We start from the raw sequence: 576,716 nt of genomic DNA, 5'->3' as shown, positions 1-576,716 counted from the left end.
TCTGGCAGGAAGTGCAACTACTTTACTACTGAAGGAAGATTTGTTTCCCCTCCTGACAACAGCCCAACCAATGAGAAGAGCCGCAGCTCAGCCAATGAGAAACCGTTGACACCTTCAACTGTTACTTTCTTCCAATGGATGTTGGTTTGAACAGCAGCTCTCTATGCCCCTTTTGCTCTATAAAAGCAAGCCCCTTCCTTTATCTCTCTGGATTTGCCTACAGTTTACCATAGCATAAACACCCAAATTGCAATTCTTTGCTGATCCTGAATAAGTCCATTTTTGCTGGAGAAGCAACTGACTATTTCTTTAAGGTCAACACTACCAAAGTTTAAAGTTTATGATTCGGCTCTCCCTCTTAAATTCCAAATCCACATTTCCCTATATCTAGTTAATTCTCTAATTGTATGTCTCACAGGCACCACACTCTCGATGCACGGCTCTATTTCTTATCTTTATTTCTGTATTGACTCTTTATCTTCTTTTTCTCAGTCTGGTTAATGGAATCATGACCAGTGCTAAATAATGAAACAGAACAATTTAGCTGACCTAAACAATTTTATTTCACACTTTGTGAAGCAGACAGTTTCTACTCTCAAAAGTTCAGAGAAGTGCAAAATAAGGGAAAGGGCTGTAAGTTTTTATAGAAAGAGGCAGGAAATACTTGGCTGAAGTTGATTGGCTGAAGTTGCATATGCGACCTTGTTTAGAAAGATCAAGGAACAGGAAGGTAAGTATAGAGCCCAGAGATGCCTTAGTGTTTGGAGATTGGCTGACTGGATATACTGAATTTCTGGTCAAGGGGAGCATTTAGAGGAACACAAAACTTATCTAAGTTTTGGTTTGGTGACATGGCACCCTGGACAGGAGCAGCTCCATCTTGGGCCTGGAAATTTATTTCAATGCCAAGATGCTCAAGTTAGAAAAGCAGGCTTCATTTCAGAAGGTAGTGAAGTACGGCGTGATCTGGGAGAAAGTGTAGTGCACTTGAGTGTGGGATAGGAATGGGCAGAATCCTTACAGAGTAACTCCTAAGTGTGTTCTTTAACCTTTTAGGTTTTACAAACCTGAATAATCAGGATGATAAAACTTAGTTTTTAAATTTGCTGTGAGACGTATATAAGCTAAGGTGTGTATTTTGTAGATAGGAGTAATTTTCAAAATTATTTTTCATCTGTTCCTTAGCAGCATAATCTTGGTTACAATATTTGTACTTTCTCATTCTCTCTCAAATTTGTTTCCTTATCTCTTCTTCTTTCTGCCGTTTCCTTGGTTTATTTCTCATCCAGATATTTTCCACTAACCTCTTTGTCTTCACAACACCAACTGCATCACACCCCAGCGCTTTCCATCTATCCTCCACACTGCAGGAAGGGTGATAGGCATAAAGGGCAATCCTGATTTTATTACCATGGCTCTTTCAAATCCCTCCACCGTTTGTAAAAGTTAAAGATAACAACCAGTGTTGGTAAGCATGCCAGAAAATAGCATCTCATATGCTACTAATGGGAACAAAAATTGATATTTTGCCAGAAAGCAATTTTCGCTATGTACCAAACGTCTTTAAATAGGACTTGTTGGCCCAGCAGTGCCACTTACATGTACTTCTTCTGAACTAAAACAAGAAAATCTGCTCTGGATTTTTGGTAAAGCTTCTTTTATCAGCAAACTTCTAAAACCCTGCTCAATCACTGATCAATATGTTAAATGAAAAACAAGAATAAGAAATACTAATAATGAAAAAGAAAATTACATTTATTAGTGACAAGAGTAGAAATAGTAACCACATATCACAAAATCAAAAGAAATGTCTGCAAAGTTTAGGGAAAATGGAATCAACCCAAAGGAACCAAGACTGGCAGAAGAATTCATTGTTGTGGAGAAAATTCTGGCAAGAAATGGAGGATATATGGTAGATTTCGGAACTGGCAACAGTATTTACTGCCCATCCCTTCAGATCAGTAGCACTGCAAGACAATTAGAAGCAGAACTGTGTTGGGCCGGCCTGGTGGCACAGCGGTTAAGTTCATCCATTCTGCTTTGGTGACTCGGGGTTCGCCGGTTTGGATCTCGGGTGCGGACATGGCACTGCTTGGCAAGCCACGCTGTGGTAGGCGTCCCACATATAAAGTGGAGGAAGATGGACATGGATGTTAGCTCAGGGCTAATCTTCCTCAAAAAAAAAAAAAAAGAAAGCAGAACTGTGGTATCAAACTACCACATGATATAGTCTCATGTGTCAAGCTGCATGATTATTTGCTGATAAGATTTAAAGTAGGTTTAATTTTCTTCTTGATATTTTTCCCATTTAAAAATTTACACTGATGAACATGAATTAATTTAAGTGACAACAAAAAATAAAATAAAATCTTTCAGTGGTTCCTCCATATCCTTAATATAAAAGATAAATTATCTTCTTGTTTTATATTCTAGCTCTGCTGAAATATTTAGTTTTCCAAAATATGCTATGTTCTTTCATCCTTCCACATCTTTGCAACTGCTTTCTCCTGCCACAGTATAGACAGTTCCTTTGTAACCATTTGTTACCCGGCTATAATTTACTTCCTTTATGAAATATTCTGCGAGATCTCCAGGCATAACATGTGTTTCCACTGTTGTGATTCCATGGTACTCTGTCAACACCTCGGTTGCGGTGCTTACACACTGGTGTATTGTTTGTGTACATTTCTCTTTCCTGTACCAGCTTTAGGACTCCAGGGGTTGTGTCATTTGAAACTTTGTATGGAACTTAACAAATATTTGTTGAATGCATATATAAGAAATGGAGCATTAATATTTCACTTTCTTCAGTCTTTTCATTGGGTTGAGTGGGCAAATTTCTCACAATATGGCCCGGAGGACATCTTTGAGTAAAGAAGTACTTTTTTAACATATATTTTTCTTTTTACATTTATCATTACAGACATCTACCCCCTAATGGTGTTTTGATCAATGACAGACTGCATATACCATGATGGTCCCATAGGACCAGTACTATATAGCCTGGGTGTGTAATAGGCTGTGCCACCTAGGCATGTGTAAGTACTGCAGAGGAGGAAGAAATTTTTCTCTACTCTTCTAGGTTCTTATGACTTGTCTAAGAATTAAATTGACGTGAAACAAATTAACAGCAGAAAAACAAACAAAAGTTTAACAATATGAATACATGGGAGAAACCCAGGAAAAGTGAGTAATTTTCCAAAATGGCCAAAGCCCGCACCTTAAATACCATCCTCAATTAAAGACAAAAGAAGATGTTGGGGATGGGGAGAGACAGGGACTTCAAAGGCAAGGAAGGCAATTCACAGGTAGATGAGAAAGAGCAAACATTTGGGGAGCAAGTGTTGGTTTGGTCACAGAGAAACAGAAAAACACAGAAGGGAGCCCAACAAACAGGCTTTTCGAGGATCCTCCCTGTCTACCACCTAGTTCATGTTATGGTAAGGTGAGAGTTTGCTTTCTGAGACAGGTTTTTTGTCTGAATTCTTTTAGGCAATTAAGGGAGAAGTTACATGAAAAACTTTCTGAGTCCTTTGTTTCTTAAAAATAACGTTCATGTTAAACAGACATATTTTAGGGTGGCAAATTTTGTTCTCCTTCAGTACACTCTATGATGTTTTCACAAGGAAGAAATCGCCTAATGATGCATTTCTCAGAATTCATCCCCCTCATTAAGTGATGAATGACTGTATATATTCATTTCAAATGAGTAAATATTTATTTTTTATTCCTTCTACATTTATTTATATTCTATTTTTCCAGAACAAGCAGATCATGTTTCTTGTGTTTGCCTTGCTTCAAATATATGATAAGTTGTATGCACATGAATTCACTTAAATATTTCACAATATGATAAAATTTTTATTCCCTCAACAATAAAAGTCATTACAATGATTAATTGCATTTATTTCTAGATGTGGATGTGAAGGGCTTTACCCTGCACTGTGCAGAGGTGGTATGCTTAGAGAGGCTCAAGAAAACAAACTGATTGCTTTCGTTTTTCTCTGTTCTCATCTGCCAAGAAAAATTCCAAGTTGGCTTTTAGACTTTAGTAGATTACATTTAGGGAAATTATAAATATGTTCCTATGTAGAATGTTTTGTTAAAAAATTTTATGCTGATATTTAGTAAATTTTAAGCTTGTTTAGTCTAAAGCAAATGACTGAGCTCTTTCCAGAACCTCAACTAAACCCAATCTTTGGAGAAAAAAAGAAGCAAAACAATGTTTAATTTTAAGAGAGAAGTTTATTTTAAAAAATGATTAAAGATTTTAACTTTATTGTAACATAATTATTTTTATTTCTTTTTAAACAAAACCATTAAATTGGTCCTTTCCAAAATTTAGACAAATGCTTTTAATAGTAATCTTTTTTGGCAAATTAGAAAGTCCTAAATTTTCATAAAGTGGTGAGCCCTGTCAAAACACTTCTAGGTTTGCCCTTTTTCCAGGTAAAAGTAACAATACCCAAAAATCATACCTAATTTTGGATTCTTAACTAAAATTGCCTTGAAATAACTGGAAATATGGCAAAAGATTTTCTCAAAGTATGCAACATTTTACTCTCAAACTTTGGCTGAAATCTGAAATCAATGTGAGCTTTTACAGAAAAAAAGAAAGAAGGAAGATGGAGAAGAAAAGAAGGAGGAGGGGAGAAAGGAAACACATTAAGTAGAGGTCAATACCACTTTGCTAAAATGTCATTTTGACATTCGACCAAATCTTACTTTAGCAAAACCTGCCTTTTTAGTTTTCATTGTGATTCATGGAGTTATCTGTGATTCACTGGAATGACCACATGCACACAATATAAATAACACAAACCGCGTTTCAAGTTTTCAGAATGTCTAGTTTGGCAGTTTGCCAGCTTTTTCAGGGCAAGAGTAAGGGGGAAATAAAATTTCTACGAAAGTGTTGTTTCTTTTGAAAAACACGATCCAGACTTGCATAGAAACATTGAGTTTCCTATTCAGACTCCTTAAGAAATGCAACATTTTTTGTTATGTGAAATTCGGCACTAGTGCTAAAATGATTGGTTTGTAGAGAGTGTATTTTTCCTCATGTGTTTCCTGAAGTAATGGGTTAAATTATATGACATGCTATGGACATGTCACAATCTGACTCAGTGACTCATATATTGGCAGTGACCATGGAAATAGAGCTACTTTGTTTGAAAGTAATGGGTAGCTAGGTACCTTCTTGACAGTTCAATATGAAAGTGAAATTTAAAGAATTTCACAACAAAGAATATCTGCAAGGATTTGATTTTTGGATCTGTGAATTTTGTTGTGAGATTTTTCATTAAAATAGACTAAAAACCTAAACTTAAAATCCAGGTATGTAGTATTTGGGGGTTTTATTCCCACTCCAGTCCATCCTTTTACTTTTTCATAATTAATTACTTTCATCTATTTCTGGATTTCCTACAGTGTAGATTCCTCTAGAATATTAAAAGTATGTTTAAAAATTATTTTCAACAAAGGGGTGACCTATTACCAGGATAAGTTCCAAGATGACAAGATAATGGAACTGAATGATAAGTAAACTATCTTCACTATTCGAAGAGCTCAGTCTAGGAAAGTTTATTTAATGATTGATAATTTTGAGTAATTTCTCTTGAGGGATATGGCAAATTAAAAGTCATTCAATTTATCACTCATACTAGAAACCCCAGGTTCTACATGGGGTACAAGAAAACATACTGATCTTCCAGTCTGGTTGACCAATGTTTGAATCTTATCTCTGAGAGCTACAAACTGTGTGAAGTCAGGCAATTTCTTTATCATCTGTGAGCATCAGTTTCTCACTTATAAATGGATAAAGAACAAATCAAATCTGTTGGACTTTTCAAGAGTGAAAAATGAGATGTACGTAATTTTTCTAGCACCATGCTTGGCATAAGTAGATGCTCAATTGATGGTAGTTATTGCTATATTTTTAGACTAACAAACTAAAGAACATGATGCAGGTGCATCTATTAGTACTAGATAGATCAATAAAAACAGGTATTTGGGCAAATATAAAAGTTTAATAATGAAAATCATGCAATAACTCAAAAGTTAGTTTCTAATTTTGGTGCATTTTTACTGTTGCAAACATTGTGGCAATATTGGAACAACTTTATCTAAAATCCATACTACTTTTTAAGAAATACATATGTGTTAATTTTTTGGCTTAATTAATTTGACTTAAAGCAAAAGATTGAGGGGAGGAGTTTTAAGATGGTGGCATAGGTAGATGCTGAACTCACCTCCTCCCATAGACACAACAAATTTACAGCTACATATGGAATAATTTTCCTCTGAAAATGAACTGACAACCAGATGAACAGTGCCTCCACAACAAAATATAAAAGAGACACATGAAGATGGGTAGGAGAGGCAGAGACACAGGACCCCACCCAGGTGTGATGACCTACAATTAGGAAAGGTTCCCAAAAACGTGGAACTTTCCCTGGAGGAGTAAAGGGACTGTGTCCACATCGGATGCCTCAATCCTTGGGTTTGGCACCAGAAAGATTATCCCCAAAACATTTGGTTTTGAAAATCAACAGAGATCAAGTCCAGGGAAACTATCAAACTTCAGGGAACTGGGAACCTGGTCTGAAAGGACTTCAGTGCAGATCCACTTGCCCTAAGAAACAGTGAAAAAGCAACATTTTTCAAATTGACTAGACCATAGGTAAGAAGACCAATTTACTAATCCTAAAGCAGCTGCCAGAGAAGCAGGAACCTGCAGTGACTTTCTCTGGGGACAGAAGTGCTGGATGCTGCCATTTTTGCAAATTCATTCTAACTTATTTGTGATGGAGCTGGTGGCACCATTTTTGGTGCCCTTCCTCTAGCTTGCTGGCACAGGTGGGCATGTCCTGTGCCCTACTCAACCCACATAGCAGCTGCACAGCAGCCAGGCCAGGTTATCACCCTGCACCCTGCCCACCTCACACCAAATCTGCAGCTGTGCCATGGCTGATGAGTGTGCACAGCTCAAACGAGGATGTTCCTTGAGTATCTGGCTCTGAAGGCAAGGGAGATTGCACTTCTAGGCCTCACAAGTCATCTCCTTAAAAAAATCCACTCCTTCAAGACTGAGAGAAGTAGCTGTTTTGCTTAATAGATGTAGACAAACACAGAGAGTCAAGTAAAATGGAGAGACAAAGGAATATGCTCCAAACTAAAGAATAATACAAAGGCCCAGAAGAAGACTTAATGAAGTGAAGATAAGCAACCCACCTGATGAAGAGTTCACAGTAATGGTCATAAAGATGCTCCCTGAACTCAAGAGAAGAATGGATGAGCACAGTGAGAACTTCAACAAAGAGATAGAAAAAATAAGAAAAATTCCAAAACGGAACTTATAACTGAACTGAAAAATACACTAGAGGGATTCAACAACAGAATAGATGAAGTAGAAACATAAATAAGTGAACTGGAAGACAAAGCAATGGATCTCACTCAGAGAAACCAGAAAAATTTTTTAAAATTTAAAAAGTGAGAATATCTTAGGAAACCTCTGGAACAACATTAAGCAGAATAGCATTTGCATTATAGGGGTCCCAGAAGAAGAAGAGAGAGAGAAAGGGCCGGAAAATTTATTTGAAAAAATAATGGCTGAAAGCTTCCCTAATCTTGGGGAAGGAAACAGACATCCAGGTCCTGGAAGCCCAAAGAGTTATAAAGAAGATGAACCTAAAGAGAACCACACCAAGACACATTACAATTAAAATTAGAAAGGTTAAGGGCAAAGAAAGAAATTTAAAAGCAGCTAGAGAAAAATAACTTAGTATGTATAAAGAAAATGCCAGATAGCAATCAATGTCTTTTTCAGCAGAAACTTTCCAGGCCAGAAGGGAGTGGCGTGACACATTTAAAGTGCTGAAAGGAAAATATTTCCAATGAAGAATTCTCTACCAGGCAAGGTAATCATTCATAATTGAAAGAGAGATTAAGACTTTCCCAGATAAGCAAAAGCTATGCAGTTCCTCTCACCACTAAATCAGTGGAATAAGAAATGTTAAGGGACTCCTCTAAACTAAAAAGAAAAGAAACTAATTAATAATAAGAAAACTTACTAATGTAACAATATCACCGGAAAAGGTAAATATATGGTAAGGGTAGTGGATCAATCACTTATAAAGCAGGTATGAAAGTCAAAAGACAAAAGTAGTAAAATTAATTAAAATTACAATAGTTAAGAGAAGCATATAACAAAAAGACGTAAAATGTGTCACCAAAAATACAAAATGCAGGAGGAGAGCAAAATGTAAAGCTTTGGAATGTCTTCAAATTTAAGTTGCTATCAACTTAAAAGTTATTGTTATATACATAGGATGTTATATGTGAGCCACCCCGTAACTACAAAGAAAGAACTTAAAGTAAATACACAAAAGAAAATGAGAAAGGAATCTAAACAGAATACAAAAGAAAGCCATTAAACTCCAAAGGAAGAAAGTAAAAGAAGAAAGGAACAGAGAGGAACTACAAAAGACAATAACTGCATACCTATCTATAATTACTTCAAATGTAAATGGACTAAATTTTCCAATCAAAGACATAGAGTGGTTGAATGGATTGAAAAAACAAGAACTAGCTATATGCTGTCTATAAGAGACTCACTTCAGAAATGAGGATACACACACACTGAATGTGAAAAGATGGAAAAGATATTTCAGGCAAGAACACAAAAAGAAAGCTGGTGCAGCTCTACTCATATAAGACAAAATAGACTTTACAACAAAGACTGTAATAAAAGACAAAGAAGGGCACTACATAATGATAAAGGGGTCAATCCAGAGAGAACATAAAACATTTATAAATATGCATGCACCTAACCTAGGAGCACCAAAATATACAAAGCAAATATTAACAGATCTAAATGGAGAAACTGAAAACACTACAATAATAATAGGAAACTTTAGCACCCCACTTACAGCAAAAGATAAATCATCCAGATAGAAAATCAATGGGAAAATATTGTACTTAAATGACACATTAGACCAGACGAAATTAAAGATATATACAGAACATTCCATTCAAAAGCAGCAGAATACACATTCTTCTCAAATGCACCTGGAATATCCTTCAAGATAGACCACATGTTCCACAAAACAAGTCTCAATAAATTCAAGAGGGTTAAAATCATATCAAGCATCTACTGCAACCACAATAGTATGAAACTGGAAATCAATTACAGTAAGAAAACTGGAAAACCCACAAAAACGTGGACATTAAACAATATGCTACTAAACAACTAATGAGTCATCACAGAAATCAAAGGAGGAATTAAAAAGTACCCAGGGGCAAACGAAAACAGAAATATGACATACCAAAATCTATGGAATGCAGTAAATGTGGTCCTAAGAGGAATGTTCATAGCAACAGGCCTATATCAGGGAAAAAGTAAAATCTCAAATAAACAATCTAACTTTACTCCTAAAGGAACTTGAAGAAGAACAAAGCCCAAAGTTAGTAGAAGGTAGGAAATAATAAAAATCACAGCAGAAATAAATGAAATAGAGACTAAAAAGACAATAGGAAAGATCAATGAAACTAAGAGCTGGTTCTTTGAAAAGATGAATAAAATTAAAAAATATAAACAAAATGTAAACAAAAGTTTACCTAGACTCACCAAGAAAAAAAGGAGGAGCACTCAAATAAATAAAATCTGAAATGAAAGAGAAGTTATACCTGATACCACAGAATACAGTCATAAACTATTTTGAACAATTATACACCAACAAATTAGACAACCTTGAAGAAATGGATAAATTCGTAGAAACATACAATATTCCAAGACTGACTCATGAAGAAATAGAAAGCCTGAAGACTAATTACTAGTAAGTAGATTGAATTAGTTATTGAAAACCTCTCAACAAATAAAAGGCCAGGACCAGATGGCTTCATTGGTGAATTCTTCCAAACATTCAAGAGAAAAATTAATACTTATCCTTCTCAAACTCTTTCAAAAAATTGAAGAGGAGGGAACATGTCCAAACACATTTTTTGAGGCCACCCTGATGCCAAAACCAGATAAAGACACCACAAGAAAAAAAAATTATAGGCCAATATACTAGATGAACACAGGTACAAAAATCCTCAACAAAATATTAGCAAACTGAATTCAACAGCACATTAAAAGGATCATACGTCATGATCAAGTGAGATTTATTCCAGGGATTCAATATCTGCAGATCAATCAAAGGGGTACACCACATTAGCAAAATGAAAAAGAAAATCATATGATCATCTCAATAGGTGCAGAAAAAGCATTTGATAAAATTTACATCAATTTATGATAAAAATCCTTAACAAATTGGTATAGAAGGGTTGTACTTCAACATAATAATGGTCATATATAACAAACCCACAGCTAACATTACGATCAGTGAGGAAAAGCTAGAAGCTGTTCCTTAAGATTAGACAAGACAAGTATGCCTACTCTTGCTGCTTTTATACAACATAGTTTTGGAAGTCCTAGCCCCAGCAATTAGGCAAGGAAAAGAAACAAAAAACATTCAACTGAAAGGAAGTAAAACTGTTTCTATTTGCAGGTGATGATACTATATATAGAAAATCCTAAAGACTTCAGCAAAAAATTGTGAGAACTTATAAGCGAATTCAGTAAAGTTGAAGGATACAAAATCATATTGAGAAATCGATGGCATTTCTATACACCAATAACAAACTATCAGAAATAGAAATTAAGGAAACAATTCCATTCACAATTGCTTCAAAAAGAATAAAATGGATAGGAATAAATTTAACCAAGGAGGTGAAAGACCTGGACATTGAAAACTATAAGGAACTGATGAAAGAAACTGAAGAAGACACAAATAAATGGAAAGATATTTTGTGTCATGAATTGGAAGAATTAATGTCATTTAAGATGTCCATGCTACCCAAAGCAATCTACAATTTCAAGGCAATCCCTATCAAAATTCCGATGGCATATTTCACAGAACTAGAGCAAATAATTCTAAAATTTGTATGGAATCACAAAAGATCCCAAAGTGTCAAAGCAATTTTGAGAAAGAATAACAATGTTAGAGGTATCACTCTCCCTGATTTCAAACTATACTACAAAGCTATAATAATCAAAACAATATGCCATTGGAACAAAAAGAGACACACAGATCAATGGAATAGAATTGAGAGCCTAGAGATAAACCCACACATCTATGGATAGGTAATTTATGACAAAAGAGCCAAGAACATACAATGGAGAAGGGAAAGTCTCTTCAATAAACAGTGTTGGGAAAACTGGACAGCCACATGCAAAAGAATGAAACTGGATCACTATCTTACACCACACACAAAAATTAACTCAAAATGGATTAAAGGCTTGAATGTAAAACCTGAAACCATAAAATTCTTAGAAGAAAATGTAGGTGGTTAGCTGCTTGCCATTGGTCTTAGTGATGTTTTTGTGGATCTGACTCCAAAGGCAAGGGAAACAGAAATGAAAATAAACAAATGGGATTACAACCAACTGAAAAGCTCCTGCACAGTGAAGAAAACCATCATCTAAATGAAAAGGCAACCTACGGAATGGGAGAAAATATTGGCAAATTATACATCTAATAAGGGGCTAATATCCAAAATATATAAAAAACTCATACTACTCAATAACAAAAAAAGAAACAACCCGATTAAAAGATGGGTGGAGAATCTGAAGAGACATTTTTCCAAAGAAGACATACAGATTGCCAACAGGCACATGAAAAGATGTTCAACATCATTAATTAGGGAAATGCAAGTCAAAACCATCAGATATCACCTCACACTTATTAGAATGGCTATTATCAAAAGGACAAGGAATAACAAGTGTTGGAGAGGATGCAGAGGAAAGGAAACCCTCGTACGCTGTTGGTGTGATTATAAATTGGGGTAGCCACTATGGAAAACAATATGGAGGTTCCTCAGAAAATTAAGAATAGAAGTGCTATATCATCTAGCTATTCCACTACTGGATATTTATCCAAAGAACACAAAAACATTAATTTGGAAAGATATATAATATACACTCTTATGTTAATTGCAGCATTATTTACAATACCCAAGAGAGGGAAACCATCTACACGTCTACTGATGGATGAATGGATAAAGAAGATGTGGTGTACATATATCCAATGGAATACTACTCAGTCATGAAAAAGAATGAAGTCGCCATTTGCAACAACATGGATGGATCTTGAAAGTATTATGCTAAGTGAAATAAGTCAGAAAGAGAAAGACAAATACCTCACATGATTTCACTCATATGTGGAAGCTAAAAACAGAACAAAGCTAAACTAAAACAAGTGAATAAACAAAACAAAAACAAACTCATACACACAGAGGCAGTGCAGTTCTTAGCAGAGGGGAAGGGTTTTGGGGGTGGGCTAAAGGAGTGAAAGGGGTCGATTCTAGGGTGACAGATGGTAACCAGACTTTTGGGAATGATTACTTTGTAGTTTATACAGATGTTGAATTATAATATTGTACAGCTGAAACTTATATATACCAAAAAAAAATAGTTACCCAGAAATAGTCTGATTCTTTCAAGAATGTAGAGAACTTTTAAAAATTTCTCTTTCAAGTTGTCTAACTTTGAGGATTAGTATTGTTTTTTAAAAGCAAAATGTCAGGGGCTGGCCCTATGGCCAAGTGGTTAAGTTCACATGCTCCACTGCAGGCGGCCCAGTGTTTCATTGGTTCGAATCCTGGGCGCCGACATGGCATTGCTCATCAAACCACGCTGAGGCAGCGTCCCACATGCCACAACTAGAAGGACCCACAACAAAGAATATACAGCTATGTACTGGGAGGCTTTGGGGAGAAAAAGGAAAAAAGAAATCTTTAAAAGCAAAATGTCATAATTTTCTGTTCTTAATGTAATAGTGTAGAAATTTTTAAACATTTATTTTGATATAATTTAAAGTTTACAGAGACATTGCCAGAATAAAGCAAAGAATTCTCATATATTTCTTACCGAGATTCACCAATTGTTAATGCTTTTGCTCCAGTTACTCCATCATTCACTTTCTTTATAAACATGTTTTCTATCTTTTGAAAGTGGTTGCAGATATCACACCTCCCTACTCCTAAATACTTGAGTGTGTTTTTCTTAAGAACAAAGACATTCTCTTGCATAGCCAGTGAAATGACCCAAATCAGAAAATACAACATTGATACATTAGTACTACTTTGTTCTGGGCCAGCCCTGGTGGCCTAGTGGTTAAGTTCAGTGCACTCTGCTTCAGTGGCCCCGGTTCAGTTCCTGGGTGCCTACCTACACAACCCATCTGTCAGTGGCCAAGCTGTAGTGGTAGCTCACATACAAAAAGAGGAGGAAAAGTGGCAGCAAATGTTAGCTCAGGGCGAATCTTCCTCAGCAAAAGAAAAAATAGTATTACTTTGTCCAGAGCCCATATTTGACTTTTATCCATTATTCCAGTAACGTTCTATATAATTATTTTTCCTGGGCTAAGATTCCCAGGATTATGAATTACACTGAGTTGTCCTGTTCCTTGAGCGTCCTTTAATTTGGAATAATGCCTCTGTCTTCTTTTTTCTCTCATAACGTTGGCAGTTTTAAAAGTGCCTATTATTTGGTAGGATGTCCCTCAGTTTGGGTTTATCTGATGTTTCCTCTGATTAGATTCAGGTTATGCATGTTGGGCAGGGAAACAGATGTGATATTGTGGTCTTCTCAGGACATCACACCAGGAAGCACGTGATGTTGGTTTGTCCCTTTATTGGGGGATATTGGCTATAATCATGTGGCTATGATGGTTCTGCTAGGTTTCTCCGCTGTAAAGTCACCATTTCCCCCTTAGCAATTAGTAGGTAATTTGTGGAGAGATACTTTGAGGCTATGTAACTATTCTTTATTCCCCAAACTTTCACCTACTCTAAGCATTCACTGATAATTTTTGCTTAAGTCAATTTTTATTATAATGGTTGCAAAATGGCGACTTTCTAACTCTACCATTCTGCCCACATTTATTAGCTGACATTCTACCTAAAGTGATAACATTTCCTCCTCCCACCCCACCCTCATTTAGTTTAAATTTATTTATTTATATTTGTATGGATTCATGGATTCTTATTGTATCCATAGAGTCTTCTTAAAATTAACCTATTCATTGAATCTGTTACCACCATCATTTTAAGCATTCTTTTTTCATTATTTTCACACTTAGGGTAAACTTTCCTTTTCTGGGAGTAGTTTTATCTCAATCCTCTCTTATCATTCTTGTGCATTTTTTCAGGACCCCTTTGCTCTCTGCAAATGAGTGCAGGGGACTTCAAAAATTGGCTCTGCTGGAATTTGGTGCTTATTTTTCTACTCCTAGGTAATTTGTGGCTTGTAATAAATCTGTTTTCTAGTTATGCCAAAGGTGTGAGTTTTGTGTGGTTTTACTTGTTCTTCTTGTTCAGAGAAATTTGGATTAGGTAACTGCCATTACCTCAAGACCCAGGACGCTTACATGTGAAGACTTTTAAAAGCTGGCATTGAATTTCCTTTAATGAAGAGGAATTGTCCTTGTTTGTAAAACAATAAAACTTGAGAAGATATTCTTCAGTATAACATGAAAAGTTAATGGCATGGGTACTGAGAAAATGGAAAAGAGAGAGAGAGCCAGTATTCTCTGTGAAAGCGATGAACAGATATTAGGTAAAGAATGGTGAAAAGAGTGAGAGCGAAGAGAGCAGGAAGGAGAAGACAAATGGCCAAGTAACATGACAGACATCCTTGGACGAAAATGGACAGTAAGAAACTACTGAAGGTGGGTCAAAGAAGTGTAAAGATTGAGAACATCTAATTTTAAATTTTAAGTTTTTTGAAGCCACGTAAATACATTCTTCTGTCACTTCAAATCATAATTAAACATATCACATATGCAAATACTATGGTTGAGGAGTTTGTGGGGATATTCAAAGGAAAGATGTTTCTTTTTGTTCTTGGTTTGTTACAGAACAGGGGACAGGAAAATAGTTATAGGGGATCAGATGCTAATGACGTCAACAGTCCAGGGGGGCAGGCAGGCAGAGCTAGAGTAACTATTAAGATATTAACGCCAGAGAACTCTCAGGAATCTTGACGAGGGCGCTAGATTTTCCACAGAACATGGGATAGAGTGCTTGAATCAATTTTTTCTGACTTTCAAAGGTCAATAAATACACTTATCACACTAATACTGTTAAGTTTTTCTAGCATGTGAAAAGATAAACAAAATTCATCCTATTTGGGGTTCAGTTTATAAGCAAGTTTTGGTTTTATCATTCATCAAAGAGGTTTGTACTCATTCATGTGAATAATTTGATTTATTAAACTTATCTCCCTAAGTAAGATAGTTCAATTGTGCAGTAAATACTTAAATCTTACTACTCTGACAAGATCTCAGGAAAAAATAAGAGTTAGATGTAAGCTGTGAAATGGACTAAGTCAGGAAAAGTCATGTTTAATGGCTAGAAGTTGTATGAAGAAGGAGACCCAAGGACATGTTTAAGTGTAGGTCACAGACTGGGCCTGCTGTGCTCCGTGTTGTATGCACTCTGTTATGATGACCCCACTGATGATTATCCTCCTCAGGACAGGAAAAGACAGGGACTGGCAGGTTGAGAGCTGATCCACAAGGCATTTACCAGTAGCCACATCTGCCACAGAGACTGTGTTTTATTACAGTCAAGGACAGGAGAATGAAAGTTTGGGTGATTGGTTCCAGTTCTATCTTTTCCATTATTTTATATCTAGAGTACCCAATAATTGGTTGTCTTTTCCTTTGCTGGATACAAAAGATGTGTAAGTTCAGTTGAACTATGCAGGTATGCTAGAGAGATTTGAAATAGAAAATAGGCAAATTACCCCAGAAGCTATTCTGCAGTAGGATCAAACAATACTCGTAAAGAAACATATTCCTAGTAGTGTGATAACTATTAAAACCATCATTTGTTCATTGGAATCAGCCAAATACATAAATGGTTTATATGGTATTTGTAAAGGGTTATAACATCCCTTTCTGAGAGGTATTATAAACGACTTCTGTTAACTCTCAAAGGCTCCACTCTTACCTCTCACCACGTGAGTAGCTAGTTTTGTGGAAATAATACCAATTAAGTTCCAGGCTTCCATTAATTTTTGGTAACCTTGATCAAGTTTTGCAACTTCCTCAGCTGTAAAATTACATGGATAAAGTACATGACCTCAAAGATCACTTCCTGCCATAGGTATCAGGGATGCTGAGTTCCTTCATTCAGTTAGATCATAGGAGCAAGACATTAGCTCTAAGGAGAACCACACTGGTATTCTTTAGGAGAGTCAAGTAGAAAAATTATTTCCCAGCTTTTCCACTCACTAGCTTTACAAACTGCGATAGATCACTTAACCTCTCTAAACCTTAGTTTCTTTGTCTATAAAATGGTAAGAAAGTAAGGTAATAAAGCATCCTTTAGTGGTTGGTCAGAGGATTAAATGAGGTAAAGCCTGTAAAAGATCTACTATAATATTGGACACATAATAAGTTGTCATTAAATGATTATTTTCTTCTTTATTTCAAATATATTATCATGATTTAAATTGGAGCTTTGATCATCAGGCCTGCAAATCAAGTAGGATATCACTGGATTGCCCACCTATTTTATTTTCAGAATCTCCCTAGTCATTTAGTCAAAAATTTCTGCAGCCATCCCTTCTGACTGCTGTGTTAGTCCTGATTCCTCACATGGTAATTATGCACATTTTGCTTCTGCCGGTTAAATTGCCACTAACTGGCCTCTACCACTCTGGGATTCTTCCCTCTCTATTGAAATAATGGCTCTAGTTTCAGTTGTAGGATCTCTCATCAGCATCCCTGGCATTTGTAAACTAGACACAGACAGCTCCTTGCTTCAAAGATGCATGTGTTCCACTCACCAACGTTTGCCTCAAGCCCTTTGGTGAGGGGATCTCTTCTAGGCTTTCTTGGAAACAGTAGTTGTGGGGTGGATGGGTGGGTGGGTAACACACACCATAAATCTTCTCCAGATTTTATTTTGCAAAGTCTTTCACTATGTTCCTTTAATTTATATCAAAGGATTTTTAGTGTCACAACTTGGCTTACATGGGTTTAATTTTCCTGCCAAACCAATCATTAGAACCACTCCCAATTGCTAGAAGTAGCACACTAAGTCCAGAATCTCTAAGTGGTTGACAGAGATATTACTCATATTGATACATTTAAACCCACATTTAAATTCTTCCTTTGTTGATCAGAATTCTCAGAATCAACTTCTTCACTGATTTCCAATATTTATGCATGTATGAATTAACAAAGTACTGTGATTTTTTTCATGTGTAACCCTTTCCTTCCCAAGTTTGGTTCTGTAATTGGCGTTCTGGAGCATACCCTTATATATTCAACACATATCTGTGAAGTGTCAGCCTCATGCCAGGTCCTGTTCTCAGAACTGGAAATGTAAGAAACAAGGTGAGTACAAATCCCTGTCCTCATGGAACTTTCATTGTAGTAGGGGAGACAAGATAAATAAGATAAAACAAATAAAATACATGTCACGTTATATTTGATGGCTTTAAGGGCGGAGGAGAAAAATAATGCGTGGAAGGAACGTATGAGAGATATATGTGTGACATTTTAAATAGGGTGGCCACCAGGAAAGCTCACGTTAAGAAAGTGTGAGTTTTGAGTGAAAAAGAAAAAGACATGATATAGTTAGCCATGCATATGTCTGAGATAAATATGGTAGAGGGAATGTCAAATGCAAAGGCCCTGGGGTGGGAGTATGCCTGGTATGTTAGGGGAACATTAAATAGGCTAATATGCCATAAGCAGAAAGAATGAGAGGGAAGTACTAGGACATGAAGTCAGAAAGGTAATGGGGACCAGTTGTGTTGGGCCGTGTATGTCCTAGTAAGGGCTTTGGCTTATATTCTCCTTGCGATGGGAAGCATAGAGGAAGTTTTGAGCCGAGGAGGGATGTGATACGATTTACATCTATTAGGATCATCCTGATTGCTCTTATGAGACTAGAGTGTGTTTTGGGAGTGGGAGACGGGGGAGGTAAAGTTGACCAAGTGCAGTACTATGGAGACCATTAGGAAGTATTGCAGTAATTTAGTAAACAGACTATGGTGGCCTGGACCAGCATGGTGGCAGTATGGGAAATTAGAAGTGTCAGATTGTACCTATATATTGAAGATTGAGCTAACAGGATTCACATGTGCGTTGTAATAGACAGAGAGGAGTCACTGAAAAAATGATGAATTCTTTACTGAAATGGGAATGACTATATGAGGAACTGCTTTGGGTGGGATTATCAGGAACTTAAACTTGGACATGTTAGGTCTGAGATGCCTGACATTTTAAAGGAAAAGTCAGGTAATAAATTAGGTTTGGGTCCAGGTATATGGGTTTGCAGTTCAGCATGTAGATAGCATTCAAAGGCAAGGGGCTGGATAGGATCTTTAGGGAGCGAATGTAGATGAGAAAGAGAAGGGGACTAAAGAGAGCTGTGAAACACTCTAGTATTGAAGGTTGAGGAGATGAGAAGGAACCAGAACGGCATCACAGTGTCCTGGAAGTCAAGAGAGGTTTGCTTCAGCGGAATCAAATCACAAAATTGAGTGGGGGTAGGGTGGGATTCCTCATTACAACTGGCTTTTTCTTGCAGGTGACTCCTTCAGATCAGGATGCAGCAACATTCTCAAGGAAGAGGAAACCATCTTTATACCACAAAGGTCTAAAGTCTGATTCCACCGACAAGGGAGGTTCCCTGGGTGGTTGGAGTTTCAGGATACGCGCAGAACTTCAAATCCTCCCGTATATCTCCATTTCAGTTCCCCAGTGCTCATTTGATACTGACCAATGTGCTGTACGATGCAATGTATGGGTAAGAATATGGGCTGCGGAATCGATTGTTTTCATCCCAGCTCCGCTCCTGCCAGCTATTTGACCTATGAAAATTCACTTAACCTCTCTGTACTTTGGTTTCTTAATCCGTGAAATAGAGAAGACAATAATACTTAAAAGGATGCTTCTGAATATTAAATATGATAATACAAATATAGCACTTAGAACAGTGCCTTGAACATAGCATTTTCTAAGTGCTAGCCATGCCTATCATTATGAGGCTTGACGAGGCTGAGAATTCAACTGATATTACAGTTGGACAACTCACAGCATAAATCTTTGGCCACTTTAGCCCTGCAGCTGCTTGAGCTAAGGAATCATTTTGAATGGTTTTAGAAAGTCCCTGGGTTTCTAAATGTCCTTGATTTGAGCCAAGAATTTAGGTTTTTAAACTTTTTAATGAGTTAATTTTTCTTCTTTAAATTCTATTTCATGATAGAATAAGGTTGATTTTTTTCACTATAGGAGTAATACAATGTATTATAAAAAAAATCACCACTGCAGATACATGTAAAGAAAAAAGTTAAAATAAAATGAAAGCTCTTTACCCTGAGGTGACATTAACGTTTTGGTGAATATTCTTCTATGCATCTCTGTATACATCCCTGAAGTTCTGTGGGCCTGCGTTTTCACAGGAGCCCCAAGAACTCCATGCTCCAGGACTCTCAACTCCAGTTCTCAAAGTTCTCTGGTACAAGAAGAACTAAATCTTGCACTCATTTCGTCCATCAAGATCTTGGAGGAGCAGAGGCTGTGTTTGTACCCTGCCAGCTCTTGAATCTCCCCTGGTTAGAAAAGGAAAATGGCAGTTGACTTGGATTTGAGAAGCAGGCTGTCGACACAGATTGATGCCTATTCTTTTTAATAAAGTGTCTAGTGACAATAAATTAGCGCTTCTCACATCCATTCATTATGTACTTCATGCACTGTATGTGCTAGGCAATATGATCCCCTAAATCTTTACCCCAGAAGGTATTTTATCCTAGGAGACCATAGGCAATACAGATTTTCCTCCTTATAATGACTGCTTATTCATCTATCTTTTTGTCATACCATCTCTTGAAAAGTTTACTTCTTTGCAAATGACTCTTTTCTTTACAAGTGTAATGACATTTTTTTTGTGCTTCAAAATGTGCTAAAGATAAATATTACAAGAAGTAATAGTTCAGCATTATATTTTCAGGCAAAGACATACTCATCAGTAGACTTGACAAAACAGTTTATAGTCTAAGAATATTCTATAGAGTTGTGTTTAGATGAAAGCAAAATTGTGCTCTGCATACACAAACCAAGCGAAAAGAGATGATTCTTGAGTCTGTTTAGTGCATGCACCGTTCCTGCATTTTAAAATACTCTTGTGTTTTGCTCTTAAAGTGGTTTCAAGAACATTAGTTTTAAGTATAGTTTTAGGTTGAAAATTGGTGAATAAAATGATGTAAAAAGAAGTGTGCCTCCAAGAATGACTGCCTTGCACTCTTCCTCCACTAGCTGCCATCTATGTTCCAGTTTCCTCTTCCTCTTTTAGTGAGGACGTTAAACCTTCACTGCACTAAATTTTATATGTAAACTCTTTATTTTCAACTGTTGTTATTAATTACGTAGACTTGTTTTCATTGTTCAATTTATATATTTTTCTAACAACTGAAAATTGTTTGGATATTTTGGTTTGGGATGAAACGAATCATAATTTGTTCCATCAAAATTAATATAATTTTCAAAAAATTTCATGGCTTTTCTTTGAGCAGCAAAGTTTTCAAGAATGAATTAAAGTTATTGGGAAAGATATAGGTGTATGTATTTAGTTGCTTCACCACCAAAGCATGTTTCCCATGGGCTGCCAGATTCCCATTCAGGAATATTAAGGAGACTACCTACCTATGGCCTCTCCTAAACTAGATAATAAGTCCTACATCCCCCATATTTTCATTTCTCACAAGCCTCTTCCCATTATTAATATCTGTATTAGTCAGGACTTTTGCTCATAAGAAGGGAAACCAAATCTCACTGTCATAGAAAATTGGGATTTTCTGGAATAATATAAAGGGTTTGGAGAATTGAAGAGAATCTGGAAGCAGGAATCAAAGCTTCAGGGTCATTCTGTCCTGGAATTACAGCCCAAAGTTGCTGGGCATTACTGCCACCACTCAGTCATTGCTCGTGCCATTGGGTCTGACTTTTGCACAATTAATCCTAATCATCCCTTAGGCATTGTCTCATTTGGTCCAAATTAAAAATAGTGGGCAAGACAGTCCACTGAACTTGAGTCTTGCGCATGGGTCTCAACCACACCCAGTGTATGAAGAGAAGTGTCTCCTCCCTTTGGATTCTGTAGGGGGAGGTGGGGTACTGCATACCCTTAGTATCACACCCGAGGGGGAGTCTTCTGAAAGAGAAAGGGATAATTCATGCTGGAAATTCAAAAGAAAACACATATCCTCTATAGTTGTCTTTATCTTGGAAGTAATGATAAACCTAGCTATGAAGAAGTAAATCTCAGGGGAGATCATTTTCAACAAGAAAAGAGAAACGTAAAGTAGCACCATATACTGGACTGAGGAGGGTGCCACCTGGAGCAGCAATATCTGGCTGAGCCTCTTTAGTAGGGATCCTAATGCAGTTATTTTAATTGTCAAAGATTAATAAGAAAATAAAAGAAGGGGTTTAATATTTAAATAGTGCAGTCATCATGCCATGTGAAACCAAACAACAGAATGACTCCCTGTGTGAACAAGGTTTGGAATGTCAGTATGATATTCCTATTGACTGTGGTGATTTTATTTCAGGAAAATGGCATCATCTGCCATATTAGGTTAATGTTAGAATATTTTTGGTTTTTTGTTTGTAAGTTTCTTTTGGTCTCATAGTTATACGAGAGCTATAAGAATACAGGTTGTATGTCTTTTTTTATGCTTCTGCATATCTGTGTCAAAAGGGGCAGTACATTACCCTTTTTAGAGAAACACTACTGTTTCCTAGCTTTAATTAATAGACATACAAACTTGTCTTTATTCCAAATGCCACTAACTGACACACTAGAGATACTTTTTTGATACTTCTTATCCTTATTCTTATGAAAACAGTTGTTTTGTGTCGCTACTTGTGAGAAACTCTCAAGTGGGAGGCTGAACTAATGGCTAAGAATTCAAGTTTCGGATTCAGACAGCTCTGTGATGTTGGGAAAGGAACTTGGCCTTCGGTTTCCCTATTTAGAAAATGGACTAATAATACTCAAATCACTCGGTTGCATAGCAACCCAACAAATACAGCCTAGTACATAATAGGTATTTGATAAATAGTGGATATACTGTTAACTTTGGAATTATATTATCATGAAAGCTTCAGTATTGTCTGAGGAGATATTTTCTGGGATGCTTGTAGTTGTTTAACATTTATCAGGTGAAAACAGTGTTTCGATTCCCGGAAATTAGAATCGCCGCTCAAAGAAAGCAGCTGATCTGATCGTTGAGGGGGGCTTAGTCAAGGACGGAATATGAAAGTGACAGGTCTCCGTGACAAGTCTTTCTCTCTTATCTTATTTTCTCCTCCTCTTTCTCTCCCTCTCTCTCTTTTAAGCACCACAAGAACCCCTCTATACATGCTTTTTTTTTTCTGTTTACTTCTCAAATATTCATACAGCTCATTATAATGATGAATTTAGACTTGTAAAATAACAATTTGAGTCATTTCTACTCTCTGTTCACCAAGTTTTAGTAACAAAATTCCAAAATTATTTTGCCAGACGAAAGTCCTCTTTAACATTTGATCCTATTGCCTACACACACCTGACACAGTTTCCTGTGGCTGCTGCGTGTGCGAGAAGAGACTCTAAGGCCTTCAAGCACATGAATTCGGAACTCAGTCCTTTATTAGGGCACATAGTTAGAGTCCATATGCCTTGAACTCTATAATGGAGCACACTGGGTCAGACATCAAAGTCCTATTGAACATACGCTCATGACTTAGGCTGCACATTAGAATAAGTGGAGAGTTAAAAAATCTACTAATACCTGGATTTTAATCCACTGAGATTCTGATCTAATTTGTTTCAAGTGTGACTGGGTATCTATCGTTTTAAAGTTCCCCCAGGTGTTTTTAAAGTTCAGCAACGAAAACCTTGGCTTTAGATCATTTCAGGCCCTAATTAATATCTATTGCCCTCTACATCATGTAATTAAGCCATTTGTGGAACAGTTTTCCCGCCAGATAACTGATGGCTATTTCGCTGGAGATACTAGGTCTCTGATGGATGATTATCACTCATTTCACCTTGGACGTACAGCTCACAGAATGCACGTTGGCAGTAAAGAGCAAGCAACTACCAGGAAGCTAGCAAAGTAGTTGCGATACATCTAAAGCAGTACCTCAAGTGATTGCTGAGAAAAAGAAAAATACAGTGACGTGATACGGAGGCTTCCTGTATTAGGGTGGTGAGGTATGAAGGAGGCCTTGGATGGTTAGAGTTTCTTCAGTTCTATGATTCTGTGATCCTGGGTGTCTGCCTGAAAAGGGCAGCAATGGGGTTAGGGAGAAGACTTGAGCAAGAAAGAGAAAAAAGTTTTGAAATCAGAAGCCTGTGTTCTTATTTCTCTTTTGTGTTTCACTAGGGGCCTTTAGCAATTATCACAATCGATTTATCTCCTGCAATTCTCTCTTCTCTTTCCTGGCAGACAAATCTTAGATGAAAATATCTAAATGGATTTCCCTCTTTCTCTTTAATGTATTAATATTCCTACTAAGACTTCTCTCTACTAATGGATCCCAATGGGTTCAACTTTTCCAAAACACTTTCTGCCATAATGAAGGTGCAGCATCAGCATCTACTTACTTGTCTCTGGTCTTCATGGAGAAAAGTGTGAAAGGCAAGTTAGTAGGCTTCACTTCTTCTGGCACATAGATGAAAAATTCAGCCCTCTTCATTTTACCTAAATATCTCCTTCTCTGACTTAAGCATTTGGATATTTGATTAAATTCCAGCTCATACTTACATATACAACTTCCTACTGCCCATCTCCATCTAGAAGTCTCATAGTAGAAATCTTGCCCATTATGCCTCATTTCACTTTTTCCACCTTCCCCAAGTTGCCGCACTATCCACCATCCACCCAGGACCTAAAGCCAGAAAGCTATGTGGTGTCTACACTCTTTTTTGTTTTTTTACCATTGATGTCCAATCCATCACCACTATATCCCCTAAGTATCCTGGGATCTATTTGCTTCTCGCTTCTCCCCTTTATATACGTCACCACTCTATTCATCTGAATTACTGTGATGGCCCGCTTACTGATACCCTTGCCCTCAGCTTGGCTGTCTGGATTTTCCATGGAGACGTTTTTCAGGCTGCAGTCAGAATATTTTAAAACGCAAACCTGATGAACCACTACTCTAATGCTAACCCCTTTTTTTCTGGATAAAATTAAACTTCTTTACAAGGACCTTAAGGCCCTTCTTAATTTGTCCCCTGATTAATTACCTCTCCAGCTTCATTCCTAGTCAGTGTCCCTTTTCACATTCTGCATTTCAGACAGACTGAACTGATTTTACTTCTCCAAACACGCACTCTCAATTCTGTATTTTCTAGGTTAATATCTTCTGGTCCAAAAGATCCACAATACAGAGTAATAATATCTATTACTGAATTTACCAGCATGAATTCAAGTTTATCATTTTCATCTTTTCTTTCTTTTTGTTTTTGCTGAGGAAGATTTACCCTGAGCTAACATCCATGCCAATCTTTCTCTCTTTTGTATGTGGGTCCCCGCCATGACACGGCTGGTGAGTGGTATAGGTCTTGCCTGGGATCTGAACTGGCAAACCTGGGCTACCAAAGCAGAGCATGCCAAACTTAACCACTTAGCCATGGGGCCAGCCCCTCAAGTTTATCACTTAAACAATTGTATGTATTCAGCAAAATTTCTCAATTAACTTTATCAGAAATTGAATTTAAGAGATTAAAATATATTTTTACAAGCTGATACATTTAATTGTTATTTTAGATAAACCTATTTTGTAGCCTGTGATATTCTTGTATTTGTTTTACCAGTATGACCAAGACTCAATGTGTTTACTGGCAACACAGCCAAGGGATTATACTAAAACATTGAAATAATAATACTATTGCAAATTCTGTGTTTTTCATTATTCATTTGCATCAGCATATATTTGGTACCAAGTATGCACCAGCCACTAGAAATAGAAAAATCTGTGTGGGACATTAGAAATGCTAAGTAGCATTGTTTTGGGGCAAATGTACAGAGTGTGGTCTGCCCTTTAATGGGATAAATCTTGAGTGGGGTAACGTGATGCTGGGCCACTTTGTTAGACATCAGCAAAAGTCATGCAAATAACACCCCTTCAGGTGGCTACTCCAGGTAGGAATCTGACCGTACCATTGGTGGGGAGATGGTGTGAGTAGGAAGCAGAACCACCAGCAGCAGCAATGAAAAGGCAGCTGGCAGGCTTCTGAGGCCTCTCCGTAGGAGCTGGAGCCAAAGGAGGAGGAGAGAGGTAGATGTCATACAGCAGCGAAGATGGCTTTCCTCTGAGGACACAGGGGACACAGCTTGAGACTTTAAGTAATAACCAGTGTAGTGTCCCACTCATTTTTCAGTGAACATGAGAATCAGGACAAACTGATAGGTACCAAAACTGTTACTTCACAGTTATTCCTAGGTTGTAATGCTCTGGAAAACTTAGATTATTATTCTGTTTTTTGAGGAAAATTTTCCCTGAAGCTATTGGCTTTTGACCCTATGCTATTGATGTTATCTCACTTATTGTTGGAATAGTCCTAAGTGGTTGGAATTGGCCAGAAATAATTGTTTCTACTTCACAAATAGAGAGATTGGTGCAGACACTCTTAGGTACAGTCATGCAGCAATAGCCTCAGTCAGTAAATCAATCAGGAATAAAGCCAAGTCTTTCCAACTTCTGATCTCACTATCTCTTGACTATGGCTATGCCATCTTATGGGGGGTGGCAGACAGTCAAACTCTTGATTGTTTTGTGGTTATTTGAATTCCCAATAGGTAGTACAAACATACAGGATCATGAGTTAGTGAGAAACTTCAATTTCCACTGGGACTCTGCTACTCATTTGCTGTGTGACTTTTGATCAAGCCACTTAGCCTCTCTGAGTTTCATTTCTTTATTTGCAGATAAGGTGCTTGGGCCAAATCAGAGATGGTTGACTTGGGGTCCATGGATCCCGCCCTCCCCATGACAACAGCCGCATCATCCATGAATGGGTTTTGGGGATCAGAAAAATCCAAACTTCTGTGCGACCTGTGGAACACACGTAGTTTTCTAAAGAGAGTTCAGAGATAATATCAGATTTTCCAAAAAGTCTATGGTAAAAAAATCACTGACAACAAATAATCAACATAATCAGAATATGTAATTTCAAAGGCCCTAATTGACTCAAATACCTATGATTCCAAGTATTTTAGGATTAAATGTAATATGTAATAAGAAAAGCTCTTTCTCAGTCTAATTTCCAAGTGCTAATGGTTATAGGATTTCCAAAAAGATTTCCCCAAAGCCTATCTTCCGAGGGGTGTGAATAACTCTGAGAGGGCAGTCCACGATGTCAGGATATCTGAATGTGTCTGGAATTCCAGTACTTTTAAATCTCTTTGTTCTTATTTTAGATTACGTGTCCGCATTTTCTTTGTGAGAATGCCTGAAGAATTCTGAATCATTTCTTTTGCAGACATGTGGGTACAGAACTCACAATATGTTAACACTGTAAATAAAAATGAGAAGAAAAATTCGGTTGAGATCCCAATATGTAAAGTTCATGGTTTTGGTTGCAAACTCGATTACGTGCTTCATGTTGAAATCATGAAATCATTCCAGGAGCTATAGATGGCTTTTGGAAAAAAAACAAAAAGATTTTGGCAGCAAATAAGGGAGTTTCCTCAAAGTTTCTGAATGCTTATGTTATTCTCAGTGGGAGTTTGCCAACTGGACACTTGGAACTTGCCTGTTTTTGGAAACCTAGGGAATTCTTATCATTATGCACATGGGAAAATATAACAATTTGTTCTGTGGAGGATGCAATGAAATGAATGGTAGTCTCTCTTGTGGTCAGGGACAGGTTGAATGATTCCCAAGTTAAGTTTTTTTTCAGCCCCAGAATGTCTCGCATGCACATTCCAACGCAAGTGCCCTCAGAACTCTCTTTCTAGGCAACAGCAACAATGCCAGTGATTGTATCAGTGAAAAGACTGAAGCCATTGCTCTAAGGTCATGACAATCTAGACTGTCAGTGGCAGCTCTGGCTTCTTTATTGCTGTTCTTACCTTCCACCCCATCACCACGTCCAACTCATTCTTCATGCAGATATTTTCTAGATTTCTCCCTTTTTTTCATTTCCACAATCACAATCTAGTCTTAATTCTGTTTCATCTCAACTGCTCTTACTTCTATAAATGCTCTACCATTTCTTCCCACAATCTTTTATCCTGTGAATTAACTTACACTGAGCAATAAGAATTATCTTTCTTGGGTCCAGCCTGTGGTCATGGCCGAGTGGTTAAGCTCATGTGCTCCATTTTGGTGGCCCAGGGTTTGCCAGTTCAGATCCTGGGCATGGACCTATGCACGGCTCATCAAGCCATGCTGTGGCAGCATCCTACATAGAAGAACTAGAATGACCTACAACTAGGATATACAACTATTTACTGGGGCTTTGGGGAGGAAAAAAAAAGAGGAAAATTTGCAACAGATGTTAACTCAGGGCCAATCTTTTCTACCAAAAAAAAAGCATAAAAAAAGAATTATATTTTTCATGCATTCTTGATCTTAATATATATGCTAGTATTATATATTATAATATTATATTTTACTTATTTATTTCAGGATCCTTTAGTACTTATCAGTAAATACAAACAAACAACCTATAAGCACGTCTTTTATTTTTTTCTCTCTCTATACATGTTCTCTCTCTATCTCAGTAAATTTGTCCACCACATATGTTCCGGGAGGAGCTTGACACTAAAAATAGAAAGATGATAGAAAAAAGCCTTTAATATTGAAGGGAATCACAGTTTTGTACATTAAACAGACATGTAGACAATTACACTTTTCTTCTTAGCACTTGTCAAAATGATAATTAACTAATTGTTTAATTTTATCTCCCTCACTAAGGAATGGACCATGGCTATCAGTTCAATGTTATTTTCAGCACCTAGTTCAGTGCCTGACATGTAGTAGGGGCAGAAGTCATGTTTGCTGAAGTTATTACTGAATTATAGCAAGGACAATAGTATTCTAACAGTGGCACATCCAAGCTTTGGTGGAGACAGTTAGGATCTGTTTACGTCTGCGTAGTGAGATCAGAGAAGGTTTCACAAACAAGACAATGCCTTGAGCTGAGACTTATAAGGATCAGTAAGAGTTGAGGAAAATAGGTCAGTTGGATACTGCTGTGGCAAAGGGTGAACAGAGGAGCTGTTAGGAGACAGAGCTGGGAAGAACTTTTCCTGCAGGCCGGCACTTCTGAAAGTATGTTCTGAGGATGCTGGTTCTGTCTGTTCTTCAGAGAAAATTGCTTTTTATGCACTCCTGCTGGTAAATGTGTGCCGGTACATGTTTAACAGCTACATTTCTTGAAAAAATTAAAAGTCCTGACTTGTAGCATTTGTTGGGAAGCGATGCAGAGCAGCACACCATTTGATAGTATTTCTACCAAGAAGACACAGTGGACATAACTTCAAGAACATAGATAGTAGGAACTGTATGAGAGGAAAAGTGATTTTCCTTCTACCTTCTGAGTAATGAAACACAGATTAATAACATGTTTATCAACATGAATACCTCGTGCATACATGGGAGGAGATACCAGAGAAAAGTGAGCAACTCCCTGAAGTGTCTTAGAATTCAGGATTAAATGCCATCTTAATAGGGAAAGGAGAGGTGGATATGAAGGCCCCTTAGGAGAGAGAAAATGACTTTTAGGAAAGAAAATGAGCCCTTAGAAGAATAGATGGGAGGTGTAATAATTTGCGCTCAAGTTCGTCTGTGTGTGGTGTTGACCTGTGGTCTCCTCTCTTCTGATGAGAGTCAACCCTCCCTGGTTGACGAATCCTCCCTAGTTGATGACAACGGAATTCCTTCTGGAGGATCTGTCTTTAGGCAGATAGGGGAGTTCAGAGAAAGCCTCTCCCTGTGTCTGCTTTTTTTCAAGTGCCTACAGCTCAAAATAATCAATATGCCTTAGTGGCATATTTTGAAGTGCATATTCTGCTACCTTTGATAACATAATTAGAGAGTGATGAATGTTGAGTATTTATTATCTTAGTTTTTAATATATTTAACTGTAAGTTTATATAATTTGATTTTTTTTTAAAGATAGGCACCTGGGCTAACATCTGGTGCCAATCTTCTTTTCCTTTCTTTTTTTTTTCCTTCTGCTTATTCTCCATCTGTAAATATATCTCCCTCTCCGTACCAGGAAGAAGGGAGGATGACCTTATCTCTAGAAACTCTTAATCAATGTGGAAGGCAAGGACTTAAATCTACATAATGACCTTACTCTTGTTTACAATGCTTTTCTGGTAATCTCCCACAACTGACTCCCCCCATTCTCAACATCCTGCTTTGTCTTTAGCTGAGGATGGTGTTTAAGGTGAGAGCTTCTGCCATTTTGGTGAATTACTCAGTTTTTCTGGGTCTCTCCCATGTATACATGTTATAAAGCTTTGTTTAATTTTCTCCTGTTATTCTGTCTCATGTGCATTTAATTCATTGTCCAGCCAGAAGGACCCAGAGTGGATAAAGGAAATGTCTTCCTTCCCTACGGTAACATGGCATGATGTATTTGGGGGCATACTGACTCACTGACTCACCATACTCACCATACTCACATACTGACTCACCAATTTGCTTATCTCTATTATATTACTAGAAATAATAAAATTTACTATTTCCTATTACTTTCCTTTTTCCTTTTTTCCTAATTCCTTATAAAAGTAATGTATCCCCATTAGAATGCCTATTCCAAACTATATTCTACCTTTTCAAATTTCTGCTTGAGTCACACTACTTTCAAGAAATTTTTCTTGCTTATTTTCAGATGATTCTCTACTGGTTGTAGTTAATTCCCATGACCCAGATTTTCTATTTCAGTTTTTTCCTAAGGATATTTCCTATCCTTATAATTTCTACTTGCCAAACATTTTTTTCCCTATCATACCATTTCTGTTGGATAAATGTATTCGTAAACATAATGTATTTATAACATGGATTTGCATTCATGCTTTTCTCACCTCTGCTAGTAGGTCACAATCTCACGGAGTGGACTCTGTGCCTTCTGTATTTTTATAATTCTAATAATGCCTGGTGAAGAATTCCATAAAGAGTGTGTGCCCGTAAAACCACTGTATTTCTAATCTAAGAAACTGGTGATTATAAAGAAGAGGTAACACACACTTTCAGAATGCTCAAGGTTTATTTCAGCTTACACAAGCTTGTTAACCTGAGCTAGAAGCCAATATAATGAAAGATTTTGGCAGCACCTGGAAAATAATTCTCAACCTATGTAATGGTTAGCTAGAGCAGCAGGCTGGCTGTTACCCTTTTATTTGTCATCTGAACCTAAGACTGTCTGGAAGTGTGCCAAAAGAATAAATAAAAGAACCTTTCTCTTTTTTACTCTCTAATCTCCTCCTCCTCTCCCCCTCCACTTCCGTCTTTCTTCTCTTCTTCCTTTCCTCCTCTCCTTCCTACTTCTACTCCCATTCCCCCTCTCCTCTTTCTCTTCATTAATTTCAGTGTTACGCTGGATAATTTTGCAATTCCAATCATGCCCTAGGAATTTAGAAATAGAGCTGTCAACTTTAGAAATGTAAAGTGTAAAGGATTAAAAAGTAAAACCCAATTATTGTGACTTTGTTTACTGTGGCCATTGTATTCCTTACCACCAGCCTTCTTCATTTATTTCCCTAGAAATTTGAGAAACATCACAGGTAACTCTATAGCTCCCATACTTAGCTAAACTCTTAAAAGTGCAAACAATCTTCCATAATGCTATTGTGCTTATAATGGTATAGAAAAATAATCCAGCTTGTTTATGTCAGTATGCTTTCATGTTGAATTATGTCTGTGTAGAATACATTTAAGAACTTTTCCTCCGAATATGGTATGATAAAATTAGAATATTTATTTTATCATTGAGTAGATCTATATATTACATTACCTCTAGAAGAAATCAGAGAAACTGTGTTATTTAACTGCATTGACAATATTACAAACAAGAAAAACTTAAATGCACATAACTGGCTTGCTGAAGGTAAGAGATAGAAAGCAGTTACATTCTCTCCTTAGAGCCAGGATACTTTTCTGTAACATAATTTCACGTTTTTAAGGAATATTAATTCCTTATTCATGTTGATGGAAATAATCCATAACCAATCTATAAATCAAAACTGGGGTGAGTATATCTGAACCAAATGTGAGGACCGTATAGCCCAGGGCCTTCCTTCCCCAAGAAAGGAAGGGCATCAAAGAAGAGGGGTGTACAGAGTGCTTATATACGGTCAAAGAGCATATTTCACGTATGATTGAAATGTCCCTTTTACAATAGTCATGAGATTGTTCTGTAGGCACAGCTATTGATGGACACAGCAAGTAGTAGGTCTGCTGTCTTGAGCTTGGTGGTCACAGGTGAGCGCAGCAATCATTTCCTAGCCTAGGGAGAGATGCTTATCCTTAAGGAAATGCCAGCGTGGGGGAAGTTGTATCTTAACCCTAAGGCCATTTGTTCTTGTCTTTGGGACATAGTAAATGCTTAAAGCAGATATACAATGCATGCTTAATGGCCACATCAGCCCCTTTTGGAAAAACAAGGTCAGGCCGAATTAGGTTTACACCAAATGGCTTCCGTATATACTCCAATATATCCTATTGCTTGCCATTTCTTTGTCATTCCTTAAGAGATTCCTATGATTTCTTTGCTTGACTTTGGAGCCCTATTCCTTCACTTACTAAGAGATGAGAGGTTGAGCTGACCTCAGGGCTGGCTGGAAAAGGGCAGAAAGCTGGCTTGTGCCAAAAAGAGAGAAAGCTCCTAAGGAACTAGCTTTAGAGTGAGATGGCTTCTCCCTTGTCTGTGGTCTTTCCCTCCATGCCTAATGGTCTTATGCTGCCCCCTCTGTGGGAGAAAAGTCATTTGGCAACCTCTCATAATGAAGGATTAAGGAATATATTACAATTCCTGGAGAATTTGCCATTTAAAAGGTTGTACTTTAACATTCCATTCTTCCACTGTTAAGCAAAAGTGGAAGACAAGTCAAAAGTAAGTGCTTAAATTGCCATTGCTCTTTCAAAATCCAGGATATTTCACTGAATGCCTGACTACTTGGAAAGAACGCTAACTGAGTCTCATTCAAGTTTCTTTTTACTTTAAGGTAATCTGTCAGTACAGGAGGCCCAGAGAACAATTGTAGCTAGATTCTGACAACAGAGGAAACAAACATGGCAGCAAGCCTGGGTAAGGGGACCAGAGGTGATAGAATGAGCACATCTGAAAGATACCCCAAGTTAAAGGAATTTTATTTCTCCTCTGATTGAGTAATTGGCCTTGATCTGACCTCCTGCTGGCAAAATATATTAAACAACTGTTTTTACACCTTGGAAACATGTAACACAGGTCAACGCTCCTTGAGAGAAGGCTTGCAAATAAGGTGAGCCCTACGATTCGTTTTAGCTTTCTGCCTGGAGGCCCTTTCTGGCTTGCTTCGTAGGAAGAATCCAAGCAAAGAGGGTTGTTTCACAGATTTCACCGAGGAGATAGACTCAGAATTCACGTAGGGTGAGGGGCTTCCGCGTATGTGGCAAAGCACTAGTGAGGAAGCAGAAAAAGAGCTACAGAAACTTGTATACCAGTCCCTTTGAGCCTGTTGCTGAATCCAAAGCTGTGTGTTGATAAAGTGAAACTTTATTAGGCCAGACAAAGAACTATCAGGGAGCTGATAAATTTCCAGAACTCACACAGAACTAGGAGACTTTCAAGTTTCAGACAGTTAGAGCAGAAAGACCTCATTGAGAAGATCAATAAAAAAGATTGCTGATATCAGGAATAAAAGAGAGGTTATCACTGTAGATCCTATCAACATTTAAAGAACAGTAAGGGAATCTGAACAACGCAAAGCCAATACATTTGGCAAATTCATTGTGACTAGAGATTTTCAAATATTGAAGTATGAGGTAGCTATGCTGCTTCAGAACTGTTTTGGCTTGAACTTGTGGCCTATCAAACTGCATTGTACATCTGCTTTAATCATAAAGGAAAGAATGCATTAAACATTATCTCAAAGCAAAAGAGTGTGCTCTTTTAGGATAAGAATGTGTACTTCCCCTCCTATACCCACCAGTACCACCAGCATCAGTAATGCCCGTATTAGTACTCCTGATGGTAAGTCCCCTTTCTGGGACATCAGGGTCATGTTGACCTGCTAATTTGCAGCTGAATACCTTTTTGAAACTTTGGTGAATATGTATCCTGGGCGTGTTTAATGTATGTTCTTTGTTCTAAAAACGTATAAAACTGTACTGAAAGCCATGCTTCTCTGGAACACTTTCTTCCATTGTGGAAACTGCCTTCCTGAGTTATAATCCTTAGCTTGGCTCCAGTAAAACTCACCTTATCTCTCTTACCTGTAGAATGGTTAGGAGTTATTTTGCGTGGATACTTGAGTGCCAAAAATTACCAAAACTGGCACAGATGAAGTAGAAAATCTAAATAGTAGACTGTGAAGTTACCTTATCTTAAGATGGTAATTTAGGTTCTCGATTCTTCCTGGTTACGGATGTTTTGGCTAAGATAGCAGAGTTGCTTTCCTTAACAAAGCTCAATGTAAAGGCCATAGAAATTTATCCAGAAGAAGCACGTAAAGCAGAAAGAGTGTCTAGACATAATGACACCAAAGTAGAGAATGTGTAGAGAGAGTAGTGCAAAATCCTCTGAGAAATCCCTCATTGAAGGGTCAAAATGATAAAGTGAAGCTTGTGAGGGAGACTGAGGAGTGCCAGACAGAAAGAATAAAACTGGGACAGTGCAGCAGCTTGGAATCAAGCCGTTAGGGAGGAATTCCCTTGAAATTCAAGAGATATTTCATAAAATATGGATGGAGAAGAGGCAGGTGAGAATGGGATTCTTAAGACAGGTAAAGGGGTTAGTTCTGAAAATGGGAGCAGGATATTTCTCCCTTTACAACAAAATTGAAGAAGTGGACAGGGGGAAATAAGGTAAACTTTCAGATTAGAAAGGAAAGAAGTCAATAGCGCTTACCATTAATGGCTTAAATCTTTTCAATGAAATAACCTCTGGGTTTGGCTGTTGAGGATGTATTAGGGATTAGAGGTATATGGAAATGATTTAAACTAGCCTTTATGGGAAATAGTGAATAAAAAGATTGCTAACTAGTTCAAGCCTAGTTGAATTTACTTAACAGGCAGTTCGAATGGCTGCAATCAGCAGTACTATATGAGAATGATGAAAACCATAGGATTAACCCAAGATAGGAGATTATCATTGCTGGCATGACAAAATGTTAGGGGAACAAAGGATTCTAAGTTGATTTTTGGACATCACTGAAATGACTTATCATGAAATCTAAACTGGGACAGTAAAAATGGGGCCCAAAAACAAAAGGACATAAGAAGAGCTTAGAGGAAGTTCTTCGAGTTGTGGTATCTTCTCTCTGTGGGGTCAAATGTTCTGGTTTATCTTCTTGCTGTCACTTAAGGTATGCTCCCACAATATAATCCTATTTTTGTAACTAAAAATTAATATTCTTTACTTTAAAATATTTTATTATGACACAAAAATATTTGATCATGCTTAAAATCTTCAAGAAAGGTACCCAATTACAGTAAATAGCATCCCTTTTTTTCAGAGAGAGATTTCTTATCACAAATGTAAACTGTAAAGATACTTTGTCTTCAAGGTTAAGGCCAATTTTTCCTTTACTGTCCTCAATGGAGAGGTCTACCAGTTGTTCCATCCCTATTCAACTTTGTTTTCACCAAGATTCATTATGTGGCTATAGCCAAATCATGTTTTTAATACTCTCCTAGCAATCTATTAGGTTGAGCCATATGAAACTGCCATCTTTCTAGGTTGTAAGTGGTTATATATTCACAGTTTTATATGGTTCAGCCTAGCATTTCAAATTTCTTCTCTCTAACTTTGAAAATATTAGAATTAGACCTAGAGTCTTGTTCTTAGTGAGTGAAGAACTACAGCTTGCATATGCCACAAATTTGAAAGTAGCACCACTAATTTCCAAAGACTATTGAAACATGGTTCAGCCTCAGATCCTTTCAGTCATGCTCACTTATAGCTTATTCCCTGTCTTTTATTTCTATTGTGCTTTTTTCCTTAGCTCTCTTATGCAACTCTTACTCCACTTTATTTCTTCCCTTCGAACTTCAGTTTAATACTTGAAGTGCCAAATCAGCTTGCAAACTGAATGAAAATGTCAGTATTTCATCAGCCAAATAGATAAAAGTTTTATAACCTCAGAGGCAGGCCCCAATCTCTCATTGCTTCCTCTGATATGGACATGACAAGGACTCTCTGTTGTCCAGGTTTGTGAACTGACAAGATGCTTAAATGAACAGTTGACTCCCATGGGTGATAGTGGATAGAAGGACCACACAGCCAGCACAGCTCTGTAAGTCAACAGTCTAGCATGACATGGCTGGGTTCTCTCGTATGACAGAGAAATCAAGGTGTAGGTTGGGCTCAATTGTCATCTGGAGGTTTTAGGGAAAAATCCACTTCTCAAGTTCATTCTTGTTGTTGACAGAATTCAGTTGCTTATGATTTGTAGGACTGAGGTCTCTGATTCCTTGCTGGCTGCCAGTAAAAAACTTCTCTGTGCATCTAGAAGCTGCCAGTATTCCTTGACACATGGCCCCTTCATCTTCAAGCCAGAAATGGAGCATTAGACTCTTGTGTTCCTAGTTTCTGAATTCTTCTGCCAACAAACTTCTATTTGTATATATAAAGTTTAATGGGGATTGTGAACCTGCTGAAAGCCCTGTAATACATTCCAAAGTCCAGAGTAAGTCATTTGAGTTTATGTGTGGCTCTGATTGCCCTCTATTACTGTGTAAATTTGTAGTTTAGGGGAGTTATTCCAATGTAATGATGCTGAAGGATATAAGAAAGAATCATCTAAACTGGTATCTTCTAAAAAAATAGATCATATGTATTCTGTAGTTTGTGCATCAACCTTTGGTTGACTAAGATCAAATCTGTTGAAAAGTAATGACCATTTTTTCCTTTTTATTATATAATGTGTTTCTCTAGTGTCTATTACAGTAAGTCCTAGATGTCTTACAGAAGAAATATTGGTCTCTTTTGTACAAACTGTCCCTTCTATTTTGACTTTGTGCTTATGACTAATGCCTGCAGGCATCATTTATGCCAACTATGTCAAAGAGCATTTGGATTTCTTTTTGCTTATTTCCTATCTAATATTGGCTTATGAATATGCAATTAATTTCCCCATTTCTGTTGTTTTTTACCTATTTTTTCAGAACAAAATGTTTCCATGTTGAGTGAAAATGCCAGGTTGAGTTAAGTCGAAATTTACTGATAATCCTGTGGGTGTTTAGCTAACATGTACTCTCCCTTTCCACAGAGATGTTAGTTGAAAGCATCAATTATAAAATAAATATGGTTTACCAATTTAGTTTTATATTACTTGCTTTTGCATAGATTGACAAAACTAGAAATGATGTTAACTTTACACTTTCATTTTAGAAAACAGATAAATTTCTAATTTTTAATTTAGAACGTCTCATCATTAGATATCTTTAAGAATTTAAGGGGCTGGCTCTGTGGCCGAGTGGTTAAGTTCGCGCGCTCCGCTGCAGGTGGCCCAGTGCTTCGTTGGTTCAAATCCTGGGCGTGAACATGGCACTGCTCATCAAACCACACTGAGGCAGCATCCCACATGCCACAACTAGAAGGACCCACAACGAAGAATACACAACTATGTACCAGGGGGCTTTGGGGAGAAAAAGGAAAAATAAGATCTTTAAAAAAAAAAAAAAAGAATTTAATTTATACGACTGATATTTGTTACCTTGATTCGCCCTGTATATAATTCAATGGTCTAGATATTGTGTAAACATCTCAAAAACTTGGCAATAAAGCACTACTTTCCACATCCAATATGTTAGCCAAGTTCCTGAATTAGCGTTGTTTAGAGATCTCTGTCCCTCTGAGACAACTCTAACTCCAATGAAACGTTTTCTGGTGAACAATTTTCCAAGCTTTAAGGAATCTGTGCTCTCTGATTCATCACAAACAGTAATTCAAAGGACTAGGTATTAGGGAAATGATTATAAAACATCAAAATCATGTGCTAAAACTTTTTTTAAGCAGCCACAGAAATGGCAGTATATCTGCAAGTGAGCATTCAGTTTACCCCACCTACCAAATATAAAATTTCTTTTGAAAATGGAAGAATGTGTAGGTTAAATACATTTAAAAATATTCTCTGTCTTGTAATATCACTGATCTAGCATGGGGGGGGGGGGGTTTCTCTTCCAGGTGAAAGATGTTCTCAGGTTGCCTCTCACTATTTCATTGCTAGGTGACAAATCTCTGTCTGGTGTTTCCTGGAATATCATTCTTCTGTGCCACTACCTGGATGTCTGTCTCAGGTCTCAGGCTCAGGGATGTGGGATGTGTATGTGGGTGTGTGTAGGGAGAGGGAGTTAAAATTCCAGAGGCAATCTTGCTTTGCAAAATGTTTGCAAATATAAGTGCATTAGGCTAAATATCTCTGAAATGTGTGATGTTATAATTTCCAAAGAAGCTAATTGATGTGATCTACTGATTTTCTTAGGAAACAAGTAAATCTCCATTGCTCAGCCTTTACATCATCATTCCCTGGAAAATCATGCTTTCATTTTCTGGTTGAGAGATAAGAAATACTCTACCCCACCTAATTAAGTCAGCTAATAATCGGGACAAGCGGAGATGTCCGTCCCCGGCAGGGAATGGGGTGGCCAGAAGTTGAGCAGATGGAGAGCTAAAACAAATGACTTTCCAGCATTTTTGAGTCAGGTCTCTATGGTCTACTTTTATTACTTTGTCTGAAATGCAAATTCTCAGCATGCCAGACACACCCATATTCCAAGGCAAGTACAAAAACAAAACTGAAGGCCAACCACATTTGACTTTGTTATTGCCTGTCACTTTGATTTGTCTTGTCCCTCTGCACTCTTTCCCACACCAACTAATTGTAATAATCAAAAGTTGTTTCTGTTTAATGGGGAAAGCACATACATTAAGGGGGCAATTCACACAAAGGGCTTTCCTATGTAGACAGATTCTCAATGGACCAGAAGTCCCCCTTCTTGTTGATGGCTCTGAACACCACTAGGTATTATGGATGTGTTGTTTCTTGGGGGTATAGCTGACCTTTCCTGGGGAAAGCAACACAGAGATAGGCTTTCATATCCAACCCTTGTTGCTGTTGGGCTAGTTTTCTCTTCTCACACAAGATTAAGGATAGACTTACTTGAGATTCTATGTTCTTGCAAGGCTTACTGCTGAACTTGGCAGAAGCATTAAAATATCTTTATTAGAAGCCATGAATCAAGTTCCATTTCAGAATTCGTAACTTCCAAATCTGGCTGCCTTTTTTGTCAAACATCACAGAAAGGTGTGGCTTAAAATAAAGTTTATTTTTGGGTGCAAAGATACAATGATAATGGTAAATCTTGTTCTATAGCATATGTGGAAATTCTTCACTTAAACTAAAACACATCAATCTATGATTTGAAAATCTGTCTACAGAAGTATCTTGTACAATCCAGAGAATTTTGCCAATGAAAAGAGTTGAGCTATAAAGACAACCGTGTTGGATTTTGTAAAGCACCAATACTTTCTTTCAGCCTGATGAAAATCCTTTGGCATTGATTCTTTAAAGATGCACATTGGAATAGATACAATTGGAAATTCTATTAGTACTTTCTTAGAGCAAAGATTTGAAATTGCTCTTTCAAAATTGTTTTTAAATTCTAGACTCTAGCCTGAGGGAGTCTAAAATCTCAGAGATCTATAAGATTTAACCTGCCATTCAGGCATGGGCCCTGCTATTAAGGAAAACTATAGACAATGAAGAGATTTTTATAATATTGATGGAAGAAAGCTTAGCATGTGTGTAGGCTCTCCTAAACTTGAGTTTGTTTTTATAGCATGAGCTGCAGCCTGGAATCCCCTCACAAGTAAAAGGTGAGACAACAGAAAAATCTGCAGAGTGGGTCACAGAGAATCCAAAATACATCTTCGATCCTAGAAATGGTGATGGGTGAAGACAGTAGAAGAAGCCATTCACTTCATCCAGGTGAAAGGTGGGAAAAGATAGAGCATCACTTCCCCGAGATTAATAAAATTGAGAAGGCATCTTCAAGGACTGTATTGGTGTGAAATATCATTCTGTACAAGTGACGAGGGATAGATTAGAATAAAAATTCTGGGTCAACTCTGAGAATTATAAAATTGTCTAGATAAGGAGGATTTAATTGCAATTTTAGAAGCTTTGTTATGTAGCCCAATCATTGGCCATGTATGCTACAATCATGGATATGAATGCTTTCTAACCTATTGCTTTGTACAAAGTAAAACTATTCTGTTTTACGGTTTTTGAAAATATTGGCGCGTTACAGGCATTAGCTTTATGTCAAAAAATGCTGTGTTTTCAATATTGCATGTGCTTATTTCATAGAGAATGATTCTATGTTAGAAGAGAGAAGGAAGTGCACTTGCTATTTCAGCTCCAATTACTTTGATAATTGAGCTGTGAATTTAGTGGGCTAAATGATTAATGTATATAATGTCCCTTTAAGCCTCAGATTACCCAAGAATGCATTTTTTTCTGTTGTGTAATAGTAGCTGACTGGAAACATTGAAATAGGTCGAATCCTATTACCTTCACAATGTTTACCTATTGCTCTTAATCATTCAGAGGCATTAGGTCAGGGTGTAACCCTGTTATTTTGAGAGGGTAAATTAGGAAATGGAACACCTTAGCTATATACGAGTGCGCCTAAACTGCCACCTGGCACATCTCACAGCCACTGTGTGCCGTAAAAACACTCTTTGTTTATTAAGTCATACAATTCAAACTTGACTGAATGGCTTAGGAAACAGTACGCCATTGTTTTCCTCCTCAGTTGCTATCCATTAAAAACATTGTGGCTTGGAAGCTTATCCTTTCTTTCCTATATATTTAAAGTCTCTGTCAAACACTAAATGGAGTTTAAGCAAACTTTTGAAGATTGGGGGGGTGTTTGATGTTTTTGTGAGGTAACTGCTATGCGTTTTCTCTCTGGTACACGCTGCCCTTCACAGAAATCCATGTAAATTGAACTAGCTTCCATGAGGTAGAGAGACACGGAAAGAACACCTCTGTTTTAGTTTCCTCCATAGAATAATGCATATTTGCATTACATCATAAGAAGCTGACAGGTTTGGCCTCTACTTCCAGATGTCCAGATGGTTTAATAAAAAAAAGAAGAAGAATACATGACATATTTTCTTTTTCTGATCCAGAAAGAAACGCTTCATGTCAACTCATAAGTTATAAGTTGAAGGAAACTGTTATGTAAATAAAGAAGACTGATAAAACACAAGAAAACAGGGCAGGTAAAGGCACTCTGCCCAGAAAAAAAAAAGACATAAAAAAATGACCTTTTAAACAAAGACTGAAATGTTTATATGATTTACCACAGTCTGAATTAGATGTAACTCTAGCCCCTGAGGTAAGCTCAAACCCAATTTATTTGCAAATAGCTAGTGTCCCAGAGTCTTTGTTATACAGTACAATAAAACCATGTTTAAAGTTAAAACTACAAGAGAAAAGAACTATGAATAAGCAAGTTAAGAACATGAAAGCTTACCTAAGGCAGACATTCATCAACATCCAGACACATGCTATTTGGAGTAAACTTGATTTATGCTTATATAATACTGCATAATCCCTAAAAATTAAAACTTTCCTTTCCAATATGAAATTTAGTACTTTTAAAGCCTCTTGACTTTATCTTTTAACAAAAGTATGTATATGTAGTTCACAGACTTGCTCTTGTGTTTTACAATATCCACTTTAAACAGGGAAGACTGAAGGTGTCTTTAGTTAAAGTTTTGCAATTCTATCTTGGCTATATCAACAATTTAAAAATAACAAACCAGTGTTTTGAGAGAAAAAAATGGAATGGAAAAATATTGAGATATGGAGTTTAGATGGAGAACTAAAATTTTAGTATCATACACTAAACACGGTATATGAGGCCAGATTTAAAACTGAAACATTGAAAGGAAATCCACTTAACCTTTGGATAAATGCTTCTTTCCTTTTATGATCATCTTCTGCATGCAGTAATTTAAACACATTCATTATTGTATTAGTGATTATTCTTAATACTTGACCATTTAACACCTGAAGATTTCTTTCATATTTTTCATTGAATATATATTATGCACATATACCATACATACCTACACCATATATACATACATATAATATATATGAATGTATATACATATATATTCACACAGTCTTTAAACATTAAGTAATATTCTGAAAATCTAATTGAAAAGTTCATGAATGAGTTTTACAACCGTCTATATACATTTAGATTGAGGAATAAGAATTTCAGCCCTGAGTAAATGTGCTAGGGTGATCAAAGTAATTCTGCTGAACTTTATGAAGTCATTTTTTGGGAGGGGTGGGATAGAGGTGAGAGTAAAGGCCTGAGCACATTGGACTGAGGACCTGAGAGGTAAACATGGCCAGTTAATGTGTCTGAGCTCAACATTGGATCTGTTGAAACAATTGCTAGTTGTTTTACACATAAAAATAAAAATAATACAAATTGAAAAATAAAAATAACATAAAATTGCTTAATTACTAAACTCAAACATTGTTCTAAGTGCAATGTATATATAATTACATGCAATATATTACATATATCATATATGATATATTACATATATACAATTTCTCTTTAAAATTCACAGCAATCCTGTGAGATAGTTGCTATTAGTTTTATTATCCAAATTTTCTATATTAAAAAAAGTTGAGGTAGAAAGAAGTTAATTACTTATACTAAATGGAAAGCCATCTGTTCACTGTGACTCAGATCTGGCTTCCTGACTGAAATTTTGGTAAGGTCTTTCTTCTTACCTGCGTAGGAAGAAACATATTGAGACTTGGCGGGCTCAAAGGCCATGTAGGGAACTAACTGGACTTAAAAGTTAGACCCAAAGGCAACAGCTCAGACTGCTCTTCCCTTAGGTAATAATGATACAGGGAAGAAAAGGAGCTGATTTTAAAAATCAAAATTAGCTCTATCACAAAGGAACAGAGCTCACACCCAGAGGGAAAGCAGCCCTAATTGGTGTGACCTTCTGCTGTTATTCAGAGGCCTTTGCACTCTGTCATGGAAGTGGGTCTCTTATGAACTGGCCTATATATAACCTAGTGGAATGAACTCTAGACACATATGTGGGAGGCTTAGGTTCCAGTCTTAGCTCTATGAGTGAGTTAAGTGGCTTTAAGTATGTCATTGTTAGGTAATCTATTAACAATAAAAACAAAAAAGATATGCTCAAATGTTTTGAAAGAAAGACATATTAAACTCAAGATATCATTCTTTTTACTAAAATAGGAAAAAAAAAAAACCTATTGCTATAGTCCTAAAATATTTCCTCTGGAGCTCAATTTTCCCAATGTTCAATGACTGTTTTGGATCATTTCCTTGAAAATGTGTGGGAGAGGCAGAGAAGTAGGAGGAGGTAGGCCCATGGCTCATTAAAGAGCTACTTAAGGGAGCCGCAAAGTGGGAAAATGAAAGATCATGTGTCTACTTCATTTTTCTTATACTTTGTATTCAAAATCTAAAGCTTGCAGTTGAGTTATGTATATTATCTACACAACTTTTTTAGATTTAGAAGTAGTCTACCAATGTTTGGGTAGCTAGTAAGGTAGGAATGATAAATTTTGGTGGACCCTTTAATGTTGAAAACGTTTGTTTTAAAAATTGTAAATATATTCTGTATTTTTTCCATACGGAATCTTGTGGCTTTTGTAGTTTTGTTTCGTTTTCCTCTTGGAAATATGCCAGTACACTGAAAGTTGCAAGTCATGTTTAAGAATTTACTTCTTTAAGATTTTAGCAAATGCCATATTCTAAGGCTGTCATTTAAGGCATTAATTTAGACAATTAAAGCCTCTGTCTTTGAGGTAGAGATTTCCAGAGGGAAATGAAAAATAAGTTCCTGAGTTTGCTTTATGCCATTCTTTCAAATTCTTTCTGATAAGTACTTCATGTATTTTCTGAAAATTGGATTCAGATTCTTTGGCTATAAGAGAGGAGTAAAATTATCAATTGGTCATGGGGGCCATAGAGAGAATGGTGTGCAAGCAGAATTTCTAAATTTTAATTTTTTGATATCATACTTACAAATGTTTCGTTAGAGATTTATAAACAATTTAAATTGATCTTTCTTCTGAGTCTAGGATTTTCTGCTACACTCTATGTGATTTAGTAACTCCAAGGTTGCTTTCTGGATTGCATTACTAATTTCTAGGGTGGGAGTGGGTATGTGGGATGGGGGATAGTGAAGAAAATTAAGACTTTGTAGATCCTGTGGCTTGATAAACTTTGATATTCTACCAGGCTTACTCTATTTCTGCCAGAACCCATGTGGAGGAGGACAGGCTGCTGGCAAATGAGCTAATGTGAAACCTAGAAGTTTAAACAGTATAATTTTAAATATTTCCTGATTAAACGAAATAAAAGTAAAAGGTCAGAATCTCAAAAATAGGAGGATGTGACATTAATCTACTAGTAAACTGATATCATGGTTCAAACGAGGCTTGAATGGTGCTCTTTTTTCCTTTAAGCAAATCATAAACGAGATATATAGAGCAGGATTTTTCACTTCAAAAATTTTGTACACAGCGTGAGTTTTTCTTAATATTGTAATTTTACACACCAAAGAGATTTTTAATATTATAATTTTTTCTAAAATATTAACTCAATACCAAGTGGTCAAGTGACAGTTTCATACCTTAATATAATATGTTTCTATCTCTCCTTCTTTCTTTGGTTAGAAAGAAATTAAAACATATATTTAAGGGTTTTTTTTCTGTAGAAAGAAAAACATATTTTTCCCAAAGTGATTTTATAGAGATTTTTTTTCAAGCTACTCCATAAATATTTGGACACCTCCCTCAAATTAAATAATCTTTTAATTGATATGTTAGAAAAAAGGCAGTTAAAGATGTTATATGTAGATACCAGGATGGAAGGAAAAAGAAGGACCCAATTTCTTTTGGAAAAGCAGAGTTTATTAAATAAGAGCTGAACCAGCTTCAGTTATGTCTGGATGCAATTCTAGTAGTTAATCATTGCTTTTTTCCAGTGAGACAAGTAGAAGGTTCTCACAAAGCTGGTTCCCTTCCAGTTTGGATGGAAAGTACAGCAGAGGAATCATGCAAATATCTTGAAAGGACAAATTGCCAAGAAAATCATTGACTGGCAGGATCTGGTGGAGTGAGAGAAGTGGGGAAAAGGAGCAGGAAGGCAAAACTAAGGTTTAAAATGTGGCATCTATTCAGTTTGTTTGTAACAGTTTCTGGCTTGAACCCTCTTCTAGTTCTAGGACATGTTCTTATTACTTTGCCAATTGTTGGTGTCAGGATTCATATTCACGTAAGCAGCCCCAACCTTAGGATATAATTTATCAACATTCTCTATATAGACTGGCTCTGGAGGCAATTAAAGCATGTGAGGTTAGTTTTTCAAATAATCTTTGTCACTTTTCTTCTCTTTCCTCACCCCACCTGTCCTTGTGATCTGGTCTCCACTCAGACCTACCCTCTTCTGTAGGTTATTATCATGGTCTAGAACTCTTGCTTCCATGCCCTTCCTCCACCTAACAAAATCTGTATTCCATTTCCTGAGGGTTATTATCTCTACTGGAGCTGATCTGGTAAATTAATTCCTGCCAGGTTGTTTAATGATAAATAACTGCTCCTACTTTGCTCATCTAAGATTATGATTTTGAATACTAAGATCTTTTAAAGTCTTATCTTGAAAGAATGACTAACGTTGGATATTTTATATAATAGATCAGCTGGTTAGTAGAGAGAAAATTTTAGACTAAGCAACCCCTAAATGAATCACTCTGCTTTCTGGGTGTAATTTTCTAATAAAACTTTCAAAGTTAGCATCCAACATTTATAGGAAACACTTGAATCAATGACTACATATATACAATAGCAAAAGAGTGCTTGCTCCTGATTAACTGTCAGTTTTTTCCATCTGATATTCTTGAATCCGTGAAATGTTACAGTGAGTGAAATGCATAGTAGTGATTAACTTAACCTTCACTATATTCTAGTATTCATTCCCTGGGTAAGTCCACCTTCCCAGATGCTTTCTATATGGTAAGGATGTTTTCGGTTATAAGTAACAGACCTTTAACCCAAATTAGCATAAATAATAAACCAGATGTATTGGCTCACATATCTGAGAAGTTCAGTCATGTTTTGACTAAGGTGGTCTCTTAGTTTTCTGAAATTCTTTTCACTGTGTCCTCCTCTGTATTCTGGCTTCATGCTCAGCTTGGCTTCTATCATATTCACAAAATGGCTGCCAATAACAACCAGGGCAACATGGTACTTGATTCATACACAAGGGGAGAGAGATTGTCACTTTCTATAATCATTTAACAAAAGTACTGAGATTTACTGTGATTGAGGCAGTCACTGTGGCCAGGAAGAAACCAAATACTGATTAATCTGGGCTTGTGTGAAAGCCCCTACTGAACCAATCTTTGTTTTAAGTGGGGAAAAATAATATAGCTTGGAGTGGGGATGGAATCAATACATCCACAGTTCATGACTATAGTACAAAGCGGGAGGGGTGTTTCCAAAGGAAAATCTGAGTTCAGTTAGTAAAAGTGGAATAAATCCTAAGTATGCAACCAAATATTATTCACCAAGTTCCTTTATGTGGAGTCTATTCTTTCAATCTTTGAAAAATGTACAGGAAAACAGAAGTACAGAATTCATTGTCTGCCAAACAGGAAAATTGAATGTGACTCATATCTAGTTTGACAAGGAAAGTTCCTTTCTACTCTATGGCAAGCAAATCTTTACTCATTTCTTAGAACTGGGTATATGTACTTAACCATGTGCGAGATCCTAAGTACTATATAATGAAATGGTACTTCTAGCCTCCAGCCATGTGGAGAAGTTCTGAGATGCCACATACAATTAATTTAAGAGGAAAAGGACCAAGATGACAGCCAGCGAAAGTTAGGAATTCTATATGGGTTGGTGTAAGATTTACAGTGCCCATCATGAGACTGAAGACAGGGAATGTATGAATATCCAATTTATAAAAATAGAATTCTGAGGAAAGAATCAATTCAGTGCATAAAGAGTTATCTAGGAATCAATTTCCTCTATTCTCATCTTTCTTCTTGATTCTATTGACACTATGTCTTCTAACAATCAATAATTAGACATTTTAATTTGATGTTCTTATTATAGTTCCTTCTTCATTACAGTGGTTTTCTTTTAAATAAATGAAGGGAAATGATAAAAGAAAATGTCTTCAATTTTTTCACTCTCACATCATCTTGTTCTAATACTTAAGGACAACCCAGGTGGCAGAAAGCAGCAAATAGCTATTTTTCTGCTATTTTCTGGTATTGACAAATGGGCCTATAGCAGACATGTTCCAACCCCCAACCTTGTTGCCACTAGAGTCTCTGTATTCAAAAACATCTCTTTAATTTCCTCTAGTGCCTAGAATTCTTGTCTGTAGGAACATTCTTTATTGGCTTTTAGACCTTGTCCCAACAAGTTACTTTTAGAGTGCTTAATACAGCTTACATGCAAAAATATTCTATTAATATGCAAATTAAATCGTGTCAAGCCTGGAATGTGAAATGGTTGGTCCTTACCTTTCTGGCCTTGCTGTGTATTTTTTCGCCTACATGTTGCAAAGTTCTAGTCTTGAAAACAAAGAATAGATGTGGAGCTCTACTTGCTACCCCAAAAGGGCAGGCATGGATGAGACATTGTGTGGAGAAGATGTGGATACGAGCCTAAGAGCGGCCCTTGAGGAAAAGGGCCAATAGGGTACGGAGTTGGGAAGAGTACTACTATGAGATTTTCCATTGTCAGAACTAAAAATTCAAATCTTTTCTGTTCATCAACTTAAGTTAAAACAACGTAAATCTAATTCCATGACTTTTAATGGCTATGTATTAGAAATCTATGGGATTGTCCACCCAGCACCCCTCATTCTCATGGGTGCTCTGGGACCTTCTCTATAATTCCTCTCTCCTGTCACTATCCTGTCCAGAGACAGACACCGTATATGGACTGGATCAACTGGAATCCTTATAAGAGTTTTAGAAGTGAAAACTATGAAATGGAAGTCAGTATCCTTTAGTATGGCAGGAATGTAGGAATACAGGTAGAAGTCTGAGAGCAATTAGTGGCTGTGTTTTCTACTCTGTGGATAGGAGAAGCCAGGATGCAGTCACTAGGGTGATATTTGAGTCAAAGTCACGAAAAATATGCAAGCTCCAATAGATGTTACTTAAATCTAAAAAGAAACATAAAAAAGAAATTCAATTAAGTGGTGAAAAAAGTTAGCTGAAGGCTCAGGTGGCAGAATTCCATTTATTCGAGTCAGATGGAAATATTAGATAAAGGAATGTCTTGAACCTTGATATCAGTGGCAGGAGTGGTATCAATTTGTGTGTCTGCTATTTCAGGTCTTTCTTCCTGTCCCCAAATCATAGGTCAATAGCAACTGGAGCATACTGAGATAGCAATATCAGTTCTTCTTTGAATAACAAAAGTGTCTCTTTGAAGAGGTTTAAAATTAAATATAGAGATAGTTAAGTACCTCAAATTAATACTTTGGTATTAAGAATGATGTCTTTATATTTGGTGATAAAATATTTATAATTTTAATATATAAACGTTAGTCATCTATTGATGTTATGATGGTTGATTTCATGTGCAACTTGGCTAGGCTATGGTGTCCATTTGTTTGGTCAAACACCAGTCCAGATGTCTCTATAAAGGTATTTTTTAGATGTGATTAACATTTAAATCAGTAGATTTTCAGTAAAGCAGATTACATGCTCCATAAAGTAGATGGGCCTCATTCAAGCAGTTGAAGGCCGTAAGAGAAAAGACTGAGGTTGCCCTAAGAGGAAGAAATTCTGCCATCCCCAGCACCCCACTGTCCACCAGACTGCCTTTGGACTCAAGGCTGCAACATCAACTCTCGATGGAATTTTCAGCCTGTCAGTCTGCCCTGCAGATTTTGGACTAGCTAGCCCCACTTTCTCTCTTTCTCTCCGTATACCTGGACACGTGCACACACACACACATGCACACACATAAACATACACACAGCCTATTGGTTCTGTTTTTCTGGAGAACCCTAATAACATATTTATAACAAATGACTCCAAAACTTAGTGGCTCAAAGCAACAAACATTTATTACCTCACAGTTTCTATAGATCAGGAATCAAGGCACAGCTTTGCTGAATGCCTCTGCCTTAAAGTCTCTTCAAGGCTGCAATCAAGGTGTCATCTGAGGCTGCACTTTGATCTGAAGGCTCAACTTGGAGGAGGATGTGCTTCTAACTTCCTTTACCTGGTGTTGGCAAGATTCAGTTCCTCATGGTTTGTTGAACTGAGTACCCCAACTCCTCAGTGGCTGTTACCTGAAGCCCTCCCTCAGTTCCTTGCCACGTGGCTTCTCCATGGGGAAGCTCACAACATGGCATCTGGCTACATCAGAGCAAGCAATTAAGAGAAGAAGAGAGGTTGCCAAAGACAGAAGTCAGTCTTTTCGTAACTTAATCTTGGAAGTAACACAGCATCCCTTCTCACACATTCCATTCACTGGAAGTCACTAAATACCAGCCCTCCAATGGGAGGGTATTACATAAGAGAGTGTAATAAGAACACCAGGAGGTGAGGATCACGGGGGCCCATCTTGGAGGCTGCCTACAACATTGCGCTTATTGGACAATCTCGCAGTTGAGGTTTTTGGTTCCTACTTAAAATTGTAATTGAATAATTGACTTGAACTTGTGATCTACATTGAAAAACCACAGAGACTTTTTCTAAGATTGTACAGACTATTGAGATGCTTGAGAAAACTTCAGATTTGCCATATTTATAAATTTAATTTATTAGCTTTACTACAGTAGTTTAAACACCTGAGGAAGTACCTGGGAAAATTTCACTTGTATGATCAGGTCATATCAGGTAACAAATGTTAACCTTACAAATGCTAAGTGTTAAATGCAATTATATTACCTAATCTGTAAGAAGCCTGGTTGTTTAGTGAGTTCTGCAATCTGTTACTCAAACAGCAAAAAGAAAAAGTTGCTAAGAGAGTAAATCTTAAAGGTTCTCATGCCAGAAAGTTTATGACCAATTGGTCAAAGACCAACTTGAAAGTGATTGTTAAATTTTACTGAACTGATAGATAGAATTTTATGATATATTTAAAAAATAAAGTTAAGGGATTAAGGAAAACTAAATTTTAGAATTTTTTATTTTAATAAACAGAATATTAATTTAGGAAAACTCCATGATATTTTTTGTCTATGATTTGTTATTTATATGCAAAAAAAATTTAATGCCCTGAGAGAAAATAAAGTCTTACATTGACAAAAGCCAGTGTGCAGAGAGAGAAAGAGAGAAGATTCAAGTAGATGAGAAGAAACAGGCTGTGCTGATACGTTTGGAATTCCTGGGTGCAGTTGTTCCTGCCATTTACTGCATTCCTGTCCTTGAGTTCTGTAAGACACCTTGGTGTCCTATAATTTCTTTCACTTGAAACCAAGAGCTTGAACTTGTATATATTTTTGCCTAGAATCTCTTCTGCAGAAATGCGATTTGTGAAATACAAACTGGAGACAATATCTTCCCTAAAGTAGTCATTCTAAGAGAGCCAGAAAAGCTCTCCAGCACAGGAATGATGAGACCTAGAGTTTCATTCCTGAGCTACCAGCATTTTTTTCCAGATTGGTCAGTTTCCTTGTTTATTAAAATAACGTGGATTCAATATCTGACCCCTGCCTCATGTGGATATGGAGAAAATAAATAACAAACTTCAAAATTTATTGAAAAGAATGACTCTAGTTCTAAGGTTACCAGGATTACAGTCATATTTCAATAATCTCCCCAAGGTAGTTAAAACTTCATTTATTTTCTAGTATTGGGATAATAATAATAGTGTCTGTCTTATAAGATCGTTATACAATATGAAAGGAAGTGCTTGGCATAGTGTCTGGAACAGAGTAAGCCCCTGGTAAATATTATCAATGATGCTGCTAATGCTTTTTAAAATGATGTACACGTCATCTAGAAAACCTGTGAGTTGCCCTAGAGCTCTCTCTCCTTTCCACTGCTCATCTCACATGTGATACTGCTGCTTCTGATTCCTAATTGTGCCCCTGTCTGTGTCTACCTCTTCATCTCCATTGTTACTGCATTTGTTATGGCCTCTATCATCTCTCCCATGGAATTTTGCAATATTTTCCACTTTGTTACCCAGACTTTCAGGCCGGCCCTAAACTATTCCATTCTGAAGCCACCCCAAAATTATCTTCTCAAACACAAACCTGTTCATAGTACTTCTGATTAACATCCATGAAAGCTTCCCTATTGCCAACATAAAGTGCAAACCTTTCGGAGGGACACACAGGATGCTTCATACCAGCTTTCAATTCTAAATTCTACGCTGAACTCATTGGGAACTGATTATAGGATGTTGAACTTACGCAGTTTCCTTTTCCCTGGAACATCTTCCTCTCAAACTCCTAAAACTCTTTCAAGACTGGGCTCATGTCCTCTTTTTTATGAAGGCTTCTCCTTCCCTCCGCCACTCAAGCAGAGTTTCCATTATAACTTTCCCATCACCTCATACATAAATCTATTACACTCTTCACAGCATGGAATGAAGATTTCTTCCTATACATGTTTGTTTCCCAAACACAGTTGTGAGCTCCTTAAGGGCAGGCATGTGACTTATTCACCTTTGGCTCCTTTGTGTCTAGTGCTGTGCTTGAAGCAAGGTAGCTATTCAGTAAATGTGTGTGAAATTGAAGGGAAATCTACAGACATTCATGGAATTAACAATATTAAATGCAATTTCAATTTAAAATTAAATTAAATGTAAAAATTCACTCAGTAAATATCCTACTGAAGAGCTCTGAAAAAATTAAATTTCCTCCCAAATTTCTCTTCTGTTAGAGGGAAGGATTGTTTTAGATACCAACAGAGCACTAAGTTAAGACAAAGCAAGTTTGTCTCTCTCTTTAGATAGGGGACAGGGAAGAATAGAAAAGTATTTCATTACTTTGGTTCTTTACATACAGGTTAAAACATCGTTAAGGTAAGATTTGCCACAGATAAACTGAAATACAACAGAGTTGATTGACTATATTTAAGTGAAAAGGGGGAGTTAAAAGAAGGGCTAGTTTTCCCCTTTATTTACTTTTTGTTTCCACATTAACCGGCAGAATGCCAATCGGGGTGGATTCAGGGAAGTTTGGGATTGAGAATTATTCTGAGGATGACTCAGCCTCTTCTCTCTACTATCAAATGCTTAAGTAGCCAAGAGGAGGTAGAGGAAAAAAGACACTAGCATTTGCCTTAGAAATCTCTAAAAATGAGTAGTCTTTTAAAAGAGAACGTCTCATTGGAGGTTGCCATTTCTATCCTTTCTGGCTCATCAAGTTGTGTTCGTGTGAGAGTCTGTGTGTATCTGTGCGAAGGGCTCTCCCAATACTGTTATTCTGCTTAGGCCTTTTTTTTAAGTTTTGAATATTTACAGCAATGACAAAATACAAGATTGTTTGTAGTTTCACATTCCTGATTAGTCACTCACCACAACTTGTAATAAGATGAAAAAAGATAATGGGAAGCAGAGACCTATCGCTGCTCTGTTGCACTGTGTGTGAAATGAGACTGAGAGACGGAGCAACCCGGCCTCCCCGGGGCCTGCCTCGCGATGTTTTTGAAACAAGACAAAAGAATTGCCTGGGATGAAGTGCTGGGACGGATGGAACAGTTTTGGATTATGATTGATATCCCCTACCAAAAAACAGTTCAAATCGATAAGTAATAAGCACATCCCATGTCCCAGTGAGGAGCTGGGAACCATGCAGAGCCCTGCTTTTCTGTCTTATGTGCTATGATTATATGAAAACTTTTGCATTGTTCAGTTAAACCTGAATCAACAACGATTACGAACATCTGTATGTGGGCAATTAAATTCAGAAATCTATTCCTTATGCTTTTATACTAGGCTAAATATGAAAAACATATTTCTCTGAAATTTATCCAAATCTCCTCCTAGTATCTTTACCCTAAAACTCCCATCACTCCCAAGCCACCCTAATTTTAATTTTCTTCCATTTGCAGGAAATCTATCCTAACCGTCACCCTTGTGTATTCTCCTGTTCCTTTCAATATGGAGAAGATTTACAGATGCAGATAAAAGGGAACTAGAGTAAGCAAAAGCCAGGGCTGGGATTTGAGGAAGCCTGTAATTTGACAAGGATTAGCCCAGATAAGGCATGAATAGTGAATTGTGATCTGACTGTGAAAGGCCTGGAACGTCTGGCTGGAGGTCTGGACTTCATGCCTCTGGAAATAGGAGGCAGAAAGTTTTGAGCTGGGGAGTGACCCATCTAGAGGCATATGTTAGATTATACCAACACAGTATTTAAGGTTAACTGACTAGGAGAAACTCTGGAGACTTGAGAATAGTTAGAGAAAAACCAAAATACATCAGCACATATAAGATGTCATGAAAACTTGACTTTGGACTGTAAAAGTGGATCACAGAAAAAGGGATGGGAAAACAAAAGGTCCTAGACTAGAAAGACCCAACTTTCTGATTCGGTTTCACAAAAGGCAGCACGTTCACCCTCATGACACCCTAGGTGTCTGCTTGTATTATTCCCGTACTTTTACGCCATCTCCTCGCTGATTGGCTATAGGACAAGGAAACAACAAAAAAGATAAATTTGGGGGCCAGACGGTGGCATAGTGATTAAGTTTGCGTGCTCCACTTCGGCAGCCTGGGGTTCACGGTTCGGAACCCTGGGTGTGGACCTACACACTATTCATCAAGCCATGCTCTGGCTGCATCCCAAATACAAAATAGAGGAAGATTGGCACAGATATTAGCTCAGCAACAATCTTCCTGAAGCAATAAGAGGAAGATTGGCAACAGATGTTAGCTCAGGGCCAATCTTCTTTATAAAAAAAAAAAGGATAAATTTTATGATAGCACTTTAGCAGTCTTCAGATAAGGATGATAACATTTACTTAAGAAAACTGATGCTCAAAATATCCTCAGTGCCAAGGAAACCTCCTTATCCCACCCCCATGGACAGGAAGAATGGAGCAGGCCACTAATCAACTATCATTTTTTAATCCTTTTGGTATGAAATAAAATAAGCATTTGATTTATCCAAAATTAGATGACCACTCTGACTCATTTAAAAACGTCCTTGCTAGAGACTGGAAACAGGCATGTGGGCAGCTGTACAATGGAGGAGCAGCCACAGAAGCAGAAAAATAGGGCCACACAGTCTGGAAAGCCTCCTATCAAAATACTTCAGATATTTGGGGGCTGGCCCTGTGGTCTAGTGGCTAGGTCCAGTGCACTCTGTTTCGATGGCCTGAGTTATGTTCCTGGGTGTGGCCCTACACCACTTGTCAGTGGCCATGCTGTGGCAGTGACTCACACACAAAATAGAGGAAGATTGGCACAGGTGTTATCTCAGGGCAAATTTTCCTCAGCAAAAAAAGAAATAAAAACCCTTCAGCTATTAAATAGATAGGAGAAACTAGACACTTAAAAAAGTTAGAAAGAAAGCAAAATAGTGGACAAATACCATGACCCTTTATGATTAAGGAAAGTATTATTATGAGTGGTATTTACTTTGTATAACCTTAACTGCAAAGACCATCATATATTACTGTAACATAGAAAAAAATGTTAAAAGAGATTTAAAGCTCTTTTGGTCCAACTTCCTACTTATGCAGAAATGCTGTGTACAAGATCCCTAATAGTGACTAGCTGGCATAAGCCTCAACCATCTCAAGGATCAGTGACCTTTCTGCTTCCAGGAAAAAAGCAGAGTTTCCCCTGCACCTTCACTTACTCAAAGCTGTGTTCTCTGGAGAAAACTGTCTATTCTATCTTCTTGAAGATAATTCTAAGTATTTGAAGTTTGTATATTTCTCCCGTTGCACTTAAGATAAAACCCAAATTCAAGATTTCCAAAGCCCTCTTAAGATGTGGTACTTAGACTCAAACACAAATCTTAGAAGTCTTCTGATCAATACAAAGAAACGTAGAGAGAGGAACTTTTTTTTTTTAAAGATTTTATTTTTTCCTTTTTCTCCCCAAAGCCCCCCGGTACATAGTTGCATATTCTTTGTTGTGGATCCTTCTAGTTGTGGCATGCGGCACACTGCCTCAGCGTGGTTTGATGAGTAGTGCCATGTCCGTGCCCAGGATTCGAACCAAGGAAACACTGGGCCGCCTGGAGCGGAACGCGCGAACGTAACCACTCGGCCACGGGGCCAGCCCCGAGAGAGGAACTTCTGGTGTTTGGGGAACTTAAATAATTTTAAGACAGTCTAGGATGCGTTAGCCATTTAATAGACGTTTCATTCATTCATCCAACAATATTAGCTTAACGCACACCATGTTCCCTGAACTGTTTTTTATGCTGGGAATAGATGGAGAACAGAAACAAAGTCCTTGTTTCTATAGAGCTTATGTTATGGTAGAGTAGAAAAAAACATAATGAAGTAAATACATGAACAACCAAGATAAATTCACGTAGAATCAATGCAGAAACGATAAAAACAAAAACAAGGGTGGTGTGATAGCCTAGGGTAGATAGCTAAATGGTTAACCTAGAGTAGTGGTCATGGGAGGCCATCTAGGGTAGGTAATATTCGAGCCCAGCCAATCTTGGAACTATATGGGAAGAGTGTCATCTAAGCAGAAGAAAGAGGGAGTGCAAGGGCCCCGAGAGGAGAGAAAGTTGGATATATTCAAGGATCAGAGAAGCCATGGAGCCTAAAGCATCAGAAAGTAGGGAAGTGAAAATAGGTGAGATCAGAGAGGGAGGGTTGTATCCTCACTGCATGGGGAAATCACTGGGGATCATAAAGAGAAGTGCAGATGCTTTAATTTACAATTTGATAACTCAGGCACCTGTTTGTCTTGTGGATCCACCATTATGCATACTGTTTTTTCTTCTTTTCCTCCCTTGGACACATCAACTAATTATTATTATTCAAATTTCTTCTCCATTGACTTATTAGCTATGCATTTTTTATCTTGTGTATTACACTAAGCATTCATGACTTATTAATATCTAATATTGATTAGTGGTTTTTACCAAATCCTAGAAAATATAAATGCCTTAGAACACTTTAACTCCATTTATTCCCACTTGCCTTTTGCAGTTTCATCTATTTTAAATCCTAGAAGTCATTATTTTCATTGTTTAATAAAATAAATATTTGTTTTTATTTTCTCACACCTTCTCCTTTTCCATTACCCTTCAGGCCTCCCCACATTTTTCTTTCTGTATCTGGGGATCCTTCTAGGTGCCTGAAAAACTCCTTGCCTGTATTTCTTTGATTGTGGACCTGTTGTGACAAATCTTCTCAGTTTTTTTTTCTGGAAATATCTTTACTGCACCTTCAATTTGAAAGATTTTTTAGCACATATCGAACTCTAGGCTTTTTCTTTCTTTGTTTTGGAACTGTGAAATATTATTTTATTGCCTTCTGACTTACATAATTTCTGTTAAGAAGACAGTTGCCAATTTTACTTTTGCTTCTTTGAAGATAATATGCCTTTGTTTTCCCTCTGGTTGGTTTTAAGATTTCTTCTGGTCATGGTGTTCAGTGATTTTTACTAGCATCTGGCAAGGTGTGGTTTTCTTCTTCTCATTTGTATTGTTTCCTGAATCAGCAGCTTGAATTACTTTTGGAAAGTTCATGAACATTAGCTTCAAATTTTTCTTCTGCCTCAATTTCTGCTATCTTCTTTTCTAGAACTGTAATTACACCTATGTTACACTGTTTTACAGTCCATATTTCTCTTCACTGTTTTCTGTATTTTTCCACCCCATTTCTCTTTTTGTTTCAGTCTAGATATTTTTAGTTGAATGCTAGAAATTGTGTATTAAAAATTTTAGCAGCTTTAGCTGACAATTATTCTCCAGAGCTTTTCGTTAACTTATGGCAGACAAATAGAATAGTAGTATATCAGCAAAATATAAGGAGTTAATCTGATTTGAGTCTGGGTTTTAGTCTTTGTAAGGCCTGGTCTCTATTTCTGGTTTGACCTTACTTGTAGAATAAAGCCTCTTGGGGGCTTCAAATGAGAGCCTGGGTTATTTTCTATTACTTCACCACCATAATGGGAACTGTTTGTTTCTCCCTGACACTTGATACTGATGAGAGCTATGCTTAGCTTTTCAATATCTTAACATCCCCTTTGCACTGTTTGTCTGCCTCTCAAACCAAGCTGCTCATGGATCATTGAGCGGTTTGTGGTGAAACTGGCTCAGATCTTTGGGCTAGCTTTTCTGTACCTCCTTTCTCTTTATAATCTTTTCCTCTCAAGTCCTGGCTGCTTAATAGTCCTAAACTCCGCTTTTTTCTGCCCCCTTAGCCATGTCTCTGTAACTTAGTAACCATGCTCTGCTCTGTTACTCAGCCTTCCTTTGCATTTAAAAACTGGCCAGTGCCTCAAAGAAAAAGCAGCAAAAACACTCCACTCAATTCAGTCATTTCCTTTTCTCTTCAGCATCCTGGTTCCTCAAATTCTGATTGCCTGGGTAACTTTCCTATGCCATCAGCCAGACTTTTTTTGTTTTATTTGATCAATTTTTTTTAGTTTTCCTTTTGTCTTTCCCTTCCTTCCTTTTTCCCTCTCTCCTTCCTGTCCTCTGTCCCTGGCTTCTTGCTTTCTTGAAGCCTGTAAAGCCAGAGGGTACTTGGTAATTTTTACGGCATTGAGCATACTGTATTTTAAATTTTTGTGTGTACGTTTTAGGATTTTTACATATTTTTCTATATTAACCTTGTTTTCAGAGCTTTCCTGCATCAGCTAGCATTTGCTGCATAACAAAGAACCCATATATTAGTGGATTAAAACAGCAATTTATTTATCTCACAATTCTGTAGGTTGGCAATTTGGGCTGGGCTCAGCTGAGTGGTTCTGCTGCTCTGAGTCACCCTTGGCCAGTCTTGGGTAGGGCTCGCTTACATATCTGCTGCTGGCTGTTAATCAGCTGGGAACTGACTGATCAGAGTGTTTTGATTCTCCTCTATGTGCTCTCTCATCCTCCAGCAGGTTAGCCCCTGGGTTGTTCATGAGGTGGCAGGATTCCAGGCACAAAAGCTGAAGCATGCAAAAACGCCTTCAGAAATCACACAATATTGATTCTTCTGTATTGTTTTGACAATGGAGATCACAAGGCCAGCCCATATTTAAGAAGCGGAGAAATAGACTCCACCTCTTGTTGAGAGAAGCAGCAAAGAAATCCAGCCAATTTTTGTAGTCTACAACACTTGCTAAAGTCATCATTAGTTCTAATAATTTAAGTTTTTTGGACTTTCGTATATTGATAGTCATATCCACTGCACATAATGATAGTTTTATTTTTTATTTTCCAATTTTTACATTGTCATTTCCTTTCATTGCCTGATTTCACTGGATAGACCATCCAGTACAATTTCAAATAAAAGCAGAGATAGTGAACATCCTTCATTTATTCCCAAATGGATATCTTTTATGAGACTAAGAAATCACTCTTCTATTATTAGTTTTTTAGACTTTTTTGTTGTCATTTTTAAGAATGGATGTTGAATTTTATCACATGCCTTTTCTGCATATATTAAGATAATCATATAATTTTTCTTTTTGTTAATATAATTTTCACTGATTAAATTGAATTACTATATTAACTATATTAACCCAACATATTGATTTCTGTTATTTTTTGATATGGAAGAATATTTTGCTAATTTATTTAGGATTTCTATATTTATGTTCATTATGGCAAAAGTGTGACTGGTCTGTACATTTTTTTAACTAACGTCCTGGCAGGTTTTGTAATCAAGATTATAAGTTGGGAATTGGCCTCTTTTTTTGTTCTCTGGGTGAGTTCATGTAAAACTGGAATTGCTTCTTCCTTAAATATTTCGTAGAATTAACCTGTGAAGCCATTTGGGCAAAGAATTACCTTTACGGGAAGGTATTTAATTCTAGATTAAATAAATTGGCTAGTTTGCAGCCTCTTTAGTAGTTATCTGAATGATCCAGTTTTCTGTTTCTTCTTGTGTCCACTTTAGTAAGTTGTATATTTCTAGGTATTTGTCCATTTTATGTAAACATACAAATTTACTGGTGTATACTGGTTAACAATATCTTTGTAATATCTTTTCATTTTCATTTTTTTCTTTGAGGAAGCTTAGCCCTGATCTAACTACTGCCAATCCTCCTCTTTTTGCTGAGGAAGACTGACCCTGAGCTAACATTCATGCCCGTCCTCCTCTACTTTATACGTGAGCCGCCTACCACATCATGGCGTTTGCCAAGTGGTGCCATGTCTGCACCCGTGAACCCCGGGCCACCGAGAAGCAGAACATGTGAACTTAACCGCTGCACCACCGGGCCGGCCCCATCTTTTCATTTTCTGTAGGGCCTGTTTTTATTCCTGAAATTAGTTATTCATGAATTTTCCTTTTATTTCCAATAGTTTGAGGTGTTTTACCCCAGTTTTGTCTAATTTTAACTCCATGAATAGAGTGCTGCTGCGTGAAAGAGTAGCAGCTATACTTAATAATCATTTGACAAGTTTTAGTTTATTAGTGCTGGTCCCATCAGGGAACAAACGGCACTCTCAAACTGGACAATTTGAAGAAAGTTTAGTAAAACACTTATTTACAAAGTTACCTGCGGTGTTGAGGAAACAACAAGGGATAGTGTAGGACCCTGGGGCTGGTAACTCCAGGAGGTGTTACCACCCCTCGACCTGGAAGAGCAAAGGAGAGACTGGATCTCAGAATTTAGGGTGAATAGCTATCTGGAAAGGACTTCCTGAGAGATGCTGATACAGACACCCCAGGAATGAAGCCAAGGAAAAATACCCAGCATCGCTTTCCTCTGGTTTTCCAGTATCTTTTGAGAAATCCTATTGACTGAACCAAATCAGGTGCTGAAAGGCAAAGGAGTAGTTAGTCTTTTTACATCAGTGACCTAAGAAGGCAAACATGAGATATTCAGCATGTTTTGGAAAGCCATTTTGTTCTACTTCCCAGCAGCTGAGAGACTCATAGACTCTAAGTGAAGAAAGCTGACTTTTCTTTGCTTTCAAAAAAATTGGAGTAAATAACAGAGGTGTCACCTAATAGATTAAAAAAACTTTTTTCGAGGACGGATTGCTATGTGCTTTTGGAATTTAATTTAGAGGGAGTTCATAGAACAGACTAACTATTGCAACAAAACTCCTTTCATTCCCAGCAACTTATTTATATGAACAAAGTTTCTTAAAACTTACTGCTACAATGGGAATAGATTTTATGCTGATACTTAATTTATCCATAAAATAATTTATATTTGATCTTCAATACATGAATTGTTTGGGGAAAAACCCTCATTTATATTAGTAAAAATGTATTTCTGATGAATTTTACTATTTAAAAATATTTTATAAAAATTTTAATATAGTTGTTATTTTGATAAACTGTGAATTAATAATTTTAATAATACCAAATCCAAAGGAAATTTTTTTAGCATTTAGAGCCTTATATTAAGTGTGTGTGTGTGAGTGTGTGTTTATACTTGCTGCAGAGAGCAAGGATCATACAGTAATTCCCAGGAAAACATTCTTTAAGGTAAAATTCTGTACAGGAAGTGAATATGAGTTAAAAAGTAAAACAGAACAATATAATATTTCTGACTGTTCAAAAAGAACTTGTTCTTGAATTTGAAAGTGGATAACATGTATAAAATGATTATGGTATTTATTTTCCCATTGGATATTTAAAAGTAATATTTAAAATATGAAAAGAACCTACTTTGTAACAATTTAAACTCATACATATTACATTTGAACTTGAAAATATGAGAGGGGTATGGCAGAGATGGCTAGCTTTCACCAACGATTCATACTCACCTTTCCAAAGAGTAGAATTCTTGCTGGAAAGTGGCTTCCCAGGCAAGGGTCACATTTCCCAGCACTGCACCCCCACCCCTTGCATCTAGTTGGGGCCATCTGAGCAGCTCTCTGAATGGTTTGTAAGTGGGCTGGAGTGGATAAGAAGCAGGTGCCCCTTGTCCACTCTCTGAGTAGACTCGGAGGCTCTGGATGATGGTGGAGCTGTAAGATGGAAGAAACCTGAATCATTGAATCACCTTCTTGGCATGCTGACCACTCCACACCTGTACTGAATTCTTGTGTCTGAGAGGACTAAATTTCTATTTTGTTAGGTCCCTGCAGTTTTGGGATTTATCTCCTAGAGCAGTGAGCATTCCCTTAGCTAAATCCAGACTGGTACCAGAAGTAGAATGTTGCCAACAGGAACAACAACAAACAAACTTAAAACATGGCATTGGCTTAGTCGTGAGTGGTGAGACTAGAAAAATGGAGGACCATGTTAAGCAAAGATAAAACATTTGGTAAGTATATTGTCTTCCATGCCTACTCAGGCTGATTTCTAGGTGAAGAGTTTGGAAGACAGAATGCTAGTGGTGTGTTTTGGTGTTTTCTGGCTGTATTTAGAAAGGTAAAGAACCAAGAGATAAGGTCAGACTGGTATTGGCTAGTTCTCAATAAAAATGGAAATAAAAGAAAAGAGAATTCAGAAATTTGAAGGCTTTTAGGTTGGCCAAGTCAACTGGTTTTAGACTCCAATATAAAAGGTAAGACTTAGAAATGTTTTCTACATTAAAGATTTATTAAAGCACAATTCTACCACAAAGTCCAAGTGTGGAGTTCCATCTGAGCCTGCTTATCTCAATGTAACTGCCATGATGTTGAAAAAAGCGAAGAATGGGGGAAGGAGGCACAAGGAAATATATCGGGCTTGAGAATTACGAATATTAATTATAGCTTTTAAAGATATTTGGGTGTTTCTCAGGCAAATGAAATCAATGGCAAGCAAGTAGATCAGAAGTCTACTAATTTTTTAAAGACTTCTTGAGCTAAAGAAATCAAAAGCCAGATTGAAAAAGGCTTTAACTGTTTAAGACTTAAACCTTGGGTTTTAAAACTTGCATTGATAGGATAGAGTGAGTGAAAACTACACAACTTCCCAGAAGATTTGGTACCAAAAGAAAAAAAGGATAACAGAGCAAAAGAACTTCCCTTAGGGCAGAGCCAGAGCCCTCTCACCTCTCAGCACAATGGTAAAAACATTAACTCCTAAACTGAAGATTGCAGTAATGTCAAGAAAATTCCTTACTTGCTGGATAGAGACCTCACAATGCCTACTTGTAGGATTGTATCGTTGCTATTGACCACTGATCCCATCCTTCCCTTTGCCAAATGAGAGATTTTGTTTTAAATGTTGTCTCTCCTTATCATTATAGAGTGTGTATGTGCATAGGATAATTGTCGTTTGAGTTCATAGGTCACCAGATCACAAGAAGCCACAGCGTCCTAATGGAGAGAATGGCACATCTACTGGAGATCTGGATTTGAGTTGGCTATAGTCACTGCATGGGATTTTAGGATGTTTCTCTTGAGTGGAAGTGAGCGTATTCAATGCAAGGAACAAGGAATTTATAGAGATATTAGATGTGGCAAAGACACAAAAGATTTGCTTGTCCATCAAAAATTCATGCTTTCTATTGTGTAGGGTTGTTTCTGGGAGGCTTGTGTCTACAGGCTCTACATTTCCCAGCATCCCTTGCATTTAGATAGGGCCATGGAACTAGTTTTCATGAATGGGCTATGAGTAAAAATAACATATGTTATTTCCAGACTGAAATGTTTAAGAAGTAAGTATGTCTTCTCTATTCTTTCTTCTCCAGTCCACTGGCTGGAAGCGAATGACTCTAAGGCCCTAGATAGTGGAGCTACAAGGCAGAAGGATACTGAGCCACCTTATGGAAAGCTGCTCACCGAATACCAGCATTAGATTCTCGTGTGAGCAGAGAAAAAACTTTTATTGTGTTAAGCCATGAATTTCAAGGTTTATCTGAATCCTCTGCTACTCTTACTCAACGATTACACAGTATACGTAGTTCTAAAAACTACTTTGTGAGAGCAAAATATTTGAAAGCCACTGATGTAGTTTTTCCTTTCTTTCATTAAATATATATATAATACATAAATATACATATATACCTAATGCTTATATATTTATATAAATATATACTTATATATTATATATGTTACACACATACATATGTTTAAGAGCAAATAAAAATTTACTTAAATTTATACATTTAGATTTTAGACAATGGTGTCTGATTAGCATGCAATTGCCTTAGGACAACCTAAGTCCAGGAATTTATTTATCAGTTTATCCTCTTACAATTTAAACTTGGCAGGTTGGGCCCAAGGATCTGATGGAATTTGATAAGACCGTCAACATGCTTTAGTATCATTGTATCCTTTATAGCACGTGTACAGTGATGGTGAGATAGTACTTCTTGAGTACACAGCTAAAGTCACAGCATAAGACAAAGAAGACAAATGATCTTAAGGATTAGTGATAGGAATTAGTAATAAATCTATACATCTGTATGCCTAAACACATAGGCTGTTACTCATACGCAAGATGACTGCAGGGTCATTAGCTATTGTAGAACTAGACCTCAGAACATTGCACCAGTTCCCCATATTAGAGCCCTTCAGACTTGAATGGAATTTTCCAGACCAGACCTTAATCAACATATGTCTGCACTAATATTTACACAGAACACAACAGTTTGAAACACACGTATATAAGTTTACTGACAAAATAATTATTCAGTAATTATTTGTGGAATGAGTGAATATATGTGTGGAAGCGTTACTTGAAAACTGGGTAAAAAAGATATTTTAATGGTTCCAAGTCAAACTTAGAAATTCCTATTAAAATTTAGTGTCACTATATGCTTAAGATAAAATTTTAGTAAGAGGAATTAGAATTGGTGCTAATGAGTTTGAATGGAACCACAGCACTAAACTGGTAGTATATTGGAAATTCAAAAATGAAGTCTAGAGGCAAGGTTGCGGTCAATATTAAAGCAAATAGTTTTTGAATCTTTTTCGCTGTGATTCACAATAAGAAATATATTTTATATTGAGAATGAGTACAATCATAAGTACATGAGATGCCTGCTGTATTTTCTATTAATTTTCTTCTCTTCTTTTCTACCATATCCTATCCAATGGGAGGCATACAGTTTGAAAAACATAGATCCAGCCATGTTATAGGAACCATGGTAGTCTTTGCAAACTTATCTAAAAGATTAAGGCATAACTAATCTTTTGTTAACTCTTTCTTTGGCCTTCTCTATAGTGGCTATCTATCGTTTTTGTTAGCTCAGCATGGATTCACCCACTTTCTGGTAATGGCAGCATAATTTTCTTCTTGGAAACTACTCCTCTTCTTTTCTTAGTCCATAGGGTTCAGGTCAATTTCCTGCCTTCCTCTTCGGTCCCCCACCACTCTCTAATTCTACCAGCTCTGGGGGAGGCATGCCATCTTGTTCTGGTCAAGCAGATTAGCCATCTCTGAGCACAAGGATTGCCTCAGTAGTCAGCTCCTAAGCGAAGCAAGGCCAAGGAGCTCTGTTGCCAAAAACAAGCTCTTGTTTTGCCAGACTGGAGCCTGGTAAGAATCAGGCTGTAGATCTTGGAAGCCATCATCTGGGATCCAGGAGGGAAGCAAACAAAGAGGAAAGAGATGGAGGACTGATGACAACATTTGTGACCCTGGATCCAGTCACCTCTTCCTGTGCAACAGCAAATCTGCCCTCTGAAATTCTAATGTAAGAAAAACCCACACTTCAAATGATATTTAGTATGTGAATTGACTTAAATTTATTAAAAATTTACATTTTCAGATCTCTTCGGCATCCTAAATTTATTAACAGACAGAGCAAAACCAGACAGAAATCATCACATAATCATTTGAATCTTAAATGGTACTACAAGTATCTAAAATTATTGTTATATGGGAAAATTAAGTTTGTTGGACATTTCAACATCATTATCAAGTCTCAATGTTTTTTTCAGTGTCCACATAATTTTAGTTCTGCTGCTCTGGGAGCCCTATTTTCATTTATTAAGAAAAATACATTTGAAAAAATACATATTATTTATATTAGGATTTTCACTGAAAAATACAATGAAGAAAACTAAGGCTTCCCCCACTCCCAGATTTAATATTTATTTTTTTCTCAATCAGTATATAGAGTTATCATATAACATAGACTTATTTAAAGCTATTTATAGAAGATAAATTTTAATGTAAAATAGCTTTTTAAAGTACAGCTCACATCTTTTTCAGTTTTACTCAGTATATGATTTTAAATGTCTGCATAGTTTATTAAAATTAATTCAAAATTAAAAAATTAATTCAAAGCACAAAGTATACTGAAGGCTGACAGTACAAAGAATTATCCATAAATGAAAAGTTTAAGCTACAGCTTTGAATGTTACAGTAGAAAAATAAGTAAGATAAGTGAAACTCCACACACCTCTATCATTCACTGATTGGTCCCTGCCACGCTGTACAAACATGTTTGTGTCTAATTATACAATTTACCTCTATTAGATGTTGACTGGTGTCCATTTCTGGGTGTTTTTCATATACATTATGTGAATATCTTGACAACAGTTATTCCTATTCAAATTGCTCTTTAAAAGTGAAGGCAACAGGTCTTAATGGCAGAAAAAAAAAACCAAGCAAGCTATGACAACACTCCAGTACCTCTAGGAAATCCTTATCAATTTCACATGGATGGATTTTGCTCCAAGCTGGGAGCTCCAGAGTCAGTAGGCAAAGTGAATCACTTATGCAATACTTCTATGAGGAAATGATTGATTTGGAAATCTTGTGCTTTTACTATTATTAGCATCAATTACTGCTTGCAAATAGTGTTACCCAAAGCAGGTGCATTTAATGATCCTATCTTAAAATACCTGACAGGGAAAACAGCAAAACAGCATAGCTATTTTTACCTCTTGTTGTTATGGCATTGAGCCTACAAAAACACTTACAATTGAGACTGTGACAAAATTGGTTTCTTCTCCTCAATAGCTACACATAGAACACTAAGTAACTTCTGGAGATTAGAAAGAGAGTTTTCCAGACAGGTAGGTGCTTTTGAAATTGGTACAAATAGACAAAGAAGTAACCTGAAAAAAAATCACATTTGTATTTTTTTTCTTAAAGAGTGTATCCTAAATATGACTTTTTTAGGAGCACTAACTATCCTTTTTGCTATAACTGTTACGAGTTTCATTCCTGAGATTTTTGGAGTCAATTACAGTTCTTAAAGTACACAAAGAGGAAAGAAATGTTTTTCCCACATGGGAGGCTGAACTGTGGATCAGCATCTCAGCCAGTTACTTTCTGTTGTTTTTCCATACATCAGATTTTTCATTTGGGATATATTTACATTGCAATTTACTCCTTAACTACCAATCCTCAAATATATCACATCTTTAAAGAGCTGAAATGTTCAGCTGAAAGATGGTATATAAGGAAAAGTTATTGTTACTAACCACTTGCCATTGTAGGTAGTTTCCCACTTTAAAGTGGGGAATGTAGAAACAAATGAGTTTTTATATCTGGTTTGATTTAAATAACAATTCAAGTATCTCCTTTAAAAAAATGACGTTCTGAAAAACATTAATATTTATGAACCACAAATTTAAACACATTTTCTGCAAGGCAGAATATTCCTTGAATATCCTTTGTTTTAATCATTACTTAGACTATAAAGAGCAAAACCTGGCTTTGGTCCACATCATATCTTGATAGTTCCTAATTTTTTTATCTATACACTTAACTAATCATTTAGAAAAAAATGAACATCAAATGCATGAAGGAAAGCTTCAAACAATAACATTTCATTTAAGAAGCTATATTCAAATGAAGATATGGTCTGAATATAAGTCATTCATGCTTAGTCTCAGTGATGGATGATATATAAGATGTTCACTGAGTTTTTGTGTGGAACGGAATTGTATCATAGTTTTGAAAATGAATTCCCTTAGAAGTTGTGATCTTCATAATAGCGCCATTTAAAGCATCATCTTCAATGAGTGTTATTAATCCATTGGCAATCATCGATGGGCTGAAAATAAAGGAAACATTGGTGTTTTAAAACTAAAGATGAGGCACAATTACTACTTCATTTTGAATTACTTTTGAAGAATCTATTACCTTTCACATGCAATAGGGAAACATATATCATGAAGCTATTGCTCCCTCCATTTTTTATTCAACTAGATGTTAACTAAATTATATGATAAATTTAGTGGTAGATTTCCATGCCTAACCTTCTGTCACTTTGACAGGAAGGATTTTGTGAATTTATATTTATTATTTACATTAAGAAAATAATTATTTTCTCATCTTTACCCTACCAGTAGACCTTAGATTCATCAGACAGAAGTGTAATTAGAGTGAAAGTACAAAGAATTATAGCTAACATTTACTGAACGTCTATTATGTGTTGTTGTTTTAAGTACCTTACATGTATCAACTTATCTGTGGACTTTTAAAAGTCCCCTAAGTTTGTTTTAGCATCATCTCCATGTACATTTGAGAAAATTGAGTACCTAGAAGTTGACAGATAAGTTCATGGTGAGTGGTGGAGCCAGGATTTGAGTTTAGATGGTCTGGTTCCTTCAACAAGATAGCTATAACTCTGTTCTGTGGAACCTCAACTGCCCTAACTCAGACGTTCACTAAACATGTGTATAGATCAACTGTTTCGTATGAAAATGGTTGAAGTTAGGGGGCCATGTGAAATTTCACATAGGGTATATGTGACTATTGCTTGGAATTTAGGCAGATAAGGTATCATTGCTTCTAAAGGTAACTCAACATCACCTTATAAATACCTGATTATGGCTGAAGGTATTAATGATGTGTTATCTATATCTCAAAGCAAAATTTACAACATACAAGCATATTCCATTTAGAAACCTGGAAAAATATTTTCTTTCAAAGAGTTCACCAAACCAAAACTTTGAAGCTTGCATTACATTTCTCACATTTAAAAGTTTATTTTTTCCCTTTTTATTGCTTATGTCTACATACTACTTTGCTTTATCATATAAAGGAAGAAAGGTATAGTTTTACTTACTCCAAAATTCCATAGAATTTCATCATATCCTTGATATGATCCTTATATTCTATATATTGTCCCATGTTTTCTTCTTTTTCAATGGATTCAAGGATGGGCGTATTAACAAAGCCTGGGCAAATGGCATTCAGTCTCACACCACTGTTCATAAGGTTAGCTGCCATCTGCCAATTAGAAGTAGAAGGTTGCAGATTTAAGTAGTTTTGTGAATGTATAGCACAGGACAAACTGATAATTAAAGCTATTTAAAACTCTCTGATGAGAAAAATACTAGTCAAATAGCTTTCCAGTTATATAACAATGATAACATTAAAGTTGACTGATAGCAGAAATTAAAAGAACACATATTTAAAGAGCTGAATTAATTCCTGAAAATCTTACTTAATTCTTTTTAAATCAATACTACTGGGCAATTCCTGAAAATATTTAATTACCTACGTTGCTCTTATCTACTGAACTCTGCAGGAACCTGAAAGTGAGAAGCTGAGGCGTAGAATTAATATCCCAAGTGTTTTTTCAAAGATGAGGGTTGTATAACAGAGAATATTTGCTTAAAAATTACTGTTAGTGGAAAGTTTTAGAACTTTCATTGATTCTCAAGATACTCTTAACAATCTGCACTATCCAGAAGACAATTTCAGTATTTTCAGATTAACATTCTTTGGCTTAATTTTCAACCTGTTGATTTTATGCGAACTATTTGTAAACCAAGTTGTAGTCAAGCCTCATGCTTTGTGGATTCCATTTGCTTACTTGCTAAAATTTATTTGTAACCCCAAAACTCAATACTTGGGGAGTTTTTGGGGTCATTTGTGGACAAGCACAGAGGAGTGAGAAATTTAAGTTACCCGACTCAGACGTTCCAGCCGAGGTCAAACCAAATAACGCTCTGCTTTCTTGTTGCAGCTCTTTTACTACAAAAGTGTCCTTTTCGCAGTATATTTAGTCCATGTTTTTCTCATGTTTGTGCTTTTTGTTGATGATTCTGCTATTTAAAATGCCCCCAAGCATAGTGCTGAAGTGTGGTCTACTGATCCTGAGTGCAGGAACGCTGTGATGTGCTTTATGGAGAAAATATGTGCATTAGAGAGGCCTCCTATACCATGAGGAGTAAGTGCTGTTGGCCTTGAGCTCCGTGTTAATACAATACATGTTAAATAAGGCATCTTTAAACAGAAATTCACATAAAACAAGGCTGTGTATTGATCAGTTGATCAAAATGTTGTGACCAGAGGCTCGCAGGAACTTCATCCTGTATTTCCCCTAGGAGCAGTGGTTCTGTATTTGCTAATTCAGTGTTTGCAAGTGATTTTATAGAACATAACTACTGTGAATAATGAGAATTGACTGTACAAGTTTCCAGTCTTGTCACTGTAATTACAAAATTTCTGGTCTTTAAGATTTACCTGGCTTGTAATAGCTTTATGTGTTCACTAAAAGTCAAATTAAAGATTAAGTCTTTGCAAATTAAATAAAAATTTCCAATCAACTTAAATTAAGATTGTGAGAACCGCTTGTCTTCCTTTTGGTTGAACATTTACCTTTCACACACCTGTTTTTTCCATCCCTATATTTTTTCTCTCGTTGATGTTTTCCTCTTTATCTGTGTGGCCTCTCTCTTTGTCTCCCAACTGCCCTTTCCTCTTCTCCCATTGTCCTCTCTAATACATTCTCCAAATAGCACCAGAATAATCTTCTTAAAATGGAAATCTGATCTTGTCACTCCTGTGTATAAAAGACCCATGGATGGCTGCACTTAAAATCTAAGCTAATTCCTGCGGCCCCTAATCCCCTTTTGCTCTGGCTCCTGCTTATATCTCCAGTCATTCCTCATCCTACTTCCCCCTTGCTCGTCAAGCTCCCTTGAAGCTGCCTTTTTTCCAGTTATCATGAAAAGGCAAGCATTCTCACTTCACGCTATCAATGCACGTGGTCAGTTAGGTCTAAGATATTTTTCCAAGCTCTGTTTACCTTTCACCCTAGGCCTTCATGGACACATCATCCTTGACTACTCTACCAAGTGATGCCTGCCCCACCCCTCCTGCCCACCCCCACACTCTCACTCATTTTAATCACATTCCAGTGGCAGGCAATGTTTGGAGTATACTGTGTATTCTACTTAAGGAAGCCTGAAGTTAACAATTTTGAAATTTGGAGTCAATTTTAAAGACAAAGTATATCTTCTCATTATTTACCCTTAGGATATTTTTCAACAACACATCAGTGTCTAGAATCTACTTCCTTTTAAAAATGATCTGTTCTTGATTTGGTTCTTTATGTGACCTGAAAACTATTTTTTATAATAAAGATTGAAGTATAACATTATTTTTCTATTTTTTTCCATAGGTATTGAACTCTCAATTTATTCCCTTGTACTTTACAGAACTCATGTTTCATATCTGTACGTAAAGAGGAAAAGAGACACTGTGGCTGTCAGATCCTCACCGCTGCTGAGCGTGTGAATCCAATTATGCCGTGCTTTGAGGCACAATAAACAGGCTGCTGTGCAACAGGAATGAGCCCTGAAACACACAAAAAATTCAAACAATTTTATTAAAAAATAAGCAGACAAATCCCCATAATTGCTATGCAAATGAATACTTTGTGCCTGTTCCGTTTTAAGATCAATCTAGAAAATACACTAAAACAATCAGCAGAAAACTTTGTAAAACTCACTAGCCTTAGCATGGTTTATTCCTTCCATGACCTCTGCTATTCTGTCCAGACTTTATGGTGGGTAAGTTATAGCCTAGGGAGGCAGCCAAGAGGAATATATAAGTTTTTCTGTCTCCCTGACTTTCTGTCAAGAGAAGTTGATGTTATTTAAAACACCAAAACAGTCATCTTTAAATCCTGTAAGTTACCATCTAATTTTCAGTTTTTAAGTCCGGATTTTAAAAGGCATATATTTCACATTTTTTAAAGCTTACAAAAGGCTGAGCTTAAATTGCTTAAATGGGATTTGGAGATTATTTGTCTTTGCTATAAATTAGTATGCATTTCCCTGTCACCAACAGCACTGAATGATGCCTCTAAGTGTTTAAGTGAATTTGTTTTGATTTTGATCTGTAGTAGATGCCTACGTCCTATGACCTCGGAAAAGAAAACCAGAAACAAAAATGTGTAGTCTTATTGTATTTCCATTCATACTTATGTACTCAACAACAGAAGTCAAGCAATTTTAGAACTGGTTTAACTTTCCACATATACACAATAGCAACTGTTCAAAAATATCATTACATTCATAGTCTGGAGAAAAAGTAGTAGTATAGCAGGTATGGCAACTTCCCCTACTTACCTGCTCAACCGCCCAAAAAGAAACAAGAGAAGAAAAACCTATTTTACTGTGGTAACTATTACTATCAAGATTATTTCTCCTAATTGTCAATTGTCTATCTAATCAACAGAGAAGCTTTTAACTAGAGCCATTTGCATATTCCAGTTATTAACCAATGTCTTGAATTAACTCGTTTTAATATATTTTAAATTTTTGATTTCTCTGAGTCAAGACAGGGATCCTTGATTACTATAATTTTATTAATATCAAATGTCATCCTAATAATACCAAATTAGCCTGCTGAGATGCACTCATCCCCACCCAGCTAACTAGTCCCAGAACGCCAACAGTCAGTTGAGCGTGTTGTGCCAAAGTTCAGCAATAAATGCACACCGTAACCACTCCCTGGGTGCCTGCCAGGCCTCAATTTATAAAGTATGTTTGCTCAAGAGCAGTTTAAGTCCTTGAGGATGGTAGGTCACACATAGTGGGTCCACCCAATGATCTCAAAGTACAGTAACTTGTAGTTCTCTCTTTTTTTTTTTTTTTTTTTTTTTGGTTTAAGCAAAATGTCTAAGTTAATTAAACTTGTTGGTGTCAGTCAACAAGAATTTATGACGACTCTACAGGGTACACAGGTGTATTAGGACTTCGAGATAAAGGGAATAAATAGGTGCAGCCAGGCGTTGCTGCTTTTTGCTGTTAGAAGTTAGTCGCTGTCTTACTCACCCCTTAAATGTTTATGAGGACAAGGCAGTGGTTGTAGGATGGTATTCATGGATTGCAGGAAATGCAGAGGGAACCTTAATCAGAGATAAGCTAGCTGACACAGTCACATAAAGCACAAGGATGCTGCTCATAAATGTTGTCAAAGATGAATTTGGAATGAGTTTTTGTTGCATACGTGGAGGTACTGAACTTCTGAACCCAAGCTAGTTCAAAGTGTCACAGAAGTGAGATAAATCAAATACTGTCATGTTGGTTCTGTTTAAGCAGCAAGCACAAAGCATGCACCTTCCTTTCAAGGTAGAATGGTAAATGCAAACAGAATGTGAAAGAATTTGTTTGCAGTTTTAAAGTGGCACTTGGTTTTATGAATCTCGTAACATTCTAATGACATTTTCCCTGCTATCCTGCAAAATGTTTACTCTTGCATTACTTTCACTCTCTGATATTAGATTCCAGGCTGCATAAATCAATTTCAGACATTCAGAAACCAAGTGTCCTTTTTTCTTTAACTTTTTGTTACAGCTGTATTGAGGTATAACTGACATGCAGTAAACTGTACATATTTAAAGAGTACGGTTTGGTAAGTCTGGACATATGTATACACCCATGAAACCATGACCACCATCAAGATAATGAAAATATCCATCACCCTGAAAGTTTCCTCGTGCCCCTTTGTCATCCCTTCTTTCTGCCTTTCTCCTCCCGAGGCAACCACTGATCTGCTTCATGTCACTACAGATTAGTTTGCCTTTTCTAGAAGTTTATATAAATGTAATCATACAGTGTAAACTCTTTTTGGGTCTGACTTCTTTCACTTAGGATAATTACTATGAGGTTCATCCACGTTGTAGTGTGTATCAATACCTCATTTTTTTTTCTCTTTTTGTTTTCTTAAAACTATTCCACAGTGAGGATATACCCATCAATTGCACATACATTCACCTGTTGATAGATATTTGTGTTGTTTCCAACACTGGGGTACTACAAATAAAGAGAATTCTATTTAGGCAAGTTGTAGTTAGTTTATTTGTCAGAGACTTTTGCTTTATCTCCCCAGCACATATAGATTTTAACCGTTGCTGCTTATGTTTTGAACAGGTGGGGTGGTTAGTGATTCACAGTGCTTTCCCTTCAACTTGCCAACTGACTTTCAATGTAGAAAGTGATTATCTTTACCTCAGTTTGAGGCTTTGAAAGGAGGTTAAATGGAGAGAGAAAAGCTTTTTTTTTAAGGTTTCTGTCTTTCTTCTCACAATGATTTTAGTTGGGGCGGAAATATTTCAGAAATCCAACACTTTCCATTGGATCTTAAGACTCATTTTTCCTTTACAAGTATAATATTCTTGCTATTGTGGTTTAGCTCCACTATTGGTGAACCATACTTCTGCTCCTTAGCTTAGAGCCGCAACAACATCTGCTGTTTCTATGTGCTTCAAATAAAAATGGGTTCTGAGACTGATAATCAGAGTCAGCACAGGGGGTTGTGCAGGGTGAGTATTATGATATGACTCTGGGGACATCATTCCCATGGCCGTTTGTGTAAATTGTGCCCCCAAAAGTTCCTGCAATTTACAACCTGCACAACTCTACATGGCAGCCCTGTCTGGTAGAGGAGGATGACTGAGGCAAAAGACACTGAGAAGGATGAACCAGTGGAGGTAGGAAGAAAACAAGGTAAGCATTGTGTCATAGAAATTAAAGATGGAAATATTTTAAGAAGTCTAGAGTGGTTTCTGTTATCAAGGGCAGACATATGAGAATTGCTCTCTTTGAGATACGGACATGTCTCAATATCACTTGTCTAAAAATAGTACGTCTCTTGGTCTCCTATCTTTCTCCAGCTACCACTCCATTTCTCTTGACAAACAAAAGTACTCAAAAGAGTTATTATATTCATCATCTCTATTCTCTTCACCTCCCATTTGCTCCTCAACTCTAGTTAGGCTTTCATCCAACCACTTCAGTGAAACATATCTTATAGAAGTTGCCAATGACCAACAACTTGCTAAGGCTAAATCTCTTGTCTTCACCTTGCTTGATTCCTTCCTCAGCAGCAACCAAGACAGTTAATTATGCTTTCCTTGAAGCACTTCCCTATTTATGCTGATGTCCTTCTACTTCACACTTACTAGCAGTTACTTCCCCACATCCTTTGCTGGCTCTGCTTCAGTGACCAGACCCATCAATATGCTGGAGAACTCCAGAGTTGCCCCTGGCCCTCTTTGCTTTTTCTATGCACACAGTCTTTCCCTAGCTGACCTTATCCACTCCTGTGGATGAAATTCATTCTCTCAGTGTCTCTTTCTTCCTCATACACACACACACACACACACACACACACATGCAATTCTCAAATTTAAATTCCAGATCTCCAGCCAGGATCCCTTACTCGGTCTCAATCTCCAGAGAGGGAGCTTTGGGTTATTTATTGACATATTTCCCATTAGTTTTCTTTCCTTACAATATGGTGTGTGCTCATTCAAAAGGTTTTATAGGAGTGAATTCATTTTAGAAATACCTGTTTGGTACCAATTAAGTGCCAAATACAAGGAAAGCATGTTTTAAATACAGTCAATTAAAATATCTAAAACCAGTGGGAGGACCACTATTTTATCATAATGTTATTTCTTATAATATTTAACCATTTAAAAATGTGCTTTTAATGGAATTTGTCTGGAGAGATTATAGCACAGTGGTTTGGACTTTGGGTGCAAGACTGGCTGAGCTCAACCTGAATCCCCCACAGTGAGCTATATTAGCCCTTTAGAGGGGTGACTGCTGTGTACTACAGTGTTATTTTTCTGTGAACTACACTAGTAATAGTAGCTACTGTGAGTCTTGAATGAGGTAATTACATAAAATACTTAAAACAGTGCCTGGCACATAATAGGAACTACTATTTGCTATTATTTTTATATAAACATAAATTAAAGTTAAATATTTTTCCTTGCAATGAAACACCTCAAAGTCTTATTTTATTGACTTATTTACCTGTTTATTCACATCTTGCCTTTTTATATATCTTTTACGCTACAATGCCACAAATCTGGTATAGTGTCCTAACTTGGCTTGGTTTCTGAAACTTGGCAAACTGTGGAATGTTGCTAATCCTAATTCAAAAGTATTTATAGAGGTGCATTCATTTAAGAACTATGAATTTAGTACCTTTTAAGTACCAAGGATAATGAAGTAGTATTTTAAATACACTCTATTGAAATGTGTAAAACCAATAGGAGGACCCCTGGTGGAGGGGAGGGGGTAGAACTCCATTGACTGAACAGCCAAATCAACCCATGGGACTTCACAGAGAGGTTGCCAACATAATAACTACAGTATCAGTTGCTGGAATGAATTTGGGTTTTTTAAATCTTGCAAATTAATTCCCACATCACAGGGAAATTATTTTGTCTTAATGTTACAGGATTTAAGAACAACAAAACAAAGGAACTGTGACAATGAGAGAGCAGTCTCTAACGAAATGTCATTTTGGTTAATGTGAGAAATCTTGTGCTTAAAAATGGATAGTTTATATTAAAAAGTTAAGAACACATTTTTCAATACTTATTCTAGGCCCAGCATTGTACAAGTTTATTTATAGAATTGCAAAACAGCTCTCTCGAAATTCTAACACATCTAATTAGTAGCAGGTTATGTCTGTCATAAATGGACACAGATTTAGAAAAAAATTATCCATAGAAATTCTACCCACAGAGAAATATTTTCTACAACCACTCAGGATAATAACACCAAATGGCATTGACAAGATAATTATAAAAAAAAAATTTAAATATCTGAAAATTACATATGCAATTATAGAACAAATAAGGCAGTCACTTAGAAAAAATATAATTTCCATACCCACATTAGTTCTTCTATCTTTAATATTCTTTCTAGTTATATTTATAACAGATAACTTTAATCTCTACATCTCATAGAAAGTAAAAAGCTCAAAAAGGTTTTATGCAAAAAACTGAGGGCCGGCCCCGTGGCCGAGTGGTTAAGTTCACACGCTCAGCTTCGGCGGCCCAGGGTTTCACTGGTTCAGATCCTGGGTGTGGACATGGCACCGCTCATGGGGCCATGTTGAGGCGGGATCCCACATGCCACAACTAGAAGGACTCACAACTAAAAATATACAACTATGTACTTGGGGGATTGGGGGAGAAAAAGCAGGGGAAAAAAAATAAGAAGATTGGCAACAGTTGTTAGCTCAGGTGCCAATTTCTAAAAACAAAAAAAAACCCTGAAATTTTCTCAGACAGGCAACTGTATTGACTCCTTAAACACATTTTTTTCTTTTTTTAACGGATAGGAACCCATGTAAAATAGGCTATACAGAAGTGCTAAAGAAATTCAACTTGGGAAAATAAATTGAGAATTTAAGGATACTGTTCTTTGCATGACAAAACGAGCTCAGCAGCTGTGCCAAAAAGCAGAAATCTGAATCTTTCCAATTTTCTTCATAATCAAAAAAGAAACTGTCTACCCATCTTTCTGTTTTTAACCATAACTTCTCTAATATGAGGAAAAAGGGAGAATTAGTGAGAATCTATTTATCTACGTTCGTGCAGAAAGCTGACCAAAGTAACTAGTGGACTTCCTCATTATGTGATTTTTCCACATAAGAGAACACCTTATCTGACAGTGCTTTTTTCCTTTAGTCTCATGTTTGCCACTACCAAATCATGTTTTAAAGTGTGACATGACATAAAAGAGTGGCATAAGCTTTCATAACAATACTACATCTTCTATAATAAAAATCTTTACAGAAAGGAAATTTTGTCTGTTAAGAATTAACTTAGTTAATTTTGAGAAAGTTAATCCTAATGTCCCACCAAAATCCTCCTTCCTAAAAGTTCAGCCATTGCCTATGCTGTGATCAGAGGAAACTGAGATGACCTTCCTTAGACACTCAAAGAATATCCCTATGCAAACTAGAGGCTGGCTCCTCAGTGTGGTGCAAGGACTGGCATCACATCAGAATTTCAGGAGCAGAATTTCAGGACACAGCCCAGACCCACTGAGTCAGAATCTGCATCTGAACGAAGTCCCTAGGTAATGTCTACGCATGTTGCATGTTAAATTCTAGAAGACTATTTATTTCCTAATAGTCTTTTTTTCCCCATGGCTAGGAAACTCCAAATCTTTTATCCATTCCTCAAAAGGCCAATTTATTAATATCTCATCTTTCCTACTGATTCCTTCCACTCTGTGTCTTTTTAATAATTTAAAGCCATAAGACAGCAAAATGGACACCATGAGGAACTTTGCCAGTACTAAACAAGAAACGTGGCTCACATATTCATAACAGCTGGCATCTGACCAATTAAAATCCGGATAAGGTAAGTTGATCCATTCCATGACACACACTAAAATATAGCAAAATAAAATTGCTTTTATTACTACTGCTAATTCTTACCATATTTTCCAAGTAATGTAATCTTCTGTTTGAAATTAGTTGTTCAACTACATAATTAAATTGGAGATAATTAAATTGACTTCTACAGTAGGGATTTGTAAGAATTAGATGTCATATAGCCAATAGTTTATTACAACGCCTGGAACTTGTCAGTTGCTAAATATGTCGGGCCCTCTTCCTTATATCAGGAATATTTGCAGAGGACGGTACCACGTGATTTTCTTAGTTTTGGCCTGGTGATTAAGGAAGGTGATCAATGCTTTAACTCACCTGAAATTTCTGGTCTGTTGTGACATTCCAGTCCAACTTCTGCTCTTCAGGTAATGGGAGTTCCAATGCCTTTCAACTCAATATCATGTTTCTGTTTAACTAGTCTATGCTATGCTAACGAATTAGTTCTGCCACATTGATAACAGATCCTGATATATAGTTTTGGGGGTAGAAACTTTGCCTAGTTACTTTTATATCCCCATTTCCTTTCTGTAAATGCTCAACATGTTTGATTAACTTTGTTACTTAAAGTGGTAAATTTAACACTTCCTCCTTAATACAAACTGCAAGCTAATTATATTATTTTAGACAAAATTTATAGCTCAAGTGAGTACATCACTGGCCTGGTATTTAAGACACACTAGAAAAAAATCCATGTTGTTCAAGTGTTTTCTTCAGACTCTAACGTTTTCAACTCACAGTAAATAAGACTCTCAGAGGATCTCTCATAGAATCTCATGCCACGGAATAACTTGCTTAGAGGCACAGAGAATGCCCCAGTGAACACCAGGACCTCAGTACCTGAGGATGTAGGTGGATGGAAATGGACTGGTAGGCAGATTCCTTTTCTTGTGATAACTACATTGTCCTTCCCACTGTTTGAAGCAACTCAGTAAATAAGAAGCACCCTTGATTCCTAAGGGATGTCTTGTGGGAGTACAGCTATTTAATAATCTGCATTAAACCAGACTTCACTCTTTTCTGTTGTTCCTTCTAATTTTTTCTTTTATAATAGTTAAGGATAGAAGTGTCAAAAGTCAGTGCAGGCTTATATACTATGTTTACAAACAAAAACTCACATAGAAGAGTCCATGTGGTTAATCATGATCAGAACAACTCCTGAGACTCCAGACTGGAGCACACCCTTCCCTCACTATGCTGAGGAATCACGCTCAGCTTTAACTACTCCTCTGTTTGTTAAACTTATTAATTGCATCTGATACTCACCTGCGTCAGTGGTCATTACTCATTGACTTCTCTGCCCAAACCAGTGTGTCAACTTAAGGTTTTACTATGACAGTGAAGGTCTCCACTGAATTTATGCAAGAGATCATGAGGATAGACTGTGGTTGAGTTGAGTATTACCCACAGCTATTTCTTTAATAGAGTGAGGAAGAGGGGCAAAACGGGAAAAATCTGTGAGGAAGAAAAGTTTGGAAAGCACAAAGAAGCAAACAGAAATACTTTTCCTACAATTTTATTCATCAATTATACCTTAATAAATCTATGAAAAACAAATAAATGCTTTGATTCTGGTAATTCCTCAAAGACTTTTTTGGCCATCTGACCTCTACCAACACATTCTGACTTCAAGGGTATAAAATGGTTGGTAACATTTCTGAGGAAAGTGTGAAGACTGAGAAGTCCACATTTTCTTCTTCTGCTATTAAAAAACCCTGAATTTTTATCAAACTAATCTCTTTATGGGAAGAATAGAAGCTGTTAGTGAGTGGATAAAATACAAGACATTTTAATACTCTTTCTGAGATGAGGGCACCTTAGTGACAAAGCCCTGGGAGGAAAGAGAGGTGGCAGGGGCTGTCCGGATTGGCCAGTGGTAACTAGGAAACAATGCAAATGCACCAGGTGTGGGATCAGGCATTTATGAAGGGAGGTGCCTTCCCCTCATAATGACGAAGGTACCAAATCAAGCAGAATGGACAAAGATAAACTATTTAACCATTATAAACATACTTACCCTGCCTGTCAGGAGGAATATCCAAGGGAGAAGCAGTCTGGCGTGCTATGACATTCATTAAATGTTAAGAGTGCCAGAAAAGTAATTTAAAACCAAACCTACATTATCATTGAATTTAAATCCATTCATTGTTCTATCTGCCTGATTAGAGAAAGATCCAATACAGTTTCCAAATATTGGCTTTGAGATAAGTAGGAAGAGAATTAACACCCAGGGGTGGGTAATGTGATAAAGCAAGCTCTTAGCCAAGAAAGCAAAATGGATGTCTAATTGTAATCCTTAAATTGCTCTTCTCAAATGGCGTGCTTTGACTTGTGACTTTGGTAAGCTCCCCAAACGTTCTCAGGGCTTTACTATGGATGTCTGTCGAATGGGGCAAAAACTTCAAGATTAGTTTAGCACTGTAGTCTTGAGATTAAATCAGTGCCCAGGAGGCTGAAGATACTAGCAAATTACACTGCTTCAATAAAGTTATAGGGATTCAATTTCTTTTACTTCACAGTTAGGCTAAGATAGACATGGAGAGACAGATTAACAGACAAACTCATAGATAGAAGAGATGAATAATCTAATGGTTAAGACATAAGCGGTCTTGTATCCGGCTGCTTGCCTGTGAATTCCAGCTCTATTGCTTCCTTGCTGTGCAAGCTTGTGCAAGATACTTAAACTCTCCTGTCTTGGTTTCCTCATCTGCAAAATAGAGACTACAGAATCTGCTTCACGGGGTTGTCGTGAGTATTAAATGAGATAATGCACACACAGTGTCTAAAATAGTATCACACAAACAGTGAGCGCTCAGTGAATGCTAATTGTTACTATATATTTAAATATGTTTATTGGATAAAAGGCAGTACTACATTGCATTTCTCTATGCTCTTTGGGGCAAGTAAGCCGCCTTTTATGGTGCAGAATCTTTCCCAGAGAGTCCTAAGTTGATCCAACCCTGAAGCCTCATCCGGGCCGGAGCTCCCTGTTGATGGTCATGGGTCTATAAGCTTTGCTAGCCCTCTTAGCTTCAAGAGAGAACCCCACAGAATTATCTCTTGATCACCACATTAGTTGTTTTTTACACTTATATTTTAAATAAAATATTAAATATTTCTTTTTAATTCTCTAATCATTTATGTATTTTTCCTCATGATTTTATTTCAAATTAGTGTAGCTTTAGCCTTGACAATTTGCCTTTAGGGTTTCAGCCTCCCAGAATCTAAACTTTGGCTATCTCTGGGGCCAAATATCTCTTTTAAGTATTGCCCATGCTCTCACCTTTTAATGTATCCTTAAAATTGAAATATTACAATTTATAGGTAGACGTCATACTAGAAAAAATAACCAGATTACCCTGAAGAATTTATGGAACTAGGTCTATAATAACCTTAGGGATGTCATTCTGTCTTTAAGTAACCCAGAAAATGAGAAGCTAGTCTATTTTTGAGAACTGCTGAAGAAGGGGATATCTGTTTCCACCAGTGCTAGGTTTACACGGGTTTAAGGACCATCTGACAACGCTTCTCAGAGGAATGAGAAAAATGCTGAGAATCAGACACTGGTGTGGTCACAGGTACCTCCAAACCTGATTCCCCAAATACTACAGGAGCTGACAGGTGAAGGACAGGGTGAGGGGTGGTGAGGACCTATTCTGAAACCAACCAGATAATTTAAGAAAGTTTCTCTATTTTTGGACATGAATAGGTTAAACTTTCTGTCAATACTGATCAGACTTCTAAAACTTCATAATTTCACTTGAACTATTCAAAAACAATTAATGATTTTTTTCCCAAGAATTTTAAAAGTAAAGTCATCTGGCTAAGTTGCTCCAAAAGTTCCTGCCAAATATTTACAGCTAATATTGAGTAATGTAGTAAATTACACTGCCCTGAATAAAACATAGTTTGGATTGCCTGTTGTGGCAAAGATGATGACTCTCCACCGAAGCCCATTCTTTCCTCAGGCACACAGCTAGACTACATTTCCTAGACTCTCTTGTAGTTGGGTGAGCCATGAGACCACATCTGTACTGGAACATGAGCAGAAGTGACATTTGCCGTTACTGGGCTGGGGATTTTAGAAGTGCAGCTATGCCTGCTCAATGTTCTCTCTCTTTCTGTTGGAGAGAAAGGAGTCCACTAGTGCCAGCATAACCTTGGCAGTTCCATGTTGGAGAGCTTCTGCCAGCCTGGTTTTCCAAATGACTGCATAGAGAAGAGGTTCTCTGAGACATGAATCTTGCCCTGGGCTGACATACGAGTGAGGAATAAGGTCACGCTCTATTTTAGCCATTACATGTTTGGGTCTATTTATTATAGCAGTTTAGCATCAAAGGGTGGCAGAATATGCCACCCTAAAATATGCCACTTTGGCATAAGGATTATTTTGAGGTAAAAGAACTTGAAAAACTGCAGGTGCAAGTAAAGCACTGTGACCTCCCTTTTCTTCCTGAAAGCTGGAGACCAACCTCCAGTGTAGAAGATGCCTTCCTTATCCTGAGAGGAAAGAAACATTCCCACCACCAGAGACCAGGAGTCCAGGCCAAGAGAAGTCTGTACAAACAGACCTAGTTAAAATAAAATGACTCTTATCTTCTTTTAGTCTCCCCATACATTTTAGTTACTTTTCCACAATTGCCTCTCTTTGTTCAACTTAGTATATAAACACCTAGGCCTAGCCACTTCTTTGATCTTCACTTTCCTATTGAGGCGCCCAGGTATCTGTAAAAATCTCTATGCTTTTCTCCTGTTAATTTATCTCATGGCACTTTAATTCTCAGGCCCAGCCAGAGACCATAAGAGAGTGGAGGCAAAGTCTGGCCTTCCCTACAGCATACCTCAACTATTATACACGCCATATTTTACAATTACACACTCTTACTAAAATTACATGGGAGTAGGGTGGCCTAACTTGGTTTAAGTACTTTTTACTTTGTCAAAGGTGCTTTCACATACATTACTGCTTAGGGGGTCTCACAACAAACTTTGAAAAACAATAACAAAATATAAATTTTTTAAAAATAACACTGCAGTAAGATAAAAACTATAAACATATAGTTCAAACTTTGGATATTATGCAATAGAAAATTCCACAAAGCCATTAAAAAAACAAAAAAATTAAACAAAGTTTCAATTTCAAACCCAAGTTGATAATAAATATATTATGAAGATTTATTTCTGTGGTCTTAATTACCAATAAGAGATTGTTATTAACATAATAACTGTCCTTACCTGCTAAAGATGACATATTGATAATGATGCCGCCTTCACCTCCATTTTGCTTACTCATGTAATCCAAACCAAGATAGGTTCCACTGATAACAGACACCTAATCCAGAGGTATAAATGGGAAAAGCAACAGAGCCATTATACTTTACCATATAGTCAGACACCAAAGTTTTTATTGCTATCCCAGACACCTAGGGAGACTTTTGCAAATATTATCAATGAAAGATTTTGAAATGGCTTTTTCTTTTTTTAAAGCTAGTCATTGACCTTCATTTTCTTTTGTTTGTCTGAAGTTGTCTCTGCAACTTTATCGCATCTCTGCAAAACTCTACTTCACTTAGTTGCCCAATCTGAGATTTTATGATTAAGGCTGTATTCCAATAGTGTTTTGTCAGTTTAACTCAATTCTTTGCATCTTTAAGAATTCTATACATCCTTCTTCTTTTCTAAATATTGCGTACAAAATTTATTTACCCTTCTTAGCATATGGTTCTTAGGTCCAGGTATTCCACATTCATCTGGTCTGTTTAATTATCCTGGCTTTTGGAATATATAATAGTGGATACTCTGAATTTCCTACACAGTTTTCATTGCCTTCTTTTTTCTCTCTAATAAAAATTTTACTTTGCATTTGTATCTACCTCTTCCCTACGTAATACATAGAAAGGTGGTCTCCCCAACTTTAGTATAGACATTGAATTAATCTAATTCAGTCATGGAAATCTCATTCTCCTCACCAGTGACTGGTTTAGGAGCTAGCATGTGACCCATTTCAGGCCAGTGAGACCTAAGGAGCAGTCAGCTGGTGGGGTCCGGGTTGGGTGGGGTGGTAGAGGAGGATGCTGCTGAGAAAATTTTGTTTACTCTTAAGAAAACCAGGAAGAAATGATTACATTAGTCCCTTTTCATTGCTTTGTATGGGTATGATGGCTGGAACGAACTGTTATATTGCTAGCATCCTAAGATGAAACCATCAAGAAGGATGGCACGTGGGAGAGATGAAAAGAAACTGGGTCCTGACAATGGTATCACTGAATTTTCGTGTCAAGCAATCCTGAACTCTGTGTTGTGTGAGATCACATAACCAGTTTACCCAGTTTGAGTGGGGCAGTTTCTGATACTTAGACATTTGGTCTTCAATAATGTCTGTCACCTAATTTTGTTCATCATCCCTGCAGCTGTCCTTTTGATGGTTTACTCTCCTTCACTATGCACCTCTACATGTAGGCACCTTTTCTGTTTCATTCTAACATTTAAGAATTCATCACTACCAAAAAGAACTTGTGATATGAAACATATTTGAAAACTTTTTTCCATTTTAGATTTAAGAACTCTTCTCCCTTCCAACTCAGACTTTTAAAAGGTGAAAATTTCCTTCTGACTTTTTACCTTAATTCCCACTTCTCTCATTCTTTACAATACTGCAAAGAAACTGATACAATAGATAATGAGTCTGAAACTGAGGGCACACATTGGTGTTTACCTTCTTTTTATTTGAAAAAGTCCTTTTGGAGTTTTCTTGACAAACATTCAGAGTTGCCTCCCTACCTAATAGTAGTTCTAGAACAAAAAAGTAAATTGAAGATTCTATTCACTTGAAGCCATGTGTCAGTTTGATATTAACGAGGCTTAGGGAGAATGAGTAAAATCTCCACATGATTCCCTTTAAAAAGGAGAAACAAAACATTAATGGTTTATATAAGAAGGTAAAAATGGAGATGGCTGAAATTACCGAAGTCAGTCAGATTCTGTTAGTTTCTGCCCAAGTCTCCAGCATGTCTGAACAGAATTTCTGTTTATGCATATTGGCGCTATGCTTTTATTCTCAGGTATTTACAGCTTTGCTGACACCCGCTTTTATGTTTTCAACATCTACAAGATGAAGCCAAATAGAAAATTTGGGAATGTTTATTTTTTTTTAAAAGCACAATTTATTTCCAGGTCTTTGGTGAGGAGGACAAGGGATTATTTTCCCATCTATTATCAGATTAAGAACTGAATAACTTTTCAAATGAAAAAGTTCTTTGGCTAAATCTACAAGACAAGGGCTAATGCTTTGGCTCTACATACATGATTTCCTTTACTATAACAATATCTTCTTTATCCCAGATTGTACATTAAAGGAAGTGTTAGAAAACCACAGATAAAGTGTTTCCTGTTAATATTCTAAACATATGTTTTGTCTTTTGGAAATGTTTACATATTTTATCGATTGGGTCATTATAATATCAAGCATCCAGGGAAAAAAAGAAATGAAAATCATAGACATGTTCTAGCTACAAAGACAAAATAGCTGGAATATATAGTATTATTTTAGCCCATTTTGTGAAAGTAGTTAAAATTTTGTACTTGATTCTCAAAGAAAAGAAAATCTTATGTCTAATTTCACATAGAATAAAAACTCAATTATTGACAAAATGATCTAATTAACACGTGTACTCAATATTTTGGTTATGAAGAGACAACTTTTATGTTATACTGAAATTGTAATTATGTTGTATTCTAAATATTAAATTATTTTTCATTAATTATTCTACAATTAATTATTATAATTATAATTATAATTAGTTAACTTAAAAAACACTCTCTTAAATTCCCTTACGCTGGGAATAATTCTCCAGTAATAAAGATAAATGGACAAATGGTAATAGCTTACTTAACTCTTTTTATCATGCATCGTCTTCCTATAACATATGTATACATACAAATATGTATGTATGCTCCTATAACATATACAGACAACGTGTGTGTGTGTGTACATTTGCTACTGAAAATTCCTAATATGTCATTTTCCTTATCTCCCTCCACTCTGGGATTCCTTTTAAGGTTATTCATGGTTCTTGTGCTACACTGTAATTTTTTAAATTCTGTTATCCAAATCGTGAAACTTTGCTTTTCAGGTTTCTTGTCTTTCCTCCAGACCAGTTGTCAAGGAATAATAATATAGATGACCATTTTTTCTGACATCCTTTTTTATCTTTTACTTTTTCATGTGAAAATTTTTTCCATTTGTGCTTATTTTGAGGGTTCATATTATTGTCTTCCCTCTTTCAGAAGCTACTTATAATTTAGCAAGTTCTGCCTGACTATATTAGTTCAACGGGATCTTTAGATATCATAGAGTCCCAATAACAGAAAGTAGTTACTAATTTAACATGTAATCAACATCCTTGGGAGCCAAGAAAAGGGAGTCCATTTGACAACAACTTTTCTATCCATGTTCTCAACTCTTCAATTAGAGGAAGAGTAGGACACAGAAATCCACCTCACACAGAAATGAGATGGTGACAGTGAAGAATGTGTAGGTTTTTATACTCTGGGGGGGATATGCAATACATTGAGTGAATATTATGTAGTAGTGCTGTGCTGGATGCTGCATACAAATTATGGTTTATTTAAGCTTAATCATTCTTAGCGGTAAGATTACATTCCTTCTTTCACAAACTGGGAAATTCATGATCAGAGAAATGAAATAAAAGTTCATGAATTCTAAATTCAGGACTGAAATCTAGTTTTGACTAGTTCTAAACGCATATCCTTTACAATACGAATCTTTAGTCAATCGTTGTATTTCTGAGCTGTTTAATTTTTATTTGAATATACTAAGGGATTCAATATACATTAGTTATATGCCCAAGTTAGATTATAAATCCCACTCGGCTGGGGATGAGTCATTTGTGTTAATTAAATCTTCAAAATGTAAAAGAAGTACATTACAGAATGGCCTTATCAATATTCAAAGTTAAGTCTACCCTTGCCCAATTGCCACAGTAACCTTTGATAGTTATACAAAGACTCATTCTTTCCTGAACATTCTTTGTGAGCTCTGAGCAGCTATAAATAAGGCTGCTGCGGGTGGCTCCGGACTACGGAGGAAGCAAAGAACAGCCTAATGGAAACAAAAGCCTGGGAAGAGGTTTAATGTCTCTCTTGCGTGGGAAGAGTGGTGAGTTCTGCTGAGTGAAGAATAAGGAACGGGTAGGTCTGGTAAGGAGCAAAAGTGGAAGGACAGATGATACTGTTTAGCAACACTGATGTATTAGGAAATCAGCCAAACATTGTATTAAAACACAAAAATGAATATCCATGTATGAAAAATATCACAGAATGAGAGTTTATTTATACAATAAATATTAATTAAACATCTACTGTGTACACAAAACAATAATTTTCTGCCTTGGAAGAGCCTATAGTATACTAGCATAAATTACACATGCATAAAAATAATTCTAATAAAATTTAAAAATTGGTAAGCCCTCTGAGAATGGTATAAATATGTTCAATAAGAGGTCAGAAGAGGCAGAGATACGGGGTGAGGTTCTTTAACTAAGTGGTTACTCTCTGACAGGACCAGGAACATGGAAAAACATGCACAAGAACACATGTGCAATGTATAATGAAGCAAAGTACATACAGAGCAGAGTCTAAAATTTTTTTATATGAACCACACACAAATATTTGCATTATCCTAACAGAGATAATCAAGTTGGAAGGACGATGATTGGTCAGACTCTAATCTACTCTTGCAATAGGTGTCATAGGTAGAAGGGGAAGTAACATGCTTTTAAGTTATATATGAGTAACAAAGGTTATATCTTATTGTCTCTACATAAAATTAAATAAATGCCATCAGTCCCTGGAGTTAAGCTAAGGAGTGACCTATGTCAGCAGAGTCCAAAGAAAAATAAAGGTCAGTTAAATTTCAATGAGGAAGGATCTAGGAGAGTGAGTTGTAATCAAAGCAGCCAAATAAAATTCCCCTGGTCTTCCAGAAATTTCTATTTGCAGATAATGTAGGAACTTTCCAACTTGGAGCAGGTGTTTATTCATCCAGGCTATATGAAAGCAAACATGCCCTCTCAGCTGGATGAAGACTGATAATTAAAATCCTATTGGCTTTGTAATAATCTCTTCATTATTTTTCACATTTCTTTATACTAAATCTAATCATTGCACATTGTTTTCTTACATCTGATTCCTCAGGAAAGACACAGTCAATGTCAATTATAAATACATTGAATATTAGAACTTTATACCCTAGTGACTTTTATCTGTAAAATATCTGTAGATATCACTGATGAAACTATTAAAAGTATCAGTAGTGATACTGTAGGCAGAAAGCGTCTGTGTAATTTGTTCTTTTTCAATAGCATAGTTTGATTAAAAAAATTCTTGCCACTTTATGTGGTTTTGGAGAGTGGCATAAGTTTATAAAAACATATTCTTAAAAATTCCTGAAGCTCCCAATTGGTTGTATATTCAATTTTTTTTGTTTTATCTGGCAGCCAGAGGATGCAATGAAATATGGTTCATAATAAGTTAGGGGTAACCACCAAAGATTAAATATAAAATGTACAGTTTTCTTACCAGCAGAAGAAAATTAAAGCTATCCAATAGAATTTAAGAAAGGAATGTCAAAAGGACAAAAACAAAAAGAGAACTTAGTAAATATAAAATATGAACTAAAGTGGAAGAAATAAATCCTAATAGAAGAGTAAAAATAAATATAAGTGGCTTAAATTCACAAATATAAAAAACAGATGTTTACAGATGTGATTTAAGAAATAAGATCTCACACTACACCACCAGCAAGAGATAAATTTAACCTAAAAAGTTACTTACATTTTCAAAATAAAGTAATAAAAAAACATACGCCTAGGTAAATGTGAACCAAAAGAAAACATGGCTACCAATTTCATATATACGTGGAAATACAGAATGGATCAAAAACATTACAGGTTGCAAATTAGGTACAACTTAAAAAAAAATCAAAGACCAATAAATTATAATCACCAGCAATTTATGCTCCAAATATTGTAGGTTTATAATATAGAGTACACACTGACAGAATTACTGAACAAGGTAGGCAAATTAACATTTGCCATTTGAGATGTGATTGCCTTCTGTTCAAAAACTGACAGATCAAGGAGATAAAAGTAAGCAAAGAAATAATTGACATTCAAACCAAATAGGAATATTGTAAGAAAATTGTAAGCTATGTTCATTTATAAGCAGAGAGACACAAATATAAAATTAAATTAGGTTTTAACTAAGCAAATTCAATGGTGTATTAAACATTAATATACCATGATAAAGTGATTTAGCCAAGCCATGTAAGTATGTTTCACAGTCAGAAAATATTTCATTTGATTTCACTATATTACTAGCCCAATGTAGAAGAAAATCATAGAATTGTCTCAACTGAGGAAAAGCAGTTATCAGGTTTCTCTAAACTAACACACACACACGTCTGTGCTCACACACTTCTCTCAGAAAGATTTTGAGGGAAACTTGACGAATAGGTTTTAAAGTTTTTGAAATATGATATTCAGGAATACTTGAGACAAATCTCAAAAAGAACTGGAAGGAGAGTGTGTGTATTGGTAAGAGAATTTTAGGTACCTGTCAAGTTTAGGGAGCAACTTTGTACCCTTATCAAAGTGGTGCTTAAAGATTCAGCTCTTTTGTGAGGTAATGTAATTCTTATTACTTCCATCAAGTTACTACAGTTAAGTAATTACTCTTGAGAATGTCAATTCAGGTCAAACATTTATTGAGTAAGCACTGTCTTCAAGAGAACTGTGTCGATTACTGAGAGGGGAACAAAGGAGAACAGAACACAGTTCCTGTTTCTGAGGAGTTTATAATATCCTAGGAGAATATCATGAAGGGGGAGGGGCACTCCCTGTATGTTTATACACACACAGTGGTCCCTCTGTACTTTATACATGCCTGTAAGGTAAGAATGAACTTACCATGGGAAGGGTGACCCCATGCACAGCCCAGCTCTGACATTTTGCTTTAGCTAAGGATTGAGTTTTACTAAATCCCGTTATCTTGAGTCAAGTGTGTTTACAAAATGAGATAACCAACAAACTTGGGATACAATGGATAAAACAGAAATTTTATTTCCTAATTGTACATTTTTACAATTTAAGTAAGAGCTAAAGAGTCATCAAACATTGTGGAAATTACACACACACACACACACACACATCAACTGTCAGGATAAAAATCCTAATAATTACAAAGTCCAACAGTTACTTTAGCCTTGGTTGTCTGCTGTATTCCTGGAATTAAAGTACAATTTATTTTTTTAAATAAACAAGCCAGGGGTTGGCAAACATTTTCTGTAAAGGGCCGGATGGTAAGTCTTTTAGGCATTGCATATCATAGCGTTTCTGTCACAATTATTCAACTCTGCTGTTGCAGCATGAAATTAGCCAGAGACAATATGTAAATGAATGACTGTAGCTGTGTTCCAATAAAGCTTTATTGACACTGAAATTTAACTTTTGTATACAGTCATGTGCTGTATAACAATGTTTCAGTCAATGGTGGATCATGTCTACGACAGTGGTCTGGTAAGATTAGTACCATATAGCCTAAGTGTGTGGTAGGCTGTATCATCTAGATTTGTATAAGTACACTCTATGATGTTCACACAACAATGAAATTGCCTAACAATGCATTTCTCAGAGGTATCCCTGTCACTGAGCAACACAACTGTATTCATATATCTCATCTTATTAACTTTGTTCAAGCACTTAAAAATGTAAAACCCATTTTTAGCTTGCAGGTCATACAAAAGCAGATGGTGGGCTAGTTTGGCCTGTAGGCCATAGTTGGCCAACTCTAAAGTTATGCAATAAACTATTTTTTTCATATTGTCTTTCAGTATTTTAAGATAGATTTATCTTCATAATTAAAAGTCTTGAATGTCTTCCTATTTGAAAACAGAAATGCTTTTTTTCTAGCTTCCTGTAACTTCCCTTTTTCTATATTGTTGGTCACTGTAGTGTTTTCATGAATCTAAGAAACTTTTTCCTTTAAAGATATCATATTATTAAACAATTTTAAGCAATAAACAGAGCTAAGATAGCTTACCAAATTAATTTGCAGGGTTTTTTCCCAGTTTTTCTCATTATTCACTCCAGCATTATTGACCAAAATGTCCAGTCTTCCAAAGTGGTCTACAACTTTTCTAAAAGTATCTAATTAAAAAAAAAGGACATTATAGACACATTCATATTTTCTACGTATACATTTAAATCATATCCTAGGCCCCAAAATGAGTTTTTATTTATCCAGTCTCATAGTGAAAATCACACTCTTAGACTGTGACTTCATGCCCTGCTTCTCCAAGTGTGTTTTGTGAGGAGCAGCATCAACCAGCAGTACCTGGAAGCTTGTTAGAGACGGAGAATCTGTGGCCACCCCAGACCTACTGAATCAGAATCTTAACTTTAACAAGATCTGTAGATGATTTGTATGCACATTAAAGTTTCATAAGCAGTAGCTTAACAGAGTAAGCTTTGGAGAACTGAGCATCCTAAGCTAAGAGCTCTTGCAAGTCTGCTTGGGCAGCCAACATCTCTCTGTCTAAGAAGTTACTGAAACTCTGTGGCTTAGACTATGACAAACATCCTTTTTTTAATGAGCCCTTGATAAAGTGTTATATTAAACACAGTCTTCTTGTGTATTCCATTATGACCATTTCAGGGAGTTTTGATATCCTAGTAAATAAAAGTGTACTTTTCATTCAGTTGATTTTATTTGATTACTGCAATTTTAATGTTTACTATTTCATTATCTTTCTATTATTACTACTCTATATACCTAGTTTGTATAAAAACTATGTTCACAGGGTAAAGGTTGCATAGATTCTGAGGCCTGAAGGTCACTCATTACATTGTCCAACCACATATCCAGTCCTTGCAAATCCTTCTTAGCCAGTTCATAGTGGGCTTTACCATTTTTGTATTGAGAAACATTATTTCTCAGAGCAGACTTTCACACAGTTCTTTTGATTTAAACGTGCTTCCCTGGGTCTTTGAACCATTGGTTCTAGTTCTATTCCTTGAGACTTTAGATAACAATTGTGGTTGTTTTTCCAAATGAGACAAACGTGTTCTCAGGTTTGGGGCCAACATATGAATTCCTTGAAAAAAGCAGATCCACGCTAACTTTATCTTGATTGATGTAAAATCATAGAATTATTAACGATTGCTAGACATAGTGAGAAGGGCATGGATTAATCAGTTCCCAAATGCATAAATTACTATGCAAGTTAATTGCCAAAATAATGCCAAGGCTTTCTAAAATATACCCTTCACACATCCTTTCCCATACTGGAATGGAAAACAACAAAATAAAAACTGTTTACTTTTTCATGGAATTTTTAAACTGCTTTTTAAGATCTCAAATTGATTCCAGAAAAGGTCCTCCAGTAGAAAACATCTAAGGAATACTATTTGGGTTTTTTTTGCATTCCATCCTAAGTATGTTCTACTCGTCAGAACTCATACCTTATAGGAAATTAGATTGTTAAGTATGCATGTCTAATTGCTTCTTTAATTTTCTTTCCTCTTTCTGGTCTCCACTGCATTCCTTCTACTCTGCCCTTACCAATATATAACACACCATCTTCTTTCTGACATAAACTGAATTCTGGGCTCAAGCGACTAACAATCCAGCTCTTGCTGACATTTATATGCTGTGGTACTCTTTATAATTTACCTAAACTCTCTGTGTTGCATTTTTTTCATTTGTAAAATGAGTTATGTCTAGATTAGCTCCAAGAACCTTTTCACCTCTGTATTTTTATTGATTTCAATGAAGTCTCCCTTGGCCACATGTCTAAATAGCTGAAAAAGCTGCAGGCAGCATTAAATCCTGAAATTGGAAGAGTCAAGGCTGTGATTTCCTTGAATGCAAATAAAGGCTGATGTCCAGACAACATGTGGATTTCTCATGACCAACATGAGAAATGAGTGACCTTCTTGTGGTCACTCATTATGTGTCTGAGTTTCTTCCTCCATAATCATTTATCCTTAAGGAATGTGTTTACAGCCAAGGTACTAATTTTAAACACTGGAAAGCAAAACAAGGTTAAATGCCACATATGAAACTATATAAATTCAGACAGAAACAGCTTTCAGATGATCTATACTGTTCCCTACTCTATCAGCATGGATGTGGAGATTTGAAATGACTCTACCCTTGATCCAAAATATCATGTGCAATCAACAAAACTTTATCCTCTGGCAAAAATCTGTGTTTACAGATCTCTTCTACTCGTGCTTGTAATCCATATTATAGGTCTTTATTAGCATTTTCAGATTTTAATTACATAACTTCCTTTAAAATAATTTCCCTTAACAGGAGGGTAACACTGCCTTCTAACATACAACTCATTTTTCACTCTTTTACAGAATATCCCAACATTTTCAAAGAAATTCACACTTTAGTGTTCCTTTAAGAAAAGGAGTACTAGAGTGACTCTTATGGAAGTTTTTTGGTCCCTTGATTAAAGATGTGCCTAACAATTTATTCAGTCTTTCAATAAAATTTTGTTAAATACAATTATTTTATTTTTCAATTTTTTTCCCAGAAAAAAAGGCATTTTTTTGGGTCTCAGACCAAATCTGTTTATTGTCTACACCAATATTGTCCCTGATATTTCAAAAGTAGATTGGTCTATTTTAGTGGAGTAGACGGAAACAGGAAAGCATTGGGGAAAGTCTGATAGAAACTTTTCTTCTATAATTCTAACGCTGCAGTACAGCTATTATTTTTAAAGTACTATCTCACAGGGGAAAAACCAGAGAGAACATCTGGTTAAAAGCATCTAGCCTATCTGTGATGATGATCCTTGATCTTGCATTCTAGTATGTTTAAAAGAGAAACAAGGTCACATTTGATTGTCATCCAACTCTGTGTCTTCCAGCTTTCCGGGGGAAGCTGTTTGCCACAGTCTTTCAGCCTACTTTTAACTTTGCAAGTTCCATCTGCAATTTCAATCATTTAGTAATTACTGTAGCAGCACTGTCTTTGAATACACAAAGGAATTTTGATTACATTAAGTGCTGCCCAATGACTAAAATAAAAGAATTTCTCAAGCAGTCTTGGCTTTTCCCCCCTTAGTTTTTGTGGCTATTGGGATGTCAGTAGGAAACATAACAGTCCGAACTATCTTTTGGAGCTGAGAGGCAGCTGCTCTCCAGGAGGTAGCCCAGCTGCCTGCACCGGGGCTGGCTGGCCGGCCCGGGCTGCCTTCAGGTTGTTGCTTGCTCAGGACGTGTTCCACGTTGATGGATTGATTCCCCTCTCTTACCTCTCAGTTGTTCCTGGTTAGCCACATCACACTGGATGAATAAAGTCTTCTGAGGTTCAAACTGTTCATCCAGCGCAGCTTTACACTTTACACCTGCTTCAAGATTGCAATCGACCAGCGCTACCTATAGACAAGAGGAGAGGAATCGAGGTCCCGCGCAGCTCGTGAAACAGACAGACGAACAGTAAATAAACAACAAGACGCTCCTCTCTTGAACCTGAAATTCGGCAATTAAAGTTCGGGTTCTCTCCCAGCCGTTTTCGAGGTCTGTTCGAAAGCGTAAGCCTTAGCAGGTTTTGGAAGAGGCAAGGTGGGCATTTCGAGCACATCCTCCCCGTCTCCCCGGGAGCCCCTCCGCTAGCGGGGCGAGTCTGAGGTGGGCAGGCAAGTTTCTGCGGTCCGCTCCGCGCTTACCTTGGCGCCCTTGTGCAGCAGCTCCTCTGCAAAGGCCCTGCCGATGCCCTGCGCCGCGCCGGTCACCAGCGCCACTTTGCCGTTCACGTGCATGGTGTGGCCGCTGCTCGGGCGGTGGGCGAGCTCGGCGTCTCCGCGCGGCCGCAGCTTTTATGGCCCCCTGCGCGCGCGCGGGCAGCCCAGCTGGGCGCCCTCCTGCCAGTGGGCGGGGATGAAACTGTCAAGCCCGCGCCGGGGAACCCACGACTGTGTCACCTGGCTCGAGCGCTCCCCGGCGCCAAGCTTCGCGATCTTTGCCTTCCTGACTCGCAGCCGACTTCTGGCTGCGTGACTTGTGGGGAGCTGGCAGGAAAAGCAAAAAGGTTATTTCTAAAACAGATTTCCCTTCAGTGCGCTAAAGACCACCCTGATCAGAGGAGGGCGGAGGAGGTACTCGGAGCTTGAATTCCTCCTCCCGCCCCGCAAGTCCTCCCCTCCCACCCGTCAAAAAAACCAAACAAACAAAAAAAGAGAATTTTAGGGATGTTGCTCTTTTGCAATCTAAGTTTTTGTCTCAATTCCCATCTCGTGGCCACTGGGGTGGGGGATGAAGGGAGTGGACGTAAGTAACACCATTGTTTTTTGCTTAGTTGTGTTGTTGACAAACTTGTACAGATATTAGAGATAAATGAACTGTGCTTTGGCTGGAAACCCCTGAATCATATCATTTCAAGGCTGGGACTTGAGGAATCTCGTTGGCACTTATGTTTCAGATCAGTGTCAATTGTGTGTCATCTTGAGAGCGCCCCGCAGGAACTCTCATCATTTACTTGCATAGGACTTCCAGAGTCGCTGTTTCCCTGGTGAATTATTGGTTCAATGGAATGCCTACTCACTGAATCATATTAGCTTTAGAAGCTCCAAGTTAAGCGTGGCAAGAAGTTCCCTGTTTTTCAGGAACTTGAGTACAAGCTGTGTGCTGAGATGCGTTCAGTCAGGGCTATTCCGCTGACCTAGTCTTTTTTTTCTTTCTTTCTTTCATGTTATCACCCGCAGGCTTCAATTTTAATTCTGTAAGCGTAATACTTGGTTGGCATTTATTTTCATGAACAAAGAAATCTAAGCACTCGGGGAGATGGAAGTCGGGCAAAAGGCTTAAACTAAGAGCAGAATGAATCCTTTGTGCCCTTTGCTGCTTACAGAAGGAGACGGGGGAAGGTGACCGGGTCAGCAAGGCAAGCCTGTTCAGGGAGCCGGGGTAAAATATATGCTGTCAGTAAGCTACTGAAGCAGAAGTCTTCAAAGTTGATTTAAAATTGTGTCTTGAAAAAGTGTTGAGAAATTAAGATAGGGAGAGAGGTTTATATTATATCAAGATAATTAAAATCATAATGTGGTAAATTGAGGGATCATATTAAAAGAGAACAGCAGAAGACAAAAAAGAAAAAGAGGAAACAAACAAAAACCCAACACCTCTAACGGCAGCACTGAACACAGAAGAAGAAAAGGAACTTTTTTTTAATCAGGAAAGAACTAACAAAAGCGGAGAAGGAACCACTGGAGTGACAGGGGACCATGTTGGGAGAGCAAAGCATTGCAGTGCATATGTGGAAAAGCCATTTCAAGAACAAAGGGGTGGTTAATAATGGAAAGTGCTCTGACAAGCACAAGGAAATGCAGGATTTCTGGTTACTTTTAATTTTTCAGGACAATAATTAGTGTGAGTAAATTTAGGAGGCACAGAAAACAAATGGCTGAAATATAAGGAGAAAAATGGCTGGTGAGACGATATGTATGGCAGGAGTTTGAGACCAACATTACATGTAAAGAAGTAGATTGGACAGTAGTTGGAAAGATTAGAAGGCAAAGAAGTTTTTCTTTTAAGAAAGAACGGATTCAGCTTGAAAGGCCAAGAGCCAATAAGAGTGAGACTAGAACAGGAAGTGTCCTGGGGGTGAGCAGGGGAGAGATAAGGGCCCCAGCTTCGAATTCAGACAAACTGTTTGGATCTTGTGTCCTCTTCTGACCAGTGGTGTGACCTTGGACAAGTTGCTTCAGTTCTCTGTGCCTCAGATTCCTTATTAGTAAAGTAGCAGTTCCTACAAGAATTTGATGAAAATTAAATTAGGTAATGCTTATAAAGCACTATTACAGTGCCTGGCGCAAAGTAATAATGCATATTCATTTTAACTAATAACTTCTGGATTATTAATAAATAATATATGTGAGATAGAGGAAAATGTGAGAAGCAGTTTTTTTAGTACGTGGGAAGGGCTGGGATCTAGGGCACAGTTCGTACCTCTTCACCCCTTCCTTTCTTCGTTTCCACTGCCACTGTCTTGTTGGAACCCTGATACTTTCTCCTGTGAAAGTAACAGCAGTTTGCCTTCTGAATTATCTCTTAGCCCTTAAATTTCTTATACCGATTCAGTTTTCACACGTCTCCCAGTAAAGTTCTAAAACATAGCTCTGATCATGTTCAGAAGTTCTCATTTTTAAAATCCTTAAATATCTACGCTGCAGGGCATCACATAGGAGGCGATCCCTGCCCCGTCTCTTTCTGTGGCCCCTCTTTACACTCCAGGCAGCCGCGCTGGTTCAAACCTAGCCCACTCTCCAAACCTCAGGCCTTTGCGAAACAATATCTGCTCACTACATGTACTTCCCCTCCCACTTTCTTCATCCATCTTCCAACTCAGCCACGAAAACTCTACCGTGGAAACACCAATCACATTATTCTAATTGCTTTACTATTTTTGAGTGTCTTCAAGGAAAACCGTCTTTTTCTCTGAACGTCTCCAACATCAGCAAAGGGCCACTCAAAATGGGTGCTTGACATGCTCAATGAAGAAAAGTACAGATAAACATGAGATATGTGCTCCGGAGAAGATGGAAAATTTGAACGTGATGGTGACATTTCCCATAAACTGTGATTAACTTTTGTTTATTTATTTATTTATTTTTGTGAGAAAGATTGTCACTGAGCTAACATCTGTGCCCATCTTCTTCTGTTTCATATGAGATGCCACCACAGCGTGGCTTGAAGAGCAGTGCTGGGTCCGCACCCAGGATCTGAACCTGCGAACCTGGGGCCGTCAAAGGGGAGTGCATGAACTTAGCCACTATGCCGTGGGCCAGCCCCTGTGATTACCTTTTTACACAACTTAAAAGTAAGCCTGGAAAGATACATTGGTAGGATATTTTTGAATAAGAATGTTTTCATATTTTATCATGTTTTATCTTAAATGTACATTTCAACTTAAAAATATCTACAGGATATTATATATAGTATATTCTAAAACCAAAAAAGCACTCTTTACCCAGTAAACACATCCCCACTCCTCTGTGGTTTACATTTGTGGATTTACATTTCTCAGCTTCTATAGCATTATTTAGCTTTATTTACATTAGCTATATAATTCTATTGTCAGTATAATTTGAATAATTAATAACATAATTCTTAGCTAAAACTAAGTTAAATCTGAAACAATCATTGATATAATTTTGTGAAAGCATTCCTATTTATAGGTTATATTTTATTTAGTTTTTTTAACAAAATTCTCTTGAAAACAAAACACGATGCAAAATTAAGTAACAATCAATTAAACGGGATGATGTTGCCTTTAATGCAATTGCAGGTATTGGATATTGAACATTTACTCAGGGGTAGGCGTCCTGTAAAGGCTAAAAGCACAGCCTCTGGAATCAGACTGCCTGGGTCTGAATTCAGCTCCACCACCTACTAGCTGTGTGAGCTTGAGCAAGTTACTTAACTTCTCTGAGTCTCAGCTTCCTCCTCAGTTAAATGAGGATGGTAATAGTACCTACTTCATAAAGTTGTTGTGAAGACTCTACTGAGTTAAATAAATTCAAGTCAAGTGCTTAAACCTGTGCCTGGTACACAGCAAGTGTTAGATAAATGCTATTATCACTAAGCACTATACAGGTATAATTGCATTTATTATTTACAACCAAACTGTGAGGTAGTTATTATTGTAGTCATTTTACAAATGAGGAAAACAGGTTTGGGGAGGGTACGGAATTTGGCCAAGGTCACTTATCTAGAAATTGAAGGAGGTGGCTTTGACTCAAGGTGTGGCTGACTCCTCAATGATACTTTTTTTTTTAATCAAACTTTTTATTTTGAGATAATTGTAACTGAGCAGTACTTTTGGCCGTGATTGAATAGTGATTTCTGTAAGAAAAATAAGTTAAAAATAGACCGAAATTCAAATCAGAATCCCTTGACCAAATATATATTTTCATACACACACCAGTCTTTGTTGGCTCAGTTCTGACCTGTTAGGACAGGCCAGTCCTAACTTGATTTTCCTTCATCCCGTGCCCAGGGTGAGCACAGACATCCCAAGATGCACCTCATCACAGGCTCCAGCTTAGACAGAGGCAGATAGTCACCTGACAGATATGTGTTTAACTTTTAAATGATCATATATAAATCAATAAAGAAATGGGCTTTCCTTTATTGAAACCAAAAGGTCCTGCTGAAATAAGGCTGTTTCTGCTAATATTGGGGTCAAGGATTCTTGTCTTGGCTTTGCCTCTGCAGGCTACAATCGAGTAGCTGACTGTTTTTGTGTATCTGCTGTGTTCTTGTTCTTTTGTATATTATCTCACTGAATCTGTTTACCAATCTTGCAATGTAAATATTTTTAATTTTGCTTTACAGATGAAGAAACTGAGGCTCATGGAAGAGAAGTGACCTGTCCCTAGGTCACACTCTGAAATTTAGCAACAAACCAGCATTCAAACCCAAGTTGCATAGCTCCAAAGCCTTTGCTCTTTCCACCACATCCAGCTTTCTTCCACAAATCTGTGTTCAAGCACAGACTCTTCCTGTTTGCTGATTGTGTAATCTTGGGCTGGTTAATAAACCTCTGTGGTCTGAGTTTCCTGAGCTGTTAAGTGGGGAATCAGCTGACATTCTATGAAGCACTCAGTACAGTGCCTGGCACATATTTGGTGATCAGTGAATTATTATTATTAGGTTCTTTCTTAATGTTCACATTTATTTCTAGATTTAGAGATAAAGACTTGGTTAAAAATAGAAAAACATGATGATAAGGATAGATTTTCAGCTCCAGAATACAGATGAGCTCTTTCTAACTTTCATAGTGTATTAGTTGGCCAGGGCTAACAACAGGAATTTATTTTTTCTCAGTTCTGGAGACCAGAAGTCCAAGATCAAGATGTTGGCAGGATTAGTTTCTCCTGAGGCCTCTCTCCTTGGCTTGCAGATAGCCACCTTCTCCCTGTGTCCTCACCTGGTCTTTCCTCTTTGCATGATCCCGTGGTGTCCCCCCTTCAAATTCCCTTGTCTTATGAGGACACCAGTCAAATTGGATTAGGGCCCACCCTAATGGCCTCGTTTTAACTTCATCACATCTTTAAAGGCCCTTTCTCCAGACACAGTCACATTCTGACGTGCTGGGGTTTAGGGCTTCAACAGATATATTGTGGGGAGGGAGCACAATTCAGCCCATAGCAGATTGGTTTTCCAATTTGGAAATGGAAGTCTGTTTATTGACTAAACTATATTGGGGAATCTTGTAGATGCGTTAAGGATGGAGCCAGTCTTGTGACATGCAATTGACAAGGCATCACATATACTCATGAATGGTAAGACCTGGAAGGCAGGGGAAATGGGAGAAGAATGATCAAGGTTGCACCTTCACAGTGCTCACATGTCAGTGGTCTGTGACAGAGAGGAAGAAAAAACGAAATTCTTCTCTTGCAGGTGACCTGAGGATTGAGAGGGAGGAAGCTCTGAATAATTGCTACACCATGTACTCCAATATTGGCAGGGATCAGTTATAAACAACTGTGCTAAAGTAACTTCTACTTAATGTTTTATGCTTATGTGGTTTGTATGATTTATTTTAACAAATGTTTCTGGGCACCAAAGATATGCCCTGCACTAGGACATGGGGACCTGCAGTAAATAAGACAAATGTTCCCACCCCAATGGAGATTATAACCTAACCTGGCTGGGGAACAGAAAATAATTTGGACACAGGCAGGTGGATGGGAGCACAGGTCAGAGGGACTTAACACAGTGAGGAGGGGGTGAGGAGAGACAAGTCTCCTGCAGGAAGTGTTGTTTCTCCTGAAATCTGGCAGAAGTTTAGGAGTAGTCCAGAGAGGAGGGGAAGGTGTAGTGCAAAGAGGGATCTGAAATTTCTAGGGTCTAGAAGAAAGGGAAAGCGCTGTGTATTTGAACAATTAAAAGAAAAACTAGAGCTTGGGATGGTGGTGGAAAATGAGAGAATGGCAGGCGATGAGGCTGGAGAAAAAGGCAAGAGCCAGACCACTAAGAACCTTTTCAGCCATGAAATGGGCTTCAGATCTCCCTCTCAGACAATAGCAAGTCGCTGAATGGCTTTACAAACCAGAATGACCCCTCAGATTTGGGTGTTTGAAAGATTATCTTAGTCGCACTCGGAGAATGAATTGTAGTCAGGGGCAAGGGAAGCAGATCAACTGTATTCCTCGTATTTTATTGTTACAGAATCTATGGGTTTGGGAAGAACAAAGGAATTCGAGTGGCTCTGGTGAGGACAGCAAGGGAGTGGAAGGCTCCATCATGACGCCAACCACAAGAATCCGCGTGACAGGACAGAATCAAGGCGAAGAATGTCAGTGAAACCTCTGGTGACAGTCACCAGTTCACATTTGCATCAGATTCTTTTCTGCTTTTGAGTTTGTAGTAGTCTGCATAATAATGAAAAAAGAAAACGTGTAGAATGCTGGATGTTAAGGCTTGTACATTTGGTTTTTAAATTTGGGAGGGGAAACTTTTTTTGTACTTGGCTGAACTGTTTTATCTCTGGGAGGTTATTATTCTTCCTGGACTTTTGGGTAGTGTCCTAGAAAAGCTTTTAGGACTGGCTCATTTTTCTATTTAACAATTTAACTGTCTTGGTCAGAGAAGAGTAATCGGCTTAGTCTTTTTGCATTTCACAGTATGATGGGGAGAATGAAATACAAATTTCCTGCATTTAAGGGGTTCCCTGTAGTTTTTAGACCCTCCCGTTGCACAGTGGAGAGAACAACTTCATTCATTCTTGTGGTTATCCAATAGGAGGTCTTATCAGACGGGAGGACTTCTGGAGGGTCCCAGCAAAATTGATCTAAGCCTCAGTACACTCAAATGTACAACTGAATCCCTCCGTGGAGGAAAGATTTAAAGAGTCTAGAAAGTGCATGTATTGCTAATGTGCCATTAGTGATTGGAGATTTTTTTCAGCTGAGGTTAAAACAGGCCCTGCTCTTAAGGATCTAACAAAAGAGGACAACTTTCAGAAGCCCACTGCCTAGATTCTGAAAAGCCTCTTTTAATATAAGATTTTCCAAGTTTCATAAATTCTTAGAGTTTTTAAGGTAGTCAATTTAATAACCTTTATAAATTAAGGTCAAAAAACATTAATCAGTGAATCTACTTTTGTTCTGAGAGTTAGAATACACAGCAGAAAACAGATTCAGAAACTTCTAGGAACTGTGACTTGGAAGTCAGGAGAATTTGCCCCGGTATTGGCTGATGTGCATGAGCTGTATGGGCATAGGCAAATCACATCCTGAGTTTTCTCCTCTGCAACATTGGGGCTTGAATAAATTGGAGAGCTCCTCCAAGGGCCCTGGTTGCCCCCAATTCCCGATCCCCTGCTTCCTTCCTCCTTTCTCTCTCTCTTTTCTCCTCTTCCCCTCATGTGCTTTCTAAACAGGACTTAGAATTCCTTACAAATAGGAAACCAAGAATGGGAGTAGGACAGGAAAGAACTGCTTGTTCTAGGGGAGCCTCTCTGTGTGAGGGTGCAGGACTCAACTCCCAGAGCCACTTGAGCCCTGGCTAAGGTGGGAAATGAGAGAAGCCAACGTGGATGGCGAGACAGAGGAGGGTAGAGCCAAGAACATAGCTTGCAACGGTTCACACCTGTCCATCCCCCTTATCACGTGCTCTAAGCTCTTGAACTATTGCTGAAGACCATTGCAGCTTTACAACAACATAGTTATAACAAAGAAAAACATACAAAGGCTGGATATAACATTTGCTAATACTCTGCAATTTGCAATGTATGTCTCTGTCATATTGGATCAAATAACACTAACAGTAGCAAATAATATATGTTAGAATATGTCATGTGAACAGGCCATCTTTATGTCAGAGGGCTACGAATAGACACATTTATTTCAAGTGGGGACAATTAAGTTAACTTTTAGGATGAAAAAAATACTCAAGTTACTGTCATTGATCTTGAGCTGTCTTGTATTTATGAATCTTATTCCTCTAGATGATCTAAAAATAATAAGTAACATTAGCTTAGTGCTTTAGAATTTATTGAGTACATTTCGTGAACATTCTCTCATTTATTTGGGAACACACTAGAACTTCTGGGGCTATATCTGATCAAAGCAGCCTTTTACCCTTTCATTTGCCCTTTGACTCACATAAGGCCACAAGTATTTGGGGAAGTTAGGGCAAGGGTATTTTTACAGATGCTCCTTTTTAAAAAAAAGTTATTGTTTGTTCAATTTTGTTTTTAAATATATTTGGATATATAGCAATAACTCAAAGTATCAAGCTTTTTAATTGAATCCTGACACTGAAGTTGTCTTTTCAAGACTTTTGCTTTTGTGTAAATATCCTAGCTTGCTTTCACTCACCGTTGGAATTTACGTTTCCTAATTGCTATCAACGTTTTAAACTTACAAAGGTTGGACCTTACATTGTGCTGTGTAAATAAGGTACAAGCTAAAGGTAGAAAAATCCCTAATGATGGGCCCTATGGTTTTTAACTGTAACTATGCAGGTAACCTAGGTATCATGTGGAATGGCGGGCAATAGTTTGTCTTAGAAAGAGTATGAGAGAGAAGAGGGAGACAGAGACTGACTGAAAGGGTGGAAGAAAGGACAGAAGGGAAACACTAGCACAAGATTCCTGAACATGTGTCTCAGTCCCTTGCTTGGGAATCAAGTCTCCTTCTGCTCTGAAGCACAGTGACTGTCCAGGAAGGGCAGCCCTAAGTAATGGCAGCCATGGCAAGTGACTGGCTTGATAGTCAGATAAAATCAGTTTGTCTTCCCACTAACCCACTATGAAGGAAGATTCAGTCTTTGCTGTTTCTGTGTGTGGAGAGATTAGCACTATTGACAAACTTCTTTAAGACCAGACTCTGGGAATTTGCCTGATCTAGTTTTTGGAGGCAGTGCAGACTTGAATAAAGAAAGGAAAAAGATATCCCTTTCCCCTATATTTCTCATCTATTTATCTCACTATTTCTCATTTTCCTTAGCTAAACTAGAATGGAAGCTCACTAATCCAGTTTCTTCTTTTTTATCTCTCCTCAACGTTATGGGTAACTTTAGGCAAAATATGCAAATTTTGCATAATAGTTTTTTCTCCCTCTAAAAAATGTTTCTGGCTACACACCCTTTAAATAATTTATAGGGATTTTGTCAGGATTAATGAGGTAATAGATTATGGCAGGTGACTATACTTATTCCAAAGAATACACTACTACATCTGTTTAGCATTCATTGATTTTTTTAGGGAGTCATTAGTTTATTAATCTCTGCCAGAGAGCAGAACAGCAGTGCCTTTGGGTCCTATTATTTGGAGAGTTAAAATGACAGTAGTATTCCTGCCATCATGGAGCTCACCTCTTGTTGAAGGAGACAGAAAAAATAATTATTGCATGTAGTGATAAGTGATACAAAAACAATAAAACAGAATTGGCGTAGAGTGACATGTGTAGGGGAGGAGGATGCATTCCATGAGACCCAGGGGTGAAGAGGGGCCTCTGAGGAAGTGATATTGGAGTTGAGAATGGAATAAGCAAGAGCCAGCTATATGAAGATGGGAAGAAAAATGAAAAGAAAGGAATAAGATTTGAAGAAGAGTTTTATGAAGGTCAAAGTCTCTAAAGCACTGAGATTTCTAAATCATGGAGAGGGTAATATGTGAAAATAAGTGAAACAAAACAAAACAACAACTATGTACATGGAGAGGAGATATAGTAGCTGATGGAACAGGCGATAGTGAAAACTTGAGTATCCATAGCTTCTATGATGCTATTTTGTTTGTAGTCTTCTTTACCCAGAAGAATGTTATCTGAACTAGAAAGAACAAAACAGACCTAGTCTTAAGATCACAAGAGATTTAGAAGATTGAAAGGCATCACCTGGGTACTTTTAAAATGAGTTTATTAATCCAAACAAATGACATTCTTCAATGTCTAAGCATTTTCTTTTGTGATTGAAGAGCTGCTGTGAACAAACTTGGAGGAGAATGTGACAGGCGCCAGAAGGCCAGAAATTCACAAATGGCTTTGTTTTCAAAAGACAAGTCAAGATGAGGGTAGGGGAGGTGGGGTTGAGGAAAAAGTTAGCATAGATAAATTCCAGAAATTGCAGAGGGAGGACTTTGATGTCTACCTCCAGCATAATTCTATGCTTGAATATTGAACCAATTATTTTCAAGCTCTTAGTGAGGCAAGATGGTTACCACTAGGATCCAGCCTGGGTTTAATAAGAATTTCTCATGTTAAACTAACCTAATACAATTTCCAGATTGAAAAGTCAAGTAGGCAGAATAATTCTAGATTTGAGAAAGGCATGTGAGCAAAAAGTATGGTTTAATAACTTGCTTTTTAAAGTTAACATTTTGCACATTTCATCCAGTTTCAAAACATACAAAACAACATTAGAAATGGCAAATGTCTTGCTGATAGTAATGTGTCATAGAATTTCGTTAATAGTTCTCTCTCACTCTTTCTTTTTAGAAATTTACATTTCAAGTGAAATGCATAATGTAAATGCCAAACAAAAAATGTTCTTAGTAAACGGAATATCCGTTTTTTAAAAATAAGATAGCAAATTCCAAATTTGCCTTTGAAGAGTACGGGATAGGATAAATCTATTAATAATGAATATATAGTTATATTTACATCAGGTAGAATGGTATGTGACCCTGTGAAACATTGAGTTTATTCATTCTTTAAAAGTGAAAACATACTGACAAGATGTGGAGTTAAATCTTCACTCTGTTATAAATAAAATTAGGTACAGAGGTGCAATCTGTCAATTGTGCTAGTCATCTGTAATGTTATACGTGTGATTTATGAGTGAGTTCACTTGATTAGATTTTAAATTACTTTTTACTTTGAAATAATATCAACCTTAAAGAAACGTCCAAAGAATAGTACAAGGGGCTTTTTTCCTCAGACCCATTTGCGAGTAAGTTGTTGACATGATGCCCATCATCCCCAAATATTTTAGGCCAACAAGCAGGGACATTCTCCTACGTAAGTACAGTATAACCATCATAATTAGAGTCTAATAGGGCTAAGGTATAATGGATCAGTTGCAGAATAATGCCAGAAAATGCTTTTCCTGTTACTCCAATTTACAATTACTATTTTGTTATTATTACTATTATTATCAATTATAGCTTTATCAATGTTTTGGTGCATATAAATTTGTAATTTCTTTTTTGATTATATTTTGAAGATACATATTTTAAATGTCTTTCTGACCTATTAAATTCATGTGATCTACAAAGAAAATATAATTAACTGAATATTGATGGTTTGAATTTACTGCCACTGACAAAATATTGCCAATATATGCATGACTTTGCTAACAATATGCAACAAAATGTTCACATTTAAACACATAAATAAATCAATCTTACTTGTATTTATATAACAATGTAACCCATAAAAAAGTATACGTATTTTACTAATTTTATAATTTTGTCCATGGCAGGTGAAGTTATTCATAAGATATGTAAAAATTTGGCACATGAATTGAAATGCGTTTGTTAACCTATTTTAACATCATTGTAAATGACAAAATATTATTCCGTTGAAGGACTACACCAACATAACTTTATTTATAATATCCTATTGTTGAGCATTTAGGGTATTTGCATTTTTACGTTTTTCTTTTTTAATTTTCTAATTATTTCCTTAGGTTAAATTCTTAAAAGTAAAATTTCTGGGTTAAAAAGATTTGCCAGATTAAACTTCAGAAAATGTGACACAAATGTGTATTCCTACCAACTGGTATAAGAGTGACCATTTTTCTACTAACTACCTAATGCTGTTGTACTTTTAATTCTTTGCTAAATGTGGACAAACAAAATTAAATAGTTCTTTTTATTTGAATTTCTATATCTTTATTGCTAATGAGGTTGGATATTTTTCATGTGCTTGTTAGTCAGTTCTAGTTTTCCTATTCTGTGAATTGTCAACTCATTCCCCTTATCCATTTTTTGTCATATTTTAAAATATTTTCATTTTGTGTGATAGTTACTAAAGTTATGAAATTACATTTTAGAAATGCATTCTGAGGAGGTTATGCGTTAAATGACGTGATGTCTGAGATTATAAGTAAAATAGCCCAGTAATGTGGTGGAGACTAATGGCACAAGAATGACCATGAGATGATAGATAATGGAAGATTGGGGAAGACTTCATGGACCTTCATAGCGCATTCCTCTCCATTTCTATATTCATATGGAAACATCTATTCCCAAGGTAGGATATGTTCTTGTATCAATAATTTTATGTGTCACCATGGATGGATTAAAAAGACCAAGAAGAAAAATTTTGTTTCAAGGGTTTAAGCATGTATCAAAACATCAAATTGTACACTGCAAATATGCAGCTTTATTTGTAATAGCCAAAAATCAGATAGCCCAAATGTCTATTAACAGATGAATGGATAAACCAATAGCGTTATATCCACATGGCAGAGTACTCCTCAGCAATAAAAAGAATGAACTATTTGCATAAGTAACATTTATGAATCTTAAAATAATTATGCAGCATGAAGGAAACTAGAATTAAAAAAGCAAACACTTTATGATTCCAATCATATAAAATTCTAGAAAATACAAACTAACTTATTGTCAAAGAAAGTAAATAAACGATCACCTAGAGGGCTTGTGAGGGCAGGGAGAGATTATAAAAGGGCACAAGGTAAATATAGGAGTGATGCCTGTGTTCATTAACATGATTATGATGGTTTCGTGGGCTTATATGTATGTCAAAACTAATCCATTGCACACTTTAAATATGCGCAGTTTATAGCATGTCAGTTATACCGCAATACAACTTTCTAAAAATTGGTTCAAATAAAGTCCAGTTCTACTATTTTTCAGAAACTGGAAGGTTTGGCAACCCTCTATTGATTTGACCATCTCTGTCTTCATGCCTTGGGAAGGGCAGCCCTCCATCAGTGGCAGGAAATGTTGTCAAGCAAGAAAGCCCGTTTCTGTCTGAGTCAACAAAAACTCTAGCTGAATAATAAAAGTCACAGTCCTGGACTATGGGATTTCCCTTTTCTCTATTTTCATTTTCTTGATTGTGTAGCAATGGCCTTGAGATGAACAATCCAGGGCTATAGGAGTAAACAAACTCTATTTTCTCTGATGATGAGCTCAACTCCAGGAAAACCATGGGTATGAAATATGTACTCTCATCTCATGTAGCCATAGCTACTGAAACAGCTGTGGATGCACTTTCAGAAGAGGCACATTCTATCTAGTTTGGTGCAGTCTCCTCCAGACCCTATTAATCACACACAGTGTTTCTGTACCAATTATGGTTTCAGCCTGGCCCCTGTAGTCTTACCACAGGTGACACTAGCAAACTGAATTCTGGACATCAGAGCTCATGGGTTCCTTTGCAGCTTCCCCTCAATAGTGCTGCACATTATGTGACATCCTCTGGGAAAAAGGGAATCAATTCATCCTTCTTCCCAAACCACTGGAGGTTGTCATAACACCACCCCTGTCTTTGACCTCTGGACCCAAAAAAATACTACTATCTGGGCCACCAAATAGGACCATGAAGAGCTGTAGTCTTTCCTAGGTGGCCTTCGTCAGCATTGCAAATTTGACCCAAACTGGAAGAAGATAAAATTCTTTGCAAATTGCCAGCAATAACTAGACTGGGTCTTCTTGGCCAAATTTGGGTCAGGACCATGCCCTAACTAGTCAGAGAGGAGGGAGTGAGGCCCCCCGATAAGGGCTTAGACTCATCATAATTTTCTCCAGGGAATGGGAGGAAGAGAAGAAACATCTACCTTCCCTTATTACACTGGGGTGACTAATAGACACGGCGGGGACCAGCCAGGTGGTAGAGATGAAATGGCTTATGGCACAGAAACCGACAGTGACATAAATCTGGCAAGGTTCCTGGCCTGGGCAGGTTAGACGTACAATGCAGCTCGTTAAAGCTTCCCAAAGTCCCAGAAGTAGTGGAGGATCTCTGCACTACGTATGTTCAGATATATGGGGTTCAATTCAGGTAAATGGCCCCCTCACAAAGGATCTCTGCCAGTGTTGTTTTACTGAACAAGGAGCCCTTTCTCCAGTGTGAACTCTCTGGTGTTGAACAAGGTCAGATATGAGGGTAAAGAATTTTCCACATTCATTGCACTTATGAGGACTTTCTCACATGTGAACTCTCCAGTATTGAATAGGGCCAGGGCTTTTTCTAAAGGATTTTGCACACTTGTCACACTCATGAGGCCTTGCTTCAGAGTGTGAACCCTTTGGTGATTACTCAGGATGGAGCTTGGGCTAAAAGATTTCCCACATTCGCTGTACTGGTAAGCCGTGTCTCCAGTGTGACAAGTAATGTTGGAGCTTTGGCTAAAGAATTTCCCTCACTCATGAGGCCTTTCCTCCATTCTGAATTCACTGATGCTGAATAAGTTTGTATTTGCAACTGAAAGTTTTCCTGAATTCAATGCATTGATAATGACTTTTTCTGCTATAAAGGGACTCTCCGCACTTGGTGCTGCAGTGTGACTTCAAGTAGGGGTGCTGGTGCTAGAGAAGGCCAGTGTTGCCAGGGGAAGTCCTCCCCAACCTCCCCAAGGGTGAAGGGCAGTCCGTCACAAAGGAGGCCCTGTCCATATCCTTTCTCTACTGGGCTCCTTCTGGTGCCCGTGCAAGTTTTCACTGAGCCAGAATCATCTCCCACATACCTCACAAGTGTAGGATTTCTGTGCTCAGCCGGGTACAAAGTGTCTTTCACCACCAGGACGCATATCTCACAGGGACAAGCCTTCGAGATGGATGGACCTGGCTGTGCTGTCCTGTCTTGTGACATTTTTCTACCTAAACACTCTGTACAGAAGATGCCTCCTCATCCCCTGCTCTATACCAACGAGCCGGCGAGGTTACAGGTGCAAAGTTCTCCAGCATCATGTGGTACTGTTGTCTCAGAGCCTCATCAAATAAACCCCATTCCCCACAGGAGAGGTCATTAAATGTTGGCCATGTCCTTAAAGGTTACACTGAGGCAGCTTTTGCTATGAGAGTCTATGGATGCAACAGGCTGTTAGCTGTGTCAACCAGAGAGGGAACATTAGAACTGGAACTTTTGTCATCAGCTGGCCTGGAAGTGGACACCCCACAGGGGGACCCAACCCTCAGACCCATCTCTGTGCAGTAGGGACAATGCCTCCCTTTGGGCTTCCCACCCTCATCACTAGAAGGCAGACTCAGTGTCTGGTGATTATGATGAACCCTTATACATTTTCTAAAAAGTGTTTTTATTAATGATTTATAAGAACATAATGGATAAATCTGTGGGCTTTGAAGTTAGTTATATAGCTTGTGTTCAGATTCTGGCATTGCTACTTATTCTATGAATTTAAGCAAGTTATTTCATCTTTCTGAATCTCAGGTTCTTCATGTAAAAAGGAATATAAAAATAACGTATACAAGGGCCGGCCTGGTAGTGTAGCAGTTAAGTTCACGCACTCTGCTTTGGCATCCCAGGGTTCGCCAGTTCAGATCCTGGGTGGGGACCTATGTACTGCTTATCAAGCCATGCTGTGGCAGCATCCCACATATAAAATAGAGGAAGATGGGCACAGATGTTAACTCAGGGCCAATCTTCCTCAGCAAAAAAGAGGAGGATTGGCAGCAGATGTTAGCTCAGGGCTAACCTTCCTCAAAAAAAAAAAAAAAAAAATAATGTATACAAAGGTGTAGTAGTGAATAAACGAGGGAATGGGGGTAAAGCACTTAGTCTGATGTCTGACATATTAAACATACAATAAAAATTAGTAAATAAAAATTAGTATTTTTATTAAAAGTCATATATGTTACAATAAGATTGCTTCTGAAAGCCATTGCAATTTTTAAATTTCGTAAGAGCACATTTGAGGTCCTCTGAAGAATGCATAAAAAAGTATACATGTTGCAATCTTTTCTTTTCAATTTTCAAATTAAAAGTTTAGAGAAATCTAGCAGGGACTCTGAGTTTGTGGATTTGTCAGAGAGATTAAAATGAAAGAACAACATATTTCAATTAAACTACTTTACATATCTAGTGTGCTTGTCTTTAAACAACATTAAAAATTGGAAAGATCATTAAGGAACTGAAAATGTAGGGGCAAACTCTAGAGTTTCCTTGATTTATAGAATAATTATTTTAAATCCTGAATCACTTAAGAAAGAGGGGATCTAACATGTAGGGCTAAATCCTTACAGCAATTGTTTGTGGTATTAAGTGCATATAACATGTGAATGTGGAAACTGAGGCTCACAAAGCTTAATTTAATTGCTTGAGTTCCTAACATTAGTAAACGTTGTGTCTTGGATTTGAACCTGAGTCTTGTGACTGCAAAAAGTCATGTTTTCAGTACACCGTCCTTGTCCAGCCAAACTTTGACAGTCAAGACTGCATGGTGTTCCTTGAACAAACAAATAAGAAATCTGAAGAAATGCAAAGACCTCCCTAACATTTGAGAGATTCTTTCACTTTGAAAGAAATCCACCCTAGTTGTACCATTTTTTTTTTTTTAGCACAACGTTAAAATGGAAATCTTTGCAGAGAAAAAGCTTATATAAGCTGATTGTCAATTAAAATTCTTGAACTGGCCCATAGTATTCCAGCTTATCAGGAGTATTCATTAGCCCTTTCTTTCTGACAACATTTGGACTTGATCATAGTCTTAAATTCTCTTTATTCCCATTTAAAAAAATTGGTTTTGAAAGCATTTTAGTAGAAAACGATCATTGACTACAATTTTATTTCTTTTGAAAATCAAGTTTATTTTCAAGTTTGAAAATCCATACTCATAATTTTAAAAGAAAGAGATTATTATTAGGAGCAAGAAGATCTGGTTCCTAAAAGTGGGTTATCACTCAACTAGCATGGGAATTTTATGCTGGGAAGTCAATGAACGAGCAAAAGAGTGGCATGATGTAATTTAGGTTTTAAAGTAATCCCTCTGGTTGCTGTGGAAGAATAGATGTAAATGGCAAGAGCAGACAAATTAAAATCAGTTAGAAAGTAATTGTAGTTGCCTAGCAGAAAGATACACTACGTGGGAGCAATGATGATGGAAAGAAGTAGATAGATGTGAGGAATATTTACAGTGAGATTGAGGATTTAAAGATGGTTTAAAAATGTGTATGGGTGTGGTGGAATTGTGATTATTATCTTACAATAAGAAGAGAGAAATATTCAATAAATGTCAAGTTATTAAAATGGGGAAATAAAGACTTCCTCAAACAAACAAAAATTGTGGGAATTTGTTGCCAGTAGACCTGCCTTGCAAGAAATGTTAAAATAAGTTCTTTACAGAAGAGGAAAATGATATAGGTCAGAAACTCAGATCTATATAAAGAAAGGAAAGCATCAGAGAAATGCTAAGTAATGGTAAAATAAAAATTTTTATTTTTCTTATTCTTCATATAATAGATAATTTTTTATCTATTTTTTTAGATTTATTTATTATTATTTATAGATATTATTTTTGTTCAAAAATAATAATAGCAATAATGTATTTGATTATGTATGCTTCTGTATATGTTTATGCTTACGTATGCTTATGTATAAGTGAAGTGAATGATAGCAATAATATAATGGATGTAAGAGAGAAATTAGCATTTTATTGTTATCATAAGGAACTCGATCTAGCTGGGAAGCAGTATAGTGTTATTTGGAAGCGGACTTGGATTAATTGTGAATATATATTGCAAAATCTGTGGCAGCTACTAAAATAAGTAAAGAAAAGAAGTATAATTGATATGCTAAGAAAGGAGAAAAAGGAATCATATAAAGTTTTCAATTAAAACCACAAAAGGCAGGAAAACAGTGGAAGACAAAAATAGGAACAAAAAATAAGGATAAGAAAGAGAAAATATTAACAAATATGCTAGGTATTAATCCCACCATATCAATAATCACTTAAAACACACCAGTTATAAGGCAGAGATTGTCAGAGTGGATCAAAAAACAAGAACCAAATATATGTTGTCTACAAGAAACTTATTTTAAATATGAAGGCATATGAAAGTAAATTAAAAGTAAACAGAGAAAAATCTACTAGCTAACATTAATCAAAAGAAAGTGGGAGTAGGTATATTAATTTAAGACAGAGTAGAACACAAAGCAAAGAAATCTACCAGGAATAAACAAGGGTATTACATAACAATAAAGAGGTCAATTCTCCAAAAAGATATGATATCATCAACAAGTATCCACATAACAACAGAGAAAAACTGATAGAACTGAAAGGAAAGATAGATGAACCCACTATCATAGTTGGAGACTTTGGCACCCTTCTATCAGAAATGGACAGATCCAAATGGCATAAAATCAGTAATGACATAGTTGAACTTAACAACACCATTAATCAACCAGATAAAATGGACATCTGCAGACTACTTGACCCAGCAACCACAGAATACATATTCTTCTCAAGCTCATATGAAACATTCACCAAGATAGATCACATTCTAGGCCATAAACACACTTTACAAATTTAAAAGAATGGAAATCATACAATGCTTGCTCCCAGACACAATGGTATTAAACTAGAAATCTATAGCAGAAAGATAACAGGAAAATCCCCAAATATATGGAAATTAAACAATACATTTCTTCATAACACATCCGTCAAAGAAGATGTCTCATGAGAAATTAAAAAAAATCTGAACTAAATAAAAATGAAAATATAACTTACCAAAATTTGTGGAATGTAGCAAAAGCAGTGCTTAGAGGGACATTTATAGCATCGAATGCATGTATTAGAAAAGAAGAAAAATCTAAAATCAATAATGAAGCTTTCGCCTTAGTAAACTAGAAAAAAACAGTAAGTTGAATCTAAAGTAAGCAGAAGAAAAGCAATAACAAAAATTAGAGCAGAAATCAATGAAAATGAAAACAGGAAATCAACAGAGAAAATCAATAAAACCACAAGCTGATTCTTTTAAAAGATCAATATAATATAATCTAGCCAGGATAACTAAGAAAAAAGAGGAAGGACATAAATTGCTAATATCAGAAATGAAAGAGGAGACATCACCACAGCTCCCATGGATATTAGAAGGATAATAAAGGAATACTATGAACAACTCTATGCACACAAATTTGATAACCTAGATGAAAGGGATCAGTTCCTTAAATGACACAATCTGCAAAACTTAAGGAGAAAAAAATCTGAATTGGCCTATATCTATTTTAAAATTTGAATAAATTATTAATAACCTTCCAAAACAGAAAGCATGAAGCTCACTGGTTCATTGGTGAATTCTACCAAACGTTTTTTTTTAAGATTAGCACCTGAGCTAACAACTGTTGCCAATCTTTCTTTTTTCTCTTTATCTCCCCAAATCCCCCCGGTACATAGCTATATATCTTATTTGCAGGTCCTTCTAGTTGTGGCATGTAGGACGCCACCTCAACATGGCCTGACGAGTGTGCCATGTCTGCACCCAGGATCCAAACCGGTGAAACCCTGGGCTGCTGCAGCGGAGCGCGCAAACTTAACCACTTGGCCATGGGGCCGGCCCCTCCACTAAACATTTAAGGAAGAAATTACAGCAATTTCCTTTAACCTCTTTCAGAAGGTAGAAGCAGAGAAACTACTTCCTAACTCATTCTATGAGGTCAATATTAATCTAATACCATAACTGGACAAAGAGTTTATAAGAAAAGAAAACTACAGACCAATATCTCTCATGAACATAGATGCAAAAATCTTAAATAAAATATTATCAAACTGAATGCAACAATGTATAAAAGGCCTAATACACCACAACCAAGTGGGATTTATCCCAGGTATGCAAAGTTGGTTCAACATTTGGAATCAATTAACATAATCCTTCATATCAATAAACCAAAGAAAAAAATCATATGATTATATCAGTAGATGCAGAAACAGCGTTTGACAAAATCCAACATCTATTTATGATTTTAAAAAAAACCTCTCAGTAAACTAGGAATAGAGAGAAATTTCTTCATTTTGATAAAGACTATCCACAAAACACATATAGCTAACATCAAACTTCATAGTGAAAAACTATCTTTTCCATTATGATCAGGAACAGGCAAGAATGCCCCCTCTCACCACTCCTTTCAACAGTGTATTGGAATTCCTAGCTAATGCAATAAGACAAGAAAGGCCAATAAAAGGTATACTGATAGGGAAGGAAGAAATAAAACCATCTTTATTCATAGACAGCATGATTGTCTATGTAGAAAATTCTAAAGAATCAATGAAAAAGACCTCTGGCACTAGTAAGCAATTATAGTAAGGTTACATTATACAAGGTTAATATGCAAAAGTCAATCACTTTCCTATACACCAGCAAGGTGTGTGGAATTTGAAATTAAAAACAGCATACCATTCATGTTAGCACCCCTAAAAATGAAATAAAGTATAAATCTAATAAAATATGTACAAAAACTACCAAACTGTAATTGAAGAAGAACAAAGTTGGAAAACTGATGTTACCCAACTTCAAAACTTACTATAAAGCTACAGTAATCAAGACAGTGTGATATTGGTGAAAGGGCAGACAAACAGATCAACCAGACAGAATAGAGAGCCCTGAAATAGACCTCCATAAATATAGTCAACTGAGCTTTGACAAAAGAGCAAAGGCAATACAATGGAGCAAAGATAGTCTTTTCCACAAATAATGCTAGAATAACTGGACATCCACATGCAAAATAAATGAATCTAGATACAGATCTTCACAGTATCTTCAAAAAAATTATCTCAAGGTGGATCACAGACCTAAATGAAAAATGCAAGACTATAAAATTCTTAGAAGATAGCATAAGAGCAAATCTAGATGACCTTGAATTTGGCAATGACTTCGTGGACCCAAAACCAAAGGTGTGATCCATGAAAGAAAGAATTTATAAGCTGGACTTCATTAAAATTAAAAATTTCTTCTATGTGAAAGGCACTTTCAAGAGAATGAGAATAAAAGCCACAGACTAGGAGAAAATATTTACAAAATGCACATCTGAAAAAGGATTGTTACCAAAAATTTACAAAGGATTCAACAATAAGAAAATGAACAACTTGATTTAAAAATAGGCCAAAGATCTTATTAGTCACCTCACAAGAGAAGATCTACATATGAGAAATAAACATATGAAAAGTTATTCCACATCATATATCATTAAAGAAATAAAAATTAGAAAAGCAATGAGATAGCACTACATACCTATTAGAAAGGCCAAAATCCAGAACACTGACAACAACGAATACTGGTGAGGATGTGAAACAACAGGAATTCTCATTCATTGCTGATGGGAATGTAAAATGGTACAGCCACTTTGGAAGATGGTTTCATTTATCACAAAACTAAACATACTTTTTCCATAAGATCTAGCAATTGTGCTTCTTGTTCCTTTACCCAAAGGAGCTGAGAACATGTTCACACAAACATCTGTACATGGATGTTTATAGACACTTTATTCATAATTTCCAAAACTTGGAAGCAACCAAAATTTCCTTCAGTAGGTGACTGGAAAAATAAACTGTGGTACATCCAGGCAGTGAAACATTATTCAGTGTTGAAAATAAGTGAGCTATCAAGCCATGAAAAGGCATGGAGTAACGTTAAATGTATGTTACTAACTTAAAGTAGCCAATCTAAAAAGGCTACATCCTGCATAAGTCCAACTACATGATGTTCTGGAAAAGGCAAAACTGTGGAGACAGTAAAAAGATCAGTGGTTGCCAGGGCTTAGTGGGGAGAGGGGGATGAATAAGGCAGCACAAAGCATTTTGAGGGGCAGTAACACTGTTATGTAATGGTGCTGTAATGGTAGGTACATTTCATGATACATTTGTCCAAAGCCATAGAATGTACAATACATCAAGAGTGAACTCTGATGTAAACTATGGCTTTGGGAGATAATGATGTGTCAAGGTAGGGCCATCAATTGTAACAAATATACCACTCTGGTGGATACCATCTGGTTGGCAGTGAGAGAGGCTATGCATATGTGAGGGTATAGGATATATGGGAAATCTCTGTACCTTTTGCTCATGGTTTTTTTTTTTTTTTTTTGCTACGAACCTAAAATTGCTTGTCTTCCTTTATCTCCCCTAAGAATTACTGGTGAATATGAACAATTTCTCCTTCGCACATACTTGCACTCCTTTTGGCTTTGCTCCTGAAGTTCTGCTTTCTCTTCTCTGCCCTGACAAATGAGCAAAACAGAGTCTGTACAACCACAATATCCATTCATTTTCTGGCTTTTTCTGTAAAACTTCACCTAAACCAGCAAATCAGAAATCTTCTTCTAAATCTTTTCTATGTCCAACATGCCCAAATAAGTCTACTATTTTCTCTCTATATACTTGACATTGTTGATGAATTAATTTTAAAAACCTAATAAAATGTTGGAAATTATTTAAGATATGATGGAAGATAGTTAAATCAATATTTGTCCAAAATATTCTGCTATAAAACTATTTTTTTCAAATAAATATTCAAAAAAAATTGAATACGAATGAAAAAATATTGTAGTTTTGAACTTTTCCTATTACTTAAGCATTCATTATTCAAATGCATTATTATAATCTTTTTGAGGCCTTTAAACTTTAGACTTCCAGATCTTTGGACATTCTACTTCTTGCCTATCAGGCGTTTCTTGCCTTTTATCTACTTATCATCTTTTCTAGACTCCACAATCCATTACAGGCATACCTCCTTTTATTGTGCTTCACGAACATTGTGCTTTTTTACAAATTGAAGGTTTATGGTAACCCTGTGTGAGGCAAGTCTATTGGCATCATTTTTCCAACAGCATTTGCTCATTTTGTGTCTCTGTGTCACATTTTGGTAATTCTCATAATATTTCAAACTTTTTCATTATTATTATATCTGTTATGGTGATCTGTGATTGGTGATCTTTGATGTTACTGTTGTAATTGTCTTGGAGTGACACAAACCGTGTCCATGTAAGGAGGCAAACTTAATTGATAAATGTTGTATGTGTTCTGACTCTTTTACTGTCCTGCCATTCCCCCATCTCTCTCCCTCTCCTTGGGCCTCCCTATTCCCTGAGACACAATATTGAAATTAGGCCAATTAGTAACCCTGCAATGGCCTCTCAGTGTTCAAGTGAAATGAAGAGTCACGTGTCTCTCATTTTAAATAAAAAGCTGGAAATTATTAGGCTTAGTGAGGAAGGCATGTCAAAAGCCAAGGTAGGCTGAAAGCTAGGCCTCTTGACGAAACAGTTAGCCAAGTTGTGAATGCAAAGCGAAAGTTCTTAAAGGAAATTAAAAGTGCTACTCCAGTGAACACATGAATGATAAGGAAGTGAAACAGCCTCATTGCTGATATGGAGAAAGTTTTAGTGGTCTGGAAAGATGATCTAACCAGCCACAGCATTTCCTTAAGCCAAAGCCTAATCCAGAGCAAGACCTTAACTCTCTTCAATTCTGTGAAGGCTGAGAGAGGTGAGGAAGCTGCAGAAGAAAAGTCTGAAGCTGGCAGAGGTTGGTTCATGAGGTTTAAGGGGAGAAGCCGTCTGCATAGCATAAAAGCACGAGATGAAGCAGCGAGTGCTAAAGTACAAGCTTCAGGAAGCTATCCAGAAGATTTAGCTAAGATAATTAGCGAAGGTGGCTACACTGAACAATAGATTTTCAATGTAGATGAAGCAGCCTTGCATTGGAAGAAGACGCCATCTAGGACTTCCATAGCTGAAGAGGAAAAGTCAATGCCTGGCTTCAAAGTTTCAAAGGCCAGACTGACTCTCTTGTTAGGGGCTAATGCAGCTGGTGACTTTAAGTTGAAGCCAATGCTCATTTATCATTCCAAAAACCTTAGGGTCCTTAAGACCTATAATTTTACTATTTAGCATAAATCTATTCTGCTTGTGCTCTATAAATTGAACAAAAAAAGCCTGGATGACAACACATCTGTTTACAATGTGATTTACTGAATATTTTAGCCCACGTTGAGACCTACTGCTCAGAGAAAATATTTCTTTCAGAATATTACTGCTCATTGAGAAAGCACCTGGTCACCTAAGAGCTCTGATGGAGATGTACAACAAGATTAATGTTGCTTTCGTGCCCACTAACACAACATCCATTCTGCAGCCCATGGATCAAGGAGTAATTTCAACTTTCAAGTCTTATTATTTAAGAAATACATTTTGTAAGGCTATAGCTGCCACAAACAGTTATTCCTCTGATGAGCCTGGGCAAAGTAAATTGAAAACCTCCTCGGAATGATTCACCACTCTATATGCCATTAAGAACATTAATTATTCATGGGAAGGGGTCAAAATGTCAACATTAACAAGAGTTTGGAAGAAGTTGATTTCAGCCCTCATGGATGACTTTGAGAGGTTCAAGACTTTAGTGGCGGAAATAACTGTAGATGTGGTGGAAATAGCAAGAGAACTGGAATTAGAAGTGAAACCTTAAGATGTGGCTGAATTGCTGCAATCTCATAATGAAACTTTAACAAATGAGGATTTGCTTCCTATGAATGTGCAAAGAAAGTCGTTTCTTGAGATGGAATCCACTCTAGGTGAAGATGCTGTGAATATTGTTGAAATGATGACAAAGGGTTTAGAATATTACATAAATGTAGTTGATAAAGCAGCAGCAGAGTTTGAGACGATTGACTCCAATTTTGAAGAAAGTTCTACTGTGGGTAAAATGCTATCAAACAGCATCAGATGCTATGGATAAATTGCTTGGGAAAGAAAGAGTCTATTGATGCACCAACTTCATTGTTGTCTATTTTAAGAAATTTCCACAGCCACCCCAACCTTTAGCAACGACCATCCTGATCAGTCAGCAGCCATCAACATCAAAGCAAGACCTCCACCAGCAAAAAGATCATGATTCAGATGATGGTTAGTATTTTTCAGCAATACAATATTTTTTAATTGAGGTATGTACATTATAGTTTTAGACATAATGCTATTGCACACTTAATAAACTACAGTATAGTGTAAACATAATTTGTATATGCACTGGGAAACCAAAAAGTTGTGTGACTTGCTGTATTGCGATATTCACTTTATTGCAGTGGTGTGAAATCAAACCCTCAATGTCTTCAGGCATGGTTTATAGGGGAGGAAAACATTTCCTCTACCCACTCTGGGTCCTTCTGGCTGGACAACAAATTAAATTCACGTGAGACAGAATAACAGGAGAAAACTAAACAAAGCTTTATAACATGTATACATGGGAGAGACCCAGAAAAAGAGCAACTCTCCAAAATGGCAGAAGCTCTTACCTTAAATACCACGCTCAGGTAAAGACAAAGGAAGATGTTGAGAATAGGGGGGAGTCATAACTGAGATATACTGGGAGATTACCAGAAAAGCACAGTAAACAAGAGTAGGTTAATATGCAGATTTAAGTCCTTACCTTCTGCATTGATTAGAGTCTCTAGAGATAAGGTCACCCCAGATTCTTCCTGGTACAGTGAAGGAGACACCTTTACAGATGGAGATTCCCTTTACACATGTAAATAGCTCTTAACAAAGGGTAAGTAAATTCTACTTTTCAGAGCTTCTCTCACATCCTCAGTTTTTAAAAGTAACCAGCCCCAAATAATCCTCATGCCAAAGAGACATATCTTGGGGTGGCCAACTCCAGTCCCCCACAGCCTATATTTGCATTACTTTTTTGCAATTACCTTAGTGCCATTGTCTATTTTTTGACCTATACTGACAAACCTATCTGACTTCTCTATTTTCAAGTTCAGGCTGCCTGGGGGATACAAGGATAAACTATAATGGTAAGAGTGATCCTTTCTGCTGTTGTCTCTTTCATGATCTACCATAGCTAATTCAAGCAATAGAACTCTCTTCTAACCCCTTTATCTCTATTCTACCTCCTTCACTCTCAGAAGGAGAGTTTTTACTTTCTCTGAAAGCAAAAGTAGAATTTTCTCTACTTACTTTCAACACACCTGTGACTCTACCTCCTTTCTCCTTGCTTCCCATCTGATAGCAATGTCACTTCTTGGCATTATTCTGATGTCTCCATTTCTACTCTGAAATCTAGTCCTTTCCCTCTTCATGGCAATTCTATGTCACCGCTTATCTGCTTTCTTTTCCCCTTATTTTCAGTTTTTCTTTCTCTACTAGCACCAATCCTGTGGTATATAAACATTTTCAATTTTCTTTTTTGTTGAATTAAAAAAAAGAAATCTCTTGCTGTGATGTTTGGCTGATTTATTTTGATATTGATGTATGTTTGTTATCGCAAATTCATCACTTCCCATTCCTTCATTGATCCATTGAAATTTGACTTTCCCTTCACTTATTTATTTTATTCTTTTGCAAGGGGAAATTCGCCCTAAGCTAACATCTGTTGCCAGTCTTCCTCATTTTTTTTCTTCCTTTCTCCCCAACGAAGCCCCAGTACATAGCTGTATACTCTAATTGTAAGTTCTTCTGGTTCTTCTACGTGAGCTGTTGCCACAGCACGGCACCGACAGACGAGTGGTATGGTTCCACACCGGGGAACTGAATCTGGGCTTCCAAAGGGAACTGTGCCAGACCTTAACCTCTAGGCCATCAGGACTGGCTCTTCACTTATTTTTTATTGTCTCTTTTCTCTGCTTCCGGAATGGATGAACCACAAAAGCAGAGGTTTTGGTCTGATCTTTTGTTTTTATGTATCCTAAACACCTGAAAGAGTTCACTTTCTCTTTCTAAAGAACTCCATTTCCTGGGACATAATAGGCCCTCAATAAATATTTTTTTGGATGAGTGAATGGATGATGGACACTCAAGCCAGGTACTGAGAGTAGTAAGAGGAAACAGAACTATCTTTATTTTTCTGTTAAGATGATTACAATATCCCTGCTACAATGTCCAGGTCCACACAGACACATTTTGTTCTATATCATCTTTTACATCTTTTACCCACCTGACCCTCTTTATCTCTTACTTCTTAAAACATTTGCTTGACTTAAGTTTCACGATCTTGCACTCTATGTTTTTTGCCCTCTAATTTTTTAGTCTTTTCAGGGTTCTTTGCAAGGTCCGCTTCTTCCGTTAACCTGTTGGTGTCAACTTTTAATGTTAATGACTTCTCTTATCTTTACACATTATGCAGACTCCCTGAATATGCACATTCATTCCCATGGCATTGATTTTATCTTAATGCAGATCCTTCTAAAGTCCTAAGCCTGGTTCTTTCACCTGAAATTCCATCTATATTTATTACTCTCTTGCTGCCAACTGCCCACGGAATCAAGTCCTCCTTCCATGTTCCATATGTGGGTGAATTGTGGCATCATCTCACTTTCCCAAGTCAACCACCACTGTGAAATCCTTACTCTCCCTTCATTTTTTTTCTTTTTCTAGTCATTTATCTTATGCAGTCCATTTTAATTTTATAGTATCTTCAGACTGACAATAAAAGCAATTTCTACTCTCCAATAACCTTAAACTTACCTGTTATTGTATAGATAATTGTACTGTATTATAATTGGTTCTTCATTTGTCCCTTCCACTCAAGAAAGTGTAAATTCTTTAACAGTAGGAACTATACGATATTTTTGGTTATAATTCCAGTTCCTCACACATGGCCTGGCAGTTAGTGTGAAATTAAAAAACGTTTGTTGGAAGGATGAGATTCTAGATAAATTATAATTTTAAATGATTTAATTATTCCAGTATCTTTGAGTTTAAGAGTATTGAGGACACAATAGCTGAAAATATATATGTTGGGGCAATAGTTTAAAGCTTTATCTTGACAGAAGAATTGGAGTAGGCATTATAGATTTGAGTCAAAAATATACTATTTGAGTAAACTCTATTCATGTAAGAAATTCACGTTATAAAATTTCCACATAGAATCATCAAATTATTACTACTACTACTCAACATGAAACCCTTCCTTTGCATGCACATACACTTTAAACATTAGCAGATAGAAGGTATGGCTGCTGACAACTAGAGAAGTATGTTTAGATGTAGGGAAGACTCTCTAACGACATACCTTCCTTGCCAAGTAATGATTATTGGTAGTGTGTCAGAAATGTAAAGAATCTAAGAAATTCAAACTACAGCTTGGCCAAATTAATCTTGATATGCTGACGTTAGAGTTTTTAAATATTCTAACGGCAGTTCTAAATTTCAGAAAAAATTTAACCTTGCTCAGTAACTTGAAAGAAAATCATGACTCTTACACATTTAATTTTTAAAATATATTTTTAAGTTGATAGACTAATTTTTAGAGCAGTTTTAAGTTTATAGAAAAATTCAGCAGAAAGTACAGAGTTCCTACGGACCCTCCCCGCTTCCCCGACTTGTCACCCCGTTCCCCTCTTCACATTTCTCTTATTATTATCTTGCATTAGTGTGGTACGTTTGTTACAATTGATGATCCAACATTGATACATTATTATTAACTAAAGGCCATAGTTTACACTCAGTTTATTCTTTGTGTTGAACAATTCTATGTGTTTTGACAAATGCATGTTATCTATCTGCCATTACAGTATTGTACAGAATAGTGTCACTGCCCTAAATATCTCCTGTGCTCCATCTATTCATCCCTCCCTAGCTCTGTCCAAACTCCTGGCAACCACTGATATTTTTATTGTCTCTATATTTTGCCTTTTCTAGAATGTCATGTATCTGGGATCACACAGTATGCGCCTTTGCAGACTTGCTTCTTTCACTTAGCAATATGCGTCAACACACTTTCAATGAGTGATTTCAGTGTACAAAGCATTGCTCTAGAAACTGACAAAATAAGAATTTATCCCTATAATGATCTTATGATCTAATAGGGCAAGCACATGTGTAAATAAATATATTACAATAGATGGGAGTAAGTATAGAAGTCTTAGTAAAAGTACACAGAGGTAGCACAATAGAAAAAAAGAATTATCTATAGACGGGGGTAAATGGAGGATAGTTTAGTTCAGCTTCCCAAAGGAAATGAATTCTACACTGGGTTCTGAGAGTAACCCAAAACCTGGTTAAGATTTTGCCAGAACAAAGTAATCATCCTTCTCTCGTTTCTTTATTTTGACAACTCCAGGAGCCATATATACTAAATACATTTCATATACACAGCCACTTAAAAACCACCTTGCTTCCTTATATCCTTGGTATAATCTAGGATTATATTTGCATTATAATCTGGACACATGACAAATAGAAGTGAGCTCAATTTAAAAGTCTTGCCATGCATATGCAGATAATGATGTTATTGGCCCAACCTTCTTGTACTTTGACTTGTTTTTCTGTCAGTGAAGATAAATTTGTGACCAATCTGGTTGGAATTAAGGGTGTTGCCAGAGACTGTAAAAGAAAGTCATCTGTGCCACACTAAACAAATGACCTTCTATGCCAGAACAAACTGTCAAAATAGTTGAATGGTTGGTTGTTCACACATAAATATATGCACAGATATGTAAAATATATGTCAAAAATTATTGCTGATTTATCCTTTAGGCAAATTTCTATTCTGATAAAATTATTACATTGAAATGATTGTAGGTTATTTGAGGTTGTTTGTTTTCTCAATTTCCATGCCCCCTTAGTATGTTCTGCGTATCTAATTGGGAATATGAATTGGATGAAAACACTCAATAAATATTTGTTGGATGAAAGCACAAGTACGAGGTTTATAATCCTGAGAATGAAAGACGTGAAACTATATATCACATTGAGATTTTTAAGAAAAAAAAAAACGCTTTGATATTTCCTCTAGTTCCTTATTCATACTCTCTAATTTAGACCATATATTGTAGATCAGTGCAAATAGCTTTCAAAACATAAGAGAATCTTATCATCTACCTTTTACTTTAGGTAATTGAAGTCATAACTCTTTGGGTTGTTGTGCACAGTAATCTCACAGGGAAATTTGCAGATGATGGGTATAGCTTTAATTGGCTATTTGCCTCAGATCTTCTGAAAGACTCAAGCTTTAGTCATGCTTTAAATAAGAAATGCAGAGTGGCTCAAGTCATTTCCTGTACTTAAAACATTTGGCAGAAATGAGTTCCAGGGTTGTTAAAACTGATGTGTTCAATTTTGGCAGATTCTTTTGTCCTCAGGGTACATTGTAACATCTGCTATTCCATAGTGTATATGCTAATCACCAGGAGACTCGCTTTATTATTGTCTTTTCTTTTAGATCCTTAAATATATCTGAAAACTAAAACTCACACAAATCTTTTAGGGTGAATGATATTGTAAAATTATTTTTGTGGCCAAGTTTGGGAAAAACACATTTTTCTCTTCATTTAAATCCAAAACATATGAATTGAACACCTACAGAATAAAACTTTTTCTCTTTTCTATGCAAAGACCTTAATAAGATGAAGAATAAAATTTCTTGAATTGTGTCATTGAAGAAGGCTTGTGATGACCTTGAAGAGTACTGGAATATGCTACCACAAAATATGCCCCTTTGGCACTCTAAGGGTTATTTTGAGCTGAAGGCAATTGAGAAGAAGCAGATGTAAGAAAATTCTCTCTGCTCTCTCCCTACTTGCCTAAAAGCAGGAAATGAACATGTAAATGTGTTCCCTCTCCCCTCTCTACAAGGAAGAACAGAAGTTAATCACCAGAGGTAACTCTAGGGCCTGCATAACTCTAGATAACCCCAGAGGTGGCACCAGAAGAATCTAACAAATTTCCTATAATGGTAGCCCTTATCTACCATTAGTTTCTCCATATATTTGCCTTTCCACAATTTGCTGTTCCTAGAAGCTCAAAGTCGTTTTCTTTTGTCTTGACACTTCTTTATAAAATTATTGTTCTTTTGTTAAGATGCTGTATAAACCCCAATTCCAACCACCCCCTTGAGTTACTCATCATTGGATACTCCTGTGTGAGTGCATCACGTACTTAGCAATAAACTTCTGTTTATTTTTCTCTTATTAATCCGTCTTTTGTCAGTCTAATTTACAGGGCCCAGCCAATGGATCTAAAATGGATAGAGGGAAAAGTAATTTTTTCCTCCCCTGCAGTCTTAACTCCCATTGATATGCCTAGAGTAACAGTTCTTATCAAGCTTCTTCCCAGACCTGCGCATTTCTTGGGATCTCGAGCTGGGAAAGATTAGCCCTATATGGCACAGACAAACAGAATAGGCCCTGTGGCAGCTGTTTCTGTGATTACAAAACAAACAGCTCTTCTAGTCTCCATGAGCTGCATGTTGAAGAGAAATTACAAGCCTCTCACTTGCTAATGAAAAAGTCTTAGTGTTTAAAAAGCAACTTCTCTCATAACTTAGGAAACAGGTAGATGTTTTTTAATCTAAGCATCCCACAGCCCCAGTGTGTGTGTGTGTGCATTTGTTATATGAATTAAATTGCATATAAGTAAGATTTCAGTTGCATAGTTTACTATTATCATATATATGTAAATATATATTAAATGTGTTCAACAATTTTTAAAACAAATTTCATTTTTAAAAAGTTTTAGATTTACAGAAAGATTGTGACAGTACAAAGAGTTTCTCTATATCCTTAACTATTATATATATTAACTATATATTAAATATATATTATATATATTAACTGTATATAGTTAATATTACCTGTTATTATTAATAAAGTCCATATGTCATGCAGATTGTCTTAATCTTTACCTAATGTCCTTTTTCTGTCCCAAGATCCTATCCAAGATCCACATTAGTTACAGTTAGTCCTCAGGACTTCTTAGGCTCCTCTCAGCTGTGGCAGTTTCCTGGACTTTCCTTGTTTTTGATGACTTTGAGAGTTTTGAGGAGTACTGGGAAGGTGATTTGAATATTTTTTCATTAATCGCTGTCTTAAAAAGTGGTTACTTAAGCCATAGCCAGTAAGTAAATTTCCCTTTGTCTAAGGTTTAGGGACGCACAAGAGTGACACTAATTTCCTTGAGGTGAACTTGGTGTCCCCATTGTCAGATCTCATTGGTAAGAAGCTTCCTTGGTACAAAAGACTGGACATTTTTCCTGGGTTCCTGCTGTATGAAACAACACCCTTGCCTTTGTTGCCTTTGTTTGTACTTTTTAAAGTACCTTTTGGTGCAGATATCCTTGTCAACTGTGAAGGTCCTTCTGTGATGATCTGTGGCAATAGAGACAATTATGGGCCTTTCAATTGGTAACATTCAGGGATCATCAGGTGCGATTCTAAATCTAAAGCATGACTGTTCTGGAGTTTTTGAGTCTGATTGAAAAATTGTATTATAACCAGTAGTAGGAAATGTAGTATGCATGTGTGTGTGCATGCATGTAGTATGTGCGTATTTGTGTGTTTCCAGTAGAATATTTTTACACACTCAAAAAATGTTTGTTGAGCCCATGTTCTGTGTCAGTCACTAGGTTAGTTGCACCGATGACTTAGTTCATGGGCCGTTGTCATGTCTGTTCTCGTGATTACCTAGCCTCCCCGTTCTCTATTGCCTGACTGAGTCTCTAGTAAACACTTGAAGACCAAATCTTAAAGAAATACAGTTATATTGACTTTACATTACTAAAAAAATTAGATCATAAGTAGATATTTTTAAACTGTAAGTGAAAGAAGTAAATTCTTTTTTTTCGAGGATGATTAGCCATGAGTTAACATCTCTCTGCCACTTCTCTTTCTGCTGAGGAATACTGGCCCTGAGCTAACGTTCATGCCCATCTTCCTCTGTTTTATGTGGGATGCCTGCCACAGCATGTTTTGACAAGTAGTGTGTAAGTCCGCACCCGGGACCCGAACTGGCAAAGACCCGGCCAACAAAGCAGAACATGTGAACTTAACCACCATGCCAAGGGGCTGAGCCCCAAAAGAAGGAAATTCTACAGAAAGCTAGCTTTGTACCTAGATTATGATTATTATGAAATGTATGATTGTAATATCTTGTGATCACAGATGTAAATCATTGAACTGGGCAAAAAGGATGCATGTTTTGTGGGATTACTTCTTTTTCTTTCTTATTCCCAAGTCATTTGTTTTTCAAATGTTTTGTAAATCAAAGTTTTTAAAATTTTGCATTGTAAATCAAGATTTTAAAAATTTTGTAAATCAGAATTTTTAAAATTTTAAAATTTTGTGATTTTAAATATTATAAAATGATATTTTTAGTTCCATAGTTTTGGCAAGTTGATTGCACCCATACTGACATCCCATGCAATCAATAAACACAGTTCACTAATAAACCCTTCAAGGATCTTTGCATAAAAGTTAAAAAATATTATTCTTAGCATGCCATTTAAACTATTTTGTGACGTGTAAGAATTAATTTATTCACTTTTTATCATGCCTTTTGATAGATACAAGTGCAATCTAGCATTGGAAATAGATCTTACAAAATATCATACTCAGAAAGAGATAAGTATCTTGAGAGCACGAAAAGCAAAGAGAAAAATTTGCTGTTTTCTTGTAGCTTCAAAAAATATCACGTGCTCCAAGGCCAATTATTTGCAAGTGCCTTGGAAATAATATAATTTAAATGTACAGCATCAACAGGAAATAAAGAAAACATTAGCTATTGATTTTGGAGATATTTAAAAATTAAAAATAAATAATTTCTTCAGAGGTACAACAGTTTTGTTTTTTGTTTTTCTAAACTCAAAAAATTGTGGCATCCTGTGTAGCATGAATCTCAAATCCTGCTTAGTTTGGAGTGTGTCTGTAAAGACACAAAATCATCATTAATAGATCAGAAACTTAAACAGAAGGTCACAAATTAAGTGTTCTATTCAACTGGGTGAATGGAAAGAAACAGCTCAAGTTCTCTGTTTACCATTCATGTAATATTCTTATGGGAAGAGGGAATATTGATCCATTTATGCATTCAGCTTTTAAGTATGCTATGCCAAAGCTTTCATCATCTTTAATTATATCTGTACATATGCATTAAGCAAGGATACATATATTTTTAGTTTTTAGATTCCTATAATTAAACTTCTTTTGTTCAGGGACCATGCTAGCTCATTCTAACTGTCCCTAATATATTTAGAGAGAGATTTGTCTCTCTTTTTCAAGATTCTTGTAGAATTTTGCCCCATACAAGAGTTAATTGGATTAAGCCCTAGGAGGCTATAAGTAATTTTCCTTTCATCAATTGTACGTTTGCCCTTCTGTCTCCTAGGAGTGCAGTAAAGGTTCAGAACACTCATTTTTCTAGAGTAGAGAGCCCGGAAATTCTCTAAAATGGTTTCACTGTAGGATGTCCCACCAAACCTCCTCAAATTATCCCCTCTCCAACCTGAACAAGAAATGCCAGTTTAGAGTGTAGGACTCTTCAGGTGCTTCAATTTTCCACCTTCAGATAGAAGCATTGTGGATAAAATATAAATATTCATATAGCATTGAATTTATAAATGTGTAATAAGAAATGAATGAACATGTAAAACCCATTGACCAGTTTCTTTCGATCTCATGAAAGTACTCTCCCATTGGGATTAAAAGAATGAAAGCTTTATCCAGCTCAGAGATGGGCGCTTCCCCTAAAATTGTGAAGCTCCCAATTACTAACAACTACACTTCTTGAGCTCAACCAACCACAGAAAGGAAAAAACAAAACAAACAAACACATCTTATTGACTTCTTCCCTTATTCCGATGCCAGTAAGCCAATAAAAGATGCAAATCCTGACCTTGGCCCTAAGCTATAAGGAAGAATGTTTAATAATAGTAGTACATTGTATTAGTTTGTTAGGGTTCCTGTAGCAAGGTGCCACAAACTAGGTGGCATAAAACACTCAAAACTTATTGTGTCACAGTGCTGGAGGTTAGAAGTCTGAAATCCAGTGCTTTGCAGGGCCATGCTCCCTCTGAAATCTGTAGGTGAATCTCTCCTTGCCTCTCCCTTGCTTCTGGTGGTTTGCTGGCAATCTTTGGTGTTCCTTGATTCACATCTGTGAAGCTCCAATCTCTGCCTTTGTAGCCATATGGCATTCTCCCTGTGTGTCTCTGCCTTCACATGACCTTTTAGAATGATACAGTCATATTGGATTAGGAGCCAACACTACTCCAGTATGACCTCATCTCAACTTTAATTACATCTGCAGTGACCTTATTTCCAAATCAGGTCACACTGAGAGGTACTGAGAGTTAGAACCTCAACTTATCTTTCTTTAGTGGGGCAAGGGTAGAGACACAATTCAATCCATAACACTTAATCATTTATTTTTTGTCACTTATACATTACATGGCCATGACTTGTTCTGAAAAAGTGGAGTTACGTTTACATTGGTAATACTCATTCAGCAAACGTGAACAGGAAATGTGTGAAGATACCAAGAAGAGAGGCTTCTTGTCCTTAAGAAGGGTAGAATTTACTTGAGGAAACAAACCAATTACAATTGTTCTATGTAAGGTGATAATCCCTATAATAGCAATGGGGACAAAGTGTTGTGAGAGCAGTTGGAGTGACCAATTTTTTTGGCATGAAGTGATTTTTATTTTCTTTACACTTTAATGTTTTCTACAATGAACATTTATTAGTTCAAGAAGATATTCCAGCAAAGGGGATAGATGAAGGAATATGGTTCAAGGTATGTAAGATACATGCCATAACCAAGCTATCCACTACTATGGAGGGAGAGATTATCTGGAGATTCTTTTCTGTACAAGAGCCTTCATTTATTCATCCATCCATCCATTCATTCAACGAATATCTAGTGAGTACCTTTCAGGCACTGGTTCAGATGCTGAAGAAGAATGTTGAACAAGACAGATTATATTCTTGCTTTCAAGAAGGGTATGGTTTGGTGGGGAAGTAGATGAAAAAACAGAGATACAAATAAATTAAGTCATTACAATTTATAATGAAGAAGGCAAATTGGTGGTAACAAAGCAGGACAAGTCTTCATTAGGAGGCAATATTTAATCTCTGATTCCTGAAGGATGAGAAGGAGGGTTTTGAGTGGAACTCTTGTTGGAGAGGTTCAGTAGAAAATTGAAGAGTAAAGTTTGCTCCTTGAACAAGTTTCAAATAAGAGATCTACGTTTATAAGCTATCTTCAGAAAAGTGTTATGGAATGGATTTGCACAATATTGATAGCAAAGGTCAAGTACAACAACTTCCAAAATCTTTTACCTAAGTGTCTAGTGTAGGCAGAAGAGATAAAAAGGGAAAAATAGAGACACAAACAGATGAAAAAAATTGAGAGAAAATGAAGGGAAAGAAGGAAAGTGAGTTGTCAATAATGTTGAATTTTAGTCTTGAAAGGGTGCTGGCAAAAGTGCTAGGAAAATATGACATAATTTGTCTATACTTACATGTAAATGTATATGAACTTACAAATAGGTACACCTTTTGTTTCAGCAATTCTACTTCCATACATTTGAGAAATTATCAGAAATGTATGGAAAAGTGTCTATAAATGAAAATTTGGGAGAGTTTATTCTGAGCTAAAATGTGAGGATGGCACCAAAGAAGTGAGGTGTACAGAGTGGTTATATACCCCCAAACAGGATGTTTTACAAAGGATTGAAATGTCCCTCCCACAATAGTCACAAGATTGCCCTGTAGGCACAGCGCTTGATGGACACAGCAGGTAGTGGGTCTGCTATCTCTATCTCCGAGGGTGCAGCAGGAAGCAAATCTGTTGTCTTGAGCTGGGTGGTCACAGGTGAGTGCAGCAATCAGTTCCTAGCCTAAGGAAAGATGCTTAATCCTTAAGGAAATGCCAACTTTGGGAGGGGGAGGGAAGTTGCACCTCTATCTCAAGGGCCTTTCTTCTTGCTATAGGGAATGTCTAAAGAGGATATACAATGCATGCTCAATGGCCAAGGTCAGGCCCTTTTTGGAAAAACAAGGTCAGGCCGAATTAGGTTTACACCAAATGGCTTCCTCATGTACTTCAATATATCCTATTGCTTGCCATTTCTATTTGTCATATGCAACTGTTAAAAAGTATATTATACAGTAGCAAGTCTCAAATTTTTGGTCTCAAGACTCTTTTTCCCTCTTAAAAATTATGGAGTACTCCAAAGAGGTTTTGTTTTGTGGGTTATATCCATAATATTTGCCTCAGATCCAATCTTACTGTTCTAATGGTACAGTCCAACTCTGGTTGCTCTTTATTGTACACTGGACCAAGCTCACCAGGCACAGAGTAACGGCTTTTCAGACACACAGACAAGCACAGAAACATATCAACATATGCTTTGTATAACAAGGAGGAGGAAAATTAATATAAAGGTTAAAAAAGCTTCTTATATGACTTACTACCAAAAGTTGACTCTTGAGAATTCCAAGCAGACTGTGTGAGTCAAGCTGCCTCAAAACTTCAAAATCAAAATCTAAAATAATATACTATCTTTTCTTCTAGAATCTATCAAAATGGTCTTGACTAATTTATAAGTAAGTTTCTATGGGAGAACCTTTTGCTGAGTGTGGACAAATTGTAATGAACCTCCTGTGTCTGCTACTAATTTATAGTATCCTTGCGGCTTGTTTAGCAATAGCCTAAACAGGCCCTGCAACATGCTCAGAACATGGTTTCACAGGTGTAGCTACAGGCCAAACAGGAATGCAGAGGAAAGAACTAACAGGCCCTCCTGGTTTCTCAGAAGTGGCCCTGCGTATTTTAAGAGGCCTTCACTTACATTAGGAGACAGGCACCTCCAAGTCTGTAGTGTCACGCTGGCTTCCAGCCCACTGCTCTACTGACTAGGATTTGGTCAAATAGCCTTAGTGCTGTAAGGAGTCTTAGTGCAGTAAGCTATCACCACCCTAATGCAACCATCTTGTAAGATTCCTCATCCAATATTTGAATCCCTTGGGCAGCATCCCTCATTATTGTTGAGTAGGCTTCCTTTAACATCTTCAGTAATGTAAAAACTCAACACCTACCCCTGGCAATCCGTTCTTTTATTGAACAGCTCAAGCTGTGATAAAGTTGTTTATGGTGAGCAGCAGAGTATTTCCTAAACAGAAATGATCTACTTTCTAATTCTATCCCCTGGGATGACGTAGAGCAAGTCTCCTCCTTCTTCCTCATGTTATTCTTTCAAATACTTGGAGGCAACGATGATATTTTGCCTAAATATTCTTGTTTTCATCACAGACATTTACAGTTGGTTAATCACATGTTTTCAAGTGTCTTTACAATTCTCACCATTTTTCTCTGGACATATTTTGAATTAAGCTATTTCCAAGATCTGAACATGAAATTCTAATAATGTGTATGCTGTGTGTAGTAATGAGTTGTCCCATCAGACTGTACATTCCTCTGGTGGTTACACTTAAAAGTTTCAAGTATTTTTCAGATACCTTATCTTACCTCTTTCTCTGTATTGTACTTTTTTTTTAGTATTTTCTTTTTACTCAATATTTTAATTTTATTCCTAGCCTCATGAAATCTAACAGTCGATACAACGTAACTACCCAAGGATGCTCTTGGATCTCAAATTTTTCATGCAAAAACTTGTCTGTCTTGACCAGCTTATAGGAATTTGTTTTTTCTTCGTATCTGAAAATGATGGCACTTAAGGTATGCTCCATCCATTTTGCACAGTCAAAGCTATGTTGTAGGCTTTATGGGTGGTGCCTGCGCTGATTTCTGGATGTTCACGTCATATTAGTTCTTAAATATTTTGAATGTCACCTGTTCCTGCTTTTAGATATCTGTCAAAGGGATTGAACATAAGTTGAGTGACAGATTTAATATAAAACATCAGAATGATATCCATATGTGTGCCCCTCCAAAATGATGGAGAAAATAAACTTACAAGTGCTATATCATCGTTAATATGCACATTAAGGAAAGACTTGGGAAAATTCTTTTAACTAGCCAATTTCTCTATTCTTGAAATAATGGTAGTTACAAAAGTCAAATGCTATCCAACCTTCAGGAGTACATCTATTTGACGATTTTTGTAAAAAAAAGTTAATCTCTTTTAAGCAAAATATGTTATTTGGACTGTTGAGTTCTGTCTATGTGGTTTGGTCAAAATGGAAAATAATACATTGTTCTCAGCTAAAATGGTTCTCTGTGACTAGCTTCTTTCGATCTTTGTCCTTCGTGCAGTTCTGGATCCGGATGCATAATTTTCCTGCCAGAAGTGAGTGCTTACTTCTCATTTGTTTTCATTTCCTGTTGCCTTCAGAGCTCCACAGAGAGAAGGTGCTATATCTGCAATCTCTAAGCCGTGAAGCTTTCCCAGGCAGACTGTTTATTTAATGAAAAAGATAGAACAGAGTGCCACTCTATTTGTTTGGAGTTATATAAATATTCTCAAAAAGGAGGATTTCCTCATTTATTCCACTTTAGCCTTCCTGTTCAGGGAGAGTTTTAAAAGCACCTTTAATCACTATATGGTGACAGCTTGAGTTACAATTTTACGATTGTACCAAATATATTAAAGACACTAGAAACAAGGAAGATAAGTGGAATAATAATTCTGAATTTCTCTCTCTATATATTACAAATGTAGGATTATCACATATATACATATTCAAAACCAGTTTATCATCATAAACCCAAAAATACAAACAGCAGACATAGTGTTATAATAAGAGCTTAATTTGGATGGAAGTTATCAAAGAAGAGACTGATATGTAATTACTTTATATGTTTGGTCTTCTAGTTTTATTTCTCTTTATCTCACATTCTTCTGCATATGGAGTTTGCTCACCAAGTTGTAGCTGAGGTCGAAAAATTCTTAAAAAGATACCAAAATAGAAGAATATTTTCAATCAAAACCAATTTATTTTATATTCCCCTTGACATGATCTTGTGATTTAAGTTTTGAAATAAACATAGAACTCACCTTACACTATTAATAAACCTCAAAACATTTCACATGATTGCAAACATAATTAGTTCTCAAATATGTAATGAGGATGGGACACATGGTACCATAGAGAGAAGAGAAATGGCAATGATTAAAATAGCATTGAAAATAACATTTCATAATAAATGTTAATCTTTAATGTAATAAGTACTTAATATATTTCTATAAAAAATTACCTATGTTTCACATAACATTAGAAAATACATATAATATTTATAATACATATAATTATATTATATATTTTAATACATAATTTTTATAATGTATAATAGACAATATTTATTATATATTTAATGTAATAAAATAACATGATGGTCCTTTGTGCTTTATATGCTTCAGCATCCATGTAACAGGCTGTATATATTATCTCTTTAATGCTTGTGACTCTCGGTGAAGTAGGTCCTACTTTATCTCCAGTTTTTACGTGAAGAAACAGGAGGAAAAATGTTAAGTAATACTCTTACAGCCACAAAGATAGTAGGTGACATGTGTGGGGCAGATCCTTACTTATTGGACCACATCTGTATATAACCTCATCATATAAAAAAGCTGACAGTTCAGAGAACTATTATCCTGACTTTGCAATTTGTCACAGGACTTTGACTTTTGTATTAGATACACCTTAAAAATTATATTTAACCTAGTATAACATGGAAATGATTTTTTTATTCCAAAGCTCAGAATTTGCTGAGTAACCAGCACTAACCAGGGTTGGGATTTTTAATTTGCCAGGCTAACCTACAAAGTAAATAATTGTGCAGATAATGGCAAAGATTCACGTTAGAAACTGGAAGGGAGGATATTTTGAAAGATTGTTTTGATGGGACTTCCTTAGTCCCTCTTAAAAAGTTCATACATGATTTTATTAGAAATGGCTTAACAAAAAAACTTAGGTTCTAAGAGTAAACTGTATTTCTTATGTCTATTACTATTACTATCTGGGTAGTAATAACAAGTAAAAGAAAATAAAAATAATAATCAAGCAGAAGCTGTAAAATAAGGTCAGTGTTAGTACAATAGACACCATGTTGTCTTCTTTACTGAAAAATCTCTACAGGCTCTGGTGGCAAAATCTTTTGATAGTAAACTTTTAAGAAAGGATAAATGTTAAAACTATTATGTGAAATCACCATGAGTGAATGACCAAACTACATTTACTTTACAAAACTAGCGTACAAATAACTTGGAGTGACCATTGTGTAGGAAGAGTAAAAATGGAGACTGAATGCTAAGACGTAATTGAGTCTTCACAAAATTAACCTAGTTTCTAAGTCATTTAACAATGTGCTTATTAATCTGGAGTCCTAAGTGATAGTAATAGTACAAATTCCACTTAGATAATATTTTCATTACCTGATGTAACTTTAACTTCTACTTTTTCATTATTGAGGAATTAAATGTAATTTAATTTTCTATCCAGATTGAACAATTACAGTGAACATTGGAATTCTTAACTGAATAAAGACATGTATCTGGGCTGGCCTGATGGTGCAGCGGCTAAGCGCGCAAGTTCCGCTTTGGTGGCCTGGGGTTTGCCAGTTCAGATCCCGGGTGTGGACATGGCACCGCTTGGCACACCATGCTGTGGTAGGCGTCCTACATATAAAGTAGAGGAAGATGGGCATGGATTTTAGCTCAGGGCCAGCCTTCCTCAGCAAAAAGAAAAAAAAAAGAATTAAGACGTATCATTTTATACCAGTTTTATCTTTTGAGTCTAAAATGTTGTGATAGTAGCCTAGATATGTGTTGACTGGGCATTTTTACACTGTTGGAATTTGAATTACATTAAAGCTGTTTCATTTTATGGAGTGAATACTTATAGATTAGTGATTGATTTTCTTCTCAGAACATTTTTATAGCACGTTAAGCATTTTAGTATAAAAATAGGGAAGTAAAACTACTGAAATGATTATACGAGCTCAACATAACTACTTAAAGAAAAGAAGGCAAAATTGGTATATAATTCTTGTCTAAATCATGATATGCCTAAATATAGATGACCTTGTTTAAGGAGAAAAGAAACATATTCAAATCACAGTGAAACAGCAGAGACAGAGAAATGTCACGGATCCAATGTTATGTGAGGGACACATCGCGTTTCCTTTAAATAATAATAAGAGCTTGTCAAGTGTTGTATCACAGCTTCTTGAAGTTGCCACATGACTTTTAGATTTGTCATTTGTGTACTTGAGTTTCTCGTTTAGTGTTGCAGTGGTTTTGTTCTGCAATGAAGTACATTCATTATTCTGTTATTCTTTTTATTTAGAACTTTGGACATTATTTCCAGAAGAGTCATAGTTTGAAGTGCCTCAAAATCTTTGAACTCAGAAAAATAAAGGAAGTTGCTTTATGTCAGATATTATGATAAAAGCAAAGTAAAAAGCAAACAAACATTGAAAAAATGTTGGATAGACATAAATAGTTTTCTTTGTGTTCATCTCAAGCATATATGGAAAGCTTATTAAACTATATTAACCTGTGAAATAAATGTCATAAAAGAATCATAGCTCTGGAAGTTTCTTCTTTAGGAAGAACCACATTGAAACAAACCAAAGTGAGAGAAAGTATGATTGTGCAGAACAACATAGACGAAAGGGTTTTACACTTTCCCTCAACAGCTGTTCTAGTTATGCCCATCGGTACTATCAGGTCACTAGTTTTTCCTTTTTCAATTGTCTTCCTTTTACTATAAGTTAAGGCAAGTTAATGCTTTCTCTCCTGTCCTCAGGTTTGGGTTACATGAGTTCACCACTGATGTGTGCCAGATGTTTCTTTGACCAAGATGACTAGTTCTTCTTTTACTCCTCTAAGTGATGAATTGTAATTGCTTGAGCCTGTCACCATAGTTCTTTTTTATCAAGGCTTTCATCACTGTAAAGACTTCCTTCTACGCCTTTTCAGAGTCCTCCACAGCTTTCAGAAACTAAGGCTAGTTATCACTGACATGATTGACTGCCTTTATTTCCTAGTTATGTTTTCTCCATAAGATTTTTCTTCACAGCTTTTCTTATGATACCTTTGAGCTATTTCCAACTACTGGTGTAATAATTTCTTAACTTCTCCCCCTTTGCATTCTCTAGGATATTATGACACAAAAGGAAATGTAAGTGAATTGAAACAGTGCGGGATGAAGCTGAGAGTGCTTCTAAAGAGAAGGCTCATATACTCCTGAGCTTCTCTACTGTCAGAATATAACGAGAGTCTATTCTTCATTTTGCAAATCTGAGACCTGAGTCACAGGACTTTCATTACCTTAGTAAATTTCCACTTAACGAAATATTTGCAACGTACTGCTGTTAACAATTAGAGTATCAGTAACATGGCGTGATGTAATTACTGCTATATAGATCAGTTCAGAGCCTGCTTACCACAACAATCTAATCTCACATCTAACTTATTTTGGTCCACGCCTGATTTAGGAATTTTGTTTAGATTTCCTGCTCCTGATAAATCCTTGAGTGATGTCTATTGCTGTAACCTATAGCCAATGGGTTTAGGTTGCAATGGGAATTCTTCATTGACTGGTTCCCCTCAATCAGTAAATACAGTGATTCACACCTTCAGTAGGTGATATGTTCTGCAATTAGCCTATACAGCAAAAGCCACACACATTGGAAATTACTGAGAATATTTTAAATAGCCCTCGAAGTACATTGAACAGGTTTCCAGGCATAAAAATGCAGAATAGTAATAGTATACATACACTAACATCTGGAAAGGAAGCTTAGACTAGACTAAAGAAGAAAACTAAAGGAAGACCTATAACGTGTGTGTCTGTCCATTCAAACCAGTTTTCTTTTAAGATAGGCATTAAATTCCTAGCAGTGAATTGGGGATGAATGGAAGACTCTAAAAGGATCCTGCTTCCTGGTACATTTTACCCCATTCTGTTTTCACAAAAAGCCTTATTCATGCTAATGGTGTTGTAAGATTACAGAGATAGTGAGGTCACGTCTATGCATGCACAGGAGATGCTGGTCAAGCTCTAAAGTCAGAGTCAGTTAATTGGGTAACCTTACAACTTCGCTGTAATTTCCTTCTTCTGAAGTGTTGTATCGTTTTATTTATAACTCCTGTACAGATTACTGTATTCTCTCTTTTGGTTATTAGTTACTTTTGTATTTGTATCAGTTCTCCTATAGAGTCTGAGTCTTATATATATTTTTGATTCACTAAAAAATAGGCACTAAATAAATGCTTGTTGAATAGCTGAATCTATAACTTTCTAATGTATTCGTCTACGTTCTAGCCCATGGCCACTCGTGTAGACTGTTGTCCTTTTTCTTCCTTTCATCATTTCTACTTCTCATATTCATACATACAGTCTCCACCCTTCCTCTCCTCTTCCCTCCCCACTTCTCTTTCACTTTCTCACCTTCTTTCTTGTTATTTTCTTTTCTCCTACACTTCCCTTATACTCAACTCCATTCCACCTCATTTGACAGAGATTTCAAGTGTTTTAAAATAAATATTTAGTGTTTCTATAAAAATTTGAACAGCTCATAAAAATTTTAGCAATTCAGAAAAGTGTAAACACAGGAAAACAACAATAAACTCAACATCTGTGGTGATCATTCCAGAAATCTGTAGCAGCCCATCTGTAGAGGGCTGGCTGAATGGACAATGGTAATAAAAGCAGCCACTGCCAACACTTGCTGGCATGGTCAAAAATGCTTTCAGTTTACATTTATTTGATCTTTCCTGTGAAGGCATGACTATTTTCAGCTGCATTTTCCAGGTGAGGAAATCGAGACTCCTGAAAGTTAAGCAAATTACCCACAGTTACACAACCAGCAGAAGCTGAGTGAGTCGAGTACCCTTGGAATTGGTGAGGGAAATTAGGGAATATAGAATGACATTGCTTGTGTGTTTTTTTAAATTAATAGACATTTATTTTAGAGCAGTTTTAGGTTTACAGCAAAAGTGAGCAATAAGGAGAGTTCCGGTGTGCTCTCCCCCTCCCCCTCAGCTTCACTCCTCCTCAACATTCCACACCACAGTGGTACATTTGTTGCAATCTATGAACCAATATTGACACATCGTTACCACCCAAAGTTCACAAGTTTACATTAGGATTCACTCTTTGTGTGGCACATTCTATGGGTTTTGACAAATGTATAAGGACATGTATCTACCATTATAATATCATATAGGACAGTTCCACTGCCCTAAAAATCCCCCGTGTTCTACCTGTTCATCCTTCCCTCCTCACTAACCTCTGGCAACCACTGATCTTTTTACTGTCTCCATAGTTTTGCCTTTTCCAGAATGTCATATAATTAGAATCATATAGTATGTTGCCTTTTCAGATTGGCTGATTTCACTTAGTAATATGCATTTAAGTTTCCTCCATGTCTTGTCAAGGCTTGATAAATGACATCACTTTTGAGTAAGAGAGTTTTAAGGAGCCATTAGTAGCAATGCTTTTATTTCACTCTGAAAAGAGATGTAAATGTACTCTTTGTATAAAAATTTTATTTATTATTTGACCATCTCCTGCTTCTTCAGTAGAGTGTGGTCAGGAAGATATAAAAATTATGACAGATCAATTAGTATGGAAGTTAAATAATATAAAATGTAATGAAAATGAGATTATCAGTTCTGATCCAGGTTCGTTGGGCAGCATGGACTATTAAGCGTGTGGTTAGCTTTTACTATTGGTCAACTCTTGTTTGCTGCAAGTAAGAACTAACTATATACTTAAAGAATCAATTGAAATCTAACAGTGTATTGCCCAAAGAGAAAAGAAAGGTTTAAATTTGATTTTTTTTCCTAAATTTAACCCAATTATGCTTGCATGGATGTTTGAAAAGTACTTTTATTCTAATTTAATTAAAACGCAATGTAGAGAATTAGGGCAGTCATTGGAAGTTCATGGGTACATAGATATAACTACGGTAAAATCTGTCACAATGGGAAATAATTTATCTGTTTTTCTGTGCTTTAACTCTTATGTCCTATGTTTCTTTAATAATAAGAATAAACTCAGATTTTAAAGGAATTTAAAATGTCGTCAAAATTGAGGAACTATGTATGTTTTATTGCTATTTGAATTTTTAGCTGGTTGTTTTGGCACAGATATTAGCTGTGATACTTAACTATGAAGAACTGATATTGATTCTAAATCGTAGAATCTGTTTTTCAAACTTACTCTTATCTTTCTAGGGTATTTATTCAGCTGGGAACTCGATACACGTCACCACCAGAAAACTGAGTACCTGATTAATGTCAATGGTGAGAGATTATTTTCTGAATATATATATATAAACAAAGAACAGACTTCCGCTTTGTTTTTACAATTGCTTTAAAAATAAATTCACATGTATTTACCAGAGGTTTTGTTTGTTTAAAAAATTAGTTTCAAACTTCAGTTACCTGAATTTAGATACTTCCCTATCTTCATTTTAAGGCAAAATTCAATTGGAACTTAAGTTGAATCCATCAGACACATATAGCAATTGTGTGAAATCTAGCCAAATCCATTAAGTGTAACTTGTTACCATTAATCATTCTAATAACAATTGTTCAAAAGACCTAGTTCTACACAGAACTTGATTTATTTTAGAGAAAATGAAGTAGAAAGATTAAAATAAACTCAACTTCTCTATGGTATTTTCTTTTAAAAAATATTTATATATCAAGAATAAACAATAGTGGGGAAACTGCTGAAATCAGATAACAGTGTTCTATGAATCTACTGATTATAAAGGGTTGCAACTAATTGATAAACGGGATATGTTTGTATATCTTCAAGACATCGCCACTCCTTTTTAAACAGACCTGATTCTTCTTTGGCAATTATGTTCTATGGGAACATAATACAACTCTATTTTACTTTATAATTTTAACTTTGGAAGACAAAGCCCCGAATAAGTGACTAAGTTTGTTTTGATTCCAATCATAGGCATACTTTGGAGATACTGTGGGTTCCAGACCACTGCAATAAAGCAAATATCACAGTAAAGCAAGTCACATGAATTTTTTGGTTTCCCAGTGCCTATAAAAGTTATATTTACACTATACTGTAGTATATTAAGTGCGCAATAGCATTATGTCTGACAAATAGAAATGGCAAGCAATAGGATATATTGGAGTACACGAGGAAGCCATTTGGTATAAACCTAATTCGGCCTGACTTTGTTTTTCTAAAAGTGCCTGACTGTGGCCATTGAGTACGCATTGTATATCTGCTTTAGACATTCCCTATGGCAAGAACAAAGGCCCTTGAGATAAAGATGCAACTTCCCTCCCCCTCCCAACGTTGGCATTTCCTTAAGGATTAAGCATCTTTCCTTAGTCTAGGAACTGACTGCTATACTCACCTTTGACCACCCAGCTTGAGACAACAGACCTGCCACCCTGCTGTGTCCACCAAGACAGCAGACCTACCTGCTGTTTCTATCAATCGCTGTGCCAACAGAGCAGTCTCGCGACTATTGTAAAAGCAACATTTCAACCATATGTGAAACATCCTGTTTGGGGGTGTATAACCACTCTGTATACCTCACTTCTTTGGTGCCCTTTCTTCCTTCGGGAAGAAAGGCCCCTGGCCATGGTCCTCAGATTTTAGCTCAGAATACACTTTCCAAAATTTTCATTTATAGATTGGTTATGGATTATTTTTGTCGACATGTCTAAAAAATAATGTACATACCTTAATTGAAAAATACTTTATTGCTAAACAATGCCAACCATCATATGAGCCTTCAGCAACTCATAGTCTTTTTTTTTTTTTTTTTTTTGGTGAGGAAGATTGGCCCTGAGCTAACATCTGTGCCAATCTTCCTCCATTTTGTATGTGGGATGCTACCACAGCATGGTTTGATGAGTGGTGTGTAGGTCTGCATCCAGGATCCAAACCCACGAACCATGGGCTGTAGAAGCAGAGTGTACAAACTTAACCACCACGCCACCAGGCTAGCCCCCAAGTCATAATCTTTTTGCTGGTGGAGGGTCTTGTAAAAAAACGCCTATCTGTGAAGAGCAATACAGCAAAGCACAATAAAATGAAGTATGCCTGTAAAAGGTAAACTTTAAAAACTCAAACTCAAAAGAGTGAATATATCCACTGTTAGGGAAACTTCATTAAAAACAAAATCTTCTCAACTCAGAAAACCTCTCTACAAAGGTAGCAGAGAAATAAACCAGTTACATTATTGAATAAATATTAACCAGAATGTGATGCATATTGCAAAATCAGAAAGGAATCTCACCCCCTTATACAGCCAAGCAGATACAACTCATTATGTATATGTTTTCAAGGTAAACAACCACTAGCCCTCAAGTAGGAGAACTCGATAGCATCTTTTGTCACATATAGCTCCTCCTGACTTCATCACGGTAAGTGGGGAGATTCCTGTGTTGGCTTTATCTGGAGAAGAAAACATCATGTAAATTCAAGCAAGGCCCCAGGGAAGTTAACTCTTATCCTCCCACGGCAACAAGGAGATAGGGGTGCTACCTCCCTAGATACTTGCGTTTCAGAAAGATGCCTCCGAGTACCTGAGGAAACATTTCCTAGTTGTGAGACCCGTAGAGATTTATTCAGTCATGAGAAAGATTTACATACATCTATCTGAAAAGGACAGAGAAAGAAATGTTGAAGCAAAGGCACGCGAGAGAAGTTTCTTCCCGTTTTTTTCCAACAGGGAGAATTAATTTTCTCATTTTTAATTTATATTTGCCCTTTTACTACCCACAGGAATATAGAAATAGTATTATTTCATTCTGATTCCCCTCTCCTTTTTTTAATCATCTGGAGAGTTTTCCTTAGGTGCTACCTATTTTTTTTCACAGCATTGTTGAAGTGGAACTGACATGCAATGCAGTGCACATCTTTAAAGTGTGCACTTTGATATTTCGACATATGTGTACACCTGGGGTGAAACCACAGACACAATGAAGACAGTGACCCATGAACGTTTTCCCCTGCCTCTTTGTAATTCCTTCCTTGTGCCATTCCTGCCCCTCCCCCTCCAAGCAGACGGGGTTCTGCTTCATGTCACTATAGATTACTTTCACTTTCCAGAGAACTATGGAAATGGAAGTACTGGTGCATATTCTTTTATGTCTGGTTTTTCCCTTAGCATGGTTATTTTGAGACTCATTCATGTTATTACAGGTAATGATAGATCTTTCCTTTCATTGCTAAGTAGCATTCTTTCTGCTATATACCACAATTTGCTGACACATTCACCTATTAATGGACATTTGGCTTGTTTCCAGTTTTTGGCTATTACTAATAAAACTGCAACATGTAGTGTATGTGTACCAGCCTTTGAGTAGATATATACTTCTTTTTTCTTGGGTAAATAGCTAAGAGTGGAATGACTGAATTATATGGTAGTGAAGAGGAGCAGAATATGCCACCCTAAAATATGCCTCTCTGGCATACGGATTATTTTGAGCTGATTATTTCGATAAAAAGCAGACACAGGAGAAGCTCTGAAAACAGAGTAAAAGTTACCCTTTTCTAAGGTAAATTTACATTTGTAAAGGAAATCTCCGTTTGTAAGGATGTCTCCCTGTCTACTAGGCAGAGAAGGATGACTCTAAACCACAAGATGGCTTTATCAGCGGAGAAGGCGCTGACAGACCTGCGTAACAGAACTTCCCCCTGTTTGCAATGGTTTTCCTGGTGACCTCACCATAACTGACCATCTCCACCCCACACATCTTTCTTTGTTTTGTTTTTAGCTAAAGATATCTAAGCTAGAGTTTCAAGCCACCTCAGAGAGTTACTCATTTTCCTCTCCCATGGATATGTGAGGTATACAAGTTAATACACTTTTATTTGTTTTCCTCTTGTTAATCTGTTTTTTTATTACAGAGTCTCAGCCAAGAACTCAGGAGCGTAGAGGGAAAATTACTTTTCCTCCCCTGCAGTAGACATATGCTTAACTTTTTAATAAACTGCTGAACTGGTTTTCTGGAGGGGCTGTATCTTTTAAAATACCTATCAGCAGTATATGACACGATTTGCAACACTTGGTATAGTCTAAGTTTTTTTTTAAAATTTCAGTTGATCTAATAGATGTGTAGTGGTATCTTGCTGTGGTTAATTAAAACTCAAATTATATACTCATTTCCTAATTATAATGATATTAAAAATGTTTTCATGTGCTTAGCTGCCATGGAATGGAGTCACAATATGCCACCCTGAAATACAGGGCTTTGGCATAAAGATTATTTTGAGCTGAAGGCAATTGAGAAGCAACAGACACAGGAAGAACTCTCTGCCCTCCCCTATTCTGCCTAAAAGCAGGGCATAAATTTCTCTTTGTAAAGGTGATGTAAATTTCCATTTGAAAACGCGTTCCCCTCTCCTGTACCAGGAAGAGGAGAACAACTCTTGTCTGCATGACAAACCTTACTGAACAATCTTTATCTACCATACATTTCCTGGTCACCTTTTTCCATCCTTAGGAGCCCAAACCCTCCTTTCTTTTGTCTGGTCACTTCTCCACAATATATCACCCTGTATTAAAATAGTATATAGGCCCCCAAGTCTAACCTCTTTAGGTTTTCACTTCTTTTCTGTGAATCCCCCATGCATGTAAAATTAAAAACATCAATAAAATTCCTACGCTTTTTTCTCTTGTTAATCTGTCTTCTGTCAGTTTAACTTGCCTGCCTTAGATAAAGCACTCAGTAGAATGCAGGGAAAGATTTTCCTCCCCTACCCATCCATACACTTCAGTGAAGTGTCTGTTCAACTTTTCTGCCCAACTTTTATTCTTAATTGGGTGGTTTGCTTTCTTGTTATTGAGTTCTGAGAGTTCTCTATACATTCTGATATAAATTCTTTATCAAATATATGTTTTGCAAGAGCTTTATTCTAGCCTGTGGCTTGTTTCTTTCATTCTCTTAACCGTGACTTTTGAAGAGCAGAAGTGTATAATTTTGAAGAAGACTAACGTATCAATTTATCCTTTTTATGGATTGTAATTTTGGTGTCATATCTAAGAAAAATTTCACTAACTCAAAGTCACGAAAATTTTCTCCAATGTGTTTCTCTTGAAGTATTATAGTTTTCCTTTTTACATTTAGGCCTATGATCCATTCTAAGTCAATTCTTTTGTATATGATACAAGTTATGGAATGAAGTGTTTTTTGTTTTCACATATAGATATTGTAAGAGAGCAGAATTTGTCACCCCAAAATGTGTCTCTTTGGCATATGTCCTGAAATCCAGTAGTACTCACCCTCCAACTTTGTTCTGCCTTTTCAAAGTTGCTTTGGCTATTCTAAGTCTTTTGCATTTTCACAAGCATTTTAGAAACAGCCTGTCAACTTCTACAAAAATTGCTACCTAGGTTTTGATTGGAACTACCTTGAATCTATACAGCAATTTGGGGACAATTGACGTCTTAACAAGATTGAGAGTCCAACCCATGAATGAGATATGTCTCTTCATTTACTTAGGACTTCTTTAATTTCCCCACATATTACAAGCTTGTAAACTAATCATTAGAATAGGAGAGTGAGCCTACAAAGGAAAGGCTACCAAATTCTGCCTGCAGTGTAAGAGAAATTTTTGGAGAGAAGGCAAGTTTTCTTCTGACTCTTGTAGTAAATATGCAATCATCAGGTGAACGAGTGCGGTCAGACAGAAAAGACGTACAAAAGCACTGGGGCGTGAGTTAGGAGCAAACATTTAAAGATCTGTGAGCAGTTATGGTTTGACGTATTTGAAATCAGTGGTGCATATGGGGAATATGAAGGGAGAACATGAAGGGTCTTCCTGTGGCTAGACCCTTGTCTTATGTGTTCCTGAAGATAATTGGTCAATTGGTCGTTTTCCTGTGAACAATGGGAGCTATGAAGGATTTTAAGCAGAGAAGTAAAAAGCGAGTTTCAAAGATTGCTCTGAAAGTTAAGTGACTTGTTTAAACATTTTTACAGATGTTTATACTTTAACCTGTATAAACTGGAAGAAAAGTCTCCTTATTTGTGGAATATCATGTATACCGTATAAATATTTTTTTTGTTTTCTCTTTTTAGCATCACAAAATACATTGTATCTTTATTGACGTTGGACTCTGGTGGGCCAGTTTAATCCTAACCCTATACCTGGTTCTAATGTTATCCATATTTTCCATGGTTTCAGTTCTTTTCAGCATGTTTTCTATCCTCATTTAACTATACAAAAAGATTTCGTTTTTTCTTTTGTTGTTATTGTTTTTATTATGCTCAGTTACAAACTCCCTCATACACTTAGTAACAATTAATTACCCCTTTTATGCGTCCCTTATCACTAATACTTGCCCATACTCAATGTTGCCACCAAAGATGTCTTTTTCATGTCATGTCACATAATTAAATAGTTATAATGTATTTTTATTATGTTATCTCTTGTAATTAACTCTCTTTTTTTAAAATTTATTTTTAAGATTTTATTTTTTCCTTTTTCTCCCCAAAGACCCCCGGTATATTCTTCGTTGTGGGTCCTTCCAGTTGTGGCAAGTGAGATGCCACCTCAGCGTGGTTTGATGAGCAGTGCCATGTCCGCACCCAGGATTCGAACTGACGAAGCACTGGGCCGCCTGCAGCAGAGCTTGCGAACTTAACCACTCAACCACCGGGCCAGCCCCGTAATTAACTCTCTTTATAAAACTAACTCAGTTGCTTTTCCTCTTATGCTTTTTACTCTAGAGGGGCAACATTCATCAGCTGTTTTGCTTACTTCCTCCTTTATTATAATCTAAGCAAGTGTGGGAGGGTGTGCTTCCTAATGCTTCCTTGAATTCCTGTGTTCCTCTTAAAAAAAGTGCCATCCTATCGACATACACTTTGTTCCACTTCTATGATGCATGCGAGTGTCTGTTACCAAAGACAGCGAGGACTGTGTAGGGAATGCTGACAAGTTAGATTACACAGGTCTTATGAGTTAACAATTGAGTTAATGTTTAGAGACAGTAGAATCTAGCTTCTAAATTCTCAATCATATTTCTTTTTCACTTTTATGTTTCAAAGTTAATTTCTATTGTTTCAAAGAAAACTATTCTTTCTAGTTAAATATTATTCTCTAATATTTTTTCTCTTCCTATATAATTTATTTTGGCTGTTGGCTATCTTTCCCTCTCTAACTCTGAACATTTGGTTTTCCTAGCGCGTGGGTTCCTCATTGACCTTAAAACAAACAGCTCTCTGCCCCATTATGTCAGCTTTGTTTGTATCCCTTGAAGAAGGTGAAAGGATGTTTCTGATTGCACCTAACTCTTCTGTTTACCAAGACATTTTAAATACAATGCTTCCCAAAGTCACCAGGAGATCTTAGAACACATGTTCCTGGGCTAAACAGTAGAGGTAAATTTGCCAAATTCCATATCTTCCTTGCACACACATCACTCACCCTCTTTAATATTCCAAACATTGTTGACTCCAGCCTTTCAACTGGCTGTGTCTTCATGTCTAGAGTAGTATATGCCTGCTTTCTCTTAATCAAATATTGCTCTATTTTTCTTTTTTCAAGTATAGAAATCTGGAGTTACTTACTATATTACTGAAATGCATTTTGATTATTGAAATGTTTTATTATATTTTATTAACTTGCATACCTACCTATATATAAGATACAGTTCATGTAAATCACTCTCTACTTGACAAACATTTCAGTATTTTGAAACTAATTTTCTAATACGACTTCTGGAATAATTTGGGTCTAAAGAATTTTTCTGCTTGTATTATGAACAGTTGTCACGAGACTGAAAAATATGGAGATGTGTGTAAAGGTAGCCTGTACTTGAACCTTTTTTTTTTCCTCACAGTATTTCGGATAAAAGTCAAGGTACATTGCTTAGCTTAGTGTGGCTTCATAATCAGAGTAATATGATATTTATTGAAACTTTCAACTAAGTGAGACAGACTAAAATACAGAAAAAAGTGTAGTTCTAGCCGAGACTAAAACAGTCATTGTAAATAATAAATCGGCCTTTTTCTCTTGATTACAAGCTTCCAAATATTAGACTGAATTTTCCCTCATATTTAAACAGGTATATTATTGTTATGGTGACACAGTCTAAACATAGTAGTGATACAAGTTTCAGAATCTTTTGAAGTGTGCAAAACACTTTAGGGGCAACTGCTTAAAAATTAAACAAATCATGACAATTTTCTACTATGACTCCAAGCCATTTTAGACAAATCAATGTTTTACGAATCGTAACAGTACCCTCATACATCTAAAGTAGTAATATACATATAGGAGTATGTGTAAAGCATACTTTCTATTCATCTACAGACAACGTTTGGAGCAAATGTGGGTTCCCAAATGCTTTGGATTGGAAACAAGTAACCAGTGTGTGCAGTGCAAATGGCACAGCAGGATTTGGTCAGAGAAAAGAAGAAAGGCGCTTACAGCAAAAAATAGGTCAAAGTGAGGTAAAGATGGTCAAATTCCCCTGTAGTAAGAGATGCCAGCGTTTGTTCAGACATCCACGTATTTGGCATTGTTAAAACTAAGAATGCAATGGGCATTTCGGGTCAAAGGGAGGCCAGGCCAAATGTGGAGGGATATCAGGCAGGGAATGCTCTGTGCGGTTAGTGTGCAGCCATGTGTTCTAAGTTCTGTTTGTTGATTCCCTGTCTCAGGATAGAATCAGCAATTGCAATAAATTTGGAGATCTGTTATGAATTTGATCATATCTTAATGTTTTCTCTTCTGGTGGAGTTTTTACTAGCCTTAGCCCCATTGAATTGTAGCTAACCAAACTGACCACAGATGACATTTTACTACAGAGTTCGAGGGTATGGCTCAATTAATGGAAATAGATTTGTGGCGCCTCCACATAAATCCAAGAAATTCTAGAAACCAAGCCAAGTCAACCAATATGAATGTGAGTCAATGGTAAGTGAAAATAACTCCTTAGGCCACTGAGTACTACTTGGCATCGAATAGCAACAATTTGATTTATATTGCCTTTATGTTTTTACAAGATCAAAACTCCTTTTTTTAAGAATTCTTTTTCAAATATACTTTGAAGAACAATGAACAATCTCTTTAAAATAACTAAGGAAATGTTGAGAAAGGTGCTGTGCCTAATTATTCAAGGCAAAGGGTATAAGTTTTTTCTGCCTTTGTTTCATGCTTTGATCTCAATAAGCCATTCTTTTTCCCTTTTAGACATTTAGGTTAAAAAGATTTAACTATTTCGTAATAAATAATGTCTCCATCCCCCTGAAATTTTCAGATACTATTACTTTTCAGTTTATTCCTCTTAGGATAGATATATTAATTTTGATTTACATATATCACTATGGATTGAAAACAAGATGATGAGAGATAGATGAAAGCAATTGAAATCAGGACAATCTCCACAAATTCTCTTCTATCCTCCCCACACCCGAGTCTCTTCTAACATACATTTTGAGGAACCATTAAGCAGAGGTATTATTTTTATCAAGAATATAGGAAGACAAAGAACACTCTCCAAAAACATTTAATTTAAAATCTAGGAAAAAAAATTTATTTAACCAAGTTGAACAAGATACAATGCAGTGCAATGGACTTATATTTAGGTCTATTTTTTTTTTTTTTGTAAGAAATGCTATATACATTTAGAGAATTGCTAGGATTTTCTTTTTTAAGTGTTAGTCTGTTTTAGTCAAAGTGACATTTGCACAAATTTTAAAAAATCAAGAAAGTACTGAATAATAATAAGTAGCCTCTTGCCTCAGCATTCTCTGCACTCAAGTCCATTCCTCAGAGGAATGGACTGTCAAATCTTTTAGCTATTTTTTTTTTTTTTTTTGATGTGAAAGATCCACCCTGAGCTAACATCCATTGCCAATCTTCCTCTCTTTCTTTTTGCTTGAGGAAGATTCGCCCTGAGCTAACATCTGTGCCGGTCTTCCTCTATTTTGTACACAAAATGTTGTATGAAAACAAAAAACTAACATGAAGAGGTGTATAACAGATCTAAATCCTCAATATCATAAGAGGAAGTCGGCCTCTCTCTCTCATTCTCTCGCACTAGATGTAAATATGATAAATCAAGTAATAACAGTAGTAGTATAACGTGTGAATGAAAAAGGAAATGCTTTAAAAATAGCTAAAAGGGGCTGGCCCCATAGCCAAGTGGTTAAAGTTCTGCGCGCTCTGCTTCAGCCCCCCAGGTGCATGCAGAACTTTAACCACTTGGCTATGGGGCCAGCCCCTTTTAGCTATTTTTAAAGCATTTCCTTTTTCATTCATACATATTATACTACTACTGTTATTACTTGATTTATCATATTTACATCTAGTGCGAGAGAATGAGAGAGAGAGGCCGACTTCCTCTTATGATATTGAGGATTTAGATCTGTTATACACCTCTTCATGTTAGTTTTTTGTTTTCATACATTTTGTGTGCCTTAGACTTCATAATTGCCTCTCTTTATCTTGGTGCTTAATAGTCCACATAACAATCTCTAATATTTTCCCAAATGTTCCACCTGATGTATCAAACACTTAGCCAAAAATTTACAAAGAGTTCAAACACATCAAATTACCCATTAGTTACATCTTTTCCCCTTGGATTTCCCTTTCACAGCCTTCTGTTGCCCAGTTCAAGTCAGCATGGTTTGTTTCTAGGCCTGATACACAGCTGTCATTGTAAGACTTGCTTTTTATTTTCTTGTTTTGAATCTTTTTGTTTTTTGATCTCACGCTTTCCTCATTCTTGATTTACTCATGTATTTTGTTGCATATTGCCTAAGAGTTTGTAAAATTTTTAAGCTTTATTTATCTAAAACTTTCTTTATTGTATCCTCACATCAATTTATAGTTTAGATGAGAATATAATTATAGTAAAAAATTGTTATCTCCTGGAATGTCATAGTCTTCTAGCATCCAGTGTTGTTGGTAGAAAAAATTAGCTGATACTCAAATACTTCTTCTATTCTATTTGAGTGGTTAACCATTCCCTACTTTCCTCAAGCTACTAGAATCCTCTTTAGATCCCCGGTGTTTTAAACTTTCCCAGTGAAAAGTCTTGGAGCAGACGTGTTGGGGTGGGTGGGTTTCAATCTGGATGGGAATGTTCTGGATGTTTTCCCCTGCTGTCTTGTCTGCTCTCTGTTTCTGGAGCTCCTTTTAGGTAGATATTGTACCTCCCAGGCTGAATCTCTAATTTTATCTTTTCTCTCCTATTTTCCTTCCATTGTCTATTTTGTTTTTTTGCCTTTCATGAGATTTCCCTAACTTTTTCTCAATTCTTCTATTGAACTTTTATTTCTATTATATTTTTAATTCCCAAGTGCGTTTTCTTGTTCTCTGATTGTCCCTTGTTTAGGGGAAATATATTTTTCCCATCTTCAGATCCATGCCACACTCCTGTCCTATTATCTGCTGCCATGAGTGCTAGTCCTTAGCATATCTATGGAGAAAATTCATTAGTTCTTATGTCATAATTTCCTCATTTTTCCCACAGTAGTGACCAATCCTCTATCTACTTTTAATTTTATAATATTTATTCAAATCACTTACCCTCTATTATCTCTTCTTCCATATTTCTTTGGCCATGTGGATGTGCCTTTGATACTTTACTGCCATTTTACTTTTATCTTTGGAATAAGAGGAGCTCAGTACACCATCTTTGACTGTATGCTATGATTGTCGAGACAGCCCTGGTGGTCTAGTGGTTAAGATTTGGCACTCTCACCAATGCAGCCCAGGTTCATTTCCCAGTCAGGAAACCACACCATCATCTGTCAGGTTGTCATACTGTGGTGGCTGCATGTTGCCATAATGCTGAAAGCTATGCCACTGGTATTTCAAATACTAGCAGGGTCACCCATAGTGGACAGCTTTCAGTGGAGTTTCCAGACAGAGACTGACTAGGAAGAAAAACCTGGTGCCTAGTTCCAAAAAATTGGCCATGGAAACTCTATGAATAGCAGGGCAGCATTGTCTGATGTGGTGGAGGAAGGTGAGACGGTGATGCAAAAAGACTGGGCAGGGTTCTGCCATGCTGTACACAGGGTCGCTGGGAATTGGAATTGACTAATGAAAAAAATGATTATCAAACTTGAAACAAGTTTTGAATATAATTTCTAGAATAGAACATCATCTCTAAGCATTTTAGAATTTCAAGATAAAAATATTTTTTCTAGATTTTCCAGATTTATTAAAATGAAGATGTTTTAGACATAAAGTCTTTGTAAACAGCTAGTACTTGGTTAACTTGAAAGGGAACATGAGAAAAATTTCCTAGTACTTTGTTTGAACCCGCTCCCTTAGTATTCAACGCTGCAGATACATGTGCTATTTAAACTCCTTTTGTCCCAACGTGTAATTAATAAAATAGATGTGTACAAAATACTCTATTGGCAAACCTAGAGTTATTTGCAACACCCTACAAATAGCAGGAAATTTACCCCTTTCTCTCTCACCCCCAAAAGCATATCTGAATGTAAATGATTGTGGATAACATTATTAATAAATTTACTGTATTAAAATTTGTGTCTTAGGCTAAATAACTTACCTGTTTGGGGGAAAAAAACCTGGCTATCTCATTTCAAACACAAAATCAATTTCAGATGGATTGTTGATCTAAATATGAAAGGTAACACAATAAAGATTCTGGAAAAATTACAAAACAATTTCTTCACATTTTTGGGAGAGGAAAGGATTTTCTAAACTGGATATAAAAACCACTATCCATTAAAAAAATTAAGAAATTGCACTATATTGAAACAAAAAACTTTGTTTATCAAAAGACACCATTATGAGATTGGGTGGACAAGAATAGATTTGCAACTTATTTATCTTACAAAGAATATAAATAGAGAATATTGAAAGAACTTCAATAAGGAAAAGCTGAACCCTCTAATAGAAAAGTGGGCAAAAGACCTGAACAGGAACATCACAAAAGAAGATATCCAAATGGCCAAAATACTTATGAAAAAATGTTCACCTGTTAATCACCAGGGAAATTCAGATTAAAACCACGGTGAGAGACCATTATGCATGCAGCAGGATAGAGTTGCAAAATTCAGCAAATAAAAATATAGAATTCCTAGATATATTTCAATTTCAGATGAACAACAAATAATTTTTTTTAGTATAAGTATGTCCCAAATATTTCAAATGTAAATAGAAGTCCTGTATTTTATCTGGTAACAGAAAGGCTAAGAGGGAAATGATTAGCAATATCAAGCATTGATAGCAATGTGGAGCAACTGGAACTTCAAACACTGCTGCGTGGAGTGGCAATTGGTACAAAACCACTTTGGAGAACTCTTTGGGAGTATTTATTGAAGTCAAACACAATAAATCTTAGGACTCAGCAATTCCTCTCTCAATAGGATACCAAAAGACATGTACACTAATGTTCACCACAGCATTCTTTGTATTAAAACTATAAAATAGGGGCCGGTTTCATGGCCGAGTGGTTAAGTTTGTGCTCTCCGCTGCGGCGGCCCAGAGTTCGGATCCTGGGCGCGGACATGGCACCGCTCGTCAGGCCACGTTGAGGCGGCGTCCCACAACCCACGACTAGAAGGACGTGCAACTAAGATATACAAGTGTGTACAGGGGGGTTTGGGGAGATAAAGCAGAAAAAAAAAAAAAAACGATTGGCAACAGTTTTTAGCCCAGGTGCCAATCTTTAGCAAAAAAACCCCCACAAAACTATAAAATAAAGCAAAACAAAACAGATATGTATTAATAAGGTAATAAATAAATAAGTTATGGTATAATCATACAATGTAATATCAAACAACAATAATGAAAAACAAACTATTGCTATACTCATCACATTGATAATGCTCTGAAACAACGTTGAATTAAAAAAAGCAGACACAAGCTAGTATATTTTAGATGGTTCCATTTGTATCAAGTTCAAAGACAAGCACAATTAATCACAGTGTTAGAAATCAAGGTAGTGATTTCCACGAGGAAGATGGGGACTGGGAGGAGCCACAAGTAGGAGATTTGATAACGCTACATTTTTTGATTTGGGTATTGGTTACATGGGTGTGTTCATTTTGGAAAATCATCACGATGTGTATAGCCTTTTGATTTGTGCACATTTCTTTGTGCAGGTCATATGCCACTAACAAGGTTCTTTTTTTAAACTAAATCAGTGACAAATTTAGTAATTTGTTTTTAGTTATAGAAAATTATTTGTGATACATGTAAATTTTAACTATTGGGTCAAGATGACATATTTGAGGTTGAACTGCTGTAAATAGCAGCTGTTCCTACGCTCGAGAGCAGTGGGTCTCGGCATTCTTCCTGACACTCCTGGGGCACAAGAATAGAAATGACTTTCTGGGCAAAGCCTCCCAACTGCACGTGTCAGCTTTGTTGAGAATAACTGATCTTCAGGCTCAGGTCATTGTGCTGAAACCTGTCTCCTTCACTCTGGTTTAAACATCCCCTCTCGGGTGTGCTATCTCTAGTTTGTGTCCTTTGTCCATCTTCCTGGTTGGCTGGGATTTGGCTTTGCTTTAAAGTTTAAATGTTTGCTCTTTGTATGCCTCAGCTCCGTGCTTCGTGCTTGCTAACACCTAGGGTAATGGGGATGAATACCCCCACCCTTCCTCGATCCTGTGCCTGGGGTTCTGTTTTTCTAGAATGCAGATAAAACTGAAAGCTTCTGTCTAGCTATATAACCATGAGGTCGCTTTACCTCAGAATAGGAAAGCAAGAAGCTACCATTGAGACTCAACATTTATCATTATCACAAACTCTAATAATAGCAATTCTAGTAATAATAATAATAAGAAGAAGAAGAAGAAGAGGAAGAAGAAGAGGAAGAAGAGGCAGAAGAAGAAGAAGGAGAAGAAGAAGAATGCAATGTGTCTTTGCTCCTGGCCTGTGGTTCTGACCTCTTGTTTGATAGAAGACAGATTCCTAGTCTGCTGTTGAGTCTTCCTAAAACTCCCCAACTTTATTATTATTTTGTAACTTAGGAATGACCTTTAGCTTTATATCCTCTCCATGATCCTTTCCTGAGCTTCTACAAACTTGGGTCAAATACTTTGGAACACATGTTTTTTTATGTGGTGGAAAGAATGCTTTGGAGTCAGATAAACTTGGTTTTGTACCCAGGCTCCCCCACTTACTAGCTCTGCCATCTTCAGCAAGTTACTCTCTGAGCCTCCATTAACTTTGATGTTACCAGTGAAGTTGATATCTAGAGCACAGAGTTGTAGTTTGATTACATGGAGGATAAGGCACTTATCGCTTTGTCTCAAGTTCAACATACTTTCAAAAAAATGCTAGTTCCTGCCTTCAGACTTTCTCTTCTTTTTCCTACCCTTGCATTCACCACTTAGTACGTTATTCCTAAGTTAGTTGATCAACGGCCTCAAAACATGTCAATCATGTGATCATAACAACATCATCATATACATAGCTGTTTGAACATTCATTTCCTACAGAAATATCTTCAAATGATAATCTTGGAATGTAGTTATTGAATTCCATGCATGAAACATAAGCAAACTGCAACGAAAGAAAATGAGAGATGTTGTGGAAAGATAGATCACCTTGCAGATAAGGGCACATTGGTGAGGGAGGGGGAGAAGAAAGAGCTACCTAAACCACAAGGAGGGTAGTGTGGAAAGGGTGAAGCTGCACGTTCCTTTCCAATTCTTCTTGTGAATCTTTCTTGGTATACTATGGACCAAACTTCCTGAACATTTTCTCCAAATGTTCTCCTTTTGCTCACTCTCCATAACAGAAACAATCAAAAAAGTTATAGATACGTAATACTTATTTGTTGAGTGAGTAAACAAACCAATGAAATAATGGCCAGTACAATGTATAAAGAGCATGAATTTTGGTACGAGAAAAAATGAGCCTAAATCCATGATCCACCACTTACTAGCCGTGTGCTATTGGAAAATTTAATTCAGTTACATTGCCTGACTCAGTTTCCTAACGTGCCAAATGGAGATAATAATGTCTATCTCATAGGACTGTGATGAGGATTAAGATGATGTTATAAGGTCCTTAGCACGTTGCTCAATAATGGCTTTTTTTAAATTGCAGTAACGTTGGATTATAACATTATATAGCTTTCAGATGTACATCGTAATATATTTCGAATTCTGTGTAGATTGCATCCTGTTCACCACCTAAAAGCTAATTATAGTCCATCATCACACACGTGAGCTAATCACCCCTTTTGCCCACCCCCCCTTCCCTTCTGGTAATCACCAATCCAATCTCTGTTGCTATGTGTTTGTTTGTCATTTTTTTAATCTTCTACTTATGAGTGAGATTATATGGTATTTGACTTTCTCCATCTGACATATTTCACTTAGCATAATACCCTCAAGCTCCATCCATGTTGTCACAAATGGCCGGATTTCATCATTTCTTATGGCTGAGTAGTATTCCGTTATGTGTATAAATACCACATCTTCTTTATCCATTCATCCCTGCATGGGCACCCTGGTTGCTTCCAAGTCTTGGCTATTGTGAATAATGCTGCAATGAACACAGGGATGCATGTATCTTTATGCATTTATGTTTTCAAGTTCTTTGGATACATACCCAGCAGTGGAATAGCTGGATCATATGGTAGATCTGTTCTTGATTTTCTGAGGATACTCCATACTGCTTTCCATAGTGGCTGCACCAGTTTGCACTCCCCACAGCAGTGTACGAGGGTTCCCTTGTCTCCACATCCTCTCCAACACTTGTTGTTTCCTGTCTTGTTAATTATAGCCATTCTGACTGGAGTGATGTGATACTTCACTGTAGTTTTGATTTGCATTTCCCTGATAGTTAATGATGTTGAGCATATTTTCATATGCCTGTTGGCCATCCGTACATCTTCTTTGAAGAAATTTCTGTTCAGATCTTTTGCCCATGTTTTAATTGGGTTGTTGGTTTTATTGTTGTTGAGCTGTATGAGTTCTTTGTATATTTTGGATATTAACCCCTTATCTGATATATGGTTTACAAATATCTTCTCCCAATTGTTAGGTTGTTTTTTTGTTTTGTTGATGGTTTCCTTTGCTGTGCAGAAGCTTTTTGGTTTGATGTAGTCCCATTTGTTCATTTTTTCTTTTGTTTTCCTTGTCCAGTCAGACGTGGTACTTGAAGATATGCTGCTAAGACCAATGTCAAAGAGCGTACTGCCTATGTTTTCTTCTAGAAGTTTCATGGTTTTGGGTCTTACATTCAAGTCTTTAATCCATTTTGAGTTGATTTTTGTGCATGGTGTAAGGGAATGGTCTACTTTCATTCTTTTGCATGTGGTTGTCCAGTTTTCCCAGCACCATTTATTGAAGAGACTCTCCTTTCTCTATTGTACACTCTTGGCTCCCTTGTGGAATATTAGCTGTCCATATATGTGTAGGTTTATTTCTGGGCTCTTGATTCTATTCTATTGATCTGTGTGTCTGTTTTTGTGCCAGTACCATGATGTTTTGGTAATTATGGCTTTGTACTATATTTTGAAATCAGGGAGTGTGATACCTCCAGCTTTCTTCTTTTTCCTCAGGAATCCTATGGCTATTTGGGGTCTTTTGTTGTTTCCTATAAATTTTAGGATTCATTGTTCTATTTCTGTGAAAAATCTTGTTGGAACTTTGATAGGGATTTCATTGAATCTCTAGATTGCTTTAGGAAGTATGGACATTTTAACTATGCTAATTCTTCCAATCCAAGAACATGGAATATCTTTCCATTTCTTTGTGTCTTCTTCAATTTCTTTCAATAATGTTTTATAGGTTTCAGTGTACAGATCTTTCACCTCTTTGGTTAAGTTTATTCCTAGGTATTTTATTCTTTTTCTGTGATTGTAAATGGGATTGCATTCTTAATTTCTCTTTCTGCTACTTTGTTGTTATGTATAGAAACACAACGAATTTTTGTATGCTGATTTTTTATCCTGAGACTTGACTGTATGCATTTGTTATTTCTAAAAGTTTTTTAGTGGATTCTTTAGGGTTTTCTATATATAAGATAATGTCATCTGCAAAGAGTGACAGTTTCACTTCTTCTTTTCTAATTTGGATCCCTTTTATTTCTTTTTCTTGCCTGATTGCTCCGGCTTGGACTTCCAACACTACGTTAAATAAGAGTGGTGAAAGTGGGCATCCTTGTCTGGTTCTTGTTCTTAAAGGCATAGCTTTCAGATGTTCTCCATTGAGAATGATATTTGCTGTGAGTTTGTCATATATGGCCTTTATTATGTTGAGGTATTTTCCTTCTATACCCATTTTATTTAGAGTTTTTACCATAAATGGATGCTGTGTCTTGTTAAATGCTTTCTCTGCATCTATTGAGATGATCATGTGATTTTTATTCTTCATTTTGTTAATGTGATGTATCACATTGATAGATTTGCACATGTTGAACTATCCCTGCATCCCTGGAATGAAACCCACTTGATCATGATGTATGATCTTTTTAATGTATTGTTATATTTGATTTGTTAGTATTTTGTTAAGGACTTTTACATCGATATTCATCAGTGATATTGGCCTGTAATTTTCTTTTTGTGTGTTGTCCTTGTCTGGTTTTGGTATCAGGATAATGTTGGCTTCATGGAAGGAGTTAGCAAGCCTGCCCTCCTCTTCAATTTTTTGGAAGAGTTTGAGAAGGATAGGTATTAAGTCGTCTTTGAATGTTTGGTAGAATTCACCAGGGAAGCCATCTGGTCCAGGACTTTTATTTTTTGGGAGGTTTTTGATTGCTGTTTCAGTCTCCTTAGTGGTGATTGGTCTATTCAAATTCTTTACTTCTTCTTGGTCCAGTTTTGGAAGGTTGTATGTTTCTAAGAATTTATCCATTTCTTCTAGATTATCCAATTTGTTGGCGTATAGCCTTTCATAGTATTCTCTTATTATCTTTTGTATTTCTGAGGTGTCTGTTGTAATTTCTCCTTTAATTTCTGATTTTATTTATTTGAGCCTTCTCTCTTTTTTTTCTTGGTGAGTCTAGCTAAGGGTTTGTCAATTTTGTTTATCTTTTCAAAGAACCAGCTCTTGGTTTCACTAATTTTTTCTATTTTTTTTAGTCTCTATTTCGTTTATTTCTGCTCTGAGATTTATTATTTCCTTCCTTCTGCTGATTTTGGGCTTTGTTTGTTCTTCTTTTTCCAATACCTTTAGATGTCCTGTTGGATTCTTTATTTTGGATTTTTCTTCTTTATTGAGGTAGGCCTGAATTGCTATAAACTTCCCTCTTAGAGCCGCTTTTGCTGTATCCCATAGATTTTGGCATGTCATATTTTCATTTTCATTTGTCTCCAGTAATTTTTTTATTTCTCCTTTGATTTCTTCATTGACCCAATCGTTGTTCAGTAGCGTTTTGTTTAATCTCCACATTTTTGTGTTTTTTCTGGTTTCTTTCTGTAGTTGATTTCTAGTTCCATACCTTTGTTGTCAGAAAAGATGCATGGTTTTATTTTGATCTTATTTATTGAGACTTGTTTTGTGGCCTAATATGTGATCACTCCTGGAGAATGTTCCACGTGCATTTGAAAAGAATGTGTATTCTGTGGTTTTTGGATGGAATGTTCTGTATATATCTACTAAGTCCATCTGGTCAAATGTGTGGTTTATGGTCAATGTTTCCTTATTGATCTTCTGTTTTGATGATCTATCCATTGACGTAAGTGGAGTCTTAAAGTCTCCTACTATTATTGTGTTACTATTTCTCATTTTATGTCTGTTAATAATTGTTTTATTACATAGATGTTTGGTACATAGATATTTACAAGTGTTACATCTGCTTGCTGGATTGTTCCCTTTATCATTATGTAGTGCCCTTCTTTGTCTCTTGTTACAGTTTTTGTTTTAAAGTTTATTTTGTCTGATGTAAGTATTGCTAGCCTGGCTTTCTTTTCTTTGCCATTTGCACAGAATATCTTTTTCCATCCTTTGACTTTGAGTTTGTGAGTGTCTTTAGGTCCGAAGTGTGTCTCTTGTATGCAGCATATATATGGATCTTGTTTTGTAATCCAGTTGGCCACCCTATACCTTTTGATTGGGGGATTTAGTCCATGGACATTTAAGGTAGCTATTGATAAATATGTATTTATTGCTACTTTGTTACTTTTTTTCTGGGTGTTTTAGTAGTTCTTCTCTGTTTCTTTCTTTTTCTCTTGCTCTCTTCCCTTGTGGTTTGATGACTTTCCTTAGTAATATGTTTGATTTCTTTTGTTTTACTTATTTGCTTACTTATGGTATACTTTTTTCTGGTTTGTGATTATCATGAGGATCCTATTTAATATTCTATGTATATAGCAGTCTATATTGAGTTGATAGACTCTTTAGCTTGACCTTTTTTTAAAAGGTCTACTTTTTCACTCCCTTTCTTCACATTTTATGTTTCTGAACTCATAACTGGTCTCTTGTTTTATGTGTGTCTATCCATTACCCTGTTATCATTGAAATAGGCAATTTTAGTACTTTTGTCTTTTAATCTTCATATGATCTTCACAGGTGGTCAATCTTCTACCTTTACTATATTTTTACCTTTACCCGTGGTTTTATTTCCTGGGTTTTTGGGGGTTTTTTTTTTTAGGCCTATTGTGGTCATTGCTTTCCCACTTAAATAAGTCCCTTCAGCATTTCTTGTAAAACTGGTTTCTTGGTGATAAACTTCTTTAATTTTTGCTTGTCTGGGAAGCTCATTATCTCTCCTTCCATTCTGAATGACAACCTTGCTGGATAGAGTATTCTTGGCTATAGGCTTTTTTCTTATAGCACTTTAAATATGTCATGCCATTCTCTTCTCGCCTGTAGGGTCTCGGCTGAGAAGTCTGCTGATAGCCTTATGGGATTTCCTTTGTATGTCACTTGTTGCCTTTCTCTTGCAGCTTTTAGGATTCCTCAGTTTTGGACATTTTAATTACAATGTGTCTTAGTGTGGGACTCTTTTGGCTTATCTTGTTTGGGACTCTCTGTGCTTCCTGAACTTGGATATCTGTTTCCTTCCTTAGGTTAGGAAAATTTTCAGCTATTATTTCTTCAAATAGATTGTCTGCCCCTTTGTCTCTGTCTTCTCCTTCTGGGACATCTATGAATGTTAGTGTGCTTGATGTTGTCCCAGACTTCCCTTAGACTGTTCTCATTCTGTCTAATTCTTTTTTCTTATATCTGTTCAGCTTGGATAATTTCTTCTAGTCTTTTGTCTAGCTCGCTGATCTGTTCTTCTGTATCCTCTACTCTGGTATTGAGTCCCTCTAGTGAATTTTCATTTCCAGTATTGTATTCTTCATATATGACTGGTTCTTTTTTATATTTTCCAGTACTTTGTTGATGAACTGACTGTGTTCATCCAGTCTTCTCCCAACATCTGTGAACATCCTTATGAGTTTTTATTTGAACTCTGTCAGATAGGTTGCTTATTTCTGTTTCATTTAGTCCTTCTTCTGGGGTTTTGTCCTATTCCCTTGCTTGGAATGTATTCCTTTGTCTCCTCATTATGCCCGTTTCTCTGCACTTATATCTATGTATTAGGTGAGTTGGCTATGTCTCCTGATCTTGGAGAAGTGGTCTTATGTAAGAGGTGCCTTTCGAGGCCCAGCAGTGTGCTTCCCTCTCATCACCAGTCCATAAGAACCGGGAGTGACCCCTTTGTGGGCTACTTGTGTCCTTCTGCTGTGGCAGGGTTGCTCTTAGTGCAGGTACCCAGGGAGTCTAGTCTTTCCTTCCCTGGTCAGTTGTTTGTAAATCTGGTTAGGAGAACCTTAGCACCATTGGCCACAAGTTCTAACAGCACATTGCTGTTACAGTTTTCTTGTTAATTGGTTAGGTACCCAGCCTAGCTGGTTGCTAGGCTCAGGGCCTTACAGTTGTGATAGGCCTCAGGCCTATAAGGCTGTTGTCATTTCTGTTAGGAGTACAGCTAATTGGGGCTGGCTCTAGGCATGGGAGCACTCAATTGTTTCAGGCTTTGGAAGGTGGGGCTGATCCTTTTTATGGCTATTTGTGAATCACGGGTCTTCTGCCACTGATAAGCCTCGCTCCCCACAGGTCACACAAACCGTCAGCACGGTCCTGGTCCATGCATACTTCCCAACCCTGTGGAGCATACCCTGACACCCCACTGCAGAGCCACCCACCTCTCCACCAATGCCCCCCACAGTTCACCTGGTCCCCACACTGGCCCTGCCCCACAGAGCCAGGCACACTTGCCTGCCTGTAGAGGATCAAGGCACCCAGTCAGTGCAGGCTGACAAGTAGCCTGCAGGATTGCAATTGAGCAGGGCTGGTCCCTGGGGTGGGCTGCCTGCCCTGGCTAAACTAGATTAAATCTGCACTCTCTCCTGGGTGTGGCAGACCTCTGGACTAACAGGCCAGGGGAAGAATCTTAATGGCATCTGCTGGGCTCTGTGTCAGCATGTCTGGACTAGGTGACAACAATGGCCACCACCAGCGTCTTAGTCTCCAGAGAGGTCTCTCTTCTCACCAAGATTCACCAAGAGCCTACCATGTGAGTCTTTCTTCACCAAAGGACTGTCAGCCTTCTTCCTGGTATTTTTAGGTTGCTGATACGCTTGAGTTTGTGTGTGGGCCCTTTAAGACCCGAGTCTTTTCGGCTTTCATCGGATAGCTTTTCTGGGGGTCTTCCCCACTGCAGTTAATAGCCAGTAAAGCCAGATAGTAAGATTCTCATCTCAGTTGTGCTGAGTCTGAAGAATTCTTGTAGCAGTATTGGGCACCCGCTCAGGACCTCTCTCACCCAGGGAGGGCTGCATATCTTAGGAGGGCCCTTGCTTGGCTGGCTAAGAAACTTTGCTGCTCCTGAAGGTGGCATTTTTTCTCTCCAGAAGGAATTTATGCTTCTTCCACCTGAGTCAGGACTGTCTCTTGTTGTGGGGATTCTTTTGATCCAGTTTTCAGTTTTCTATTCAGGATAATTTTTCCAAAAATAGTTGTAACCTGGTTGTGTTCGTGGGAGGAGATGATTTCAGAGTCTGCCTATGCCACCATCTTAATGAGATCCTTCAATAATGTTTATTACCATTATACCACCACCAGTACTACTGCTATAACCACCACTTTAGGTATGTGTCTCACCCATTTCATGTGTCCATTTTATGGTATGTGTCTATTTCATGTCACATAGTCAAATACAGATCCATTCTTCTTCTATTTAAAGGGATCAGAGACCCCAGGCTTGACTTTTAAAATGACACTAGAATGCTCTTCAGAGACATTGCTCTCTTGCTGTTTTCAAGAGTCTTGGTTTGCTGACTTTTTCCAATATGGGAGTCCTTGGAGTCATAGCCTCCCTCCTTCTCAACCTTCAGGAGTTACATCATCACTCAAGTCTTTTCTCTGGAGAACTGGAAAAAACCGTCGATTCTTTTATAGTTAGTGTTTGTACCACTGGCTTAATGAATTTTACTACACTTAAATAATCTGGATACCCTTCAAGCTAGAGATGAAAATAAGAAACACTGGCAGGTCTGTTCAGTCATCCAATGTAAAATTTCCCTGGACTATTTAGGTCAGATGCATATGTAGTTCATTTTGTGTGAATAAGTTGTAGTTTGTTTCTGTAACTTAGCTTTTTTACGGCTCAGCCTTATCTATCACATTTATATAGGTATAAATTAAATAAAAACTGTGGTATTGTAAACAAATATTTCTTAAAGCAACGTACAGCATTTTCTCAAAATGTATGTCTCCCTTGACAACAGTTTCCGTTGTTTTGACAAAAAAAGTTTCTAGTATAAACTCTGTCTAATATTTTCCAGTATAAGCCTTTTTCCCTCTCTTTTATCATTTCTGTAATTTGAAATGTTTTGTTGCTGTTGACAGTGCTTGGATAACCAGTTTAAGACATCGGCAGGATTTGAATAAGCACAAACACAAAGCAACTTTTTTCCTTCTTCCTAAATGCTCCTTTTGACTTTGTCAAATTATTCTCTTCTATTTCTGGATAAAGATTTCACAGCTTTTCCAGCCGCTCTCAGGAATTAATGAATAATGTCATTTTTCAGTGACTAGAAAGTGCAATCTAGCCCAATATAAAGCCATCAATCTCTCATCAGATTTAAATCTTCTCTCCTTCCCCAGCTCAATCCTGCTGCAGAAAAACCTGCAGTAGGAAGAAGGGGACTGTTGGTTTTGCACTGTTCCCCATCTTTTTCATTTACTTCTTCCCCTCCATTCACTGTGCACCCTTTGACTCTGCAAGTGCTGGGTTTGAGAGTGGCCATTGGGCAATGAGGAGTGGTAAAGGGCACACTTATTTGACTAGTGTAGTTATAATCTTGTATTGGAGTTCTCAGGTTTCGCAGATTCCAAATGCTAGTTATTCCTCCCATAAGCAAACTTGTGGGTTCTTTGTAGTTCCCTATTGGGAAGCCCCATCAATGGTTTCCCGGGGTGGGCAATATATATACCAGCTGGACTCTTTCGATGTTGGCCTCAGCCCCTGGCTTCTGACAGCCACCCAACACTGACTCTGTCTTTTGGGTTACTTAATTCTAGACAGTGCTCTTGTATAACTCCTTTTCAAGGTGACACAGCTCAGATCCTTTCATACAGCGCTTATCTGTTCTGTGGGAAACGTGCCCTGAAGCTCTGAAAGAGCAGACAATGCTCAAAGCACCCCTCTGTGCTCTTTGCCACAGGTTGCTCTGGTAAGCCTCTTGCCTCTAGACTCCTCAAGCATGAGCCAGGTACCAGACACTGCATTCCTCAAGTTCCTGAGGTCGCCAATCCTTCTCAATTCATCCTTCTCACTTAGCATAGGGATTTGAGGCTGAGAATGGGAAGGGAAGCATCTATGAGATATTCTAATGCTGAAAACTCTTTCTCTGAATCCATGCTCTGCTCTTTCTCAATTTTGAAGCCTCTTTTAAATACATTTGAAATGAAAATGAATTAAGGATTCATGGACATTTTTTTAACATCTTAGCAAGTTCCAAATAGATACTGGAATTTGTCTTTAAATTATATGGATTTTTGAAATTCTCTGTTTTTTGTGGTGGAAGCTCAGCTGAGAGTAAGACAACAAAAATATGTTGTACAGGAGGCAGCCCCATGGCCGAGTGGCTAAGTTTGTGTGCTCCACTTTGGCGGCCTGGGGCTTTGCCAGTTCAGATTCTGGATGCAGATATAGTACCACTCATCAAGCCATGCTGTGGTGGCATCCCACATAGCAAAACCAGAAGGACCTGCAACTAGAATATACAACTATGTACTGGGGGTAGGGTGGTGCTTTGGGGAGAAGAAGAAGGGGGAAAAAAGATATTGGCAACAGATGTTTGCTCAGCCACCAATTTTTAAAAACAAAATATGTTGTACATATATAACAAAATTCTATGTCATGCATGGCAGAAAGGTCTTATAACAAATTTCTGATAGGTAAAACACAAACGATAATATATTTGAAATTTAATAATGAAAGTATTTAATAGTGAAAGTATTGTTTATGATACTAACGTAAAGAATGTAATGGTATATCAATTAAATGTGAGCTATCCTGTTTTCTTTTTACTTTTTTAATGTTTGAAGATTCTCCTTTTCTATGAATATTACCATATTTATGTGGATATCGCACCAATTTCCTTTGTAATGGGATAAAAAAGAGTAAACAAAAGCTTCTACAGAAGCTGTAATTATCAGTCAAATCACTCATACTTGAACAGTATAAAAAAAGTCACTTCAAAAGTTATTTGTAATCACACAAAATAGATTTGATTATAAAAGTAGTAAATGTTTATTGTAGAAAATGGAAAAATATAAAGTACATAATGAGGAGATTGAAATCACCAAGAATTTTGAAAATCAAGGGTACTTTCTTTTTGATGTACGTTCTTCTAGTAGCTACTTGCATGGTGCATATTTTGTTTCTATTATGAAATCATATTGTGTATTTGCAGTTTATTCTACTTTTTCATTTAATGATTAACATTAATTTTAATAATATAGGACATAAATATATTTTAATGGCTGAAGAAAAACCCATCATATAGTTATAATATCATATATTTTATCACATCTTTATTATTAGACATTTATATAGTTCCCAGGTTTTGTTATAATAAACACATCAAGAAATTTCTTTGTACATAAATCAATGTATATGGTTCTTACTCTTACCTTAGAATGTATACCTACATTGACTGAATCAAAGATCAAAGGGTTTGAACATTTTGAGTTTCTTGAAAAATCTGTATAATTTATTTTCCAGCATTTCACTGGCAATGTTTGAATACTGGTATTACCAAACCCTGCTAGATTGAATATTACTTTTTAAATTTTGGTAATTCCACAAATGGGGATGATATTTTATTATTTGTATTTGTATTTCTCTGATAATCATGCCTTTTAAGTGGCTTCCATTTCCAGCACATAAAAGTCTGAGACATTGGGAATATTCAGTCTGAAGCTGCCTAGCTCAAAGTGAAATATCTAATGAGAATCTTTTCTAGTAGTTTTAAAAAAAAGTTGTATTGACCATGATGCTGGATTGGTAACTGTGCCTGGAAATCTGGGCCAAAACCATATTGACTTTGGCTTATGTTCTAGAATTTTGTGGCTTTGACTTCTCATTTATTTTGCGTGCAGGAGAGAACTAAACTACTTCTAAATACAATTCTGCCTTATTGTTAGCTCACCCTATGTCAGTTCCATGTGGAGTCAACCCTATATTTCTTGTCAGCTTGTCTTTCCTCTGAGTGCCACCCCAATGACTGCCTTTACCCTGGTGGCACCAGTTCTTCCTCGTAGCGGTAGCTGAGTCCAGTTTGCAGCTTGTCCAACACTTGCAGAACCAGCTCCATCACATCTCATCTCACTGATTTCACACCAGTCAGCAGGAGGCCGCTCTGCAGAAGTTGGGGTGCTAGACCCAAGGAACCCTTCTCCAGCTTCACAGGCACCGCTATCAGTCAAGCAACAATCTCTTCTTCCTCCAAAGTTTCACCTTCCTGGAGCGCCTCCTCTTGGTTTTTAAATTCTAATCTCAACTTTTCTTCTTTGTTTCCCCAGCTCTGAGGATATTAGCTATTTCCTGCAGTTGCTACCCCCATGGTACCTTCTAATTCCCTTTTGTTAACTGGTTGACAACATTATATCTAGTTAAGAATTCTGTACATTAAACTATTTTTCCTTTAAATAACTGGTGAGATTTCTCTCTCTGGACTGGACTGCGACTGACATACCCAGAAAAAGGCAGTAGCAGAAAATAGGAACATATTCTCTTTATTGAAAATAAAGAGACAGATGCCTACTACAAAAAAGGGTCAGATAGTTGACATTTACTAATGTGTAGAAATCTTTGAGTTAGATTTGGATTTCATAGTTTGAGACATATTGTAGAATAATATCTTTTTAAAGTTGAGAAGATGAAATGGCAAAAGCCAAAATTAGGGTTTTTGATAGGTGCTATGGACTGAATTATGTCCTCCCCAAATTTATATATTGAAGACCTACTCCCAAATGTGAGGATGTCTGGAGTTGTGGCCTTTGAAAGGTAATTAGGTTTAGATGAGATCAGGAAGGTGGGGTCCTCATTACGAGATTAGCGCCTCTTTAAGAAGAGACACAGAGAGTTTGCTCTTTCTCCCCACCAGGAGAGGACACAGTGAGAAGGCAGCTGTCTGTAAGCCAAGAAGAGGGCTCTCCCCAGAAACCACCATGCTGGCACTCTAATCTTGGACTTCTCAGCCTTCAGAACTGTGACAGAACAAATTTCTATGGTTTAAGACACCGAGTCTATGGTATTTTGTTATGGCAACCCAAAAAGACTATTATAGTAGGACAGAATGTTTTCCATCCCTTTTGACAGAGATTATTAAAATTTAATGGTTTCTGAATAAAGCAATGAATGAAAACATTTTTAGGGAGAAATCCAAAGAAGAGGAAATGATTTCCATACTCATTGGCCCAGAGGAATTCTATAATCTGGGATGCCAGAAACCTAAGTGATTCTTACAACTGACAGTCATTAATTTAAAACACAGTGATATTTCATGCACTTATAAAGCCAACACTGTTGACCTTCTGATACACTTTTCCAGGAGCAGAGCTGAATTTTCCCAGACCCAGTCTCACTCTCTTATATGAATCACTTCAGTGACCAAGATGCTATAAGAACTTACTGAAAAACAGAAGGAAAAGAGTTACTTTGATCAGGACCTGACTGAATGTGCAATCGCAGCTTGTTGGCATTGCACCCTCACATTGTGCCCTACCTGGCCCAACTATTTTAGCCTTATTTACCGTATTTTAGTACTTGGAAGGACCCCATCAAATTTCTTAGATTAGACTACGCTTGCCATCCTGGGAAGGAGTTTCAAGTTGCAGAGCACTGAGAGGCGGGTTAAAATGACCTTTTATTCAGGCAGTTGACATAAGCCACTCTCCATTAAGGAAATAGCAGGAAATAGAGCATGTTGAAAGCCTAAAAGCCCAAAGAAGCACTCCTAGAGGTACTGTTGCCCAGAAACTGTTTATTAGCAACTCCACAGTATCGGAATAGGGCTTCAAAACCTAAAAATCTACTGAGAGGGGAAACATGATAGAATAGGTCTTGATGTAAGAGTAGAAAATAGTATAGGATAAAATATTTTATTAAAGAAAAATGATATGCAAATAAGCTATGAACGTTAAAAAATGAGCAAGCACTTATTAGTACACATTTAGGTTTGCAGTACATTCCACCCTCTGAACAAACAGGCTGATTGACACAGCGCATGGTCTTCTGAGGGGATTCATTTGGCTTCACTATTGTTGGTTTGGGGAGGAGGCAGAGCAAGGATATGGAAGGTGAATTTGTAGTGGTGATTATTTGGTTTTAATTTTTATATTTAGTAAATCCATGTTAAAAGTAAAAATATGGTGCAATCTGTAATACTACAATTTTTTTCTTACATCTGAGCCAAGTCAGGTAGTTTCCCAGTTTTTTCCATTCCTAAGAAGAAGGCTGTGTTTAGAGCTGTCACTTCACAAATCCAGAAATGGAGAAATATGGAAATAAAACGATGGAAAAATAAAAAGAATACTTGCACAGTAGCAATTGCTTCATAAGAGCTTAAAATTATTTTTGGAGTTTTATAAGACTAATCTTTTTCTTATTAAATCTTTCTCAGTGCTGCCTAGTCTGTGATCTTGTGAGTCAGAAATCAGCACACACGATATGAATATTTCTGTAACAATCACACAGCAGTTATTTGGCTGAATGAATTATTGACTATCCTATTTTAAACTACCAGCAAATTCAAAAGTAAGGATATTGCTTTTTCCTTAGTACAGCACACAAAAAGAAGGGGCCTTATGCTATTTAAGATTCAGATTGAGGCTAGTACCTTTCAAGACTGGACAATTCATCACTGTCCCCAAATTTCTTCTACATTTGCATGTTCTAGTTGCTAAATTGTCAATAATTCAAAAGAGTTGGTTTCTAGTTGGAAATTATTAAGAAACTACCCAGGTTACAGAAATCCTCAGGATCATGGTAGCCTGAAGTCGGAGGGCAGGATCCATGGATCATGGAATGTATCAATAAATATAAGAATATAAATGTCAGGTCTGACCATTAGATGCTTCTCTAAAACAAGTGAGCAAAATGCATTCTACTTACTGAAAACTTTTGAGATTTATTATTTCTCTTAAATGAGATTATGAACTATTTTTAATATCTAATCTACAAATATGCGAAGTGACTTGTGCTTCTCCCTGTTTCTTTGTTTATTTCTAATAAAATAACACAGAAAAATGCTTAAAATTGAGGGAAAAGTTACCTAAAATCCCAGGAAATAATCTATTATTGTTTTGTTTATTCCCTTCAGGTTGGTTTCATATATATATTTACATAATTGTAATCTTAATGAAAATATAATTTTTATTTTAGTATTATAAAAATTATTGAATAAATACCTAATGTAAATATTTTAATGGCAATATAACATGCAGCATAGCTGTATATTATATTTTACATATAATATAGTATATGTAGTATATATTCTATAATAACTATGTACTATAATTTAAATATTCTCGTTAGAAAACAAGGCTCCTGATTTCATTTTCTGTTAGAAACAATGCTTCTGTGAATACCTTTGTTCATATACTTTTTGGGCTCACAATTTTTAATTGTTACCAAAGACAGCAAAATTGAAAGGCCTATATGGTAATGAGGCTTATAGCTTGGAACTTATTAATGCAGTAATGGAATTAGCCAATATAAATTAGCCAGAGTTGCTAATGTATTCTTTGTTAGCTGAGCTGGTGCTTTCTTTAATATGACCTTCAGTGAATTATAGGAAAAGAGCAGGAGGCACTTCAGGGTGATTCTACTTCCTGCCTTCAATTTCTGACTCTGGATAGTTTCTCCTTCGCCTGGTTGGAGACCCCTGGGTAAATGTGGTAATTGACTGCTGTGAAAAATGAAAACATGGCAGTGACGGGCTCTGAAATCAGTGGATTTGGGGGCAGGATACTAGGGGCTCATTGTATGAGTTCAGTGTGAGTGGGAAAGGAAAATATAAACAAAACCAAGAAATTCCAGCGGAAGGAGAGAGAGCCTGAGGTAAGATAAACAAATTCTCTGAAGTTTTCTTCAGAGACTCTTAGACTTCATGACCAGAATGGTATTGAAGGAAGTGAAAGGAGGAAAAGGAAGAAGATATTATTGGCTGCATTTTAGCATCTCCAACTGCCATTGAAGTACTCAGAGGGTGGAAAGGGAGCATATTTTGTGTAAGAATAAGAACAATTAATTTTGATTCAGTAGAGATTAAACAAAACAGACATTTGGCTACTTCATAGTGACCTGGGACCAACAAAATCTGTTCTTGCCAATTTATCATTAGATCAATTTGAATCAAGCTGCCAAAATATTACTTTAATGGATTTTATTGGTCAATTTCAACTCTGAGTTAAATATAAACACATGAATTCATTTAACCTGAATTTAGCCTTATTTATAGTATACTTATGGCTCACGTAGATTAAAAAACAATCTTTCAGTCACAAAATATATTTTTGAAATAAGTTGAACTTGTTGACTAGATTTTTCCAAGAAGGGTTTACATGGATTTTTTTAAAATAAACTTAAATGCGCCCACAAAAATAGGACATTATTAAGGTATTCTTCCTGATCCTCTCTTGATTCTTTCCAAAACGAAAACTGAAACTTAGTTTGACCTCTTGTACCATGGTGTTTGCCATGTATTCCAAAACCAGATTATACTATCATCACAAATAAAGCATTCAATAAAACAGCCGCCATGGAAAATGGATTTTGAATGGGGCCTTCCAGAGTTTAGCGTTATCGTTAGCACCAGCACAAGGCAAAACTTGAGCTCTCATAGGGAGTTTGGTACTCTAATTGGCAGTTTATATGTAAATTTTTTTTTACAATTTTCCTACTTATTAAATTAGTGTTATTTAATATACCACTAAGTAATATTATTTTGTTACCTAAGTGGAGTTTTGACTGGAATATTTTTCAATTGAGAAAAACCTAACAGGAATCTTTTTATTCAATTTATGATGCAGAAAGGGCTTTTGAAGCCAACTTAATGGACTCCTGCGAATTTTAATTTGATTCATACGGGAGAGCCCCTCGATTGTTATAACATACACTTTGAGTTGGTCTTCATTTTCGCTCCCATCTTTCCTGCAATTGCAGGGAGCAGATTGCCATTATGCCACCTGAAACCTCCTTGTGTATGTTCTGGCACTCAGGTGCTCACAGGGGTGCACTGGTCAGTGATTTGGACACCTGTCTTTACTGCTCTACTGATAGCAACTCAAAAGCCAGGGTAGAGTCATTTACTGGGGCAGGATTATATGCTTTTATTTTTTTTCCCTTCAATAATGGGATCAAATTATGAGCAAGAGTGTGCTTTTTAAGGGGACATGGGAGAGGCATCAATAGGGGATTTCTTTTAAATTTCCTGTGTCTTCCCAGATATAATTGGGTCACTGTTTCATTAGACATTAGATAATATTACTACAGACACTCATTTAACCTGTAGGTATAGGATTTCAATGATAACAATGGCTATTATTATCAACACAATAGCTAACACTTAATGTAACACTTATTGTATGTGAAACAGAATCAACTAAGCACATCATCTGAACCCAGGGAAGCCTAGTTAGTTGAGGGAAGTAACCTAGGTAGGGAACATTATTACCCCATATACTCCAGCTGAAGATGGAACAGCTGAGGATCTATGGAGAGAACTTTAAATAACTTGCACAAGGTCACACAGGGTAATGGAGGGTGGAGATGCAACACAGGCAGTCAGGCTGTGCTGTGCTGATCATTGCTCTTTGGCAGTCTGTCCTTCTGTCACAAACAGATTTTAAAATAACCTCGATTTTTCTATATGTGGTTTTCGAGAATTTAAAATTATAGACTTTATTTATAAGGGTTGGTTCAATCTCTTAAACAGAAAGCACGACATATGCAAGGATGTCTGAAAGCTCCTCAAGACATTATTTTATATGAGGTGACTTAGGAAGCCACAGTTGAGAAGAGAAAATGAAGAAGCAAGTGTGGTACCTGATCTGTGACCCAACTCTACAGTCGAAGAGACATTTTCCCTGGTTTCTTAGTGGGATGGTAACTCTCTATCAATACTTGCTAAGTGCTGGGCATTGCGCAAAACACTTTGATAGTAAGGTATTCAATCAGTATTATTCGCAATGTATAAATGCAAGAGCAGAGGCTCAAGGAGTTAAGCAATTTGTCAAGTTTCACACAACTAACAAGTAACAAAGTCAGGATTTGAACATCAAGCTGTTTGAGTCCAGAGCTTGTGCTTTTCATAATTGTATCCAACTTTTCCGCAATGTAGCTCTGGCTCACGGAAGACCGAATATAAGGCATGCAGACCTTGCTGCATTATAAATGCTGGGATGTACGCCTCTGGAAGTGCCAGCTGTGATATTTTCCATACGGATGCTGGCAACTTTGGCAAGCAAGGCATCATCCTCATGTAGCTCTGCAGTAATGGATATCAGTGTGTTAGAGGAAAGAGGAGAGCTTATGTGAAACTCTCCTAGAGACTCTTCAAATTGGGGGAGGACTTAGACTGAAATCTCATGGTAAATGCCTGCAAATACTTGGTCAAATTTCAGCATTAATGTTAGCTTGCCCCATTTGTATCTACATGCTTGTGTAGTCTAAGGACATTTTATTAGATACCCTTTTATAATATAAATTAGCAGGTATTTGTTGGGCTCAGATTAAATGAATATGTAAGTATAATAAGAATCCATAATGTAGATAAAACTTGTATCACTAGAGAGAGAAATAATCTTTATTTTTAGAAATAGTCTTTATCTAAATATAGACTTTAGATATAGACTATAGGACACCAAGCCCCCCATCTCTTTTTTTTGACATGATACTCCTTTTTCTCCTTTCTAAGGGAGAAAATTGCACACTCCTGACCAATTGGAAAGGCATTTCCACTTCTCTTTGAGTGACTCCCTTCTGTCCTCAAAATTTCCTAGCTAGGTGTACATGGCTGCTCCTATTTGTTCGTTCTTATCATTCTCTGGGACTGTGATCTTCCCTTGATCTAGGCCAAATTTTCAGCCTTTTCTTTTAAGACTTACATCTGTGATAATGTATGTGAAAGCATTTAGTGTAATACCTGGCCCACAGCCTTGCACAATTATAGATTTTCCACGGAAGAGAGGTCAGGGGCACGGATCTCTTTTGAAGATAGGGACTAGGGGATTTATCTTGCTGCTGTTTGCCTAGAACACATTGCTTTCACTTACATTTTACATTTATGTTATTTAGGGGTGACATTATTATTTAATCTCTCATCTGTTAATATCAGTAGAGTACCTTATGGTTATAGCAGATTTCATATTTCAGTACTCCGTTTACTCAGTTGACTTATGTGAAATGATGGCTACAACTGAGTTATAGTAGAGATTTGTTAGCCATCTTGACATCCCTCCTGTCCTTCCTTTACTTGGTACCTGTGATGTGGTTCGAGTTCTATCATCCTCTCTCCAACTCTGGAGGTGATCCCTTGTTCTAAGGCAATCAGAGCAATCCCATTTCCCTTTGCCACAGTGGTCCTCTCTTGGATGGCTAAATACTCCAGAAAGAAACCAATCTACACATGGCTCCCAGGGATTGGCTCAGAAGTGAGCATGTCATGAAGAAGGAAATAACTGGAATCAAATTGAGAACTTTTTTTGATGACTGTGAGAAGAGATGTCCTCTCTCACCCTCGATGTGAATGAGATAGAATGTACTTAGGAGTGCCATATTCTTCCATGTAGGAAGAGGCACTGAGGATGAAGCTGGCACGTGGAGAAGTGCAGAGCCTAGAGAATCAATCACAAGGAAATAGTGTGAACGTGACCAAATCATGCCTAAAGTTTGTCCTCCTGGGCTTTTAGTTACATAAATTGATAAATTACATGGATCAATTAAGCCTGATTTTTTGTTTTTATTATTTGCAACCAAAAGCATCATAACTGTTAGAAGAATGTACAACCAATGCCATTTTGGTGTACTTTCATATGAATATTAAGGTATCTTATCTTGGGTGAGGATCTTCGGGATTTGTTTTCAAGAATTTACATATGTTTCTTTACGAATATTTACAATGATTGGTGCAACAGCAGTACATAGTTTATGATTATTCTTGCTTCAAAAGAAATTGTGATACAGAGAAATTAAGCACTTTGTTGCAATCCACTCCATAAGTATATAAAGTTAAGACAGTGGAGAAGAGGTTGTGCAGGAAAATATAGGGGACGACTTGAATAACACACAGTCATTTAAATAGGAAACAACATAAATGGCGTAGAAAACTCATTTTCTTTTGCTTCTCTTGTTACAAAACTAAAGAAAAACATATGGGTTAGATTTTATAGGTGGAGAGAGTACATTTATGTCTTTAGTCTCATTTTAAGACCTCAAACTACACAGTAAATAGACCCTTTCAAAGCTTCATATATTGAAGTGAGAAGAAGGAATACACATGGTTCTTGTTGAAAGCTGGATGCAAAGGAGGATTACCAATAAGAAAAGATTATGAGCTTATTAGTATCTTCTTTATTACAATTTTTTGGATTTGTCATGTTCATATATTATTAATAAATAAGAATGAATAGTAACTTTTTCTTTTTAGTAATCTGTTAATAATCTGTTAACTGACTATAAGTTATTTAAAGGAATCCTGGCACACAGTGGCACTCTTCCCCAATTTGGAAGACTAATCCTAGGGCATTCCTCATAATGAACAAGATAAGCCTGGGTCAGGGGCTGTGGCTGCCACCAAGTCAGCTTTCTGTTTTTACTTTCAGCACATGACTAGAGCCGCAAAGCTCTCTGTAAGCCTGGGTGAGTTGCGGTTCATTAGCTGATAGTCATCCCATTGCTAGAAACTTCCATCCTGGAAATGTCAAAATTAGAGCACCTAAAAGTCCTGAAAGATTTAAGAATGAGTTCCCAATTAAAGCTCAGCATTTATGTGGATTAATAAAAGAAGAAGTACTCTCCAGAGCACTAAAATGCTCTCATTTGATAAAATACTAGCAGTTTGAGACAAGCGTATATATATATGGCATCCTCAGTCTTTTTTCTTGGATGCAAACTGTTAAATCTCAGTTTTTAGCCAATATCCAGATTACCACCTTACTATAAGTTGGCCACTTTAAATTATTTCTTCATTTATATTAAGGGGCATTATATTTTATGGGAGGTTGTTCAGATTTTTTCATACGAAAAATTCTTTTAAGACACGTTTCTTCACTTTAGTGCCTCTAAAATAGAAGGCACTAATTTTTTAAAGACATTAAGACCTTTTATGTTAGACCATATGTAATACTGAATCGTCCTATTAATATTGATTAAAAATAGCTTCCTGACTGATCACTGTCATCTATTATATTCAATGACATTTGCTACCTAGATACTTTAAGCTCTGAAAGAGACTGGCATTTGCCTGTAAAAGCTTGTGATAAAATGCCTGTACTATTCTCCAAATAATACAGACACTATAATTCTTATCTCTCACCTTGACCAAAAAGATTTCATTGTTTCATTGCTCAACATTGTGGAGATATTCTAGTTTTCCTTAACTCACCTTTTGTAAGTACTTAATTTGGTCAGGAAAGATATCCTTAACACTCTGAAAATATTTTTCTCAAGATGCCATCACCTGAGAAGACAGCCATGTGAATACCATCGAATCAGATTTTATAACATCACAAGTGTGAGGCCCATATTTTAGTGAGCTTTGTTGAGACCTTCCGGAGCAATATGGAAAGGTCCCACTCTCTTCTGGGCTCTTGTGAAGGACGCCATATTTGTTTAAGTTAACTCATTGGCAGCAAATCAGAGAAAGAAACAATGAGATGCGCAGACTCTCTCCTATTGACAAAAGGTTACTTATATCATTTTGTTTGGGCAGGTCAGAGGACATTTTTTTTTTCAGTGTATGTGTTGTGGGATAAAAGAGGGATGCAGAGATAATGTAGTAAGAACTCAGGCACTCTGCGACTAATATTTGGCAGGTAAAGAGAATATAATTTTTCCTTCCTATGTTTTCAGTCTTTTCTCCATCCGTAGTGTTCTGCCATGTATACACACATGGTTCCTTCAAGGCAATGTCATAATCAAGATTCTTTCTGGAAGAAATTCATCCCACCTCCTCATCAGTTGCACGAGAAAATGAGACTAAAAATTTTGAACATGACACATAAAAATTGAAATCAGAAGATGGGGCTGGCGCAGCGGCGCAGCCGTTAAGTTCGCACGCTTTGCTTCAGGGGCCCAGGGTTCGCTGGTTCAGATCCTGGGTGCGGACATGGCACCGCTTGGCAGACCATGCTGTGGTAGGCGTCCCGCATATAAAGTGGAGGAAGAGGGGCATGGATGTTAGCTCAGGGCCAGTCTTCCTCAGCAAAAAGAAATCAGAAGGATATCAATTTCTCATTCATCTCTTTAAAAAATAATGTAAAACAATTAAAGACAATTTTATTTCAAAAATAAAAATGTTTTTCAATAAACCCAAGTATCCTAACTAAAATTTTCACCATTTATTCATATGCATAAATATTACATATAATTATAACCAAAGAATGCATATTTTCTTATTCTATAGAGTTAATAACCATTTTTTCCATCTGTGTAATATTTTACCTGGTCGATGAGCCATAATTTATCTGAACACTCTCATGGAGTAACATATAAGTTTTTAATGAGATTTTTGCTCTAATGGGAAATGCTAGGATTAACAGCTTCATGAACAAAGCTCTTTTGCTTCTTTAAAATAAATTTCTAGGAAAAGGGTCACTAGATCATAGTGAAGATAATTTTAATGTTTCTTGATGCAATTTCATTCCTTGTTCTGTCAGTTTGTGGAACTCACCAAACACTTGGAGTGGATTAAATAGGTGATGTAGACTTCAACGGCTTAAAAATATTCATTTCTGCCAAGCTGCCTGCTACCTTTCTTAATTGTGTCAAGTTATTTAGTTGTCATGTTCGATAAGCTCGAGCCATAACCCTAGTGAGTCAGAGTATATTCTGGGCGTGCTCTATGGGGAAAAGGGTGCCTCCTGAAAAGCTTGTAATCAGGATCTGTGTTGACTGAAGAATGACGGCAGCTCCTTGTCAGATGGCTTTGCCTCATCTGTTTTGATTATGAGCACTCAAAGAATAAGGAACAAGTGCCCACAGGATAGAGCTTAAACATGAGTACATTATATACCACCATTTTAATGACGTAAAAGTGGAAATAACTCTAGGGACCAATATTCAAGTTAGGGTGCATGATTTTGCCCAACACTTTTTTGTCTCCTAAGCATCCCTAGGCTCATGTATAGTTTATAGAATGGCAAGTCCATTAAAAAAACTACCATGGCTTCTATAAGTAATTTCTCACAAAAATGTAGTGACCATGCACATAATAAATCTCCTCCAAAGTCAAGAAAAAGGACTAATATATAGACTCTGAATCTTCTTCCTCAGTAGATTTTGAAAGCTGTGTTTACAATCGATAGTTAAATATTGTTTACGTTTGTTTTATTTTTAATTAGCAACATATGATCTCTTTAAAATGAAAATTTGATAATGTCTGTGTCCAGTCCCATAACTTGACATTTTCCACTTTGTACCTATGTCCAGCTTCTGATGATTCTCTGTTATTCTTCATGTCCTGGGTCTTTGCCTCCTCTTCTGCCTGAAAAGATGCTTTGTTTCTCCTTTGCTGGATAGCTCCTGATCATTCTTAAGCATGAGCTTCCTGGAAAGGTTTTTCTTTTTTCCAGCTTTATTGAGATATAATTGATATATAATATTATGTAAGTTTAAGGTGGGCAATGTGATTAATTGATACACTTACATATTGCATAATGATTACCACAATAAAGTTAGTTAACCATATTCATTGCCTCATACAGTTACTTTTGTGTGTGTGCGTAGGTGGTGAGATTTACGATTTAGTCTCTTAGGAATTTTCAAGTATAGAATGCAGTAACATTAACTATAGTCACCATACTGTACATTAGATCCAGACAACTTATTCATCTTATAACTGGAAATTTGTGCCCTTTGACTAACATCTCTCCATTTCCCCCACCCCCAGCCCTGGTAACCACTAATCTACTCTCTGTTTTTATGAGTTTGGCGTTTTTGGATTCCACATATAAGTGAGATCATACAGTATTTGTCTTTCTCTGTATGATTTACTTTACTTAGCATATTCATCTCATGGTTTATCCATGTTATCACAAGGGAGTATTTCCTTCTTTTCATGGCTGAATAATATTCCATTGCATATATATTCCACATTTTCTTTATCAATTCATCCATTGGTGGACATTTAAGTTGTTTCCATGTCTTGGCTATTGGAAAAAAAGCTCAGTGAACTCAGGAGTGCAGATGTCTCTTTGAAATAGTGATTTAATTTCTTTCATATATATACCTGCAGCAGGACTGCCCGATCGTATGGTAGTCCTCTTTTTACTTTTTTGGGGAACTGCCATACTGTTTTCCATAGTGGCTGTACGAATGTACATTCCCTGGAAAGGTTTTTTCAAATTCTTTCTTCCTCTGTCTGTCCTCCTCAGCTAACTGCTTTTAGCATTATGTATAGTATTTATTACACTCTACTATATTTTATATTTCACTCCCTTGTCTCTTTCCTTCATTACAGTGAGCAACTTGAAGGCAGGAAATATTTATTTTATCATTATGTTTCCAATAGTGCTTGGAATATACTAGGTTCTTAATAAATATTTGTTGAAGGAATAAATGACAGAATAAAACAAAGAAAGTAAGAACTTTCAGACAACAGGGCCATTTTCACAACTGAGATCAAGGCCATGTTAACAAAAAGTGAAAGAGAGTACAGTATAAGATGATTGACAACTCCTATTGGAATCTTCTCTCTTAATTTTCTTGTGGACCTTTCTAACAAATCTTCTTTTATTAAGTAAATATGTGCTGTTACAATCATTCACTAGCTGCTTTTTGAATATCTACAATATAGCACTCTGCTTAAAATGAACAGAGAGTCACATAATCTTTGTCTGATTTTTTTTGTTTTGAGGAAGATTAGCCCTGAGCTAACATCTGTTACCAATCCTCCTCTTTTTGCTGAAGAAGACTGGTTCTGAGCTAACATGTGTGCCCATCTTCCTCTACTTTATATGTGGGACGCCTGCCACAGCATGGCTTGCCAAGTGGTGCCGTGTCCGCATTCAGGATCTGAACTAGCAAACCCCAGGCTGCCAAAATGGAATGTGCGAACTTAACAGCTGTGCTGCTGGGCCAGACCCTGTTTGATTTTTATTTTTTAATATAGAATTTTCAATCTCTACTAAGGCAGGAGAGGAGAGCCTTCTCTTTTTTTTTTGCTGGGAATGATTCATCCTGAGCTCATGTCTATTGCCAAGCTTCCTCTCTTTTTTTCTTCCCCCTCCCCAAAGCCCTAGTATGTATAACTACGTTGTATATTCTAGTTGTAAGTCCTTCTAGTTCTTCCATGTGAGCTGCTGCCACACCATGGCTACTGACAGACGAGTGGTGTGGTTCCACGCCCGGGAACTGAACCTGGGCCACCAAAGTGGACCATGCTGAGCTTTAACCGCTAGGCCATCAAGGCTGTCTCTGTTGGATGTTTTAATAAGAGAAAAGAAAAGAAGTCAATTCATGGGAATGACAAGTATACCTATTGTTCAATAAATGCACAAATACCTGTTATTATCTGAAATAAATTATGATTGAGAGGCTGGTCTGCAGCTGATTTATATTGCAGTGCTGATGGAATGATGGGATTGTTAGGGTGGGAATCTGCCTCTCATTGCTATATTGCTGAGATAGGACATGTGCAATGAAAAGTGTTGGATCATTTCTTTGTTTTCTCAGCTGGGATGGCAAAAGAAAACTTCATAGAAATTACCAGAAATAAGAAGTATTATCACTTACAAACTAATAATCAAGATGAAAACAACTTAAACATGGAAAAAAGTACTCCTAAACATTAGACTCAACATGAAACATTCACAGAGAAGAAGGAAGAAAAATTATACTTGTGGAAAGTAGAACTAAAACTATTGGAAACAATCATAGACTTCAGTAAGATAGTGTGTTAGTAAATATATCAAAATCGTTAACTTCCTTAATACCAAAAATCATGAGTAAGGAAATTTATGGAAGAAAATACTTCATTCTGGAAGGCAAATCAAATGATTATACATCAGTACCTATTTAACAAGAAATGAGCATGGCTATCAATACAACTTTAAAACTCTACTGAGAGTTGTAAAATGGAAAAATACTTTAGTAAATAGAAAGATCTAGGGCTCTCCAAAAGGAAAACTTCGTATTTTAAATGTGTTAATTGTCCATAAATTAAACTATTGATTAAAAAATAATATGGGAACAAGATTCTACAAATAAATTTCCAAAATGATACAAAATTTTTATATGGAAATATAAACATATGAAAATATCCAGAAAATTTTTGAAGCAGAAAAGTAATGCCAGAAATTAAAACATATTATAAAATTACAGAGATTAAAATAGTTTATTTATAGAGAAAACAGAAGAGTTGAACAAAATTAAAAGTCTAGAAATAGGCACCAAATCAATGAGTGATTGAAAACTAATAGAAAATGATCACAAGATGTGATAAAGCATTTCAAAGGAAAAGGAATACAAATGGCTAGTAAACATACAGAAAATGTTCAACCACTCCATTAAAAAAATGTAAATTAAAGCAACAGCTTATCTTTGTTTTTACTTAAAGATAGGCAAAAATTATAAAAATTGATCTAGTTAATTGATAATCTTAGTGAGGATGTTGGTGAACAGATATTCTTAAACATTGATGACAGAGGTAAAGTGGTGCGATATTTCTGATGGACAATTTGGCAATAGCTATAAAAATAAAAACGTACTTTCCCCTTCATTCAGCAATTTCATTAACGATTTTTCCTATGCACATATGTGGAGACGTTTTCCAAGACAAGTGTAAAAAAATATTTATTGAACATAGTTTGTTGAAGAAAATCATTAAAATGGTAAATAGAAATGTCCATCTTTAAGTGAATAGGTAAATAAGTTTCATAAATACATCTTATAGAATACTTTACAATCATATAAAAGAAAAAAGTAGATCTATTTGCACTTAAAATACACACATATACATGTACAGAGTATATTCTTTTTCTGGTGGGCTGAGTGCTAGAACTGTTAGAAAACCAAAGTGGGTTCCTTCCTGGCAAGTTAAATCAGAATCTCCACCAGAAATAGCTATCTCATAAAGTAAGGTATGCTTCAGGTGTACATTATTATTTATGAATTTCTGAATACATATCGTCATGCTCACCCTCAGTAGTCTACTTTTTACTCACCACTATACATCTTAGCATTAATAATAAGGCAAAGGTCATAGGCATAGCTCTTGTGGTGAGGCTTGGTCTGGTTCAGGGTGGTTGGTGACTGCATCTCCTTAGCATAACAAAAGGAAAAAGAACAATTTGGAAAAATAGTTAAATTCTTCCAAACCCATCCTTGAGTTCCTTGGGGCAATTAGTAACAGAACTACTGTTTCTACAGATGAACGGATAAAGAAGATGTGGTGTATACATAAACAATGGAATACTACTCAACCATAAAAAAAGACAAAATCATCCATTTGCAACAACATGGATGGAACTTGAGGGTACGATGTCAAGCAAAATAATCCAGACAGAAAGACAAATATTGCACTATTTCACTCATATGTGGAAGATAACAAATACATGGATAAGAGAACAGCTTAGCAGTTACCAGAGGGGAAGGGATTGGGAGTTGGCCAAAAGAGATAAAGGGGCACAGATGTAGGATGATGGATAAAAATTAGACTACTGAGGGTGAGCACGATGAAGTGTATTCAGAAATTGAGAAATAATAATGTACACCTCAGGTTACACAATGTTATAAACCATTATGATCTCAATAAAATTACTTGGGAAAAATAAAAAACCCAAAACCAACCAAAAAAGAATAAAAGAGAAGTTGCTAATTGATAAGCATTTATCACCTTAGTCATCACTTTTCCTGTCCAATCTTTGTAGTAAATATCCCGGACTTAGTGGGCAATGTTGTTGTTTCACCCAGATTTCTTGTACACTTTTACGTTTTGTCTGAGAGGTAGGAGCAAGCCCTGAGATGTGCTTTCAGAGAACTGCCCTGGGACCACTGGAGCTGATTTGCTGGCAGATGCAGACAGGAGAAGTGCCTGGAAGTTTACTACTCTGCACCTTGACTGCTGTTAAACAGTGACTGCTGAGTATGCGAAGATGAAAGCTTAGCTTCCTTACCTCTGGTTGGAATACCTCTGAGGTGTAACTCACATTCCAGTTTGTCAGTGGGATCAGGCTGGAGCCTAGTCATTTGGGGGACTCATGCCTGTGGTCACATCTTTGCTTGGTTTCCCCTTTGTTCTCTGACCTGCCTCCCCATTTTAGTACCCATCTCCCCTGGAAGTCCTTCCTTAATGAATCATTTACAAGTGAATCCTGATCTCAGCATCTGCTTTTGGGGAACCAGACCTAAGACACTTATCCAACTACAGGCTGCTGCCATTCAAGAGCTGCTTATTGCTATCCTGCCTTTTTAACATATGGCAAGGCCTAGAGAAATCCCAGATTTCTCTCTGAAATTATTTAACATGAGAAAACAAAAGTAGTTAATTCACAGGAGACAGTCAGTGCAATTGTATCTTCAAAATACGTGAACCTTATTACCTAGTAAAACAAGTTACAACTTTAGACATTGGCTCTTTCATAATGTAATGCCAAGTTCTCTTGAAATGATGATATGATAGGACTGTTCAAACCAGGATATTGGCTTCATTCCTTCATTTGCCAAATTACTCAGGCAGTGTATCTAAGACATAATGCCCTAGGCCATTTTGGGGGGCTTTCTTAGCTTTCTCTGTCGATCATAGTTTGGTTTCGTACTATACACCATTGTTCATTAGGAACAAGTTTAGCGCATTGAGTTTAGAACAAGTGCCAGCCAAACTAAAGTGGAAAATGGAATTCTAGGCCCCAGCTCCTCCCATTCGCTCCCTGTGGATGAGAGATATGTAAGTAATAAGAACCAACTTTGTGAGTAAGTTCCGAGCTCCGTCTGATTACTTTTAGTCGTTGCAACTCGAAAGCATGAAATGAGACTAGGTTTTAGGGAAAATGCTTTTTGCTGCAGCAAGTGAGGTGGTCTCTGCCGACATTCCTCTCTCTAACTGTTCCAATCAGCTTTACCGTAATAGTTTGACAGCATACATGCCAGCACAAGAGCTTGCTGCATATAAAACATGCTTGAGACCAGGCCAGATACATAATTAAAAGATTTCTATTCCGTGGGATTTTCATTCCCACGGATGAGAATTTTAGTTATTTTTGGCATCTTATGGTTACTACACTAATTGTACACTATAACACTTATTCTGAGTTCCCACCGCTTCTTCAGGAGAAGAAATTCCCAAAACATGCAATTTCATGAGTTTTGACAAATGCTTACACCCCTGCAACCACAACCCTATCAAGATATAGGATGTTACCTCTTCTCAGTTACTACCCCTCCTCATAACCAGAGGTAACCAATGTTATGTTTTTTTGTTTGTTATTGTAGTCGTTGAACACAGATTAGTTTTGCATATTCTAGAACTGCAAATCAATGGACTCATATAGTATAGACATTTTTGTGTCCAGCTTTCGCCTAGTATAACCTCTGGGAGAGTCTTCTATGCTGTTGACTACAGCAGTAGTTCATTTCTTTTTATTTTTTAGAAATTTTCCACTTAATGAACATACCAAAATTTGTTTATGCGTTGTCTTGATGTGCATTGGGGTTGTTTAAAGTTTCTAGCTATTATGAATAAAGCTGCCGTGAACTCTCTTATATAAGTTATTGTGGACATGTTTTCATTTCTCTTGCATAAATATGTAGGCTTGCAATTGTTGGGTCACATTGTAAGAATATATTTAATCATATAAGAAACTGCCAAACATATTCCCCAGTTGATTGTACCATTTTACATTCCTAACAGCAACAGATGAGAGTTCGGGTTGCTCTCCAACATAACATAAGATATTGTCAGTGTTTAATTGTAGCAATTCTCATGGATGTGTTATGGTATTTGATTATGGTTTTAATTTGTATTTCCCTTATAACTAACGATGTTTTATATTTCTTAAGGTGCCTCTTTTAGCCAGTCATGTATCCTTTTTGAAACATCTGTTAGCTCAATTTAAAAACCTGAATTGTCTGTCTTTTCGATTATTGGGTTGTAGGAGCTCATTATATAGTCTAGACAAAAATTTTTTTTCAGTTTAGGATCTTATAAATATGTTTACACATTCTTTGACTTGCCTGTTTATTTCATTAATAGAGTCTTTTGGTGAGAAGTTTTTAATTTTGATGAGGTTTATTAATTATTTTTTTCTTTTACGGTTATTACTGTCTATGTCATACTTAAGAAACCTTCATCTACCACCAGATCAAGAATATATTATCCCATGGTTTCTTCCAGAAGACTTATGGTTTTAGGCTTTATGCTTAGATCTGTGATCTGTCCTGAACTAATTTTTATACACGGTATGAGTTAGGAGCTGAACTTCATTTCTTTCCCTAGAGGATATCCCATTGTTTCAACGCTATTTGTTGATAAGAATTTCCTGGGATTTCAGGAAATTCAGCTGAAGATAATGGTAGCTCCTCAGGTCCCTGTCTCCTAAAGCTTCCTCCCCGCATAGTACGAACAATAAAAAAGTTAAGGAAAAAAATACCCCCAAACTATCCTCTCTGCATACCTCGAATACAGAGAATGCTCATAATATCAAAATAACTAGAAAATTTAAAAGCAAAAGCATAAAATTCTAATGAGCAACTGTTACTCTCCTATCCTGCTTCAAGGCTTTGTGGCAAGAAAAAGCGAGCCAAGAAATACTGAGGGAAGAGAGAAGGGAAAAAGTGATGACCCTAAAATTGATCTTAACCACAACCAAAAAGAGTAAGTCCACCCTAACTCTGAAAAAAAATTGTAAAAAAAGAAGCATTCATGTGGGACAGAGCGTGATCTGCAGGGAGAGGACGTGAAAGTATGCATGACCTGAAGTGGTGGTCTTTGAAACATAGATTCTGGAGAAGAAAATGGCAAACAGAAAAGAAGAAGTGTCAATCGGCAATGAGATGAGGAAAGAGAAAAGAAGCAAAGGGAGAAGAGTCGGAGGAGTCCTGCGAGACCAAAGACAAGAAAAACATTAGGAAACAATTTCATCTCCCTCGCCACAAGAAATAACCCACTAAAGAATCTAGACTTTGCTCCACTGAATGAAGTTAGTGCCATTGAAGTAGGAATCTTGTAAACCCCACACCACAAACAGGAAGAGGAAAAAGGAAATACATCCATATAGAGTCGTGAAAAATTAGAAAATGAATTCCAACATGCTTTCATGAGTGAAAATTCTCCCCTCAAAAAGAAAAAACTCCATGAAGCAGAATCAGTTGATACTCCCTCAGAATGATAGTTTGCTTTGTAGTTTACAGATTAGAAGGGATTTACTATTTAGTACTACTATGGTCTGAAAGTTTGTGTCCCCCTAAAACTTATATGTTGAAATCCTAACCCCCAAAGGTGATGGTATTAGTAGGTGAGGCCTTTGGGAGGCGATTAAGTCGTGAAGGTAGAGCCCTCATGAATGTGATTAGTGCCTTTATAAAAGAGATCCCCAGCCCTTCCACCATGTGGGATATAAGGAGTCAACGATTCTGCAACCTGGCAGAAGGTCCTCACTCGACCATGCTGGTACTCTGATCTTGGACTTCCAGCCTCCAGAACTGAGAAATAAATTTCTGTTGTTTATAAGCTACCTAGTCTGTGATACTTTGTTACAGCAGCCTGAATGGACTAGAAAGGGTCTTTTTAGCTATCCCACAGTGATCCCAGCAGCCTCTGAGGGACTGCAGCCCACACAAAGGCTAAAATATGATATGTTATGGGAACTACTCACTTTGGGTCAGATTGGGCCACTAACAGGGCCTGGTGGTCCAGCTTGGATAATGTCTAGGAGGAGGGAAACTGAGGTGTAAGGCAGATTTCTGGGTTTGGAAAGGGATGGGTTTAGCCCAATTCCCTAATGCCTTACACTCTTGAGGAGTTAATGGATGTGGTGAACAGGAGACAAATGACCTGGGGTGGGATGCAGCCCATACCCCTTGTAAGGTGTTCCTCCTTTCCCCATGTTGTGAGAAGCCCTCCTGCCTGGGAGCTTGTTCTTTGGAAAGTACTGGGCCCAAAGTGGCCACAGTCAAGTCAAGCACTCCTGCCACACTGGACTGGTTACAGGGCCCTTACTTGGGGGAGGGGAACCATGCTACATCTACTTTTTCATCTGTCTGGATTTATTATTATTTTGCAGTCTTAATGAATAACGATTGTCTACAGTGGGAATTTTTTTTTTTGATTTTAATAGTGTCCTTAGTATTTACTCTTTTAACTAATTTTTGCATATCTTAGTCTCTAATTTTCCATTGGCTCAGTTAATACAATATATGCTACATTATATTTTCTGGGAAAAGAATTAGGTTTGGTTATGTTGGGCTTTAAAAAAAGGGGAGAAAAATATATGTCATTATGATTAGGTACTAAATACCAAATATTTTCTAACAGTGATGTCATTTTTTTTCCTACTGAAAATCTGGTTGAAGGACTAAATGAATGACTGGAAAAGACTTTGATACTGGAACCCAATTCAAGGACTACAGGAAGAATTATTACACAGATGAAGATAAGATTTTACGTAAAATAGACTGGGAAGATTTCTACCTAAGAGAATTTAGAAAATTGTTCTACTGCTAAAATTTGAAAGACACTCATATATTTTAAGAGAAAGATATAAACCTAGGTTGTAAATGATAAGTGACTGTGGATATAATATTGGAAATTGTAACATAACACTTCCAAAGGCAAACCAAAAAATGGTTTTCATATGGTCTGAGAGTACATGACTATTTACTAAGAATGTGTCAGCATTATGTAATACTGATGCAAGAACAGCCTCCTTCCTGTATTTGGAGGACACAATTGCTCAAATCACTTAGCAATGTATTCTTTAAGGAAGGAGGGCTATTTAACTCAGGGTCATATTGCCTAATTAACTATTACTATTGTCTAAACACCTTATATCGTGTAGGAGTGCCTATCTTCTTAAGCTGATTCAACATATGTTAAACAACCAAAACTGAAAATCTATTAGAATGTAAACACTTAAGGGTTGGGTTTTTCTTGTTTACCCCTGTAACATCAGTGCCAGCACAGTGTCTGGAACCTAGGAGGCATGCAATAAAATTGTTTGGAAAAAACAAAGAAGGCTTACATTCAGCTGCTATGGTTTTCCTGTTTGTATCTCCATTACCTGGCACCTACTAGGATTTAAATGAGTGCTTATTGAATTAAGTCCATAACCTGCTTTCCATGAAAGGGTGAGCTAGAAACTATAAAATTAAAACAGAAATGTATCATAAAATGTCAGGGGCTGCTGGACAAGAAAGCCATATTTTTATGGGAGCCCTAAGATATGACTTTATTCTGAGTATTGCTCTGAACTCCCTAATCCTATTGACGCTTTTAAATAATCATTGAATTTAATCTTTGCTAATAAAGGCCTACTTACTAGTATTCTGAAATTATTTTGATGATATTTTCCAACCCACAATTGTACATCTACTAAAATTAATGTTTTTATACCTGATTTGCAATGCTATTTTAATGAGAATGGAGATGTGGATTTTGAGGGATCGCTTCCACTCTTGTGGCTTCAAAGACCACCTATAAGCTGATTGCTCTTCCATCTGTGTCTTCAATTTCCACTTCTCTCAAACTCAAACTCATAGATCCTACAGACAAGTAGACATATTCACTTCCATTCCTCAGGAAACATACCAGATGTGCCCAAGACAGAATCAACTTTCTTCCTCCAACCTGTGCTCCAGGGTCTTGTATCTCTGTGCCAATTCATGGCTTCAACAATTTCCCCAAGCTAGTACTTTTCAATATCTTTTCAATATTTCTCTCTAGATTACCCTCCACTGTGTGTATTGTAAAATATATTAACAAGGAGTAATGTGGTTCAGAGAAAATGAGGAGACCCAGGCTTCAACATGAGCTTTACCAATCATGGCCATCACAGTCTGACACATGCACATAATCACGCTGCTCCAAGATTTATTTATCGGAAACAGCTGGTGTTGGAGTTGATAATTGCTAGACGTCTTCCCAATTTAACATTGACAGCTTGAAAATCTCTCTGGGGATGGATCAACATCTGACTTCATTTTGTTGTCAAATATAGTTGATAGTGAAAGCCCATGTTTATAGTAAATTGTAAAATATTTATTAATGAAAAGGAAAATCTCTAAATCCTCTTCTGATCTCTGGGTTTTGGACTATTTTTGCAGTTTCCTCTTACTTGATGATTCCTCTCATTCTGATGACCATGGCTTCTTTTCTCTAATTATTGAAATTTACCATTCCTTTTAGGCTTGAGTTAACCTCTGTCATGAAATCTTAATTATTCAGATCTTCTCTGAGACTTCTATGCCACAAATAATCTCTATTATTTAAAAGGCACTTATTGTGTACCACGTTATATTAAAGTTATTTGTAACCATTTTTGGATGATAGGCTTTTGAATGCGGGGGTTATGATATATGTACCTGTGGATGCTTCACAGCAAAAGAATAATTTACACAAACTAAGAATTGATTCAGTAAAAAAGGATTCATTGGGTAGTTTTTGTTTTTTTCCAGGGATGGCTGGATGGTCTTATTTAGTCTCAGTTATAGCCATTTTTCCTTACTTATTCCTTTCTGTAAATTATGGCCTGGATCTGTTGGGCAGCTTGCTAGGATGAATGGTGTGTCATTTGCCACAGAATTGAGTGCTGGTGAACATATGCTCTGAAACCGGAACGTAGCCTAATTGGTCTGTCCTCAAAATAGATAGAGCTACCATGTCATAGTTACCAGAAATGTGACAAAGAATCTTTGACCAAACTCTAATGTGGCTTCTAGCAGCCTAGGGCTGTGTCCCTTGAATGACCCAGGCCCCCTTGAGTTCCTGTCTGGAAAAACTCAAGGCAGCCAAAAGAATTTCCATTTGTTCCAGCTAACACCTGAGAATAGGCCCCAGACCTCTCTGTCTTAGGGCACTTATTAACAAAAACAAACAAACTTACTATTGTAAATTTTTCCTCTGTTTCTTTGAGATGTATATGTATCTCCTACAACGAAGGAGTGTCTTTCTCAAGGACTTGAAAGCCATTCCTTTAAAATGTAATCATCAGGAAGGATAGGGCCCCTGTCTCCTTGTCTCTGTGGGAGGGTGGGAGCCTAACTTCAATAAGTGCAAGTTAACAGGCACAGACGCTTAAAACATTGACCAAAGCTCTTACTCCGGTTTTTGTAATTTTTCACTTCCTTGACTCTGTTGGAGCTTCTGCTCATTCCTCCTCCCTACTCTTTCTCATTCTCCTTTTAAAACACCTAGTCACCATGCACAAATGGAAGTAGAGCTTAATTTACACTGGACTCTTCTCTACTGCAACTGTAATCACTAAGTCAAATCTGTCTTTACCGCTTTAACTAGTGTCCAGCTTTATCTTTGACAACTGTTATGTAACTTGTGAAACACAGTTTGCTTTCTTGCTGTTTAGAGATCCACTGAGAGAGAATCTTCATTTTTGCCCTCTATTGCATGGTCCTTTGCAAATACTAAGTGTCTATGATGACCATAGTTTTAGATCTGTCCTGTTGTCTAGACATTATCAGTCTGGTTAACTGCCAGTTATGCATTTGCAGAACTCTGAAATATTGGATGTAAAAACATTTTCTCTCCCGTTTAGTGATCATCAGGACCATCATCTGACATTATTTAACAAGTGGTTCTGTACATGTTTTTAAGGTCTGTAAATCCTTTCTGGTTTGGAAGCCGATTGTTTTAGTGTCCATAATTATTCAGGTTATTTGTTATAGTTACAGGGTATTTAGATGACTATTTCATCTCTAAAACCCAATAGGAGACTATTTATAAACAAAATAAACTGAGATTTGTTTTGCCAAGAAAAATATATGCATTTTGCAATTTTTAATAACATGACCCTGTGTACATTAGATTTTTTTTTTTCCTTTGGTGAGGAGGTAAGCAGAATAGAACTTGTTAAGTGTTAGGATTTATGATAATAACAGATAGTATTTATTATTTCCTATTATGTGTCAGGAATTTTATGTGCATTATATTTAATCCTTACAACAAAACTGCAAGGTAGGCAATACCTCTCCAACTTCAAAATGAAGGAAACGAGACTCTGAAAGACTTTGTAATACAGAATTTAAACCTGTCTGTGTCATTGATGAATCTGGGCCCTTTCTACTGTACCACGCTCCTTCCCGACTAGTGTGCAGTTGATGGCTTGGAAAAGAAAAATATTTTTGCTGGACTATTTTTACAAATTTGCTGGTAGAATCAAAAGCACTGCAAAATTTAAAGGGAGGTCCCCAACTCAAACTTGCAAAAAAATGAAAATGTGCTGTTGCTTAACAAATACAGCCAAAATAATTTCAAAAATAATTTAACCAGGTTCTCTGGTGACTTCGTCTGCTCCAAATGTTGTAGAGTTCCATGATTGCGGAGAAAAATGAAAACTTGGCTGTTCTGCATACTTAGAAGGAAGAAATTGTATACTATTTTTAATATTGCAAAGAATTTGCCTGGGAGGTTCATTAGAATTACATAAAGAAAGGAAAAGACAACTGTACAAAAGAAATTGGCATGAAAATATAGTAAGACCAAAAATCCCCTCCATGAATAGAAGTGAAATATTCAACTTGTTAAATTACACCTCTTTGATGTCTTGCAATTTGTTTTTATTTATCTTCTTGTCAGATTTGCTGCCAAGGTAGAAATAACTCTCTGCCTTTTTTTTCGGTGTGTTATTACTTATTTTTGACTCTGCTGTGGCTTCCAACTATATGTAATTAAACCGTACTAAATCATGTAGGAAATCATGAATGTACCACACAATGAAACTATTTTGCCTATTTGATAAAATACATTGTTTCCATGTAAAGAACTTCTAGTCTTGTGAATTAAATGTGTATTGTTATCAGGGTTTACTATATAGTTCATAAGGTTAAAAATGACATAAGCATATTTTTAAATCAGGAACTAGATTTCCTGTCTCTGAAAGCTTCTAAATTACTGCTAACAGGGCTTAATCTTAAGGATCAGATTAAATTTAGAATCTGTAGTAACAACTCTAATTGAATTTAGAATTAAACATAATTCTATACAATTGTAGAACCTCTCATTTTTGTTTTGTAGGGAAGGAAAAAAATCTTTTTCCTGTACTCCTCTTCGGTTCATTGACTGAGGCCCTATGAATCAGACTGGTAAAAGACAGATTATCAAGAGAAAAATGAATGGAATTGTATTAACATGTGCATCATGCATGTACCCCTGGGAGCATATAGGCTCTTAACTCTGCATTGCTGGAATTTTTTTTGAGTGGTCTCAGATTGAACTTTAAAAGACTCTTGAGGTCAGAAAAGCCAAGCCAAGGACTTACCATCAGATTTTGCCTGCAATATCTACAGATTTGGGTGGACTCCTCTCTTCTCGAGGTCCCCCCCAAAATTTTGAGTTTCCTTGCACCTGCCAGATAAGTGAGCTTCCTTACTTACCAGGTAAGATTGCTGGAATCTCTGTGAACAAGGTACCAGGCCAATATTTCCAAGTGACTTTATTCCAGAAACTCCCTTATTCCTCAAAGGCAGTATTGGCATATCAAAGCCTGTATGTTTCTCTAAAATATGACATCCCAGTCAAAGCCTTCGTAAGATCATCAATGTTTCCAATTGTGTCCTGTTATAAGGAGAACAGATTCTTATTGAACTTATGCAAATAAGCATATTGCCATGAAATAACCATACTCACTCACTCACTCACTCCAAATTCTGGAGGGATCAGGTAGGGAGAATAAGATAAATGTTTCAGTCTGCTGACAAAGGTATAATTGCACCAAATTGCTCTAAGTCATAGGTAGCATAAGAGAAAAGAGGAAAAGATTTCCTTAAATCTGAGAAAACAGAACATTAAAAAAATCAACATTATTTCAAAAATAGTCATAAAAAATTATAATCACCCTCATCAGTTCATACAGTCCTGTGTAATCAATTTTTTTTAATCTTCTTTAGCAGTTCTATGGGGTTATCAGTTTCTCTGCTAGAAGTCTGTAATTTTTTAAGCAGTTCAGTTTTATGATCTGAAAGTATCAGAAACCTGCATTCCAGAGTAAGTGTTAGAGTCCTTTCCATAAATCTCTCTGAAGATGAGACATATTTGCAAAAGTAAAAAGCATCAGAGTAAAACAATAACGGTCTGTAAACAACAAAAGACTGAAAAATGGAAATTGACAAAGAAAATTGGTTAATTTGGTGACATACAACACTTTAAAGTAATTACAGAATTATGCCTGATAACAAGGACAGATCAAAATTTTAGGAATGTTATATAATTTTTAAAAACACTTATGTCAGTAGCATTTGCCCACATAATACCATAGGTCCCTTTGAAACAATGTTTAGTTATCCATTTAACTATGGTGACAATTAAATATTTTTAGGCAAATCCAGAGGATTAAATAGCTGTAAGACTTTAGCAGCTGTGATTAACGGCTTGATAAACAATACAGGAAATTTATTTTGATAAAGCATAAAATCCCTACTCTTCTGCTAGACAACTTAAAGAAAAAATTTTCCATAATCTCTTTACCAAGAGCAGACTAGAAGTTCAGGAAAATTATCTTTTGAGAGAAAAACCAAATTTTAATTTCTGCACCAGCTTATTTTTATCATTAAAACTCATTTACTTTAATATTAGTCAACTTGACCAGCATAAAACTCCTTTCAGAATTTCTCCTTCAGAAACTTCTGCAACTTTCTTTTTACCTTCAGAATTTATCCCATGCTTTCTTTCTTCCTTTCTAGTACTTTAGGACAAATTTATCTTTCTTAACCCAACAAACCATTCTTTATACCTTCTTTACCAAAAACATACATTTTACTTTCCTTAGCTACAAAGCTGTTTTCCTTATCAATTTCCAGTAACTTTAATTACCTATGTTAATTTGAATTTGAACCCTTACAGATCCTAGTAAAAACTAAAAAGTCAGCAACTATGAGAGGTCTTTTATATCAGCATTCTAAACACGTTTCATAATTTCTGGAAATATGCCACTTTACAGTAATAGACCCAAACACTTTTAGGCTCTCTGCAATAAGAAGCCAAAAGTAGACAAACTTACACTTAATAATTAATGTCTGGTATCTTATTTGGAAATGATCTAGCCACTCAATGAATTTTATCATTTAAATTAACCTAGCAAAACTTCAAAGTTTAAGGTTACCAAAAAGATTTTGGAAGTTTTTTTAAATACACATGCCATAAACTATAATTATTACTAAAAGTTTATCTATAAACTCTTATTTCACTTATATCTAAATCATTTGTTCCGAATAATGATGTTTAGATTACCCACGAAAACTTTGATACATTAGACAAAATTAGTATCATTTAAAGCTATTATTTTACTGACAAATTTCTGACAGACAATATGAGCTTATTTGGCTAGTAAACCCAAGCTGCATGTCTGTATCATATTCAAATACCAAGAACTCTGAGGACACGCTTTTCCAATTAGAACAACAAGCTTAAACTTTCATTAAACAAAGATTACTGTATATCATGTTAACTTAAAAGACATTAGGTTAATTTTTATTACATTTAGAATTTATGTAAGTGCTTACTTTAAGCCAATTAAACAAAGCTCTTAATTTTGGCCATACCATCCGGAGGTAAAATATCAAAGATATATAACATACATACAGACAGTCATACACAGAGTCTCCACAGCTATTGTTTCAAAAATTACTGCCATGAATCAGGTACAGTAATACAAAGCTTACCAGTTATGAATCCAAATTTTGTTTTGAGACTTTTTACTAATATTTGTGGAGAAGACACTCAACATGCTCGATTTTTTGGCAAGGGCACCCTTATGGCCTTTTTTTTTTTTTTGGCCCTTTCCCTTTTTTCCCTTCAGTCTTAGGAATTAGTGATGAGCTAGACAGTCCCCAGAGGATTTGCATGCTCTTTGAGATAAGGAAAATGAGTGGAACCTCAACCACCTCTAGAGCTGCTTTTCCAACCTTAAAATGATTTTTTAAGGACAGTTGCTCTTGATTTCCCGGAAACTGGGTTGTAACTCAAATGACAGTATAGGTTGATCTACCTGTCCAGCTACATCATAAAGGCACAGAGAAACTCCTCAAGTTTTCTCCAAAATGGAGTTTCTGGGGCATAAAACATCCAATTGAAACTGTTTCCAATTAAAATGCACACAAGGGGTGAGTCTCCGGGGATGTTTTGGGCGTTCCCCATGGCAGTAAAGCCAGTGTCTGATGCACAGTGGGCCAGAGAAAGAGTGCAGAGTCAGACTGCAGGCATTGATATAGTTATAAGACCTAGCCAAGTCCCGCTCAGCCCAGGCACTTAGTCCCTGAGCCAGCACAAGGTGAGTCAGGAAGCAGGAACAAAGGCCTGGAGTTGGCTGTGAGCTGGGGCTCCCAGTGCCAAAGTTGAGAGTTAAGTCCCTGGCAAAGGGTTTTAAGCTTTCAATTTTACAGAAGGTCCAGGTTCTGTTCAGGTCCAGTCGGAACTTAACCTCGACTTGGTGACAACAGAGGAGGTGACAAATGAAACAGACAAAGAAAAGAAAAGAGGAGACCAGGCCTCACCCTCATGGCCTCTTCCTGAGGGTTATCAAGATAAGGGTCACACAAATTTCTCATGCCAGGGCACACAAAACCGGCAGGACAGTTCACAGAATAAATCACAGGTCTCTGATCCTCATAACTGACTCAGTAGGTGCCTAAAATACTCAACGAGTCAAGCGCCAAGAGAGGGCACCCCACTTAGGGTCACCAAGGTGATCAAGTCCAGAAACCAGAGTGGGAGTTTCCAGGGGTGGAGCCTTTGACACTTTAAAGATTTCTTTGTTTCTCAGTTGCAAAGATCAAAAGGAGCCCCAAATGGCCACTGTAGCTTCAAGAGACATGAAAGAAAATGGTCTATTACCTTGAAATCTCCCCTGAACTTAGGGCACCATCCTACCTGTTGTTCCTCCTGTGGGTTCCATTGTCCCTCCTGTGGGGTTCCTATACCAAGGGGTGATGGGGACTTCCCCCTGCATTGCATCCCTTGTATATCTTCCTTATTATGCCTGGCAGTAATAGGTGCCTGGTGAATGGTCCCAGAGGTAAAAGAACAGAGAAAAACAGTAAAGAATTTTCCACCAGTCTCGGGGACATTCTAGCTAATTGCATCCTGGAGCCATTCTCACAAGAAGGGGTTCTCATACTCGACCGAAGGTTAGAGTTTGGTACTTTCCTTGAACCAGAGTCCCAGTTGGGACTTTCCCATGGTTCAGAGTGTGGTCAGGAGCCATAGGAAGGGATCCCAACCCAGCCTTAGGAAACGAAACCTGCCACGGGAGTCTTGGAGTTTGGCGACCACCCTAAAGACTTAAGTGGTCAACCTGCGCCCATATAAAATTTATATATTAGAGATAGCATTAGGAAGGAATGGATTAATTCATTCTTCATCACCCTCAGGCTTAAGGTATTGATTCTCTTCGTGTTGAATGCCATAGTTTGCCCCATAGAGTAGCCATGGGCAGCAAACTTGGATTCATACAGCTTTCGAGAAGGTTGCCTATGGAGAAGTGAATTTAGATCCATCCTTGAAAAAGAGAAAGGCACAAGGAAGAAAAGTGCACTTACTAGAACTTCAACTCACAAGCCAGTGAAGCAAGATGCTTATACGGGGCACTGGAAGATATGATGCAGGCTCGGTGAGCCAAGGAGCCAAAAGAAAGATTTCTTGGGCTCTTAAGTTCTGATAGTAGTGCTCCTTTATTCGGAGAATAGCGTGGAGACAGGGCCCATGAGCAAGACTTTATTAATAGGTCTTGGTCTTATAATATTGGATAGGAAAGTATTCCCAGCCAGACATTTTAAAACATACTCAAAATTGATGTAACCTGTTTATAAAGAAAAAAATCAGCTCAAGAATTCCAACCTTTGTAATCTTATCAATACTTAGATTTTTACATTACATCAATTCAATGGTAACCTGAATCAGGGTCTTAAGGCTAGTCATTATTTTTTTGCACGTGTGTTTCCTTTTTAATTTGGCCTTTTCATAGGTACCAATAAAAATTATAATGAGAGCTCTCACAAATTTTTTTCCTCAATTTAGAAGTTTTCCCAATTTAAATGATCCATTGTCTCACCACATTGACAAGTAGGATTTTAACAGTCACTCAACAAATAAGCTTAACCATGGACACAAGAGGCAGCCCCAAAAGAGATCCAGAAAGTTCGGTCCCCAAAATAAGAAAGTAAAGGCCTTCATTGCACAGCAAGCAACAAAGGTTGAGACAACAAAGGCCCCTTATGAAAGCAATTGGGATCCCTTATTACAAACTCCTCTGAGAGCTGACACAGCTGGACAAACAGAGTGTGTCTGGGAACCTCAGTCTACTTGACTGGCTGCCAAGATGCATGCCGGAACATGCATCCTCTGGTGGCAGAGACCAGAAAGGTCACAAAGCCAAGATCTCAAGACATAGAACAAGACTAAAGGCCCAGACAATAGACTTATAGAGATCCCTGTGTCTTAGGACAGATGACAAAAAAAGACACAGACAAGGAAAAATGCTATCTCTGGGAGGAAAAGGATCTACAACCAATGAGTACTCAACCAAATCCTAGAGTCACTGAGTCCAAGAAGCTAGCCTCACCCAAATTTTCTCCTGCTAATCTAAATTTAGAAAAGTGAAACCGGCAAACAGTTATTGATGATTAAGTATCTACATACTAAAGTTTTTTCCTTTTTGTAATTACTGATTACAGCTTTTAGCTGTTTAACCCACCCATTGTTAACTGTGCTGCTTAGGCCATATGCTATCTGACTCCCACTAGGCTCCTTTTGATAACATCTCCCTGGAGCCTGGGTCACCATGGTAATGGGTGTGTGAGCTGTTTCTCAGGAATTAGAACTCCTTGTCCACTTCAAGCAGATTGAGACCACCAACTCATCAACTGGGCCCACACAGATGTCTGATAGGAGACCTTTTGACATCAAGAGGCTGAAAACTCCACCCTTAGATCATGCTAATGCTGCCATTTTGTGAACATGGGTCCTATGAAGAGGCTTGAGGTCTGACTACACTTGCACGGATGATCAATTACCTCCCCTCTCCTCATCACCAATCACCTACATCCACATTCCAGATCACCTTGCCTCCTATCCCATAAATATCCCTGAGTCCCTATTTTTGGGGAAGCTAATTTGAGGGCCATGCTCTCGCTTCCTCACGTGGCTGCCTTGTGAGCAAACTCTCTCTCTGCTGCAATCTTGTTGTCTTGGTGTTTGGTTTTCTGGGTGGTGGGCAAAAACGAACGTGGTTTGGTAACAAAAGCAAAAAAGAACTCACCACTCTTACTTCCACTGGACTGTGCAGGCAGGGATCTGGGAGACTGACATGGTAAGAACTCTTACCTCTTGCTGGCTCTTGTCAGGGGACCAGGATCTCAGCTGCAGCAGTCCAGGAGCAAGGAGTGTCCAGTCAGTGAAATTTTATCCTGTCCAAGTGGCCAAACTGTAGGGGAGGAAGACATTTCCTCTACCAACTCTAGGTCCTTTGGGCTGGACAATGAATTAAATTCACATGAGACAAAATAGCAAGAGAAAATTAAACAAAGCTTTATAACATGTATACATGGGAGAGACCCAGGTAAGCTGTGTAACTCACAAAAATGGCAGAAGCTCTCACCTTAAATACCATTCCCAGCTAAAGACAAAGGAAGATATTGGGGGTGGGGAAGCCAGTTATGAGATTACCAGAAAAGCACAGTAAACAAGAGTAATGTTATATGCAGATTTAAGTCCTTGCCTTCTGCATTGATAAGAGTTTCTAGAGATAAGGTCATCCCCCCTTCTTCCTGGTACAGAGAGAAATAAACCTTTACAGATGGAGATTTCCCTTGCAAATGTAAATGTCTCTTACAAAGGGTAACTTCTGCTTTTCAGAGTTTCTCTCATGTCTGCAGTTTTTAAATGTAACCTGCCCAAAATAATCCTCATGCCAAAGAGACGTATCTTGGGGTGGTGAATTCCAGTCCCCCACAGTGTCAAGTCTTGAGAGGAGGATAAGGTGTGAAATTCAACAGTTTGAACACTATCAGAATTCTATTAATTTTGACGTTTTCTAGCTTACTTATTTCTTCTTTCTCAGACTTTGAGGAGTGATATAACTTTCTATACTTCATATAAATATAGTTTCCTAAACCACAAAAGAATCAATTTCAGTCTTATCAAGTTACTATGCAGGAGACAAATACCTAGACACCTAACTGGGGCCTGTATGGACCTTCAAAATCTGATCTAGCCCAACCTCGTCATCTTTTTACCAATTCACTCACAGAAAACTTACCATGCATTTGAAGAGACAGGTATAAATACAAACAGAAGATAGAGATTAATTTTATCTCAGACTGAATAAGAAAAAGAGTCTATATTTGAGCTGGGCTTTAAAGGGATGGCTAAAATTTCAATAAATCTTGCTAGGTGAATACAATCCTAGGTGGAAGAAATTATATGAACAAATTTTTGTATGATATTTTGGCAAGATATCAAGTTTCCTGGTATGATTTGTTTTCAGAGTGGTTGTGAAGGTTGGATAAAGAGAAGTATTACCCAAGATTAGTCATAAAGAGCCTTGAAAATGTGCTCAGAAGTTACAACACTGTTCTATTGTTTCCAGAAAACGATCAATATTTAGAATGAGGAGAATGATAAGACTAGATCTGTGCTTTTTCAAGTTTTTTTTTAAACTCTATCGTTTTCTAAGACTATACAGTTTATTTACTAGGTTTATTATTTATTCTCTCTCTCAACATCTACAAGAACAAGATTTTTGTCTGACTTTTTAAAATAATGTTTCCAAATGGCTAGCACATGCCTGGCAGAGAGTAACTGATGAATATTTGGTGAACGAATAAATGGATGCATGCTTTGGGGAGTTAATACTGGAGATTATCTGAAGGACACATTGTCAGGAGATCCTACTTTCATTTAATCTCAAACTTGGCTGGTCTGCATAATAATTCTTAAACACACATCCTACATTTCCTTCTTGCTAATCCTCTCCCTTTTACCTAGAGTATTTTCTGTGGCCCAACCCTTCTCTTCACCTATTTGAATCTCACCTATGAGAAAGAATGGCACTAGCATCACAGACCCAGGTCTAAATTATGGTTTTTTTTGCTTCCACAAGACAGTTACCTCCCTGTGTGTAAAATGTGTATAAAAATAATGCTTCATAGAATTGCTATGAGAGTAAAATGAGAAGACCTATAAAATTCCTAGGAAATTGTCCCACGTATTATTGTTCTTGTTAGTGCCATCAAGTGGAGTACACAAGTGCCTTTTGTACAGCAGAGGGGAGCCCTGCCTGATCTTTTTGCACCATCCTCTCACCTTCTGGCTCTGTATCAGACAATGCTCAGCTACTACTCATAGTTCATGACCAATTTTTCAGGAAGTGGGTGACCAGCTCCTTCTTCCTAGTCTGTCTCTGGAAGATCCGCTGAAACCTGTTTACCATGAGTGACCCTACTGGAGTTCAGTGGCATAACTTTTAGCATCACAACAACACGTAGCCACCACAGATCACACTGACAGACGGGCAGTGTGGTTCCCTGACCAGGAAATGAACTGGGGCCATGGCAGTGAAAGCACCAAATCTTAACCACTAGACCACCACCGATATATTATAGTGGCTCACTAAATATTAGTTTCCCTCACTTTCCATTTTTCAAGAACTCAAGTTTCCATCATATCCTTAAAGTCTTTTCTAACCACTGGAGCCCATAGTTGTTTCTTTCACTTCTAAAGCATATACTTCTCATACACTCTGCCATCATATTTCACTTGTAGCATCTGAAATCTTGCTAATGCAAAGCCATGTACTGCCATGTATTCTAGTTGTTCCTGAATGTGCGTGGCTTCAAGGAGTTACCACGTCTGATTCTTTTTTGGTGTTCTACTCCAGCTACTAGCATATTACCTCATGAATAATAAATGTTCATATGTTGTGAGTTTGCCTGCATTGTACTACTTTGTATTTACTCTTCCCTACATTTTATTCTTTCAATATTACTTAATGATAATCTACTAAGTCTAGGCATTGGGGGTAAAACTAGGTAAAGGGAACATATTTTCTCTCTCTCATGAAATTTATAATGCCATATAATAAAGTTTTATTTTGTAACAACTTACTCCTACAGCTAACATCATCACTTTGTACTATATACAAAAGATTCTTTGGAATGTTTGCCATGAAATTCCAATAAACTTGGACCTTGCTGAGTTTTTATCTGAAGGACAACATAAGAGAGTTGGATTGTGTTATTATCAATTTTTTTTGCATCTGTTTGCTGCCCTCATCATGTAGATTTCAGATCTTTTGGGCTATTAAGTATTTTCAGTGATGCTGGTTTTACAGTCTCATAGATGTGGGATTATTATGATTTTTATTAACCAAGCCTTAAAATTACTTAAATATGAGTATTTCCCAGATCTAATTCTGTCATATGTAAGTTATTATCCTTATTCTACACGCTATTAGTGTGTGTATATACATATATACATTTGTGTGTGTTTATATTATATAAATTTATGCATATACTTATTTAATATTGCATGTTTATAATTTGCCATTTTTTCTTTAAATTATGAGCTTCTTGAGAACAAGGATTCTGTTACTTACTTTACAAATCACTTTAGTTTTCACATTTTAATGTCACATTTGAGATGGACTGTCATTTCCTTATAGAAGTTGATGATAATGAATGACAACAGAAAATTTATTTTTTCTCTTACTTTAGGATCAGTATTTTAGCTCTGTACTTGGAGTAAAGAACATGAAGATGAGTATGAATGTTTATTCTCAAATATATATTTCTCAGTGTTCATTTTGAATCTAAAATCTTACGGCTATGTTTCTTTTATTGTATTATGTTTCCATATATTTGCAGAAAATTAGAGAAGCAATCAAAATTGTTTTAAATTTAGATTACAATAAAGTGGAAGCACTCTCTAATTTTTTAATAAAAGAAGAGAAATTCACTTCTGCTCTTTTTTAACCAGGTTGTAACATATACAAAACTGTGCTTTGAAAAATCTTATTATATGATAGTATTAATATCCCAATTTCTTCCAATTACCTTTAAATAAATCCAAGTGAGATAAATATTTTGCTGCTTGACTTACATTTTTGAAACAACTGCAATAAAAATCTCCAAGAAAGAATAACGATTAGGTGTTTTAAATGATAACATTGTATATATCTTCTGACATTTGGCATAAACATCAACTATTCTATCAAGAAATTAATGTAAAACTATATTTGAAGACTTTTTATTTCATCACCTATTTAAATACTTAGAAAAAAGGGCAGAGTCTTTAAAAATAAATCCTGTAAATTGTCCTCTCAAAATTATGTACAAAAGCCTCGTGTGTATATATATGTACTTATGAGTCTATCTATCTATCTACATTTCTTTTGTGAGCTGGTCTATGGTTTTCATCAGACCCTGAAACAATTTCTAGAACCTCTGCCTTAGGAAAAGCTGGAAAATTTGCAAAGATTAAAAAAATTTTAACATCTGGGATAAGGAGATTGAGATAGTGAATTAAGAAAAATTTCACTGATTAGCAAGGAATAAAAGTAGACCAAATATTTTGGATATTCAGTTATGATCTCCTTGATTTTCTATTGTGCTTGGAAAAGAAAAAAAAAAAGCACAGAATTATAGTAAAGAGAAACCATATGAAACAAAGAAATCTCTAAAGTCATATGAAAAAACTCTTCTTATCTAATGAATTTCTGTTAAATCCAACCACAGCAGAGAGGTTTAAGGCAGCAAAATATATTTCCCACAGTAAAACTGGATAAAATTCAACAGGCTTCTTTTCAGCGAGAAGAAATTGAAGGGTTTTTTTTTTTTTAACACATAAGACAAATACCTGAAATTATACTAAACACAACTGAAAGTAACCATTTTTGAGAAGATACTAACTTATTCTTGGGCATTTACGCAGCTATAAACTTAGCTATGAATTATATATCAGAGTTTTAGATAAAAAATTGATATTAGCATGGATGGACCTTGAGGGTATTAAGCTAAATGAAATAAGTCGGAGGGAGAAAGTCAAATACGATATGATCTTACTCATAAGTAGAAGATAAAAAGAACAACAAAGAAACACATAGCAACAGAGATTGGATTGGTGGTTACCAGAGGGGAAAGGAGGAGGGGGCAGGGTGAAAGGGGTGATTAGGCACACGTTTGTGGTGATGGCTTGTAATTAGTCTTTGGGTGGTGAACATGATGTAATCTACACAGAATTCGAAATATATTACGATGTACACCTGAAAGTTATATAATGTTATAATCCAACGTTATTGCAATAAAAAATAAAAAATTGATATTAATGAACTTTTACTTTTATGCTATTAGAAAGTATAAAAGACTAGATCAAAAATTAAGAATTTGAAGACTAATTTCCCTCCTCCCAAGAAAAGTTCTGCTCTGATTTTCCAGGCTGTTATAATCAGGCAGGGCTCCTTGCCTACCTTTGTGCCTTCTCTTATTCTTTCTTTGATAAACATTTATTGAGTGTTAACCCTTTGCCAGACATTATGTTAGATGCTAATGCCATAGTGATAAAGGAGAAATTCTGCTTTCAAGGAGATCAGTCCAGGGCACAGACAATAAAACATGCAATTACAATGCATCACTGTAAGTGCTAGAAGAGAATATTGTGGATAATTGCAGGGATTTGGGGAACATGGATGAGAGAAATTTAGACCCCAGTTAGAAGAAGTAGTGACTGGCAGTGGATGTGTCATGGCAGACATCTGGTAGGAGGTGGCGTTTGATCTGAGTTTGAAGAATTAGAACGCCTGGCCAGTTGAGAAAGGGAATGAATTCTCAGGAAATGGAAAAACACACAAATACAAGGCAGCATGAAGTATATGGTAAATTAGAAAATTGTGCGAATGACTGGAGCCTAGGATGTGGATGGCACAGTGGCAAATTGGAGTTGGAGAATTTGGAAAGCCAGATGAAAATATAACTACGCTATCCTGCTGAAAAATTGTTTAGTGGCTTCCTATCATGTTCATGACATTGTCCACGTTCCCTAGTGTGGCATTTAGACTTCATAGACTCTCTTACAGGGTCACTTCACTGCTCACTACTGTGACTCCTCTCATCCCCCAACTTTGCCACTTGACTCTCAACCTTTCTGCTCCCTCCCATAGGTGGCCTGGATCCCTTTTATACCACATGGAAGTCAGGGACCACATAGATGCTAACTTCTTTCCTTCTTGGTTTCTCCATGCCATGGCTTCGATCTCGCCATGCTGCAGAAGCCACATGCAAGTTGGGTCACCCAACACAATAGGCAACAGAACTCCGCTCAGAGTCTTACATGAGGAATGGAACAGAAAAACCCCTTTACTCTCAGTTGTCCCTTTAACCTACACATCGGCTTTGAGAATTCACCCCAGAGGCGACATGTATTTCTCACCTTGTGCCTGTTGCTGTCTTTCTGCTTCCCTGAAACTTCCACACTTTCCTGAAGGAGGAAGGGGTAAGGTTTTCTCTCTTCCCTATGGCAAGGATTTCCCTTATGTCACCCTGGCTTTTATACATCCCAGATTTATTGGAATCTTAAGAGTCAATTTGACCAGATACTGGGTCATATTATATTAGTGGGAGCTTAAATCATTTAGAAAATCTTCCTTTGGCAAAGCTTTTTTTTAAGTCTATAGGCTTATTGCAGTCTCCCAAATCTTATTCTATATCTCAAATTTTGAATATTGATTCTTTCTTTACCAGCAATCCTAAACCACCATGAGGGCAAAGCATGCTTCTGGTAGGCTAGAGATGAGGTGAGTAAAAAGAAGTGTAAAGGAGAAAAAGTACATTCACACCATTCTGCAAATATTACCACCAAACACTGGAAATGCTGTGATGCTGGAAGGAACAAGGCGATGTCTCAGGATCTTGACCTTTTGATAATAGAGATTGAAGTTCACACGTGGAACTCTCCCAGGGAAAACTTCAAAACCAGTAAGGATTTGATGCTGCTACCAAAAAGTAGAGCAAAATAGCCAACATGAAAAGGAAACATCAAATCAAGTAAAGAAGGAAAGGAAGTGTAATGTTAAAAGAGATGTATTAGAGGGCTCCCAAGGCTTCCCTGAGTGTTTTAGCTACATTTATAACCTTTGAAATTGCTCATTTGTTTCTCTATATTTCACCTGAGAAGTGACTTATGGAGGAGAATAATTACATAAGATGGTATTCTTTAAGTATAGTAGGATGCAAGGTATGCATTGCTAATTTGGGTGATATTTCTTGTGTTTTTTATATGGGAAAAGCATATCTAGAAAACTTAGGTCTTGACTATGTTAAGCAAATCATACAGAATGAAAGCAAAGCAAATAGTATAAGTCTTGGGCTTTTGAGTCTCAAAGCCTCTGTCTCAATTTATAATCAAATGTCAAAAAGATTAGATCTATAGAGAGAAGGTACAATGATGAACACTAGATGATTGCTTTGAAAACTTTAATTTGATTACAGATCACTTGGGGATTCTGTTAAAATGTAGATTCTGATTTGGTATATCTAGGGCTGGTCCTGAGATTCTGCCTTTCTCATGAGCCCCTGGGTCACCCGAATGCCCTTGGTCATAGACCACCCCATGAGCAAGATACTAACCAAGAGTTTTCTGACTTGATTGGCCTACCTGGGTTTCAAAATTGTCTTGAGTGTTTAGGGACTTGAATTTTTCCAAATGAATTTCAGAATTAACTTATGTAGTGAAGGGTGGCAGAATATGCCACCCCAAAATACACCACGTGACATAAGGATTATTTTGAGCTAAAGGCATTTGAAAAACAGCAGATACAAAAGGGATATTCTGATCTCCCCATTTCTTCCTGAAAGCAGGAGATAAAACTCCCGTGTGAAAAACGTCCTCTCTGTACTAGGAGAAAAGAAACATTTTTTTTCTTTGTAGGGAGTCACCCTGAGCTCACATCTGCTGCAAATCTTTCTCTCTTTTTTTTTTTTCTCCCCAAAGCTCCAGTTCATGGTTGTATATCCTAGTTGTAAGTTCTTCTAGTTGTTCTGTGTGAGCCTCCCAGGCAGCATGACAACTGACAGACGGGTAGTGTGCCTCTTCAATCAGCAGGCGAACTTGGGCGGCCAAAGTGGTGAGTGCCTGGAACTTTAACCACTAGGCCATCAGGGCTGTCTCGAAAGGAAACATTTTTATCACCAGAGATGGAGAGTTGAGGCTGAGAAAAATCTGTACAAACAGATCTTGTTAAAGCAACTCTTATTGTCCCTTAGCCTCGCTATATATTTTAGTTATTTTGTTTTACAATTGCTGCTCTGTGTTCAATCTACTAGGTAAGCATTTGGGTCTTGCTACTTTGAGTATTCATTTTCCTATGGGGTCTCCCATGACATGTAAATATATCTGTGCTTTTCTCTTCCTAATCTGTTTTATGTCAACTTATTCTCAGGCCCAGTCAAAGACACTAAGAGGGTGGGGGTAAAGTTTGTCTTCCCAACAGTAGCTTCATGAAAAATTCCCTGTATATTCTGACTGGAATTGAATTTGATTTATAGATATATCTGAGGAGAAATTGAAATATATATAATGTTGAATCTTCCCATCCATTAGTAATGTCTTTCTCCAATTATCTTAATTTTACGTCCATCTATAAGATTTTATAATTTTTTGTACCTTCTGTATAGCCGTTTTGCTTATCTCTTATTAATTTTCTTCCTAGAAACACTGTGTTTGTTGCTTCTATCTCAAATAGAATCTTTTTATTTTGTTACATCTTCTGATAGATTACTGCTGGTGTGTAAAAACACACTACGTCTTCATATTGGTCTTTTCCCCAGAATTCCTGCAGAACTCTCTTATTCTCTCTCTCTCTATGTATATATATATATATATATATATATACATATATATATATATATATATATATAAACAGATTGTTTAAATATATAGATCTTTAAATTTTCTATGAAGACAAATATTTATAAATGAGAATTCTATCTCTTCCTTTTTTACCCTGTTATCCCATTTTACTTTTACTTCTTTCTTCTACTGGCAAAGAACTCCAGTACAGTGTTGATTTTTGCTAAATCATACTAGGTGTTGCTGTGTTGCTTTCTCTTAATGGCTGATAGCTATTAGTTCCCAAAATGTACAAAATTATTTCCTACCTCAAGAAATTTTCACGTATTATTTTCTCTGCCAAGGATGCCGTTTTGTCCATATTCTTCACAACTGTTTCCTTCACATCATTCATGCCAAAGCTTAAATCTCACCCGTGAATAAGTCCTGACTCTTTCATGAATAATGGTACCGGAACCAATGACAAACTAACTTAAGCAATTTATTGGCCCCAAACTGAAATATGCAGAGGTGATTGTGGCTTTAGTCATGATTGGATTTGGTATTGAGAGAGCCCTCTCTCTTTCCTTTCTCAGACAAATTCCCTCCCGTTGTAAACGCAACCACGGTCCACTTCTTACAAGCTTAGCAACTCCACCAGGGTGGGAACTTCTTCTCTGTTGAAGTATCAGATTCTGATTGTCCTCATTTGGGTTATGAGCTCATCCCCAAACCAGTCACTGTTGTAGGGGAAAGAAACCACAATCCTATCTGTATGGCAGGTGGAATAGGTGCTGCGGCCTTTGGAACAGTCTCTCCAAAATTTCTCAGCTCCAAGAACAAATTGTTCACAAATCCCTGAGATGAGGGCTGGATAGACCAAAACTTCTGAAGCCCACTAAACTCGCTCAGAGATATCTTTCCTGACGCCCTCCATCTTTCTATTCTCTATCTAAGGCCCCTGGAACCTTTATATCACTGATCTTGATTTGGAATTATTTCATTTATATTATGTTTTCTGACTAGAATGTAAACTCCATGACAGAAGAGATGCGATTTCCTTGTCCATTGTTGCATCTCCAGGATGTAGGATGATGTGTGCTACAAGGGAGAAATTCAATAAATGTTTTGTTAAAAAGAATAACTAAACTTAATTGTAAATATCAGGAATCCATAATTGTGAAAGATATTCTAATATTATTAAGAGATGATGATTCCCAATATTATAGTCTTCTTACCTTTTTTTTGAAGAAAGTTGACAGGAGAAAGTTGAACATTAGCTTTCTGCTTCCCCTTTGTAAGAAAGTCTGTGGCCAGTTAGATCCCTACTTAGAGCTCAGCAGATCTAACTCAAATGAGTGAAAGCTTTGGGCTGTTGTAAATGCATAATTTTAAAGTTCTCTTTTTTTCATAACTACACCATGCCTTTTACACATATTGGTTATTAATATATTTTCATATATGTTCTTGCTATGTTATCTTAGGCATTTTACTTAACTTCTCTAAAAGCCTTCATTTTCTTGTCTGTAAAACTGGAGTCTTAATATCTACCTCATAGGGTATCAAGAAGATTAAAGGAGATAATGTATTTTTAAAAACTAGTACAATACTTTGCAATAGTAAGAATTAAAAAATAATCATCATTATTATAATTGTTTCTAGACTTTTCATATTACAGAGGCCATAGGGACTAAAGAAAAAGGAGGAAAAATAGTTGGGACCATTTTCTCTTAAGATGTCAGTGCTCATGGCAAGCACCCAGGCCTCATGAACTCACTGATGTTCACGTCATTGGTAGAAAGGGGGAAGGGAGGAATACTAGGAATTGAACTTCCTGATTTTCACTAACTATCCTAATTATCCTAAAGACATTCATTTCAGCTGTCTTGTAAAATATTTTCTAGGATTATTATAGATAAATATATTAAATGGGCTTGTCATTAAAAACATTGGTTTACATGTAAACTAGTCTAAAATATGCCAAGTAAAACATTTAGAAATAATTGCAAATTATTTCGAGCAGGGATAGTCTGAGTTGTCTAGATCTGCTTGATGGAAGTGTTCCTTTCAGCAGGTCCATTCCTTCAGCTGAGCCAGGTTCTCTCATGTTCTTGCTCCCAGATTCATGACTTAGATTTGCCTTTCTAGAACTTTCTTTATTTAAAAAGAATTTTTTTTAAGATTGGCACCTGAGCTAACGTCTGTTGCCAATCTTTTTTTTCCCCTGTCTTCTTCTCCCCAAAGCTCCCCCCTCCCCAGTACATAGTTGTATATTCTAGTTGTAGGTCCTTCTAGTTCTTCTGTGTGGGATGCTGCCTCAGCATGGCATGATGAGTGGTGCCATGTCCACACCCGGGATCCAAAACAGCGAAACCCTCGGCTGCCAAAGTGGAGTGTGCAAACTTAACCACTTGGCCATGGGGCCAGCCCCAAGACCTTTCCAAGTCAAGATATTAGAAGCAGAATGGAAGGGGGAGCTAAGCCAGTGAGGGGCTGCTGCAGGAATTCACCTCCTCACTAAGGAGAACTTCACGGGATGTCAAAGCCCAGTACAGTGAGAGACAGCTGGAACAAAAGAGCCAGAGAGAGGCAAATATGACTGAAGGCCTGGATTCAGAGCCAAGAACTGCAGGACAAAGGAGACAATAAGAGAAGTAGGTTAAGGTGTTCCAGTCTATTTCTTGGAACAGGTTTTGTTTTATTACTTCCTTTTACGTTTGAACCGTAGTGGGGTGTGTGTCTACGGAGAGGTGGGGGTGTATGAATGTGGGTGTGTGCGTTACAAGAAACAAGAATGAGATAGACACTTACGCCAGCAAGAATTAAATAGAGTAAGTTAGATTGAAGCAGACAGGAAGCCATCTCAGTTATTAAGAACTCAGAATTGGTCTATGCACTTGTCTGTTTTTCCAAATTTTGCAGATTTCCTATTTTTTCTCTTTATTTATTGACTTTTTCCTTTCTTTTTTATCTGCTTAGATACTTCATGTTTGAATGTATGACATATCTTCCAGGAACCAATTTTATTTTACATTTTCTCTTGATCTACTCTTGTCCATTCATACCATTATCTGCTTTTCAGTTTTGTTGTTTTTCTCGTTTTCTTTTGTTCCCACGTTTATCCAGATGTTGAGTTCCTGTTCATCCTGACTTTAGATGCCAGTTTCAGCCTGTAAGGTTTGCCTGAGTGATGACTCACTTCCTGTATTGTGGGACAGGGATGGGTGGATTTTTCAAACCCTGCAGTAAGTGGCCCAAAGGAGTAAAGAAATAGTATGTATAGTCCTTGAGATGGAAGAAGCGAGAAAGTGCTGAAGGGGGTAACTGACTCCAAAAATCTTTGGTTTTGCACAGTTTTATCCAAATCCAGCCTGGCTGATCCTAATTTGTTTTAATCACTGCACTACCCTCTTAAGTGGCTTCTCTGTCACCACTCTTTCTGGTTCATCTATCCATCACAACTAAGACGGGATTATGTTTCTTAAAACAAAATGAGTTATGGTGCTCCTCTAATAACAATTTGTTCCTGTTTCCCATTACTTAAAAGACAATCTTCTTATCCCTATAAGTCCAAGCTTGACTACCATGATCTTCACAATTTTGCACCAACACAATTTTTAAAGCCTTACCTTCCACTATTCTTCACTCTTTTCACCCCATGAACCTATACTCCAACAGTACTTCCTCAAATCATTTGTGTTATTTCCTGATTTTTCAACATCACATATATTCCCTCACCCTGGGATAATTTTCTTCCATTTCTTCACCTCACCTTTTACAACTTAATCGCAAATATCGTCTCCTTTTTTCCAGACTGATTATTTGAAGGTTCATTCATCTTTAACACATTTTCTTTACATCTTCTAAGAATTGTTCTCATCATCTTCTCTATTTCTTTTCATCCTACTCTTCCTTTCCCTTCCTTCTTTCAACAAATATTTTTGCGTACACTGTGCCAGAGAGTGTGTTAAATGAAAACATATGGTCCCTGTCCTCAAGGAGCTTACAATTGTAGTGCAATCTAGTTTTTTATTACCTATGTCTCCCATTAGTCATAAACTACTCAGGGGCAGACCCTATCTTGCTGTGTCATTCAACTTTCAGTAATACTGAACACAGCAGAGGGCACAGAACAGCCTCCGAGAAATGTTTAAAAAGAATAGACAAAATGTTAATAAATTTTTTAAATAAAAAATCGTAGAACATTGTTTATTTATGTATATTTAGTGTGTCTCTATAATCTATCTGCTAAAACAAACAAAAAGGAAAACAACACAACCATTTAGGCACTGGACTAAGCTCAGTATGTGCCTGACCTCATTTATACTTCACAACCCTCTGAAAAAGGTCCTCTTATTATTCCCATTTTATAGCTGAGGAAACTAAGGTGTGGAATGGTCACTCACAGAGCCACTAAGTCAGTGGTTCATCTGGGACCTGCGCCAATCTTGGTGGGCTTAACATCCACGTTCTCGATCATTTACTCTTAACTGTCTCCAGTTTCAGTCTTCTGGTCTTTCTTTGTAACCACTGGAACTATAATAAAAAGAGGTTATTTCCCCCTATCACATATACACATTAAAATTCAATGGCTTAATGTTCATTCAATGTACTGTGATTTTTTTTTTTTGAGAAAGATTTGCCCTGAGCTAACATCTGTGCCAATCTTCCTCTATTTTATGTGAGACGCCACCACAGTGTAGCTTGACACTAGGTCTGTGCTCAGGATCCAAACCCACAAACCCTGGCTGCTGATGTGGAGTGTGTGAACTCAACCACTACGTCACTGGGCTGGCCCCATGTACTATGATTTTTATAAAAGAAAAAGTGTCATATCTCAAAAACAAAAACAAAAAAGTAACAAGGAATGTTACAGTACCGAACGTACACATTTAATTTTAAATTTAATTTAAATTTAAATTTAATTTTAAAGCCACTTACGCATTTGTGGCTTTCCTAATGTTTTCATATGCTGAGTCATATCAAAGAAGGAAGCACATTGTTTCTAGCAAGTGGAAAATTTTGCCCTCTGCTTTATATATACATATAAAATAAATTCGGTAACACTGTTCATAATGTTGAAGCTGGTATTTTGCATTGTGTTTTTGCCATTCTTGAGGGTTTTCTATACTTCTCTGCATTGTATTCACTATTTTATTTATTCAAAAAATATTTATTGTGTATTACTAATCTTTAGTTGAAGTGTTAGTCATAGGTGTACAGAAATTTAGAAAATAAAGTTTGATCTCAAGGACCTCACCGTAAAGCGGGAAGACAGTCAAGAAAAAGAATGATAGCATAAGGGAATAGCTGTTAATGTATACACTGGACATTTTGGAAGTCAGGAATAAGAGCCCAGTAGAGAAGCCTGGGTTTACTATACGTACTATGTTTCTGTAAACTTTTTGACAATAATTTCCAAGGGGAATGAGCATTGTGAGATGACAACATGATGTTAACTACATATATTAGTCTGAGAGAATACCATGTATAAAGGCCTCCCCGAAATATGGTAATGTTTAAAAATTTGTAAGTAATTCAACAAATTTAAAGCAAAAGTTATTTGTAGGTTCCAGGTGAGAGACAGGGCTGGAGTAGTAGGATTTCCAGACCACAAAAGTCTTCCTAAATATTTTGTCAGCAGTAGAATTCCACTAAAGAAGTGTAAGCAGTGATGTGACATGATTAAAGTGTGTCTGTCTTTTTAGAACTAACCCTTTGGACTGATTGATGGGTGCTGAAAACTTGCAATATGGGAATGGTTTGGAATCCATATGAGAAGGGATTAAGATCTGAACAATAACAGTGGAAGAGGGAACAGATATAGGATAATTCATCAAAACACACAATGACCAATTAAATCAAAGGGTGGTGAGCGAGAGAAGTTTCAGATAACTTGAAAATATATGGCACAATCCAGTGATGCTTCCGAGAGACAGAGAATACAAGAAGCTATGGTTTTGATTATTTTAAGTCTGGCATTAGAAATTATTTTAATGAGTCTATGAAGTATACAGATGGAGATAGGGGAATTTAGAACCCAGGTCAGTGAACTGGGTTGTTAATATTGATAATTATTATCACATGGATGACAGTTGAAGCTTTTGTTTGCATAGAATGGTATGAGACTACCATATAGTGTGAGTTGAGAAGAGAGCTAAAATTGAAGATAGCTGCCATGGAGAGGTCCAGAAAAGTTAAGGCACAAAAGTGACCACTGGGTTTAGCAGTTATAAAGTTGCCCATGGGAGATAAATTCAGATAGAATAAGTGAGGTTAAATCCAGATATAAGTATGATATGGGTGATGTATTAATTCATAACGATCATCCTAAAATCTTTGATTTTGAGGAGATCCAATATCATTTTAATACATGAGTAAATTTTATGGAATAAATATGGTAATGATACTGTTTTATGTCTTGGAGAGACCCCAATAACTCTCCATGCAAATAATTCAGTGGCTCTCAAAAAAGTATTAGTCATATGGGTTAAGAAGTTTTCCAAACTTAGATCAGTATATGAGCAGTGAATTCAAGTTGGCTAATTTGAGTAGTGCCAAATCACACCATTTTGAAGATACTCTCTATAATAGCAAGAGGAGTTTTTTCACAATCTAAGAGTTCTCACAAGGATTTAAGTGGAATAGATCTCTGAACAGAAAAAAGTAGGTATTTCCCAGAAAAACAGCAATTTTCATCATCTTTCCTGTCCAATAAGAAAGTTATCAGACTTTCAAGTGGATGAGCTGTTTCTTTTCCCCATCATAGAACTTTAATTGGAGTTATTGGTTGTGTTTCTTGTTGAATTCAGCTCTTGTGTCTCCTCGTGAGACACAATAACTCATGGGAGCAATAGCTGTGTTAAAAGCCCTAAGTTAATTTATGTAATTCATCATTTTTTCTGATTTTTTAATCCTTTTGTGCTAAACATATCTTTTCTTAGTTGACTTTAGCATATTGCTTACAGGAAACATTTTCTCATTCAATGACCTATACACTTAGAATCTTCCCTCATTTGTTTGTTCTCCCTTTTCTAATTTTGGACATGCTTCCTGACTAGATAAATGAAACATGTCTCTCACAGAAAAAAAATCTTTGTGGTCACCATATCATAAGTAATATGGCAAGAAAAAGCAAAGAGATTAAAACAAATTAAAAGATTGAATCCAAAAAAATTAAATTACAAAGTTCATAAATAAATTAAAACCTAAGTTAACCTGTAACTAAGTAATAAGAAGCCTTAACTAATGATATATAGTTGGATTTACTTTCTTGGATTTAATATTCAAAAGGAAAAGTAAATTAAGCATTTATATTTGCTACCTATATACTTCTGTATCCATTTCCACACAACAAAAGTTGTATTGAGAATGATTCTCTTTTCGCATTTAAATTATCATCTTTCCAAACAACATAGTTTTACTTTCTTACTGTATTATACTTACTAAAGGAGAAAAGAAAAATATCAAGTTTTTGAAAAATTTTCAATAGCGGGACTTAAGTTCTATGTTAATACTCAAAATAAAAAATAACAGGAACACCCATTCTCCAAGTATATAGGTTGATTGAAGTTTAACAGTTTTATGTCTATATAGTACTTGCTTAGTAAATTACATAATAATTTTAACATATGGCAATCATATGTTCCTGCCTTAGAATGGCCATATGAAGTAGCATTGGATACATTTACATCATGCACAAAATCTAGCACACCCCAAGGATCCAATAAATATGTTTTAAAATAGTGGAATATACTATAATCTTGTAATTTGACTAAAAAAGTTGCAGATATAACTTAATTAATCCCAAAGAATCTGAGGAGCACGATGGCTGGAATGTGTTCATATTACGGGTGGGAACACGTGTGAGATCCACAGTATATTAGATTGTTTCCTTATCAACTAAAAGGTTCTGTTTAACAAAGAAAACAAATAAGACACAATTCTCCAAAACATGAGGAGATTAAGAATCAGCTATTATTGCAGATTGTACTTTTTGAACACTTTATACCCATATGGAATGCTTTTCTGAGTTGAGTGTTCAGATAAATCAAATTTTGAGTTGCTATTTTTAGAGTTTTGTTAACTGAATTGATTGACTATTTTAGCCCAAACAATTGAACCGTGTTTGCTTATAGATGACATTTTTGTTTATCTATTCATGCTCGGAAGATGCTCAGCACAATGTGGTCTCAGCAATTCTGTGCACTGTATTTCTAAATGCTGTAACAAAAAATCAACAAGAGCTGTTATGTTCCTACAATGGAATATTATTCTACCATAAAAAGGAGTAAAATAGTGATTCATGCTGCAACATGGATGTACCTTGAAGGCAGTATGCCCAGTGAAAGGAGCCAGACACAAAAGGCCACATATTGTGTGATTTAATTTGTGTGAAATGTTCAGAATAGGCAAAGCCTAGAGACAGAAAGTAGATCAGTGGTTGCCAATGGGTAGAGGAGGGGTAGGAGGGATGGAGGGGCGAATGGTAATGGGTATGGGCATTCTTTTTAGGATGATGAAATGTTCCGGATTTAGATAGTGATGATGACACCATAACTCTGTGAATATATTAAAAACCACTGAATTGTACATGTTAATTTATGGTATGTGAGTGATATTTCAATGAAAGATGTTATAGAAATTAGCTAAAGCAATAAATTTCTGTAATTTATTCTTAAGAATGTGTTTTTCTTAAAGGAAAATATATGAGGTGATGGATGTGTTAGTTAACTTGATTGTGGAAATCCTTTCCAGTCTATATGTATATCAAATCATAATGTACATTTTTACAATTTTGTACAATTGTACAATTTTATTTGTCAATTATTCCTCAATACAGCTGGGGGAAAAAGAATCTAGTAAGACAAAGGATAAATGAGAGGCTTAGAAAACTGCAGCTGCTGAAGAGAGGACTGGCAAACTATGCATAAATGACTAGTAAAGAGCCTAGTGAGAGGTAAAATGAAGGAAAACAGAAGATGATGTGGGGATTTCTTCTATGTTTCTAAAATGCCAACTTAATTCTTAGAACACAGACATTTTTTATTTTCTCATTTTAGAACTTCTCTGCTTAAATAAGAAACATCCAGGGATGCTGGTCTGGTGGTGTCGTGGTTAAGTACATGTGCTCTGCTCTGGTGGCCTGGGCTTTGCGGTTTCAGATCCTGGGAGCAGACCTACAAGCCACTCATCAAGCCATGCTGTGACAGCATCCCTCACACAAAATAGAGGAAGATTGGGAACAGATGTTAACTCAGGGCCAATCTTCCTCATCAAAAAAGAAAAAAGATACATCTAGGGCACATTAAAAAATATGTTTTTCATGTGCTGATCATAGTACTAACGTGGCATGAATTGGAAAATTTTTAGTCAGGTTGTAATCGAAGTAGTTTGAAGAAAAATTGAATTTGAAATATACCCTAGGAATGATACCGGTGGTAGTTTTGAGCTATGATGACCTATTTTAATAAATGCTGTTAAAGATGTGATCTGTGGTTAAGTTATTTAATTTATGTTCATGTGTAAAATAAAATAGGAGTGCTATACTTAAGTGACCATAGGAAGAGTTTTAATCGCTCGATGTATGCCACAGCGAGACTTAGTTTGTGTTCCACATCTGTGGAAGTACTACTCCGCATGCTACATTTGGCTTTGTTTGAAGGATTTTCATATGTAGAAGAACAGATCAGTAAACGGACAGATGATCCCTGACATCTGATGCTATTTTTTTAAGTTTTTACTTAGTCTCATTTTATTTTGGTGACAAGACTGTTGAATAACGGGGTAAGTCTTCCGTATGTGTGTGTTTTACCCCTCTTACAACTATTCCTGGTGGTTGAACTATTTGTAAGGTATTCCTTTACATATAAGTGGTTACATCTCCCCGATGACACATTTATTATTTAGTATACTGTACGGTTTTCCTCCTTTCCTGAATGAAACCATAATATTTTATCAGTTTGTCTTGGATAGGAAAAGTAAGCTTTTGTTTTTCATACAGTCCCTCACTAGGAATCCTTCAAATGAATGCGATCCTCACAGTCTTCTTAAAGTTTTCTTCCACACAGATTGCATGTTCCGTCTTTACTGTCTCTATACTAGATGACTCTCTTCTCTTGGCCACAGCCGATGAAACTAGGAGTGGTTACTTAAACAAAACTAAGTTAGTTTAGAAAGTGGCTAACAGACTAAGAGAGAACCTAGGTGCAAAATTCTGCCCCGTAGAAGAAGACTATATTGGACCGGGACTGGCTGAACCAATTAAATTCTTGCTTTTGGGGGGTTTGACTAGGGGACCCATTGAGAAGGTTAGTAGTTGGTAATGGGAGAAGAAGCTGAAAGACAGTGTAGAGAAATGACAAGTCTGGAGACGTCATTATACACAGAGAAAAAGCTGGGGAAGACTGAGTCATTATTCACAGGAGCAGCTGAAGTAAAGACAGAATCTATTTGAGGACCATAGCCTTGAAATAGCGAGCCGCGGGGAGCAGTGAGCAGTGTATGCCTGCTGTGAGAGTGTGACCAGGTGCTTACTTACTGCCAGTGTTTTGGTCTATATTTTGAATGACATTCCAATGTCTAGGAGTACTAGCTTGTCTGTGCTTCATTCACTATTCATTCCAAAAATACTTGGTCTATGTGCCTGGCGCGTACTCTAAGTGGGGGATTCACTAACGAACAGAAGCGCTCTCACCCTTGTGAAGTTTACATTCCAGTGGCCAAGATTATTTTCGTATAATTTTCTCTGTATCTTTATAATAAACTTTTATCACCTGATTAATACAACTGTGCCTTTGTTCCTTGCAGTCTGAGAGTCTAACTAATAAAAATGCTCTCTGTTTCTATTTCATTTTCACAGGTGTTATTTAAGGTGTTTTGTTTTTACAAATATCAATTCATTAAATTTTTATGAAAATTCTAAACACATCTAAATATTACAGAAGAAGAAATGAAGGCATAAAGAGGTAAAAAAAAAAAATTGCCTAAAATAGCCACCTATAGTGGTAGTACCATCTAGTTCTAGCAGATGATACAATCAAGTTTTTAATTCAATGGCTCCAACATTCATATTCTTAATCACTTTTCTATGCTGTATTTTAAAAATTGTTGTAGAATTCCCTTGGTGTTCTAAGTAATTACATTTATATGGATATGATTCTTCTAATCTAGTCCTTTTCTTGCATCTCCTAGTTAATTTTATTTTCTTGAGAGCAGGGTTTCTATTAGTCTTTCATATACATCATCAGAAGTATCTAGAGCTCTGGGACCATAAGTATTATTGGATGATGAAGTGATAATGGTGCTGGTTACGTGGGTCACCATTTATATCAGAAGGTAATAACTGTTCTTTCTTGAAATCTTCCCAGAACCAGCAATCATTATAGAAGCACATATTATCATATAGAGCAACACCATGGTGAATCACAGTAATTCTCAGAGGGATATACATATTAACATATCTTTCAAATGCCATAAGCTCTGAGTCACGGTATGAATTTACGGTATGAATTGACATAACACAACCAGCCTCCAGGTAGTACAGCCATTCTTCTGAAAGATGATTGTGCTGTTTGTTATATAATATTATTGAGAAAGTTTTCTTACCTTTGCTACATGGTAAATCTCTATTGGTTTAGGTTCAATTTTGTTTTTTTGATTTTCTTTAGGTTGTCTTATCACAAGGAATTGTGAAAAATGGTTGAAAATATGTAGATACTTGAAATGCATATACAACCTTCAGTTGACCTCATTCTGCCTCAATTTACAACAGTGGTAGACACTGAACACAAAGTATTATGTTTACGTTAAATCACTTACAAAAAAATTTTGACTATGATCTATCTTGTTTTTTGTTTCAACGTATTGAATTTTGATGTAATTCACCAAGATCCCACAGATGGTTTTGATATTTACCTGGTAGCCTCATTGGAGTCGTGTTTGTTAAAACTCAAAGTTGAACATGTCCCATTGAAATTCATTAGTGCAAAAGAATTAAAATGTTTGAAATGCTGCAGGTGGCTTTGAAATTTATTCCCTAATGTATGAACCTGTTACCAAGGAAACATTTTGCAAATGTTAGTAAATCTGTCACTTACTTGCTTTTTTACATGTCTGAGTAGTTTGTGTGTGTGCTGAGCCCATTTTGCAGAGTTCTGCTGGCAGCTTACATACCTGTCATATTTATAAATACATTATAGTCTAACAAAGAACTAAGCAAAATTGTCTGGGAGAAAAATTTTTCTGGTTTTCTTTTCAGTAAGAAAGTAATAAATAGAGGATAACATTGATTAAAAATAAGTTCACCAATTTAAAAAATCTAGAGTGATAGGGTTGGAGGGAATTTGGAAAAAAATCAAACAGGAAAACAAGTTCAGCAATTGTAAGGGTAACAATATTTAGACTAAATCATAATAAATAATCTAGAAGATTGCAAATTTGAATCTTGATAACATTGAGAACAATGTGATTAACAGATTAGACATCAGAATTAAAGTGTGCCTTGTAATAATATTTTCTGGGACAAATAAATGCCTTTTATATCTTTAAATGATCTTTGTAGCCACATTGTTTCCTATAAAAATTTTCTATTACACTGTGACCCAAATGCTCTTCTCCTCTCAACTTCCCAACTTCAAGGCATATTAGGGGCCATAGATTCTGACTGTGAGAGGTATCGGGTCCACTAAAATGCATTATTTTATCTATTTTGAAGAGGTAATTCAACTCCATATAATCTAGATGGACATAAGCATTAGACAAATTAATATGCCATAAACTGGATTGGTACTTATGTCTAGTCAGAATATTTATATTTAATTTTTTAAAGGAAATTATTAAAGAAGCTAGGCTATGAGCATCTTGACAATCCATCATATGCCTCAATTTCTGCAATAACCAACATTTGGTAATTTGATCTATTTCATTAATTTCAAAAACAACCATATATTTATTGATCATTTACTAAATAAGTGCTTGATGTTGATGCTACAAAAATAACACAGGGTCCCTACTCAAAAGAATGTGGTTCTAATGGGGACATGGAAATGGAGGAATTATAGTCCTGTGGTGTTAGAGCTATGAAATAGGGAGAACATACGAGCTTTCTATTGATCCAATTCTCGTTACTAAACTTTCAACTCAATCCATTGACAGGGAGACTGTAAAAAATGTTAGTCTTGTATATGAGAAACAACTTACTCATGGTTTCATGTATGGAGTGACATTTGCTAGGATTAGCGAAAGGTGTAGGTGACTGAACAGGTCTAACACTAGGTAAAAGGCTATGATTTTCAGCATTTATAGCAAAGGATAATGTGCATATTTTTGGCCTTGAGCACTTTCTCACTCTTGATTTTTTTTACTAGAGATGACTAGAGAAAATTAATCTGGCTCAGATGTAACTGGACTACTGCTAGCCTACCCCTAAGGTCTAGATTACTTTTACATGGACCAATGGTCTCATTTGGTATGGTACATATTGAGCAGGGACCCTGAACCGAATTAATAGCCCCTAAATTCCAAAACCTAAGGATGACATAGGGCAGGTATGAATTTAGAAGAGAAACAGGGAGAGAACATATTTATCTTGGAACATTTCAATTAAACACAACTTCACTTTATTGTAATAGCTTCTAACTTGCCAGAGTCATATAAAATTATTTTACTCATTGAACTCTTGTGATTTATTTCAACCATGACTATCATTTGTTTGATGTGCTTGCTTTCCAGTTTTTGAAAATGACTGCTAAGCAGAGTTTATGAACTGCAAAAATATGTTAAGGAAATTTTATTATTAATAAATATACAGAAACAAAGTAAACGCATAGTTTCAATTTTTAAACTCCATATCACACGAGCAATAAAAATGTCATAAATTTATTGAAGAATAAATACATACTTAAAGAAAGGTGTAAGGTGAGTAATGAAGAGCATGGAGGCACCCAAAGAACTTTTAAACATTAGTTCAGTTCAAATAATTTCAGGTTTACTTTCTCCAATACCTGCTTCTCTAGATCATAATTTTAGCAGACTTGGCATAGTCTCTGATGCCAATTCCTATGTTTTTCAGCTATTCTGAAGTAGGAGGGGTAGATTGTTTACAATTTTACTTCCTAAATTATAATTTTACCATGTACAATAAATTATTTACATGTAAAATTTATTTACAATAATATTGATTTACAGTCTATTTTATTTTTCTTTGACAGAGAGCAAAGATAAATCAAGGAATTTTATCAAAATGAGTTTGAAAATTAGAGATTCATGCATGAGATGAAAGCTTTTAATGTCTAATTAAAATATTGTTATTTTTATTACAAAATGGAAATTGAAATTAAGAATGAAATAGCCATTTGTTGAAAGCCAGAAAGAAATAGTAAAAGGAAACATCTCAATAAACAAAGTTTTTGTTTTGTGGTTTAAATAACACAATTAAGGCACTATCACTACTGTGAGGGTACAGATTTTTAATCATACGTTGAAATAGGCAAATGACATATACTTGGACTAAAATTCGGTCATCTTGACAACATACTTTAATTTCCCATGGATTACTTCTCTTAAATATTTGACATGCTGGGGCTCTATCTTCTACAGTATTAGTGGCCAGTTAACTCCATCAAAGAAATTAAACTGGTTATGTCAGTGTTTTAAGACGGAGGTTTTGCACAGGCTGGCATGGTGAAAACATGAAGTAAGAATTCTCTTTGTCTCTCCTCCTTTCCTTTCATGGAAAGTTGTCCCTACATCTAGCACTTTCAACCTTTCAGCATCCAGTCAATTGTGGAAGAGTAAGTTGACATAAAATGAAGCACAAGGAAGTGGAGCATGAACTTAATGTTGGGAGATAAATAGTGATGAGACCCCTGCACATGTTTTCTTGACTTCAAAATTAATATATACCCTCAACAGTGCCTACCCTATATTTATACTTCTTAAGTTAGCTCAAGAGAGACTGCATGTTTCCCATAGATGGTTAAACACTTCCACCAAGAACTCTTAATGAAACTGGAAAACAAAATGAGTACTGGAGGCAGATTTTCCTCTATAACCCCGAAATTTCTCTTCTACTTTTTTACATTTTATACTCATTCTAACTTTATATTTCTTTCATGACATATACTTTTTAAACTTCATAGTAAAATTGTCCCTCCAGGAAGATGTTAATATTTACCTCATAGCTCCTGATCCTAGCAAACTAGGGCCCTCTTACCTCAATTTGAAGAGCAAGAACAAGGTCCGACTCAGAGTGTAGCTCTGGCTTTAATAGTTACTAGGATCAGTAGCATTGACAAAATTGCCTTGTATCTTTAGGATCCATTTCATCACTTATAAAATAAGGGTTTTGATTAGGTTAGCCCCCAAAATTCTATTTAATAAAACAGTTAAAAAGGAAGATTATACTGATGTTGTATAACTTTTTTCACCTTAATACGTTCTTTTATGCCAAAATATTGCCCACAATCATTAGTGAAATTAGTCTCATCATTTTAAATGACATTCACAATTCCCAAACCAATGAGAGGGAGCCATCTTGTGGTTTGGGCCCAGAGTGGCTTACATTTATAAGATAAAAAATTGAGTAATCTTTGAAAATATAATGGCCTTAGATATCTTATGAATGTGATATAAATTTTTAATTTACAGATAATAGAAAAACGCTCCAATTCTGGTATAAGTAATTGTTCTTTAGACAATTCAGGGGACTTGTTTGAAACTAAGGGTATGTAACACACAGCATGTTACTGTCTGTGGTTTATTTTTTCAGTTAATGAAAACCTTTCAGTATGTACTGAGTTAGTAGCTGTAATGCTTACTAAGGATACCAAAGGGGTTCAGGCCATCTCACTTAGGAAATAACTCAGAGAACAAAATAATGATATTAAAATACCCAATTGTATATTACCTTTCATATTCTGTAATTGCATTTCTGAGCCATAAGAATCAAACACTTTGATCAGTTAGGAATTTAAACATGCTAATAATGGCATGTGAGTTTATCATATTTTGTTGCTTAATACATAACATATATTAAAAGGTACACATATTTAGCATAAATAACTCCAAGAACAGTTAACAAAAATATGCTAACACTATTAAATGCCATCACATTAATATTACTTTTTAAAGTTTCCTTTTAGAAACCAAATTCTGTTGTCCATTAGGTGAATAAGTCATATGAACATATTTTCCCTAGATGTATTTTTTTATGATATAAAATAAATCTTTTCTCATTTATCCCAATATTTTCATTAGTGAACTTTCACAGACAATATGAAAATGAAATTTCTAACATAACCAATTCAGCATCAGTAAATGAATTCTGATTTTTTAGATGCAAAGTAAATTACAGAGAATATACTATCTTCATTTATTTTTCATCATTCCTCTTATTCATTCAAAAAGGGGAAAAATAAGCCAAAAACCTGAATTGGAAAAATATTTTAACTTACTATATGCAACACATCAGTTTAAATTCCATAATTTTAGAAAACACGAGTCTTGTTTGGAGGTTACTGATTACCTAAAAACAGTGCTAACATGAAGTGTACATAAGATAAGCCTCTTGTCCACAAGCCGCAGTTCCTGCAAATGTTACTTCCTTCCTTGATTTGCTCCTGAACATGAAAGAAGCTGTCCTGTTTGCCCCCCCTTGAAGTTTTCATGTCCTAATCATTAGAGGCTCACAAAGATTTGTTGATGATGAGGAGAAGAACAGAGGAAGCTCCCAGAGACAACAATGTTATCCCCAGTAGACTTCTCGTGTCAATTCTGGTATTTTTAAATACAGTGTAACAGATTAAAAGTATATTTCCTTCAAGGGATTTAATAATCCATTATCAGCCTTCTATCAGCAACTTTCTGGCAATTAAGAAATAAATCTATGCTTTTGGGTTTTCCAGTCTGTTTCACATAATTTGGAAATTTGAGTAAATTCACTTTGTTTCCCATTTATATTTCATTCCATATATTTTTTTTGATTAGTCACTTAGGAAATACAAATGATCTTTCATAGACTAAGTATTTCAAGAAAAGACAAGTTGTATGAAATTACATTTTTTCAGGGGAAGTAACTGTTTCCAAAAAGATCTTATAAATCTATAAATACAATTATTTCTATAATAGATCATTTAGAAGAGTCTTTTTTTTTTCCCTCGGAAGGAAATAGAATCTGACACCAACTCAAAAGTTGGAAAGAATGATTTCTTATGGATGGCTTCAGGACAGAGACCTGTTCTGAAGACTAAGAGCTATTGGGTTACACCACAGCAGCAAACATTGTCATTTGATTTCTAACTGGTGTTCATTGTTTGGAGAACAAGTTTTCAGACAGCTCATTCCTGGTGTCACAGAATGGACTGTGGGTGAGCCTTCTTCCACAGCCCAGCTTCCAGTTAACTGTGTGCCTAAGTGAATTTTTTAGAGCAGTACACTATTGGGTAAAAAGCATCTACTGAGCATCTACTTAGTGGTATTGAAAACGGTGAACATAATGAGAATAATGAAAATATTTTAAACCATAGTAGTACACATTGATTTTAAAATCATAATTTGCCAGTAAGCTATAGTTACAATACACTTATTCATATACATTTTGTTTAGGCATCTGTCACCTACAGATACCTCTAGCATTTGTACTTACAGATCACCTTGCCTCATCGTACGATTCCATGGTAGCATTTCAGTCTAGTGTTTCTGCTGATGTTATGACATGAACCATTCAAGCGCAACTCAAGCAGTTACTGAAGGCCAGCTCATAGCGAAAATCATAATGCCAAATTAGCAAGAAATTTTCAGTCTACCAACTTCCCTGAACCTTGAGCAGCCAATAACTATAAAAAACATATAAATTATAGTCACTCCAAAAATGAGAGACAAGTTATCATACACCATGCTGCAATATTTTCTTAAGTTTCTTGTACATTAATTTTTCTCTTATCTCTTTACTAACTATTGTACTATCAGTAAACTCCAGCCTAATTGTGTAGAGGGAAAAACCAAGCTGAATTTCCAGATTAAAAGAAAAATGACTAACATTCCATTTTGAAATGATCTCCATGGGCAAGCTAAGTAAAAGCGGTTTATTCAATAAACAGATTTTAACGAAAAGGCTTTCAAATAAACAAAACTTATAAGTAGAATAATGTCAAATCATTTTTCTGGGTAGTAATGCATCTTGTCGCAGTCTATTCTGAATAGAAAAGTTCCATTTACCATCCTCCTTATTGTACTCTTCCTAGAATGGAATGCATATATGAAGACTTCTCTGAATGATATATTACTGGATTTCACATCTAGACGTAAGTTTTCATCAGAACAGAAATGTAGTATGACTTTTGTCAGGAAAACCACATGATCCTTTGATAAAATTTTCTGTTTATAAAAATGGAATAAAAGAAGTATCCATATTCTTGGAAAGTGTTAGTTTTTATTGTTTTTGATCAAATTATCTACAATTACATGATGAATACCATATACTATACAGGAGTAAATGACTCCAAGTAGTTTGTTAGTTGCAGAATTGAACTAAAGATAATATGATGAGAAACAATCATGCATAAATTTTTAAATATATTTTCACTATAATTTCCTGAAAAAATATGACTTCATCTGAACAGGAAGACAGGCAGATATCAGACTCAGGAAGACAAGTTTTAAACCTACAGAAAAATAATTAACACCATAAAGTAGTAATACTTTTTTTTGTAGTCTTTTACACATTTTAGCTCACTAATAAAGTCACGGTATATGACACTAAGATGGTACATTGAAAATATATGGCACATTTTCTTTTCCACAGCATATTATATAATATTCATAGAATGGCAGACTATTTCACTTTATTTTTCCCTTCAGTATTATCATCTATCATACATTAAAATGCAAATTTAAAGGATGGCCATTGCATAATTCATAGAGATGAAAGTGAATGTGCAAAATTATTCAAGCATGTTCAAATACAACCTTACAGCTGAAATCCTTTCCTGGCCTTTAACCCACAGCTCCTTACCTCTTCATTCACATTACCAAGCCAGGCTGGATAATGTATATTTCAGTGGGCTTGCCTGAAGGCACCTTTGCTAAAACCACCCCAGAGAAAAATCAACTATTAAAATAAAACAATTCATTCATTTATATTTTTATTATAGCTTTACTCCAAAAATATGAAGTATGTTTGGCTAATAGCTTTTAAAAATTCATACTACTTTGTAGGGTTTTATATAATCTCTCCATACCATGAAATATATTTTTAAATATTTAATTTAAAATTATTGCTAAGTTATAGGAAGACATTTTAAGTGAGAGCAAATAATTTATATAGAGATTTTTATCAATTTCTATTTATATAAATAGACAATTAATTTTATATTTATTATTTTATAAACCCCCAAATTATTGTTAACACTTAAAGTGCATTTCTGAATGTCTTAAATAAGAATAAGCTAGCGATATGGGGTTGAAGAAGGATATTGACTGATAGCAAAAGCATAGGCAGCAGATATGAAAAAATAGATTATGTGCTGTCTTAAGGGAATGGAGTAGACATTTGGAATTTATGAAGTAAAATTCATTTCTTGATGAAGATAAACTTTTTTTTTTATCAGTTAGAGCCATGTCTCATTGGAAGAGGCTGCCTTCAGAGTAATGAGCTACCTGTTGCTCTAAGAGTTTTAGGAGACTGTGGATAATTTTGTACCAGGAATGTAATGGTGAAGATTCTGACATCGGGAGTGAAACTGAACTGAAACACTTTAAAGGTTTATTTTTAATTCTAAGGACACAAATGGGAGATAACTAAAATGAATTTGAAGAAAGAAAGAATTATAAAATTTTCAATGTAAAATCAAATCTTATTAGAAGAATAAGTTTATGTATGTTCATGTCAGTTGTTCTCACTTGTGGAACTTTATCAATAATCCAGAATTTCATGTCTTACTCCAAACACACTGACTTCAGCACTGAGAACAGGCCAGGTACGTAGAAGGTGCCTGATGAATATTTGTTTAACCAATGATTGAATCATAATCTCCTATTTGAACACTAATATCTATATATTTTTAAAAACACAAAAGGGATTCTGATGGATAGCCATGGTCCAGAATCATTACTTTTCTTATAATACTCCATCACCTTTAAAATTCTCCTCTTATTTTGCTTTTGTATGAACCATAAAAAATACTGAGAAAATTGCCTATTAAGACACTATGAAATCATCCAATATTACTGGTTATTAGTAGTTGTCTGTTGGAAGGACTGTTTGACAACTAATAAGTTATTTTCAAAGATAGTCCAAGTGCTGTTTTAGAATTCTATTGTTAATACTTAAAGAAAAATTTGATCCTTATAGCTTTGTTCATGTATTGTTAAGGCAAAATATTATGGTTTCATAATTAAGAGACGACCAAATCAGATGACTACACTTCTCATATTTCCCACTGGAAATCATTTATATTGCAAAACAAGCCACAGAATTATAGAAATGTTGTCTTCCTTTGTGTTTCCAATTTGAATGAATTTATCCCATTAATACCAAATGATTATACATGTCTGTGTGTGTATGCATGTGTGTGTAAGAGACGGAAAAGGAAGGAGATGAAGACAGTATTGAGATGGACAGTGTAGAGAAAAAAATAATGAGGAAGAGAATCCTAGCTACTAGCTTGGGATTTCTCTATCATTTGGCCTGATTTCTGGGAGAAGCATCTCCAGAATATTTTCCCTGCCCTAGTTATTTTCAAATCCTAGGGAGTTAAATTTTACACATGAGCTGTAAGCATCTTTGTTATGGAAGAATATGCATCACTTTACTTTATAAGTAATTAGAATAGCTGCTGTCTCCCTATGGAAGTTCACTTTTTAATACAAGTAGCTTTTAAAGAGAAATGGGGACTGGGACAAAAGTTTAATTTTAAAGTTAATTAAATTAATGCAATTCATAGTATATGCTGCTCATTTATTCCCTAAGAATTTATATAACAATGAGAATAAAATGGGATTGCTATATTTTACCACTCTTTATAGTACATGAACAAGAAAATAAAAACCAATGTATCTGCTGAGGAAAACATCTCTTAGAAGGGAATAAAAGTTTAACTGGCATTATGGGTATTTTATTTGCACTCAATCAAGAGGGAACCTGTGTGTCCATACACACCATATTTTCTAAAATATTGTATTGAAAAGCACCAGATTGTCTTACAGCCACAAGCTGTAATTCTTATCATTTTTAGCATCTCTTTAAAACGTCAAAGTGATGAACTGATAAACGTCAAAGTCTAAAATATGTCATGGAAACTAGAGAGAGTAACGGTGTGCTTAGTTAAAAGTTATTATTCAGGGGTCATTGAGCTGAACACGATTATTCCTGAAGTGCTCTGAAAGGCATTGTGGCCGCAATTAGAGGCTGCAGTAAGGAATTATGAAGGCATTGTGGAGAACAAGACTTGGTTGTCATATTCAAAATTTCAATTTTTTATAGAATTCTAATCTTCAAGGTTGTATCTTTCCACTGCCCATTATTCAGACAGGTTCAGCTAAAGAAAGTGGTATTGTGAAAATTATTTAAGAAACTGCACCAGAAAGTCCTTTAATTTTGCTTGAGCAGATTAGAAAATTTGGGGTATAGTTTTGAGATATTGAAATTTGTCACTTAAAAAAATTGTGCAGTTTTTGCCACTAAATTCTTCTCTGAAATGCATATGAAGCCAGCCACTGATGACACAAGTTAATTTTACAGTCTCTCAGAATGGATTGTGCTGAAAGTTTCAATATCTCATAGCTTGTAATTCAGTCCAGAAGCCAAACTTAGGCAATAAAATTGTCTAATTCAAGAACTGAATATCCAAATTAATAAGAAAATGTAGTTATCATAACTGTGCTTAATAGGTGAGTATAATTCAAAAGACAAGCTTGCAATTATAATGTTGCAAAAAGTATTCTCTGAGTCACTAAGACAATTCCTGACTAATCCCCTCAGTGAACTAAGGTAATTATTAGTTTATAGGTTATCTATCCATTGATTATATTTGCCTTGAATAGACTGTTAAAATCAATGCCTTGCAGGTAGTAACCATGCTTATTCTCTTAATGTGATTTAATTAAGTCCATTATTTTATATTTTATCGTCTTTGCCTTGCCAGCATCAATGAATACTGATGGACTATATATAAATTTATGCTGTACGCTTGGAATGGCTTGCTTCTCTTCATTAGTTCAGCATCAACTAGATGAGAAATACAGATGGTATATGCTGATAAATTTTGAGAATTTTTGCTATTATCTATGTTGCAATGTATGTGAAATTTATTTTGGAGTAGGAGACATGACCTCAAAGATTCTTAATGAGTGATCGGTCTAAGGACTATGGCCTATTTTCATTCTCAGAGTTTCATTCTTAGAGTACTCTAAGTTATTGTTAGGGGACACCTGTGAATTTCAGTGTTGCCAATTTCTTACTTTTAGTATTGAGAGTATTTTCTACTTTTGATATTGGCAAGTCCCATATTCCTTCAAGTCCATTTCATAGAATGTCTACTTTACAGATGAGATGAAAATTTAGCAACGAATATACTGTTCAGTGCTCTGATATGACTAGCAGGTTGAGGTATATCGTGTTAAGAATTGAAAAGTATGTTTTAAAAAATAGGCTGAAAGACATTCAGAAAAGGGAATTAATGGTATAGAAGATACACCTATTTTTCTCACAACCACTTAAGTTGCGCAGAACGGTAAAGTAGTTAACAACCTACTCTCTTCTGTTAAACATGTTGGCTAAGTTTTTCATTTTTTTAAAAGTAAAATTTACATTATCTTCTATAAGATCCTGGGAATTCATAAACCTAATGTATGCATTCATATTTCAGGGATACGTAGATTTTAAAGCATTTATAATTCAAAATTAAGGTAAAGTTTATTAGCATATTTCCATAGAATGCAAATTGTTTCTAGAATAAGACTAGGTAGTCATGATAATCCCTAAACACAGCAACTGGGGGTTGGATGCGCTCTCCAGGTGACTAACTGTCATGGGGAAGCATCTGGAAGGTGGGACAAGTTTTAAAGACCCTTGGCTTTCTTGCTTCTACCATTTCTTTCTGTATTTTATTTTAAGTAGCAAAGAAAGCTCTAGGTCCCTGCTGTAGTTAAACTCCAGTGCTAATGGTTGGGAAAAAAACAGAAGGATGGTATGTATATGCTAAGGAACAAAGTTTCCTAAAAATTCATATATAATGGAACCATATATTTCAATGGTTGAGATACGTAATTACAGAAAAAGTGAAATAAACTACATACACAAAAATACAAACTTTCTAATGTGGCTATTTCAAAATACGTCAGCATATCCATTTAGGAATCCAAGTTATGTGTGGATAGACAATGTATATGCATCCATTTTTATTTTCTCACCAGTTATAGTTTTTTGGTTGATTCAATTTTAAATATTAGGGTTTGATAGCGTATTGAGTTAAATACTACCTTGGCATCTTAATTACAATGTAATTTTCCAGTTTTATAGGGTCTATAAGAGTTCATTAGAGGGGACATATTCCTTCGAACATTTTGGATTCAGCCATATTTGCCTTGTCACTGTTGCCTCTATGAGTGAAGGCTGTCAGAGTATTTTCTTAGTGTAGTAAGACAATGATAAGTATATATACCCAAGCCAAGTGTAATACTTTTGAGATAGATTTCTACCACACCAACACTCCTGTTGACAAGTTGTCTCATGGCTAGTATTTTTACATTCCAAGTTTCAAGTTTAAAAAAAGAGACATTTTTAATATTCTCAAATGTGAAAACAAGTGATGTCTGTGAATTTCTTTTGGGACATAAGTTCATTACATTTATGTTTGCTTCTGGCAGAATTCACTTAATTTAAGCAATGATGGAGAACTTTTGAAACAAGATGTATGAAGTTTAGAAAATTGTATTCAATATTTCAGAGACATATTGAGACTATGTAGTTTATCATTACTTCAAATTGCCCAGTCTATCTTCAGAGAACACAAACAGCATATCTTGCTCTAATCTATCTTTAGCACAAGAACATATTTCCTTGATTTTGGTTCATACACACCAAATGAAGAAACATATGTTTAACTTTTGGGTACACAGTCCTCAAAATAAGTAAAGTAGATAATAACTTCTTTTGGTTGTGGAATTTGCACTTAGTGCCAAACATGATTTTTTTTTTTCTAAAAGTGTTTTAAATTACTCATAAAGAAGGGGAATTTGTTTTTTTACTAACAAAAATTGCTGAACATACATTACTTTTTGAAAGGATATTTTTAAAAAATACAATTAGTTAGACCAAAGTTCAATAACACTGAGAAATTTTTAGCTTTCAATGGCAGCTCTTGCTTTTAGTTTGAGAGTAGTTAAAGGTTAGAAAATAGTACTTTCTGGTCCAGGAACTGGCTTATTTTTCCATCTTAAATCTGAGTTAATTGTTCTGTTAATGTTTAAAACTTTCTCTGTCAATAATTAGGTACACTGAGTTTCCATTTAGCAAATCTGACCAATAATTAAATATGTCTAAAAAGCATCCTAAGGTTTTTTAAAAATACAACTTTAATGATAAAAATAATGCAAAAAGTAGCAAAACTGAAAAAAAATCAGTCTGGATCAATGTAATTATTAAGACCTCTATCTTATATTTGAATTAATTACACTGCATGAAATGAGTTAATGTCCCATTGTAGTTGAAATAATTCCATGGGGTTGCTGATAGAGTCTAAGTAAAAATTTATATTTAAAATTATTCACATCTAGTGAATGGCTTATATATTGAAGTCATAATTAAGAAATATAAAAACAATCAACTTTCACGTTACAGAAATGATATTTTAATATAATTTAGAGTTAAAATCTTCCCTCCTTACATTTGAAGCTAGGAGTTTGAATTCACATAATGTCGATGGGAAAACTGTGCTTATTAAAAAATCTTTCATAAATCCATTTTGTTTTCATTAAATTCATTTTTATCAAAATGTAAATACTATAATCCCAAATTTTAAATTTGTATTCTAAGCTAAAATATAAAAGTCTTACAGAACTTCATTTAATTATATCAAAACATTAAACACAATTCGATACAGACAATTAAGCAGCTATTAAATATCTAACAAAACAAGGGTGCTGGCTTGAATTTTTCAGTGTTTGGAAATCATTAAAAATACATAGCTATAACACTTATTTTAAAAACAATAGCGTTGTTTTCAATATTTCCAACTTCATTCATAGAGATAGAAAGTTCAGAAAAGTAGATTTTGCATTTAATATGATCTCTTAAGCCATTTGTTTTAAGTTTCCAAAGAGGGAAATTTAGTGTTCTAAAGAATTAAGTTTAGTATCTAAACAATAGATGTCTTTATTTTAATCTTCTAATTTGAAATTACTTTTGTTATTATATAAGTTGGTCTGATAGCATTTGTATGTACAATCCTCTTTACTGTTGAGTGAGTTTTGCACTGAATTAACTGATTATTTTTTTATTTTGTAACTACAGTATAAGAAAATATTTTAAAGCCCAAAACTACTAACTTTTTTATCCTCGACATTTCCCCCTTTTCCTTTTATAAAGCTCATTTTTCAAATTTTACTTTTGTAAGATTTAATATCATTGAATTAAAAATCAAGGAATTCCAAAGGCGTTTTCATGTGTCCTATTATGTGATATATAACATACAAACACATTGGCAGTAATACTTCCACTTATATGATTTACTGTGAAAGGACAGATAATCTTTAATATGAAATAGAATCCTCATAATATATATCTTTTTTTATCCAATAAAAGAGTCTTAATCTGCTTCATGACTTTGCATAGCAAATTCTAATAATACCTTTCCATATGCCATTTTAATGCAATGGTCATCATTTGTACACCACCCACACATACATATACACACATACACACACACCTATGGCAAAGAAACCTTCTTTTGAATTGATGATTTGTACTTGTATGTGTCTAGAGACTTAATCTTGTTGCTGATGAATATCCTCATGCCTGAGAATTTTATAAATAACCCAGTAAAAAATATTAAAAATCAAAAAGGCTAATGGGAAGCAGGCTCGGGAGATGGTGTCGATCTTCTTGGCCCGGTCGATAAAGACTTTTCTCATTTCATCAGGGCTTTTTGGCATTACCTGCACAGGATGGTTTGGGCCCTTTGGGGTCATACCATCTTTTGCTTGCAGACATGGTCCCATTCCATAGGCTGTAAAGCTGAATCGACTTTCCCTTACCTCATCATCCTGTCATAAGAAAAACATAAGAAAACACTTTAGTCATAGAATAAAGCATATGTAACAGGAATTTCAGAATCATGACTTCAGTTTCATTTTTATAAATGTTAAGATCATTATAATGAAAAGATAAGTGAAGCATGTAAAGATGAGTTGCTTTCTTTCCCATTCAAGTTTTATTGATATAGCCTGCATCTAATAGATGTGTCCATTAAGAAATATGACACCCGCAAATGATATATTTTAATGAAAAACTAAACATCCTGGTATTGTCTACATACTGCTAGAATATCTAAATGAATTGAGCAAGAAAAAAATTATCGGGATATTATGTTATATATGTTCATGTCCTAGATTTTTTTACATTATGTATCTAAATGGGCAAGTATATGATGTCAAAGGGGAAAATACCAGGATTGTTGACTGAACTTTTCTTTTGTATGGAGGCAAACTTTTCAATGCTTATTTCCTAAATTTTACATTACTCCATTGGAAAAAACAGTCTAGCTCGCCAACACTGCTTAGTTTTTGTTATGCTCACTTAATGCTACTTCTATATTTTACACTAATCCGTCAGAAGACTGTAAGATAGTCACATATTCTAGTTTATATACAATTGCTTTCTAGGTACATTGATTTAGTTTAAATTATGAATGTAATTTGACAGAGGTGTATTTTAACGTTAAAGAAAATTATAACATATTATAAGAAGTATTGTTACTTTTCTCTTAAATGTTGCAAATTGAAGAGAATTCTCCAAGTATGTACATGAAAAGAAAACCAATATTTAAAGGAAAAATTATTTAATAAAAGTATGATAAATGTATTCACGATAGGAAAATTTGGTAGATGTCTGTAATAATTTGTAATGAAATTCATGCTTGAATAATTTAATTTGATGATTTTATTTAGAATGTAACAGTATATGGCTGCCAGTTAATTGGATTTTTTTTGCTACTAAAGTTGAAAGTTTAAAAGATGACATTTTATAAAGTTATTATAGCTCTCCTTTTATGAAAGTAATTTATAATGATAACATAAGAGATAAAAGTAATTAATCGACTCAAACTCTTAAAAAATTATTTTTGGTCTGTGAAAGTTGAGGCTCAATGAACAGTATATTACAAAATATGAAGGTTAAAAATAGAAATTAAAATGGATTCTAAAGATGAGAACATGATCAAAGTTGATGGAATGATGTATAAAATAGTTTTGGGGTAATTATGAAGTAAGGCAATTCCACCTGAAAAACAAAAACATAATTATTGGAAAATATCTCAACAGTAAGATGTATAAGCAATTGAATTTTGAGCAAACAAGTCTGAAATAAAAGCTGATGATCCAAATTACATGTAACTACTGTTATAATCTTGCAAAAATTGGAAATTGATTTTTCAGTAGTCTTGAATAAAGATGTTCATTTATGCTGCAACTTTTTTAGCTTCCATGGGCATTTCAAGGTTAAATTATTGTTTGCATTGAATTTTCTATATTTTGAAAAAAGTGGATATACTGAGAATTAAACTTTTCTTATGTAAGTGCTGAAACAACATCCTTATAATTTAGTAAATCAGGCTTGTATTTGCATTCCAGAAGGAAAACATAGGTCACTTGGATAATTTGGACAATTTTTGTGTACAAACCAGCTGAATGCTGAAATATAAAAATAACCTTTTAAACTACATTAACCCATGTGTACAAAAACATCCATCTCAAAGTAGGACAAAGGATAACTTCTCAACAAGCATTTACAGTGAGGTGTTAGCCTATTGGTTGAACCACGTGAGAGACTGATTACAAAAATGCTAAGACTTTAGGATTCTAGCTGCTGTGTTTAGTAAAGTAGAACCCACTGACTACCTTTCTTCATGGTTTTATTGAGAAATAATGAACATACATCACTTTATAAAGTCAAGGTGTACAACATGATGGTTTGACACATACATTGTGAAATGATTGCTGCAATAGGTTTAGCTAACATCCATCACCTCATATAGATACAATAAAAAGAAAAGAAAAAGAAATTTCTCCTGTGATGAGAACTCTTCAGATCTACCCTCTTAACAGCCTTCCTATCTATCATACAGCCGTGTTAGCTATAGTCATCACGTTGTGCATTACATTCCTAGTACCTATTTATCTTATAACGGGAAATTCATACCTTTTAACCATCTTCCTCCACAGACTGCATTTATAACCATTTGTTCTGGAGAAATTATTATTTTCAAATCTTTGGAGACCCCCCACCACTCATCTCAAAATAGAGACAATCCTTTTAAGATTTAACATATTTGGTGAACAATTGTATTTTTCTCAACTGTATCTTTCCACATAACTGATTGTGAGTAAAGGGTTAACATCAGGCCTAGGCTGTTTCAGGACTGCTGAGAATGACTTCTGATCCTTCCAGCATCATTTCCTTGAAAACAATAGAGTTAAGTTAAACGAGGAATGTGAAGTTTGCTTCATTTACTGTGAAGGACAGTGTCTGCAGGGCTGTGCAGTGGCCCGAAGGCCTATGGCCTACGTGACCGGACGGTATACAAGTTTGTGGGAAATGAAGGCTGTGGCTTCTCTGTGTTGAGGTGATGACATATGCCTTGATTTTTTTTGTGGCAGCTGCATCGACACACCCGTGTGGGTGAGGGGTAAAAGAAGCTGTGCTCTTAACTGCCGGGTCTCCCAATGAGAAGAAGATGCTATGTACGATGTGTTGCCTGCCTCACATGCTCCTTGAGGACTGAGAAAAGGCTATTTGAAGTTAAGGCCTATAGTGTCTGGAGGGTCTCATTGACAATTTGCACCCAAAATCTCAGTGGTGGCAACAAGCTGACCTGGCTTTCAGATCATTTCAGACTCAATACAGCCAAAAGTTCTGGGAGGGAGTTCTGATGAGAACATGATACTGTTCTGCCCTGAATGCTCTGTGGAAAGTAACTGGGGATAAATCTTACTATTGAAGTGTGGATGACACAGACTTACCCCTTGTTGAATTGGCAGATGGGTGATCAGTGAGATAAAACTGAGGAGAACCAGGGTGATAAAACTGAGGGGAAAGTTGTCATGATTCAATTAATTCCTTGTCTCCTATTAATTGATTATCCATGAGAACTGAAACCACTTGGAGAAAAGAGAAATGAGAGCAGTAAAGCAAGCAGCTTCATGGCCTGTGCTCAAGATGAAAACAAAAGTCCAGTTGGACTTGGAAGTACATTGCACTTAATCTTGGTGTCACTTCTCCACAACCCCAGACACAAGACACTGGAAACTAGTGACTATTGTGCAGCCCTGTCCAAAAGAAATACACTGTGAGCCACAAATGAAAGCCATGTGTATTATTTTGAATTTAAATTTTACATTAGCTACATTTTAACAAGTTAAAAGAAACAGGCAAAATTAATTTTAGTAATACATATACTTTAACTCAATATGTCCTAGATTTACTGAAAGTAAAAATTAAGGAGATATTTTACAGTCTTTATTTCGCACTAAGTCCTTGAAATCAATGTCTATTTTAACACATCTCTCAATTCAGACTTTATATGTCTAGTGTTCAATAGCCACCTGTGGCTTGTAGCTACCATATTGGACAAAGCAATTGTAATACAAAGGAACCGAGTCTCTTTGCTGAGAAGTACCAACAGATATCTTGGCAATCCATGCTTTCCAGGGTCTTTAAGTTAATTGACTTAGGAGCTGATAATTTTTGTGCATGCTGCAGCATGAAAAGCAATATTTGGTGTGAATGATAACTCCTAACTTGCTGCAGTGTTGCCATTCAGGAAATACTGGTAGTTGTGTAATCAATGACCCTTTGGAGTGGGTGAGGCCTGGGGTGGTACGAATCTGTGCTGAGAAGGGACGCTGCCCTGTTCTCTTACTGCTGTGAAATGGAACAGCTCTTTAGAAGAAGCAGCTATGTGAAGGGAAGCAGCAAACCTGGGCTGCCATATGATAATTAAAAAGGAACCCAACCAAACCATCCTCTGACCTAAACTCTGGCAGACACTGTGATTAGGGGAGTCCTTCAGGTACGAGTTCTCCGTGTGGCCCTCCTTTGGGAAGGCAGGAGGGTATATATGATTCACAGGTACCTTTGCTCTTGTAGTTGCCATGCTGGGTTTCACTGATGGAAAAAGTATCTGGGCTATTCAGAAGAAAGATCATGGCCAGAGGTAAATCTATAAGCTCTCTTTAGGTGGCTTTTAAGACACAAAATGAAAATTGACAGGAATCCTAGGAAAAATTTCCTGGCACATTATCACCCGCTGGGAGGAAGGAAATCTGTTCCAGTTCCGGCAGCTGCTTCCCTTAAGGAACTCTGTTAAATTTGCTGCTTTCATCTCAGAAGTTAAATCCAATGATGCCAATGGGGAATGGAAACAAAAGACACTGATATGGGTTGCTGAATTTACTCCATCCGTTAAGGCAGCTGAAACAAAGAAGACTGACTTGAAGGCCAGAATCTCTTTGCCCAATTCTGAGTGGGATTCCAAGGCCACAACTGTGGTTAAAGTTGAATGGTTGGGGCTGGTAAACACAGCTTTTTTGGATTACTGAATGCCAGTGATACTGTTGGGGAACGAGAATGAAATATTAAGAGCAAAAGAGAAGCTAGTGGAGCAGAGAAGGAGTCATGGTGATGCTGTGGTAGTAGGTCTCAAGGTCACAGTAAAAACCTCAGGTAGAAAAATAAGGGACTAAGATATATCTAGTAGGTGGCATCACCTTTGGCTAAATGTATAATTGGAAAGGAAGTAACACATGAATGAAGAATATTGCAATTTCTGGCTTGAACCTAATCTTGGGCAGTTGTTCCTTAGTCCAGTTGTAGTTGAATGTACTCTAAAATGGGAGCCCTTAGAATTACCTAAACCTTCCTCTGTAGTAACTGTTAAACAGTGCAAGATTCCAGGAAGATAAAAGAAACTCTCATCTCTGATTAAGGAAACGGTGGAAGCAGGAGTGCTAATCCCTCATTCATTTTCTCTAGAATAGCTTGACCTGGCCTATGATAAAACTGAATGGGTTCTGTAGGCTGACTGCTGACTACTTGCTTTCACTAAAGAAGTCCCCTAACAGCTTCCACCATGATGGACACAGTGGAAACTGTTCAAGAGTTTCAGAAGGACAAAAGAGGCTAGTGTACTTTGATAGACTTGACTCAGGCTTTCCTTTTAATCCCAATTTAAAAAAAAGTCAAACATTATGTGTCTTCATGTGGGGTATACCCAATCAAGGAAACCTGAATTCTCTATCTAGCATATTGTCACAACCCGCTTGGAAACAGTTCGGTCCTGATCACTGTCAAAAGCAAGTTGGTTAATGATACATGATAGTTTCATGTAATGGTATATGATAGTTTCACTGACTGAGGAGAAAGTCAAGGGAGGCTTTGGAAACTGTCGGTAAAAGTGGCTAACTAATCCAGCTCAAATTCAGGGCCCAGGCCCATCAGTCCAGTTTCTGGAAATAACCTGGACAAACTACTAGAGAAAATTCACAAACAATAAAGGACAAATTTTATCTCTTCTGGATCCTACTATGAGAAAAACAGCTTGTAGCACTGTTTGAAATCTGGCAGATACATTTTGGATTTCTGTTGGCCACACCGTATAAAGTTACTGAAAGAAAGACTGAATATGAAAGGGGAACAAGGATAAACTATGAGAGACTGGAGGTAGGAAATAGCCCAAGCAGTCTCTCTGAGGCCTTAAAATTCAGGGACTGTAGGAATCTGCTACTAAAACACATGTAGACTAGAGTTTCCAGAAAAAGCTCAATAGTGGAACCCTAAGGTGGCTGTTAGGATTCTAGACTAGAAAACTCTCTGATGTTGTGAGCAGCTATAATCTATTTGAATGACAGCTACTGGCATTCTCTTGTGCTTTGATAGAAACAACTTCTCAAACTGAAGGAATCTGAAAGTGATCCGACTATATTTAGTACTAGAATATCTACCATGTCATGAGTAATGCCAAAAAGGCCTTCTAGTCTAAGTTCCCTGATAAAATAAAAATCGTATATTCAGGAACAAGATAGGGGGAATAACTCTGGTAAAGTACCTCACATCCATGAAAAAGTAGTGTATCTGACAATGGATCAGTGATGGAACCTCTCGTTGAACTGCCTAGAGTGGTATGAGCCTCATAATTCTATTCCCACAGAGGCAAACATGTCACCTGGTTCGCCAATGGAAACTCCGATGCCTGCAGTAGAATGAATAACTCTAGCTGAAGAAAGCAAGGTAAGTCTATGCAATGGGCTGACTTGAGAACCAGTATATGTGGCACTATCAGAAGAATTGGTTCTTGCTCTCAGAACAACATCTGGATGTTCAAAAACTCCCAGGCCCTAGCCTTACTTTATCGTCAGGCAAATGGGCCCTTGTAAATGGATAATTAAGAACATCCCAGAGTGGGAGATGCAATTTCTTATAGAAATTCCAAGGTAGAATTAAATTAAGTCATGTAATCACTACCTAGTTGTTGGCTCAGAAGGCAAATAGAGTGCCAAGGCAGATGTCTTGAATAGGCCATGGATGTAGCCGTGGTGGTGTCCAGGCCATGCAGCAATGGAAAAAACTGACATATTCCTTTGTGGCCCAATGAAGACCATTGATGTGGTGAGAGTTGTCCTGAATATTAATAAGTGAACAAATTGCTTGAAAATTGCCTTCGGGTAATTTTCCTCTCCCAAGGACAAATGCTAACACATAGTTGGCAGATGGAATACTTAGGGTCTTTGCCCATGGCTTCTGGAGGATTGAATGGATTTTGGCAGAAGTAGACAGCTAGTCCATCTTGGGCTTTGTTAACAATATAACAGAAGCCACAGCTGAAAATTCTATTAATGGCTTGGAACACAGCATTTTTATATCAGTTTGGGCCCCTAGAATAGATCTCGTTGGACAAAGGAACACATTTAAAGATGGCTGGTGTATAAAATGGCCCAAGAGTACAACATAGTAACGGCATATCATATCCATTCACGGCACAGTGGTTTAAAATAGAAATTGGAATGAGCAATTAACACATTTATTGTTAAAGAGAGAATGACAAGGACATGAAGGGCTGGCTAGTTCACTGGATGAGTATGGAGAACATGTGGGTATGAGTGACAGAAAGGAAGAATGCCTTTAGAAAGATTTCTGGTTTCCAATGGTGGAAGTGTGTGGGGTGGAGGGCGATGCTGTGACACCACTCTGTCTTTCCCATCTCACAGGTTTTTCTTTTGTGCTACCTGATATGATGGTTCTGGGTCCACAAGAGCATTTGCATTTTCTAGTTGAAGGGATCATTGCTATTTACGATGCTATATCTTTCTTTAAACTAGGGAGACAGTCACGCTCTCTGTGGGCAAGGGAACAAAAAGTCTTGTGCTTGAATAGCTGTGAGGCCTCCCAATTAGATGAAGATACTTTATCAGCTGTGTCTCCTGCCTTTTATCCCTCTATAAAATTAAGTGAGTGCTATATAACATTAAAGCTTATTTCTGTCTTGTAGGTATGGTCGCCTTCTCAAACCTGGAATCAGAGCTATGGTGCTGTACTGAACAGAGTTACTTCACATTTGGATATTGGTTTTAATAGAAAATGAACAATTTAAATTTAATTGTCTTTCATAGCGTTGGTCCATCATAAAAGCTGGAACAACGTGTAAAGTGACTATCATTCTTTGTGCTTGCAATAATGATAGTCTAGGTGAGGGCAGCGTGTCTCACACTGTGGTGTACGTAACCCCTGTCTCGGAATCACTGGGAAGGATTCCTGGGATCCAGTTTTCTGCATTTCAATTGCAGAGATTTGTACTTATTAGTATTTAGGTTGTCACAGTAATCTGCATTTCCAGCAAGTTCTTTAGGTGATTATAATGCACAGTCAAGCTGTAGAAACCAAAGTTTCCAAGAAGCACAATGCAGCTATCTGTCAACTTGAAGTCATAGTGATATAACATTTTTTGAATTCCTCTAACACTTTCTAATTTGCATTTTAAATGGTAGTTTACAAAAACATACTCTGTAATGATGCTTGTGTGTTTTGCTCTTATTGACGTGGAGTTGATTCCGACTCCCAGAGACTCTGTGTACAGCACAGCGGAAGCCTGCTGCTGCATCAGACAATGCTCCACTGCTATTCATAGAGTTTTCATGGCCAATTTTTTCAGAAGTGGGTCGCCAGGTCCTTATTCCTACTCTGTTTTAGTCTGGAAGCTCCGCTGAAACCTGTCCACTATGGGTGACCCTGCTGGTATTTTTAAAACCTGTGGCATAGCTTTCAGCATCATAGCAACATGCAGATGCCACAGTATGACACCCAACAGAGGGGTGGTGTGGTTCCCTGGCCAGGAAACAAATCCAGACCATGGCAGTGAGAACACCAAGTCTTCAGCACTAGAGCATCAGGGCTGGCTGCCTTTTGTGTTAGTATTGAACTATTATTTTATTTTTTAATAATTCCTGTTTTTAAGTAAGGCTGTTTCTAGGTATATGCCTATATTTCTACAGACAGACATCTTATCTATAAGGTCTATCTGTATGATCTGTATCTTTGTCTACTTTTAAATTTACTACAGGATCTAGGCATATCTTAGGAAATATACTTTGGATAAATGTTATATAATGTGATTTAGCGCATTATTGTTTTCAAATGTAATATAATTGCACTAACAAATGTATCACCAATGGCTTTCCTGTTAATTTTAGATTTGAAGAAATAGAAACTTTTAATTTTAGTATAAACATTTCCCTCATTAAAATGTCTTGTTCAAGTATCTATTTCATGGCAATGGTAATAGAAAACAAGGTGTTGAGGAAGACTTATGTTCTAAAAAATGAAAACAGATTGGGTATTTCCATTATAAAAAGTATATTTGTGCTATAAGAAATAGTTTTCAAATATTTTATATAATCACAAATATACTAGATGGTCCAAATTTAAAATCTGACTCATGACTGATGTTCAAAATTCAAATGTTTTATTTTAGTTAAGAAATTCCATGGCTTCCTCATTTATTGCCAGGAGTCTGGATAGTCTTAATTTCTTAAATCACAGATTCTTGGTTTCTTATTCTAGGAAAAGAAGAATACAGCACAATGTAGCAGGTTTTTTAAGGTGACAAAAAATATATAAAGCATCTGATAAGGTACTCAGATTGTTGCTATTGTATCATCAATATTTTGTTTGTTATAACTGTATAATTATGAAAATTGCAGAGTACACACTAGGAGAGGAAAATACTAATAACAACTTGCATCATTTTACTATTAGATATTTTAAATCGACAGAAACTAAACCAGCACTAAAGTGCTACATAAAATAGACCTACCCGGTTGCTTACTCCTCAGGTGGCCTTGCACTTGTGTTCTTTTGACTAAAAATTAACCAATAGCACAAAACTGAAAAGATCACTTCGCTACTGTAGGCCTCACTGTCTCGTTGTCACAATAGATGGATTTTGCTACATGGCTGCTGGGATTCTTTGCAAATCTAATTTCTGCAGTCAAAGAGTCTTTAGTGTTGTAAATGTGTTCCGTGAAACAGTACAAATATTTTAGGTGTGCCCGTGAGACAAGGTACATGGAGTCATCTCACTTCTTAGAAACAGGATCGAGCGCTATTGGAGCAGACTCAATCTGCCCCCAGAGGTTGTCAGAGGGCGAAAGAGAGCAAGGACCTGATACCTCAAAAAGGTCATGTGATCTTTTTTTTAAATGACTGGTCTATTGGGATTTTTTTGAAGTGCTACACTTAAAGTAATAATTTTAAGTACGGATGAGGTTTTTCTAATAGCTCATCATTAATATTAGTTTACTATATTAGAAGGTGCATTAAATTATTTTATGACTAAAACAGTTTCTCTGCTTTGTAAAACTCCGTCATAAAATTATCCTGTGTTCATGCATGTTTGGATGTACAGTGATAGTCTTTATTTCAGTTAGCACTCAAATATTTCTTTGAGATAATTCAGTTTTCTGGAGACATCTTCAGCTTGAATTTCTAATGGACTAAAGGCCAAAAAAGCAAGGTGTTTGGACATACATCTAAAACTTTTGACTCAGACACTATGTGTTGGTCAATATTTAATGTTCATAAAATTAAGGAACTTAACTCAAAATATAGGCAATAATAAGATTAAATAGAATGAACTGAAAATGAGCTGAAGAACGTGGCTGATTAAAAAGGTAAAATTGAAGAAATAGCTCAATTTACCCACAAATAAATCCTCTTAATATGCTTCAAGCAAGTCAGAAGGGTAGGCAATGAAGAATGTAAAAAAGCCATTTAGTTAGTGAACAATTCTTCCTACAGGAGGACCCATTCACGAATTTGGAAATTAGAAAAATGTTTCAGTAATTGAGCATCAATACCACATTGTGAAACATTGTAAGTGCTTTTTCATTTATTTAGAGAATTATGCCAAAGACTGACTCATGTAACATGCATATTATAACTAGAAAAATTAGAGATAGAAAATCCAAGTGTAGACACAGTCATTCAGTTGAATTACTTCTTCTCTAACATCAAACATAATATATTAACATCAATGTGAGATAAGAATTAATTCCCTATCTTCAAAAATGAATGGCCCCAAAAATCTTATTTGTGTGTGGACATGGTGAAGCCATGAAGATTGCCAGTGAGTGGTAACAAAACATTGAGCATCTAAGAGAGCATGAGTGATGATTAATTATGTGAATTGCTGTGAGATACAACAGCATTAAATGTGTTATTTTCATCCTAACATTTCTCCCTTAGTAGATTCCTTTGGGTGTTCTTTCTACAATCAAGATGTTAATTATCTCAAAGTTCTTTTTATTTAAATACTTTTTCTTTAACTTTTAATTGCCAAGTAGGAAAATGACAGAGAACAGAAAGGTGAATTGTTATTAACTTCCATTTACATGATTTCAAAGTGTGTGGATTTTGAAAAAAATTACTAGTAAACATAACAATGACTTATTTTTGTTGAGAAAAATCACCATCATGCAAAATTCTGAGGTAAGACGAAGTACATGAATGAATTGCAAAATTGTCTTTCTAAAATAAACATCAGCCTAAAATAGAATATTCGGTTTAATATGTCTATATACATTTCTATATCATTTAAAAATGGAAGGCTTAAAAAGAATGCAGTCATAGATGAGGTTAAAAATACTTTATAGGTGTCATCCCAGTGGCATAGTAATTAAGTTCGTGTGCTCTGCTTCCGTGGACTGGGTTTGGTGGCTTCAGATCCTGTGTGCGGACCTACACAGGGCTCATCAAGCCATGCTGTGGTGGTGTCTCACATAGAAAATAGAGGAAGATTGGCACAGGTGCTAGCTCAGGGACATTCTTCCTCAAGCAAAAAGAGGAAGATTGGCAACAGATTTAGCTCAGGACCAATCTTCCTCACACACAAAAAATCCCCCCAAAACAGAAAACTTTATAGTTGCAAGACAATTATCAATATAAAATTCTTTGGAATCCAGCTCCCAAGAGAACATTGCATTTATTATAGATGACATATGAATTAGTTATAAATTAGCCAAGTTTATGCTTGGCACATTGAATTGAGATTCAGAAATGGCTTGGAGACTATTGAATGGTAAAATGTAAGCTTAAAAAGATGAATGTTTTAGCTGAAATATACATATATTTTAGAGGATTGATGAGAAATCAATGAAATAATTTTTTAAAATGTCTATATATCTATTTCTAGCATAATGTGCTAGATTCTTTCAATGCCAACTCATAATTATGGAGTGACATAAGAAAATATGTTATAGACAGCATATGTAAAAAGCAATATGTCACTTTTAGCTAACTTTGAAATGGAAGTTACTATAATGCATGTGAAATTAAAGTAGAGATTATATTACTCTATCAAATATCATTTTCCCAAACAGACATTTCAGTGGGGATATGTCTCTAAGAAATAGCTTCATTTAACATAAACTCTAAATTTTTGTTTGTAAGAAATAATTAAATTCTTACAATTGTTGTTTTACTTGAAAGGATAAAATTTGTAATGCCTGTATATCAGTCATTCAGAAGAATTTAGTTTGAAATTATTGGGAAATGACTTTTCCTCAGGTATGTACCAAAGAAATTTGTTGGAAATATTTATCTATTGAAAGAATATCTTATATTCTAGAATATAGCATAAACTGACCTGGAATGAAAACTATATTAAATAGTTTAGTGTATATGGGTGCCAGATTGCTTTCAACTGTTGAATCTCATCCCTTCAGCCAAAATAACATATATGTATAGCTGTATTTGTCCTAAGACTATAGAGCTGACAAAATGTACAGAGCAGAAAAATACATTATTTGCTAGTTTTAGAAGTTATCTTGAGTTTTTTTTAAGTAGGACAGAACATAAATACATAAGTAAATAAAATAACTATGTTTTTGTACAGATAGTCAAAATGAAGTCAGTGATACCTTTATTAAAAAGAGATAACCATCATGCCTAGTAAAATACAAATTTGGTCACTATTTCTTAAATCTAGAACTAACGGCTCATTCTTATTTCATTTGTGTATATAAATATTAATTAATATACAGTAATAAGTAGGAACACGGAGATACTAGAATACTGTGTGTGTATTCTCTCAGCAAACTATTGCATCATTACATTGCAATGCAGAAGAAGCTACATGAAATGCACTAAAGCAATTCCATATCATCTGTATCTCTCAACAAATAACATGTGTTCAACACTATTTTGGCATGTCTTTATAACCCTCCAGGGCTAAAGTAATGACAACCTATATATGGGAAGAGCAACTTCTAATCAAAATGCTTTCATATCATGCATACACCTACACACACAGCACTAGGGATAAGCATCTATGACAGGAGCGGTGGGTGATCAGCACACAGCAGGCTATGACAGTGTGGGGTGGGGAAATTTGGATATAGGAGCAAACTTGTATTCTTTCACAACAGACAAAAGTTTCTCTCGTACCTTAATGGAGGAAAAAGTAAGATGTAAAATATCGTATGCAATTCCTAAGCCAATGCTGAACCAAGTTAAACTTTTCTAGGAATAATATTTACATCAGTGTAAGGTACCCTGTAGTGACAAACTTTCTATAATGAGGCTACTCTGTTTACTTTGCCTATTCTGAGTGATTAGAGTGCTAAGAAACACTCAGGTAAATCAGTACTCATGAAAATAAAGAGCATTGGGTCAATATTTAGACTCATTTGGATTATGTTCATTTAAAGATTTAGAATGTTCAGACTATTTTTAAGCAAAATACACAATTTGAAAAATTGATGAGTTCACTTGGCTCAGAGAGTTATTAGGTTAAGGAAAATAGTTTTCAAAAAGTCAGAATGATCAAATTTGCACAATGATTAGAATATTATAAAAAGAAATGGGATGTATATAATTTCTAATGAATTATAAAAAGAAATGGGATGTATATAATTTCTAATGAATTAATTTGCATTACCATGTTTCTTTTTTTAAAATAAGTATTTATTGACTTTTGGTGAGGTAAACTTGATTTTTCATCAAAGTTCTTTTTGCATTGTTTTCTAAAGCAATTTTTAATTGAATATATATCTTTTATACTAATGCTTTTATAAACATTATTTGTTTAGTTACTGGAAATTTAAATATATTTCTCTCCCAAAGAGCCTACTATATCTGATTATGTAAATTCAATGTAATTAAAAAATTTTAAATTTACAGTTAAGATAATCAAATAAAGATAATTGAATTATGTGAAATTTTTTTTCAGGTATGAAAAATGAAGAAGTGGCTAGTTATATTGGGAACAAATGCAATTTTAGCATAAAAGAAAAATAGTTGAGTGAGTATATATTATAATACAAGAAAACTTAATAAGTGCTTTAAAATAATACTAGGCCTAGCTATCTGCTACTTAATATTTATCTAACATTATGTCTTTTGTCTATTCATCTAACATTATATCTATTCTTAACTAAGGTGTGCAATAGAATCATCTGGGGAGATATTTTTAAGTAAACTTTACCCCAGAAATTTTAGTTTAGTAGACTGAGCTGTTTGTATACGATTTCCCAGGGTTAATTCTGCCTTTGGTGTGCTTAAATTCAATCATTGAGGGCTACATTATGGGCTGCCAAGTCAAGTCACTAATACGCTCTACTGTAGCCTACCTTTCTAAATATTTAGCCATTATACTTGGATATGTGTCCTTCTGACGTCTTTTTAACCAAAAATTTCAAAGGATGCTACTATCAAAACCACAATCATTCATTTAGTATAAAGAATCTCAACATATCTTAACATTAAGAATGAATTCTGAAGATACATGGGCTGGACAAAATATTTTATTTTTGCCTTATTTTTAGGTCTCTATTTTCTGGCAAGAAGGCCTGCTTGGAGAACTTGTCTGTATAAATAAATCTTCCATTTATTTTGAAACTAACTTTATCAAGGCATATGATTATTTCTTCTACAGAGACTATTGGAAGATATATGTGACATTTCTGTTTAACATATATTTAAAAATCATTTTGAATAATCAAATAACTCAGTTAATAAGATGAAGGATGATAATTAAATAACCTTCTACTGAGTGAGGGAAGACAAATGGAGTTGTTAGAAAGAGAATATGCCTCTTAGCTGAAGCCGGCTAGCGGTAGTTTGGCTTTAAATACGCAAAGAGCTGTGTTTCCCCACCAAACACTGCCTGGGTGCAGAATATGCCGTCTGCTTTTTTACTGATGACCACATTCCTCTACTTAGAGTTAAGAAAATGAATTTACCGTGTCTGAGAAACGGTAAAACTTCTCCAATGCAAAAGCTTCTGTCTGTCGGAAGGTAAAGTGGACCAGGAGGGATTGAGAAACCAGAGAATCAAGTCATATATGATTAAATATAATTGCACAATTGATTTTAATTGCATATATCATTTTAACACACATATGTATCAATTAATAGATTTTCACATATGCAAGGTATCCACCCCCCAAATATGAAATGAAATAAAAAAAAAATCTATTTTCCTGACTAAATCTTAATTATAGTATTTAATCCCTTAATATTAAACTAGAGGTTAAAAAATAATATAATATTACTATTTTTGCATTTCTACATTTTCCTAGAGAGCCAATCACTAGAAAAATTACTCTTGCTGTCTTTCTGTGAGCTAAAGAATAATGGCATCAAATATTTTTATCTCAATAGTCTTATAGGTGGTAAAACTGAAGAAAGAGCTGCTTTGGTAAGGATAATTTCCTAAAAAGGAGGAACCAGAATTGAGCATCTAATCTTGTAGTCTATTACATTATCCATTGGGTACTGTGACTGTTGGACATGTCGTGGGTGTGGAAAATGTCTGAGTTCTAAGCCCCTCTATGGACACCACATGCATAATACTTCTCATTTCTAGTGTTTGCAGCACATGGTTGATATATTCTAAATTGTATAAGAAGGATAAAGGTAGAGAAATCGAAAATAAAAGTGAAAAAGCAAACCAAAATGACAGAGGGAAATAAATATTACCTTACTTCTGATTAATGATATTAAAAGGAAAGTTGTCTTTATCACTCATTAATGGGAAAGAAAGACAAAAGCTTCATCCCTGTGACATAGAATTTTTTGTCTTGTTATAGTGTTTCAGCCATTGCCAGTATCATGAAAGGGGAAGCAGTAGGCATTAAGGAGGGAGAAAGAAGTGCAGGAAAGAGAGAGAGGGAGAATGAGGAAAGAACAAGGAAACCAGTAGATGGGGATGGGGTGGGGGGAGGAGATAAACAGAAGTTCCCTCCCCATCAAAATATGTTTCAACATACAAATGGCGTGCTTTTATTTTCATATGTGATCAAATTCAAGCTCCAGCATTGTTTCTGGTCCAATGTATTACTAAAAGTATCACAAGACTGACGTTCCTTCCATGCTACTGTGAGTTGGTATTTATTGGAGAAAGTGATGATTCTGGGGGCTCAATCAGACATGACTGAATAAGTTACTGCTTTAGAATATGTCTAATACTGAGTAGGCTTAGCACTGAGAGATCATGGCTTAGTGCTTTAAAAAAAAAGTTTATGAATATACAAATTGCAGTCAGTAATTCAGAAACCATAAGGAATCTTTAAAAAAATTAAATCCATTCAAAATTCTTAGAATGGACACTATATGAACCAGACAATTATTTTTAAGATTCGAGTATGTTTTGACTTAAATGTTTTGGTATATTGGATTCTGGCCACAATATCTGCTGTTGTATGCAACTTTGATATTTCTCTATTGCTTAAGAGTCCATTTGCTTTTAAAATGTCAGTTGGCACATTCACATTAAAAAATATGAACTCATAGATGTGCTAGTCAGTAGAAAACTCTGAGTTACAGAAAAGGAAAGGAAGTTGATCAAACTATGTCCATGTAAAGAGAGATGAAATTACAACTCTTAGTAGAGGGGAACAAGCCCATTCTGTACATCCAAATGCAATTAGGAGATTACTCCTATGACTTCCTGTGGTCTCCCAACGATGTTTGAAATAAAACTTCCTCTGGGTTTCATTTATCAGGTGACAACAAGGCAAAAATAGCACCTTATTGTGTTTCCCATGCGGATTCAGAAGAAATGTTTTAAAAATATGAAAGTATACATAAAAAAGAGACCACATAGCTTTACATAAACATCATAGCATTAATAAATAGGTAACATTTGATGAAAACAATTAAAATAATCAGTTACATAAAAGGAACAACTTTAATAGTTATATGTGATGACTTACGTCAAGTAAAACCATCAGAAACATTGCAAGTAGGAAATAACATATTTTGTTAATTGAAGCAAAAAATGGTTTTGTTCCAGGAAGTACATTAGAAAGAAGTTGAGAAAGCTCTCATGTCACCAGATATACTATGTAAAGTGTAGGTAGACGTCACCATTTTCTCTCTGAAGCTATTTTTGGCAATTGAAGTTTCAGTCAGACAAAACCAAAGGAACATCAATCTCTTAGTCCCCGGTCTCCATTTCATTTCTATACATCCTTATTAAATAGAACAAATTCGTTTTCTAGTGAAAGTTTGTATCCCAGCAAACCCAGTGCAATTAATAGCTTACTTTATTCTTTCTCTTTCTGCGAAATCTCAGAAGTTCTTTGTGCTGTCTTGAAACAAAATTTACAGCTGCATATTCCAGAAGTGCTGAAAACACAAACAGGAGGCATACTGCCATCCAAATGTCAATAGCTTTGACATATGAAACCTAGCCGAGAGAGAAAGAGAGAGAGCAGTTGACTTGTATTGTTACTTCCATTGCGAACAAAACTGCATGCCTGATTCTAAATTATACCATTTGTATACCATCTTGAAAAAGAGAATGATCCCAATAGTTTTTTACTTAATAAGAATTTTTCAAAAGTTAATTTTCAAGTTTTATATATTAATTATGTATTAAAATGTGTATTTTTGCCAAAATTTTTTTCAAATGAGGGACCAGCCCAAACATATGAAAGAAAAAATAAGATGAAATGTAGTTTAACCTTCAAGGTAATACAGTATAATGCTCGAAAAGTATGAAGTAACAACGAAATATAGATAATGCTGTTGACCTTTTAGCTTTATTTATATGACCTTCAGCATATTTTCTTATTAAAAAACGTTTTTTGTTTTGAAATAATTTAACCTTACAGACATGTTGCAATAACAGTAAAAAGGACTCCCAAGTTTCCTAGTTGTTACCATTTGGTCACATTTATCTATCCATATATCTATATCTATATTGACATGTTTTTCTCCTTGAACTATTTGAGTGCAATGTGCATACATGATACCCCAGTACCCCTAAATGTTTATGTATATTTTCTGAAAAAAAAAGGGACACTCTCCTACATAACTCTAGCATGCCCAACAAGATCAGGAAATCAACATTGATAAAATACTGTCCTTTAATCCTAAAATTTCATTCCTATTTCGCCAATTGTTCTAATAATGCCCTTTTTAGCAGAAAAACTTTTTTCTTCCAGGCCAGCATTTAATCTAAAATTATGTATTGCATTTTGTCATCATATCTCTTTAGTCTCCAATGTAGAACATTTGTTCAGCCTTTTCTTGCCTTCTGTGATCTTGATATTTTGGATAAATGCAGACCAGTTATTTGAGTGTCTCTTGCTTTTAGTTTATCTGATATTTCCTTATTTTAGACTCCGGTTATGGGAGTTTAACAGGAACAGTGATGCTTTGTTCTTCACAGTGTATCAAATCAGGAGGCGCTCAATGTTGACCGGGTGGTTGGGGTGTTGTCTACTAGGTTTCTCTACTACAAAGTTACTAATTTTATTTGTTTAGGGATGATTCGGAACTACATAAATATCCTCTTACTCTTTAAACTTTCACCCTCTAGACATTGATGATGTTTGCCTGAATCCATTATTACAATGATGATTTCCAAATGGTAGTTTTCTTATTCTATCATTTCATCTACATTTATTAGTCAACATTATATAGTAAGGAAAGTTTCTGTCTGCCACATTTATTTGTTTATCCATTTATCTATTTATATATATCATATGGACTGATGAATAATCATTTTGTTCCACGGATTATAATGCATCAACATCACTGTTCACATTATCCAGATTGGGTAAGTTGGAGCTCCTAGAAGTTAGCCCATATATCATTTTGGCAAGTCTTCATCATGATTTGAGCACTTCCTTACTTTCTGGCACAAGGTATTTCGGATTCATCTTGTACTCTTCCTGTTCCAGTCCTTGACTGAGCCCTTTCTACAAGAATCCTTTCTTTAGTGAAAAATAGTTTTTAAAAACCATCATCTGGGCACTGGGTATGCTCTTTGCTTCCTGAGTGTCACTGCTTCTAGGCCCTCTTAGCAGATAGAGGTAGGAATTTTATATATATATAGATATATCACATATCTATATATAATATATCATGTAATATATTTTTATAATCATATATAATTATAAATTTTTATATAATAATACGTAGTCATGCTTCACTTAACGATGGGGGTGTGTTTTGAGAAATGCATCATTAGGCAATTTCATCATTGTACAAACATCATAGCATGTACTTACACATACCTAGATGGTATAGCCTACTTCACATCTAGGCTATATGGTACTAATCTTACAAGACCACCATTGTATATGCAGTCCATTGTTGACTGAAACATTGTTATGTGGTGCATGACTGTATAATTATTATATAATTTCTATAAACATATATACAAAACTTATCTATCATCTATCTGTCTATCTATCTATCTATCTATGTATCATCTACCCTTCTATTTATATTTAAAACATGAATTCACACTAGTATTTAAAGTTCCAATTCCACACCACAGGGTTCATTCCAGCCTTTACTCTTTCCATATATACACTTTTTCTGACTGTGAGAAAAGTGGCTCACATTATTTTCAGCATGTATTTAATTATTCTCCCTGTTCCTTATGTAACTAATATCTTAATTCTGCTGACCACCCCAAGCCTGAGCCTCATTGGCCCCCGCTACCTCATTGGTTTTGGATCCACACCTGAGGTCCCCACTGGCTGTCTCAGTTCTGACCGTATCCTTGACTCTTGGACCCTGGTCTCACCAGTCCCACCCGATCTCCTTAACCCTGACCACCTCCTTAGCTCCACAAGGTTTTTATGTCTTCTGTTACTTCAAAGGTAAGGGAGAGAAGAGAAAGAAAGGGAAAAGAACAGAAAACTTTAAAAATTATTATTATTTTTAGAAAATAAATGCAATGAGAAGTGAAAGGAAGGGAAGAGTAAAGGAAGAGATAGGCCCCTATGTCCTAGAAACAAACTGATATACTCTTAAGACCTTTTGGAGGGAACAATTCCGTAACCTTTAAGAAGCTGCTTTAATATTGCTCTCAGGTTAATAGGGCAGTGATTTGAGGTTGTAATTGAACAAATATTGCTGTTTATGTCAATTACTTAAGGACGAAAGTTTGCTTTGAGTTTTAGTGTCTTTTCTTATGGTATATGTGTATGCATTACACAAAGTGCTATACTATGCAAGCAGTATCAGTAAAATCATTACCTTTTGTGGAGTAAGCATGAGTTAATTCATTTTATTGCTTATCTTAAACATGTCAATTAGACATGGAAAAAAAATCTCTAATTTGTGAAGAATTAGAATTAAGAATGAAAGATACTTCTAAGGCTTTTTTCAGTTTTTCCTGGGAAATAGACAATTACCTGGAAGTTTTCTTCTCCACTAATAGAAATAAATGTCCCTTTCTCAAGAAGATGTGGCTCCAGGTGAGCAGAGAGCCAGGCTAGATGCAAGAAAAGATGCACTAACTATGTCTTCGGACCCAGTGTATAGTTATTTTGAGGATCAAAACCTTATACTTTGGAAATCTGACTATTTTCATGCTGTTTGTATCTTCTGTAGTTTTTTTTCTTTCTTATCCTTAATATTTAGTGAAGTTATTTTCATTGAATGTCAGCCTGTGGAAATCTTGATCAAATTTAGATTGTGGTTTAAAAGGGGAGGTGGCTCAAGATTTGGGGAAAAGTTATGGTGGAGTGAGTAGCAAATAAAGTAAGAGATAAAACCTCCCTCTCACCTTTCATAGCTGGCCTTTGAGGTCTAAGGCTAGAATTTGCCCAGGTCTGATTCAGAATCTCATGGCATCTGTGCCTACCTGAACACATTGCATCGTAATTGCTTATTTCTTGTTCTCATTCTGTTTAGAGTGTGAACTCTTTAAGGGTAGATGGCATCTCTGTTTTGTTCACAACCACAACAGTATTTGGCATATATGTACCTAGTTGCTGATTGAAAGGGCAGATAAATGAAGGTATAAAATGTTAAAATATGGGGAAGAGTGAATCATAGATGATTCATATGGAGATTCACTTTCTGAAATGACGCTCCGTTAATACCTTGGATTAGATTGACTTTCTTTTAAAAAGAGGTCATTTCTCAACACTTCCAATGGTGTCAACTTATATATGAAATATGCCAACAAAGGAGCCCTCTGCATCACATCTTGTATGTTAAGTGTAACTGTTACTGATCGGAATGACCTCTATTGAGCAAAGAGAAATATGCCTCTGCTTTACTCCAGGGCTGTGCTAGTGTCCATCTGTTTTTATAGATTTAAATATCACAAGTTCTGCAATTATGCCAGAAATTTCTGGCTGCCCTCAAGTACATACAGTCCTGGAAGTTGTAATATAGCTTTCAAAGTCACTTTCTCAAGCTACACCATTCCTGGAAGAATATGACTCACAAAGTCTGTGCCCATTCCTTAACAACCTGAACCTATAATAACATGAACCAAAGAGATAAATCAGAAGTTTAATTTCCAAATTAATCCAATGAACGTTTTCAATGACAACAGACATGTGCAAACATCATTTGTGCCTTCCACAGTTCTGCTCATTGTGAACTCCTCCTGAGTGTTGAATTTTAAAAACCTTTCTTCATCCTCTCCTCTGATTCTCTTCAACAATTTCAACACTTTTTCTCCTCCTTCACCCTCTCTGCCCTCCAAGTACAGCAAACACAGGGCCTGAGAAGTCTGCAACTCTAGGACTAGTAACTTTAAAATAAAGATGGCAGATCTTACTCCAGCATGCTCATAACATACTCACGACATACAACATACTCCCCGTGTGATCCAGAATTCTCACTACTTTCCACTCACCACTGCCTGCTGTCCTGTGGGGCAGTCATTCTACAATCTGGTTCATCCCTCTGGACCACCTTGCCACCAGTCCCATTGTCCACTGAGCTGTTGGAACCTTGATTTTATTCTAAGCAGCAATGTCTCCTCAGTATTACTCCTTGAACACAACGGTATGAGAAAATGAAAACTAAATGTTTACCAATTAGATGCACCTGTCAGGAGGACCTTTGTCCTGGAAACCGCTCCACAGCCACCCAGTGGAAGACTGCTTCCTCTTGAATCATACTCTTCCCGTGGCTCCTGTGACAGGTTTCCTCCCTCCACTCTATGCCGCTCTATTTTGTGGACCCTTCTTCCTTGGGGATATGGCTGGGGCGTCTTCTGTTCTCACTCTGAGACTTCTCACTAGTGGACCTTGTCTGTTACTATGGATTCAATTCCTCCTCTCTACTCATGACCCCCAAATGTCTATTTCCTGACTGGACTCCTCTCTAGCCAGGATCGTACTTGACAGCAATTTTTTTGGATGTCTCACGCACATCAAAATTAATCTGATTAAAGAAAGTTATGAATCTCTACCAAACTCCCCTCAAAAACCAGCAAGTGAACAACTGCCTCTGCCTTCTCTTTACAAGTCTGTGCTTTGTTTGAAATTGTTCACCCCCAAATCCAGGAGTCTCCTCCTTCCTTCATATCAAAGACCTACCTCTGGTAATTATACTTTCTTGCTATTTCTCAAATTTATCATTTTCAGCCCTCTCCCACTGCCATCACATTAATATAATCTGTTTCTCAGTCTCTTAAATCTATCCTTGGCACAACAATTAGTGATTATTTTTAAACTCAAATCTGATTATGTCTCCTTCTACTTAAAACTCTTCATTTACTTTCCTTCAGTTTAAAGTCCAAAATCGGTTTTATGGTGTATACAGCACTTTACGATTGGCCTCCAGCTTACTTCTCTTACCGTGGGCATTCATTCACTATGTTTTCCCATGCAACATTTATTGAACACCATTGATGTATCCAAGTTCTGTTCTTAGAGTTGTAGTTACAGAAAAGAGTAAGACAGACAAGATCCATCTTTAATGGAACTTACTTTTAAGCTGGGGAAAATATGTAATAAAAAGTAAACACATAAAGATAATTTAAGAGAAGTGCAGTAAAGACACTACAATAGGGTAATGGGAAGAGAAGGACAGGGTGAAGGGGGGATGGTCAGTGAACTCCTTTCTCAGGATGTGATAATTACTATCTTATGTCACTTTCTTACTTGCTCGTTATGCTGTGATTATACTTTCCTTCCTTTAGTTCTTGGAACCTGAAAGCAATAGACAAGCTCCATCCTGCCTCAGCAGCTTTGTACTCCCTCTTACTTCTGTCTGGAACACTCCTTTTTAACTACTGTTTATCCTTCAGGTGTCAGCTTAAAAGCCACATTCTCAGGGAAACTTTCTCCAAATGCTCAGACAAGGACAGCTCTTCTTACCTTCCTACCTCCACTTTCCTCACAGAACCCGTTTTGCAGATCACTCATTGCAATTTTAATTATATTTATTTGTAGGTAGTTCCTACAAGGTGACTGCTGGATGGCACTGTTTGAATGTCTCACTTTTGGCTAATTACTCTATTCCACAATCCCTAAATGCTTTCTATTTTCCAAAACCTTTGGTTAGAGGGATGTAAAAGTGAGTATGTTTTTGAGGACTTCAAGGTGAAATATCTATACTGATATTTTAACAAACTATGTGTTGATAGCAAACTCCAAATAATTCATCTTATTATTGACCTTGCCCCACGTGCTGACATTATCCATTTATGTATCTTTTTCCTTTTAGGCTAGTATACCCTGTGATCTAAGACGAGGGCCAGATCTTATGCATCTTAATAATTGCTAGGACGTAGCACATTTCTTGTTATCCCACAGGCTCTCAGATAATGTTGGATTGATTGAACCACATGGAGAGACTTGCAATCATTGGCCATTTATTATTTGAGAAACAACTGTAATAACTAACATGACAGGAAATGTTCTTAGTAGTATTCATAGAACTACTGTGTGTTCTTAGCAATTATCCAAAAGTAACACTTTTAATGCTGACAACCACTGAGAAAACTTTTCCCATTTTAAAGATGAGGAGACAGAAGACAGTAAAATAAGTTGCTTAAGTAAAATAACTTGTCGTGTAGCTACTGCTATAGACTGAACACATCCCTCCAAAATTCAGATGTTGAAATCTAAACCCAAGGTGATGGTAGTAGGAGGTGGGGCCTTTGGGAGATGATTAGGTCATGAGGGAAGAGTCCTCATGAATGGGATTAATGTTCTTATTAAAAGGACATCAGAGAGCTCTCTTGTCCCTCCCACCATGAGAGGACACAGTGAGAAGGTTACCATCTAAGAACCAGGAAGCAGACTATCACCAGATACCAAATCTGCCAGTACCTTGAACTTGGACTTCCCAGGCTCAGAACTGTGAGAAATAAATTTCTGTTATCTATAAGCCACCCAGTGTATGGTATTCTGTTATAGCAGCCTGACCTGACTAAGATAGCTACCAAGTTGCAAAGCTAGGATTTGAATACAACTAACCGAACTCCAGAGCCCATAAACTTAACCACTATCCTATATCACCTAGTTATTAGGCCTCTTCTATTTAAGCTACCACTGCAAGTTAACAACTGTGAATACACTGAGTAGGAATAACCCTCTGTATTTTAACAGTCCAGCTTAATATTAGCTTTTATCTGATAGTTAGAAGTGAAGTCAGTGCACAAAATACATATTGTAAGGTCCTCTGTATTTGCTGGTTCTGACCTTAAAATCTGACAACCACCATCATAGCAGACAAGGTAGAAAAGGAGATGTGAGCACTATATTTACCACATAAAAACAAATTAGTTGCTCTGGGGAAGCGAAATAGATCAGGGAAACATTTTATCCTCGGAAACATAATGAAGTCCCCTCAACAGCATTCTTACATTAATTATAATGAAGTGTTCTGAGAGCTAGGAGACCATCGCCTACTTGCCATGTGATAATCTAGGAGGAGACCAGCTTGACAAATTATCATTAGAGTCTGCAGAGATACTGCAAGGCCTTCTCTTTTCCATTCTAAAACATGTTTTATAATGTAGGGAAAGGAATGTAAGCATCATATGTTCTGTAGACTTCTTATGTTATTTGTTTCCAGAAAAATTATGCCTTCATTCTACTTCGCAGTGTTGTCATCAGAAAATAGAGAAAGTCTGCTTCCTGTGTCCAAATATTGGATTTTATCATTATTAATCATCCTGGTTGTAAAGACTAGAATCAAGTCCCCTGGGCTCTGGGAAGCAGTCATGTTCGAGGAGCTTGCCTAAGCGTGGATTTCATTACATCTACCCTTCCAAAGATACAAGGGATTGGGCATAAGGAGGATTCAAGCCAGGATATAATACAGTAACAAACAATCCCCACATCTTGCTGTCTTAAAACAACAAACGACACTCTAGGTCCACTCTGAGCTGAATGGTGACTCAGGACTAGTGTTGTTATTGTCATCCTCACTGTGACCTCAGCTGATGGGGCAATCACTATCTGGAACACTGGCAGTGACCACAGCAGAGGAAAATCAGGGCACTGATGTTTGGTAATAAATACTCCAGGCCATAAATGGCACAGGTCACTGTACTCAAAACTCATTAGCCAGAACTACTCACAGTCAGCCTGACAACAAGAGAAGTGAGAGGTACAACCCCATCATGTACCTGAAAGGGAGAAAAGGCCACATGAGTGGCAAAGGGAGTGGGGTGGAGAAATTTCTACTATTTGTATTTCTGAAACAAAAACAAGGATCCCTACGAGTACAGGATTGAGGACAAGTGTGGATTATGACCTGGTCATTATATGATATCTTGAACAGAAAAGGGGAGCAGCTTTGTTAAAGAGCAAAACTCACTGCTTAATAGAAAGGAGCTGTAATTCATTAGAGTGTGACATAGAAAAAGAAACCTCCCCTAAGCTTTAGCCCAAAATTTCCTCAAACTATAGTGTCAGGTCACAGTTCATTGAAATGAGTCATAAAGGGGGTAGAAGAAATAGAGTCCAAGTAGTGCTCTGAAGCACTATCTTAATCTAGGACAGAAAATAGATTATCTAGATGGCAGAGAGTAAAGACAGGCAAGGCTGCAAGCCAAATTCAGGCATGGGAATGAGTTTGCTTGCACCGCACAGTGTCTCAAAAAAGAAAAGAGTATGCTTCTAACTTTGGAAGGTACCTCAACAGTTAACCATAGGACTCATCCCCAGCCCTTATTATTATACCAGACTACTTTGTTCCTTTGTTTATGTATATGCCCTCTGAAGCCATTTGATTTTGTACTCTCCGATTCAGAGGAATAGATGGGTTGCATATATCTCAGGTAATCCTTCATAAATAAATTCATTTTTATGCTAGCTTTTGGTAAGATTATTCAGTAGCAACAATTTTAGATTACATTCTTTTACAAGTACATTGGGTGAATTATATTATAAGTATGACATTGTATACTATACCTGAGAGGCCCGACAACATATATGCCCTTATCTTACTCCTCACAGAAGTGGTCAAAAGGATTGCCTCAGGACCAATACTGTCCTATCCTACAGCTCATAAATGTCAGTGCATTCATGAGTAAATATTCATTAGATTGTAACCCAGACTACCAAATCATAATAAATTATACTTACTAAATTATAAATTATAACCCAGACTACTATTAATCAACAGTTTCTAGAGATAGAAATTTATAATGCATTTAAAAGCAGCATAGCTTTTAAGAATAAGAAATTGATTAAACCAGAACCTGGAGTTTGAATCACAAAATCTCATGCAAATTGACATGTACCCACTCTACATGGTTAATTTTCCAGGAACCACTTGAGAGTTAATATTTTGTTAATTCTTTTCTCAATCCAAATTTGCTTTTTGTTTGAAAAAGGCATAGCAAAACATTACAGTGTATGGCTTTTGATAGCTTAAATAGCCCTTTGAATAGAGTGATTCGTTTTGCCTTGAGTGAGTCAATCCTACAAGATTCTCCCAGTTCCTTAGAATTGTCAAACTGTGATGAGTAATTCTAGCTGTAGAATAAGCATGTGACTCAAGCGTACAGCTAAACACTTTTTCTTTGAGATATGCTGAAAAGTTTTCTGCTCGTGTCATGGCTTTTTTCTGGGGAATTTATTTAATATCACATTGCCTATTTGCTAATCTTTGGTTTTACGGAATCCAAATTGTAGTACACTTAACCCTACACTTCTCCCTAGTGTAAAACCTGAACAAAATTTTGCATTTTGTAATGTTTATAGGCAAAAGGAATATTAGTCTCAAAATCATTTTGAGCTTCGTTTTAGACCTAAAGCTGGAGAGAGAATGGAATAAGAACAAAGGAAAAGAATAAACAATGTTTTAGAAACAGGTGTTGAAGTGGGATGAAGCTCATACTGAAACAGTGAAAGGAATTCTCTGGAGGACTGTTTTCTTGGGGCACTAGCAGTGAATCACACAGCACGGGATTCTGTGAGCTCTGACAGTGGTCATCCTAGAGAGCAAGTCACAGCAGCAGAGTCCACTGATGTCACATTCATACTGATTATCATCCCCATAACTCTTAGTAAATGAATGATGCTTTGAACACAATGTTTCTTTTTCATATAAAGGTTTTTATTGTAAGAGATGAAATTTAACAGAGAATCGTGATAGCAGAGCTGCATTATTTCAAAAGGAATGAACTTGACCCATTCCTCCCATCACTAGATAGGAAACGTGCAATCAGAAAGGCTAAGGGATTTTGAAAGGTCATCCATTACCTCTGACTTCACCTTCAGTTATGGGAGTTTTACCATCGTCTCTTCTACAGGACATGACTGTTATGCGAAACACTTATATGAAACTGTAAAATGTAGACGTCATTGGAAATGCTTCTTAGGTGCACGCTGTTGGCTACCAGCATTTCTTAGTATATTAGCTTTTTGGACTTGCTCAGTTAAAGTTGAATTATGGTTGTGACTTCCTCTCCTCTGCAGTTTTATACTGGAGATTTTGCATTTCTACAACATCATCTTTTTTGTAACCATATACCTTCCTATACCCTTTTTTCCTAACGTCTAAGACCTTCATTTATAACTTCAAACAGGAATTATGAAGACAGATAAAGCCTGAAAGGTGTTTTTCAACACTGACTTTAGGACCAAATTCTTTATTCCACTGGTGAAAGGGGAGGTTTATGTCTGTTTTTGTCAGTCAAGAGGGTTATGGAATGATTCTACAACATATGTGAATGCGGTAAAGGGAGTTTAAGATACTATTTAGATAGAATTGTCTCAAAGTTGCATACACATCTTTAGTTTTTAAATTCAGTTTGATGCCAAAGCCATTGTATTATGTCATTTCAAAAAAATTTTACACTTGGTGATTTGATCATATGCTTTTTCCTAATTGTGCCATCAGACTTAAGAATTTATGCAGTGGCTGTCTCTATGTCAACTAGAAAGGACATGTTTGATAATTGTTAATTTTCAGCTTAATAAGATCTAGTAAGTCTAGTAAATGTACGTTTTAAGATCAAATGTAGAACCAGAGATATTTATCAATTTCTATTGTTCTTATTATAGGGCCTACCTATGTTTAGGTATTTTCTATTTACAGATATTAGATAAATGACTAATAAAATTGGATGACATTCACATGCATTACATCTTGTGATTTTTAATAAAAAGGGTATGAATAAATAATTGTTTTCTTTTTGTGCCTTTTTTTCTCTCTTTTCCCTAAGAGAATGTAATATGGAACCAAATTATTTGTATGTTCAATGAAATTTTTTAAGACTAAATTAAATATATTTCTCATGTCACATATTGTACTATAAAGTTAAATTTGCTTGTTAAATATATTGTCACATTAATAAAGTAAAAATGAACCCACTTGCATTATATTTGTACTGAACTTTATTAAAGTAATTCGAGTTAACTGTATCTTGAATAGACACTAAAATCTTCTATTTAAATGGTGAGGACCAAAACATTACTGATAGTAATAATTATTAATTGCTATATTAATAGAAAAACCTGATTATTATATAATCCTCTTTCCCTCATTTACATTACTGCTAACATTTACAACTTATTATCTTTTAAAACTTCAAGCTGTGTTTTAAAGAAGAATGAAAACATATTTTTTGAGAAGAATGAGAATTAATTAGATGAGAACATGACAATGAATGCAAATCCTTCATTTTTCTTTCTATTCCTTGTGTTTTTAGTGTAATGCCACATAGATCTTTGTGTGCCCACATAATCATGGTATCTAAATAAAAACATACAGTTCAATTTTTATTTCTAATAGTTGTAACCACTTCTACAGTTGGTGTCTTTATGAAGAATAAAAACTTGATAAGAAAGCTATCTTTGTTATATTTTCTAAGAACCACTATTTTTATTATACTATACGGTGTATATATATATATATATATATATATATATATATATATATATACACTATATTTAAATACTTTTTCATTAGTTTGGTGATTCTCAGAGGAAAAATATGGTTCTGCCTAAGTAGAGTAATTCAATTGAGTTTTTACATTCTCTTTAGGCAGAGGTAAAAAAAATGACATACTCTTGTTTTTCAAGTTAAGACTATGTACTAAGTAAATGTTTAAAAGCTCACATTGTCTTTAAATATGAGCATACTATTTACTCAATAGATACATATTATGTAGTGATTTAGGCTCTGAGGACAGAAATACATAAAAGACAATTTGTTCTCCCAGAAAGCTACTTCTGGTGGGTTTCACAGACAAATAAATGAGGGAAAAAATGAGAGGAAATTGTTTAGGATAAACAGCTTTTAGTGCAGGATTTGCAATTTTCATAGGCTATAGGCTTCCGAGCTATTGTGAAATATTTCATTGATTATCCACCTTTGACATTTCAAATATTTCTTACTTTTTAATGATTAGTAGCTCTGTTCTAAATGAGATGGCCATAGTGGTGGGGGCAGAGTGAGAGAAATCCACATAGAATCTTCCAAGGATTTCTCCTTCTTTCCTCTCTTTATCCTTTCTTCCCCTCCTGTTTTCTTTAATATGTACTAATATGGCAGAGACCAGTCTAAGAAAGAAGACAGAAAGTTTTAGCAAATCCTTGTCTCTGAAGTAGATAAGATTATTTGTTGACAATCCCTTTTTTCCTCCTTTTTCTCCAAGGCTTTCCTGTGGGTGGAGTATACTCCCTACCCATCCTTGACTTTGGGTTTGGCTAGGAGACTAGCATGACCTATGCAATGAGAACAGAAGTGACTGTGTGCCAGTTCTGGGCAAAAACTTTGCATGTTTCTGCTCGCCTTCTTGCTTTCCTGCACTACCCATGGAAAGAGCATGCTACCGGTAGCTGTAGTCACAAAGTGGGGAGACACAGGCAACAGACCTGGACCGACTCTGCAGCCTAGATCCAAGCCCAACCTACATCAGCCAATCTCTGGTAAGCCCAGAAGAAGCAGAGGCAACTCAAAGGCCTCTGAGTAAGAACAAATGTGGTAAACCACTGAGATTCAGGGATTGTTATACAGAATAATTGCAACCCAACTGCATTCAAACAGTCCTTACAGCCCCATGAATCTCCCGATATATTGTGTTAAGAGCTAGGGTTTTAATGAATTTGGAATCCAGAGAGGTTCCCTCACTTCTGCCAAGTTTATTTCTGGCTGGGTGAATGTGTGTGTGTGTGCGCATGCATGTCTGTTTAACATGCTAAGTGCAAAGGTCTCTGATGTGATAATAGTTTTGAAGCTCATTTTTTAAAAGGTAAACCAGTGTGTACATGGTGATGCTTGTGTACGTCTGCAGGTGATACAAAACAGAAAACATGCACCAAAGCTTGTCCTTATGAAACAGAACTAAAAAAAAAGGAGGGGAGTAGGTCTCTAACAGGGAATGATTAATCTTTAGAAGTGGAAAAGAAAGGGCAAGGTGTATGTAATATTGCTGTATATCCAATGTATTCCCAGAGTTCCCTAATGTGGATTCTTTCTAGAACCTGTAGTTTCCAAATTAAAATTTCATTTTGTCCCTTCTACTGATTTTCTCTATTCCTACCCATTCCAGACTTAATAAAAAATATAATTCCCTTGGTGCCAAGATCTTAATTAGGTATTAATGCAAATCAAATATATACTCAAAAATAATTGGACGACTATTATTATCCTCTCTTTTACCCCTGTTAAAACCTAATTCTCCCAAGAAGGATTGCTTTTCCACCTGTAAAAAAAAAAATCACAAAATGTGATCTCAAAGAGTTTGGGAGAAAAGATTTAGGGTGAGTGGGTCTTGCCCTTAACTAAACTGTCTAACCTAGTCTGTGTATAGGGGAGAGATGGTCCTGGAGGAGGAAAAGACAGAGGAGGCTTTGAATACTTATGTCTTTTTCCAGTAGGAAGAGGAGAGGCGGCCACAAATACATCTTCTTTTGCCTTCTTTTCGGTCTTTCTGTTATTCTTAGAAAACTCATCTCTGGTCTGCTTCCCTATCCATCTATAGTTTACTCTCTGAAGTCTGAGGCTTAGGTGTCCCTGGTCAGAACTTTGGAAGTTCTGACTTTTTCACAGTTCCACATGGTTGTCTTATAAACATCTCAAAGTTAACTCACTCAACCACAGATCAGTTATCTCTCTCAAACTCCCCCGTGAGTAACTGTCACCACTACTTGCCCAGTTTCTCACTCTAATGCCACCCTTGACTCCTGCCTTTCCTGTAATCCTCAACGTCCAGTTCGTAAGCAAATCCTGTCTATTTCACCTCCAAACACATTATTCCCCAAAACATCTACCTCTTTCTTAATCCATCTGCTACTTTCCACCTCTGCTGCTACCAAGCCAGCCAGACCATCATCTGCGCTGGACAATAGTTTCCCTGGTAGGTTCTCTGCTTCCACTTGTATCTCTTCTATCTGATCTTCACATGGAAGTAAGAGTGATCACTCCTCTTATTAAAATCCTTCCAAAATCCACCCAAAATAAAACTAATCCTTAGCAAAGTCTATAAAACTCTCCATGATATGGCTCCATGATCACTGCCATTTTTTCTCACTCATTCTCCTCCAAGCACACAGTGTTAGGAAGTGTTCCTAAAGTTATACAACTTTGAAAAATTGCTGGCAATAGAATGTGTTGTCACCCTCTTCTGGCCTCCTGATGCAGGCACTGCAGAAATGTCAAATATCTCCAAGTTCCAAGAAATAATCGCCTGACTCTTTCTGCTTTGAGCTCTGACATGCTTGATTTATCAAGACACTGTAGAGGCAAATGCAACAGAAAATATCAGAGAGGAATCTCAGCTCACTTCTCAAGGTGCTAGTTAAGGGATATTCTTTGAGACTTTTTACCCTGAGTCTTAATTGCTGATTTCCAAGCTCCTTTTTATCCTACAAAAGATGTCCTTGGACAGAGTCTGGACAAAACACTCTGCAATTATCATAAATTAATGATTTATTGTTTCTCCCTCCCATGTCTGATAATCTTATTGCTCTCCTGAATTTTTGCTTTCATACTTCTTAGATTTTACCAACAGGAGAATGGTGAATGTTTCAGTGCCAAGACTTTCAAGCATCTCAGGGTTCTTTTGTGAGGATGAGAATAGCAGATCTTAAGGTGCATGGTTTCAGGCGTCTGTTCCTAAATGCAAGTGTGAGCCCTTGCTGCTTCTTTCTAGCCCCCCAAAATCACAGAATTAGAATTGCATTTTTCAAGAGATTTTCTACTCTTTTGAATGATCTCATCCAATAGGTTAATTCTTATTGTTTATCCTACGACTTCAGCATTTGCCTTCCTGAATTCTACTGTGCATAATGGAATATGCTCAACTTCCCATTGCTTTACTATCACAAAGCCTAAGATGATACAGTCACCTTGTCTTAAGATATCACTTTGCTGGGATTGGCCCAGTGGTCTAGTGGTTAAGTTTGCGTACTCTGCTTCAATGGCCCAGGGTTCACAGTTTCGGATCCTGGCCCTGGACCTAGCGCTGCTCGTCAAGTCACTCTGTGGCAGCATCCCACATGAAATAGAAGAAGATTGGCACAGATGTTAGCTGATGGCCAATCTTCCTTACAAAAAAAAAGAGAAAAAGATCCCACTTTACTAATCAATTCCTTTTTGCGGGTCAGAATCAAATCTATCACATCTCCAGTGGTCATTGTCTCTACAATCTGAGAGATGCAGAGGTTTTGTATACATTTACGTGTATAATTGAACTCATGACTGAAAATTCATTTCTTCCTTGAAATCATGGTGAAATTAATGCCTTTTAAAAAATCTTTCCTATTTCCTGAAAAAAAGTATGAAGTCATCCCAGACCTTTCTTTCCTTTTAAAAAATAACTTATGTCCCTATTCTCATTTTTAATTTATTGCTTTCTTTTTTCTGCTTCCTACATTCAGATCTCCACGTTCTCCCAATTCTGCCTTAATCGCTGCATCTAAATGCCTTTGTGCTGTGCCTCACAGAAGCTGTGGCATCCTGAAATGGAGCATTTTGAACTCTTCTTTCTGGTTGACAGCTTAGAGAGTGAATGAGATTTCACTTCTGTTTAGCTCATGAGGAAAATCAATGAACAAATATCTTCTCCCATTCAGTACGTTGCCTTTTTGTTTTGTTGATGATTTTCTTTGTTATGTAGAAGGTTTTTAGTTTAATCTAGTCCCATTTGTTCATTTTTGCTTTTGTTCTCCTTGCCTGAGGAGACACATCCAAAAAATATTGCTAAGACCAATGTCAAAGAATTTACTGCCTATGTTTTCTTCTAGAGGTTTTATTGTTTCAAGTCTCACATTTAAGTCTTTAATTCATTTTTTAGTTCATTTTTGTATATGTTGTAAGAACGTGATCTACTTTCATTTTTTTCTGTGCAGCTGTCCAATTTTCCCAACACTATTTATTGAAGAGACTGTCTTTTCCCCATTGTATATTCTTGCCTCCTTTGTTATAGATTAAGTCACCATATTTGTGTGGGTTTATTTCTGGGCTCTCTATTCTGTTCCATTGATCTATCTGTCTGTTTTTGTGTCAATGCCATACTGTTTTGAATACTATAGCTTTGTCATATAGTTTGGAATCAGGGAGTGTGATACCTCCAGCATCATTCTTCTTTCTCAAGATTGCTTTGGCTGTTCAGAGTCTTTTGTGTTTCCATAAAAATTTTAAGATTATTTGTTTTAGTTCTGTGAAAATTGCATTGAATCTGTAGATTACTTTGAGTGGTATGGACATTTTAACAATATGAATTCTTCTAATCCATGAGCACAGTATATCTTTCCATTTATTTGTGTCATCTTCAATTTCTTTCACCAGTGTCTTATAGCTTTCAGAGTACAGGTCTTTCACCTCCTTGGTTAAGTTAATTCCTAGGTATTTTATTCTTTGTGATGCAGTTGTAAACGGGATTGGTTTCTTAATTTCTCTTTCTGACAGTTTGTTATTAGTGTATACAAATGTAACAGATTTCTGTATATTAATTTCATATCCCTGAAACTTTACTGAATTCATTTATTAGTTCCAATATTTTTTTGATGAAGTCTTCATGGTTTTCTGTATATAGTATCATGTCATCTGCATATAGTGATAGTTTCACTTTTTCTTTTCCAATTTGGATGCCTTTTATTTTTCTTGTCTGATTGATGTGGCTAGGTCTTCAAATACTATGTTGAGTAAAAGTGGCAAGAGTGGGCATCTTTGTCTCTTTCTTGATCTTAGAGGAAAAGTTTTCAGCTTTTCACCATTGAGTACGATGTTAACTGTGGGTTTGTCATATATGGGCTTTATTATGTTGAGGTACATTTCTTTTATACCCACTTTGTCAAGAGTTTTTATCATAAATGGATATTGAATTTTCTCAGACACTTTTCTGCATATATTGAGATGATCATTGTCCTTTTTTTAATGTGGTGCATCACACTGATTGATTTGCAGATGTTGAACTATCCTTGCATCCCTGGAATAAATCTCACTTGATCATGGTGTACAATCCTTTTAATGTATTGGTGGAGAAGATATTTGTAAGTGCTATATTTGATAAGGGGTTAGTATCCAAAATATATAAAGAATTCATACAACTCATTATCAAAACCACAAACAATCCAATTAAAAAGTGGCAGAGGACATGAATAGACATTTTTCCAAAGAAGGCATACGAATTGCCAACAGACATATGAAAAGATGTTTAATATCACTAATAATCAGGGAAATGCAAATCAAAACCAGAATGATATGGAAGCAACCTAAGCGTCCATTGATAGATGAATGAATAAAGATGTGGTATATATATATATATAAAGGAATATTCGTCACCTATAGAACAATGAAGTCTTGCCATTTGAGACAATGTGGATGGACCTAGAGAGTATTACACTATGAGAAATAAATCTGACAAAGACAAATACCATATAATTTCACTTATATGTGGAATCTAAGAAAACAGGACAAGTGAGCAAAGAAAACAAAAGAGAAATTCACAAATACAGAGAACAAACTGGTGGTTGCTAGAAGGGAGGGGGTGGTGGGATGGGCGAAATAGGTGAAGGAGATTAAGAGATACAAACTTCTAGTCATAAAACAAAAACTTACAAGGATGCAATGTACAGTATATGCAATACAGTCAATCATACTGTGATAACTTTGTATGGTGGCAGATGGTAACTAGATATATTGTGGTGATAATTTCATAACATATTAAAATATTGAATCACTTTGTTGTACACCTGAAACTAATATAATGCTGTATGTTAATAAAAAAATTTAAATTAAAAAAACAAGGAATATAAACATTTTGTACCCCCTTGTTTGTTTAATAAATAACTGAATGCTCAATGGAAAAAAATCAATAAGTAACTGACAATTTCCTTTACAAATTGACTATGGGAACTCAACTGTTACTCAGAGCTCTTGAGACATCTGTACAGGTATAAATAAGCATTTAGACTTATTAGTCTAACCTTATAAGCAGATTTATTATTTTTACTTGCACAATATTTTATAAAACACTAGTTGATATGGCTCATTTTGAAAATACAATTAAATGTTAATAAAAGTAAACCTTATTTTGAAAGACAACCATTAAATCTTAGCAAGACAGAGTAAGCACTGTTAAATACCAAGTTCTTCCTATATTAAGTAACATTTTTAATAATAAAATGTCCTGTCATCAACTTTTAATTTAGACATTTTAATCTAATAAATTGAATTACAGAATGAAGTTCATAGTAAAAGTTAAGGGAACCATGACAGCAGATTTATAATTTACTTGGCATGGCAGGTACATAGCATCAAATGTACAAGAAAAGTTAATTCAATTTTATTACATTGAAGAATATCATTGTAATGAAAATAATAGTGAAGCTTGTTGGAAGCTAGACAGGATTATTTAATTTAGATAGCAGAAATTTCTTTCTTAGAAGTCATTTAGGAGAAGAAAATAATTTTCTTTAAGTCTTGTGAAGAAAAATATTGAGTTTTTACAAACCTCTTAGAGGGAACAGTTTTAGTTTAATTCTGACAGCTCAGCATGGACTAAAATCATGGTGTGAGATGTCTCCTTTTTATTGACCTATGGCTAATTAAAAGTTAGAGGAAAACAAACAAATAATAAATACTATATTTGGCCCAGGGTGCAGAACCGTGGGCACTCTCATGCAATATTTCTGGGAGTATAATTGCTATAAATCTCTTTGGAGAGAAATGGGCAATATATATCAGTAGTATGTACAGCTATCAGTGCAGCAATTCCAGGTCTAAGAATTTATACTGAGAAAATAATGCAAAATATATGTACCGCTATATATATCTGTGCATGTATGTGTATATACACATGCATATATTCATGTACATAACGTTCATTACATAAATATTCACTAATGTGTTAGTCCTAATAGTAAGTAAATTATTATGGCACATCCATACAATGGAATTTTGAGATGCCATTTAAAGTTACCATATAGATTCAATGTACATACATGTTTGATATATTCCTAAATGTTTAAAAATCTATAAATAAAAAATTCTGTAGTATATTATTGATGTTTAAATAATTGAGGGTCATAACACAAACTGCAAATAAAAGACATTATTTGTTTGTAGAGTTATTTTCCTTCATCTATTTCTAAGTTTTACAAGTTTTCTGCCTTGATCATATATTACTTCAAAAATCAGTAATGAATAATAAATACTATTGGAAAAATCTGGCAAAAATTGGGAATGATAATTATTATATATATATAAATAAATAGTTGTGCAAATATGTGTACATATACATTTAGTGCACTTACCTTTGGCAAGGAAGCTCGTGATCCTGAACTCTGTGTGGTCATGGTCAGCACAGTCGTTATTCCCAAAGCTACTCTGGCTGGAGCAGCATCCATATTGATCCAGAATGAAACCCAGGACAGAATAACGATCAGGAGGCTAGGAATGTACATCTGGATCAGATAGTATCCCATTTGTCGCTCAAGATGGAATCGCACTTCTATACATGTAAACTTTCCTAATTGATCGCAAAATAAATGCAGTAATTGGTAAAAACAGGTCTTTGTTATGGCATCAAATGTCACAATTTTGTTTTCATAATAATTTTGTCCTAAAATTTTCAATTACAACTAAATGAGATCCTAAATCATGTATGCAAATTGGTTTCTAAAAAATATTTTTTCATATTTTCCTGCTAGGATCTAGAAGCACGGTAATATAAGACTGCACTGTTTCAGAAAACAGTGTGTAATCTTATTACTTCACATTTGGTTAACACTTCATACTTGTTGAAGTACTTAAAAGCCTATTATTTCACTTTATTCTTGTCTGCTTGCATGAATGTCTCCTCTTGCCACTTCTATTAAAACTTATACTGAGAGATTCTAGCCAGGAGAATTAGGCAAACAATTAAATAAAAGTCGTTTAGAATTGAAAAGGAAGTAGCGAAACTCTCTCTATAAGCAGAAGACATTACCTTGTATATAGAAAACCCTTAAGAATTCACTAAAAATCTACTTAAATTGATGAGTTCAGCAAGGTTACAGGTACACTGTTGGTATACAAAAATCAATTGTGTTTCTATACACAAACAATAAATAATACAAAAGTTAAATTGAGAAAACAATTCCATTTGCAATAAACCAAGTAGAATAAAATATTTAGAAATAAATTTAATAAAAGAAGCGCAAGACTTTTACACTAAAAAATACAAAACAGTTAATAAAATTAAAGAAGATAGAAATAAATGAAAAGTCACTTCATAGTCATTAATCAGAAGACTTAATATGGTTATGATTGCAATCCTTCCCATATTGATCTACAGATTCATTGCAATCTCTATCAAAATTCCAACTGGCTTTTATGTAGAAATTGACAAGTTGATCCTAAAATTAGCATGGAAATGCCAGGGACCTAGAATAGCCAAAATAGTCTTGGGGGGAAAAAAACAAATTTAGTGAACACACACTTCCAAGTTTTAAGACTTGCTACAAATCTACACCAATCACAAAGTGTAGTACTGTCATAAGTATAGATATACGGATCAATGGAATAGAACTGAAAACCGGGAAATGATCATTTATGGGCAATTGATTTTCAACAAAGGGCTAAGACTATTCAACAGGGTCAGAATGGTCTCTTCAACAAATGGTTTGGGGAGAACTTTGTTTTCACGTGCAAAAGAATGAATTTCTATCCCTATCTTATACTATACTCAAAATGGATCACAGATCTAAATGTAAGGGCTAAAACTATATAATTCTTAGGAGAAAACATAGGAGTAAATCTTTGTAACCTTGGATTAGGCAATGATTTCTTAAATACAATACCAAAATCACAAGCAATAAAAGAAAAAATGATAAATTTGACTTCCTCAAAATTAAAAGCTTTGCTTGTCAAATGATACAGTTAGAAAAACGAAAATACAACCCATCAACTGAGAGAAAGTACATGCAAGTCAATAACAAAAGGACAACCCAGTTAGAAAATAGGCAAATGAACTGAATAAACATCTTTTTCCAAAAAGGATACCCAAATGTCAATAAGCACATGAAAAGATGCTCATCATTAGTTGTTAGGGAAATGCAAATCAAAACCATAATGAGATACCACTTCATATCCACTGGAATGGCTATAATAACAAAGACAGCTAGGATGTGGAGAAACTAGAATCCTCATTCATTGCTTGAGGGATTGTAAAATGTGCAATCACTTTGAAAAACAGTTTGGCAGTTCTTTAAAATGTTAAACATAGATTTACCATATGATCCAGCTTTCTACTACTAAAGATACACCCAAGAGATATGACATAAATCCACACAAAAACTCATGTATGAGTGTTCATAGCAGGCTTATTCATATCCAAAAGTTGGAAATATCCCAAATGTCTATCAACTGGTGAATGAATAAACAACATATGGTATATCCATATAAATAACTATTCAGCAATTAAAAGAAATGAAGTATTGAAACATGCTGCCACAGAGATGAACCCCAAAAACATTATGCTAAGTGAAAGAAGCCAGTCACAAAGAACATGCGTGATTCCATTGACATGAAACATCCAGAGAATACAAATCTCTACAGACATAAAGTTGATTACTGGCTGCCTAAGGCTGTTGATTGGGGATGACTGCTAATGAATATAGGGTTTATATTTTCGGGTGATAACGTCCCAAAATTAGATTATAATGATGGTTGCATAACTCTGTAAACATACTAAAAAACATTGAACTGTATTGAACTGTAGTAAGTAAATTATATTTTTAATTGTTAAAAAGCATTATTCAATGATAAGATGAATAAACTCTGAGAATCTGATGAGTAACACAGTGACCACAGTTGACAACACTGCATTATATAACTGAAATTTGTTAAGAGAGTAGAACTTAAATATTCTCACACACACATAAAAAGGTAAATATGTGAGGTGACGGATGTGTTAACCTAATGTGGGGAATCCTTTCACGACGTACGTATATCAAATCATCGTGTTAGACACTTTAATTATCTTACAATTTTGTCAGTTATACCTCAATAAAGCTGGGAAGAAAAAAAGCGTTCTTGCTGATATAGACCTAAAGGAAAATTGTCCTGTTTAGGGAAATCTGCTCCTCCCGCCACAGGGAGCAGGCTGTAATAGCCTCACAGGTACAGACAAGTTTTCCATGTTCAAGGTGACTCTTTATTATTTTACTCAATAAATATTTATTGAGCACCTATGCACTTCAGCAGACCCCAGAAATATAGAAATAAAAAGAATAGATCTTTAGCTTTACAAATTTATGGTAATGAGGGAAACAGATAATACATAAGATATATTTAAATTAAAGATACAATTTCAGACAGTGAAAGCAGGAAGTGGAGGGGGGGATTTGGGTGTTTAACATACGCCTGTTATGGAGAGTCATTTGAGGAGTTGGTATTTGCGCAGTGCCGAAGGCTGTGAGAGTATTAAGTTTGGGACAGTTTGGGCAAAGAGGCTCATGGACGGAAGGAAAAGCAAGTGCAAAGGCCTTGATGCAGGAATGTGTGTCATATATGAGAAAGCAAGCCACTGGCGCCAGCTTACAGTATAAGTGAGAGAGAGATACAGGAGGGTTTTGGAGAGATGTGCAAAGGACACCACCAAGGTTGTGGTACTTTGTTACAGCAGCCCTAGGAAACTAATTCACTAGCCTAAACCAACTTTACAGTCTTTTTAGCATTTCTCTAAAAGTTGCTTGTCGTTGCAACTACCCCTAGAGAGTTGAGCAAGAACACTGATATTGACCTGCTCACCCTTTATCTTTGTGTTGAGATGTTAACTTTGAACTCCCTACTAGATTAGATACCACCCTCACTCTTGAGATAAGAAAGTGGCAGTTACTTTTTCACCAGATGTTGTGAATTGACTAAGGAGGCAAAAGAGATTAGAGATCTCGTATAGTATAATGAAAGTTCAGATAATAGTTCTGGAAAAAGCTGGGCCCAAGAGTCATCATAGTAACTGTAAAGAAATGATAAGAGCAGCAGCTGATGTTAGTGGGTGGCCATGCACTAACCACATTGGAGCGATTTCTCAACTGTGGTCAGTTTAACGGAATTTGTAAGAATAGGTTTGGCAGTTAAAATAGATATTACAGGAATAGCCCGTGCCAAATGAAGAGAAGTGAATAGGTATCAGGCATGTGCAAACATCACATTAAGTCTTTCAGTCCTTGGCGTTGATAACAATATCTGATAACTATTCTCAAAGGCAAAAGACTACTGTGTAAGTGTGAGTAGTAGGTGCTTAAATAACAATACCTTGAAATGCATGAAATAGTGGCCAAAAAATAAATTTAGGCAAATGAAGCCCTAAAAACACAAAAGCAATTTTATTAGCAAACACAATGTTTACTGACCAAGAAGGATCAAAAGTGCATATTATTGCTCACACAGAAACGAAAGGAACTTTTTTGAAATGTGATTACTATGCAACTATGGGCTCTTTTTGAAAAAAAATTATTCAAATATAATTGAACACCAAGCATTTCTTTAGTCCCATGCAAATCAATTACATAACAATATGCAATGAGTCAAAGCATCCGTAGTTTCAAATGAATCCATGTTCTGCTCTATGACCATCAAAAACATTTATCTATAAATAGTTAAAATAATTAACCTAGCATCATAATTAAGAAACATCTGAATATCATAAAACCACAAGTCATAGTGTGATGAAGAATACTCAACCCCTACCTGTGTTGTAATGTTTAGTGCAGTATCGTAAATCTTTCTCTTCTTTCAACAGAAACTGGGGCAAAGTGAGTCCTTCTGCCACTTGTACAGGTGCCTCATCTTGCCATTCAAAACTTAGGTCATTCATTGTGTACCCAACTAGGCAAAACATAACAAATATATTTACAGCATGAAAGGGCATTCAAAGAAATGAAATAATTTTTAAAAACCACTCGTATAGTTCACATAGAAAAGGAAGACCAAACAATGTTATCTTAATTCTATTGATTGAGCTATGCATTGCACTATTTCATCTCACAAACGTCTATTGAAGTCTATTCCTATGTCATATTTATCAAATAATATAAGAAAATGTAGCAGGCTAATAATAAGTATAACACAACATGTAGAACCCTTAAAGGACAAGCATATGCATCCTTTCTTTGGGATAGGCAGCTACTGGATTAATTCAACAAATTCAACTCCATTAGATTTCCCCTCACTGTCTCTCAAATTTTTCAGGACTCTCTCAACAAAAACTGAAATTATCACTGGTTAGATAATGATCTAAACTAGAACATCCGTGAGGGGAAAGTATCAGAGCTGATGGATTTCTTGATTTAATCATTAACTGTTCTGTTTATAGTATGTGCTTCTTTGTTCCAAGTCCAAAAATGGATAAAATCATATTTTAGGTAGAAATGTCTGCTATTCAGGGAAAATCAGAGTGCAAAGAAAATCCACGTGGAATAGCTTCTGGAGGAGAAAACTCTTGCACATACAATCAGTGAATTCAGGATGGAATAAACTAGTGTATTTTGTAATAAGTCAGCATCTTTTAGTAAATTAAAATTCCATATTTCTATAGGAAAGGTATCTAAGAAAAGCAGAATTTAATCTTTTCTTCCCTCTGAGTGAAAGCTGTTGAAACGCACACTTGAACTCTGCTGTAGAGAGGGAGTCAAAAGCGAGTGGAACCAGTAGGGGAAGACTGTTGTTACAATGCACAACTATCACAGAGGTAGAAAGACGGAGGAAGTACGGTCTGGCATCTGAACTAAGTCAAGTGCACTGACCACTAAGTGAAGTGGTCAGATAAAAGAAGCTCTAGAAGCTCTAGGTCCATGAAGCAGCAAACAAGGGAAACTGTCCCAAATTCTCCAGCTGTTTACATTTTGGGGAAGAAGCTGTATGAGTGATTAGAAACAGCTGGTGAGGAGCAGGTTAGGCTGAACAGAGCCATGGATAGGGAAGGGAACTAGCAGTCACCCTTCCCCTTCCCACAATACCTGGAAAACAACCTCTCTGAAATAGCTGACTCTAGTCTAAGTGTGATAGTGACTAAAGCCAAAGGCACAACCGCACCCACCTGACCCTAGGGCATACCTAGCAACACTCATGCCACAGGCAATAGCGTGGTAGTAGCAAGAGCATCAGTGATTACAGAATCTCCTTAGACTGTCTGGGATTCTTCTGTCAAAGTTTTTGCAGCAGTACCCCATCAGTGGGATTGCTCATTATGGAGAAGCACTATTTGGTAAAAGTTGTAAAGTCATCCAGACTGAAGGGGGCACATCTGAATTATGGTTCCAGAACAGATATGGGAACCTACAAGGCTATCCTCTGGACTATTGGACTTAGCACAGCAAGGACTTATGCTTGACTTGCTTATGGTGAAATATATTTCATTGAACCATGAAATTAATGATTCATTTGCTGATAATAGAAGGCTTTCGCTTTTATTTCTAAGTCCTTTGGTATATCCATTACAAATACTATTTTACCTAGAGAGAAAATAAATGTACATTTCTTGAGGATCAAAAGATAGTGAAATAGGTACCAATTCTTATTTGCTTCCAGGTGACACATGTACCCCAGTCTTCCATACTTGTAATCACTAAAGACAAAATATGTGAAATTTTGTCCCAATTTAGACAGATAAATGGAGAAATGAACCAAAACCTCATTTTGTCTTTACATTCTAAATTTTTCTTAGGATCTTCTGTGAAAAGAAACTAGCTCTCTCAAATTCCCTCAGAGACAAACTTTAGTAGTCTCTAATGCAATCTGTAGGCAGCATATTTAGCTTGCTCTCAATCATCTACACTTACTGATTTAGTGTGGGCATTTCATAATCGAGCTATGTTAATTTGTTATGGTCCATAAAATATTTAAGTTTGAAATCAGAAGGAAAATAGTGAGATGGCATGTTTAGGAGACAATTCTTTTATTCTGAGTAACTTACTGGATGTTCAAGGAAAATAACTAAATGATGATTTTGCCTCAATAAAACTTCAAACATAACAAAAAAATCTGTCCTCTTCTACACAGTTCTAAGTGTTTTAGCATCCTTATGCTTTTTGTTGGCAGACCTTTATACAAGTCTGAGAATGTTAAGAAGAACAGACTGGCTGATGAGATCAAGGTTGTGAGTTGAATTGCCTTATACCATAATTAGCTTCACAAAACAAATATTTCATTCAGGAAACAAAGACATTAACCCTAACTTCAGCCAGCAATCTCATATGGTAGTTGCAATGGAACATGTAAACAAATGGCTCAATGCAACCAAACACTCTTTTCTTCAACAAGTGTATATTGAGCACTGATTGTGTGTAAGTCATCCTTCTGGGCTTCAGGGAATGTGAGGTGTTATTCCTGGGTAGAAAATAAGTGGCATGGGAAAAGTATAAAGTGCTATGTGCATTCAGAAGAGGGATCTATGATATCCACCTAGGCCTCATTTGAGTTGGACCTTAAAAAAAGGCAGGACTTGCATATAAGAAATGTGAGAGAAGGTAAGGTATTCAGGCAAAGAAAATCGTATAATTAGTGGAAAGAAACCACAAACTCCTAAGGTTTATAATAGGAATAGCAATAACTTCATTTGTCTAGAGATAGTTTGCATGAAGGATCAGACAGAATGAAAAGATAAATTAATGAAAGATTGTGTAAAGCTTAAATTCCAGCTTGAAAAATTAGATTTTTTAAATTCCCTGTGGGCAATGGTAAGCAATTGGAATCTTTTGAGTAGAGGAATGATGTGACAAAAATTGTGTTTTAGAAACATTACTCTATAGGATCCTTTCATGAGATTCATAAGGTCTAAACTGCTTTCATAATCATAAGACATTATTTGCCTTTTTCACTGTGTTGAGATTTCCCAGATGGTGAAACAAAATGATGGGTAAAACTTTTAGTGCTTTAGTATAGTTAAAGGCAGTGGCACCAAACTGTGCTGGTGGTTATTGTTTTCTCTACAGCCATAACTCAAAGTAAAAACAATGCCACTTTTATTTAAGAAAATCCTTGATCCTTGATGAAGCAGTAACAGTTATAATTTTATTAAGTTTTGACCCTTACATAAATTTCCTTTTAACATTCTGTGCGCTAAAATGGGGAATACATATAAAGCACTTCAGCTGCATCCCGTAATATTATGATTCTTTTAAGGAAAAGCACTGGTGTGATTGATTTGCAAATTAAACCAGCTGGTTTTTCTTGAAACACTATACCATTTTTACTTGAAAAACAAAAATGACTGGCAAACTGTGATTACTATGATTAGGTATATGGCAGACTGTTTTCTTTAAAATGAAGTGAATGAACCTATCATGTCAAGGGAAACAACTGACAGTATTTGTTGTCAATGATAGATTTTGAGCTAACAAATCAACATTACAATTTTGGAAAAATTGTTTTCCCAATACTTAAAGATTTTTTGATTAGCTCAATGGTGATATTAACAAATGTGACCTTTCAATATTGTGCAATGACACACGTCAATGTTTGGAAGATCTGAATAACTCATTATGCTAATATTTTCCAAATGACCAAAGCATGATGTTAAAATCATGTAAAGGTAAAAGATCCATTCAAAGTACAAATTAGACAAATGGATTTTAATTTATAAGAGTTTGAAGAATTTGTTGATATGGTTTCTAATTTCACATTGCAACTATACTTGAAGGAACTACCACCTTCATAAACTAAAGGGGATTTTTTTGCATATTACAGAATTTCTTTCTTTTTTAAGACTCAATATTATTCCATTGTATGTTCATACCACATTTTATTTATCCATTCTTCTGTCAATGTTGTTTCCACATCTTGGCTATTGTAAACAGTACTACAATGAACAGAGAAGTGCTAATATTTCTTCGAGATTCTGATTGCAATTCTTTTGAATAAATATCCAGAAGTGGGTAACAACCTGGATGAAACTTGAGGACATTATACTAAGTGAAATAAACCAAAGAAAGACAAATACTGTGTGATTTCAATATATGAGGGATCTAAAATAGTCAAATTCATAGAATCAAACAATGGAATAGTGGTTGCCAGGGACTTGGAGAAGCACTAATCACTAGGCACAAAGTTTTAGTCAAACAAGATGAATAAGCTCTAGAGATCTGCTGTACGACACTGTACTTAGAGTCACCAATAATGTATTGTATACTTACATTTGTTAAGAGTGTAGATCTCATGCTAAGTGTTCTTGCCACAATAAAATAAATTAATTTTTTTAAAAAAAGGTTTATTTGCTTTCTTGAAAAGGCAAAGAAAAGGAGCTCTCATTCTTTTGCAATGGTCCATCAGGAATGTCAGTCAGAGGTAATATTCCAGTAGATCATTTTGTCAAAATAGGAAATTAGTTAAATATGTCTTTAAGGGGAAATAAGTAAACTTTCAAAGTTTCAAGTCTAAGACACTGACAGGTAGCTATGCCACAGGTTTTGCTGATATGTCATGTCATTATAGTAGCCTTCTCTGACCATCTTAAAAAATACTTTCCCTCCAATCAGCCTACAGTGGGCCCTTCCTGTTTATTTTTTTCTGTAGAACTTATCTTTATCTGACATGCTATATATTCATCAAGTTTTTATTTTGTTTATTTTCTACCTAGCCTCCTAGAACCTAAACTTCATAATATTTTCCAGTACCTAAAATATGTGGCATATAGCAGGTGCTTGAATATTTAAATTAGAAATAGAGAAGGGGAAACGAGGAAGATGCGTATGTGTGTGTGTGTGTGTGTTTGTTTTTGTATCTGATGAGCTTATTTTGGCACTGGGTTTAAGATTCTAGCAGGAGATGCAGGTGTTGATGCTAACAAGTCTGAACATTGACTCATATTTTGAAAATTGATGAAACCATGGACCTATACACTGAAAGTGAGATCAGGATTGAAGATAAAGGTTTGAGAGTCATCCATCTACAGATGATATTAAAATTATTGAATATCTGAGATTATCAAGAGAGATAATATATAGAGGAAGACAAAAGTTTTAGGAAGAATCTTAGAGAATACCTTGGAAAGAGAAAGGTGAAAGCAGAAAAGCAACAAACAAAACAGGGAATCCAAGAAGGCACCTTTCAGTTAAGTGTAAGAATGTTCTAAAAGAATTGTGTGACTGCGGAATTGGTAAGGTACTAAGTTTTCCTCAAGTAGAAGCTGGGAAATCATTTGTCAGGAATGTTACAAGAGACAGTCATTGTATCAGTTAAAACAGATGAGCTCCAAAGCCTTTGCCAGCTCTCTGATTTTATGATATAATCTAATATAGTCTTACAAATTTATCTCATTAAAATGCACTATAAAAAATAAGAAACATTTGGTACTGTTATAGAAAGAGAAAGACTAGTCAAAGAAATCAAAGATGAAGTTTAGAAAAAGGTCTAAATACATAGAAGCATTAAAAAAATTACACTAATTGCATGTAGAACTGTAAGGGTAGGAGAACATCAAATGGACCACAGCAGTGTGAACTTCTGTCAGGCTGGAAAATAAGATCTAGAGGTAATCTTGAGAGACGCAGAAAAGGCTTCTGGAGCCTGAACTTCTTGAGTGGTGTCTCTGGGGCTAATCCAGAGTGGGCGTTGTCAAAATGCTAGCAATGTTCAGCATTTGGTAGTGACATTGATATCCATAAGGAAAAGGAGCAGCATAACAGTAACAGCCTGATAGACTTTAGTTCAAGACCCCCATAGATCCAGACGTTCTTTTTTAAGACCATAAGGGAGAGGATGTCCTGAAGAATTTATGATATTGGACTTCTCATTGGCCTTGGTAAATGGGGAGCTTGAAATGAATTTATTTAGAATAAAAAAGATATACAATTTCTTGCATGCAAACATATTAGAAAAATATACTCCTGATATATATTTAAATAATCCTAATTTGAAGCAAAAATATGGGTTAAATAGATATGCAATTAATATGCTGTAGAAGTTTGTAACATTTGAAAGGAGAAAAAAACCTGTAATTTTTCCTTGGGATCTTTTCTGGCCCTCTGGAAAAAAGCATGCAAATTTACAATTTATCATTTCACCCTCATGTTATTAGATAATAAAGTTGTTCTTTTTGTTTTAACTCTACTTAAGCATAAGAAAACGGGGTCTTGTCTATAAGATGTCAGGAGATATAAATTTACAATCATTTAAAAAATTCTTATATGTCATTGGGGAATTGCAAATTAAAACAAGATAGCAATATATGCCTATTAGAATGGCCAAAATCCAGAACACTGACAACACCAAATACCAATAAGACTTAGAGCAACAAGAACTCTCATTCATTGCTGGTGGGAATGCAAAAATGATACAGCCACTTTGGAAGATAGTTTGGTGGTTTCTTGCAAAACTAAACATACTCTCACCATATGATCTAACAATCACACTGCTTGGTATGCACACAAATGAGTTGAAAACATGTCAACACAAAAGCATGCACACAAATATTTATAGCAGCTTTATTCACAATTGCCAAAACTTGGAAGCAACCCAGATGGCCTTCAGTAGGTAAATGGATAAACTGTAGTATATCCAGACAATGGAATATTACTCAGCAGTAAAAAGAAACGATCAAGCTGTGAAAAGACATGGAGGAATCTTAAATGCATATTACTACGTGAAAGAAGCCAATCTGAAAATGCTACATACTGTATGATACAACTATATGACATTCTGGAAAAAGCAAAATTATGCAGGAAGTAAAAATATCAATCATTGCCAGGGATTTAGGAGGAAGGGAGAAATGAATAGGCAAAGCACAAAGGATATTTAGGGCAATGAAACTATTCTGTATGATACTACTATGGAATATATGTTATTATTTATTTGTCAAAACTCGGAGAATGTACACTACCAAGAGTGAACTCTAATGTAGGTTCACAGATTATAATAAATGTACCACTCTGGTATGGAGTGTTGATACTAGGAAAGGCTGTGCATTTTTGTGGGGGCTGGGAGATGTATGGGAAATCTGTACTTTTTTGCTCAATTTTGCTGTGAAACTAAAACTACTCTAAAAAATTAAGTCTTAAAAAATATCTTCAATAAAAACATTCAAATACAACAAACAAGAAAAAATCTTATTACTGAAATGTTTCCCTAGAATTAATTAAACTAATTTGTTAATTTAATGAACAATTACTGACTGTCTACTCTTTATAAGTACCTATGTAAGGTGCTGGAACTACAAAATGACTTGGCTTAAGTCAAATATAGTGTAGCTGACCATAAAACAGATTAACAGATTGTGAAGAGTCTTACAGAGAAATAAGCAGAGAACACAGAAAAGGGGCCCTAAACTAAGCTGCAGGATGGGAGCAGAAGGAGAATCAATAAAGTCTTCCAGAGGAATGAGCAAAGGGATGAGTAACAATTATTTAGGTGTAGCAGGGTTAAAACAAATATTTACTATATCCAGACGTGAAAAATAAAGGGGCAATTGTTTATATAACTGTTTGTACCTTAATATCACACCTCCATTCCATCTGATTGGGGCGTATTGGAGAGAGAATAATTCAAATTGACCAATGAAAGATACACAATCTCTTTCTGGGAGCTTAGAGTCTTAGGAGAAAATGTTCAATCTTTTAGGATTTCTTTTCCTCCCTTTCTGCTAGTCAAGAAGCCACTTGGTTATAAGAAGGCTAATCATACATCTTCATTTGCCAGGAGAACCCTAGATTACTTCTTTTTTCCTCATGTCCACTCTGACTTAGCACTTGTTCTAGATTTTTCATTTTTAAGTTAGATATTATTATTAATCATTGTTTTAAATACATTATTATTGGTTTTACCAATTTTACTTCTAGATTCTACTTTTTTTACTTCTAGATTCTCCCATGGGTATAATAGAATATTAGACTATTTTAATATTAGGCTAAATCTGTAAAACAGCTGAGGTCAGCAATGGACCATCTATCTTTACCAGATCCTTTCAGTAACAAAGAAACTTTCAATAGCGGCTAACTGAAGTGTCAGTCAGTGTCGAAGAGTCATGGAAAATTATAAGTTAATTGTAACTGAAAACTGAGCAATGCTGCTGTGGACTGTGTAGACAATAATCTGAATGCTTTGAAACCTGCAAACATTTATTCATTTTATTTGGCAACACATATATTTTGTAATAAATCCCAGCAGCGATAGGCTAAAATAAATGAAAGTTCAATATCAATTGAAAAATTAAGCACCAAATTTCCATTTCACAAGAAAGTTGATGATGAGTGTGCAACTTGAACACAGTGTTGTTTATATTTAACGTCTATAAAAGGTGTCACAGGCATAGCACCATCCACATAAAAGCCACAAGATACAAATGAGCTGAAAACACATCAGCATCTATTTCAAATGTTACAGCCCTTTTAAGAATACTGCCCCAAGATGATCATTTGATACGTGCATTTGCAGGGGGCTCATTTAAATATCGCTCTATGAAAATGAGTTTTTATTAGACCAAATGATTGTTTTTCTAAATTAATTTCACTCTGAATTTCAAGTTTTCTTCGAAAAGTGCGTAACAGGAAATTTGCAAGCAATTAAACGATAAGTTTTCAGTTTCATTTCCTGCTTTGAAGAGAAAGTTGGTTAAATTAATTTTAAACGAGCTTAATTTTTAAATTCAACTCTGTAATCAAAGTAAAGCTTTTGGAATTACATTTGAAGATGGCCTATTTGTCATTGTAAATTCCATTTTAAAATTTCTCTTAAATTCGTTTAAAAAGTTGAACATGGAACATAAATGTCACTTTGTGATGGATCCAAATAAAACATTTGTTGAAACTCATCATTGTGGTAAATTGAGAAATCTATGGAGCTACAATACTCTTGGAATTACTTATGATGAATTTATAATTTATGTTACATCCATAAATTCTGTTACATTCTGTCAATTGAAGAAAGCTGTAGTTGTCAACATTTAGAACTTTTTTATATGAACACAGAGTTCTGAACTACAATTTTTTGTGTGTGATAAAGCTGATATTGAATTAAAATTATATTCCATTATGGCACAACATACTTCCTCTATTTACTGCTTGTCATCAGTAAATTTTTAAACATTTGAAAAAATACTTTGTAGATCAATTTATATGTTCTGCAATGATATGGAACCTTAGGTAAATAGGTTCTCTAAATTTTAGTTGTATTTGTTTGAAATCAGTTGGAAATATTTAATCAAATTACTTTATGAATGGAGCACTAAACCGTTAGATTCTGAAGCTTTTTAGCAAGTAGGAATATAAACACAAAGTTGCTAAACAGGAACACACTGAGAGCAATCCATACAATAGAAAGAGAAAAATGATGTCATCTCAAATAATGTACCATATTTATTTATTTTTAATTTGATAACTGTGCTTTGGACTATTTTAGCTTATGGAGAGGTTATATTGGTGGACTGCTTGTTTTTAGTTGGATAATTTATATTGAAATGGAATAGAATCCAGAAGGCATATTTTCCAGCATCTAAATTAGGTGAAAAATTTAAAAGATTCCTAAATAGAAGCAACAGATTTGACTGAGTTTTGTCCTATAAACATATTTGTTGATTAAATGGACAAAGACAATATCTGTAAAAATATATGGGCTGCTGAAATATTTACTTATTTCAATTCATAAAAAGGAAAATCAAGTTCTGAAATTACCAAGTATTTTAGCTATCTTAACTATATAAAGACTATTTTCTCAATAAAAATGTTATAGTGTTTACAGCAGGGTCAACCGACAGTGTCAACAATTTCAAATTTAGTAGCCAAATTCCAACTTTATAGATGATTGAAGATGTTTTTGTTTTTGAGGAAGATTAGCCCTGAGCTAACACCTGCAGCCAATCTTCCTCTTTTTGCTGAAGAAGATTGGCCCTGAACTAACATCTGTGACCATCTTCCTCTATTTTATATGTGGGACACCTGCCATAGCATGGCTTAATAAGCAGTACATAGGTCTATGCCCAGGATCCCAACCAGTGAAACCTGGGCCGCCAAAGTGGAACACGTGAACTTAATCACTATGCCACTGGGCCAGCCTCCAGATTTTTTTTATTGAGGTCATGATAGTTTATAACATTGTGAAATTTCAGTTGTACGTTATTACAATGAATGTGCCCCTTCACCCCTTGTGCCCACCTCCCAATCCCCTTCCCCTCCCATAACCACAAAACTGTCTCTTTGTGGGTTAATCTTCCACACATGAATGAAATCATACAGTGTTTGTCTTTCTCTGTCTGGCTTATTTCACTTAACATAATATCCTCAAGGCGCATCCATGTTGTTGCAAATGGGACAATTTTATCTTTTTTTATGCTTCTAGTATTCCACTGTATGTATATACATACACCAAATCTTCTTTATCCAATCATCAGTTGATGGGCACTTGGGTTGCTTCCATGTCTTGGCTATAGCGAATAATACTACAATGACCATAGGGGTACATAAGTGTCTTTGAATTGTTGATTTCAACCTCTTTGAATAAATACCCAGTAGTGAGGTAGCTGGATCATATGATATTTCTATTTTTAATTTTTTGAGAAATCTCCATACTGTTTTCCATAGCAGCTGCACCAGTTTGCACTCCCACTAGCAGTGTATGAGGATTCCCTTTGCTCTACGTCCTCTCCAACATTTCTTATTTTTTGTCTTGGTGATAATAGCCATTTTAAGAGATGTAAGGTGATATCTTATTGTAGTTTTGATTTGCATTTCCCTGGAGGTTAGTGATGTTGAACATCTTTTCATATGCCTGTTGGCTATCTGAATATCTTTTGTGGAAAAATGTCTGTTCATATCCTCTGCTCATTTTTCAATTGAGTTGTTTGTTTTTTTGTGGTTCAGTTGTATGAGTTCTTTATATATTTTGGAGATTAACCCCATGTCAGATACATGAGTTGCAAATATTTTCTCCCAGGTGGTAGGTTGTCTTTTTGTTTCGTTCCTGGTTTTGTATTGCAGAAGCTCTTTAGTCTGATGAAGTCCCATTTGTTTATTTTTCTTTTGTTTCTCTTGTTTGAGTAGACACATATTCAAAAAGATCCTTCTAAGACTGATGTCAAAGAGTGTCATGCCTATATTTTCTTCTAGGAGTTTTATGGTTTCAGGTCTTACCTTCTAGTCTTTGCTCCATTTTGAGTTTATTTTTGTGTATGGTGAAAGGTAATGGTCTAATTTCATTCTTTTGCATGTGCCTGTCCAGTTTTCCCAACACCATTTATTGAAAAGATTTTCCTTTCTCCATTGTATGTTCTTAGCTCCTTTGTCAAAGATTAGGTGTCCATAGATGTGTGGTTTTATTTCTGGGCTTTCAATTCTCTTCCACTGATTTGTCTGTCTGTTTTTGTACCTGCACACTGCTGCTTGGTTGCTATAACTTTGGAGTATATTTTGAAGTCAGGGATTGTGATGCCTCCAGCTTTGTTCTTTTTTCTCAGGATCGCTTTAGCTATTCAGGGTCCTTTGTTACCCCATATGAATTTTAGGATTCTTTGTTCTATTTCCATGAAGAATGTCATTCTGATTCTGATTGCATTCAATCTGTAGATTGCTTTAGGTAGTATGGACATTTTAACTATATTTATTCTTCAAATCCATGTGCATGGAATATCTTTCCATTTATTTATCTCATCATATGTTTATTTCAGTAACGTCTTATAGCTTTCATTGTATAGGTCTTTCACCTCCTTGTTTATATTTATTCCTAGGTATTTTATTCTTTCAGACTACCAATTCAGTTTGGTAGTTCTCTATGATTGTTTTCTCAGTTTTCTCTTTATTTATCATTTGTGTCTCTGTTCTGATTAGTTGTTTTGTGGTTACCATGTGGTTTGTATAAAAAATCTTGTAGATGAGATAGTCCATTTTCTGATAGCCTCTTATTTCCTTAGACTAAGATGATTCCATCTCTCTTTTCTTCCCCTTTTAAGTTATTATTGTTACAAGTTATTCCATCTTGTCTGTGAGTTTGTGGTTAAAATGGAAGATTATCTTTATTTTTGATGTTTTCCTTCCCATTATCTTTAATGTTATAATTGTTTGCTAATATGTTCTGATAGAGAGCTGCAATTTTCTGATTTTCTAACTATTTACCTCTTGCTCAAGACTTTGTAAACCTTTTCTTTTTTTTCAGGTATGAGGACCCTCTTGAGTATTTCTTAGATGGGGGTCTTGTGGCAATGAATTCCCTTAGCTTAAAGTTCTGTCTTTCAGAATTCTGAGTGTATCATTCTATTCTCTCCTAGCCTGTAAGGTTTCTGATGAGAAATCTGCTGAAAGCCTGATAGGCATTCCTTTGTAAGTTATTTTCTTCTGCCTTGCTGCCCTTAATATTTTTTCTTTATCATTGACTTTTGCCAGCTTTATTACTATATTCCTTGGAGAGGATCTTTTTACATTGTTATAATTAGGAGTTTTATTAGTTTCTTTCAGTTGCATTCTAGCTCCTTCCCCAGGTTTTGGAAGTTCTCAGCTATTATTTCTTTGAAAAAGCTTTCTGCTCCATTCTCCTCTTCTCACTCTTGGATACCTATAACCCTTATGTTACATTCTCTAATTGAGTTGGATATTTCTCAGAGAATTTCTTCATTTCTTTTTAGTCTTAGTTCTCTCTCCTCTTCCATCTGAAGTATGTCTGTATTTCTATCCTCCAAACCACTAATTCTCTCCTTCATAATATCAGTTCTGTTATTTAGGGAGTCCAGATTTTTCTTTATCTCATCCATTGTGTTTTTCATGTCCAACATTTCTGATTGTTTTTTCATTATAGTTTCAATCTCTTTTGTGAAGAATTCCCTCTGTTCATTAATTTTGTTCCTGATTTCATTGAACTATCTATCTGTATTTTCTTGAAACTCATTGAGTTTTTATGATAGCTGTTTTGAATTCTCTGTCATTTAGATTATAAATTTCTGTGCCTTCAGGATTGATTTCTGAGTGCTTGTCATTTTCCTTCTGGTCTGGAGTATTAATATATTTCTTCATACTGTTTTATGGCATGGATTTGTGCTTCCACATGTGCTAGTATCTGACTGCAGCTTTCACCTGCCACTAATGGAGGAAGTCAAGAGCTATGATTCTTATGTGATTCTGAACCTACCATGATCCCCAGCTCACTCACTCACAATTTCTGCTTTTCTAACCTATGCATGGGCACGCTGGCTGACTGGCTGAGCCAGAGCACTGGGCAGGGGGAGGGGCACTTTCTTTTGTCTGCATGATCCTGAGGGCATTCTTGCTTTGCTCTCACCATTTGCTCTCCTGTTGTGCTGGCTTGATGAAGACACCCCTGCAATAGCTTGGCCACCTCTGTGTGGGGCTTTTCCACATGCTGTAAGGAAACCTGGAGAGTGAAAGTGTCCCCATGGAGTGCCATCCCTACCCCCTCTCCTCTCAGAGCCATGCATGTTCCCACAGCCTGGGTCACTGCCATTGTGGGAGGGAGAGAAGATCCCCTTCCTTCCTTCCACTTCCTCTGGGGGTGGATCCAACACCTCCAGCTTCAGAGGTATGGTTGTGTGGGTCTCTCAGATGTCTTTTGTGTTGTGTGAGTGCCCTCTGTTGGTTTATGAATGTCCTTGCATTGTATCTTAGTGAGGAGGTCTAAGGGACGAGCTCACTCTGCCATGATACTGATGTCACTCCACAAATTCCAGATTATTTTGATTTACTTTAATATACCTGCATATGTTTCCTTAGAATTATATTTTAAAAAGTAGTTTGGAACTATTTTATCCATCTACTAATATTAAAAAAACCTGTCAGTTAATAAATAGATACTACAAAAATATCATAATTTAAATATCTGTGTTTCCATTCTTTTACTATCAAAAGTGTCCCCATTTTGATGATAAATTATATGGTCACCGTGATGATAGGGAGAAGCTTAAGTAAACTGATGAGGAGAAATGAATGGGAGGCCACTAGGACTTAGGTTGTTTTGCTAGTCCTTTTTTCCTTTCACTGCAGGATGTTTGACCATTTATTTGGAGCCTGTACCCTCACATCCAACAAAGTCTGGGGCTGGTAAAATTCATGGTAATTTCTCTTGGAACTATTGTGTTTTAATGTTTTCCTTTGTTACCAGATAAGACATATCAATAGTGATACAGATTCAGCTATACCCTCCAACTGGTCCTTATCTTCACTCAAGTAGCCTCCAGCCTCTGTTCTAAGATCTTTTCACACTCCCCAAATAATAGGATATCAACGCTACTTGATTATAAACCCTATGGTGGACCAGTTGGAACTTGAGATTCCCAGCTACATTACATGTTCATGGACTATATTGGGACTTCTAGATCTTTTCCAAGTAATACAATAGCTATAAAAAACAGAGGAAGTTCTGGTTTAGCTTATCCACCTACATAACTACCTACTTACCTATCTTCTATCATCTATCTACTTATGTATCTAAATATGCAACACATATATTTTTGTTTGTTATGGCTGCCTACATTGGCTGAGGCCACCCTGCAAAGTTGTCTTCTCTCAGAACTCCTGGAGGGAAATGAGACACAGGATACCTCCATTTTTCAAATCTCTCTAACCTCTCTAAGGCTTTTATTATTTTCTTTCAATGTCTTCCTACTCTCTTGAAGCCCAAACAGGTTGGGATGATATGTCCCCAAGGCACCTAGACAGACTCTTACACCTCTGTTTCTTCTGAACATTTCTTGTTCCCTTGGGAAGAATTTCTATTTCTTAATATTGTCACTAGGAATTCTCCCTTTTATTCTGTTTGCTGTCTTTCATACTCTATGACTTTATCAGCTCTAAGTAGTTCCATCTCTTCTCATCTCTGGGCAACTAAGATAAAAAGTCTTTCAATACAATATCTATTAGAATATAGATTTTAAATGTTATTTCACTATTTAAGATTAATACAAACAAAATTTTTCATTCTCAAGGTCAGCAAAAAAGGTAACATGCATAGTAATGAGCTTACAAAGAAATCTAAAAATTAAATAATTAAACATTATTGAAAGACAGAAAAGAAGATTACAATAAAGATAGAGACATGCTGTGGTCTTAGATAGAAGGACTCATTATTGTGAAATGTTATTCTCTCACAATTGATCTATAATATCAATGCAACTTACATGAACATCCTAATGTAATTTTCAACAGGATATTAATCTAAAGTACAAAAGTGTATAGATAGCAAAGGCAGTTTTGAAAAATAAAAAGTAAAGAAGCAAACCTGCCTAACAGAGGAAAAAATACATGAATGAAGCTATAGTGTTTAAATGACTTCAGGTACAACACCTCTGTACCTATTAGATAAATGGTACAGAACAGAGTCCAGAATCAGACCTATATGTGGAAATTTAAGGTGAAAATGACATTTCAAATCAATATAAAAAGTTTTTAATAAATAATAATTTTAAAAACTTCTATCCACTTAGAAAAAGAGTTACACAAAAATAAAATCTACTTGTATTTAAAATGTAAGCACAATCTATGTCATAGCATAAAATCCTATGCTATGGGTTAAAATAGATAATATTTTTGTATTTTTGGCATATAGAAGGCTTAATTTATTAAGAAAAAGGTTTAACTATATATATACATATATATGTAGAACCCTTTGTTCTATGAAAGATATCATAAAGTTAAAATATCAATAACATATGGGGCCAGCCTGGTGGTGCAGCAGTTAAGTTCACATGTTCCACTTTGGCGGTCCAGTTTGGATCCCAGATGTGGACCTACACACAGCTTGTCAGACCATGCTGAGGCAGGTGTCCCACATATAAAGTAGATGAAGATGGGCTCGGATATTAGCTCAGGGCCAGTCTTCCTCAGCAAAAAGAGGAGGATTGGCAGCAGATGTTAGCTTAGGGTTAATCTTCCTCAAAAAAAAAATCAATAACATGTATGAAATAACACATAGAAATAAAAATGAAAAGATAATCCCCTATAAAAATCAGAGAAGTTTTAAGCAGGCAATATGCAGAAGAAACAGTCATGGTCAGTAACTGCATAGAAAAGAAAGCTCACTCTAAGGAAGCTGAAGACAAAATGAGATACAATTCTACATCCATCAGATTATAAAAACCCTTTAAATCTGATGTAAAAAGGCAATGTTACTAGGTTGGATACAAAATGTTAGTTTTTAATTTTAGTATTTTTATCTTTGAAATGTCTTTTATACTTATAATCATACATATCGTGTGTGTGTATACACACACACAGTGAAAGAAAAGGGATCACAAGGCACACTAGAAAGTGGTTAACACAGTGAGGATGATTGAGTTCGGGCTAAAGCATGATTCTGTTTGTTTTTCGGTTTCTATTGTTCAGATTTTCTAGTATAAACATAATGAATTTGAAGACATTATTCAAATGTATTATATTATCGTATTTAAAAATCAAATGATCTTTGGTCATTTTAAAAAATAGCCCCATGGCCAAGTGGTTAAGTTCGTGTTCTTGGTGGCCCAGGATTTCACTGGTTCGGATCCTGGGTTCCGACGGAGCACCATTCATCAGCCATGCTGAGGTGGCATCCCATGAAGCAGAACTAAGGAAAAAGGACCTACAGCTAGGATATACAACCATGTACTGGGGGACTTTGGGGAGAAGAAGAAAAAGAAATGATTGCCAACAGATGTTAGCTCAGGGCCAAGCTTAAAAAGACGAGAGGGTTCCTTTAAAGAAAAATGTAAAAATAGCTTAAAAGACTGGAGAAGAAAAAAAAGAGGTTATTGTTTAATACTTTATACCATAAGTAGTATAGAAAAGAAATACTTATTCAAAGAGAAAAAGTAGGCTGAGAATATATTTAAGTTCAAAATGAGTTTTGAGATTTATTTAAAAATTATAGATTCACATTTAATTTTAAAAGTGAGCTAGAATCATGTTTGGCCCAGCTTTCTCCAGTGAAAAGAAAGAGAGCTAGAGACTGAGGTTTCTGGGTTTGACCTGGCTTGCAAATGCTTATGTTCTTAACTAGCAGCTGGAATTTAAAAACAAAAGGAAGAAAATACTCACATTTGGCACATGCTTGCTGACTATTGCCAGGAGAAATATTACTCAAGTAAATTTTATTGACCTGACAAGGAACAACTGCTATGTCAAACTGTATTTAACTAAAACATTTGTATTTATAACTCGTGCGTTTAATTTGAATAATCTTACCATAAACCAGGTTGTTGTATGTGATTTCATTTAAGTTATAGGCCTGCTAAATTATCTTCTTAGTAATTACACTTTCTCTAAAACTCTTTGGTAGAACTAACCATTATTCTATAACACTCTATAAACATTATTCTCCTAGTACTTTGGTGACGTTTCTCTTTGAAGACCTAAAACACTTCACTATAGACTACAGATTTAAACTTTCTCCCTCTTTCTCTTATGATAACGCTGGAAATATAATCTGAGATTCCTAACTGCTCTTCTTAAATGACAATCATGCTGATAATTTGGTTCACATTTCTCGAAACTTCACAAAATTACCACACATTAAACATACAGTGTTTTAAAGTTCTTATGAGAAATTTCAACTAGAAGCAGAAAAGGACGTGATCTTGAGCCCATTTTAATGTTGAAAACGTGTGTATATGATTGCTTGGATTTCTGCTCTAGGAGAGGTGATAAGAGGTCTCTGTCTGACTACTTCTTTGGAATAAACTCTGAGCTGTGGAAAAATATTCTTTGTCTGCCTACCAGAAGGTCAAGATTCAGATCTACTCAAATTTATGAAATAATAAATTTATTTCATAGACCCAAACTATAACAAAAAAAACTCTACGAGCCAACATCAGTTTGGCAATATCTAAAGATTGTGCAATGTTTTGAGTAGAGAATAGGAAGGCACTATAGTAATCTTTTGACTGCTTTTAGGGTTTCTTAATGCCTGATATAATCATTTACAAGAACCCAAAACTAGGCTAATCCTAGAGAAGGAATTCCTACCTAATACCAGCAAGAAGACCCACTTCAGACTCTTATTTCCCGAAGCATTTGAAGAGCGTCATTATGAAACGGCAGATATTTTAACATGACTGGATAAACAGAGAATAAAATTACAAATTTTTAGTCCAATTTTTCTTCAAAGTGAAATATTAGAAAATGTCTATCACTGCAACACATTCATCTAAGTACTCAAGAGAAGACAATAAGCATTATGGTAACGAACAGATTTCAAACATTGAAATTCACACTTTTGTTTTTGAGGGAGATTAGCTCTGAGCTAACTACTGCCAATCCTCCACTTTTTCCTGAGGAAGACTGGCCCTGAGCTAACATCCATGCCCCTCTTCCTCTACATTATATGTGGGATGCCTACCACAGCATGGCATGCCAAGGAGTTCCATGTCCGCACCCAGGATCCGAACCGACAAACCAGCAAAGCCCGGGCCTCCGAAGTGTAACGTGAGCACTTAACTGCTGCACCACCAGGCCGGCCCCTGAACATCTTTTCATGTGCCTATTGGCCATCTGTATACCTTCTTTAGGGAAATGTCTGTTCATGTCTCCTGCCCAGATTTTGATTGGGTTGTTTGATTTTTTGTTATTGAGTTGTGTGAGTCCTTTATATATTGTGGAGATTAACCCTTTGTTGGATATATGACTTGCAAATATTTTTTCCCAATTAGTAGGTTGTGTTTTTGTTTCAATCCTGTTTTCCCTTGCCTTGAAGAAGCTCTTTAGTCTGATGAAGTCCCATTTGTTTATTCTTTCTATTGTTTCCCTTGTCTGAGAAGACATCATGTCCGAAAAGATCCTTTTAATACTGGTGTCAAAGAGTGAACTGCTTATATTTTCTTCTAGAAGCCTTATGGTTTCAGGTCTTACCTTTTGGTCTTTGATCCATTTTTAGTTTATTTTTGTGAGTGGTGAAAAAAATGGTCAATTTTCATTCTTTTACGTGTGGCTTTCCAGTTTTTCCAGCACCATTTGTTGAAAAGACTTTCGTTTCTCCATTGTATGTCCTCAGCTCCTTTGTTGAAGATTAGCTGTCCATAGATGTGTGGTTTTATTTTTGGACTTTCAATTCTGTTCCATTGATCTGTGCACCTGTTTTTGTGCCAGTACCATGCTGTTTTGATTACTGTAGCTTTGTAGTATGTTTTGAAGTCAGGGATTGTGATTCCTCCAGCTTTGTTCTTTTTTCTCAGGATTGCCTTACCAATTCAGGGTCTTTTGTTGCCCCATATGAATTTTAGGATTCTTTGTTCTATTTCTGTAAAGAATGTCATTGGGATTCTGATTGGGATTGCGTTCAATCTGTAGATTGCTTTAGGTAGTATGGATATTTTAACTATGTTTGTTCTTCCAATCCATGTACATGGAATGTCCTTCCATCGCTTTATGTCGTCATCCATTTCTTTCAGGAAAGCCTTGTAGTTTTCGTTGTATAGGTCTTTCACTTCCTTAGTTAAATTCACCCTGACGTATTTTATTCTTTTTGTTGTGATTGTGAATGGTATTGTATTCTTGAGTTCTTTTTCTGTTAGTTTGTTGTTGGAGTATAGAAATGCTACTGATTTATGTAAGTTGATTTTATACCCTGCAACTTTGCTGTAGTTGTTGACTATTTCTAAAAGTTTTCCAATGGATTCTTTGGGGTTTCCTATATATAAGATCATGTCATCTGCAAACAGCAAGAGTTTCACTTCTTCTCTCCCTATTTGGATTCCTTTTATTCCTTTCTCTTGCCTAATTACTCTGGCCAAAACCTCCAGTACTATGTTGGATGAGAGTGGTGATAGAGTGTATCCTTGTCTCATTCCTGTTTTCAGGGGGATGGTGCTCAGTTTTTGCCCATTGAGTATGATGTTGGCCGTGGGTTTGTCATATATGGCCTTTATTATGTTAAGCTAATTTCCTTCTATGCCCACTTTGTTTAGAGTTTTTATCATAAATGGCTGTTGGATCTTGTCAAATGCTTTCTCTGCATCTATTGAGATGACCATGATGTGGTGTATCACATTGATTGATTTGTGGATTTTGAACCATCCCTGTGTCCCTGGTATGAATCCCACTTGATCATGATACGTAATCCTTTTGATATATTCCTGAATTCGAGTTGCCAAAATTTTGTTGAGAATTTTTGCATCTATGTTCATCAGCAATATTGGCCTGTTCTCTTTTTTCGTGGTGTCCTTGTCAGGTTTTGGTATCGGCATGATGTTGGCCTCATAGAATGTGTTAGGACGTATTCCATCCTCCCTAATTTTTTGGAATAGCTTGAAAGGGATAGCTATTAAATCCTCTTTGAAAGTTTGGTAGAATTTCCCAGAAAAGCCATCTGGTCCTGGAGTTTTATTCTTTGGGATGCTTTTGATTGCTGTTTCAATCTCCTTCCTTGTGATTTGTGTGTTCAGATTGTCTGCTTCTTCTTGGCTTAGCTTTGGGAGATTGTGAGAATCTAAGAATTTATCCATTTCCTCTAGGTTATCCATTTTGTTGGCATGTAGTTTTTCGTAGTGTTCTCTTATAATCCATTGTATTTCTCTGGAGTCTGTTGTTATTTCTCCTCTTTCATTTCTGATTTTGTTTATTTGAGCTTTCTCTCTTGTTTTCTTTGTAAGTCTGGCTAGGGGGCTTGTCAATTTCATTTATCTTCTCAAAGAACCAGCTCTTTGTTTCATTTCTCCTTTCTACTGCCTTGTTTCAATGGCATTTATTTCTGCTCTGATTTTTTGTTATTTCTCTCCTTCTCTTGACTTTGGGCTTTGTTTGTTCTTGTTCCTCTAATTCAGTTAGGTGTAATTTGAGATTGCTTATTTGGGATTTTTCTTGTTTGTTAAGATGTGCCTGTATTGTGATGAATTTCCCTCTTATACAGCTTTTGCTGCATCCCATATGAGTTGGTATGGCATGTTATCATTTTCATTTGTTTCCAGTTATTTTTTTATTTCTTCTTTAATTTCTTCAATGATCCATTGCTTGTTCAATAGCATATTGTTTAGTCTCCACATCTTTGTCCCTTTCTCAGCTTTTTTCTTGCAATTAATTTCTAGCTTCACAGCATTATGATCGGAGAAGATCCTTGTTACGACTTCAATTTTTTTTAATTTATAGAGGCTTGCCTTGTTTCCCAACATATGGTCTATCTTTGAGAATGTTCCATGAGCACTTGAGAAGAATGTGTATTCTGCTGTTTTTTGGATGGAGTGTTCTATATATGTCTATTAAGTCCAACTGTTTTAGGTTTTCGTTTAATTCCACTGTTTCCTTGTTGATTTTCTGTCTGGATGATCTGTCCAATGATGTGAGTGGGGGGTTGAGGTCCCCTACTATTATTGTGTTATTTTTGATATCTTCTTTTAGGTTTGTTAATAGTTGCTTTGTGAACTTTGCTGCTCCTGTGTTGGGTGCATAGACATTTATAAGCATTATTTCTTCTTGATGTAGTGTCCCTTTGATCGTTATATACTCCCCCTCTGTCTCTCTTTACCTGCCTTATCTTGAAATCTACTTTGTCTGACATAAGTGTTGCAACATCTGCTTTCTTTTGTTTGCCATTATCTTGGATTATTGTCTTCCACTCCCACTCCTTCACTCTGAGCCTGTATTTGTCATTGGAGCTGAGGTGTGTTTCCTGGGGGCAACAGATTGTTGGATCTTGTTCTTTAATCCATTTTGCCTCTCTGTGTCTTTTTATTAGAGAGTTCAATTCGCTTCTATTTTTTTATCCTTTCTTTTTTGGGGGGGATTAATTCTTTTTCTTTTTTTCATTTTTGGATGTACATCATATTTTGAATTCAGTTTAGATTACATCATGTTCACCACCCAAAAACTAATTATAGTCCATCCCCTCACATGTGAGCCTAATCACCCATTTTGCCCTCTCCCCTACTCCCTTCCCCTATGGTAACCACCAATCCAATCTCCAATGCTATGTGTTTTTTTGTCGTTGTTTTTATCTTCTACTTATGATTGAGATCATATGGTATTTGACTTTCTCCCTCTGACTTATTTCACTCAGCATAATACCCTCAAGGTCCATCAATGTTGTTGCAAATGGCATGATTTTGTCCTTCTTATGGCAAGTAATATTCCTCTGTATATATTTACCACTCTTTATCCATTCATCCATTAATGGGCACTTGGGTTGCTTCCATGACTTGCCTGTTGTGAATAATGTTAGAATGAACATAGGGGTGCATTAATCTCTGCGAATTGCTGACTTCATGTTCTTTGGATAAATATCCCATAGTGGGCTAGCCTGGATCAAATGGTATTTCTATTTTTAATTTTTTGAGAAATCTCCATACTTTTTTCCATAGTAGTTGCACTAGTTTGCATTCCCACCATCAATATATGAGGGTCTCCTTTTCTCCACATCCTCTCCAACATTTCCTATTACTTGCCTTGCTAATTATAGCCATTCTAACGTATGTAAGGTGAAATCTAATTATAGTTTTGATTTGCCATGTCCACACCTGGGATCAGAACCTATGAACCCTAGGCTGTGGAGAAACGGAAGGTTCACACTTAACCGCTGTGCCACCAGGCCAGCCCCTGAAATTCACATTTAATACACAGTGTAATAAAAACTGATGCAGGTTAGCTTTGACAGAAATCCAGATGTTACTATAAATGATTTATTATTTTATAACTTTCCATATAAATAAACCACATTTTCTCTCTCAGGTCTCACAACACACAGATTTTTTCTATTAATTAGTAGCTTTTTACTTATTATTAAAACTTTAAACAAAAAAGAATATTGCCAAATGAGGCAAAAGATAGCTGACATTTTATAGGCAGTGAAATTTTATGTGAAAGGATTTCGATCTAAAATGGAACCAGAGGATATGAAATAGAGAATCTCTCACATGCACCTTCAGAAGAATGGAACTTAACTGAGAGACCGATTTCCCGGAAATGTCTGATTTACTGGAAGACGCGAAACTTATCTCCTGACCAAGGAAAATCCACCGAGAATCTTACTCCATCTTCAAACCAATAAACTTACTGCTAGGACTGTGGCTGGACTTCCGTCTGTTGCACTCCTTGCTCATACACAGCGTGCCCCAAACTCTCAAGGACTTGCCTATAGCTTGCTACAGCATATATTTTCCAAATTGCAATTCCTCTGCTGTTCCTGAATAAACTCCATTTCTTTCCTCCATTACCCTCTTTACAGTCACATGCTGCATGATGACACTTTGGTCAAGGATGGACTGCATATACGGTGGTAGGTCCATGAGATCAGTATGGCTATACTACCTAGATTTGTGTGAAGGCTCTCTATGATGTTTACACAACCAAATTACCTAATGACGCATTTTGCAGAGCATATCCCTGTCATTAAGCTACGCATGACTGCATTTAGGTTGACACCTATAACATCAAGTATACCTAAGATGAAAAAGACATTTGTGCAGAAAAATATCTGAATAACAGGAAGTGAACTTTATATTATTCTATTTTGCCCCAAACTATCAAATTACAAAGCAAAATCAGCATTGACTCAGAAGAAAGTAGGTTTATAGGAGCCTTAACATACTGCTGTGAGAACTACTGTAATAATAAAATTCCACCTAAGTTAGTATGTTTCCAAATGGGAGATCCTTTTGATGGAATCTTCACATCAAGAAGTATTGACAGCTTTACTATTTGAAGTTGTGCAAGTCTTAAATTGCTCATCACAAATAAACCAGAAGTTTCAAACTTAGTTTGAATTATTTCTGTATTATTTTAGAGAATGGATATTTGTTAAACATTTAACAAAATTATTTGTAAAATCATTCAATTGTATTGTAATCCACACTACCAGGATATTTTTTTGTGTATTCCAATTCGCAACTTGCTATCTAAATGTTGATTGTTTCAGGTAAAAGTGAAAAACTAACTCCAAGAACAGAGAGTTTTTGCATCCAAGGGTTATATAATAGCTATTTTCTAGTGCAGATGACAGAAACAGTGATTGCCATTAGGTTGAGGATGAAGGTTTGATCCCAAATAAAAATGTTAACTACATTCAGAATAATTTTTACCATTTTCTGTGTCCAGACTACTCACAGAGATATTCCATCAGTTCCAAAATAGCAATGTTGGGAACATTTATAAGACTATTGGTGACTTAGAAAAAAAAAGTCACTATTCCTAGAAAATATTGTAACTTCTACTGGTGGTGTGTTTGTATCATATTAATATATAAAGGACATATTGGAGAAAACCTTCACATTTAGGGGTTCATTATAAATATTATAGTTATTGTTTTAAATCAACAGTTCTCTAGCAGACCTGGGACAGCAAATGATATGAATCCTTCTTATTCCTGCCAAGAGCTAACAATTCAATATGTTTTTTTTTTTTTTTCCAGATCTGCATCTGGACTTTCTTTTCTATTCTGATGCAGAACTCAAAGAAATCAACAAATTGCTAGGAACCAGTGACTATAGATGGAGTTGTGAAGAAACAGATCACTTGGAACTTCTGAAATCCTGGAAATTTGACTAGGCATTCTATAATTACTTCAAAGACTTTTTAAAATCTCTTGGAATGTGAACAAGATACTTACCACACAAGCAAGAGTCCACTCATAGAGTTCTATGACCACAGCTTCCCCAGAGGGAAAGGTAGACATTTAGCATCCATGGCCATGGCCATAACTACTCACATATTCTCAGTTTTGACCTCAGTATTGTATTAAAATGCTTTTAAATTTCATCTCACCAATTTATTAATGTAAGCTCTTTAATCACAGTCTTGTATGCCTTTTAAAAATAGATTTTCTCCAAATGTTCATATTTTATCTTTTTTCTTTATTTTCATTTTCTTGTTTTCTAGTTTGCTTTGTTTTCCTCTTGATCTTCATTACAAATAATTCATGGCATTATTTTTGTTTACTTGTTTGATTTTGTTTTCCTCTTGATCCTTTTTGTAGATACGCCATGTTTTCTACATGGTATGTTCTTAATTTTGCATGTCAGATTTATGATCTTGTATATATAAATAATTTATGAAATCCTAGAGTTCAGGGAACCTTTACTAGCATCTAATGTAGCTCACTTATCTTAAAAAAGAGAGAACTGAGTCTCTAAAATATTAATGGATCTACATAGTTTATATAGTTTCTCAATGAAACACTTAAAGTTATAATGCATTTTCCTGAATTTGTTTTTTTATATATAGAGCAGCAATGCCCTGCATAGTTTAAGGAATTATTGAGATTGGACACTGGGGCCATCTCTGGGAATGTGCTGCCCAAGTTTTGAAAGAGCATTCTCTGGAAAGGTCATTTGGAGTAGGTGGCAAATACAAGGGTTGGGAGAACTGGGGTTATTTGGGGAATTAAATAGGAAGGAAGAAAATGGTGATGGCTCTGAGCAGTAAATAGCAAATGGAAAGATTACAGAAAAAAGATATAATGCTTTAAATTACGGTAAGCTTGGGTGTTCTAAAAGGACTACTGAACTTCACACCCATTAGGAAGACTACTATCAATACAACCAAATAATGACAAATGTTAGTGAGGATGTGGAGAAATTGATACCCTTGTGTACTGTTGGTGGGAATGTAAAATGCTGCAGCCACTATAGAAAACAGGATGACAATTCCTCAAAAAATTAAAAATAGAATTACTTTATGATCCAGAAATTCCACTTCTGGGTATAATCAAAAGAACTAAAAGCAGGGTCTTGAAGATATATTTTTACACCAGTGTTCATAGCAGCATTATTCACAATAAACAAAAGGTGGAAGTAACCCAAGTTTCCATCAATGGATGAATGAATTGTGTTTATACTCCATGCAAAGTGTGGTATAATGGCATATTATTCAGGCTTATGCATGCTACGACATGGATAAAGCTTGAGCATGTTATGCTAAATGAAATAATACAGTCACAAAAAGACAAATACTGTATGATTCTGCTTATATGCGGTAACTAGAGTGGCCAAATTCACAGAAACAGAAAATAGAATGATTTCCAGGGGTTGCAGGGAGGGGAAAATAGGGAGTTGTTTAATGGATATAGAGTTTCAGTTTTGCCGAATGAGAAAGTTCTAGAGATTAGTTGCACAAAAATGTGAATATACTTAACACTACTGAATTGTACATTTAAAAATGGTTAGGATGGTGAATCTTATTTTGCCACAATTAAAAGAAAATAACTACTGAAATTCTGGAGGAAGAGACAAATAAGAAAGCGTAGTCTGCAGAAGACCTTAGTAGTATCATGGCATGAGTTGAAAGTAGAGCCTGGGCAAATACAATGAGTTAGCCTCAAGAAGTCTCCTCAGTTACTCTGAGTGAAGAAGGAAGTTGTTCCATGCAGATAACTTGATGTTCTCTTTAAAGAATCCTTGGGTTAAATATGATCACAAGTGAGCCACATTCACTGCTGTATGTAATATTTGCACACATTATTGACTGTAGTTAAGAGAAAGAAAGAGAGCATCACTGTCTTAATGTTCAGCAGGATTTCTGGGTATAATAAATTGTAAACAAGCTTCCCTATCTTAATGGAGCTTGCATGTAGGGGGTGGGGGTGTGGTGTACAATCAAAGTGTAAACAGGGAAATAAAAAAATCATTTCAAGTAGTGGTATGTATTATTGAGAGAATATTGTAATATAACGGGATAGGAAGTGATCAGGGAACACAGAGCTAATTGAGAAAAGATAGTCAGAAATGGCTTGAAGAATGCAAAGATGAAAAACTGCAAAGCTATTAAGAGATTAAAGCTGAGGATATATTCAAGTTTATTAACAGGTAGATTCTTGTATTAATGAAAAAGGAGCTTAGCACCAAATCCACAAAATTCTAGAGTAGTTAAAATTTAGTATGTGAGTAGGTAAATTAGGAAGCTGTGGTCAGTAGGAGCCACCAATAGGGTCATAAAGAAAAAACCATGCAAATTAATGTTGTGATCTTATTACTAAGTATGCTAGAATATAAAGGTAAACTATAAATACTGTTTTCAGCAAGATATGTGATGAATTCTAAAGTTATCCTTCTGAAAAAGGAGTTCAAAATACTGTTAATAAGAATATGTTTAAGTGATTTATAACTGATTTAAAGAGCAAATGTTAATTTTTTTCAGTAGTAATCAATCAAGAGGAATACCTCTAGTGCATTGTTATAGAGTTTTCTGAGGCCCACCCTTTTGGAAGTACATAACGATATGTTGTTCAGTTCTCTGGATGATTAACTAGAAGTATTGATCAAGTTGGAATTATGGACTAAATCTATCAAGATGATTATTTAATTGGGGCAAAGGGAAATACTTTGCATTTAGTCAAGTGTACCAATTGGAGAAACATGGAATAGCATACATAGAACTTAGTTGCAGTATTGAGCGAACTGTAGGTGTGGTCTGAATCAAGAGTGTTTTGCAGCTGCCTCTAAAGTATGAGTGATCTTAGGCTGAAAGTCACAGAATGATTAACACTGTCACCAGGAGGGGGTGCCCTACTCTGCTGACTTGTTTAGGCCAATTTTAGTATGTGGGAAGACATCCTGGGGAGAGAAAATAGGAAGAGGAGGGAACTGTAAGTCTTTTCACATAGGAAAGCAAGTGAAATTCATGGCTATATTTAACTTGTAGAGCTAACCTAAGAATACCATAGTCACAGTTTATAAATATTTGGACATCATCAGACAGATTTCAAAATGACTGACACTTGTTATAAGTTTGTGAGCTATTAATTCATAGGAGTTTGCTCTGTCTACTTCATAGTTGTGTGATTTTGGGAAAGTCACCTAACCTTTCTAAGCCTTAATTTGCTGATATTTTAAATGGCAATGAAATCTATCTCATTAAGTTGTGGTTAAGGTTAATCAAATGATATATGTAATGGATATAAAGTCATTGTGACATCATCTTTTTGTAAGACTTGTAACTGCATTGTTTTTATTGTATTGTCATATGTTTAGAACATCTGATAATCAGCAAAAATTCAACCTACAAAGATGTGGATGGATTGGGAGAGAATAATTATGGTGCTGAGTAGGATGAAATATCTAATGTTTAAGTGGGGTCTGATTTTATAAGTAGCTAGTTCATCAGAGAATATTTTTGTCTTGCCAAAACCTGCTTTCTAACCAACATTGTAATTGCAGAGGCTTAAGTAATAAATAATCGGAAAATAAGAATTATCTGTATCTCTGACTAGCCAGGCAAAAGGACTAGTATTATTTTGAATAATATCTACGAAGTTTTAAATTATGAAAGAGCTTGAATAACAGTACAGATTATTAAGAAACAATTGTGAAAAATCATGTCCCAATTCTTTCTTTTGCCTCAACCAGTCTTAGCATCAATTCCAGAGTAACTTGTCTGAGTCATATCAGATGTGGTTTTGAAATGAATCTGAAAAATTAAATGGCAAAAGCCTCCCATCTATCTTCAGATATTTCTAGCCAAAAAACTCATTACAGCATATTTCAAAAGTTTTTGAAAATTTTTGCCAGATCTTTTTTTTCAAGTTGACCCTTAAAAATATCTTTTCCTGTAATTTTAGGGATTTAGGCTGTTTTTTGTGGAAAAGAGTCTTGTCTTCACTGAATTATTTCTTTATATTTTCCTTTCCAACCAGAATAATTAAAATTTCTTTAACTTTCTCATATTGGTGATGTTTTCCTCTTTTGTAACCTACATTCATCCTTAGATATGAAGTACAGAATTAGAATCTTTATGGATATAGTGATAGTTTATGTATCTTATGTCATCTTTGTTTTTTAATAAACAACAGAACTTTATTATGACTCTAAGAAACTTTTACCCAATATTCTTCCAAGATTAAAAATATCCTCCATTTCTTTCTTTCACCTGGGGAAAATATTGCCAATTTAGAAATTTCCCTTATGGTACAAATTAAAGGCTAAAAAATTACATCTTTAGTTTTTTCTTATCCTTATTCTTGCACACTGATTTGCACTGTAAATTCCTTAGGGGCATAAACTAGCTGTGTTTCCTTCCCTCATATTTATGAAGCAAAAACGCAAGATGCAGTTATAAATAAAATTGTGATAGCAATGAAAATTTGTCTTTTGGAAAGACAGCCTTATGTTTCACTTCATACAGCCAACTACACAAACAAAGATCATGCAGTGGATCCTGAACATGACTAAACTAATACAATCTAATTCTGAGAAGGAAGGTTAGTGATCACTTTAATATTTAGCTTATCTTCACTAGAATCTTCACTTAATTTTACATATAACCAGCAACAATTGCACACAAAAATTAGGGCAGAGATTACATACAGTTTTTAAAATTAAAAAAGACATTTAGTGAAAAGCAGGGCTTCACTGCAGAATTCTCTCTGTAGCGTAGATGAGTTAATACTTTTATTGATTTTTTGCTAGGTTTCTACTGATGTGAATTTTGGAGACGTATATTGTCTTGGTAATTGCCCTGTATTTTCTGGCTGAACTTGAGAGTAAAAAATAAGCATTAGAAAGAAAGAGAAAGAAATGAAACTAAAGCAATTTCTTTATGCCCCAAAAGCAAGCATTCACAATAGTTATTCCAGAATTCTCCTGTAAGGTTGAATGAAGGATACTCTAGACCAGAGGAATAAATGGTTTGTTGAACTTCTGGCTTTTATAAAAACAGTCAGGCAAAACTCTGTTGAGATTTGAAGAGTAAACACACCATGGGTCAGGCCTTCAGAGTTGATAAGGGAAACGTCTGAACTTGGAACATAAATGGGACCACATTCTTCCCTTTGGCTTCAGTGGAATTCTCAGTGATGAGTTTTAGTTTTCTAGGTTAATCTAAGGGTAAAGTTTCAATTTTACTTGGTTATTTCATTTTGATTTTAAATGACAGCAGAATGAATCACTAGGATAAACACCATTTGAATTACAGCTAAGAAATTTTTATTTATCCTTAAATATTGGGGTAAAAATAATGATTTTCTAATTTTTTTGAAGTTCACTGAAAGTGCTATATGAATCTACACTCCGTGAGTAAACTAGATTAATCATATTTGCCAAATAGCCTCTAGGAAACATATTGTTAAATGCCACAAAGAGTTTTTCAATGTCTTTCTCTGTTTTACTCTTTCCTTCTGTCCCCCAAGTTTCCTTACACTCGATGATCTTTCTTTTGCTCTTTTGTCAGTCTGCACTTTTACCGCTATCTTCAGAAATCTTATCTTCATGTCCCTAAGCAATATTTCTAACCTTCCTTCTCTATATTTCCACAATCATTTCTAATTCAGCTCTATTCTGAAACATCCCATAATCTAAAATAAATTTCTAATTGAATATATGTTTTCACTAGAAACACAGTATGTTTAAGCAGAAGTCAGCTTCAGCATGCCTTTTCCACAAATCACCTGCTCTTTTCTAATTCATGTCAATGAAGCAACATTCAATTCTCCTGATTGAGAGAAAACTGGGGAGAATCGTCTTTATGCTTAATTCTTATGCAAAACGCTGAAAAAGTCTTCAAAATCGTTTCTGCTTTTCCCATTATCATCTCAGCTCTTTGAACTTCTTATTAATTTATGATGAAATTAGCTATCTGTGTGGATTTCTTTTCATTCTCTTTTTCAAATCGAGCCTTTGCCTGAGGTTCTTTTCTAACACAGGGCAGCAGATAAGAGGGGAAATGATAGAGCTGCTCAGGGTTTATCTACATTATTTCCATTTCTCCATTCTGCATTTTTTATATGCGACATAATTTTTTTTTTCTTGAAGAGTTTCTCCAGGAGTGTGTCTAGGTTCTCAGACTTTTCAAAGTACCAGCTTTGGGTTTTTATGTGATTCTTCGAATGCTGTCTTATTCTTTTTTGGTCTTCTTGAATAGAATGCCTAGCTCAATAGTTTTCAGTACAAAAAATGGCTGTAGCAGTGTCTCAAAATTTTGATACATAGTGCTTTCATAGTCGTTTAGTACCAAATTTTTCTTTATTTCTTCTTTAAATAAAGAATCTTTTAGTATGTGTTGCTGGTTACCAGATATATAATTGTATAGTAATGTATAATAACTTGGGTTAATATATAGTAATTTACAGTGATTTTAATTGTTATTGATTATATTGCATTTTAGTCAGAGATCACATTCCATCATGTGTTGATTCTTAAGAATTTGTTGAAACTTCCTTTGTGGCTTACTACATAATTTTTGCAAATGTTCTTATACGTTAAAAACAGACAAATAAAACAGTTTTCTCTCTATCTATAAGTTACTTAATTGTTTTGTTCAAATATTTGTACCTGTACTTTCAAATAGATTATTGATTTATCTATTTTTTAAATTGTAGCTTTGCCTTCTTTTGTTTCATATATTTGGAAGTTATATGGAAGACATTTTCATAATCATTATAGCTTATTTACATATTGTTTCTTTACCAGTGTGTTACCCAAGTGTTTGTGTCTTATGAGTTTCTTCCTATAATTTATTTGTTTCTGATATTGAAATTACTTTCCTGGACTTTTTTAGACACATTTCTCTGATTTGCATTTTTCTATCTTTTTCAAATTTTTTGCATGATGTTTTTAAAAAAGTGTTTAGTTCACAATCTATTGTTGTATCAATATTTGTTAACATCTAGTTTGAGAATCTCTTTATTTTGCTATGTAAATTTAACTCTTTGCATTTATTTTAATCATTGATTTGGAGAGCTATTTTTGCTCTCTTTCTATGTTTTACATATACTATACTTAATTTTTACTTCTTTTGTTTGTCTCCTTTCCCACATTCCATTTGATGAATCAATATTTGTCACTTCTGGTTTGAAAGTTATTTATTCCATTTTTATTCTTTGATGTTATCCTTAGCTCATACTTGTTTTCATTTGTCTCATCAATTTCTATCACAAGACTTCTCCCCTGGACTCTTCACAGGAACTCTCTTTTTCCCACACTAAGAATTTTATATCATCCAGGGTTTTAAATCTGAGTCATGAATGTACACTTTGGGGGTACAGGGTCATTGCTAGTTTAGACAAAACATACTTTCCTAAAGTATTTATTAACTCAATACTGTTCTTCCTTAGTCATTTTCTCCTTTTCCTAACAGTATATCATTCAGATATGCTTATCAAATTTAGTGGAATTATTATATTTACATAGATAACTCGTCAGCTAGTCCTTGAAGTCCTTCAAAACAGGGACTTCTGTGCTTTGTTTATTGTTGTATCAACCAACATGTAATGTGGAATATATTAGGTATTTGATAGATATTTTTCAATTGATGCTTAAATGAATGAACATTCTCCGGGTCACTAGGAACAGTCTTGAGCATTGACATACATTTATTGAACATTTATTGAATTTCAGAAAGTTGGATCATCACAGGCCATTAAGACCTTTACCTTTAAATTATGTTTCTCTTTTGCTTGTTTTCCATGCCTCTCAAACCCAATTTGTTTTCTCTTTCCCCTTTGTGGTCAGAATTCATTCAATAGTAGACATTAGGTTATTTACAGCTCTTGTTTTCCAATAGGTTGAACTCTATTAAATCTTTAACTTGTCATTTTAAGCCATTATTAAACAGAAAAAGATGTGAGGAACGGCTCTAAAAGAGTTTAAGAAAAACACCTTGAAGAATTTGACTTCAGTAGCTTCTACTTTGACAGGATTTTTTAGCATCTGCTATAAGAAGTTTAGTAAACAGTATCTGTCTTGTGACCTAAATTAATTTCTAATAAGAGGGCAGGAAGTATTTAATGCTTGAAATATGAAGGGGGCACATGAGGCAATTTACTCAGTCCTGACAAAGGAATTAAGAAACAAGGGGGAAAGAGGCTTTTTCCCATGTTGAGTTTTTGATTGATTTGGAAATGTTCTGGGAAAGGCAGGAATAATGAAAGGTCCTGTTGTGTTAGCACTGGTATCCTACAAAATAGTCCAGTATGCTTTCCTTATTCTAAAAAAGAAGTCCAGTGACCCAGCTATCCCTCAGGCACTGTATTCTTTCTCATCGTTATTTAATAACTAACATCCGTAGAATAATAGATGTCACTTCTAACCATGCACTTTTTTTTAACTTTTTGAAATCCAGCTTTGACTCTCATTGTTCTAATCACATTTGTCTTCGTCATCAATAGCAATGGCTCTTTTTTCAATTATGTTTTTAAAAAAACATCTTGCAGCATTTGATACTATTAACTGGAGCTCCTTGACAGTCTCCTCTCCTTTGAGATTGAAAGATTGATTTTAATTTGCCGTCTACGACAACCCCCTGACTAGAATTCCTCCCAACATCATCCAAACGTAGCCATTCCTTAAGGGTCTGTTCTTCTTTGTGTGTTTGTTTTCCTCTCTATATTCTCTCCTTCAAAAGTTTCATCTTATTGTTTGAACCACTTTCTATATGGATTTTAATAGTATATCTTTAGTTCTAACTCCTCTTTTAGCTTTAGGCTTAAATTTCCCAAGCCTCAACAATATTAAGATTGGATTTATCAATATTACCTTCAAAATTTACTTCTCATCCTAGGTTTTCTTTCCCTGTCAATATTTCCAATATGACTCTGTTTATCTAAGCTCTTTAGCCTTGACTCATCAGGACCCAGAGACTGTACATCCACTTTGTATTAAATTGAATGAAGGATGAAAGAGTATGCCACCCCAAAATATGCCACTTTGGTGTAAGGATTACTTTGAGGTAAGACATTTGAAAAATAGCAGATGCAAGAAGGGCATTCTGATCTCCTGTTTTCTTCATGAAAACAGGAGATAAAAACTCCCATGTGAAAGATATGCTCCCTGTACCCGGAAAAACAAAAAATTCTTCAATGGGGAATCAAAGTTGAGAAAATTCTGTACAAACAGACCTTGCTGAAATAATTCTTATCTTTCTCCCGCTTCCCACATAGTTACTTTTCTACAATTGCCTCCCTTTGTTCAACCTGGTATTAAAGCATTTAGGTTTTGCCTCTTCTTTGAGTGCTCATTTCCTTATGAGGGATCCCGTGTCAGATAAAACTCACGTTAAAAAATTTGTATCCTTTTCTCCTGTTAATCTGTTTTGTCTGTTTAATTTTCAGACACAGCTGAAAAAGCAGAAGAGGGTAAAGATACAATTTTGCCACCCTTCCATTATTAACCTCTATTGTTTCTAACTTCCACATCATTCCTCTTTGTCCCTACTTTTATTCTTTTTTGTTGAAATATTATGAAATCTTCATAAATAACCTCTATTCATTTGGCTGAAAGGATTTTTAAGAGAATAATGTTGGCCAAATCATTTTCTTGCTCCTAAATCTTGAACAGCTCCTCACTGCCTGTTGGATAATATCCAGCATCCTTGGGTTAGTATTTGGGGCACCAGTTTGCCTTAGACTATTTTGCATACGACTTTTTCCTCAATACCCTACCATGTACCTAATTATGCAAACAAGATACAGAATCAACCTGTCCTCAAAAATGGCTTCATGGTAATCTTTTGGGACTCTTTTGTTGCCCTTCCCATGTAAGTCGCTAAATAGCTCCCTCAGCTAAAACTACATTACTTTATTTTCCTTTCACTTACTTTAGTATGTTATCCATGTATACACCTAATATGTAAGAACTATTTATAAAAGCAATGTATTTAAATTTGAGAAGAAGGAGTTATCAGGGAAAGAAATATTTCCACTTACTTTAAGAGAAACCAAAAGCAGAAGGATGGCGGCATTCCCCCACAAAGTCAGCACGCCATCTAGTGACAGCTCCACCAAACTACAAACCTTGCCTCTCAGGCCTGAGTCTGAAGATCCACCTTCAAATTTTCCTCAGGGAATATGTCAAAACAGACCTTCTGTTCCCCAATATAATACAGTACCACAAGAAAAATAGTCCATAATGCTTACTATTTGTATGGAATTAGACACTATATACCAACTAATTTGGAGTTGATTATATACATCAGTTCAGAGAAACAGACAGACCTGAAGTTTTTAATGTGTTGACACTAATCAGTGATGCTCATGGATCAACTATGAAAGAAGAAATTTAAAGGAATGCCTGTAAGTTTGGATAAATCGCTGATAAAACGTGAGAAACTTCTTGTCTCCTGTGATAACATACCTAGCAGAGTACACTCTGAATGAATATTAGGTGAGGGGTGGCAAAATGGTTCATAGTAAGCAGACTTTGTAGCCAGATGGCTTCTCACTCCCACTTCCGTGAATTGGGGCACGATACTCAATCTCTCAAAATAACCATTTTCACCCCTGGAAACGTGGGGATAACAACGTCTTTGTTGTGAGTATAAGGAATAATATATACAAAATGCTTGGTCTATAGTAAGTTTTCAATGAAAAAATGGTAGTTTGTTTTTAATGATTGCCATCCTTTTTAAACTTTCATGATTTGTATAGAGAAAATAGTTGTTTTTCAAGCTTAAAAACTGTTTTTCTAGGTCCTCTATTTCTTTTTTGAGGAAGATTAGCCCTGAGCTAACATCTGCCGCCAATCGTCCTGTTTTTACTGAGGAATCCTGGCCCTGAGCTAATATTCATGCCCATCTTTCTCTACTTTATATATGTGGGATGCTTACCACAGCATGGCTTGACGAGTCGTGCGTATGTGTGCACCCGGGATCTGAACCAGCGAATCCTGGGCCACCAAAGTGGAATGTGTGCACTTAATCACTGAGCCATGGGGCCAGCCCCCGGTCCTCTATTTCTTTGTCACAGTATAGAGTGCATATTTGATAGACACAATTACTGTCAATATCCGGTGAAAGATAACTTGCCTACTTAGTAAATATCTGACAAAAACAATTACTAAATAAATAAATAAATAAATAAATCCACTAAAATTTGTATCTACTATATTTTTTTAAGTATTCAGAAGAAGCAAGTTGTTCTTACTTACAACTTTCCAGTTGCATTATACATGTCTGTACATCCATTGGAAAATTCTTGAGATCCATTGGACAAGAGAGTGTTAAAGTCAATCTGAAAGAATTCAAAGTAATTATTTTTAAAAGAGATTTGTAATATCATAGTAATATTTCTCTTGTTCAAGGCACAATTGAAAAATGATATTGCTTTGGTAGTGACTAACATCTATGCAAGTAAAATTTGTTCCAGCTTGGGTATTGTTTTTACTATGAAATAGTTGTACCCTTATGTAGAAATCTGTTTCTTGGGGGGAGAAAAGCTGTATATGTAAACATCCAGTCACATTTGTATATTTATTTTTTCCTTTACAGAGGTCTGTAGATGTCTAAAAGAGGTCTATATTTCCAGAAGAGACCTAGAAAAAAGAAATTTGAGAATGGATTCTATAAAATTAATACCAAATACCAAAAAGCACACTTCCCCAAAATCACGCGGACAGCATTTTTGAGGAGGAAAGTCTATCTGGGGAGTTGGAGTTCTGAATGTGGAAAGGCAGGATTCAGAGAGACAATCCTGCGTGACAACTCTCAATCATCCTTATAACTACATTGAAGAGGTTGTCAGTGAAAATTCAACAGTATTTAGCAGAGGAACAAATTCTGAATCTGAAGGACTTGAAAATTTTGGGTATTAGAATGGTGTTCTCTGCCATGAGACCAGGGCATTTCACCTGATCTCATCAGGGTCAATAAACAGCCTTCTAGATGTGTGTGGTGATGGATGGTAATTAGACTTTGGGTAGTGAACATAACGTCGTCTACACAGAAATCAAAATATAATGATGTACACTTGAAATGTATATAAGGTTATAAACCAGTGTTCCTTCAGTTAAAAAACAATAGCCTTCTAGACTATGTTTAACATAATTCCATGCTCACCAAACAAACTTCTGATTTGGCTTTAATGTGGGATAACCTGGATGGTGTACAACAGCATTCCACCCATTTCTTTCCCCCCTGAAGAATGTAGCCGCCCCTGACGCAGGAAGGGTTAATAATCACTGGAAAAGGCTTGCCGACAAACTGTGACCAGGAGGTGAGAAGGCCGGTCAGCCAATGAAGGGTAAGACCTCCAGGGGGAGGCAACCTAAGACAGGCATCGGCCACCCAGGGGCACAGATGGAGAAACGATATCGATATCGGGAGCAGGAGGGGCCGTTGCCTAAGAGACCTTGCCTGCTCCGAGACAAAAATATACGAGCACAGCAATAACATGATAACATCAAAACAGACGCCGAGGGAGGGCTCCTTGAGAAATCACTAAGAATTCTTGGCATTCGCTAATTACTTCATCCAGAACACCTGTGTATGTTTAACAGGTGTAAGCTATGTATATATGGAAACGCTGGTTATAATAAACTCAGAGTGGCCATCAGCCCTCTCCGCATCTATCCTGATGTGTACATTGGATTGCGACACCGACAAAGAAAGTATTTGTACATTGGAATTCCAGATAATTCATCACTCTTGAGTTCTTTTTTTATTGGAAAGTATACTATCGAGATATCTTCAGGGAATACCAAGAATTTGTAGTTCCTGGACCTGAGAAAAATTGGCCCAGATCCAAACAAACCCAAGTTTATTCAAACAAAATTCTTTTATGAGAGCTCTGTAGCCATATCCTTTATTGAAAGCATTCCCTCTGAAGTTCAGTATCTCAAAGGGCACCCTGGGTGGATTTGTTCACATAAGCTTTGTGACTGTAGGTCGGTCACTTCACTTCACTATGTCTCAGTTTCCTCATCTCCAAAATGAATATAATAGTAGTCCTTTCTCCAGAAAGACATTGCGAGCAATACATGAGTTAAAATATGTAAAGTGCTTAGACAAATGCCGGGCATATGATAAACACTCAACAAATATTAGTTATTAAGGATTACTGGTACATTCTACCACACCTAGACTTCCCCACCTTCCCCTCCCCAAAATCATATAGGATGGGCACAAAGATGACTGAGTTAAATCACACATAAAACCTGTTTAACTTTTAACAAAAAGTAATCATCAGCTCTACTAAATGTAACCACATTCTCCAAAATGGCATTTTAATGTAGACCATAGACATAAAGTTATAATGATGTACGTTTTCCAGTGAATACTCTTGGTGAGTAGAGTATTCAAATAATTTGACATAATTTTAGAGACACAAACAAACAGACATTGAAGCTGCTGATTTTTTTAAGAGTTCCAGGAGGATCATTTGACAATTAATTCAAGTCAGAGTCCATAACACACTAAAACAATTTATAGAGTTCATTCTTCAAAAGCAATTTTCTCCTGGCTCAGCCAGGTTAAGTGATCCTGTAAGGATGATCTTGCAGATTTACAAAGTTCTCTCTTAAAAAGGCAATTGTAAAATCAGATGGACACAATGTTCTCTATCTTGTGAAAGAGTTTATAAGGAGTGCATGCACAAGTACATTTTGAACGTACGCACATTAATTTTCCAAACATCCACAGCTGTCTGGCCAGCCAGTTTCAAATGTTGGTTTGCGGAATTACTTCTGTGACCTTTTGTATGGAAGTAAATAGCATTCTCAGAATCTTTTCCAGGCTCTCACCATGCATGTGATGTCAAATACATATCCTGGCTATTTTTCTGGCATAAAATGAGAGGTATTACATAATTCTTTAAAAAAAAAAGCGCTTGAAAGAAATTATTTGGCAAAGAAAAACACTCTTTGTAGAAATTCTGTCATAAATCATACCCTGAGAAACATCTATTTATTAACTTTCTTTCTTTTTGTTTAAGGTACAATACAATTGCTTCTTTAACAGCATATGACTGGAAAACTGTGTCAGCTTGGTGGCTGTGATACTGAATTTCTTCATCAAAACATTCGAAATAAATTAAAGATATGTCCTGACCACATCAAAAGAAAACTAAATCAAAGGCAATTAATCATATTCTACTGTTTTGGAAATGAATATCTTCTTGTGTAAGAGAAGACACAAAGTTCTCGTTCTGAGACAAGACACATAAACAGGATGTGGAGTTTTTTTCTCTTAGGAAGTCTTGGTTTAGTGAAATAGAAACGTTAAAAAGGATGACTACAATCTGTGACAAACAATTGACCTCATAAAGTGAAGTGTTACTCGTTTTGAACGAGCAGTGCCCAGAGCATTGTGTCTATCTCAAGCCATTAATGGAAGTATTAAAAACAAAAATGTTTTCTGACTCCAGTTTAGGCTCTTTATAAAAATGATAAATATTTTTATTCGTTCCTAATATTTTTAAATTTAGTGTTACAAGAACAATTGCCTCCATTAATCATCAGCTTTGAATACTGTCTGTACTCCTAATAGGTAACACATCTACAGTTCTTATTATATTGTAGACACTACTTAAAAACTTTATATAAATTTCGACTTATTTCTTACTACAAATTTGTAAGACAGGTAAACCGTATTATCCTATTTTAGAGATGAGGAAACTGAGAGGGTAACCCGCCTGACATTACAAAGCAGAAACTGCAAAGGCAAATTTGCACCTCTGGGAGGCTGGCTCCAGATTCTATGCGCTTAACCTTCAAGGCTATGCCTTTCCAAGGCACTGGAACATTTTTCATGAAAGCAGGTTCTCTAATTAACATGACCTTTAAAATTTTATATTTCTGTAACATAAGAAATGATATATTTCCTACAGTATTTGTTATTACGTTTAAAGTAAAAGATACATAAATGACTATTCCAAAAGAAATCAGAGAAATTTAGTTAAACTTTAGAAAATATAAGGAATTTCCCCAAGGATTTTCTATATTTTCTTGAGTGAATTGTTATTTTATTATGAAGTATTCTATAAAGAGTAAATAACTCACAAGAGATTAGACTGTTGGAGCACTAGAAGGAAGATTGTAACTAGTGTTCTAATCTGGAGTTTTGTTGTCATCTGATTGTATAGATGATCATAAAACTTATCAACCCATGACCAATGCAATCTCAATATTGTTGATAGTCCCTTTAGGAAGTTGATATAAGCTATGGACGGACCTTTTCAGAAAAATACGCATAATCACACTCGCGCAAAATTCTCCACACAACATATATTTTAAGGCATTGTAAATTGATTTCCCTTCAATAAACAGCATCTTAAAAAGCTTCTGTTGAAATAAGTTTCCATTTTCTATTTAAAAATTAATGTCTGTTAATGTTCAAAATTAAATACACATTGTACAAATAAATTTAATTCTTTTCACAACTGAATTTCAGAGAAAGAGTGATTGTATCAGCTTAAATAAAAGTTGAAATTATGCTATAATTTTTGACAAGTTGCTGTGTGTAGAATTTTTAATATAAAGTTTCCTGAAATCTGATTTTTAGTGCAATCATGCTTCTATAATATGAGTAGTGAAGTTGGATATATTAGTAAAGTAAGCAGTAAATAACATTTAACTGTGAAGTGCTATCATTATCATGTGATGAGGATATTACCATCCCTATTTTACAAGTGATAAAACTGGGGTTTCGATAGATTAATAATTTTTAAAAGTCCATACAGTGCTAATTTAAGTATTCTGTAAAAACCAGAATTTATGCCTTTTTTGGATTTGTTTTCTTTTTGGAAAGACAGAAGTAACAGCATTAGTGCTTACTGCATGCCTGGCACTATGCTAAGTGCTTTACATATTTTATTTCAAGCTCCAGGTAATTAGCATTTTCACTATCATGCATAAAACAAAAAATGAGCCCTTCATAAATAAAGAGCCTTGCCCAAATCACAGCTAGCAAATCATGGAGCCTGGATCTGGGCTGGGAGAGACAGTCCTCCTTGGGCCTTTTGTGTGTGTTGGTATGCCTCTTGCCAGGTGTGTCAAGACTGTAAAGGCCTGGCTGTTCTTTTACCTGAGCCATTTCTCAGGATTATTTATGCACCTGCTAATTTTAAGAGATGAGATAATGTTGTTCCACTGGACAAAGAAAAGGCTTGTTTACAGCTTGTTATAAAAGCAGTGGATCCCCCAAACTCAGTGTCCCACATCTGTGACACAGACCCACGGTATCTGTTATGTCCATCTGGACCTGATGCATCATTTCAAGGAGACTTGAGGACAAGGGAGAAGTTAGGCAAATACAGTCATGCATTCCTTAACAACAGGGATATGTTCTGAGAAATGCACTGTTAGCTGATTTTGTCGTATGAACGTCATAGAGTGTACTTACACAAACCTAGATGGTATAGACTACTATACACCTAGGCTATATGGTACGCATCTTATGGGACCACCATCATATATGCGATCTGTCATTGACTGACATGTCATTATGAAATGACTGACTATATGCTGATGCTTATGCTGCTTGTTTGTGGTAAGTAATAAATTCCTTTGTCTCTGACCCAGGAGTCTTGTGTCTTTAGTCTGCACCAATAAAATAAGTAATACACTAACTTTATAAGTTGAGTAAAATCAAATTCCAAATCTGACAATGTGGAATCATGTGTCTGGCTCTAAAGCCCTGACTTGAAAAATACTTCATTTAAAAATTAACAGTATAATTCATGGATATCAATTAAAAGTTCAGTTATATAAAGCATATAAAAAACCCCTCCCTAATCCCAGTTCACCTCCAGCTCCTCCGAGCCGGCTTTTCTTTTGATATTTGTCTACAATTTACATTCATATATCTAAATTACCATAATATTATGCTTGATTTTTAAAATTTGTGAAATGATCTACTAAATCCCTACAAGGGAAAATAAGAGTTAATTTCATTTATGCTACACTCCATGTACACTTAATTCTCCAGCAATACTCAAAATTTAGTTATATAAACATTAATGGTTAAATTAATATTCAATGTTTACATGTTATGAATATATAATTATTTGTTCATGGTTAGGCTTGCTATAATCACAGCTCCTATATAGCATTTTGTTTTCCCTAGTGTTAATGATTGTCTCATTTTAATAATAACTTCCATTTCTGTTCTCTACTGCTCCTTCAAATTCAAAAAACTCTCTATGAGAGGTACAAGATCCCTCTCAAGGTTAAATTCAGCAGGTAACCTAACAATGCCTTGTGTTTCATAGAAATTTCTATTTTTACTTCTGTTCTTCCTTTCTAGTAAATATTGGAAAGCTGTATTGATGTTCTGATTTTCATATCCTTTCTCTCTTATTTTATATTTATTAGTATCTTGATTCTACTTCTTGGGAGATTTCTTCACTTCATTTTTCAAATATTCTACTGATTTTTTTTCCACTTTGGTTTAATATTTGTTCTTATTACGGTCTGAATGACTCCATTTTTCCTTTCCTAGAAGTATCTTATTTCATGCATGCACTTGTCTCATCTGTCCAGAGAATTTTTCATGGTCTCTCTGCTCCCTGTGTTTTCTCTTGAGTCATTTCTTTTCTTTTTGTTTCTTTAATTTTCTTTTCTTTTCTCTTTATTTCCTCTGCATGTTTCTTCCAGCCTCTGCTTCTTTCTTAGTTATTGTTAGTGTTATAAGATGTCCTCAAATGTCTGTTTGTGTTTAAGAATGAGGCACTAAAAACTGTTTGGAGCTGACTTAGTAGCTGATGAGTAATTGTTTTAACTGTACGTTGACAATATGGCTGCTCAGATTTTTCACTGGTGGTTTCCCAATTGTTAGTATCTGTAGGATATTTTCTCTTGGACAAGTCAGTTTCTCCAAAGGAGTATTCTTCTGACTACTGCTCGTGGGAAGAAGCTGAGGTCTGGTTTTCAGCGTTTTAGGGAGAACAAGGGTATCACCATTCTGTGTGCAGACCTCACGTAATCCTCATTTTCTGGGTATGATGTCTCATGACAGACGTCAGTTGTGCCTGGAGTCCCTACTCCTGAAGCTCTTGGCACAAACTCTCTAAACTTTTCTGTCCTCCTGCTTTCTGTCCAGTTCAGAAGGCAAAATATAGCCCCTAGTCTAAAGGACGTGGGCAAGAAAATTCAGACTAAAAGGCTCGCTATCGTTCCTACAAAGTTTAAATCAATTCTTTTTCTTTTATCTCTTTTCTAGCCCTCACTTTCTGAAGTCCTACCTGCCTCAAATTTCTAAAAGTTTGAGGATATTATTTTCTTCCTTTTGTATTCCCCAACTTTGGCTTAGGTTTCAGCTATCTCTGTCTGTTGTTAGTTTTCACAAGTGCATTCATTTTCAGGCTTTCTAAAATATGTTTTCATCATTCGTCTCTTGCTGTCTTCTTTCCCATTTGATCCTTCTGCATGTTAATGCCATTTTTATTCCTTATTCAGTTTATTTCTTTGTTTCAGTAGGTTTAAGGAACAAGTACAGATAAATGGGTAAGTTCAAGGTTGCCAGGACATTCTATTTCTTTCTTTAAACAAGCAGCAAAGCCAGGTCTCTCATGAAACATCACAGAAGTTCCATTTATAAATTGAACGAGATTTTTTCTCTAGCGCAACTTTTGTTAACAGAGAAACTGTTTGCCATTTGAAAATTTCAAAGTCCTGTGAGATTTCCAAAAACAACTCACAAAAAATTAATTTATTCTTTGATTGTGTGAGCCAGAATACAGCAAACAAAAACTAGGAGCCAAGATACATCATCTGTTTCAACTGAATTCATACTGAAATACAAAAGATGCAATTCTAAATTATTCCATAACTTTCCTCAAAATATTAGAAATGGGAGCAACTCAAAATAAATGGCATCATTTTCCAATTCCAATAAGACGATATGAACGACTAAGTATCCATAATCATATAGGATACACACATGCACATTATATTTCAATTCTATCAATGGAAATATTCTAGACATTATAACTTTGCAAAATGATTATACTCTGCTACCTGGTGATATATTCTTGCAAACTGTGCCATCCAAAATCTGCCTGAAATGAAACAGTACTTTATAATTAAAAATAAATTATACTTTTCACAAAGTTAATTTTCAAATTAGCAGGAATAGAATTAAACTTGCTTTATTTACACCCTGTCATGGGTTCCCTGATATTCATCATGAATCTGCAACACGAAAGAGTCAAGGATCATGACCTCAGGTTAAGAGCCTCTGTCACTTAAAATATATGTATTTAATTCATAAATAATACATAGCTTTTTCTGAAAATTTCAAACAATGTAAACTTACATATGCAGTTCACCTTTACTCCTATGCAAATTCTACTGCTCATTTCCATAGTTGGTTATTCTCAACCAATTGTTGGGCGTCCTTATGAATTTCCTATATGGATTTACGTGTATGTGTATTTTTACATACACAGTTATGCTTACGTATATAAAGTACTTTAAATAAAAATAAATATAAAACATTTACCTTAAACAAATATAGTTTGGAGGCTTTTTCTTATGAATGCATTTAGTTATATCTCATGCAGGGTATTTCATGATATGGGGTTATCATTGTGCTCTGCTTTGTTCTTATTGATGACTATATAGAGTTTCATTTCTTGTTATTTCAGTGGTGCCGAGTGCATCTTTACAAATGCATCTTTGTAAATGTATCTTATGTACACATGAATGCATAAGTAATTTAAATTCCTAGAAATAGAATTGCTGATTTGAAGGACAAAGGAATTTTGTATTTTTATATATCCTAACAAATCATTTTCCCAAACAGCTAATGTCAAGTCATATACCCACAAAAAGTCCCACAACCACCACTAAATATTACCAGCCTTGTTAATTTCTGCCAATGTGTTTATGAAAATGTTTTATTTGTTACTTTACATTTCCCCCCTACATCAATGTTATAATTTTTGCTTCAATTGTTAAATATAATTTAGAAAACTCAAGATGAGAAGAAAAGTCTATTGTATTTATTCAAATTTTTGCTATTGTTTCCTTTCTTGTTTCTTGATGTTCCAATGTTCTTTCTTTTATCATTTCCTTTCTGTTTAGGAAACTTCCTTTAGCTGTGACTTCAGGGTAGATCTCTTATGACAAATTCTGTTGGCTTTCTTTTTCCAAGAATGTCTTGATTTCTGCCTCATTCCTGAATGATATTTTCACTGGGTACAACATTCTAGGATGACAGTTCCTTTCTTTCAACACTTGAAGAATATATATCACTTCTTTCTGGCCTCCATGATTTCTGATGAGAAATCTCCTATCATTCTAATTGTTTTTCCCCTATAGGTAAGGTAGTATTGTTCTCTGAATGCTTTCAGGATATTTACTTAGCTTTCTGAAGTTTGTGCATGATGTGACTTAGCATGAATATCTTTGGGGTCTATTCGACTTCTTGAATCTGTAGGTTTATACTTTTTGCAAAATTTATAAAAATTTCAGCCATTAATTTTCCCTAATTTGTTGTTAGCTCTATAAGCTATTCTCACTCTCCATCTGAGACTCTGAAGACATGAATATGAGATCCTTTATTGTACTACCACAGGACCCTGAGCCTCTGCCTCCCGCAATCTAATTTCTCCATTGTTCAGAATGACTAATTTTTATTATTCTATCTTACAGCTCATTGATTCTTTCCTGTATTCTCTCCATTTTTCTATTGAGCCCATCTACTAGATTTTTATTTTGGTTCTTGTGTTTTCAGTCCTAAAATTTTCATTTGGTTCTACTTTATATTTTCTATTTCTTTGCTGAGGCTTTCTATTTTTTCATGTATTTCAAGCATATTTGTAATTGCTCACTGAGGCATTTTTATCATGATCACTTAAAATCTTTGTCAGATATTTCTAACATCCTTATCATTTTGATATTGGCATCAGTTGTCTTTTTTTCATTCAGTTTGAGAATCTCTGGCTCTTTGTATAATGATTAATTTTTGATGGAAGCCTAGTTATTTTTATATTATTTTAAGAGACTCTGGATCTTATTTAAATTTTCTGTCTACACTGGCTTTCTCTTACACTGTGCTGTCAGGATAAGGTGGGTGCTATGTTGTTGCTTCCAGATAGAGGTAGAACTCCAGGTTCCCTAATCAGCCTCCACTGACATACAAGGGACGAGATTCCTTATTACTGCTGAGTGTTCCAGCTCCTCACGTGTCCTTCACTGACACCATGGTGGGAGTGGCCTTATTTGGACTGGGTGATTTTGAAAGTCTTGACTTTCCCCTAGGACTTCACTGACACTACCCTAGTGGGGAGGGATAGAGGTGCCTTGTTACTATTGAGTGAAGGTGGAATTACTGGCTCTCCATGTGGTCTCCATTAACACTGCAAGGTGGGAGACTCATTACGGGCTGGTGGGACATAAAAATCAAGCTCACTATTTAGCTTTTCCTAGCACCACCTTGACGTGGGTGTTGGGTGACTTATCACCACCTAGCAAGACTGGAAGTCTGGGCTTCACACTTGGGCTTTGCTGGCTTGAGTGTGGGTGGGCTCAAATCTTTTCCTTAGATGTTTGGCTGGAGCAGAGCAGTTGTCTAAAGGTTTTCTGTCTTGCTAGGTTGCCCCTTTCCTAATATCTACAGAATGTTAGAATGGCTAGAGAAATTGGGTTCTGTTCAGACTTTTTGTCTGTACCTATTGGTGTTTCCAGGTTGCTTGGCTTCTTCATCCAAGTTTGAGATATACAAAAAAAAAAAAAGAAAATTCCGTGAATTCACCTCCATATTGTTTCTCAGTTTCCAAGGCCTTCCTACGTCTGCCATTGGAAGTCTCCTTAACATTGTTACATATATTTTGTCTAGGGTTTTTATTGTACTTAGCAGAAGGAAAAGGGGAAAATATGTCTGCTCCATCTTCCCACTATCTTCTGATACTTGTGCTTTTTAGCAATTTTCCAAAAATGTTCAAAATTCTCTTGTTTAGACCTGGGATTCACCGTTAAGTTACTCATTCATATGGGAGCACAAGGGCTTAATTACTGTTGAGACTTGAAATCTTCCTTTATGTCTCATGTAGCAATTAATCATTCAAGATAATATTAACGCATATTAGTTGGTTTTCGGAAATCTGATGAAAGTATCAGTTCACTTTAGAGTGATGTCACCTTGTCACTCTTAAGAAATAAGACATATATTGAAAGGAAATTTGTTTACATAAAATAGGAACATATGAAAAGCAGATAAATATATTGGGATGAAGAAATTAGCGTTATTTATAAAACCACTTTGTAGAAAAAAGTTTTTGAAATCAGCTACTAAGATTAAATTTTCATTCTTGTTATTTCTATTTTATAATATTACCTGGAAAAAATAGCAATTGTCTCTGATATTGGGGAGATGAACTCAAAATCAAATATCCTCATTCCTTATGAGAGGAAAACTTAACAAAAGGGAAAATAGAGAGAGAAAATATAAGGAATCAATGTTCAGCCTAAAGGTTCAGTATTAAGTTCACCTTGACACCTTTTAAAACATGGTTACTGGTGATACGAATATTTTTGAAACAGTTGCCTCTTACTATAAGTGGGGCATATTCTCTTTCTCATAAGAAATATGACATGAATCCTGCTCCTGACTTCCTGTTTTTTTAAATTGAACTAAATGAAGAAAATAATTATGGAAGATTTAAGATAATCATTTTATTTTAGACTATTTTTCTGGTGTGACACAAATCATCAAGCATATCACTGTAAGTAGCTATTTCCTGAATTTATACCTGCTTGATACTTAATAAGTAGCCTAAATTTCAACTGTCAAAGGATCTTCTTATTAGTGTTTATATTTTGGTATTAATTTTTGTTGTGTTTTGGTATTAGTTTTAAAAGACTACTTGGTTTTCTGAGAGATGTATAATAAGTAAATAAAATTTAAATAACATCTTTTCTAGGGATTGGATTAAAGGTTTTGATTGTTATCCATTTGTACATATTATAGTGATTTGTTTTTCTTCCTTGCCTTCTTCAAAGTTCATCAATAAATCACCACTTGCAGCACATTAGAAAGGATGGAAAGTGGACCACTAGAATGAAAAAGGCAAAAGGATGACGAGAGAAACTTAAAAAGATCTAAAAAAAATACATATACCTGAAAAATAACTTATGGAAAATGGATCCAAGACAAGCAAATCTAAATATTTCTTTACCTATAAATATTTAAAGGAAGCATGCATACATAAAAATATAATCACAGCAGATGATTCAACTATCATTTAATTTCCCTTTAAGCCACCCACCAATGGGCTCATGTTAAGAACCTGGGCCTCTTGTTAAAAAAGTAGATTTCCGAGAATTACTCATGTAGTTCCTGGATCTGGAAGCAGGTCTGTGATTGCTGATTAGACATATTTGGGAAATGGGATATTAGAGGAACTCAAGTAGAACAATAAAAGCACCGACTCAAAGATTTCAAAACTCTCACCAAAACCTTAAAAAAAACACTCCATTTCACTGAAATCAGGAATGTGTCTATGACTCACCTTATTGAATAAAGAACATTTCCATTCTTGAAAATTCTTAACAATTTGTTGTCTGTGGTAACTTCGTGAAAGTTGGCACCCTTTTCATTGGCAAAGAACAAATCAGGTTTCCAAATGGAGTCCAACATGGAAGGGTCCAGGTCCAGGGAGTCATCAGGATACTCACTATAGGCAAGGCGAGGGTCATTCCATTTCTGACGAAGAAAGATATTCACTCTGTAATCCTATGGTAAAAGAAAAACAAGGAAAAAAAACCCTGCTTTAAAAAGTTTAGAATCTTATGTGCTATTCATTGGGCTTCTCTGAATTATAACAAAAGCCACTGGCATCCTTGTGGGCTCTCCATACCCTGCAGTCCTCACTCATTACTACTGACAAGAGTCATTCTAGCTCTGAGGCTTTACCCACGTTTTTAGTCATCTATATGCTGCCAAAGAAGGGGCCACGAAAGAGCACAATTTCATCAAGCTTACATTTTGCCGTTCCATTCAAATTTTACTCACTTCGTTTATCAGAATAAAATATTGTATTTCTATTAGACACTTGGAGTAAAACATTTTCAACTTTGCATTTATTTTCTAGAACCATTTCTTTTAGTGGACATCCAATAGCATCCACAATACATTTAGTGAAATTCCCCTGAAAGCTGTCTGTTTTATAAAAATGACCATATATACTTTACAATGAATACACATTTTTCTCATGTTTAATATAGGATGTAAGTTCTATGAAATAGCTGGTTTGGGAAGAATAAAAAATGACTTTGGAATAATAAAAAAATAATAAAGGAACATTACTGTCACTACTCCTTTAGAAAGACTTGGCTAATGAGATTTTCCAATTAGACCTTTCATAGTTAAGTTAAAAAGGGAAAGAGTCAATGATTTCAACCAATTCTTGCTCACAATTTCTGGACTAATGGAGAGAATGACAAAGATTGATAGCCAGATGTATGTGTGATATTTGTACACAGTACATGAATATAAGCACCACCTATGACTTTATAAATACAATTTCCCCCTTATATTTTTGAAATGAGGAAATAAATTAAACATGTAGACCTTATTATAAGCCTAAGAAAGTGAACATTTTAAGAGAGCTTCATTTCCATGGAAAAGAGCCAAGGTTGGAGATATTCAGAGCACCAGTTTTCATCTAATTTTTTATCCCTTGATTACCAAATTACCAGTCATCATAATATAGTAACCAAGCAACCACAAAGAATACTCCCATTATATTTGACCTAGTAGATTGCTTATCTTGCAGATAGGTCAAATTCAGAGTTTGTAGTGAATGTTACAAATCTATGCTCCTTTGATCATTATTTGTGCACTGAGACCCCTATCTTCTAACTGTAACTGAGGTTACATACCAGATAATATTTTTTCTGCTTGCTAGGTGCCCCATGTATCTTCCAAAGTGACAATGGAGCAGAGTTCACTTCAGCTTTTTACCACAAAGCCCAGGATAATGTGGAAATCTCACCAGCCACAAGGATCTGTAAAACCTGTAAATGGGGATATATGAACAAGCTTCTACTAGCCAAGGACGGGTCATCCTCTCCTAGCCTAGAGTCCAGAGCACCAAGAAGCACAACTCCATGATTGGCGGCCAGTTCTTGTGTCCCTAGCCATCCTGCAGTCTGTGCCTCAGCCCTAACTACCACCTAAGGAATCAGTGATTGGACTGAAGTTTCTCTCTGCCTTACCTATAGGAAAAGGCTATAAAGCAAGACAACTCATAATGACACCTGCCAGGAAAAATAGCTGACAAGTGAAGAATTTCATTTGGACTGCTTCTTAAGATATATATTTAAAAGATGAAGTATTTTTATGCTGTAAGTAATTTATTGTTTGAGAACACTCTGTCGTTGTTCCTCACTGTGAGGTTAAAATAAAGGTACTTTTAAGCTACAGTATATGTAATAAAATTTTGTTTGAATTTCCTTATCTTTCTGTTATTGGTTTAGTGATAAACTTTATAGACACAGTCTCAGATCTTCCAGGAACACTTTTTGCTCCAAGAGTGAACTAAAAAAGGACATCCAATATCCTTCAGTTTCCATTTCTAAATTACACAAGGAAAAGATCAACTGTCACCTGTCACCAAGGCCAAATATTATCCTACAGCCACTGTGTTCTTTCTGTGAATAATCAAAAATATTTTTGGTTCCCAAAATGTTTAGGTCTTCAGGTCAGGGTCAGAGTCAGCGTCCAAAGAAAAACTCAGAAATGACCATCGTCTGAACACCTAAAAACTCAGGTTTTAATAGTCCTTACAGATGAGCTTTGATCTGCCTGCAAAAGAACATTGTCTTGAGAAGATTCCCTATTCAACAGCCAAATTCAGCATTTCGAAAACAAATTTTTAAGGCTGATTTCTCATAGTCAATTTTTGAATCCTGATAATTTGTTAAAATGTGCAAAGAAAAAGGTAAGTAAAATGACATAATCAAATAATACCACCCTATAAGAAGTCCTTGTAACTCGAGTAGAAATAGCCTGCCTGTAATAAAGGACCACGGACTAAAGAAGAAAACGGCTTTGCAAAACAGAGACTAATGGATGTGCATGCAGCATGCAAAAAAAATTTTAAATGGATTTACTGAAGCCAGTCTAAAAATTCAATCATTCCTTGACTATACATAAAAGAAAGACTAATTGTTTTATTAACGGATTTTTACTGTTCACCTGCGCAATGCTCAATAAGAGTGAAAATGTAGGAAGCTTATATGTGAGCAAAAAAAATAAGACAATAATAAATATGAGAGAGTAAATATTGAGAATGAAATCAATATTTATATTTCACATTTCTAAAATCTAGACAGGTATTGAATTTATTTGTAAGTCTTATAAGGCAGCTGAGTTGACGCTTATATGGAACTACAAAATTTTACGACAGAAACATTAATGATTCTTTTTCCCTACAAACTTCTTTTGCAGTAATATACATTTTTTTCCCAAATCCTTCAGAAGTTAATTCTATTTTTCATCGTTTTGGCATGTCACATGATAAATGCTATTTGTAAATATGTTATACTGTATCAGTATATTATGAATATCATACAATAACAGTGATTAAAATATAATCATTTCACAATGTACAAAAACCAATTTTGACATTTTGGAAGACACAATTTATTATTATTGTTAGAAAAGAGTGATAACACTATTCTAATTACTTCAAATTAATTGTGTAAGAAAATGTTTTGTTCACAAAGTGAAATTATATATCGTGTTTTGTTTTGAAAATAAGTATCCTTGAAAATGTAGTTTAAATTCCATGTGTATGTCACATAGTAAGTAATCCACCCCACACTGCATTACCTGACCCAATATTTAGTAATAGACCCCACTGCATTTTCTGACCCAAATTCTTACTTTATGAGGTGCAAAAAATTAATTCAATTAGGCAAATATTATAATGTTTAATATGCCAGGCTCAGAAGAAGTCTACTTGGGATCAGATCTCAGCTCTCTCAGCTCCGTAATCCCCCTGTCCCTTGTTTTTCGTCTGTCAGATGGGGAGGATGTGAACAGTGCTTCCTCTGAGAGGCTGCTTGTGAGAACTGGACTGATCCACATAAAGTACTTAGAACCACATTCATTAAATTTTAGCTTTTAGACTCAAAATTAGGAGCCATCGTAAATAGAAAATTGGTTGTATTTTCTGTTCCTAAATTAGTTTTTGAAGTATTAGGGGCAGTTTGATTTGTTGTATAAGAATTTCGGACAGATAATTGTAATGTTGAAATCTGGTGAATAACATCTTGTGGGAAATTTGCAGAACTATCATGTATTTCAACATTTATATATTTTTCTGCCTTTATTCAATTGTCCCTCTCCCCTCTTTATATATACATACATGCAAATATATATATATATATATATATATATATATATAAAATTAGTTTGTGTGTCTAAGTCCCTTCTCCATAATAGTAAACAGGAAATGTAGATGCTCATATTTCACTTTGTGCTAGATATTATACTAAGTGCTTTATGGCTTATTCCTACCATCCTCTTAGCAAATCTATGAGGTAGGTATTACTATCTGCCTACTTTTACAGATGTGGACAATGGGATAAAGATACGTTAAGTAACTTCAAGAGGATTACAGAGCTAATAAGAGGTAGAGCTGGAATCCAGATTCAGAGATTCTGGTTTCAGAGCTTTATAGGATATACTGCACGTACAACATATATACTGCTTTGATATGATGATATGATTGCCTTGGATGCAAACCAAACATTTTATAAACTAATGCAAAGATTCTGGGTTTATGTGGTTTATTTTTTATTTATTTATTGAGAAAGATTAGCCCTGAGCTAATATCTGCTGCCAATCCTCCTCTTCCTCTTTTTGCTGAGGAAGACTGGCCCTGAGCTAACATCCGTGCATGGCCCTGAGATAACATCCGTGCATCTCTTCCTCTATTTTAAATGGGATGCCTGCCACAGCATGGCTTGACCAGCGGTGCTTACATCCGCACCCAGGATCCGAACCTGTGAACCCGGGCCGCCGAGGTGGAATGGTGGAATTTAACCTCTGCACCACCGGGAGGCTCTGTGTGGTTTATTTTTTTTTTGGTAAGGAATTGGGGGCTTATGGATCAACCTGCTCTCTGATGGGAAATCACAAGTACCATACCTAAGTGTTCTCTGATTAAATCTAGTAGGCAGCAGGCTGTCATGTCTCCATAATAGGCACCATGGGGGAAGACCACGTTTAGTAAAAAGCACAACCGAATGCATCAGCTAAAATGACATACAAAATATTACTTTCATCTTTTGCTGCATAGGATTGCTAGAAACTAATTGAAACGAACAATAAGAAAAAAAGTAAAGAAAAATAATCATCTAACGTTAACAAGGAAAATTAAGCGCTTCCTTTTCCTATGGTCCATTATTCAGTTAATTTGTAAATTCCCTGGTTCTTTCAGGCAATTTCTATTCCAGTAGCTCACTCCCTCTTTCTGTTTCCTTTACTCCCTCCTTTCTGCCCGTTTGCCTCCTTTCTTTGTGTCTCTGTGTTTCTGTCTCCCTCTCCCGCCACATACGCAGGCACGCACCGCCTCCTTAGAACTGGCTGCAGAATTTCTATATTGGTGATGTACGCAGGTGTTTTTTTAATTATACTGTTACAGAATAAAGAAAACAGGGATCTACAATGTGATCACTCTTGATATCTTGATGCCTTTGTTTTCTTCTTTCTTTATCCTACACATTTTCAAATAGCTGAAATTATATTTTATGTGAGTTTTTGCATCTTTCATCTTTATTCAATGTACTTTATGCATTTCCTAGTATTCTTCTTAATCATAATTCCAATGGCAATATGATGCATTTTTCTTATACAAATAATTTTTCATTTGAACGATAAGGACCTAGTGCACATGGAATTGTGCAACTTGCAAAAAATTTAAATGTGTTCATTTATTATCAATAACGAAGTATATTTTTGCTTTATGTCTCAATAAATTTGAGCAAGAATTAGGAGTATAAAGTATTTCTAAAAAACAATGTGCCAGGCATATTATCAGAAGATAATATTTCTAAAAAATGATCTTTGAAAATATTATCGTAAAAATAATCACCACAAAATAGCACAAAAATAAATATTATCACCAAGTATTTTTTCTAAACAACTTGAATGCTTTTCCACTGATTGTAAAAATTTTCATCTAAATTGGTGATTATAGTGGCAACTATCTCTGTCTCATTTATAATTTGATATAATGAGAATAGTGTTACAAATTCAACATTCAGTATACTAATTCATCTTTTGAAAAAGATACTCTTTCCCAAGTTAAAGAATTCAGTTCCTACTCCTGTTTTCAAAACTGCTGATGAGGAGCTGGCTCTGTGGCTGAGTGGTTAAGTTCGTGCACACCCCTCCGCTGGCCAGGGTTTCACTGGTTCAGATCCTGGGTGCAGACCCACACACTGCTTATCAAGACATGCTGTGGCGGCATCCCCCTTGGAAGAACCTGCATGACTTACAACTAGGATATACAACTATGTACTAGAGCTTTGGGGAGAAAAAAAAATTGTTGGTGATACTGCTATTAGGAAATGATATTTAACTTTATTAAATTATTTCAAATTTATCTGAGAGTCATAAGATTTTTAACTTGATATAAACTTTGCCCCACTGTGTCATTTTTCAATTACTTTCTATAAAAATAAGATGGGAATACCTAATGGCACATGCGCATATTTGAGCATGTGTATGTTGAAAAGTTAAGATGGATTATATTTATTTTAGTTAAAAATTCAACAGAATTTATTCAAATTAAAAATATTTAAAAACTAATGTTATTTTCAAATTTATTTAGATTTCATTCTTCAAGTGTTTGTTTTTGACGTATTGCCAACCTGGAATGTAGTTTAGTGCTGATGATACAAGTTGAAAGATAACCTCTGCTGTCAAATTGCTCATTATATTGTGGAAGGTAGACTGCAAACAGATTATTATCTTTCCACATTATAAGTGCTGTGTTGGAGGCACACAGAGCGCCATGGAAACACAAGGAAGGGGTAGCTAACAGAGACCGAGGTGGAAGGATCAGGGAAGACTTTCTGAGGAAAATATAATTGGGCTTGGTCTTCAAAATAAAAAAATGTAGCTGGGCAAACACTGGGGACATAATAAAATGTTTCCTGTAAAATATTTTGACACAAAATCCAGTAATCTCAGTACTTTTGTATGATTAGTACAGGAATTTGGCTGGATTTTAATATTGTGATTTGTTATATCTTTCATTTGATAGTTATTGAACACCTTCTAAGTAGCAGGCAAGGCGCTGAGGGTTATGAAGCTGAATTACGCATTGCGCCTGCCACTGGGAAGCCGATAATCTGGATGAGGAAAGGGAACCCAACATGAATAAAAGCGGGGCCTATGAAAGAAATATTCAATGAAAGTAAGAACTTCACTGATTTTTACCTGGCATTAGTCTTTATTTAAAAAAAAATAAAGAGGGGCCGGCCCGGTGGCGCAGCGGTTAAGTTCGCACGTTCCGCTTCTCGGCGGCCCGGGGTTCGCTGGTTCGGATCCCGGGTGCGGACATGGCACTGCTTGGCAGCCATGCTGTGGTAGGCGTCCCACGTATAAACTAGAGGAAGATGGGCACGGATGTTAGCTCAGGGCCAGGCTTCCTCAGCAAAAAGAGGAGGATTGGCAGTAGTTAGCTGAGGGCTAATCTTCCTCCAAAAATAAAATAAAATAAAATAAAGAATGTGAGAAAACAAGTCTTAAAGACTTGACCTGATATATATATATGAAAAATGTATTTATAAAGGACATGTGCTTCTAGCAGACTGGTAGATTAGATACACTGGTAGACTAGATGTATTATTTTATGCAAATTATTTTCTGGAAAAAGGTAAAAAATCTACACTTTTTATTTTTTATTTATTTATATTTGTGTGTGAGGGAGATTGGCCCTGAGCTAACATCTGTTGCCAGTATTCCTCTTTTTACTTGAGGAAGATTGATGCTGAGCTAACATCTGTACTAATATTCCTGTATTTTGTATGTGGCACGCCACTCCTACATGGCTTGATGAGTGGTGCACAGGTTCAGGCTCAGGATCCGAACCCACAAACCCCAGACCGTCAAAGTGGATAGCGTGAACTTAACCGCTATGCCAGCAGGCCAGCCCCAAATGCGTACTATTTAAAAGCATTGTTGTCTTACAAGAGAAAAAGGGTCTTATTCAAAGACAAAAACAGTAACAAAAATAAGAATGAGCTAAAGCCAAAGTGATAAGCAGTGGTAGTAAGCAAATACAAACGTCAAGATTGGGAAACCCAGCCTTAGGCCACCACAAGGTGGGAAAACTGAACCTGTGACCAAGGATTAGTTAATTAGTCCTTCAAGATTATCAAAGATTTAGTCCAATCAAATATGAGGTATTAACAACAACTATAACTTACTACAGACAAAAGAAAGCAGACATAGACTTCAATAGAAATACCAGATCAAGAATATGAAATAAACATGTGAAATATATTTAAAGAAATAAAAGATAAAGCCAGTAATAGGAGCCCATAATGACCAGGGATATTTGAAAAATAATCAAATAGAACAATACTAAATAAGATAAAAAATACAATGGTTGAAATTAAAGATTTAATGGATGTGTTAAAGCATATAAGAAACAGCAGAATAAAGAATTTGAGTAGACTATAGAGCTGAAGAAATATCCCAGATTTAAATAGTGGGAGCAAAGGAGAAAGAATACGAAAAAAAAAAGGTTAAGAGTCTTTTGGGATAACATGGGAAAGCCTAAAATAATCTGTATCTGATTGGGATCCAAGAATGATGAAATAGAATAGAGAAAGCCAATAGTCAGAGAAAATTACAAGAATTTTCCAGAACAAACAAAAGAAACTAATGCACAGATACAGGGAGCTCAAGTTGTACCAATAAAGGTAAATAAAAAGAAGTTCATATGAAGACATTATACTAAAACTGTAGAATGTCAACGGCAAAGAAAATATATTAAAAAATATCTCTTTTCTATTGCCAAATAATATTCTATTGTATGGAATACCACAGTTTATTTAGCCAGCCACCAAAATGGAAGGGAGTACTGATACATGCTATAACATGAATGAATCTTGAAAATATTAGCTAAAGAAGCCAGTCACAAAAGGCCACATATTATATGATTCCATACGTAAAACATGTCCACGTTAGACAAACTTATGGAGAAAGAAAGTAGATGAGTATTTGGGGAGAAGTAGGGAGTGACTGCCAAAGGCTGCATGGTTTCTTTCGGGGTGATAAATGTCCATAGAAGATTGCAGTGATGGTTGCACCACTGTGTGAATATACCAGAAATCATTTAATTATAGATTTTAAAGGACGAATTGTATGGTATGTATATAATCACCTTTATTGCAAGATACTTAGAAGGGCAGCAGACTTCGTAACATCAATAATAAAACTCAGAACATAATAGGCTAATATACTCAAAATACCAAGAGAAAATTACAGTTAACTTTGATTAGTGAACTCAGTAACATAATCTTTCAAAACTGAAGGTGAAAGAAATTCATTAAAGAAAAACACAGTTTTATGTTGAACATTTATAAAATGGACTTTTAATTAACGTACTTCAGAAAGACAGAAAAAAAGACTTTGCAGAATGCTGTTCTGAAATGCAAAAAGAAATGAGGAACAAGAAACTGACCAACACTGATATTAACTTGACTAGACTTCTATATAAAAATATTACTATGAATGCATAATTTATGGGGTTGAAATTAACTGAAACATTGAAAAAATATACAGTATGACTGAAATCATAAGACATGTGGAAATAAATCTAAACTATATGTGAAACACTTTTATGTAGAACATTTTATAATTTCTTGAAAACTTAAGTACACGAATAAATGGAGAGAGATACCATGATTATACAAAGGAAGATAAAATATTATAAAGGTAACAATTTTTTCCAAATTAATTGCTAGATTCAGTGCAATTTTTGTCAAAACAAACTTTTTGAGGAGATTGACAAGCTAATCTTATCATTCATATGGAATACCACCAAAGGTTTGGGAATAGCCAAGGCAGTTGTATGAAAGAAGAAAAATAGGGGCCAGCCCGGTGGCATAGTGGTTGTTTGTGTGCTCTGCTTCAGTGGCCCAGGTTTGCAAGTTCAGAACCCAGGCGTGGACCTACACAGCATTCATCAAGCCATGCTGTGGCGCATCCCACATACAAATTAGAGGAAGATTGGCACAGACGTTAGCTCAGGAACCATGTTCCTCAAGGAAAAAGAGGAAGATTGGCAACAGGTGTTAGCTCAGGGCCAATCTTCCTCACAAAAAAGAAGAAAAAACGTAGAGGGATTTTTTGCATTAGGTATTTTAAAATGACTGTAAAGCTGTAAAACATTGTCTTATTGGTACAAAGACAAACTGATCAATGGGACAAAATGAAGGCTCTAAAAGCTGTCCTGTTTGATACTTGAAGGAAGTAGAGTTGCAGGTTAGTGGTGGGTGTGTGGACTACTTAATAAATGGTTCTGGATATGACAAAAAAGTTAAATTCTATCTCAGCATGACACCACTCAAAAAAGGAAGTTTGGATGGATCAAAAGTTCGAATATAATAGGTAAAATTTTAAAAAACATAGAAGAAAATAAAGCAGAGTATTCTATGGCCTTGAGGTAGAGTATATTCTTCAAAAAGCACAATAGCACTGGGGCCGGCCTGGTTGTGTAGCAGTTAAGTTCAAGTGCTCTTCTTCTGTGGCCTGGGGTTCGCTGATTCAGATCCCGGGCGCAGACATACACACCGCTCATCAAGCCATGCTGGGGTGGCATCCCATGTATAAAATAGAAGAAAATGGGCACAGATGTTAGCTCAGGGCCAGTCTTTCTCAGCAAAAAGAGGAGAATTGGCAGTGGATGTTAGCTCAGGGCTAATCTTCCTCACCAAAAAAAAAAAGTACCATAGCGCTGATCATAAAATAAAGGTTAATAAAGTCTATGACATCAAAATTAAGAAGTTTTATTCATCAAAAGGCCACTTAAGGATAATGAGGAGACAAATCACAGTGGAAGAAGATATTTGCCATACAGCTATAAGTGACAAATGGCTATTGCCAAACTATAAAAGAGCTTGTAGCAATTGATGAGAAAAAAGCAACTGAGTAGAAAAATGGTCAAAAGAGGAAGAGATATTTTACTGGGCAGAAATTACAAATGTCCAGAAAATATGTGAAAAAATTTTCAAACTCACTGGAAAACAAAGAAGTGCAAATTAAGATATTAACGAGATACCATTTTAGACCCATTGGGTTGTTAAAAATAAGAAGTGTGATGACATCAGAATCTGGCGAGTATATGGAACGAAATGATTCTTTATATACTGATGCTAAAAGCAGAAAAAAGTGGAAAAAGTTAACATGTATCATAAATATGGTATGTGAATACTCAAGATACAAACATTTTAGTTCTATGTATAAATCTTAAGTATAAATTCTTGTAAGTGTGTGCCAGAAGACATATACAAAATATTTATAGCAGCAGTGTTAGCTATAGTAAAAGATAAAACAAAAACTGGAACCAATCCAAATATCTATCTGAAGGAAAATGGATAATAAATTATGATATGTCAACAATATCAGATAGTATAAAGCAGTGAAAATGAATTACTACAACTATGCAATAATGAGGACAAATCTTAGACATGTTACATTTAGTGAAAAAAGAAAGTGTCAAAGCTATATTATGGTTCCATTTTTGTACAATTCAAAACCAAGCTCTCTCTCCCTCTCTCTCTCTAACCATCATCTATCTGTGTATCTCTATATATATCTAGTAAAATCATGAGGGCAAACAAGGGAATTATAAGACAAAATTCACTTTAGTGGTTACCTAGAGAGATATTAGGGTAATGGTATTGGGGTGGATTATACAGGCATTTTTAATATCGGTAATGTTTTAGTCCTGAAGTTACGTGCTGGTTTCGATAGTCTTTGTGTTATTAAATTACACCACATCACTTACGTATATTATTTATGTAATTATATGCCAAAATATTAATATCCAAATTTGAAATGAATCACTGGAAATGCTCATTGGAACCACCCTTTTCATTCATTGGAAATACCCTGTATATTGTACTGTTTTGCCATTTATACACTTTTTGCAATATATTTTATAGTTTTTAACATTATTATTAGCATCTTGCTACTACACATCTTATATGATGTCGTGGTGGGTAGAGTGATGGCCCAAAGAGGTCCACGTCCTAATCCGCAGAACCTGTGAATGTGTAACCTTATTTGGCAAAAGAGATTTTGTAGATGTGATTGAATTAAAGCCCTCGAGATGGGATTATCCAGACAGGCCTGAAGTAATCCCAGGATCCTTATACGCGAAAGAGGGAGGCAGAGTCAGTGTGAGAGTGATGTGATGTGGGACCGAGCTGGTTCAAGGTGGAGGAAGAGGGCCATGAGCCAAAGAAAGCGGGTAGCCTCCAGACTTGTGGAAGCAGGGAGCGGATTCCCTCCCAGAGCTTCCAAGAGGAATACAGCCCTGCAGACACCTTGATTTTAGCCCAGTAAAACCCATTTTGGACTTCTGAACTCCAGAACCATAAGATAATGTTTTTGTGTTTTTTCAAGCCACTGAATTTGTGGCAATTTTTTACAGCAGTAATAGGAAACTGATGCATATATCTTTTTGAATTGATTTGCGTACATTATCATTCTCATTTTTTGAAGATGTTTCTAGGAAAACGGATTTTATTTTTGCTAGTTACTTGAGTAGGTAGAAGACTTAAGGCAAAAATCACAGATTCGTAGCCAAATGGAAAAATAACTGAATTCTTCCTCTTTTTAGCAGTCATAATCAGAGCCTGGCTAATTTTCAGATGATCAGAAAATACTTTCATTTCTCAAAGAAATAAAGACAAAGTGCAAACTTGCTAACAAATGTCTCCCAGGTTTAGTTTTACAAACTTTTCTAATTGCAAAGTACTCAAAGTACTGCACAGCATAGGTTCCCAGGCATCACAAAGTACAGAACACTGATGCTTGAAGGTAGAAGAATTGCTCCTAACATCATCTCCACAATATCCCCCGTGTTGCCTGCACCATCTGCTCTATGAACCCCGCCACAGGGAGAGTGATCGTCTGGGGCCACTGATTCTGAAATAATGGCCCATTGGGAAAGTGCCTTTCAGTTCTCAGTTACTAAACCAACAGGGAAGAAAGCCATTTTATAAGAACTTTTTAGATGCTCAGAAAGGTTATTTCAAATATCCCCTTGACTTCTTCATTATCCATATGTTTAATTATTCTCTTGAAAAGGGCAGAATTATTTTAAAATTATGAAAAATTCCTTGAAAGAAACTAATTATGTACCAAATCTGGAAAAAAAGCTAAGAATTCCCAAGAATTAAAGCAAACTCTCAAAAATATGTAGAAAATGAAATATAAACAAAACCAATTCCTATTTTTCAGAAGTTGAGAGGTTTTTTTTCTTATAATAATAGTATTTAAAGGAAATAGTTATTGAAATTCATGTAATTTATCAGGATTGGTCAGAACATAAGTATGTTGAGTCAATGAAATAACACTCTCTATGTCTCATTCAGTAAACTCTGTTTGAATATAAGATTTGTCTTAGATTGCTGGGGCTGCTATAACAAAATACCAAAGACCAGATGGCTTACAAACAGCATCTATTTCTTGCATTTCTGGAGGCTGGAAGGCTGAGATTAGGGTGCCAGCAGGGGGTGAGGGCTCTCTTCCAGGTTTCAGACTTCTCATTGTGTCCTCACACAGCGGAAGGGGCTAGGGGTTCTGCGGGGGTGTCTTTATAAGAGCACTAATCCCATTCATGAGGGTTCTACCATGATGACTTAAGGACCACTAAAACTTCTGCTTACTAATCCTACCACCCCTGGAGTGTTGGGATTTCAACATATGAATTTTGGGGGGACACAAACATTCAGATGCTAGCAAGACTGAAAATTAAACCACTGGTTAAAAAAAAAATAAAGCTATATTCCATTTAGAACACTACCCATTGCTTAACACTTCAAGGTAAGAGTTTCCGGAGACGTAAACTTAGTCCATGGGAACAGGAACATTCTTCTAGGAGCTGACAGAGATTTATTCCAACTAATATAGTTCATTCAGTTTGAGCATGCTTTGCTTTGGAGATTAAGCTCTGTACAGAGCCAGAACTTCTAGTAGCTGCATCCTTTCAATGAAAAATAGTAATTTATGTTGCTTTTTGTTGTAAGGTAATGAATTATTCTCTGCCTTAATGTGCTCCTAGCAGTGCTCCCTCCACAAGACCCCGTTTATCTAGCGATGCCCTCCTGCCTCCAATGCTCATTTCTTGCACTCCTGCTCAATTCCCCTTTGTCTGGAAGTTCTATGCCCAGTTCTCAGCCTTCTCACAAACTGGGATAGACAGCCGGGGGAGTGATGCTTTCTCTCCTTCATGTCAAGTTGTGCCAATAAATCTGTAGATAAGGAAGAAAAAAGTGGCACAATTTCCTGCCTCATATTCTGCCCAAATCAGTTCCTAAACTTCTGTTCACTCCACTTGATATTATGCCAAGAAAGATGAGGAAGTTTATATGCTTCTCTTGATTTAGGCAACATAGACATGGAAATTCTGTCATGACTACTTCCATTCATGACCCAAAATTTATATCCAACATAGAATGTTCTCACTTGTGTGATTTTATTTCTAGTTAATGTTAATTACACAATTAGCAGGTTAAAATGACATAACCATTTACACTTAGCACTTAGTAATATGCCATTTGTATGTTTAATGACGTATGGGCAGTGATCTGCTCATTATTATTTATTTTTTGGACTTCAATTAAACAATCGTTGTTCTGCTACTGGAATCTACAACTTGAACAATAAAAAGATAAAAGTCTTGAGGCCAGCTTGGTGGTGTAGTGCTTAAGTTCATGTCCTCTGCTTCTGTGGCCTGGAGTTCACCGTTTTGGATCATGGGTGTGAACTTAGCACCACTCATCAAGCCACACTGTGACGGCATCCCACATAAAATAGAGGAAGATTGACAACAGATGTTAGGTCAGGGCCAATCTTCCTCGCACACACACACACACACACACACAAAGATAAGTCTTTTGGAAAATGATTTGGTCTTCAGAACATCTTACTGTCAATCAACACAATAAAACCTCCTGAAATAAAGCAAGCAATTCTAAGAACTTACTCGTAGGAAGATAACTTTTCTAAGAAAAGAATGGATAATAGCACCATAAAATCATAATTTTTTGATGACCTTCCACCTAGTGTGCTTCATAGAATGTTTGAGGTAAACTGTGTTATATTTTATTATTTATTTTTTCTTTAATTTAAATTTTAGTAAAATACATATAATATTTACCATTAGTGACATGTAGCACATTCACAGTATTGGACAACCATCACCACCGTCTAGTTCCAAATCATTTTCCTCACCTCAAAAGGAAACCCTGTGCCTATTAAGCAGTCACTTCACATTTCTCCTTCCCTCCAGCCCATAGCAATCATGAATCTACTTCCTATCTCTATAAATTTGCCTACTCTGAATATTTCATATTAATGGAATCATATATCTGTGGCCTTTTGTGTCTGGCTTCTTTTATGTAGCATAATATTTCCAAGGTTTATTATATGTGTATTTTTAAAGTGTACTTACGGTCATAGAGATCATCTGTTTAATTTACAGAAACTTGAAGGGTCTCATTGAGATAAATATATGCACGGTGATATAATTTTAAAGATATAAACGTTTTTGAAAGTGGATGCCATATATATGCCGTATATATAATCACAATCCACAATCAACATAAAAGATGAAAACAATAACTATAGTTAATTGAACGATTACTAACTTTCAGGCATGAAACTAGTTGCCTTAAATATAATTTGGATTTGAAAAAATACTCATTAAAATTTGCCTTGCATATAAGTTTTAAGAAATATATTTAATCTTGTAAAGGCCGAACAGCCTCATCTTGCATTACAAGTATTTTTCATGACAGCGATGTCTGACACTATCAGAGCGTATCTTGCCAATTCCCATCAATCAAATCTATCACATGTAATTTGGGACTAATGTTACAGAACTGACTAACACAGGAAGGAAGATTTATTCTGAACCTATGTAACATCAAACATTACTCAAGTAAATAAATTATGCAAAGCAGGCTTCCTTAAGTGTTTCCAGCTTAAATATATTTTGATTTTTAGTTACACATCTACGTATTTTTAAAATTCAATCTATTATTTTGGAGTAATGTTCACACTTCTCTTCACAATTTTAATAAACCATTAACACTTCACAGCTTGGATTTGGGGAAAAGACATGGCTTAACAAATAGAAACAAAGGAATAGATATTATCAGCAAAAAGTTTTTGTTTATTTTTACATTTGTCTTCAGTAGGAAAATTGGTCATATGAATAAATTATTCCAACAAGTATTTTCAGTATTTTTAAATTGTTCTCAATACTGAGGCTTGTTATCTAACTTTTATCTTTTAATCAATATTTAAATTTGTGGTGGTTTTTCTGAAAAACCCCTTATGTCTTTTGGGAATCTTTTGATAATGATATTGTATATCATTTACTATGAAATCTTAGAGGTTGTATATTAAAAGGAAAAACGTTCCATTCTGGATAAGTTTTAGTGAGCTAAACATTGTATGTTCAAGACAAAATTAAATTGTATTTGGAAGGATGTTTTCATTCTGAGCAATCCAGATAATTCTTAACTAGCTGTTTGTTGACGTGGATATTGGCCAAGAAGCTGTGTGGAGGCTATTAACTGCACTTTAAAGCTGCAGAGGCATTAACCTCTTTTAGAAACAATTATTGAATATTGCAACCTCATTTAGGATAGTTCTTGAGAATAACAGATGAAATGTTTGCCTCTTGTGCATCAAATGAAATAACTACTTAAAAAATCCACAATTCACTCTTAAAATAACTACCTAAATCATACATATGCAACCCACCAGAATCAGAATTAAACGGAAAAAGCAATCATTCATTAGGGATTTTTCTTCTTGGGTAGACAACACCATGCATTTTAATATTTCTATATTTACAGATAATGAGATTAAACATACATACTTAAAGCTATTTGGGTATAGGTTATCATCATAAGCTAAAGATAAGTTGCCAAATTTCCATGTATTTTCACTCTTCATAAAGTATTTGGCAACCTGTGGATATGTACTTCTACTTGAATTTGTAAACTTGAGGACATACATATTTTATTAAATGCAAATCCTAGAGTGAGTTTAGCACAATGTAGACGCTTAAAGTTTTGGAAATACTTAAATGTGATTATTTCACTTCCACATTTTAGTTTTGTCCTGGCCCATTTCTGAATCTATTGATATATTATTTTCTTGTAAAATGAGTTTGCTATTTATACTTGAACAGTTTCATGTCGGGAAAATTATTTTAATTGATGAGAACACAAGAAGTAAATTAAGTGTCTACCAATACCATTTTTATAGGACAAGAACAAAAACTGAGATCTCCCTAATTTTCATTCAAGCCTTGAGCTCTTACTGCAAGATATGCAATACACCGCTTACTACAAATGATACCCTCTCAAAGACAAGGTCTCTTTTATGGTGGCAGATTATTTTCTCTCAGGTACTGTGCCCAACCACCAACTGAATCACACTGAGTGACTTCTGTTGAAACCATGTGGAAAAGGCTCAGGAGATCTGCCCAACTCTCTAACCTACAAAATTATAAAATATAATAAGATGTTTGTTTTTATAAGTCACTAAGCTTTGGAGTAGTTTGTTTTGCAGCAATAACAAGTGGAATTAGGTAACTGGAAAACATGCGCAATTGACTTTGGAACCAGGCAGAAGCTTGAAGGGCTTTGGGGACTTTTGTGATGGCTGAAAGGATGAGGAGGAAATTGTTATTTGAGGGCAGAAAAAAAAATCCACCCTTGTTTTGTGGTGGCAGAAAGTTTGGCAACACTCATCTCAGTAATGAGGGAAACAGAAAATGCAACTAATGAACTGTTGTAGTTGGCCAAGGAGATTTCCAGGCGAAATCTTAAAAATGTCACTTCACTTTTATATGGGCTCAGGGTAAAGCTATTCTCAGAGGTGAGGCTGTGAAACTCTTGTTTATACTTCAGAAGATTAAAAATTTGCCTCACATGGGGCCGGCCCGGTGGCGCAGCGGTTAAGTGTGCACATTTCGCTTCTCGGCAGCCTGGGGTTCACAAGTTGGGATCCCGGGTGTGGACATGGTGCCGCTTGGCAAAAGCCATGCTGTGGTAGGCGTCCCACATATAAAGTAGAGGAAGATGGGCATGGATGTTAGCTCAGGGTCAGTCTTCCTCAGCAAAATAGAGGAGGATTGGCAGTAGTTAGCTCGGGGCTAATCTTCCTCAAAAAAAAAAAAAAATTGCCTCACAAATTTTCTCAACTAGATTAACAGGTTTCTAAGAATCTTGAGAGCATTATCCTACAGAATCTTGACTCCCGGTATGTGGTAGAGAATCACAGGAAACCCACAAAAATGGTAAGAGAATTTAACTAGTAGAAGGACCATCAGCTTCAATTAAAATGGACAAGGCCAATTCAAAATGCAAACAGCTTGTAAGGTTCTCAAATTTCTACAGGCAGGAAATGGAATGAAGGGCTACTCAGCAGCAAACATGATCCATATTTTACCAAAAAAGTAAAGATGATTCAGAAGACTGGACCAAGACCCCAAATGGTGAAGTCAAGATCCACAAAATATCATTTTCAGGGGGAAGGACTAGACCCTAATCATGTATCTGGAGGGATATACTTGACTAGACTTTGGAATTTCTATGAACTAGTGAATGCAATGTACTTCCTACCCCAACGCCTTTTGAATGGGAGTGTCTATTGCAGTCATCCTGTTCTTCTATCACCTTTGGATGTTAACTGTGCGTGGGATGGGCAACTTGCCTCCTGAACTCATAGATCTCATCATCAAGAGGAAGCACAATCAAGATCTACCCTTGGGAGCCTGATTTACACTTGGACCTGATTTAGATGGCAAGATCCTAGACTTTAAAACAATGCCGTAATGGGACAAGAAAGCTGGGGTCTTTAGAAAGGGGTGTGTATATATTGTATGTTGGAAAAATGTTAACAATTTGTCACCAGAGGGAAGACTGTGTCATGTTAAAAATAGCCAGGAGGTCCTGCAGCTTTCACCCTGTTTCTTGAAATGCTCTGGGGCAAACTGGCTACCATGTAAGAAGTTAGATACTCCTGGCAAGCCCTGCCAGAGGGGCCACAGGTAGGCCCTCTGGTCAAAAATCCCAACTGAGTCCAGATTTCCTGCCATGCCCACTAAAGCACCGGACTTGTTAGTGAAGCCATTTTGAATCCTCTGGACTCTGGATGAGTCAATCTTCCAGCTGAATAACACTGAATGGCTTCTGTCAATGACAAGTGGAGTACAAAAATTGTCAGCCTGTCGCTGTCCAAATTTCTCATCCATATAATTACGAGATGTAATAAGACGGATGTTGTTTTAAGCCATTACATCATTAATGTTATCGTTTCAATTTTTTTTTAATTCAGAGAGAATTTACATCTACAGCTCTAACAAATGTGTAGAGGTGTGTAACCACATCATAATCAGGATACAGAATTGATCCCTTACCCACAAATATTTCCTTATGCTGCCCCTTTATAGTTAAGCCATCTGCATATCTATCCCTTTAAAACCAGTGATCTATTCTTCATCCGTATAGTTTTTCCTTTTTTAGGTTATCATATAAATGGAATCATGCAATAACCTTTTGAATCTGGCCCTTTTACTTAGCTTAAGTTATTGTGTATATCAGTTTATTCCTTTCAATTGCTGAGTAGTATTCCATTGTATGGACCTGCCGCAGTGTGTCACCCACTGATGGACTTTTGGTGTTTTTCCAGTATTTGGTGATTAGAGATAACTCTACTGTACACATTTGTGCACAGGTTTTTATATGAACAAAAATTTTTAAATTTCTAAAATCCCACCTACGAGTGGCATTACTGGGTCATATGCTATGTGTATGCTTATATTATTAAAAAAATGACAAACTGTTTTCTAGGTTGACTGTATAATTTGCACCCCCACCAACAATATATGAGACTTACAGTTGCTCTGCATCCTTAGCAGTAGTTGGGATTCTCAGATTTTATTTTAATTTAATTTTAGCTTTTTCCAATATGAGTGAAGTGGTAACTTGTGGTTTTAATTTGAATTTTGACAAATGACTAATGATGTTGAGCAGCTTTTTGTGAGCTTATTTTCAATTTATATATATATTTTTAGTAAAGTGTCTGTTTGAATCATTTGCCCTTTAAAACTTTTTTACTGTTAAGTTTTGGGAATTATTTATATACTTTAAATGTATGTCCTTTGCCAGATATGAGATTTGAAAACTTTTTTTCTCATAGCATATAACTTGTCTTTTCCTTCTGTTAACAGCATTTTTCATAAAGCAAAAGTTTTTAATTCTAGTAAAGTTTACTTTATCAATTATTTATTTTATAAATTGTGCTTTAGGTATTATATCTAAAACCTCTGCCTAACTCAAGGTCACTAAAATTTTCTCTCATGTTTTTGATCTTTTCTAAACATTTTATAATTTTAGTTTTCATATTTAGGATTGTGATCCATTATGGGTTAACTTTTGTATAAGGTTTTGTAAGTGTTGAGGATAATTTTTTTTCTTTTGTATGGATGAAAAATTGTTCCAATATGATTTTTTGAAAAGACTCCATTTCTCTATTGAATTGCCTCTACAATTTTTTTCAAAAATCAATTGATCATATATGTTTGGGTCTATTTCTAGACTCTCCATTCTTTTCTATTGATCCACGTGTCTAGCTTTTCACCAATACTAAATTCTCTTGACCAGTGTAGCTTTATAGCAAGTTTTAATATTAAGTGATGCAAGTTTTTTAACTTGGTTCTTTCTTTTCACAATTATTTTGTCAAATTAAATTTCTTTTCCTTTCTATAAAAAATTGAGTTAGCTTATCCAAATCTCAAAAAAAATTGCTGATATTTTGATTAAAATCATATCAAAACTATAGATCAGTGTGAAGTGAATTGACATCTAAGCCATGTTGAGTATTCCAATGCATAAACAGTACATATCTCCCTATTTATTTGTCTCTTGATTTTTTCATCAGCGTCTTATAGTTTCCAGGCTATAGATCCAGTACATATTTTGTTAGACTTTTATACTGAAGTGTTTCATTTTATTTGAAAAATTTATTTTTGTACTAAAATGGGATAAAATTGAGTATGCCTATGATTTTACAGTTTCTAAATTTGGAAAAACAATTAAATAAATTATAAATTCAGATAATATATTTGACAAGTTGTCTTGTGAAAATATTTCTCAAAATGAAGGCATTAAATGAATGTAAATAGTACCTCTGGGTATATATGGGCTGAAATGTTTATGCATTTCAATTTTTAAAAAATCTAGAGGGGCCAGCCCGTGGTGCAGCAGTTAGGTGCACACGGTCCGCTTTGGCGAGCCGGAGTTCGCCAGTTCAGATACCAGGTGCAGACATGGCACCGCTTGGCACACCATGCTGCGGTGGGCATCCCAAATATAAAGTAGAGGAAGATGGGCCTGGATGTTAGCTCAGGGCCAGTCTTCCTCAGCAAAAAGAGGAGGATTGGCAGCAATTAGCTCAGGGCTGATCTTCCTCAAAAAGAAAAATCTAGAATTAGAAATATCTTTATTTAGCAGAATTTTCTCTCAGTTCACCAAGTACTGTAGAGCAAATATTTTATCAATGAAAAATATTATGGTATATCATGAGTCAATTGAAGATGTAAATACTTTCTAATTCAGTAAACACAAAATTCAACTTTAAAGAAGATTTCAGGTAATTTTATGAAAAAAAACTCCTAAAACTAAAGTAATAAGACCAAACAGGAAAAACTTTAATTCTCCACAAAAACATCAGTGTGCAGTATTAGAAACATACATGGCTAAGGAACAGATTAAGCAATATGGCTATTTGACAAGACAATTATTCTGCCTGTTATTTTTTAAAGGTCAGATAATTTATGTAAAAAAGGTTGGATGTTTGCTTGAATACATACATATATATATATATATATACACACATATATAGGTACATATTATTTTTATTGTTTTATAAAGAATTTTATTATATTACTAGAAATAATTTTAAACAGAAATATTTTGTAGATTCACAGTATAAGACTAACTTGTCAGTCAATAAATACGAATTTTCAAAAATGAGACTTGATCATTTTAGTTCCTCCTTTTATTCTCAAATTTCCTCTATTTGGAGAATAGATTATATGGTTACCCTAACCTGAAGCATAGTAGCAAGTCCATTAAATTACAATGACTTTCACTAAGCCGGCTGCTCAAACATCCAAATATCCGTAGGATCAACTATAATTTATAGGTACATCTAGCCTCTATTCTAAATGTAAAAGTAGTGCAAATAACTGTATTCAGAGTTCAAATATTGAATCAATTATCTTTTTCTGTGTAGCAAATTACCCGAAACGTAGTGACATAAAACATCAATTTTATTTGTTCTTAATTCTGTGGATCTGCCAAGTGGGCTAGAATCAGCTGGGGCTTCTTCTGTTGGTCTTGTCTGGAATCACTCATCCAGCTCCAGTCATTTGGCTGCTTGACTGGGGCTGAATGGTCTAAGATGCCTCAATCACATGTCTACTAGTCAGTTGCTGACTGCTAACTTAGGCACCTTGGTTGTGCATCACATGGTTTCTTATTGTCTACTGGGCTAGAAAAATCTTTCCATGGTAGGCTCAGTGTTCTAAAAGAGTCCAAGTAGAAGTTGCAATGTCTCTTGAGGTTTAGGCTCAGAAAATTGCATAGTGTCACTTTTGTCACATTCCCTTTTTTTTTTTTTTTTTGGTGAGGAAAATTAGTCCCGAGCTAACATCTGTTGCCGATCTTTCTCTTTTTGCTTGGGGAAGATTGTCACTGAGCTAACATCTGTGGCAATCTTCCTCTCTTTCGTATGTGGGATGCCACCACAGCATGGCTTGACAAGTGGTGTGTAGGTCCATGCCTGGGATCCAAACCCACGAACCCCAGGCCGCCAAAGTGGAGTCCACATACCTAACCACTACACCACTGGGATGACCCTTGTCACATTCTTTTTGATTAAAGCAAGTAACAAAACCAGTCTAGGTTCAAAGAGAGGGGAAATAAAATTGATTCCACTTTTGATGAGAGGAACAGGAAAGTCACATTTTAAAGATGAGTTTGAAGAGGTATGGGAGGAGTTTTGGCAGTGATCTTTGCAAATAATCTACCATACAGCATTAGGGCAATGGATGGAAAGTCATTATGATGAAAACACCAAAAAGGCCAGGAGTTGATAAAGGAGGAAAGCTGGCCTGTATTTTTCTTCAATATGCATATCTCCTAGAGATATCACTGCTTTAAGTTATAGTGTTTTCTTGGTAGTAAAATCATTTTTAAATTTTAAACAGAACTGATAAATTAGTCATATGTATTCTAAAAGAGCTTGACTTATTTCTTCTGACTGGGCTTTCTCATGAGGAGAAGGATCACATAGAGTGTTAAAAACAGAGACTTCTTGTTTCCCTTTATATCCTAAAAGTCCCAAATACCTCATTATTAAGGGATATGCAGGAAAAAACCATGAGAGTGCAATATAACAAGGGTATTTTGTATTTTGAATTCAAGAAGGTATTACTTTAGAACTACAAGAATAACATCTTCTTATGGTGCAGACCCTCTGAAGAACAGCTCCAAAACTGCAGAAGGTAAGATATTAGCTGTACATCTCTGAGTTTTCTTCAGCTTTGAATCCAAACTTAAAAATTTCCGTTTTCTCAGCACATGGCATAATTGGCATTAGCTAGAAATTCCCTAGCATAGTTTTTGTAAGAGTAAAACTTAAAAAATCAATAAGTATGACTCAGTGTGATATAACTCCACAATGTTGTTTTTAAAGATAGAAATAGGAAGAAAATATATTAACATCTTAAAAAATGTTCTTCATTAGGAGGCTGACAAGCCAAAATTGAATTAGTGGTTCAATGTTAGCATGCATATTGACTAGGGGTGTACCAAAGTCATTTGAGGTTAAGAGAATGTATTGCCCAGTATTTTTAATATGACCTATTTTGAGAAATATGATTTGAAGGGTAGCTTGCTTCGAGCATTGAAATGGTCAGACTGAATTAAGTTTTACAACATATTTTACAATCACAGTGGTACTGAAAATTGTCAAGGGCAAACAATTTAGCCCTAATAAGAAATAAGAAGTAGAGGCCCCAGAAAAGAAAATGGATTACCACAATATATTGCATGCTGAATCTAATAGAAGAGGAATTATACATCTCTGCCTTGTGAACTCAGGAGTAGCCAATTGACCTAAGAAGTAAATATGAAAAAATAAGACAGTGAGGAGATAGGGGTAGTGATAGAAGGAAGAATAGTTGAGGAAGGAACAGCAGCTGCAAAGGAACAGAAGCAAGATAAAATGTGGCATACCTGAAAAAGTGAAAATTCATAGGGTATGTCTGGAATGCAGATTGGGTTAAGAGATGCGATGAGGAGTGAGTCTGAGGACTGAGGTGAGACAGATAATATAGGTTATAGCAAACCAAAAGAATTTGAACTTTGCTCTAAGAAGAAATAATTGGAAGCCAATGAAAGAGCAGAAAAATAGCAGGATCTTTTATGAATTTGAGAAGGATCCTTGTAGCTTCAGGGTAGGGGTTGACCAACAGTCAAGCAGAAGCTGAGTTAGACGCTGCGGCTGTTACTGCCATGGCAGTGAGAGTTGATTGCAGATTGATGGAAAAATGACAGATTTGAGAAATATTTGGGAGGTGGGCTTGTTGGGACTTTGTGATTCATTAGGTATTGGGGTATGAGAGAGGAAGAAATGGGTCCTTAATTTTCTGGCAAACAGGAGACAAAGCAGATTTGGATATAGTCAGCTTCAGGATTTTGTGCAAATGAGGAAAATAAACATTTCAGATATTTGAGAAAAACTTAACTAAAATACAGTGTCTAGTTCACTTTTGTCTTCACTATTATAGCATACACACACAGCATACACATACGTTTCAAATACCATGTCTCACAGTTATTTAGGTTTGTTCCCTTTCCCATTTCTTTAATGTGGGGACAGTAAGGCTATAGCTACTGAGATAAAAATTACTACTATATATCTGGATGGCAATTGAAACCAAGAGAGAGGATAAACTTATACTGAGAGGATGACTATAACAAGAATAGGGCCAATGGCTGAATCCTGTGAAAGACCAGCATTCAGGAAATATAAAGTAGAAGAGAAGGCTACAAATTCATCTGCAGAGGAGTGGTTAGAGTTAGAAAACCAAGATGTTGTTGAGTCAGAGAAGCCACAGCAAGAGAGTTTCCAAGAAGAGCATGATCAACAGTGGCAGATTCTGTAAAGAGGTCAAGAAAGTTAAGGGTTAAGAATTCATTATGGTTACCGGGTACTCTGGAAATAGCAGTTTTAGTGAAGTGATTGTGAGAAACCAGGTTGGGAAAGAGTATTAAATAAGGAATCGGAGAATGGGATCATGTACAACCATCTGAAACAATTTGGCTGTGAAAGGAGGGAGAGAAATATGGTAACAGGTAGAAGTGGACATGTTGTCTATGGAAAGTTTTAATTTTAGGAGGACAATTAGAAAATTGAAATGTTTAAGAGAGGGGACAGATGAAAAGGAGAGGTGACAATACATTGAGTGCTGTCCTGAAATAAAAATGACTTTAGGATTTGATCTAGAAAAAATTGGGAATTAGTCTTATGTAAAAGGAAGGAAATATGCCTCAATCTGTTAGCAGGACTGTTGATACGGATGTCAGCTTTTAGGTTTGGTGGCGGGTAGTTAAAGGGGTTTTTGTGTGCTGGTTTCTACTTTTTTTGTGAAGAAAGAAGTAAGGTCATCTGTTCAGAATAAGAGGATAGGTTTGGAAGTTTGTTAACAGTTGTGGTCTATGTGGAAGACTCGCACTCAACCCCCACTTATCCTTTTTCTAATGTGTCTCCCTGTACTGCAGACACCAGAAAGATAGAACAGCCTTAAAGCTAGGGGTCTTTATATACACATTTTAATAAAAATTGTATGTATTTAAGGTGTACAACATGGTGATTGATGTACATATAGAGAGAGAAATGATTACGGCAGTCAATCTAATTAACATATCTCCTCACATGGTTACCTTTTTGTTTTTGCCACAAGAGCACCTAAAATCTACGCTCTGAGCATATTTCCAGTATTCAATACAGCATTATTAGCTATAGTCACCTTGCTGTACTTTAGATCTCTAGACTTATTCATCCTACATAACTGCAACTTTGTTCCCTTTGACCAATACCTCCCCTTTCCCCCCACCTCATAGCCCCTGGTAACCACCATTTTACTCTTTGCTTCTATTAATTCAACTTTATTTTCTTTAGATTCTACACAAAAGTGAGATCTTACAGTATTCGTCTTTCTGCATCTGGTTTATTTCACTTAAAACCAGTGATCATGCTGTGATTTATGCTTCATTCGGGTGCACTTTGTGGTTTTGCCGCAATGCTTGTTCTGAGTTTCTGGGGTTTGGGCAGCATTGAGTTTTTCTGAGCAGTGTCAGTGGAGTTCCCATTACTTGTCACTAGTTTTATGCTTGTTAAAGGAGTAAATACAAAATATTTAGTAAACAGTGCATATCTAGTGCTTCATGGTGCCTCAGCTGCTGTGATGGTTTTCTGATTCTAAATTGCAGCAACAGTATGTTCTTGGAACCTCTTGATTTCCCATCTTTCTCGTTCAGGCAGGTGGACTAGCTGTGCTGACAACCAAGTATGTAGTATAATTACTCTTCTTCAGCTGTCCAGTAATTTTATAAACATCTGGTTCACAAACCCTTTTATGAAGTGGTTTCTACTACAGAGGCTGAACACCAACTGGACCAGTATTTGTCACGAGAGGTAAGTCACAGGAATGGGAAGCACGGACTGTTCAATTTGCCTGTTTGTATTTGAAGGTCATACATATTTCAGTCTCTGAAAAGAGGATACTAATAGTGGATGGAAAGCAGTGGTAAAATTAACTGCAAATTTTACCCACAACCATCTAAAATGAAGTGTATGATTTTGCAGACCAGGTACTAAAGTCCATAGCAAAACACAACACCATAGGCATGGAAGATTCAAGGAATGAGAAGTGGTTTTCTTGCTTCTAACTATACTGAGAGTTTAAATAAAAGATATTCACTGCAGAAATTTAAATCCTCAGATTAAGGCATAGCTGGAGAGCCACCGATTTTTCAGTTTCTCTCAAAAAGTATCTTATCTTCTGTAGCTTCATGGATGAGGACTGTGTGGCTGAAAACTAGATGCAAAAGATGAATCTGTAGCTTACTAAGCCAGAAAAAGTACATTATACTCACCCTCTTGCAGGGGACATATGTGAATGTTAAGGTCTTGATTGGGAAAGAGTGAAACTTCAAGTATTAGAATAATACCTGGGAGGATTTGGAAAACTCCGAGTATCTTGAGCAACAAAACTCCACTGCTCCTGTCTTTGCAGAAGTAGCTCCTCCTGGCCCACTGTGATGAAGGGGATGCCTATTCTTATCATACTTTGTCTCTGCCAACAGTCATTGCCCCCAGACCTCTAGCTAGGATTAGATCTCTGAAAGCAGCCAGGGAATCAATTACAGTCAATCCCAGGAGGAGAAGTTTTTACACCCCAAGGAATTGCTAGATGCTCCTAATTTGTATGTGCATAAATATTTATGTGTGGAATAGATTCTGAGAGCACTAGACTATAGAGTGTGAAATAACATTTTAGAATTGGTTAAATTTATTGATTAGGGTGCATTTACAGAGATTCTGGATTCAGTGTGTTAGCTCAGAGAGCTAGGAGTAGTTCCCATTGTTTGCTTATTTGGTTAACTGAGAGCTGGAACCAGCAGGGACCTGGAATGAAAGAAGTTGACATACTATACATTTGTTAGTCAGTTATAGAAGAAGACATCCAAAGACTTAGGAAATAAGAGACATAGAAGTGGATTTAAAATGTATGACCAATTCATTCACTCCCCAACTATGTACCCTGAGAAGGCTTTGAAAAATCCATTGGTGAGTGAAGGAACAGCATATTTTAAAAAAGCACTGTGATGGCTGTCCTCTGTAAGCTGGAGATATTGCCAGTGAAATGTGTTTCCACTTTTCAGTGGTGATGATTGTTGCCAGGGTGACAGATATCACTTATAATTACTTATTCATTTCTAGAGGAAAAATTGATGTGGTTACCATAACTGGAGCAGAGTTGGAGTGGGTATTCAGAACATGTGAATCACAGTGATCTTTGATGATAGATGGTTAATCATCAAAGCCTATGGGGTCAAATAGGCTTGAAATATGTGGGTAGCTCATTAAGGAAGATTCTACATGTTCTGAATAATCAAAACAACTCTAGGGCTGACAGGTAGAGGATTTACTTGAGTCACCAAAGGAGACACAAACCTTTAAGTAGAAGACATGAATGTGTTCCCAGACTCAAGCTCTTTTGGAAAAGGACCCTTTAGTACATCACAAATGCATACTGTGATTCCTCCCATGGGGACCCGCAGCAACTGATTATGACTGGATGCTGAAGATCAGGAACTAGGAAGATCAGTGTTTCTGAGAACATTGGACCACAGTTCTGAGTTAATTCCAGTCCCTGGACATACAAAATACTACTATTGTCAACTGGTCAGAGTGGTAGGTTATGAGACAAACAGATAATAATGAAACTTTGATAAGAACTTATCTTACATTGGTTTCAATGGTTTTGTGAATCCATTCTATTTTCTCATTTCATAAATGAATGGCTGAAGATTTTATATTATAAAATCTCATCAACTGAAGAATCCTCACATAATCTTTTTGACTTGTGGTATAAGAGTTATGAATGTGGGAAGACCCACATGGAATTCTTTGAAGCCCTTTTCTTGCCAATACAGTTCATGAAGAGCAGCTTTGGATTCATGGGGGAGCCAAAGAAATAGTGACTCCCTCAAAGACTTGTATTATGATGGGGTCATGATTCCTTTCACATCCTTATTTAACTTTCCTTTTGGGCCTATGCAGAAGACACTCAAAACTTGGGAATTGACAATGGGTTATCTTAACTTCATTCATCGGATTACTTCAATTATAGCTTTTGTTTCATGTGTAATCTCTTTATTGGTGCAAACCAATACAATCACTGGCAGCTGGTTTAGGACTGACGCGCTCAATACATTTTTTTTCTACATCTTTAAGCAGAGAACATCAGAGGCATTAGCTTTCATCTGGTAGAGATATCCTTGCTATTTTGCAAAGGAGAAATAGGTAGATCCAACTCTGCAGCCTAGTGCCATAATTAAGTCTATGAGAACACTGATGATCCAGCATCACAAGACAACCCACTGATCTACTATATTGAAAATATCGTGCTGCTATAATAAGTGAGTAGAAAATAGCAGATGCCTTTATAAAAGCCAGAGAATAGGAGATAAACTCCAAGCGAATTCAGCAATGTTTTGGGGCATCAAGGGTTTGGAGCATGTCTGGATGTCTTTTTGAAAATGAGGGACAAGTTGTTTCCCTCCCACTAAGAAAGAGAAACAATACTGACTAGGCCTCTTCAAATTGTGGGAGTAACATATACTATACACGAGTGTGATGCTTTGGTCCACTCATCAAATAACCATGAGACTACAAGTTTTGAGTGATGGTCAACCTAGAGCTGCCTCTAGCAGCCTCCAACATTTTTGTTTTAATCTTTGCACTGTATCCAATTCTACAAAAAAAAAACTAGTGTGTTTTGTTTTTATGCAATTCAATGCTGAAAGAGAAATGAGAGAGAGATTTGAAATTAACATCAGAGGTTGAGACAATGGAATTTGTTCAAACTTTGGAGCAGATTTCATGGTTTGCCTAAGTCCTGGGTATATCCAAGGAGGTGGATGATTGAAGTTAAGTGAAAAAGATGTTTCTTTTTCTCTTTTCTTTTTTGAGGAAGACTAGCCCTGAGCTAACTGCTGCCAATCCTCCTCTTTTTGCTGTAGAAGACTGGCCCTGAGCTAACATCCGTGCCCATCGTCCTCTACTTTATATGTGGGATGCCTGCCACAGCATGGCTTTGCCAAGCGGTGCCATGTCCGCACCCAGGATCCCAACCAGCAAACCCCAGGCCTTTGAAGAGGAACGTGCACACTTAACCACTGCACTGTTAGGCTGGCCCGAAAAAGGTGTTTCTTGAAGGTGAGGAGGTCGGGGGATGGATGTGTTGGTTGTTTCATCCACACAGGATTAAGGTAGATCTGGTAATAGAGAAGATTATGGATCACCTGCCCAAGTCTCAGATGAATGAGTAGACTAACCACAGCACTGACCTATGACATGTCTAAGCAGGGAAGGAATGTCGATAGGCAAAGATAGTAACTTCAAAGCAGGATTGAAGAGGAATGGTCTGGAAGTGGAATAAAGAAGTAACAAGGACTTCGTGACCTGAATCTCATGAGCTCTGGAAGACTGAAGGGCATTCTCTTCAAGGGTGGTGGAAGTAGTGGAGAGAGTCCTCCTTTGGTGATAACAAGAAAACGGAGATACTTTTAATTAGAAGAGGTGTATATATGTGTGTGTGCTTGGGAGAGCACATAGGAGTAGGAAAAGTGAAGCTCTTATCCAAGAGACAGGGATTCCAGACAGGACAGTGGACAAATTAAGGAGAGAAAGAAGAAGTGGGAGATGGCTCACAGGTGAGGCTGAGAGTAAGATGAAGAAAGAATGCCCCCAGAACAATTCACATGCTGTAAATGAAAATATGTGGAATGCGAAACATGGCATCTATAAGCAGCACTAAGTTTCTGAAAAGATTATTCCCAAGCTGTATCCTGGTTAATAGGAGTAGGAGGGGGTCAGGGCAGAAATCTGGTTTCTGGCCCCTGGGCATCTCTCTCCTGGAAGCGGAGGTGGGCTGATTTTCAAGTTCTTAGTGGGGCTGGCCCTGTGGCATAGTGGTTAAGTTCAGTGCACACCACTTCAGTGGCCCAGGTTCACAGGTTCAGATCCCATGCGGACCTACACCACTCATTAGCCATGCTATGGTGGCAACCCACATAAAAAGTGGAGGAAAATTGGCACAGATGTTAGCTCAAGAATAATCTTCCTCATGCAACAAAAGAAAAGAGGAAGAGGGGCCAGCCCAGTGGTGCAGTGGCTAAGTTCACATGCTCCATTTCTGCACCTGAGGTTCTCTGGTTCAGATCCCAGGTGTGTACCTACACACTGTTTGTCAAGCCATGCTGTGGCAGGTGTCCTACATATAAAGTAGAGGAAGAGGGGCATGGATGTTAGCTCAGGGCCAGTCTTCCTCAGCAAAAAGAGGAGGATTGGTGGCAGATGTTAGCTCAGGACTAATCTTCATCAAAAAAAAACAAGGAAGATTGGCAACTGATGTTAGCTCAGGGCTAATCTTCCTCAGGAAAACAAAAAGTTCCTAGAAAAGTTTGTAGGCAATCTTTTTGTGTTTTTCCTGAGGAAGGTTCACTCTGCACTAACATCTGTGCCTATCTTCCCCTATTTTGTATGTGGGCAGCTGCTACAGCATGGCCACTGACGAGCAGCGTGGGTCTGAGCCTGGAAACTGAACCTGGGTCACTGAAGTGGAGTGTGCCAAGCTTAACCACTAGCCAGTGGGTCCAGCTCCAGTGGTAGGCAATTCTTAAAGTGTCTCATGAAGAATTTTCCCACCAGGGATCAACCTAAGGTACAGGTTCTTTTTACTAAAAATTACCCTTACACCACCTTAACAAGGAAAAAGAGAACCTTATCTACCTATCCGTTTAGTTTTGAGTAAATTACACTTTCATAGAATCTTCCTCTGGCTATGCCATGATAGTAACGTTATACATCATATGTACTATGTGTATTTCACAAAAATTTGTTGCCACTGGAGCAGGCTTGAGGAATGAACTCCATGGGAAATATTTTGAGAACAATTTTGTCGAATAGTGAAAGATACGATGCCACAATGGTTATATGAGTGGAATCAAAACATAAATATCATCACAGAAGCAGAAAAGAAAATTAATCTGGCCCTTGTGTCAGACATGGAATATAAATCTGAAAAAAATATGAATATATTTACAATTACTATAGGTATGTGTGTATGCAGGCCCACACATAATATTTGAAAAATAATACCTAAAAAAGGAGAAATTCATACATTAAAGAAAGACAGAATATAGTTTGGCCTCTAGTCCATATGTATTAATAGTTTTGCAAATAGTTAGCAGCATAAAAATGTATCCCTTCCCCCTCAGAATACCCAGTGCTTCTGTCCCATTTTCTCCTGCTGTTTCATATGCTACCAAGCAGTGAGGATAGAAATATTAGCCTTGGGCAAGTGCACCCATGAGTACCCTATAAATATGTACGTTGGAGAACATATTCTCAACGAGGACAATATTGTTCCCAGGGGAGCAAAAGATGGTTCCTGGTGGGTGAAAAAATCTTACTCTTTTTATGTATAATTCAGAGACATACATAGAATGTATAAACAGATATGCAGTATATCTGAAGTATTAAAATTTCATGGGGAGGGCAATTAGGGAAAAAGATGTCTAAAAAACTCCTTAGGGAGGCATAATGAAAAAAAAATAGTTGAGAAAAACTGTCAGAGAACATTACAGAGAAAAAGGGATGCAGAGCATATTCATTTCTTTTTGTATCTGCTGTCAAATTTTGATTAATCATATTTAATTTTATAGTGCATGGATGAAGAATAGCAATTATCTTCATAGTGAGTTAAAATATGATAAAGAGTAAAATATAACTAGAGTCAGAGCTTTTAGCCTTTTTAGTAGCTGCTTGTTATGTATATAGAATGAGGTATGTAGAACGAGGTATGTAGAATCGTAAATGGTCATTGAAAGACTGAGTGAGCGGAAACTAGAGGAAGACCTGAAGCAGATAAGAAATGACTCTAGAAAAGAGAAAACCCGTGAAAAAACAACCTAAAGTAAACAAAATGACTTCCACGAAAGAAAGGGGTTAAATTTCATCTGCTTAGTTCAGAGAGGGATCTGACTGTTCTCATATTAACTCTGGGGGAGAGTCAGATGCCTGGTCGAGACTATCTGGAGGTGAAACAACATCACTACCCAACACCATTGAGGGGATGGAGGCAACTCCAGTGGGGAAAGAGGAGATGAGAGTTCAGTTAGGGAAAAGCAGAGAGGATTCTTCACTTGTTCCAAACGTCTGTGGAGAGAAGAGTCCTATTAGGGCTGGAAGACCCTAACGAAGAAGCAAGCACTCTCAAATGTCTTCTACCCTAAGAGGAAAAAGACGACTTCATGATCGTCTCTACGGAAACTGAATGAGTTTAGCAGAGGAAAGTTGCCCAGGAATTGCCTGTGAATAATTGCAGTTTATCTACTTAATGTTGACATGTTATAGGCTCATTTTTGTTAATTAAACCTCTTAATATGAATTTGTGGCAGGATTATTTGTCTTATGCTTTAGCTAGTCTCTGAAGCATTGGCAATATTCCAAAAAACTACCAAGGAGAATTTTTGGAAGATAGTGCAGATTATAGTAATGCATATCTGCTAATAAATCTGTTTCTTCATGCTCTCCCATAGAACAAAGTTTGTTATTAAATCTCCTTGATGAGATTGAGAGAAAAATGATTTTCCTTATATTCTGAAAACCAAATCTTGAAGTACTAAACTCACTTATATATATATATATATATATGCATTCTTATATATATATATTTATATACACACACACATATATATATACATGTCATTGTCACGTAGAAATTTTCCATTTTGTTATTACTCCCTAAGCAACAAGTTCCGCTTAACTTTTTTGCCTGCATCTGTTCTGTTTGACAGGACACCTGTGGCACAGCCCTAGGTCCCTGTCAATGTGGCTTGTTTGAGCCCATCTGAAGCACAGTTAATAAGTTTATTTTGTCGATAGGCTGCTAGGTTCACCACAGCAACAGAATCACGTCATCAAACTGGTCTAGAGAGTATCAGTGTTAACTTTAACTCATTCATCTGTCCGAGATTCAGCATCACAGAAGAAAAGCTATCTGTAATTTAAATTGTTGCCAAGTACTTAACATTAATTGACATGCTCAATCCATGACTAAGTAACAAATTATGACTAGTGCCAATCATCTCAGAGAACACAATTCCCCATCTTACTGCCCATTTTATCTTTAGAGGTTAAAATGACATTTTGGAAAGTAGTCTTTCAGAAAATCAAATTCTCGTAGAAAAAGGTGCTTGATAAATGCCGTGAAGGTGAACATCATTGCTATGAACTGTTCATGAGACTCGGGTCATTTCTATGGCATGTTATATGGCCAACAAAAGTGCTTAATTCATCTGACAACAGGAAAGTCTATAAAACACCTTCGTCTAGAGAGAACTATGTGCAGATAATAGTCACTTTCCATTACAAATTAGCTGTCCAATAGGCAGCGAGAGGAGAGGTAAATTAAGTGACATACATGCTTCACACTGTATTTACCCCTATAATCTTCCTCATTTTTTCCCAATCCAAATATTTCAAAGGCCTAAATAAAATGCAGTTAACCTTTCAATTCTCTTAGCCAGGGTAAACTGTAACTCTACAAAGATATGTGGTCCAGTAAAGGAGAGAAGCTGCAGATGTATGTGCCTGGCAACTCCCTCCTCCGCATACAGCTTTCTTTCTGTCGTCATTAACATCAGTTTCTCTTTGGAACTCCCCAGCATAGAATTTGAAATGCACTTTTAAACATCGTGTTTGTTTTAACAACAGTGCAGTACAATTAAATAATCGTATTCTTTGTGATATTCTTTATAAGAAATTTTACCTATGTGAACAGGATCTGCAGACAGTCTCTTTTTGAGACATAGGTATTATAAGGATGGTCTGTGGACGACTACAGCAGGCAGAGATTTATTATATTTCTGATGGGGTCACCAGGATGTGTAACCTTCATGCATACTTATCTTTCTGCAACGTTTCCCATAAATATGTCTTGTTTCTGATTCAAGCTTATAAATGATAGTTTGGAACACATTCATACTGCCAGTCACTGGTTACTCATGCTTGAAATTAAAAATCTTTCAGACCATTGCCATTGCTATATTTGGTTAGGTTTTATCTATTATTCAAAGTAAGAAAAACAAGGCACTGAGGATAAGATGTTAACAGACATGATCTTAATATTAAAAGGATAGCAAGATGCTTTCAGCCTATTCTAAAAGGAAGTGGAATTGCATCTATCTAATCATATGCTTTATTAACATTATTGAATCTAGAAATATGAATTGCACAGAAATAGTCACTGAATACTATTATGGCACTCATAAAATGAGTGTACCTTTATAAGAACTTAGCTTTTTGGCAATAGATACAAAAGACCAATGATTCATTTTTGGGAAATGATGCAAAAGGACAGAAAAAAATGGACTTTCCTTCAAATTACACACATTTCCTTCCAATTGGCATTTAAAAACATTTCTTTGAAACCTAGTCAACACCTGAAATAATTGCACCTTAATATTTTTTTTCTTTTAGGTATTATTCTTCACTCACCACAAGCACTATATAATAGGAGCTCTAATTTCCTATCATAGAGAACTCTCCAGACAAAATTCTGGCTTTCTTAATGACTTACAGCTGAAAAAGCAAATGCTTTTTGAGGAGAGATTATAAAATTACATGGGAAGATATGAATAAAAAAGCAACTTTATTTGAGCAATATTTGATTGCACAATTAGTTACTTAGCTCATATTTTAGAGACTGTAGCACCAATTTAAGATGGTGACCAGGACTCAGCACAGCAAAAACAGGTCATATTGAGAAGCAGTAAAAATAACAAAGAGTTTATCCACTTGTGTCAAAGATCTTTTCCCCTTTTGGAAAAGGTACTCTTTTTTAGCCAGAATATAAATATATATATTCAACAATATATATTTTAGAGTCACTTTGTGCTAAGAATTATCCTAACTGGTGATGACATAATAATAAACATAGCAAAACAGATTGATGCTCTACAGAATCTACAGTCAAAAACATTTAAATAAATTCCAATGGACTTAAATAAAATATTAAGAAATAAAAGATAAATAAAACGAATGTAAAAGGGATAAAATAATATGATGTCAATGAAGTCTATTTGATAAATAAGTACAAGGAGTAAAATGCCATCCCGATATAGCCAAATAAAGTAGCATAAGAAAAACTTAACATCATCATAGTGTGTAAATAAATTGACTTACTGGAAGTCACTGAGTTATTTGCAATGAAGGAATCTAAAATGGATTGATATAAAAATGCAGTTTATTTGGGATTTTTTTGAATTCCAAATTATTTACTAATGACAATTCTTAAAGATAGGAAATATGCAGCACAGAAGTACAAAGAGATAGAAACTCTGACAGAGAGAGTTAGGTACAGAATATCCAGGTTTCACAGAAAGAGCAAATAGAAAGATAAAAATTGAGTATTATTATTCTTAGGAGGTTAATAATAGTCATAGATTCAGAAAGCAGCAAACATCCCCAGCGGAATAGAAACAAATCCATATGTAAACTAATTAAGGGGAAAAAAGGTGCTAAAACAAAATTATCGATAAGAAGGATGAAAATGGAGACACTACCAAGATCCCTCAGATGAAAAGACAAGGCATTGTAAATAACTTTACATCAATAATTTGAAAATTTAATAAAAGGAACAAATTCCTTGAAAATCAAAACTTTTTCAAAGTGTGCACAATAGAAAAACTGACTTGTCCTGTATCTCTTTAAAGATTTGAATTTATAATTTAAAATCTACCCACAGATAAAATGACCAGCTCAGATGGCATTACTGGTGAATTTTATCAAATACTTATGAAAGAAATAACATCAGTTTTACACAAACTATTTTGAGGATCAGAGGAAGAAGGAACATTTCCCAACTAATTTTTTGATTATAAAAATAATACTGATACCACACACTGCTCCTGACATTGTAAAAAAAAATTATAGCTCAACATCCAAAGTGAACATAGCAGTGAAAATCCTAAACCAAATATTAGAACACTAAATCTAGCAATTCATAAAAAGGATAATCAAATATGACCAAATAGGGTTTATTCAGGAATACAAGGATGATTTACTATTTGAAAGTCAATCTGTATTTGATTTTCTTTGAATATAATCCATAATATTAATAGAATGAAAGAGAAAAGTCAATTATTTCAAATCAATGCTGAGATAGCATTGAATAAAATTCAATGCTTCTTCATGATAAAAAAAAAAAAAAAAAAACACCCTCAGCACACAAAGCAATGAAAGAAGACTTTCTCCATCTGATAAAGAGCATTTAGGAGAGACCTGCAGTTAATATCATTCTTTTCTTTTCTTTTTTCTTTCTGGTGAGGGAAACTCTCCTTGAGCTAACGTCTGTGCCAATCTTGCTCTATTTTGCATGTGGGATGCCAACACAGCATGGCTTAATGAGCTATGTGTAGGTCCAAGCCCAGAATCTGAATCGACAAACCCTGGGACACCGAAGCAGAGCCTGCAAACTTAACTACTAGATGACCAGGGCCAGACCCAAATACCTTTCCTAATTGTGAAATATTGCATACTTTCTCACTGATGGCAGAAAAAAGACAAAGGCGGTGATTCTCCATCCGTTTCTTTTATCATTGTATAGGAGTTGTGAACTAGTGCAAGAAGATAAGAGGGAAAAGGAGAGAGGCAGAGGAGGAGGAGAGGGAGAGGGAGAGAGATTTAAAGCAGAAAGATTGGAAGGGAAGATGTACAACTGTCTTAGTTTGCATAAATGTATTCATAGAAATACAGAGAAACCGGCAAACTGCTACTACAACTATTTATGTTATCAAGTTCTTAGGATATATGTCAACATTTGAAAATACACTGTCTATCTATATATATATATAGAAACACTTGGAAAATAAAATTTAAATTAAAACATTTACACGTACACATTTCCAAGCTCTGTCTGCTGAGAGGGCCTGGAAGCTATGCCACCTCAGCAGCAATGAGCACACCCAGGTCTGGATTTCTAATACCATTCTCCCACAAAAGGAACCGGGGGTCCTTGGAGAAATTGCTGAATCTAGGGCTGGGGCAGGAAATACACAAGATGAGTATGGAACATCTTATAGTTGTAGACTGCAAGGCAGTGCACGAAAAGCAAAATGATGGGAATATGTCAAAAGGACACAGGAGGCCACTGAACGAGCTCTCAATGGCCAAAACTGGAATGATCTGAGCAATAAAATATGTAATGTAGTATTGAATTATAACTCAAAGTGTGAAACAAATATCCATGTGTCTATGATATAAATAAATTATTGGACGAATAAATAAATGGGGAAAAATAAATAAATGTCCTGTACAGAAGGATCCTATATCATATGTGGAAATGACCCCTTCAAGGAAGTGGAGCATAACCTTCCCCTGCCTATAAATGTGGGCTGTGCACAGTGACTTCTTTCCAAAAAATACAGTAAGGAGAAGATGAAGAAAAAAGAGTAACTTTATAGTGGAAAAATCTGACAAACACTTACCTAACCCATGTGATCAAGCTTAACATTGGTGAGTCATTGATAATGAGAGTATATACAATTCTAATGATATTGCATACATACATATGAAGTAATGAAAAGAACACTTTACCTATGTGGTCTTCCTTCCAAAATCTCATGATCCCCAGTCTAGTCATAAAAATAAACGTCAACTGAGAGACATTCTGCAAAATACCTGACCAGTACTCAAAATTGTTAAGGCCATCCAAAACAAGAAAAATGTAAGAATACCTGACAACTAAATATAATTTAGCATCCTGGATAGGTCCTGGGACAGAAAAAAGACACTAGTAAATACTAAGGAAACACTAAAAATGTATAGGCTTTAGGTAATGAGGTATCAAATATTTGTTCATTAGTTGTGACAAATGTATCATAATAAAGTAAGACATTAATAATAGGGGAAACAGCAGGAGATATAGGGGAACTTTCTGTACTACCTTTGCAACTTTATTTTGTGGAACTTTACAAGATGATTAAAATTTACATGAAAAAGCAAACTTCCAAGAAGAGTTAAGAATATTTTGAAAAAGAATAAAGTTCGTGTTTGAGAAGTTTTCCTGTTAAATATCAAGCTATTAAATATAAAGCTATATTAAATAAGACACTATAATATTGGTGCAGGCATAGACAAACTCACCATTGGCACAGAAGTGAGAACTTTGAAACAGACTCATTCAATTTAGAAATATATATGACCGAGATATAATTACAAACTATTGCAACTAATTATTCAATTTTGAAATAAATAAAATTAAATGCCTACCACACATCATACACAACTACGCAAAATTCCAAGTGGACTAAAACTTGAAGGAAAAACAAAATTCTCTTAGAAGAAAATATCTTTATGAACTTGGGTGAGAGAAGGATTTCTTAAGACAAGTACAAACCAATGAGTAAAGCAAGTTTAGATTTTGTAAATTAGAATTAAAATAATTTATACATCAAAAGACATCTTAAACACACTGAAAAAAAGTAAAATAGGTATTTAAATGCATATAACTGACAAAGCATTCATCTTCAGAATAATATAGTGTGTGTGGCGTGTTTACTTGTGTGCAGTCATATGTCACTTAAGGAGGGGGATGTGTTCTGAGAAATGCATCATTAGGGGATATCATCATTGTGTGAACATGATAGAGTGTACTTACACAAACTTAGATGCTATAGCCTACTATACACGGAGGCTATATGCTACTAATCTTATGGGGCCACTGTTGTATAAGCAGTCAGTCACTGACTGCAACTTTATTATGTGGCTCGACTATATAATAGAAATAAGTATAAGTAGGAAAAAGATATAAGTAGGCATTTTGCACAAAGGACACATGCATGGCTAAAACCAGTCAAGAAAAATGCATAACCTCACTATTAATCAAGGAAATTGTATGATAACAGCAATTAAATCTAGTGAGTAAATAGTAGTTGTGGGAGATGTGAAACAATAGGAAATCCATAAAATTGCTAGCAGCTGTTTAAGATAGAATGACCACTTTAAACAGCAATTTAGTAATATCTGAACGAAGAAATTTCTCTCCTGAGCATATCACCTCGGGTCAAATAGTTCCACTCCTGGGTATATACCTTATAGAATATCTTGCATATGTGTATTAGAAGATAACGAGCAATAATTTTCAGTGCAGAGTTTTTTTGTAGTAGCAAAAACATTAGAAACAATTGAAATGTCCAACAAATGCAGAATGAACAAGTGCATTATGGAATACTTATTGAAATGAAGTGAATAAAATAGTCTAAGCACACAAGCATGGATTATCTCAAAAAAACATACAGTTGAGCGAAAGAACTGTTGCACATGGATACTACACTATGGCCATTTTGTTTATATTTTCCTATATGCAGAATGGAATTTTATGTCTTAAAATCAAATTCAGGAATAAAACTTCTTTTGGGAAAGCAGGGAAGTGGTGCTTTGGGCAAGAGCACACAGTTAACTTCAATTTATTTATAATGTTTAATTGCTTAAGACGGTGATAGGTGCATGAGTGTTACTTATATTATTCCCTCTGCATTTTTGCATAGATAATAACTTTGATAAAAATATACTCAGAAAGAAGGATGTGTAGGAGTTTAAAGATCCTGTTAAGAATATGTAAATGGACACTATCAAGTTTTTTGCCATATTGGCTTAGGTTTCTCTTGAGAATCTAACTATCCAGTAATTCACAGTAGCATCTACATGTGCATGATTATTGTTGTAACTAAAATGTGAGCCTATAATTTGTGTGGAAAATTGAAAAGCTGTACAGTTTGACAATTCTCTGACATTACGGTAGACCCTCAGATACTCTCTCCAAGCCCACCATGAATCTCTGTATACAGGCACTTGAAAAGTGTAACTATATCAAAATGTCTCATCTTTCCTGTTTTTATTTTATAAAAATAAGTTATTCTATGGGCACTGGTGAAAAGTAATGGTTCAATGAGTAAATATTGACTTAAGGCACACAGCAGAGCAATTCTCTAACTCTCTAACATATGTGTGACAAGATGGAGAACCATCTGTTTTCTGAAGATAGGAACTTAAGCCAATATATCCATTTTGAAATATTGCTATATATACACACCCAAATTACTGCATAGGTATATATGAGTTTTAAGAAAAAAAGCTCAATTTATGAATGCTTTCATCCTAGCATATAAGCCCTATGCACAACTCATCACAGGTTTCCAGGAGTAATGCTTCACTTAAGAGTAACTTAATGTGGAGATCTTAAGCTTCATTTCATATAAACAATCACGAACTCTTTTTCTCACCACAAGTTTAAAAGACAGGATAAACATCTTTCTCTCACCAAGGTCATGTTGCAAAATTGGAAAGAGAATGACGCTAATGATGGTAAACCAGTTTTATTTTTAATTTAGTTGTTTAAGAACTGTGATTTCCAACAGTTAAATCATTGTCTACTTAAGAAGAATGTGAACTTGGACTAATGGAGACTGAACAAATCCTTAGAGAATCTCATCATATGTAATGACACATGAGTCAAATGTGAGGGAAATAGGAAAGTTTAGAATTTCCATAAAATTTACAGAAAAAAATCTGATGCCTATATGTCAAGAATAATAAATTTGTACTCAAGTGACAGTGGTTGACACTACATTAAGTTAATGAGACAAACATTGGGAAAGATGAGTTTGAGTTAAAAAGAAATTTAAGTTTAAGCTATTGGAAAATTGCACATAAATATAAAAAAAATGGGTTCAAAAAAGATGCAAAATATGTTAAAGATTTGAGTTAATTTTCAAAAAGTGGCTAAAAGAGGAGAATATCTGCTGGAGAAATTTTCTCAAGAATCAAATAATTACCTCAAATGAGCCAAAAGCTGTATTTTAAAATGGGGAGAGATATAATAGATTAGAGACTAGACCGGCAGAGGAAACTTAATCTATTTGGTCAGTAAAGATATTAAAGACAGTTAAGATCTTTGTTAAGCAAGGATGTATAGATTGGGAGAGTTATTTAGTTTTATTTTAGCTATGAGTTCTCGGATGCAAAGATATTCATTAATGATTACAGGTAATTTGAAATTCTGTCCTCTCTGTTTCAGTACATTGTCTTAGTTGAATTAGGTTATTTGTATTATAAGAACAAGAGTAAAATGTATTAGTATAAGAAATGTGAATGTTTAAAAAGTATGTTAATACTTTTATGAAAGTAAATTAATTCAAACAATATTATGGCAAATGAAGCAATAGGATAAAGTTTAGTTGCAGAGCTGTGATGGTGGAAACTACAAATAAAAAACGTCAGCTTAACCAAGTGGTAGCTAAATATTTTATGATTCTTAAGATAAAAATAATAAGTTCTAACTTTCTCTATTTCTGTGTAGATGGACACTATATTGCACCTATTATATCTGACACCATTAAAAATTTTACAAATATTGAATCTGATTATGTAAATAGAAATAATGTAACATGTTTAGGAGTTTAGAAGACTAAAAAGAAAGATGCCAAGCTGCATGTAGTTAATTTTATAATACTTAACCTCTGGGGTGTTTGATTAATGTTTTTTGCTGCTGCTTGTGACTCTGAAGAGGAAAGTGATAGATGCTAAAGAAGATTCTGAAGGGAATTCATGATGATGGAATATGTAGGAATGGAAAGGGTTTCTATACTAGAGAAGGGAAATAAAACTGAGTAAGAGTCGCTGTGAGACTGTCTTTGCAATATTCTACAAGCTTTTTGTACAATATTATTCTATAAAGGAAATCTGTCTAAAATTATTAACGGTAAGAAATTTAGCTGGGGTAGTCTTCTAGATTGTGTGTGACAACCATATTGTGGTAGACTGATGAATTATGCCATAAAAAGCAGAGATCTTCAGGAAACTGACATGGTTTGAGGTTTTATTAAAAAGGCAATCTAGCCATGTCTTCTCTTTTTTCTAACTCCCTTCCTCCACCCCATAAAGACATGTAAGGCCATAAACCTTTCCAATTACTGCAGTTGAAAGTATTTCGTGGAAATGATCTTGCAAACTAGAAAGTATAAGCCTATTTCCAGGTTTCTAGGATTGTATAGTGTGTATATTAGTAATTAAAATGAGAAAGTTGCCGGGGCTAGGAATACAACTTGGGAAGTCTTAATAGAAAAAATCCAGCAGAGATTCCTTCCTCTTTAAATATGATTTGGACTGGATATATACAAATGCAGGATATAAATCAGGACCAGATATTCAGCCAGAATCCAGAATATATCAACGTCTGAAACTAGAGTATGGTCAGAATTGCACCAGAACCACACAGCTCTCACGCTAGCAAATTGTACGCGGGCTCTGTGTTTACACACGTATACACAAACTCATGTTAATTTATATACTGTAGTTAAGATAATTCTATATTATGCCCAAATATGTGAGTTCACTTCTTCTCTACTGATGCTTTTATTGTAATTACATTATACTGAGTTTGAGCAAAGCCACAGAGATGATGCTAAATCAGTAAATATTGCATATATGAGAGAAACAGCATTTAAAAATAATAGTGCCTGAATAAAGTTTCTTCCTGTTGAGATAGATCCTCCATATACACACACATGCGCACCCACAACTCTACATACACCTCCACATAATATTTTGCATATTGGATTATATTTCCTTAGAAAATTTGATATCAAGTCATTCTGAAATATATAAAATGAGCATAATTCTCTACTTAATAAAGCTTTTGGAAGCTAATAAATTTTTAAGTATTTCATATCCTATATTAGCTAAAATCAGCTTTGAAAGTTAATGCAAATTATACTTGCTAAATTTAGGAATGGAGTATAATTCTAGGTAATTTAAGAATGACAATAAAAGTTTCAATTGAAAAAAATCTTTGCTTGCTAGACAATTTTACAGATATTTGGTGGTTCATGTGCCTATCTTTGTGTTTTCTCTTACCTAAAGTGCACAAGAAAAGCTAGAGAGCAAAGAAGAGACACAACATGACCTTCAGAGAAAGTGATACAATTCAAAACAGAATAAATTTGGTCTATAATGATGATGTTTTTGGCTTTAATAGCTTGATTATATAAAATATTCTCAATTACATGGTCTCTGTTCAGTGTGTTTAGTTAATAAGGAATACACTATAATTTACAAAACATTTATGATGTTTGAGCAAATATATTCATTTGGAAAAGTAATCAAATAGAATACTTAACATAATATTATAAACATAAATATAAAGAATAATTAAACATGAAATGATTTACTTTTATACTTACATCACGCTATTAAAAAGCATTGAAAAGAAATAAATAGTTTTTATGGTAAAATTTTAGTTTTAATTTGAGATTTAATATTTAATGACTGAAATGGGAAAAATCAATCTTATTTTCACTTACATTTATTTTCTAATATTCCATCTCTAAATGAAACATTATTACCTGCAATTGATTGCAATTTAATTATACTATAAATTTTATCTTTTAAAATCTCATTATGTTAATTTTGGCTTTAAATTACATAACGTTAGCAGGAAAATTGCCTTTAATGTAATTATAAATTACTCTGGTGTGAAACTTGTCACAAAGTAAACATGCCTACCATTGTCGTCTCGGCGATAGAGCCAAAGCTGTTTATGAATATATTGCATGTGACATTAACTGGAGGGCCTGAAAAAGAGATTAAAACATAAGGGATATTTAGATACTTACGTAAATATTTTCAAATAACTTCTCATTAGTAGTTTTTAAAAAAAGAATAGTTTTTAATACATATATACACATAGATGCTTAAAATTGAAGGCAATCATTCTGTGAAATAATCTGGATTGCAAAGCACAAATTCATGGCCTCCTTTGAGCCCTGACGCTGGCCATGATATAAGTCAGTAACCTCTTGGTCTCGGTTTCCTTGATCTAGATACCGCCAATGGCTCTGTAAATGTCTGCTTGAGTAAGTCCAACCTCTGAGCTTCTACATGGGGTTTCTGTTGAGTCTCCCCTTCCCCCAGTGTATGGGTCATATTTCCCTGCTTCTTTGTATGTCACATAATTTTTGGTTGAAAATTGGATACTTTAGATAATATGATGTGGCAACTCTGGAAATCAGACTCCCACTTCCAACCCATAGTTTGTTGCTGGTGTTTTTTATTTTATTTGCTGTTCAGTGACTTGGAATAATACCGTAAAGTCTGTATTTCCCTATGGTGTGCAGCCACTGAAGTCTCTGCTCAATGAGTTTAGTGGTCAACTAATGATTGCTCAGAGATTTCTGAAATGTCTGGAACCAATAATTCTTCCATCCTTTGCCAAGGGACTTCATGTTTGTTTTGCCTGTAATGCTCATGCTTCACCTTTCACTTCCTGCTTGCACAGGGTCTGAGGTCAGTCAGAGGTGAGAGATTGGGGCCCTCCTAGGACTTTCCTGGGCAAGCACAATGGCCCTACACATGCGTGTAGCCTCCAGATCCACAAGAATATATCAGAACTTTCCAAAGCTGCCTATGGGCATCTCATTCCCCAGATTTTCTTTTAAACTTTTTGTTCAGGCTGGTCCTTGCTCAACTGGTATCGTAACTTTAGGCAGCTTCAGTGTTAACCAATTTCCTGTGATCATTTACAACAAATGCCCTGGAGATAGGGTTTTCCCACTGAGGGAGTTCTCAGTCAAAGTCAAATCATGACAAGCCCTCTGAGTGGGACTCTGAGGGAGTGGGCCAGAGAGGTCAAGCAGTAACATTGCTCTGGGGATGGAATTTCTGAGGCGCAAACTGGTCTGCCTCCTCTGATAGTTGCGAGGCTGCTGGATTTTACAGTTTTTTCTGGTTGAGAAGCTGCTGGTTTTCAAGGTTTAACTGTGGAGCTGGGGAGTGCGGCTGTGTTTAAACGCCCTCAGTTCTTAGAAAAATTCATCAGTGTTTCTTGAATAAACTCTCTTCAGTTTGTTGCAAGCTTTTGGTTAATTTTCAGAGTTCTGAAGGTTAAGTTTTATAATTTCCCTGGTGTTTTTATTGCTTTTTTGGAGGAGTGAATTTACAGAGTTTTTCACTCTACCATTCCAGAAATCCCCTGTTTAAGTGCCTGATTTAGCATGCATCATAAAACAAAGGATTTCTATCTTTATGAGGCCCATTTCTTCATTCCTTTACTAAATATCTAAAGCCTATTCACACCAAATGGAAGAAGATACAAAGAGATTATCATCTAGCAAGGCAGAAGGAATAAGAATCAGTAAACTGTTGAGTACTGCTTGTTACCATGTACTGTGCTTTCTGGTTCAGATACTACTTAATCCTTATAACACTGAGAGTGAATAAGATTCTACCATTTACATATTAGGGAATTGAAGATCTGAGGGGATACATAAGATGTTAATAAATAGGACAGTCAGAATTTGAACCTCTGGTCTGATTCTAAGAATCATTCTCTTCTCACCATAGCAAGCTGTTCCCTCGTCTTCTTCACACTACACAACATTCAAAGCATTTCACTATCTGGCTACAGACTTTGTTATTAGGCTGATATCTGTATAAATATAAAACACAAATACTGAGTGGCAGGGGTTAAAGTAATTCTGAGTTAAACTCTACCTAAGTTAGTCAGACAAAGCCACACAAAAACTGCTATCTAAGCCTAATTTATTTTGTTTCTTTTTTTCACCTGAACATAATTAGGAGTAACAGTTTTCCAGGATTTGCTACAGAAAAGACAGCAGCCCTTGCCCTACACTGCCGTGTCCCCCTCACGAGAGATAATGACTTCAACTCATTTAATAGATTCTCTGGGTATTAACCTCAGTTTCTCTAAATAGTAAGTTCATTTTTCAGCTTTTAGATGTTTTAGTTTTAGGCATATGTTTGATGCCCATGCCGAAGGAGAGGATTTAGCTTTTTTTTCACACATTGTCCCCACTTCTACTAACATAAACCTTTTTTCTGTCCCCCCATTATCTAAATATCGTTAAATTGTCATTGTTGTTAGGTCAGTATTTACTTTTTACATTATTATGACAAGGTAAATATTACCTCCAGCTGTATAATATACTAAGATTACTTTTCCTTTCCTGCAGAATATTTTCTTGAAGTTGAAAACTGGTTCATATATTTCACATAGTTTCCTCTGTATGTATCAAGAACTTATCCACAAGTTCTGAAATGCCTATGTTTCAATATCAGACTCAACAGATATTCTACTAACTTTATCTTCCTTCAGACTTACTCTATTCTAGATTTTTCACTCTGGAGCATAACAGTCATCTATGGTCTCCCATAATCATCATACTGGGGATTACCTACATCTCTCTCTTTTGTGGGATCTCCTTTCATAGTCCCCACACCTGCTTTTCTGGCTTATTTCTTTATTTTAGCAGTGGATATCTTTCAGCAATTCTTTGAGAAACGGTACATAAGGATGTGAAGCCTTTGAGAACTTGCTTGTTCACAAATGTCCTTTTTTTATGCCCTCACACTCCATTAACATCCAGACTTTGTACAAAATTTTAGGCTGAAAATTGTATTTTCTTCTGAATTTTAAAGACATTTCTCCATTATGTTCTTTTTTCTAGTATTGCTGTTGAACAGTCCAAAGCCATTCTGATTCTTGACCCTTTGTAAAGATAAAAAAGATGTTCTCTTTGTACCAATATATTTTTTTTTTTTTAAAAAACTACTACATTGGTTAGAATAGTTTAAAATGCCATTTGAAGTCTCAGTTTACATTTACTTGATTACTGGTGCACAATTTTCATCTTTGTTTTTCTACTCAATTTCTGACAGGTATTTATCTTGCTGGAATAAGACAGAGAAATAAACCAACAAAATTACTTAAAAATAAAGTCTAGGATCCACAGGCTTATGGAATCCTATGCACTTTGAAATCATCTGGGGAGTTTGAAAAAGGTTGATACCTGGTTCTTACCTTCTACTTTGGTTTGTATGGCATGCAACCAAGCTATCGGTATTTTTTAAAGGTCCCTAGGTGATTCAGATGTGCAACAATGTTGGAAACCACTGGCCTAAGGAATTCCAGACTAGGAAACATCTGTGGCCATTATACCATAGGGCTCAAAATGAACTGGAGTTTTATTAGAAACGGAGAAATAGAGAGAGAGCACTCAGGACTTAGAGCATTGAAAATGCAAGACTATTAATTTTAACAAGAAAGTCGCCTCTTATGATTTGGTCAACACTACCAATAAAACATAGTAGATGCTATGTACTTAGAAGATCCCAAAGTCTACAGAGCAAGAGATGCCTAGAACATAAAATTCAAACAGATATAGAAGCTAAATTGTTTTAAAAATGGAGGATGAACATGTAAAAGTAAGAAGACCTCATAAAAATCCTGAATCCTGGAGGTGCTCTAATTCTTTGATTACTAGTGAAAAGGTTTTTTAAAATCTTTATTGATTATTTCCAAATATTTACAAATTTTTTAAATGTATAAGATGATAGCGGTGTCTTATATGTCACTACGTGAGAGAGGAGAAAGCATGGATATTTTACTCCATGATTATTTTATCCCATCATAAGAGAAGTATAAAGTCATAATTGTTACATATTTTTTTTTAACTTCAAGTAAGTCTGAGGTGGTGAACTCTAAAATATACACAAAATATATACACAGGCTGACAAATCTGGAAAAGCTAAATCCAATCTTTCACATTTTTTAGGTTATTCTTCTCTTTTTTCTAGAGAACACTGAAATGCTGCTATTTTCTTTCATGGTGACAGTAATACGAGTCTGGGGAATATGATTTAGCTCGAGGAAAATTCTGCTGTGCGTTATTGCCTCACACCCTCTGAAAGAGGGAAAACACAAGAGCTTTAGGATTGGGATAATTCATCTTCCAATGAAATGCTGAGAGAGGTGGCTCCATGTTGGGACAACATGGCTCTGCGTGAATCTACTAATAGAAGACTGCCTGCTCCATCTGACTGTGCTCTCTTTGCCTGAAATTGGAATAAATAAAACATGGGGGGGATTATTTTTCTCATTTTATTTTAGCAAGGAGCCGGGTCTTTATTTTTTGGACTCTAATTTCTCCATGGGCATTGAATAAAAGGTAAGGCATTATATTTTTTGTTCTCATCTTTTAAATATCACCCACTAAATTGTAGGTAATAGTGCTGACAAATAGAATGAAGGTGAAAATTCAGGATAGCCTTCAGGGGCCTGAAGTTAGTAGCATCTGTTCTGATGCATTTCAGTGTCCCTTGGGAGTAGGCCCTGCATTGCACATCCTAATGATTCCAGGAAGCTTCTGAAAGGAGTAATATTAAGCACTCTGTTAGGAGGAGGACTGCTCTGATATATTTGTTGTCTCCCTAAAATGTGGCACTGGCATCCCAAGTTGATCAGAGGCTAACAGTGAGGTCAATGAATAAAATAAGGAAAATAGTATGTTTCCATAGAGGAGAAATGGTCAAAGGAGAAGTGACTAATTTAAGCTTTCACTCATAGTTGGCAACGTGATGCCTCACAGTAGATGAAACAGGTTCTAGCCCTTACACTCCACCAGGCCTCCAATGAGATGCACAAAGCTCTTCCTAAAAGCAGAAAGTCAACCTGGCTTTAGATCTAAATTTCATGTGGTAATAAAGTGAATCTCAGTGATCTCGGGTCTAAGCTTTATTGTTTAATTGATCAATTACCAGACGTGTTCCTTGCCTGGTTATTAGAACATACAAAAGTGCTATTCGGCTCCCATTTGACTTCTTATTTGTATATATATTCTCTTCTTCAGCAGAAAGAAAAGTGAATGGATTCAGACACCAAACTTTAATTCCAAATTTTAGAAATACAGCAGACCTTACCTGAAAGATATATGTGTATATCTCACATATATAGAAATGATTTTATCTTTAAACGTTTAAAAATATATTAAAGTATGAACCAATTTGGGAATAAAAGTCATTGTTTTTAAAGATAGTCTTGGACTAGAACATGGAATTTCTTCAATGTGATACCAAAGTATTTGGAATTTACTTAACAAACATGAAGGAGCCATTACACATTCTTGATCATGGGAGTGTAGTGAACCAATACAACAGGGCAAATGGTTGAATGGATAACAAAAACTTAGAGACAGAGAAAACAGAAATTTATTGTAATAGTCCAAATGGGAGACAGAATGGCCCTGACCAAGGATAGTGATGCTGGAGATAGGTTACAAAGAAGGAAATGGATACAGTACCATAATGTTTATAAAGCACTGAATTCTACACTTTAAGCTTCTGGTTCATGTCACATCAGGGCCCCAATCTTGAAGTTTTCCTACCCTAGCTATTGATATATATATTCAAAAATTTTGCAGAGAATGAAGCTCAGGGCAGATTATAAATCTTCTATTACCATCACAGAAAGCACCTGTTTTAGCAGTCCATGGCCAATCTGCTACTTCTCCGCGCCAGGGCAAAAACTGTTACTTCCATCTAATGCACTGCTATGTTTAGCAACAGAGCAAATAACTGCTATAGCATACATATGGCAAATTGTGCTTTTAAATTCTTCATTACATTAGCCATCGTTGGCATGAAAAGCAAATGACAGTCATTGCAGATGTTTTCAGCAGGACATGTTCTTTTAGATGTCCCTTAAAGATATATAACATGGCTTTTAAGCTCAAAGCTGGATGAAGGCAAAATGGCAAAGTACAATGCAAAGCTTGGCAATTATATTGTTGCCACTCATATCAGGAAAAAATTGTTCACCAGACGTATTTAGAGCAAGCAAACAAAGAAACAAAGGAAAAATAATCCAAATGTTCATGAAAAGACTCTAAGGGGTTTTTAACATAAGGTATTATGGCCTCTCCCTTTCTAAAGACATAGAATGCAAGTGAAAGATTAAATCACAAAACAATTCTCTTTAGTGACTTGTTTTGTTTTATACAAATGTGTATATTTATATAGTCATGTCACGAGGAGAGGAATTTTATTTGTTAATTGACAAAAGCATATTTGATGACTTTAAGTCCAGATTTTAAATTATTTGTTAGGTGCTTGAAAAAGGTTTGAACATTATGGCAAAAAAATAGGATACAGTTTATTCTTCCCCTTCCCTTTCCTTCCTGAAAGTGCAGTCCTAAAGCTATTCCATCAGGCAATGCAAGATAGGTCCATGCAGGAAAAGGCTGCGGGGAGTGTGGTAAACTAGAGCAGGATGAGAAGACATCTTTGAAGGATTGCACTGCATGAGATGTAGGAACCAGAGCATGTGAGGAGGATGGTCCCATAGTGGGGCTGCCTGGTGTGTTATGTTAGAACTAGAGAAGGGTGAGGCAAATGTCCACATAGGGGCATTCTGGTATGGGGAGAAAGAGTCTCAACAGGACCCTAGGACATTTGTGCAGGAGACGGAAGGCAGCAAACAAGGGAGATTCATCATATATTGATCTAATATATAAGTATATGAAGGATAATGGGATCCAAGTTTCTTATTGTGAGAAGAGGAAGTTAAAATATGGAAACTCAGGAGCCAGAATAGACCTATGGTATTGGAGATATCAGTGTGAACTCACAATTTTCAATAGATAAAGAAGTAAATATATAGATGGAAATTAGTATATATATGAATATATGCATATGTGTGTATATTTATGCAGCAACTTAATCAGTCAATTGAAGTGAACATCACAAGTAATAGTAAAAACTCACATGATCCATCATCTGATAAGATGCAATCAGAACATATCATCACTTCTGTGATATTCCTGTCAAGACATATTACCTAAATTGAATCATGAGGAAACATTAGACTAATGTAAATTGAGGTACATTCTGTTAAATAAAGGAATAAAAATATTTTTTAAAATGCCAAGATCATGACAGTCATGGAAAGAATAAGGTGTGGTTCAGACTGAAGGAGAAATGAGAAATCATAAATAAAATACAAAATGTGATTCTAAACAGGATCCTTTTGCCATAAAGCCATTATTTAAATAATTGATAAAATTTGATTGGGGGTCTGCAAATTAGATGGTAGAAGACAACAGTGTTATACTGTTTAAAAACAATAAAGAGTGTGGCCATTGGTGATAGAATGAAAAAAAACATAAAAATACAATAAATGTTTGGGAGGAATATATAATCAGGTGATTATTGAAAGAGTATGTTCCTGCCTGGTTCCAAATTAGACTTAAGGAATATCCAACTGTGGGCCCAAAATGTCCCTGATAATTTGTTTATTTCACTGGTTAAATTGTGGTTATCTAGGAGAATGTTCTCATTTGTATGATATATTCAGTTATTGGGGCAACAAATTACTTTCAAGTGGTTTGGGGAAAAAATAGTTTTGTGCTACACTTGCAAATCTTCTCTTAGTTTGAGATTGTTTGAAAATAAAAAAAAGAGAAAAAAAGTTCTGCAGAAAGAATACATTAAAAAGTAAAAATCAAACAAAACCTAAAAATAGGAGATGCAGAATCTAAATCTGTGAACATTTCAGATAAACAACTACAGTTTTAGAAAGGCTTATTATCAAAGAGATTCTTTTTGATAAAATGACCTTGTACTATTTAAAAATGCAAATAGAAAATGTGCCTTTTTTGAAAAATAATTGTGAAGTTTATTCAAGAACAATAGTATCTGGATGGATAGAAATAGTTAAAAGAGATAAAGGAGATGCCAGCACTTTCCCTGAAAAAAAAAAAAATACAGGTAGGAAATGAGCATTAGATACACATGCCATTCTGGCGATAGAATGTGTTGTCGCAGAATAAACTATTTGAAAATTGGATTTGTGACATAGGAGAAAGAGATTAATTTAGAGAAATAATATATATGAAAAGAGAAAAACCACAGACACATTGTGAAGACAACAATGTTATACTGTTTAAAAACAATAAAGAGTGTGGCCATTGGTGATAGAATGAAAAAAACTTAATAAAAATACAGTAAATGTTTGGGAGGAATTATTGAAAGAGTATTTTCTGCCTGGATCCAAATTAGACTTAAGGATTATCCAACTGTGGGCCCAAACAGTAGAATCAGAGGAAAGAAATAAAATCCAGAACAAGCTGGTAATATAGTCTAGGGAAATAATACTTCTCATTCCAGAAATGACTCCTGGAAGCTTCTATTTTAAGATGGGGGATTGAACAAAGTTTTCTTTTTCTCTAAGGGCATAAAAATGATATTATTGAATAAAAATGAGACTAAACATATCATACCAAAGAGAATGGGAGGAAAATCATAGTTTAATGACATAAAATATAGAAGGCAGAAGAAAATGGCTGACAGATGAAACAGAGCACAACCTAAAATAAATGCAGGTTAGGAGGACTGCAGGGAGAAGGGAGCTAATGTGCTAAGAATGACCTAGGAAGGGGAAAGTGTCACCATCTACAGGAAAGGAAATGGGGAGTAGGGAGGGGCCTGCAGGAAGAGGTCCCTGGCACTGTCTCAGAAAGCTCCCTGCTTCCCATCTATATCCCTGTGGAGCAGGAGTGGCCTGGGGTTTAGCCCTATGGAATTGTTTGAAGGAATGGAAATAATTTTTTTTTTTTTGCTTTTTGCAAACATAGTTTATTAATGTGATTGGAAATAATATGGTTCTCTTAATCAATGCAGACTTTTTAAGTGGTTTCTTTTTCAACCTTTATTGAGATATAATTAACATACAACATTGTGTAGGTTTAAGGTGTATAACATGTTGATTTGATACACTTTCATGGGATATGATTACCACCATAGCATTAGCTAACACCACCATCACATCACATAATTACTATTTCTTTTTTGTGGGGAAAACATGTAAAATCTACCCTCTTAGCAACTTTTAGCATATAATACAATATTGTTAATTATAGTGCTGTGCATAAGATCCCCAGAACTTATTCAACTTCTAATTGTTTGCAAAATGTAAAAAAAAAAAAAAATTGGGAAAATGGGATTCCTGATAATACCTCAAAATAAGCCATCTCCATTTTGGTATCTGGAGGATCCCAGACCAAAGCCTTGTTGACACTCAACACTTGCCTAAGGCAGAGCTCTGGCCAGGACAGTGACATCTCTGTCAGGTTTCCCTTTCAAGAGAGAGAAAACACCTCCTTCCAGAAACACAGTGCAGACAAAACCTGTGTCAGCACCCAGGGAAGTCAACTCCATCCTTCCTGACCTCTACAGCGCTCCTATCACATGTAAGAAAACTAGCAGCTTAAAGAGAGTGAACAAGGTGAATAAACATAGTTGTTCGTGCAGAAAGAAAAGAGAAATTACTGGACAAAAATGAAAAATAGGAGAGGTGGAATGCAAGAATGAGGGCATTAAATTAGCAATCTAGTTAGTGCAAAGGAAATCTCATAACACTTTCTTTGTCAAAGGCCTAGAAGTAATCAGATTAGAAGAGGTACTCACCAGAAGTAACCAATTTTACTTTTTGAATATTTGCCTCAAAGAAGCAGAACTATGCATAGAGATTGCTGAGGCAAGGGACTGCTGCTTTGCATCACCAGCATTTTTAGGCAATTTAATTTTTACCAAGTACGGGGACATGATTTTTGCTGTTGTCATAAATAAAACAAACAGTTAAATATACAAAATAGTGCCTGTCTAGCAACCTGTGACACAACCTTCATGACTTCACATTCAGGGAAAATGGTTTAGGGTAAAGAAGACTGTGAAGAGACCGAAATATAATTACAGAATTAAAATCTTCCTAAACATTCCAAAAGTATACAAACAATTGCATGTAATATGAAAGAGTGATTTAGAGGACAAATCTGAACAAATCTCCTTACGTGTAGAGGGAAAGGGCAAAAGCGTAAATGGTATAAGTTGGAGTATGTTAGACACGGGTGATGGAAGAAGAGATCAAAATTTTTTTTTCAAAGAGAAAGATAGTTATTTTGGAAAATAACACAAACAGTGCCAGTATAAGCAATCATTTTCTTAAAGAAAAATGTCCATAGTTAAATAAAAAAAATAATTACAATACTAAACATCAGTAGGCAAAAGAACAACAGCTACAAACTTTTGACCTAGAATTCTGTAGTTTGATAATTGTATAAAATTTCTTTAATGTCAAATGTATAAACAAGAGATTATCATTGAATATTATTCAGTGATAAAAAGAAATGAGCTATCAAACCATAGAAAGACATAGAGGAATCTTAAAAGCATATTGCTGAGTGAACAAAGCCAATCTAATTATATGACGTTTCGGAAAAGACAAAACTCTAGAGACAGTGAAAAGATCAGTGGTTGCCAGATCAGTGGTTTGAGTGAAGAGGAAAGAAAGAAGGACATTCATAGCTGAAGCACAGGGGATTTTTTAGGGCGGTGAAACTATTCTGTATGATACAGTAATGCTGGACACATGAGGTTACACATTTGTCAAAACCCATAAAATGTACAACCCAAAGAATGAGCCCTAATGTAAACTATGGATTTTAGTTAATAATAATGTGTCAATATTGATTCATCAATTGTAACTAATGTAACACTACTACAGGATGTAAACAGTAAGGGAAGCTGTAGGGGATGGGAGAGTGTATGTGGGAACTCTCTGTACTTTCCAAGCAATTTTTCTGTAAACCCAAAACTGTTCTAAAAAAAAGTGCAGAAATTTAAAAAAAAAGATGAGAAAAAACCCAGAGCTCAGAAAATACATCAACTTACTCCTGTCCTGAAAAAACAAAGTATTTTATTGTATTTTTGTATGGGTGTGGAGAGAGAAAAAGTATTTTCCTAGGTTTATTTTTTTTTTCATTAACACTTTAACACATGAAGAAGTGAGAACTAAACCATTTAAGTCATTGTAATATATTTTTACATCTATTTTGGCAAATTCTCATTCTTTTTTCTCCTTTTTAAAAAAAATATTTAGTTAATCTTACTCATTTACTTTTTCAAAATAACTTACACTAGTGGAATATCATGTTACTGGTATTCATATCTCTAAAGTCTCATAGTATTAATTCTTTGACATATTGTAAGGAAAAGTATATATATTAGCAGGTTTAAATTAACTCGTTTGATTAGCTAGATAAATACCTTTAAAAAATCCACAAGGGGAAAAACACTTAAACATGGCAGAGGACATTATAATTTTAGTTTTGTGAGCTACCACATATAAAGACTGCTAAAATTATAACTATTATAAATATCTTCACTTCATACTTCTGTTTGATGAGCTTCTTTTTTAAAGAGGTACTGTGGGTCTCTACTTACTTGACAATAGTAGAGCTGATCTTACACTCCTTTGTCTATTCTGACAGGTCTTGGATATATTGTATTAGCATGTAAATATCTCAAAAATATCCAAATATATTTTATTTATATTTCAATGCTGGGCAATGAAATGATGGTCAAAATATTACGATTTTAGTTTATTCAATAAAACGAAACAGCATTGAATTTGCTTAGTTTGGAGGTAGAGTTATGTGAATGTTCCTAGACACAACAACATTTCACTTTGGCAATTGAGGAAAAAGCAAGAGTGTTAGCTAAAAACTAATTCATTAAGTTATTTTTTTAAATTGACATTATTATTTTTGATAATCAAATGCGGCATGCACTTGTTTTTCTGATATTCGGAGTACAAGATATCTTGAAAAACCATAAACAAGAGATCACGCCCCCCCTCCTCGTCCCACACTTCTCTATTCCTTTAAGGACAGAGAAATTCTTGCTGGGGAGTAAGAATTGATTTTCCCACTATCAATCAAAAAAATCTACTCACCACTGAACAGGCTTGATTATCAGCTAGTTTTTAGAAACGGATTTTTATTAAAAATCAAAAGAAGAGAGGGGCCAGGGCTGTGGCCAAGTGGTTAAGTTCACACTCTCCACTTCAGGAGACTGGGGTTTGCGGGTTCAGAACCTGGGCATGGACCTACACATCGCTCATCAAGCCGTACTGGGTGGCGTCCCACATAGAAGAACTAGCATGACCTAAACTAGTATATACAACTATGTCCTGGGGGCTTTGGTGAGAAAACAAAAAAAGAGGAAGATTGGCAACAGATGTTAGCTCAGGGCCAAACTTCCTCACCAAGAAAAGAAAAAAGGAAGAATCAGTACATATTTCAAGCAAGGTCAAATCCTTGGAGTCCTTTCCTGGCCTCGCAAATAAACAGTAATAATTAATCACACTTAAGATGGTTTAAAGTTTCATTTATCTGTTAAATGATTGAAATAAGAAAATAAAAGTAAACTTTCTAAGACAACAGACAAGGCATTGAGACCACTGTTGTGTAGTTAGTAGCTGTATTTTTATTAAGATATCTGTTGTCTGCGGCATATTCACAGACATTTGAAAACAGAATACATTTCCCACTTTAACTTTTGGTGAAAACAAAGAAATACTTCTGAACCACAGAATTTAGAGTCACCACGATGAATCCACTTATTACCCATCACGTTTCTTGTGGTTTACTCACATGACGACTGCTTATTTTTCAAGGTCCATTCAAAATCACTTCTCGACCTAATGTAGTGATATTGCTTTCCCTCAATTTGTAAAAGATTCTCCTAATGCTGAAATTTCTCGTTTTCATTTGTGTATGACGTCTTTTAAGCTGTATTATTTTCTCACAGTTTACATTCTGTGTTTTTCTCCTGTGTGGTTAAAAATATTTTTTGTCAAAATGCTTAAAAACAAATCAAGAAATGCAATCCGCAATTTAAGTGTTAAACTCATTTTAAAACTGAAGTAATTCATTGTTTTCTACTCACAACTTATCAAAAAATTTTACTCCTATCTTTTTCTCCTGCTACTCATTCTTGTTATTTATTAGTCCTCGAAAATTAATTCTTACACCATTGTTAAGCAATCCTTTCTTTTTAGTCTCATAAAAACAAAATCAGGAAAAAAATTATTGTAGACTACATTGTTTTTGTTTTCACCTTTAAGAATGAAAATAGCTTAACTGAATCCCATGGAAAAGGTGTGAATTGACATAACTTAGATTACTTTTATTTTTTCCAAGGAAGATTAGCCCTGAGCTAACAGCCACAGGCAATCCTCGTCTTTTTGCTGGCAAAGATTGGCCCTGAGCTAACATCCGTGCCCATCCCATCTTCCTCTGTTTTACATGCGGGACGCCTGCCACAGCATGGCTTGATAAGCCATGGGTAGGTCTGCCTCCAGGACGGGAAACAGCCAACCCTGGGGCCGCTGAAGCGGAGTATGAGAATTTAAGCACTGCATCACCAGGTGGGCCTCTTAGATTACTTTTTTATTGACTAAAATAATATTTAAGAGATATTAAATAAGTAGGGGCATGGAAGTAGCTTTCTAATCTTTTATCCTAGATTAAATTACAGGACGTATTATGGTTTTGGATAATCTACATACCACTTGTCTAAATACGTTGATTATCACTATACTGAATAGAAGAACAAAAAAGGAGTACTTTTAAGTTGATAATTACTTTCCTGTAAATTCAGGTAAAAGATTTGGGAGGTAGGAAAATTTCTTAAATGTTATCAGTGGCTCTTAGTTATCCAGACCCTTCTTCAATGCATAAATTCAACAGCTGTTTCATTCTCCACAATACAGAGTCCTGCTGAGGGGAATTTAAAATGTGGGAAGGTTTATTACTAACTCTAAAACAACTTCTATTCCAGTTAGTGAGAATATACACTAAATTTTATTTCCTAAATGAATAATTTCCTAAAATGAACCGCCACGACCATAAGTTTTATAACAATTAGAGAAGGTGAAAAAAACATTATTGGTCCAAAGAAAACAAATTATGATCGCTATTAACATGAGAATAAATTTCTTCTTTCAAGATGGATCTTTGTCTAGTACAATACTTGGAAGATTGTTGGAAATAAGTGTTAGAATTTTTGGTGGAATCAATTTGAAAATTTATCTTGTTTAATCATATTTAAAACACATTTCATATATAGTAGTTAGCAAAACAATTACCTTTAAAATTGGGTCTGATTCTTGCGTCATACCCCGATGTCCTCCCCATTAATTTATCCAGAAAGTCAGAAGGTGACATTGGAGCACTTCGAGATCTTGCACTATCTGTTTCTTTTGTGGCAACCAAACTATAAATGAGAAAAAGATACAGATTTTACCAAAAAAAGTCTTCCTGACAATTGTTGCCTACAAATATAAGATAAAAATGCTAAGCAAAAATACCTTTGAAAATACAAAGAAAAGCTTTATATGCTATACAGTGAATATTATCGTAATAACAGTTAGATTTTTGTAGATTTACAGTTCTATTTATAAGTCTTCAAGTATTCAGCCCGGGGGTCAGAGGTGACATTATTTTGTGTTAAGTGTGGAAACAAAGCCACATCCAAATTATTGGGCTTTCAAAGTTTGTATTTACCCAAACTTGGTTTCTAATTGCAAATTTTAGCAAAAAAGTATCCTTTAGTGATTCAGGCATAAGAAAATATGAAAATATAGCTGTGAAACACGATTCTTATTGTTTTTATTGAAGGAAAAATATGACCTTTCAGGTTTTGTGAATTTTTCTTAACAGTAATAAAACTTCCATCCAATAGATAAAAACATTTCTTCATTTGGAGTTCATTTCTTCAACTGGAGCGCTTCCTATATTAGCAACATACCCAGATAAATTCATTCTACTCTCACTTTGTCATTCATCTACAGGACATTTTGCTCAGATCTATAATTTGTGCATCAAGATTGAGAAATTACCGTAAACGTGCTCTGTGCATCTGGACATTATTTGCTGAGAAACTGCGTCCAGGGAAGGTAAAGTGTTATTGTATTTTTTTCATTCAAATATTTTCTGTTTTATGCAGCTGCTCATCCTAGAAGCCCATAAGTGTACCTGCATCCCTGTCCAGTCCCTCGTTTAGGTAGGTTGGTCCACAGAAGACCTGCTTGGTAATATCAAATGATTCTTTTCATCCACAGAGCTTTTCTCAGGGAAGTGAAGCAGACTTTCTGAGTACGCATGTCTTTGAAACTGATATATCAAAACTGATGTTACTTCCTGGAGATTGTCAATCATCGCATCTTCCCAGCTCTGTCACTCAACTAAGGGCATTGACAAACCCTCAACCTTTGTGGTCACCGCTTGACCTTAGCAGTATCAAGTTATGAAATTCCTCCTGCCAGAGTTTCTAATAAATAGCGAAAATGGGCCTTAACACTGTCACCATTAAATTATCTACCATGCATATATATTCAAGGACTCATAGAGACATTTTAAAATCCAGTATCAATGATAATTGTGAGAATGACACTTCTGAAAGCATAATATCACAACTAACAGCCCCTATTACTCTTGCCCTGTTCTAGAGGCTCTATCTAGTTCTGGACATTTTAAGTCACTTATCTTCCCAATGACTCTCACCCTTATCTTTCTCGCTAAACAGAAGTTTCTCCTTTCTCTATTTTGTTGGTTCCATATTACTTTGTTACCCTTTATCTCTGATTATCACTGATCAGTTGAGTCCCCGTCATTGTGATCTCTGGAAAGTTTATTCTAATGTAATAATCATCATCACCATCATGAAAATAAAAAAAGAAGAAACTCACTACCTTCTCAAAAACTCTAGAACTTTCCTCTCCCATCTGGTTTTAAGTAACTTTTACCTGTCCTCTTAAGTAACATTTACTCATTTTCCATGGCCCAAACATAAAGAGGGCAGAAAGACATTGTCAGAGCTCTCATAGCTACATATTGCTGCTTCTTAACCATTCCTTTTATTTCTTTTGCAAAATCCTTCCTTCCAGTTGTTAGAAAATAACAACAGGGCTGGCCTTGGAGTCCATCAGTTAAGTTCAGCGTGCTCCATTTTGGCGGCCTGGGCATGCACCTACACCACTTGTCAGTGGCTGTATTGTGGTGGTGACCCACCTACAAAATAGAGGAAGATTGGCACAGACATTAGCTCAGGGTGAATCTTCCTCAGGAAAAAAGAGAAAAGAAACATCTACATTTTCCTATAAATGAATAAACCAACTTACTTGTATCTGAACCAATAATACTCTGCCCCTCACCTTTTAAAAGATAATAGATAACTAGGTATGGTTAGCTGGCAATCCCTCACATTTTGCACTGCAAGGGGGAGATTATCACAGATTATCCAGGTCAGCCCTACATACAATGGCATGCATCCTTATAAGAGAGAGCAAGAGTATATTTGATTACAGACAGAAGAGGGAAGGCAATGTGGCCATAGAGGCAGAGATTAGAGTGATGTGGCCACAGCCAGGGAATGCCAGAGTCAACATAGGCTGGAAGAGGAAGGAACAAATTCTCCTCTAGAACCTTTAGAGCTTAGTGTGGTCCTACACAAACCTTGTTTTGGGCCCAGGGAACTGGTTTCAGACTTCTGGCCTCCAGAACTGTGAGATAATAAATTTCGGTTGTTTTAAGCCACCAACGTTGTAGTAATTTATTACAGCAGACACAGGGCACTAATACAACAGGAAGTGGTATATATCCTCATGCTTCAAGATAGGCAAACATCTCATTCATCCTCTAAACAAGAATGTGTAGAAAGAGAAAGGCTTTCATATAATTTATTAGGTGCGAAGCACTGTACTGAGAATAGTAAAGTATATAGAACACAAATTTGAACCCTTAAAGTATTCACTGTTCAGTATATTACTCTGTCTGGACCCAGCTGGGGTCTTCAGAGAATCCTTGAGAAGTATCAGTGATCAGGAGCTGGAAAGTGAGATTACAAAGAAGCAAAAGATTGCCTGGCTCCCTTCTTTCTACAGTTATAAACAAAATCTTTATGTTTTATAACAGGAATTCGCAACCAAGCTCTGTAGATCGATGCTATTAAAAAATGAGAAAATTCTGAGCAGAGAAATATTCCAAATTTTTTTTACTAATTTTGTCCCTTCAATGACACAAGAACCATTCAACTGCTTATGGACAATTAATTTTATTTCTAAAGATTCACAATTTTGACTCAAAGGGAATTATTGTCAGCAAAACTACATTAAGTAATTGGCTAAAAAGCACTTCTACATGGTCTATCCTTTCCTTTTCTGAAGGGGTGAAGGCTGTGCATATGGGAAGACTTCCTGTCACCTACAACTCTTGCTCTGGTATATTTCTCCTAGAACTTTCTTCCTGTGAGAGTAATATCTGAGACTGGCACCATGTGAATACCAGTAAACTGTTTTCAGAGAACTGTAGTCATTGAAGAGAGCTTATACATAGTTTGAGGCTCCATAAGACCAATCTGAATCTTACTCTAATTTTGAGTAGTCAACATCATCTGTAAATACATATTCACAAACATTTTGTTTAAGTTGTTAAAATTCATGGTAGGAGGAGGCAGTGAGAAGAAATCTAAGATTAATTTAGAATGGATTTTGGATAAGAAATTTTGTTTATTATGAAGTCTATTTTTTCTTGTCTACACTTCCCAGCTTCAGCAAAACTGTCATATTTATAGCAAGTTACGAAGGTTGTTAGCAAATTACTCATGATCAGTACTTTTCAAAGAAGCAGCTTTGAAATTTTCAGAAGACTTTTATTTATAAAAATTCAAAATCTGTGTTAATTTCCCTGCCTCCCACAGTTAGCTCTTCTTTTTTATGTTATACCAAGTACTGAACTTACTAGAGACTTCAACTTCTGAGAGACTGGTAGAAACCTATTCACTTAAGCATTGAAATCAAACAACAGCATTTATCAAAAATGTAAGTCTGTTCCCCTCTCCCCCCCTCCCCTCCCATCCTATTCAATGAGACAAGAAGGTAAATATATCCATTTTTGGAGGACAGAAACAACCACTAAATATAAATGCCTTCAAGTTGAATTTTAATATAATTATCAATACCTATTTTCCTATGCTATATGCACCTTAAAATTGAGAGAAAATATGAAAGTTGTAGCTGGGAAACATCATGTGGGTTTGAGACAAGTCTCAGCACATGGGGCCACAAACCTCCACGCATCTATTTTCGTGAGTTGATTTGCACAGAAGGAAGAGTGACTTGTGGGGAACAAACCAGTGCTCTGACTCCTGAGGCAGAGAAACTTTGGGATATGATGGAGACAGACAGTTTACTATGTATTCTATAGCTCCATGAATCAATCCTGTAGGGTTACAATTCCTTGTAAAAAAATTTTTAGTTATTATTATTTGAAACTTTCTGAATTGTAGGAATATAAGCAATTGATATTTCTAGCCCCAGTTTGAAAAGTAAGTCACAGATCAGAAGAGATGAGCGTTCTTCCCATTTTTTTGTGGCTTCAGTCTCTTTATAGGAGAACGAAAGAAAAACTGGGTTGTCTGGGAATATGTGAAGTTTTGAGCATTCCATACTGTCAAAGGTTTAGAAATAGCCAAAGTAAAACCAATGAATCATTCAAGCAGTAATTAGTAAAAGTTTACTTTGCACACGTCAAAAAGACAGTCTGCAAAAAGGAAGCACTCAAACCAAAACACAGAATGAGCCTCAGGGGAACATTGTTATAAGCAGCTTATACAGTGATAAAGCAGTGGCTGTTTATTCTTCATGGTGATTAGTTATAATATTAGAATTTTCAGAGGTTGCCTCATATCCACTTGGGAAATAGGTCAAATTTTGCTTATAATTTCCAGTGGCATTAGCAAGAAATGGCCAAGGTCAAGTCAGTCTTGCAAAAAAAGCTAAACTAAACTTGGTTTGTATGACAAAATTGGTTCTGTCTGATCAGGGAACTTTCAAGATTGGTCTCCACTTGTTTTTGATTTTAACAATTTTAAAGCATACTGCTTTAGAAAAGGAATCACTGTTTGCCACGAAGACACTAATAGTGAAGCAGGCTTTAAATTGATTGTTTGATATTAATTATTTAAAAAACATGGACAAAGTGGAAGAATATAAAAGGACGGTTCTTGAACACCTCTGGAAACTCAGAGAAATAACTAAAAGTTAACAGGGTACTGGGATCTTGATTCTTGCCCCTGTGAGCCATGTGCCAGCAAAATATGTTTATCATTTCTACCTGAACTTTGGTGAGGCCTGGACTATTTTAATTTGCTTAACAATAGAAATGGTAATTGCTTCTTGATTTGTTGGGCACTAGATTCATATACATAATACCATTTAATTCTTATAACAACCTTGTTAATTAGATCTGATTACTATGTTTTACAGATGAAGAAACCAAAGTATAGAGAGGTTTTTTGCCAGGCCACTCAGATATTAAATGTATAAACTAATATTTTAAATCAAATCAAACTGTCCACTGAAAACAACTATACATAGTTTAAAAAAAATCTGTGCATTGGAGAGCTGAAAGCACAATGAAAAATCATGTGGCTAAGACCTAAGAATAAATAAACTCACAAAAGTGTGCCAAGCGTTTAGGGGTTCATTTCCTGTTAGGGGAACTCAGCTGAGGGGTAGCTGAATGGTTAACAATTTGTGTAAAAGTTTTGAAAGCTTCATGGATGTAGAGGGACAAAAGTTGTATTCCAGGACTCACCAAAAGGGTGAACTCCTGTAAGTTGGAGGTTTGAAATCTCAGAGAATTACAACTTTTGAGTAAAACTAAACCAGAAACATAGAAACCTTAGCAAAAAGCTAAGCATAGCTTGGAATCATCTCAATTTCCAAAACCAGAACATAATAATCACAGATTGCCAGCAACCTAGCTTTCTAATAAAACCAAACCTAAATCATTTTTGGAGAAAGAATAAAATATCACTCTAACCCTCAAATCATTCTAATTTTCTGCGTACAATACTGGAATGCAATAAAAAAAGTAGAAAAGACAAAAAAAGAAGTAGAAGAGAAAAAAACTACAAGATAAACATGGAATAAGAAATAGACACAAATGATTCAAATGATGGATTCGTCACTCTAACTTTAAATGACTAGTGTTTTATATGTTTAAACAGTTAAAAAACAAGATTGATAATTTCGGCAGGGAAATTTAATTAAAAATAAGAAGCAAATGGAAATTTTCTTATCCAAAAATAAAATAAATAAAATTAAGAACTCAGCTGTCTTTGATTAGGAACAGCTGAGGGAAGAATTAGTGATTTGGAAGATAGATCATTAGAAAATGTACAGAGGAGAGGCCAGCCCTGTGGTGTAGTGATTAAGTTTGGCACTCTCCATTTCAGTGGCCCAGATTTTCAGGTCTAGATCCTGGGCACAGACCTACACCACTCATCAGCTGTGCTGAGGTGGCTATCCACAAATAAACTGGAGGAAGATTGTCACAGGTCTTGACTCAGGGCTAACCTTCCTCAAGCAAAAACAAGAGGAGGCTTGGCAACAGGTGATAGCTCAGGTCAAATTTTCCTGAGCAAAGAATAATGTACAGAGGAGACATGAGAAGACAATAAAATGCAAAATAGAGAACAGACAGTAAAAAACATACAGTGAAAAAGATTAATATCTGTGAAACTGGAAAGCCAGAATGTGAAGATAAGAGATTGGAACAAAAGCAAAATGTGAAGAGTGAATTGCTGAGAATATTCTAAAACTAAGGATATATAGCTGCAGAATCAATAAGTATTACAAATTTCAAGAAATAGTTTTATTAAAATCTTCTTGATAAATCATAGCAAACCTGACAAAAAATAAACACAAGGAGAAAAACCATAAGTGCAATTGATATCAAAGCAATTTCATTGAATTTTTATGGATTCTAAATTATAAAAGTTTAATGTTGACTGTTTTCTGATAATTATTTAATTTATGTGATTAATAGACACAACTCAATGGGACACACTGGTTAATAATTCAGGAAATTGAAGTTTTGCTGATTTATACAGTAGGCTTTCTGTCTCACTTTCAATTTATGGTCCAGACTCTCAAGTGGATTCTTTGTGTGTGAGTGTGTGTGTGTGGTGAGAACATATAAGGTCTACTCTCTTAGCAACTTTTAAATATATAATACAGTATTGTTAACTATAGTCACCATTCAAGTAGGTTCTTAAGACTTTCTTTCAATCATAGTACACTTCCTGATTCCATTTATTCTCCCAATTTTCTAGATCACTATTTCACACTTACCTTTTGTCTCAAATCTTTAATACCTAATTCCCTACTCTCATTCCTCTAGGGAATAGAATAAGCCAAAAGATCTTAATCTCCCACTGCCTGATCTTTCCTTCTACCAGCATTAGAAGTCATATGATCCTGCCTTCACTCCTATTACTGTGGCTGAGCTAGCTGTCTTTGCCACCAGCATAGGCCAACTTCCCTGAATGTGCACTAGATCCCATCTACTTACCTACTTAAGAATATCATCTAGCCTTGTCTCTTCCATCAACAATACTTTCTCTATGGGCTCGTTCTAATCATCATACTAACCATGCTATTATTTCTCTTATTAAAACAAGACACAACAAAACCTCTTTTCACCTCACTACTCATTTCAGCTACCTGTCCATTTCTTCTTTCTCCATAAAGTGAAATAGTGTGAAATAATTACTTATACTCTGTGTGTTTAATTCTTTTCTTTATATTTTCTCTTGAACCCACACCAGCCTCCTTCACTACTCCATCAATACAATGCTTTTGTCAAGGTCCTAATATCTACCACATTGTCAAATCCAAGGGTTAATTAGTATTACCCATCTTACATGAATAGCATGAAAAAACAGTTGATCCCCCCCAAATTTTGTAATACTTATTTCACCTGGTCTTCTGTAACCTGTTTTCTCTCACTTTTTATCCTCCGTTTACTTTTGAATCTTAATTGGTGGTTCCTCTTTATCACCTTGACCTCTAAATGTTGGAGTGCTTTTTCTTAATTATTGATCCTTTCCTCTAACTACGGTTTCTCCCATGGTGATCTCATCTGATCTCATGGCTTTAAATATGGTATAGAGTAAATTGAACACTTTAATATTATATCTCCAGTCATGAATTCTTCCTGCACTATAAACAGTTAGGTCCAACTGCCTACTTGACATCTCCATTTGAATACCTGAAACTTATGTCCAAATAAAACTCCTATTATTCCCATACAAACTTGCTCCTTCTCCATTATTTTCAAATTTCGTTAATGGCAATTACACCTTTCCAGTTCTCAGGATGAAAATCTTTGATAATCCTTGACTTCTCTTTTTATTTCACATATCATATCTATCTGGTTGCCTCTACCTTCTAATTTTATCTATAATCCAACCACATCTCACCATGTCCTCTTCAACTCCTCTGGTACCACTTACCACTAGACATTCTCTTTGCTTGGAATGCTTGTTGGTCCTTTATTCATCTAATTAACTTCTACTTCTCCTTATGATCTAGGTTTAAGCATCCTTTACTCAGGAAGCCCTAGCTATTCTTTCTGATTTCATAAAAATTCTACTAAAATATTTCTCAAATTTGTGTCCGTCATGAGTAGCACTTGTTACAATTGCAATTGTCATTTTTTATTAGGGTTAATCAATCAATGTCTGTCTCCTACTTTGTAAGATCTACTATTCAAGCAAAACTCATGAGGGTTCCATTTGTTGTAATAGCCCCATCAGTATTTCAGAGCATCCAGAGTAACTAACTGAATAAATATTTTTTAAATAAATTAACTAAATATAATGATGGAGATATGATTCTCCAAGTCTAGCAATAATCATACTTGGAGTATATGTTTAAGATTAGAGAGGGTCCAACCTTTGTCTCCTTCTATCTTTCTACCCAAGTTAGGAGTGATGCTAATGAATAGTTAGTGAAGATCATAGAATAAATATTTATCAATCGGAAAAAATTAAGATATAGAAATCTGAAAGAGAAACTTAAATCATCAAAGTTATATGTCTAAAATGGTCATTTAATGGTGGAACTGGAGAGTTTTAAATTGGAAGGTCATGGGTGCCTATTTAACTAGGCCTGATATTGCAGCGGTATCTACATTCAGTGCTTATATATATTAGTGCTTATTAGGAATGTCTGTGCTCAGTGCTTGCTAGTTGCCAGTAATAAATTACATATTGTTTGCATGGCTGTATGTGAAGGGTTATAAGCAGGGAATGGGGTGGGGAAGGAGGATTCCACTTAATAGCAAAAGTAGATGACAAAGGATTAGATGGTATAGTCATTTGAGGTTGCTTAAGTCTAATCTTTATAAATTTTTTGTCTATAAAATTTATTTTTATCATAAAATCACTCATTTTTACACTTTCAAACCACTGTGCTTAAAATTCATGGCAATTTTTATAATTTATATGAAAACTTCTATTATAACTTCTATGAAAACTATTTTCATGGGTAATAGTTTACTTTTTTATAGTTTTGGCATCACCTTATTCAACTGAAAGAACTAAAAGGTTCTAACACAGCTAATTAACTCACTGATTTGTAGCTTCTTAATGACTTATTTTAAAGAAAACTAATAGTGTTTCAGATACATTGAAAATTACTTAGAATATACTTAAAAGTTCCTATTATGTGTCGAGTGAACAAGATAATTATGGAAGTCATCATGATACAATGGTTCAGGCTCCATATGGAAAGCCAGTAGGCTATGTTTTAGTCCAGTTTTGTCATTAACAGTTTTGTCATTAACATAGATGTTTCGCTCTCGAAAACTTGGATTTTCTTTTTCCAGTATAAAAATGGAGAATCAAAGTGGCATGTATTTATCACAGATAAATTTAGTAAAACAAATGACAGAATCTACACATATGTTTTGAAAAATGCCAAGTTCTTATGCCAGTGTTTGAATTTTTCACTTTAAACTGTAATTCTTTTGGTAAGGGATATTTTTAATTGAAGCAAAGAGAAATTCACTCATGCTAATTTATGTAAAAGGGCCTGGATGGTTATAGTAGTATCTCATGGAACTCAAGTATGGAAAATATAGACAAACCTCAGAAAAGACTGAGCACCATAACAGAAAAACATCGGATTGACCCATCCTCCCAGTTCACAGATTCAACTCAAGGCTGAAGCCACCTTACTTAGCAAGGGAGGTTCAAAACCACATTGCAAACGTATAGCTTTAGGAGCCTTAATTGACATGCCTGTTCTTTGCTCTTCCTTAAATAACTTCTCATTCAGGGCATTCAGTCTTCAGAAGTCAACTAATGAATAAATATTTAAAGCAATTTTGGTTTTATATCGTCTTCTGTTCAACAATTTGTTTTCACTTTTTGTATTCTAGCGAGATTTTAAACAATTCCAAAGAAGTTTATTAATTTGTGTAGAACTCAGCGAAATTTTTTAGGAGGAGGAGCTGCTGAAGCAGTAGTCCAAAATTTCAGTCAGGAAAAGACTGAATGGACAGATACAACAGAAAATATCTTAGAACCTGTGATGTCATGGGAAGTACAAGAGACTAAAAGAATGTCAGTGAATCTCAAATAGAGACAGAGTGCCAACATGACAACAAATGAGGCTGGAGAGTGCAGTAGATACCAGATCACGCAGTGCCTTATACATCATATCACGGACTTTTGCCTTTTAGCCCCATTTGGAAACAATGCCAGGAGTCAAGGTGAAAGCTGAGGATAGGTTTAGTACTTTTAATAACAGTGAGATTGGAGAAGAGTAGAAGAATCTAAGAGATGTACAACTAGTAAAATCTACAAAATTTAGTGATCGTTTGTTACTGGATGTGAACGAGAGGAACATCTCAAGCGTGACTGTGATGATTTTAAAAATACTTACACAAACTTTTTGACCCTCCTCCCCTCCAAAAGTGGAGCCTAGCTTTCCTCCTCTTGAATGTCGGCTATACAAAATAATTTGATAATGGCTTGTGAATTCTGTAGTTAGGTCATAAAACGCATTGCTGCTTTCACTTAGCTCTTTTGGATCACTCACTCTTCCCTGTTCAAGTAGCTACATGGGAGAAACTGAGAGCTTCTACCAATAGAATTCACCACCTTGCCAGTCATTTAACTGAGCCACCTTGAAATAGATTGTCTACCCCAGTGAAACCTTCAGATGACAGCAACCATGGCTGACATCTTGACAGTAACCTCGTGAAAGATTCTGTACAAGAACATGTACTCAAGCTATTCCTGAGTTTCTGACCCACAGGAACTTTGAGGCTAATAAATACTTATTGTTCTTTTAAGCCACTAAATTTCAGGATAATGTGTTGTGCAGCAGTAGATAAGTAATATATTGACTCTTTGTTTTCCAGCTTGAGCAACTGTATGTATGGAAATACCATTCACTGATACAGGACAGAGTGAAAAGGGAGAACAGGTTTGAGAGTTACCATAATGTGTTCACTTTTAAACCTGTTGAATTAGAGAAGGTTTTAAAACAGCTAAGAGAAACTTATCTACCGTAATAGGTTATTTTTATTTAGAAACAAAAAATTGTAATGATATTTTACTGGATGCTTTCTTTGAAAATTTGTAAGAAGTATGTTGGCATCTAAAGGTGATCACACTTGCCATTCCTTCTGCCTGAAACAATCTTCTCTTGATAACCACTTTTATTGCTCCCTTATCACCTTCAAATCTTCAAGTGACACCTTCTCAAAAGGTCTAACTAAATCACTTAGCTAAAAATGTCTTCCTTTCTCACATTTTCTCTCTTCTCTTTCTGCTCTACTTTTCTCCATAAAATTTTTTATCTAAAATAAAATTTTAATATTTTCCTCTACTAGAAGACACTTCATAAAGGTAAGGATTTTTGCTTGTTTACTGCTGTATCCCCAGTACCTGGAATATTGATTGGCAAATAGGAGACATTACATAAATATTTTTGGAATAAATGCATAAAGGGTACTTGAAATATGTCACTAGAGGAATAAGTAATATATTTTTTTGAACCAAGAAGAGGTTGATATGGAATTCAACAAGCTTTCAATAACAAATAATTTATTATTATTATTATTTTCATAAAAGCAAGGTCTTCAAGAGAGTAGTTCACATAAGGATATGTTTCCCCAGTGATGCTATCTCACAAAGACAGTGACTCAACTCCTTCAAGTTTACTGTAGCTCCAGAGAGCAATAAAAAAACCTCTTTATTTGATTTAGAACATCACTATCTCTTTGGAAAGTAGAGCACATAGAGTCTTTGTCTGGATGCTACTTCATATATCCTCTCAGAGAAAAAATGTCTTCCTTGAAAAGATCTGGTGAAAGCTATAACAAAGACTTCTGAAGTTCATAATTCATGTTCTTATTTCATTTGATAACTCATTTTTTTAATCTGAGAAGTTCAATGTTGTTAATTAGGCATTTATAATAACTAGGTTTAAAGTTATAAACTTAAATCTGTAGCTTTGTATACATATATAATTACACTAATAACTGTATTCATATGCCTTCCAGCAAAACTATGTTTAATTCCCCAAAACAATAACAAAAACAAGTATTTAAAATCTAAGAATAAACCAAACAAAAAAATTCAAAATGCTTACGGAAGAGTAAAATGAGCAGATTGCCAAGATAAGACAAAGAAGAGTATTTGTTCTCCAATATTTTATTTCATAGATAACACAGATATTTGTGTGTATGTATATATATGTACATCCATACACATGTATTGTGAATCTATATACATTAATATACACACATTTACATAGATTAATATATTAATGTATATGGATATGCATATACATACAAAGCACATATTCCTGTACTCATTTGGTTATTTATATGCATAAAAAGCAGTTACATGAGACTCTGGATGCAGTAGAGGAAAATACCAATAAAGTCTCTCTGGCCAAGGAGTATACAATATGGTAGAAGAAACAGACAGTGAACAAGTAAACATAAGTAACCAAGATAACTAGAGATTGTTTCATGTTCTCAGAAGAAATTAGCCAGGGTGAGGAAACACAAAATAAATGAGAGAGGCCATATAGGTTGGATGGCAGTAAAGACATTCTGAGGAATTGAAATGTGAGCTGAGTGGAGCAGAGGGAAGAATATTCCAGGCAGAGGGAACAGCCACTTCAAACTAATCATGTTGCGACAATCAACAATCTTTTAGCAAATAATAACATGAACTTGATCTCTTATTTCATACCATGAATATAAACAAATTTCAGATGAATTACATTTCTAAATATGTGTGTATAAAATATTTTAAAATAGTTCAAGAGCAAGCATGGGTGTTTATTTTTGCTCCCTTGCAACATCTGTTAAACTAGTACCAAATGAAAAAAGAGGTATAAACTTTAACTAAAAGACAACAAGAAGGAGATATCAAATTGGAGATTTCTACAAGTTCTGGAAGATGAAAAGAGAGGAAATAATAGATAGGTGAAGGGGGTGAGAATTTTCAGAAATGTGTTTTCAAAGTAAATGAGCACACTGAATTCAAAGGAGTTTGAACTAATAGAGAGAAATGTCTAAATTTATTACTGTAAAATTGCCAAACATTACAAATTAAGAGAAGATCCAGAAAGGTTTTGAAAGGAAAAGGAAAACACAAAAGAATGAAACCAGGTGGGCTTTAGACTTTTAAGTGAGCATTTGTGCATGCCATAAGACGACAAGAAAAAACCTTTAAAATTCTGGGTAAAAATTATTTTTATTCTGTATTTTTAACCCAGTATTCCAGCTGTCAACTTACAGAAACAGAAACCAGTTTAAGAAGCAAAGCATTTATTTGTGATCAAAGAATTGCAATTTGAGGAGCACAGATTCAGGTAGAAACCCAATTTATGTCCCAATTACAAGAGAGGGGCTCAGAGTTTTTATGGGAAAAAGGGAGGAAGATGAAGTAAGTTGTCTTTAAAAAGAGTTCATTGGTGCGAGATGAGGTAAGGATAGGTTTGCACTTCATAGATTGGCTTGAGATTTGATCATTAGGCAAAAGGCTAGCCTTGTACTTTGTTGATTGGTTAGTGATTTGGTCATTGGCAAAGTCTAATTTCATCAGTCCTTACAAACAGGATATTCTTGTCTTTACTGACTTCTTGGAATGTTAGTGGTTTTTTCCAGTTTGGAAGACAAAGAAAACAAGATGTATAAGACTATTCCTCTGAAATGGTTGTTCAGTGTCTATCTTAACATGGCTTCACTCATGTCATCTTTCACACAGCCAATATACAAATCAATGAGAAGTAATTAAGCAGCCACAAATACAAGGAATTGAATCATGTACCTGAATAAATGGCCTCTTGGGAAAGTCATTGAAAATACGCTGCAGAAAAATCAGGAAGTAAATTAAGAAATAGAGTCCTAGAAGGAGCTGATACAACTTGGAAAGTAGACTGTGATTCCTCAGATGAGATCTATGCAGAAGGCCTCGAAAACAAACAATATAGTTTTGATCAAAAGAAGAGAGAAATCTAGGAAGGCCATTTTGCTGTGGGGCATTTGGAATATATTGCATGGAGAAAACTGAAGGATTAAGAGTGTGAGGGAAAAAATGAGTCTTTGAAGCATTTAATTTAAGTAAAGGCAAAAGAAGACAATTAGAAAATTGAGGAAAACAAAACGTAAAATAATAATGATATAAGGATATTATTTAGATATATGGAAATTATCTTCATAGTGAGAAAAACATACAGACATTTAAAAATGATTGCTCCTAGGAAAGAAAATTAAGTATAAGGAAGATGGGACTGAGAAGTGATGTGAACAGCATTAAAGCTTTCTGCACCACTTGATTTTTTTAATCCATATGCAAATTCTACTTTGAAAAAAAACTGAAGTAAAAAATTAGAAATATACAAGAATTTGTTCAAAACTTGCCACAGCAAGACAAAATGAAAAGCCTTAAAAGAAAACCTGCTTTATTTAATATCTATACTCAGTTTTTTTCTTCATTAAATATTTCTTGAAAATGTACGATACGCCAAGCATTGTTATGGGGGCTTTAGATTCAGCAACAAACAAAACAGAACACAATCCCTGATCTCAGTGGGCTCACATTCTAGTAGAATGGATTATACTAAAGAAGAAACATAAATTATTAAGTTATATATGATTTGAAAGAAAGGAAAATTTAGAGCAGAGCAAAGGACATTCAGAGTGATAGAATGTGTAGGACATGTTAAAAATTTAAATAGAGTAGATAGGGTAAGCTTCATTGAGAAGGTGATGCTTCATCAAGGCGTTGAAGGAGATCAGGGAGTTGGCCACCTGAGCATCTGAGGGAAGAGTATTCCAGGCAGAGAGAACAGCCAGCAGAAAGATTCTAAGTCAGGAGCATGCTTGATGTATTCACAGAACAAAATGGGACTGGAACAGAGTTAGCAGGGGGGTTAATAGTGAGAAATTAGATCAAAAGATTAAATGGAACACCCAAGTCATGTAGGGACATAAGAGCTTTTATAAGGAATTTGGCTTTTACTTTGAGTGAAATGGGAGATTTTAAGGCATTGAGTAGCTACACGTAACAGCTTCCCTTTTGTTTGTAAAGAATCACCACGACTGATCTGTCAAATAGAGACTGAGATGTGGCTGAGATGGTTGGCAGAGACCAGTTAGATTATTGTCGTAGTCCAGGTGACGGTGGCTCAGACCAAGGTGTCACGTTGGAGGTGATAAAAAGTGATTATACTTTAGACGTATTTTGAAGTATGAGACAGGATGATTTTCAGATTAGATTGTTAAAGAGAGATTAGAGTGAAAAAGAGATTAGAGTGAAAAAGAGAGTGGTCGAAGATGAGTCCACATCTTTTGGCCTAAGTAACTGGAAGGATAGACTTGATATTAACCAAAATGGGGGAAAGTGGGAGTGGCATAGTTTTAGGGCAAGAATCTGGATATTGGTTTCATATGTCTATTTGATATCCAAGATGCTGAGTATGCAGTTAGTTCTGTGAGTCTGGAGTCTGAGGAAGGACATCTTTTTGTTGTTTAAAGCACAAATTTGGAAAATGTTATAGATATATAGATGGTATTTAAAACCTTGAGACTAGAGCTGTTCACCAAGGGAGTTAAGTATAGATAGAAAAGAAAAGAGATGGAGGAGGAGGGAAGAAAACAGTAAAGCAGACTGAACTGGGAAGAACAGCCAGTGAAGTAGGAGGAAAACCAGTAAAGGGTGGTGTCCTGGAAGCCAGTTAGACTAAGTATATCAAGGAGGAGGGAGTTATCAATCACTGAATGCTGCTGATTGGTTGAATAAGATGAGAACTGAGAATTAGCCATTTTATTTTGCTGGGTAGATGTCAACAGCGACTTTGACAAGCACAGTTTTAGGGAATTGGTGGAGAGGAAAGCCTAATTTGAATTAGTTCAAGAGAGAAGTAGAGAGAAATTGTGGCAGTGAGTATGGCTCTAATGTACAGATCATTGAAATAATACATCAATGTTAAAAACTTACGCCTGACAAAGAGCACCACAACAAATTAAACAAGCAAATTAAATAGTAGATACATAACAAAGCATAAATAGCTGAATTATTTGAGGGACTCCAACAAGTCATTTAGAAAAAGTAATTCAACAGAAGAATGGGCAAAGGATATGAATAAGCAATTCATAGAAAAGAATAGATATACACTTCAGTATACAGTATAAAAGAGGATGCTCAAACTTAAAATGAATTGCGAACTATAAAATATTTCTCAAATATTATTGCCTCTCTTTTCCTTCTGGGAAGGGATGTTCTTTCTTTTCTCTGACTTATCCCTTAGCCTTATTCCAGACCATAATCACTACAGAGTCTTTTGAAACCTTCTTTTTCTAGTTCTGTTCACTCACTACACAAACACACACACACATACACACACACACACACACACACACACCCCAGGAGGCACAAAGTACTTTGCAGCCTCTAAACCTTTCTTCTTTCAATCCAAAAATGATCAGAGAATTTGATCTGTTTCTGGTGTACAGCATGTTCTTGGACAATAAACAATAAAAATATTGGGTTATCAACAAATTCAAAATTAGGAAGGTGAAATCTTGTAATAGTAGACTTTCACTTTAGTCAGAAAGGGTCAGGGCACTCTAGGAGTCATGATAGTAATCATTCAAAAATCCAGAATGTGCCCTAAGAATGTTTGCTTTAGGGAATTTTATCAATTCTTTTGCTTAAATCCCATGTCCTCCACATGCCCTTCTTTGCTTATGGGAGCAGGAAACCATCCCCCTCTACTGAATTCTCCTAGGCCATTTGGTTTTATCATTCTCTGGTTTCCACTGTTGATAATGTGATACTTACAAGCCATAAACTCCTCTTCTAGCAGGAAACTTCAGGGCTGAGGGCAGCGACTGTCACATAACCCATCTCATTGGCATTATCAACAAATAGCACAACTAAACTACATTGCTAAAATTTCTAGAGTCTCTCTAGAGTGCATCATCAGAAGTTCAGTTCAAAAGCGTTTGGCTCCTTATATTCCAAATAACCTCAACCTGTTTAATTTACCAAAAAATCACTGAGTGTGGTTTCAGAAGCATTTTTCTAGTGATAATTTCAAAGTGATTACATCAAACCGATGAGGGAAATGTTGATCAAGAATTGTGTTTCTCTTCTAAATCTTACTTGGAAAAATTCTTCTTAGACCTTTAAAATATGCAGAAACTTTGTTTAAAAAACTATAATTTTCATTTTAATCTAATATATGTGCATGGTATCAAAAAATCATAAAAATACAGTAAAAATAAGAAATAACACCTTAATCTCACCACCCTGAAATGAGTGATAGAGAAATCATCCTTTTACTTGAGATTTTAGATGTTATACATCTGAGTTATAGATGTTTACAAAAGAAACAATACAGAAGTAGTACTGCTTTATTTTGAACTCTCTACTTTCTATTTTAAACCAATTGTGCTTGCATCAATGCCTACTAATGAAATGAATTTTTACAAATCCCCAAATCAATAAGATTCAGGACATAAAAGCATGATATTTTAAAGAGCCAATCTCCGGAGTCTCTGAACCTGAAAAGAGATGTACACAGAATACTAAAGTGGAGTCACTCTAAGTTTCCTTTCCTAAATAATATTGAGAGGGCAGAACACTGACTTAGTCAGATTATGGTGTATATTCCCATTTCTGTGACTACAAATGTCTATGTTAATGTCACCTTTCAATAGAAGGTGTTCTGACTTAAGCATATTCAAGACAGATTGCGCATTTTCCTTCCTGTGGTGCATTCCTTATCATTACATTCCTTTAAAGAGAGAGAAATGGCACAGAATGAAAGATGGAATCAAACAATAAAGCAAAAGAGAGTTTATAATTGGAAGTGGTAAGGAAAGGTAAATATAGCAATGAATATGGTGTTATTCAATTTCCCTCTAGTGAAAATGAGACTATACATCAAGGTTTTTATTGGACTATATCCTTTTTAAAAAACAAGAGAGAGAAGAGGTCAGCAAGATACAATTACTGATGTTAACATTATACTTACAGTGAATATTCAGCTGAGATTACTCTCTGATACTCTCTGATTCTTCTTCCTCTGCCCCACCTGCATTTCCTTCTTCCTTTACACCTTCTTTCTTTGTATATGCCTAAACTATCTTGGGCAAAATGTTTACAGTTTCCAAGGAAACAAAAGGATTTTAAAACTCTGTAGATCATAGAAGCTATTTCCTGTGGCAGTAAGAGTATACGTTTTCTTTTAATCAAGCATAACAAAATCTCGAGAGACAATGCTGTATAGGAAAAGGCTAGTTATTTTCAAGATGTAAAAGAAAAGGGTTCAGAGGTAGGAGTGTAAAATGCAGGCCGACATTGCCAAACTTGGTGTTCCTGTGTAGGATTATAAGAGCAAAGTGTAAAATTTTGAAGGTGGCTCCCGTTCTTATATTTTTCGATAAAAATATTAATAAAAATATCTTACAGTGATTCTAAGTGAATGAGTCATATTTCACCTTTTAAAGAATGACGTGATCATTTCCCTTTCTACTTTAGAATAGTGTAAATTACAGTGATCGTTTGGAAAGATTAGTAGTTAATTTGAATTAGGTGATGTGGGTCCTACCTCTGGCTTTGACACCTAAATTATTTTGGTCTGAATAAAGATCATGTCTCTAAGTTTCATTCTCCTCCTCCACAGACTGATGAGGGTATCTGCTGCAGTGAGGCTGGACTGAATCCTCTCAGAGAACTATGAGCACAGCACTAGACATAATGAAGACTTGGTTCTATTCTGTGTTTTGTAACTGTTGAATCAGCCTAAACTCATCTGTTTCATTGTTTATCTCTCTCTCAGCTGATGACCTTGCCTCCTGCTTCAAAGAGATAATTGAGCATTCAACTGATGAATTGTGAAATCACACCCCCACATCTAATGCTTGCATATTCTGCATCCATTCTAACCTTCCATCTAGTCCCAGAGAAAGGCTTAACACTCTTCTGGTTCAAAGGCTACCCTTCAACTATTGCCCTTAAAACTTCTTTTTCATCTTCTCGGTGTCTTGTCGCTTCTCTTCTATACCCCTCTTGCCTCTTCCTAAGTATTTCCTAATCCACTGACTTCTTTCCTCCAGGCTATAAACAAGCTTACATCTTCTTTCATTTTAAAAACAAAACTAAACAAATGAATCAAGAGCTGCCTATCTCAATTGTGTCCACTGTTTCTCATAGCCTCTTGAAAAAAAGGAATCTATATTTACCTTTTTCTTTAACTCACCATTTAATGTTATGCCAGCATATTTGTACATGTATTTTGGACCAAAAATGCACTTGAAAAGGCTACTAATAATATTCCATATTTCTTTTTGTTTTTATAGCATTTGATATTATTGATCATTCTTTCATGTTCAAAACTCTTCTGTTAGGTTCTGTGACATACTCTTGAGTTAGTTCTCCTTTTTATACCTCCTATTTTTTCTTGCCAGCGTCTCTCTTTCTGCCCATCCTTTAGAAGCTGATGTTCTTAAACCAGTGCTTTTCAAACCTGAATCTGCTTATGAATCATCTATGGGGCTTGATAAAATGCAGATTCGGATTCAGTAAGGCTGCGGTGGAATTCAGAGTCTGCACTTCTAACAACCTTCCAGATGATGGTTAGTCTGCTGGCCAAAGGACCACATTTTGAGTAGCAATGAACCTAGGCAGGAAAGACTTTCCCATCTCTGCATGCCCCAATGGATGACAAGGGTGCTGTGTTAGCCATAGTTCAGCTTCAGTGTATGAGATGGGGCCTAGGGTAGGCTGAGCCAGGCTTGGTGACTGAGCCACAAGGCTTGTTTGTTTAGCCCAATGGGATGAAACACCCAGTTGTGCTCAAGTATAAAAAATATCAGAAATCCCTGCCCCCAAATTCTAGTCATCCAATTTCCTCTATTCCTAGGTCTTGTACTCCCCGCTCTATGCTAAAGTTTTCCATTAACTGGATATCTCATAGGCATTCACTATACATATCTGGGACTTAATCTTAAGACACTTTTCTACATGGGTGTTCCTCTTCTTTTACGTTCTATTCCTGTCATGGCACTATTGTTCATCAGTTACCAAAGGTATAAATATGAGTGTTGTCCTAGACCATTCTCTCTTTTTCCTCATGTCCAATTAGCTGACATGTCTTTATTTTGTTATTTCTCACATCTGCTCCTTTCTCTCTATTTTTGGGATGTCCTGTTGCATTGACTACGTACTACTCTCCTTGATACCAGTTATGTCCCTCCCTACCATCAACATAATTTCTTCTAAGTTCTCCACGTTGCTTCTTTAGTGATCTTTCTGAAACACAATCTGATCATGCTCCTTTCCTACTTAGAATAGTTCCCTTTTGCTTCAGTTAGAGACTGAGTTATAGGGAAGAAGTTAAGCATGCCACTTCCATTTACAGCTTAGTGGTCAGAACTTGGCCACATGGACCCACAAAGCTGCCAGAGACTCTGGGAAATCTTTAACTTCTTGGAACTGCCTTTCAAAAGAAGCCTCTTCCTCTTTTTTGATGGCTGAAAAGCAGCTATGATGACTGGAATCAGAGCATCTGTCTTGGATCTCAGGGAAGAAATTCCACATTAAGGGTGGCAAAACAAGATAGAAGGATTGATAAACTCCCATTCCAGACTCAGTCTGCTCACTTCTGGTTTGTTTTATTTTTTTTGAAAGGACAATAAATCTTTCTTAAACCAATATTATTGTGTACTTCCTGTCACTCACGAGTGAACCTAATCTGAACTAACAAAGCAATAAAGGGCTGGTCTGTCCATCCCATGTTTACTTTCCATCCAGTCAGCACCTCTCATATCTACCACTATAACGGATTTTAGAAAAAAAATAGATTTTTGGAATAAAGGCTACCGATATTAAATGAAGTGAGAAATTATAACTGTAATGCTAAGTACATATTTTCTGTTAAAGGGAGATTATTATATTTCTGTCTACGTTACTTTAAAAAATTGTATTCTGTAGATGGATATAGCTCCACACGTTACATTTTTAAACTAGCATATGAAATACAATTACTCAGTCTATACAGATGTCACTCAGCCCATCAAGGACAGAACTGAGACTTGACCCTGAGTTTTCTATCTCCAAATTCCTTCTTGTTCTCACGTGTGCACACAAATGCATGCACAGAGAAGATAGAATGCAGGAAAAGTTAGTTTACAAAACATCTAACATAAACTAGCTATTTCCATGAGAGGTATAAATCTCATCTTCTTTTTCCTACTATATTTTTGAGCTTGAATTTTCATTTGCCCTATGAATTTAAATTTTTTTCAGATGAATTAAACTTTTCCAATGTAATCTTTGCTATAAGTTGACAAACATGATAACCATACATGTATACACAGAGAATGTTATACGCTTTGGCCTTTTGAAGTAGAGCAAAATTTTAAGTTTGCATGTTATTACTCAGGGTGAAACATTTAGGCTGCACATAAAACCTAATTCTCTACTATAGTCTCAGAAGGCACCAACTGAGGCCTACAGTCAGTATCTTTGGTGATTCTTACCCTATTTAAGATTTGCATTTAAGATTTAAGATTTAAGAAAGAGATACTCTAATTTTCAGGGATTTAAAGAAAAAAAGAATTTAATAACCTTTTACAGTGTTTTAAGGTTGTCACTAAGGAACGATATAAAGCAGAAGGAATATTTCTAGTAGTTTTATCCATATAATCCTCTGCTACCTCTATTCTTCCCAATAAATAAAACAAGAGACAAGTTACGGACACAAGAATTTCATTTATTCTTACTAGGCAGTGGGATATACTATACAAACTTGGGTCCCTTAGTGTCTTAACAGATCACAGGTAAGTCTTTTCTTAAAAAGGAATGATTTAAGAACTGGTGGAAAATATCATTTAATGCATATTAGAGTATTTTGTTACTTTTTAATAAAGTAATTTATAGAGATAGATTGTTTTTAAGTTTTTAGGGTCAAGATTTTATTACATATGTTGTTCTTTCTCTTGTCAGGAATGTAATTGTTTATAAAACTATGAAAAGTCATACATTTCTTCTTTTCTTGGTTTTTGTTTTATTTAATTTACTAATAATTAAGCTTCAGACTTCTAACACACAGAACAAACACACTTAAATGATACAAATTAAAAATATATGTATGTTGACATCAACAGAACACCTGAATATAAAGTAGCTTATCCTAATATTTTCTTCCCTCATAATCAAGTGATGACAATGAAAAATTTTGTTTAGAAATAGATAGATCTATTCTTTGAAGAAACATTTGCTGATGTTTTCTAACACCCTATAAAAGTCATATAAATTTTCCCTGGGAAGTTAGTCCTAAAATAATGTAAAGCATGAATTTATTACAAAATAAAACTTAGAGATCCCATGGTAGAAATGTTACTATAAATTTTGCCATATCCTCCATTTCACATGGCAACTGGCTTGTTACCTCTGCTAACAATGCTTTCTTGCCTGAAATGCTCTTCCTTCTTTTCTGCCCAAATTTCATCAACTGCTTAAGGATCGTTTAAATTCCCTTTTTCTTTATAAAGAATTTATACTCCTTTCCATTCCATAAAAGACATTTTCTTTTCTCAATATTTATAATTGTTACTATTTTTGATAGTTATTCATGACTACATTTTCAACAATTGCCAGCAAAAAAAAAATCATTATTCAACTAACCTTTATACAGTCTCTGGGGCCTAATACATTAAATGTTTGTGACTAAAAAGATTAAAAGACAAAAACAAATATTCTGTGGTTCTCAAGTTATCTAGAGAATTGGAAACTCATCAGTGATTCTGATCTCAGAACTGAGATAGGTGCAATAATAGAAACTCAAATATTACGCCTTGAGAATGTGCATTCTTTATTTGATTATTATGAAGATTGTCATTTAATTTTCTCCTCTCTGTGCAGAGATCTTATAAATAGCAGATAATTAAAAATTTTGTATCAATTTAAAGATATATTTTATACATGATATATATATATGTTTAATAGTTATTTACGCAGCCATTGTTATTTGAAGTGTTATTTTCATTTTCCAATCTTTAAAACAGAAGAAGCTGTCACCACATGAAAGCTCAGTGCTGCTGCACGTTGTAGAGGTGGGGATAGATCACAGAGGAACAAATGAAGGGGGGTAGTGAGGAAATGGAAAAATGTTAGGAAGTTTTTCTAGACATTTTTCTTTGAAAGAAAAGAGAGATAAAAGGCAAGTGGGTAAATATATTACCACAGATAAATAAAATTAGGAATAAAGAAAAATTGAAGCACCAAATCTCTCACCAAATTTCCTCCGGAATGCTAGAAGCAGAGAAAGACAGCACAGCATTTTTAATTATGCCTAGAGAGAGTTACTTATTTGAAATTGTCAACCTACTTTTGGAAAAAAAAACTGTTTCATTCCAGAAATTAGTGAGCTCTTTCAACATGCTAGACACTCTTTTAAGCCCTAGAGATAGAACTGGAAATAAGTTACTGTCCTGACCCTCAAGGACTTCACAGGATGAGCTAGGGGCAGTAATCTGGCAATTACCACACCCCTGGCACATGTGCATTGGTAAAGGCACTGGGTTCCTGGAAGCACAGAGGAGGTATCCTCACCTAGACTTCAGAAAGATTCAAAAAGGTAAAGTGAGCTGAGTAGAAATCAGCCAGACAGATGGAATTCACATTTTTCTCCAAGTCATTTGATGGAGGGCATTTGAATGGTCATTTCCTTGAGGTTCAAATCACTTATCTTCTCTAGCTTCAGTACTAAATGGCTCATCTGAACCAACACAACAAGGCAAACACTGTTTTCTGACGATTTGCTCACACCCTACTGACCGTTAGTCATCACTCCTACTTTCTTTTCTGTTAGTAGCATTTTATTTGTTACTACAATTTTCTGCCAGTCAGTTTTTATTTTTAGTAGTAACATTACTCTCAGCTTTTTATACATATCCCTTAACCCCTCAGTTGGACAATATCCAGAGCTAACATCAGTCCTTACTCTGGAGATCCTGTTTTATGACGACTATAAATTTAACGTTAAAAAGGAATATAAACTTTTCAGTTTATCTAACATCAAAAACAAAAGAAAGTCAACAGAGTCTAAATCATAGAAAAATAAACTATAAATGATAATATTTCCAAGATTCTTTTTAAAAGATAGTTGTGTGAAATTATGAAAGTCATCTAACAATGATGTTAGTAGGGGAAGTAGTTATTTGAAATTTATTGATGGAAAGCCTAGCGACTTCTGGGAACCATATGTATTTATGGAAAAAGATATTGCTAAATTTCTCTAATGTTTTTAGGATTAACTTATCTTAAAGTGTGTCAATAGATAAATGATAACAAGTATTTGTTTATTTGACAAAGCTGCAAGTCCTTAATAAAATCCCAAACAAGTAAATACTTGCTTTATTGCTTTATTCCTAGGTCATGACCCAAAATGGTAAAACTATACAACTCTGGTTTAGGCAGCATCATGAAAAAAGTAGCAACCATTACACCATGCATTCTCAACAAAGGTGACATCCACCCCAAGGGGAGTGGGCAACAGTTTTATCTTAGGGGTGAAAAATCTTATTCTTTTTATGTATAAAGCACGGATATACGTATCATACATGGGCAAACATACATTATACTGTTTTATTACAATCTCATGAGGTCAATTAGAAAACAAGTCTAAAAATATCTTTAAAAGTCTCCTGAGGAGGCAATAATGGGGAAAAAATGTTGAGAAATAATGCATTACATATACAAATTTCAGTTTCCCATGGTGCTAAGGAGAAGCAAACCCATCACTTTTCTACTAGATGCTGCCAATTTATATCTGTTTTACAATCTCTTCTCAGAGTAGGTAATATCTTCTGAAGAGAATTGTTTGATCCTTTGTCTTTTATGAGCTCTCGAACAGAAGACCTCCTTTTCACTCCAAGTAATAGCACGAATTTAAATAAAATCAAATCTAAATGCATAGATAGATAGACAGATGTGACAGACTGGCTGATGCCATTGCAGTGCTCATCTATCTACTCCACGTATGATGCTGAATTAAATATTATGGAAGTAAAACAAAGATCAGAAACAACCCTATCCTCATGGGACTTACAGTTGAAAGAAGGAGAGAGGAAACGTATGAAAATCTAAAATACACATTTGCAAGTGATGTCACATATTCTCTCTTCTGTAACAGTATACTGTTAAAAGTTCAGCTTCTGTTTTGCCAGTATTTTGCTCACTTCCTGGAATGTAGTCATCGCTCCATAAATTTTTATAAAGTTATAGACAGATTTGGGTAGAATGCAACAGGCACCCTGAAACTGGAGCATCTGAGCTTCATGCATGGAACAACTGCACAGAAAATGTTATCAATTCAAGCCATGCCTCAAATATGACCACACTTTCCACAAGCAGGAGCGTCATTTTAAGTGGAGAGCAAAGCATGAAAAGTAAGCAACAAATACAGAGACAAATATTTTGGGGGCACACATAGGACAAAGGAGATCACTTTAGCCCAGAGAAAATAGAGTGACATTTTACTTTTTATTGATTAAAATCACTTGATAAATTTTTTTTTTGAGGTAAAGAGGTCCCTTATTGCTGGAAATTTTCAACTTTATGGGATGACCACCTGTTAGAGATATTTTTGAGAGATTCTCAAATTTAGGTAAATTGTTGGATGGACCAATTACCTCTAATGTAAGCCCCCAATCATTCTATGTCAGCAATGGTTGTATAATAGTATCAGAAGCATGTCAGAGTCTAGCTGTAATTCCTAATTGGTTGTGGCAAATGTTTGTATGCACTCATAGAGAATTCTTCATCATTTGCATTGAAAGTTATTCCATTCAATAAAATCTTTCCAGAAGATGTTAATAATCTTCAGATTTTATGCTATTCCTAATTATACCACAGAGGTTACTGTTCTGTGTATTAAATTGTTTGAGAAGTGCTGATAATATTTACTCCTAAAAAGCATCTCTAGAACAGATTCTGAAAGAATTTCAGAAATATCGTATAACAGAGCTGTTTCTTTTTTATTATCATTTCCTCTTCTGACAACATCTGAGGATTTCAAACTCTGTCTCCTTATAATGTGTGTAGTTGCCATGCAGTTGTTAGAATATGTTGGTTTTCTGTGGCTGCTAGATACACACTTTCTGTTTGTTGCTAAACAGTTGGTCCCGTCTTGGTGTTCCTGCCTTCACTCCAGAACCAGTTCTCAGAAGGTGACTCACTTGGTTGTCTTCCTGGCCAACTCTGCCAAGCAAGACAAAGCTAGAGCTATACTATTCTCCTAGTGGAGAAAGACAAACAATCCATGTTTCCACATAGATATTTACCTAAGCATGAATTTATTTTCATTAAGTACTGTTAACCCAAGTATGATTATAATCATATGGAGAAGCATAAGAGACAGGTCTGGTGGGAGAGCCACTATATATGCTTTAGGAAGTAAGGAAAAGTAAAAGATGTACCTTCTCTAAAATAATTCCCTAAAAAAATCGCCTGAGAAAACTTAAGTGGCTAAAATATATTGTCTCTGATTGTGGACTAGTTTATGAGATTAATTGAAATTAAAGCATTGGAAGGATCTATAGAAAAGTCATAGAAAGATATATATTATTCATAAGAATAGGTCCTTGTGATCAACAGTGTAAAACTGTGATAAATCTGTGACTTTGTCACTTGGTTATAAACAGTCTCAACTCCACAGTTTAGCTTAGGGCTCTCTGCACACTTCTCCACGCCCTATTCTAAAATATTTTTCCCTCGTTGCATAAAAATATTTTCTCTATTCTTTCTTCTTTGCAGACAGTATGATCACTTTCATAACACTTTGACTGGAAAATCTACGGTTCAGGCATTGTATCTGCATTCCCAGTTGAAAGCAGGACACCAAGATCTACTGCTATCGTCTCAAACTCAAAACCCCCCAAACAAAGTTCAGTGCCCTCTTTTCTTCCAACAATCTAAATCCTCTACCTGATTTCCTTCCTTTAACGAGATCATATTTTGACGAAAAGTTCAACATGGTCGCCAAATTCTAAAACAAGCAGATTATCTTTTTCTTCTTATAGTTTTCTTATTATTGTTTGTTTACATAGTTCTTACTATCCCTAATTATATTAGTGATCTATGATTAATTTTAATTTTGAGGTAAACTCTACTTCTGAAAGAGAGGGATCTATAGAGGTATTTTGAGCCAAGTTACAAGACCATTCCTGTAAATGACAACTCTCCAGTAATAATTAAATTATTTACTTCTAAATTTTATTAGTGTTCCATTGTGAAAGGAAGCTGTCACTCCTTCATATTTCTGCAGGTTGATTATTGTAGCTGGTCAATAGTTGTTGGTAGTAGAATATGATTTAAAACAGCAAGTTGGAATTCCTTCAACTGAATTTGACCATCACCATTCCTTACATATACTCTATGCCTATACCATTCTTTTTGCATAGACTATTTTCTTTATATCTCATTTCTTCTCAACAAGCATCTTACAAGATCCAGCAAAAGACCAAGCCTTCTGGATTGCTTCCCTATCCCACATTCCCTACAACATTACTGTTTGTGTTTTCCTTTTGTCACTTGGCCCTCTGTATTTTCTCCCCTGCTGGATTTTAAGTTCCATAATGGGAAAGGTGGTAGTTTCCCAATCATCCATAGCCAAATTGTACCTAGCACAAAAGGCTGTGCATAGAATTTGGTGAAGAAATCTTCTTGAATTGCTCAACATTGTACATTAAACATATATTTGTTGATTGACTCACTTCAGTGCATAGTTGTGTGGTTAAGGGAGAGAATAATACAGAAGAGGAAATATTTTGTAAGTTGTTTTCTGAATCTCCAGGGCAAACTGCTTGAGGCATTGACTAGAAAACTGGGCCATAATTCTTCTATACTTGGGAAAATGTATGATTATTAATAGATACAAAGGGAAGAAGCACATATTATGTGTAGCATAATTTTTAAAAAGCTATATAGAATCCTGCTACTGTAGCTGCATATAAGCAACCATCTTAATAGTAAGTTTATTCCTTTAAGTATTTTTCTCTTCAATATCTTACATAAGAAAACGGAGCCAACATTAAAAAGGATTTTCCTCATCCTCCAAAACATACCAAAGGCAAAATCCAGAAATTCTATGCCAAAATGTTTTACTTAGGCTTTGAAGTAAACCAAGAAAACATTTTATTTGTGATTACCATGTAGTCTCAAATTCACACATTCAATTTTTGACACAGTGTACCATAATTTGCTCAAGTAGCAAGTCTGTGTTGGTATCAAACTGTAAAGCTGAAAAGTAAAATTGTATGTTATGAAAATAATCGATTTAAACAAAATATTTTGTTCCCCTGCTTTTGGAATTTGTTCTGCAAGCTCTTCATAATCCTCACCTGTCTTCATTTCAAAAAAAGCTGAACACTGCTGTTTTGCTCTTTATTTTATTAATATGAGAACTAGAAACCAAAAGCCATGGAAGAATTGTTTCAAAAAACAGCAACATCTGAGCAAAGTGTGAAACTTTCAAAAACTTAGAAATTCATATTTCTTATGTCTGTTTATGAAATTTTCTCACTTGTGTTTAATAATTCCTCTTTACATTTCTTGTACCTGACATATTCTAATAATGAAATCTTCCAATTGTGTTATAGTAGTAAATATTTTTGTTCTGCTGTTTTTGCCTTAATAAAACTCACTTACTAAAAAGTAGAAATTATGCCAAGATAAGAGAAATAAAATATCATCTGCAGGCTTACAATAATAGTCTAAGAAAATGCTAGAAATTGCATAATGATATTACACTGATCAAATTTTGTGCTAGTAGAAGCAACAAGAACTCTCATAAATTGCTACAAAGAGTGTAAATAGGTCCTACTACTTTGGAAAACTTGCAGTATCTACTAAGACTAAACATACTCATACACACTCTGTGATTCAGCAATTCCTCTCCTAGAGAAAATCTTGGACCCAATCCACACAGTCTCCAAATGCGTGTATCTACATGCATTCATGTGTATTTGCAAAAAGACATGTTCAAGGATGTTCATAGCAGCATCGCCAAAACATAAAAAATACCCAAATATTCCTCAACAGGACAATGGATAAATTGTGATGTCTTCATATAATGGAATATCGTACAGCAATGAGAATTAAAAAGCTATTGTTGCAGGCAACGATATGGATAAATCACATAAATATAATGTTCATAAAAATAAAGTACGCTCAAATGAGTACTTAAAGTTCAGAAGTAAGAAAAACATATTTATTGTTCTATAAGTCAAGATAGTGATTATCTTTGGGCAAAGTAGTGCCTGGAAAGTGAAATGGTGGTGGGAGGGGGTGGGGTGAGTGCTTCCATGATATTGACAATTCTTTTTTTTCAAGTAATTTTATTGCTATCATAATGGTTTATAACATTGTATAGTTTTGGGTGTACATTATTCTTTATCAATTTCTGAAAACGCTTCATCTTGTTCATCCCCAGTAGTCTAATTTTTGTGCATCACCATACATATGTGCCCCTTTATCCTTTTTGCCCAGCCCCCAAACCCCTTCCCTTCTGGTAACCACTAATCTGCCCTCTTTATCCATGACAATTCTACTTTTTGATCCATGGGCTTTTTACATGGGTGTGTTACCTTTGCAAAACTTTATATGGAATCTTATTTGTGCACTTTTCTCTGCATGTTGTATCTCAATAAAAAATTTTTAAATCTTTACAGTCTATGAAAAAAAGCTTATACTAGCAAATTAATTATAAATGTCTATGGTTTCTGACTGCTGTTCCTGACTCCAAATTGCCTTAGAAATAATATTTTTAAATTAGAAAGATATATTTATCAATTAACACTAAATACTTTTTTATCTTTATTTCTTACTTTACGTATTTCCTTTTTGCTCAATACATCACAAATAGACTTAGTAAGTAAAGAATAGTTTTCATAAAGATATTTATTTTACCAAATATTTCCAGTAGAGGGAGCTTCACTTTCTTTACTGTAGAAAATTGTCTTTCAAGGGCCATCATCGAAAATAAAAATATTTAATTTCTTTACATACGATTAAGTTCTTCATCAAGTGATGAGTTACTCTCATCTAAGACTAGCCTAAGATAGAGAAAAGTCTTACTCGATTTATGAAAGAAGAAAGCTAAACTTGACAGTGAAGGAGATATGTATCGCACAAACTTCTATATTGGGTATGTGTTGTTTAAGGGATTAAATTTTTGGATTATTCATAAAATGCATTTTTAACTAAAGTTATTTAATATTAATGAAGGTAAATTCTTATAATTATGATCATCAATTTGAAATAAAATTTTTGTGAATTTCAATAAAATTACATAAAAATCAGAGGATTGAGTGGTGAAGATTACATAATCTATCTAAGATTATATTATATATCTAAGATTATAGCAAATATCATGGTAAATTGTCATTACACAAACTTGACTTCATTGACCAAAATGTCTCAGCTACTGATATTAAACTTCCTAAAACTAAGTGTCTGTCAACGAAGCTATTTTGATATCTTTTAAAAATAAATATGTATGTTATCATCTAAGATACTAAGAAATAATTACAGTAAAGTGGTCAAATTCTCTTATAACATGAATTTTTTTCTCCTTTTAATGAAATTTTCGCAACTATAAAAGCTCTTAACTCTTTCTTTTGATCACTACATGTAAAATTTGTGACAATTACAAAGTTATAAAAATTTACTGTCATATTAAAATACTTTTCACTGAAAATATTCTGGTTTATAATAGTTCAATCCCTTCAGAAAAAAATCAATAATTTCAGAAATGTAATAATCTTCACAACTAGTTCCTGTTAATACAGGCATATCAAAATAATATAACTTTCTGTAAGTGAGTTTTTATGAGATATGCTATGTTTAGCACGTCTAAAGATGAAAAACTGACCTAGCAACCCAGAAAAGAATGTTTGTATACTTCAAATAGAAGTCAACATTCTTATAACTTACTCTACTTATTTGATTTCAATCCTCTTGAAAAGCTTGTGAGCCATAAAAATGGAAACTTTAAGGTAATTATAATAGTGACATAAAATTTACTTTGTGGCTCAAAAATCTATATGAGCAGAATTTTGCTTATACTTTGTTTGGTTAAGAATAGGGGTTAAATTTTCTGATCTTTTGCCTAGTCTGTCTTCTCTTCTTTAAATTAATCAAAAAGAAAAAAACAAGTCTACCAAATATGACTCAACATGATAAAGAAATGACATGTCATAGAACAATTTTATTCTTCAATAGGTTTCATATAATTTTACTTTCTCCAAAAGGATTATTCTTGACATAGAATGTATCTAATGATTTATTTATTATTTTCCCTCCATGTATTACCTGAACTAAGTACTTCCAAGGCCTTTATTTTCATATTTATTTAACTTAAATTCTGGATATGTAAACAATGTTCAGAATTTCTCTGATCAGTACATGCGTATGTTCTAGAGTTTTTGCCTTTTAAAAAGTTAATAATGCTCCATTTCTAATTACTAAATGCTTTGTAACTTTCAAAAAGAGAATAACACCCAGAATTTATAATTCACTTAGAAAAATAAAACTCTAAAAGCAACTTGAGAAAGGAAATCTAGGCTTTGGAAATAATTTTTCTCGGGTAATTCTCAGCTGCAAATAATATGAAATGCCAGCTACTAAAATGCACTAATTAGTGAAAATAGAGCAAAGTTACGTGTTTTCAGAGGTCTCAAAAAAATACCCTGATAGATGGGTTTAGACAGAAAACAATACGATTTAAGGGATACTTTCAACAAATCAATTTCTAATTGCATTCTTGGCTTCATCAATAACCAGTGGTTGCAAGCTAGTACACAGGCTTTAATGAGTTCTCTGTTAAACACAAGTGGACTCACCTGAGTAGCAGTGCTGCTTCCCAGAAGTAAAATCCCGAAACTAATGTTCGAAAATGTCTCACGTGGGCCATGATACGACGAGATATTCACGATCCTGAAATTAGTCTTATCCAAGGCATGGGGAAGGAGAAAGCCAGGAATGAAAATGTGCAATCTACTCCGTGTGGTGATGGAGACAGACGCCTGGAAAGCTTCAGCACCTTAGACAGCTCCCTGCAGTCCGTGACGATCCTCTCTTTCAAACACGTGAAATTCCCGTTTGACCCCTTCTCTGAGCATTGAGCAGACCGGAGATTCACAGGGTTACAAGTGTGAAGATGATTTATACAGTGAAAGCGGAATAAGGAGTGAGATGAAATGTCCGAAGTGCCTAGGTTCTGGGCAACAGTTCACTGGAGCCCTAGCCGCAAAAGAAGAATGCTTGTCTTTTCTTGACTCCGACTCACGACTGGAGAAAGGACAGAAGTCACAGCTGGAACAACGATGCTTCTTCACCTGCTCCAAGCGCCACCCGTCCGGATCCCGCTCTCCACCTTTGGGTAAAATCTGAGATAGCCAGCGCGGCAAAGGGAAGAGGGGGCGGGGTCAACGATGCTGTCTTGCCCGCCAATCACGACTGTACAGAGGGACAGAGTGACAGACCATTCATGACGGTAGGCGGTGCTTAGCGCTTCACCCTTAAAAAAAAAAAAAAAAAAAAGCAGTGAGCGACTGATGCAGAGCCTAAACCGCGACTGGAGGGAGTTGCAGAAAGGAAGCTTCAGGGCTAAGAGCTAAGAAGAGTCAGAGGCTTTTGTGGACTAGGTAGCACAGTTGCGCTGGATGAACCCTCCTTTGTTCCCTCCCAGGAAAATGCACAATTTAGTTAAAGAAAGGTCTTTAGGATATGACTCCGTCTCTTTGACCCTGCATCGAAATGAAACGACATAGAAATGTCAACAGTAAACCCAGACTCTTGCAAAGGGCTAGAGAAGAGCAGAGAGAGTGGTGTTTGAGTACCAGAGGAACAGGAGAATCAGCTGTTTCTGGAATTCTCTCATAACCCTGGCCAGCTTCTGGTAGGGAAGCGTTATTAACTAGGTTAAGTTGAGTTTCCTTCAGTCATAATAAGGGTTCTAAAAAGATGAAGGTGGGAAATCTAAAGAGATGGCTACTAGAGGCATAAGGCCACCCACCATTTTTTTCTTAACACGTTTTCCATATCTTAACAGTAAGTTCAAGTGAGAAAGACAGGTAGGTCATGTGGTACATCTGTTTTTCTGTCATCCGTCTCACCATCCCCTCCCCATGACCATTTACATGGGGACTTGGATTGGAAGACTGGAAAGGAAAAGTAAATCTGTGTGTATTTTTATTTAATGGAATCTTTTAAAATTAAAACTTATGCTTTTAGATCTTTGTAGTGGTTTTTATTTACTATCAACCAAGATCAAAATGTTCGTTCCTTGAATCTTAACCTCTCCCCAAAACTCTCTCGGATATTTATTCTGAAAGCCTTACTTTACTCTTAATTTTCTCAATGACTAAACTACATGCCAAGAAGATCTTCTTACTCCTTCTCACAAACGTTTTCTCTTTAATTAAATTCCACCTGCAATTAACATATCAATTATCCTGTAATTCTCTATTTAACTGGAAGAGTATGGCATTATCTTCCGACCTTCTCAAATGATGACACAGTGAAAAAAAATCTCTTTTCTCTTTACTCTTTAGTAGACAAGCCTATTTACATTCAGTGAAAATAAAGAACTGTTAAATTTATTTCCATACGTTATTACTGTACCTGTCTGTTTTCAGATCTTGTTTTTCTGATTTAAACTACAGACTTTCAGAAGTCTCACAAGGAATATCATTGATTCTGCCCATGAATATTTGTGTCCTGAGAAGGTTCACACAATTTTAATTAACTCAGTTTTTGAATGAATCCCTTGAAAGCTAAGTACAAATGCTTTTCAGTTGGTCATTCTTTGAATAGCAGTAATTGTTTTAAAAACTGCACATAATCAAAAAACAAAACTTACCATATTTCAAGAAGACTTGGATTCCTTGTCTTGTTTTACCACTTACTGAGTATCTCTAGAAAAGTAATCTACTTTTAAAAATATCTTTACTTAATATATCTTTAAAAAATATATATGTATTGAAGAAATTGAATTAAATGAACTCTGAGATTCATCCTCTGGCCAAAGGAGACAACCAATAAATGTTTACTTAACTGAGCAAATTAATAGATAATATTTAAAGTTCTGTGTTTAGGTTAATCTGGATAGTTATGTTACATGACAGCTTAAAAGGTAGAATGATTTTAACTATTTCATCTCATCATTAACATGAAAGCGTAGGAATATTATACTTTATCAAATTAATATATATCTAGTCAATCAGTTTCTCGGATATCAACGTCATATAAGAGGATGCCTGGAATCCGCATATTATTCACTTTTCATAGCACCATGATTATTTCCTTCAAATTATTTATGACAAGCTATCATCTTCCTCATTTATTTGTCTGACTTTTCCACTGGAGTGAGGATAATTGGCATTATTTAGCACAGAACCTAGCATATAGTAGATACTCAATATTTGTTGAAGGCCCTAGTGATCATATTAGAAACAAAATATATTTCTTTAAATAATTGCTAAATTCATGAACTTGTTGCAGTGCACTGGGTATTGGATTAAATTTGATTAAATAAATTAGAAATTAATGGAAGAGTGGATTGTAGTGCCTTGTTTCTTTTAGTTAATATTTGATGGTTAATTTTCCAGCACTTCCTGTCTATGGATTTTTATCTTGTTTGTTTTTAATTCCTATAAGGCCAAAATTAATTTCATGCATCTACATATTTGTGGTAGCTATTCTTATACATTTTACTCTCTTGAAAATGATAGTTCTGACTGGATGAGTAGGTAAATGAAGGTGTTTTTGGAAAAAAGAGCAATCTATGGCTGATAACTAACTGGCTAGCCCATTCATGTAAAATTAACATGGATTCTGACGTGGCCAAATCTCTGCTTTTCTCCTTGTGGGCTTTGTTATTTCTTTCTTGTACTAATGGATCATATTTCACATTATACAAGACATGGGACTTAAGAGGTTAATGAGATATTAATCTTCATCATATTTAATGTTTTCTTTTTACAGAAGAATTAATTGTAGCCCAAAGTGGTTAAACATACAAACAAGCCCTCATATTCAGCAAGTTGAAGATATCAAACTTGAATTGGGTGCTTCTGGCTCATTGTTTAGTATATTGTCCACTACCATAGAGCTACCTTTAATGCCATATTTACACTATTGTTTCAAAATATATAAATATTGTCTAAGCTACAGAAAAGTAGATCAATATCAATCTAATGATAAAGATTTTCTCGTATGTTCAGTGGTTATTACCAATGATCTAAAGCATATAGTATTGTATAGATATTGCTAAAATGACTTGTTATTTAGTACAAGACATTTACTTTTTGAAGTTAATGCAGTATGAAGTTAGCAATAGTTTACTGAGAGATGATAAGATTCAGTACCGTTGGGTAATTCTAAGCATCTCAACAAAAGCTTATGTATACTTCAAAATACTGGTTTAAAAGGTTGCAAAAAGTAATGTCACTTTTGGAAGAATTAGAATATTCTCATCTTTGAATTAACACTCTCTGGGAAGTAAAATAAAGTTTTAATTTAGGAATCAATCAGAAAGTCACTCGTTGAATACAAATCAGGTAGAAGAGAATTAATCCTATGTCAGTGATAGATACTATCACCAAGTATGTGAGCCCAATGAATTTATTTTTTGTATAAGAATCTATCTACTGAACAGACTACATACAATAATCATGACATGTTAGCTGATCAGGCGACTCTCTTTTTGTTATAGTGGTAGAAATATCCAATAATTTATCTCCATTTCCTTGTCCAGGCGACAAATTTTCTCATACGAATGTCAGCAATAACCTAATTGTTCCTCTTGCTTGCCCTCTTATTCCCCTTGATCAATCCTCCACTGTGACTATTAAGGGTTTTTTGTTTGTTTGATTTAGTAAATCAGATGATGCTACTTTTGTTCCTAAAAACTTTCAGTGCCTTTCCATTGCAACAGATTAAAATCCACATTCCTCTTCACAACTGACAAGGTTCTGAATGATTTTCCATTGATAATCTCCTTAGCTTCACTTTTTACTAGTCTCTCTTTTCCCCGACTTTGCACCAGTCACATGAGCTGTTTCTTGTCTCATGATTTTTCTACTTCAAACACTTTTCTTCTTAAGCTTCCTATGTCTAGTCTCTTTTCAGGCGTTAACTCACAGTATGAATATTTCTCTCTCTTTCTTTCTACAAAAAGTTTCCTTTTACCTTTATATCGTGGTTTATTTCCTTCAAAGATTAAGTGATAATTTGATGTTTGCCTTTGTTTGAATACTCCTGGAAGGCAGGGGGACTATGCGTCTTTATGCCTACAGTGTCTGGCACATAGTAAGTGATCAATACATATTTCTTGAGTGAATGAATGTATAAACATTCTTTGATTTTTGGTTCTCCCTTTTCTAGAGTCCATCCTTACTAATCTCATTTAACTCATTTTTCTTTATAAAATTATTTAAGATCTTTAGATTGTAGTGTTTTTTCCATGCTAAACATATGCCTTGATCATCTAAAAATAACCTTCAAAAAGATGCTGCTAAGACCAATGTCAAAGAGTGTACCGCCTATATTTTCTTCTAGGAGTTTTATGGTTTCAGGTCTTATATTCTAATATTTAATCCATTTTGAGTTAATTTGTGTATGGTATAAGGTAATGGTCTACTTTCATTCTTTTGCATGTGGCTGTCCAGTCTTCCCAGCACCATTTATTGAAGAGACTTTCCTTTCTCCATTGTATGTTCTTGGCTCCTTTGTCAAAGATTAGCTGCTCATAGATGTGTGATTTTATTTCTGGGCTTTCAATTCTGTTCCATTGATCAATGTGTCTGTTTTTGGGCCAGTACCACGCTGTTTTGATTACTATAGCATTGTAGTGTATTTTGAAGTCAGGGATTGTGATGCATCCAGCTTTGCTCTTTTTTTCTCAGGATTACTTTAGCTATTCGGGGTCTTTTGTTGTTCCATATAAATTTTAAGATTCTTTGTTCTACTTCCACGAAGAATGTCATTGGGATTCTGATGTATTGGATTAAATCTGTGGATTGCTTTAGGAAATAAGGACATTTTAACTATGTTTATTCTTCCTATCCATGAGCATGGAATATCTTTCCATTTCTTTACATCATCTTCCGTTTCTTCCAATAATGTCTTATAGTTTTCAGTGTATAGGTCTTTCACCTCCTTGGTTAAATTTATTCCTAGATATTTTATTCTTCTTATTGTTATTGCAAATTGGATTGTGTTCTTGACTTCTCTTTCCACTAGTTCATTATTAGTGTATAAAAATGCAACTGACATTTGTAAGTTGATTTTGTACTCTGCAATTTTGCTGTAGTTGTTGATTATTTCTACTAGTTTTCTGGTGGATTCTTTAGGGTGTTCTATATATAAAATCATGTCATCCACAAACAGCCAGTGTTCTACTTCTTCCTTTCCAATGTAGTTCCCTTTTTTTCTTTTTCTTGTCTAATTTCTCTAGCCAAAACCTCCAGTATTATGTTGAATAAGAGTGGCAAGAGTGAGCACCCTTGTCTTGTTCCTGTTCTCAGAGGAATGGATTTCAGTTTTTCACCATTAAGTTGGCTGTGGGCTTGTCATATATGCCCTTTGTTATGTTGAGGTACTTTCCTTCTATATCCATTTAATTGAGAGTTTTTATTGTAAGTGAATATTGGATCTTGTCAAATGCTATCTCTGCATCTATTGAGGTGATCATTTTGTTAATGTGGTGTATCACATTGATTGATTTGTGGATGCTGAACCATCCCTGTGTCTCTGGTATAGATCCCAGTTGATCATGGTGTATGATCCTTTTAATGTCTTGCTGTATTTGATTTGCCAATATTTCATTGACAACTTTTGCATCTATGTTAATCAGTGATATTGGCCTGTAATTTTCCTTCTTTATGCTGCCCTTAACTGCTTTTGGTATCAGGGTAATGTTGGCCTCATAGAATGAGTTAAGAAGTGTTTCATCTTCTTCAATGTTTTAGAATAGTTTGAGAAGAATAGATGTTAAATCTTCTTTGAATCAGTCTTAGCAGCATCTTTTCAAATGCCATGTCTACTCAGGAAAAGAAAACAAAAGAAAAAATAAATAAATGGGACTACATCAGACTAAAAAGCTTCTGCAAGGCAAAGGAAACCATGAACAAAACAAAAAGATAACGCACTAACTGGGAGAAAATTTTTGAAAATCATATATCTGACAATGGGTTAATTTTAAGATATATGAAGAACTCATACAACTCAACAACAAAAAAACAAACAACTCAATCTAAAAATTGACAGAGGATATGAATAGACGTTTTTCCAAAGAAAATATACAGATGGCCAACAGGCACATGGAAAGATGTTCAACAACACTAATCGTCAGGGAAAAATGCAAATCAAAACTATACTAAGATATCACCTTATACCTGTTAGAATGGCTATAATTACCAAGACAAAAAATAACAAATGTTAGAGAGCATGTGGAGAAAAGGGAACCCTCATACACTGCTGGTAAGAATGCAAAGTGGGGCAGCGACTATGGAAAACAGTATGGAGATTTCTCAAAAAAGTAATAATAGAACTACCATGTGATCAAGCTATCCCACTACTGGGTATTTATCCAAAGAACATGAAATCAATAATACAAAGAGATTTATGCACTCCTATGCTCATTGCAGCATTATTCACAATACCCAAGATGTGGAAGCCACACAAGTGCCAATCATCTGATGAATGGATAAAGAAGATGTGTTGTATATATACAATGGAATACTACTCAGCCATAAACAAAGACAAAAATCATCCTATTTGCAACAACATAGATGGACCTCGAGGGTATTATGTTAAATGAAATAAGCCAGGTAGAGAAAGACAAACACTCCGTGATTTCACTCGTATGTGGGAGATAAACAAACATATGGATAAAAAGAACAGATTACTGGTTATCAGAGGGGAAGAGGGTGGATAGGTGGGCAAAAGTGGTAAAAATGCACATATGTATAGTGATGGATAAAAATTAGACTATTGGTGGTGAGCACGATGCAGTCTATACAGAAACCGATATATGGTAATATACACTTGAAATTACAGAATGTTATAAACCAATATGACCTCAATAAAAGAATTTTAAAAATATAAGTAAATAAATATAACCTTGAAGTTTATATGTGTGCCCTCAGTTCACTCTGACAGTGCCTTATTTATAATTAGATTAATATTATCCAGTATACAATGACTTTCACTATTTTAACTTTCAGACTGTCATCTCTTTTCTCCAAGTTGTGGTGATAATTTGTCATAATTCCCTAAATGACTTCAAATAGTGGGATATTTGAAGCACTTAGTTGACTGAATAGTTCACTCTTTCTGTGAACGTTTGGTACCAAGTAGGCGAAACTTGTAAAATTTCCTCCAAATTATTTCCTCAAACAGCGTATTTATCAAAAAATACAGAGTTTATAATATGCACAATATTAGGTGCTTCCTGGGATGCACATGTGAATGAGAAACAAAACTAGTCCTAGAGGAATTATAATCTATATAATTGTAAGATGCACATGAATATTCGCAGTATCTCATAGAATGGAAGTATTGAAGGAAGCAAAGAGAAATGCTATGGGAATTCAAATGCATTACTTCAAACTGAAAAGCATGAGAAGATTAAAAAATGTTCATAGAGTTAGAATTATTTAGCAAAGCTTTGAAACCAGTTCATAGCTCATTTTTAGAATTTGAATGTGTGGTAATTATAGGGCAAAACTTCATAGGAGAAAGGTAAAAAAATCTCCAAAAGCATAGAAGCAGGAAAAGTGGAGTGAATAGGATTTAAGTGATAATATTTACATAATTACTGTATTGGATACTTTACATATTATCTTAATTTCTGCTCTCAAGAGCAGGTATACATAATCTTGTTCATGTTTTTTGTTTGTTTGGTTGTTTTTGCTTTTTTGCTGAGGAAGATTCACCCTGAGCTAACATCCATTGCCAATATTCCTCCACTTTATATAAGAACACCATCATAGCATGGCTGGTGAATGGATTAAGTTCATGCCTGGGATCTGAACCCGCAAACCCAGGCTGCCGAAGCGGAGTTCACATAACTTTAACCACTTTAATACAGATGCAAGCATATATATATATATATACATATATATATAAAATATAGTATAAATATATTTATATCATATATAATATAAATATATTATATTTAATCATTAAATAATTATATTTAATTATTAAAATATATAAAATAAATATATATTTATATATAAATTATTGCATATAAAATTACATATAAAATATAAAATGTAATAAAATATTACATATATTATTATATATTGCAAATCAGAAAACAATTAAAACTAATAAAAATACTACATATTAAAGCGGCTAAATGGATGATTCGTTTGAAATGTGTATCCTTAAATAGTCGTAAAATAAATGCTGAAAATTAATAATATAAGATACAACTAATGAAGTTGGAATGAACAAATGAACGAATCTCATAAATGTAGATGGAAAGAATACATGTAAAAAAAATAGTCAATGTGGAAAATAAAATAGGTGATCATGAAAACCAAATGTTTTGAATTTTATATTAGACAAATTTAGTAATATAATACATTATTATACTATATTAGAAAAATATTGGTAGGCAAGATATTTCCTTAAAAATAGCATAATAATATAATAGCCAAAATATTAGTAGGCAGAATATTTCCTATAAAAAACAAGAATAATAAAAATTGACAACCCAATAGAAAAAATATGGAAATATTTCATGAACAGGACTTTTAAAAAAAAGCTAACTTATATAATCAGAGATGGTAAACTCTGTTTGTAATTAATGACTGCAAATGAAATCCTGAGGCACAATTTTAGAACAAACACACTAGCAAAGTTAAATTTAATCATCATACCAATTGTTCCAAGACTGTGAGCTAAGATAGAAGTTACAGAGTGCTAATGAAAATATACATGATACAAGATTGATTAGCAGACATCTGGTCCTGTCCAGAATGTCCATAAGACATTTGATCTGTAAGACATTTCGTCCATAAGGCATTTGGTCCATGCCAAAAGGTCCTTGATATTTGCAGGACCGTGTATTTGATCCTGTCCAAAACGCCCATCAGACATTTCGTTCATGTCAAAAGCTCCTTGATATCTGGTCATATTTGGTCCTGTCTAAACATCCATGAAGACATCTGGTCCATGCCAAAAGGTCTTTGACATAATCATGGATGTTTTATATAGAACCAAATGTTAGGGACTTTTTGGCTTGGACCAAACGTATTGTGGACATTTTGGACAGCACCAAATGTCTCGCAAGGATAAGACCAATTAATCTAATGGTTAAGTCCATTGTTGCGTATTTTGTTTGCAATAGGAAATTTCCTATTCTCTCCTTTTAAATTAAAACCTTCTAGAAAATTCTTTTGAGTGGCATATATTAGAATATCTTTTCACAGTAGCAGTTTCCAATCTGTGGTCACAAGGATTAGTATTCTCTTTGTTTGCAAAACATTTTTATTAGTCATCTTCTGGAAATTTTTGAAATTTTAATTATATGGAATATTTAATATGCATTTTCTCTTTCTTATTCCTCGAAGGAAAAATGTTAAAAGTTTAAATATTTTAAAAAGATGAATACTTAACATCTTAGAAATTTTGTACTATTTGTGTCCTACAAATATGATTTACTGTGAGAGAGATATTTATTTGCTGAGACACCAGAATTTTAAGAAAACTTGAAGACCAAAAAAATATTTTTTAACATTAAGTGTAACTGGACTGCATTCAAGTCTCAGCATTGGCACTTAATCTCTTTGTTACCTTGGGCAAAGTCCTTGCTTAGTTTTAATTACTCATCTATAGGATAAAATTTATAATCTGCTTCATGTATTTTCCTTTGCTCTTCAAACTTTAAAAAAGTCTGACTTCTTTAGAATTCCTCTTGAAACTTCCATTGTTATTAATTGAAAAGTTTGTAACTCTATTACTATTTTATTGTTACACTTGTAAAACAACATATCAATGTTTAAAGATATTTATATTTTATTAACTTTGAAAATAATAGCTGTATTGAGATATAATTTACATTTGTACCATAAAAATTCACCCTTTAAGAATGTACATTTCAGTGGTTTTTAAGTATATTCATATAACTGTCCAACCATTATCAGTATCTGATTTTAGGACATTTTAACCGTACTCCCTTCCCCACCAAGAAAACCCATACCCATTAATAGTCACTTCCCATTTTCCCTGCTCCAGCGCCTGGGAACCACTAATCTACTTTCTGTTTCCATAGATTACCCTATTCTAGACAGTTCATGTAAATGGAATCGTATACCATGTGGGCTTTTGTGACTAATTTGTTTTATTAGCATAATGTTTTTCAGATTTGTTGTAATACTTTGACCCTGATTTCTTAAATTAGCTTGATGTCTAGCAAACATGAGTGCTTATGGTTCTATTTTTTTTATTATTATTTAATAGGCTTTATTTTTAGAGCAGCTTTAGGTTCACAGCAAAGTTGAGCAGAGGGCACAGAGATTTCCCATAAGCCCCCTGCCACTACACATGCATAGCCTCCCCCATTATCAACATGCCCAAACTGGTACATTTGTTACAATTGATGAGCCTGCATTTGAACACCATTATCACCCAAAGTACATACTTTACACTGGGGTTCACTCTAGGTCATCTGCATTCTATGGGTTTAGACAAATGTGCAAAAACGTGTATCTATTACAGTAGAATGCAGAATAGTTACTGCCCCAAAATATCCTCTGTGCTCCACTTATTCATCCTTCCCTCCCCACTAACCCTTAGCAACCACTGATCTTTTTATTGTCTCCATAATTTTGCCTTTTTCAGAACATCATATGGTTAGAATCATACAGTATGTGGCCTTTTCAGATTGGCTTCTTTCTCTTAGTAATATGCATTTAAGTTTCCTCCCAGTCTTTTCTTGGTTTGATAGCTCATTTCTTTTTAGCACTGAATAATAGTCCATTGTTTGAATGTAACATGGTTTATTTATCCATTCACTTACTGTTTCAATTTCATTGATTTCTGTTCTAATTTTTATTATTGTTTTTATCTTGCTTACTTTGGCTATAATTTCCTCTTATTGTTCTAGTTTCCTAAGGTGGAAGCTTAGGATATTGATTTTAGATCTTTCTTCTTTTCTAAAGTATTCATTCGACATTATAATTTTCCCTGTAATCACTGCTTTGCTGGATCTCATCAATTTTGATAAATTGTATTTTTATTTTTATTTAGTTCAAAATATTTTCAATTCCTGTTGAGATTTCTTCCTTGATCTATGTGTTGTTTAGAAGTATGTTATTTAATCTCTATATATTTTGGGATTTTGTGGCTATCATTCTGTTACTGATTTCTAGTTTAATTCCATTGTGTTCCAGAGCAGACATTGATTGAATGATTTCTATTATTTTAAATAGGTTGAAGTGTGTTTTATAGCCAAGAATGTGGTCTATCCTGGGGATTGCTCCATGTGAACTTGAGAAGAATGTGTATTCTGCTGATGTTGGATGAAGTAGTCTATAGATGTCCATTATATCCAATTGATTTATAGTGTTATTGAGTTCAGCTGTGTCCTTACTGATTTTCTCCCCGCTGAACCCATCTATTTCTCATAGAAGTGTGTTGAATTTTCTGACTAAAATAATGGATTCAGTTGCAATAGTAGAAATGCTGTAAATAAGCCTTTGGTAATGTGATCATATGGTGTAGGAGAAGAGGAGGTGTTCCATAGTCCTTATGATTAGGTCTCAGTCTTTGAATGAGCCTGTGCATCTGGACTTCACAAGTATTTCTCAGTTTTTTTCATCCCTTAGGTGGTACAGGATGGCTATAATGGGCTGGAGTTGGATATTTCTCTTCCCTTAGGTCAGTTAGGCTCTGACAAAACCCCAGAAGTTTAGGCTCTTGTTAAGTAGTTTCTCCTAAGGGCGCACTTTGTTAAGAAGAACAGAATGCTCTGGTGTGTGTCAAAATGGTCATTGTGAGAACCTGATATAGTTCCAGGAGGTAAAATTCACAGAAGTGTAAGGGCTCTCTTATGATTCTTGGTTCCCTGGAGTTTAATCTGTCAGACTTAGCCACATGGAACCTCTAGCAATTCATCATTTACAGGTCAGATTTCATTTCCCTGGCACTGGTTTCTGTGATGGTTTCTGCTCTAGCGAGTTGGGATTCTTTGTATTTGCCTGTTGGTCTTCCAATTTCGGAAGCATTGGTTTGCCTTGTGACCTCCCTTCTCTCTTATGTATCCAAGAAGAATTGTTGATTTTTCAGTTTGTTCAGCTTTTCATTTGTTGGTAGGATGGAGTGGCAACTTCCAAGCTTCTCACTTGCTGGACCAGAAACCGGAAGTTTCTTATAGTTCTATTTTAAAGTACTTTAAAAGCCTAACCTGATCTTAGATTTTTAGGTTTTCACAACTTTGAAGATTTCTTGGCCTTTTTAATTACTGCATATTTTGGTCTGTAGAAAGGACTTCACTTGAGCCTAAATAATATTCATTTTAAGTTATAGGCATATCTAAGGCATTTCAATATATATATAAGTGAATACTACGGAAAAAATAATTTTTTTAAGGTAGAGTCGTCATATAAACTAAATGATAAATGAGCTCCATTTCAATTCCTCAGTATACTTAGCTATCTCTTGCCTAAAGAATTTAAATTTGCTTTTGCATCTAAATGGAATATTCAATTCTCTGCATGGTTAACTCCTCTTTTCCTTCATCTCTCAGGTTAAATGCTCCCCTGAGAAGGCTTCCCTGACCATCCTATGTAAAGCAGCCACCACATCTGTTACTCTCTATTATATCGCCCAGTTTATTTCCTTCATACGTAATAATTATGTATTTATTTACTTATTTTCTGTCTCTCCTCCTCTAAGGTGAGGTCCAAGAGGTAAATACTTCCTTTGACTTCCCACTTGCATTTCCCTGTGTCCTAAGATGCAAGAAAGAGAGAGTGAAAAACACAGAGAGAGATAGACAGACAGAAAGACAGACAAAGGCAGAGAGAAGAGAAATAGATGTTTTTGTATAATATGGGATATTGAAATATTGAGAACACAGATCAGAGACAACATTTGTGCTGATTGATGAGACAACGGTGGCCAATTTGGCAGCATTCCTCGCCTGATCTGTGGGGTCCTCAGCAGTTGTAGTCAGCAATAACTTGTGCAGATGTTAGCACCAAGGTCAGCCCCCAGGGCAGACATTTGAATGTGTGACAGTGGCAGATGCAGTTGTATCTCTAGTGAGTACTTTTAGCACAGTTAACATTTGGGGAATAGCAATAACTGTAATATGCAGTGAGCAAAAGAAAAAAAAAGTGCTAAAAGTCATGCAGTAGTCCTACAGACAATTAACTTCTTGAAGTGTTGGGTGTGACACTTCCAGGAACCTCTCAAAATTATCCAGGAAGAAATTGAGCGAGGTTGGATTTCCTGAAGTATAAATAAGAACACATAGTGCTGGAGAAATTTTACTTTGTGGGCGTATTTTTAATCTTCTCTTATTGCCAGTCTAATGAGGCCTAAGAAACAAAGGTTTACTTCAGCAAATAATTAATCTTATTTATTTGCCCCTTTGAGAGAGAAATCAGGAGACAAAAAAAAAAAATCACCACCCGTATCTAAGAATTTTCTGTACACCAGAGAATATGAAAATCTAAAGTGAGCAGTTGTTTCTCTTTGCTTTAGCCATATAAATTAAGAAAAAGAATGTAGATGTTTAGAATAACTAAATTGTATTTCCAAGCACCTTGAATTCAAAGCTAAGTTCTCTGGTGTTTAATGTAGAAAGAAATCATGGGAAACATTATTCCCCCACTTTTCCAAATATCTTCATATCCCAATAACTCATCGTGCTACATGATTTTTTCCCCCAAAGGAAAGTACATACAAACACTTTACTTGAATGTCTTAACTTTTCTGCAGTATGAAGTGAAATTTATCGTAATCCACATCCAGTCTTGGCTGTGAATGTTGACATTGCTGTTGCTGCTCTTCCCCTAAACAATGGCCTTCTGGTGGTCACCTATGGTCTGCACACCAGTTTTCCATACTTGTGGTAAAAGGGTCTCAGCTTGGTCACACGCTTTTAAAAATAAATGCTGAGTAGGTCCATCTTGGTCATTGCTCTTGATTTTTTGTTCTTTACTTTATGTAAATACCTGTGGTGAGTAACGATGTGAGGAGTTTTCTCGTCTTATTCTAATTTATAGTATGTAGAAGATACTCTGTCTCACAGTGACTTTAATGAGTTAGCATGATCTACCATTTCTCTCAACAGATAGTTAGTTCAACAGGACTTGAAGTTCATGTATTACATAAGACCTAAGATCCCACGACATGGAAACATAATTTTTCCTCCAAATCTTACACTCTGCACCTAGGTTATGTTAAAATTTCATATTTTCTTAGAACACTTAGAGGCTGACAAAACCTGAAAGCAATTTCAAGTAAAATTATATTTTATTTTTATAGACATTAAAATCAAATTTATTGTTAAATCTTGACATTTATTAAAGATGAAATTCAGTTTAGAAATAGTTAAATGGCTTTTCTAAAATTAGAGATGAGATTTGAGGGTCAAAAACAGAGAAGATGCCTTTTATTCAGTCATTTTATTTTTCTCAATGTTGCTCTGGGTAAAACAGGTGCATGTTATAGTTTTTATTGGATTCTCTCCAATTATGATATTATGTGTTTTATATTCTTGCAAAACTGTCTGCAAGGATAAGTTATTCTATATCTAGAAAATAATGATATTACAAATCTATAAAGCAGGACCTATAAGCTAATATTTCTTATTCAAAAATATCTCATAAAGTGTATATAAGCAGATATTCAAATACTTATTTTATTTTCTTTCAGCTATGCTCACATTAAAATATGAATCTCTAAGCTTCTGTAACTGTTCCTCAGTCTTTAGTATAATATATTAATATACAAATGCTTTCAACTTCTAGAGCAAATATAGTAGCATAACATTATGAATATGAGGGCCAGACAGTATAAACATCAAAACAAATAAATCAATTACTATTTATGTGCATAGACACATCTTTTAGGACAATAAGCATAATCACAATATAAATTTAAATAAGTGATCATACGCTATTTCAGGGCTGTTTTAGCCTGAGGATTTTGTTGTAGTGTCATTTACAGTAACAACTGCTTCCTTAACAAAATTAAAGAAGTGTTCCATTTTTTTCCTACTGAATCAACAGAAAGTGATAGATCTGAAAAAAAAAATGAAATACAAACTGGAAATTGTGACCTGTGCTCCTTGTTCCTGATTGGAAGTTTGGACAGATTGTATTTTCACAGTAATAGTACTATCTGCTTGAGGCTACTTGGCTCAAGTGGGCATTTCAACATACTGGGTGCTCAAACTAGTTAGAACACCGCATGGCAGCAAGCCAGGGTCTCTTTCCCCTTAATGGGCCCTTGCTGACAAAAATCTACCACTCTCATGACCTGTGTCAGGGATAAATTTAGCCCAAAAATGTGTTCATCGAAACACTGGGTTTTAGTTGTTGCACCTAAACTACACAGTAGGTGCCCTGGCTGCCTGATAGATTTTTTGTTTGGACCTTTTGATCTTGGCTCCCAATTCTGTCTTTTGTTAAAACAACAACATGATAACAAACTTCAAATCATTTGAATCGCCTCAAAACACTTGAAATGCAGTCCTAACCCATACATACCTGTATGATAAATTTCATCAGGTTTTTCAGACTTTTACCCTCCTCCCTGAGCCATGTCTTTTTCCAGAATTTTGTTTTCATGTTTTCAGAGAAACATGGAAAAATATTCATGACAATTGGTTAAGTAGAAAATGTAAGCTAAGTTACAAGAGTATACGTTTGGATTGAATATTTGTATCCCCCCCCCCCCACCAAAATGCAAACGTTGAGGCCCTACCCCCCAAAGCAATGATTTCGGGGATAGGGCTTTGGGAGGAATTAGGTTTAGATAAAGTCATGAGGATGAGTCCCCCATGGTGGGATTAGTGCCCTTATAAGAAAAGGAAGAGAGACCAGAGCTCTCCCCTTCCACCATCTAAGGCCACAGCAAGAAGGCGACTGTCTTCTCACCAGGAGGTGGATTTGCTGGCATCTTGATCTTAGATTTCCTAGCATTCAGAACTGTGAGAAATAAATCTCTGTTGTTTAAGCTACTTAGTCTATGGTATTTTGTTATAGTAGTCCAAGCTGACTAATATAATATGCATAGTGTGTTCCCATGTTCTTCCAGTATTTTTTGCATGAATCTTCATGTTGCTAAATTAGAATTGCCTTTGAATCCAAGCAGTTGAATCCACTGGTGCTCTGTGCAAATGACTAAATTTTTTCTCTAGGATGTTTTTAAAAACTAAGAAATCTATATTTTTTAGGATTTATTCCAAAGACATATGCATCTAGCTAATATCAAATTAGGGCATTTGCATCATGGTGGTAAGCATGATAATCTTAACATTTACTAGATAAGTTATAAAAATAAGAGCAAACATTAATTGTATGTGTACTATGAATCAGGCACTGATTTAAAGTTTCACATACCTACCTTATCTCATGTAATTCTATTAAGAATCCATGAGGGAACAGCCAGTATTATTTTCATGATATAGAAGAAGAAACTGAGTCTTAAGAAAGATTATGTAACTGGTTTATAGTCAAACAGAAGAGAGTAGATCTAACTCAGCCTCATGCCTATGCAACTCCAATGGCCATATTCTTACCTGTATCACCCTGACTTTTGTGTGTGGAATGTTGATTAAATCTTACCCACCTCTGAATGGTGGGGTGAGAAAAATGACTTGATTTCTTGTTGCTCTGGACATGATGTGTTGCCTTACCTTTGAAAATATTTTAGTCATGAAAGGTTTAATTTTTCTTTCTATTTTAAAATTATACTAAATGTTTATGATAGCCTATAGTTAGTCACTGGATCACTAATGGTATCCACTGGGATACTGGGCTGTTGAACTCCAACCCTAACTATGAAGAACCAAAAGCACTGGTGGTCACTCTACTCAGTAGGCAGAAAGAAAGGCTCTTCTCATATCTCTGGTCCATACCCTCCTTAGTAATTTTTTATATATTTTTTCCTGAATCATGAATTGTTGCAAATGACCTAGTCATTTGGTATGCCATTTTAAACATTGCAAGATGGCAGATTAAAGACACCCTTTTTTGGAATTATAAAAACAGACTGTGGTTGCTGTTCACACTCCCTAGTTCAGCTATATAAATATTCACGGTAAGGGCCTGTTTTCTGATAATGTCAACTAGAATCAACAATGGGCTCACAGACAAGGTATTTGATGGATATTTTACATCCTTTACTATCTACAAGCATCTAGTATTACTGAACATTGGAAGGACTTCAAAAATTGATTCAAAAAATTTCTGACTCTATGTCTCTACCTCTTCTTGATCCATATAGCTTAGAAAGGCATATTAGACAATGAATGCATTTATCTCCAGACAGGCATCATCTCTCCTTGGATGCTTCCTGGTTAAGGATCAAGGCAAGATTGACAGAGGTTATACAGACCCATTTTGAAAATTTAGGGTTCTGACCTGACCATTCCTGGGTATGATGCTTCTTTCTTTCCCCTAGCAATAACCCTGGCCTGGTTGATATACCCTCTTGGTGGCAGTCCAATGAGAAGAAGACCTAGGAGATTCAAACTTAATTCTGATTTAGTTGCTTAGATTCTCTTATTGGATTAACATGGTCATAGATCATAATGTAATGACTACTCGGTTAAGTGCACTGACCAACTCCCCCATAGTGGCCCATGTGTACCCTTTTGGGTGATGTAGTGGCTTTCTGCAAGTTTTATAAAAATTCCCTTGTAGCTCTTTACCTGAATTTTCCGGGCAAAAGTTTGGGTGTGAGTAGGGCATGATTGGGAGGGAAAAAAACAAAGATGCAATTATAGCAACTGGAAAGAGATTTTGAAGTTGTAGCAGTGTGGCATACAGATAGGATGGCTCCATAGGATTCACACCTCTTTATATGATGGCAGAAAGCTTAGCAAAATTGTCCTGATGGACAAAGTTCTACTTTCCAGTAAGTGACAAACTTGTTTCTTTAGCTAAGGAGATTTTCAAGCAAAGTGTTGAAGGTACCACCTTGATCTCTTTCTTCTGCTGATAGTAAAGTGCAAGAAAGAGAGACATTGAGGGTAAAACTGTTAAACAAAAAGGAAGCAGAACTTGATGAATTTGGAAGTTCTCACTATATTAAGATGGCAAAATATGTTAAAATTTAGATGTCACTTCTAAAATCTTGGCATGGGGAAATAGCCAAGGATTTGACTGTATAAAGGTTTGCTAAAACTTCAGACAAAAACAAAAAGTTAGAGCATTCATTCACACAAAGGGCCCTTTGAAGAGATCAAGAAGGGCACTTTGAAGAGATGAATCAAACCATAGGGCTTCCAGGAGGCTTAAGGGTCTTGACCTTTATCCATCTCAGTAGGAAGCTGAGATAGAGAAGGGATTAATTTGGAAAGATCTGTGGATGTGGGTTTTGTCAAACAGAGTTAACCTCATTGAAATCTGAGGGATACCTACAAAGCTTTTGAGAAGTTTATTTCAAAAAAAAAAAAACACTGCTTATTAGACTGAAAGGGAGAGAGAGAGTGCAAAACGAAAGGAAGTTGTCAGATCTCCAAAACACTACTGGCAGGAAGCAGGCTAATAAAATTATTCAGCTTTGGAAGTGTGCTACCTTTCATGAAAAAGGAAGAAACCAGAGAGTGGAGCTGAATGACATGGAGGGTTATTCCCAGACCTTGAAAACTAATCAAGAAATGCTGAACATTTTCCCAGTTGTATTTCAGATCTGATCAACCAGTGACCCCTTTGTACCTTCCATTTTCTGTCCTTTTTAACCGGGACTGTTGAAGGATAGCAGAATATGCCACCCCAAAATATGCCTCTTTAGCATAAGGATTATTTTGAGCTGATTATTTTGAGAAACTGCAGACACAGGAGAAGCTCTGAAAACAGAGTAGAAGTTACCCTTTTGTAAAGGAAATCTACATTTATAAAGGAAATTTACATTCAATTGCCTATACCAGGAAGATAGTTATTATCAGAGATAACTTTTTCACTGGAGAGACTTATCTACATGGCAGGGAAACTTTTGTTTACCAAACATTTCTTCCTCTCACCTTCCTTTGAATTGCCTTCCCTTCCCTCAGCATCTTTCTATTTTTTCTCTTATTAATCTGTCTTTTATTACAAGGGGGGAGGGTCTCAGCAAAGAACTAAGAAGGGTGAAGAGAAAATTAATTTTTCTCTCCTACACTGTTATAGCTGTTATCCTGTTAGTCTCGCCATTTTATATTGGCATTTTGGGTGTTGATGGCTTGTTTCTTTAGTTTTGCAGTTGCACAGATGGAGATGAATTGTGCCTTAGGGACACAATTACTTAGATTACAACCAGGAGTCTTATCTGCACCTGGACTTTATTTAGATGATGAGATTTTGGATTTTGGATTGATGAATGAATGATACTCTTGAGAATGATTGGCAGGCCGTGAATGTATATACATGCAGGAGGGACATGAATCACTGAGGGCCAGAGGACAGACTATCGGGGGACAGACTATAGGGTGGCCCACCATAACTCCCTCCTCCTGGTGTACACTTCCTTGTCTAATCCTTTTGAAACCAGGAGCCAACTTGCTTTAACTATACTCAATTAGTTGTCTGTTTGAAAAAGTAGTTAGACAACGAATTGCTGAAACTTGGGTACCATGATAATGGATGCTTGAGGTTTCCAGGAAATGAGTCAACTGTTTGTCCAGTTCAGGCTGGTTAAGACCACCAACTCCTCAACTGTGCCTCCTCAACTGGGTGCCCGATAGGTGATTCTTTGACATCAACTGGCCAAAACCTCCACACTCAGATCATGATAACACCACAATTTTGTGAACATGTGTGGAGGACTGGAATTGGCCACCCCAAGATATGTCTCTTTGGCATGAGGATTATTTTGGGCTGGTTACTTTTAAAAGCTACAGACAAGAAAGAAACTCTGAAAAGCAGAATTTACTTACCCTTTGTTAAGAGACATTTACATTTGTAAAGGAAATCTCCATCTATAAAGGTGTCTCCCTCCCTATACCAAGAAGAAAGGGGGATGACCTTATCTCTAGAAACTGTTAATCAATGCAGAAAGCAAGGACTTAAACCTGCATAATAATCTTATTGCTGTTTACTGTACTTGTCTGGTAACCTCCTGTAATTGACTCCCCCCACCCCCAACATCCTCCTTTGTCTTTAGCTGAAGATGGTATTTAAGGTGGTGGCTTCAGCCATTTTGGCAAGTGGCTTGGGTTGCCTGAGCCTCTCCTATGCATACGTGTTATAAAACTTTTTTTAATTTTCTCTGGTTATTCTGTCTCATGTAAATTTAATTCGTTCTCTGGCCAGAAGGACCCAGAGCGGGTAAAGGAAATGTCTTCCTCCCCTACACATGCTTCCTATGAAGTGCCATGAAACTTGACTACATTTGTGCAGATCATCTATTACCTCATTTCTCCTTATTTCCAATAATCTATTCCCCCACTTAAGACCACCTTGCCCCTCTAGCCCATAAATATCCCTAATCCCCATTTTCAAGGATGCAGATTTGAGACTTGTTCTCCCATCTTCTTGTTTGGCTGAATTGTGAATACACCCCTTTTCTGCAGCAAACTCATTGTCTTGGTCATTTCACACAGCAGGTGAAATGAGCCTGTTCATAACATTTTCCCATTGATTATGTACATGACTTGTGACAGCAAAGATGATCATTCCTAAGTGATCACATGGGTCATTCCTGTGATTACTTTACAATCTTATATGGCAAAAGTGATGGGATGTCACTTCTCTGGTTACATTATAATATCCATGTATTGCTGGCCTTGAAGAAGCAAGCTATTGTGTAGCAAGGAATGATGGTTTCAAGAACTGTGAATGGCCTCTAGTTGTTGAGGTAGTCTCCAGCAGAAAACTGAAGTCTTAGTCCTGCAGCTAGAGAAAAATAAAATTCTGCCATTAACTTGAGGGATCTTGGATGCAGATTTTCCCCCAGTCAAAACTCTTATAAGAACACAGCCCTGGCCAATGCATGAATTTAAGCTGATGAAACCCTCAGCAGAGAACCCAGTTAAGCCATGCCCAGACTCCTGACCTACAGAAATTGTGAAATAATAAATGACTGTTGTTTTAATCTGCTAAATTTGTAATAATTTGTTACACAGCATAGAAACCTAAAACACGGATGGTGGAGGAAGAAAAGCCTCAGCTCTTTAGGAAGGAGCACCTCAGACCCCAGAATGTGGGAGAAGGAAAAATATTAACTACTTTTCTGTCTTTCTGACTACCCAAGGACCCTTCCTCATGAAGAAAAATGCCCTGATATGCTTTGTAATGGTTAATTTTATGTGCCAAACCTGATTGGGCTAAGGGATGCCCATATAGCTGGTAAAACTTTATTTCTGGGTGTGTCTATGAGGGTGTCTCTAGAAGAGATTATCATTTAAATCAATAGACTGAATAAGTAAGATTGCCCTCACCAATGTAGGTGGGCATCATTCAATCTGATGAGGGTCTGGGTAGGAGAAAAAGTGGCTGAAGGACAATTTCACTCTCTGCTTGAGAAGAAACATCCATCTTCTCCTGCCCTTAGACATCAGTGATCCTGGTTCTTGGGCTTTTTGACTCAGACTAGGAATTTCACCATCAGCTCTGCTGGTTCTCAGGCCTCTGGGCTTGGACTGGTACTATACTCCTGCCTTTCCTGGGCTTTCAATTTGCAGATGGCAGATGATGGGACTGCTCAGCCTCCATAATCAGGTAAGCCAATCCTGCATAATAAATCTCTTCTTACATATTATATATATTCTATTTCTTTGGAGAACCATAAATAATATATACTCCTACAGACTGTTGCAAGCATCTTAAATTTTATTCACTTCTGGGTCTACAATTCATCACCAGATGGCTCAAACACAATTTGATCAGCAATTGCATTGATAATTCTATTGGAACAGCAGAGGATGGTTCTATCTCCTTTATCTGGCTTCATCCTCTGTCTCCCATGAAAATCAACTATCACCTCTGAATGCCACAGTTGTAACTCAGTCATTCCAGGAGACAGATGATTGCATATTGCTAGTGACACAGACAACAGTACAGGTTGGACTGACTGCTCTCAGGTAATCCCTTCAAAATAAATGAATAAACTCAATTATTCAAAATAAATAGGAAGTCCTTAACCTTATTATCAAGGTAAGAAGCATATTGGAGGCCCTGTCAAGCACGACCCCATGAAAGATGCAGACCCCACCCAGAAGAGGGATCTCAATAGTTGTAAAAAACTTTCTAATTCTAGGGCCACCATTTGTGTACTATTGTCACTAACTAACTGCCCTGAGGAACTCAAGGGTGGGTTTCGAAGTGTTTAATTGTTTTTCCAAATTGTCTTTTTTCTTTTTGTTATGTTAAGGAGATACAATCACCAACCACCCTGAACCAGACCAAGCCTCACCACGAGAGCTCTGCCTATGACTTTTGCCTTATTTTTAATGCTAAGATCTCTCCAGGAGGAGCTTAGGCCTTATTAACATAACCTGCAGTGTATATGGAAACATGTTTTCTAACTGAGCCTATGCAAATGAATACCCACCTCTCCCTTTTGAATATTCATTCCCCATCTGAAATAAAAGGTCCCTGCTGCCTTTTGTTCAGAGAGCCATGACTTTGGAAATGATTCCACATGGTCTCCTATTTGCTGCAAATATACTTTACTTTGTGTGACAACTACTTCTGGTTGAGAGTCTAATTTAACTAGCCAGGAGGTGAACCCACTTTGGTTTCAGTAACACTATGACTGCACTTCTTGTATGGAAGTTAGCTGTTCAATTACCTTCTGACCAAACATATGTTTACTTGCACTTTACTGTTGATTATCAGGGAACTCCAAAGTGTTTTGGGTAACATTACCAGTAGATCAGGTAGCCATAAGACAACCACAGAGATCTCTTCCAAACGTGCCTACCCTCATTTATTTGGGGGAACTTCCTGGAAGTGTAACTGCCTCATTAATTAGGCACACCCTGTGGGCAATTTCCCTACATTGGGAATCATCCATTTGGAAGAAGTGTTACTAAATATTTGCACAATTCAGCTGAAGTCATCTGGGCCTTGGAAGGCATTCAGGTCAGCCTCAACTCACTGGCTAGGCTTGCCTTAGACTTTATCCTTAAGAGTCAAGAATTAGTCTGCATAACTGAAAATATATCCTGCTAGATTAATGCCATGAAGCAATTTCAATGCAGAAACTTGAGAAAGCCTCTTGGCTTTCTAAAGTAGACCTCACTGGTCTATAAGATTTGTTCTGCTTGGACCTTGAGGGACACGATTGAGGTTAATATTGCAAGTTGACCACATCTGGAGTCTTGGAGTCCTATTGATATTGGCCTTAATTAACTGCCATATAAGGAAAATGAAGGACTTTGGTCAGATTTTTCAGAGTAGCTAGTGGAGTAGTATAATCTAATGGGAAAATTTTCCAGAAACCAAGATGATGTTTGATGAGGATTATTTTAGGCTGGTTACTTTTAAAACTGCAGATGAGAACGGGGCTAGTTACTTTTAATAAAAGCAACTCTGAGGAGCCGAGTTCGCTTGCCCTTTGTTGGGAAACATTTACATTTGTAAGGGAAAGATGTTTCCCTCTTTGCACCAGGAAGAAGCTTGGATGACCTTATCTCTGGAAACTCTTAATGGGGAAGGCAAGAACTTAAGTTGTTTACTGTCTGGCAATCTCAGGTAACTGACCCCCCCCCCCCCCCAACATCCTCCTTTGTCTTTAGCTGAAGATAATGTTTAAGCGGTGGGTTCTGCCATTTACTCAATCTGGTTTGATTCTTATCTAAAAGTTATAGGACCACCCAATAACCAGAACCCTACTGGCACTGATACCATTTTAACAACTCTTTTTACGTATTCTTTCCTTTGTCTTGTAAAGAGATAACTCACATACCTATGCCTTAAATTTAGCCTTACTCTCCACCCATGTTTGCAGCAGCACCAGGGGCAGCAGCAGCTCCTCCTGCCCGTGGGCCCTATCCCCATGCCAGCAGCATCAGCAGCCCCAGCAGGAGCTCTGACTGCCCATGGGTCCTGTCCCCATCCTATACCACACTATTCTCTAAATAAAAGAGCACTACTGCCAGATCTTGAGAGTCCAAGAAATCTTTCTTTCAACTCCTCGGCTCACCAACCCCACATCAATGTTGAAATGAGGGGTGGAAATTTTGGGGAGATAATTCTCTATGGATCTCTCATCTCTCCATGTCTTACAAGCAGAGGCACTGACTGTTGTTTTTGTTGTTCTGGACTCTTTTCAGAGATGTATGCATAGAGATAGTATTGCTCACTGAAGCAAAGAGTATTCATGCTTACTGCCCAGTATAATAAAAATAACATCTCCCACAGAGCAAAAAGCAGGCATGCTTTCTGCCTGTTACTAAAGATTCAGGTTCCCTAAACTCAGAGTTCCTCTCCTGTGGAATACAGCCTACTGTGTGTGCAGACACCATCAGGCCTTCTTGGTCTAACTATATAGGAATGAGGATTCAGAGAACAGGAGCAAAATATATGTTGATATGTTGGCTACTGCTATTGGGGTAAGTAACAGACTATCCTTTGTTTCTGACTCAGGAGGTTGAGGTCTTCTACCAGCATCCCTGAAGTTGTGGCAGTCTAACTTATTAACTTGCAAGCAGGGTAAACTCTCAGAACTTTCACAGTACTTGACAAGGTAATGAAGCTAGGTACCTGAGAGTTACTGTAGACATTCAATAAGAAAATGATTGCCTTTTGACCTTGTTCCCAAGACAGACATAGGTGAATCTTGTCAATTTGCTGTTTCCTTGTTTAACTTGAGAAGTGACTTGGGTCTCCAGGATTTGTGAGTCTGTTTTGCATAACAAGGAGAATCCTTCGGGGAAGTTGCAATCACCAGATGGCTGGCCTCCAGGAGCCATTGCATATTGCCCAGGGGCTTATTGGAGTGACCCCTTTGTTTCTCTGAAGCTCTTCCTATCAAGTCTCTTAGCTCTATAACCCCCCCTGCCTATTGCTCTGGTTAAGGCAGACTTGAGTGAACTCATGCTCCCACCTTCTCGTCTTGGCCAACTTGAAGGGTACCTTTCTCCATCTCCAAGCACTGATATCTCAGTGTTCGGCTTGCTGCACATTGGGCACATGAACTTGAAATTAAGAGGTTCCATATCAGTAATATATATCATTTCTGGGCCAGGACAGAGGAGAAAATTGCAGGTATGCTCTGCATCCCTCTCTACTTTATTTTTACCTCTATCAGCCGAAAGCACACAATAAAAGGAACTGGTTCTCTGAATCACTTCATAGAAGACAGCCCCATCCATAATAGAAATGCTGGTTATTCTGTTAAATAAGAGAGAAATACTTTTTTAGTATGGTAACTCACTGGAATGTTGGAGTTTATTTGTTATAGTACTGGGAGGTTCACATTAATTTGACCAAGAATGGCAGATTAACAAATGTGAGTGGCCAGACAACACGTACACGAGGGCTTCTGAAAATATTTGTGTAAGCCAGCTACAGGTGAGTCTTTCAGACAGTCCATCTTAGAAGGCAACAGAAGGGGTAACTCCATTTACTCATTTGCCAAGTTCTATAAACTGTAATTTCAAGGCCTAAAAGTCTTGTGGCCCTAAAATTTCTCTTGCAGTTTAGCATCTTGCCTCTGCTAAATCCCAAACATTGTTCTAGAATGTGATGAGCAATGAAGGACTTGCCTATCTATCATTGATTGTGAATTTCTCTAGAAAAGGTTATTTCTGCTGGTCTAGTGTATGTGCTATGTAGGCACTCATCCTTGTTCATTTACTAGTTCATGCATCTTTAGAATTGCTTTATTCAACATAGAACTGGTGCTGGATGAGGGGTGCTACTGCAGAGAATTATCCACATGTGGCAATTTGTGTGTGGTTGAGCAACACATGAAGAAACAACATTTCAGAATAGAATGTTGAATAACTATGTTATTATGTGACAAATATTTAGTGAAATCACTGCCTGATATAATATGGAAAGCAGACCAAGGTTTTACTGGACCTGTATCTCTTGGGAAAGTTGATTCTAAAAATTAAAAGCATTAGTGTATGTTGGCTTTATTTTTTTCTGCCATTTGAAGAGGACTCTAAGAAACAACTTAGTTCATGTAAGAATTATGTGTTTTGAGAGCTAAAACAGCAGGGGAATACAATTTACGGTTTAGCAAGATTGGGAAAATCTACTGACAAAAAGGGTAGGATAAGACTAAAAGGAGATTTTAAGCAAGTAAGATTTTTCAGTTAATGTGAATGACTCAGTCTGGAAACAAAGATAAGATAAAAGTTTTACCTTTCCTTCTAAGCCTAATGTTTTAAGTGGCCACAAGATAGCCACCATTAGGGGCTGGCCCAGTGGCTGAGTGGTTAAGTTTGAGTGCTCCAATTCGGTGGCCCAGGGTTTCACCAGTTTGGATCCTGGGCATGGACATGGCACTACTCATTAGGCCATGCTGAGGCGGTGTCCCACATAGCACAAGCAGAACGATCTACAACTAGAATATGCAACTATGTGCTGGGGGGCATTGGGAAGAAGAAGAGAAAGAAGAAGAGTGGCAACAGATGTTAGCTCAGGTGCCAATCTTTAAAAAAAATTAAAAAAAAAAGATAGCCACTATTGAGAGTGAAGGGTGTTGGGAGAGGGACCAAGAGATAAGACAGACTTGAGAACTATTTCTAAGAAAGAACTGTGATATGGTTCCTGTTACCTAGAACTGGCTAGAAGCAAAAGCCTTCCCAAGTTGTAGGGAATTTTATTGCCAAATAAACCAAATCCCTGGCACAGAAAGCATTTGACACTTTTTCCTTAAACCGTCATCAGATCCCAAAACTTGCCTAAGCAGAAAGCAGATTTATAAAGCTCTGCAGCCATTGAGGAGTCCATAACACTAACAGCCACCTCACCTGTGACTGTACAGAAAAATGAACTAGGAAAATTATGCAGCGTGCGGTCAAGGTTCATAGAGAACAACGTTCTTGATTGTTACTTTCAGAGAACAGAATCAGATCTAATCAAAGAACTTTCACTACTGCCAGAGTAAGTCTTCATGATGCCTCCCATAGAATTGCATTTTTAGCATTTTTTCCCATTCTTCCCTTCTCTGAACATTCAGGTGTTTTTTGTTATGGATATCTTCTCCCTGCTTCATGACTGTATAATGGATGGATGAGGGGAGAAAGGCATATGTTCATCTCGTAGTTAATAGGACGCAGGACCATGACAATATACTTGACAGCAAGATCCTGGATTTTGAGCCCAGGGCAGGAGTCTCTGAGGCCTTGGGGACTGTCTGGGCCAAAATTTAGAAGCAGTCTGAGTGACTGAATCATCAAGTGGAGGAAAGCAAGATGTACAAGAATACATTAATGAGAAATGTAATTCTACTATGTTAAGCCACTGAAAGTGGAGATTTATTCCTTACAGAACTAGTGCTACCCTATCCTTAACCTAGTATTCATTTTCAGCCCCTAAGATGCCTTTTTTAGACATTTTTTCCTAATCACTCCTCCTCATTAAATTGTAACACCATAGATACAATCTATATCTATTTATGTACTGTATGTATATCTGTGCTTTATGCATGGAGCAAGAGTCCCCGCCCCCCCCCCCCGAACCAACTTTTGTCCCTTGGGGGCGATATTGCCCCAGTTGAGAGTGCATGCCTTAAATGATATTAAGATGTATTATCTGTCTCCTGCCTACCTCTCTTACACCAAATTTCCCACCTATTCCTTCATACTAATCATATGAGCCTTCTTTCAATTCTTTGAACATACTAAGCTCTTCTGAACCTAAGACCTCCCTTGCTTTTGTCTTTTTTTCCCTTGGAACTCTTAAATTCAGTCTTTGCACTACTGATTTGTAACCACAGACCCATTTAGAGCCAGTTCAGACGGACTCCATCTCTTATCAACAGAATGATCAAGAATTGTATTTCAGAAAATTTGCAGGGGCTGGCCCCATGCTCAAGTTGTTAAGTTTATATGCTCTGCTTCCGTGGCCCAGGGTTTCACTAGTTTGGATCCCAGACACAGACCTAGCACCACTCACCAAGCCATGCTGAGGCGGCATCCCACATAGTAGAAGCAGAAGGACCTAGAACTAGAGTATACAACTATGTGCTGGGCGGCTTTGGGGAGAAGAAAAAAAAAAAAAAGATTGATAACAGATGTTAGCTCAGGTGCCAATCTTTAAAAAAAAGAAAAGAAAATTTGCAAAGTCACATAGCCAGAGCATGTGCAGAAGAAATCTTGACCTGAAATGACCGTGGGATGAAAGATTCCCCTCGCCATAGAAACAAAGGACTGGGACACAACAGGAACTTAAAAGTCACACTCTTATTAGAAGTGAGAGGTCGATCATTCAGGAAGATCCTGTGTTAAAATTCCTTCTCCACCTTATTATAAATGTTTGAAATCTTACCATAAATACTTGAAGCCCATCAATCAAAACCTGTCCTGCCAGCATTTCCCCATGCCAGTCGGTTCTCTGTAACCTCTTAAGTTTCACCCCAAATCCTGAGTCAGGGAGACAGGTCTGAGGGCACGTGCCCCCTGTCTCCCTGCAGAATAAAGCTGATTTCTTTTCCCAAAAACTGTCATAATTAATTGGATTTTTAAAAATGCATGTTGGGCAAGAGAACTAATTTTGTGCAGCAACAATTTCTTCTAAATTTTTGTATTTCTTAACATTTTCTTAAATGTTACTTTCACAGAGAAACCTGAGTCTAAAATGATTCTATGCTTGTAATTCTCTCTATTTTCTTTAACAACACTTAACACAATTTTTTCCCTAATTTTTATATTTTTTTATTATAATAACAATGGATTATAACATTATGTAACTTTCAGGTATACATTGTAACATATTTCAAATTCTGTGTAGATTACATCATGTTCTCCACCCTAAGACTAATTATAATCCATCACCACCCATGTGAGCCTAATAACCCCTTTTGCCCTCTTCCCTCCCCCAATTCCCTCTGGTAACCACCAATCCAATCTCTGTTGCTATGTGTTTGTTTGTCATTGTTTTCATCTTCTACTTATGTGTGAGATCATATGGTATTTGAGATCATATGGTATTTGACTTTCTCTGTCTGACTTATTTCACTTAGCATGATACCTTCAAGGTCCATCCATGTTGTAATAAATGACTGGATTTCATCATTTTTTATGGCTGTGTAGTATTCCATTGTGTATATAGACCACATCTTCTTTATTCATTTGTCACCTGGTTGATGGGCACCTGGGTTGCTTTCAAGTCTTGATTATTGTGACTAATGCTGTGATGAACATCAGGGTGCATGTATCTTTATTCATTTGTGTTTTCAAGTTCTTTAGATAAATGCCCAGTGGTGGAATATCTGGATCATATGGTAGATCTATTCTTAATTTACTGCTTTCCATAGTGGCTGAACCAGTTTTCACTCCCACTAGCAGTGTACAAGTGTTCCTTACTCTCCACATCCTCTCCAAAACTTGTTGTTTCCTGTCATGTTAATTATAGCCATTCTGACCTGAGTGAGGTGATATCTCATTGTAGTTTTGATTTGCATTTCCCTGATAGTTAATGATGTTGAGCATCTTTTCATGTTGACCATCTGGATATTTCCTTGGGAGAAATCCCTGTTCAGATATTTTTCCCGTTTTTTAATTGGGTTGTTGGTTTTTTGTTGTTGAGATGTATGTGTTCTTTATATATTTTGGGTATGAACTCCTTATCTGATATATGATTTGCAAATATCTTCTCCCAATTGTTAGGTTGTCTTTTTGCTTTGTTGATGGTTTCCTTTGCTGTGAAGAAGATTTTCAGTTTGGTGTTGTCCCATTTGTTTATTTTTTCTTTTGTTTCCCTTGCCTGGTCATACATGGTACTTGAAAATATGCTGCCAAGACCAATGTCAAAGAGCGTACTGCCTGTGTTGTCACCTAGAAGTTTCATGGTTTCAGGTCTTACATTCAAGTCTTTAATCCATTTTGAGTTGATTTCTGTTTATGGGATAATATAATGGTCTACTTTCATTCTTTGCATGTGGCTGTCCAGTTTTCCCAACATCATTTATTGAAGAGACTCTCCTTTCTCCATTGTATGCTCTTGGCTCCCTTGTCAAAACTTAGCTGTCCATATATGTGTGGGTTTATTTCTGGGCTCTCTATTCTGTTCCATTGATCTGTGTGTCTGTTTTTGTGGCAGTACCATGCTGTTTTGGTTACTATGGCTTTGTAGTATATTTTGAAATCAGGGAGTGTGATATCTCCAGCTTTGTTCTTTTTCCTCAGAATTCCTTTGGCTATTTGGAGTCTTTCGTTGTTCCATATAAATTTTAGGATTCTTGTTCTATTTCTTGAAAAATGCTCTTGGAACTTCTTTGATATGGATTGAGTTGAATCTGTAGCTTGCCTTAGGAAGTTTGGACATTTTAACTATGTTAATTCTTCCAATCCAAGAGCATGGAATATCTTTCCATTTCTTTGTGGCTTCTTCAACTTCTTTCAACAATGTTTTATAGTTTTCAGTGTACAGATCTTTCACCTCTTTGGTTAAATTTATTCCTAGGTATTTTATTCTTTTTGTTGCAATTGTAAATGGGATTGTATTCTTAATTTCTCTTTCTGCTACTTCGTTGTTAGTGTATCGAAATGCAACTGACTTTTTAATGTTGATTTTGTACACTGAAACTTGACTGTATTCATTTATTATTTCTAAAAGTTTTTAGTGGATCTTTAGGGTTTTCTATATATAAAATCATGTCATGTGCAAAGAGCGACAGTTTCACCTCTTCTTTTCCAATTTGGATCCCTTTTATCTCTTTTTCTTGCCTGATTGCTCTGGCTTGGACTTCCAATACTATGTTAAATAAGAGTGGAGAATCTGAGCATCCTTGTCTGGTTCCTGTTCTTAGAGGGATAGCTTTCAGTTTCTGTCCATTGAGAATGATATTAACTGTGGGTTTGTCATTTATGGCCTTTATTATGTTGAGGTGTTTTCCTTCTACACCCATTTTATTTGGAGTTTTTATCATAAATGGATGCTGTATCTTGTCAAACGCTTTCTCTGCAGCTATTGAGATGATCATGTGATTTTTATTCTTCATTTTGTTAATGTGGTGTATCACATTGATACATTTGCAGATGTTGAACCATCCCTGCATCCCTGGAATAAAACCCACTTGATCATGATGTAGGATCTTTTTAATGTATTATTGTATTCAATCTGCTGGTATTTTGTTGAGGATTTTTGCCTCACTGTTCATCAGTGATATTGGCCTATAATTTTCTTTTTTTGTGTTGTTCTTGTCTTGTTTAAGTATCAGGATAATGTCAGCTTTGTAGAATGAATTAGGATGCCTCCCCTCCTCTTCAATTTTTTGGAAGAGTTTGAGAAGGATAGGTATTAAGTCTTCTTTGAGTGTTTGGTAGAATTCACCAGGGAAGCCATCTGGTGCTGGGCTTCTATTTTTTTGGGGGGGGGTTTTGATTACTGTTTTGATCTTCTTACTGGTGATTGGCCGATTCAAATTCTCAACTTCTTCTTGATCCTGTTTTGGAAGGTTGAATGATTCTAAGAATTTATCCATTTCTTCTAGATTATCTAGTTTGTTGATGTAGAGCTTTTCATGGTATTCCCTTATAATCATTTGTATTTTTGAGTTGTCAGTTTTAATTTCTCCTCTTTTATTACTTATTTTATTTATTTGAGCCTTCTTTTTGTTTTTTCTTGGTGAGTCTGGCTAAAGGTTTGTCAATTTTGCTTATCTTTTCAAAGAACAAGTTCTTGGTTTCATTAATTTTTTCTATTTATTTTTAGTCTCTATTTCATTTATTTCTGCTCTGATTTTTATTATTTCCTTCCTTCTGCTGATTTGGAGCTTTGTGCTTCTTTTTTGAGTTCCTTTAGTTGTACTGTTAGAGTGTTTATTTGAGATTTTTCTTGCATGTTGAAGTAGACCTGAATTGCTGTAAACATCCCCCTTAGAACCACTTTCGCTATATCCCATAGATTTTGGCATGTTGTATTTTCATTTTCATTTGTCTCCAGGTAATTTTTTATTTCTCCTTTGATTTTTTCATTGACCAAATCATTGTTCAGTAGCATTTTATTAAATCTTCACATTTTTGTGGCTTTTCTGATTTTCTTCCTGTAGACGATTTCTAGTTTCATACCTTTGTGGTCAGAAAAAATGCTTGGTATTATTTCAATCTTCCTAAATTTATTGAGACTTGCTTTGTCATCTAATATGTGATCAATACTGGTGAATGTTCCACATGCATTTCAAAAGAATGTGTATTCTGTGGTGTTTGGATGGAATGTTCTATATAGATCTACTAAGTCCATCTGGTCTACTGTGTCATTTAAAGCCAGTGTTTCCTTATTGATCTTCTCTTTGGATGATCTATCCACTGGTGTAAGTGGAGTGTTAAAGTACCATACTTTTATTGTGTTACTTTCTCTTTCTGCCTTTGTGTCTGTTAACAATATTTTTTGTATTTTTAGGTGCTCCTATGTTGGGTGCATAGATATTTACAAGTGTTATATCCTCTTGTTGAATTCTTCCCTTTTTCATTATGTAGTGCCCTTCTTTGTTTCTTCTTACAGTTTTTGTTTTAAAGTCTATTTTGTCTTATATAACTATTTGCCACCCCTGCTTTCTTTTCTTTGCCATTTGGATGGAGTATCTTTTCCCATTCTTTCACTTTCAGTTTTGGAGTGTCTTTAGGTCTGAAGTGTGTCTCTTGTGTGCAGCATATATATAGGTGTTATTTTTTTATCCAGTTGGCCACCCTATGCCTTTTGATTGGAGCATTTAGTCCATTGACATTTAAAGTAGCTAGTGATAAATATGTATTTATTGCCATTTTGTTACTTTTGTCTGGGTGTTTTGATAGTTCTTCTCTGTCCATTTCTTCTTCTTTTGCTTTCTTCCCTTGTTGTTTGATGGCTTTCTTTAGTAATATGTTTGATTTCTTTCCTCTTACTTATTTTTTATTTATTATAGTTTTATAGTTTGTGATTACCATGAGGTTCCTATGTAATATTCTATGTATATAGCAATCTATATTGAGTAGATAGTCTCTTTAGCTTGACCTCTTTCTAAAAGCTCTACAGTTTTACTTCCCTCCCCCTACATTTTATGTTTTTGAAATCATATCTAATCTCTTGTTTTGTGTGTGTCTATCCATTACCCTCTTATCATTGAAATAGGTAATTTTAGTACTTTTGTCTTTTAACCTTCATATAATCTTCATAGGTGGTTGATTTGCTACCTTTAATGTATCTTTGCCTTTAACAGTGATTTTATTGCCTGTTTTTTTTTTTTTTTGATAATTTTCTTATCCTTATTTGTGGTCTTCTCTTTCCCAGTTAAATAAGTCCTTCAGCATTTCTTGTAGAGCTGGTTTCTTGGTGATAAACTCCTTTGATTTTTGCTTGTCTGGGAAGCTCTTTATCTCTCCTTCCAATCTGAATGATAACATTGCAGCATAGAGTACCCTTCACTGTAGGTGTTTTCCTTTAGTATTTTACATATGTCTTGCCACTCTCTTTTTTGGACATTTTAATGATAATGTGTCTTGGTGTGGGCCTCTTTGGGTATAGCTTGTTTGGTATTCTCTGTGTTTCTTATCTTTGGATGTCTGTTTCTTTCCTTAAGTTAGGAAATTTTCAGCGATTATTTCTTCAAATAGATTCTCTGCCCTTTGTCTCTCTCTTCTCCTTCTGGGACACCTATAATATGAATGTTAATGCACTGGATATTGTCCCAGAGTTCCCTTAGACTGTTCTCATTCTTTTTAATTCTTTTTTCTTTTGTCTGTTCTGTTTGGGTGATTTCCTCTAGTCTTTCCTCCAGCTCGCTGATCCATTGTTTTGTATCATTTACTCTGCTATCAAGTCCCTCTAGTGAATTTTTCATTTCCAGTATTGTATTCTTCATTTCTGATTGGTTCTTTTTTATATTTTCTAGTTCTTTGTTGGTGTTCTCACTGTGTTCATCCAGTCTTCTCCCAATATCAGTGAGCATCCTTATGAGTTTTGGATGAACTCTTTGTCAGGTAGATTGCTTATTTCTGTTTCATTTAGTTCTTTTTCTGGGGTTTTGTCCTGTTACCTTGCTTGGAATGTATTCCTTTGTCTCCTCATTATGTCTCTTTCTTTGTGCTTATATCTATGAGTCAGCTATGTCTTCTGATCTTGGAGAAGTGGCCTTATGTAAGAGATGCATTTTGAGGACCAACAGTGTGCTTCCCTCTTGTCACCAGTCCAAATGATCTGGGAATGAACCCTGTGTGGGCTACTTGTGTCCTTTTGCTGTGGCAGGGTTGCTGTTACTGCAGGTACCCAGGGAGTTTAGTCTTTCCCTCCCTGGCCAGCTGTTTGTAAATCAGGTTTGGGGATCCCCAGCACTGTTGTCTACAAGGTCTAATAGCACACTCCTGTTAAAGTTTTACTGTAAATTGGGTTGGTACCCAGAGTAGCTGGTTGCTAGGCTGAGGGGCTTACAGTTGCTGTAGGCCTCAATCCTGCAAGGCTGTTGTCCTCTCTCTTAGGATTGCAGCTGAGTAGGCCTGGCCCTAGGCACAGGAGCACCAATTGTTTCAGGCTTTGGAAGGTGAGGCCAACGCTCTTTGTGGCTGTTTGTGAAGCACAGGTCTTCTGCCACCGATAAGCCCCACCCCCTACAGGTCTACACATACTGTCAACACAGTCCTGGCTCCTGCACACTTCCCTACCCCATGGAGCATACCCTCTCTGCCCACTGCAGAGACCCACACCTCTCCACAAACACCCCGCATGGTTCACCTGGTCCTCACACAAGCCCTGCCCCACAGAGGCAGACACCCTTGCCTGCCTGTAGAGGATCAAGGCATCCAGTCTACACAGGCCAACAAGTAGCCTGAGGGCTTGCTGTTGGGTGGGTCCAGTCCCTAGGGTGTGCTACCTGCCCTGGTTGAATTGGATTAAATCTGTGCTCTGATGGGTGTGGCTGACCTCTGGGTTAACAGACCAGGAGAAGAACTCCAATGGTGTTTGCCAGCATCTGTGTCAGCAAGCCTATACTAGGTCACAACAATATCTTCTACCAATGTCTCAGTCTATGGAGAGGTCTCACCTCTCACTAAGATGCACCCAGAACCTACCAGGTTAGTCCCTTTTCACCAAAGGCATGTGCAGCCTTCTTTCTGGTGACTTTAGGTTGCTCTCTGAGACAGGTGAATTTGTGCTTGGGCCCTTTAAGAGCTGGGTTTTTTCAGGTTTCATCCAATAGCTTTTCTGAGGGTACTCCCCATTGTAGTTAATAGCCAGTGAAGCCAGATAGTAGGACATTTGTCTCAGTGCTGAATCTGAAGGATGCCGATGTCTCAGTACTGAGTCTGAAGGATGCTTATTGTGGTAATTTGCCCCTGCTCAGGTCCCTGCTCCTCCAGAGAGGGCTGCATACCTTAGGGTGGATCCTGTCCAGCTGGCTGTGAAGCTCTACCACTCCCAAAGGTGGCTTTTTTCTCTCCAGAAGGAATTTCTGCCTCTTCTGCCTGAATCAAGACTGTCCCTTGTTGTGAGCGTTCTTTTTATCCAGTTTTTGGTTTTCTCTCTAGGGTAATTTTTCCAAGAATAGTTGTAACCTAGTTGTGTTCATGCAAGGAAGTGAGTTCAGAGTCTGCCTAGGCTGCCATCTTGACGAGATCTCCACTTATGACAATTTAAAATAATATATTTGACTGTTTTGATACTTAATGTCTATTTTACACACTACAAAACACTCCATATAATACTCAGAACCTAGTGTTGAAACAAATTTCTAAACCCAAGATGGAGCTACTCCTTCCAGGGATGCCGGATCAGAAAAACAAAACTTGGATAACTTTCATGTCCCTGTAGATGCTCTGCTTGACCACAAATGTGGTATATCCAGGCAGCTCATCCCAAAATGCCAAGAATCTGTTGTGATTTCCTTTCTTTAAAGCAACCAGGCCAATCAACTTAAGCCAAATACTCTTTCCTTATTCCCTGATTGACCTTCTAGCCTTAAAAAAAAAATCCCTGACCTCCTAGCCTAGCATTCCCTGTTTTCACATTGCTGCTTCCAATGCTCTACAAGACTCACTCTTCCTAAACATCCCTCAGGAAGAGCACTCCATTGCTTTTGAGGTACTGTACTCACTCAATCCATGGATTGTCTTCCCTTGAATAAAGGACATCAAACTCATTACAAAATTGTTTTATTTATTTGTTCAAAAGATTGGCCTTTAGTTAAGCATCTATTGCCAATCTTCCTCTTTTTTTTTCTTCTCCCCAAAGCTCCCCCAGTACATAATTGTATATTCTAGTTGTACTTCATTCTAGTTCTGCTATGTGGGATGCTGCTTCAGCATGGCTTGATGAGCGGTGTTAGGTCCATGCCTAGGATCTGAACTGGTGAAACCCTGGGTCACCAAAGCAGAGCACACAAACTTAACCACTTGACCATGGGGCTTGCCCCTTAAATTGTTTTGTTTTTGTCCTTTAACAATAGCTAATTAATATTGAAGTGTGGATATAAAAAAATATTTATCAGTGAAGGAAGGAAGGAATCAACAGCAGGTCAACTCCACTCTTCTTTTTTTAACCTTCTTTTCCCCTCACTTCCTATTCTGCTCTCTAGAGGTCAAAGTTTGTATCTGATTTAGGGGAGGAAAAATAGTTTTCTCTCTACTCTTCTGCATTCATGGCTGAGACTCCTTGTAATGAAAAAACAGATTAACAAGAGAAAAATAAACAAGTTTGTTAACATGTATACCTCGTATATACATGGGAGATACCTAGGGAAACCGAGTAACACCTTGAGATTGTCCAAGTCATTACCTTAAATACCATCTTCAACTAAAGGAAAGAAAGAAAGTGTGTGTGTTTGGGGCTATTATGGGATGTTACCAGGAAAAGCCTGTAAACAGGGTAAAGTTTGTTACACAGTTAAGTCATTGCTTTCTTCATTGATAAAGGTCCAGTTGATTTACAGTCACCCTTCTCTTCCTGGTACAGAGAGGAAGACAGCCTTACAAATGGAGATTTCCTTTGTAAATTTAAATTTCGCTTACAAAAGGGCAACTTCTACTCTTGTTTTTAGAATTTCTTTTGTGTCTGAAATTTCTCAAAAATAATCAGCTCAAGATAACCCTTGTACCAAAAAGGCATATATTTGGGTGGCATATTCTGCTTCCCTTCACAATTTATTTTGGTTTGCTGCTAATGTGGCATAAACTTATGACGTGATGTGTCTAACAATAATCAATACATGCTGGACAGTTTCAATCACGTAGTCATTTGATGGTTCACATTCAGTCTCTACTAAGGCTCGAAATGCAGAACTTGTACTGCAGGAGTACACAGTTCTCTGCTGAAGCTGGGGGTGCCTTATGCCAAAACCCTAGTGGTCTGTTCTGTGACTCTCTTATTAGAATATTCCAAGGACTCTACACAATGCTCTTTTCTATAGCAGGAGTCAGCATACTACAGCCCATGGGCCAAATCTGATTTAGGGCCTGTTTTTGTAATTAAAATTTTATTGCAACAAACAGCTATACTCATTTGTTTGTGTATTGGCCATGGCTGTGTTTGCACATGGTGTTAAGTAGTTCTGCTATAAAGGCAGGGTTGAATAGTTGCGCTACATCAGCAGGGTTTATCAGTTGCAACAGAGACCCTATGGCCTTCAAAGCCTAAAATATTTTCTATCTGGTCATTAGCAGAAACAGTTTGCTGACTTCTGCTTTATAACATCATTGGATCCGCTAGATTATATAACGCAAGGGGCAGAGCTGTTTGTACTGCAGCATCTACCTGATGCTGAGCCTTCTGCTCTGGACCCCACTTGAAATCGGCAGCCTTCAAAGTCCTGATAAATGAATCAAAGTAATAGTCCTAAGTATAGCGTATGCTCTTTCAAAAATACAAAAATGTTTACCAAGTTCTGTGACTCTTTCTTAGTGGCAGAAAGTACCAATATCCTGGCATGCACTAACTAAATCATTAGACCCTTAAAAGTTTTCTCAATATGGCAGGCCCTTTGCTCTAGCAAGTCCTCTACTTAACAAGGCACACAGAATATTTACTACTTCTTGCTTACTAAGTCCTCAACAAAACATCAGAGAGATGTTCCATAGAATGTCCAGATAATCAAGATCCTTCACAGTATACTGTGGCAGAATGTAGCAGAGTTAGCACAGTCCTAGGGCAAGATCATGTACTACTTACTGTCCATTTCAATGAATGCTTTAGATTTTCATTCCTGATGAGAAATGAAATGAAATACATTCACTACATTAATAGCTATTGAATTAATTTTCCCTTGCTGCTATGACTAATTACCACAAATTTAGTGGCTTGAAACAACACAGATTTATCATCTGACGGTTCTGTTGATCAGAAATCCAACACAGATCTCACTGGGATAAGATGAAGATGTCAGGCGGGGACATTCCTTTCTGGTGGCACTAGAGGAGAGTTTTCTACCTTGCTTTTTCCAGTTTCTAGATTCTGTCCACTTTCTTTGGCACATGGGCCCTCCCTCCATATTTAGAGCCAGTAATGTTGGGCCAAGTCATTCTCACACTGCCATCTCTCTGGTTCTTTCTTCTTCATTTTTTTACTTTTCAGGATGCTTATAATTACATTGGGCCTCCCTGGATAATACAGGATAATCTCCTTATTTTAAAATCTGCTGTTTAGCAACCTTAATTCCATGTGCAACCTCAATTCTCCTCTGCCATTTAACCTAACACATTCACAGGTCTTGGAGATCAAGACATAGACATCTTTGTGGGGTCTTTATTGTACCTACCACAGGAACATATCAAGTGTAGAGTCTATGTTGCTTTGTTCTAAGAAATACACCACATCTGGCACAATAGCTATGAGAATGAGCCTGTCACTTGGTTAAATACATGAAACTCCATTGTCATCTTTCATGACGCATCTGAATTTTCTTGCAGGTTGTTCGTGCTGAATTCAATGAGGAGCACAAAGCCTAATTTTTTAAAGCCTTTGACTTTGGCATCAGTTTCTACCATATGACTTGAAATGCAATAATGTTTCTGATTTACTATCCTGGCAAGGGGAAAGAGGCAGTATCAGAGACTTCTGCTTATTCTTTTCTCCCATAATGGTTCTCATCCACAGAACAGGGAACCAATGTGAGGATTCTGTCAGCTGCTAAGAATATTCGTGTTAATATAGTCAGGGATTGTTAAAATGAGGGAGTGGATGGATATATTGGATCCATACTATGGACAGACTTGGTCCAGGAGTCTATCATATGGCATCTATTATCCTCAACCCACTCTAATGTGTGGGTTATGATGATGTTTTGTTTTTCTTCTGCTGAACTTAGCTCACATGTATTTCCAATAGTTCTAAAAATATCTGTGAATTCCCATTTCTACAATATACAGTTACTTTGGATATAGGATGCAAGCTATTCAGGAAATGATTGGGGGAATAGGTCCTGTATATACTTACTGTGATATCAAGATCTTTCAAAATAAGGACCTGATTTGCCCTTGAAACTCTGCTAATACAATTTCTGAAAAGGGGGAATACCTGCTTTGTAAAGAGAGATATTTCCCTGTACATTAATTAGTGAAGCAGAACACATTACTAATGATACATATTGTGGGTAGAATTCTAAATTGATCCTTAAAATTCCTGCCCCCTGGTGTTTGCATCCTTATCTAATTCCCACACCTTGAATGTGACCAGAACTATGAATATGGTGGGATTTCACTCTTCTGATTAGGTTACTAGATAGTTCACTTTGAGTTAATCACAAGGGACATTATCTGCATGGGCTTCATCTATTCAGGTGAGCTCTTGAAAGGAACTGGGACCTTCCTGAAGTTAGAGAGACTGGAAGCATGAGAGGGTCTATGGAGGACCTGAAGGCAGATTCTATGAACTAAGAGCAGTCCTTCACCAATGGCAAGCAAGAAAAGAAAAAGGCACCTCAGCCCTGCAACTGCAAGGAACTAAATTCTGCCAACACTTGAATGAGTTTGGACAAGAGCCCCTAGATCCAGTTGAGAAACCACTCCTGGCAAACACTTTGATTTCAGTCAGCAGAGGTCCTATGCAGAGAATCCAAATAATCTGTGCCTGGACTCCTAACACAGAGAAGCTGGGAGAAAATAAAATTGTGCTCTGTTAAAACACTGAGTTTCTAGTAATTTGTTAGGCAGAAATAGAAAATTAACGCACATTTTTTTATGTTTAACAAATACTTATAATATTCCTGACAATGAATTAAACATAGTATAAAAAGTTCCTGCTAAAATTAACCAAAATGGGTCTGGCACTCTGTGTATTGTTAAGAATGTGTGTGTGTGTGTATGTTTGTGATATTTTAATTATTTTTCTATTTATGAGAAATCTCTTTAATTAATATGACAGCTATCGTCTGAATGTTTGTGTACCGCTAAAATTTATATGTTGAAATCCTGTCCCCCAAAGATGATGTTATTAGGAGGTGGGGCCTTTGGGAGGTGCTTAAGTCATGAGGGTGGAGCCCTCATGAATGGAACTAGTGTCCTTATAAAAGAGACTCCAGAGATATTCCTGCCCCTTCCACCCTGTGAGGACACAATGAGAAGGGGTTGGCTATGAACTAGGAAGAGGGCTCTCACTAGAATGCGACCCTGTTGGCTCCTTGATCTTGGACTTCCAGCCTCCAGAATTGTGAGAAATAAATTTCTGTTGTTTACAAACTACCAAGTCTGTGGTGTTTTGTTATAGCAGCCCGAACAGTCTAAGATAATGATCATAATCAACACTATTGTGACATTTCTTTGTGGTGGTCTTTATGAGCGTGTGAAATACTTGGCTTCTATTTCATACACTTTATTCATCTATATCTGAAGTAATAATGTTTGAAGATCTATTTTATATTTTAATTGCCAGAATTTTCCTGCATAATGAGTGCAATCATTTTCATTGTTATGCTCCACTATGAGTTTAAGAAAAAAATGTTTACTTCTTGTTTCAAGGAAAATATTTTGCCTTCTCCTTTGTTATAAACAGTTGAAAGAAAGCTTGATATTATTTTATTTGTTCTAATTCTAGAAGTAGATATACAATATTCTACTTGTATGAACTTAAACATATATTCTATACTATATACTATATATAGTATATTCTATATTCCATTCTATACTCTATATGTTTGTTATTGTTTTATTTTGCCTGCTTTTACATAAAATTTTACTTTAGACTGCATATCTTTCATCTTTAAAAACTTTTATACCTAACAACTAGCATGAAAGGAACATTGAAGGCACCCACTGAATTCACTGACTTCACCACCTAAATCTCCTGCCTGGTGATAATAGGAGTAATAACTGATTCAGGTGACTTGCGAAGGCAACACAACTAGTCAGTGGAACAACCACATTGTCTGAAACAGAGTTCACTACTTTTGGACCATATCGCTGACTATGTTTTTTTTTTTTCAGATCTTTATAGAAATGAAACAAATGACAGAGAAAAACTCACTTATCTGTTTCTGAAAGTCAGTATGCTGTACAAAAGAAAACATCCTTCAGGAACTGCAATGCTGATGTAAAACATAGCAAAATAAAACAAAAACAGAATTTTGAGTTTTCAGGTAAAGTCAATCAATCAAATCACATCATGTAAAGTACCTGAGGTGTCCTGGAAGCTTGGAAAATTAAATATTGATTATATGGAGTATCCTTTATAGCTTCTAGTTCATTATCCTACATAGTCACTGTTTGCAGATTTTCCTTACTTCATTGAGGGTAATAAAGTAGAATGAATCAGTATTCCTTACTTTCCAGAATACAGCTAAACAGAAATACAAATAAAAGCAAGAACATTTCTATATATAAATTTGCTTACCTGTGGCTTAGGAAAGAATTTCTATGGCTGAGATTTTATATATGTCGTGATAGCCAGGGTAGAATTGAACTGGAAGTGATTGACAGAGAAGACATTTATAGGAGAAAATACATAATTTATAAAGGCATAAATGGGTTTATGAAGTTCAGAGAAAATAAACAGCTTTGTTACCTTCTGTGAGAAAAGAAGAAAAATTGGGAACTAACAAGAGATGAATAGTTTAAGTAAGAGTATACACTGAAGTATGTAATTGATGAGAGGCTTGAATAATTAGGCTATTTAATCTAATCCTCAAATGAATACAATGTAGATTATTACTCTAATTCTCAGACAAGGAGCTGCAAACTTAACAGTAGGAAGGAGATTAAAAGTTACTAATGGGGCTGACCCAGTGGCATAGTGGTTAAGTATACATGCTCTGCTTTGGCAGCCCTGGGTTCGTGGGTTCAGATCCTGGGCAGGGACCTAGCACAACTAATCAAGCCACACTGTGGTGGTGTCCCATATACAAAATAGAGGAAGATTGGCACAGATGTTAGCTCAGGGCCAATCTTCCTCATCAACACAGAAAACATTACTGAAAAAACCTTTCAAGAAAAAATATGTTTTCGTCATTGTTTATTGCAGGTCCCTGTCTCAGCTCTTTGCTTTTTTACCAGATGGCTCAAACTTATATAAGATAAATGTGCCATGGGTGGAAGGAGTGGGGCTTGCAGACTGGTCATGGCTCCCACATCCTGCTCTGAGAGGTACCACAGCAAATCGTTTGAAAGCATGGTCTCTAGAGCCAGTCTCTCTGGTTTCTAATGCCAGTTTACTCACCTATGAGTGCCTGACCTTGGGAAAATTACTTAACCTCTGATTGCTCAACTATAACTCGGATTCCTCAACCATGCTAATTGTAGGATCTACCTCCCAGGGTTATTATAAGGATCAAATGAGATAATGCTTTTAATGCATGTAAAACAGTGCCTAGTGCATATTAAGAACCATATAAGGAGATATATTAAATGAAAATAAATATATTTACTCCTTTTACGTTTAACATACTCCATAGTGTAGCAATCACCACATCAACTTCCCAGAAAGGGAACAACATGAAATTTTTTGAAAAGTCATGGAATTTGAAATAACTCAGCATGAAATTAGCCAAATAAATTTGAGAAACATGTTATAGTTATTACGTAGACAACAATAAGTTTTCCTTAAAATAGATATAATAGAGAAAGGAAACATAATTATACCAAACCTGGTGGTACTAATGAGGTTTACCATTATTTTATGCTGTCTTGTAAGTGCCACCTACAGTCATAGATGGAGACAGTGAACCTCAGTTATATTAGCTGAATAATTTATAATCACTGTATCTAAGTGATACAAAATATGAGGAAAAAATGAAAATAAAAAATGAGGATGTTTACGTAGTTGTTTCATCTTCTTTATACTGTTTGTATCTTGGTATTTCAATATTTAAATGCTATCTCACATTTTTGACAAAGTATAGAGACAAATATTGAGAGCTTTGCAAATTTACAGGCATTTGGGAGTTAAAATAATTTCTGAAAAGTGTTCCTATTATGTAACAATTGTTTGGTGTCATCACTAAAGCACACTCAGTACAAAACAAAGATTTAATCATAGCCTAAGCCTATTGTCTTCATTAAAGTTTCACTAATGAGCAACTGCTAAGGCAATATCTCATTCTGAAAATAAGAAAGCTCTAGTTTCAAATTTACATGCATTTAAATTAGTATTTAAATGTATTCTATAAACATGTATCAGGCTATTATTCAGTATGATCATTGTTGTGGTGATTATTATGCACCACTCAGTGAACACTCACTGTGTATTAAGAGACTTACTAAATACAGTGCGTTTAACCCTGTACATTTCTGATGACTTTTTTTTCCCCACAACAACACAGAATATATTATAACATCTTCCTTCATATAGTGATAAAAGGTTAAAGGAATCTGGTGTATTTTTCATTTCTGTTTCCTAACAGTTTTGTCTATTCACTGGAATTTAAGAACTCAGGAAAATTTAATTTTTTTTTTAAGTATACCTAATTGGTAGCTTGGTTTGCTATTTTTCTTGTTAATTTGTAGGTTTCATTCTAAGACTATACCATTTTAAAAAAACAAATATTTTTAATATTTTTTAATCTGGTTATTTGATTAATGTTCTCTATATATTATGCAATTTTTCTGTTTTTATCTGATTTATTTGATTTATATTTTATAACTTATTTAAAATACTTTTTTATTGATTTTGAAATAATACACTCATTATTATATAATGCAACTCTACAAAACAACATTGAATATCTTAGTTGAAACATTATTTTACATATCCAAAACTGCTTTTTATTTTGGTTAGATTATTAAATATTTTGGTTGGTAATTTTTCAGTGCTTTCCTTCAGTTGCATAACTTGGATATCAATGCAATTGTTTAGACAAAACATCATTGAAGAGCTGAAACATGCACATTCAACCACTTGCCTTGTTCCTGTGAAAGTCTATAAAAAACAAACTGAGAAATAAACAGTCACCACAGAATTAATGTCACTGAACACCAAACACTGTTCAATACTAAATATTGTAGTTGGAAGTACGTTAACTTGGACATTTCTTCAAAGTGAGGAACTTTGCTAACGTAAAATCATTTGATTAGAATAATTATAGTTCAAAGGTTTTTGTTTCAAAAAGAAATCTTTTAAAATCTTGCTATCGTCAAATTTCTCAGTGAAACAGTGAGCACATGGGTTATGAATAAAATACTTTGTGGTACAAGATGTTTTGCCAAAAATCCACAAATTCAACAGACGGCAATTCAATGAGGTATTGAATTATGTTGACATTATTGGTCTTGTAACTAAAAGTCGTTTATCACTGCATTAGAATGCATTTCTTTTTTTATATACTAATGAAAATAAATTAACATAAAAGTACAAGTAAAGGGTATTATATTTTTCTATTAATAGCTATTTTGCACTTCAATATTTGATTGATTTTCTATTATAAATTTGTATTGAAGTCCATTTCCAGAAAATTTACTGATAATGAAATAAGTGCAAAAGCCTAATGCAACTTCAAACATTAATAACTTCAGAAATATGAATACTACAATGAAAAAATTGAAAATTATTTATATTTCATTAGCACACTAGTTTTGTAAACTTTGTATAATTTTTTTAACAATTGCCATCTGTGATCAAAAGGGCTGAAAAATTTACTCTTCAAAATCTGCAAAATTAAGTAAGTGAAAAATAAAAATATATAGTTGTTTTAAATGATTTATGTGTAATTTGTAGCACTCATACTTCTGAAGATATTAAAGCTAAAAATAACATAAGATTTGGGGGACAGTCTTTATGTTGCTAAAATATATTTTTTTCTTTAAATAGAGCTTCTACCTCAAAGTGGATCAAACTCTATCAAATTGATCATGTTATCAGGTACTTCTTAAATCTTATCTAGATAACTTCAATATGTATTTTTAGTTGACATTTTTATTGAAGTAATTGAAGATTTGCATACAGTTGTAGAAAAATAATAGAGAAGATCCCATGAGCACTCCATCTAGCCCTCTCTCCTCCATGGTAACATTTTCAGAACTGCAATATGATATCACAACCAGGATATTGACCTCAATACAATCCACCCATCTTATTTCGATTTCTTGAGTTTTGCTTGTACTCATTTGTGTGTGTGTGTGTGCACTTGCATACATGTATTTAACTTGATACAATTTTATCACATGTGTAGGTTCATGTACCCATTACCATAGTTGAGGTACTTAACAGTTCCAGCATCAGAAAGGTCTTTCATGTTTCCCTTCTATAACTATACCCACTTCTCTTCCACTCCACCCACTGTTCCCCAACTCAACATTTCAAAGATGTTATATAAATGGTGTCATGCAGTATGTAAATTTTGTGGATTTGCTTTTTTCGCTCAACATAATTTCCTGGAGAATCATTTAAGTTGTGTTTATGCTTTTATTACTGAGTAGTATTCTCTGGAAGGGAGGTACCAGAGTTGTTTAATCACTCTGCTATGAGAGACATCTGGGCTGATTCCAGTTTTTGGCTATTACAGATAAACTGAGGTATGTTTATCTGAGCAAAAATTAATTCGATTTGGGCAGCAGAAAATCAAAAGTGGTTAGAAGCATTCTACCAACATAAGCTAGGGGAATAACTTATATAGAGAAGGAGTGCAAACAAAGAAATTATTTTATTGGCTGTAGTGTAAAGCTTAGTTGGTTTTTTGTGATTAGTTGTCCTTAGGTTTTGATTTTGTAACACTGATGCATTTACAGGCTTAGATTTTGGTTTGCTTACATGGACCACTAAGGCATTGCAGTCACTCAGTTTAATGGTTTCCTTGTTTAGTTAATTTAACAATTCTCTCCTCTGATTATCCTCTTGAATATGAGATATTGACCAAAAATTTGGCATTAGCACCACTCAGTCACCATCAGTTTTAAGCTGTTCTTGTTTCATTGTGAAACTTGTAGGTTATGATGTCAGGTTCATGGAAGAACTGTTTTTGCTGTTCATCTCCTTGTTCATCTTGTTTCTGTTTCTCCAAGCAGAGTGTGACCATATGATGTACTGAAGATGGCTGTGAACATGAATTGAAGATCTTTGAGTCTTAAGAGAACACAGAACACCAGGGAAACTATAATGAAGACTATCAGGAGACTATAAGGAGGATAATACTAAGAAACAGAAGTATACTCCTTAACCAGGGCCCCAGTGAACCAAACCAGTTCATACCAAACAAATAAAAGAGTGTACCTGAATGGACATCAACCTGTTTTAGTCAAGTGGCTTGTTTGTTAATTCCTTGCATTTGCTACAGTACCGAAGGTTTTTATCCAGGTATAGCAGGACGTGTTTTCTATGGCACAGACTCCTTATTCAGTCAATGAGTAATCTAAAGTAATTCTATTATCTAAAACCACCTTAGCAAGAAATCCTGGGGACCTCTGTTGTATAGCTATGGCCTTGGCAGTAAATTCAGTAATATTTGCCAGAGATGAGGATCCTTGTCTTCCAGTGCATTAACACAGAGAAAAGGCAAGTGATAAAAGGGCAAAAGGAATAAAAATTTCATATTGGAGATGAAGTTCTTGATCTATGATCTTGGGAGAGCTGTCCACCTCGAGATGTCATCTGCTTCTGGGGAGGAACCACTCTAGACAATTTTAATTTTAAATCTCCAGCTGGTGTGTAGTTCCAAGAGTCTGGATGAGCCCTTTTTAATTGGGAGATGTGGACTGAAGGTTAAAGTCCCTGAAGTTTGGCTGCCATCTGGTAGTGAGGAGGGCTTGTTATGGTCCCTCCAAGGAGTTCAGGGGTAGTCTTTGCTTTTAGTGTTTCCAAAACAGAAGGGTGGGAGAAAATTGGAAACGTTGTTTGGGGAGTCATAGCCAGATATCTGAGGAAAGTGGAGGAATTCAGGATCCACGCCCTTATTTCTAACAACAATAATCACAGTAAGACTAATTCATTTTCAAAACAACCCTAGTCTCATTAAAATTGGTCTAATTATTTACATAAGTGCAGCAAGAATAATTATTGACCAGATAGAACCTTTTAAAATCTGCCTTGCTGGAACTTTTCATAAGGAATCTTGGATTGGAATTTTAAAGCCTCTCTAGACTAAGAAGCCAAGTCAAGGGCTTACCATCAGACTTCACCTGGAATACCTATAGATTTGGGGTAATTTTCTCATCTTGAGGTCCCTAAGGTATCCTGAGGATTCTGAGCCTGCCAGGAAGTGACCTTCCTTACTCATCAGGTGAGGCTACCAGAAACCCTAAAAATAAGATACCAGGATGGTTTTTCTAAGGGGTTTTATTGGCTCCAGAAAGTCATCCTTCATTCCCTAAAATTGTCTAGCGATGTCTTATTTTATGCATATTCTCAAATATGGCACTCTAGTCAAAGCCTTGGTAATATAACCAATGTTTCCAATTGTGTCTTGTTATAAGGAGAACAGATTTTTATTGAATTTATGCAAGTTATACTGGCATGGAAACAAGAATACTCAATAAGTTTCTGAATTCTAGAGGGATCAGGTAGGGAGAAAAAGTAAATGTTTCAATTCTGTTTATAAACGTATACTTACCAAATTGTTGTGAGTCAGATAGCTTAAGAGAATCAAGAAAAAGGTTTCCTTAAATTTCAAAAAACAAAACATTAAGGAACCAGCAGTGTTTCAAAGAAAAATCTATTAAAAAATTGTAATTATCCCTATCAGTTCATTCAATCCCATGTTATTAATTCTTATTCTGCTTAAATCCAGTTTTTCCATTTGTTCTGGAAATTCTTACCCATTTCATTGTTATGATATTAAAGTTGTCAGAAACCTGTATTCTAGAGTACTTGTCAGAGTCCTTTCCGTGAATCTCTCTGAAGATGAAGCACTAGTGCAAAAGCATCAGAGTAAAACATTAACTGTCTGCGAGTGACAAACACAAAAAAATGGCTGCAATTGAGATCTGAAGAAAGCTCATTTGATAAAGAAGTGTAGTTATTTCTGTAGCATATAAAAGTTATGATAGCAACTTGGCAGCAAGAGTATTGACAAATTTCTACGAACTTCAAACAATTTCTGTAATACTTATTTTAGTGACATATATCTATACACATATAACCTAAAATTTATCATCACGTCTTATTTGACATTGCATCCCATGTAATTTAACATATCGAATAAACCAAGGTAATTTAACACCTCTCCAAGTGAGAAACAAATCATTTAAAAATTTCCAGGGGCCCCCAAAGGGAGGGTTAGTTTAAGGTAAAAAAGACTCTATTTATAATTTGATTTGGGAAAATCAAAAATGTCAAGAAGTTTGAATATTTGACTAAATAGGATCACAGGTCATTATGAAATAATACTTAATTATCTAATTAACCAACGTGACAATAGAAGATTTTAAAGACAAATATTGAAGGTTACATAGTTATGAACAAAAGTCAACTCTTTTAGTATTGAGAAGATTTAGTTTTACCAAGTAATCAAAGACCTGATAAAGACAACATGAAGCACAGGAAATTATTTTGGTAAGATGCAAAATCTTCTCTTTCCAGACAGATTACCCAAAAAGTAAAGAAAAAATTTCACAATCTCTTATCAAGCACATACCAATTATTCAAGAAAACTTTATCCTTTTAACAGAGAGAAAATCAAATTCTAATTTTACACCAGTGTACTTTTAATATTGACTCATTATTTAAAAACTTTAAATCTATTTCAATCTTAGCCAGCTTGACCACACATAAAATTCCTTTCCCAAGGTTTCTTTTCTGCAAACCTTCTAAAACTTCTTAAATATTCATTCAGGTTTTTTCTTATATTTTACTTTTTCTCATTCTGAAAGAACTAGTCATTCTACTTTAGGCCAAAAGCAGTCTAGACAAAAGATTAGAGCTGCATTTCTGTTTTCATAAAGACTCAATTTGTAAGAAAGTGCAGTTGTTTTTAATTCCTCATAGACTTGGGTTGTAACCTGAATGATAGCAAGAGGTCAACCACCCATCCACCTACATTATCTTCAATTTTTTTCTTTACATCAGGTTAGAAATTTGAAGTAAAATGGAAACAAAAGATTTCTGTCTGAGGGGAGAAGGTCTAAAAAAAGAGCTCCTATTAAACTCTGAACAAAGGCTTCCAATATGGCCAACTTTTGACCATAGAGCTAGTAAGTGATGAAGAAATGATTCATATTCAGGTTGGCCTCTTACAATGGGTCACAGTATATTATTTAACTAAAATAATGTGGAGTCAGTAATGGTAACTGGATGCAAAATATGAGGAAGATATTTGACAGCATCATGCGTAAAGTATGGAGGGAAATTCTATCAAGATCCTATTGTATTAGGATTTTTTCGTCAAAATATGTAATTTTACTTTTCAATATTGTATTTTTCATCAATAAACGTACTATTGAATTTTAAACAGTTTCTGCTTCTTCATTTACTATTCTCATGTTTTCCTTTAGCTTCCCGAATATTTTGATCATATTTATAACTTCTTGTTTTAAGTTTTTACCTGCCAATGCCATCATCTCTCTAATGTACTGTTTTTATTAATTGATTTTTCTTCTAATTTTGGTCATTTTTTTGTTTATTGCAGGCCTGACAATATATTTTATTTTAAATTTTGTGTTCTCAGGTATTAGATTTTGTTATATTCCCTTAAGTAGTGTTAGACTTTGTTCTAATGTACAGCTAAGGCATTTGGAATCAAATGAGCCCTTTCAATTCTTGCTTATAGGAATTTTTAGGGCATGTCCAGAGAAGACATTTAGCCCAGAGTTTATTTAGCCCTACTACTTAACCAACATAATTCTCAGTTCTCTACCCAACATCCTTTGTATTATGAAGTCTTTTCACTCTTGCTGGTGGGAACATGAATTATTCCCTTCTACCTAGAAGAGAGTGTGAAAGTGTATCCAGGTATTAACAGTTTTACAAAAACAAGACACTAAAGCTCTCCTGGCACATAGGCCTCAACCACTTATCTATCCACACAATGACGTCTCTCTGCAATATCTCTATATCATTCTATTGGTATTTTTTTTCAGTAAAAACTGACTTTTTAATTTTTTAAGGGGCATATGTTCATGAAGTATATATTCAAGACAGAGAAGTTTAAAAATAAGATAAATATCCCAAGAGGCATCACCACCTATGCATCATTCCTGTTGAAATTTTGGAAAACATTCTTTTGAATATCTTTTTCTTCTGGAGGTCTCCTTATATAATTATACATTTATTTACATAGGCTCATATTGCACACAACTGTTTTGTAGCATACTGTTGCTTTTAACAATATGTCATAGAAATATTTCTATGTCAATAAGTATGGATCTACACCATCTTTTTTAAAAAAATTGAGTTCATAATAGTTTACATCATTGTGAAGTTTCAGTTGTACGTTATTTCTGGTGTCACCACATAAGTGCTCCCCTTCACCCCCTGTGCCCATTCCCCACTCCCCTTCCCCTGGTAACCACTGTTTTCTTTGGGTATGTGTTTGTTAATATTCCACACATGAGTGAAATCATATGGTGTTTGTCTTTTTCAGTCTGGCTTATTTCACTTAGCATAATTCCTTCTGGGTCCATCCATGTTGCTGCAAGTGGGATAATTTTGTCATTTTTGTGGCTGAGTAGTATTCCATTGTGTATATATACCACATCTTCTTTATCCAATCATCAGTCAATGGGCACTTGGATTGTTTCCGTGTCTTGGCTATTATGAATAGTACTGCAGTGAACATAGAGAAACATATGTTACTTTGGATTATTGATTTCAAGTTGTTTGGGTGGATACCAAGTAGTGGGATAGCTGGGTCATATAGTATTCCTATTTTTAGTTTTTTTGAGGAATCTCATACTGTTTTCCATAGTGGGTGCACCAGTTTGCACTCCCACCAGCAGTGTATGAAGGCTACCTTTTCTCCACACCCTCTCCAATGTTTGTTATTTTTAGTCTTAGTGATTAAGGGCATTTTAACAGGTGTAAGGTAATACCTTAGTGTAGTTTTGATTTGTATTTCCCTGATGATTAGTGATGTTGAACATCTTTTCATGTGTTTATTGGCCATCTGTATATCTTTTCTGGAAAAATGTCTGTTCATATCCTCTGCCCATTTTTTGATCAGGCTGTTTGCTTTTTTGTTGTTGAGTTGTATGAGTTCTTAATATATTACAGAGATTAATCCCTTGTTGGATATATGATTTTCAAAAATTTTCTCCCAATTGGTGGGTTGTCTTTTTGTTTTCATCCTAATTTCTTTTGCCTTGCAGAAGCTCTTTAGTCTGACAAAGTTCCAATTGTTTATTTTGTCTTTTGTTTGCCTTGTCTGAGAAGACAAGGTATTCAAAAAGATCCTTTTAAGTTTGATATCAAAGAGTGTACTACCTATATTCTCTTCCAGGAGGTTTCTTTTTATGAGGAATATTAGCCCTGAGCTAAGATTCACTGCTAATCTCCCTCTTTTTGCTGAGAAAGATTGGCCCTGCACTAACATCTGTGCCCATCTTCCTCTACTTTATATTTGGGATGCCTGCCACAGCATGGCCTGATAAGCTGTGCATAGGATCTAAGCCAGCAAACCCTGGGCAACTGAAGTGGAACACACAAACAAATCACTATGCCACTGGGCAGGCTCCTTCCAGACTTTTATGGTTTCAGGACTTATCTTCAAGTCTTTGATCCATTTTGAGTTTATTTTTGTGTATGGCATGATACAATGGTCTACTTTCATTGTTTTGCCTGTGGCTGTCCAGTTTCCCCAACATCATTTACTGAAAAGACTATCTTTTCTCATTGTATGTTCTTGGCACCTTTGTTGAAGATTAGCTGTCCATGGACGTGAGGTTTTATTTCTGGCCTTTCAGTTCTGTTCCAATGATCTTTGTGTTGTTTTTGTACGAGTACCTTGCTGTTTTGATCACTATGGCTTTGTAGTACATTTTGAAGTCAGGGATTGTGATGCCTCCAGCTTTGTTGTTTTTTCCTCAGTACTTCTTTAGCAATGTAGGGTCTTGGGTTGCCCCATATGAATTTTAAGATTTTTTGTTCTATTTCCATAAAGAATGTCATTGGGATTCTGATTGAGATTGTGTTGAATTTGAAGATTGCTTTGGGTAGTATGGAAATTTTAACTATGTTTATTCTTCCAATCCATGTGCATGGAATCTCTTTCCATCGCTTTATCTCATCATCTATTTTTCCAATAATACCTTATAGTTTTCATTGTATAAGTTCTTCATTTCATTGGTTAAATTTATTCCTAGATACTTTATTCTTTTTGTTGTGATTTTAAATGGAATTGTATTCTTGAGTTCTCTTTCTGTAAGTTTGTTATTAGAGTATAGAAATGCAACTGATTTTTTAAAGTTGATTCTGTACCCTGCAACTTTACTGTAGTTGTTAATTATTTCTAATAGTTTTGTGATGGATTCTTTAGCGTTTCTGTATATAAGATCAAGTCATCTACAAACAGCAAGGGTTTCACTTCTTCCCTCCTTTGTCTTGTTCCTGTTGTCAGAGGTATGGTGTTCAGTTTTTCCCCATTGAGTATGATGTTGGCTGTGGGTTTGTCATATATGGCCTTTATTATATTGAGGTAATTTCCTTCTATACCCATTTTGTTAAAGAGTTTTAATCATAAATATCTGTTGAATCTTGTCAAATGCTTTCTCTGCATCTATTGAGATGATCATGTGGCTTTTATTCCTCTTTTGTTAATGTGGTGTATCACATTGTTTGATTTGCAGATGCTGTACCATCCCTGTGTCCCTGGTATAAATCTCACTTAATCATGACGTATGATCTTTTTTGATGTCTTGCTGTATTTGGGTTGCCAATATTTTGTTGAGGATTTTGCATCTTTGTTCATCAGTGATATTGGCCTGTAGTTTTCCTTTTATGTGTCATCCTTGTCAGGCTTTGGTATCAGAGTGATGTTGGCCTCATAGAATGTGTTAGGAAGTGTTTCATCTTTCCTAATTTTTTTCAATAGCTTGAGAAGGATAGGTAGTAAATCCTCTCTGAAAGTTTGGTAGAATTATCCAGGGAAGCCGTCTGGTCATGGGCTTTTATTTTTTGGGAAGTTTTTGATTACTGTTTCAATCTCTTTACTTGTGATTGGCCTATTCAAATTATCTATTTCTTCTTCTTTTTTTTTTTTTTTTTGAGGAAGATTAGCCCTGAGCTAACCTACTGCCAGTCCTCCTCTTTTTTTGCTGAGGAAGCCTGGCCCTGAGCTAACATCCATGCCCATCTTCCTCTACTTTATATGTGGGACGCCTTCACATGGTGTGCCAAGTGGTACCATGTCCACATCCGGGATTTGAACTGGCAAACTCCAGGCCTCTAATAAGCGGAACATGCGAACTTAACTGCTGCGCCACCAGGCCAGCCCCTCTTTCTTCTTGATTCAGCTTTGGGAGGTTGTAAGAGTGTAAGAATTTATCCATTTCCTCTAGATTGTCCATTTTCATGGCATATAGCTTTTTGTATTATTCCCTTATAATCTGTTGTATTTCTGTGGTATCCATTGTTATTTCTCCTCTTTCATTTCTAATTTTATCTATCTGACCTTTCTCTCTTTTTTCCTTTGTACATCTGGCTAGGGGTTTGCCAATTTTGTGTATCTTCTCAAAGAACCAGCACTTGGTTTCATTGATCCTTTCTACTGCCTTTTTTGTTTCAATAACATTTATTTATGCTCTGATTTTTATTATTTATCTCCTTCTGCTGACTTTGGGCTTTGTTTGTTCTCTTTTGATTCAGTTAGGTGTAGTTTGAGATTGCTTATTTGGGATCTTTCTTGTTTGTTAAGATGAGCCTGTATTGCAATGAATTTCCCTCTTAATATGGCTTTTGCTGCATCCCATATGAGTTGGTATGGTATGTTTTCATTTTCATTTGTCTCCAGATAGTTTTTGATTTTTCTTTAGTTTCTTCAATAATCCATTGGTTGTTCAATAGCATGTTGTTTAGTCTCCACATCTTTGTCCCTTTCTCAGCTTTTTTCTTCTAATTTATTTCCAGATTCATAGCATTGTGATTGGAAAAAATGCTTGTTATTATTTCCATTCTTAAATTTATTGAGACTTGCTTTGTTTCCCAACATATGGTCTATCCTTGAGCATGTTCAAAGAGCACTTGAGAAGAATGTGTATTCTGCTGTTTTTGGATGGAGTGTTCTGTATATGTCTATTAAGTCCAATTGGTCTAGCATTTCACTTACTTCCACTGTTTCCTTGTTGATTTTCTATCTAGATGATTCTTCCATTGATGTGAATGGAGTGTTGAGGTCCCTTAATATTATTGTGTTATTGTTATTATATTCTTTTAGGTTTGTTAATAGTTGCTTTATTTACTTTGGTGCTTCTGTGTTGGGGGCATAGATATTTATAAGTGCTATGTCTTCTTGGTGGAGTGTCCCTTTGATCATTGTATACTGCCCCTCTTTGTCTCTCTTTACTTGTCTTATCTTGAAGTATATTTTGTCAGATATAAGTATTGCAACACCTTCTTTCTTTTGTTTGCCATTAGCTTGGAGTATCGTCTTCCATCCCTTCACTCTGAGCCTGTGTTTGTCATTAGATCTGAGATGTGTTTCCTGGAGACAGCATATTGTTGGGTCTTGTTCTTTAATCCATCTCGCCACTCTGAGTCTTTTTATTGGAGAATTCAATCCATGTACGTTTAGGGTGGTTATCAATATATGAATGCTCAATGCTGCCATTTTATCACTTGTTTTCCAGTTCTCCTGCATTACCTTTGTTTCTCATCCTGCGCATTTTGGTCTGCCAATTGAGTTATGTAGTTTTTTATGATGTGTTTCTTCATTTTCTCCTTATTTATTATTTGTGTCTCTGTTCTGCTTTTTTGGTTAATGGTTACCATGAGTTTTGTATTCAAAACCTCATAGATAAGATAGTCCATTTTCTGACAGCCTCTTATTTCCTTAGGATAAACTGATTCAGTCCCTTTCCTCTTCCCCTCCTAAGTTGTTTTTCTCATGTCTCATTCCATCTTGTGCTGTGAGTTTGTGATTTAAATGAGCAGATTCTCTTTGTTTTTGGTGTTGTCCTTCCCTTTACCTTTAATGTTATTCTTGAGTATTTGCTAACCTGTTCTGATGTATAGCTACAATTTTCTGATTTTGTAAAACTATTTATCTCCTTACTCTGTGCTTTGTAACCCCTTTCTTCCTGTTCTTTTTTTTTTTTTCTTCAGGTATGAGGGTCTTCTTGAGGATTTCTTGTAGGGGGGTCTCGTGGCTATGAGCTCTCTTAGCTTTTGTTTATCTGGGAAGGTTTTTATTTCTCCACCACATCTGAAGTATATTTTCTCTAGATGGAGTATTCTTGCCTGAAAGTTTTGTCCTTTGAGAATTTGAATATATCATTCCAGTCTCTCCTAGCCTGTAAGGTTTCTGCAGAGAAATCCACTGAAAGCTTGATAGTGGTTGCTTTGTAGTTTATTTTCTTCTGCTTTGCTGCCCTTAGGTTTTTTTCTTTGTTATTTACTTTTACCAGTTTTACTGCTATGTATCTTGCAGTAGGTCTTTTTACATTAAGGCATTTAGGAGATCTGATAGCTTCTTCCACATGGATTTCCATCTCTTTCCCTAGGTTTGGGAAGTCCTCTGCAATTATTTCTTTGTACAAGCTTTCTGTTTCATTATCCTTCTCTTCTCCCTCTTCTGCTCCATTCTCCTTCTTGTTTTCCTCTGGAATACCTATAATTCTTATGTTGCATTTCCTAGTTGAGTCTGATATTTCTTGGAGACTTTCTTCATTTACTTTTAGTCTTAGTTCTCTCTCCTCCACTATCTGGAGCATTTTGACGTGTCTATCCTTGATTATGCTGATTCGCTCCTCTATGATGTTCACTCAAGCATTCAGAGAATCCATATTTTGTTTTATCCCTTCCATTGTGTCTTTAATCTCCAATATTTCTGATTGATTCTTCTTTATAGTTTCAATCTTTTTTGTGAAGTAGCTCCTGAACTCATTGAATTGTTTCTCTAAATTGTCTTTTAATTCATTGAGTTTTCTGATCATAGCTATTTTGAATTCTCTGTCATTCAGATTACATATTTCTGTGTCTTCAGGACTGATTTCTGTGTACTTGTCATTTTCTCTCTGGTCTGCAGATATAACTTTTGAGACCACTACAGGGTGTAGCTCTGTTCTTGCCCATTGTGGTATTATTTGGTCACAGTTACTGCCTATCACCACTATGTGGGGGTCAGGAGCCACGTGTTCTGAGCCCTCTGCATTCTCCTGAGATCCCAGGTGCTGGGCAGGATTGGGGAGGGGCACATTCTTCTGATGTTCTCATGGTTTTCTTGTTCTTCCCTCATTATCTGCTCTTCTGGAGTGTTGGCTTGATGGGGTCACCCGCACATTAGCTTTCACCTCAGTAGGGGCTTTCCCCTAGGCTGCAAAGACCCTCAGTGATCTTTGATGTTCCTGCAAACAAACGTCCCCTCCTCTCTTCCTTCCCTCTTGGAAGCTGCCTTTGGTCCTGGATCCCAGTCTTTTGGGGAGGGAATGAACTTTTCTCTTCCCCTATTCCACCTCCTCACAGGGGGGCTCCAGCCTCTCTTCCCTTCATCATATGGCTGCATGGGTCTCTCAGACATATTTTGTGTTGTTTTTGGATGTCCTCTGTTGGAGTATGAATGGCTTTTTCATTGTAGGGTGGAGGGGAGAGATTACTGGGAAAGCTCACTCCGCCATGATGCTGACATCACTCTACAGCATCTTTTTATGGATTTCTTTTGTATAGATGTATAAAGATGTGAGTCTTTTTCATCCTTTTGCTGGGGACTTGGTTACTCTTTTCAATTTGAAAACAGATGTCTTCCAGTCCTTGAAAATTTTCTAAATAATTTCTTTTTTATTTCCTGCCATCAGCTATGTCTATTCTGTTGTTCTGGAACTCTTATTTTTTGGATACGAGATTTCCTAGGAATGTTCTCTAATTTTCTTATATTTTCTCTCTTATTTTCTTTCTCCTTGAAGTTTTTAAAAAATTTTTGTCTAAGGGAATTTCTCAATTTAGTTTCATTCCTCCCATTAATTTTTAAAAATTTCTATTCTCACATTTTGAATTTCTAAGAGCATTTTTTGTTTCTCTCCTTTTTTTTAGAGCATGATGCAATTGTCACTGTGGATGCAGATCCTCTCCTGATCTGAGAATCTTATCTTATCTCAAACATCCAGTGATATTTGGCTGTTTACTTGTATTTAAGAAGAGACACTAAAACACTGTTTAGAAGCTGTGAATGGGGAGAGCTTATAGACAGGCAGGTACTCTGGGAAGTGACCTGGCTGGGCCTTTCTATACGGAGAACAATGATTGGCCATATCTGTAGGTCTTTTATCTTGCCTTGGATTGTTTCTGCAGTGAAGAATCCTCTGGTCTTCTGTGTGCAAGGGCTGTGTCTGAACACTAGCATTCTACCAAGTGGACAGGCCTGTTTTTAACAGGCCAAGGCCAAGAACACAAATGGCCAAGAAAACCTACATTTTATAAGACAATCTGCTCTTATGGCCCTGCCTTTAGATCCACCCATGCTTGACTCTGAGGCTTTAGTGGCTCTGCTCTCCCCACCTGCACTACTGCCTACAAACCTGAGTCATGGCAAGAATCCGCTGGGATTGAGAAGGTGTAAATTTGGAAAACTTGTATCAGTTTCATAAGTCTGCTGTCACAAAGTAAATTTATTCTGACACTGTTTTAGAGGCCACAAGTCTGAAATAAAGATATTGACCTGGCTGCACTACCTCTGAGGTTCTAGGAGAGAATCTTTTCTTACCTCTTTCACTTTCTGGTGGTTCCAGGTGTCCTTGGCTTGTAGCAGAAAAACTCCAATCTCTGCTTTTATCTTCACACAGCCTTCCCTCAGTGTTTTTCCCTTGTGCCTGTGTGTCTTCATTGTTATTTACTATATATCTTTTCTCAGTCATCTGTTTTTATTACAGACTTGGCTCTGTTTGCTGCATGTTAGGATGCTTCACACTCTGGGTGATTATGTACTAAGATACTAGAAATAAAATTAGGACACATAAAAGAACTCCCAAAGGATAAAAAAAAAAAAAAGAAAAGCAGTTTCTTTTGCAATTCATCAGAGTCAAGTTTCTGACTAAAAGTCAATTTTTAAGCTATTGTGTACTGTATTAGGCAGTGTTCTCCAGGGAAATCTACATATAAAGAGACAAATAAATAAATATATATGTATTATATACATATAGTATATATAAAGAGACTTATTATAAGGAATTGGTTCACACAATTATGGAGACTGGCAAGTCCAAAATCTGTAGAGCTATTGTTCTAATTTAAGTAGGAAGGCCAGCAGCTGCTATAGAACCAGGAAAATCCAATGTCCCAGTTCAAAAACCACTGGACTTTCCACTACCTGGATGAGGCCCATCCACATTATGGAGGGTAATTTGCTTTTCTCAATCTACCTATTTAAGTGTTAATCTTATCCAAAAATACCCTCAGAGAAACACCCAGAATAATGTTTGACCAAATATCTGGGCACTCTGTAGCCCAGTCAAGTTAACACATAAAATTAACCACCACAATTACCTTTATATTCAGCATTATATTAGGGACTGTAGAATACATAAATGGGACTATGACTTGGTCCTAGCCTGTAGAAAATATATGTACAACTTATTACAAAATTTTATTATGAAAGGCATTATATGACAGACACAAACCATATGCTGTTGAAAGATGCTACTGAAACATAGAAGAAAGATGTCTGTGAGAATTTGGATGAATTTTCTGAGGAAATAATTTTTGTGATGGGTTTTGAAGGATTGGAAAGGTTTCAAGTGACAAGAAAAGACATTCTAAGTGAAAAAATGTTTGTGAGAAGAAAAGGATTTTTGGAAGCATATGGAACATATAGAAACAAATGAAGTGCTGTTCAAATATACTATAGTATTTCTGAAAAGAAGAGTATATTTCCAAAGAAATGCATTGTCCTGTTTCTGAAGAGTTGAGTTGTAAGAACGAAAACCAGGAGAGAATTCTTGAGAGTGATCTTAAATGTCACACTAATAATTTAAATTTTATTCTGTAGGCTATGCACAAGGTAGCCATAAAGCAGATGTTCAAAGAGTAGACAGGAGACTGAGGATTTTTCCCCTTGAGGACAAGAGACATAAGTGACAGGTACATGCATGGAAGTGAAAAACAGAACTTAATTAAGTTTGTGTTTCCCTTATGGCTAATAAGTATGAGCATTCTTTCATAGTTTTATTGGCCATTGGATATCCTCTTTTGAGAAGTGACTATTCAACTTCTTTATCAATTTTCTATTGGGTTCTCTGTTTTTCTCATTGATTTGAAGGAGAACTGTAAGTTCCAGATATGAGTCTTTTTTCATATATGTGTTTTGAAAATACCTCCTACACATCTGTAGCTTGCATTTTCATTCTTTTAAGGGTTTCTTTTATGAATGGCATTTATTAATATAAATGTAGTTCAATTTATCAAGTTTTTCTTTTAAACTTACAAATTTTAAGAAATTCTTTGCCTAGTCCAAGGTCATAGAATTTTTCTTATATTTTCTGCCAAAAGTTTTATTGATTTACCTTTGACATTTAGTCTGAAATCAATCAATGTCAAAATCAAAAGAAACAGAAGAATGAGCATCCTAGGGAACATTAAGAAAATAAATAATAGAATGGCAGGCTTAATCCTTAATATATAAATAAGTGCTTTAAGTTTATATGGTCTAAATGTAATAATTAAGAGGCATAAAATGGAAGAATGGGTTAAAAAACTTGACTTGACTACATGCTATATTCAAGAAATTCAATTCCAAACATGACATAGGCAGGTGGAAAGTAAGGGATGTAAAATATATATCATGACACAGTAACTAAAAAGGCATGATTGGATATATTAGTATCAGATAAAATAGACTTCAGAGTCAAGAAAATTACTATAAAAAAAAAGAGACATCACATAATGATAAAATGATCAATCCACCAAGAATATTTAGCAATCTTAAATAGGTAAATATTGCTAGAGACTGAACTGTGTTCCCTTAGAATTCATATGGTAAAGCCCTAACTCCAAATGTGACTGTATTTGGAGTAAAAAAATAAACAAGGTTAAATAAGGTCATGAGGGTCAGGCCCTGATCCAGTAGTATTAGTGTCCTTATATAAGGAGACACCAGAGCGTTCTCCCTCTTTACCCCACGTGAGGACACAGTGAAAAGATGGCTGTGTCCAAGTCAGGAAGACAGCCCTCAGTGGGAAGTGAATCAGCTGGTACCTTGATCTTGGACTTCCTAGCCTCTAGAATTATGAGAAAATAAATTTCTGTTGTTTAAGCCATCCAATCTGTAGTGTTTTGTTATAGCAGCCCAAGCAGACAGACAGGTACTAAAACACAAAGCTTCAAAATACAAAAAGCAAAAGCTGATAGAGCTGAAAGAAGGAAATTATAGTTAAGATCTCTACAATTATAGTTACGAACTTCACAGCAATACAGAAATACTAGGTAGAAAATCATAAAGAATATAGAAGAGCTAAACAAAACTATCAACTAGCACTACCAGCTAATTGGCATTTATAGAATATTCTGTCCAGCAAGAGCTGAATACATATTCTTTTCCAAAGCTCATGGAACATTCACCAGAGTAACCATATCTCAAATTATAAAACAAACTTCAATCAATTTAAAAGACTTGAAATACAGAGTATGCTCTTTAACCATAATAGATTCAAACAGAAATCAATATCAGAGACATCAGGAAAATCTTTAAAATATGGTGTACAGAGTTCATTGACATCCCCGCCTTCCAAGGACACTGGGCCTAGGCCCTACATGAAGGAATGCATCTAGGGTCAGGGCCAAAGATGGCCACTTTGGCCCTGACTCTAAGGCACAAATTACAAAGAATATGTCCTGCATCATGTTCCTTGTCTGGGCTGGCCACCCCGATGGGCACCTGATGGGACTTTAGGCACATCTCATCCATGGGAACAAAAAAGGTAGAAACACCACATCTGTGGAAACAAGAAGAAATAACTCAAAGTATCCAAATGTCTGAGACCCTAAGTCATAACCTAGAGAAACCTTAGGATAAAAGGGAATCACAAGCATAGAACAATTGGAAGTCTCACTAAAAAATGGACGCTTTGCCTCAGACCCAGACAATCGGCACTCCCACCCGCCATGCAAAATATTGGGACTTCCCTGGCTGATTGTGGTGTGGATGTTGTAAGCACCGATTTGTTGTTCCCCTTTGTCTCTGCTCCTCATTCTGTTTGCCTTTATGAATAAACTTTGATTGCTTAAACAACCAAGCAGCCTTGGCAGTATCTGTCATTCCTTGCCCTTTGCGGTTGCGGACAACACATGGAAATTAACACACTTTTTAATATTCCATGGATAAAGAGGAAGTCTTAAAGGAAATAGAACATACATACAACTGAATAAAAATGAAAACACAACATGTCAAAATTTGTAGAATACAGCTAGAGCAATGCTAAGGGACAAATTTATAACATTAAATTCTTATATTAGAAAAGAGATCTCATATCAATAATCTACATTGCTGTCTCAAGAAACTAGTTAAAAGAGCAAAATAAACCCAAACAGGCAGAAGTAAGGAAATAATAAAGATAAAAGCAGAAATAAAGTGAATTGAAACAGGAAAAGAATAGAGAAAAATAATGAAGTGAAAAGCTGCTTCTTCGAATAAAATCATTACAATTGATAAACCTCTAACAAGACTGACAAAAATTAAAAGAAAACACATTACCAATATCAGATACTAAACAGGGGATATTACAATACCTCTTATAGTCATTAAAAGGATAATAAAGGAATGCTATGAACAAGTTTACACTCATAAATTTAAGAATATAAAAGGAATGGACTAATTCTTTGAAAACCATAAACTCCTAAAAGTCAGCCAGGTGAAATAGATAACCATTAAAGAAATTGAATTCATAATTAGAAAGCTCCCCATATCCCAATTATCCAGCCCAGATGGTCCAAGTATACAACTTTACCAAACATTTAAAATAATTTATACTAATTTTACACAATTTCTCCAAGAAAAAAAAGAAAAGGAATTTACACTTCCCATCTTATTTTATGGGGTCAGTATTACCCCATAAAACAACACAAAAATAGGAAACTAAAGGCCAATATCTCTCATGAATTGACACAAAAATTTTCAACAAAAAAAAGGGAAATCAAATCCAGCAGTGCATAAACAGAATTATACTATGACCAAGTGAGATTTATTCCAGTTATCCAAGCCTGGAACAGGCTTTGAAAGTTAATCAATGTAATCCACCATATCAACAAGCTAAAGGAGAATGACCACATATCAATTGACACAGAAGCAGCATTTGAAAAAATTCAACATACATTCATTCTAAAAAACCCTCTCAACAAGCAAGGAATAGATGCAACCTAAAATTGTCTCTATTTGCAAATGTCAAAATTGTCTACATAAAAAACCCTGAGAAATATAACCCCAAATCCCATGAACAGTGAGTTCAACAAAGTCACAGGATACAAACCAACACACAAAATGAATCACATGTCTATATACTAAAGGGAAATGTAGAATGTTAAAATTAAAAACACAATACTATTTACAATTGTCCCAAAGAAAATGAAATATGTAGGTATACACTTTGCAAAACATGTCCTGGATCTCTGTGCTGAAAAATAAAAAATGCTGATGATAGAAGTAAAAAAGACTTTAATAAATGGAGAGACATAGCATGTTTGTAAATTGGATGACAACATGTCAGTTCTCTATAACTTGATCTATAGATTTAATGCTATTCCTATCAAAATCTCAGTAAGGATTTTGTAGACATAAACAAGCTTATTCTAAAATTTATAAGGAAAAGTCTTTGTATAGGTAAAACAATTTTGAAAAAGAAGAAAGTGGATGATTAACTCTTCCCTATGTTAGAACTTACCAGGTAGCTAAAGTGATCAGGAGAGTTTAGTATCAGAATAGATATAAACACAGATAAATGGGAACACATTAGAGAACTCAGAAACACCCTCACACAAATGTGCTCAATTAAATTTTGACTAACGAGCAAAAGCAATTCAATTGACAAGGAAAAGCCTTCTCAACAAATAGTGCTGGAACAGTGGGAATTCCATAGTTAAATAAAATGAGCCTCAACTTTATTCTCACATCTTAAACTACATTAATTCAAAGTGGATCAAACTCTTTAGTATTAAATGTAAAACAATAAAACATTTTAGAAAAAATAGGAAAAAATCTTCGGGATCTAAGACTAGGCAAAGAGTTTTTAGACTTGACACTAAAAGCATAATAAATTCAAGGAAAAATTGATAAATTGCACCTCAAAATATAAAAAAAGAATTTCCTCTGCAAAAGATGCTGTTAATAGAGACTTACCCTCCTGCGTTTCACCTGGGTTATGAAAATTAGAGATAAAACTTGGTTAGGTAACTGAATCTTTTTTGATAAAGTTTTGCAACAAATCACTTATAATGTTTGAACCAATTAATGTCTCACTTTGATTATTTTGTGTGCATCAATACTACAGAAGGTTATTGGGGCAACCTCAAACATCATGAGACAGTTTGAGATATCTGATACATTTTAGCTTTTGAAGAGTTTACGGTTTTTAATAAATCCTTTTCATTCAAAATTCAGAGTGAACAACCTTCTTTAAATATTAATTCTATTATAATCATGAAGGGCTGTTTGTGCGAACTTCACCGCTGCGCCACTGGGCCAGCTCCAATATTCAATTATTTTTTATGTTGCGATGTCTAAAGAAACCCTTTCTTTTATAGTGTTTTGAAATTAGGAGCAACCTCAAAGATCACCTAACTGCTCTTAAAGATGTTAATTCATAAAACTCTTACAAGGTGGCACGCTTACATCAGAGCTGAGTAGAGTGAGATACGATTAGCATAGTATTTTATAACACAAAAAAAATCGGCATTAACCAATAAAAGCACATTATGATCATTTGATTAAAGTCTGTCTCCCTCCTCAAGATGTTAGCTCAGCAAGAGGAAACAGAGGCTTCTCCTCACCATTGTATCTCCACCACCTGGCAGCATGCTTGACACATGGTATATGCTCAACAAACACTTGTTGAATAAATTCAGTGTATATCAGGCATGGTATAGCTTCCATTCACTGGATGAGTAACTATGCTTTTGGGAAAAAAATTGGCTTTTTATTTATCAATCTAATGTTTTAATTTGTTCGAGTCTTAAAATGTTTGGGGCACTTTTAGGAAAACTAAGAGGCAGCTAAGGTGTCACACACTTATGTTAATAGTATCACACCAGGGTTTAGTTCTAAGTAACCACGGGGTGATAAAGAAATGAAACAAACATGGCCTCAGACCCCTCAGAGAAGAGATCAAAAGAGGCCAACAGCAATGAAAGCAAAAAGAGCTCTTTGAGATAAAAGAGAGAATTGTTAAGAATTGTTTCTTGGAAGTTATAAAATCAAGTCATAATTAATGTTTAAAAAAAGCACAATGATATTGCAAACCATAAGTTCACATTTTTTCCCCACTGAGTAAACTGGAACAAATCGTACAGTTTTAACATTCAAAGTGTTTACATAATTCTTTTTCCTGTATTTTTAACTTTGTCAACGACCTTTTCTGTTTAGTTATAAAGATAACTACTTCCTTGTGCACATTGACAAAGGAATAGACTTGAGTGTCTACAAAGTGTTTATTTGTGGTACACAGTAGTCTCTAAAAGTTCTCATCCCAATTAATCCTTCCCTTGTATTAAAATGCCAGTTCAATGGGAAAAATCACAGAAAGGGAATAAGAATGGGCAGCAAATTAGCAAATGAGTTTCAATAAGTCAACTTCGAAAAACCGCACTTAGATTAGAATAATTTTTAAAATACTCTATGATGATGGAGGAGTCTGAGCTATACGATGTACCCCAACAGAGAATTTAAATGTGATTGCAGATCATGTCCCAGAGATTCTGTCCATAGTGAGTCACCCAACCAAAACTGGCATCAAAATTGCTTCTGCATCAAGAGAATTTAATCCTCTCTCAGTTCAAAACACTAAGTCCCAACCTAGCGTGGTAGGTGGAACTCTGATAGCAGATCATAAGTATATAAAGTGACAATGAAAAAAATAAAACTACAGAGAAAAGGTATATAGGTGTAAGACTAAACCAATATCTGTTTTATTTATTTCTAGTTTAGCAAAAAGAAATTAATTCTGAGAATTTATATAACGAAAAGTTGAGAAACTCATCAGTTATAAAAAAGAGTAAAATACTTTTTTCTTCTACTTCTTTCCCTTCAAGTCTCTTCTCAACCTTTTGTAATTGGTTTGTATTCTAATTCTAATGTCACTCTACTATAATGGATGCAGCCCTGTTTTTATAGTACTCAACTTCTCAGAAGGACTTGAGAGAGTCCGCAGCTCTCTCATCTTGAAACACCCTCGACTCTAGTGACATGACTTAGCTGATTTCCCTTCTACCTTCCTATGGGCTCCTTCTCTATCTCTTGCTAGATGCTCCTCCTCTGTTTGACTTCATATCGAAATTCTTGAGGATTCTAACAAGACACCATTCTCCACTACCACACTGTCTTTGTGTGATATCATCAAGTCCTCTGACCAGGACTTTTAAATTTAAATAGTGTTTTCAGGCCTGATCTCTCACCTGAGCTCTGGAATCTGATTTTGACTGATTCCTTGACATTCTCTTAGATCATTATTGGGTGCAAAAAAACCAGCACGGCCAGAAGCAGAACTCCTGATTATCTTCCTTGTCCCTGCTCATTGCCTCTCTTCCTGATCCCTTGCTTTTCAGACAATGGCACTATCATCTATTCAGTCACTCAGACCAAAAAGTTAGGAAACCTTCCTGATTCTCTCTCTTGACCTCAACATAAAATCTATCAGCAAATTCAGTTGATTCTACTTTCAATATATATTCCAAATTCCATCACTTCTCCCCATTTCTACAAATACCACATGGGTCTACCATTATTTCTCATCTAGAATATTAAAATAGCATTTTAACTGTCTCCTCACTTTCACATAACAGTGTTATCTAGTATTTCCAGAATAATGAATAGTGGTGGAGTGATGACGGAATCTATCATGAGAATGATCGATGGAACCTCTAAAAATGAAGTAATTTCACACTCCTTCCTAGAAGCAACAACATAAAACTTCTAATGTTACTTACAATAAAATTAATTCCTCTTACCATGGTCTACCAGTCACTACCGAATCTGGGCTTTGCTTATTTCTAGGTTTACCTTGTCTCTGATCTCCTGCCCACTATACTCTAGTCGAAGTTACCTTTTTTCTGTCTTCAGAACATGTTAAATTATTTCCAACATAGTGTCATATTATTTATTTTTCCTCTTATCCAAAAAGTTCATCATGCAAATCTTTGCATTACAGATTTCTTTTTTGCATTCAGGTATTGGCTCCAGTGTAATAGAGGCTTTACGGAGCACTCAGTCTTAACTACTACAACTACTCACTCCCAGGACATTTTGTACTGAATATTAAATCAAGTGTATTATTTTTATATCACTTATTTACACTTAAATTATCTTTTTGCATTTGTTTTCTATGATTTGTCCTCTTTATAAGTAATTTATTTGTCTCATTCACTGTCCTATTTCACAGACCTACAACCCTTTGGCTCTTTTAGGTACTCAATAAATATTTTGGCTCTTTTAGGTACTCAATAAATATTTTGAATAAATTTTTCAGAAGTAAATAAAGTGTTGTTTAGGTCATGATACCATTCTTAAAGTGACAGATATTCCTAGATATTTGACAGACATCATTTTTATTTTTTAAGATAAAAATGTACATTTATATGACACACTATGTTATGGCAATTTTAATAAGGAAACATTGAAATTAGGCAGCAAAGATTGATCTTCTAGGGAATTAAATATTTTCTCAACATAACCTGGCAAGGCCCTTTCTTGTAATCTTTGTGACTAGGTGATGGGCTTCCACCCTGACTCTATGATCATCCATTGGGTGAATTGTGGATCTGTCTGATCATTGCTTCTACACTACTAGGAATCCCCTCCCATGGGATCCTTCTTTCAACTAGTCTATGGCTCACTCTGAATCAACCAGGTCCTGAGCCTACTCTGTCTCTATGGCCATGGCTATACATGCCAGTGACCCAACAGTGAGCAAATAGGAACATTCTTCAATTTCTCTGCACCAATCTGACTTTGTTAATGAAGTTTTGATCCCAGTGAATCCAATTGCCTTATTATCACTGGAACACAAATAATTTTTTATAGATATACTAAAATATATTTATAACATTACTTCAGAGTGTTTGGTATACAAACCATTTCAAAATATTTTTAAAAATCATTGAATAAAAAATTGAGAAGGCAAATTATTTAAAACCTTAAAATGATAAAATATAATTTAAAAATATAAAGTGAAGAATCTGCGTAAATATAAAGTCAGGACAGCTAATTCTATTCTTCTACACCAGATTCTTTCGTACAACTATGAAAGAAAGCTCTTGCTTTGCTTCGCTTTCCTGTCTCCTCCCTTGTCAACACACTATAACGTCCATGGATCTGGCCATACAGAGCTCCTTGTCACTGTCTCTTTCAAAATTACCCTTAGTACCCCCATTTAGAATGATCTACCAAACTCATCTATCTGCTTCATCATTGCAATATCACTTCCTTTGCGAGGCCATCTCTGACTGGCCACCTTCGAGCTTGGTGAGCAAGTAGAGTGATATATTTAGTAAACATATGTTGAAAGAATGAAAATTATCCTAATCAAAGATGACTTTTAGTTCTATATTGAAACATTGACATACTGCATCTATTTGTAAACAGCTACTTCAAAGTAGATGTATATAATTCATTTCATGGTCACTAAATACCCAATTCATCAGTTGAAACAAACAATACATTTAGATTCCTCATCTCTGATGTAAAGAGATAATCATACTGCCATATTTTACACATTTCTTAGCGAGTTTAAATACATCCTTTAGTAACCAGAAATATACTGCAGATTTGTGATACTGTCTTCATAGTTTGCATCCAGAATCTAACTTTCTTATCAGTATGTTATGGACTGAACATCTGTGTCCCCCCACAAATATTATGTTGAAACTCTAATCCCCAGTGTGATGGTATTTGGAGATGAAGCCAGTGAGAGGGAGGTAGGTCATGAGGGTGGAGCCCTCATGATGGGATTAGTGCCCTTATAAGAAGAGACAGGAAAGTGTTTACTTCCTTTCTCTCTACTCTCTCCCATATGAGATATAGTGAGAAGACGGCCATCTGCAAATTAGAAGGAGATCCTCATCAAAAACCACATGTGTTCACATCTTGATCTTGGACTTCCTAGCTTCCAGAGCAGTAAGAAACAAATGTTTGTTATTTAAGTCACCTAGTCTACAGTAGCTTGTTACTGCAGCCCAAGTGATTAAGACACAGCGTAACATGTTTTAAATGTGTCATATGGAATACATAAACAAATCTTCAGTAATAACCAAAGTAATGATTCTCTAACATCCATTCATCCTCTCTTAAAAATTTTAAACTTCTACATATATCAAATCCTGAATATATAAGTAGAAGCAAGCATTAAACATACAGAACAAGAGTGTAGATGTCTCTCTGACCTATCAGAATCACAGCTACTTTGAAGAGTTGCTTTACTTGTAGTAACGTTAAATTCCTCATATATACCAAGTTAGGACTATAATTAGACCTAAAACAGACTTTAAATTATTTTACATAAGATGATTGGAATATGATAAGTACTTAAACTTGTTAGCTCCCTTCCCTTTAGGGAATACAGAGAGGATCTGTATTCCTATACAGAGACTGATTTGCTTTGCTGATTTGTGTCTGTTTATGTGTGCAGGAGGTGAGAGAGATGGAGTGAAAAACACAGAGAAGTGAAATGACTGATAGTGAAATTTAATAAATCTCTTTAATGGGCACAAATCTTTGGAAAAGGCATTTTCCACACTAAAGAGATGTTATATACAGTAAGTGTAATCAGGGTTAAAATAAAGAATATTATTGTATTCATTTTCTATTTCTGCTGTAACAAATTACTGCACACCTAGTGGCTTATAATACACAAATTTAGTATCCTACACTTCTGGAAGGAGGAAGTCAGAATGAGTCTCCAAAGGATAAAATCAAGATGTCAGCAGGGCTGGTTCCTTCAGGAGGTTCCAGGGCAGAATCCTTGTCTGTGCCTCTTCCAGCTTCTAGAGGAAGCTGTTTGTGGCTCCTTCCTCTATCTTCAAGCCAGCTAGGTAGCATTTTCTGTCCTCTCTGACCAACTGCCTTTGTTTCATAAGGACCCTTATAACTACATTTGGCCCACTCAGATAATCCACGCCTATCTCCCTGTTTCAAGGTCCTTAACTTAATCACATCTGCAATCCTTTTTGCAATATAAAGTAACATATTCACAGGTTCCACAGATTAGAATGTGGACATTCTTGGTGAGCCATTATTCAGCTTAACTTAGTTACAATAGAGCTTTCTTTTCTTCCCTATACAATGTGAAGGAAAATGGCCTAGTAGTACATGAAAATGCTGCAGGCATTCAGTGTCCTTTAACAAAAATAAATGGCCTTTCTCCCTGCATGTACTGACTTCCAAATAAAATTACTCATTTTTTAAGAAGTAGATTACTTCTGTTTTTTATATTGATCTGTATTAGCTTCCTCTTGGTTCCTAATTTTTGATTAGTAGGTGGAAGCAACAAAAGCAGAGTGGAGAAAGGATGTGTGTGTGTGTGTGTGTGTGTGTGTGTATAAAGCACTTATAGCAACCATACAGGGTATCCTTGTGGCATAAAAGAATCTGTGCATCTTCATTAATGCCTGGTTCTGTGCCAAGCTGAAGGCATTCAACAACTCTAGAGCAATGTATCTTAGAATGAGAGCATAAATGGCATATATATCTCTAGTGATATATCTCAAAAACAAACTTGTCTTTTTCTGAGGAAGATCCACCTTGAGCTAACATCTGTTGCCAATCTTCCTCGCCTCTTTTTTTTTTTTTCTTTTTTGCTTGAGGAAGATTAGCCCTGAGCTAACATCTGTGTCAAGATTCCTCTAGTTTGTATATGGGTCACTGCTACAGCATGACTGATGAGTGGTGTAGGTCTGCACCCAGGATCCAAATCCATGAACCCAGGGCACCAAAGGAGAATGCACAGAACTTTAACCAGTCAGCCATGGGGCCAGCCCAATAATAACTTTTTTGATATACTTTTTTGTAACTGTGTTCAGATTCTAGGTGATTGCTAACTTTATAGGTTTATGAAATTGCAATTTTTCCATTTAGGAGGTGCTATAGACTGAATGTTTGTGTCCCACCAAAATTCATGTGTTTAAATCCTAACCCTCAGTATGAAGGTATTAAGAGATGGGGACATTGGGAGATGCTAAATTATGAGTATGGAGCCTTCATGAATGGGATTAGTGACCTTATAAAGAGACTGTAAAACACTCTATTACCCCTCCTGCTGTGTGAGGACACAGAGAGAAGACTGCTGTCTATGAATCAGGAATTTGGTCCTCACCAGACACTGTATCTGGCAGTACCTTGATCTTGGACTTTCAGCCTCTGGAACTGTAGGAAAGAAATGTTTGTTTTTAAAGCCATGCAATTTATAGGATTTTTGTTATAGCAGCTGAAGCTAAATCAGGAAAATAATTGGTGCACTATAGCATAAGATAGCATTGAAAATGTCATTACTGTTTCATCTAATCTCTGTTCTGAGCAAAGTGACATACATCTCGTGTTGATTCCAAATATGGAGATCAAATATCAAGTTTAAAGGATGTGAAAGACTGCATAATCTATTGTTTCTATTCTTGGTAAAATAAGACAATAGATTTGTTTTTTTTTACACTGCAATCAAATACATTTTATACAGTCTTTATTAACAAACCTAAAGAGATCAAATAAATGTTTTCACGTTAAAATTTGAAGAATAAAATTATGATAATAGCTTTCTTTGGAAGTTCCTCTGATTTCTGATTACTTTTGTGCATCCGGTGCTCAGATATCCAATTCATGAGGTCTCCTTTATTGCCAAGTGGGGCACCCCTGTTTTTCTTGTTCCTGTCATGATTGTTCATCCTTCACGTTAGGGTCATCATTGAACCTCCTTGTTTTCTGGATTCACGCTGAGGATTCCTTCTTGTTTTTTCCCCTATAATTTCCCCCACAAAATGCTCTCTGATATTCATCCCTTCTCTCTTTTTTTTCTTTTTTCCAATTTCTATATCTACTAACTTTAGCCTTTTCAATTGCTTCTTGACTGTTTTTCTTTTTTTCAGCATGAATTTCATTTATCAATTTGATCATTCCTCCTGGATCAAGAAGAGGTTGTGAGGCCTGGTCAGCCATGTCGTAAAGAGCTTGATCTCAGCATATCTAGATCCTCATGGCTGTTGCAGTGGTCTACATAGATTTAGTTGGAATTCAATGTCTGTGGAATTTCTCAAACCCTGACTAAATATAAAAGGATATAACAACCCATTACTAAGTCACCTATAGTCATTATATATAAATATATAATAAAAATATAATAAATGAAGTTATAACTTCCAGGTATAAAATAAATAAGTCATGGGAATGTCGTGTACACCATGGGGACTACAGTTAATAAAACTGCATTGTATGCTTGAAAGTTGCTATGAAAGTAGATCTTAACAGTTCTCATCACAAGAAAAACAATTTTTTTGTAACTATGTATGGTAATGGATGTTAAATAGACTTATTGTGGTGATTGTTTCACAATATTATATACAAATATCGAATTGTTATGTTGTATACCTGAAACTAATACAATCATATATGTCAATTATACCTCAATAAAAGGAATTAAAAAAATAAATGAATAATTACTATATATGTATAGTTATGTTTTTATTATATATGTATGTATATGAGTGATAATATATAGTAACTGTACATATAATATATAATATAGAGAGTGTATATATTATACTAATATATAGTAACTGATTCACCTGTTATGTTTTTATTTTCCTATTTGAAAACATAGCCAACTCTCTTATTGTTCAAACTATTTTTATAAAATAAGTTCACATTAATGGACTTCTGTGGATAAATGGAATAAGTCATTATATAGAATGATTAGAAAACTGAAAAATTGAAAGAATTCTTCATTCAACCACGTTTTGATTCAAATCTTGATTCTGTCTCTGATAAGCAGTTTGATTTTGGGTGACTTATTTGAATATTCTGAGTCTCAGTTCTTCACAGGTAAAAATGAGGATAGCAGATAACTTCCAGCATAGTTGCATGGATGGAGGGTGATGTATATATAAAGGGTCTCATATGAAGCCTGGGTTACAGTAGTGTCCAAAAATAACAGCAGTTGTGTTTATTATTGTTATGGATTACAAATACATTGATTAAAGAGTAAGTTTACCTCTTTGTAACTATAATGTCTCCTCAAAGTTTGTGAGAACTCAGTCAAAACTTCAGTGATATAGACATGTTAAGAAATGATTAAAGACAAGTTAGGTGACATAAACAAATTTTATTTCACACTTCATGAAGTGAACAGTCTCTTTTCAGAGAACTGCAAAATGGGGCAGAAGGTAGGAAGCTTCTGTGGGATAAAAAGTAAAGAACACGGAAGACAAAAATAGAAAGTATCTGATTGGGGCCACATAGTCAACCTTGTTTGGGGTGGGGAGGTGCAGAGTTGGCTTGGTGTTTGGGGATTGACTGACTGAATATACTGCATTTCTGGTCAAGTGGAGCATTTAGAGGGACATGAAAGTTTAATCTAAGTTTTATTTGCCCACGTGGCACTCTGGGCAGGAGTAGTTCTATCTTGGGCTTAGAAAGTTATTTCAATAGACACAAGTAAAGTGCTACATTAATTATTGAAGACTGCTTAAGGCAGTTGTTTAATTTAATTATAGTACCTTGGTTGATTTATTTTGATTAGCATAGTTGCAAAAATGTGGGATTTATTCTGTAATATTCTATTATAAATTTGTATAATGTTATTTTCTCATAAAATATAAGTGGAGAAAAATATACTTTCTATTGATGGGATACTTACTTGGAAGAATTACACAAGACTTTCAAAAACTTAATTTAAAATAAATGCTTTAGGTTAACCAAAGTACATTTAAGAAGTGATTCTTCACTGAAAATTCCTATAGATTCGAAAGCATGCCTGTAATAGAGAACTCTTTTGAATTAGACCTTGTAAATAATTAGTAATGGTGACAGAAATAAAATGAGAAACTTTAAAATGTTTACATTTCTCTCCACATTTTGTAAGCTCATTTTGTAATTCAAAGGTTTGCTTATCTTGGCTTACACATTAAAGTTATTCTAAATGACATGTTATTACTCAGTAATACTTCACAAACTATTGAACAGCTACAGTTAATGAGTTAAAGGTAAGAACATTTTTTAAATAGATTATAAAAGTTTAATAGATGCTACTCTTTCATATTGTAAATTTATAATTATTCAACTTCATCATAAAAACCTTTAATTAACTTTTATAACTTTGTCTCAGAACTACAAATGAAAAATCTTTTCTATTAATAATGACTACTACAATTTTCACGGCAGCAAAATTTTGGTTAGTTACTTATGTTCATGAAATACTTATTGGGACCCTCTATTATAAGGACTAAAATATTTTTGTTATTTCAATGTGTTCTTAATTTTAAATTTATAGTTTGATTGAGAATTGTGAATATATACATACATATAATAATTGCCAATATGTTGACTTAATCACAAGTAATAGGTCAGGTTAGTACTATCAAGTCATGTTGGGGCTTATTCTTCCATACTCCCACTTATTCTCTGGGGTCAAGGCCCTGTACTCTGTTACTCTAGCTTCTATGAGCTTTATTATTTTAGCAACCCATGTGGGGTTGTCAACAAAGGAAAAAAATTAAAGTTGTTACATTAGATGATCCATGGTCAATATGCAGAAAGTTGTTCTTAGAAAACCTACACTTTAAGATAAAAACAAAGAATAACCCATATACGGCTGTCCTGCCTGGAGAAAACAGGGCCCTCTTTGGCCAAGAAGGGTCTATAAGAACAGAGTCTTGGCCTCCATATTTTGATTGATCTTCAACAATATTTGTACTCAGGACTTGGTAGTTCCCTGAAAGTAATCAAGCTTTTCTACTCCTAGGGCCATTTAAGCCAGGTCAGATCCTTTCATCACTGCTACGTGCAACACCTCCTCTGAGTTTTAATTCCCCTTCCTTCCTTCTTTAGTTGAGGGCCTCTCTTTGCGTTGCTCAGAAATGTTTTGAAAGTAAAAACTTGAATATTAATGGAGGCCGTAACAATCTTACTTCTCCATAAAATAGAATTTGAGTTGACCTTTCAGAAATTACCTAGCTAAATACTAAACTTATGAATTAGCTGATGAAAATCAGTTGAGAGGAAAGGATAGAGAGCGAGAATGTTAAATTGGGTCACAGGAATTGTTAGAGCTGCTACTCAATAAGAGATGTACCCCTCACTGCAAACTTTGTTATTCTGCTTGTGATGCTCCTTGACATTTATGCCTTTTTTTTTTTTTTGAGGGATTTGAATGTTTTGAATGTTTAGGAGGACTTTCAGCTATGGGAAGCAGAGAATAGGCTTTTTTCTGTATTTGTCAGGATAATAATAACCGATCACTGATGCATTAGTTGCATAGTGACGACAAAAATATATTTCTATGAAGTATTTTTAACTCATTCTTTCTGTAGGATAGATGTTTGTGAATTTTTAACGAGAAAAAATATTAACACAGTACATTTCTTCTGGAATTTTTAAGAGGATTTAAGTTGAATGACACATCATATGCATTTAAATAAAGTGTATGCCTCACTGTATTCACTGTTACTCTGGGCCACATATTATAACAATGAAAGAACTCTCTACTGTATAAATCATATCTTTTAATACCATGACAGTACAAACTAAAATGATATTTGGCCTCCTAAAAAATCCCCCAGCCTCACAAACCAACGTTGGACATGGTTTGATAATTTGAGAAAGATGAACACACACACATACCCCTTCTGTTTCGCTTTGACTTTTTATATAAGCTGTGGGCTAGTCAAGTTTGAGAAATAAAATAACAGTGTTTAGTTCCTTTGAAGACTTCTTCTCGCGCTTTGAATTATTTAAGAAAAGGCAAATATAAACCTATTTGGATTACTATGTTTTTAATCCAAGTATAACCCATAAAAATGAACCTGATAGATATAGAGAGTGACATATAGATCTATAGATATTAACATACCAATACAGATGTGTGCATGAATGTAACCCACTAGTGGAATAAGTGGGCATATCTCTCAGTGTCTCGCCAATGATTTTAACCTGAAATCACATTTCCTCCTCTGATATGAACATATATTAGTAAGGTTGGATTTTAGTCAAAATCTGAGTTTTATAGTGTTATTAATTTTAAAAACTGATTTATTATATGGCTGGATAGGCTCACAATGGAACCATTGTTGACTACTCACTATCAAATATGGAATATAGAATTAAAGTATAAAATGATTACTGCTGGTTCCATCTAAAAAATTCATTGCTTTTAAAATTAGTTATGAGTCATATAATTAATAAAAAAATGAGTTACTATTTTGATTTGTAAGCATTGTGTATAAAAATTGATTAACATAATCATGCAAAAATGGAAATAGAGCTTAGAAATTAGCATCATTTTCTAATTTACTCTATGATTTATTATAATCTCTTAACTAGTCTACACAGCTAGCGGTCAGCTGGCTTTCCAGAGAAAATGGCTTTGTTTAAGACAGGATTAGAAAATACTTTAGATTAACTTCAACCAAAATGGTAGCAAAATTGCATAAAAACTAGCTGCTGGGTTCTGATGTCATCTCAGAGATATGGCCAATCAGGTAGTGTTTCTCATTCCCTTACGATAAAAAAAAAACCTTAAAAAATCCAAATTAATGATTTTTTTCCAATCAGACAATGAAAGCTGCAATGGGAAAAAATTAAAATCAGGAATGTGAAATGCACTCTTGGGGAGAAACAAGATCCAGGAATTTGCTTACCTGAGACATAAGATACGTAGTGGCAATATAAGCTGGTAAGAAGCAGCAAGCAGAAAATTTTAAATAATTGCTAAAGTCTGAGTATGGGTGAACATGAGAGCTGGAAGCCTCGTGGGGATACAGGCAAATGTAATTTTGTATCCTTTTGCAACCTCTTCCTCAAGAACCCCACTAGGTGCTCACAGGGAAGACTGGACAAAACCCTCGGAAAGCTTCTCTCATGGTTCTGTCTGGGAAGTGAAACAGCATCCACTGCCTAATATCCACTCAGTGTCATCTTCTCTTACTCCCATGTGGAATAAAGCCTTAAAGTGCAAGATCATCAAAACCTGTTGCTTGAGGGCACAGATGGGAATCCACTGTGGTTGCAAGAGAGGAAGGAAGAGGAAAAAAAAAACCTGTGCCTTGAGAAGGGCAGAATCGGTTCGAAGCCCAGCATTACCTTTGGAGGAGGGGCATGTATGTTTGTGAAAGCCTCACATCGGGGACTCGTGTTTACAGCGCCTCCCTAAGACCGCAGCTTAACCAGAACTTGAGAGAATGACCCCTCTTCCCTTAGCTTCCAACTACCATATGCAAAAGATTCAGGTAAGTGCAAAAGTGGAATGTAGCTAGGAGAGATGCAAGAGAGAGATCCTTTCTGGTGAACAGCACAAAGTGGAGAATAAATATGTGATATTTCACATAGAAAAAGAGTAAAGTTAGAGTTGACAATAAAACTATATTAAATTCTACTGAGCAAGAGCAGGAGACTGCCCTTACAAAATGTTTCTTATAGGTTCTCCCTTAATTTCTCAATTTACATACTTTGAATATAAAGAATATTAGAAAAATAGTTGCACTGGTTTAGCTAAAAAACAAAAGGGAAACAAATAAATTGAGGGAATTAATGAAGTGTCTCTAAGGGGGAATCAAGTGACCAATTATTCTTTATCTCATAAGGGCCAATTTCTCTAGATATTAAACAAAAATCTTGCAAATTTTTGATTGACAGGCCTTATGTGATATGTCCTGACCCTCATCCAACCTCTCCCTGGGAGCCAACAACTATCGTGTGCTAGGTACCTTCAATAACCTTCAAACAGTTTGCATGTCCCAATCCAACTGTCACCCTCAGATCTTTAATTGAGAAACATTCTTTCCTCCTTTGTGACATCACATCCACTAACTAAATGGGGTGGTGTGGGGAATTTACTATAAAATACATGCTCTCCTGATGGCCTATTCCTGGACATCCCTGAGGACTCTATCAGAATCAGATCATAGGTAATTTAAACATTGATTTATCCATACTCTAAACAGAAGTTTAAAGTCTAAGAAGTAATCGTAACTATTTTGATTTTCCAATATTATTGGGCTGAACCTGTCAGTTCCAGACTGAACCCTCCAAACATCTACCCAGACTTGCATCATATCCTGTAAAACCAGAACCAAAAGAAGTACTAGAATCAGTAAGATGAAAACCTAATAGAGAAATGAGTCATTGACCTTTGTACTATTCCTTGTAATACTTCTGTTCTCTAAGTTAAAGAAAGATAAGGAAAAAAAATCCAAAGGGTAGGGATATAGATTTGTTCAGAATCTCAGGAGTATAAATCTAATAATCATTTCCTACTTCCCTGTAGTACCAAATCCAAATATTCTTTTACCTTTGGTGCACCATAAAACTGTATTTTACAGCTATAAACCTATTTTCTGTTCTTTGAGCATCTTTTTTCTTCAAAGATTCGTTTCTTTGCTTTCTTCTGGGAAAATCAATAAAGTCCTCAAATTAAATGCAAGACCTCAAGTCTTACATTTCCCTCTGTTTTATGTTTATCTCATATATTGATCATTTTTGTTGTACTCTAAAGTTGATTTGAGCTCTAGAACTGACTCCATCTATCTTCTTATTGTTTTATCTTTAATTGGTTTTATCTTTTACACACTTTCTAAAGAGAAGTAAAAATTTTGTCAAAGTAAAGTGTATTCCTTGGGACATAATTAATCCCAAGGAGGTAAATTTCTCACCCCTGAAAAATTGTAACAATTCAGAATTTTCTCAGGATAGTAACTAAGAGACCATACAGATGATTCCTGGGTCTCACTGTTTATAGCAGTCATTGGGTTCCCAAATGTATTCATTTCCTATTGCTGCACAACAAATTAGAGCAAACTTAGAGATGCTTACAACAACATACATTTATTATGTTACAATGCCCATGGTCAGGAGTCCAGGCACAGCTTACATGGGCTTCTGCTCAGGGTCTTGAAAGCTAACATCAAAGTATCAGCCACATTGCTGTTCTCTTCTGGAACTTGAGGTCCTCTTCCAAACTTGTTAGCTTATTGACAGAATTTGGTACCTTGTGGCTGTAGCATTGAGGTCCTCAGCTACTGAGGGATGCTGCTTTCCACTGGCAGCTTTCAACATGGCTGTTAGTTTCTCTTTGAGGCCAGTAGGAAAGTCTCTTGCTTTTACAGCTTTCACCTGATTAAGTCAGTCCCACCCAGAATGATGTCCCTTTTGAATCACTCAAAGTCAACTAATTAGGGACTTCAATTACATCTGCAAAGTATTTTCACCTTTGCCATGAAACAATATCTAATCACAGAAGTGACATTTATCATGTTCACAGATCCTACCTACATACAAGGGGAGGGGACTGTAGGGCATGCACAGGTGGGGGCTACTGGCTACCACACTAATTTTCAGAAATTGTCTCAATACTGTATGACTTAACCAGTTCTTTCATAACCAAATCTTTTCTCTGGTAATTTAAGCATGAATAGGCATTTTGTGCTTTAGAAATTAGCTCTTCGGCAGCCAGCTCCATGGTGTAGTGGTTGGGTTCAGCACACTCCACTTTGGCAGCCTGAGTTCACAGGTTTGGATCCTGGGCACTGACCTGCACCAGTTATTAGCCATGTGTTGGCAGCGACCCACATACAAAGTAGAGGAAGATTGGTGCAGATGTCAGCTCAGGGCTAATCTTCCCCAAGTAAAACAAAGAGGAAGATTTGCAACAGATGTTAGTCAGGGTGAATCTTCCTTAGCAAAAACAAAAACAAAAAATTAGCTCTTCAACAACTTCTCACCATAGGCCTACCCCATCATAAATCTCTCTGTCTATTCACACATAAGAGATCTGAATAAGCCCTTGGTGTTCTGACTCAGCTTTATGGAATCATTACAGATCAATACCACATAGCTGTTTTTCAATTGACCCAGTACCAAAGTCCTACTCATCTAAAGCTGATAGCAGCAGCTGCCAACTTGGGGGCTTCTACTAACATGATTTCTTTTGTAGTCTATCTTAAACTTAATAGTCACTTATGTTGCCAGTCTTTGCCACTCACTGAAAATATGCAATATTTCCTAGTAAGAAGGCTTACTTTCTATGAAGTCTTATTACTCTCTCCCTCCTGCATTTCCGTTCATCACTGTGATACTTTAAATCTTACTTCTCTTCTTCCATAGAAGACGGGAAGCTCATGACTCCCTAACTACTGTTTTTTAAATATCTAATAGATTTATTTAAATACACCTAAGAAGTTTATTAAAACATGCCTAGAAATCTAGATTTAATCTTGTTTTTTTGTAGGTCATATCTTAAGAGTGAAACCAAAACATATCGAGCAGGATACATTGTAACAGATCTCAATTCACCACTAGAATATGACTCCTTCCCAGAAGCAAAAATCTGCCCAGGCGACAGAATTTGTTATGGTCCCAATAGCTTCCTGGCTAAATGAAAAAGAAGGTTTATACCTACAATGATAGTTGAATTGAAAGAAAAAGAAAGCTTTGAGGAGAGTCTATTATTTCTGAAAGCTTTAGAGAAAATAAAGGTACTTACCTAAGTAGGAACTCTTAATTTAAAATGGTCAGCAGATTAGAAGCATTTTAAAAGCTCTAATGGTTTTTAAAGAGTTTGCTATTTTCAAGATAGAAGTCCAGTCAAAAAGAGACATCAAAGCAAAAGAATGCCCCAGTTGACCATTATGTCAAACCGGCTGTCCTCACCATGATCTCAATCCTCACAATACTAAAAGAGACCATATTGTTGGAAGTTCAAAAAGAATGTTATGGAATATTATACAACACCAGCTTTTGGTTCCAAAGTTAGAAAAAGGCATTTATTACACAGAAAGAATCCCTTCTACACTTAGAGTGGCTGCTTGTGGCCTCAAATGAAATCTTGAAAGAATTTTACATGATACTGCCCACACCTAGGACAAATTGACCACTGTATTCAATCAACATTATTAAGGAAATAAATAAATTTCATTGCCTATTCTTGATAAGTGGTACCAAAGATTTATAATACATGGGGCCAGCCCCGTGGCCGAGTGGTTAAGTTTGCACACTATGCTTTGGCGGCCCAGAGTTTTGCTGCTTCGGATCCTGGATGTGGACATGGCACCACTCATCAAACCATGCTGAGGTGGTGTCCCACATAGCACAACCAGAAGGACCTTCAACTAGAATATACAACTATGTACCGGGGGGCTTTAGAGAAAAGAAGAAGGAGAAGGAGAAGAAGAAGAAAAGAAGATTGGCAACAGATGTTAGCTCAGGTGCCAATCTTTGAAAAAAAATTATAATACTATTTGACAAACCCATGAGGGCATTTAGGTCAAAACCAGATCACTCAGTTGTCCCCCAAAACTGATATTCAAAAGCCTACTGGCTATTATTCAGAAACTGAGGGATATGTTACCTTGTTAAACTGATGACTGCCTTAAGAATAGTAGCCAAGAACATCACCTAGTATCCATTTCGGCCCATCAGTTTCCACTCTCAAAAACGAGTTAGTTAAATGAATTCAAGAAGGAGATAAAATGAACCTTGATTTTAAGACCCAAATCCTAACTTCTCAAAAGAAATTCTGGAGTTTTCTTCTCTGCTCAAGCCTTTTCACTTTATGCTTTATACAAGAATCAGAAGTAGGGTGAATTCTGCATGCTATGGTTCAGAGACTAGTGGTGGGTGGGAGGGGGAACTAGACAATGCTACCAACTCTTGGCCAAAATGGCATTTCATTGGACAGGTAGGCATTATTAGTTCAGGGTAGATCACTTTAGATATAATATTGGCTTTTGAGGGTGTATATATGTGATTTTAGGAGAAGAATATTGAGCTCCCATCCCTACAAAGCGCTCTGGCATTTTTAACATTACTAAGATAATCTGGGGAACAAGGAATCATTAAATTGGGTAATTTGGCTAAAACTTCTGTATTGGTTCTGTAGGCTCTTTGGATTAGGAAAAGTTGAGGTGAGTAGTTGCATACTGATGACGACACAATTGTTTGTTCATAAGCAGGAAATTCAGGCAACAATTTAGTTATCCTGCTCCAGGAGTATGTTTACCACAGTGCTCTTATAACTTCCCAACTTGGGAATAATAATAGAGAATAGTGTTCAAAGAACCATTGTGAAAAGAGCTGGCATCTCTGCTGGTGGCACTCATGATTTTGTGTGTTTAACAAGTTTAACAAGCAACTATTAGGCGTACTTAAGTTTGAGGATCACTGGTCTACAAAGGACAGTGTTTTTTTCCACAGAGAACAATCATTATTGCTTAACAAAAACAACAGCAACATACTGTCTTTTCAAGCACTAAGCTAAAGGTGGGAAAGAACAATAGGTCACCTTTGTCAACTTGGATAAATCAGACATAGGCAACTACAAATAACAAGGTGATCAATGTCCACATCCTTAGACCCTAAAAGTGAGCTTAAAAACATCAAGGAAGTATTCTAAAAAATGTAAACTACTCTGCTAGTTTTCAAGAAAATAGTTTCTGGGGTGTACAGTATATATGTTTGAAATAGTCCTTTTAAATAATAGAGAATCCAAAGGTGTTATTTGAATACTCTATTTAATTAATTTGTATAGATAAAGAACATATCTTAATGGGCCATTAAAAAGAGAGGCTCTGGAACATGGTTTGAGTAATAGGAGCAATATGTAATTATGTAGATATAGAGTACATATCTGTAGGTTGCTGTCAGAAAATGTATAGACAAAAATATTAATGTGCACTAATCCATAGCATTCCCTTCAATCATAAACAAACATTGACATTTAAGCACCATATTTACATCACAAATATGTAATAAGACAGTATTTACTCTCACATTTGAAAACAATGATACTCATAAGAGATAAGAAATAAAATAAATATATATACCATTGCTAATGTGATTTGTGAAATACAAATTTTGCTTCTGTGTTGCAAATTGTAACTGCACACCCTGCGTTAACTTAGGATCAATACTGAATCTTTGAAAGGGATGCAAACACACAAAACAAGTACTATACAAATGTAATTGCATGGGACAATAACTGAAAAGATATATAATCACCTGTTAATAATTGTTACTCCTGGGATGAAGCATGGGATTAAGGATAAAAGGGAGAATTTTCATTCCTTATTCTATAAAAGTCTGAATTGTTTAAAAGTGAGCATGTATCCTTGAGTTAATTTTTTAAGTTTCAAGACAATTAAAATATAATTATGACTTAGATATCCAAATATATTTACATAATACTTGATAATGTTCCAAGAAAATATTTGGTCAATTTAAAAAGATATCTGTTAAATAACATAAAAATCAAACAAAACAATCTCTCTCTCTCTGTCTGTCTCTATAAATATATATACACGTGTACATACACAGAGATACATACATGTAGGTGAAATAAAGTGATTTTCCCTTAATCTTCAAAAAGCATACCAAATAATTATATTATTAAACTTTTTTGTGTGTGAAAACCAATTTATTAAATTGATCCTTAACATTTGGATAACTTCCAATAGTATAAATGAATGAAATCCAGCAATGAAGTATTTCCTTTGAAGACAAGATTTGTACAGGAGAACTCTCTGGAAGGAAACCTATCTTTTTCACAGTGGGGGTAATTATAACGTTAAATATATAGCATTTTTAAAAATGGAATTTGGCAGAATGAGATTAAAATAGGACTAAAAAAAGGTGAAGAGCATATTTGATAATGTGACATCATTTTCAAACATAGGATATTTAACTCCCAGGATCCACTTTAAAGCGAAATGGTTAATGATCCTTAAAATGCACTTTTACGTAGTGTTCTATTGTTGTACACTTAGCTATAATACTTTTCCATATTAATATATAACAGAAGATAAAAATGTTATATGGTGCTTTTCCACAGAGTACTAAAAGATATATACAGAGTGACATCAAAAGATAGAGTTATATAAACCACTATTTATTATAATAATTGCATACACATTCCTGCAAGAGTAGCTGTGATGTTTTTAGTAATTGTTTAGTATTAACTAACTTGGGCCATGGAGAAATCAAGGGTATACTCAAGTGTATCTTTGTCTCATTCTCCAGCCTTAACTCTCTCACGCTCAGCACACACATTTTGTATTGCCATACTCAAATATTTCCAAGTTTCTATTTTCCCAAATGTGGCAACTTTTATTCATTTATTTTCCATTGAGTTATAATTGGCATATAAGACTATATTAGTTTCAAGTATACAACATATTGATTTGATAATGCAAAATGATCATCACAGTAAGTCTAGTTAAAATCTGTCGCCATACATAGTTACAAAATTTTTTTTCTTGTGTTAAGAACTTTCAAGATCTAGACTCTCAGCAACTTTCAATTATACAATACGGTAGTATTAACTGTAGTCATTATGCTGTACATTACACCACCATGACATTTATTTTATACCTAGAACTTTGTACCTTTTGTCCCGCCTTACCCATGTCCCCCTGCCTGCACTGATACCCACCTCTGGTAACCACCAATCTGTTGTCTATCTCTATGAGCTTGTTTTTCGTATTTTTTTTTAATATATTCCACATATAAGTGAGATCATTCAGTATTTGTCTTTGTCTGGCTTATTTCACTTAGCATAAGGCCCTCAAGTTTCATCCATGTTGTTGCAAATGGCAAGATTTTATTATTTTTCATGGCTGAATAACATTACATTGTATATATACCATATTTTCTTTATCCATTCATCCATCAATGGACTCTTAGGTTGTTTCCATAGCTTGGCTACTATAAACAATGCTGCAATGAACATGGGGGTGTATATATCTTTTCAAGTTAGTATTTTTGTTTTCTTCAGATAAATACCCAGAAGTGGAATAGATGGATCATATGGTAGATCTATTTTTAATTTTTTGAGGCACTTCCATAGTGTTTGCCACAGCAGCTGCACAATTTATATTCCCACCAACAGTGTGTAAGGATTGTCCTTTCTTAACACCCTCACTAACATTTGTTACTTCTTGTCATTTTGATAATAGCCATTCTAACAGGTGTGAGGCGATAGTTCATTGTGGTTTTAATTTGCGCTTCCCTGATGATTGCTGATGTTGAGCACCTTTACATGTACCTGTTGTATGTCTTTGAAAAAATGTCTATTAAGATCTCTGTCCATTTATTTAATTGCATTGCTTGCTTTTTTGCTATTGACTTGTATGAGTTCTTTATATACTTTGGATATTAATCCCTCATCAGATACAGGTGTGTGCTGCATAATGACATTTTGATCAATGATGGACTGTATATGCAACTGTGCTCCCATAAGATTAGTAAAATATTGCCTAGGTGTGTGGTAGGCTATACCATCTAGGTTTATGTAAGTACACTCTATGATGTTCACACAATGATGAAATTGCCTAACGATCCATTTCCCAGAATGTACCCCCACTGTTAAGCGACTCAGGACGGTATATGATTTGCAAATATTTTCTCCTGTTCAGTAAGTTGCCTTTTCATTTTATTGATGGTTCTTTTGCTGTGCAGAAGCTTTTTAGTTTGATGTAGTCTCACTTGTTATTGTTCCTTTTGTTACCTGTGCTTTTGGAGCCAGATCCCAAAAATCTTTGCCAAGATTGTTGTCAAGAAGCTTACCATCTCTTTTCTTCTCGGGCTTTTATGGTTTCATGTCTTACACTTAAGTCTTTAATCCACTTTGAATTTATTTTTGTGTAAGCTGTAAGAGAGTGGTCCAGTTTCATTCTTTTGATGTGACTCTCCAGTTTTCCCAGCACCATCGATTGAAGATACTACCCTTTCCGTATTGTGTATTCTTGGTCCCTTTGTTGTAAATTAATTGACAATACATTATGTGTACTTATTTCTGGGCTCTCTATTCTGTTCCATTAATCTGTGTGTCTGCTTTTATGCCAATATTATACTGTTATGACTACTATAGCTTTGTAGTATAGTTTGAAATCGGGAAGTAAGATGCCTCCAGCTTTGTTCTTCTTTCTCAAGATTGTTTTGACTATTTGGTGTCTTTTGTGGTTTCATACAAATTTTAGGATTGTTTGTTCCATTTCTGTGAAAAATGCCACTGGAATTTTGAAAAGGATTGTGTTGAATCTGTAGATTGTTTTGGGCAGTATGGACATTTTGACAATATTAATTTTTCCAATTCATAAGCATGGAATATTTTTCCATTTATTTGTTTTTTTCAATTTCTTTCATCAATATCTCAGTTTTCAGTGTACAGGTCTTTCACCTCTTTGATTAAACTTATTCCTAGGTATCTTATTCTTTTTGATGCAATTGTAAATGGGATTGTTTTCTTAGTTTCTTTTTCTGATAGGTCATTATTAGTGTACACAAACACAAGAGATTTATGTATATTGATTTTGTATCTTGAAACATTGCTGAATTTATTAGTTCTTTCTTTTTTTGGTAGAGTCTTTAGGATTTTCCATATATAATACTATGTCAGCTGCAAATAGTGACCATTTTACTTCTTCCTTTTCAATTTGGATGCTTTTCTTTCTTTTTCTGGCATAATTTCTCTGACTAAGACATCCAATACTATGTTAAATAAAAGTGGCAAGAGCAGGCATTCTTGTCTTGCTCCTGATCTTAGAGAAAAAGTTTTCAGTTTTTCTCTGTTGAGTATGATGTTAGCTGTGGGCTTGTCATATATGGCCTTTATTATGTTGAGGTACGTTCCCTCTATACCCACTTTGTTGAAAATTTTTATCATAAATAGACATTGAATTTTGTTAAATGATTTTCTGCAGCTATTGAGAGGATCATATATGATCTTTTATTCTTCATTTTGCTAATGTGGTGTATCACATTGATTGATTTACAGATGTTGAACCATCCGTGAATCCCTGGAATAAATCCTACTTGATCATGGTGTATGATATTTTTTAATGTCTTGTTGAATTCAGTTGCTAATATTTTGTTGAGGATTTTTGCATGTATATTCTCCAGAGATATTGGCCTGTAATTTTCTTTACTTTGGTTCCTTATCTGGTTTTAGTATCAAGGTAATGCTAGGCTTGTAAATGAGCTTAGAAGTGTTTCTCCTCTTCTATTTTTTGAAAGAGTTTAAGAAGAATTGGCATTAATTATCCTTTGAATGTTTAGTAGAATTCACCAGTGAAGCTGACTGGTCCTGGACTTCTGGTTTTTTTGCAGGTTTTTGATTACTGATTCAATCTCCTTAGTAGTAATCAGACTGTTGAAATTTCTTCATGATTCAATCTTAAGAGGTTGTATGTTTCTAGAAATTTTTCCACTTCTTCTACGTTGTCAAATTTGTTGCCATATAATTGCTTATACTAGTCTCTTATGATCCTTTGCATTTCTGTGATATCATTTGTAATGTCTCCTATTTCATTTCTGATATTATTCATTTCTGATATTTCTTTCTTTATTCATCTAACAAGAATCAATTTTGACTCAATTTTGTTTATCTTTTCAAAGAACCAGCTTTTACTTTTATTGATCGTTTCTACTGACTTTCTAGTCTCTATTTCATTTATTTTCACTCTTCTCTTTATCTGAAGTGAGTCTGATGTAGGCAGTATATAGATAGGGCTTGTTTTTATCCATTTAGCCACTCTATGTCTTTTGATTGGAAAATTTAGTCCATTTACATATAATTATTGATAGGTATATACTTATTGCCAATGTATTAATTATTTTTGGCTATATGGTAGTTCCACTCTGTTCCTTTCTTTCTCTTATTCTCTTCCTTCATGATTTTGTTACTTTCTTTAGTGGTATGCTTAGTCTCCTTTCTCTTTATTTTTTGCATCTCTGCTATAGTTTTTGCTTTGTCATTGCTGTGATGATTACATATAACACATTCTATTTATAAAAGTCTATTATAAAAAGATAACTTAAGTTTGAATGAATTCTGAAACTTTACATTTTTACTATTCCCCAATTTTATGTTTTTGATATCACATAATCTTCTTTTTATCTTGTGTATCTCAACTAATTATTGTAGTTATGGTTATTTTTACTACTACTACTTTTGTCTTTAAACCTTCATATTAGCTTTATAAGTGACTAATTTACTACCTTTACTATATATTTACCTTTATCAGTGAGATTTATGCTTTTACATATTTTATTATTACTAATTAGTGCCTTTTCTTTTCAGCTTAAAAAAGTTCCCTTAACATTTCTTGTAAGACTAGTTTAGTGGTGATGAACTCCTTTAGCTTGTGTTTGTCTGAAAAACTCTTTATCTCTCCTTCCATTCTGAATGATGAATTTTCCAGGTAGAGTATTCTTGATTGGAAATTTTTTTCTTTCAACACTGAATATGTCATGTCACATCCTTCTGGGCTGAAAAATCTGCTGATAGTCTTATGGAGGTTCCCTTGTATGTAACAAGTTGTTTTTTTTTTCTTGCTAGTTTTAAGATTCTCTCCTTGTCTTTAACTTTTGACATTTAATTGAAATGTGCCCTGGTGTGAGTCTTTTTGGGTAAATGCAATTTGGAATTCTCTGGGCTTCCTAAATCTAGATGTTTGTTTCCTTCCCCAGGTTAATGATGTTTTCAGTCATTATTTCTTTAAATAAGTGTTATGCCCCTTTTTCTCTGTCTTCTCCTTCTGGGACTCCTATAATGAAAATGATAGTTCACTTGATATTGTTCCATAAATCCCTTAAGCTATTTTCCCTTTTTTATTCTTTTTTTTGTTTTTTGTTTTTTTTTGCTGCTCTGATTGGGTGAGTTCCACTGCCCTGTCTTTGAGTCCACTGATCGTTTCTTCTGCTTCATCTAGTCTGCTTTAAACTTCTCTACTGTATTTTTCACTTCAGTTATTGTACTTTTCAGTTCTGTGACTTCTGTTTGGTACTTTCTTATATTTTATATCTCTTTGTTGAAGTTCTCACTGTATTCATCCATTCTTCTCTGGAGTTCAGTGAGCTTCTTTGTGATCATTACTTTGAGCTTTTTCTTGGTAAGTTACTTTTATCCATTTCATTAAGGTTTTTTTCTGAGGTGTTATCTTTTTCTTACATTTGGAATATATTCCTCTATTTCCTCATTTTGCTTGATTCTCTACGTTAGTTTCTATGCATTAGACGAAACAGCCACCTCTCCCAGTCTGGAAGGAATGGCCTTATGTAGGAGATAAACCTTATTGTTCACCACTACCCTAGATCTTGGTTGTCTCTCAAGCCTTTGTGATTGTCTATCCAAGCAGCCAATTTTTTATAGCTCCCAGTAGTTGATGGTGTGAGAAGACTTGTCAGTGTCCCAAAGGAGAGGATCTCAGTTAGCATCTAGATTCAGACTGATTGGAAGCCAGATCCTCAGACAGCAGCTTTTAAAGAATGTAAATATATTCAGTACTGTGGGACTGGAGGTGTAAGCCCTGCTGGCCACCAGAGCTAGGCAATCTAGAGGTGTCTCCTTGGTGTCAGTCACAAAAATAAGGGCTCCAGATGAACATGTAAGTTCCTTTCTTATACACTCTTAAGTGTATAGAGTGTATAAGACACTCATAACAAGACAGAGGGTTAATACAAAGATGGCATCCACTGGATTATGTTTGCTGAGAGAATATCCATAGACCCCCTACACTATATGTGTGCCAAACCTGAAGCCTGCCCCTCAGGCCAAAGCTCCAGGCAAGCCAAAAGGCCTCTTACATGGAAAGACTAGGGCCATGTTTCAGTCTGCAGTCTGCGCAATGCCCTGGGGGAGATTGCCTGCCAAAATCCCTCTCCCCAATTGTTACAGTCCCACAGGACCCAGAAATGCTAACCCCCCTGGCCACCAGAGCCAGGTGATCAACAGGAAGCCCCTGGGTGGCAGCTCCAAAAACTGGGGCACTAGACATAAAAACTAGGGCACCAGTTGTCTGTAAGAAATCTTCTCCAAGAGATACCCTGTATCACAGCTGAGGGAGAGCACAAAGATAGCACCCTTCCTCCAAGGTCTCCACCTCAATGTGTTCTCTTTCTCACTTGTCTGATGTGTAGGAGTCGCTCAGCCAGTTTTTAGGTTTTTACAGAGGAAATTCTTCCATATGTAGCTGTAGTTTTGGTGCATCTGTGGGAGGAGGTATGTTCAGGATATTCTTATATCACCATCTTGAACCCTATTATGAAACTTTTATTTTTTTGAGGAAGATTAGCCCTGAGCTAACTGCTGCCAATCCTCCTCTTTTTGCTGAAGAAGACTGGCCCTGAGCTAACATCCATGCCCATCTTCCTCCACTTTTTATGTGGGACGCCTACCACAGCATGGCCTGTCAAGCGGTGCCATGTCCGCACCTGGAATCCGAACCGGTGAATCCCGGGCCTCTGAAGCTGAACGTGCGCACTTAACTGTTGTGCCACGGGGCTTGCCCCTGAAACTTTTTAATACACTTTTTCACATTCTTCAAATGAAAAACCACGGGAATGCAGTATTTTCTATGTCTTCATTAGAGGAGAGAGAAACAGATTAAAAAATATTTCATTATTTTACAAAAATTAAAAACAACATTTGCAGATGCTCGTTCTGTCCTCTTTTCACTTTCATATTTGCTCCTGTTGAAGTTTCCTCCTTTCTATTATCTTTCATCTGGAATATTAGACTTAAAATAATGCACAATTTTGATGCTTTTCAGTTTCATACATAGTCTGGAAAAGAGAGAAATGAATAAAAGTGTTTACAGAAATGAAAAAAGAAAGCATTCTGTTGTAGCTAATTACTTTTTCTTTTATTTTTTTTTAAGATAATGGTGAATTTGTCATTACTATTGAATTTTCAGATGGTCAGTTGGACACCTCTATGAAATTAACCTAAACATAACCTAAAATTAGGAGTTAATTCAGAAGCTAAATCCAACTTAAAGTCCATTATTTAAATTCTATTCACTTATCATTCACTAGTTTCTAAATTTTAACTTCAGACTAATTAATGTCCTTGTTTTATGTTTGCTGTAAATTAAGTGTTTTTACAAGGAAGGAAACCATGATCTCAAATATGCAGGATAAAATAAATTTTTCATATTTGAAATTTGAGACCTGAGAATTTGCGAGAAAGCTATTAACACAATTTCATATTCAAAAAGTAGTCATTTATAAATTGTCATGGCCTAATAATTTTGACAAGAAATATAACCTCTTTGAGTTGCGATTTTAAGAGTTTGAAGAAGGGATATTCACAAAAATTATATATGGTGTTAAAACAGTTTTTGACTTAGTCCATTGTTAAATATTTAACATTGAAATATTTAAAGTATGATACTGCCTTTGCCCTCAATGATGCTTGAAGTCAAGTCACAGAGAATTCATTTAAAAAATCCTGTATAGTTGGCAGTATTTTCCCTTTATCTCAGAGACTAGTAATTTGTTGCCTCCAACTCTCAAGTGGTACAGTATTTTACAAAATCCTATATCATTTTGTTACTCATTTGGGCTTGAATAAATGTCTTCCAAATTATATGATATAGATCAATGTCTCATGGAATATTTCACCAAATTCAGTGTTTTTCATGAAATAGGATTTTAAAGATAATTATATAGAATCTTGTGTGAGCTGAGAATTTCTCCCGTAAGTTAATCATTTGCAGTCCAATTCTATTACAATTCATCTGTAAGTACACACATATACACACATACTCACCTAGGTGCATACTTTATATAAAGGAAATATCAAAATAAATATCAATGCATAATCTAAAAGTATATTCTACATACATACTTGGTTAGAATTTTTTAATTTCTTTTTTGCCTTCAGATGTTTAGTTCTCATGCTGCTTTTCACAAGGTGCTAATTAAGACAAGGTAGGGGAATCAATCCACACATAGGTCAGTTATGCTGACTTTGTACTTGAACATACCCTTTTCACGTAGCAATGTGCATATCACGATGTGCAGCAATTGTGCTGGGTAAGTGGATCCACATGGATGAGTCCAATGATAACTGTCAACTCCTGGAAAACAAAGCAGACAAACAAAACCTCACAAACAATGTTAAGTATTCACTCAAAGCAGTGGCACAGTGTAAAGACATGGGTAGGATACTTCATCTTTAAAGATATAAATAAATCATTATATTTCTCCACATGTAGGTCATTCTTAATAGTGTTAAGGGCTACAAAGTTTGTTTCACTAAGAAACCTGAGCAAAAACTTCAAACTGACATTGTTCCAAACGTAATGTGAAACCTGAAAGCATGAACATTCTCCCTTAGGCAGCTTATCGTATTGCTGTATTGCTGGACAGTTTACTGACACAGATTCTTTTGAATTCTCATAGAAATTAATTTTTCTCTTTTAAAACACATTTGTATACATATATGTTATAGCTGATTTAGTTTCTTGTGTTTCTATCTATATAGATATGTAAATATTATATAGGTATGTCTCTCTCTATATATGTCTGGTATATCTGTATGTATATTAGACCTAAATAGGTAAGAAAATCTCTGTTAAGGTTTTAATATACTAAACAGCACAATAAACGCTCAGAGGCAGTATTATGCGCTATTTCTTTTTATTTACAGCAACAATCCCTGTATATGCTGAACACTAAAACACCAATGAGAATCTATAAATTAAGTTGAAAATCAGACTTTACATATGAAACATCAATGGGAGCCCATAGGTTAAAGTGAAAATTAGTAATAGTAATGGGTTAAGTAGAAATGCAGTTTTGGAAGTAGCTTTTATTTTAAGCTATAGATTAATCACCAATATGGGCTTCCTTTGGAGGCATGCTTTTAGTCAGCTATTTCAGCAAAATTCTCAGCACCACTTAAAATACTTTATTTTCATTTAGCTTTTACAGTTTCTTGACATTTCTGAGCCCAATCTGCTTCCTCTTTTGGTCTGCCAAACTTTGTAGAAATAGCAGTAATAATGATAATATCAATAACAAACTGTAGTGATTCAATCTATCATCTATCTATCTACTAATTTCACTGGTGGCCTCACAGTGCTTAACTAAATTACTTTATTATATCTTACTACAAATACCACAACCACCATTCTAAAAATTTTTCTATGTACTCTCTGCAACATTCAACACAACTACCCACTCTTTGTTGACAAACTTGCTTCCTACAAGGAATACTAGCTTGATCAATTTCTCCCCTCTTCATTTCCACCCTCAATGCCTCTTTTTCATTTTCATCTCTGAGGACTAGCTGGTTGTTGTTTTTATTTTTTAGAGTTAACCTTTTTCTTGAGCTCACGGTTCTTTGAATTACCATCACTACTAGGTCTGTGTCTTCAATTATCCTCCCCCTTTGCCTTAAATTTCTTGCTAACAACTGATTTCCTCCTCCGTCCTAACAATATGTCAAGGTCTCTTTTTATCTTAAAGAGACATCAACAATAATATGAAACAATCAATTAATCAGGGAAGAAACAAATTAGCATGTGAAAAGGCATTTCAAACATGATCATTTTTTTCTTTATTTAATCTCTTTTTAATTTTATTTTCTAGGCTATAGTAGCCTGTTATTAAAATGGCTTCTGAATATTCACAAACTAGTTATTTCTGCCTCTATACACACTCTTCTTGTATGAATTCCAGCCCCTCTCTAATTCCTTACAATTAATTCTAGGACTTCCCAGGAAGACATTTATACTCATTCTATGAATTTATACTACTATCTACCATGTGACAACTTTTCTCCCACATGTATGTGATTTCTCTGCCAATGGCAAATATTGCAACCACACAGACGCTGCCCTGCTGAGGCCCAGGCTGTCCATTTTAGTGTCTCCAAATGGGGGTTCTGCTATTTGAGCTAAGATAACTGTCTTTCCCTTGGCTGAAGCTGCTAACATCAAGGCTGCTGCACCTTCTGCACTCTTAGTCTTGTCTTTTTTCTGTCTTTGTTGTAAACAGTCCTTGTACCCAAAACTCAGATGTACCAGTCCTCAAAGCCTGGGCCAGAGGGCAAACTGATTGGCAGGCATCACGTACTTCAATCATTCATTTTCTCTGTTTTTCCTGTCTCTGTTACCTTAGGATAAGATATATTCTTAAATGATTCCTTGACATTAATTTTCTTTCTTTTTACAATTTGTATGATTTTTAATTCTTTTTCTTGCTTTATTGTAGACCCAAAAATCTCCAGCACAGTGATGAATGGAATCATTAGAGTGGACATTTTGCTTTATTCTTGAAAGCATTCAGTCTTTCACAGTTAAGTATGATAGCTTTATCTTTCATAGATGACCTTTATCAGATTAAGTAAAATTATTTCCATTTCAATTTCCATGAGAGGTTTTTTTTAAATCATGGATATTTTGTATTATAAATTTTGTGAAATGCTTTTTTTGCAAATATTGACCTAATCATGGTTATTTCCCCTCCTTTATTGTATCCATATGGTGGATTACATGTATTAATTTCAAATGTAAGCCAACTTTCAATTCTTGTGATAAACCCTTCTTGGGACATGCTGTATTTATATATTGGCAGATTTGATTGTTGATATTTTGCTCATGATATTTGAGACTACATTCATGAGTGATATTTGATAAATTTATTTTCTTCTAATGTCTTTGATAGGTTTTGATATCAGAGTTAAGTTTGCCTCCTAAGGCAAATTGAAATGTGGTCATTCTGTCTCTCATGTGCCAAACAAGTTTCCTTGGTATTATTTCTTTCTGAAATGCTTCTGGAATACAATATCACAATAATCTGGGTCTGAAATTGTCTTTGGTCAGAAGATTTTGATAATTTCAATTTATTTGATAGATTCATGGCAATTGAGATTTTCTATGTAATCTTAAATTACTTTTGATAAACTGTATGTTTTTAAGGAAATTCATTTTATGAAATTATTCATAATATCCCTTTTTATCCTTTTGATGTCTATAGGATCTGAAGTGATATCACTTTTTTCATACCTGAAATTGGTGATGTATGTTTTCTCTTTTATCTCTTGATTATTCTTACTGGGGATTTATCACTTTTATTAATCTTTTCAAAGAAGACATTTTGACTTTGTTAATTTTCTGTTTTCATGATTTCTATTCTTTATTATTTCTTTCCTTCTGCCAGCTGTAGATTTAATTTCCTCTATTTTCTTGCTTTTGTCTTTCTTCTTTTCTAATAATAGCATTTTCTAGTGTTTTCTAATAATAGCATATTTCTCATATTTCCTAATAATGGCATTGCTTTAGCTGCATCTTACAGCTTTTTAGATATGTTTTATTATTCATTATCACTCAGCTTGAAATTGTTTTTAAATTTCTCTTGAGATTTCTTTATTGAGACATGGATTTTTTGGAAATGCATTACTCAACTTACAAATGTTAAAGGATTTTCTAGATATCTTATTATTAAATTCTAATTTGATTTCGTTATGGTGAGATAACAACTATTTCAATATTTTGAAACTTATTGAGTCTTAGTTTATGGTCCTGCATATGGCATACCTTAATGAATGTTCCATGCACACTTGAAAGGAATGTGTATTTTACAGAGGTTGGAAACAGTGTTGTATCAGTGTCAATTAGGTCAAGATGTTTGACAGAGTCATTCAGATGTCTGTATTTTCACTGTTTCTGTGACTAGTATCAAAGGTTCAGAAATAGCCAAGATAAAACCAATGAATCATCAAAGTGGTAATTAGTAAAAATTTATTGTGCACATATCAAAAGGACACTTTGAAAAACAGGAGTATTCAAACCAAAACATGGAATGAGGCTCAGGGGTATATTATTACAAAGTGGTTTATATAGTGAGAAGGTAGTGTTTTTACAGTGACTGGTAATTAAGCTAAAATAATGAGTAAACTTGTTTTGTCTGCTCAGGAAAACTTCAAAGCTGGTCTCCACTTGCTTTTGATTTTAACAATTCTTCTCTTTTGGTCATTCCCTCAGCAGGGTGAGAGTATGACCAACTATTACAGTGTTATTCTTGGTTACCACTATTCATGTAGTCAGGCTGAAGGATCATGCATTTGCTGTTTTCATTAGTTAAGTCATCAGGCCAGAGGGCCATGTAGTCACCATCTTCGTCATTTCCATGATTATTGTTGATTTTACCTAGTTGTCTGATCCTGGTGGATACCATTTGGTGAGTGGCTGCTGACATGCATTTAAAGCCCTCAAAAGTATATAATTCACTAGAGAGGTTAATATGATGACTACAAGGAGAATAATAGCCAAGGAGTGAAACATTTTTCAGAGCACAGATTCCCAGGCACCAATTAAATATTAGCAATCATAACAGATGGAGCAAATTTTATATTCAGTTTCTGTGTTTGGAGAGCATCCAGTTAAGAAAATTTGTCAGGTTTGAAGCATCTTCAGATGGAGTGAGGGCAAGCAGAGGCAATCTGAGAATTTTTCCTGGTCTGTAGTCTGAATGTCTCTGATGATCTTTCTGAGTGACCACATAGCAACAGGCGTGAAGATTGTCTATACATGAGTTGTCATGGTGATTTATCTGAAGTTTACTTCCAACTTCAGCTTGCATGGCTTCAGGAAAGGAGTAATTTTAGTTTCATAATGATTACAAGTCAAAAGAATGGGAGAAAATTGGAAATGTTAGTTTGGAGAGTTCTAGCCAAATATTGGAGGAAAAGACAATCAATAGTAAACTTTTCCCTCTAAAATCACCCTCATTTCTATGAAGGCTGGCCAAATTAAGACTAATTGTTTGTAAAGTAAGCCTAACCTCAATAAACTTCACCTGATTATTTATATACGTGCAAGAAGAATAGTGACTGACCATACAAATCTACTCTGCTGGAACTTTCATAAGGACTCTCAGATGGAACTTTTAAAAGCCTCTCAAGGCCGGGAATTCAAGACAAGGACTAGCCATCTGACTTTGCCTATAGATTTGGATAAATTCCTCTCTTCTTGAGGTCCCCAAAATATTACAAGGTTCCTAAACCTGCCAAGAAATGACCTTCATTACTCACCTGGTAAGTCCGATGGGAACCTGCAAGCAAGGTACAAGGTTAATATTTTCAAGGGGCTTTATTGGCCTCCTAAAGTCAACCCTTGTTCCTTAAGGCTGTCTGGTCATATCTGAGTCTATGTACATCTCTCTCAAATATGACATTTCAGTCAAAGTCTCAGTAATATAACCAATGTTTCCAATCTTGTCCTGTTACAAAAAGAACACATTCTTATTGAACTCATGCAAATAACTATATTGCCATAAAGAATATTCACTAGGTTCCCAAATTCTGGAGGGATCAGGTAGGGAGAAAAAGTAATTGCTTCAATTCTGCTTACAAAGGTAGAATTTACCACATTGCTGTAAGTCATAGTTAGCTCAAGAGGAAAAGTTTCCTTATATCTGCAACACAAAAGACTAAAGAACCAGCAATATTTTAAACAAAAGTCATAAAAATTGTGATCATCCTCAACAGTTCATTCAATACTATGTTATCAATTCTTATTCTGCTTGAATCTAATTTTTCTGTTAGTTCTGGAAATTTTTACCCAGTTCAGTTTTATGATCTTTAAAGTTACCAGAAAATTGTATTTGTCAAAGTTAATATTATATTAGGAAATATCAGATTTCCAGGAATTTTAGATAACTTCTGAAACACTTGTAATGCACACAACATATAGAAGGCTTATTTGACAATGCTTCCCATGTAATTTAACATAATATCTCCTTTTTTTTATGAAGAGAGAGAACAAATCTTTTGAGATGCTCCAGGAATGCTCTGAAAAATTCCAGTTAGTTCAAGTTCAAAAGAATTTGATTTTGGCAAGTTTGTCAAAAATATAAAGAATTTTGGACACTTTGTCAAATAAGATTATATAGTTTTTCTTTTAATTTATCAAAAACTTGGTAAAGACAAAACACAGGATTTTTGTTTTCTAGACAGATTACACTAGAGGTAAAGAAAAATCTTTGTTTACATGCAGTACAGTGGGAAAGGATACATCTAGACCCTGATTTTTTCTTAGAATAATTCCTTCCATAAATAAGACTTTACATATGGAAAATGTTAAGGACATGGCTTAAGAAATCTAGACCACATTTTTTGTAGTTTATTGTCACCCTGGCCACAAAAAAACATTTTTCAAGTGGATGCTAAGGCAAATAATTAAATAAAAAGCAGTTTCTAATGTAAATCCACATCTGATTTGGACATGAACACAGCATGATTGTGTTATTTGTCAAGAAATAGTATTCAATATTATACATTATAGGTTGTGAAAGACTAATATATTTTCTGTGGCTATTTTATGTAGATCAAACATTTAACAAACCTTTATTAAATATGTAATGTGTGGAAGGTATATTATTAACTGCTATAGTGGATATATAAGGGGATAAGTTGTATGTTTGTGTGTGTGTGTGCATGCTCACGTGTGGTCAAATTTTAATAAAGCTCCCAAGCTACAAAAAGTATAGAAATCACAGTGAAGTTTTCAAACAAATGATTTTAATTTTCACATGGACTTCTAAATGTACAATTAAAAGAGAAATAAATAAATACATTAGTTGGCAGGCTCATATAGTTATAGTAACAATTTGAAAATCGGGCATGATTGGAATCACTCTATTGATTGTCCAACTGCCAAATTAATCTGTGATTATTCTTTTTAATCATTGGAATCTTGGTTTGGTAGAAATGAATGTAAGTATCAAAATTCCTTAAGTATTTAAAAATGTGAAGACAAATTCAAATCACATGTAAACTTTAAAGAACTGAAATTTAACTATCACCATGGAATATTACTAAACCCCAAATGGACAAATACAACGCTTCTTTTTAACTCTATTGGCAGCAGTAGCCAATCAATTGAAATGTTCCTACAAATCCAATCATGAGCAGCTTAAGTCCTAAAACTGTCATGACAGATTTCTGGTTTTATCTCCAAAATTTAAAGATCCTGGAAGTTGCCACATACAGTTTTTTGACAAAAAATAAAGTGAAACAAACTGAAATCTATGGCTTTTCTTGGACCATCAGAGAACTAAAGTCACAGAGCAAATTGTCACCTGAAATCTAGAGAGATGTAAATACAGAGGATCACATCTAAGATATGCTTTATTGGAGCAGAAGTTGCTGAAGCCATGAACTGGTAGTAATACTTTAAGGCTAGTTTTTATGAACTCTAGAGGCTGAGTGTAGACTAGCATATGCGTAAGAGATTCCTTGAAAGAGGTGCCATCTTATGAGGGCCCCTGCACATTTGTGGGTTTTACCTCCAGGAACCCCACCAAGTTCTCATTATGAAGAGCCAAGAGAAATATCCTCATGGTTCTTGAAGGGGGCAGAGAAAAGGAACCATTTTCAAATATTTCCAGAAAATTATTCATAACAAATGCTTACTTCCCAAAGGAAAAACTTTATCAGAGCCTTTTTTCACTTGGGAGTAGGGCTATTACCCAACTCTGGCCACTTCTAGCCTTCCTGTCTCATCTAAGGGGATAAGGGAGCTAAGAAACGCTTGTGAAGATCACAGACTGTGGACAAAGGCCTGCTAAAAGACTAAAATTTAATTATAAGATCATAGAATGCTTTCTCTCTCTTATAACACTACATCATTAGGGCTCCAGTATATTAGCAGTATATTTTTGCTATGAGAACTACAAAGTGTGGGCTTCATATAAGAAAGAGATATTAGGAAAAGATTAAGACAACAAGTGAGACAAGAATGAAGAAGCTATAGAAATTTGATGTCTCTGACACCTACAACTATAGCAAATATTAGACACAGCCCAACTCCAAGGCAAATTAACATAAAACTTTACACTAAAGGCCTATTTAACTTTGTCCCTCTTATCTGGGATATCATGTCCAGCTTTCAAGAAAAAATCACTAATCGTGCTAGCAGAAAAGGAAAAGCACAGTCTGAAGAGACAAAGCACGCATTACAACTAGACTCAGATATGACAGAGATTTGGGAATTATCAGACGGGGAATTTAAATTAAATGTGACTAGCACGTCAAGGGACCCAACAGAACAATCACACAACATGCAAGAACAGATGGGTAATGTAAGCAGAGAGATGGAAACTCTAAGAAAAAAGTATTAAAATAAAATGGGCTTATCAGTAGACTGGACATGGCCAAAGAGAGAATCAGTGAACTTGAATATATGCCAATAGAAACTTCCCAAACTGTGAAACAAAAAGGAAAATACTGGGAAAACAGACAGAATTTTCAACAACTGTGGAACAATTACAAAATGCATAGCATATGTATAATGGGAACACCAGAAAAAGAAAGAGAAAAAGGAGCACAAAAAGTATTTGAAGCAATAATGGCTGACAATTTTCTACAATTAGTGAGAGACAAACCCCACAGATCCAACCAAACACCATGAAAAATAAATACCAAAAAGTCTGTACCTGTGAAGGTCATATTCTTCCTTTAGAAAACCAAGGAAAAGAGAAAAATCTTAAAGAAGCCAGGGGGATAAACACCTTACCCATATAGGAATAAGAATAAAAATTACAGAGGACTTCTTACAGAATCCATGAAAGCAAAAGAGTGGAGTGAAATATTTAAACTGTTGAAAGAAAAACATTTGCCAACCTAGAATTCTATTTTCAGTGAAATTATCCTTCAAACACAAAGGATAATAAAGGCTTTCTCAGAACCATCTATTCCCTCACTATGAGGGAATTTATATCAGCAAACCTGCCCCTCAAGAAATGTTAAAAGAAAGTCTTTGGGGAGAAGGAAAATTATATAGGTCAGAAACTCAGATCTACAAATATAAGGAAGAGTGTTGGAAAAAGATTAAATGAAAAAAATTTATTTTCTTATTTGTGATTAATGTAAAAAATTAGCTGTTTAAAGCAATAATAACAATGTATTGAGTGGTTATACCACATCGATAAGTGAAATGAATGGTAGCAATGTCATAAAGGTGGAGAGGAAAAAATTGAGGATACTTATAAGATACTTGGACTATATGTGAAGTGGTCTGGAATTATTTTAGGTGGAATTAGATTAGTTATAATTGTAGACTGTAAATGATAAAGCAAAACCTAAAAAGCATTATCAAAAAAGTATAAGTAATACACTAAGAAAGAAGACAAAATGGAGTCTTATAAATTGCTTAGTTAGAAACAGAGAAGGCAGAAAACACAGAGGAAGGAAAAAAAAACAAAGAACAAGTGCAATGAAGAGAAAACACTCACAAATATGAATGATATTTATCCAATTATATCAACTATATATCAATTAAATACACCAATTAAAAGATAAAATTGTCAGAGTTGTCAAAGCAGAATTCAGAAGAAAGAAAATTATTAGGGATAAAGATACATAATGATAAAAAAAAAACTCAATTATCTTGGAAGACATAAGAATCCTTAAAATGCATGCACCTAACAATAGAATGTCAAAATATATAAGACGAAAACTACAGTTTCTCCCCAGCAAAGAAATGCAAGGGGAAATAGACAAATTCAATGTTACAATTAGAGACTTCAACACCTTTCTTACAACATTGATAGATCCAGTAGGTCCAATAGACATAAGGATATAGTTGACCTGAACATCACTATCAATCAACTAGGTCTAATTGACACTTTTAGAATATTCCATCCAAAGCAGCAGAATACACATTCTGCTCAAGCTTGCATGGAACGTTCACTAGTCTAGACTACATTCTGGGTCATAAACACAAGCTAATAAATTGAGAAGAATATAAAACATACAAAGTACGTTCTCAGACTACTAAAGAATTAAACTAGAAACAAAAAAACAGAAAAATAGCTGGGAAATTCCCAAATATTTGGAGATTTAAAAAATTTCCCAATAGCTCCAAAAAATGAAAAATAAAGATTTAAATATAAGAGAGTAAAAAGTAGAGAGAGTAGAGAGTCTAGGTGTAGAAAACTAAAAAACTCTGACACAAGAAATCAAAGAACATCTAAATAAAAAGAAAGATATTCCATGTTTATGGATTGGAAAACTAAATATTGGTAAAATTCAGTTCTTCCCAAATTCATCCATAGATTCAACACAATTCCAATAAAAAAACCTAGGAAGCTACTTTGTAAATACTGATAAATACATTCTAAAGTTTTAAAGAAAGGCCAAAGACTTAGATTAACACACAAAATTTTGAAGAACAGAAAAGTTGGAGGAGTCATGCTGACTCACTATAATTCTATAATAATGAAAACAATATGGTATTGGTGAAAGAATATACACATTAGTGAAACAGAATAGAGAGCCTAGAAACAAACCCACAAAAATATGGTCTATTGATTTTTGTCAAGGTAATAAAGGCAATTCAATACAGAAAAGATCATTTTTTTGACAAATGGTGCTGGATATATTGGACAACCAAGGACACAAACCTTACAACTTTCATAAATATTAACTCAAAATGGATCATAGCTATAAATACAAAACATGAAACTATAAAACTTCCAGAAGAAAACACAGGGCAATGTCTAGGTGATTTGGCAATTAACTTTTAGATACAACACCAAAAGCATGATCCATAAAAGAAAAAAATGATGCATTGGACTTTATTAAAATTAAAAACTTCTGCTCTGTGGAAGACACTGTAAAGAGAATGAAAAGTAGTCACAGACTGGAAGAGATTCTATGCAAAACACATTTGTGGTAGAAGACATCATCCAAAATATATAAATCACCCTTAAAACTCAACAATAACAATACAAACAACCAAATTTAAAAATGGGAAAAGATAGAACAGTCACTTCATTGAAGAAAACGTACAGATGACAAGCAGAGGAAAAGATTCTCGACATCATTTGTCATTAGGAAATTGCAAATTAAAACAACAAGGAGATACTGATACATACCTGTTAGAGTGGGTAAAATCCAAAATTCTGACACTATCAATAGCTGGTAAGTATGCAGAGAAAGAAGAACTCTCATTCATTACTGGTGGAAGCACAATGGTATACCCAGACAACTTGGAAGACAGTTTGTAAGTTTTCTACAAAGCTCAACATAAGGTTACCATAAAATCCAGCAATCACTCTCATGGGTATTTGTGCAAATGATTTGAAAACGTATGTTCATGCAAAAACCGGCACATAAACATTTATAGCAGCTTTAACTCATAATCACCCAAAACTAGAAGCAACCAAAATGGCCTTTAATAATATGTGGATGAATAAACAAACTGTGTTATATCAATACAAGGGATATCATTCAGTAATAAAAAGAAATGAACTACTAAGCAATGGAAAGACATGGATGAACCTTCAATACATATTTCTAGGTGAAGGAAGTCAATCTGAAAAGGCTACAGAGCATATGATTTCAGTTATATGAGATTCTGGAAAAGGCAGTAAAAACACATAAAAGGACTAGTGGGTGTTAGAAATTTGGGGCAAATGCATAATTCCCCATTCTTTTGATGTGGCCTGGGTAAAGTGATGTGGCCTGTCCAAAAAGTATAATATGGAAAAAAAAGGAGAAAAGAATAACTTTACAGTGGAGGAATCAAACGCTTCCAAGCCAGACAATAGAGGTTAACATCAACAGTGATGTTATGCTGGGAGTACGTACCCTTGATATGTGATGAATTAGCACCTTACCTCCATGGTCTTCTTTACAAAAAACTCATAATCTCAGTCTAATCATGAAAAGAAAATCAGGTAAGCCTATACTGAGGGACATTCTACAAAATATCTGCCAAGGACTCCTCAAAACTGTCAAGGTCATCAAAAACAGCAATGTCACAGCCAAAAGAGCCTGAGAAGACATCATGGCTTATTGTAATGTAGTAGCTTGGATGGGATCTTGGAACTAAAAACAGGTATTAGGTAAAAATTAAGAAAATCTGTAAAAAGCATAGACTTTAGTTAATAATGTGTCAATATTGGTTCATTAATTGTGAAAAATAGACCATATAAGGTAAGATGTTACTTATAAGGGAAAATGGGCATGGGAGTATGTGGGAACTCTCTGCACTATATTTGCAATTTTTTTGTAAATCTAAAACTGTTCTTAAAAAAGCTTATTAAAAGAAATTATTAAAATATCATGCCAGTTTTGCCTCTTCTTTCATATATTTATGCCTCATAGGCTGAGAAATAGAAACTTAATTAAATGGTTATTTTGCTAATTATAGGATGAAAGATACCACCTCACAATGAGAGCGAGAAGTAACTTTAAATTATGCAATTGTCCCTCTTAAAATTGTTCAATTCAAATGTTCAATGACAGGATTTGTTTTACATTATTAAATATGAGATTTCATACTACTTAGACTTGCACCAAAATTAAGGTGCCAGGAAAAGTATCCACTTCAAAAGAAAAAAGAAGTGGCTACCGAGTTTGTTATGCAAAGGCTTTTGCTCCTGAAAAGCAGAGAAGTGAATCAGATGGAAGATAAAATGTTGGGTGAAAATTGATGATTGAAAAATCACTGTAAAAGGCTAAGAAAATAACTTGAAATTTATAGAGTGTATTTTCTGTTTTTTCTTGCTTACTGAAAGAGAAATAGAAGCTAAGTATTAAGGTACACATGTTTCTAAAGATATAGAATTATGTAATAGGAACACTTCTTCAAATAATCACTCTAATGAAAATCAGGCTTTCTCCAAATCTGTTTGTTTAGAAAATTATTTTCTACTCAGTGTAAAAGAAAGCATATTTTCTAGACCATTAAACAGATAGAAAGAACTGGATATTTGAGAAACCATTTGTTGTATTTAAAAATAATAATAATTGTTTATTGCATATATACAATGTAGTAGGTATTGTCCTAAATATTTAATCTGGGTTATCTCATTTAAACCACCCTAGGAGAAAGACAGTACTATTTTATTTCCAGTTTACAAAACAAAACTATGAGAATTTAATCAATGTATCTAGTAAGTATAAGTGCTGGGATTTGACTCCAGCAATAATGCTTTGGACTGATGTCCACTTTATAACACTGTCTCCTAGTCACCATTAAACACGCCTGCTTAGCCTACAGATATTTTTCCTCAATCCAAAGAGGATATAACATTTGTAAATATTTATGCATCCAACATAGGATCACCTAAATATATAAAGCAAATATTAACAGACCTAAAGGGAGAAAAAGACAAAAATACAAAAATAGTAGGAGACTTAAATGCCACACTTTCAACAATAGACAGATAATCAAAACAGAATCAATAAGGAAAAACTGGACTTAAATGATACATTAGACTAAATAAACTAAACCAATATTTACGGAACATTCTATCCAAAAGCAGCAGAATATACATTCTTCTCAAGGGCACATGGAACATTCTCTAGGATAGACCATATGTTAGCCACAAAACAAGTCTTAATAACTTCAAGAAGATTAAAATCATATCAAACTTTTTTCTGACCTTAATTATATAGAAGTAGAAATCAATTGGAAGAAGAAAACCAGCAAATTCACAAATATGTGGAGATTAAACAACATACTACTGAAAAATCAATGGTTCAAACAAGGAATCAAAAGAGAAATAAAAGATACCTTGAGGGAAATGAAAATGGAAATACAACATACCAAAACTTATGGGATATAGTAAAAGCAGTTCAAAGAGGAACGTTCACAGTGATAAATGCCTATGTTAAGAAATAAATTTTTTAAAAACACATGCAAAAGAATGAAAGTAGACAATTATCTTACACCATACATAAGAAGTAACTCAAAATGGATTAAAGACTTGAATGTAAGACCTGAAACCATAAAACTCCTAGAAGAAAATATACGCCGTACACTCTTTGACATTGGTCTTAGCAGTATCTTTTTGAATATCTGTCTCCTAAGGCAAGAGAAACAAAAGAAAAAATAAATAAATGAGACTACATCAGACTAAGAAGCTTCTGCATGACAAAGGAAACCATCAACAAAATGAAAAGGCAACACACCAACTGGGAGAAAATATTTGCCAATAATATATCTGATAAGGGGTTAACTTCCAAAATATATAAAAAGCTCAAACAACTCAACAACAGGAAATGAACAACGTGATCAAAAAATGGGCAGCGGATATGAACAGACATTTTTCCAAAGAAGATATACAGGTGGCCAGCAGGCATGTGAAAAATGCAAAGGAAAACTACAATGACATATCACTTCACACCCATCATAATGGCTATTATTAAAAGACAAGAAATAACAAGTATTGGAGAGGATGTGGAGAAAAAGGAACCCTCATACACTGCTGGTGGGAATGCAAACTGGTGCAGCCACTGTGGCAAACAGGAGATTTCTCAAAACATTAAAAATAAAAATGCCATATGATCCACCTATTCCATTTCTCTGTATTTACCCAAAAACATGAAAATCTTAATTCAAAAAGATTTATGTACCTCTACATTTATTGCAGTGTTATCCACAATAGCTAAGAATTGGAAGCAACCTAAATGCCCATCAATGGATGTGTGGATAAAGATGTGGTGTATATATATAAAATATACAATGGAATACTACTCAGCCACAAAAAAGACAAAATTGTGCCATATGCAACAACATGGATAGACCTTGAAGGTATTATGCTAAATATAAATAAATCAGACAGAGAAAGGCAATTACTCTATGATTTCACTCATATGTGGAAGATTAAAAAAAAAATACATAGATATGGACAATAGATCGGTGGTTACCAGATGGGAAGTGGGTAGAGGGAGGAGAACAGGGGTAAAGGGGCACATATGAATGGTGATGGATGGAAACTAGATTTTTGGTGGTGAACATGATGCAGTCTATACAGAAGCTGAAATATAATGATGTACTCCTGAAATGTACGTAATACTATAAACCGATGTGACGTCAATAAAATAAAAAATAAAGAAATTTTAAAAATCTCAAACAACCTAACTTTAAACCTCAAGAAACTAGAAAGAGAAGAACAAATTAAGGCCAAATTTAGTAGTAAGAGGGAAATAACAAAGATCAGAAAGGAAATAAATGAAGACTAAAGAGACAATAGAAATAATCAATAAAACTCAGAGTTGGTTTTATCAAAAGATAAACAAAATAGACAAACTTTTGACTAGGCTCATTAAGAAAAAAATGCATAGACAAATATAGTCTGAAATGAAGCAGGAAACATCACAACTGATACCATGGAAATGCAAAGGATCATAAGAGACTATCATGAATAATTATACACAAATGGGACAAATTAGAAGAAATGAATAAAGTCTTGGAAACATGCAATGCACAAAGGCTGAATCATGAAGAAATAGAAAATCTTAATAGACTGATTACTGAATCAGCAACCAAAACCTTCCAACAAACAAAAGTGGAGGAACAGGTGGCCTCACTGGTGAAATCTACCAAACATTTAAGGAAGAATTAATACCAATTCTTCTCAAACTCCTCCAAAAAATAGTAAAGAAGGAAACACATCCAAACTTATTTTACAAGGCCAGCATTATTCTGATACAAAATTAGAAAATGGCACTATAAGAAAATAAAACTATAGGCCAATATAGCTAATGAACATATATACAAAAATCCTCAACAATATTAGCAAACTGAATTCAATACATTAAAAGTATCTTACACCATGATCAAGTGTGATTTATTCCTGGGATGCAAGTATGGTTCAAAATCTGGAAATCAATCAATGTGACAACTACATTAACAAAATGAAAAATAAAAATCATGATCATCTTAATAGATGTGGAAAAAGCATTTTACAAAAATCAACAAACTTTTGTGGTCAACACTCTCAAAACACTGAGTATAGAGGGAAGATACCTCAACATAATAAAGGCCATATATGACAAGCCCACAGTTCCCATCAAACTCAATGGTGAAAAACTGAAAGTGTTTCCTTTGAGATCAGGAATAAGAAAAGGATGTCCACTCTTGCTACTTTTATTCAACACAACACTGGAAGTCTTAGCCAAAGTAATTAGGCAAGAAAAAGAAATAAAAGGCATACAAATCAGAGAAGAAGAAGTAAAATTGTCATTATTTGCAGATGGCATGATATTATATATAGAAACCCTAAAGATTCCACCAAAAAACTGTTCGAACTAATAAACAAATTCAGTAAACTTGCAAGATACAAAATTGATATAAAATCATCTCTTGCATTTCTATACACTAATAACAAACTATCAGAAAGAGAAATTAAGAAAACAATCCCATTCCCAACTGCATCAAAAACAGTAAAATACCTATGAATAAATATAACCAAGGAGGCGAAAGAACTATACACTCAAAACTGTAAGACATTGATGAAAGAAATTGAAGAAGACACAAATAAATAGAAAGATATTCAGTGCTGATGGACTGGAAGAATTTATATTGTTAAAATGTCTATACTATTCAAAGTGAAGTATAGAGTCAATGCAATCCATATCAAAATTCCAATGGCATTTTCTCCAGAAATAGAACAAATAATCCTAAAATTTGTGTGGAAGCACAAAAGATACCAACAGCCAAAATAGTCTTGTTAAAGAACAAAAAAGCTAGAGGCATCACAGTTTCTAACTTTAAACTATATCACAAAGCTATAGTAATCAAAACACTATGGTATTGGCATGAAAAAGCAAATACATACATCAATAGAAGAGAATAGAGAAACCAGAAATACACCCACACTTATATGGTCAATTAATTTATGACAAAAGAGCCAATAATACAACAGGAAAAGAATAGTCTCTTTGCTAAATGGTGTTGAGAAAACATGACACCCACATGCAAAAAATTAAACTGGACCACAATTTTTTTATACACAAAAATCAACTCAAATTGGTTTAAAGACTTGAATATAAGACCTGAAACTGTAAAAGTCTTAGAAGAAATCATATGGGTTAACCTCCTAGACGTTGATCTTGATAGTGATTTTTTTTGGATTTAACACCAAAAGCAAAGGTGAAAAAAGCAAAACTAAACAAATGGGACTACACTAATCACACTAAAAAGCTTTACACAGCAGAAGAAACCCACAAAATAAATAGGTAACCTACAAAATGGGTGAACGTATTTCAAATCATATATCTGATAAGGGGGTTATATCCAAAATACATAAAGAACTCATACAAATCAATAGGAAAAAAACCCCAAACAATCCAATTAAAAAATGGCAGAGGAACTGAATTGTTATTTTTTTAGACATACAAATGGCCAACAGATACATGAAAAGTTGCTGAACATCAATAATCATCAGGGAAATACAAATCAAGACCACAATGAGATATCACTTTACCCTTGTCAGAATGGCTATTATTCAAAAGATAAGAAATGAGTGTTGGCAAGAGTGTGGATAAAAAAGAACTCTTGTACACTGTTGGCAGGAGTTTAAATTAGTGCAGCCACTATGGAAAACAGTAAGGAACTTATTCAGAAAATTAAAAATAGAACTACCATACAATCTAGCAGCCTCCCTGAGTACTTATCCAATGAAAGAAAAGCACTATCTCAAAAACCTATCTTTACTTCCATGTTCATTGCAGCATTATTTGCAATAACCAAGACATGGAAACAACTTGTGTCCTTTGACAGATAAATAGAAAATGTAGTCAGGGGTGCGAGCCCCATGGTCGAGTGGTTAAAGTTCTACATTCTGTGCTTTGGTGGCCTGGTTTTGTGGGTTTGGATCTTGGGTATTGGACCTACTCTACTCATCAGTCATGCTGTGGAGGCATCCTACACACAGAATAGAGGAAGAATGGCACAGACGTTAGCTCATAGCTGATCTTCCTTAAGCAAAAAAAAAGAGGAAGACTGCCAACAGATCTTAGCTTAGAGTGAAGATTCCTCACCAAAAAAAGAAAATGTAGTCTATATATAGAATGGAATATTATTTGGCCACAAAAAAGAAGAAAGGCCTGCCATTTGCAACAACATAGACAGACCTTAAGAGCATTATGCTAAGCGAAATATCAAAAGAAAGACAAATACTGTAAGATCTCACTTATATGTGAACCAAAAAAAAGAACAACTGAACTCACAGATACAGAGACCAGATTGGTGGCTGCCAAAGTTGGGGGGTGGGGAGGGTGGGTGAAACGGGTGAAGGAAGTCAAAAGTTACAAAATTCCAGTTATAAGATAAATAAGTCTTGGAGATGTACCATATAGTATGATGACTATAGTTGGTAATACTGTATTGTATATTTGAAAGTTGCTAAGAGTAAATCTTAAAATTTCTCATCAAGAAACAAAAATTGTAACTATTTGCGATGATGGATGTTAATTAGACTTATTGTGGTGATAATTTCACAATATATACATATATTTATCTTTATGTTCTACACCTGAAAGTAATATAATATTATATGTTAATCATATCTCAGAAAAAACCTTTTCCTGGTTGTCTGCGGGATTAATTTTATCAATATTATTTAATTTGCTCGAGTTCTTAAAATGAGGTGTATATTTAGATATGAAGTTTTGATAAGGCAAAAGTATAAGGACAAATATCATTATGTTTTCCATTAAAATACTAGTTTTTAAACTCAGGGAGTGTTGATAATATGAGAATATATAATTATTTAATAATAGTAGTGATAATCATATTATTGTAGTATTATAAAACTATAAACAAGGATTTTTTTCACAGAGGAAATTGGGAAAACATTTTTAAGAATATAACAAAAGAATGTGCTTACTCTTTGTAGTATATAGTTCTATGGATTTTGCCAAATGCATAGTATCATCTGCCACCATAGTACTATATAGAACACTTCAATCACTCCAAAAATTCCCTCATACTGTGATTTTATGGTCAACTACTCCCACACTCCCAGCTCTTGATACCCACTGATATATTTTCCACCCCCTTTTTTTTTTTTTGCCATTTTTAGAGTATTATATAAATGAAGTCATATATTATTTAGTTTTTTGGGTCTTGTTTCTCTCACTAGCAAAAGTTACTTAAGACTCATCCATGTTGTTGCAGAAATCAACAGTCAGTATCCTTTTTATTATTGAGTAGTACGTATCTTTCCTGGCTTATGATGGAGTTATGTCCCAATAAGCCCATTGTAAGTTGAAAATATCATAAGTTGAAAATGCATTTAATATCCTTAACCTACTGGACATCATAGCTTATCCTAGCATACCTTAAACGTGCTCAGAATACTTACGTTAGTCTACTGTTGGGCAAAATTATCTAATGCAAAGCCTATTTTATAATAAAGTGTGGAATATCTCATGTATTGAATTTATTTATTAAATTTGTTGAGTACTGTACTGAAAATGAAAAACAGAATGGTTGTATAGGTATGAAATGGTTGTAAGCATATCAGTTATTTACCCTCATGATCACATGGCTGACTGGGATCTGTGGCTTGCTGCCACTGCCCAGCATCACAAGAAAGTATCACATCGTATATTGCTAGCCCAGGGATGATCAAAATTCAAAGTACAGTTTCTACTAAATGCGTGTCACTTTCACACCATCATAAAGCTGAAAAATCGTAAGTCGAACCATCCTAAGTTGAGTACTGTCTGTATACCATTGCATGCATGTTCTACAGTGTGTTTAACTTGTTGAAGGGCAGCTGTACTGTTTCCATTTTAGGAGACTATAGATTAAATCAGTATAGACATTCACATACAGGTTTTTGCACGAACCCAAGTTTTCAATTCACTGGGGAAAATACAAAAAAGTAGGATGGCTGGGTTGATGGTAAGTGTATGTTTAATTTCTCAATGAACTGCCCAACTGTTTTACAAAAGGGTTGCATTCTTGCATCTCCACAGCAATGTATGAGTTTTTCACTTTTTCTGCCTCCTTGCTAGTGCTTGGTATTTTGGATATTTTTTAGCCATCCTAAGAAGTGTACTGTGGTATTTCATTTTGGCTTAATTTGCATTTCATGAATGAATAATAGTACTGATTATCTTTCATATGCTTATCTGCCATCTATTATCTTCTTTGGTGGAATGTCTGTTGAAATATTTTGCCTATTTTTTATCTGGTTTTGGTTTTTGTTGCTGTTAAGAATTCTTGATATATACCAAATAAAAATCCTTTATCAGATGTACTATTTGCAAATATTGTATCTCAGTCTGTGGCGTGCCTCTTCATTTCCTTCGTACAGATTTTTCCAGAGCAAAAGTTTTTAATTTTGTTCTAATTTATTTATTTTTGTTTTATAATCATGCCTTTGTGGTTGTATCTAAAATCTATTTCCTAAATCCAAGATCATACAGCTATTTTCTTCTAGAAATTTAAAAATTTTACATTTTAAATCTATGTCTATTTATATATATTTACAACATCTTATTGGTGCTGTTCCTCTGGAGGCCTCATTAATATAGTCAGCTTGTCAACATTTACAAACATCTTACGGGAATTTTGATTAAAATTGTGTTGAATCTATAGGTGATTTGGGAAATTGAAACAATAATATTGAGAATTTATAAACATGGCATATCTATCTATTAATTAGGTTTTTTAAATTTCTTTCATTAGTGTTTTGTGATTTTCAATATGCCTATTCTGTGCATAGTTTTTTTAGATTTATACTTATGTATCTTTTCCTTTTGTGGTGCTCTTTAAGGTTTTTTAATTGAAATTGTTATTGAAATAATTGTAGATACATATGCAATTGTAAAATATAATACAAAAAAACATCATATTTACCCTTTACCCAGTTTCCACAAATAGTAACTTCCTTCAAAAACTAAAGAACAATATCGCAACCAGAATATTGACAATGATATAATCCTTGATCTTATTAAGATTTCCCCAGTTTTATTTGTACTGTTTTGTGTGTATGTGTGTGTGTGTGCATTTAGTTCTATTTAATTTTATCATATGGGCAGATTCATGTATTCATTATCATGTTTAAGAAATAGAATAGTTAGAGAGACATCACCAAGATGGCAGATAGGAGGCCTCTGATCTTCTCTTCTCCCACGGACACACTGAATATACAGCAACACGTGGATAGATTCCCTCTATGAGAAAGCCAGAAACTAGTGGAGTGATTCCAACACATTAGGTGACTGAGAAAACACCTAAATTGAAATGGGTAGGAAAGGCTGAGACATGCTCTTTCCAGAAATACCACTCCTGGCATAATGCCTTACAATTGGGAGGGAACCCCCAACTCTCAATTTCTTCCTATAAAGTGAAGAGTTTTGACCACATATCTAGTGCACCAAGTTTTAAGGCTGCCACCTGAGGGATGGGCCCCCTAATCACCTAGCTCTAGTAATCAACAGTGTTTAGCATTCACAAGTGCAACAAGACCAATTAAAGAAGCAGATTTTAAATTGAGCATGCAAGCACTTCCCAGAGCTATACCTCTGGGTTTAGGGCAGAGGGAGCAAGCAAAAATGTCCATCTATGATTTCTTCCTGAAAGGAGTTTTACTGCATACCTTCACAACTGCTGCCTGAGGATTGGTCTTCTAATCAGCCTACATCTGGCTGCTGACTATAATCCTCCTGGGAACCTGAAAGAGCCAGTGAGCACTTCCCCTGAATTTTCCCTCAGGCTTGCTGCAACAAATAAAACAAAGTTGCCAGCTTCTCCCTGGAAGAAGCTTATCCATGCATCTAGTGCCCCAATTTTTATGGCTGCCACCCAAGGGACAGGTCCCCAAATCAACTAGCTCTAGAGCCAATTGGGCTTGCATTCATGAGTCCCACACGACTAGAGCAAACAAAGAAGCAGTTTCTAAATAAGTGCGTGAGTGTTCCTTGCAGATACACCCTGAGCTCAGCAGAGAGAGAGCAGACAAAAAACCCATCTCTCAGTTTCTTCCTGTAAGAGATTTGATGCATACTTTCCCAGCTGTTGCCTGAGGTTCTGGCTTCTAATCAGTCTACATGTGAGAGCTGAGTGAGATGCTCCCAGGAGCCATGAAAGAGCTTATGCGCATATGTTCCACATTCTCTCCTGTTATTGTTTCAAGAGTAGAACCAAGTCTCTAGCTTCTCCCTGTAAGGAGCTTGTCCACACATATAGCTGCCATGCAAGGAACTGATTCCCAAATCACCTAGCTCTGGAAGCTGATGGGGCTTGGCATCCATGAGTCTCCTGGGACCATATAAAAATAAAGACGCAGTGCTATATGAGTGCACAAGCATTCTCAGTGACTATTGCCTTTGGCTCAGCACAAAATGACTAGGCAAAAACACAAAGCTCCTGAATTTTCCCTGAAAGGGACAAGGCTGCATATCTAATGTCATGAGTTTCCCAGATGCTGACTGAAGGTCGAGCTTCCAATTGGCCTGCATCAAAGAGCTAAAGGGATGGGATAGGCAATTAGTAGTTCTCTGGGATCCTAAACAGATGTGTGGGTATTTCCCACATCTTTGGAAAGCTAGCATGTATTGGCACACGCTAATCTACTGAAAGCAGCTAAGAACAAATCTGGACAAACACAAAGGTTTGAGAGGTAACCAGGACCCTGAGCTAGGCTGATTGACAAAGTTATTTTCCTACGTGAGGCCTGTCTGTCAAGGCTAGGAGAAATGGCTGGTTAATGTAATGTGCAGAAACCAACACAGAGTGTCAAGAGAAATAAAGAAGTAGAAGTCTATGTTTCAAATAAAAAAAACAAGATAAATCTTCAGAAACTGACCTTAAAGAAACAGAGATAAGCGATTTACCCAAAAGAGAGTTCAAAATAACAGCCATAAAGATGTTCACTGAGATCAGGAGAGCAGTACATGAATAATGTGAAAATTTCACAGTGATAGAAAATATTAAAAAGTACCAGAGATAATAGAGCTGAAGAATACCAATTATTGAACTAAAAAAATTAATAGAAGGGTTCAACAGCAGACTAGATCAAGTTGAAGAAAGAATCAGCAAACTCAAACATACAACAGTAGAAATCATCCAATCAGAAGATCAAAAAGAAAAAAGAATGAAAAAGAGTGGGAGATCTCGTCAAGATGGCGCTGTGAGTAGACGTTGAACTCGCCTCCTCCCACGAACACAACCAGGTTACAACAATTTTGGGAATAATTACCCTGGATTGAAAACTGAAAACTGGATAAGAAGAACACCCGCGACAAGGGACAGTCCTGACGAAGGCAGAAGAGGTAGTAATTCCTGCTAGAGAGGAAAAAAGCCACCTTTGGGAGCAGCGGAGCTTCTCAGCTGGTCAGGCGGGAGCCACCCTAAGCTATGAGCCCTCCCTGGAGGAGTGAGGTCCAGAGCAGGGGCTGATACTGCTATAAGCATCCTTCGGACTTAGCCCAACTGAGATGGGGGTCTTACTGTCTGGCTTTGCTGGCTATTAACTGCAGTGAGAACATCCCTAGAAAAGCTATCAGCCAAAAGCTGGAAAGATCCACATCTTAAAAGGGCCCACGCACAAACTCACTCATTGCAGCAACCTAAAATCACCAGAGAGAAAGCTGACTGTCCTTTGGTGAAACAAGACTCACCTGGTGGACTCTGGGGGCATCTTGGTGAGAGGAAGGTCCTCTCCAGAGACTGAGACATTGGTGGGGGCCATTGTTCTGAGCTGGTCCAGGCGTGCTGACCCGGACACCTGGTGGGGGCCATTGAGGTGCATCCCTTGGGCTGTTAGCCCAGGGGTCTGCCACACCCACTAGAGCACAGATTTAATCCAATTCAGCCAGGGCAGGCAACCCGCCCCAGGGAATGGCCCCACCTAACAGCAAGCCCTCAGGCTACTTTTCAGCCTGCATTGACTGAGTGCCTTGATCCTCTACATGCAGGCAAGGGTGTCTGCCTCTGTGGGGCAGGGCCTGTGTGAGGACCAGGTGAACTGTGGGGGGCATAGGGGCAGAGGTCGGGGCCTCTGCAGTGTGGCGTTTGGGTACACTCCAGGGTGTTGAGAAGTGTGCACGGACCAGGACTGTGTTGACAGTGTATGTGGTCCAGTGGGGGGTGAGGCTTATCAGCAGCAGAAGACCTGTGCTTCACAAATAGCTATAAAAAGGATCAGCCCCACCTTCCAAAGCCTGAAACAATGGAGTGTCCCCATGCCAAGGGCTAGCCTCACTCAGCTGCACTCCTAAGAGAACTGACAACGGCCTTGTTGGCCTCAGGCCTATCACAACTGTACGACGCCCCTGAGCCAGCCATTTGTGACAACATGGGTAGACCTTGAGGGTATTATGCTGAGTGAAGAGGGAGAAAGTCAAATACCATATGATCTCACTCATAAGTAGACCATTGGGGAAAGGGGGAGGTTTGAGGGCAAAAGGAGTGATTAGGCTCACATGTGAGGGGATGCACTATAGTTAGCATTTGGGTGGTGAACATGATGTAATGTATACAGAATTCGAAATATGATGTACATTGGAAAAAAATAAAAATAAAAAAAAAGTACGTTAAAAAGATCATACATCATGATCAAGTGGGTTTCTTTCATTCCAGGGATGCAGGGATGGTTCAACATCTGCCAATCTATCAACGTGATACACAACATTAACAAAATGAAGAATAAAAATCACATGATCATCTCAATAGATGCAGAGAAAGCATTTGACAAGATACAGCATCCATTTATGATACAAACTCTAAATAAAATGGGTATAGAAGGAAAAAGCTCAACATAATAAAGGCCATATATGACAAACCCACAACAAATATCATTCTCAATGGAGAAAAACTGAAAGCTATCCCTCTAAGAACAGGAACCAGATAAGGATGCCCACTGTCACCACTCTTATTTAACATAGTATTGGCAGTCCTAGCCAGACCAAAAGAAATAAAAGGGATCCACATTGGAAAAGAAACTATCACTCTTTGCAGATGACGTGATTTTATATCTAGAAAACCCTAAAGATTCCACTAAAAAACTTTTAGAAACAATAAAGGAATACAGTCAAGTTGCGGGATACAAAATCAACATACAAAAATCAGTTGCGTTTCTATACACTAACAATGAAGTAGCAGAAAGAGAAATTAAGAATACAATCCCATTTACAATTGCAACAAAAACAATAAAATACCTAGGAATAAACTTAACCAAAGAGGTGAAAGATCTGTACACCGAAAACTATAAAACATTGTTGAAAGAAATCGAAGAAGACACAAAGAAATGGAAAGCTATTCTGTGCTCTTGGATTGGAAGAATTAACATTGTTAAAATGTCCATACTTCCTAAAGCAATCTATAGATTCAATGCAATCCCTATCAAAGTTCCAACAACATTTTTTACAGAAATAGAGCAAAGAATCCTAAAATTTATATGGAACAACAAAAGACTCTGAATAGCCAAAGGATTCCTGAGAAAAAAGAACAAAGCTGGAGGTATCACACTCCCTGATTTTAAATTATACTACAAAGCCATAGTAACCAAAACAGCATGGTACTGGCACAAAAACAGACACATAGATCAATGGAACAGAATTGAGAATCCAGAAGTAAAGCCACACGTTTATGGATGGCTAATATTCTACAAGGGAGCCAAGGGCATACGATGGAGAAAGGAGAGTCTCTTCAATAAATGGTGTTGGGGAAACTGGACAGCCACATGCAAAAGAATGAAAGTAGACCATTCCCTTACATCATGTACAAAAATAAACTCAAAATGGATTAAAGACTTGAATGCAAGACCCGAAACCATGAGACTACTAGAAGAAAACATAGGCAGTACACTCTTTGACATCCGTCTGAGTAGCATATTTTCAAGTCCCATGTCTGATTGGGCAAGGGAAACAAAAGAAAAAATGAACAAATGGGACTACCTCAGACTAAAAGTCTCCTGCACAGCAAAGGAAACCATCAACAAAATGAAAAGGCAACCTAACAATTGGGAGAAGATATTTGCAAACCATATATCAGATAAGGGGATAATATCCAAAATATAGGAAGAACTAATACAGCTCAACAACAAAAAAACCAACAATCCAATTAGAAAATGGGCAAAAGATCTGAACAGAGATTTCTCCAAAGAAGATATACGGATGGCCGACAGGCTTATGAAAAGATGCTCAACATCATTAGCTATCAGGGAAATGCAAATCAAAACTACAATGAGGTATCACGTCACTCCAGTCAGAATGGCTATAATTAACAAGACAGGAAACAACAAATGTTGGAGAGGATATGGAGAGAAAGGAATCCTCATATATTGCTGGTGGGAATGCAAACTGGTACAGCCACTAAGGAAAGTAGTATGGAGTATCCTCAGAAAACTAAGGATAGATCTACCATATGATCCAGCTATTCCACTGCTGGGTATTTATCCAAAGAACTTGAAAACACAAAGGCATAAAGACACTTGCACCCCTATGTTCACTGCAGCGTTATACACAATAGCCAAGACATGGAAGAAACCTAGGTGCCCATCAAGGGACGAATGGATAAAGAAGATGCAGTATTTATACACGATGGGCTACTACTCAGCCATAAGAAATGATGAAATCTGGCCATTTGTGACAACATGGATGGAACTTGAGGGTATTATGCTGAGCAAAATAAGTCAGAGGGAGAAAGTCAGATACCGTATGATCTCACTCATGAGTAGAAGATAAAAACGATGACAAAAAACCACAGCATTGGAGATTGGGTTGGTGGTTATCATAGGGGAAGGGGGTAGGGAGTGGGCAAAAGGGGGGATTAGGCTTACATGTCGGGGGATGGACTATAATTAGTTTTCGGGTGGTGAACATGATGTAATGTACACAGAATTCGAAATATGATGAACATCCGAAAATAATTTTTTTTAAAAAAAAGGAAAAAGAGTGAAGATATTTTAAGGGACTTACGGGACACAATCAAACAGATTAGTATATGCATTACAGGTATCCCAGAAGAAGAGAGAGAGAGAAGGGGCAGAAAGCTTATGCGAGGAACTAATGGCTAAACTTTCCAAACCTCTGAAAAGAAACAGACATCTGTATTCAGATCTCATTTAGCTTTGTTATGTTTCCATTTTCATTTGTCTCGAGATATTTTTTATTTCCCTTTAGATTTCATCTTTGGCCCCTTGTTTGTTCAGGAGCATATTTTTAAATCTCCACACTTTTGTGAATTTTTCAGTTTTCCTCTTATTATTGATTTCTAGTTTCATACCATTGTGGTCAGAAAAGATACTTGGTATGATTTCAGTCTTCTTAAATTTGTTAAGACTTGTTTTGTGAGCCACCATATGATCTATCTTGGAGAATGTTTTGTCTGCACTTGAGAAAAATGATATTCTGCTGTTGTTGAATGCAATGTTCTATATATGTCTCTCAGGTCCATCTGACTTAACACATAGTTCAAGTGCACTGTTTTCTTATTGATTTTTCTGCCTGGATAACCAATACATTGTTGAATGTAGGCTATTGAAGTCCCCTGCTATTATTGTATTGCTGTCTGTTTTTCCCTTCAAATCCGTTAATATGTGCTTTATTTTTAGGTGCTCCTATGTCGGGTGCATAAATGTTTACAGTTATTATATCTTTCGGTTAGTTGACCCCTTTACCATTATATAATGACCTACCCTCTCTCTCATTACATTTTTTCACTTAAAGTCTCTTTTATCTGATATAAGTATAGTTACCCCTGCTCTCTTTTGGTTTCCATTTGCAAGGAATATCTTTTTGCTTCCTTCCACTTTAGTCTATGTGCGTCCTTAAAGCTGAAGTGAGCCTCTCATAGGCAGCTACACTTGGGTATTGTTTTTTTTACCCATTCACTCTATGTTTTTGATTGGAGAATTTAGTTCATTTATATTGAAAGTAATTATTGATTACTTTCCATACCTATGGACGTACTGTTGCCATTTTATTAAATGCTTTCTGGCTGTTTTGTTGTTCTTTTGTTCCTTTCTTCCTTTCTTGTTTGCTTTCTTTATGATTTGGTGATTTCTGTCATGCATGCTTTGACACGTCTCTCTTTATCTTTTGTGTATGTATTAGAGGTTTTTACTTTGTAGTACCATGAGGCTTACATAAAATATCTGATAACAGTCTATTTTAAGCTGATAACTATATATGCGGATAACAACATATAAAAGCTCTACATTTTTACTCTTTTCCACAACGTTTTATGTTTTTGATATCTCAGTTTATATCTTTTTATATTGTGTATCTATTAACAAATTATTGTAGCTATAGTTATTTTTAATACTTTTGTCTTTTAACCTTTTTACTGGAGTTACAAGTGATTTACACACCCCTATTTCAATATTAGAGTTTTCTGAATTTAACTTATATTTACCTAATGTTACTAATTAGCATACTTTTGTTTCAGCTTGAAGAACTACGTTTAATATTTCTGTAAGGCTGGTCAAGTGGTGATGAACTCCTTCAGTTTATTTGGGAAAATATTTACCTCTCTTTTAATTTTCAAGAACAACTTTTCTGGGTAAAGTATTCTGATTTGGCAGATTTTTTTCTCACTCTATATTTTGTTTTTTCTTCTTGTGCATGTATTTTCCAATTCTGATGAGGTCAAATTTATAAATTTGTCCTTTGACATATATGTGCTTTTGGTGTTCAGTCAAAGAACTGCCTAGTCATATGTCCTGACTTCAATTTTTAAAAAAATCACAGTTTTATGTTTTACATTTAGTGCATGATCCACTTGAGTTTTTGTATCAAGTGTGTGGTTTACGTTTTCCCTCTCTTCTTCCTCCTCTTCTTCTTTTATGGATGTCCAATTCCTCAAGCACCATTTGTTGAAAGGTCTGTCCTTTTTCCATTGAATGACCTTTACACCTTTGTCAAAAAGCAAATTTGTCACCAAGCATATTTGTGTGGATCTATTTCTGGGTTCTCTTTTCTGTTCCATTGATCTATGTATCTATGGCTCCACCAATACACACTGTCTTGATTACTGTAGCTATCCAGGTAGGCTTTATATTAGGAAAAATGATTTTTCCTTTTCAACATTGTTTTAGCTATTTTACAGCCTGAACCTTTCCATATAGATTTTAGAATAAACATATTTTTAACAAAAAGCTTACTTGAGTTTTGTTAGTAATTATCCTGAAATTATAGAAAAATTTGGAGAGAAGGGGCATCTTCACTATGTTGTCTTCTAATCCATTGATATTTAGTGAGATTTTTAAAAATTTCTTTTATGAACATTTTGTAGTTTTCAGGTTACAAATCCTGTACATATTTTGTTAAGTGCATACCTATATATTACATTTTCTTTGGAGCGATTGTATATGGTAATTTATTTTTAATTTTGGTTTCTTATATTTATTGTTAATATGTAGAAAAGCAATTGATTGTTGTTTGTTGATCTTGTATCCTGCAACCTTGCTGAGCTCACTTATTAGTCCTGTAATTATTTTGTAGTAGATTTCTTGGGATTTTCTATAAATTTCTTGTTGTAGCAGAGTCCCTCTTGTTGGTGCATTGCTACTCAGATATTTCTGGGCGGGAAGAAGAGCCTTAGGATAAGCTTGGGAGAAGAGCACTTCACCTGGCTACCCATTGTTAGCTGGGTCCTGATAGATCCCTTTTGTGAGTGGTTTCTCACTTGGCATTATTATAGGACCTCTCATTTGATCCAGGGGAGAAATGAGCCTACCTAGTTCATCTTCTTTTGCTAGATTAGGGGTCAGGAAACATTTGGCCTGGGTGGCCTTCCTCTGTTGGATGTGGGGATGTAAGACAAACTGCCACAGTATTTTTGTTTTCCTCCAGTTCTTGGATTCCAAACCATTTTGTCTTCCTCTTTCTTGTTTAAAAACTCTTCCCTAAAGGCATCCAAATCTCAGTTTCTGGATTTTAACTAACTCTCCAGATAAATACCCAGCCACGTGGCCTGGTCATAGTGTCAAGGAAAAATTGCACCAGAGGGAGTTAAACAGGCAAGGAAGACTTTATTCAAGACTACTGCAATAGGGATGAAGACTATTGCAATAGGGGAAAGAGATTGAATGTAACCCCACTGAAACTTTGAAAGGTGAGGGAATTTGTAAGGGGTGAGCTAGTGGAAAAGTACAGGAGGATGTTGAGGGGAGGTTAGTAAATATATGGGCCATCCATGTTTACTAATTGGTGTTTATTAAAGTTAGACTCCTACCTTTCCACATAGACTGGGAGATAGAGGCACTATCTTTCTTGATAATTATATTTCAAAGAGATGGCTCCCAAGTCCTTGAGAAAGACATTCCTGGGTTGTAAAACTGGCAAGAGGCTGGGAAAAGGTTTACATCTCAAAAGGTCAGAGAATAAATTTGCATTTGCAAGTTTCCTAAGGTAAATGCTCTAAGAAAAGAAAGGTTGGAGACCTGTAATTAGGAAAAAAAATTGTCTAAAATTTGGTCAAGCTAAAGAAATCTTAAGGCCATCTTGGTCAATATCAAATTACTGTAAATTTCATGAATACCTTCTGCTGATTTGAACTTTCTTATCTTTGCACACATTGTTCTCTCTTTGTAAAATATCTTTCCCCTCTTGTTTTCAAGACAGTTTCCTTATTATTGCAAGAATCTGCTCAATCATAACCTCTTCTATAAAGCACCCCTGGCCAGTTGATAAAGCACTTCTTTGTGCTACCTTTTTTTTTTCTTAAATAGACTAGAAAGTCTATTGTGATGCTTTCAAAAAGAACTAACTGCCTTCTCTTTTTGGACACTTGGTAAACCCTAACATGTCTTCTAGTAAATAATTTGCATTATTTCATTATTTATACCTCACACTCTTACTCTCTCTCATCTATTTAATATCTCTATATCAAACTCTATCCTCTCTCATGATATAAACTTGAAACTAAATAGGCACTCAATAATGCTTTTAAATTGAATAAAGCAATCTTCACATGGTATTGAAGTTTTTAATAATACATCTTTACCTCTTGTCTCTAAATAACATCAGTTCATTCACCTTCTAAAAAAGCCTTTAACACACTGTCTAGCAGTTGATCACTGATTATTTAATGAATGAGTAGATGAATGATAATTTATAAAGAAAAAATATTTTTAAAAAAATAGAAATCTTTTATCTAAGCTCTGAATATGATATTAAAGTCTCAGAAAAACCTAATTTATGTAATAATTAAAGGCATTAGTGTCTATATCTAAACAGTGGTTGCATCTATTTTCTTCAACTATTCATTTTCTTTTTCACAGATCACCCACTCTTTTTCTAAGTGATCATATGTCTCTTCTCCTAGAATCAGAAACTCTATTTTGAAAAATTACTCTGGATTTAACAATTTAAGTAACCCTTTTGCCATTGACAGTCTTGATGTAGAAGAATGGCTTTCCTCTGGGAAACTTTACATTTATTTGTCTAAATTCCACTTTAGTATACTATTTTCCTTTATTCTTTAAAAAGCTATGGAAACTTTTATTTTTCAGTCTACTATCTTTGTGTTTAGCTATTAAACTTTAGCTTATCAAACTGCTGAATTTAGGCTTTATCTGTCTCATTTTCTCCCATAATATTCTTTAACAGTTTATAATCCTCATTTCTCATTTTAGGTAGAATACAAAACAAATTCTCCCTTCAGTCTCATGATTTGTGAACAAAAACTGAAGTGAAATCTCAAGAGGATGACTCTCTCAGGAAGCAGATTTGCAGTACTCGTGTGATTGTAAACCTATCAGGCACGAAGACTAATTTGACTGCATCTCCATCTAGTCTTCTCTGTGTGGGCTCAGATCTCTTTGACAGTGGAAAGAAGCAGGTAAAGCAAATAAGCAGAGGGCAGCCAAAGTCATTACCAAACCACATACCAAACCAAACACATAACTAAATGTGTGTTAACTTTTCCTACTTGAGGGTTACTTCTAAATAGCAATGTCATCAAGTAGAAGAAATGAAAAAATGTGGATAAACACATATTTGGTTTATTGACATGGGTCTTACCATATCTACATGAGAAACAAAGGGCATATCAATTTCAAGATATTGTTCAGAATTTTAATTCTCAGATTCAAAGTCCTTCTTTTTTCTCTTGTTTTGCTGAGGAACATTGTCCCTGAGCTAACATCTGTGCCAGTCTTCCTCTATTTTATATGTGGGATGCTGCCACAGCATGGTCTGATGCATAGGTCTGTACCTGGGATCTGAACCCATGAACCCCAGGCCACTGAAGTGGACAGGCGAACTTAACCACTACACCACTGGACTGACCCCTGAACCTTCTTTTTAATTTAAAATTCAAACTCTATTTAATATGCTCTTTAGACAAATTCCTCTCAAATTCAAACCTAGTTCCTTTCTTTCTCACATGAATGTACATATTTTCCAAACTCAAGGCTTCAAGTATCTTGTTAACTGATATCTAACTTTCTATTGACAAAAATTATCTTTATCCATTCCTACCTTGTATTTCCACCAACTAACATTAACCAGGAGCACATACATATTCCATTTTACACTAGGAATCCCTTAAAGGCTAATTTTCTATATTTGTAAGTAATCTCAAGTTTGTCTCTCTTTCTCTGTTTTAAAATATTCCTCACGGTTAGTACTCACTATTATTTATACACAATCTCTCTCTCTCACACACACACATACATAAACACACACACTCACAGAGAGAGAGAGAAAAGATGGTAAATTAATCAATGTTTTTTTCTTTTTATAATTTATTTTATTTTTTTCTACATTTCCTTTATAGAAATGGCAATATATGAGGCCTTCAGTACCTAATCGGGGGGGAGTAAAATGAGAGAGCAAAGATGTAAAATTCTTGGCTTATAACTTCAAATATTACAATCCAGGGGTAAGCTAAGTAAAGATTTTGAATGATATTAGGCAGAATCATTTTATCATTTTTCCCCACCCTTCTCTTCCCCTTTGTCTCAAGCTAAATGAAAATCTTCCAATGAGATGAAGGGGAAATTCTGAGGAGGAAACAAAACAGTTAGATACTAGTAAGATGTAGGAAAGAAGTTCCTCTATTACAAAATTAGCCACAAAGCATGGAGCAATGGGAAAAAAATACCAGGAATCAAGAATAGGTAAGTCCATTCATACATGACTGTCCAGGGAATCTGAAAATCTCCCCAAATCCCCTGCGCCTAAGCAGATGGTCTTGGAGTATCCTCAAAGATAGATCCCATATGGTTTGATCAGATACAAAGAGCAATCTAGGATTTCCTGATCTAGCAGAGAGTGAGGTAGATGTGAAATAGAGGGTGAGTGGCCCTGAGGATTGTGGCTAGAAGACTCTAGAGAAGAAAGCAGATTGGACCATAAATCTATTAACCAGATCAGGGTTGATGGGTTATCTCAGGTGATATCAAGAAGGTCTTCATGTGAGAATGAAGAGAATAGCATACAAGCAGAGGACAAAACACATTCACAGACTGGAGCTTTTGTTCCCTCTTCATTATGGTTAGAAGTCATCTAAACCCCTTAGAATTGAGAGACAGTTCCAGAGAAAAGGAAGAGGGCAAAAGTCTTGAATCTCCTGAGTGTAAATTTGAAGTGAGAGAAAATACCAAAGTAATTAAGTTTAAGTTGAATTGCCTACAATTATCTCTTTAACATGAGGTAGAAAAAGGGATTGAAATATAAGGTAAATTATGTAAAATCAAGGACTTGCTGTGCCTACCAATCTCTGTTTTTTAATGTCATAAATTATTCAACTAATTATACATTTTATCACCCTGCATTTCTTATTAATATAACAGTGTTACTGTGATATAATTCACATACCTTAAGTTCAGCCTTTTAAAGTGTATAATACAGTGATTTTGAGTATATTCATAGAGTTGTACAACCATCGCTACTATCTAACTACAGAATATATTTAAGGCTCCCAAAGAAACCCTATGCTCATTAGCAATCTCTCCCAATGGGAGTGACCCCTGCTCCCAGATGCTGGCAACCAATAATCTACTTTCCATTTATGTAGATATGCCTGTTATAGACATTTCATACAAATGGAATCATACAATATCCAGCTTTTTGTGTCTGGCTTCATTCACTTAGCATAATGTTTCCAAGGTTTATCCATGTTGTAGTATGTACTGGTGTTTCATTTATTTGTATTGCCAAATAATATTCCATTGTGTGCATATACCACATTTGGTTTATGCACTTGTCAGTTGATGGACATTTAGGTTGTTTATACCTTTTGGCTATTATGAGTAATACCACTATGAACATACATGTAAAGTTTTTGTGTGGATGTATTTCATTTTTCTTGAGTATATACCTAGGAGTGGAATTGCTGGGTCATATGTTAACTCTATTATTAACATTTTGAAGGACTGTCAAACTGTTTTCCAAAATGGCTGCACCATTTGACATCCCACCAGCAATAATATGAGTTCTATTTTCTCCGTATATTGACAATAATTTTATTGTCCAACTTTTTGACTATAGTCAATCTAGTGGGCAAGAAGTGATATCTCATGGTTTTGATTTTCATTCTCCTGATGGCTAATCACGTTGGGCATCTTTTCATGTGCTTATTGGCCATTTGCGTTTCTGGAGAAACATCTATTCAGATTCTTTGCATCTCTCCATTTCAATATAGAGATCTTTGCCATGATTGTCTCTGACTTGCTCAATTTGGAGTCTGTTCCATACAGTTTCTCCTTATTGTGGGGCTTTGTCCTGACAGCGACTTTGTTCAATTTTGAGTTTATAAAGACCAGATTCCAGGTCCTTCAGACCTTACCATCAACAGCTTATACGTACTCGCAAATTGGAGTGTGCAAACTCTTCCAAAAGTCCAAAGGGCAGTTTCAATCGCTCTTTTCCAATTTGACATTCTTCAATTTCCATCGAGAACCTGATAACTACCTTAAGGTTCTCCTGTTCTCTGGACCATAAAATCCCCTTTTCCTTCCTTCTGCTTGCTTTTGTAGACACGTGAGGCAATAACACACAGGTCTTAACAGCTATTGGTGATTTTCCCTACCCTGTTATATGCGGTCGGGGGGGGGGGGGGGCGTTCATTTTGTCACTTAGTTTTGTTATAGATATTATTCGTGGCTTTTAGATTTTGCTATCCTAGCTGCTCTATCTTTTTACAGAAGATTAGAGAAGATTAAAAACTTATCCTCTGTCTCTACCATATTCCAATAATTCTCCATATGAAGCTGTATCCAAATATCATGTAAGAGTAGTTGCAACTCCACATTCTTATATAAACGCACTTATGCAATCCTTTTTGATTGTCTGACCTGAGGATTTCATCTGGATTTTACTTTCATGGGTTGAAAGTTTTGCTCATTTATAACTCCAGAGACTTTCAAATAATTTATGCCATATTTTTCTCAATTATTAATTATCTTTCAGGTAACTAGAACATATTTTGAATAAATAATTTCAAAATGAACATATAAGATAGCATATTTTCTGAAATATCACATACTTCAGAAATCTTCCTGTTAATTTGATCCATAAATGAATAAAATGCTTTGTTCACAATGTTTTCCTGTTAATATTCCCCACAGTTCTCAACTGAGTTGGGAATTTAAAATTTTAGAGAACACTGAGGTCAGTATTATTTTATTTCTCTGTATGCATTCAATCTTTTGGTGGGATTGCAGGAACCTAGATTTTTAAGAAATCATTTAACATTGGTCTTGGTCATTTAACATTTTTCTATACCAATATGTCTTAAATGGCCGAGAGATTATGGTGAAATCTATTTTTATGCATCTTCAGGAGTCTTTTGTCAGCTCAGTGGAGTTTTATTTAATTATGTTTCTCATAGTGGTCAGTTTCAGATGTGATATTTTCATTCTCAGAAATTTCTACTTAAGAGTTTTAGTTTGAATCTCTATTTCTTTCATATTTACCATTTTCTTTCTTTGCATTTTAATTTCCATTTTTTAAAATGCACATTCCTATAGTCAAAACACTTATCTGAATTTTTCCAGTGTAATTCTAATCATAATTTCAACTGATGCAAACTTTAACTCAAATATTGCATTTTAGTTTCTTATGAACAAATCTCTTCTTTTTCAGTTCATCTTATTATTTTTTTTTTGGCTATTTATATTTCACCCTATAATTTTTATCTGACTACAAAAAAGTAATTGACTAATTTATCCTAGTAAAGATATTTTGTAGTTTCAATTGTCCACTTCAGAGAAGTACATATTGATTTCTCAATATAAGGTATGTATGTACTTTGGGACAGAAGCAAGGTCAATATTTATAGCTAAATCTTTATTGAATATCTATGCTCCCCTTGGAGTTGGAGCTTCAGAGATGAATGAGACATAGGCCCAGCTTGCTTATACTCTATATTGAGTTAAAATATTTTTACTTAAAATAAACCTATTACCTCATGCAGAGTTAGTAAGTGTCTGATAAGATTTTTGTTTTTTGGCCTTTTGCTGCTTTCTGATACATTTGAGGCTTGGAGTATCTAGGAAGCAATACAAAGTTTACAAAATCAGCAAGTTAATTTGATTGTCTTAATTTATACAGAGGTCTTGATTAAATAGATTCATAGTGTTGCAGTCCCATTGATTATTTCCTTCCTTGAACACTTGATACAGTACTTAGCTTCATTACTGATTCATTAATTACTGGAAAGTTTGTATAGCACTATGATAAAAAATGTATATTTCTGAGTTAGCAAATTGGATTTGCTTCTGGACTGCACAAATCACTTAGGTGAAATTATGTGAAAACTTAATTTCGTCATTTGGAAGAAGGACATAGTAATAGGATTTATCTCTTAAGCTTGCTTGAGGAAATCATATGAAGTAACATATGTACAGTTTTTAGTGTACAGGTAGAAACATAGAAAGCATGCCCCAAATGTTAACTATACAAAATGATCATATAATATTGTCAAACTTGTATACTTTGGAGAGCAAAAGGGAGTATTATTAAGTACACTGCGACAACAGGTATAAATACAGGGCAAAAATGGATGCAAGTCAATCTAAGACAAAACTACATTGAAGACACTCAGTGTCAGAAGTTCAGTATCCTACATTGTATTCCTCTCAAAGTAGATAGTCTAAACCCAGCAATCACTTTGCTCTGGCGAAACTCTATATTTACAATATTAATGTAATTTCTACTTGACCTTGATTCCTAAATGAAAGCCAAAAGTTAGAGAAGTTTTTGGACAGTTTTATTCAACATGTGCAGCAAAGAAAAAGCCTACTAAATAAGACTTTGAAATAGCAAAAATTATTTTTAATTTATCTTAAATTTTCCTAAGATAAATTTGTTACTAAATTGAGATTGTTTTAGAACAAAATTTTTAACTACTTTTAGACAGAATATGCCATTTTCTGAATTTACTTGGTTTATTTTTTATTACCACTATAAACTCTTTTTCCCTAGGAACTCATTATAGACTTTTAAAAAAGCTATTAAAACACAATAAGACAAAGTTTTATTATTATCACTTATTATTAAAACATAAAACAAAGTATTTTTATTTTTAAAAGCCTTTCAAAACATTGGAGCTAGGAAGTATCAAACATATTTGTCTCATATAAATTGCTCCTACTTGTATCTCAATAAACACCCATAAAATACAGCCTCTAATTAATACCATTTTTCCTTGCTATTCTAAATGAATTAGAAATAAAATTAACCTTTTATTGAGGCATAAAGTTTATGTCATATAAAACACACAGGCACAATTTCCTTATAAATTTTTTTCCAATTAGACTCAAATCATTAAGTGAAATACTAAGAGGAATAAATGATTCAGAGAATGCTCTTTTTGAGTTTAAAAGAGACATTTTTATCCAATATAAGACAATGAGAATTTGTCATCCCTGGGGAAATTTTAAATACAATGAGTTTCTTTTATGTCTGGAGAATCAGACTTTCCTGAACAAGAAGAATAAGAGTCAGTGCCATTCCTTCTGATTCTCTCATCTGAAATAATCAAGTCGTTACTCCAGGTAAATTAGTTTCACTTTTTATTTCTCTAGTACAAGGAGTTTTAATTTTTATTACAATAAAATAGTTACATGTTTTGAATAGATGTTATGCAGTATATTCTCATTAAGAATTGTTGCAATATCCAGAGAGACAGTAAAATGTTAACTTATAATTTGCAAATAACTTCCTTAAAGAGAGTCTTGTTCCTTAAAGAAAGAGGTGGCTATTTCCTTGACTTCACATCTGAAAGCAAAAATGAATTGTGAGAGTCATCTAGTCATCTAGTCCACCAAATGGAGTCATGCAAGAGATGATTTATTCATTTTTATTTATGTATTTTATTTTTATTTATTCATTTTTTTTGTGAGGAAGATTGGCCCTGAGCTAACATCTGTTGCCAATCTTCCTCTTTTTGCTTGAGAAAGATTGTCGCTGAGCTAACGTCTGTGCCAATCTTCCTCTATTTTGTGTGGAACGCCTCCACAGTGTGGCTTGATGAGCACTACTAGGTCTGCACCCAGGATCCAAACCTGCAAACCCAAGGCCACTGAAGTGGAGCACATGAACTTAACCGCTATGCCACTGGGCCAGCCTTATCTATTTTTAAAAGACTCAAATTATTTCGAATGATCTTCAATTTCCATTTCAATTTTTGAAATTAATCATGTTACTTTGATATCATTCTGAAGATTCTTACTGTCGAATTCTTACTCTCTTTCAGTAGTCAGAGTTCAAGAATATTTGATTTTTACATTGTGAAAAGTAATCCTTCATAAACCTAAACTTCTGTAGATGCACCAAGTCATCAATCTCTCTCGCTTCATCAAGATTTCTATACCAAAAAGTTATAATTTTCTTTAAGGTTCTGAAACGAGTCATAGTTTCTCTCCTCTGAGTGTCCTCATACACGCTGTTTCCTCATTTCTTTACCTACCCTATTCACCTAGTTAGTTCCTATGCATTCTTCAAATTTCAGGTAAAATATTTTTACGAAAAAAAACCTTAAAGAAAAGTCTTTTCTGACTCATCAGATTGGAGCAGTTCCTATTCCTCTTCTTCATCACGTCTTACACTTTTTCACAGAAGAATCATCTCAGAATAGCATCAAGTCAGTGCCTACCCCTCCACCTGAATGCCAACATCATTACTCCTGAGGCCAAGAGTAAAAGAAGCAAGTGATACAGGTTAAGGCAAATTTTTCACAACGAAGGAAATTAGTAATTTGTCATGGCTTATTGTTCAACAAAAATGCAGTGACTTTTGCATTGTCTTATGATAGGGACAGATATTACAGATGATAAAAGGTTTTCAAAACTGCAATTGAAGAATATAAGAGGAAAATACTAGTTTTGACTAGTTCATATCTAAAAAGGCATTGTGGACAATAGATTATTTGAAGAGGCTTCAAAAATACATGAAGGTGTCTTCTTCAGCATGTGTATATGACAGCAAGGAAATCTCAAAGTGGAGAGAACATATGAAAAGAGAGGTTCAAAGATGAAAAAAAAAACATAAGGAATCTTCAGGCAGAGCATGAACCCTACTAATTCAGGTGAATTGCATGGTGGATATAGAACTATCCAATTCTGGGAGATTAACTAAGGATGATACAGAGGGAACTGGAGTGAGAATGTTGTGCCTAAGTTGAGTAATACTACCTGACTCCAGAAATCTTTGATCCTTCATCTGCATTTTTGGTAAGGAGAAATTCTATCTAAAATGAAGACTATATGAGAGAAGTAGAAAAGTAGTTAAAAAGAACTGAAAGTGAGTGGATGCATGGGAGATTTCTTAAAGTTTTCTTTATAAGAATCTCACTTTATGTAGGGAGGAAAATATATACACTCAGTAGTTTTACACTTCTCTCTTGTTTGTTTTTCTAAATTCAGACTTTGCTTAGATTTCATAAAATTACTATATTTCCATAAAATGTACACTTAAACAAAGATAAATTTACATTGATCAGGATGACTTCGCTGTAATAGAGAGGTTTGTACCAAGTATAAATCACAATATGATCATGAGTTTATCTGAATAGCTTGTCTGAGGCTGGGAATATGAGATTAGAGGATGGACAGTGTGCTAGTTTCTTAGGGTTGCCATAACAAATCACCACAAAATTGGTGAATTAAAACAACAGAATTTTATTCTTTCACAGTTTTGGAGGCCAGGAGTCTGAAATCTTGGTGCTGACGTGGCCAAGCTCACTCCCTTTGAAGGCTCTGGGGGAGCTTTCCTTGCTTCTTCCAGATTCTAGTGGCTCCAAGGGTTCCTTGGCTTTTGGCAGCATCACTGCTATCTCTACCTTCATCTTTACAAGGATCTCCTCTTTGCCTTCTCCACTACGTGTGTCCGCAACTTCTCCCCTTCTCTCTTCTAATAAGGACATTTGTTGTTGGAATTAGATTCCACCATAATCCCAGATGATCTCATCTCACAATCCTTAAGGATATCTGCAAAGACCCTGTCTTCCAAATAAGGTCACATTCACAGGTTCCAGGGGTTAAGACAAGGGCATAACTTTTTGGGAGCAACCCACTACAGATAGTTAGTACTACTCTCTTCTTTCATCACAATACTCACAAATATTTACTTCCTTTTCTGCTTCCTTTTCTAAGAGCATGTCATAAAGCACTGTCTAATTCAATAGAAAAACTAAGGTGGGCTAAGGAGAGACTGTAATTATCTACTTTAGAAGTCAGCTGTAACAAGGAATAGTCAAATATTCTATCACTGTGGTTTGAATATTCTCAAAATAGGCAGTAAAATGAACCATCAAAAAACTTGATTGTTTTTCCTTTTATACCTCAACTATCGATTCAATTCTAAGCAGTACTTGTCAATCAATGTCATTTTTATTTTTGTTTAAGAAATTTAGGATACATTTTCCGTATAAATCTTTGAATGAAAATAAACAATAAAAGAAGTAGTATTTGGCAGTTGTTCACTAGAGCTTGGAATTGTAAACACATTATATTTCATATTGAGTTATGTTCATCAGTGAGACACCATGAAAAGAAAAAGTAGCTTTCCTGCAAAGTCTTGAAAGGAAGGTCAGATTTCAAAAGGAAGTTCTTTCCAAATAAAAAATACAACAGAAATTTTTTTTTAAAAAATCCCAAGGTCATCAAGTTTACAGTTAACTGGTGGAAAAATGGCAGGTTTCTCACATGATTATTAGGAGCACAAGAATCATTACATATCTGTAAATATCAGCTTTGTAAATGTAATAGATAAAATATTTTGTTGTTTTTGTTGAGGAATCAGAAACATATGAAAAGGGTAGATTTTATCTAGTTAGGGAGTAGTTCTATACAGAGTTATGCTAGGGTTTTTTGTATTTTTCATCTCATGGTGCAAAATGGTTACTTTTATTTTATGACTGTGGAAGATGAGGTGCATGATTACACCTCATAGTGGCAGAACAAGATACCAGTTTTGTTTCCTCAGTACCTCCTTCTGGTCAAGGATTTGTTTACATAAGCTTATTTAGCTGCTTTCTGACTTGGTATCAGTAGTGTGAAGTTTTCTTATTTGGAATTTTTTTTCACATAGATATAATAAGAGATATTGATTAATATACAAAGCCACTGTGTTAACATAATGGTGGCCATATGAAATTAAAACATGAGGATTAATATCTCTCTGGAGGACTTGTAAAGTCTCTTATAACTGTGAATTATTTTTATTGCACTTATCTGCTTGTTTATCAAGATCAGAAAGAAAGAGCCAGCCAATTTACCTCTATCAGATTTCCTTTGAATCCTCTCTGACTCTAAAGTTTTCTCTATTTTCTTACTCATATCTCCTGTTTTGCCAATTTTTCTTGCCTATTTGAAAGTGACATTAATTATTTAGTGAGAGTAATTGCATAGTCTAAGAAGACTTTATATGCATCATCTCACATATGAAGTAGAGTCCTTTTTGCTTAATAGAGGGCTTATCAGAATTAAATGATATTTGACTTTAACTGAGACATTCAAGCATAGTAATGATTATAGATTTGAGTTAATCTGAATAAAGCCTAGTAACAAAAGAGAGACAATTTTATTGGCCTATGAAAATGATTATGCAGTCATGAATAGTAATGGAAATCAATCAAGACCTTTTGCATGATATTTAACCATTGTTTTAAGTGGTATTATAGTCAAGACCAATAAATATACGGCATTGCCTAGAGAATTATTATTGTTTCCATGATCATTTATTTGTTTTTAATCTACGGTAAGAATTTTCATATATTTATTATTTTATGAATTCAGAGGGAGCAGCTGAGACAAGATTTTATTTAGAGTGAATTTAATTTCAGTTTGTACAAATACAGCCTGCTAATTTGAAGTTATAGATACAGCAACAGAATGATTCCAAATTTCTCAGTTACATTCTAGGCTAATTAATAAGTCTTGTTCTGCTGATCTTGGGTTAGTAGTAGCAGTATTTTTCAAAAACTCATCTACTACTGGACTAAATGAGTCATGGAATTCCTGACTCAATCACTTGATGTGTCTGAAAAATGTCGATTTATTCTGGGATGTCATCTAATACAGTGAAGCTTGTTCTCATGAGTCTATTCCTTGTATCAATAAAGAGTACCTTGTACAGTCCTTAACTGTCATATTATTCTTTTGATGTTTCTTCCAGAAAATTCAACTTCTAGTCTGTAGCTTGTAGCATAGGGCTTACCACGAATGTACAGAAAATTTTTTTAAAAACACCAACAGAATTCACCTAATGATGATAATGATAAAACTGAATAGTCTGATTATTATAATACACTTTATTTTAGAAGAAATTAGTCAATGATTACACTGAAAGTAAGAACGTCGATTTGTTGTTCATTATTGCCTCCGTGTTTGTACAAGAACAAGAATGTACTTTAACCTATCCTGAATGGTGCACACTTGAAACACATTTATATAAATTACATTTTGTTGTCTATAAGTAATGTAACTGTGAATATAATTAAAATGATAAAAATAATTATAAAGTATCCTGAATCAAAAAATGTCATAGGAAAAATTTAAATATCTTTATTTCTATTTAAACATTTTACATTTCATTTTTATATTTATTTGAAATAAAATATAAAATGTCACATAAAAATTATGGGGCACAGCTTAGAAGGAAATCTATGCACTTGATTATGTTAGAAAAGAAGAAAGCATCCATCTCAAAAAGTAAACACGTCTGTTTCATGAAGTAGAAAATAAGGACAGAAAAATGAATGTAAAGAGAGGAAAGATTGGGGCCAGCCCCATGGCCAAGTGGTTAAGTTTGTGTGCTCCACTTCGGCATCCCCAGGTTTCGCTGGTTTGGATCCTGGGCGTGGACCTAGCACCGCTCATCAAGCCATGCTGAGGTGGCATCTCACATAGCACAACCAAAGGCACTCACAACTAGAATATACCACTATGTACTGGGGGGCTTTGGGGAGAAGAGGGAAAAAAATAAAGAAGATTGGCAACAGGTGTTAGCTCAGGGCCAATCTTTAAAAAAAAAAAAAAAGAAAGGAAAGATGGAGTAAAAACTAAAGCAGGAAATAAAATAGAAAACAACAGAGAAGTTAACAAAAGTGCCATCTCACTCCCAAAGGTGTTGATATCCTTTTGTCTCCATGCATGGGTGGAAGATATTTTTTGTTTTTCTTTTATTCTCATTACTCATGTGAAAAGAATAGGGAGATGTCAGTATTCTAGTTTCTTTATATCTATCCCTGAATCACCAGTCTTCCACCTCATGTAAAAATCCCTCTCCATTTAAAATAATGGAATTATAACAATAGCCCCTTTTCTGCTCCACTTTTCTGTCTTTAGTATAGTCCTTCATATCATTAGCCACTTTTATTAAAGTTTCTGGCAATCTAACTGAGGATTTATCTTAAGAATTTAAAACAAAAACAAAATAACTGTGGTTGACTTATCCAACAACTCATCTTGGATCTATTCAACCTCAGAAACTTAAAAACATCAGTATATCATTCTGTGACCATAGCCCTTCTGAAGGAACAAACAAGCAAACAAACAAACAAAAAAGAAGTCTAAATATAAAAAATATTAAGACCTTAAAGAATGTAGGTATTTGATTAGTGAAACTTAACCTTTTAGAGATCAGTTGCATGTGAAATGAAAGTCTATGTTGTGGTAAATTAATGTTGTTGGAGTCAATGTTATTGGTCATTTACATCATCAATAACTCCATCACTTTGGTTTCTCCATTTTCTCCAACATTAGCAAATAATTCCTTCCCTCACTTTCTGACCTGGAAGCATCACATGGAGAGTTATTTGGAGCAGCATTCTGTTTTCAAGCCTCTTTTTAATTTTTTTTTTACATATCCCTCGCTTGATCTCCCTAGTCCACATCCATGGTTTAAATATTATTTATATGTTGATGCCTCTCAATCCCAGTCTAAGCCCCAGACTAGAATATTTCACAACTTAGTGGGAGTCTCCAATTTGGTAAACTCATAAGGACTTCCAACTAACTAAATGCATTCAACACTGAACTCTTCCTCTCCCTGGCCAGATTTCTTGACTAGAGACCTGGCATCCTATGTATTGTTAGTGGAATAATCACCAACCTAGTCTCTCACCATAAACCTAGAAACTTTTGAAGTCTCTCAATTCTCCACTGCACTTATCGACTAGTCGAAAAGTAAATCAATTTTTAGTATCTCTTGACAATATCTTCTCTCTTCCATTCTTACAACTACTGCTCTACATTTCAAATATGAATTACTGAAAAGCCTTCATACACATTGCTTAAAATGGATGATCTAAAACACCTAACTGAAAAGAGACTTGTCCTAGTCCATTTGGGCTGCTATAATGAAATTACCATAGACTGAGTGGCTTAAACAACAACATTTATTTTTCACAAGCGGCAATGTTGCCTTCACCTCAGGTTCAAAGGCTAGCACTACTGGCCAGCAGAGCAATGGGGGTGGGGCCGCCCTGAGCCACGGTGGCTTGACCCTCACTCAAGAGAGCCACAGGGGTGTAACTCCCCACCACAGTGGTTTCTGAAGGTGGAACTGCAGCCCCATTGGGTCCAGAATATAGAGCGTGGAGCCAAAGAAGTTTATTCTCAAGCATTAAGGTCTAATGATGTTTGCCTTGCTAGGCTTTGGACTTGCTTTGGGACCTGTCATCCCTTTCTTTCTTCTAATTTCTCCCTTTTAAAATAGGAATGTCTATCCTATGCCTGTTGCACCATTGTATTTTGGAAGCACATAATTTATGTAGTTTTACAGGTTCACAATTGAGGAGGAATTTTGCCTCTAGAAGAATTATACCTAGAGTCTCATCCATATTTTATTTAGAAGATATTTGGATGTGACTTTTGGACTTGAGAGTTGATGCTGGAATGTTAAGACTTATATTCATATGTTGAAGCCCTAACCTCCAATATGATTGTATTTGGAGATGTGCCCTTTTGAAGGTAATTTGATTTAGATGAGATCATGAGGGTGGGGCCCTCATGATGAGATTGGTGCTGTTTTAAGAAGAGATACCAGAGAGTTTTGCTTTCTCTCTCTCTTTCTGCTATGTAAGGATGCAGGAAGAAAGCGGCCATATCCAAGCCAGGAAAAGAACTCTCAGCAAAACCTGACCATGCTGACATCCTGATCTTTGACTTCTCAGCCTCTAGAATTGTGAGAAAGTAATTTTTCATTAAAGCAGCTGACGCAAGCAAAGAGGGATTAAACTTTAATTAATACATTTAAATTACAAATTGTGAAATACATACATTATAACTCACAGAAAATAAGTCAACATGGAAGAAGAGCCACTTGAAGAATGGTGAAATTGAAAACATTCTGTAACAATTATATACATAACCACATGCAGATTTCTCATATGTACAGGCTAGAATTCATAGAGTTCTGCATATTAGAACTTCTTTTAGAAATGGATGTTTATTCCTGACAGTCAATCTAAAGGTCAAATACAGCTTTTTCAGTGAATAACTTGACACATTTTTGTGTTCTGAAGTTCTGACTCTTACGTCTGCTTTATTGTCTGCCAAAATATCATTATTTCTGTACATTCTTAGAGCTATTTTGTTTCTAGGATGTTGGGAAGTGATTCTTAATTCCAAGAGTAATAAATCATGTTCTCAGGGCAAGTTGTAGAGTCGGTCATAGAAGACATTTACTTAAAACTTTTCAGAATACAGAAAACAACACAGAACATTAAAACAATTACCTATGTTATTGGATATCACTATGCATATCATACATATTTCATATCCACACACACAACATTAAATTACTAGGTGGATAAAAACGTTAATTAGTAGACCTAATATTTAAAAAAATAAAAATTGCTTAAGAAGAGAAGGCTGATTAAAAAAAATTGTTTAAAACATAAGAGCTAAAGAACCACTGCCTGTAGTAGGTATAAAAAATACAGTAATATAAGAGCAGTTATTCCTAGGAATAATAAATAAATAAATAAATAAATAAATAAATAAATAAACATCCCTATTGACTCCAAACTCAGAGTCTTCTAATTGATAAATTAAATTGAAGCTTGAGGCAGTCAGAGGGTAAGTAATTAAAATTGAATCCAGAGTAACTCTGAAAATTGGGATGATCTATTTTGAGTGGGTTACACATTTATATTTATGAATGAGTGGGCTTGGATAGAGTGTTATTATTTAGCTCATTTCTAATTATTAAAAAAAGTTATTTTAATATCACAATATATGACTGTATATATATTGCATTTCAGTATATCATATCTTCAGAATATCATAGATATTCTATTTCAGTATATACATGTTTTGGATTGTTATAATAAAACATTATAAAAAATGATTTAAAAAGGAAAAATTAAAGACAAAATAAAGCTAATGAAATGTACGTTAGTGATAGTATTAAAGGCATTTTTCTCAAAATATGATATCTGAAATGTCTTAAATAATATAGCCAAACATTCTTGCTTATCAGGCAAATATCTGCTATATTTTGTAAATGTGAAACCAAGAACAGAGTAAGAAGTGGTATAGTACTAAGTGATTTGATATTTTCTTTGAGCTGAATGTGTCAGACATCTAGCTCATCAAATCATGAACTGTCTGATCAGGAAAAACCACCCCTACTCCTGTCATAGAATAACTCATATTCTATGATGGTAAGGAAAGTAAGGTAAGGAAAGAAGAAGGGATGGATATTAAACACACAAACAAACGAAAAGACTGGACTCTGTTTTCTGTTTGAATACAAGAGAATGCTATGGTACACAGTGACTACACATATGGAAAGATGATTTTTTATCTTCCCTTTATATTTTGGAGAAAACTAAAGCCTGCCTTTGGGGGAGATCAACATTACAGCTCTCATCGGCTTATTGCAGCTGTAAATAAGCAATTGTTGTCTTATCCAGATCATTAAGCATTTTTATTTAGTTGCAATAAAGACTAGCCAATTTAAAATTAAACAGAAAAGTGAATATCAAAAGCTCCAGCTGTATAAGACCTCAAAATTTGACATGAAATGAAAATTGTCTTGTGTTATAGTTACACTCATTTAAAGAAGCTCAAATCAATTTTATTCATACATTTTATAAAAAGAGCAAATAATCAAATGTACATATCAAGTGTACAGGTTCAAAACTTAAATGTTAAACTTAATTCACCACAAGCCTTTACTAGCTCTCACTTTTCTACCTTTCCATACACAATGTCCTTGGAAAACACCAAAAGGAGCAAGCTTTGATTTCAGGAGTTGATTATTCTACTATCCTCTTTATTGGTCTCCTTCCTTCAATTTTCAAAAGTCAGCAATTGAAATTAGACCTCCCTGAGTTTCCTTAAAATGCACTTGATTATGATATCCTCGATTTAGAAACAGTAGGTTCTTTCCCTATTGCTCAGGACAAAGTATTGTTGCTACAGCCCATCTCTTAAGGCACACCGTAATTGAGTCTCACACATTACAGCCAATTCCCTCTAAAACAGCCCCAGCATTCTCTTCAGCAACCCTTTGTACTTTAAGTCGTTCCTCTTACCCAGAAACCTTCTCCCATCCCACCCTATTGATATTCAATGTCTCATTCTTCAAAGGTTGTTCATCATTCAAAGTTAAGCACACAACTTTCCAACTCCACGAAGTTTTCTGCAGCTACAACATCTGTGTATGTTGCATCATCTGTACATGTTGCATTCAGTAATCAACTGAATCACAGTAAGATATATTTACTTGTGTTTTTGTTTAATATTTTCATAAATATTTATTCCAAATCTCTAAAGATATATTTTTATTTATTGTGGCATATAAGCCTCAACTAAGAAAATATGCCCATAGCTAAATCTTTCCAAATTTATATTTAAAAAAAATGTTAATCCACATCTATTGAGTACTCACTCTTTAATGAGCGTAATGCTAAGTATTATTTTAATGCAAATGATAGTCTTATTTCAAAGCTTCCTGTTACTTTTATCTGGGTACTTTAATCTATTACTTATACCTATTTACCCACCAATCTGCACCCAGTTGGATAAAATGCCCCCAGATTTTCACGGTCAACTTGATTCCTCTTTCTGCTTTGAGATATGCAATGTTAAGCTGCCCTAAATCTTACCATTTTAGGAACAAACTCTTAAATAACTTAGCTGTCACACTAATTTCTGACTATCTAGGAGTAAGAAATAAAGCAACTTAATAAGGCCTTACTCTGTGTCTTTTCTCTGATGCATCTAAACTGAAACACAGAGAAAAGAAAATGACTGCACTGAAGATTGAGGCATCTCATTGTTTTTTTTTCATTTCATTATTTTTTGGTAGGTAGAGGGTTATTCTCTGGGAGTCCACAAGGTATCTTTACTTAGAATTATTGAGAATTAGTTTTGGATTTTTTTCAACCACTGTGTATTATATTTACATATGGATCAGATCTTGCATGATTGTATAATTGGATCAAAATGAGTTTCAAATTGACAGGACTTAAAATGCAAGACACTTGTTTCTTGCATTTAAAATTTCTTTCTTTTTTTTTTTTTTTTTTTGAGGAAGATTAGCCCTGAGCTAACTGCTGCCAATCCTCCTCTTTTTGCTGAGGAAGACTGGCCCTAAGTTAACATCCATGCCCATCTTCCTCTACCTTATGTGTGGGACGCCTACCACAGCATGGCAGTGCCAAGCAGGGCCATGGGCGCACCCGGGATCCAAACCGGTGAACCCCGGGCTGCCGGGAAGCGGAACGTGTGAACTTAACTGCTGTGCCGGCCCCTAAAATTTCTTAAAAAACATTTGATGACGATTCTTATAACTGATTTTATAAGGTTGTTAAAAATTATTGTAAGAAAACAACATTAAATTCACCATCAACCTATTTCCAAGAATATAATTCATCAGTGTTAAGTATATTCACATGATTTGACTACGTTCAATATTTCTTGAAGGGAATTATATAGTATCAGTCCTTTTGCAACTGGCTTATTTCACTGGCATAATATCCTTGAGGTTCATCCATGCCATAGTACATGACAGTTTTTCCTCCATTTTACAGATGGCATAATATTCCATTGCATGCATAAAATTTGTGATGGACATTTGGGTTACTTCTACCTCTTGGCTATTGTGAACAATGCTGTGATGGACATGGGTGTATAAATCTCTCTTTAAGATCATGTTTTCAGTTTTTTTGGTATATATCTAGAAGTAGGATTTCTAGATCATATGGTAATTCTAATTTTAATTTTCTGAGAAACCTCCATACTGTTGTCCCTAATGGCTGCCCTATTTTACATTTCCACCAAGAATACACGAGAGTTTCAACTTCTCCGCACCCTCGTCAAGACTTATAATTTTCTGCTCTTTTGGTATTGGTGGTCCTAATGGATGTGAGGTGACATCTCATTGTGATTTTGATTTTGATTTCTCTAATTACTAGTGATGTTGAGCTTCTTTCCATTTGCTTATTGGGCATTTGCACACCTTTTTTTGGAGAAATGTCTATTTAACAACCTTTATGCATTTTTAAATAGGGTTATTTTTGTTGTTGTTGAGTTGTAGAAGTTCTTTATACATTCTGAATATTCATCCCTTATTCAATATATGATTCACAATTTTTTCCCCAATACATAGGTTACCTTTTCACTCTGTTCATTATTTACTTTGATGTGCAGAGATTTTTAAGTTTAGTGTAGTTCCATTTGTCTATTTTTTATTTTGTTGCCTGTGCTTTTTTGTGTTATATCCAAGAAATCATTGCCAAATTCAATTCCCTTATGTGTTCTTCTAGGAGTTTAATATTTTTAGATATTACTTTTAGGTCTTTAGTCCATTTTGAGACATTTTTGTACAGTAGTTCCCCTTTTCCACAGGGGATACATTCCAAGACCCCCAGTAGATGCCTGAAACCACAAATAGTATTGAAGACTATATATAGTATGTTTTTTCTTATACATATATACTTGAGGTGTATGTATAAGACTACACCTCAAGACTATATCACAGCAAGACTAGCACAAATTTCTTTTTTTTGTCCTTCATAATTTCATGGAGAGAAGGTTTGTTTTTATCAAAGATCTTAGCAACTTGAGCATATGATTTTTCTTTCCTTATGAAGTCTAGAACTTTCACCTTTTCCCTTAATGGAAGCGATTTATGACTTCTCTTTAACATGCTGAAATGCCAGCATCACTACTCTTGGATTAGCAGACATTTGGTCCTGTCCAAAACATCCATAAAACGTTGGGTCCATGACAAAATTTCCTTGATATTTGTTCATATCCAAGCAAGAGCTTTTCATGTGTAGTCTTTATTATGCTGAGCTATTTTCTTTCTCTTCCTAGTTTTCTTGAGAGTTTTTATTTTCAGGAAAGGGGGTTGAATTTTGTCAAACACTTATTCTGCGTCTTTGTAGATGATCACACGATTTTATCTTTAATTATGGTAACGTGGTATATCACATTAATTGATTTTCACATGTTGAACCACCCTTGCATCTCAGGGATAAATCCCACTTGATCATGGGATATGATCCTTTTTATGTGCTTTTGCATTTGGTTTGCTAGTATTTTGTAGATGATTTTTGCAACTATATTCATCAGGGATATTGCTTATACTTTTCTCTTCTTGTGGTGTTTTTCTTTGGCTGTGCTATCAGGGTAATTCTGGCCTCATAAAATGAGTTTAGAAGTCTTCTCTCCTTTTTAATTCTTTGAAAGAATTTGAAAAGAATTAGTGTTAATTCTTTAAATGTTTGTAGAATTCTCTAGTAAAACTATCTGATCTTGGGCTTTTCTTTGTTGGGAGGCTTTTGATTACTGCTTTTGTTTCCTCACTAGTGATAGGTCTGTTTAGACTGTATCTTTTTCATGATTTAGTTCTAAAAGGTTGAACGTTTCTAGGAATTTAGTTTTTTAGGTTCTCTAGTTTGTTGATGTATAAGCTCATAGTAGTCCCTTATGATATTTTGTATATCTGTGGTATCAGTTGTAAGTCTTTTCTCTCATTTCTGATTTTATTTATTTGAGCTTTCTCTCTCTTTTTATTGGTGTGTCTAGCTAAAGATTTGTCAATTTTGTTTATCTTTTGAAAGAAACAATCCTTAGCTTCATTCATCTTTTCTATTGTTTTTCAGTCTCTATTTCATTTATTTCTGCTCTGATCTGCTATTTCCCTCATTCTACTAGCCTTGGGCTTCATTTCTTCTTCTTTTTCTAGTTCCTTGAGGTGTAAAGTTAAGTTGTTTATTTGAGATTTTTCTTGTCTCTTCAGGTAATCAAGCATCTAGCAATATGAACTTTCTTCCTATTATGCTTTTGCTGCAACTCATAAGTTTTAGTATGCATGTTTTATTTTTTTTGTCTCAAGATATTTTCTAATTTCCTTTTTGATTTTTCCTTTGATTCAATCTTGTTCGAGTGTGTTTTTAAATTTCAACCTATTTGTGAATTTTTCCCTTTTCCTTCAGTCTTTGATTTCTAGTTTCAGACCATTATAATTACAAAAGATATCTGGTATAATTTCAATTTTTTTAAATGTGTTAAGATTTGTTTTGTCACTGAATATGTGGTCTATTCTGGAGAAATATCCATGTGCACTTGAGAAAATATGTATATTTTGCTGCTATTGAGTGGAATATTCTGCGTATGTCTTTTAGATTGATTTGGTCTAAGTGCTATTCAATTCCTTATTTCTCTGTTGCTATTCAGTCTGGATGTCCTATCCTTTACTGAAAGTGGAGTATTGAAGTCTCTTACTATTATTGTATTGGTGTCTATTTATCCCTTCAGTTCTGTCAATCTTTGCTGTATATATTTAGATTCTCTGATACTGGGTGCATATATGTTTATACTGCTTATATCTTCTTGGTGGATTGATTCATTTCTCATTATATAATGTCCTTCTTTATCTCTTGTGACAATTTTTGATTTAAAGTCTATTCTTTCCAATATAAGTGTCATCATTCCTGCTTTCTTGGTTACCATTTACATGGAATATCTTTCTCCAATCTCCGCTTTTAGACTATTTGTTTCTTGATATTGAAAGTGAGTTTTTTCCAGACAGTATATAATTGTCTTTTAAAAAACATTTATTCAGCCACTCTATGTCTTTTGATTAGGGAGTTTAATCCATTTATATTTCAAATTTTATTGATAAGGGACAATTTAACATTGCCATTTTGTTAGTTTTCTATTAATATTATTTTTCTATTGTTGTATTTTCTTCTCATTGTCTTTTTTCGTGTTTTGTTGATTTTTTTTATATTAATATGCATTGGTTCCTTTCTTTTTTTATCTTTTGTGCAACTTCTATAGGTACTTTTTGTGTGTAGTTACTTTGGGGCTTACATAAAATATCTTATAGTTAAGGTAGTCTATGTTAAACTGATAACAACTTAAGCTCAATTGCATACAAAAACTCTACACTTTGACTTCTTTTCAGTTCATACTTTATTATTGTCATCACAATTTACATCTCTTCTTATTGTGTATCTTTTAACATGATTTTTTCTTCTCTATTTTAACTTTTATACCAGAATTAAAAGTGATTTACACACCATAATTAGCTTAATACTCTATCTTGTTTTCGTCTATTATTTATATATGTATTTTATCCTTTCTTATGCTATCGTGTTGCTGTTGTCTGGGAATGTCTTTATGTCACCTTCATTTTTGAAGGACAGTTTTGTCAGGTGTAGTATTCTTGGTTGACATTTTTTTTTCCAGCATTTCAACTACATCATCCCACTCGCTCCAAACTTGCAAGATTTCTGCTGAAAAGCCCACTTATAGTCTTATGGTAGTTCTTTTCTACATGATATGTTGCTTTCTCTTGCCACTTTCAAAATTCTTTGTCTTTGACTTTTCACAATTTGATTATAAAGAGTCTTGGTGTGGATTTCTTTAGGTTCATCTTATTTGAGACATTTTGGGCTTTGGGCTTCTACACGTCCATTTCTTTCCTCAGATTTAGGAAATTTTAAGCCATTATTTCTTTGAATAAGCTTTCTGGTCCTCTCTCTTTTCTCTTTTTGGGACTTCCATCATCTGTTTACTGGTCTTGTTGATGTCTTACAAGTCCCTTGCTTTTTTTATTCTTTTATCTTCTCCTTTGACTGAATAATTAGCAATGATTTGTCTTCAAGTCCCCTGACCCTTTCTTCTGCTTAATCTGGTCTGATGCCCTTCCTAGACTACCTGGTATCATTGGGCCATGTTCATATTTGGAGATGGGAAGAGCAGAAGCCAGCAGGCTTGTCTTCTTATGTCATTTGGTAGAGGGATGGGAGATATCAGGCTTTATGAATGGTACCACTGTGTCTAATATAGGCTCCCATTCCCTGCCCTAGTTGTTGAGCTGAGATTGGCTCAGACTGTTGGGATTTCACTGCTGCCTTTGGAGGCAGATCAGTTAGCCAGTTACCTGGATATTGAATGAGAGTTAGTTTGGCCTCCCAGGGCTATTATATTGCCAATGTGGGTGGGTTTAACAGCCTACCAATGCACTGATTGTGGAGTTTCTTTTGGGTTGGCCTATAACTCTTGAAGTTGCCACTGTAGTGGCACTCAGTGATTCACTGAATCACCACACATGTGTCTTGGCTCAAGAGCAGATGCTGGAACACCTTACTGGTTCTTTGTTGAGCTTTTCCATTCTCTGTCACTTGGCCAGAGAGAGCAAACTATTCTTGATATTTTTGTCTATGCCTGCTCATGGTTCTGTATTAAAGACTTCTCCAGCACCCAGTTTGGCATATACATGAGACATTAAAAGAAAACCCAGGGGGGCCGGCTCCGTGGCCGAGTGGTTAAGCTCGCGCGCTCTGCTGCGGTGGCCAGGGTTCGGATCCTGGGGACAGACATGGCACCGCTCGTCAGGCTACGTTGAGGCGGCGTCCCACATCCCACAACTAGAAGGATCTGCAAGTAAGATATACAACCGTGTACGGGCCGGGGGGGGGGGGGGGGGCGGTTGGGGAGATGAAGCAGAAAAAAGAAAAGAAAATTGGCAACAGTTGTTAGCCCAGGTGCCAATCTTTAAAAGAAAAAGAAAACCCAGGGAACTCACCCTGTTGCCATTCCTCAAGTCTAGAGGTCTCTAGCCAGTTTGTCATCTCCTTTGATCTTTCAGAGGGTTTTTATTTTGTTTGTTTGTTTTCCATTGAATTATTTCTGGGGTATTAGTTATATTTAGAAGGAATAATCAGAGAAAACTGAACCTATGCCACCTTGTTCCAGAAACTACATTGGCCACAGGTGTTGGATAAGGTTCTATATTAAAAACATAATCAAATATAAAGACGTTTTGAGTAACACTCCAAGGAACATTAAAAGCCAAGTCAACCATTATTTACTATATAAAGAATCAAGCTAGGCATCTTAGGAGATACTAACACTTGTGAAAATACAAATAATGCTCTTGAGTACTTCCAGTCTGACAAGTTGACGAGGAGGGTAATGTAGGGAGAAGAAAAGAAAACTAAATAACATTTTTCTCCAAGGAGGTATGTGGTAAGTACCATAAAAGAGATTTAAAAAATGAATACTTTATTACAAATATGTTTCTTAGATAATGTTATCAAGTAATTTATCACTTGAGGTTGGAAAAAAGGGGTATTATTGGGCCAGCCCCATGGTGCAGTGGTTAAATGTGGTATCCTCTGCTTCGGCAGCCTGGTTTTGTGGTTTTGGATCCCAGGTGTGGAACTACACCACTCATCAGTCATGCTGAGGTAGTAAGCCACATACAAAATAGAGGAAGATTGGCACAGATGTTAGCTCAGTGATAATCTTCCTCAAGCAAAAAAAAGAGGCAGTTTGGCAACAGATGTTAGCTCAGGGCAAATCTTCCTCACCAAAAAGAAAAAAAGAGGTATTATTACTTATGCCAATTTAACATGTGTAAATTGAGATAATCACAGCAATCCAAGATATATGGTCACTTTACCCTTAAGACCCTTTGTTTTAACTATTTATTGTAGAAACCTTCACACATATGCACATATTTAGAGAATAGTATAATGAATAATTATTTGCCTGCCATGCAGGTTTAATAACTATAAATCTATATCCAGTTTTCATTCTTCTATACACCTCCAGGTTTCTCTGCCCTATCAATATTTAAGAGCACGTTCTATGCAGTTTCTTGAGTCATTCCTTGATCAAAACATGCTAATCAATTTTATTGCATGCCTCTCTTTCTCCCCACCGGTCCTTCTCATAAGGACTTGCTTACATCTTGCTTTCTGTTTTACTTATAGGGCTGATGCACTAATGGTTCCACTCTGCCAGAAGACAGATCCTCAATGAATAGTCCTGGATACAGACCAGCTCAGAATAAGAAGCCAGACCACCTGTGACTCCCAGCCCTCTCAGCCTTCTTCTCTGGACCAATGTTTCCATATGGTGGCTTCATAATGACTATGATTGAAACTCTGTTGTACATGAGGATCACACTCCTGATACACTGGCTTGCAGTGTTTCTGTCCTCCTCTGGACACATGTGGCCTGAGAACCCCCAGTATCACAGTCCCCCAGAAGTGGTGATTCCCTTGAAGTTACCTCGTACTGGAAGAGGCATGAAACCTCCAGGCATGCTCTCTTACAGCCTGCATTTTGGAGGCAAGAGACATGTTGTCCATCTGAGGGTCAAGAAGCATTTGCTGTCTAGACACCTTCCAGTGTTCACCTACACAGACCAGGGTGCTCTCCTTGAAGAAAAGCCTTTTGTTCAGAATGATTGCTACTATCATGGTTATGTGGAAGGGGACCTGGAATCCCTGGTTGCCCTCAGTACCTGTTCTGGTGGATTTCAAGGATTGTTACAGATAAATAGCATTGTTTATGAAATTGAGCCCATGGATTTTTCTCCCAAATTTGAACATCTGGTATATAAAATGGATGAGACCCAATTCCCAACCACAAAATCTGACATTATGCAAGAGGACACTGTACACCAATTGGAGTTTCAAGAGACTGATAATTATACTCTGAAGCAAAGTTCTTATGTGGGCTGGTGGGTCCATAAGTTCCTTGTTGAAATGGCAGTGATTGTGGACCATACTCTCTACCTTCATTATGAAAAGAACGTCTCAAAGTTGCAGGATGATCTATATGTTATTGTAAATATAGTGGATTCCATTTATGAGGTAATGGGTATTAAGTTGTTATTACTTGGTATGGAGGTCTGGACTGAAAAAAACTACTTTGAAGTAGGTGATATAAGCAGATCTCTGAAGCAATTTTGTGAGTGGAAGTCCAAAAATTTTGCTCCCCGCGTGTCACATGATACTGCACATCTTTTTACATATAAGACATTAAGAGGATTAACTGGTTTAGGCTTCGTTGCAGGGCTGTGTAAATCACACAGAAATTGTGCAGTTGTTACTTGTGTTAACAAAACCTTGTCCATTATTGGAATTGCAATGGCTCATCATCTAGGTCATAATTTGGGGATGTTTCATGATGCTGACGAGTGTAAGTGTGCACATCCTACATGTATAATGCACTATGATAACCCACCAATAACTCAATTTAGCAATTGTAGTTATAATTTCTTTTGGGAATATTCTATACGCCAGGCAAAATGTTTGATGTACACTGTGCATACAAAGGATGTGTTTACAATGAAGCGCTGTGGGAATGGCATTGTTGAAGAAGAAGAGGAGTGTGACTGTGGAATTTTAAGGAGTTGTTCAAAAGATCCCTGTTGTCTGTCAAACTGCACTCTGAGTTTTGGATCTATTTGTGCTTTTGGGCTTTGTTGCAAGGACTGCGAGTTTTTACCATCAGGGAGAGTATGTAGAAAGAAAGTCAATGAATGTGATCTTCCAGAGTGGTGCAATGGAACATCCCATATGTGTCCAGATGATGTATATGTGGAGGACGGAATTCCTTGTAATAGCAGTGCCTACTGCTATGAAAAAAGCTGTCATAACCGTGATGAACAGTGTAGGCAGATCTTTGGCCAAGAGGCAAAGAGTGCAAATAACAGTTGTTACAAACGAGTAAACACTAAAGGTGACCGTTTTGGTAACTGTGGTTTCAAAGACTTTTCATATGTAAAATGTGATAGCTCAGATAGCCTGTGTGGGAGGGTTCAGTGTGAGAATGTGACAAAAATTCCCCTTTTGAGTGATCATTCTACTGTGCATTGGACTCGCGTCAATGGTGCCATCTGCTGGGGTATAGACTACCATTTTGGGATGACTACACCTGATATTGGTGATGTGAAAGATGGCACAGAGTGTGGCCCAGAACACGTCTGCATCCACAGGAAGTGTGTCCATTTATCTCGCTTGGATAGTAATTGTTCACCTAAGTTTTGTAACATGAGGGGGATCTGTAACAATAAACATCACTGCCATTGCAACTATATGTGGGACCCTCCCAATTGCCTAATAAGAGGCAGTGGAGGTAGTATCGACAGTGGCCCACCCCCTAAGAGAGAGAAGATTAAGAAGATTTACGTGTTAGGATTTGTGCTTTTTTGGTTGATTGTTTTATTATGTTGTCTTCTTTTGCTTTGTAAGAAGAAAAAATCTAAGAAAAAAGACCAAAAAGTTCAGGCTGAAGTTAAAAAAGCAGAAAATGTCAAGACACAACAACCAAAAGAAAACCAAAATGTTCCTACTCAACAAGGAAAACATTTTCAAAACGTTCCAGTTCAACCTGCAAAAGAAGGTCAAAAATTGCAACATCAGTCTAGTGTGTCAATTTCTCAGAGTCAACGTGGGAAACAAAATCAGTCAATACAAAAAGGTGTATCTAAATAGGTATCTATTAAAAAAAGATAATTCTAGAATGTTTCTACTACTCTTCATTATTTTAAACAATTAGAATGTTTATTTTTCCTGAAATTTGTTTCTATATTTTCTTAGAAAAGGCATGGTACACAGGTGGTGCACCAGTTTTCAAGTTACTGCTTCTCAGCTCCAAAGCCACTTCCTATATTGTACTCTGCATTTTAGGAACCACATTTCTGCTGTACCAGCCCTCTACCTATAAGAATCTGCAATAGGGGGAATGAGTGGGAATTTGGAAATCTGGGAGATCTGTTTACTTCCTGTATGTCAATGTTACCTCAAAAACAGATTTTACACTGGCAGTTATACTTAGTTTCAATATCTCTTTTTTTCATGTGGAGAACCCCCATTCCACATTGAAATTTGGTGCAGAATCTTAGTTGATGATCAGAATTGGGATCAGAGTCAGAACTGTACCAGGCAATTAGAGTTTTTCTAGTTGTCTTCAATGTCATTGATTTCTAGCTTAATTATATAGGATTTAGAGAAAATACTCTTCTTTATCAAAACCATATAAAATTTGTTGGGGCTTTCCTTCTGGCCTACCATAAGATAAACTTTGGTAATGGTCCATATGCAGATGAATCAAAGTGAACTTAGCCATTTTGGGGTTTAGTACTCCCTCACTTTATGTGTCTATTCGATCAAGTTTGTTAATTATATACTGAAAATCTTCTTATCCTGCAAGATTTATTGTCAACTCTTTCTATTACTGTTGAGAGAAGTGAGTTACAAGTCTCCCTCTTGGTGAGTATGGACTTGTTTATCTCCATGTTTTTCACTATGTATTTGAAGTTATATTAGTGGATACAAACACATTTAGGATTGTCATATCTTTCTAATGATTTGCTTTTTATCATTACAAAACATTTTCCCTTATTTCTGGTAATGCTTCATGCCTTAAAGTCTTTATTGTCAGATATTAAGAGAATTACACTAATTTAATTTGGTTACCATGTGCATGGAAAAAAATCTTTTTCAAGTTTTTACACTCTCTACATCTCTAGTTTTAATGTTTCCAATAAACAGCATAATGCTAGATTTTCTACTTTATTCACTCTGATATATCTCAGTCTTTTACTTGGTTAATGTAATCCATTTACATAGGCCTTATATCTACCATAGTCTTATTTCTTTTTCTATTTTCATATACCTGCATTATGTTTGTTTTCCTCCTCAGTTGCCTATATTTGTAGTAATCAAATATCATTTATTATGCTTTTTTCCTCCATTTACTTATATTTACATAATCTTATTATTATTCTAATAGTTACCCTAGAGATTGCAATATACATCTTCAGCATCATATAGCACAACCCATATCATTAATTTAGCTCTTCCCAATACTGCTAGAACCTTAGACTTTTTGACTATTTACATGCCTCTCAGCCTTTGTGACAAATATGCTTGCATTTTGTTCTGCATATATTTATAATCCATAAGATAGTATTAGCATTGTTTTGTGCAGTGAATTTTAATTATTTTACCTACATATTGACTGTTTCTTGTGTACTTCACACCACCGATACATTCATGTTTCTTTCAGGTATCATGTTTCTCCTGACTTAAAAAGAAAAGTTAGTATTTCTTTGAGTGCTGGCCTGCTGGTAATGATTTGTTTCCCAAGGAAAATTTTGTTCTCTTTCATGCTTGAAGGTTATTTTCACAAACTAAAGCATTCTTGTTTGGCACTACGTTTGAAAATTTGGATAAATAAACAAGTTTACTGAACTGGAATTATAAGGACTTTAAAATAAATATTATAAATTTGTTTTTAAAAATATATAAGAAAAGATGGGTAAGGGAATTTCAGGAGAAAAATAGAAACTCTGAAATATGGATATTTTAGAACTGGAAAATACAATATCTGAAATCAAAATTCATTGGATGAGTTTTATAATAAGTTGGACACTAAATAAAATATCAGTGAACTTGAAGATAGGTTGATAAGAATTATCCATATTGAAATATAGGGAAAAAAAATTATTCATAAAAAAAATGAGCAGAGCATCAGTGCCCTGTGGATAATATCAAGCAATCTAACATACTTGTATTTTTGAAGTCCCAGAAAAAGAGGAGAGGGAAGATGTGACAGAAAAAGATTTTTGAAGAATTAATGGCCAAAAACCTTTCCAAATTTAATTTAAAATATCAATCCACAGACCTGAGAAGCTTAGCAAACTTCAAGCAGGATAAGTACAAAGAAAATCATATCCAAGTACATCATATTCAAACTGTTGAAAACCAAGGATGAAGGAGATGAGATGTAAAGAATGAGTAGGAGTTGGACAGGCAGGAGTGGTCAGGGATCAAGGGAGATTGTTTTAGGCAGAGTGGACAACATGTTTAAAGGCCCACAGCAAGTGGTTATAGGAATTGAAAGAAATTCTTTGGAGTTAAATGGAGAGTTAGACTACCAAGAGGTGAGATAAGAGAAATGAGCAAGAGCCAGAGAGAAAGCCTTGTGAGCACATTAACCTGAGGGAAATGGGAAACAAAATTGAGTTCTAGTCAGTATAATCAGATTTGTCTTTGTAAATAGTCACCATGGCTATAATATGTAGAATAGATTGGAGGGACACAAGATGGAGCCATGAAGAGGTTATTGCAGTAACCCAGGAATAAGAGAATACTGGAAAGAACTTGAGATGTGGCAGTAAAGATGGAGAGTTACAAATAGACTGGAGAACTATTTAAAAGCTAGGAGACATAGGACTTGAATTTTAGATATAAAAGAGAATAGAGTAAAGGGTGACTGTTAAAACTGTGTAACTTTTCCAAGTTTGCCTACCTACCCACATGCTATTCTCACTACTTTGTGCCAAATAGAATGATTGTCCTCAATGCAATTCTGATATGCCATCCTCCTACTTAAAGCTCTTCAGTGGTTCCCATAATGCCTCTTGGAAAAAAAAAAAACATCAATCACTAAGCATCAGGGAAATGCAAATCAAAACTACACTTAGACATCATCTTATGACCATTAGAATGACTGTAGTCACCAAGACAAAAAGCAACAAATGTTGGACAGGTTATGGACAAAAGGGAACCCTCATCCATTGGTGGTGGGAATGCAAACTGGTGCAGACACTGTGGAAAACAGTATGGAGATTTCTCAAAAAGTTAAAAATAGAAATACCATATGACCCAGCTATCCCACTACTGGCTATTTACCCAAAGAACTTGAAGTCAACAATTCAAAGAGACTTATTCACCCCTGTGTTCACTGCAGCATTATTCACAATAGCCAAGAGGTGGAAGCAACCCAAGTGCCCATTGACTGATGATTGGATAAAGAAGATGTGGTATATATATATATACACAATGGAATACTACTCAGCCATAACAAAAGATGAAATTGTCCCATTCACAACCACCTTGAGGGCATTATGTTAAGAGAAATAAGCCAGACAGAGAAGGATAAACACTATATGATTTCACTCATATGTGGAATCTAAACAGACTATGGACAAAGAGAACAAATTATTGGTTACCAAGGAAAGGGGTGGAGGGTGGTCACAAGGGGTGAAGGGACACACTTATATGGTATATGACAAATAATAATGTACAACTGAAATTTGACAACGTTGTAAGCTATTATGACTACAATAAAAAAAAATCTAAAATAAATAGATAAATTTAAAAAAATAGAGTTCAACATACACAAGGCTAAAAAACAAAAAAGAAGGTATCAAATACCGAGGAATTAAATGAGTAAAATAAGTGCAAAATTTCTACACTGACCAGTACAAAATATTGCTAAGAGAAATTAAACAAGATACAACTAAATAAGGTATATAACATATTTGTTGAATGAAGAACTAATTTTGTCTGTCAATTATATCTAGATTAATGTATAAATTGAAGAAAATACTAACCATAAGAACATATCTTATTTTTGTAAACTTGAGATGCTTAACCTAAAGTTGATGCAAAAACTCTGAGTGTGAAAAAAAATTGTGTTATCTTGAAGAAAAACAACATAGCTTGGAAGTTGCACTACTGGATAGCCAGATCTGTTATGAAACTACAGAAATTAAAATAATTTGATACTGACCAATGAAATAAAATAGGTAAATAGGATACCCATTTGTAAAAGATACATCTTTATCTCTACATCACACTGGTTAATTTCAGATCTAAGTGCCAAAGGCTAATCAATAAAACTTTGGAGGAAAACGTAGAAGTACAGTGTTATGACCTTGGAGTAGACAATGATTTCTTAAATAAAAAATAAAATTGGTAAGTTTAAAATAAAAATTGATAGATTAGACTACATTTAATTTGAGTATGTACTCACCAAAAAAGAGATTAAAAATGAAAATGCAAGCAACAGTTGTTTAGAAAATGTTTACATAACCCATATATTAAAAAGAACTCCTATCTAGGACAGATAAACCTCCTTCAAATCAATGTGAAATAGACATACAGTCCAATAGAAGATGCCAAAGAACTTGAACAATCATTTCTGAAAAGAGGCTCTCTAATGGCCAGCAAACTTATGAAAGTATGTTCAAAAGTATTAGTAAAGAGGGAAAAGCAAATTTCACTAAATCCTGCTCTATTTTCCTTTCAGTCACTTATGTGTCTTGCCTTCAAGGGAAGAAATCTTCAGCCTACTATCTACTCTGAACATTACCTAGCTTATGGCTACCTGGCCAATGGCCAACAGAGTAAAATCTTAATTGTGAAATGACACAATATTCTCAATAACCCTCTATCTGCTTCCATTTGTACCACTCAACTCTCCTATTTGGAAATACTATGATATATTTGAATAGCCCTTCAAACTATTTCTACATAAGCCCTAAGTTTCCCAAAATTCTAAGGGTTTTTTTTTTTTAGAATATTTTGTTCACAAAGAATACCTTTCCTTATCTTTTGAAATCCTTCCCATACTTCAAAAGTTATTATAGGTCAGTAAGATGGTAGAATAGGCAGTTCCTTGCTCATATCCCTCCACAGCAATAATCTGGCAGCCATCCATGGACAAAAATGCCTTTATGGGAGCTTTGGAATCCAGATAGTGACTTGCAAAACCCCAGTGGAGCCCAAAACCGAAGAGGGATGTTTTAAGAAAGCAAATCTGTGCCCAGGTGGCAGGCTCATGCACAGTGACCCCAGTTACAAACCCAGAAACAACCCTGTCTCCTTGTGGACTCAGCTACAGCCAATCTTGGTCTCGGTCTTGCCACCAGGACCATTCACTAAGGGAGCAGAGATGAGTCACACTTCTCCATGCCCCTGGAAGCTGGCCTGTAAACTTTATTCTGACTGTGGATCTTGAAGCAGCATGTGACCCATCTCTAACCCATCGTAGTCACGGTCTTGTAGCAGTCCTGCCTTCCCAGAGACCTGTCAGGAGTTACGCTGTGCATGCCCCTGGAGGCTGACCTACAGACCTCACCTCAACTGTGGATCTTGAAACAGCCCTGTAATCTGGTTCTTGCCCTTCCCACCTGTAGTCCAGGAGCAGTCTTGCTCACCCAGGGAGCCACTGGGAGATATACCTGTTTGTTCCCCTGGAGGCAGATCTGCAAACTTCAGCTACACTGTGGATCTTGAGTGGCCCTGTTACCCAGCTCCAGCCCCTCCTAGCCATGGTCCAGAAGCATTCCAGACTACTAAGGAACTCACCTGGAGATATGCCCATCCATGCTCCCAGAGACAGGCCCACCAACCTTGGTCCAACTGAGGATCTTAAAGAGGCCCTGTAACTCAGCTATAGCTCCTCTTACCTGTAGTTTGAGAGCAGTCCTACTCATCCAGGGACCTGTTGAGATACATGCACATCAGTGTCCCTAGTAGCATTCTTGCCAACCTTGTTCTGACTGTGGATCTTGAAGTGCCTTGTATCCTATCTGCAGGCCATCTAAGGCATCTCAGTATGAGGGCAGTTCTGCCCATCCAAGGACCCATCTAGTTACCTATTGGGAAGCCTCCCAGGAATAGGTAGAAGCTATAACCATCTGACATGATAACAGGCCCACAATTTGCAAACCCAACTGCAGACCATGAAATGGACTTTTGTCTCAGTGTCAGCTTTACTGGCTAAGATACTGATGGCAGTCCTGTCCAACAGGGATCAGACATTGCCAACACATACTTAACCCATGGGAAATAGGACTACCAACCATGGAAACCACTGTAAACTCAGCAGCAGCCATCTGACTAAGCTCAAATCCCACATGAACTGTGATCCTGGAGGCAAGGCCACCAGCTCAGGGACCTGACAGGAGAGGGTTATTAGCTGCCAAAATCAGTCTGTAAAGACTGGAAGAGATGTGTTTACTCTTTCAACTGCACAGACAGCAATGTAAGATTACCTAGATCACGAAGATCGGGCAAACATGACACCACTAAAGAAAATTAATAAAGCTCTAATAACTGACCCCAAATAAATGGAAGTCTAAGAATTTCATGACAAAGAATTCAAAATAATCATATTAAAGAAGCTCAATAAGATGCAAAAGAACAGAGAGAAAACTAAATGAGATTAAGAAAGCAAAGAATGAACAAAGAAAGAAATTTAATAAAGAAGTAGAAATCATGAAAATAATCAAACGGAAATCCTGGAGCATTACAACTCCAGGATACAAGAATATAACTACAGAACTAAAAAGCTCAATAGCTTCAACATCAGACTTGATCATGAAAAAGAATTAGTGAACTTGAAGAAAAATCCTTTAAAATTAGCCAGTTAGAGGAACAAAAAGACAAATGAATGAGGAAACCATATGGGACCTCTAGGATAAAATATACACATATGTGAGGCCCAGAAGGAGAAGAGAAAGAGAGACGAGCAGAAAGTTTATGCAGAGAACTAATGGCTGAAAACTTCCCATATGTTGGGAAGGATATGGACATTCACTTTCATGAAGCTTCAAAGGACCCTAAGCAAGATCAACCCAAAGAAGATTACCCTGAGACACATTATAATCAAATTGTCAAAAGTCAAAGACAAAAAGAATTTTGAAAGAAGCAAAAAATAAGCAACTCATCACATACAGAGGACTCTCACAGGTGATCTGCAGATTTCTTAGTAGAAACCTTGCAGGCCAGGAGGTAGTGGGATGATCTATTAAAAGTGCTGAAAGGAAAAAACTGCCAACCAAGAATACCATACCTGGCAAAATTGTCCTTCAGAAATGAGAAGGAGATAAAAACATTCCTAGAAAAACAAAAGCTGAGGGAGTTCATAACCAATAGAACTGCCTTACAAATAATGCTAAAGCAGAGTTCTTCAAGTTGGAAAAAGAATGCTAAGTAACCTAAGTAACACCATGAAAACACATGAAAGTATAAAATTCACTTGCACAGGTAAATATATAGTCAAATTCAGAATACTTTAATAATGTAATGGTGGACTATAAGTCACTTTTAACTATTATAAAAGTTAAAAGACTAGAGCATAAAAAACTATAGCTATGGTAATTTGTTAATTTATACACAATTTAAAAGGTGTAAATTTTGACACCAATAGCATAAGTGTAGAGTTTTTGTATGAAATTGAAGTTGTTAACAGCTTAAAGTAGATTGTTATAAGATGTTTTACATAAGCCTCACAGTAACCATAAAGAAAAAACCACTAGTAGATGTAAAAAAAATAAAGAGAAAGGAAGAAAAGCATATCTATAAAATAAAAATCAACAAATCACAAAGGAAGACAGCAAGAGAGGAATAAAAGAACTATAAAAACATGAAGAAATTAACAAAATGGAAATATTAAGTCTTATCTATTAATAATTGTTTTAAATGTAAATAGATTAAATTATCCAATCAAAAGACATAGAGTAGATGAATAGATGAAAAAACAAAATCTAGTGATATATTGCCTAGAGTTACTCACTTTAGAATTAAAGACACACATAGGCTGAAAGTAAAAGGGAGAAAGATATTCCATGCAAATGGTAATCAAAAGAGAGCAAGGGTGACTATACCTATATCAGACAAAAGAGACCGTCAAGAAAAATCTATCACAAGAGACAAAGAAGGTCACTATAAAATAACAAAGAGGAGAGGGCTGGCCTGGTGGCACAGCAGTTAAGTTCACATGTTCTGCTTCAGCGACCGGGAGTTTGCTGGTTCAGATCGGATGTGGCACCACTTGGTAGGCCATGCTGTGGCAGGCGTCCCACATATAAAGCAGAGGAAGATGGGCACAGATGTTAGCTCAGGGCCAGTCTTCCTCAGCAAAAAGTGGAGGATTGGCAGCAGATGTTAGCTCAGGGCTAATCTTCCTCAAAAAGACAAAAACACAAAGAGGACAATTCAATAAGAGTATATAATAATTATAAATATATACACACCCAACATTGGAGCATCTAAATAGATAAATCAAATATTAACAGAACTGAAGGGAGAAACAGACGGCAATAAAATAATAGTAGGGGATTTCAATATCCGACTTTCAAAAATGGATAGATTATCCAGACAGAAAATCTAAGGAAAGAGTGGACTTGAATAACACTGTAGACCAAATGGACCTCAGAAATATATATAGAAGAATTCATTCAGTAGTAGCACAATACATATTCTGGAAGATTCTCCAGGATAGATCATATGTTAGGTCTCAAAACAAGTCTTAACAAATGTAAGAAGATTGAAATCCCATCAAGGGTCTTTTCCTTCCAAAAGGTATGAAACTAGAAGTCAATAACAGGAGGAAAATTCGAAAATTCACAAATATATGGCAATAAAACATATACTACTATACGACTAATGGGTCAAAAAAGAAATCAAAAGAGAAATAAAAAATAACTTGAGACAAAAGAAAATGGAAACACAACATATCAAACTTATGGGATGCAGCAAAAGCAGTTCTAAGAGGAAAGTTTATAGCAATAAATGCCCACATTAAGGAAAAAGAAATATCTCCAATCAGCAACCTCAGTTAAACCTCATGGAACTAGAAAAAGAAGAACAAGCTCGGCCAAATGATGGCCAAAAGAAAGAAGTAATAAAAATCAGAGTAGAAATAAATGAAATAGAGACTAGAAATATGATAAAAATATCAATGCAACCTAGAATTTTTTTGGTGAGGAAGACTGGCCCTGAGCTAACATCTGTTGCCAATCTTCCTATTTTTGCTTTAGGAAGATTGTTGCTGAGCTAACATCTGTGCCAATCTTCCTTTATTTTATAGATGAGACACCACCACAGCATGGCTTGATGAGTAGTGTGTAGGTCCGCACCTGGGATCTGAATCTGTGAACCCCAGGCCATTGAAGAAGAACATGTGAACTTAACCACTACAGCACCAGGCCAGTCTCTAGACTTAACTTTTTTAAAGATAAAATATAAAAACCTTTAGCTAGATTAACCAAGAAAAAAAGACAGCAAATTTAAATAAATTAAATTATAAATGAATGAAAAGACATTACAACTGATACCATAACATTATAAAGAATCATGAAAGATTACTTTGAACAATTACAAGCCAAAAAATTGGAGAACCTAGAAGGAATGGATAAATTCCTAGAAATATACAATCTACCAAGACTGAATCATGAATAAAAAGAAAATTTGAACACACCAATAATATGTAACAAGACTGAAGCAGTAATCAAAAACCTCTCAACAGAGAAGAGCAGCCCAGGACACTTTCAAACTGTTTGCGAGGCCACCATTATCCTGATACCATAGTAATGTAAGGATACTACATGAAAAGAAAATTACAAGTCAATATCTCTGATAAACATAGATTCAAAAATCCTTCTCAACAAGGTCCTCAACAAAAATCCTCAACCAGCAAAGTGAATGTGACAGCACATTAAAAGGATCATATGCCATGCTCAAGTGTGATTTATCATGGAATACAAGAATGGTTCAACACATGCAAGTCATTAAACATGATGCACCACATTACCAAAATGAAAGATAAAACCATATGATCATCTCAATAAATGCAGAAAAACCATTTGATAAATTTCAACATCCAGTTGTGATGAAAACTCAACAAAGTGGGTATGGAGGGAATGCACCTCAACATAATAAAGGCCGCATACGACAAACTCATAGCTAACATCATACTCAATAGTGAAAAGCTGAAAGCTTTTCCTTTAAGATCAAGAACAAGACAAGGATGACCATTCTTCTCACATTTATTCAATTTAGTATTGGAAGTCCTTGCAAGAACAATTAGGCAAGAAAAAGAAATAAAAGGTTATCCAAATTGGAAAGGAAGAAGTAAAACTCTATTTACAGATGACATGATATTATATATAGAAAACTCTAAAGACTCCACAAAAAAACTGTTAGAACTAATAAACAAATTTAATAAAGTTGCAGGATACAAAATCAACATACAAAAATCAATTGTGTTTATATACACTCACAAAAAATTACCCAAAAAGAAATTGAAAAAGAAATCTCATTTACAATAGCATCAAAAAGAATAAAATAGCTAGGAATAAATTTAACCAAAGAGGCGAAAGACCAATACACTGAAAATGGTAAGATGTTGATGAAAGAAATTGAAGAAAACACAAATAAGTAGAAAGATATACTATGATCATGGATTAGAATAATTAGTATTGTTACAATGTCTGTACTACCCAAAGCAATCTACTGATTAAAGGCAATCTCTATCTCAATTCCAACGGCATATTTCACAGGAATAAAATCACAGTCCTGAGATGGGTAGGGAATCACGAAAACCCCAAATAGCCAAGTAATCTCGAGAAAGAACAAAGTTGAAGGCATCACACTACCTGATTTCAAACTATATTACAAAGCTGTAGTAATCAAAATAGTATGGTACTGGCATAAAAGCAGACACATTGAACAATGAAAGAGAAAAAAGAGCCCAGAAATAAACCCACACACAAACGGTCTGCTAATCTTTGACAGGGCACCAAGAATACACAATGGGGGAAAATAGTCTCTTCAGTAAATGGTGTCAGAAAAACTATATCAAGAGGCAAAATAATGAAATTGGACCTTTATCTTACACCGTACACAAAAACTAACCCAAAATGAATTAAAGACTTAAAAGTAAGACCTGAAACTGTAAAATCCCTAGAAGAAAATGTAGGGTAAAATCTCCTTGACATTGGTCTCAGCAATGATTTTTGGATATGACACCAAAAGCACTGGCAAGAAAAGCAGAAAATAAACAACTAGGACTACATCAAACTAAAACTCTTCTGCACAGCAAGGGAAACAACAGAGTGAGAAAACAGCCAACAGAATGGGAGAAATATTTGCAAACCGTATATCTGATTAGGACTTAATATCCAAAATTTATAGAGAACTCATAGAACTCAATAGCAAACAAACCCAAATAACCCACTTTTAAAAATGACAAATGGCCTGAATAGACACGTTTTTAAAGACATACAAATAGCTATCATTTTAAAAGTCCTCCACATCACTAACACCCAGGAGACGTAAGTTAAAATCACAATAAGATATCAGCTCACTTCGGTTAGAATCACTATAATCAAAAAGACAAGAGATAGCAAGTGTTGGAGAGGGTATGGAGAAAAGGAAAGTCTTACACACTGCTGATGAGGATTTAAATTGGTACAGCCAGTATGAAAAACTTGATGGGGTTTCCTCAATATTTTGTTCACTTAGAATGCCTCTCCTAATCCTTTGAAACTCTTCTCATCCTTCAAACATTATTACAAATATTATTTCCTCAGGAAGTTCATACCAATTCCTACAGGTGTCTTTCTTTCATGTTTTAATAGCATCTTTCAAACTCATGTTGTTTGTGTCTATAAAGTAATATTGTTACAATAACTTTCATAGTAAAATTTTATGATCAGCTGTTCACATATTTTCCAGAGGTTAAGGACCAAGTCAAAGTCCCAATTATGTATTCTATAGTCCCTAATGTAATACTAAACATAAAGGTACCCAATAATTTAAAAATTGAATTTTCATTAGTAGCTTGACTCAAGTGAATTGCATAAGAATTTTCACTGCCAGTTTGCTGATCCCTTGATGATTCTTTCATGAGTCATCATTTTATTCCTCATTCCTTAACTGTGTCAGCACCTTAATATGCAGCAAGAAGAGTCAAGCCTTTACAACAACAGTCTGAGAAAAGCCATAATAACAATTGGATGAAACAAAGACATTGCTGAGAGATGTGACAGTGTGGATAGAGATGAATGGATCAGGCCTATGCACAAGGTGAGAATTAATGTCTTGTTTTTGTAAAATGGCCACTACTTAGGTACCTTTCCACATGCTGCTTTGTGTACCTGGGAGGGTAACAGATGGGAATAAGTCATGTTCCCACAGCAGACTGCAAAGGTCTTGTGAGCCTCCTCAGAAATATATTGCCTTAGTAGTAGGGCAAAATAAGCCCTGAACTAAATGGCTGTTCGGAACAAAGTTCATTTTTACTACAGTTTAGTCATCAAGAAATGGAATGGAAGGTTTGAAAATAGGAAGAGTGTAGAATAGGTAGGGACTGATAGGCCAAGAGAAATTAATTTTATTATAGGTAATATTGGAGATGTGTAAGTAGTTACTTTTGGGAAGGAGTGTGAAATTATTTGATTTGCATTTTTAAGAGATCGCTCTCTAACTTCTCTGGAAAAACTAGATAACCCTGCTATGTGGAGTTGAAATGATCAGTCAAAGGGCCATTAATTGCAATATTACAAGTGAGAGAGAATGATAGGCCAAGGCGTTTTGGTAGACACAGTGAGAACTGACCAGTTTTGGAATATACGTTGAAGCTGAAACCAACTGAATTTGGTGATGGTTTTTATCTTGGAGTCAAGGGAAAGTGAGTCAGGAATGACTCCTAAGTTTTAGACCCTAGCAACTAGGTAGATGATAGTGTCTTTATCTGTGAAGGGAAGGATCAGGAGTTACAGCTGGTCAAGAAGAAGAAGGGTGGGAATCCAGAATTCTGTCTCTGGTCTTGCTAGGTTTTTTTCTTTCTTTCTTTTCTCTTTTTTTTTTAATTGTGGTAAAAGTATACATAACATAAAATTCATCACTTTATTTTTAAGTGTATACGTAAATGGCATTTATTACATATGCGTTACTTTGCAACCATCACCACAATTCATGTTCAGAACTTTTTCAACATTACAACCTGAAACTTGGTTCCCATTTTATAATAGGTCCCCATTCTGCCTTGCTGTGGTTCCTGGAAACCACATTTCTACTTTCTGTCTCTTCGAATTTGACTACTCTAGGTACCTCAGTGGAGGTGGAATACCAATGAAATAATAAAATATTTGCCTTTTTGTGTCTTTCTTATTTCACCTAGTATAATATCTACAAGTTTCCTCTATGTCTTAGCATGTGTCAGAATTTTACTCCGTTTAAAGTCTAAATAATTTTTCACTGTATGTGTATTGCACATTTTGTTTATTCATTCATTCTTTGATAGGCATTTGCATTTTTCTACTTAATTAGGGTTTTTTTTCACATCAAACAAAGAAGAAATGTGAAGTAGTCAGCCAAATTGATCTTAGAGATTAAATAAGAGATCAAGCATGATAACATAAACATGAAAGTCCTGGCATAGGTCTTGATGACATCGCATAGAAATAGACTGTGTTCAGTAGAAAAGGATGTCTCACTAGGACCCTTGGGAAACTCCAACATGAAGAAGTCAAAGGGAGGAGGAGCATTCAGCAAAGTATCAAGAAACAGCTATGAGTAGGAAGGGAAATCAACTGCGTCTGTGTTGCTAGAGTAGCATTTTAAGATGGCAGAGCTGTGGATTGTCTGAAACCAGATGTTTCCTTTTTTTAATTTCCTTAGACACTGAATGATTTTTTTTTAGGAAGATTAGCCCTGAGCTAACATCTGCTGCCAATCCTCCTCCTTTTTGTTGAGGAAGACTGGCCCTGAGCTAAAATCTGTGCCCATCCTCCTCTACCTTATGTGTGGGACGCCTGCCACAGCATGACTTGCCAAGCGGTGCCATGTGCGCACCTGGGATCCAAGCCGGCGAACCCCAGGTTGCCGAAGCAGAACGTGTGAACCCAGCCACTGCACCACCAGACCAGCCCCCGATGAATTCTTAAAAAATTACTGAATTT

The 576,716-nt window shown here is 35.6% G+C and overlaps 3 protein-coding genes and 3 long non-coding RNA genes across 14 annotated transcripts; 3 read left to right on the top strand and 3 right to left on the bottom strand.

Annotated features, from left to right (window-relative positions):
* Window positions 1-64,046: 64,046 nt before the first annotated feature.
* On the bottom strand, window positions 64,047-93,951 carry HPGD (15-hydroxyprostaglandin dehydrogenase). 2 transcript variants are annotated; one of them, XR_011429827.1, is made up of 7 exons: window positions 93,491-93,951; window positions 93,077-93,200; window positions 89,848-89,954; window positions 81,964-82,060; window positions 68,200-69,873; window positions 67,352-67,515; window positions 64,047-66,334 (listed from the first exon to the last, which is right to left on the bottom strand). XR_011429827.1 is itself a non-coding variant. In NM_001081786.1 (7 exon segments), coding segments are annotated over 7 exon segments (801 nt in total). In that variant the 3' UTR covers window positions 65,937-66,195.
* Window positions 93,952-93,996: 45 nt separating this feature from the next.
* On the top strand, window positions 93,997-98,376 carry LOC138921739 (uncharacterized). Its single transcript, XR_011434588.1, has 4 exons — window positions 93,997-94,091; window positions 96,231-96,398; window positions 96,492-96,639; window positions 98,157-98,376. It is a non-coding gene; the product is annotated as an uncharacterized lncRNA (long non-coding RNA).
* Window positions 98,377-228,864: 130,488 nt separating this feature from the next.
* On the bottom strand, window positions 228,865-413,320 carry GLRA3 (glycine receptor alpha 3). Of its 2 annotated transcripts, XM_001498316.5 has the most exons (10): window positions 412,669-413,320; window positions 380,523-380,650; window positions 366,248-366,315; window positions 321,987-322,210; window positions 309,688-309,770; window positions 273,708-273,845; window positions 269,288-269,502; window positions 249,397-249,540; window positions 247,091-247,135; window positions 228,865-232,348 (listed from the first exon to the last, which is right to left on the bottom strand). In XM_001498316.5, exons 1-10 carry the CDS (start codon window positions 412,737-412,739, stop codon window positions 232,070-232,072), a joined length of 1,395 nt encoding a protein of 464 aa, XP_001498366.4. In that variant the 5' UTR covers window positions 412,740-413,320; the 3' UTR covers window positions 228,865-232,069. The 2 variants fall into 2 exon arrangements, with proteins under 2 accessions (XP_001498366.4, XP_014593236.2); XM_014737750.3 differs by lacking the exon at window positions 247,091-247,135.
* Window positions 379,674-462,889, top strand: LOC138923276 (uncharacterized). Its single transcript, XR_011436680.1, has 5 exons — window positions 379,674-379,802; window positions 381,228-381,332; window positions 454,506-454,657; window positions 458,320-458,370; window positions 459,513-462,889. It is a non-coding gene; the product is annotated as an uncharacterized lncRNA (long non-coding RNA).
* LOC138923277 (uncharacterized) lies at window positions 459,133-490,753 on the bottom strand. The gene is made up of 3 exons (XR_011436681.1): window positions 490,678-490,753; window positions 489,613-489,644; window positions 459,133-459,541 (listed from the first exon to the last, which is right to left on the bottom strand). It is a non-coding gene; the product is annotated as an uncharacterized lncRNA (long non-coding RNA).
* On the top strand, window positions 490,750-562,698 carry ADAM29 (ADAM metallopeptidase domain 29). 7 transcript variants are annotated; one of them, XM_023636273.2, is made up of 7 exons: window positions 490,762-490,878; window positions 506,963-507,046; window positions 507,728-507,770; window positions 532,897-533,010; window positions 536,087-536,292; window positions 552,503-552,623; window positions 560,152-562,698. In XM_023636273.2, exon 7 carries the CDS (start codon window positions 560,284-560,286, stop codon window positions 562,663-562,665), a length of 2,382 nt encoding a protein of 793 aa, XP_023492041.2. In that variant the 5' UTR covers window positions 490,762-490,878; window positions 506,963-507,046; window positions 507,728-507,770; window positions 532,897-533,010; window positions 536,087-536,292; window positions 552,503-552,623; window positions 560,152-560,283; the 3' UTR covers window positions 562,666-562,698. The 7 variants fall into 7 exon arrangements, with proteins under 7 accessions (XP_023492043.2, XP_023492041.2, XP_001496199.4 ...); XM_023636275.2 differs by lacking the exon at window positions 552,503-552,623 and having other exon boundaries at window positions 490,750-490,878; window positions 560,152-562,697; XM_001496149.5 differs by lacking the exon at window positions 507,728-507,770.
* Window positions 562,699-576,716: the final 14,018 nt, after the last annotated feature.

This window comes from Equus caballus, chromosome 2 (assembly GCF_041296265.1).
Source record: "Equus caballus isolate H_3958 breed thoroughbred chromosome 2, TB-T2T, whole genome shotgun sequence".
Taxonomy (NCBI): Eukaryota; Metazoa; Chordata; class Mammalia; order Perissodactyla; family Equidae; genus Equus; species Equus caballus.
The sequence above is the reverse complement of the archived record's forward strand: the minus strand, read 5'-3'. Positions and strand labels throughout refer to the sequence as shown.

Coding starts and splice junctions, on each gene's coding strand:
- GLRA3 (XM_001498316.5), bottom strand. CDS start 412,739: ATGGCCCACGTGAGACATTTTCGAACATTAGTTTCGGGATTTTACTTC. Junction 380,651..412,668: donor GAAGCAGCACTGCTACTCAG/GTGAGTCCACTT, acceptor TCTCATTTATAG/TTTGGTTGCCACAAAAGAAA. Junction 249,541..269,287: donor CACGAGCTTCCTTGCCAAAG/GTAAGTGCACTA, acceptor TCTCTCGGCTAG/GTTTCATATGTCAAAGCTAT.
- ADAM29 (XM_001496149.5), top strand. CDS start 560,284: ATGTTTCCATATGGTGGCTTCATAATGACTATGATTGAAACTCTGTTG.